Here is a 576,716-nt window from a genome sequence, read left to right on the forward strand (position 1 = left end):
CGCACACATTCCAGGTTACTAACCTAAGTGTCATCTCTGATTTTTCCAGAACCATCAACTGTCTGTTCACTTGTACACTTGTCATCATTGGCCTTAATGGGATTAGTGCAGGAAGTGGGGATGGAATTATTAAGATTCATTACCCAATCCTCCAGTGAGAGTTTTGACCAGGTCCAGCCCAGCTTTTTAAATTTTGTACAGGATTGTGGCAAAGCCCCGGGAGTCCAGACAAAGGATAGTAGAGAGTGGTCTGACCAGGGTACTAAAATGGTCTTGTTCAAAGTAATATTATCCAGATTAGTAAAAAAAGGATCAAGTAAGTGGCCAGCTTTGTGGGTAGGGCCAGTTACGATTTGTCTGAAGTGAAAGGCTTCAAGGCCTGCCACAAGGTCTCGCGAAGGGGAAGAATCTAGTTCATCTAGGTGAGTATTAAAGTCACCAAGAATTGAGAAGTTGGAGGTGTGGCTAGCCAAATTTATAGCAATACCTGGAAGGTAATTACAGAAATTAGTGTGTTCTCCAGGTGGACGATAGAGAAGAATGCCAGAAAAAGTACAGGTGGGAGAGAAGCCAATGGAAAAAGAAAGGCTCTCACAGTCCGCCAATGAGCCCTTAATTGATCTGCAACTATGGATAAATTGAAATATAATAGCAATTCCGCCACCCCGTCCAAACTCCGGATCCTGTCTGACCAAGGTATAGTTAGATGGAAGAGCCTGAACCACATCTGCATCAGAGGCGAGGTTGGTCCAGGTCTCCGTAAGAAAGAGAACATCAGGACATCTGTCCTCCAACAGCAGATGGATTTCAATAGCATGCTTGGGAAGGGATCGACAGTTGAGATGTAGGAGGGAAAAATATTTGGCTTCTCTGGTATCTGAGGGAGGAGACTCGGAAGGTATAAGTGTGAAGGCACAATATGGACAGTGAGGACAGTAATTACCTTCCTCCTCCAGTAACATCACATGCATACAGGCATCCCTCAGAGCATCTCTGTACCCCAATAGTATATCCCTGTTATAGTCGATATTATCCGGGAGGATTTGGCCAGGGGTTCCTGCCCCTCGCCCCGTCCTGGCGTGGACAGGCGCAGACGGGCTTGCCTCTGGCGCGCCTCCGGTGCGCCATCAGGGTGCCCGCTGCGCGCTTGAATTTTCCTGATTAAATACAGTGAGCTGAGAGCCCGTCCCAACCACTAGAGTGCTTCCCCAAAATGGCGGCAACTAATGTGCGAGTACCTGCCTTCCTCAGCCAAGATGGGCTGGCCAGGTGTGGAGAGTGTGTGATCCCGCTCAAACAGCAGGTGCAAGGAAGTATTTTTAAGGTGCGGGTAAGTGGATGTGTTCCGTCTAGCAATCAGATCAGAAATCACAATAGCAGCAAAATTAAATTAAAAAGAGCAAAACCGCTCGTGACACAATTTTAAAACCAGCTGATCGCTGCCGTTCTCTTTGTCAATCCGCAAGATCGCGGTACAATTCTAATGTCCTGGGGCGCGCGCTTGCACTTCCCCGATTAAATACAGTGGGCTGAGAGCCCTGCCCAACCACTAGAGCGCATCCCCAAAATGGCGGCAACTAATGTGCGAGTGCCTGCCTTCCTCAGCCAAGATGGCGCGGCCAGGTGTGGAGAGTGTGTGATCCCGCTCAAACGGCAGGTGCAAGGAAGTATTTTTAAGGTGCGGGTAAGTGGATGTGTTCTGTCTAGCAATCAGATCAGAAATCACAATAGCAGCAAAATTAAATTAAAAAGAGCAAAACCGCTCGTGACACAATTTTAAAAACAGCTGATCGCTGCAGTTCTCCTTGTCAATCCGCGAGATCGCGGTACAGTTCTAATGTCCTGGTGCGCGCGCTTGCACTTCCCCGATTAAATACAGTGGGCTGAGAGCCCTGCCCAACAACTAGAGCGCCTCCCCAAAATGGCAGCAACTAATGTGCGAGTGCCTGCCTTCCTCAGCCAAGATGGCGCGGCCAGGTGTGGAGAGTGTGTGATCCCGCTCAAACGGCAGGTGCAAGGAAGTATTTTTAAGGTGCTGTAAGTGGATGTGTTCCGTCTAGCAATCAGATCAGAAATCACAATAGCAGCAAAATTAAATTAAAAAGAGCAAAACCGCTCGTGACACAATTTTAAAACCAGCTGATCACTGCAGTTCTCCTTGTCAATCCGCAAGATCGCGGTACATTTCTAATGTTGCTCCAATGCTCTAATGTCCAATAACATGGCAGTTGTGTTTTGAATAATGTAACCTTTAGCATTTTTCTGCAGTTGATTAACGAAGTTGCTCATTTGTAATGTAATGTATAGTTTAAACGTGCACCAGATTAACTTTGCACAAGGATGTGCCAACTCAGGTTTAAATGTGAAAGAAATCATATGTTGCTCACAATGATTTGTGCATTTGAAAGGTTCATGTAACATGAAATGCTTAAGCAAAACTGTTCATTTATGTGCATTTCCATAGGGCCTATGTGTTTCATTCTTATGTTAGCCGATTTCTGTAGGCCTGAAATGTATTCTCCCTGATGGCTCTCGTAGTAGGATAGAGAAATAAATGTCATGTTTATGTTGGATTTGTTCTGTTCTCATGTCAGGGAGGAGAAGATACTTTTATGCAAGAATGCTGATAATTGGGAGTCAGTGTTCTTTCTCACTGAAGGAGGCTTGGGAATCAAGGTCATCAAGTTTGGAGCTGTGAGTATTGAAACTAAATGGAAAATTACCTATGAGAAGGGCCCAACAGGATGAGGTGATCAAGATGTAAGCAGTGGGCGTGTTTTGAATTAGGCACAGTGCCCCGGGTTGAGTCAGAAGAGGAGGTGAGGAGATCGATGAAGATGGAAGGAGCATCTTAGAATGAGCTCTTTAGGTTTGGCTACTGGACCCATACAACGTGAGTGCACTTCTTAGGAAGTCTTAACGCGCGGACACCTTTTCCTGATCTTGCCCAGGGAATGCTAAGTAGGGATGTCACAGTAGTGGAATTGTAGGGATAGACTAATGCTTTTCACTTATTCACCCCAGATGAAGAATGATATTGACGTGGGAGCAATCATTGCCTGTGTTCTGGTTCAGGAATTTGTCATTCTTTTTATGATCCAGCATTTCCATCTTGCCCGTAGATTCGGATTTATATTAGTTCCAGTGTACTTTTACAACTTTGTCTTGCAGTATCTGTATTTCCAGTTATTTTTGGCTTTGTAATAAACCCACTTACTTTGAATTCGGAGTCTGTGATTCTTCAGAGTTATGACTCTTTAAAGTTGTTGAGTTCCCCTTAATGAGTGAATTCTCCCCTCTATACTTCTCAGCAGGCAGCAAAGGTTTGTTGACCAAGGGTTCCAGAGTAACTTGTAGAGAGGTACCCTGCCATATCAAGAGTGAACTATGCACGTAACAGGATGTACCAGATATTACACAACACCGGCTGCCCTTTGCAGCAGGGGGAGTTTTGTGGTAATAACTAAAGGAAATAATGCTTGTGTTGGTTAGTCTTGCAAAACTCAAAAGACCAGTTTAAAATATGTCTGAAGTGGGTGTCTTTAATGCCAGTACTTGATATTCCCTTTAGTGGAATTTTATGAAAGTTCTAAATCTAGGTGTTTGGGTCTTAAAACTCATTATGCTTCTGCGGGTTGCAAAAGTAATGCCTTCAACTGAGGACTGAGGTGATTGTGGATTGTCCTTGAAACATGTGTCCAGCAGCTTGAGTTTGAACAAGATGCCTTGTACCTAGATATTTCTCAGAAGGGTCGCTGAAAAGAGCATTATAATAACCAATCTTTTCCATTGTCTTAGTCTTTGCAACATTTTTGTTGATTAAACGGTGCAGGCAAATCACTTATTTGCCCTTTCTGAAGTTATTTACAAGTGCTGTAGTGCCATAAACGTTTGATAAAACATAGTTCTATTTTTTGTTTCTTAGTGGGAATTACAAAGTCCTGTGAACTGGAATTTGCAGAATTAATATTATGCAATGGAATAGTATAAATCTAATAAAAATTATTTGGCAAAATAAGGCTTGGGGACATTTTTCATCTTTTGTCTCACCTCCTGGACCACGTGCAGAGCATTTCACTGCCAGCGGGAGCCCTTTGCCTCTGGTGTCATGCTACATAGCAATGTGCTTTAATCAAAAGGTGAGTGCAGGTGGTCCAGTATATTTTTAATTCCTTTTTACATTGGTGTCATTTATTTTCCATCCCCCCCCCCCCATAACCTATTTCCCATTTTCTGGTTCTCAAGCACCGCGAGGTCATATGAATAGCAATAGCGCTATACAAATATAATCACTCAATTGCAAACAAAAAAACAATAGTAAGAAACTTTGTCATTTACAACACCAGTAGCTCCAACTTTCAAAAAAATGTGAGACCGATTGCATTGCAAATGCTTGTTTACACTTGTACACTGGGTACTGCGAGTTGTCTGCTCAGCACAGAACAATTCTCTGCATTGGCACCCACTCCTGTCTGCCTCTGGAGTTGAATTTATGGTGCCAAGAGGCTGCATCAGTGAGTCGGTGCACTAAGGAAGGCGAGGCTATCGAGTGCATGCTATATCTGAGAGCACAAACAGATGCAATAAACTAGACTTTCAAGGGAATGGGTTGAAACTTCTAATTTTTAGGTCGAGCCTGGGCAGCGCATGTGATGCTCGGCGAGCCATGCTATATTGGAGTATGTACTTGAAGCTCCGCCCACGCTTCGCCCATATTTATCATTGGCTTGTCATTGTTCTTCTTAAATGCTGGCTTCTGATTTGTTATTAGGCTTGTTAGCCCATCCTTAGTACCGCCTTGTCTTCATTTGTAACCTTCCATGAGGACTGGCCCTTTTAATTCGTTGTTTCACTGTACGTCTTCTTTAGTCTGTAAGCACTATTTTCTTTAATGAGTTTCTCTTACTGCAGGTGGGCAGGAGGGTCTATCGCACCCAGTTGTGACCACCGGCTTGTTACTTGCAGCAAAGAGGGAGCTCCTGAGGGGCCATGGGAGACAGAAGGGGGCAACTCAGCGATGCCTTCAAGCATTTGGAAAGCAACAAGTCTCGCATTTGCAAGAGTTTAAGCTATGGGCATTGTAAATGACAATGCCTTTTACTTATTTTTTTAAAACCAAAACATAAATAAAAGGCATTGTCATTTACAATGCCAATAGCTCAAACTCGTGGAAATGCAAGACCTATTTAATTTCAGATGCTTGTTGTTGTTTGGGACCAGTGTTACTATTGCACTCTTCACAAACAATCTCACGCTGCATTGCACCTTCTCCCCCGTTCCCTTAAAAGTGAGTCACTGGTACAACTGTTCTTCATATTGGCGGCAGCATGTATATAGAAATACCAAACTCTGCTCTTTGGTTTCCTTAAATGTTGTACAGTTTCCACACAATGTTGGTCTAGCCAGCGCTATATAAAACTCTTAAAATAAAAAATACAATTTCCTTGAAATTGGCATATTTAAATGACATAAACCCCTCATTGCAGTACCACCGTGACTAGCAGGTGGCGCTGTGCCCCTGCCCCTGTATTTAGCATCTGTGCACTCTGAATGCGTATATTGCACCCAAAGCGTTAGTTTGTTTGTCAACAGGCATATGTTAGGGACATGCTGATCAAGTTCTGCAGAACCTCCAAAGGGGGGTGAATATTGTTGGTAGCTGAAGAAATAGTCATGTCCAGCGCATCTACAAAGCCAACATTCAGACCTCGGAAAATGTTCCTGAGAATGAGATACTGCACATGTCCATGAAAGTCGCTGAAGCGTTCCTGGTTTATCTCCATGTCCCTGGCGTTCTCTTCTTTGATGATGACAGTGGTCCGCGGACTCCTGTAGAACAGGCGCTGGATCGCCTGCCGGACATTGATGGCTGTCCGGATAAAAAGATGGAGGGGGAAGGGCCGGAAGTGCTGGCCCATGGTCAGGATGACGATTGTGTTTTCGCCGCCACCTATCTGGTCGATCTGGCGTGCAGCATAGGTGTCCTCCTTGACAGAGTAGAAGGTCAGGCTCACAAAGGGGACCGTGTGCTTCTTCCACTGCACCATAATGCTCCTCTCCATGTTGATGGCAAGCAGGGTCTTTTGCCAGGATTGCATTTCTGTTTCATTGTGGCTGAAGTACTCTACGACTTATGGGAAAGGAAAAACAAAAAAGGAAAACAAAAATTAATCATTTTGTTACTAAAGTTGATTAAAGTTCTGAAATATATTTGAACATAAAATGACAGAACAATATTTTACAATGCATCTGACGTTACGTTTTAAGGCTCTGAGACTGTTTTTGGCCCAGTCCAAGAGTCTCATCTTAGTAAATCGTTTCCTGAGTCAACACAATTCACTGGATAGTTCTGTCCTCAATAACTACATCACTTAACGGGATGCGCCTACTGTGTCTAAAATAAACATTGCTTTGTTTACTAGATAGCACTATTAACCCGTTTAGCGCGTCGAACATTCCGCCCCAGTGCGGACGTTCGATCGCGCTAACGGGATTCGGACGTCCAACGGTCGTGCGCAGCACCAGCGAGGTAGTGCACGCGACGACCGTTGGACGTTCGCAGCACGGAAAGGGTTAATGGTGCACTCCTTGCTCAAGGTAGAACAAGGAAAGCATTGTTTGAAAACTGCATCATTTATTTGCCACCACAATTATAGTGTTACGTAGACCAAACTGAAGTGTACTGAATACTACACACTTACGAGTACTGTTTTTGTGATTAATAGGTACAGCTCTTTTGATATGTGGCACAGCTCCTGATACATGTTTTGTTGGAGTCGTTAGAGTCACGCATCACTTTACTGTTGGCACTCAAAGGGCAACTGTCCCAAGCCGGAACCTAGTATATGGCGATGGCCGGTAACCCATATTCATAGATGGCCCATCATGATCATACTCAACCTACACAATATCATAAATGACCCTCTGTATTCATAATGGACACCAGAAAACCACATCTCAATATCAGTGATCATACTGAACCCTCTCATGATCATACTCCACTATCCCTGATCATTCCTGAGCAGCACCTGAAATGGGATTAAAAATGAGGGGTGGGGAGATGAGAATGGGGGTGGGATCTCTAAACGAGGTGTGGCCAACGAAAGAATAACCAGGAATCATTTTCAGAGGGTGTGGCTAATATAAATAAAACTGTGGCTTAAAACAAATGGTGTAAGATTATGTGCTTCACCGCTTGCCACCTGACTACTATTTGTGTGCCTCTCTAAATTCTCTGTTATTGTGCCCAGTTATGTCACACAAACAAACATTCACTTAAAACAAGCCAGACTGATTGCCTTTGCCAATGCTTTTTAGCAGCATTAGAGACATGATTACCAACAATTTCGTTGTGGACAATTAGAATTGAAAATGTTTCAAAAATGTAAATATGACAATTAAATAAACATCACAAATGTATGTGGAATGGGTAATGGTCTTTGGAGTGTCTCAGTCACTTCTTTTCTCCCCTTCACACCACTTTCCCCTGCAATATCTTACTCTGTTAATCACTATCACCTCTTCTCTCCCAACATCTTTCCGATAACTCCCATGTTTGCCACTTCGTTGCTGTTTTTTCACTCTATCTGCATATATTTCCTTGCACCAGCTCCAGGTCACCATGACCTCCTTCTGTCTCTCTCAGACACACTCTCTTTTTCTCTCCTCACTTGTAAACACAGCATTTCTTTTCCTTTGGTGCCATCCCTATTGACAGCTCTGTACCTTGTTCATGTAAAATGGTGGTACGATTGTCACATATGTAACTAGTGCTCTATGGGTTCTGCAGAGACAAGGACCGTATAATCATGTAGTGTGAGCATCGTTAATATATTGTAATTCCATTTATATAGCGCTTACTAACCCTGAAGAGGCATTGAAGTGCTTTTCAGCGAGTAGCATGCTTCTCCAGAACCCATAAAGGATCAGTGTTAAATCTGAAAGTAATTTGAGTGGTGGATAGGTTAGTCAGTTATTTGGATTCAGAAGGATAGCGGAGGGGTAGAAGAGGGAAAAAGGCTTGCATTTATATAGAGCTTACCACCCCTGATGGGGTGTTGAGGTGCTTTTTTGGCAAGTTGCACTCTACTCCAGAACCCATAAAGGATTAGTGATGCATTAGTATGGTGAAATATGAAAGTACTTTGAGTGGTGGATATTAGTCAGTTATTTGGATTGAGAAGGACAGCGGACGGATAAAACAGGGAAAAACGTTTTGCATTTACATAGCGCTTGTTGCCCCTGATGGTATGCCACACTGATAAGCACTGTGACAAACTCGCACTGCTATCAGCCTTAAGTTCAGAGCTCACAATCTTGCCCAACCATGTACACCCAGTCACAACCTGAACTCACCCAAACAACTACAGGCACTCATTTCACCAGCATGCACTACACAAGATTCACATGTTGCGTGGAAAATAAAATTACAGAAACACATCATCTAGAAAAAGGAAATACTTTTTTGGACACCCCTGGCACCCCTGAAATCTCATCCTTATTTGCGATTAGCAAATTGCTAATCGCAAATAAGGAATGACTCCCCATTCATTCCTATGGGCCTTTAGGCCCATAGGAATGAATGGGGAGTCATTCCTTATTTGCGATTAGCAATTTGCTAATCGCAAATAAGGAATGTGTAGGAATCTGAATTTATTTAGCGATTCCTACATGAATCCCATTTTGCAAGTCCTTAATAGCGATTCCTTGATAATCGCTATTAAGGACTCGCAAAACGGGACAATGATGAATCTAGCTGTATATCATTTAAAAAACGTATTCAAAGGAAAATGTCTTACTTGTTATGGTTTCCGCAAAGTGTTTAATGAACTGGCGAAGCGTCGAGTCTCCGATGAGAAACACCTTTTTTCCTTGCAAGCAGGTTTTAATTTGTTCTGCAGATTCAAAGGATGTCATTGCACAGGAAACTGGGTTCCAAATGTTCTTAAAAAAGTAGCCACCCGGGAAGGGGGGTATTGTACCAATCTTGCACTTTTCTTTCACCTTTCGATCTGGCCCTGGAAAAGTAAGGAGTTCACTTTAGCATGCGTTGTGTATGTTCTGATAATAGAAGCCATCTTTTTCAACATGACTTTAGCCATCAAGGTTTGAGTCCCCAAAAGAAGATCTACTTTCTGACAGATACTAGCTCATTAGATTTCATTTTACATCTGGATGTCTCTCAGCTACAAGATGTTGGCACTGAGAAATTTGGCGCTGTTTTAGTGCAATGGAGTGGCTAAGATAGTCACAGGTTCACTTCTATCACTGAATTCTCTTTTAGTGACAGCACTTGAGTATGACTGATTCCCACTAAGTTTTCTATCTTTGGTTCCACTCTCAATCCAATTGAACTTTTCAATTCAGGGCAATGGTCACTAAGATTTCTGATTGTGGTTGTACTCAAGGCTTTGGGCTTTAAAACAGACTTGACCTTTCCAAAAACACCCCTGTTATTGAGGTTGGTCCTTTTTAGGTGACTTTGCATATGGTAGCTATATTTCCAAGTGCCATCATGGTGCTTATCAGGAGGACGGGAACAAAAAATAGACCAGGGATCACCAAAATATTGACTCTCCACCACCCCCCCTATGAACCAGAGCAAACGGTGGCCATCAGTTGGAAGTCTCCCACAGTCACTTCTCCAGTATACCCCCCATGTGTATGGGACTCCCTCATAAAACGCAGGATCTTCCTACACAGCCAATTAGCCAATGCTCATGTTTCAAGGGAAATTTGGCAGTGGTCATTCATTTGTGAAGCCTTTAGTGCTCATAAGGCTAGATGCCCGATACAACGGGAGAGACTTAACTTGGGAAAGAGTGTGTGCAGCAGACATTGTAGGTCATGTGAATGAATCAATTTATACAACACGAACAACTACCCGAAGGCATAAAGGTGCTACGAATAGTTCAACTATCTGATAGGAGCAAAGAATCTTCATGGGTCATTTTTACTAGGCAAAAAGCCAGATCTTCAAGGCCTTTCGAAAAGGAAGATGTAGCTCTACACAGGAAATAGATGGAGGAAGAGTATTCCAAGGCTTGGCCGCTGGCCAAACGTGGCAGTGGCTATGTTCTCAAAATAGATCCCCGTAGTTCATGATGTAGCTCCTTCAATGTTATACAGCATTGTGTTCCCAATGCAACCTTCTGTTGCCTGAGCAGGTCTATCTGCTACTGCCCCCACTCACTATATCAAGATGATCACAAAAGCTGCCTACTTACAACTGCAAAACCAAACCACCAGAGCAAAACTGGACCACACACAGCCACAAAAACAACCCACACACTGACCGGTCAGACCAGCCCATTGGTCACTGCTAGAATACCCTTTAGGACAATCCAACGGTGTACAGATGGCACCCAGCACAAAGCATGCCTGTTGCATGGGGGCTGCATTCCGAAGGGAGAGGAGAACACTTTTTGAATCTCCGGGGTCAACACTGCTATAGGTCCTGAAAGGGATCCTAGAAAGGAAGGATGGAGCTGCTGCAGCCTGGACCAGTCCCTGTAATTCCCCCAGTCTGGCAATGGTCTCGGAGCGACACGCCCCCTCCCCGTATTATCCTCCTATCCTGGAGGCAGGGAGCCCTATAGCTGCATACTATGCAGGTGTCATGGATGACACGTTCACAGTTCTGCTTGAGAGGCCAGAATGTGGAGTGCGAACACCAGTAATGAGTGTGGTCTGCATTAGAAGAAGCAATTTGAGGCTGGGAGGGAAGTGGTAAGGCGATTTAAAAATAGTAAGTTCACTAAGCATCAAAGATTTTGTGAATCTGATATATTTTGTAGTTTAGGCTTTCATTTATTTATTTTATCTTATAGGTAGGGATGCTCCACTATTACTTTGCATCCTACATACAAAGACGCCACTGTGCAAGATGCTCCCCATAACCAGGAATTAATAATTGCATTAGTTCAAAATAGACAAAGTTAAGGCTTAGACATTAGGTCTATTAGTGGAGGGGAGATATCCTGCATCATCATCAACAGGACCTAGGGGGGGCGGGTACTGATACAGCAACCTGCTTGATCTGGACAGGTAAAGAAGTATAACCCTCTTCAGGGCCAGGGAGTGAAAGGAGGCTTTTTTGGCCCTTTACGTGGAGAATAATCAATCTTCAAAAGTCAGAAGTCCAGAATCACGTGTGGAAGTGTCCGGCATGGAACGGGTATTCAAGAGCTCTGTCAAGAAGACAACTAGCTGCAAGTTACCTCTTTCTACTGAAATATCAAAAACTGTTTTGTTCCAGTCACTTTCAAACATTTGCTTTGCATTTGTAGAATAATAGCTGTCAAGTGTTTTCATGATAGAAGCGGATTGTTTCAGCTATGTCAAGCCTAAACTCCACCTAAACATTAAATAGGTCTCTTGCGAAATCCAGCAATGAGACATAAATATGAATAATAATTAAGAGATGGTGTGGGAGAGGTTTGTTCACTAGGAGGGAAGAACATGGCGGCCGCAAACTAGATGGCTGCGGGCGCCTGGGTAAAGAAGAGTTTGTAGTACCGGGGAGCGTCCCTTCGGTTCATGTCCCTCTTACTATGTGGTTGCTGTAGTGCATGGGTACTCACAAACATTTCCTCAGAGGCCGAAATGCACTATCTGGGTAATCACTGGGGGCAGCGCAAATGACTGTGGGGGGAGGAGCAATTAGGGGTCCAGGCTAAAAATCTGTGCTTAGCATAGTGTGCCACCCTACTGATATTTTGCTGTTTGTAATTGCATCCAGATATATCAGATACAAGAAGTAACATTATACCTGCAACAAGTCAGGACTATTGGCTTTGCCAATGGTTGTTAGATGCATAAGATAAATAAGCAACAACTATGGCTTTGTTGTATATAAATTATAATATTGAGAATGCTTCAGTTCTGAAAAGATGAGACTGTGAACTAACTAAAACCAGTCTATTTAAAATGACATCAAAACCTTTGAGCAGTGATGCTGCTACTGATTTGAGATTTTTTTCTTCACCTTGATGGCGAAAATTGAGACCCCTGTGGTTGTTAGTTGCATCAGATAAATAAGCAACTATGGCTTTGTTGTATATAATATATAACATTGAAAATGCTTCAATTCTGAAATGATGAAACTGTGAAAGATCTAAAACGAGCATATTTGGAAACACATCAAAAGGCTTTGAGCAGTAGTGCTGATGTTGAGTTGAAATGTATTTATTTTTTTCTCCCTGGGGGCGAAAATGTAGACCCCTTGTGGTTGTTAGTTGCATAAGATAAATAAGCAAAAGCTATGGCTTTGTTGTATATCTTATTGAAAATGCTTCAGGTCTGAAATGATGAGACTGAAAGAATGAAAACGAGTTGATTTGAAATGACAAAGGCTTTTTGAGCAGTGGTGCCGCTGCTGAGTTGATATATTTTTTTCACCCAGAAGGTGAAAATGGAGCCCCCTATAGCGACCTGTCTCAGCACCTGCTTTTAAGCACCTGGCCCATTAAAAGCCCTGCCAGTTAACTCGGGGAGAACAAAAAACTCCTTGCATAAAAACTTAATTTCAGCCAATGAGAAACACACAATTGGTCACTCCCAGAATGCAGCAACAGCGCCATCTACTGTCACGTGCATTTAACTTAACCCCTTTGCTGCTTCTGTCGGCCAACGGCCGTCGCGAGCACTACCTCCATAGTGCTGCGCACGTCCGATGGCCGACACAGCCCTGCCCACTTAATAGAACGTTCCGCACTGGCGCGGAACATTCGAAGCAGCAAACGGGTTAATATGCAAGTAAGTAAGTATTTTATTAGCACAGTTAATTAAAACCATTGCAATGCAAAAACAGAATAAAAGAAATATTTAAAATGACGTATATGTTAAAACCAGCATAGCATAGACATCACTTTTCAGTTCGTCCTAAGCACAGAATTGCTTCATTTTAAATTTAGGATTGAAGTTGCTACAGTAATATATTAAAGTGTGATGTCCTTTCATTTTTCGCGCTAAAAGTGCATTGGCAGTGGATACAGTTTTGTTTTAGAGGCAGGTTAAAAATCAGTTTTAGGCATTTTTTTCCACTGGCTTCATGAATTTCACAAAGCTGCAGCTCAGCGGGGGTCCTGAGATGAAAAACAGGTGAGAACTGCATTCCTTCGTGTGCGTATCCCGCAGCGAATAAAGTGGCGCTTCAGCAGGTATTTCCGCTTGTCCAGCAATTTCCCGCAGGAGCATAGCAAGTGCAGCATATCCTCTAGCATAACGCCGCATAGCCGACATAGCGTGCCTGCTTTCTCTTTTAACCAATATGGAAGGTGCTGAATGCAGGGTAGGAGTCCTAACCTGTACCTTAGAAAACGCATTTTAGTAGTTTTGGCATAGCCCAGGCCAAAGTAGCTCTGAGGAGCTTTTTCCGAATACGAATTCAGGGTCATCCAACCGTGCGTTCTTTTTGAGAAGTCTGCTTTGTCTTGAGCTCACGATAGTTGTTTGATCGACTTCTTGACCAAATTTTTGAGCGTAGTATGACTTGTGGAGGTGTCCCAGAGCTGTTCTAAACCAGTGTTTGCAAGACTATTTGCCAGGTACTTGGCTGCTGGTGAGGCTGGGTGCTGCTCTAGCTCCCTCCATAGATAGTCGTTCAGTGTTCCTTGTGCAGATTTCCAAGTTCAAGTTTAAATACTTTATTCGACAACATTGTCATAAAAGCATTTTTCCCTAAACTAAACACAATAAATACTACGCTAGAATTTTACAGATTTCTTCACTTTATCCCAGGCACAAATATAATCCCCCTGTCTTGCCAGGAGCTGTTGTTGAATACCAAACTCTAGCCTAATCTGTGATGGCGAGGTTTGCTTGGGAAGACTAAAGATAATTCTATATGCAGCTGTGATCGTACTGTCAAGTATTCTTACGTCTCTGCCTCGTTGTACCTCATTTCCATTGGTAATTGTTGGCAGCAATTTGGCATGGATTACTTGTACCAGAGGTGTGAGAGAAGGACCAGAAAGTTTGTTGTTCAATGTTTTTAAAGAGATTGCCAACGGGAGTCCTTTTCCTCTGATACTCGATCTTTGCACACTGAATTGACCACCGTTGTCAATCTTTACGACTAGGTATTTGTATGTCGGTTAATATGCAAAACCTAACCACTCGCAAAAAATCCAAAAGAAATACACACATAATTCTTCTTCCCAAGATTTTGACACCCCTCGAAAACCTCAAAGGATATCTTTTCCTTTTGTGTGGGTGCTTATAGCACAAACACGAAAGTAGAGCAACAGAGATCTACAAAATATGGGGGATCAGCAATGACAAGGGTGCCATTGGCACACACTTATTACCTTCAGAGGTGAGGAGACGCAGCAATTGGTGCCTTGAATCTGAGCTCCATCTCAGCTGGGTACATATTGCTTCCGCTAGTGCTGGGGTGGGTCCGAGGTAGGTGCGGATAAGGGCAGGTAAAGAAAGGCTGCAACTTGTGTGCCTTCTTTTAAAAGCCTCTCCTTCTGCAGCGCAAGCATATGACGCCACGGCGGCAGATGAGGGCGGGTGCCGCAGGTGAGCATACAAGACCCTGATTGTCTACGCATGCCCCTTTGACCAGGGTCGTAACACAGGCCCCAACAGCCCCCACATTGCGGGGGGCCCTGCGCTCCAGGGGCCCCGCCACTTACTTCATCTGGAATTGAATGGGTATGGTGCGCGTTGCGCGTTGCGCAGTGCTCACGGCTGCTTTAATAAATTAAACGGTGCGCAAGGCATGAATGCATGTCTGGGCCCCTGCCGGGCCTCAGAAGGTAATAATGATTAAATGGTGAACAATTTGCGCAACAACTGCTGCACAGTGCACACGCGCACTGAGGGCCCCGGCAGGGGCACCTGAGGCTCTTAATAAATGGTGCCCGGCCCCAGCCGGGGCCCCTGAGGCTTTTAAGAAATGGTGTGCGGCCCCACCCGAGGCCTCTGAGGCTCTTTATAATAAATATGAGAGCGGGCAGCACAGAGTTGCTTCCCGGACGCGTGTGTGCGCTCTTCAGGGTGGGGGCAGAGCTGTTGACCAATGCCGTGATCTGAATTTGTCTGACTCCAGATATGCGTATTGTGCGCACGCAATTAAAACTCCGCGTGAGGCATCCCAAGAAGACCCAGCCACGCAGCCGATCCTACACTGGGCTATCTAAGTCCGTTACCGACGGCCATAATTTAAATTAATTTATTACCCCCTGTCCCTGCCGGGCTAACCTGCAGATCTTGCCCTGCCTCTGCCCTGCTGCCTGGCCGTCCTGCTCGTGCCTAACTGAAGTAAGCCCAGCCCAGCCCCCAGCCCTCAGGTCAGGTGAGTCAGAGTCCTCGCCTAGTAGCAGGAATGTGCGTGGGTGGCGACCAGCCTAGCCGCCTCTGCTTGAATGAGAGGTGCGGGGTGTAGAGACATGTGCGAGATTTGGGAACGATTTGAGACGTGTGACCTGTGACCATGAAGTCCATGCTGGGAAAAGTACAGGATAGAGAGGGTCAGGAAGGGCTCCAGGCAGGGAGATAGTAGAGGTCAGAGAGGTGCAGCCTGAGAAAGGTATGGAGAAGGAGTCATGCAGGCTGTGAAGGGAATGGGCTGACAGAGTGCAGACTAAGAAAGAAACGGCCAGGTAGAAGTGCAGACAGCGATAGCAGAGGTGTGGGCAGAGACAGCTGCTGATGGGTGCAGGCTGAGAAGAACTGGTGACAGGGACAGACAGACTGTGTAGGACGGCAGCTGGCTGAAAGGGATGTGGGCAGGGAGACAACATATTAGCAAGGGACGAGCAGGGAGCGGGACGACCAGAGAGTTACAGGCAAAAGACGTGCAGTGGAATGAGCAAACTTCATATTCAGAAAAGAAATGTAATTAATAAATAACTCAAACACTTTATTGTTGAAATGTATCACATAAGTAGAGGGTGATGCTTTGAGGTATGCAAGCCTCGTTAGCAGGGTTTCCACTTAAGCTGGAATACAAAACTATGTTATTTCTGAGAAAACTTCAAACAAATGGCAGTTTTGGTGCACTTTACATAAGTCGAAATTGCATGCTCCTTTTTTAAATTTTTTATTAAAAAGGATGCATGTTTGACTTTTAATTTTGGTTAAGTAGCAAAATCAAAATGTGGAAATCGCAATGAAATACAGACCAGAAGCCAGTTTCTGATGCATATTTCAGAGAGTGTGTGAGCGTCTTGTTATAAAAGAACACCAACTATTCAGCTTATATTAAATCATCAAAAACATTTATTTCAAGCATTTTTTCCCATCATATTGTGGTATCCTCAATATGCCCTTGCTTAGCAACTACTAGGGTACACCAATTAAGGAAAGAAAAACATGGCAGTGTCTTGCTTATCCAGTATGTAGCACCATTACAAGCTAAAGCCAAAATTTCAAATTGGGTGTTGAACTTTGATGTACTTTATATATCGAAATTCCAAGTGAATCAGTAATTACCGCACCACCTGTAATTCTCCGCTGGTTTATTTCCGCAGCTTAAACCTGGTAAAAACGTGCAGTAACTATTCATGCTTGCATAATTTGACCTTTGTAATGAATCCCCTGTGGTCAAAGATTAATTTCAGAATATTAGGCATTCAAGTACCCAATAAATACCTCATAGCACGTTGTCAGAATTTACTGGATGCTGTAAATGCCTCTAACCTATCCCAAATCCTAGGAATCGGAGGCTATGTTCCATCTGTGTAACCTCACATCCAGCGCAGACGAGGAGACGTTTCCGTCACCTCCAGGCACACATGTGTCATCAGGTCTTTCTGGATTCCGTCTGACGCCTGTGGAATAGTCAAAGGTAAGATATCTGCAGTTCGATTGAGTCTCTACCAGAACAGGCGTTAGCAAAGGTAAGTAACTTGTTTGTTGTTCTGCTTGTTTTCTTGTCCTGTGTTTCTTCTCTATTTGGCTTATGAATTCTATGTAGCATTTTACCTTACTTTTTAAAATTATTATTATTTACCATATTTACTAATGCCCATTGCACCATAGTTCTCCTTCAATATTTGCATATATGAATATATTATATATTGGGAAGATGTATCACCACTTCCCAGTACTTGAAAACTAAACCTATATATTTTTTTTCTTCGTCTTCATTAACGTTTTAATCTCGTTATTTAACATTTTTTGACATCTTTGTATTTTTCCATACTTTCAAGTACTTTTTAGTAGTGGAGATAAACATTATACTTCTAAACTCTCATGCTGGTGGTGGTGTTCGTGAACACCTGAACCAGAATCCGAATGATGGATGGTAGGAAGGCTTTTAAAGCTAGGTGGAGAGTCCACAGTTCCCAACAGGTTTATGTGGAGGCGGTTCTCGGCCAGAGACCATCGACACCTCCTTAGGCCCCCTCAGCACCACACTTTGGCTGGAGAGGCACAGATTAAGTATGGAGGGGGCCCCTCCACGTACCCTGCGGGGGGCCCCCTCAAGTTTGGTTACGCCACTGCCTTTGACCTTTGCTCTGCAAATGCAGCCCGAGGAATCACAATAGCAGTAATGGTGCAGAGTCTGTGACTGCTGCGTTCCATGGGGGCCGCAAGGAAAGTACTTACGGGCAGCAAGTAGCATGCAGGCCATACTTCGAGTACCGCCGCTGTAGTGGAAAGGACTACCTGCTGTGTAGCTTAAGAGACAGCATTTCAGTTACATTTTTGGCAGCGGACCCCGGTTGAAGGTGGAGCTGTGCCTGTGCTGACTTTTCACTTTTGTTGTCCCTCCCCAATGCTGGGGGAGTCTTTCTCGTCCTCTTGAGCAGTGTGCGTCGCAATCCCACAATCGGAGCTTGCCAAGTGGGGGCTCCAACAGGGCAGAAAAGCTCTCTCCTGGGTTCTGAGGAGGAAGAGTCAGCACAAATCTGGAAAGGCAGGCTGGGCAGGAGAGCCAAGGAGCTACGGAGGTCTTGGGGGAGAGTGTGGTGGATATTCTCCACGGCAATATTCCTCAGCTTTCTAGGAGAGCAAGGCAGGGGAAAGGGCTAAGGAGAGGTGAGGCATTTGAGATGATTACAAAGCATAAATGCCAATGCCAAGAGGAACAACAGCAACATCAGCACCAGTCCTATGGATTAGAGTGGGTACAGACCAGGCGGAAAATCAAGGGGTGTGCTTTGTGCTCATATTGTCAATATTTCAGGGTTAGGCCCAGACATAGACCCCTTTTTGGCAGTTCCTAAAATCACTGCTAAACCTTGTTGTAGTATCTCTGGTGGGGGGGTGGGGGTGGGGTGAAATCAAAGCTTGGAAAATCCTATAAACAGCCAAATAAGACACTCAGCGCTTATGGAAGGAAAATTCCTGCCCCCCAGATGAGAGGGACTCCCTTTCTTAACTCTTACTTTAAACTGATGACAATAACAGCACCAAATAAAAGCATACATGGGGCAGTTACAAATTATACAGATGCATCTGCCACGGTAGTAGGGTTGGGTAAAAATGGAGACACTCAGATTTCTGTGCAGATCCCTACTAGTAATAGGTTTAAGGTATCAGACTCTTCAGAGAACTGCCCCTGGGGCTCCAGGTGGATAATGCTGCCCCTCAGGAGTCTTCCGGTAGGATTAGCAGAGAGGATGGCGCTCAGGTAATAGGAACACAGGAGGAGTCGTCGTTAGGCACCATACCACTGAGTCTAAAGACTGAGATTAAGACTAGATTCAAGGTTTTTGAGGCCAATCAATCTGGGGTCCAAGCCTCCTATCTAGCCTTGAACATAAAACTGGATGAAGGGGTCGCACAAAATTAAGTACAGGAGGAAGAAGTGGTACTGGTTATGCAAGATTACAGAAAAATGTTAGCAAAAATTCACTGCGAACTAAACAAAAACAAGGCCTAGGGGAGGAACTAGAAAGGATCGATAACCATTCTCGGAGGAAGAACTTCAGGATCCTGAATGTCCCAGAGATGGAGAAAGGGGCGGATATGAATTCCTTGGTGGTTGCATTACTGCGAGACGCAGTTCTCAATGACAGACCAGACATTAACCTAGAACTTGAGATCTGAAGAGAGCATAGGGGACCATTTAAAAGGAACCCAAATCGCCAGAAACCTAGGAAGATCCTGGTGAACTTCACTACTTATACAGTGAAAGAGACCATCCTGGGCATTGCTTCGAAAGGCGTAACATGCACTGCTAAAGAGTACCCTTTATCCATTAAGTCAGATGTTTGTAAGGTCACTGACCAGTGGCAGTGGGAGCTTGGTAGCAGGCTGGAAGAGCTCCATAAATTCAGGGCTAAAGCGCAGTGAAAGTTTCCGGCAATGCTGCACAGCATGTGGAATAACCAGATGTATAACTAAAGCACTCTTGAATATGTCGATGGTCTGATTGATAGAATCAGGAAACATAAGAACTTCTGAGACCCCAGTGCGGGTGGGCGGTGAGGTGGGACAGGGAGTGGAAGGGGGGTGTGCCTGTTGTGTTTGCGCGTTTGGTTTTCTTGTGTGTGGTATTCCCTTGCCAGGGAAGCTCCCTTGGCTACCGAAATGCCAAATAGTAGAGGGAGGGTTCCTCAAAGGTGAGTTTTGGTAAGGGTACTGGGTGAGTAGTAGTGGGGAAAATAACAACAAAAATAAGCACCTATGATCACTAGACAGCTGTTTTAATCACCCGTATACATATATATATATATAAGCCACACTTTAGAAAGAAGGGACAGAATTTCCTAAAAGATAATGGGGTAAGTAAGGAGATATGTTTTTTAATCTGGAAAGTTAATGGCCTTAGATCAAAGGGGAGACAGAGATTGGTATTCTGGAATCTCAAAGAGAGTAGGGCCAAGGTAATGATCTTGCAGGTGACCCCTTTAACAGCAATAGAGAGGAGAGCACTTTACTCTAAGTGTAGGTGGATCAAGAGTTATGCAGTCAGGGATCAGGTAGAGTTTTGTAGGGGAGTAGCCATCCTTTTGAGGAAAGGTAGAGGGGTGGAAATGTTATTGTCTAAAATGAATATTATGTGTAGATGGCTTTTGGAGAGTATGACATGCTCCAGCTAAGAATTTCTTTGTGCTGCTTTTTATGGCCCAAATGCTGATGACCCCTCCCATCTCTCAACCCTGGAGTGGAGTGTGACGTAAGCTGCATCACCGATAGTCTACTTTAAAACTCGGCTTGATCCTGCCCTAGATAGATCCACTAGGAGAGACTTCATCTCTACACCTAAAACTAGGAAGGCACTAAGGAGTATACTCCAAGATCTGGGATTGGTGTATGTGTCGCGCGACCAAATGGCTCAGACAAGGGGATATACATTCCATAGCAAAATACATGGCCATTTTTCTAGGCTTGACTATATCTTTGTTGATACAGCAATAACAGGCAAGGTCACAATAATTAACCATCTGCCAGGGGCATAAGTCTGATCATTAAGCTGTAAATATGGTTTTCCAATATCCTGCCTGTAGGCAGAAACCCGGGTGGACGGTTATTCATGCCCTTTTCCTTTACGCTGAAGTCATCTTGAACCTGGAAAAATTTAGCAATGATTTATTTGCTAACACTAAGGGTCAGTCTCCGTCACTGTACTGTGGAATACATTTAAAGCTTATATACAAGGGTTTTTGCAAAATCTGGGGTATGCCAAGAATAGGGCAGAGAAAGCGGAGTGTACTGTCCTAAAACAGGAAATCAAAGTGTTAGAGGCCACTCTCAACCCACAAAGTTCCTTCTTCAGTCGGCATCAAGAGCAAAAGAGGATAGAGGACGCCCAGCTAAATTTCAAGCTGAAGCTGTAAAAGAAGCGTAGGGATAGGTAGCAAGCCAAGAGTAAGGATCTCTTTGAATACAGCGAAAGAGCAAGAGCACTACTAGCTTGAAAATCAAGATAAGAGAGGCCAGGGAATAATATTAAGGAGTTAATTATAAACTCGCAGGGTGACAGCTCTAAAAATCATACACCAAGGAGATTACTCCAGACCTGGATGGTGTTGGGGTGGCTGCAGGAAACGGATCTCCAGGGGACTAACGAGACCGGAAGGGAGTCTTTTGAAGGACAAATTAAGGAGGCTGAATTTTGGGAGCGTTTGATTAGGACTAAGAGGGGGGAAGCTGCGGGGACTGAGGTTATTCACCTAAAGCTATATAGGATACCAAAGGAGGTGGTGTTTCCGTTCTGGGGGAAACTGTTTAATTCTATCTATCCTGAGAATGTCCAGATCCCGCAATTACGGAGGGAAGCTACACTATTGCTGATTTTGAAGCCAGCTAAAGATCCTAAGAAGGCAGACTCTGATCGGCAGATTTCTATTTTAAATGCAGATTGCAAGGTTTTTGCCAGTATTTTGGGGGGTAGGGTGGCTAAATTGGCTTCACAACTAATTCAAACAGATCAGAAAGGGTTTGTCCCTAAGCACCAGATCCATGATCTTACCCAGCAATTAACGAGATGCCTTTATTTGGCTATGGCTCACTCGATTCCATTGACTGTTGCCACAACAGATACTGCCAAGGCATTTGACTGGATCTGTTGGGCTTCTTTGTGGGAGTATTAGGGTTTAGCCACTGTTTTATTCTGACTCTTCAGAAAATGTATGCAAGCTCATCAGTGTGAATTTTATTAAATGGAGAGTTTCAGGAATACCGAGTACATATTTCAGGGTGGGTGGCAAAGGAGATTGATCTGCTCCTTATTAGGTGGTGAAACTTGCCACTGTTGATTTATTGGTGGGCGAGTTGGATTAAAATCTTGATTTTACCTAAATTGACCTATCTTTTTTAATTGTATCCCACTCATGTTTCCTAAAAAAGAGATAGAAAAATACAGAGGAAAATAACTGGTTTTATCTGGGCTACTGAGGAGCTATGCTCTCTTGAAAAAATTGAGGAGGAGTTTAAAGAAAGGGGGTCTGGCATTACCGGACTTAAATCTTTATTGTATGGTCTTCCAACTTAAGAATTGTAGGATGCTTTTTGGGACACCAGATCGTTCAACTTGGGGTCGGATTCTATCAGAACTGCCAACAGGGCGGGATCCATGGGCTTTCTATACAAATTTGGGGCACCAAAGTTATTTTTTTAAATTCATCTGAAAGTTTTAAAGGCAGCAATTAACCTTTAGTACAGGGTCATGAGGATCCTGGTCATTAGGTACTATTCTGATTCCTCCCGAGTTTGGGATTCTCTGGGCACCCCACAGTGACTGCTGGATGGGCTGAGTCTTCCTTTAAGAGAGGCCAGGCTAACAAGCTGGGGGGATCTTTTTACAGTGCAAGGGCTTTTACCATGGGACGTACTTAAGGCAAAGACTGGGGGGCCCGATTCACAGAACTAAACTTAAGACAACATCCTAAACTTACTACCATGTACTCATTTTGGTATTCACAGAAGGCACTTACTCATTTTGGTATTCACAGAAGGCACTTACTCATTTTGGTATTCACAGAAGGCACTTACTCATCTAAAACGTGAGCTTCTAGTCAGCGGAACAACCTGGGTCTCAGGAGGTGCCTACCGCCACTACCACTGTATACTTAGAGTAGGGCCCCATGTACAATCCATAATTATCCTCCTTGCCCAATCCTATCAAGCCCTTTCACCTTTCCAACCTCAGTCCTGCCTTCAGATGCCTGACCTTAACATGGCGGACCTACCTGCAATTGACCACCACCAAACTGGCCCCCACCCACCCCCTACTCCCTACACAGGACTGCAGCAAAAAGAGAAGCCCCTCCAACCCCCCCCCCCTTCTCCTTCCACAGGACTGCACCAAAGAGAGAAGCCCTTCAATCACACCTGACTACATGGTCTGGCTCTGCGAGCTCACACCTGCGAGGCTAGGGATGCTCTCCCACCATCCTCCCCCACTCGGATCACCGATCATGACAATGAATATGTGATTCATCTATTTTACCTACATTTTTTTATTAGTAACTAATGTAAGTTTTTTAATTGATGTCAATTTTGTAATGTTTTTGGAACCTCATGTACAGCGCTCTGATACCTTTGGGTATAGCCAGAGCTACATAAATCTCATAATCCTAACACTCACCTACCTATCAACCAACAGCTCCTCAAGACCTGTCATCATTTTTGTTGTGGCTAATTTGTCGTTAATTGAAAAGTGAGAGGGATATACTTTGGGCTGATTTTTCCCTTTGTCTTTCTGTTGTATCTCCCACCTACCCTGTTACTCCACCCCATACCCCTCTACGTTTCCACTTACCTCGTCCTCAAAGATCTCTATATGCTCTCCCTGCAAAAGATGTAACCTATAACTGATGTAATCTTGGAACAACAAGAATATCATGTAAAAAGTTTTGATACCTTCGGGTGTAAGCTATTCTAATCCTGAATGCTGAGACCTGAGTACCATGACTGATGCCCGGTGGAGCTGCTAGACAGCTAATGAGGAGATTGGCCCTGGTTTCCCCCTCGACTGTCACCTACCCACCGGACATTGGCCACAGTTCTTCCTCGTCTTCCTGCTATGGCCCCTTCCTCCCCTCCTCTCCTACGAATCCTCTCAACCATGTTGTTTGTTTATTGTACCTTACTACGCTACGACTCTATGGTAACTGATGTAACTTGTAACGCAAGGATCCTCTGGTAAAGCGCTCTGATACCTCCGGGTCTAGCCAGCGCTATATATAATATTTCTAGATTTACCTTGTAATGCAAGGATTCTCTGGTTAAGCACTTTGATACCTCTGGGTCTAGCCAGCGCTATATAAACTTATCAAATCAAATAAACTCAAAACTGGTTCTCCTGATTGCTGAAACCTGAGCAACATGTCTGATGTCCGGTGGAGTTGCTAGACAGCTATTGAGGAGATAGGCCCTGATTTTCCCCTGACCGTCACCTACCCAGCCGGATATTGGGCACAGTTCCTCCTCATCTGCCCGCTAATGACTCCTTCCTTCCCTTCCTCCTACGAATTCTTGCAACATTATTTTTGTATACTGTACCTTTCAATGCTCTTGTAACTGATGTAACTTTTATTGTAACAATCCTAAATGTAAAGCCCTCTGATACCCTCTTGGGTCAAGTTAGCGCTATATAAAACTTTATAAAACAAAAACAAAAAAAGTCCCTTCTGTGAATACAAAAATGAGTAACTTCCCCATTTTGAGTAATGTACTCATTTTGGTATTCACAGAAGGCACTTCTCATTGATGAGAAATGTGGAGAAGTGTGGCTCAGGGGTTAGAGGCGGCAGACCCGGAAGCTGAGATCGGCCCTGGACCAGGGTTCAATTCCCCGCCTCGGCGGGTCTTGGGCTCAAAAATTCCACGGACTCGATAATTCTCACTCCGGTGCCTTCTCGACTCACGGGTTCACACTCTGCGACTCTGGGCAATAGCTTGCTTAATCTCCACAACGGCCCCTCACGGCGGGATGCCTGGCTTTCACCTTGTGGATACCCTGCCGGGGTTATCTCACAGGGGAATACCAGGACGGGTTCCCTAAGCAAGCGCCGGGAAACCCACTGCAGGTAGCTGTGCGCTATATAAGCTCAAATACATTTACATTTACATTTACATTCTGTGGGTACCAAATGAGTAAATGCCTTCTGTGAATACCAAAATGAGTAAGTGCCTTCTGTGAATACCCAAATGGTAGTAAGTTTAGGATTTTGTTTTAGGTTAGTTCTGTGAATCGGGCCCTGGGGTTTCCCTGTCCAGATTTAAATATGTACAGCTTTCTTGTTGTTGTCTGAATGCTAATTTGGACATTGGTGGTGCCTGGTAGGTTGAAATACTCATGCAAGATACACAGCCCATAAGTAAGGAGGTCTCTTTATGCTATCGGAAGCTCCTGGAAGTTGAGGATGAAACTTTGGAGGTATCGTATGGGATCTGGAATGGAGTGATCCTAGAACCCGAGCTAAAACATTTGTGGTTAAGTCTCTCTGAAACAGTTATATTCTATGGTCAAGCCAGCCAATCTAAAAAAGAATCACTTTTTCACTATTAATAGAATATAATGGACACTGTTAGATTTGGGGGTCTCTAGCTGGCACAGGTAGGTAATTGTGACAAATAGGGACCCTCGCCTCTAGTCAGGATTAGCGGATTACACTCCTAAAATAACCCCTGCTCACCCCCTTGGTAGCTTGGCACGAGCAGACAGGCTTTATCTCAGAGGGGTTGTGTGTTAAGCATTTGTGACCACATACAGTAACCCAGTGACAACACTACAAATGGACACCACACAGGTTTTATATAAAAAATAAGTAGACTTTAAATAGAGTTACCACATGGCCAAAAATGACAAGAATACACAATACTATTACTTTAAGATGGTAGATTTAGCTTAGCTCAGTTCAGTTCTTAAGATGCAATACTTTGCGTCAATGTACCTTAGGTTGCGGTGCGCTTTCACAACAAGCAATGTTGCAGCGATGGGAATGCGGTAAAGTTCAGATACAAAGAAATAAAGACGTGAAGATCTTCCAGAGGCGGCACTCTTCTCGGGGATGCGAGAAGTTCTCGTTTCGATGCGTGGACTGCAGCGGCAACACCCTGATGATGCGTCGGCAGCAACTCCAGTGGCGACACCCTTCTCCGACCTCGTTGCGAGACTTCTCTCAATGCGGTGCAGTACAGCAACTACAGCGGCGACACCCTCCTTCGGAGTTGCTACGGCAGCAGCAGCGACGGCGACATGCTTCCTCTTCATTGCTTAGAAAAAACTAGATATTAACTACACAATTACTTTAAATCCTCTTATTTTGAGGAAAAAACCAAGTGAAACTCCTGGGTTTATCTGGGTATAGTGCTATTACCCTTTTTCCTTTATTATTTGGTGGAGACAGGCATGAGTGGGAGACCCGGGTACATGTGAGACCAGCAGTCGCAGGGCAGAGGGCAGGTGACAGTGTCATGAGGGAGCAGCCAGGCGTGACCCGCAGACTGAGTCGAAAGAACAAGGCTTTGTAGATGAGTGTGACTAGTGTGCACGCGGATGTGCTGGGGAGGCAGCAGACACGGGGGAGGGGGAGGAGGAATGACATGGGCATGAATGAGTGGTTTGATGAATGACCATGGTTGTCAGCTGCCTGGAGGAGGGGGCCGGTGATTAAGAGGTGTATGTAGTCAGTCAAAGAGATGTGTATATACAATTTGGTGTATGTATGTTTCAAAAATGTTTTGTGTTGTAAATATTTGTTTTTATGTGTGAACAAAAAATACGAGGAAGTGTCCTTTTCATACATGAAATAGAAAAAATTGAAAATAATAAAGGAAAAAGGGTAATAGCACTATACCCAGATAAACCCAGGAGTTTCACTTGGTTTTTTCCTCAAAATAAGAGGATTTAAAGTAATTGTGTAGTTGGTATCTAGTTTTTTCTAAGTATATCTTACGGTCCAGCCGACCACACGTCCCAGGACCTGACTCCCCCATTTGTTCCTCTTCATTGCAGCACACTTCTGTCCGATGCGGTGCAGTGCAACAGTTCCAGCGGTGAACCCTTCTTCGGAGTTGCGACGGCAGGCCCAGCGACGGCGACATGCTTCTTCTCGTTGAGTCGCGCTTCCAGATCCTTGCGACACGCAGTTCCTCAGAAGGCCCAAAACAGCAGCAGGCACTTCCACAAGAACCAAGGGGAGTTGGGGGTTGAAGTCTGTTGTCCCTGAGACTTCAGCAGGAGGCAGGCTCTTTTCCAAGCCCTTAGAGATCCTTTGAAAGTTGAAAGCAAAGTACACAAAGTTCCTTTCTCTTTCCTTTGGCAGTAAGGCAACCACTGCAGGCCAATCCCCCAAGCAGCACTTCAGTGTGGGAATAGTCTCTCCACAGTTTCTTCAGGTTCCTCTCCTCAGTAAAGGTTTCTTCTTGTAGTCCAAAAGTGATCTAATTTCTTGAGATCAGGGTCCCAATATTTATACCCCAAAATCCTTTGTTCTCTGCGGGGAGAGGGGCCTTTGCCCAGTCCAAACCAGTTCTGAAGCACTCTGCTTACCAGACTTCTCCTTTCCTTTCACAGTGAAGGCCAGGCACATCAGACACCCCACAGGAGGTGGAGCCAGCATTGTGGAAGGCAAATACAGTCATGGAGCATTTTGTGTACAGGACTCCTTCTCTTCTTTCAGTGTGCATGGCAGAGACATTAGCCACTTCACAGGGAGTGGAGCCAGCATTGTGGGGGGCAGGCACAGTCTTATTGAGGTCCCAGGTGCAACTCCTCACTCCCATCTAGATGCAGATCACTCTATTCACCACTGGGTGGACTCACTCTGTCTCCTGGAAAACCCCAGCCTTGTCATTCAAACTCCAGACAAGGAATGCACAACCTAGCAGAGGCAGGGTTGAATGGTTAGACAAGCAAATACCTACTTTCAAAAAGTGGTATTTGCAAACACAGAATATTAAAATAAATTTCACTAAAAGATGTATTTTATTATTCTGAGTCCAGGCATACTAAACTCGAATTTCTATCATGTTCTCTGAGACAGATAGGATTATAAAATGTAATAACTCTAACAGCCCATTCTGGCCTATGGAGTACAGGTAGTCTTGCAATAGTGAAAAATGAAAATGGCGTTAATTCACTATTAGGACATGCCACACATACCAGGGCTTGTCCTACCTTATACTTACAATGCACCCTGCCCTTGGGCCTACCATAGGCATGACTGATATGAAAGAAAAGGGAAGGTTTAGGGACTGGCAAGTGGGTGCACATGCCCAGTCAGCATGACAGTACCAGACTGCACACAGGCTCTGCAATGGCAGACCTTAGACACATTTTTACAGGTTGCTTCTGTGAGTGGCACAACCAGTGCTGCAAGCCCACTAGCAGCATTTGGTTTACAAGCCCTGGGCACACTCAGCGCACTGTACTAGGGTCTAACAAGTAAACCAAATCAGTCAATCATGGAGTCAATAATCCATACATCAATTTACCATAGGGAGAGCATATGCACTTTAGCACTGATTAGCAGTGGTAAAGTGCCCAGAGTCATAAAACCAACAAAAACAGGTCAGACAAAATACAGGAGGAAGGCAAAAGGTTCAGGGATGACCCGGCATAAAGGGCCAAGTCCAACAGACACTTAAGAGGTTGGTCTGATTGTTTGGCAATTTCGCGTGATTCGCAGACCGCGAAATTGCCAAAAATCTGCAAATTCCGCGAGCGGAACGAATTTTCAGCCCATGCTTAGTGACTGGGCCACTGCTTGTGCATCAGCTGTGAGGACGGTCCATTGTTATCACCTGAGATTGCAGCAGCAGTGGGGATAAGAGGACACAAACATTTTTTTTAAAAAGAAGTTTTGGGTCTCTCTAAGTAACATTGGCTATGTAGGCAAGAGAAGGGAACAGATTGATTAGGACTATCAAAACGGGTGGCACCTCATAGATACCTTCTGTTAGACCTGGCACCATTGGCGTGGGTCTCCCATCCATTTTTGCTGTTGCCTCATGTATTTTTGCTGGTGTTAGATGCTTTGGGCACTGTGCCACTGCTATCCAGTGCCACAGTGCAAGTGCTCCCATTTTGTAAATTTATGTATTAATTAGTGGTTCCATTTTTGGCTATTTGGTTTACTTTTCAGACCCCAGTCTAGTGCACTGAGTGTGCCCCGGGCGTGTAAATCCAAATGCTGCTAGTGCGCTTGCAGCACTGGTTGTGCCACCCACAGAACCAGCCTTGTAAAATGTGTCTAAGGTCTGCCATTGCAGAGCCTGCGTGCAGTCTAGTACTGTCATGCTGACTGGGCAAGTGCACCCACTTGTCAGTCCCTAAACCTTCCCTTTTCTTCATATCAGTCACCCCTATGGTAAGCCCAAGGGCAGGGTGCATTGTAAGTATTGGGTAGGACAAGCCCTGATGTGTGTGGCATGTCGTAATAGTGAATTACAACCATTTTCGTTTTTTACTATTGCAAGGCTACCTGTTCTCCATTGGCCAGAATGGGCTGTTGGATTATTACATGTTTATAATCCTAACTGTCTCAGTTACATTCCAGCCAATGGGAAGAGGAGAAAAAGAAAAACACACACCCCAGTCCAAAAATGACGGGCGTTTCTCTGAGGCATTTCTGTTTGACCTTGGAGAAACATGGTCGTGTTCATGGCGTGGTCGTGTTCAAGTACGTGTATTATAAAGCTGATTAGCTGGTACTGCCCCTACATGTTAATAGGAGCAGTCCCCACAGAGGGCTTGCTTATCTTAGGGCCTGTGCTGTATAGCTAGTTGTATGAGGGCAGGGTTAGCGCTACGATAAAGCTGGTACAAGGGCATGGTATTGTCAGTCCGCAGCCCGTGTGTGTTGCTGCTGCTGCCTCTGCTCCTCCTGCACCTTTAAGAGGCTGCTCCCTGCACCTCCTCTGCTCTTTGTGCTGCGGCTGGGGGAGGACAGCCCCGCCGGCCCCGGAAGGCAGCAGACAGCGCAAGCAGTTTACGGGAGCCCCGTGGCAGCGCGGAGGCCGGGCGCCGGGACAAGAGCTCAGACACTGGCCGCCGAGAGAGGGACCTCCCGCCGCATCCTCCTGCCTCCCTCGCCGCCTCTCGCAGAGTTTTAAAAATGGCTGCTTAAGAGCTGGCGGAGCTTCCAGCACAGGTTTTAACAGCCTCCCCTTGCTCTGGAGAGCGGACCCCGGTCCCCTGCCTGCCGCCGCCGCCACGTCCTCTGCTCCTCCCGGGACCCAGGCGCCAGGAGCGGAGGCTGCATGGAAAGGAGAATTCTATGTGTAACGGGACTTCCAGGCCGTTATCAATAAAGGGACAGCATCACCTCCCCGGGCCGTTATCCATGTTCACCCAGCATATTCTCTACGAGACGTAACCTGCACCAAAGTCCCGCACCACCTGGGAGTAGATTGGACTAAATCCGGGGACACCCAGCTTCACCCAGTGCCTGCATACTGGGATAATGGGTCTGTTTTTCGCTCTGGACATCCAGCGTCTGCCAAGGTACGAATCTATGGGCTTTAAGCATCACTTCCAGAGCCATAATCAGGACTGTCTCTGTGTGTGTTTGCTGGGCTCTGTGTGTGTGTGTGTGTGCAGGGCTTTGTGTGTGCGGGGGCTGTGTGTGTGGGGGGGCTCTGTGTGTGCATGTGGCTCTGTGTGAGTGGCTCTGTGTGTGGGTGGCTCTCTGTGTGTGGGGGCTCTGTATGTGTGTGGGGGGTCTGTGTGTGTGGGGGGATCTGTGTGTGTAGGGGCTCTGTGTGTGTGTGTGTGGCTGTGTCTGTGTGTGGCTCTGTGTGTGTGGCTATGTGTGTGGGTGGCTCTGTCTGTGGGTGGTGCTGTGTGTGGGTGGCTCTGTGTGTGTGTGGCTCTGTGTGCGGGTGACTCTGTGTGTGGGTGGCTGTGTGTGTGGGTGGCTGTGTGTGTGGGTGGCTGTGTGGGTTGCTCTGTGTGTGTGTGTGGGTGCAAATGCAATAGGTCTCGCATTTGCAAGAGATTAAGCTAGTGGCATTGTAAATGACAATGCCATTTATTTATATGTTTTAAAAACAAAAATATAAACAAAAATAATGTCATGAGCAATGCCAATATCTCTAACTTTAACAAAGACGAGACCATTGCATTGTAAATGCTTGTCTACTGGGTTAATACTGCCACTCAGTAGGATATGGGTTTTTGAGCGAAAAACTGAAACCAATCTTGTCCTTACATATAATTTTTAGGAGTGAATGATATCTTGGTTGCCAGTCTGGCGTTTGGACTCTATTCTATATTTAATTTGAGAGCTAGAATTTAAATTGTATTGTACTTTTTAGTGCCTGAAGTTCACTAGAAACGGGGATGCAAATAAAGAGACAACATTTAAAGGTAATGTCACCTAAGTGAGAGCACAGGAAAGGGAATAACTGGGTGAATATAAACTAGGCCCGTATGTCAATCGGAGATGTTTGGCCATGTTAAACGCTATGGGCCACAATAGAACAAGTGGGCAGCAACACTTCCACACTGCTTCCTCCAGTATATTGTCCATGGCTTGCGCTAATTCAACCTTTTATTTAGGTCTTGCGTTTGTGACAGCTATAGTTGTCTCGTCGGGCTATTGGTTTCCCCCCCCCCAAAAAAAAATCATATATATTATAGATAGAGAGGCTTTTGTTCAACAGGATTAAATTATTGGTCTTGCCATTCACGTCAATTACGCTCACCACAGTATTCAACATGGGGCAAAGGGTCCGCCCGTTACCCATTAGTTTATTCCACTATCAGTCACTGAGAAAGATTGTGCCCAACAACCACGTCTGCCTGAAGCTATCTTATTTCTCTTCGGTGGCAAATCGTTTTCTAAATGTGTTTCAATGATTTTTGTTTTTCTTTAAATAAATGCTAAATATTTTGCCTGTACCTCAGCTGCCTGCTTTATTTTCTCCGCTCTTTCTAAAGTTGCTGTTATAAAGTGTGTTAGTGACAATGCAACATTGTAGCTGCCTGCCTTTCGAGTTCTTTGTTACGTTTTTATTTCTTCTTCCACATCACCAACACTAATGATAAACTGTATAGCACAACTGAAAGGCCCGTTATTTAAAAACATTACAAATAAAAAGGCCACATCATTGAAGTTTTTTTTTTATATTCCCAGATTTTACAGAAGGCAGCATGTTCTTTTTGTTGCGTATTCTTCATTAGACCAGCTTGCCCTGGCCAGACCTCATACTGAGGGTGTTTTTGTTCCAGGCTATTCAAAATGTATATGTGTTTTTGACATTCACAGGGTGATGTCCTTTCAGCTACAGTCTAGAAACAAACATTGGGAAAGCCAGTGAGTAAATGTGTAAATGTAAATGTAAATGTAAATGTATAGGCATTTATATAGCGCACTACTTACCCGTAGGGTCCCAAGGCGCTTCGACCGCTGCAAAACCCTTCCTGGCTTCCCTGAGAGATGGTCCCTTAGTGGGTATCTCCAGGGTGAGACCAGGCATCCCCGGCGGTCTGGTGGGGCCGTTAGTGAGGATGAGGCAAGCTAATGCCCAGAGTTGCCGAGTGTGATCGCTGATCAGAGTGGGCACCGAGGCGAGAGAATTATCGAGTCCGCTGACTCTGGTCCAGAAACCTGCCGCGCCGGGAATCGAACCCTGGTCCCTGGCCGTCCTCTGCTCTCAGGTCTGCCGCCTCTAACCAGTGAGCCACACTACCTTTTTGTGCGAGCCTTTTGGCTCTGTCAATGCATGTCTTGCTTTGTCATGTTTTTTTTTTTAATTGTGTAGTTGGGGAAGCTGCTAAGTCCTCATTCATAAAAAAACACTGGCTAAAAGCAAAAATATGTTGGGTCTCAAAAATCACACATTGCCATAGTATCAATGAAGGGGAGTCCTTTGTATGTGGGTGTGCTCATTGTGAAAGGACAGAATGCCTTCAATCAAATTGAATATCACTGCCCCATGCTGTAGTGGGCAGACGAAAACGTGAATTACACAATAACACATCCACTAGTGAAGAGGCCTAGCTGGAATCCCCTATAAGTAAGTATATTAGATCATATATTATTTTGATAAAATCAAAAATGTCTTGGCTAACCCAGAACTAAAAAAGTGGATCTAAAGCAGAAAGTCCACACACTAGTTTACTACAGAAATTACTCAGAAACAAAGCATGGACAGGGAGGGGGCCTCCGTTCTTTTTTATGATTAACTTATTTTTAAACTGTGGAGAATGTCGTTTTGCGAGGTAACAGGAAAGTTCAATAGAACTCTATTTCATAGAGGGGTTAAAAGCAGACAGCACCTGATCGTTAAGTTGACTGCAAAGGAGTTGCCTGGGGCATACTTCAGGGCTTGAAAATAAGCTCGATGCGAGCAAAAAAAAAGGCTCAAATAAAGCATATTAAAGTAAACAAGCACTCACTACGACAGTTGACCACACCGAGGAGCTTGAATGCATTTGGAACTTCGACACCGATGTTAGATCTGTAATGTAATACACAAAAATATGAAATTATAATTGTGAATACAAGAAAAAATAAGAAACAAAAGCATTGTACTCAGTTGTTAACCCTGATGACCTTGTCCTGAAATGGAACCTTTCACCGGGTGCCATTTGAGCATATCTCAGCAATACCCCAAGGGTTCACACCGTCTGAAATTACTTCTGAGGTGATACTACCCGCAGAACCTTCAGTTATTTTTGTTCTTTCAAAATGCCAGAAGTGATTTACTGGTGGGAATAGCTAATACCTTAGAAGTCAAGAACCAAACTTATCAAAGTGAGCTTTGTTAGTGCAGGTTTTGTCAGTCAACAAATTACAGATATAGATCGACAGTGCCACCAGTGCATCTGCGTCACATTTCTCAACAACCAGAGCAACTGGAATTGGTAGGTGTGGTGACACAAAGGAGATGAAACAGTTGAAGGTAAGAGATGTTGAATCTGTACACCTCATTCAACAGCGGTGGTGCAGCAACTGTCAAATCTTGTAATTTTCTCACACCAGTCTTTCAAAGCGTAAAGACATTGACCTCATAACTCTGAGATTCCACACCACACTTCTCCTCCTATACAACAGTGTACATAAAAGAACATTATTAACAAATGAATGAAGAAACAAATGAAAAAACTGTTTGATTAAGAAGATGAAATAACACAGATCTAAATAACATAAGCAAGTAAGTTCAGCATGTAGAACATATCACACCACAAAATCCTTGATATAAGCAGGTTTCCTGATCTCCCTAATGCTTCTCCTGCGAACAGGAAGAGTAATACTGAATGACTTCCACAAGCCTGAATTACAGAATCCACTTACACCAGGTTTTGATATAAAAGTTGAGTTGTCAGAAGAATTTGACATATTCCTTATAACAGAAACTCTACTCTTGTTCCATATGCAACCATAATGTGTCTTAACAGCATTTTAAAAGCATTTGATCACTTGTAACTCCCTAGTGAATTTTGACCAAACTGCACAACCCTTGGGAGCTTTTATTTTGACAAACTCTGACCTCAACATTTCTCACACACTTGCGGGAATCAAAGTCTTCTTTTCTCTTGCGTTGAATAACAATTTCTTTCTCTCTCCACAAACCAGGAATATTGTCAGCACAGCCATTGCCCCAACTCATCCATCCAGGACACACAACAGTAGACGGAGATCTACCTTTGAATAATTCAAAGGAGTCTTACCAGTAGAGCCATGTGGTGAGATGCAATAACCCATGAGTCTATTAGACAATTCTTTCTCCTAATCCAGGCCATTCACTCTCGCCAGTGGTATGCCTTCCTTTAAAGTTTTGATGACTCTCTCAATGGCACCATTTGTCTCTGGATGATAAAGTGCTGATTTTTTGTGAACAACACCACACTTTTGCAAAAACAACTCCATCTCACGAGAACATAATTGCACTCCATTGTCTGTAAGTAAATACCTGAGAAAACTCTCTCTCTTAAACACAACCTCAAGAAACCTGATAACTCTGGAAGAAGAAATGTCCTGCACACATGAAACTTACACCTACCTGGGTCCATGAGAACAATGACATAAGGTGTGGCATGTTTACCTCTAATAGGCCCAAGAATATCCATTGCTACCTCAGAGTTCTGCAAACCATGGGTAGCTGATTGGTTTTAAGTCTCTTATCACAGACTGCACACTCAATGCAATCTCTAATTAAACACTCAACAACATGACCCAGTGAAGGTCACCAAAAATCTCTCAGAATCCTCCCTTTAGCCTTAACAATACCCACGTGACCTTCATGAGCTAAAAGTAGTATTTTGCCTCTCAACTTTTCAGGATGAATTAGTCTTGTGCCTCTCAACAACCCTTTGTCAACAGCAAGTTCATCCATTATCTTCTCCCAACATCCTGCACACTCCTTGAGATGAGATTTACACCTCGTACCCGAACTGGCAATATCTCTGATTTTGCACAAAATCACATCCTTCTGAAGTTCATCCAACCACTCCTCTTCACCAATGGATCCTTCAGTCACTTCACACACACTCACAGCCTCCTCTAGATCCAGTTCATCACTACCATCAAACTGGGCAACATCCATGTCAATAAGTCTAGATAAACAGTCAGCAGAAAAGTTGTTTGCACCTGGAACATTCTGAACAGTGAAGGTGAAGTCTTGCAAGCCTACCACCCATCTCCATATGCCGGATGAAATGGGATCAAGTCCCTTCTTAGTAAATTCTTCCACTAAAGGTTTACGATCATTTTGCACACCAAATGTGATGCCCCAGAGAAATTGCTTAAACCTCATTATGGACCAGAACACAGCCAATGACTCTCGTTCTATTACAGAATAGTTATGTTCTGCATCCCTGAAAGTTCTTGATATGCACGCAATCAGATTTTCTTTTCCATTCCTGGTTTGAATAAGTAGAGCAACTAACCCTTTACAACTTGCATCACATACAATCTTGGTCTCAGATGAAGCCTCAAAAGATTGAAACGAAGGAGCATTACTTAACTCCTTCGTTACATCTGTGAATTCCTTGTTGCATTCTACACACCATACAAAATCATTATTCTTTTTCAACAGTTTCCTCATGTGATAGGTTCTACTTGAAAAATCTTTTATGAAGCGACTATAATACTCAACCATTCCTAAAAAGGAAGAAAGTTCTTCTTTTGTATTGGAGCTTTTATCGTATCCACAAGTTCATTTTTAGGTCTCATTCCTGTAGAAGTAACTTTATAACCCGAATAGCTTACTTCATTGATGCCAAACTTGCATTTTTCTGTTTTGAGTATTAGACCAGCATCCTGAAGCTTCAATAACGCCTCACGAACGCGCTGGTCATGCTCCTTACTATTGGAACCATAAATAATTATGCCTTCCTGATAACACTTTACACCAGGCTGATCTTTCAAAATAACAGACATAAATCTTTGGAAAACTGCAGCAGCAGAAATGAATCCAGATGGCATCCTTTTAAAACGAAAGATGCCAAAAGGAGTTAAGAAGGCTGTAAGATCCTGTGAGCTCTCATGTTATCGACCTGGTGGTAGGCCGATATCAGATCTAATATACTAAATACTTTTGAATCGGAAAAGGTCGTGATGATTTCCTCTATGTTGGGTAACGGAATTCTGTCAACCACAACCTCTTTATTCAATGCCCTCAAGTCCACACAAAGACGAATGTCTCCGTTGCCCTTACGTGCAACGACAATAGAAGCCAACCAGTCCGTAGCTTCAATCCCTTTGATGACTCCACACTCTACCAACCTCTTGCGTTCGTTGTCAACCACTGCTTGCAGATGTATGGTGAATCCTACTCACCTTCGCCACAACAGGAGTGGCACAGTCCTTTAGTCTGATCTTGGGTTTATAACCTACTAACTTACCAAGTTTGTTTTTGAATAAATCACTAAATTCCTTGACAAACCTTTTACAATTGCAATCAACCTGGTCAACTTGTATCTGTGGTTTTTTCCCTGGATGTAAATTAACACCCAACTCCTTCTGATGACACCAACCCAAAAGATCATCACCGTTGCAAGAAACATACATTTTTCCACACATACTTTTCCCACACATACTTATAGTTGTTTCAAAATGACCCATCACATCAATTTTGCTCCCACCTAACCTCCCAGTTGGATATCCATTTTGGTGACTTATCATTCGGGAACAAACTGAAAAGTGTTTTCCTAGAGATGATGGTGATGCGGGAACAATAATCACATTTCATTATGATGTCCTTCCCATCACTACTAACTATTTCTGATGGAAAAGTGCTTCTGGACTCACAAACTTGCAACATAATCTCCTGGCATGGTTACTTTTTCCTGCCCTTATTATATCTTTTGTTTTTGTTCGAACAACACTAACTAAAATGACCTTTGATGCCACAGGAGTTACAAACTTGTGACAAAGCAGGACAGCATTTATCATTGGCTCTATGTCCATCATATCCACACCTAAAACAAATTACATTGTGATTCTGTTCTTTAATCCTAGAACCTCTAACCTCAGAGAACTGTTTCACTTCTGGAACACTTAGAGATTTGACACTGTGTAATTTAACCACGTTAACTTCAGTAGTAATATCTGTATCTGAAGCACTAGAAGTATGTACCTCTTTCCCTGCCTTAAGTTCAACAACACACTTCATCATATGCTCCACTTGCTTTGCAACAATTAAAACCTCCACAAGAGGTGGCTCATCTTTCATCCAAAGTTCCTCATGTAACTTGTCACTGTTGCAGCGCAACACAAACTGATCCCTAATAATTTCTTACGTCGCTTTCCCAAATTTGCACTTAGATGACAATTTCCTGAAAGCAGTCACAAACTCTTCCACAGATTCATCCTTTCCTTGACATCTTAAACTAAAATTATATCTTTCCTAAATTATACTTACATGCGGTAAATAATGCAGATCTAAATTTGTAATCGCAATTTCATATTCATTTAAGTCACGTGCCTCTGCGTGTGGAAGATCAGGTACGTTTTCTAACACATCCAGCCCCTCCTCCCTTAACCCCTTCGCTGCGGCGGTAATTCCGCCGCAGCGCTGGGGGGGGGGGCCGAGCGGCGCTCGCATGCTCGTGACAGAGCCTCTCCGTCACGAGCCGCGGTTGCGCTGTGCTCATGACGGAGCGGTTCTGTCATGGCCCCGCCCGCTCAATAGAACGCGCCGCGCAGGCGCGAAATCAGCGCCGCGCAGGCGCGGCGGCAGGGCCATGACGGAACCGCTCCGTCATGAGCACAGCTCAGCCGATGCTCATGACGGAGCAGCTCCATCATGAGCATGGGAGGGGTTAAACAATGCAACAACAAAGCATGTTTGCGTTCAGCACTTTGATTTGTGCCACATACTCTAACATAGTTTACAAATACTTGTTAAAAATAATATTAGAGTAGATGTAATCTTGTGTGCCAACTAATTAAAAAAAATACATGTATATATTATGTTATTATTATTATTCCTTTTTTTTATCTGCCACTTAGATTTTCAGTTAGTTTTACCCCTTTTTGCATGCCATGAAGTTAACGAAAAGCTGGAGGGCAAATTCGATGTTCGTCTGCGCAACAAATTATTGAGATACAGTACTGCTAATATTTTGAGTTTAGATGCACTTCTCACAATGAGTTAGATGGCGAAGAGTAGATTCTCAGAACCAAGCTCAGAGCACTCTGAGTTTCACCTAAATCGAAGGTAAATCCCTTCCTGTAACTTGCGCGCTCTAGTTGTTGTATAAAAAAAAGATCTCCCTCCTTTAAGCTTACGCATGCACACATCGGGTGCAATCGCCACAGACTGAGGGAGAGGAGCTGTTCCTCCAAACGCCCCAAAGCAATGTAGAAATGAGCTAGAGGGCGAACAGTTGTTCCTCTGAGCTCAGTGGCAACACACAACACGCACCCTTGTGGGCTCCACCTTACATGCGCCTCCAGCAACGCTCGGCGGGAAGAGCGAACGTACCAGTCAACACTGTGGCGCCTGAAGAGAAGAGACGCGCTGACTCGAAACCGAGAGAGTGCCTCAAAGCCAGAGACAAACCAGGAAATCGTTCATCTAGGATCCCTGGACCAACAACAGTGAAGGAACACTTTGGTCACTCAAATGCCTCGAAGTCCGCCACAAAACGACCAACATAGCATCTAACCGCTGTCAGCTGCGACAACGAGCCGCCATTCGCCTTGTTGAGGTGTATATAAATGAAGAATACAGCATCAAAATGGATCCTACACTCGTCGCCAAAATTGTGATGTTGTGACACAAAGGAGACGAAACAGTTGAAGGTAAGAGATGTTTAGTCTCTGACGATAATGGAGTTGTGCACTACCTGGATATCCAAGCAGTAATAATGAAGCTCAATCAGTTCCTTAGTTGCAAAAGTCTTTAATGATATAAATCCAAAGTGTAAAAACAACAGCCAAGCAACAGCCAACGTGTTTCGTTCTTAGAACTTTGTCAGGGCTGAAGATAAAAACATAAACAAAATACATAAGGGTCCAAACTCATATAGTGCAGACCACAATGCATATAAAAAACATTACAGTTGTTTAAAAAGAAGGCCAACGCGATTGTATTGAGGCCTGAGAGATGTTTAGTCTGTTCACCTCATCCAACAGCGATGACGCAGCAACTGTTAACTCTTGGAATTCTCTCACACAAGAGTCTTCCAAAGCGTAATGACCTCACAACTCTGAGATTCCATGACACAATAGGCACCCCCCAAACCTACGGCCGGGATGCTCTTTATGGCATTTTGTCTGGGACAACTTCCGGTCAAGAGGGTAGGAGGGGGCGTAGCCAAGAAACGTGAAAAGTCACCTAGATGCATCACTAAGGTGCGCAGGTGACCCCTTCCAAGAAAGGGGATAAAAGCTAGGGACACGAGGGGGAAGCCTTCTTTGTCCTCTCTCCAAGGGTTCCCAGCTGATCGGAGCCGCAATCAAGTTAGGGGGAGTTACCAGCTGCTGTGCGTTACACCCAGGTGAGAGGGCCTCATAGCGTAGTTGTGAATTGAAGTAAGGGCTTTACGATGGTCTGCTTTTAAAAAATTACGCGGTCTGCTTTTAAATTTCATAGAGCGCTCATAACTCAGCATGGGGTGCTGGGGGGAACGGATGCGTGTAGTTGGTGACATGACGCTCTCGCGTATGAGTGAGAACCTCCGGGGGCAAGGCGGAAGGAGCGGAGGGCAAGTGTGTTGGAATTACAAGCGTGATACGATTACAAATGAGGGAGCTGATCGGAAGCGTGATGGAATTTCAAGCGTGATACGATTTTGCAAGCGTGATACGATTTGAAATGAGGGAGCGGACCGGGTCAACATTACGCCTGTAGGAACGCTAGTTGTCCATTTGGAGGCAAGCGTGCTCTAGAATACAAGAGCGGCATTGTTATAGGTTCAGAAGCAGGACGGGCAGGGAGCACTGGAGCAGTATTGCCAGCGTATGGGAACACGTGGTAACCGCTCAGGGGCAAGCACGTGTCATAAATGCTAGTGTGACAAATTTAGAATGAGGAGAAATGCTTGATTAAGGGCAAAGCGGGTCATGGAATGCACCGCTTGTGCCAAAGATAAAGGGCATGTGGTGATGGGGGGGCCTAACCGGTATCGCATGGGCCAGGGAAGCACAGTTTGCAGGCATGTAAACCAGGGAGCTCAGCTAGTGAGTAGGCTGAGCGCTCCTAGAGGAGGGGGGCATAATGCATGATAATGCACAGCTCTGAATGATAAGGAGAATGATGACCCCGCGGTACTCAGCTAGTGAGTAGGTGGAGTATCCAAAGGAGGAGGGTGGATTTAATGCATGGGCAAATCACAGGGGTTGGGAAGTTTGGAGGACGCATGGGGCACTCGGGTAGTGAGTATTCCTGGTGCCCTGGCCAAATGAGGTACAAGGTGAGCATGAGGGTGTGAAAGGTCGGGCGCAGGTCATTAAGCCCATCAAGAGGGCAAAGGTAAAGAGGCGTTGGCCAATGTTTAACGCTCTTTTGCTTTCTTTTGTGGGCAGGATGCCACCAAAGCATGCACGGGGTGATAAAGAGGCCCCAGCTACACTGGAGGAATTTCAGTCATTGTCGGCATTGTGGGAGGTCGCAAAGAAAGGCGGCATCGATTGGACTCTGCGGACGTTAGCTCAGGGGGCTAGAGCGAATCCACAGCAGGAGGCCCCATTGTCCAAACGCATAAGGTGGACACCCGAACGTTTCAAGGACGCATAACAAGACAAGCTCAAACGAGTCGCGGAATCTCAAGCAGATATCTCAGGTGAGGCGGTGGCAGCAGTCCAGCCCCTGTTGAGACAAGACAATAATCAGCTTTCTGGCACAACTGCGCAGAAGGGTCAGATGAATGTAGAGTCGCTCCCAGTGGAGAGGGTTCCACAGAGCGCGGCTCTTCCCATAAGAGCAACGCCAGTAGCAGCACAGACACCGTAAACTGCGGCGGCACATGGGGGGATAGCGATGGCAACACCACCTATCGCGCAGGCCCCCGCTCCAGTAGTAGTGCATCAAGGCAGCGGGGTGGTTTAAGTGTGAGTCCAGTCGGGTGGGGTGGCATAATCTCCTGCGGTGGTCGACGCAAAGTCACAAGGACCAACCAATAATACGGGATTACCAGAGTCGGGGAGACTCCAAACAGCACCGCCTGTACCCCCGGTGGTGGTGGTATCGGTGCAGAATCCTCTGTCACAGAGCCCGGTGCTTTATGATTCTGCGTCGCTCGCAATAGCCCCACCGGCAGGCATTACATGGCATGTGCCGGCAGAAACTAGAGAAAATATTTTCAGGGGAGAATTTGTAGATGTATTTGATCTTATCAATGCGGTTCCAGGGAAGAACAGGGCAAGCAAAGAGGACGAATTTAAGCAGAAAAAAGTTTGGGGGGAATGGTCAATCATGAATTGGGTTACTGGATTTGCAATTTAGGCAGCAGCCATGGTAGAGCAGTACCCAGCGCTGGCTTCCCAGTTGATGAAGCTACATAACAATGATTCACGTGGCAGCTTCAGAATTCCAGGGCATGGCCTGGCTGCAATACGACTCAAATTTAGGCAAATGAAGGCAGTAAAGCTAGAAGTTGCATGGGATCAGAGAGAGATTAACATATGACATGCTGAATTTTACTCTGAAGCGCCGGTTAGCAAGACCACTCATTCCTTTCGGGGGGACAAAGGGGCAGGTGACAAGAAACAGGCTTGCTGGCAGTTTAACAAGAATGAATGTGGTTGGGGATCTGCATGCAAGTTCAGTCATATATGTTTCTTCTGTGGAATACAAGGGCACCCAGAGAACAAATCTTACAAGCAAGTTGGGAAACCTAAGGAACAGCATACCCCTGCCCACGCACAGATCAGGGGCCGACCAGCCCAGTCATCATAAGAAACCACCCACTCCCATTCGTCTGCATGTCCTGGCCCACTTGCTCAGTAGATCAGGGCCGGACCCCGAACCAAAACCGGCCCTGGCAAAGTGCTCGGCCGACCCCCCCCCCCCTCCCCACTGGGGGGGGGTTGGAGGTGCCGCCGAGCGCTTTGCTAGGGCCGGTTTTCGGCCGATTTTGTTGCAGGGCCGATTTTGCAGCTATGCTGCAAAAACGGACCTGTAACAAAATCGGCCCCCAGGGGCTCAAAACTGGCCCCCACCTGTGCGGCGCACCGGGGGATTGCCCGGTTCCCGCTATGGCCAGTCCGGGCCTGCAGTAGATACAAGAGAAGGCAAGATGCTCATCTATTATATCAAGGTTTTGAGTTTGGTTTCCATATTCCATCTAGTGCGCTGCCTACCACAGTTCCCCAATGCAATCAGCGCTCAGTTTTGCAAAAGGGAGAGCAAATCATGAAAGAAGTAGCGCTAGGGAGGGCGGCTGAACCTTTTCAGAAATCACCAAGGCAAGACTCATTGTGTTCACCACTGGACCTGGTGCCAAAGAAGGAGGCTGGGAAATACCGCCGGATTCATAACCTATCAAGTCCAACAGGGTTATCAGTCAATGACAGGTTGGATCCAGAACTATGTGCAGTGCAGTACACCACATTTGACACTGCTATTCAGAAACTACAGAGACTAGTTGAGGGCGCTCTGATGGCAACCTTCTGATATAGAAGCTGCCTTTTGCCTCCTGCCGTTGCACCCAGAAGACACTTGGTTGTCAAGTTTTACGTTTGAGGGGAGTTTTTTCATGGACCTATGTATGCCAATGGAGTGTTCCATCACATGTGTGGTGTTTGAAACATTGAGTCATTTCTTGGAATGGGCGGTTCAGGACCTTGTGGCATCATGAGATGTGGTGCATGATCTAGATGACTTCCTTTTTCTGGGTCCACCTGGTCGCTAGCTTGCAGGAAGGCCCTGCTGGGCTTCCAGCAGTTATCAGAGGCATTGGGGGTACCCTTGGCAGAAGATAAAACCAAAGGTCCAATGACTTGCTTAACCTTCTTAGGCATCGAAATAGACACTTTAGCCGGCGTATGCAGACTCCCTCAGGAGAAAGTAAGAGCCTTTGAAGCTTCCATAGATGAATGTCTAGCAGCACGCAAGGTCTCCTTCCACAAGTTGCAGGTCCTGATGGGGCAGCTGAATTTTGCGCTCCGGGTGATACCCATGGGCAGGGTTCTTTCTAGGAACATCGCCGGGGCAATATACAGCTTGAGGGCAAAACACCACCACATGAGGCTATCTGCAGAGGTGAAAGACGACTTGACTTGGGCATATGGAAGGAATTTTTGGTGGGGTTCAATGGTTCAGTGATATGGCAGCAACCAACGCAAGCGAACGCAGAGTTAGAACTTTACACAGACGCAGCTGGCAGTGTAGGGTTCGGGCAGTGTTAGGTTCAAGGTGGTGCATGAAGCACTGGCCAGCAGAGTGGGTCAAGACGTGGTTGACACGCAACATCAAATTCTTAGAGCTATTCCTCATCATTGTGGCACTACATCTTTGGGGGACTTTCCTTGAGCATAAGGACATCGTGTTTTGGTCTGATAGTATGTCTGCAGTGATGGCAGGGAACAATCAGAGGGCAAAATGTCCATGGGTGCTCCGCTTACTTAAAGAACTTGTTCAGGGTTGCCTCAAGTGCAATGTGTATTTTATTGCCAAACATGTGCTAGGGGTGGACAATACAGTAGCTGATGCCCTGTCTCATTTTAAGTTAACAGAATTCAGAGCTCGATGGCCACAAGCGGACAATAAAATGAAGAATTTCTCGGAAAAGCTATAGAAGCTTGGTGTCTCATTGCCCCCGACCTGATAGCGGCTTCCATTGTGCCCAAGGCTAAGAGTATGTATGAGAGAGCATGGCAGGTATACTTGGCAGTCTTAAAGGGAGCAGGGAGTACAGAGAAATTTACACCACAAGGGGTAGACATATTCAAAGTACAGCAGAGAGAGAAAGGAAAGTCGCTGACTCTGGTTAGAAGACAGTTGTCAGCAATTGCCTTTTTTGCTGGATTGGAAGGGGTGGCAGACCCTACCAAGGATCCAAGAGTCAGACGGGCGGTGAAGGGTTGGGAATGGTTGGCCCTGGGGGTGAAAGACAACAGGTGACAAATAGACGGCAGTAGGCTATTGAGGTGGATAGGGAAGGAGGAATCAGCATGGCAGATGTGATAATTTCCGAGGACATGTTGCAATTTAGAGTGAGGAGTTCAAAGACAGATCCTTTTGGGAAAAGAGTGTGGATCAAGCTAAGAGCTGGTCACAGGCCTGTGACGCTGATGCGTAACTTCATGCGAATATGGCCCAGGGAGGGAGACGATAGGATGTTATTACATACAGACAGAACCCCTCTTGTAGGAGAGTAGGATCTGCTTACTATGGTTACCCCCACTTTTTGCTGGCGTTTCACTGTTTTTCGACTTAAGTCTGGCTGGGGCCTGCTTACCAGGACCCCAGCTTAGCTGCTTCCTCTCCAAATTGATTGCATGTACTTAAGGTACACTCCATATTGGTTACTGGGTTACCCTTGTGAGTCCCTAGTATATGGTACCTTAGGTACCATGGGCATAGGTATCCCAGAGGCCTACCAGGGACTGAAGCATGTATTATGACACCACTAGGAAGCCTTCCAAAATGGCACCAAAGGTCTGCTACTGCAGCCTGGGTAAGGTGGTTCTTGCACCCCTTACTAAGATATAGGCTACCTATATCTACCTTATAAAACAGACACATATAAACCTATAAGTCACTCCTATAGCAGGCCTTCAAATCCTGAAGGCAGAGTGCTTGGTTTTGTGTGAGAGGGTGTCCAAGCATGAGCTGAGCCGCTCTGCAGCCTTTAGAATCACTTCTCTGTAGCTGTTCTGTGATACAGCCATATCATATACTCTTAAGTGCATTTTAATCTTACGGTAAATGCTAACTTTGGAATGGCTGTATTAAAACATGTTGTGTTTGGTGTCAAACACTTAGGAAAGCTACCCTCCCCCCCCACCAGTACTGTGGGCAGGGGTAGAATCCCACCCTTCTAGAGGGAGAAGACATGTACACCTTTACATAACCGGTAATAGTTTAAAAGAGCCCCAGCATCGCAAAATGGATGCTGCTGCCCCAGACATGAGTCTGACCTCCTGCTGCTGGACAGAACTCCGGCAAGGGAGGTCTGGACAATAGGCTTCCTGTCATAGGGAGGTGTAACCACCTCTCCAGACAGGCTTTAGTATATTGGGGCAGAGTGGGTGCATTCAGTGAATGCTTTTCAGACAGTGCCTGGGGCACACAAGGTGTCCCTGTGCATACCCCAGTTCAAACCGGTTGCTGGGACACTCAGCCCTAGCTCTGGAATGAAACTGGACAAAGGGGAAGGGGTGTAACCACCCCCTCACCAGGTCCTCCCATAGGTAGGACCTTAGAGTTAGTTCAACTCTCTAAAGTTAGTATAAGTATAGGAACCCATTCCTTAGGACTTTTAATTACCCTGGATGAAACTCTGCAACATATATCCTGGAACTTCGACATTCGATTTCAACTAGAAGATGGAAGGATCTCCCTTGGGGTCAAGTAGTGACTCCCCTGTTCAAACAGGCACAAAAGAAGCATCTTGCTGGTCTGCATTTCCAAGGCTCCCGCCGGAACCCAATGGTTTTGCGACACAGGACATGAACTTCCAGACATCTCCAAAGCGGACAGGAGATCACAGCAAAGCTGAGACCTGCAGCCATCACGAGAGATGTGGGACCAGAACTCCTGGGCACAGTGCACATTTGCAAGTGCATCTACTTCCCGAGCTTTTCCGAAGTTGTGCATTGGGAAACTTGTACTTCAAGCCCTGAGCTCCATCTGCACCCAATATTGTGGGCCTACATTTCATGAGTGTTCCATGGGCCCACTTCTAGCATTTCTGCCCAAGGCCCCTTCGCAATCCCTGGTCCGTCGACTGGTGGGTCCCCACGAAGGTAGCTCTTTTGTTTATTGGGCTTCCCTGGTTGCTCAAGATGTGCCCTGACTCCCCTCTAAAGGGTGAATCCCTCAGACCTTGCTGGTCTGCTAGGAAGCCAAACTTGCATTCTGCGTGGGTTGCTGTTGCCAAGGCTTGTTTGGTCCAATCTGGATATCGACACTGCAGCACTCGACATACAACATGGGATAGCTCCAATCCAGCTCCTGGTTGTCGTCGACACCTCCTGGTTCTCATTGCTGAAGAGTCAAGCTTCACCTCCTGCACCTGAAATCAACAGACAACGGTGGGCATCTTCTTACTGCCTTCCTGGTCACTGGCAAGTGACCCAAACTCTGTCCTCTCTGCTTTCAGGTTCTTCAAATCTTTGATCCACTCTTTGATCCTCCTGGACACTTTTCATCTGGTCGCCTGCAGCACTTCTTTGCAGCTCTCCATAGGAAACGACGATGAAACCCGACACAAAAAGACACCTATGCACCCGGCTTCCCTGGGTGAGGTAACCAGAGTACTTCGGTGCTCCCGTGGGTCTTGACTCTCGAAATGTCCGGTTTCCTCCTAGTCCACTCCTGAGTGTCCCTAATCTTTAAATTTCTAATCGCAACTTTCTCCAAATAAGTAAATGGTGATCTGAGCTATGTTTAGACACTGCACGCGTCCCCCTAGGTCTCCTGCGTCTCTACCTTGGATAGTTGCTGGTTGCCCAAGTGGTTCTACAGGCCCTAGGCCTTGTCTCCACGTCCCTCGTGGTTCTTATACCACTTTCTTAGTATATGGTTTGGGACGCCCCTAGGCTAAGCGTATACTGTGCTAATTTACTGTGTGCTAAATAAGTTTACTGTATATACTTTTGACTCTAGCCGCATAATGAGACTAAAGGGATGTGTTTAGATTAAATATATATATATATATATATATATATATATATATATATATATATATATATATATATATATATATATATATATCTGGTGTGGTTCTCCTTTCATTTGGTCATTACATGAGATTATAGACTGGTAAAACAAGCTGCTTTACATTCCAACAAGACTTAGCCTTCAGGCTGCTCTCCACAGCTACCACTAGGATAGCTTTCTATATAGGTTGTCTTGAAACCTACCATCAATAAGTGTCGTTTGGACTGGTGCAAGGTGCCCACTAGAATAGTGGACAGCATATGCCAGGCCAACTTCCCACATTGGTGTACAGTGGGTAGGATTCCAGCTTGCCATTGTTTTACCAGATAATCTCAAGTGTGTGATCATTTGAAACTCACTAAAGGTACCAGAGGTACACGTAATACAAGCTTAAATACAGTAAGTTCTACTGAACTTAGAGTTGTGTGTCAAGGGCTTAAGCACACCCTTTCTACAACTCAAGAGAGCTTTAGTAGGTAAACAAGTAGTGTAGGTAGTACATACACCACACCTCACTAGTCATATCTTCAAGGCCAGGACCTAGTGGGTCTCTGCCAGATGTCAGTCAAGTACAGACATCCAAATATGACACATTCCCTTTTTAAGAGTTACGGGCTCTGTGTGCTTTGAGGAAATTGAAGACAGGACAGAATCCCAATACCAAATGCCTCATAGAGGCATCGGTGCTTGATGACTTTAGACAGGCTACATAGCCTGAAAGGGTAGGCAGCGGGGTGGGTACAGCAGAAGAGGAAGGGCCCAGTGGGTTACCCCACCAGGACTCAGACTCTGATGCTGGCCAGGCAGGTGACAATGACCTAGACCTTGACAATCCAGCTCCTCCTGGAGAAGAGGAAGGCCAAAGTGGCCTCCACTTTGTCCCACCAAGAAGAGTTGGGGGTGTGCCTAGAAGACCCAGATCATCTTCCGTGGAATCTGATCATTCTGGTACATCAATAGGGACCTCTGTCTCTGCTCATAGGAGGGACATCTCCCAGGAAAAGAGAGAGCATCAGGTGAGAATGGAAGAAGCTCAACTGAGGATAAGAAAACAAAGAGTAGCATTAGAAAGGCAGTCCCTGGAGCTTGAAAAAGCTATAAAAAAGATGGGACTATAACCCCATGGTGGCAGCAACTTCCCTAGTGGTAGGGAAAGGTCTTATGACCATAGAAACTTAAACAAGATTGCCCCCCCCCCTACCAGAGTGGGGATGACATCCACTAATGGATAACTGCACTGGAGAGGGCCTGCAAAGTACAGAAGGTACCCCGGCAGCAGTGGGAAGCAATCTTGTGGCTCTTCTTTGCAGACAAAGGTAGAGACAAGCTCCTCACTGTTAGAGAAGAGGATGCTGATGATAACAAAGTCCTGAAGAGTGCTCTAATAGATGAGTTTGGCCTAACCACTGAGCAGTATAGGATATAGTTCAGAGATACCCAAAAGACACAGACTCAGGACTGGGTTGACTTTGTTGATTGTGCTACTAAGGCTCTGGAGGGCTGGTTATTGGGCAGCAAAGTGTGTGACTATACAGGATTGTATAATCTGATCATGAGGGAGCAGATCCTTAATAACTGTCAAAATCAGCTGTTGCATCAGCACCTGGTAGACTCTGATCTGACATCTCCCCAAGAATTGGGAAATAAGGCAGACAAATGGGTCAGAACCAGGGTGAAGAAGAAGGTACAGAACCAAGGTGGTGACCAAAAGAAGCAAGATCAGAAAGGTGGGGAGAAGGGTAAATTCCAGAAGTCTTCACAAGGTCCCAAAAAAGCTTCTAATGGTGGGAATTCCCACTCTTCTAAGAAAGACAAAGGCCAAAACAAACCATGGTGCAAAATCTGTAAGCAGAATAGCTATTGGACAAGTGACTGCACCAAGAAGGATCCAGCTCCAGCCACCATTGCCCCAAAGGCAACTGTTCCCCCTAGTTCCGCTTTGAATGGTGGTACTCAGCAGAAGGGTGTAGTATGGTTTGACCCTGGGATCTGAGATGGGCTCTGGCCTAGTCAGAGTTCCAACTCAGGCTGTGTTAGTCTGTAATGGAGGCACGTATATGTCCTCCTCTGTGAGTCCCACTAACTTGGGCAAGTATGGATAATGGCCTTTGATAAATGAAAAAGAGGCTTTGGCCTACAGGGACACAGGGGCAAGTGTCACAATGGTGACACCAGACTTTGTGGACCCTGGACAGATCATACTTGGTGAGATGTGCCAAGTGACCAATGCTAGCAATGTCAGGACCAACCATGCCCTGGCAGTTGTTAATTTCTCCTGGAAAGGGGTGACTGGCCTCAAGAAGGTTGTGATAAGTGCAGACCTCCCTGTTGAATGCTTGCTTGGAAATGACCTAGAGACTTCAGCCTGGTCTGAAGTGGAGTTTAGGACACATGCTAGGAATCTCAACACATGTCCTTGCAGTGACTAGGTCACAGGTCAAAATGTCTAACCCTGAACAGGTGCTGGATCCTGAAATAATGGACCAGGCGCCTTCTAAGAACAGGAGCAGTAGGATAAAGGTAGTGCCATCCCCCCTGACTCAGAGTGATGATCAGTCTCTTGAGGAGATGATTGTGAGCCTGAAGAAGGAACTGTCACAGAGGAGCTTGAGCCTGATCAGGTTGAGTTCTTGGGGACAGGGGGCCCTTCCAGGGCAGATCTGAGCCAGGAACAGCTGAGCAGCCCTTCTCTTGAACCCCTCAGACAGCAAGCTGCTGCTGCGGCTGCTGGGTATGTTAGTGGCACCCATAAGATTTATTGAGATGATGGACTCCTGTACTCAGAGAGTAGAGACCCCAAGCCTGGTACAGCCAGGAGGTTGGTTATACCTCTAAAGTTCAGGGGCTTCCTATTGACACTAGCCCATGATATTCCTTTAGCAGGACACCTAGGTTGGAACAAGACTTGGGACAGAATTGTCCCTCACTTTCACTGGCCCCACATGTCTGAAGACACAAAGGAGTTTTGTCGCTCCTGTGTTACCTGTCAAGCCAGTAGTAAGGCAGGTGGCACTATAAAGGCACCCTGATACCACTTTCTGTGGTGGGGGTTCTCTTTGAGAGAGTGGGGATTGACATTTTTTGACCAATGTGTAGGAGAATAGGGTCTGCTTCCTCTGGTTACCCCCACTTTTTTCTGTGCTTCACAGGTTTTTCAACTTCAGTGTGGCTGTGGCCCTGCTAATCAGGCCCACAGCCTAGCTGTTCTCTCTCTAAATTGATACCATGTACTTTAGGTACATACCAGATTGGTTACTGAGGCACCCTTGTGAGCCCCTGTATATGGTACCTTAGGTACCCAGGGCATAGGTACTCCCAGAGGCCTACCAGGGGCTGCAGTATGTATTGTGCAACCCCTGGTTAGCCTTCCAAACTGACACCACAGGTCTGCACCTGCAGCCTAGGTAAGGTTGTGTAAGCACCCCTTACTTAGATATAGTATACCTATATCTACCTTATATATAGACACATAGTAACCTATAAGTCAGTCCTATGACAGGCCTTGACAATCCTGGAGGCAGAGTGCTTAGTTTTATGTGAGAGGGTGCCCTAGGATGAGCTGAGCCCCTCTACAGCTTTCGGAATCATCTCCTTATAGCTGTTCTATGATATAGCCATACCATGTATTCTTAAGTGCATTATAATCCTCGCTGTTAATGCTAACTTTGCTTTGGCTTTATCAAAACATGTTGGGTAATGTGTCAAACACTTTGGAATACTACCCCCCACCCCCGCCAGTTCTGGCAGCAGGGGTAGCATTCCACCCTTGTAGAGGGAGAAGACATGTAGTTACTGGTAAACCAGGTTAAAGTTAAACATAGCTCCATCATCACAAAATGGATGCTGCTGCCACAGACACAAGTCTGTCCGCCTGCTGCTTGATGAAACTACTCCAGCGGTGGCCTGGACAATAGGTTTCCTGTCCAGGGAGGTGCTAGCACCTCCCCAGACAGGCTTTAGTATATTGGGCAGGGTGGGTTGCATTCAGTGAATGCTTTTCAGACACTGCCTGAGGCACACAAGATGCTCCATGCATTTCCCAGTTCAAACCGGTTGCTGGGGCGCTCAGTCCCAACTCTGGTGCAAAACTGGACAAAGGGGAAGGGGTGTAACCACCCCCTGCCCAGGTCCACCCATAGGAGGGACCTTCGAGTCAGTCCAACCCCTAAACTTACTATAAGTATAGAACCCCAGTCCCTAGGACTTTAGATTAACCTGGACAAAACTCTTATATCTTGGACCTTCGACATTCCATATCGACTGGAAGACAGAATAAATCTCCCTTGTGTTCAAGGAGTGACCTCCCTGTTCAAACAGGCACCAACTGCATCTTTGCCGGTCTGCACTTTCGAGGCTCCCTTTGGATCCCGAAGAATCTGCGACACAGAACATGGACTTCCAGACATCTCTGACACTGACCTGCGCTCCCAGTAAAGCTGAAACCTGTAGCCCACACGAGAGACGTGGGACCGGAACTCCTGAACATCCTGCATCTTTGCGACTTCACCTACTTCCAGAGGTATCCTGAAGTTGTGCATTGGGGTATTTGAAGCCCCTGCCCGAGCTCATTTTGCACCAAAGTACAGAGGCTAGCATACCACGGGTGACCCGTGAGTCCCCTTTCTTCACTGCAGCTCAAGGCGCCTTCACGGTTCTTAGTCTGTTGGCTAGTGAGCCCCCACAAAGGCAAATCCTTTGTTTCTTGAGTTTTCCTGGTTGCTCCAGACGTGCTCCCAATCCTCACCAAAGGAGGAGTCCCTCAGACCTTACTGGTCTGCACCAAAGTCAATATTGTCATCTTGCGTGGGTTGCTGTTGCCAAGGCTTGTTGACTCCAATCTGGATTCTGACACTGCAGTCAGCTAGATCCTTTATGGGACAACTTGAATCCAGCTCCTGGTCCTCGTCGACGTCTCCTGGTCCTCGTGGGTGAAGAGTCAAGCTTTACCTCTTTCATCTGAAATCACCAGACATCGGCTGGCATCTTCTCCTCGCCATCCTGGCCACTGGCTAGTGACACAGACTCTGTCTCCTCTTCTTTCAGGTTCTTCACATCTTTGATCCACCCTTGGATCCACCCGAACACTTTTCCTCTGGTCACCTGCAGCATTTCTTCGCAGCTTTTCATTGAAATCAACGGCGAAACCCTACACCAAAAGACACCTATGCACCCGGCTTCCCTGGGTGAGGTAACACGAGTACTCCAGTGCTCTTGTGGGTCTTCACTCTCGAAGTTTCCTAGTCTAAAAGATTTTTATTGTAGTTCACCTGGAAGTGCCCTTAATCTTTAAAATTGTAACTTGTTTGGTCTCCATAGAAAGTCAATGGTGATCTGCGGCTGTGTTTAGACACTGCACACATCCCCCGTGGGCCTCCTGCATCCTAATCTTGGGTGGTTAGAGGTAGCCCCAACGGTTCTACAGGCCCTAGGCCTGCTTTCTAACTCTCCCGTGATTCTTATACCACTATTTTAGTATATGGTTTGTGAGGCCCCTAGGCCATAACGTATACTGTGCAACTTATCGTATGCTAATGAGGTTCCTTGTATTGTACTTTTACCTCTGACCTCATAAAGAGTCCAGAGGGGTTGTGTTTATATTAAATACATATATATTTGATATATACCTTGTGTGGTAAGCTTTAATTTGATCATTCAAGAGATTATACTTGGTAAAACAACTAGCTTAACTCGCCTCTAAGTCTTAGCCTGAAGACTGCTCTCCACAGCTACCACTAGGTTAGCTTTCTATAAGGTTGACTTTACAACCTACCATCAATAAGGGTCGTTTGGACTGGTGCATGGTGCCCACTAGAATAGTGGACATCATATACCAGGTCAACTTCTCTCATTGGTGTGCAGCTTGGGGGATTAGAGCTTGCGTTGTTTTACCAAATAATCTTGAGAATATCATTTGAAAAATCACATTATGGTACCAGTAGGTACATATAAATCAAGCTTATAATACATAAGTTCTACTGAACTTAGCAGTTGTGGGTGTTAAGGGCTTAGCACACCCTGACTACAACTCCTAGAGAGGTTCTAGTAGGAAACCAAGTAGTGTAGGTATGTGCACACACCACAGCTCACTAGTCATGGCTTTAAGGGCAGGAGCTAGTGCATCTCTGCCAGATGTAAGCCAAGTGCAGACATCTAAATATGACACATTCTCCTTCCAGGAGTTAAGGGGTTTGTGTGCCATAAGAAAATTAAAGCAAGGACAAAGTCCCACCACCCAAAACCTGATAGATATCTTAATGGCAGATGACTTAGAAAAAGCATCAGACCCAGATAGACTAGGTAATGGGGATGGGGTGCAACCATCAACTGAAGAGGATCCCAGTGGAGTATCCCACCAGGACTCTGAGGAAGATGAGGATGTGGTCAATGGACCCAACCTGGGAGACATAGGGCTACCTGGAGATGAAGTGGGCCAAAATGGACCTCCCTTCATCCCGCCACTTAGGCCTAATGGTGTACCTAGAAGGGCAAGATCGCCTTCAGTGGAATCTAACCAGTCTGGGTCATCAATAGGGTCCTCTGCCTCATCTCATAGGAGAAGAACTTCTCCTGAGAGGAGGGAACATGAAGCTAGAATGAGAGAAGTCAAGCTTAGGATCAGGAGGCAAGAGATTGCCTTAGAAAAAGGAGACCCTAGCTCTTGTAAGAGAGAAAACGAAGATGGGGATAGAATCCCCTGGTGGCAGCAATATCCCTAGTGGTAGGTATAGGTTTTATGACCATAGAAACCTAAAGAAGATTGTCCCTCCCTATCAGACTGGGGATGAGATCCACAAATGGATCACTGCACTGGAAAGGGCCTGCAAAGTACAGAAGGTACCCCATGAGCAGTGGGCGGCAATCTTGTAGCTCTCCATTGCAGACAAAGGTAAAGACAAGCTCCTTACTGTCAGAGAAGAGGATGCTGATGATAACAAAGTCCTGAAGAGTGCTCTAATAGATGGGTTTGGGCTAACCACTGAACAGTATAGGTTCCAGTTCAGAGATACCCAGAAGACACAGACTCAGGACTGGACTGACTTTGTAAATTGTGCTCCTAAGGCTCTGGAGGGCTGGTTGCTGGGCAGTAAAGTCTGTGACTATACAGGATTGTATAATCTAATCATGAGAGAACAGATTCCTAATAACGGTCATAACCAGTTGTTGCATCAGCACTTGGTTGACTCTAATCTGACCTCTCCCCAAGAATTAAGAAAGAAGGAAGGCAAATGGGTCAGAACCAGGGTGAAGCAGAACGTACAGAACCAAGGTGGTGACCAGAAGAAGCAAGACCAAAAGGGTGGGGAGAAAGCTAAAGACCAGAAGTCTTCTCAAGGTCCCCAAAAAGCTTCTAATGGTGGGGGTCCCCAATCCAAAAAGAAAGAAGGCCCTAGAAAACCATGGTGCAAAGTTTGTAAAAATAATACTCACTGGACCAGTGAGTGCACCAAAAAGGAGACAGCTCCAGCCACCATTGCCCCTAAGGCAACTGTTCCCCCTAGTTCAACTCCAAGTGGTGGTTCTCAACGGAAGGGTAGAGTAGGGTTAACCCTGGGAACTGAGATGGATTCTGGCCTAGTCAGAATACCAACTCAAGCTGTTTTGATCTGTGATGGAGGCATGGATATGTCCTCCTCTGTGAGTCCCAGTAACCTGGGCAAGTACAGACAAACTCCTTTAGTCAATGAGTAAAAGGCTCCGGCCTACAGGGATACAGGTGCCAGTGTCACAATGGTGATACCTGGCTTTGTGGACCCTGGACAGAACATACTTGGTGAAACCTACCAAGTGACCAATGCTAGCAATTTCACTACCGCACATGGTATGGCAGTTGTAATTTCTCCTGGGGAGGGGTAACTGGCCTTAAGAAGGTTGTTGTTAGTTCAGACCTCATTGTAGAATGTTTGCTTGGCAATGACCTAGAGACTTCAGCCTGGTCTGAAGTGGAGTTTAGGACACATGCAGAAATGTTAGGAATCTCAGCACAAGTTCTTGTAGTGACTAGGTCACAGGTCAAAAAGTGCAACACTGATCAGGCACCTGGATTCTGGAATAATGGACCAGTTGCCTACCATGAAAAGAAGCAGTAGGGTTAAGGCTGTGCCTTCCCCCCTGCCTCAGAGTAAGGATCAGCCTTCTGAGGAAGCTGATTGTGAGGCTGAAGAAGGAACTGTCCTAGAAGAACTTTAACCTGATCAGGTTGAGTTTCCTGGGACAGGGGGGCCTTCCAGGGCAGATCTGAGGCAGGTGCAGTTGGACTGCCCTTCTCTTGAACCCCTCAGGCAGCAAGCTGATGCTGAGGCTGCAGGCAATGCTAGTGGCACCCATAACGTTTATTGTGATGAAGGGCTCCTGTATTCAGAGGGTAGGGACCCCAAGCCTGGTGCTTCCAGGAGGTTGGTCATACCTTTGGCATTCAGGGGCTTCCTTTTGACAGTAGCCCATGATATTCCTCTTGCAGGACATCTTGGCCAGAACAAGACTTGGGACAGGCTTGTCCCTCACTTTACACTGGCCCCACATGTCAGAAGACACAAAGTAGTTTTGTCGCTCCTGTGTAACCTGCCAAGCCAGTGGCAAAGCAGGTGGCACCACAAAGGCCCCCTTATACCACTACCTGTGGTGGGGGTTCCCTTTGAAAGAGTGGGGATTGATATTGTTGGACCAATGGATCCTCAGACAGCCTCTGGGCACAGGTTTATCCTGGTGGTAGTGGATCATGCCACCAGGTACCCAGAAGCTATACCCCTTAGGACCACTAGAGCACCTGTTGTGGCAAGAGCCCTCTAGGGAGTTTTCTCAAGGGTGGGTTTCCCTATGGAGGTTGTATCAGACATAGGTGCAAACTTTATGTCTAGTTACTTAACTGCAATGTGGAAGGAGTGTGGAGTGAACTACAAGTTCACCACACCCTATCACCCACAGTGCAATGGTCTGGTTGAAAGATTTAACAAGACCTTAAAGGGTATTATTAAGGGTCTCCCAGAAAAGCTCAGTCAGAGATGGGATATCCTGCTACCCTGCCTTATGTTTGCATACAGGGAGGTTCCTCAGAAGGGGTTTGGCTACAGCCCATTTGAACTTCTGTTTCGGTACCCTGTCAGAGGCCCACTTTGTTTAGTGAAGGAGGGGTGGGAGTTACCTCTCAAACCCCCTAAACATGACATTGTGGACTATGTACTTGGTCTCCGCTTTAGGATGGCTGAGTACATGAAAAAGGCAACCAAAAACCTTGAGGTTAGCCAGGAATTACAGAAAGCCTGGCATGACCAAAAGGCTGTGCTGGCTGTTTACCAGCCAGGGCAGACAGTGTGGGTGTTGGGGCCTGTGGCCCCAGCAGCTCTCCAGGACAAGTGGATTGGACCCCACACTATTGTTGAACAGAAGGGAGAGGTTACCTATTTGGTAGATCTTAGAACTCCCAGGAGCTCTCATAGGGTGCTTCATGTCAACAGACTGAAACCATATGTTGACAGGGCAGACATGGGCTTGCTCATGGCTACTGATGAAGGACAGGAGGAAGAGAGTGACCCACTCCCAGACATGCTCTCTCAGAACCCTTATGATGGGTGAGTTGATGGTGTAGCCTTGGCAGGCAACCTCACTGACCAGCAGCAAACTGACTGCAGACAAGTTCTGACACAAAACAGACATATGTTTTCACTGACTCTGTGTCAGACTACCTGGTGCACTCATGAAGTGGTCACTGGGGACAGTCTGCCTGTTAAAAATAAGATTTACAGGCAACCTAATCATGTCAGGGACTGTATCAGGACTGAAGTCCAGAAAATGCTGGAATTGGGAGTGATTGAAACTTCAGATTGCCCTTGGGCTAGTCCAGTAGTGCTATTGCCAAAACCGCACACCAAGGGTGGTAAGAGAGATATGATGTTTTGTGTAGACTACAGAGGTCTCAATGCTGTCACTAAGACAGATGCCCATCCAATACCCAGAGCAGATGAGCTCATAGATAAGTTGGCATCTGCCAAATTTCTGAGCACATTTTATCTGACAGCTGGCTACTGGCAGATCAGAATAGCTGATGATGCAAAGCCAAATACAGCATTTCCAGCCCCTAGTGGGCATTATCAGTTTGTGGTGATGCCCTTTGGTCTGCAAAATGCACCTGCCACATTTCAAAGTTTGGTGAACAAAGTCCTCACAGCCCTGGATGACTACTGTGTAGCTTATCTTGATGATATTGCTGTCGTTAGCGCCACCTGGGACGATCACCTGCTCCACTGGAAAAATGTTTTGGAGGCCCTGCAGAAAGCAGGCATAACTATCAAAGCTACTAAGTGCCAGATAGGGCAGAGTCAGGTTGTGTACCTGGGCCACCTTGTAGGTGGAGGCCAGGTTCAACCAGTGCAGAGTAAAATCCAGACCATAATGGACTGATGTGCTCCAACCACCCAGACTCGGGTCAGAGCTTTCTTGGGGCTGACTGGGTACTATAGGAGATTTGTAAAGGGTATGGTTCCATAGTGACACCCCTGAATGACTTAACTTCTAAAAGAATGCCTAAGAAATTTCAGTGGACAGTCAGCTGCCAAAAGGCATTGGATGACCTGAAGCAGGCCACTGCACCAATTCTGCAAAGTCCTAACTACTCCAGAGAATTGACTGTCCAAACAGATGCATCTGAGTTGGGGGTAGGGGCTGTGCTGTCACAATTGAATGATGAATGTCAGGACCAGCCAGTAGCTTTTATTAGCAGAAGGCTGACCTCTTTAGAGAAACTTTGGTCAGCTATTGAGAGGGAGGCCTTTGCTGTGGTTTGGGCTCTGAAGAAGCTGAGGCCATACTTGTTTGGCACTAACTTCACTGTTCAGGCTGACCAGAAGCCCCTCTTATGGCTAAAACAGATGAAGGGTGAAAACCCCAAACTTTTAAGGGGGTCCATTTCCATACAGGGAATGGACTATACAGTGGAACATAGACCTGGGAGTAACCATGCCAATGCAGATGGACTCTCCAGATATTTCCACTTAGAACATGAAGACTCAGCTGGTCAAGGTTAGTTTAATGTCCCTGCGTTGGGGGGGGGGGGGGTGTAGGCGAGTAGGATCTACGTACTATGGTACCCCCACTTCTTGCTGATGTTTCACTGTTTTTCGACTTTAGTCTGGCTAGGGCCCTGCTACCAGGACCCCAACCTAGCTGCTTCCTCTCTAAATTGATTGCATGTACTTTAGGTACACTCCAGATTGGTTACTGGGTTACCCTTGAAAGTCCCTACTTAGGTACCAAGGGCATAGGTACCCCAGAGGCCTACCAGGGGCTAAACCATGTATTATGCCACCCCTGGGAAGCCTTCCAAAATGGCACCACAGGTCTGCTACTGCAGCTTGGGTTAGGTGGTGCTTGCACCCCTTACTGAGATATAGGCTAACTATATCTACCTTATAAAACAGACACATATAAACCTATAAGTAACTCCTATGGCAGGCCTTAACAATCCTGAAGGAAGAGTGCTTGGTTTTGTGTGAGAGGGTGCCCAAGCAGGAGCTGAGCACATCTGCAGCTTTCGGAACCATCTCCTTATAGCTGTTCTATGATATAGCCATACCATATACTCCTAAGTGCATTATAATCCTCGCGGTTAATGCTAACTTTGTTATGGATGCATCAAAACATGTTGTGTTTGTTGGCAAACACTTGCTGCCACAGACACAAGACGAAACTCCAGCAAGGGAGGCCTGGACAGTAGGCTTCCTGTCACAGGGAGGTGTAACTACCTCCCCAGACAGGCTTAAGTGTATTGGGGCAGGGTGGGTGCATTACGTGAATGCTTTTCAGACAGTGCCTGGGGCACACAAGGTGTCCCTGTGCATACCCCAGTTCAAACCGGTTGGTGCAAAACTGGACAAAGGGGAAGGGGTGTAACCACCCCTCCCCATGTCCTCCCATAGGTGGGACCTTAGAGTTAGTCCAACCCCTAAACTTAGTATAAGTATAGGAACCCAGTCCTTAGGATTTTAGATTACCCTGGACGAAACTCTGCAACATATATCCTGGAACTTCGACATTCTATTTCGACTAGAAGACGGAAGGATCTCCCTTGGGGTCAAGGACTGACTCCCCTGTTTAAACAGGCACCAAAGAAGCATCTTGCCAGTCTGCATTTCCAAGGTTCCTGCCAGAACCTGAAGGTTTTGCAACACAGGGCATGGACTTTCAGACATTTCCGAGGCCGACACGAGATGACAGCAAAGCTGAGACCTGCAGCCATCACGAGAGACGTGGGACCGGAACTCCTGGACACCTTGCATATTTGCAAGTGCATCTACTTCCCAAGCTTTCCCGAAGTTGTGCATTGGGCTACTTGTAGTCCAAGCCCTGAGCACCATCTGCACCGAAGATTGTGGGCCTATACTCTACGAATGTTCCGTGAGCCCACTTCTAGCATTTCTGCTCGAGGCCCCTTCGCGATCCCTGGTCCATCGACTGGTGGGTCCCCACGAAGGTAGATCTTTTGTTTCTTGGGATTCCCTGGTTGTTCCAGATGTACACTGACTCCCCTCAAAAGGGTGAGTCCCTCAGACCTTGCTGGTCTGCTCCGAAGCCAATCTTTGCATTCTGTGTGAGTTGCTGTTGCCAAGGCTTGTTGGGTCCAATCTAGATACCAACACCGCAGCACTCGACATCCAAGGTGGGACAGCTCGAATCCAGCTCCTGGTTGTTGTTGACGCCTCCTGGTCCTTGTGGTTGAAGAGTCAAGCTTCACCCTTGCACCTAAAATCACCTGACATCGGTGGGCATCTTCTTACTGCCTCCCTGGTCACTGGCAAGTGACCCAGACTCTGTCCCCGCTGCTTTCAGGTTCTTCAGATCTTCGATCCACTCTTGGATCCACCAGGACACTTTTCATCTGGTCGCCTGCAGCACCTCTTTGCAGCTCTCCGTAGAAAACTATGAAGAAACCCGACACGAAAAGCACCTATGCATCCAGCTTCCCTGGGTGAGGTAACATGAGTACTTCGGTGCTCCCGTGGGTCTTGACTCTCGAACTGTCCTGTTCTCATGGGGTTTCCTCCTAGTCCACTTCTAAGTGTCCCTAATCTTTAAATTTCTAATTGCAACTTTCTCCTTAGAAGTCAATGGTGATTTGCGGCTGTGTTTAGACACTGCACGCGTCCCCCTTGGGTCTCCTGCGTCCCTACCTTGGGTGGTTCTTGGTTTCCCCAGCCGTTCTACAGACTCTAGGCCTTGTCTCTATGTCCCTCGTGGTTCTTATACCACTTTCAGTACATGGTTTGGGACGCCCCTAGGGATAAACGTATACTGTGCTAATTTACTGTGTGCTAAATAAGTTTACTGTAAGTACTTTTGCCTATAGGCTCATAAAGAGACTAGAGGGATGTGTTTAGATTAAATACATATATTTTATATATATACCAGGTGTGGTTCTCCTTTCATTTGGTCATTACATGAGATTATAGACTGGTAAAACAAGCAGCTTTACATTCCTTCAAGACTTAGCCTGAAGGCTGCTCTCCACAGCTACCACTAGGATAGCTTTCTTTACAGGTCTTTAAACCTACCATCAATAAGGGTTGTTTGGACTGGTGCAAGGTGCCCACTAGAATAGTGGACAGCATATGCCAGGCCAACTTCTCACACCTCTCACAAGATTTTAATTCATGCGTATATGCAAGTGCGCCCTGTCATTACTGGGGGAAGAAACAGCCCATTTAACGTCTCATTCGTTTCGCATTGGGGCTGTCACAACAGCAGCCACGTTAGGCCTCTCATCTGAAACCATCAATTGGGTAGGCAGGTGGAATTTATCCTGTTTTGAGCGTTATGTGAGACCACCGCGAGCTTAAATAGCTGCTGGGTCACAGAGGGGAAAGAAATGGCTCTCGCCTAACAAAGCATTTTCTTTCTATTCCTTTAAACTTTCATACAGTGGTCTCGAGGCAGCGGAAGCAGGTATGCTGGTGTGGCTATTCTTTTATACGCAGAGCAAGGCTATTTTTGGGAAATTCCAAGAAAGAAAGAGCGCAGAGGATGAAGGGAATTGATCAACGCTGAATAGGGATTGGAGGGCTACGGTTGGAGGATCTCACAGCCCACTTACAGAACGCTCTAGATAAGGGTATGCCCATTCCGGATGTGCTACTGATTAATTCAGGGGGCAATGACATGATCCCTGCGCGACAGAGGGATGTGAAGGAGGCACTCTTCTCTACACTCTCAAGAGTGAGGAAGGCCCTGCTAAGCACCACTATTTTCTGGTCAGGTGATTCCACATCAGGTTTGGGCTAACAATGCGCCAGCAGTCGCAGTAAACAAGTCGGTGAAGAAGTTGAATCAGGCTGTGGCAAAGCTTTTAGCAGGGTCATCCATATGTTCCACCAGGCATAACCTGATACAGGCTTTAAAGTCGGAATTGTATTTGGCGTATGGAGTGCTTCTCTCCAACACAGGGTTGGAATTGTTCATCCAAACTATTTTAGGGGCCATGGCATTAGATAAGGAAGGACAAGCGGCATTTGGGGGAGGGCGAGAGCACCAGTAAGCTTCTCATCCTGTGGCGGAGTCCCGGGCAAGAGAAATGGCGGGGACTCCTTTTTTGGTGGGGACTGTCTGATACTGGAACAGGGCGGGCAGTCAATGGGGGCTCCGGGCTGGCAGTAGAGGGCGCTGACCTGCTGGTTGTCCTGGACTCTCCGGCCCTACCGGAGAAGCAGGCGCTTGTAGTAAGCAACTTGGTGAGAGCTGGTGCGCAAGAAAAGCTCTAAGCAGTGCACTGGTGGCCGCGTCTAGGTGATAGACGATGGGTTACCCCAAATGGGAGCAGTAAAAATTGGTTGTGGTCTACTGGCGCAACACGCATCAAGTGTGGCACTGGAGATTCAGAAATGTAAATACAATCTCAACCTGTGGCTTACATTTATACTTTGCAAGCCTATTGTTTTTATCAATGTGTGTTGGTTTTGGTTTTAATAAAAGTTGGTCAGTGGACAGTGCATCAACAAATAAAGATTGCGATATCTGAAAGTTTAATAATGACTATGCAATGAAGACCAATTACCTACCTGATGTGTTGGTGGTGGGAAAAGAGTAAGGGGGGTTGTAACTGGCCTAATATGGCAGGGGCGTATCGCACGTGATATGGCCATTATAGGTGATTCAGCATAGTTTTTGGAATTGTCACATACCGCATAACCTATCGATTTTAACAAAAGAAACGTTTTTAATGCAGCTGGGCCAAAATTTACTAAAGGTGTAGCAATGGCTGTTAGTGCAGTTGTTTATTGTTGTATTTGAGAGTTAGACTGGTATTTATGAGGTCAAACCTTTGTCCACACTGTGTTAGCATATGCAAAAATTGCAAAATTATAAAGTAGGACTGACAAAATGTATGCACTACACCATAAAATTTGCATTTACTTGCCAAATAATTATTTCACCCTGGCATATAATTCCTTCATCCTCTTCCACATAATTCTAATGGCTCTTTCTATAATTTTCATATATCTGACACTAAACCCCTGATAAAGTCTCAAATACACATTTAAACCCATGATAAAGTCTCAAATACACATTTCTGCTACAATGTGGACGGTCAATAATTTGTCAGGCTGGTAAAAGTATTGATACCAGTGTACTACACCTTTAAAATGCTACAATTTCTGACTCCCCCAGTAGCCATATTTGCTTTCACATCACAGCAGGTGTGCATTTCCTCCTAGGAGGTTAAAGATTATTATCTTTATGAGCATCTTACCTGTTTAAGGCGAGTTTCTCAACTTCATTGAGGTAGGAGTGGTTGGTGTTTCGGGAATTCAGGTGTGTCAAAGATTCACAAGGAAGAGAAGGAGGTTTGAGGCAGTAAAAAAATTCCCCGTCTCTTTGGTCGCCGTAGCTGCAAAGTTCGTCCTTCGTGTCGAGTTGAAAGCCACATTTTCTGTCCACCTCCTCGGTGGCGCTGGTAAATTTCCCTGTGAAAAGGACGTTTTCGTAGCCTTCGTTTCTTGCTCGCCACAAAGCAGAAACCACTTCGCTCGGGTGCATGAGCAGCACAGAAACCCTAACAGTGCCCTCCCAAAACAAAGTGAAACTTGCGAGGTATGTTCCGTTCTTAAAGTCAATGATGGACCCCGAAGCACTTGCGTTGAGGTCAGGGGAATATATTCGTGGCCTTAAGTAGTCCCCACCGTAAGCCTTCCTCTTTCCCGTGTAGTCGTACATGTCAAGTCGAACTTGCAGCGGGTCCCCAACGCAGTACTTTTGTTTAGGGTGTACTAACGTGGCCTTGCTTTTCGCACCGGAAGTGGTGGTTTCAATTCTGGTGAAAGCCACCTTCGGTGTAATTGTGTCCATGTCGTTGAGAATTTCGTTGATTTCAACGTCTTTCTCCGAAGAACCGGGATCTGTGTTGATGGCTTCATAACTTGGCTGTATTAAAGACAGGTAGGCATGGGATTCCGGTGGGGAGATTTGAAGCAGAGTCTTAAAGCTAGGAAGCTGAAGTAGAAAGAAACATGTACATTAAGATACTGTATGCTTTAGTTCAACAGCTCTAACTTACTTCACACAGCAGTTTCATCATTCTACACATCACAAATGTGGGGGCTACCGCAAGCTGCAGTTTATGTGCCAAACAGAAGGGACACTGTTCCGACCCAGGGGGCGCAAAGGCGACTGGGTAGCTGTGTGCAAGTGGCCAAAGGCACTAGACCGTGTTTGGATAGACACAGAGAGGATGGGAGGGGATAGGGCAGGGCTCGAGCAGGGGTACCACGCGGGTGGATGTCGTCCCCCCGCTTATTTTACCATGGGGACGCCGTCCCCCCTGCCAAACAGCTGGACTTCACTCTTTGGCCTCTCTGGGACAGGGAGTTCAGCACCTTTCATGACGTAACTTCCTGGTGTGATATCACTTCCGGTGACAGCGTCCCCCCACTTCTTTTTTAATGACTTGTGCCCTGGGATAGGGAGAGAAGTGATTACAAATTCAGAAGGTTTACAACATTGGAGCACACAGGGAGCAGTTCCAGCCAGGAAGACAGGGATATTTGAGGCAACATATTTCTGGTGAGTGTGGGGGTCTCTGAAGAAATTCTCAATAGAGTCATATTAATTGAAGGTGATGGATAGTGGTCAGCTGGTTAGGCAGGAAATGTGCACACTGTGTGAGGCAACAAGGGAGGGGGGGATTTGTTTAAGCCAGGTATTCTTGGCTTAGAATGGAGGGGTATAGCAAGGACAGAAAGAAAAGCTTCGGGTGGTGTGGCGGCTGCAGTCGCAGCTTGCTCGCCTCCAAGGGGTCGCATTAGGTTTTAGAAAGGCCCCAGAGACAAAAGTCTGTGAGTGGCAGTACAGACAGAAAGTTAAAAGAATTAAAACTGTGAAATTAAGGCAACTCATATCTAAAGAAAATCATAAAACCATTTATTTTCAAATCTAGTAGTTGGCGCTGTTTTATTTTTCTTTTGCGTTATTTTCATAAACTTTTTAAAAAACATTTATCAACCTCATCAGTAAGCATACATCCATATATTCCACAAAAAAACAAACAAAATTCAGGTCACTCTTGGTGTTTCCCAGAGATATTTTTTACATTAAAATTCACATCTATGATGTGGATACACTCGCCCTCTATACTGGTTTATAATCCAACCAAAGACATGTAATGAATGGGGACCACAGTTTTTCCTTTAGACCTTCTGAGTTAGTTCCCCATCTCAGGTGATCGCTGCATCTTTCCCATATGTGGATTTTACTTCTCCCAGAAAGGTAATGGTTGATGCATTTCGGCTTTCAAAAAATGTAAGGCCTCATCAGGCCCGATGTAAAGGGATGATCAATCAATTCTCTTGCTCTTGATATTATTCCAATATGCTGTGTCGTAGGACAAAGTCACTGATATCAGTGTCAATCGGGTACATCAAAACTGGTCCTGTAATTGTACTACTCAGACCAGCCACAGCATACAATGTTGCCAGTTGTGTTGTGTTATTGGGAACAATAAAACCTGGGGTAAAGACCCGCCAGGGCGCCTTCCTCAAAGCCAATGCTCTTGTCGTCTGGCTTGGGTCGAAAGTGTGACAACTCACTTGTTAAAGAAGTGGAACCGAGGGTGAGCAGGAGTGTTGGTTTAGAGGGAAAGAGGGCAGGAACAAGCCTTGAAGGAAAAAGTGTAGGCAGAACAGGGGAGGTGCTTGTGATGAAAGGCAGTGGGAAGAGGAAGTGCAAGGCCTCAAGTAAAACTGGGTTTGTACACACGGTGAACTCAGATGAAAAACAGGAGTCATAGGTCATAAAAAGAGAGGTGGAGTTGAGGAGTGCGACAAGGGAACCACTGCGCATGATGGGTGTTGTAGTCCTGCTGGCTCAAAAAGAGCTACAAGAGGAAATGGAAGCAAAATCAGACACAAGGAAACAAAACAGTGGCCAATACAAGAATATTAAAAGGCGATTTAAATGTAAAAAGGTCAAGAGCAGCTAATGGTGAGGTGAAAGAGCATATGGTGGCATTTAAAGCACTTTTTGAAGCCAATAATAAACCTCAGCAAAATATTAGAATGAGTGAAAATCTGCCAATTAGTAAAGTATTTTCAGTTTAAGATGAATATTTTGGGAGCAGGCCATTGGATATGGGTTGAAGAAGATGAGAGTAGGCTTAGTTTAGATAGAAGAGTTGGAGCGGCTTGGGGGACTAATTCTGTAGGAACTATTACAGGTCAAAGTGATGGGAGAGGTGTGGAGAAGTCCAGGTCAGCACCAGAGGCCCGCAAAGGGATGCAGATATGAACAGAGCAGACAGCGGCTCTAAAACTTTGGACTGAAGAAAAGGAAAGGTGTAAGCAGCTTTTCCTTCTACAAGGGACATTACAAAATCTTTGTCAACACAGCAAGGGAAATTGTATAATGCAGGAGTGGGTAATGGAGAGTGTCCTAGATAGAGTGGTGGGATAGAATTTGATGAGGAAGATGTGTTAGAGTTAGACTATGTGGATGACAGTGATGAATTTGGAAGAAGGTGAATTCAGAGATGAAGATGGCGATTGGAATACAGATAATGTGGGGGATGGCGGAAAATAATTAACAACAAAGAGGAGAATTGTTGGTGTATTGCAGGAGTCTGAAGTGGACGAAGCACACATTGAGGGCATACAGAGACAAAGAAAAGAGGCATTTTGGTATTGGGCGAAGATAAAAACACTTCTGAAAAAATTTCAAAAAGGTAGGGATAACTATTGGTCAGTGTGGGGGTTGCAAAATAATATTGCTGCAATTCAGAAAGGGTCCATTGGGATAGGAGATTACATTTTAATTGATGGTTTTACTGAAAGGACAACAATAAAACACGATTATATGAATAGGCTTCCAAGAAGAAATTCTTAGAAACAATGAACAGGTAATGTGTAATAAGGAAATACAGATCGAAGATACAAAAGGTAAAGAGAAAGAGGAAGAGAAAGGGAAAGGAGAGGATACAGGAAGTAACCAACAAAACTAATGGCTGCCTTACATGGGAATTGCCATGCCATCAGGGTCACATATATCAGACAAAACAAAACACAAAATATGGAAATAAATTTGTAGATGTATTTCAGTTCGTTCACAGAGATATTCAGGCAAAAGAAGGGTCATAGAAAGGGGAATAGGAGCAGGCCAGAAAACCAAGAGTGCCTCAGAATATAGAAAATTGGACATTTGCATTTTAAATATATGCTAATATATACTGTGAAAAATACCAGGACAGGCTATTGCAATTTTAAACTATATGGACAATATAAGAAGAGCACAGATGTACTGTGAAGTATATCATTGGTTAGGATATGATGAGGAGTTTAGGGCAAGGGTGAGTTTAAATAATGACAAACCATTGGGGGGTGTAGATTCAGAACTGTTGTTGCAATGGATATCGTCTACACATCCTTCTGCAACAAGGCATACAGCCTGCGGACTACCAGTTACTTATCGGTCTTTTAAATATTATTCATCCAGCAAGGGACAGGGTAGTATGGAAAAGGACAAACAATGGCAACAGTAGCATGTTATAGTTTCAATAAAAGTAATTCTGTTGTTACATGAATTTTCAAAATGTGGAGGGAGGAATCCTCTTACACAATGATTTGCAGCAGGCTCATATAGAGAACAAAGGAGGCCATCGAAAGGGAGAGGACAACAGTTCCAGTCTATGCCAAAAGGCTCCTACACCAGTTAACGTTGAGGTGTTGGGACAGAGGTTATACGCATATCCAGATTCCGAAGCAGCATTGAAGTTATACTAGGGTTTCAAAGAAGGTTTCCATTTAGTTTCTGAAGGCCCCAGATTACAAAAGTGGGCAGATAATTTAAAATCTACAAACTCAATGGAAGACACAGTACAATGATACCTGGAGAAGGAATTACAAGCCAGTAGAATTTCAGGTCCATTTCTGTATTGGCCATTAAAATACTTGATGTTTTTGCCTGTAAGTGCTATTTCCATAAACTTAGAAATTTAATATCGCTTAATTCATCATGGCCTAAAGGGCAATCAGTAAATGATTACATTGCAGGAAAAGATACAAATGTAAAGTATGCATCTATGGATGATGCAATAAAATTGGTAAGGTGTGGGGAAGCTGGGGCTGAGCTAGCAAAAAGTGACATACAGTCTGCTTTCAGATTGTTACCTGTTCACCCAAAGGATTTTGCTTTTTTATGTTGATAAAGTGTTACAAATGGGTTGTGCAATACCTTGTGCACTTTTTGAATCATTTAGTAATTTTTCTACAATGAATTTTCATGAAGCAGAGCGGACATAACATGTTATGTCACTATTTGGATGATTTTTTATTTGTAAATAGAAAACAAACAGGACAGTGTAAAAGGGCATTTAATTTTTTTAACAAGGGCTTTGGAGCTAGGTGTACCATTGGCCCCAGAAAAGGATGAAGGTCTGAGCACTAAGATAAATTGTTTCGGGCACTCAGCTAGAACTGAAAACATTATTGCAGGATTACCAACGAATATGTTGCAAGAAATAAAAACTTGCTTAGAAATGGTAATTGGATTAAGAAAGCTGGAACTAAGGAACGTACAAAAGCTACTAGACCATTTAAATTTTGCATTTAGAAGGTAAGAGCTGGCAGGACGTTTTGTAGAAAGCTAGGTGTAGTAAAGACACACTACACATAAGTGAATTCCAACTCGTTTATTAGGTTCAAAATACACAGGTGCTCCCAGCTTTCTGTCAAGCAACATTCTAACGCTGCCTTCAGGTGACAGCACGGGCTAAACCAAGGGAAGAAGTAAGGAGGGGGGGAATGGCAGGGTGGGAGAAACCATTAGACAAGTTACAACACATCATCCTCCCTAGGGAGACTTTAAAGGAGCGAGAGAAAGGGGAGTTGATCGGAAGAGATAGGGTGTGCAAGAAGGTGAGGAAGAGCGGAACAGTGAGGACGAGAGAGAGAGAGAGAGAGAGAGAGAGAGAGAGAGAGAGAGAGAGAGAGAGAGAGAGAGAGAGAGAGAGAGAGAGAGAGAGAGAGAGAGAGAGAGAGAGAGTGAAAAACAAAGGGGTGGAAAGAACAGGGAGAACAGTACAAAAACCATAACCTTGAGTTCTCTGCGCAGCAGACTCTATCCTAGGTCAGGGCCTAGGTTAACCAGTACATGGTTCACAAACACCCCCCTAAGTGGGTGACAGCAGATGCCTTTACCTCATGCTATATTGCCTGTGCCAGGACGGGGTGGTTCTTTTCCTGTGACTTTCCCTTCTCTGCCCCCTTTCCTGCCATCTGTCTACTGACTCTGAAATCCCCTTACCTAACAGATCTCTCTTAATGGTAACAGGGACAACTCGGTCTTGACTCCACATTTTTCCGTCCTGCATGGCTACCACATTGCTCTTGACCTCCTTTATTTTCTCTGGGGCGTAGAATTTGTCCTCTTTTTTCCCCATTCTGTCCGGCTTTCTGATGTACACCATCTGTCCTTCTTTGAGGTTCTTTTCCTTTGCACCCCACTTACTGTCGTACCAATCTTTGTATTTGCTTTGCTTGTCTTCAATTCTCTTTCTCATGACCTCCTGATCTACTGTTGTTGGGATCTAGCTTAATCCCTAGTTCCTTCTGATGCTTCCACCCCAGGAGATTAGAACCTCTTGCGGTGACATACACTTTTCCCACCGTGTGCCTATCCTTAAAGGTTATCCTCATTTTTGTCATACCCTCTAATGGTATTCGTTCCTTGAAGTACCCTACAGGATTTATGTCAGCCCTCTCTAGCTCCACCCCATGTTTGGCAAACTTTTCATCAAACACCCTTTTGTCAATTAGCGTGTAAGGAGAGCAAGAATCCGCAAAAACTTCAATTCTCTCTCCATCCAAAGTAATTTCACATTTGGGATATTCATTACATTCATTTTCTTCACCATCTCCCACCTGGAATATAAAGGCATCCTCAATTTCAACATTTTCCACCATATGTACTTTAGGATTGAAATTCTTACATACCTTTGAAAAATGCCCCCTTTTGTTGCATTTCCTACATAATACATCTCTTGCAGGACACTTCCAGTTGTTTGCCAGATGATTAGGGCTACCACATTTGTAACATAATAATCCTTGGGGATTGCTGCGCTGACTGACCTTTGCCTTCTCCCCCACTTTACAAACAGTCTCCCCTTCATGTGCCCCTTTGCTCTCATTTTTCTCTCTTGTTGCCCCATCATGTATCTTCATCTCTTTCATGCACAACGCAGTGTGCTCTAACTCTTTAGCTATACTCAGAGCCTCCTCCAGGTCAGGATTCCTTGTGAGGAGTTCCTCCTGTATCCTAGGGTCATTAGTGCACCTAACAATCTGGTCTCTTATCATTGAGTCAGTCAAAGCCCCAAATTCATAAGTGGCAGATAGTCCCCTCAGGACAGCAACGTAATTAGTAACCTTAGCTGACCTTTCAAGTACCACATTCAATTTAATTTTAAAATGTTCCTCCAATTTCATTAAAGTATACTCATAAACATTAATCCCTTCTACCTCTTCTTGTTCATCATCTACCTGCCTGCCAGTTATGTCCTCAAACACGTTCCTTCCATAAATGCCCAAGTTATGCAGTAAAATATGTTGCTTCCTCAAGTTGTTGTAATTTCCTCCCCCAATTGCTATGAGGTAAGACTTGAATACACCTTCCAATCTTTTCCAGGGAATGTCCGGCTCACCCAGCTCATTTAAAAAGGGTGGAGGCTGGCTCATTCCTGCCCCTGCCATGGCCATCAACTAGAAATCCCTCTAGACTGCTGTGGAGGCTATCCCTAAAAGCTTCAAAGTGGCAGGACTAGTGAAATGCTAATTTAACCCTCCTTAACTAATTTTCCCTTCCTGTGAAATGTGACACACAAATACTCGTGCTTTTCCTCCATAGTAAAACAAAATGAACCTTACTTCAATCACCTTTCAATAAACATTAAATTCATGGGAACTAAAACAGAAGAGACTACAAGAGTCCTCTTTCTTTTTCCCTGTTTTTTCCACAGTCACTTGATCTGGGCGGGAACTTCCTGTGGAGAGCGTCGACGCTTCGTCAGACACTCTCAGACCTCGTTGACTTCCTCCTTCAGCCAGATTCCTCACACGCCGTGTTCACAGACCGCCGAAAAGGAGAAAGGAAAAAAAAGAAAACAGTCTCTCCCCACAGTTCACGCTCAACGTACTGGGCGAAGCGGAGTCTCCAGATATCAGACGCAGCGTCGCGCTCATCAAGCACTTTTCCTGAACACTCCTCCGCTCCTCTTCAGCAACCACGCCAGCTCCCCTGCTCCATGAAACTCACTGCGCATTAATAGCGGAACGCGCCTCAAGAGTACCGCCAGGAAGAAACACCAGCACAGCTCACCGCAAGTCGCCCGACATCTCGGGTCTGCTCCCCCTCACAGCTCCGGCTCACCGTTGACCAAACGGCCCACCACGCCGATGCTGCTTCACAGGAGGTCACCACGATGAGCTGCTACCTCAACGCATTTCCGCAGGAATAGCGAAGGGTTGGCCCGCAGGGGTAAGTCAATTAACGATAATCTTTTTCCTCCGTCCAAGCACCAACCACTCCAGGGGGAAAGCACCACGCTGACCCTGGCTCAGCTCCTTGTCCTCGTCGACAAAAAGTATAGTAAAGACGCACTACACATAAGTGAATTCCAACTCTTTTATTGTGTTCAAAATACACAGGTGCTCCCAGCTTGACGGCTTTCTGTCAACCAACATTCTAACGCTGCCTTCAGGTGACAGCATGGGCTAAACCAAGGGAAGGAGTAAGGAGGGGGGGAATTGCAGGGTGGGAGAAACCATTAGACAAGTTACAACACTAGGCCTTGCAATGTCCGGAGGCTTTCTACCTCATCACAGAATCACAATTACAGCAGCTCTGCATGCAGACTTTAGACTTATGTATTTGGATGCATTTTCTGGAGCATTTTTATGGTGTTTCATTATATTCCTTGGAAGAAGTCACTATTTGCAAGGATTAATTATTTTCAGATGCAGCAGGTGCAAGTGGTTTTGGCTTTTGGGAAGCCAGGTGGCACACTTCAGCCCCTCTGCTCAAAGCCCTTCATTGGCTCCCCATAAAGAAAAGAGCAATATTCAAACGCCTCTGCCCAACGCATAAAGCTATGTCAGACAAAGGACCCAAGTATCTACAGGACAAACTGGTCCCCTACATTCCTGAAAGAAACATTAAATTAAGGAGTCAACTTCTTCTTTGTCCCCGGTGTATTTCTACATCATTAAATTAAGGAGTCAACTTCTTCTTTGTCCCCGGTGTATTTCTACATCTAAGTATGGTAGACTGGCCTTTTCGTACCTTGCTCCATAACACTGGGACAAGCTTTCCGTCTTCATTAGGGCATGCACCGCGTTATCAGGCTTCAGAAATCATCTTAAAACTTGGCTATTCTAATGGGTGCTTCTTGACTTATCTGCTCCTTCAGCGCCGGGATGCCCCTCCGGGGACAATTCATTGCGATATACCAAGTATCCAATAACATAACAGGTGGTGTGCGTCGTAGTGTCTTACTAGTTAGGAATGATAGAACCCTTTTAGCTCCTGGTGAACTCCATAGAGCTAATGGAGAGAGTTTATTGCAGTGAATGTTGCTTTGGAATGTTGAGTTTGTAGTTACACATAGAAGAATAAAGACATGTAATACCAAGCTCTGTGTGTGACATTGTCCCACGGCTGGGAAGACGCTACTTGCGGAAAGCTGGCCTTAACATTGGTTGCAGCAAGGACATAGTATAGCTTTTCTTGAATTTTTTGCTTTAGTGGTGGCATTGCATGTGTGGGGACAAGAGCTTAATAACAGGGAAGTCATGTTTAATGAGGATTATATGAAAGTCGTTGAGCTTGTTAATAAACAGAAGGTGTGGGATTTGAGAGCTTGTTGCGACTGCTACGTACATTCATGTTAAAGTATTTACAGCTTAATATTGCTTTTAAGGCAAGGAAGGTGCGTGGAGCACAGAATATTACAAGAGACGATTTGTCTCATTTGAAGTGGCAGAGATTTTGCAGGTTCGCCTTTAGCACAGACAGCAAGAAGGCACAATTACCACAGAACATTTGGGCATAAGGGAATGAGAATGGCGTAATTGATAGATTAGTCAAAAGCATTGTCAACCAGAAGAAGTTATTGGCAAGCTTGGCAAGAATTTCTGAAGCATGGTAATGCTAGGAATACACAACACAATAAAAAAGAAGAAAAGGAAATACAAGTGTTGAATTGTGTGATGATGATAGATAAAAGGTTATCACACGCAGGCAAGTTAGCAGGCATATCATTCTATGGAAAAACTAAACAGAGAAGGGGGTTCCCCGTGGGTATCTTAATGATAAAGGCAGGAAGTAGGGGGGAGAAACCAATTATAGAAAGGGAGCAGGCCCTGCCTCAAGATATATAGGCCCTAGCTATGGGGTCCAAACTGATATATATGGAGGGGTGATTAACCAGGGGGTTGACGGCACATAGCAGAATCACATGGTCGAATCAAGAGAACTCAACAAATTCATTTTATGAAAATATATTTTTTATTTTTATTATTGTTTTATAGTACAAAAATTACTCTTATAGTGGGGCAAAAATAGATATTAGGCATGGTCTATCATAGGTGCAAAATAAAAACAGATAACCTTGAAGGCAAAACTTTCACAACAATTCCTCCTACCCAGTAACAGCCTCAATTCACAAGCACATACTCATTCATTTCAACCCTACTTACACTCCCACTCTAAGTTGCATACACCAATCACTCTCTCATTCATTCTACTTTCCCTTGCATTTATAACACATAGGTGATCATGTCGGGATGTTCATCCGGGTAGTTGGTTTTTAGCTACAGGTCCTGGTGTTATGTGGGCAATAGCTGTTTTCCAGGGGACATACGCCGACGCGCGTTTCGGTGACCGGCCAATGAGGCCGCACCTTCGTCAGGGCAAGGGGCAGTATACTGGGGTGGGCACACAGGTAAAACACTCTAGTTCTTTATTCAGTTCTGCTGTTTAGGGGAGGCGAGCGTCAAAGGGGCCCGTCAGGTACATCAGCGTCTCCGCTGTGGTAGTTTCGTGGGACTGAATATGGCCGAAACTTTGTGGTTGGGTTCCTATTCGTATATTGTGGTCTTCCACCTGATAGCTGATAGGTCACGATCGCAGTTTGATCACAAAAGGGCCTTTCAGATTATTGGCGGAGTAGAAACTCTTGGATATCACAGAAATTCGGAGTGGGCGTAAGGGAACAAGGATCCAATAGGTGCCTATATGCCTCTGTATAAGAGGGAGGACGTCTTGGTGCCGGGCTCGTTCAGGTTCAATTTCCCTGTTGTTTACACGGCCGTTTTCAAAAAGGCGCCGACTGCTAGCGCACCTTGTTTCCAGACATCTGTTTCCTCACGGAGGGGTTCCGCCGACTTAGTCCGTCGGCCAATTTGTCCGTCGGCGGAACCCCTCCGTGAGGAAACAGATGTCTGGAAACAAGGTGCGCTAGCAGTCGGCGCCTTTTTGAAAACGGCCGTGTAAACAACAGGGAAATTGAACCTGAACGAGCCCGGCACCAAGACGTCCTCCCTCTTATACAGAGGCATATAGGCACCTATTGGATCCTTGTTCCCTTACGCCCACTCCGAATTTCTGTGATATCCAAGAGTTTCTACTCCGCCAATAATCTGAAAGGCCCTTTTGTGATCAAACTGCGATCGTGACCTATCAGCTATCAGGTGGAAGACCACAATATACGAATAGGAACCCAACCACAAAGTTTCGGCCATATTCAGTCCCACGAAACTACCACAGCGGAGACGCTGATGTACCTGACGGGCCCCTTTGACGCTCGCCTCCCCTAAACAGCAGAATAAAGAACTAGAGTGTTTTACCTGTGTGCCCACCCCAGTATACTGCCCCTTGCCCTGACGAAGGTGCGGCCTCATTGGCCGGTCACCGAAACGCGCGTCGGCGTATGTCCCCTGGAAAACAGCTATTGCCCACATAACACCAGGACCTGTAGCTAAAAACCAACTACCCGGATGAACATCCCGACATGATCACCTATGTGTTATAAATGCAAGGGAAAGTAGAATGAATGAGAGAGTGATTGGTGTATGCAACTTAGAGTGGGAGTGTAAGTAGGGTTGAAATGAATGAGTATGTGCTTGTGAATTGAGGCTGTTACTGGGTAGGAGGAATTGTTGTGAAAGTTTTGCCTTCAAGGTTATCTGTTTTTATTTTGCACCTATGATAGACCATGCCTAATATCTATTTTTGCCCCACTATAAGAGTAATTTTTGTACTATAAAACAATAATAAAAATAAAAAATATATTTTCATAAAATGAATTTGTTGAGTTCTCTTGATTCGACCATGTGATTCTGCTATGTGCCGTCAACCCCCTGGTTAATCACCCCTCCATATATATCAGTTTGGACCCCATAGCTAGGGCCTATATATCTTGAGGCAGGGCCTGCTCCCTTTCTATAATTGATATCATTCTATGGAAAACTATGGTGGAGTTATAACCCAGTTGAAGCAGAATGGGTGAAAAGAGTTTCAAAAGACTTGCGCAAAGAGCAGGGCAGATCACTACCCCTAAGAGAACAAGTTATGGTAGACTTATTAGAGAAGTTATGAGTAGTGTTAAGAAGTTGTTGTTAAAATGACGTTGAAGTTCGAATTTTCAGGCAGTGCATGTTATGGATCTTTTATGGTGCATTTTGAATATCAGAATTATTGGGTTTAGGAGGAAAGAAAGGTTTGATGAGCAATGACATTTTTTCAAAAGGACAGAGGTTACGGATATGGTTGAATGCTTTAAAGACAGATCAATGCGGCAGGGGAAATTGCGTATGGTAAAATAGGTACAGTAAGGTTGAGTTATGCCCAGTGGATGAATGGGTGCGCTTTCAGAGCTGTTTAAGTTTGTCAAATGAAGAAATATTCAGACATAGAAATGGAACTAGAGTCAGTATCCAATTTGTCAGCAGTATGGCGCATGGCTTTTAAAAAAATGACTTGCAATATAAAAAGTATGAAACACACTCTTTTCAAAATTGGGGCTGTGACAGAGGAGGCTAGAATGGTGTGGTCATGGAAAGAGAATCAGAAAATTGGAAGATGGAAGTCGCAGTGTTGTGAGAAGTATGTGAGAAAATAAATTTGCTTCACTGTTGTTCCTGTTATCCGATATGCTTTTCTGTTCTTCACTTCAGTTTGTGTTAAAGGGCCAAACTTCGACAAAATGAGAACATGGATTGTGGACATTCCTTTGTATGATGGACAGCTAAATATGCAGACCAACATATATATGGCTGCTTTCTTGCACTTCACAACAGCAGGAATAAGATAGTATGGTGGGGAAAAAGTGGCATGCGTTTGGGTGCTTTGCTGTATATGTTAGTGCACCTTTTCTCCAGAAGAGGGAGCATGTATTAGTTAATAAAACACTCAGGTGAAAATGATTTAGTGCAATTGTCAGGTTTAACGTTTGATTACATAAATTAAGGAAGATCTAAAGGTGATTAAAAGTAAATGGTCTGGTAATTGCATGGTCTGGACCGAATTTGTGCCTAGAAGTCATTGGAGTGGAGTGTGCAAGCATACAGCAATGGGCAAAGCAAGAAGAAAATTGAATAGAGCAATGAGAGTTTCTTGTACTTCCAAAGGAAGTTACATTTTATCACATAAGCAGATAAATGATGAAGATGACTATCTGTTTCGTGTTGATGAAGTTTACCTATCTAAATTTGGAAAGGTGTATAACATTATGGAATTGAAGGAACTTCTGGCAAACATATGGAAATAAAAAATATGGTGTAAAAAGAGATATGTATAACAGTTTTGGCAGAGAAAGGAGGAATGTAGGTGGGGCAGGAAACACCCAATAGAGTTTTCCTGAATGGTGGTAGTTTTTGGGGAGTTGGAGACCTTGGTGCCGATGTAGCCTTCCCAGGGAGAGGGGCACTAGGGAAGGAAAAAGTAAGTTTGGGGAATTTGGCACAATGCTAGGGGAGGTCACTGGGAGATGCTTGATGGAGTGTGAATGAGAGAGATTGGGTAATGCAGGGAGAAGGATGTGAAGGGAAGAAAAAAGGAAAGAGTTTGAAGAACACGGGGTGCAATTTGTTGATGCAAACGTTCATAAGTTGGGATTTTCAGGGAGAAGGGGAGTGACAGAAAGTTAATGTATTGTGAGGTTTGGTTTCAGAATGCATTCTGTAATTTCATGAAGTATTTCTACACACCTGTCTTAATAAAGGGGCTTTTTTTGCTAACTAGGAGAGTGTTGAGTGGTATCATTGCCTTAAACCAGTTCCTTCTGCGGACTCTCTTACTCCTTGGCCAGACATGGGTCACAAGGTCCCTGTGCCTTAGAAATAAAGCTGCAACTCATTTGTAGAAAGACCAAGGAGACTCAAACAAGTCTTCTTGGGTTGGTTAGAAGGTGGTCTAGCCGTTTGTGCTGGCTCATCTCTTTTGGACCGAAACCAAGACTGATTCGCATATGAATGGCGCCTGTCTGTAATGACACACACAAACTAAATCGGTGTGGAATGGAATTCGTTCAGCGTAATTACCAGTAGCTGAGATTAAGTCAAGCATTTCATCAAACACACCACCATTTTAAGTGCTATCTAAGACTACCAGGTCATGGAGCACTGCTTGTGGAGGTCTTCCAGCTCCCTGTGGATGGGAGGAGGAAGAATATTAGTGCATCAGCGAAACTAAATGACCAGACTATGGTAAAGACAAAAGTCTCACGAAAGGTAACAGTCTCACAACTAGGTGAGTGGATGGACTCTCATTCTAACCAAGAGTAAATCAGGAATAATAAAGTTGGACTTAATAAGTGGCAAGATGAGGAAGTTAACTGAACACTGCGAACGCAGGTGTAGCGGATGGTGTATGGCCCACAGTTACAGTGGCTGTAGAAAACAAACCAACAGGTGCAACTCTGGGAGATCAACATATGCCCAAGCCTTTTATAGAAAAATATGGCGATGATTTATTTGGGTATTACTTCGTTTTGGGCTGAATAAATACAGAATCAAACACGTTTCTAGAAAAGAGCTTATATGAGACTCAGAAAATGAAAGTGAAAGCAATAAACACATTATTGTTGTGTCCTGTGAGACACGTTCTAGTGCCTCGACAGGCACTGGTTTAGTAACCACTCCCCCTATGGGAGTGGGCACACACACCCCACACCCATCCACCACCGGCGTCATGAGTGACTTGGCCCGGCTAATAAATGGGCCCGGGTACACGTGCTCGTGGCCAGTTCCAGTTACCACAATGCGGTGTCTGTCTCTAATTATGCAGGCTGTGGGCCTAGGGCCCAAGACACAACATTGGCGATGAACGGGCTAATACCGCGTGTGCAGCCGCCTCATTAGGTGGTTGAAGGGGGAATGTGTGCTGCCCCTGTCGAGGGCACCTCTTGCAGCCAGCAGGTGAAGAATTATCAGAGGACCCCCGGTGCGTGTGAAGAGGCCCGGGTGAAAAGGAGGCGGTAGTATCGAAGAACCTGCAAGTGCGCCATCCTGCATGAAGTGTGCCCCATGATTGAGGTAAAATGTGAGCGAGGCCGCCGCTGCAGACTCCCACAAGGTGAAAGACGCCTGAGCAGAGATCGAGCCATACATGGCGACAAGTGCTGGACCGGGTGGTCATGAAGCCCCGCAAAGTAAGCGGAAGCGGCCCGTAGCTGACCACAGAAACACCGGTGCCACAGCAGCGACCAGCAAGACTTGCAGGGAGTGAAGGCCTGTCGCAGGGCAGAAAGAGACAATGGAACAGAGCGGGAGCCCACCCCGCGTTTGATCTGCCTGCAAAGCCCGGCAGGCGTTACGTGAGCCCTACTGCGAGACATCGGGGCAGCGTAGAGACACCTAAGTGGGGAAACCGGAGAGTGAAGAAAACCTGAGGGGGGAGGGGGGGGAGGGGGGGGGCCGAAAGCTGAGCGGAGACCCGCTCCCTCCAGACCCGTGAAGAACACTACCCCAAGGCGAAGTTCGAGAGTTTCCATGCAGCAGGTCCAGCCCCCTTCCCCCGCGCAGCGTGAGAACTGAGAGAGGCTGCGGCAGCGGGTTAGAGGAAAGAGGGGGTAACTGCCGAGGCACTTGAGGCAGCGCGACTGAGTCCATGTGGGCTGATCGATCCTGGCACTGCAAACGACCTGTCACCCCAGGGAGCCGTGCAAAGTACCGGTAAGAAGCGCAGGGCTGGACGCGATGCTCCATCGGCAGGAAGGGAGATCCCCGTGCTAGTGAGGAGGGCCACGCGAGAGACCTGTAGAGAGTGGGCAGACCCTGCAGAGCACTAGGCAGCATGAGTACCCCTGCATACTCCCAATAAAGAAGCGACCAAAAAAAAAAACTACTGAATTGGAGAGAACTGCCTGGAGGTGTCCTGATGAATGATTCCGAGCAGCGGCCAAGTCGGACTTGCCCCGTCAATGAGTCATGAGCTCGGAGAGAGCAACCTGAGATAGGAAAAAACGGTCTGAATCAAAAAGAACACAGACTTACTTGAATGTAGGGCCGCCGACCACAAAGAAAAGAGCAGCAATGCCATCTAATGGTCGTTTGCAGTACCGCGCTTGAATACTGACTGCTTAACGTGGACAGGCCTGCAGCAAATAGAGGACTGAATGTTGTAGCCTGCAATCTGTGTCAAAGGGATGGCAGCTAATGTCCTTTTTTTTTCCTCAAAAGAAAGACAGATGAAGACTCCAGAAGAAAAACAACCAGGGACAGAGAGATATCCCCCCAATTCAGCAAAGGAATACTGCCCAGTGAAGCTTCCAGTTTCAGAAACGCTGCCACATCACAGAAAGTAGCCACAACATTCCTAACGGTGGTGAGCGGTACAGCATCCTACACTCCAAGTAGCCAGCCAGCACCTGATTGACCGCATCCAGGGATCACTCATTCCACAAACACGTGCCCTCTGAATCGCATAGCAGGAATGACAGCAAGCAAGTGCCCAGTGCCACACTGACAGAGCTGCCACCAAGAAGAGGTGGTGCAACCAGACTACTGCTGAGCTACGCAATGTTCACTGCAAGGCACCAGTAGGTATACTCATCATGCCCCTGGCCTGCAGTTACGAAGGTTGAGAGCCATCCACACCCTGCAGCTTAGGCATCAATTCTGTCAGACAGTCACTGAGAAGCAGAAACTCAATCAAACTCTGCAGCGATTCCATTGCATGCACCACATGCCCCCAATAGGCTGCCTCTCCGTCTGTAGGAGAAAGACTATCACCCCACACTCAAGAGCCCCAAGGAGCCCTAAGCTGCACCAGCGCAGACCAGCATCAAATAGACGAGAGCAGAAAATCCTAAGGAGACATGAAGCCAGAAGGGCGCAGGAAGACGCCCCAGTGAATGTAACAGCACAGGCAGGTGCTCATGGATAGAGACATCTTCATAGAGAAACACCACTGAAAGAAGGAAGAACAGGCACACAGTGCCAGAAGAGGGCGCCCAAGAAGAAGTCCGAGATGTGTGCAACAAGCACCCAGAAGCACGTCAGCACGGGCAAAGGCCCAGGAGAGAAGGATACATCTCCAAAGAAAAGAAGCACTGCTGGAGACAGCAAGGAGATTCTCTACATCTCCACAGCAGCAACAGAGCCCTGAACAGTGCCAAACGCAGCACAGTGTCCTCCCTCACACTGCCTCAAGCAGGAGTCAGCAAGGCTGACGTGAGGAGAGTCGTACACCACACGTGGCCAGCCGCCGCCACAGCTCACCACTGCCCGTGGAAGTCATTCCCTGGAGAGGGAACACCCTGAGTAGGAGCCTCAAGATGAGTGGCTGCTTGCCATGCAGCCGAGAAGAGCGACTGAAGATTCGCACATATGGTCCGTGGACCATTGAAGTTAATAGGCCCGTTGGCCTTGTTAGAAAATGGTGCATGTCACTGCACCCGTAGAAGAAGAAGAAGAGTGGAAATTGTGTCACACAGAAGAACTAAAAAATGCAGGTGCGTCAAAGACAACGAGAGGAGGAGCACAAGGACTCGGAGACCCACAAGCCAAGAACACCTCCAAAGACACCAGACAGCCACCACGGCAGACCGACGGCCCTGGCGACAGCACCGAGGGAGAACCACACGTAGGCCGCCGCAAGCGCAAACCGCGGTGCTCCCATCGCTTCACAGTGAGACCGTCCAGCCCAATGGTCGGTAGTTGGAGTCGAGTGGCAACCCTGCTCCTGACCGCAAATGCCTGAGGTGCAAGACAAGATTTAGAAGAGGTAGTTGTTAGACCTGTCAGCCTTTTGGGTGGTCCCTCCTTAATTATTTTCCCTTTTTCCCTTCTATTTTTGTGTCCACTACGTTTTTTGGTGTTGACCCTAGGTCTCTGGGCGCCCTATTGTTACTAATTAATAATGAGGCACAGATGCTCCTTTAAAATGGAGGAAGTGTAGAAGGTCATCTACAAAATGGTGGCCTGCCAACTGTCATGTTTCACCTCATAGCTTGGTGCCATAGGGTGACATGAGGGGTTCCAGAATCTTCTGGTCCACTCTAGACACTCTGGGCACAGGCTATAAAAGGTAGAACGTTGAGCGACCATTTTGGGATTGTGTGAAGAGAGTTCAGTCAGGAGTTGAGGCTACTGAGTGGGGAGGTTGGTGCACTGAAGAGGGGGATTTGATTGCCCTTTGGGACTGCAACCCCTCTCTGTTGACGCTACCCTCTGCGTGTTGACCTTGTCCTGACAGCTTTTTCTCTGAGAGACTTCATCACCCCACTGGTATCTTTTGTGGGTGGAACTTTGGGCTGACTTGGGCATCCTAATTAGCAGAGGAGAGGGGTGAGTGCTGTTATCTTCTGGAGGGGACTAAGTCTCCTGCCATCACCCACCTCCTTGCTAGACTGCCGCCCTTTAGTTCTGGGTGGCCAGGGCTCTTGACTTTCTGTCAGCATTCCCTGGAACCTGCCCTTCTCCCAGTGCGGACTGCTAGACTCCGTCGCTGTCCCTGGCTTCACCGGCACCCCAGGTGCGAATCTTACCTGTTCGCTGCTGGCCTGCCCGGAGCCCTGACATGGGGAGTAGAGGAAGCGGAGAACGTGTGGCTGTGTCGCCGGAACCCTGCTGGGAAGAATCCAGGGTGCCGGCGTGAAGAAGGAAGGTGCCGCTTCTGAGGCGAGGAAGCTGGTGCCTGGCCGAGTGAAGTCCCGCCCCAGCTCTGTCAGGAAAGAGCGCCGGAAAGCGGTAGGCGGGCTGGAAGCGGGCCGAGGGAGGAGACTGACTGCAATGTGGGCGGGTGTGAAGAGGCGCGGAAGCGCCGGAGAGGCTAAAATTGGCATACGACGTGATTCACGCTGAAGAGCCGGCCTCCGTGCAACTGCCTTCCGGCAGTGAATCGGGGAGAGGCTTAGGCCCAGTATTGGTAGCACCAACCGGAACTTTGACGGAGCTTCCCCTCTAAGTAAGCCGGGATTGGAGCTGAAGGGAGGGAAGGCCTGCATCCGGAGACCCTCGCGGGGCCCTGACATTCAGTAGTCTCCTTGGCCCCAAGTAAAAAATTGACTGCTGGGCTCAAGAAGTGATTACTGTGCGAGCCAGGATATACCTGATCAAATGTTATGTTGAACCATCTTCTCAAGAAGTGATTACTGTGCGAGCCAGGACATACTTGATCAAATGGTTATTTTTCTTCTTAGCTCGCTTTTCTCACTCACAGTATTCAACTGTCACAATCTTTTACCAAGTACAAATGCTGCAGGACTGTGACCCAGTTCTGCTTTCTCTCAGTGGGGTATTATAATGAACTCATATTATTAACGTATCCTTACATTTAATCTGCTTCTTAGAGTTGTGATTGAATAAGAATTGCTAAGTAATGGAGTCTTAATCCATGACATGTATCTACCACTATAGAAGATCTAATGGTATTGTCTAGAACTTTGATTCGTAGAAATGTGATGCAACTGAGAACCTAATTGAAAGGAAAGATAAAGCTTTTCTACTTTTCTAAAAGACGGTGTGGTGTCATTTTTGAGTGGCGGGACGCTGAGTTGCTGTGGTGAGAGTGACGTAAGTGCAATACAAAAGCCTTGGAGTTTAGCCTTCCCACATTGTGCCAAGCTACCCTAGACGGACCGGTGACCCCGGGTCTAACAGTAGTCACGTGGCTACGACGTCAATCCAGAAACTTCCTCTCCTAGTTAACCATCGCCACCTGTCGTCCAGGTTCAATGGCAGCTAGATCATCAGCGCCAGGTCCATGACACCGTACTCAGCAAGAAACGTGGATGTGACCGGAGGGTCTACACCAAGAATCGGACAACCAGCTGAGGTCAAAAGAGGAAGTCATGAGTGGCAGGGCCGGACGATGAAGAAAACCCAAGCTACAACAGGAGTGAGTCCAGACACAGCGACAGCAAGGGAAGAGTGGGATAACCTAAGAAGGAACTTGCAACCGCACAGCAGGAGTCCGAGAGTAAGCCGCATAGCCTGCGCGAACCGAGTCTCAAGTCGTGCGTTTCTCAGCGCGTTCATCACTCCTCCGTCATCAAAGTCCCAGCAGCCCAAGAAGTCAAAGTACATGAATGCAAGCACCTCCCCAGAGAACCTGGAGGTACCTGGCCACTCCCTGCCTCAGGTGATCGACTCCAGACTAGACGCCTGCATTCATCAAGGCAAGTCATCACCCGCCGTTGTCCCGATTCACCACACTGCTTGCAATGGTACCATGCCAGCCCTCATCAAGTGCGTCAACCGACACCGTCTCGAAGACACATGGAGTGGAGTCTTTCACTAGTGCCATACCAGCCAACAAGAAAACTCAGAGGTTAACTAACCTGAACTGCGGCAGAGAGAGCATGTCCTGACCAAGACCCATATCCCCTTGAGGTTTGTGCGAGAGACTGGCTCATCAGCGGCTTGCAGCTGCCCCCAGCCGGCACATACCCAGCCCCAATCGCAGCCTACCAGCAGTCCCATGGCAAGCCAGAAGAAGGGCCTCCCCAGGCAGGAGAGCTGGAAGAAACATTGCCCCACCGACAGGTCACCGGACACAGCAAAACAGCCTCATAGAGTCCTCAGGCAATACGAAAATAATCCAGTGAACTGTCACCATGGACTCCCACCATGATCTTGACGCACCCAGTAAATGAACTATTGTTAACACATCACACGCCATCATCCGGGTCGGCGTACGGAAGTCACACGGGACTAAATTACATGATTACACTGGCACGTTCCTAGTGCGCAGATGACACCTTCAAGCAAGAGTTTGTGTCCTGAACTGATCAGGTTAAATGACAAACATCTGTTGGGAGCATCCTGCCACTGTCAAACTCACCAGCCCTTGTCGACCGTCTTCCTGATGCCAGGCTCGAGAAACTGATGGACCCTTTTGTGTACATTTCACAGGTTGAACTATTGAGATTTTATTTTCATTAAAGTTTAGAGGAATGTTGTGTCCTGTGAGACACGTTCTAGTGTCTCGACAGGCACTGGTTTAGTAACCACTCCCCCTATGGAAGTGGGCACACACACCCCACACTCATCCACCACCGGCGTCACGAGTGACGTGGCCCGGCTAATAAATGAGCCAGGGTGCACGTGCTCGTGGCCAGTTCCAGTTACCACAATGCTGTGTCTGTGTCATTAATTATGGAGGATGTGGGCCTAGGGCCCAAGACACAACAATTATAGTGGAAGAAACTTCAGAAAAGATCAAAAAAGAGCTTGCAGTTTCATAAAGAAAGAGTAAAGGTCGGAGATTTGAGGCACCGTCCATATTAGACCCAGTAGATAAACATCAAATTGTATTTTGTACCTGCTTGGGTCTTTTCAACAGCAATCCGAGAAGCAGAAGGGATGCAAAAAACAACAGACACTTGTAAATAAACTTCTTTGAGATCTGCAAAGCCATGCCGGATTCCCTGTGAAGACAGGAAAGGAGTTATAAATAGCTTAAGATGCATTTTCACATTATGAAGCCAGACCAGTGGCAACTGGTGTAAATGACTGTCAACAGCTGTGCCCAATAATGGAGCTGACAGCCCCTTCTAATTTTGCACAAGTACATTCTTTAGTGATTATTACCTCTGTCGTTTTTTTTTAAAACAAGGGCAAAGTTCTGTAGTATTACATTGAACATCAAAAACAGCAATACAGAACATACAGAAACACACTGAGAAAAAAAATCACACGGCAAAAAGATTACCAATTAAAATGCTAGAAATCCACTTTCAAAATATTGTTTTCTACAATGATCTAGACACAACAAACTACAGAGGACTCGTATAAAATGCATTATTGGATAGTAACGGTTTTCAGTTGCTTTGGAAACACAGCACGGATGCGACAAGGAGGAAACCTGGGGAAAACAAAAGTTCCAAAAACCAGAGGCTGTTCCTGAAAAAGTTAGAGAGAGAGTATGGGACTTGCAGAATCCGACAAAGTTGAGGTACAAAGGTTTTTTACTCAATATAATATACTCTGGAAAAGTATCACTAATTGCTTTTTTATTTAATGGTGTAGTCACAAATATGTATTATAAATGTATAATGCTTTTGAAATACACCACTGGATATGAAATGCTGGTGTAACAACATGTATTGCTATATTGCACTGAAGAGGACAGCTTTTGACCCTAACATGTAATTAATTTTATTTTTACTTTATTTGGGAGGTTTGAAGAGCACTACTAGCCACCTCACCGTTGTGTCAGAAGGGAATCTTGCCACATCTAACACATAGTTTTGTATTTTATAGGCCTCTGGTCTTTAAAAGCAGCTGGAATGGAAGCCACGTAAACTCTTGGATTATATATTGAAGCACAAACATGGGTAAGGCCAACGCGTCTGCTAATAAATAAAATTGGCTCTTCAGATAATGATGGGTTCAGGAACCCAATATGTCATCACACACACCCTGTCGATCCACCCATTGACTAATTATTGTGTTCACCCTCTTTCACACCCACAAACTAAACAACATATACAAGATTAACTAAAAGAATAAAAGTAGGGGAAATAAAGTGTGCTGCTGCCTAAACATGGTGGGCATATGCTTAAAATACCAAAATTGACCATAGCAAGGGGTGACTAAATTGCAGGAGTATTGTACATAGTGTATCCTTCTTTTAATGTTCCATCATGGTCGACATGTTTAGAATCAACCTATTGTGATCATGGAATAGTAAAGCAGTGGTATGCTATGGACAATACCACTCCATGATGGTCGTCTGGTTTAGAGGCAGTGGCCGAGTGGGATGTCACTCACTGGAGAAGAAATCAGAGGCTAGGAAAACTCCCCTTTAGAAGGGTTTTGGGAGCTGGAGTATGCTGTAAAAGCAAAAAATAAAAAGGGGAGAAAGCAAGCAATGAAAGAGTTTATATAAAAGAAGAACCTTTTATAGGTTCTCAGGAGGCCAGACCCTGCACACAATTGCCTTATGAAAGGTCTCCAGTTTTGGAATTCCCTCACCCTGAACTTACCCAGAAGAATTCAAGATAAAGCTGGTAAAATACACACTTTTAGCAACAAGATACTTCATTTTGGACGCCATCTTTCTGGCCACTAGAATTAGGCCCCCACCTTCATTAGCCAGGAAGGTAAAGCATTTTGGTGTCCTAATGGATAATAAGCTTGATGTGGCGATCGAGTGAATGCCACCATTTCTGCCTTCTACACACTCAAGATAGTGTAGAAGATACTTCCTTTTATCCCCTCAAACCTACAAATAACAGTGGGGACAGCCATAGTGCTGTCAAAACTGGATGACTGCAATGGGCTTTATCTCAACATGCAAGGATCTAGCAGGTTGGATGAATCACCACTGCTTGAAGCTCAATGGCTCCAAGACGGAGGTACTGGTGATAGGAGGGAATGACTCTAGCTGGACAGGGGACTGGTGGCCAAACTGTCTTGGCCCACTGCCTACTCCCTGTAAAAAAGCTAAGAATCTGGGCATTTGGATTAATCCCAAATTTTCATATGATGGCCATATTCACAGGTTAGTGGGAAAATGCTTCAGGGTATTAAAAACTCTCAATCACACCCTGGACCTACTTCCCTTAGAGGCTAGACGAACCATGACCCAAGCTCTGGTGACCTCCCGTATAGATTATGGCAATGTGCTATTCCTGGGAACCACCGAAAAAAATATGAGACGTCTGCAGGTACTTCAAAATACTGCAGCACGCTTGGTCCTGGACTACCCAAAAGAGCAGCATCTAAACCCACTCTTGCTGCTCTACACTGGCTCCCCATAAAAAAAAGGATCCTATTCAAAGCACTCTTAATGTGCCATAGGATTATATGGCACAAAGCTCCTCAGTATCTTAAGGACCTAGCCCACACCTATGAGCCAAGCAGAGCACTTTGCTCTAAAGGGACAGGACTACTCAAAATTCCCAGTGTTAAAAAAGCTAAGTTGGGAGGCCGCTCTTTTAGAGTGCTAGCCGCCAATCAATGGAACTTACTCCCTGTGAACCTTAGGCTAGCAGAAACTGAAACTAAGTTCAGAAAACTTTTAAAAACCTATCTTTACACCTTATAGACTCTATCTGTCACGGCACTGTCTCTCTCTCCACAGCGCGGGGACACGCCGAGATGGCGTCACCATGCGCTCTACAAATCCCTTTATTATTAACTGCAGTATATGACCAAGCTATAGTCCCTCCAAAATGCGGCGGCAAAGCTGTTGCCGGGCATCCCTAAGTTTCAGTCAGTTAAACCTGCCTCATTGGCTTCCAATTAACCAAACAGTTTGTTTCAAAGTCCTGTGCATTAAGTATAGGGCTGTGCATGATTCTGTCCCAAAATTCCCTAAAGAAAGTTTCAATCAGTATCATCCAGACAGGCTTCTCTGCTCAAGTGCTGCCAAGTACATTGTTGTCCCTAAATTCAAGCGCTCCTCCTGGGGTGGAAGCAGTTTTTGTGGTAGAGGTCTCGAAATTGTGGAACACCCTTGCCCTGCACGTTAAGTCAATGCCTGACCTTCGGTCTTTTAGTAAGGCTCTGAAAACGTGGCTTTCGAATTATTAACTGGGCTAGCATTCTCCAAATCACAGCAGCGCCTAGATTCCTCCTGGTAATTGTTTGAGCTTTAGAAAAGTATTTAAGATAACACAAATGTAGTAGTGGAGCCTGTAATACAGATGCAGTTATTTACCCAACATCTATGATGCAAATTGGTTTGAAAGATTTCCCTGTACTAATAATAATTTACTGATAATCAATAGATACACAAGAAAATCCTCACAAATATTACCACAGCAACCATTATAGATATCATGAGGTTGGAAACCAGCTACATTCTCTTGTGAATACGGTACATGACACATCTACCAATCTGCGTGTTTTTCCAAAACAAGTAGTGCTATTTTCATTTCAATGCATATTGTAATTGGAAAATAATGTTTAATGAGATCAGTAAATGCTGAGATTTGGTAATAATTGACAAATAATAGCTCCCTCAAAAGACAAGGCACCACGAAACAGCATTTGCGAGGTAGCTTTCTATCTGATATGACAAAAGTCCCCATCAGCAACAGATCAACATAAATAGCACCCGTGAAAAATGTTAATATCATGTACTCAATGTTTTCCATTATAACTAAATGCAAAAAAGTACAACGGTGGGGGGAACATCCTGATAAGGATCATAGGGTCAGATGTATCAAGCATTTTTGCGTTGGCAAACGGGCAGATTCGCAGAATCTGCCTGTTTGCAAATGCAAAAATTGCTATTCTGATGCAGTAAATCTAATTTTGCGATTCGGTGACCTGGTACCGAATCACACAATAGGTTTGCGATTCGGTATTAGGAAGGGGTGTGTTTAGGGTTTCCCTTCCTAATACTGAATCGCATTTGTATGTATGAATGCTTTGCGACTGCAATTGCAGTAGCAAAACATTCACATTTTATTTACCAGCAACTTCAAGTAGGTGGTCACCCATTCGCAAAGGGGAAGGGATCCTCACAGGACCCCTTCCCCTGTGTGAATGTTTGTAAAACCATTTTTAAGAGCTGGCAGTGGTCCCACAGACCACTGCCTGCTCTTAAAAAATGAAAAATTTTCATCTTTTGTTTTGTAAAGCATCTCGTTTTCTTTTAAGGAAAATGTTTTTTTCTTTACAAAACAAAAAAATTGGTTTTATTGAAACGCAATCACGGACATGGTGGTCTGCTGATCTCAGCAGGCCACCATCACCGTGATTTTTGCGTTTCTTGGAGGTTTGCAAATTGCGACCTACCTCATTAATATTCATGAGGTAGGTCATTTGCGACCCCTTAGGAATCGCAAAAGGTGTACTATACACCTTCATACATTGCATTTTGCGGTTTCCTAATTGCGAATCCTTGTGATTCACAGTTATGGAATCGCAAAATGCAATTTACATACATCTGACCCATAATCTTTGTAGATCACCCTGCCTTATCTAGGACTATTGCACTGCTATTTTGTGTTGCTATAATGCTATTTCCCAGCTTTCCGGCTGGAGGCTGGCCCAAATAACATAACTTTAAAGTAATCTCAGCTATGAATTGCTCCATGCAGAACCTTAAGTTTACCTAAGAAGTGTCATCTTCTACAGAATGACTGGCATGAGGAATGCAGAGAAGGTGGTAATGTAGCCATTCCAGAAAGGCCTAAAAATGCTCTTTATGGCCAACTACCCTTGCTTTCCCATTTATTTTCTTTAAGAAACATTAGTTCTGAAGCAGAATTTGATAAGTTGCTGCCCTGGTGAATTAAAATAAATGTTAAAAAATTAGGCCTTTTGACTCCTGTCGCTAGTACAAAGGTGGGCTTTCTGAAATTCCTACCCATGTTTTAACAACCTTTGCAGCAAATAGAAAGAGGCTAGAGTTCCAAGGTATGAATACATTCGAGCATAATAAATAACACAGAGTACAAGTTTTGTTTTACAAAGAACAGGTGGTTCTACCTTAAAATAAAACACGTTTTAGATGATAAACAGATACTGCTGTTTTCGGATTTTATGGGTTACCAGTCACTAATCCAGACGAAGGGTTTTCCGTAGGCCTGTGGGATCAGTGGTAGTCTGGTTTGTTTGCCTGCAAAGCATTGGACCACATACTTATACAAGAGAGCCTTACGGGCAAGATAAATTGACTTGTGTTAAAGAGAAGAATAAAATGGAATCATTTTTGCCCCAACACTGCCTAAGGCTGTGGCCTTCACAATCTCGCACACTCAGTGACTGGTGATGACATACACCCAGCGGGCCAGCTGCCAAGAGGAGGCAGAACTGACACATGATTTTCAGCGATCAATGTGGAGAAAGTAAGAGAGTAAGGAAATTGTGTTATATTTTGCTTGTTCTTAGAGTGTCTGCCACTGTGTTTTCCTTTAGAGCTCTTTTTTCGGATTTGTTAAATGTGCAACTGTTGCGTGTGGTTGGAGTATTGAGGGTGGAAGTTAGATGCAGATGCTGAACTGTGAACATCTTTTCCGGGTGAGGCATCCATCCCTCTCCACTGGTGAATAAAGAAACCTCCATAAAACACTGACAATACTGTACATTTGAAGACCACGAAAGAGGAGTTAAAAAGAATATGAGAAGTGATGTAACAATCCTAGCACATCCTTCATGCACATCCCTTTAAGATTATTTATTTAGAGTCACAACAGAGAAATAAATAATATAATATATAATATATGTATGGAAACGTGTATACAATCTAGCTATAATAACTAAACCATACACTCCTATATATCTAGCTGTCGTATACTAACTGCCTGACCCCTGTCTGCGACAGGACAGGCAGGAGAGGAAGGGGCGTGGGGAGGAAAAGGAAGTGAAGGGAAAGGGAAGTCAGTTCAGGGTAAGACACTGAAGAATAAAGAAATGTCGACCATCGCTCCTGGCTCTTGTCCTGATTTGGAGGGGCATGACACTGGCGACGAGGGTGGGATCTACAGCCGAAACCCACATTGCCCAAACCCCTGCCGTGTGTGAACGGCCTGAGGATTGAGAGCCTGCAGCCTGTCAGCGCCGCGCGTTAGAAGCGCGAGAAAACAAAACGCGCTATGTGGTGCACCTGTATGCTGCCAAGCCTGAGGATAGAGAGCCTGCAGCCTGTCAGCGCGGCGCGTCAGAAGCGCGAGAAAACGAAACGCGCTACGCGGTGCACCTGAATGCTGCCAAGCTACAAGCGAGTGAAGCGAAGTTTGCCCATACGAGCGGAGAGCCACACAGAGCGTCCTCACCCCGACATGACGCGGCCGGAAGAAAAGAAACGGCACGAATATAGCATAGAAGGCTGAGGACATCAGGGTACAGACCGCTACACTCGGCAGTGCGGGGGTGAGTCCCAGAGACCCACGGATCTCGATATAAATACCTGGCAAGCGAGCATAACGGCTGCAGAGAACAGAGTGATATATATAAAGCTGCAAGTGCACATCACACGTGGGCGCGCGTCCTCAGCGGCGGCCATCTTGAAGTCAGGCGCTGCTCATTGACTCCCATTAGAATTTTGGCATCGGCCATTTTGGAGTCAGGCACAAGAGAGAAAAACCTTGCACAAACTGCCCAGTGACCTGTAAAAGACTGAAACTAGATTCAAATAACAGCAGCTAGCTGAATACTCTTACAAGCAAAGATGTTAGTCACCAGCTCAACTGGAGCCACTGGAGGGGCACCAGCAGCCCCAGGCAACCCACCCCTGCCAGCACCAATACCCCAAGCACTCATGGGAGTGCCTTACCTGCGGCCCCCGGATGCTCTGAAACTAACGTCCGGCAACAGCATGGGACCTAAGTGGAAGAGCTGGGCCGAGGATTTTGAAGACTACATGACTGGGTCTCAGGTACAAGACCCCAAGCAGAAGTTAATAGCCCTGTGGAACTTGTTGGGGAAAGACATCGCGCAGATCATCAAAGAACTGCCTAACGCAGCCACCGCCTCATATGACCATGTCAAGGGAGCCCTCGACCGAAGATTCCTACACAAACGCAACTTAGACTACGAACGTTACACATTCAATCTAGCCACTCAACAGAGAGACGAGCGCATGTGTGATTTCATCGTGCAGATCAGATGGCTAGCTCGCTACTGCGACTTCGACGACTTCAATACCGAGGATGCGTTGCGGCTCCGCATAATTGAGGGCTGCCACTCTGAATCGCTATGTCGGCGATTGCTGAAGAAGCACTACAACCTCGAGGAAATTGAAGAAATGACACGTATCAACGACCAGGTGGAAGATCACGCAAAAAGAATGGAAACGAATAAAACTGATAGAAAGGAGCAAGCATTCAGATTGCAAGCACACAAAGAAAAGAAACATCAGACTGACCACAGTAAAACAAATAAATCAACACACTTCAAGTCTTCTCGGAGGCCGTCGTCACGACATGAATCGCTACACATCAAATCTAACAAAAATGCACCCGCATGTTACAGATGTGGCCAAGACTATCCTCATTCAGGACAATGCCCGGCCATTGGTCAAAGATGCCACCGCTGTGGCAGAGAAAACCACTTCGAAAGTGTCTGTCAGACGCCACGCTCAGGTCGACGGTCATCAAAACCTCGATCAACCACCCAGCATCACGCCCGTGCGGTGAAGGGGAGAGAAAAACGTTCCTCCAGCTCCTCCCGATCGAGTGTTCGATCTGTGAGCTCACATAGTTCCCGAAGGTCAACATCCAGCGAGTCGTCCCACACGCCTGTTTCACAAGACAGTGACGAATACATATGTATGGTATCAGACCCGGACCGACTCAAGAAATATCCGAAGCTAGACATCCGGATAGGAGAACACCCGGCCAAGTTTGTCTTAGACTCGGGAGCCTCACTAAACTACATTTGCGCACTGGAATATCAGAGCATGAAACCACGACCCAAACTAGAACCTGCGGCTGTCAGGATACTCACGTGGAAGTCCAGGAAACCATTACCATGCCTAGGCCGATTCCACACGACGTTGTCATACAAGGACCGACAGATCTCAGCTTATATCCACGTTGTCGAAGGCCCAGACGTGGCTGACTGTCTACTCAGCTTGTCGACAGCTGAAATGTTGAGGCTGGTGGAACTCCTCTATATGACTGAGGATGCCCCGGACATTGTTGCAAAATTCCCAAATCTCTTTAAGGGGCTAGGAAAATTGAACCAATTCAAGGTGAAACTACATATTGATGAGCGAGTGACCCCGGTGGCGCAGCATCACAGGATGGTGCCGTTCCATTTACAGCAGGCCGTCGATGATGAGCTCCAGGACCTGATACAGACGGACATCATTGAGCGCACCTCGGGACCAACTCCATGGGTGTCACCTGTAGTGGTTGTACCGAAGAAGGGACAGGACAAAAAAGTGCGCCTGTGTGTAGACATGCGGGCACCCAACGTGGCCATTGAGAGAGAACGCCACCCTGGGCCACACATCAGCGATATGATCGCTCGCCTCAACGGAGCCACGGTATTCTCGAAACTCGACCTTAACAAGGGGTTCCACCAGCTAGAGCTACACGACAAGTCACGCTACATCACCACCGTTACAACACATCAAGGACTCTTCCGCTACAAGCGTCTGAACTTTGGCATCTCGTCAGCGGCGGAAATATTTCAAGAGGCTATCAGGCGCGTGATCCAAGGGATTCCCAATGCATTCAATTACAGTGACGATCTGCTGGTGTTTGGAAAAGATCAGACGGAACATTACACAGCTCTAGACAGAGTATGCCACGCACTACTGAAGGCAAACCTGATCTTGAATGCAGCAAAATGCGAGTTCCACAGATCAACCCTGAAATTCTACGGGCACATCTTCTCTAAAGATGGCATGAAGCCGGATCCAGACAAAGTGTCTGCCCTTGAGGACACTCCAACACCGCGCGACATCAGTGACCTCCATTCCTTCCTTGGAATGGCAAGCTACTGTGCACGATATATCCAGGACTTCACCACCATCAGCCACCCTCCCAGAAAGCTCACTCGTCAGGGCCAACCATTTACATGGACAGCTGCCTGTGACCATTCATTCCACAAAATCAAGCATGCCGTTGGTTCTGCCATCAACCTGGCTTACTTTGATGCAAAGAAACGGACTGAAGTCACCGTTGACGCCAGCCCAGTGGGCCTTGGCACCATCCTGGTACAGTATCAAGAGGACTTGGAACAACGCCACATCATCGCCTATGCCAGTCGCAGTTTAACCAGCACTGAGAAACGATACTCCCAGCCGGAGAAAGAGAGTCTGGCGGTAGTGTGGGCCTGCGAACATTTTCATCTCTTCGTCTACGGCAAACATTTTACCATCATCACAGACCACCAAGCTCTCGTCACCATCTTTGGTAATCCAAAAGCCAAGATGCCTCCGCACATTGAACGAAGGGGACTGCGACTCCAAGACTACATATACACTATTGTCCACAAGCCTGGGAAGTCAGAAAATCCAGCAGACTACATGTCTCGACACCCTAGGACAACCACCAATAGGGAACACTCATTGGCCGAGGACTACATCCATTTTGTCATCGACACGGCATGCCCGCCCACGGTTCCCCTAGCAGCAATCCAAGAAGCATCCGCCCAGGACCCCATTCTTCAGGATGTCACGAATCGTATACGCAACAACTCATGGAGGCACGTAAAAGACACGTCTCAGGACTCTGGCCAGAGGTCCCAGGAACTATCAGCGTTCAAACATATTCACGAGGAACTATCCATCAGCGAAGACGGCTTGATCTTGAGAGGGGGGAGGATTGTCATTCCTCAAAGACTAAGGCAAGGCGTAATCAACCTCGCTCATGAGGGCCACAGAGGGACAAGTGCCACAAAAAAGGCTCTACGAGAACGTGTCTGGTTCCCGACACTTGACCAGATGGTAGAAGCTACACTCAAAGACTGTGTGTCATGCCAGCTAGTAAGCCGTGATGAACCACCTGCTCCCCTACAAATGTCAGAGCTACCAGAAGGAGTATGGCAGCAGGTTGCAGTTGACTTATTCGGCCCTTTAAAATCTAGCCAATACATTATCGTCATTATGGACGAATACTCCCGGTTTCCTTTAGCACATCTGATATCATCCACCAAAGCAACCGCAGTAATTCCAGTCCTTGATGAAACATTCGCAGCATGGGGCATCCCATTGCGAGTCAAATCGGACAATGGACCACCATTCAACGGACATGAATTCGCAGAATTCGCAAAACATCTTAATTTCAAACATCAAAAGATCACACCCCTATGGCCCCAAGCCAACGGCATGGTAGAACGCTTCATGGGGACATTGAAGAAAGCAGTGCAACAAGCAGAACTGAACCACTGGGACATTCAACAAGATCTAAATGAAGTGCTAAGAGCATACCGCACTACGCCTCACAACACAACCAACCGATGCCCAGCCCCTTTGATGCTGGGAAGAGTCCCACGCACTTGACTGCCCACCCTGGACAGTACACCTCAACCAAAAGTTACAAATACCGATCATGAGAAACTGGTCAAAATAGACTATGATAAGAAACTACAAATGAAGACGTATGCCGACCAGCGCAGACACGCAAGACACTCCGACATCCAAGAGGGAGACTGGGTGATGGTCCGCTTTGACCGAAGAACAAAAGCAGACAGCCGTTATCTCACACACCCTCTGAAAGTTAGCCGCCGGAAAGGAACTATGATTACAGCAAAAGGCGATCACAAGCGGATCAGTCGAAATGTTTCACACTTCAAGAAATGTAACCCTCATGGACGGCAAGAAAGTCAATACTGGGAATCCACCACTGACTCAGAAAGCCGAAGCAGGAGCAGTGACCAAAGCCACCCCAGTCCGGCAAGACGGGACAACACCGTGCGCCACCAAACTAGGACACCAGAACAAGCTGATCGCCCCAGACGACAGACCAGACAGCCAGTACGCCTCATTGAAGTGATCTAAGAAGCAGTAAGACTTTGTACAAAAGGGGGAGATGTTGTATCGTAACTGCCTGACCCCTGTCTGTGACAGGACAGGCAGGAGAGAAAGGGGCGTGGGGAGGAATAGGAAGTGAAGGGAAAGGGAAGTCAGTTCAGGGTAAGACACTGAAGAATAAAGAAGTGTCGACCATCGCTCCTGGCTCTTTTCCTGATTTGGGGGGGCATGACACTAGCTATTGTATTTGAATGTAAAGCAGTGAATGTTTTAAACAATATGTAAGTCCGCATTCCATTTGTTATCTTTGAATATATAAATACATCAATTGCATGTATTGAATCATAAACAGACATACTATTCAATTAAATATAAACTAAGGAAGCAACAATTTCATAAGAAGCCATACACTTTTAAAGTTTCATTTGTATTTGGAGCTCGAAGTCGATATCAGGAATGACATATGAAGTCAAAGGCGATCATGTCGAATACATTATAATGTGACATTGTGCATGAGATTTGTGACAATGTGCAGGCTTTATCAGCTCTTTGACATAGCCTACCGGATAATTTGTACTTTATAAAACTTCTAAAAAGAATAAATACACATAGAAATGTGAAAAAAAATCTTTCTTTTTCTTAAATCACATATATGTTGAACAAATAAAGGTGCACATCAGATGAGAAACTACTAAAATCGACATTTTTAAACAAACGTACAGCATTAAGGAATTAAAGTTAAAAATAAAAAAATAATGTGCTTAGGAATTAAAGTTAAATATACAACAAGCATTGGCATAACCAATAGGTCTCGCCTTTGGGACCTTATACGTGTTTACCCATGCAACACTTGATGTTGTTGCACCAGGATATTGTGCTGGATAACTAAACACTTATAAGGTTCCAAAGGCATGACCTATTGGCTATGCCAAAGTTTGTTTGAGGAAGTTATCAGGGATATTGTTATCGGGTAACAGTAGTTGTTTTGCAATATTGCCCAATGTATCTTCCCAATGTTGTTATTTACCTTGTTTCCTTTCTGTACCCCATCCTATGTTTAAAACATCTTAATAAAGATTGCAAAAGAAATGGCCTTGATGAGATTTCTAAACATCCTACAAAACTTCTCTTTAGTAATCCCTCATACTTGGCTTGCGAACTGACAGTCAAGATTTGTTCCTTCCTCTGGTCGAGTCAAACTCCCAGTATTGCATTCAACAAATGCACCTAAACTATCTAAAACCGAGGCTTGGATATGGCTGACCTCCACTTACACTTGTGGGTGTGAGATTCAGGTATTAAATAACTTGTTATATGGAGGTCATGAGTACCCAACCATTCCCTGTTAAGATTGCCCTGGTTTGTCATAGCAGCATACGAGTTCTACTGAATAGAAATCCCATTCCCCACTTTCTGCCTGAGTTTATGAAAGTGACGTTTCGATGCTGGAGGATTCAATAGGACAGGAGACCAACACAGGAGGAGCCTCTCTAAGAGGGCAGATGGCGTCCCATAGTGCATGTTTGGAGGTGTTTGAACTATTGGATCTAATTGGGATATTGAAGCTGGGGGGTGTTTGGCAGAGCATGCAAATGAAGTTGTTCCAGACTCTTCAAGCAGAATTTGAACTTCATAAAACCCAATTCTATAAATACTTGCAATTGCATTAACTGTTCAGAAATGTGACTTGCATGAAACTTCACAATCCATCCTGCTAGAAGCCAAAATTATGCGTGTTCCTTAGGAAAGGAGGCATGGAATACATCTATAAATCCTGATCATAAATCCGACAGGTTTGTAGTGTTTAAGGAACAATGGGAAGGCTAGGTGGCTCTCTAGATAAAAACGATTGGAAGGATTCTAATGGACTGTAGTGAGCTGGTCATTTTCTCACGGCTATGCCTCATACAACTGTCCTACTTGCACACCACATACTCTTCTTGTGAGAGGCTATTGTAGGTGTGCACAATTGTTTCAGCCCTGTCCTCCCGATAAAGTACTTACAAATGTGATTTCTTCCATATAGTCTGGACTTTTCCCGTCTTGGTAAAGTACTGGCCTCACAAATTGCTCATCCTTTCTCGAATAATGGGAAGACTGATTGATCGTATTCTCCACATGCACTCCTAGGTATACGAAACAATGTATGTGGAGAGGAATGTGCTCTGGTGAACGATGGGACAATAATAGCCTAACAGAATATTCCTGAATACTGGCCCCCTGATAAATGGTGGCCAGCAATGGACTCGTGCAAAAAGGGAGGAGCCCATCCACAAAGCCAGAGGTTGCCTACTACACTTGAGGGTTGTTTTCAGCAAACGACACACAGGATTACAAACAAAAGGAGCAAACCACAGAAGACAGCCCCATTGTACAAATACAATATAATCCCATCCAAGTGTCCGTGAACCACATCAGAATAAATAGTAGACTTGAATATGGAAACTCAGAATGCTCCTAAAAATGACCAAATGCAACAGCAGTTCTCACAAGTTTGTAGTTTTGGGAAGGAAACGGGGTAAGAGGTAAATGTTAGGATAACAACATTCAATAATGCAAGCTGCAAAGTTGATGAAATCTCCTTTAGTGATGAAGAAAGAAACCAAGGTATGAAGCCCACTGACCAGCATCCATTCAACTCTGTTGTTCAGAGTAAACTGCCTAATGGACCAACCGTCCTCCAGTGCAGGTACGCATAACTGGAAGCACGTTTGGAAGAAGCACTAACATCATAACAACACAGTTTACAGCATGCATACAGAGCACAGAATACACAACACATGACATCATAATATGGATATGTTTTGTGGAGGCAAGTAGGTGCATGCTGTTCCGCTGTAAAAAACTAGTAGTGTCAGGGCCTGCACAATCTGTTTCTCCATTAGAGAGGTTATGATGGTGCTCCAGGCTCAAGGCAAAGGATATGTGAGTTTACAGAGTGTCGTTCAGGTGGGGCGGAACTAAAGTGAGGCAGGAGAGGGAGGGAGGAGAGCAGCACACCTGGGTGCAGGGCCTGTCAAAGGACAGATGAGATGCCAAAAGGAATCTGCCATAGTGGTGAGATATTTTTAATCCGAAGCTCATTTTTCCTTATTTTGTCACATTGTGGTATCCTGGTTTGGATGCCACGTGCCTTAAATGTAGCATACTAAAGTTAATTTGCTATTCCAAGAGGTTATTACATGAATTTTAAAAGTAGCATACTAAAGTTATTTTGCTATTTTGTTTAGAAAGTTCAATGCTATACACTTATGTTTTGTTTAAAGTTAAATGCTGTATGTTAGCATATGTGCTCATGACTATCACAAATTTGTTCATACAAATATTATTTTTCATACTGTTCTATGCACGTTACTGTCATCTATTTGTTTCATACAAATTATTATTTGTACTATGCAAGTGATTTCCACCTTTTCTTACGATGTTTTGCCTGTGGATTCACCTCTTACATTTTTGCATTCCAGCATGTGACTTTCCTATTTTCTGAAATTTTCTGTCAAGGATTTGTCACCTACACTTTTAGTGTGTTATGTTTTATCTTATATTAGTACATTGCATGTGACTCTGTAGTTTAGTCACCTACATATTCCTAAGAAGTGTACGTTGTGCACACGTCACTTTATAGGAATTGTAAGTTATTTAAGTACTTTTTGGTGATTTTCTTTTTCGCATATTTTAATTGTTGACTTCTCCGTTTCTTTCACTTTGCTGGTCTGGCCAACTGGCATGTTGTGTGGGTTACGGTGAATTCTATTCGTTACTTCTGGTGAAATTCAATGCGAAAATATGTTTTATCAATTTATTCCTGTTTTATATTTAAAGGGGGAAGGGGTGGTCGTTATAGATACTTTTATGTATTTTTTCTTAATTTCTATTCTACAATGTAAGATCCAATTTTAGAATGACCATTCTCTTGTTCTACGCTATTCTTTTGTTTGTTCATTTGTAAGGGGGAAGGTGGTGTGGTATCCTGGTTTGGATGCCACATGCCTTTCTTATTATCCTGTCTTGCTGCTCAGCCTATCTGGGTGAATGGTGGAATGTTGAGTGTGTGAGGTAATATGGAATGTGTGGTGTGCCTGGTGGATGGATGACAGTTGGAAGAGAGGGCTGAGTAGCAGGAGAGCTGCTCCTGGTGGGGCTTTAATGATTATATGATTCAACCTAATTATCCTTCAATAAATCTACTTGAATCATCACAACTCGGCTACCGATCCTCTTATTATACACATGCAATCATCACTATAATCAATGTAGATAAGGTGAGTAAATTAAATTGTAAGATCATACATGCTCTGGACAGCGAAGCAGACAAGGCAATAGTCCTGAAAAATAACACACTTTCACTTTAATCATCTCTTTTTTCTTGAAGTGCTGAGGATTGAAGAACTCCATTGTTTAGTTCACAGACGTCACTTAATCAGTTGCCATAGTTCCATGGAGAACAGTAACAAACATTCTGAAGCTAAATTCCAACAAATGACAGACAGCACTTACTACATCAGGATCAACAATGAATGGCTTCTCTCCAACTGTATTCTACTAGTACCTTCAAAAACAGTTTGAACCGTAGGTACTATTATAGCTGATCATCTTTCCATAGAGCCCCAAGAAGTTAATAACGTGATGATCCAATGAGACAGTAAGTGCAGAGTTGTGGCTGGCAAATAGGTTCATTTAAATTGTAGCATTGTAGACAGACAAATCCAACAAGCATTGGCTGCGTGACCCGACTGGGAGTTGTGTTGCGCGCAAAGATTAATAAAAAAAAAAACGCGAGTGGTGTAGACAGTGGTGCGCGTGTGCTCGTGCGCACAACGTGAGAAAGAGCTGTGCACGTCGCGCGCGCCTGTGTGCGTTCTGGCAAGCTGATCGCCGCTTTGGGAGCACTTCTCTAAGCTGCTCCTAAATGTCTCTCCGGGCAGCGCATGCGCGCTGACTCAGCGTGACCTAAAAATGATGTGCAGGGTACATTTTTTTTTTTTTTTTTTTTTTAAACCTTTATTTATGAATGCACAGTACACAGCGTCTGCCTACAACCCCGCAGGGCCGGCCGCTATGACATAAACGGATGGTTGAAAAATAAATTTGGAGACAGTACGTTGTTAAAGCAATCTCTCGAGACTACATTGTCGGATGGAACATAGCACCATATCAAATAGGATAGGAAAGGTTTAATTTTATGATTTTGTCGAAAAGAACAACAACACACTAACACATGGTATCATAATAGCAAGGGTCGCAGAAGGGGGGGAAGGGGGGAAAGAACGCTAATAAATAAGGGAGCACATATGGCGAGGGGGGGGCGAGCTCGAGGGAGAAAGCAAAGGCTCTACTGGAAATTGGAAAAGGAACGTCAATCATGGACAAGAGGGGAGAGGAACCTCATAGTCTAGTGGAGGGGAGCAAATGTCTCCGCGGTACGAATTCCACTGAGCCCAGACCCTGGACCATTTCTTGGGACGCCCCCGCGCCTCATACACAGTTTTTTCTCGGAACATGCACCAGTCCATGTTCTCTTTCCAGGCACTGAGCAATGGTAATCTAGGGGAGCCCCAGAGCTACACTACATCTCTCTTTGCGACCATGTTGCCCAGAGTGACCCAAATCGTCTGGGCAGCATTGCAATCCGACGGTTCCCACACATTGAGCAGGCAACGTCGTGCTTCGGGAAGGAGGGGGATCCCGGTGACACGACCCATAACATCATGCACTCTAGACCAAAAGGCTGCAATCATCGGGCATTCCCACAGAACATGAAGGAAGGTACCATCCATACCACATCCACGCCTGCACCGTCCATCCGAAACCAAACCCATTCGTACCAGACGCATTCCGGTCAGATACACACGGTGGAGGATCTTCAGCTGGACAAAACGAAGCCGAGCCGGGATAGCCACCTCCTTAGGGGAGGATACAGCTGACTGCCAGTCCTCGTCATCGAGTTCGAGTCCATCAGCCGTCCAGGAAACACGAAGTTTCTCAAGTTGGTCAGCCCTGTTGTTGACAAGCTTTTTGTATATTAGGGAAATAGTGCTATCGGGGACATGGCCGTCTAAAACACGATCCTCCAAAGGGGAGGACTGCGGGATATCGGTACCAAAGGGAAAGACGGAGGACAGGGCATGTCGAACCTGCATATATCGGAAGTGCTCCCTATCATCGAGCCGGTATTCCAATTTCAATACCTCAAAGGATTTCACAGCGCCCCGTGCCCACAGATCCTCCACCTTACTGATCCCAATCATGTCCCACTTCTCAAATCCTTTCGTCTTCCACAGATTACCCAACCGATCCGAGTCATACAATGGCGTCATACGCGTCAGCCTACCACCCCAGCCCGTGGCCACAGTAGCCTCTCTCCATGCCCGCACTGCACACTTCGTCGGGCCTGTAAGGAGTCGAAAGGGTGACTTTGAGTACAGAGCCCTATTAAAGTTGCCACCGGGCAATAATAGTTTATCCAAAGCAAAGGCGGGAGCAGGTTCCAAAGCGTACGTCGCATGGTTGATAGCGCTCAGGTGTGAGGCCCATTAATAGCGTCTAATATCCGGCAACGCAATACCACCATCATACCATGAGAGGGTGAGCTTGGACAAGGCAATACGGGCACGACCATCCCAAATCAGTTGTCGCTGTAAACTCTCAACCTCACGGAAGTAGCGAGCTGGGACAGGATCGAAAAAATTCTGCAGGGCGTAAAGGAACCGGGGGAGCGACATCATTTTAAAGAGTGCTGCTTGGCCCTATGGGGATAGGGGCAATTCACGCCACCGTCGCACGTCCTGCTTGAGTCTGCGGAGCGGAGCATACAAGTTCCGCTCATAGCGGATCGAAGAGACCGTGGAGACATAGATCCCCAAATACTTGAAGCCGTCAGTCGCTACCAATATGGGAAACCTGCGAGGCAGAGGCGGCAGCGCCCCGGCTATAACGTAAACACAGGACTTGGTCCAGTTGATGACTAATCCCGAGTTCTTACCAAAGGACGTAAGAACATCGAAGAGGACGTTAAGCGACTTTTGAGGGGAAGTAAGATAAAGAAGGATGTCATCCGCGTACAAGGAGACACGATCCTCAAGATCTGGAGACCATCGGATCCCCTTGATAGAGGGTTCCCACCGAAGCCACGCAGCAAGGGGCTCAAGCGCCAATGCGAATAGAAGCGGGGAGAGCGGATAGCCCTGACGAGTGCCACGGCCTAAGGGGAAGGGGTCAGAGCATCTACCATTTACCACAACCTGAGCCAATGGTCGTTCGTAAAGGAGCCTGACCCATGCAATGAAGTTAGGACCAAAGCCAAACTTAGCAAGAGCCGCCCAGAGATAGGGCCATTCGATAGTGTCGAAAGCCATAGTGGCGTCTAAGGAGGCGACCACTGCCGGCTCGGCGAGAATTTGAGCCCTCGCGAGAACACTGTGGAGCCTACGCAGGTTAAGGGCCGTGTTCCTATGCGGGATGAAACCGGATTGATCCGGATGGATCAAGTCGCAAATCACCTTCAAAAGCCGATTGGCCAGAACCTTGGCCAGGATTTTGGGTTCCGCGTTCAGCAGGGAGATGGGGCGGTAGGAGGTGCAGCGGTCACGAGGCTTGCCATCCTTATAATTGACCACTATGGTAGCTAGGCGCTGCTCGAGGGGGAGGCTTCCAGCCTCAACCGCCTCGAGAAACATATTGCGCAGATGGGCGGCCATCTTGTCCGGACAAAGTTTGTAAAGTTCAATGGGCAACCCATTTGGGCCCATCGCCTTTCCCGAGCGTAAAGATCGGATGGCAAGGGCGATCTCATCAACGGTAAAAGGGGCCTCCAGGACAAGACCATCTTCATCCGAAACAGTAGGCAGGGCTATATCTCGCAGTAGCAGCCTGGAATCAGCCTCATCTCAATCACTAACAGGCGTATAAACCGTCCGGAAGTGGTCCACAAAGCAATCAACAATTTCACCAGGGTCGGAGACACTCTCACCGGATTCGCGAACAATGACAGGCACAACACGACTCGCTCGTTCAGCCTTATCCAGCCATGCCAGGAGCTTGCTAGCTTTGTCACCCACATCATACAGTCGGCCTAGTTGATTCGCTCGCATCAACTTAGCAGCATCAGTGACACAAGCTTTGTAGTCAGCTTGTTTTAGTTCCAAAGTGTGCAACAATGCAGGCGTGTCATCCCCACCCAACTCACTTTCAAGTGCAGTGATCTCGGTTTCAAGAGCCAGAACAGCCTCCCTCTTTACCCTACGTTCAGCAGCAATGAGTGATAGAGCGGAGCCCCTGATAACCGTCTTGAAGGCCTCCCAAAGAACAGTAGGGGAGGTGACCGAGCCCACATTCTCATCAAAGTAACAATCAATTGCCTTCACCAAATCTGAGCGGAGCCGGGGGCTTCGGAAATGCCAGGAAGGGACCGGGGGGATCCTGTTACCAAGTAGACCACCCACAGAAATCTTAATCATCAAGGGGGAATGGTCCGAGATACCCCGGGGAAGATGTCGTACCTCCCGGACAGTGGACAAAGTGGAAGCTAACATAAAGAAATAATCGATACGGGAGAGGCTGCCATGCGCACCCGAGTGAAAAGTATACTGCAGGAGTGTAGGGTGTAGCGAGCGCCAAACATCCACCAGGCCAAAAGTATCAGCCATCTCATTGAGCCACATCTGGGACGGCAGCAGGACTCTAGGGGGAAGCCGATCACATTCACCAGACATAACAGAGTTGAAGTCCCCGCCCAAGATTAACAATCCATCAGGAAGGCCGAGAAGAGTCCTGCCAAGATCAGCATAAGTGGTAGCCTGCAGCCCCGGGGGAATATAAACAACAACCAGCACAATCTGTTTACCCTCCCACCTCCCGGAGACAGCAGCATACCGCCCGCGGTCGTCAAGGGTAACCTCGTCAATAGCAAGAGCTAGGGAGGACTTCACCATGATACCCACACCCCGGGACCCAGAGGTGAAACCAGCGTGTGCGACCAGGCGTTAACCCCGGCGGTCAAGGGCCTTACAAGCATTTCCGATTAAGTGGGTCTCCTGAAGGAACACAACATCAGGGGCATGGCGCCTCAAAAATTGTAACACAATGCCCCGCTTGATCCTGTCACCCAACCCGTTGACGTTCCAAGAAAGAACCCGCATTTCACCTCCCCCCCATTGCGGCAAAGGCAATCCACCCCAACCCCCCTCCACAACCCCAAGTTCGGAATAATTGCAATCAGTGAAATACCATGAAAAATGAAACATAACAAACAAAACGAAACACAACCAAGTCCCCAGGAACTAGCCCCCAAACAGAAACCCGTTACAACACCCCCCTCCCTGCACCCCGGCTGACTAAAAAGCCACCCCCAACTGCAGTGTGCCTGTCGCCCCATCTGATCTACACAAAGAACCCCCCGAGGAGGAAGGGAGAAACACCCATTCTCGCACCGCCACGGGCATAAACATAGAGCACACAGTTAATTTACTCTGTACAATAAGTAGTCTCAATCCGGACCTCCGGTGGCCCATATTACTCCTGGGCCGTTGCACCACCTTCCGCACCACCAGGGCCACCGCTCTCAGAGTCATCTGTCGGCAATGAGTCCAACCAGTCGGCAGCACGCTCCGGCTGATCAAAAAAGTAGGCACGGTCTCTAAACTCAATCCGCAGTCGGGCTGGAAACAACATGGCGTACTTCAGTCCCCGGTCTCTCAGGCGACGCTTCACTCCGAGAAACCCAGATCGTTGTCGTTGCACTTGGGGAGTGAAATCAGGATAGATGGAGATAGAGTTATTGTCATATTTCAACGGGCCGTGTTTACGGGCGGCCTGCAGGATAGCGTCTCTATCTCGATAGTGAAATAGCCTTGCAATGATAGGCCTCGGCGGGCCTCCTGGTTTCACTTGTCCTCCTGGAAAACGATAGGCGCGCTCTACGGCAAAGAACTTACTGAGTCCAGCCGGAGCAAGTTTAGCAGCGATAAGTTCTTCGACCAATAAATCGATCGAAGCAGCACCATCACTTTCCGGCACTCCAACGACGCTTATGTTGTTCCGCCTGGCCCTGTTGTCGTAGTCCTCCATACGTTTAAGCAGCAGATCATGCGAGGAACGCAGATTCCCAATCTCAGATTGCGCCTCCGCCATGTCCGTCACCAGGCTCGACGCCTTCAGGTCTAGTGCCTTCACCCTCTCGTTCGTTTTGGCTAGATCTGCCCGAATAAGAGTAACATCCACAGCCACCGTGTCTATCTTGGACACGATGGCTTCGTATTGCTGACTCATATCGGCCTTAAGTCCAGAAATGGCAGCCAATAGGTCTTGGAGCGATACTTCAGATGAAGACGACATGTCTGTTTGAGGTCCTTCAGCGCCCACGCTGGTGACACCGGGGGAGCCTCTCGGCTGGGTGTAGCGTTCGATCATATTGGACTGGATCGACCCCCCCCGGGTTACAGTCTTCCTGCGTTTTTCGGCCTCAGGTTTTGTCGCCATGTTGCAATCAGTGGCGGCCGAGAACCCAAAAGGGGCAGTGGGACGGAGAAAGATCCAGAAACTACGAAGTGTAGGTCGAAGAGGGAACACCGCAGGCCTCCTTGCCAGCCCAAGGATGGAAAGTGTGTACCGTGAGGGCAGCAGGCGAAGACAGAGTAGGAGGAGACAGAGACAATGAGGCCGGAAACCGAAAGTGAAAGTGGTACACCACCGGTGGGCCAGATGCCAGGCAGCCGTTGTTGTTGCATTACAGCTCGGCCATAGTAGGCAGCCGAGACCCCGGTTGCATCCGTGGGCAGGCCAGAAAGTGAAAGACGACAGAAAAATGGTCCCAGAGGTCCGATTTCGACCAAAAAAGGATCGTCAGCATCAGTGAGAGTAGCACTTCAAAAGCCCGTCGAGATGATCAGGATAATTGTAGGATAGATAAAGAAGGGCGGCGCGGGTCTCGGGAGCTCTCTGCTCACACGACCATCTTGGATGCCCGCGTAGCTCATCCCCCGCAGGGTACATTTTTAAGAGCTAATATGTGTTTATCTCTTCTGGCATTTCGTTTTTAACAAGGTCATAGTAGCAAAGCGTCTGCTTCCACATGATGCCCAAGTTACGGTAAACTTTGTTACTTCAAGTCAAAGTCTTTCTCTCCACAGTCATTACAAAGTGAGTTTCCACGCCTCCTCCAGAACCTTCCAAGTCGCAAAAAATAAAACAAACATAATAGTTATTTCCAACCCTCCCCAAGATGACCGACCTCCTCTTTGTCCTTGATCATAGAAAAAAGATTCCACACCTTCTACATCCGGTTCTTTTTTTTTCTACAGACCTTCAAGCATCTGGCAGGTAAGTGGTAAACACATATTTTTTTTCTTTAGGAGACTTTATATCACCTCGTCAAGCGGAGAGAGCGTCAAAAGGTGAGCAGTTACCTCGAGAATTAAGAGCAAACTGTTGCAACACTGAGGGGATAACAGCAGGGGCGTAGCTAGGGGGGTGCGGGGGGGGCGGTCCGCCCCAGGCGGCATTCTTTTGGAGGCGGCTGGCGGCAGCTGCGTGACACTGTGGTGGAAGCCCAGGATTTATTTGGGTACATAGTCGAGCAGCACTGCACAAGTCACGTGTATGTAAGTGCAAGCTCTCCTGGTCCCAGGGCCTGGGCATCATTTTGGGCCAGCCCCCGCACTGTGCTGTTTAAATGCAGCAGTAATGCGCACGCGCACGCTCGCGCGCCACCACTACGCGCTCTCGAAGACTCAGCAGTGCTGCTGGGCGATTTTCTGCAGACAGTCCAGCTGGATGAAGGTGAGGAGACGCCACATATACAGATTAAAAATGTAATGAAAGTGTAAATCAATGTTGTTTCTAGGATCGCAAAGAAGGTCAACCAACAGTCGGAGGTCATTACTAGTATATAATGTATGAGTGGGAAATACAAACACAACCACGTTTAATGTCGTATTAATAAAAGACGTGCTCTCTGCTGACATTCTGCAGTCCTAGGGTTGGGTTTACATGTTTATACCAGGGAAAGGACGCAGCCAATGTTTCGTCGATAAGTGCCTGGGAAGTTTGATTCCTCACACTGAAAAAATATACAAAAACTTAATATGTCTGCATTTCTGCAGCCTTTCTTTTCTCAAGTGAATGGCTATGGCCGAGCAAGAAGAGTCATGCTACGTGCACTGCAGTTATCCAGGCCATATATATAATCTACCTGCATGTGTTTAAGAGAGCACATATCCAGTGCTGTGCATCTAACACGTATGTGTTCTTTTAAGGCTCGCTAAGTTTGCGCCTTGCAAGGTGTTTGGATATTACATGAATGTAAACTCATCAATGCTTTATTAGTTCATGCACCTGACACTCTTTACAGATGCTGAACAGGGATCATTTAGCAGGAGTGTCTTTGATGGATGGATGAGCGGATGGATGGCAGAATGGATGGATGGTAGAGGGGATTGATGCATGCCAGAGTGGATGAGTGGGTGGTTGAATAGCAAGGTGGATGGATTGATGGATGAATGAATGGCAGAGTGGATGGGTGGTTGGATAGATAGAAGAGTTGATGAATGGATGGGTGGCTGAGTGGATGGATGGCGAATGAGTGGCAGAGTGGATGGCAGAGAAGGCGAATGACAGATTGGATTGATGGAAGGATGGAAGAGAGGATAGGAGAATGGAGGGATGGCAGAGTAGGCTGATGGATGGCCGAGTGGATGAATGGAAGAGTTAATGAATTGATGAAAGGATGGCAGTTGATCGATGAATGGCAGAGGTGATATTAAGATAACAGAGTGGAGGATGTATGGCAAAGAGAATGGATGGCAGAGTGAATGGATCGATGGGTGGAAGAGTGGATGTTTGTTTTTTTAGACTGTATGGATTGCCAGATGAATGGCATAATAGATGGGTGGCAAATTGGATGGATGGAAAGAATGGGGAAATATTGATTGATGGAGGAAAGAATGAATGGAACACAGAATCCAAAGGTGAAATAGTGGATGACAGTAGGGGGATGGAAGGGTAAAAGAATGAATAGATAGATGCATGGATGGAAGAGACAAGAAAGCTGTTGCATTGCGGGTTCAGCTCACTTGCTTTGCTTGGTTGGAGGCATCAGCACTTTAATTCAAAGTAGAGGCTACTTTAATTTTCTGCAGAAGCAATTGTTAGGACCAAATAATGCCAATGCCTGCCACCAATAAGTCAGCACATTTTGTCCCTGGCCACTGCTAACATTCTCTCTACATTTTCATTATCAGTGTTAGTGGTACTATGATTTTTTTAAGAAACACTGCAGTGTGCATGTCAGGCCACCAGTGTCTGCTTTAGATCACCAGCTTCCCCTAAAGCTGACAGGAGGGTGACTGAGTGGGCTGAGGCAGACCCTGAAAGTACTGGAATATTTCATCATCGCCCCTATAGAACCTATGGTTTTTGTTGTTGCATTAAAATGCACTATTTAACCCCCTTTTTAAAACCATTTGAGGGTGAAAAGCCCTAGCAGACATAATAGGTCTGTTGCATACCTGACTAAAATGGTGATGCTGTGAAGATCACTGTACTGTTTCTCAAGCTTACCAATTCCCAGATCCAAGAGCCTCTTTCACATGCTGGATGCCATGCTAGGGGATCTAATTTGAAATAAAGAATGGTGCAGAGTAGCAATTTCCTTTCCAAATTGAAACTACCCACGGATCAGGAAGGCCTGGGAGCCCTGCACTTCAAGCACTGCTATCTAGGGGTGCCATTTCAGCGGCCATCTCATGAGCACTATCTCGCAGTGCAACTTCAGTAGCCTTCTCGAGAATTAATGTGTATAGTGTGGCCTATGTGACATTGGTTTCATGCATAAGGACCTGAGGAGTGTTTCTTAAATGGCATGCATGGAGTGGAGCAAAAAAGAGATAGCTATAGCTTTGCTTATGTTTCTAAATACTTTTGTTGTTTGGCAGAGTGTGGGTGTAGAGTGTGATCTATGTGGGAGTTGTTTTGGTGTTGTGCTTGATGTCTAACGGGTGGTTTTACAGCTGTGGTCTTGTAGTGTCAGTTAAGTATGGAGTGGTGTAAAGAGGAGGAAGGGATACATTTACTTATGCGTTTAGCTACTATTTTAGTGCTGGTGGGCCTTCATCAACTGAGTCTTGACCTTCGAGGTTTTCTCTATGCTTATGCCGCAGTTTCACGCCCTTTCTTATGCAGTGGAGTAGAGAGTGGCATCGTAACTTAAACCCTGCCATTCCACCCATGCTGCTCGCCGTCATTTTTCCCCAGATCCTCCCCTTCCCGCCGCTACCTGCCATGGGCGGCAATCTGGGGGATAGCCCCGGGCGCCAGAAGCTCTAGCTACGCCACTGGATAACAGGCCGTTTAACCAGTTGCCACGATCCCAACCATGGTGGAGTAGAGCACAATGTGAAACTGCTACTCAGTTCACAATGAAAAAGAGGCACAACCCAACCTCAGCTCTGTGAAGCAAAAAGTGCGGGATTCTGTGCACCCTTGACTTGTGCCCTGGTCCTGTGCTCTCCTCCTGGGCTGGTTGATATTAGCTTTGGGCCAAGTTCACAAGGATTTTTTCACGAGTAAGGTGTAACTGTCTCCTTACTCCAGAAAACTCTTAACTTCGGAATTTTCAGTAGTGACTGACAATGTACATAAGGACCCTCTTGATCTACAGGAACTTCAATAAGAGGCAAGCCAACCTCCCTCTCTAGGCTGTTTCATGTGTACTGCTGATAATCGGGGTAATCAGATTGTGCATACTGGTACATCTGTTGTGTGACATGCTGTGTCGCGGCAATGGGTTGGGGCTGTGGTACCGCTACGGTCTGTTGTGGAACATGCATAGGTTGTACATTCTGTGGAACATGTTGTTGGACCTGGTCCTGTCTAGGCGGACGTGGTCTCTCTTTAGTTTTACCTGTGGCAATATTGTGCTTCAGAACTGCACAATCGTTTACATAATGACCTGGCTGTTTACAATAGTTGCATGTCCCTTTAACGGGAGCTGCCGAATTGTTGGACTGTGTCGTACCCTTTTTCTGACCATCAGCTGGAACTGACTGAGCAACTAGCATTTTCATTTTCGTGTCTTTCATTCGTCTTTGTTCGTGATCATGTTCCTCCCCGATTCTGTTCTGGTGGTACTGTAACATTTGTAACATTTGGGATGGCGTATTTGCTTGCCATCTGCTCTCGACTTTCAATACACGGTTCTTAACCTGGGGTAGGGAATTCTCGACCAATTTGGTTACAAATAGGTGTGGGTATGACTCGCTACTTGTTTTCAGGCCGCTATTAATGATAAAACATTTCTCGAATCTAGAATAAAAATCACTAGTGTCTTCATCGTGTTTCTGTTTGCAGGCTGAGATTGCATCCCAATCCTCCTTTTTAGTTGTCAATAATCTTGGCAAAACCTGTACTAATAATCCTGGTAACGCTTTAGTCTTATCCCCAAGACCTAAACCTGGGGTCCGACCCTTGTCTTCGTCTTCCAATTCAGTCCAATTAATCTTTTTGTCTCCCACCTCCCATTCCTTTTCTTTGAGTTTCTCGTAAATACCGGCCGGTAATAACACTTTCAGTATTTTCATAATATCGGAATATGTATAATCTCCCATGAGAAACATGTCTTTTATTTCACGGTGAAACCCAGCTGGATCTTTATCATGACTTGGCACTATTTTCTTCATTTCCAATAATTCCATTTTAGTTATGGGCGTATATACAAATACGCGTTCTAGTGTATCATCTGGTTTCCGGATGGGATGTACTTCTCGTAAAGGGTTCTGTCTGTCTAGCGAAAAGGATTGTTTACTGGAGGTGGAACAGGCACAAAACGTGGGGTCAAAAACGTTCTGTATTTATGGCGTTGTTCGAGAATTACATTAATCAAATCAGTACCTAGGCCTCTCCATCTATTCAGGAGTAAGTCTTGCAAAAGATTATACAACGGACCTGGATCAGATTGTTGATTCTCGTACTGTATGATAAGATGTTGGGTCATGTATATACCAGCTAGTCGCTGTTCTCCTGGAGTAAGACTTAAAAATGTTTGCACTACTAAGTCATCTTTATATATACTGTCATCCCCGGCCCATTGGACTGCGGACCGGGCTAGTTCCTGATCACGCAAGGTAGTGAGTTCATGATAACCTACTCTTTCTTTCAGGATTCTATCAGTAACTTGGAAAACATGTTCAAGGGAACATTGGTCTGGAATCGGGGAAAGGTAACGTTTCTTGTTTTCTAGGCGAATGGGTCTGTCAAAAGGCCTATCAAGAGAATACTGTTTAGGGAGTTTCGCCCTACCTACGTAAGCTATCGTGCCGGGAGCCACTTGAGTCGCTGCTGAATCTTCTGGTTCGTCCTCCTCTGAGGTTTCTTTATCGTCTGACTCGAGAGGCTTGTCAGTCTCTCGTCTGGCATGTATTGCTATTATTTCTTTACGGATCTTTCTAGTCATGGCCGCTATACATTTCTCTTTATCATGCTTACAATCTGCAATATTCTGACTCCACCTCGTCAATCCCTCCATCTCTTCTTGCGAAAAGCCTGGCTGATCTTGTACCCTTATCAAACAATTAATCAGAAATCGCAATATCATACTTTGTGTCTCAACTTTCTCGTGTGCCATGACTTCGCGAACACATTTTGGCCTTCCTCCTGTTCTAACAAAATGATATATGTTATCTAGATGTTCTGGCATGTCTGGTAATAACAGCAGATAATTTGTAACACGGCGTAAACGTATGGAGGCTAACATCATGGGTCCTGTCTTGCCAGGTACTGGATCGTGTCTACAATCTGTAAGGAACTCTTTAAGTTTTTCGGCTGGGCTTGCTTTAGGTGTACGCGACATTGCTAATTCTCTCATTGTCACTCGCTGTAATGGTGGCGAAGTGTGATGGGAACTTCCTGAAGCACCTCCTGAGGCAGAACCGTGAGCATGACTCGTCGTCATTGGGTGTGGGGGAGGTATATTTATCGGGGACGACTGCCTCTGAGTCGTATCTGTACCAAAAGGGTTACTAGGACCTAGAGTAAGGGGACCAGCAGGGGAAGTGACAACAGGTGCGGGAAGTTGATGACGTGGAGGGGTCGGGGCTAGGTCAGCAGGAAGATGCTGTGGCTGATCATGTGACTGATCATTATTAGCGGGTTGTCGAGGTACATTGGCATATGCGGGAGCTACATCATCTAAATAGGAAGAAAGGAAAATATCTGCTGCGGTCTGTTTATGACGTACTTTGGTCGGAACTAATGGAGGGGGCAGATCTTTTGGTATTTCCGGGGTTGCCTTAGGCAGGCCCTCGGCCAGAACTGGATACAATCCTGTTATAAGGGCATTACTCTGTCTTTCATGTTGTTCGATCTTGACTCGCTGTCCTTCTTCTAGTAGTTCTTTTTCTTTAGCTTTTTCGGAATCTTCTCTACTCTTCTCTGCTTTTCTGAGTGCTTTCTCTGTCCGCCTATGCGATTCTTTGCGCCACAATTCAATGGCATCTTTCTGTGATTGTCTGGCTTTCTTTTTCCATAACGCTTCTTCTACTCTCATGATGCACTCGGCATCCCATGTCCCTGTAACGGGCCATCTCTGATTCTCCGCCAGATCTTTTGTATAATCCACCCATAAGTCTAAGTACAGTATGGCATCTAAGCCATGTTTATGGCACATAAAATGTCCTGGAGTGTCCCTAGGTGGGATGGGAACAGCTTCTTCAAGTATCCCTTTTCTAGTTCCTATCTGTCGTAATTTCGAGAACAAATGCATTGCTACCTCTATGTTGAACGCAAACACAATGAACACAGAAAAAAATGCAAACAATCACTCATACCACGATATTAAACACATTGAAACATTTCGAACAGATACTGACTATTAACGAATTCTAAAACGAAAACTAATCTGAACCGCTGAATAACTGAATTACTAGATGCACTGCTAAACAGTACAGATACACTGCTAAAACAGTGCAGACCGGATCTGTGTACCCAAACCCGTCTTGACCGGATACAAATCAATGCACCCGTCTTGATGCGTCCCCAGCAACGGTACTCACCGGGAAGCACGGAACGGAAGGCCTCGGAAACTCGTCTGGACTGAACCGCAACGACGTCACTGCTGCTGCGCACTACGCATGCGCCTTGACGTTTCGGACAGGTGGGCCTCTAGACACCTCGGACACTGTTCTCTCGGCTGGGCTCTGGTCGGGATCCTCCGCACTCGTCACCGCCTCGTCTGGATGTCGATCGCAGTCTCCGTCACCTCCGTAGGCCTGAGGGAGATACAGGAAAACCTGCAGATGCGCATAGAAGTCCGTCACGGCTGTGGCAGGGGGCAAGGCCTGCGACGCATCGCCGGCGCGTGGGGTGGGGGAGGGGTCCCTATTCGGGCGCCAAATTATGTGGTAAATATAATTTACCGTATACTTTTTTTCCGTATAATGACAAGTAATAGAATAGCTCAATCAAATGAGAGGCAGAGTCCGGGGTGTCTGAGTCATACGGGCTTTAATTCAGGATGGCTCGAGCCATGGAAATCAATTCCATCAATACAAGGGTTCGGGGGTATATGCAATGATGGCAAAAAGATGTCAACGATTTATTAACAGTACATGACATATATAGTATAACGGTGCAATAGCAATGAATACAGTAGGCGTGACAAGTGAATGTGCGTAGCAAAAAGGCGTATACAGAGGCGTGCACGGAGGTGTGTGATGGAAACGTCACAGAAAAGTGTCATAAGTGGGTGGATACATAGATGATTCTGCAGAGTCAGCTAAAACCTATAACCTGGGTGCGCGCGCAGCTGGTATGACGTGTGATTTACGTGTATCTGGAGAAAGCTGAGGGTCTGACTTTTAGCACTAGTAGAAGAGACAGACGTCTGGCATGTCAGACCGACCTGTTCCTATAACATGTCTGATATCTGGTATTTGGGGTAGGTGTAATCTAAAGTAAAAGGTCTCTTGGGCAGAGGCTATTCTATACTGAATGCATATGTGTCTAAGTGCAATGCGCGGGGCCATGGGCCTACCATGGTAACGGGAGCTATGAATTACATGAGGGAGACAGGGAGGCTTGGCCCTTTGCTCTGCAGCCGGGGAGCTGTATACCTATTTCACTAGACAGGAATGTGTTTTCGAGGAGGCTGAGCCGGCTACACTGATAACTTGAAGGCAAAATACTGTTTGGCAGGCAGGCCAGGCCGAGCCAGGCACCGCTTCGCTTGGCAGGAAGTAAGGCAGAGGTCAGGGATGCATCTTCACGCTGCAGCTTTCGGAGACAGAGACAGAGAGTGGTTCGATGGCAGAAATCAGGGCCTAGCTCTGCAGAGCCAGGAAAACGTGAAAGTGCACCATGTAAAGACGTTGGCAAGGCATAGTTAGGAACGGAATTATCAATCCATTCATGGTGGATCTGATAGAGGACATGTTAACGTTGGACGCAAATGTATTTGCGTCTTCGACTTCGGTTGCGGAGGGAAGTTACATGCACTTCAAACTCGTACATGGAGACGATGGGGTACACGTTAGGGGACATACTTGACCATAAAAATTTCAATTACCTCAACGCAGGAAGCTATAATTAAGAGAAAAAACACATGCTGCGGTATTTCCCAGGTGCTGTGCTACCTCCCCATTCCAACTTCAGTACCTTGGAATGGGGGGATGGTGGGATGTGCTAATACTTCAGTTTTTTCCAAATCTGAGCTCTAAAATGTACTGCGGGGTAGTTGCGTACAAAAAGTTTGCCTAGTTTTACCTGGTAGAACTTATATAAATAAAACATGCAGTTTACATGGAAAAATGGCATGAGTAACAAAAAGAATCTTAAAATACGGCTCAAAATTATAGACTACCACAAGATCTCTTGGACAAAACATTTTGCAGGACAAATACTAAAGAGAAAGGTTTGCTTCTGTTATGCATCCTTTTTAGGTCTCGCTAACAGACCGCTATTGTCGAAAAAACCCGTGGAGGACAATACCAAAACTTCCAATGGGCTTTAGGCTAGCCCTTTGCTTATCGCTGGATGATTTTGTTAAAACGTTCTTGCTTCTTATTCAATGGATTTCCTTCCTTTTCCTGTGCTCGACACCCCCTCCTACCCCCACCCCAAGGCATGGATTCTTTAAGATCCCTTCGATTGAATGACTTGTATCTCTTACACTGTTCATATTCAGGGAACTACTATTTTCTTTTTTTGGGGATTGACGTGTTTTCTTGCTTCCTTTTCCTCCATACCCCTTACCCCAGCCTCAGTCAATGCTTTTTCCACCCTCCATAGCTGTGTTTTTTGCTTTTTAATTATTTGCAACTCTTTGATTCCAGATACTCTGTTGTTCGCCTGCCCACTCCCCAATGCCCCTCCATCGACTACACCCCCCAGTGCTCCTCTATTTCTCCCTTTGCTCTTCCCATCGTGGTCTTGCAAGAATCAAACAAAGAAAATGTTGTTTAGATTTTTTGGGAGGGCTCGGCTGCTCTCATTTGCCGCCGGGTGGCTCATTTCTTAAAATACACTTCTAGCTACATTCAAATGATGATTTTAATTTTAAATACTGCTCCATGTTTGGCATCCACCATCTTGGAAAGCGAGACGGACAAAATAAAGAATACAATTTCAACTGCGTAATGCAGCAGGTGAATGCGAGCTTCGTAAAACATGCACAAGCAAGAGTGGTGATACATGCATTTGCATATGTCATGATGTATGCATGCATATAAGCCATAACACTTTTTTCTCTCTTTTTTGCTGATATTGTGCAGCATCAGCAAAAAGCCTAGGCAAACCCAACATGTTGAGAAGGCAAGACCTATTAGCTGTGTCAATGCTTATTAAACTTGTAAACTGAACTACCAACCCGGTACCTTGGTTGTCAACTGTTTCTGCTTTCCAAACTGTGTTAGAGAGAGAGAGAGACATACACAGGGAGAGTGTGTGGGAGAGGGATGGGGAGAGGGTGAGAGTGAAAGAGACAGCGGGAACGAGTGTCTGAGAAATATCACTTATTTTTGAGTACATGGGACCAGGATCAGATTGGGATCAAAAATAGACTTGGGAACTATAAAAAAAACTTGGCCCACATTTACAGATTGCACCCTCTTGCTAAGCATTTTTAGGTCTTGCCTACTACACAGTAGATGTCTACAGCGAGACGTATTGTTAGCTTACAGTGAGCTTACAAACCACCCATTGCTTACTTTGGATTCTTTGTCACTCACATTAGCTTGCTTCTTATTAGTTAGTGAGTGTAGGCTTTCCTTCCTTTTCTTGTGTTTGTCTCTCCTTGGAAGCCGGAGATGTATTACTTGTGTCCTTCCACTACTCAGTTTTCAGGCACTACTTTTTTCTTTTTGTGTAAGCACTCCAACAGAGTGCATGTGTTTCCTTCTGTCTCCATCACATACTTCTCCCTTTAGCCACGTTCCTGTGATTATCTCTCTTACTCGAGTGCTTCTCCTGTGCTCCCCCACATTGGTTTCTCGCCCCTATGCTTTTCCTGCCAGCTCTACATTGCTCTCTTTTGCCAGTTTGATCGATAGACTGCCGCTCTTGGAATATTCCAATGGTGTAGCAAGAGTGTCATGGGCCCCAATGTAAGCAAGGTCAGCATCCCCTGGTTTGGAGGTAAAAAAACATCTGTAAAAAGTGATGCAGATGGATCTCAGATCCTTAGGCCCCATTACCACGGCACCAGGTGCACCATTGAAAGCTATGCCCCTGGAACCTTAGTGTATGCTGAAATAGCAAGCAAATTAATCTTATGTAGTGCATAACTGAATTTGCAATCTAGTAAACAATAAAAGGTACTGTACAAACACTTGCATTTTTACATGTTACTTGACGTTTGCATATGTAACACCAACTACTGCACGTTTCCCACATACAAGTATAGCAAGTACATGTAGTTAATCTCCTTACTTCCTTTTTTAGAGCCGTACAATTAGCTGTACAATTAGCAGGCAAGTCTTAGTGATCACGGTCTATGACCCCCAAGAGCCAAGTAGCCAAGTTCAGACTCAAGGGTTCTGGGTGCCAAACCCTGGCGTTCTGCATTGTTAATAGATGTGGAAATAGTATATTCTGGAGTAAAGTATACGGCCTCATAGACAACGTCACAGGGTGCCAGACACAACGAGGCCTAGCAGGGATCGCCACCGCCTTCTTAGGAACACAGCTCCACTCCAAAGAAGAACGCGACCTAGTCGACGTTCTGCTAACATCTGCGGTGAAAACCATCCTGGGAAACTGGAAAAACACCAGCAAAGCCACCTTCAAACGCTGGTTCAACTGGGTAACATTCCTCCGGGGGGCAGACAACATCACCGCCAAACACAAGGCGGCAAACCACACAGCTAAAGAGGACATGTGGGAAGCCCTCGATGCTTATCTAAGGAAATGAACCGCAACCCTCCCAAGCCCCCCCTCTCTCTTCTCTCTTTTCTCTCTTTTCTCTTTTCCTCTTTCTTTTCTCTCTCTCTGGCACCACTAAGCCAGAAGGACATAATGCAAGACCAGCCAAAGAAAGGAAACAACTGCTTGTTTTTTTCTTGTATATGTAAAATTTATTTTCAATAAAAATATTTTGAAATAAAATAGAAGTGGAAATAGAAATACTGAAATCTTCTTGAGATGGGAATACTGTGGTTGACATGCTCACTGTGCAGAATTGGTAATTAACATCATTCTTGAGATTATGTACTTGTGAACGACTGATGGTGTCAGAAATTGGATTGTTTGTATACTGGGGTGTGAGCTCTGGTCAAGCAGCAGCCACAAACCTTGTCAGGGTGAGGCTCAAGTCAACTCTAAATTAACCTGTGCTTAACCCTCTAGTAGCTTGGCCCAGAACAGTCAGTCTTAACTTAAAGGCAATGTGTAAAGTATTTGTGCAACACTTTTTCACAGTCATAAAGTGAAGATCATCACAGAAAAAGGATAGTACACCAAGTTAGAAACATATAACTTTCTTTAATAAAAAAACAAGACCAAAACAACACATATCTAATCAGTAGAACCAGATATTTCTAATTTAAAGATTTTAGGGACAATAGAGCCAAAAAAGCATAAAGCGCCAATTGTGGATATCTGGTTGCCCTGCACCGGGACAAAGTCACAAGTTTAGGTTGACCGAGATGGAGTGCGGGCCAGCTACAGGGGTCCAGTTATGCCAACTGGACAAAGTACTGGTGGTTTCCAGTGTTCAGCAGCACTAAAGACCTGATTCATCATTGGGAGGTTTTGCGAGTCTGAAATAGCGAATCATAAGGAATCGCTATTCCAGACTCGCAAAACGGGATTCATGTAGGAATAGCAATATTTTTTGCGATTCCTACAGATTCCTTATTTGCGATTAGCAAATTGCTAATCGCAAATAAGGAATAACTCCCCATTCATTCCTATGGGCCAAAAGGCCCATAGGAATGAATGGGGAGTATTCCTTATTTGCTACTAGCAATTAGCTAATCGCAAATAAGATAGCGATTTAAAGGGTGCCAGGGGTGTCCAGAGGACACCCTGTAGCACCCCTTAAATGCTAATATAAACAGGTGTTGCGCACACACATGCCCAAAGGACATGTGTGTGTGCAACATGCAACTCAGAAAAAATGCTTTTAAAAGCATTTTTCTGAGTTTTCGCTATTTACCACGAGGTTTGACCTCGCGGTAAATAGCGGCCCGAAATTGCGATTTCGCAATTTGAAAATGGATGGTGAATTGCATTTAAGGAATCTCAAATAGAGATTCCTTAAATGTAATTCCTGTCAAATTTGCGAATTCGCTATTACCGAGTTTTGCATTTGGGATGATGAATCCCAAATGCAAAAATTGCACTCGCAAAGGGCCAGATTCTCAGAATCTGGCCCTTTGCGAGCGCAATTACCTTTAATGAATCAGGCTGTAAATTGTTAATACCTGTCCTTATGACAGTCTGCCACATGGTGGCACTGTTTGTGTAATTTAGTGATGAGCAGAGCAACAGGTGTTCATGCATTCACTATACAGAAAACATGATTAATACCTGCTGCCTAAGCCATTCTTATAGATTTGGGGGCATGGAATAGTCTAAATTGTCACACTTGTGGGAGGGTGATGGTTAGATAGATGTGTAAGTACTGTCAGTGGCAGCACTGGCAGGGGCTATGAGTGGTGTAATGTGCAGTGACCTCCTGACAAGAGCTATGGCACCAAACGCAAAATGGTTACATGTTTCCATTTGAAAATGTAGGCTTATTTAATATGATTAGGTAACACAAATGTTATCCTATGAGAGAGGTAGGCCTTCCAGTAGTAAAAATGAGTTTGAGTTTTTCATTACTAGGACATGTAAAACTGAAAAGTGCATTTCCTACTTTTTAAATACATAGCATCCTGCCATCTGGGCTGTCCAAGGCTGACCTTAGTGACATATGTATTAAAAGGAAGGTTTGGCATCTGACAAAAGTTTTATTTTGCAAAGTCAAAATGGCAGTTTAAAACTGCACAGACACAGGCTGTAATGGGCAGCTCATAGACATGTTTCCAGTGCTACTTAAGTGGGTGGCACAATCTGTGCTCCAGGCCCACTAGCAGTGTTTAATTAACAAGCCCTGGGCACAGTTAATACCACTTTACTAGGGACTCACAAATACATTAAATTATGACTATTGGGTATAAGCCAATCTTACCATGTTTTAAGTAGAGAAAACAAGCAATTTAGCACTGTTAGCAGTGGTAAAATGTGCAGAGTTCTAAGGCCAGCAAAAACAAAGTCAGCAGGTCTGAAGGCAAAGATTTGGGGTGAATACCACACCAAGGTTGCCAGGTCTAACAGAAGGTAACAGTGGCACTGTTGAAACAGCAGACAGAATGGTTTTCTGCTATTTGACTGCGTGTTCCCCTTTGTGGATGTTGGAACATAGACAAAAAGTTAAGAATTTTGCATTTACTTTCCATGCAAACAGATAGTAGGTATTCTCCACTTTGTAGAAAAGTTATATATCACTATTTGGTCCAACTCCCGATCGTAAGATATTTACTTTGTTCGTCTTAATGTATATGTCATGATGTTTACTCCAGGCAAATATTGTGTCACATTCGATACATTGTTGAGAATGACCCAGTTCGAAGTCTCCCGAGCTAGCTTAGATATGGGTATAATTTTATCCCTTCAGGTTTGTTGAGGTGAAACATTTCCACCCTTTCCTAAAACTGGTTGTGGAAGGCTTTCAAGCATGGAAGACTGATTTAAATTAGACATAGTTCATATGACCAGAATAAGTGGTACTCACCAGTAGGGGGATAAAAGGCAGAAAGTCAAGCAAGCAGAAAGGCAATGGTGAAGAAGCTAGTTTCGTGATTGTCAGGTAGCCTATAAAGAGCCCTTGCTGAATTATAAATCATTTCTGTTTGCAGATAAAGTAAACTTCATTGGGTCCCATATACAGCGATACAAACCCTCTTGCGTGAGACACGTATTACTTCTTGCTTCCCTCCTGCCACACTCCCAGGCCTTGTATGACAATCCGGCCAAATTGCTTAGGTCAATGTTAATCAACATCTATAAAAACATAAGTGAAAACAACAATGCCTTTCCCTCTACTCTGCAGGTAATGTTAAGGCTGTAATATCGTCTCTTCCACCGAGAAGCATGCTTGCGATTAACGCAATCCCATTCATGCCTGAATCAGTACCTGTGGACAACCCCTGTTTAGTGTCTTCTCTTATGGACCTTCTTCAAGTGGCTTGCCACTTCATTGGATCTGGGATAACTCTTTACACTTATGGCTAGTCCCTGATGCAACTAAAACAAGCATAGGCAAAGCCATTTCGTCCGGCATTGGCTGGCAACCTTTTGGCTTTGTCACAGTTTGTTTTGTTTTCCATGGTTTTTAGAAGACATTGTTTGTTATGAGAGTTGCTGGACTCTTGCCAACTTTAAAAAAAATTGAAGAAAAAAAACACACACAAAACATTTTTGGGGACTCATAAATCATATATTTCCAAAGCAGTTCCAAGACTGAAGGTAACTACTTTGTGTGTGAATGCACTCCTTGTCACTCACAGTGAAGCTAGCCAATGTCTGAAGAAAAAATTTGAATGACACAACAGAAGACCAATGGACGAAGAGGTCTGGCTCATAGCCCTCTATACGTAAGTGATTTATATAAATAACTTCAGCAAAATCAAAAGTTTTCTGCTAATGCCAGGACAAAAAAATGTGTAAATACACCTCTGCTCAAGAAACCTGAGCTCAGTGCTTAAGAATTGATGAAATGCCGTCCAATGACACAATAGCGGACAGTCTCTAAAGGCGTGGAAAACGTCTAGCAAGGTGTCTGGCTCAGCATCTAGAACAAGCATTTGCAATGCAATAGGTCTCGCATTAGGAAAGTGTGAGCTAGTGGTATTGTAAATGACAATTTTTTAAAATATTTGTTGTCTTTGAAAATAAAGGAATGAATAGCATTGTTATTTACAAAGCCAATAGCTTACACTTTCCTAATGCGAGTCCAATTGGCTATGGCAATGCTTGTTAGTAGCAAGCAAGGACAGTGCTGTTGTGGTGCTGAGCGATGCTGTTGTGGTGCTGAGTGATGATGTGGTTGGGCTGAGTGATGTGGTGGTGTCCCTGAGTGTTGTTGTGGTGTACCTGAGTGGTGTGGTGGTGTCCCAGAGTGATGTGGCGGTGTCCCAGAGTGATGTGGTGGTGTCCCAGAGTGATGTGGTGGTGTCCCCGAGTGATGTAGTGGTGCCCTCGAGTGATGTGGTAGTGCCCCTGAGTGGTGCCCCTGAGTGGTGTGGTGGTGTCCCTGAGTGGTGTGGTGGTGTCCCTGAGTGATGTGGTGGTATGACTGAGTGATGTGGTGGTGTCCCTGAGTGATGTGGTGGTGTCCCTGAGTGATGTGGTGGTGCTGAGTGATGATGTGGTTGGGCTGAGTGATGTGGTGGTGTCCCTGAGTGTTGTTGTGGTGTACCTGAGTGATGTGGTGGTGTCCAAGAGTGATGTGGTGGTGTCCCAGAGTGATGTGGTGGTGTCCCAGAGTGATGTGGTGGTGTCCCAGAGTGATGTGGTGGTGTCCCAGAGTGATGTGGTGGTGTCCCCAAGTGATGTGGTGGTGTCCCCAAGTGATGTGGTGGTGTCCAAGTGATGTGGTGGTGTCCTCAAGTGATGTGGTGGTGCCCCTGAGTGATGTGGTGGTGCCTCTGAGTGATGTGGTGGTGCCTCTGAGTGATGTGGTGGTGTTCCTGAGTGATGTATTGGTGTCCCCGAGGGATGTGGTGGTGTCCCCGAGTGATGTGGTGGTGTCCCTGAGTGATGTGGTGGTGTTCCTGAGTGATGTGGTGGTGTCCCTGAGTGATGTGGTGGGGTCCCCGAGTGATGTGGTGGTGTCCCCGAGTGATGTGGTGGTGCCCCTGAGTGATGTGGTGATGCTCTGAGTGATGTGGTGATGCTCTGAGTGATGTGGTGGTGTCCCTGAGTGATGTGGTGGTGTCCCTGAGTGATGTGGTGGTATCCATGAGTGATGTGGTGGTGTCCATGAGTGATGTGGTGGTGTACCTGAGTGATGTGGTGGTGTCCCTGAGTGATGTGGTGGTGTTCCTGAGTGATGTATTGGTGTCCCTGAGTGATGTGGTGGTGTCCCTGAGTGATGTGGTGGTGTCCCTGAGTGTTGTGGTGGTGTTCCTGAGTGATGTATTGGTGTCCCCGAGGGATGTGGTGGTGTCCCCGAGTGATGTGGTGGTGTCCCCGAGTGATGTGGTGGTGTCCCCGAGTGATGTGGTGGTGTTCCTGAGTGATGTGGTGGTGTTCCCGAGTGATGTATTGGTGTCCCCGAGCGATGTGGTGGTGTCCCTGAGTGATGTGGTGGTGTTCCCGAGTGATGTGGTGGTGTCCCCGAGTGATGTGGTGGTGTCCCCGAGTGATGTGGTGGTGCCCTCGAGTGATGTGGTAGTGCCCCTGAGTGGTGCCCCTGAGTGGTGTGGTGGTGTCCCTGAGTGATGTGGTGGTGTCCCTGAGTGATGTGGTGGTGTCCCTGAGTGATGTGGTGGTGTCCCTGAGTGATGTGGTGGTGTTCCCGAGTGATGTATTGGTGTCCCCGAGCGATGTATTGGTGTCCCCGAGCGATGTGGTGGTGTCCCTGAGTGATGTGGTGGTGTTTCTGAGTGATGTGGTGGTGTACCCGAGTCATGTGGTGCTGTCCCCGAGTGATGTGGTGGTGTCCCTGAGTGGTGCCTCCGAGTGATGTGGTGGTGTCCTGAGTGATGTGGTGGTGTCCCCGAGTGATGTTGTGGTGTCCCCGAGTGATGTGGTGGTGTCCCCGAGTGATGTGATGGTGTCCCCGAGTGATGTTGTGGTGTCCCCGAGTGATGTGGTGGTGTCCCCGAGTGATGTGATGGTGTCCCCGAGTGATGTGGTGGTGTTCCAGAGTGATGTGGAGGTGTTCCAGAGTGTTGTGGTGGTGTTCTCGGGTGATGTGGTGGTGTCCCCGAGTGATGTGGTGGTGTCCCCGAGTGATGTGGTGGTGTCCCCGAGTGATGTGGTGGTGCCCTCGAGTGATGTGGTAGTGCCCCTGAGTGGTGCCCCTGGGTGGTGTGGTGGTGTCCCTGAGTTGTGGTGGTGTCCCTGAGTGATGTGGTGGAATGACTGAGTGATGTGGTGGTGTCCCTGAGTGATGTGGTGGTGTCCCTGAGTGATGCCCCTGAGTGATGTGGTGTGTCCCTGACTGATGTGGTGGTGTTCCTGAGTGATGTGGTGTGTGAGGGTGAGGGTGTGTGGGGGTGTGAGGGGGTGAGGGTGAGAGGGTGAGGGGTGTGAGGTTGTGAGGGTGAGTGAGGGTGTGGGTTACGGGGTGATGGTGTATGAGGGTGAGGGTGTGTAAGGGTGAGTGAGGGTGTGTGGGGGGTGAGGGGGTAAGCGAGGGTGAGAGAGTTGAGGGGGTGAGTGAGTGAGGGTGGGTGAGGGGTGAGGGTGAGAGGGTTGTGAGGGTGAGGGTCTGAGGGGAGGGTCTGAGGATGAGGGAGGAGCGTGAGGGTGGGTGAGTGTGTGAGGGTGTGTGAGGGTATGTAAGGGTGAGAGGGTGTGTGAGGGTGAGGAGGTGTGAGGGTCCAAAGTAAATGGTGGCAGGGCAGACATCATAAGACAGAGAGAAGAGACTGAGGGGAGATGGAGGGGTGAGGGGTGAGGAGAAAGGGGAGTGAAGAGAGAAGGGAATGAGGAGAGAGGGGGAAGAAAGGGAGGGTAAAGAGGGATTGTAGAGTGAGGAGAGGGGAGAGTGAGGAGAGGGGAGAGTGAGGAGAGGGGAGAGTAACAAGAGGGGATATGGAGGAGATGGAGGGGAGGGGAGAGCGAGGAGAGAGGGGAGAGTGAGGATAGAGGGGTTGGAGAGAGGGATGGGGGAATGGGGAGAGAGGGGGAGGGAGAGTGAGGAGAGAAGGGGGAGGGAGAGTGAGGAGAGAGGGGTGAGTAAGGAGAGAGTGAAGAGTGGAGGGGAGAGAGGAGATTGAGCTGAGAGGTAGGAGAGGGGAGAGTGAGGAGAGAGAGGAGAGTGAGCTGTGAGGGGAGGGTGAGGAGAGTGGAGAGTGGGGAGAGGAGAGAGAGGGGAGAGAGGAGAGAAGGGAGAGAGAATAGAGAGGAGGGTGAGAGAGGAGAGAGAGGGGAGAGGAGGTAGGGAGGGGAGAGGGGAGACAAGGGAGGGAGGAAAAGAGAGTGAAGGAAAGAGATTGAGGGAGATGCTGAGTAAGAGGGAGAGTACGAGTGAGATTTGAGAAGAAGATAGGGGCAGAGAGCTGATTAAGAGTTAGACATCTAAAGGTAGGTTCGCAGTGATGTGTAAATTAGATGTTAAGAGAGGAAAGTGCAGTGCTGCACTGAGCTGTATTGAAATAGAGCGCACAGACGGGCTGTGCTCCTTATGAAAGAATAAAAGAGCAGGCAAAACAGACGTAAAATGCTTTTTTCAAACACAGAATCATGCCTGTTAAGTAAATCAGTTTAATTTGCATGTAAATTACTTTAAATTGGGAAGCAACTGCTAAGTGTCTGTGTGTTTGCTAAAAGCCTAAAAAACACTCCCAACATTTTTTACTTGCAGCTATCTAAAAACCTGGACAGGCACAAGTATTTCCTTTTTTTTGGTCCCCTGGGCGGAAGTAGAAAATGCTGCAGCAGCCGGTCGAAATCTGTAGGCCTGGTCACCCTACCATCTTATCGACTTCAGCAGCATGAAATACCATGAAGGCACGTTTGTGATTTGAGTTCAATCCATAATAAAACAAGATTGTTAATTTCACTCTCATCCCCACAGTCCATGACTTGACTGTGGGGGTGGAGGAGCGCGGGGTGTAGTGGTGGGCACGGCTGACTCCTTGGTGGACGGGGCGCATCTCCGCCTTCCCATGTGGTGTAAGAGGGCGAGGGGTCGGGTTCGGACCTGGCTGAACCTGTGAGCCGGAGGTGATTTCACCGTGTGTTACCACGCACCTAGTAACAAGCACGGGAGCCTGGGAGGGATTAGCCAAACTCGAAAGAGTGTGCAGGTTGGGCCATAATGAAACTAAATCTCTGTACAGGTTCTGTTGCAACTTTAAATGTTTCAACTTTTTAATAGATGCCTTAGCTTGGACATTATTCATTTGTCAGTATCTGCAGAATTTCGTAATTAAATGCCACATGAATTCTGATTCTATAGATCTACCTTCCGATTAATTAACATTTTTAAGTTGCTAGTCAATCAATAATTAATTATATAATCCTGGTTCATGTTTTTAAAACATTAAACAATATGTATAAATAAAAATATTAGATTTAGCATACTAGGATGGTGGCGGTATATCCCCGCTAATATGAAAGGCTTATCTTCGATGCTGTCATTTTTTCATGTTGTAGGGGTCACGGTGGTTGGAGCAAGTGTGCCTCTTCTCCTTGCAAAGTATCTTTGCTGCCAGTGTCTTTCTGCTATAGGTTTGGAGACAAGACCATCTCCGAGATCACTGTGCGAACTTGCTACTCCAAGAAGTTTTGTGTTTGTTGATGGTGTGTGTCTGCTAGTTTATTTTGTGTCTGAGTATGATTTTGGGTTCGTGTTTTTGACAGTTACGAGTGTTTCATATCTGTATGTTTGTGTGTGCTTTTAATGAGGGGGTGTCGGTGCTTGTGTGAAAGTGCCAGTGTTCGGCCCGGCTGCTCTTTTGCTGGGGCATTACAGGGGCAGAGTCTGGCCAGGAAGGTAGAAGACACTGTAGGCTTGACCGTCCTTCAGAGAATGGCGTTAAGCAAGGAACGCCAGGCTCGAGGAGTTGGTTTTACCAAAGTGTATTTATGTAAACATGAGGAGTCAACAAACGGTCAGGAGAAGAGCGCGCAGTTTAAACAAAGCGCAAACTGCCGGAAGGTTCAACAAGACAAACAAGCATCTGTAACACACATTCAAAGGAGGAGTCGTGTTTTCCAGGCACCCGTGAAACAGTACGTAACGCAGAAGCACTTAAGAGACAGTTTATACCCCATAAAGTGGGAGAGATTGAAGAGCATTATGGCAAATGCCTTTCACAGATGCAATCGCCTTGATTCAGGCAGATATACACACACGCAGACATTCAAATATTTGCATTACAAAGGGAGCCATGAATATCAAGTGAGTGGAAAGAGCACGTATTTTGGAACAGTGGCATCAACCCCTTGCCTAATAAAGCACAAGCCTGGGCTCTCTGAATGCAAAAGAGGGAGGGGTCACATTTGGATTTGCTGAGACCGACAGGATATCACACATGATGGGTACACTGAGGAGAGACATTTGTCTGGAAAAACGGGCTCATCTGCTTTGTAGTCTGTGAGGCCCTATGTTTGACCACGGATCGATTCACATTAACTACTGATGGAAGCCACATGGGGCCAATAAAGGGAGAGTATGTGGCTTATCAACCAGAGCTGCGAAATTTGGAACTAAGTTTATTTACCAACATGACTGTCACAAAATATATCGGCAAATAATTAAACAATTAAACAAAAAGTATATGTAAGAGCTTTTCGTTTAGCAGAGCGCACGTCAGTAAATGCAGTTGCCAGAATCTCCAAAAAGATGAAGAAAAGAAACAAGAACGAAAGACAGGCCAAAGCAGGGTGAAGGATTGGAGCATGAAAAACAAGGCAGCGCTGGGAGGGTGGCTGGGCACGAAGGAAGGAGAAATGTGAGTCACGGCGGCCGTGAAGAGTGAAGCAGATCCCTTTGAAGCTCTCGGAGGCAGGAGCAAATGGTAAGGGGAGGAGAAATGCTGCTGGGGTGAATGCCTGAGACCAAATCCAGATCGTAAATGCAGTTGCCCGAATCTCCAAAAAGATGAACAAAAGAAACAAGAACGAAAGACAGGCCAAAGCAGGGTGAAGGATTGGAGCATGAAAAACAAGGCAGCGCTGGGAGGGGGGCTGGGCACGAAGGAAGGAGAAATGTGAGTCACGGCGGCCGTGAAGTGTGAAGCAGATCCCTTTGAAGCTCTCGGAGGCAGGAGCAAATGGTAAGGGGAGGAGAAATGCTGCTGGGGTGAATGCCTGAGGCCAAATCCGGATCGTAAAAAGTCAGCTTTTGGATGGGCAGCAATAGGTTCGAGTAAACTCGACCTAAAAATGTAAGCTGCTCATTGAAGGGCTAGTGGAATGACCTCGGCTGCTAGGAGATGAAACAGATGGAAGATATCTGTTGTTGGATCTTAAAGCGGCACTCCACACAACCATTCCATTCTTTCAGATCATTTCCATGCCAATTGTAGGGAGGTTGTGCCCTGTCATGGTTCTCTTCCTCCTTGTTATCAAACTGGTCACATTGTCTTTTCCCTCCCTATCATTCCTTTCCGAAGCTGAAGTGACAATACTGCATCGACATCCATAGGGGACTGATCCTTTGCTATTATTATTTAATCTTTACATTAGGCCTCTACATCTGTTCTTTTACACATAATCATTTCCTAAGTGCTGCAAAAATGTAACCAGGTCACTTCCAACTCCAAGCTCGACTGTTGGACTATTTCCTGGGCATGCAGAAGGGGTTCCTGTAACTCTTTTAAAGGACAAGCTTCGCTTTCTTGTCGAGTGGCGCCCAGAGAGCAGCCAGAATCTTGTGATCCGGCCCATTGCTGGTTCTTGAAGTCCCCTGCTTCACATGTGTGATACTTGGGGCAGAACCGTTCAAGTGCTTGACCCTAAGCTTTGGAATGATCCGCTCTTACGACGTCAGACTGCAGCGATATTAACTCCTTCAAATATTCTCTGAAATCCAATCAGTTTTGTAAAGTGGTTCTGAATCTGCTTCTTTTTTCCCCCTCATGGTTCCTAGCGCCAAGATGTGTTGGTGGAAGTGCGCTCAATAAAGAATACCAATAAAAATAAGAATAAAAAAAATTAGCAACGTGCATTTTCCTTCCACCCTAGGACAGCCCCTCGATTGTCGTTTGCCGAAATGTGCTGTGTGTGAGGAATCCGTTGTTTTTGACACAGTGAGTAATATGAAAGTGTATTCCCTCACCAGATTGTCTTGCTTTCATCACTGTAATGCGTTCTCAACCCTTAGAATGATAACCACCAGATCCTTCTCGAAACCAAAATCTGCGGCTATTTGTTTGTTAATATTTGGTGCATGAATCACATGTTCATTGGAGCCTATGTAATCAAATGATGAATGATAAAATAATTCCCAGGAGATTGATTACATTCCTCACAACTCAGGGCCGGCTTTCGGAAGAGGCGAGCTGGGCCCATGCCCATTTGTGTTTACATTTGAGGCCCATGCCCAGGGCGCCAATCTTCAGAGGGTCGAAAATAACTGCATGAAGGGCCTGCAAGCAACAAGGACTCTTCTTTGGCTCCCGTGATTCTGGGTAAAGCACTTCTAATCGTTTTTATTGTGATATAGTTACTATTATTAGCACCCTATCAGCCGCCTACCTTGCCCTTCCATCTATTTCTGACCTCTGCCGACACACATCAACATCCCCACATCAACCCAGCAAATAACTTGGAAACAGGCTGACATGGCTGTGTTGTGGGTGAAACAGGTGACCTGGGGGAAGTGCGGGCATGTGTGTTCATAGGTAAGTTCCTGCGTTGATGTAGCCAGCCAGACGGGCCTTTTAAGCCGGAGCTGCTGCCTCATTTTTTTAGGTCGAGCTTGGGCAGTGCGCATGTGCTGTCTTGGAGACATACTGTATTTACTCTCTGGGCTTTAAGCTCACCCATCCCTGTTAATTCGATAATGAGAGCGTCGTTCATAAAAGCTTGCTACCATGTGGTTTATTTGTGGTATATGTCTTACTGGTATCTTGCTCCCTCCCTTGGAGTACTGGCCCAGTATTGCACTCTGGCATTTTTGGCTATTTCTATTTGTGGAGGCGCACTTTTTCATTGTTTCCGACCGAGCCCAGCACATGGTTTTGTAAGGTTACCATTCATCAATGATTGTTTTGTACCACACTACCGCAGCCCCTCATTTTCCAGAAAGGCTTTCCCTTTGAGGTTGGATATGTTTTTCTGATTTTGTTGCACAGCGCTATGTGCTGTTTGTCCCAATGTGTGAGCTGTTGATTGGGAGCAAGCAGTGCTCACTGCTGTGTTTACAGGGAGACCTGTGCCTCTGCTGCATACTTTAGTACAGTTTATGGGGAAAGCTGTACCTCTGCATTATACAGAAGCTACTATCTAGTGCAGTATTGTTCTGTTAAAACAGTACAAGTGCACAGACGTCACAATGCTGTGCTATACAATGGTTACTTGTTGAGAGTAAATGGCTGGAGGGAAGCCTTCACCTTTGTAATCAGTGCAAGCAGACTGAACTCAACTCCTCTTCCTACCTTCCTTCTACCACTGGGTGACCATAGAGACAAGCACACTCTCCGGTGCTTCCCTTGCTCGCCTGCACTGAACCATGAGACCCTCACGGGTGAGTAGCGCGCTTATAATTCCCTGATTGATTGATTTATTGATTGAAATGAACACTTCTCTGCCTTGTTCGATTTCTCCGAGGGCTGTCCAGGCTCCCTCTCACATAAGACTAATGCCCTCTGTTCCCTCCAATCAGGGCGGCGCTACCCCTTGGAGACCTGGGAGAGAGCCAGTTCAATTAGCAACAGACCTTTGTACCCGGTGTTGTCGCATTGAGTTTTATTTAAATCAAAACAGTCTACACCTTGTTTCATCATGCAGTTCAGGGGGATAAAGGGTGCAGGAGCTGAACATGCTATTTCATCCTAGCATAGTGCCCACACTGCACCCTCTCTCTAGCAGTGTGTCATATTGCTGCTAGGGGAGTGGGTGCTACGCCCACAGACCCCCACAGGCACCAACAAAGCACCCACTTCTGGGGACCGACTGCCCCATTCAGAGGCATCCGCCTGCTGAAGACGTCCTGCAAGTCTGTGAGTGCACATTCCGTGTCGCCGGGGCTAACTTTAGCCACACATCAGTAATGTCTCACAATATGAAGACAGCATTCTTTTAGCTTACATCTGACACCTATGCTGTGAGCCAGTGTCGGCAGAGGTGTACCAGTCCAGCCCCTGTCTTCACAATAAACAAGGCACAGCTCAGCCTTAATCTAAACAATCCTGTCTAAAGAGTATAGCTGCTGCAGCAGATTTTTTCGAGCATCGCTTTGATATTCTTCCCAAACCCCTTCCACTCCTACACACGGCAAAGTCCTGTCACTGTATTCAACAAAGTATTTGCAGATCACAAAAATGATGTAGTATAAAATATACATTATTTAATATATACAGAGACGCTTTAAAAAAAAATGTTTTTTTAGAACTGCTGTAATTTTGAGATAAGAGCAACCCATCAAGTTTTATATTGCCACAGTGCTTTGCATGTTGAGATTTTTCAGCGCTCCTAAGTTTCCAGGGTAAATACCCAAGTAGTATATCCAGTCCAGGTTATTGCCTTGCATTCTGAGACTTAGTCCTGATTTTATAATGGCATAGAAAGGCTCTCAAGTCCCATAATGCAACGCACACATCTTAAATTGATAAGCTACTCAGACATAGACATGGGAAACTTGAGAGCTCTGATGTTCCGCCTCTATTTAGAAAGTTTAAATCAAATTTACAAGACCCATTGTGCAATCTGTGGTTGGTTAAAACCAGAATTGTCTTAAGGGGTTCTGTGTGACACGGGTCATTTCGCTGTTACAGTGAGCACTAACATTTACTTTACAATCAGCAATGAGGGACACAATGAAAAGGAGAGGATGTGGCGCTAAGGCAGGAGCTGCCGTCAGGTTCGAGTCTCGCGTCGGCTCAACCTGTGCCTTAAACATGATCGTGACCCTGTGTAATGTAAATGGTGCTCATGTAATCAGGGCCAGTTTGCGCAATATAAAACTGCACATCAAGTAAACGCTTTACGCTATATTTGTACGTATATTAGAAACATTCTTTACAATGTAATGTAGTCGGATACTGACTCTTTTTAGTTTTCAAATTTAAAGAATTCACAACTTATGAGGGTTCCAAACAAACCTGCAACACTTTTATCCATCAGAAGGAGGCGCAGCTTAGCAGAGAGCTGTCAGAAACCAGGTGGAGCTTAGATGCACACAGCGAATAATGTATGAAGAGAGAAGGCTCCCAAAGAGGCACGTGGATCATTGTGATACACAGTATATGGGATATCATATTATACTACTCTGTGAAGTGCTTTTTGCTGCCCAGACAAATCAGAGCATGAACACAGGTAAATTATGATGGCTGATCACTGCCCTGTGCTGGTAGTTGGCAGCGTGCAGCCTTGTGGGACACAGATCACAAAGCTCTGTCCAGGCAGGACAGCGAGACCCTGCTGATGGTATTGGGAGCCGAGTTGGATTGCACTGGTCATGAGCAGTAATTGTGGTGCCTATAATAGATTGCCTTGTGCGTTACTTCAATCGTTTTTAATAATGTGCTGTAGTAAACAATAACTGTGTTTTTATTACTGGTAGTTTTGAACACAAGACTTCCTCTTGACACGCCCCCTGCGGTCAGCCTCACCCCTCACTCTGACAGGGGCTTCCCAACTGTGAATGAGTTTTTATTACTTGTACACGCCTTTTTTCATAAACTCGAACACATTTGGGCTACAACCCACTTCAGGCTATTTAATCACCTCCCCTACCCTACATACAATACCAGAGTAAATATGCAGAATACCTGGCGGGCAGATCAGCTGTGTGCAGCAGCAGGGCCAGACTGGGAACCTGAAACCGGCCCTGACAGAGAGCTCGGCCAGGCCCAAGGAAGCTTGCTAGTGGAAAGCTTTGTGCCCCCGGTAACAAAAACGGCCCTCACGGGTCTAAAACCAGCCCCCACCCTGGCGGCCCACCGGGGAAAAGCCCGTTGCCCACTACGGCCAGTCCAGCCCTGGTGTGCAGTCGCTCTAAGCTCGTCATAGCTAAATCCAGAAGTCTTGCAACAATGCTAATTGTTGCTTATACATACATTCTGGCCAACTTCTTCGTGGTCATGACGAAAGAAACGTATCTCTTTTTATACATAGTGCTTGATAACAATCACCACTAAAAAAAACAATTTTTTGGGTTCGGTGCAGCGTGCTGCCCTTCGTAGAGGGCTTCCGCACCTCTTCAAGGACCTGAATTAAATTACACGTAACTTCCGCGTATGTGTGTTTCTTCTACTTTTTATTTACAAAAGAATATTACACAAATCAAAGAACAATGAATCTCCTGACAAAACAATAAAATTGCTGTACAGTGGCTGAAACATAAACTGAATATAGAACGCAGTGGATTCTTATGTCACTATCTTATTAAATTGCAACTTTGTCTGGTGACATGGACAGATTATTCTGTCACAACAAAAACATAGAGCCCTGGTACCATTCCTCTCTGCACTTAAAAAACCCCACATTCACACGTATTTAAAAACCTTCCTCCTATACGTGCAGTCGAAATAACTACATACTGACCATCATGAGTGTTGTTCTATTCCTAAATGCTGTACCTACCAGTATATCAACATCTTAAAATGAGACTTTGTTCATCAGGTCACTACTTCTCCAGTTAAGCAGGACCGCCCAATATATTTTTTGAGAAGGCCCGTCTCAACAACGCTTGATAAATGTCCACTAAATGCAGGAAATGAATGTGGTGTTGTTAGCCCCTTCCAGGGAAACCCTTCAAGATGTTCATAGCTCATTATTCTTGTTTTGCTTTAGAAGCTGCATTTATATGAAAACATTTCAGACAGAAATAGAAATATAAAGATTGATTTTGGATGTGTTTTCCTACTTCAAATAAGACCTTAATGGTGCCAATCCGTAAGTTCAGTAGGACCGCGGCGCCCGGCACAGGTAAACACGCTGAGGCGGGACAGGGGCAGGGCCGGACTGACTACCGGGCGTTTTGGAACTCTGCCGAGCTGGGGGCTGATTTCACTGCGGTGGGGTCCGATTTCGTTCATGGAGACCTGCGTGTACTTCAAAATAATTAAACCAAAACTAATTTTGTCAGTACACGCAGGTCCCCATCAACGAAATCAGCCCCCAGCTCGGCAGCATTCCATAACGCCCGGTAGCCAATCCGGCCCTGGACCGGGGCGGGGCAGGCTGGGATAGGGGTAAGTTGACACATGACGAAATGGGTATGATTAAATTAATAAATAACACTTATTCCATTGTATGTCAGCTTCCACCCGCCGCGCCCCGCCCCGCCTCGCCACGTTGACCTGAGCTGGCCGCCGCTGCAGTAGAAATGTATGGGAAAACCATGGATTTGCTAATTAGACTCAAATTGCAGAACATCAGAAACATCCACACGTCTACCTCAAGGCGCAATGGGCAGAGCCCTGTCACATAATTTCAGGCAGTTTCTGTTAGTCAGGTATCCCCCCGAACAGAAGGAATCTCATCTTGGTGGTCCTGGAAGGCCCTGGCCAATCAGTAACACATTCAACAAGCATTTGCAATGCAATAGGTCTCGTAGTATTTAAGTTAGAGTTTTTGGTTTTGCTTGGCATAGTTTTTTTATACTGTATTTTGTAATGATTTTTCTGCATTTATGTGCTTTTATGATCATTATCTTGGCCGAATAAGGAACATTTGAATTGAATTGGGGGGTGTGTATCAGTGTGTGGCTATGTTTGTGTGTGATGTGTGTCTGGGTGCGAGATGTGTGTACTTTCTGTAACTAGAAACATTGAGCTGTGCCCCCTGAAAACTCTCTCCCCACCCTAACCCCATCAACTGCCACTTGGAGATATCCCTCTAGCCCTACGAAGTGTCTGTGTGTGTATGGCAGTGGTGGTGTCTGTGTGTGTATGGCAGTGGTGGTTTCCCTGTGTGTATGGCAGTGGTGGTGTCCCTGTGTGCATGGCAGTGATGGTGTCCGTGTGTGCATGGCAGTGATGGTGTCCGTGTGTGTATGGCAGTGGTGCTACGTATATAAGTGTGCTTGGCCTGTGGCCATAGATTAGACTAAGGGTGTGATCAGAGTGTGTGAGTGTTTTGTTTGAGGGGGCAAGTGTGCATTTCTGTGAGTAGAAAGTGAAGTACGCAGTGTTGTGAATAGGCATGAACATTCGTTCATTTGAAAACACTTGAGCCCTATAACACCTCTAAATGCCATCTTGCAATTGTTTTGTTCCCTTACTTTAAGTGGGTCCTTCCCTCTGTCGCCTTTCAGACTATACGACATCATTCCAGTAAAATACATTTATTAGCACACATGCCTAAATACTTTGAACGCTTGCGCCTGCAATCGAGATTCCACATAACGAAGGTGCAATAGCAAAACTATGTGTCTATGCCTGTTTATATGTGGGGGACTCACAACTGAACTGGTCAGGAGAAGTAAGAATCCTTCTGGCAGCCCCACTCTTTACCTCGCCAGTGTGCTTGCACAAGTGCGCATTAAGCTTCCACGCCTTATTGAAAGACGCACTGCAGTCCGGATCGTAGCAGATGTAGCGCTTCTTGAACTCGTCCACGCCGGTCTCACCCATACTTCTAACGAAGCAGTCCTGCAGCACACGGCTCTCGATGTTCGGAGACCAGCTTTCCACGGCCACCATGTTGGTAAAGAAGGCTGAGCTTTATTCAATCGGTAACGTTAAGAGTTACGCCCCTTTGCACTGAAGTCTGGGTGACGCGCGATGACCTCACGTATCAGATTCACTGCACAGGCGTAGACTGTTCGTTGAAGAGCACTCTTTCACTTTAGATTCTTGTGTTTTGAGTATGGTGTTTTCCAAACGTTATCATAGACAAGTAAACAAGAGAACAGAAAAGGTTTATAAATCGGGCGAAACGAGCAATTAAAGATATCGAACCGCTAAAGAAGTTGTCTTCGCGCAAACATTCACAGACCACTTAGTAATGTAGCAGAAAAGGCCCCGGAAGTCAGGCACGGTTGCCTATGACGGGGGCGGGGCCACGTCCAGACCGGAAGAGGAGGCAGGCGGAGTCGATGCATCTCGCGGCCCGGGGCTCCTGTGAGCGGTGTGGAGACCCGGGCCGCGCTAGCAGGAGATTGGGCGCCGCGTGCTGAGAGAAGAGTCCCCGACATTGCCCAGGTAAGTTTCAAAAGGCTGGGGGGGCTTGGTGCACTTGTGTGTGTGTGTGCGTGTATGCTCGAGTGTGTATGCGACGGTGACGGCGGGGGAGGGGGGCCTCGGTGCACTTGTGTGTGTGTGTGTGCGCGCGCGCGCGTGTGTGTGTATGTGTCAGGGGGGGTGTCTCTGTATGTATGTATGTATGTGCGTGCATGGGCGCTTGTGTGTGTGTATGCGCATGCGTGTGTGGTGCTTGCGCTTCCCAGGAGACAGCGCCTGGCCACAGCGCGCGTTCACGTTTCAAATCCAGTCCAAGGATGCGCGCGGCCGAAACTGTCTCCTGGGAAGCGCACTCGCTAACAAAAGATCTCTAGCAGAGACACGCGCTGACGCGTTGTGTTCGCTACGAGACCTAAAAAGTGAACGGGCTGCTGTCAGACCCTCTTCAAGGAACACTTGGAGATATTTATTGCTCTGTACTCATGTGTTGCAGCAGGGCCTTCCTTATAGACTGCATTTCAGATTTAGAGATGGATCGTTTCCCTGATTTCAGTTGTTAGACAAATGATGTAGGGTATTCATGTATTTTCTATTTTGACAGTGCCATTGTTTATTCATTAGCAGCCCATATCATGCTAGCTAGGAAAGATAGTGATTGGGGAGTTAAGTTTATCGAGAGCTGTTTTTATCCCTTGTGGAATCTGTGCATTAGACTTAGTAATGTGTAATAAAAAAAACAAAGCAAAACAATGGCCATCAAAGAATATATATTGTGCACCACTCAATTTTGTTTTTCAAAAATAGCAATGCAACCACTGCAACGCATGGCCAATAATGGAAATGCTAAACTAGAATGAATTTATCAGGCTTTCATTCTATGTTTATGATCCTTTTAGACTGGACCCAGTCCACCAAGTTCCAACACTAACGCATCGTGTGTATTTTGTAATGGAACAACATGTTTGCATTCTTTCCATGCTCCTTTTTAAAATCCTTCATCGTCACATCTCAGGAAATCTTCTTCCTCCACATCACTGTCTTTTCCCTCAGTCCTTCTGCAGGTGCCTCATTTTCATATTTTCATATTTTCATATTCTCTCTCTCCCTCTCCCTCTCCCTCTCCCTCTCCCTCTCCCTCCCTCCTCCCTCCATCCCTCCCTTAAATATTTTAAATAAATGCAAGATGAAGTGAAAAGTTACAAAGGCTGCATTGCTGCCCCAAATTACCTGAACGGATTTTAGAGTCAATTCTTACTAGAATATAGTGGACAAAAAAGACCTGTATCTATGTCGGTTTCATTTCAGTCTGCATGACCCAGTGTGTAATAACTGTATAGCTCTTCAATCCCTGGCAGCAGGGCGCCCAGGATATTGTGCTGCATGGCTAAACACTTATATGATCCCAAAAGAAAGATCTACTGGCTATGCCAATGCTTGTTTCTATCCACCAGCAGTAGCGAGGGCGACACATTTTTATTCACCCAGCACACTTTTGGAGCAAGGGCTGGCTCTGCCTAACACTTAGAAATTATGAGATCTCATAGAGGTGAATTTATTCTTGAAATGCTAGAACAGTATCACTATCGTCAGGTTTTATCTCTGTTCCCAGAAAAAAACTTTTGGGGGGGATAGACCGGGGATGAATTTTTCCCCTGATATACTGTAAATCATAGTTGATATAACAATCGAAGTGCCTTCCTCACAACAGTCTGGCATTGTTCAAAAGAACCCCTCATTACTGGCCAATCATCTTGGTATGGATACATAAGAACCACCTGTATTCTTTGATGTGCAACGAACACTGCAGAGGATTCACGTGTACACCATTGATCCTGACTTTATGCCAATAGGTAGATATTTGAATTGATAATGTTCTTCCTCGGGGGCGTGGCTTGGATGGCAAGGAGGCAGCAGACCTGAGTCCGGAGCTCCCGACCCCCCGAGACAAATAACGGCGAGCGAAGAGACAAACTTGCAAAGAAACACACAAGGAACATAGGCAGAGGTGCATGAACAACAGGAGCATCCGATAAGATCCCTCCCGAGCCTGCAGCACACGCTGGAGAGAAGCACGGAGCCGAGAAAGAAGCTGCCGAAGGGACGGAACCGCTGAGCCCAAGATGGCGACGAGCCTCTAAGAGGAACAACTATCACCGACCCCCCCAAGTAAGAGCGCTCCCGCCAGCCGGCAACTGGGGAAACGCGAAAAACCGCTCCCTCAGGCAGGCATCCCCTATGACCCAAACCAGCGAACGGCGCCGGCACAACAGGAGGGGGGAACCAGAAGCGGCGCGGAGAGCGGCCATCTTGGTGAAGTACACTTCACAACAGCGCTGAAAAACAAGGCAGAGGGAGCGCAGGGAAAACACCCGCCAAACGCAGCCCCAGCCCGGTGATATCGGCAAGCACTGAAAAGCACTGGAAGCGTCACCAAACGAACGCCCAGCCCGTCAAGCACCAAGACGACCCGGTGCAGAAAACGAAAGCGAAGGCTCTGGGCGCGAGCGCGAAGGCAGGCGCCATATTGGTGAGGGCACCCAGCCCCTGATCTAACGACAACATCAGCCCGTCAAGCGCTCGTCAAGCGCCAAGGCGACCGGGTGCAGAAAGCGAACGGCAGAGGGAGCGCAGGAAAGACATCCACAGCTCCAGCCCGGCGATATCGGCAAGCACTGAAAAGCGCCGAAAAGTGTCAACGCAACGAACGGGTGCAGAAAGCGAAAGCGGAGGCTCTTGGGCGCGAGCGCGAAGGCAGGCGCCATATTGGTGAGGGCACCCAGCCCCTGATCTAACGACAACATCAGCCCGTCAAGCGCTCGTCAAGCGCCAAGGCGACCGGGTGCAGAAAGCGAACGGCAGAGGGAGCGCAGGAAAGACATCCACAGCTCCAGCCCGGCGATATCGGCAAGCACTGAAAAGCGCTGAAAAGTGTCAACGCAACGAACGGGTGCAGAAAGCGAAAGCGGAGGCTCTTGGGCGCTAGCGCGAAAAGCAGGCGCCATATTGGTGAGGCCACCCAGCCCCTGATCTAACAACAACAACAAGCCCCTACAGTGCCGCCTGGAACGCCTGAGCCACCATCAATGCAGACGCGACTGTAGCGCCCGGCCACTCAGCAGGGGGCTGCTAAGGTTAAAGCGAGAGCGCAACCAAGCAACACTGGCTCGAGGCGAGCACACTCCAAAGCCCTGACAGGGGAAGGCCACAAACGAGAGACAAGGGGCACCGGGAAGAAAGGAGAAACAGGGGAAGCAGAGACAGCCAAACCACATCCGCAGAAGGAGATAGGCAGTGCGAACTAGCCAGGGGGAAGCGCCAACCAGGGGAAACAGTGGCTCAGTGAAGCACCGAGCAAAAGGGGAAATACCCACCTACAAATACCAACCCCAGAAGGGGAAACAGAGACAGCCAAATAATCAACTGCACGAGGAGAGAGGCAGTGCAAACCACCTCTGCAAAAGAGGAAACACACGCACTCCAGCAAACCCAAGAGGCTGACACAAGAGCAATAAAGAGTACTAACACCCCAGTAGGCTGGCGGAAGCCAGGACAAAGACTAGAGTGGTCAAGTGGCCACCCCGCTTCAGAGACTGCAATTTGTCAACTGGCCTGATCCAAAGGAAGAAAGAGGACGAAGGACAAATAAAAACACCGACAAAGCGACAACCAACTGAAGTAAGACCTCAAACGCACCAAGTCAGAAGGGGTTTTGACGCAATGGCTGGGAAGGAAGGTGGCCTGGTCACAAATGCCCAGAAGAAGAACAAAAATGACCCGACGGGATCACCAGCGAAAGGGCGCGAAGAACTGAGCAGCGAAACAACTACTCTGGACACACTACTAAGAAAAATAACTGAAGGTAATGACCTAGCGAAGGAAACGAAAAAGATAGTAGACAGCATACAAATGGAACTAATCGCGATAAGAGCCGAGCAAAGCAGAGCCAATGGCAGGATAGATGAGGCGGAAAAAAGAATCAGCAACCTAGAAGACCGCGCAAACATAACACACAAAGACCTAGGTCTGGTCATAAAAAGAACAACAGCCCTACAAAGATCGATGGCCGAACAAGATGACAGAAGTCGCAAAGGAAACATAAGACTGCTGGGAGTACCGGAGGAAGAAAACGATGTCCCAGGGGGTTGCGCCAAGATGCTGGAGGACATAATCCCCCAGCTAACAGGCCTCACCTTTGATAGACCGCTCGAGCTCGTCAAAGCGTACCGCATCCCAGCAAGGAAACAATCGAACAGTAACACCCCTAGACCAATAATATGCAAACCACTACGAGAGAATCACACAGAGGCAATCTTCGCAGTAGCCAGGAGAGGCAAGCCACTGTCGATCAACGGGAAGAAAGTGACAATCACGCAGGACCTATCGAGGCTGACGGTGGAAGTGAGGAAAGGCTTCCTGGCCCAGCGGGAGGCCCTGCGGAAAAAAAACATCACCTTCTCTTTCGCCGGCCCGTCAAAACTGAAGATCTCTGATAAGCTCGGGAGCAGAACTTTCGAAGACCCCAATGATCTACACAGGTACCTACAAGGACCATCCCCAGAAGAGATGGAGCACCAGAGCCCAGGCGCAAAAAGGAGAGCATCGACGGACGAAGCCGAGGAAGAGGCCATATGACAATGACAAAAGCTAACCGAGGACCGAGGCCAAGGCCAAACACGCACATAGGAAGAGACAATGTCCGCAACCAGCCTTTTAGCTCTGGAAGCACAACATTTGAACCAGACCAAGCCTCAGCAACCAACACCTCGAACCTTAGTCAACGAACTACCTCTATAACGCACAATCCGATCAACGTTTCTACCTCATCGATGCTAATTACAAGAAAGACAATGATGACCAACAGCGACCATATCCTTTGTTTTTATTACTGCACCATGCAAAGACATTTATATACTATCTTGGGGGGGGGGGAGTGTGAGGAACCTTGCTGTCACACACCCAATTTTCTACAGGCGGGGGGAGGGGGGAGGGAGGGGAGGAGGGGGTGCAGACGGGGCGGGGGGGGCAGGCAGGCATGAAGGCGAACGAGGTAACAGACATTTGCACAATGGACAACTACTTTTGGTTTCTTTCCCACACTTTTCTCTACTCCCACTCCCACATCTTTCTCCTACCCCAACCCAGCTCACTACTTCCCCGGGGGGGGAAAACGTTCCAACCGGCTACGGCAGCAGCAGGCATCTCCAAATCCGAAAGAGAAGCCGATAGAATAACCAGCGGCAACAAAAAGCCACCATGACAAACCCAACACCGGCGAATCTGTCCACTAACCTTAAGGCCATCTCCATGAACGTCAAAGGCCTAAACCACCCAGTCAAGCGCAGGAAAATACTAGAGCACCTGGCTAAACTCAAGGGGGACATCTACACGCTACAGGAAACCAAACTCTCTGAGGAGGAGGCCAAACGGCTCAAGGCCAGATGGATAGGCGACATCATATGCTCGCCTGCCAACGGGAAGAAGAGGGGCGTGATAACCATCCTAAGCAAAAAGGCCAACCTCACCATCCAAAAGACAAAAACAGACGAAGACGGCCGCCTGCTAATAGCGAGTGTCCAAAGAGGAACCGACCGAATATACGTGGTAAACATCTATGGGCCCAACTCCGAAGACAAAGACTTCTGGCAAATGATAGACGGCGAACTCTCAGACCTGCCACAAGATGACCTGCTGATCGTAGCGGGCGACCTGAACAAGACAATGGACCAAGCAACGGACAGACACCCAAGCAGGCCAAGCCACAGCTCTCCAGGCAACAACACCCTTAAAGAACTATGCATCAAGCACCACCTATCGGACCCGTGGAGGCTACAACATCCCACAGCGCGGGAATACACCTTCTACTCACACCCGCATAACTCCTACAGCAGGATAGACTACATACTGATGTCCAACAACCACACGCACCTAATTGAGAATACGGAGATAGCCCCAATAACCGTCTCGGATCACGCACACATATTCCTCACCCTCAATGGCAAGCACAACGAGAACCCGACCAGAAGGTGGAGACTGAACGACGACATCCTACAGAACAGAGAGAATGTCAAAGAAGTAGAGGAGGCACTTAAGAACTACCTGGAAGACAATGACAACGGCGAAGTGGGGAAAGACACCATCTGGGAAGCGCTCAAAGCAACACTAAGAGGCAAGCTGATAAACATCAAATCAAGGATGAACAGAAGCAGGAACAAAAAGATCTCGGAGATAGAAGAGGAAATAGCAGCACTGGAAAGAGGCCACCGCACTAACCTGACCGACAAGAACACACTCACAACACTCACGAAAAAAAAGTACGAACTGAACAAAATCCTAAGCGAGCGAGCAGGTTCGTGGCTAACAAAATTTAAGTCAGTAAACCTATGTAGAGCAAACAAAGCGGGGAAACAGCTAGCGTCCTACCTCAAGGGGAAGCAAAGACAACACACAGTAGCAGCAATAACAGATAAAAACAACAAACCGCAAACAACAAATAAGGGCATACTAGAGGCCTTCAGAGACTTCTACCAAGAGCTATATTCTGAGGACAAAAAACTGAGCAAAGACGGTGGCAGCTCATTCCTCAAAGAAGTCAATCTTCCAAAGCTCAAGGAGGAGGAGAAAGCCCCCCTAGAGGCTGACATAACGGAAGAAGAAATAGAAACCGCAATCAACCAGCTAAAAAACAACAAAGCACCAGGGCCGGACGGGTATTCCACCAGGTTCTACAAGACCTACGCCACACAAATCAAGGGAATACTAGCAGACACATACACCGCCTGCATACAAAAAGGCGAGATGACAAACACCATGCGGGAGGCCAACATCACAATAATACCAAAGGATGGGAAGGACCCCCAATTCCCGAAAAACTACAGACCCATATCGCTCATAAACGTGGACTGCAAAATCTATGCAAAAGTGCTCGCTAACAGACTAAACAGAATCCTACCAAGCATCATACACAGCTCACAAGTGGGATACATCAAACACAGACTGTCGCAAGACAACACAAGGCTGCTATGCCACCTAATCAACAACACAACACAGAGCAACGATCAAGCTGTCATGATAGCATTGGATGCGGAGAAGGCCTTTGACAGAGTCTCATGGCCCTTCCTAAGGAACTGCATGACAAAATTCGGACTAGGAGATAAATACATAGCAATGACAATGGCCCTATACAACAAACCAAGAGCTAAAATAGTAGTGAACGGAAGCACATCTGAACCACTCCTACTAGAAAGAGGAACGAGGCAAGGATGCCCACTGTCACCAGGCCTCTTCCTACTGGCACTAGAGCCACTCCTTGCGAAAATAAGAGACAATGAAGAGATAAAAGGTGTCAAGATCGGAGGCAAGACAGTGAAACTCGCAGCATACGCCGATGATATCCTCATCACAACCACCGACCCATCTACATCAATAACAGCGCTAATGGAGACAATAGGGGAATACGCAGAGGTATCCGGATACAAACTCAACAAGGACAAATCGGAGTGCAAGCCAATGAACGTCCACACCACAAAATCGGTACTAGGAGATTCCGGCCTAGCCTGGCAAACGAGCCCTCTCAAGTACCTAGGCCTGCTGTTTGGAAAAGACCTGACGGCCACAATACAACACAACGAAGACTCGCTGCTGAAGAAAATTAAAGACAGACTAGAGCTGTGGTCGCCCAAATACATCAGTTGGTGGGGAAGGATCGAGACGATCAAAATGATGATCACTCCCGCAATAAACTACACCTTAAGCATGCTGCCACTCCCTATGACGGACAACTTCCACAAAAAACTAGACAGCATGATAAATACCTTCCTATGGAAAAACAAAAAACCACGTATAGGACTACCCAAATTGAGGCTAGCAAAGGAACTAGGAGGCCTAAACCTGACAAACTTCAAAACCTACCAGACGGCCTGCCTAGCCAAGCAAGGATTTGCGTGGATTGACGAAACGCAACAATACAAGCCTGTGTGGTTAGAACTGGAGAGAGAACTCCTGGAAGGCCTGCACCCAACAGCTATACTGACTGCAAACAAACACCCCCTATGGTCAAACAGGATACTAAAGCACACCAGAGAAGCACTGATGACAGTGGACAGGCGTATGACACAAAAACTGAGGGGCACAACATGGGAGTCCATCTGGCTCAACGCAAAAATTTCATATCAAGGAGCAACAATTAACGACGACACATGGATCAAAAAAGGAATCAGCTTCCCCAAACAAATGGAAACTAAGGGGAGGCAGCTAACCTTCGCAAACCTACAACAACTATACAACCTCCCCAACAGAGAGCTATACACATTCCTAAAGATAAGAACTGCAATAACCAAAGCAAACCTAACCCGAGAGGAGCCTAGCATCGTCAAGTACGTGCAAATGCTAAACTCGGCAGGCCACCAGACAGCGAAGATCTACAAACTAATAGCCCCAGCCACCATGTCACTAAACAAGAAGACAACAAACGCATGGGCAACGCTCCTAGGCAGACAGCTCAACGAAAAGGAACAGGCGCACATGTGGAGCTTAGCCACAAAAAACAAGATAACCCCGCAACTGGCACAAACAAAGTACTGGCTACTCCACAGAGCGTACTGGACCCCATCCAGACTCCACAAAAGCGGCATAGCAGAATCAAGCAACTGCTGGAACTGCCAAAAAGAAGAGGGGACACTCGAACACCTCATTTTTGGATGCATAAAAGTAAAGAAGTTCTGGAGCCAAATAAATGCATTCATAAACGACATGTTCAAAACAGACTTAACCATCAACTATGCAACCCTTGCAACAGGGCACATAACGACAGATCTAAACAACAGGGAAGAAAGAGACCTACTTGACCTACTTCTGACAGCTGGCCTCAAGATAATCTTAACGAACTGGAAAAGCACGGCAAAAGCAAACTTCAAGACATGGATCAACTGGGTCACCTTCCTAAGAGGAGCAGACAACATCACAGGCAACCTTTCGAAAGAACACACCCCCAAAGAGCTAACGTGGAAACGACTTGACGAACACTTGAACACTTGAGGAAGACGAAGTACCCTTGAACACTTGAGGAAGACGAAGGATCCCCCCCCCCCCCCTCTCTTCTTTTTCTTCCATACCCTCTCTCTCTGAGGGAAAGAGACAACAAATGTACTATGAACAACTGCCTATGTATATGTATATTCAACTTTTATTTTTCAATAAAAATCTTTTAAATCAAAAAAAAGATAATGTTCTTCCTCTACTATAAACTTGAGGTATTTTCAATGTGTTTGGTGCAAGGGGATGTGAAAGTTTTCATTCTTGAGGCCCAACATAACACCATACAATCTTCAGCCTGAGGAGTATGAGTGCACTCTGTAATGTGGTCATCTTAAACCTTTTTGTCTTGAGGTAGCGAGTTAGCCGGTATTCGATACCAAACACGACGGGATTCCGTGGTACAATACTGGAGCTGGCTATCTTGGAGTCGCCCGGTGGCCAGTCTATGTTAACCTATGGACCGCCATTCACTTACAGTAAACTTAAATGGCAAGGCATTATTGGAGAGACATAGATGCTTGATGCCTGCACCATTACTATACGGCACCCTGCCTCCTAGGCTATAGGAGCCCTACTTTAGAGGTGACATGTGTAGTACTGGCAGTTAGGGGACACTGCTACACATGCTGTGTGCAGAGTCGAGCTCTAGCAGCCCAGCTGCTCGGGCAGGCTGCGATGAAAGACCAGCAGGTTCTTACTCGGTCACTCAGGGTGGCAACAATAGTGCTGCAGTCCTGGTGACGCCTTTAATGTTCCTGCCCTGGGTACCACTTGTAGCATTTACTCAGGACATCCAGGGGAGGTGAAAGCCTCTTGCAAATTGGGGGTACCAATGCACATTACTTTTAAGAGAAAGAGCACTGGCACCTGGTTAGCTGGTCCCAGTGCACTTTCAATTCTATTACTTCACCATCCAGAGCAAAACGTGAGTGGGGGAGGAAGGACCATTCAAAAAGGGCATTCATCTACAGGCAGCTGTTGCAGTGGTGGACTTTTTTTAATCTTTGCCCCCTTGCTGAATCACATTAGGCAGCCTAGGAAAATGCTACTTTGCATTGTATTGGTTTTAGTGTTTCCAGCAAAACCATGAATCTTCTTTTTCTTCCTCTCGGTGAAGCCTATATGTCCCTGCAGCTCTCTTGATCACTGCGTGATAGTTTGAGAATTCGTCTAGTGGACATATTCCGGTTGATAGTAACTGACATAATCTTTGTGAGGGAATCTGCCTTAATGCTTTTTCTTATTTTAGCTTTTCTTTCGCTCTCATACCTGATAGTTCATGTTCATCGTCATCACACACACACATATCTATATCTGGCAACTCTTCATCCTCATGTGTTTTATGTGCAGATATTACAGTGTTATCTTCATCTTGAACTGTGTCATGCTCTGTTTCTAGTCTCTGTCTTTTGCATGAATTTCGGAACTGAAGTTTTCTTGTGCTTTTTTTGCGACGACATTTTTAGAATCTCTTTCAACCCTGATGTGATGTGTTGAATTTTTCAATTTCAGTGTGGAGAACTCCTTTATTGCCATTTAAACTCAATTGACGGCCATTGCCCTTTAAATTCGAGACATGGACAGATTATTTTGGCTTACTGCCATCCTTTTTTGACCCGGGAATGATTGGCATGAGCCGTTTCCTTCTTTTCATCGAGCAACGAAGAGTGTGGTGCAGACTAAATTAATAATGGAGTGTTTTTTTCTTACCAAATGAATAGTTTCAACTCCGAAGTTTGGTCAGTCTGAGCTACTGTTTGTTTAAGCATTCTCGCCATAGATAGAATTTCCTTTGATACAGTTTCCAAGAGCTCGTTCTAGGTCAGACACCGAAGATATCAGCCTACGTCTTGGGTTTCTGGTTCAAGAAATTGATCCTCCGTGCCAGCTCCTTGGATTGTAATCCGAAGTCCTTTACATTTGGTGCCGTAGGGAAATCAATCACTGAATCTGTTCCCTGCATGGCTTAGTATGCCCAGTCGTGTTTCTCCCTTGTTCCAAAGCTTTAGAGTTTCAGTCTGAACCAAGAAACCCACCCCTTTGACTTATAATGTTAAGGTAATTGCACATTTCAAACCTTGGGAGCAGTGCTTTAAATGGGCCAGTACTGTCCGGTACGGAGTACCAGCACTTTTTTATTTCGAGAGGGAGAGAACTGGCACTTCTCAAGAGTGACGTAACACTTTTAATTGGAGAGTACCAGCACTTCTCCGAAACAAGCAGGTACTCTGGTACAGAGTACCTGCACTTCTATTTTTCCATTTCAAGCACTGCTTGGGAGCATCACTATTTCTAAACATTCAATGGCAGTTGGGGCAGAACCTAAAAGTTCTCACCATCGTAGAAAATAGGTAAATCAGTTGAAAAAACACAGGAAAAACAACTGCACAGTTGTTCTCCAAGCTGGACCTCTTATGGTGCGAGCATGAGGAAAACCTGTCTTTCGAGGCTCATTGAAACCCGTCCTCTGTAGTGCCTGGATTATCCTCTAATTCTGGGCTGAACTTTCTCATTGATCCTGAAGTCTAAATCCACAGAACAAACTGTTCGGTGCTGATAAAACTTTGAGGATATTCTTTGGAGCTCCCCTGTTTGCTTTCAAACCACTGGTGGAAAAAAATATACAGTCGGTACTCAAACATTTGGGCATTGCAATCCAATCACCACATGATAGAATATTACACAGAGTAGGTTCATGCTGCTGAACTACTTTTCGGTCACAAGAAACAACTTTCATGGCATATATTAGGCAGTAGCCTAAAACTAAATATTGCCCCCCCCCCCTCCCCGGGCTCCTGAGATTCCCATACCTCCCAAATATTCATTGGCCTTAGAATGAATTGGGGTCCCCTGAATGGTGTTCCCCCCCCATGAGCCACAGGGGCTTGTGTTACGCCCCTCATATTGTGCATTTGGGGGAACATCTTATCATACTTGTCTCCAGGGCAGATAGAATGCAGCACCTCAACAATTTCTGCTGTCTTGTTGTTCTACACACAGGCTGTAAACTGCAATTTACACAAAAGTTTGGCTTTGAAGACAGTTTTACAGTATACATAAAGTTTAAATGTCTCCAGGTCACTCCTGAATTACAACAATGTGCATTATAGACAGTCTCTCTGAGATGTTATATAAACCTAAGACATTTACCTTACCAATATAAAACTGTCAGAGTTTTAGTTAATTATAGTTATTGTTAGACCTGTCAGCCCTAGGGTGGTCTTACCCTTTTTTTTGCCCTTTTGCCTTGTTTTTGCCACCATCTTTTTGTTGGACCTAGGACTCTGGGCGCCTTACCACTGCCAAACAGTGCTGAGGTGCAGGTGCTCTCTCCCAAAGAAGTGGCTGCCACAGGCCCCTGCTACTGCGGAGTGGCCTTTGTAGACACGCACTAGTAGTCAGGAGCAGGCTGGGACATCATGATAAAGTTACACTGCTACCTCGCCTTTTTGTTCCAAACCTAGAATGTGAAAGCTCCTGGAACCTTCCAGCCCTGGGAGGGGTTACGCTTTGCTGCCTTTAGAGGAGGGTCACCTGACCTAGGGGTATAAGAGTAAAGGAGGGAAACTGAACTAGTCAGTTGGGGCACCACTGGACCTGGAGGAACCTCTGCAGGAGTTTAGGTGGTTGAGCCTAGGGAAGGAACCTAGACCACTAGGACTGACTGGGCCTAGGCACTGCTGTTCTAAGTTAGGTGAGGGACTCTGCCAGCCTGCTGATCTAGTCCTGCGTGGGGGAACTCAGGGAACCACCTCAAGTGTGCTAGAGGGAACCATCCTGTCTCTGAGCCCACCAACTCACCCCCCTCCTTGCCAGAGAACCTACACTGGGACCGGTCATCCATCCTCCCAGGAAAGGCACTGTGACCTTCGAGCGCTGTCAGGAAGCACCTACATGCTGTGAGGACTGCTTGGGGATCAACCAGGTAACAACGCTGCACCATCTAAGCGCTTCCCTGACAGAACTGTGCTGCTGGCTCTGGAATCCCCCGGAGCTGTGCTCCTAGGCTGCTGCTAAATGCCTCAAGGCTGTACCTGGCTCTGCCCCAAAGCGCCGTGATCTCTAGGTGCTATCCTGCCCAGAACTGCGCCGCTAGAACTGTGCCTATATCCTGTGACTAAGCGCTGTGCCCATAGAAGCGCTGGGTGTATGCCTGGGAAGAATTGCTGCCTGCGTTATTGAGGAGACTGTCCTGCTGCTGGGCGCAGGGCCTCCGAGGAGCAGGGGCCTCAGAGCGCTATTTGCCACACTCACCGCCGCGGCCCCCTGTGTTATTGCTGAACAGGTGCTGCCTTGCCCTGATCACTGCCGCAGCCCGGATTTGTCTGCGCTGTTCTGGGGCACAGCTGGAGAGTCCGCCCAGGGCCCATAAATCATCGCCCCGGCCCAGGCGCCTGACCTTCCGCTCACCGCTGCGGCCCCCGAAGACCGGGGAGGGCCGCCGCGGAATACCTGCAGGCCGCACTGGGCCTCTGAAGCTGCCGCAGGCACCGTCACGTGACAGGGGCGTTGGCCGAGCCATAGGCCACGCCCCCGCCAACGCCACGCAGACATAGTACGAGGCTGCCGTGCCCCCACAAGTCACGCTGATACTGGCGGCTGTGGGCGTGCCCTCACCCAACCGCTTCCTGATTGGCCCGGACAGCCGAAACAACACCAGAAAGCCCGGAACACCGACGAGGGGGCTCACAAGAGAGCGCAAGCCCCCCGACCTGCCCACACCTCGCCCAAACCTGCAGCACACCGCAAGGGCCCCTCAAAGGGCCGAAGGTTAAGGTAATACCCCTGGGGGAGGGCAGAGGACCCAGGAGAAAGCGGGGGCTGCCGTGGAGCCTCAAGTGAACAGAGAGGCAGCCCTGCAACCGCCCCTCCCCACAGGAGACTGCATTTGAACTCTGGTGGCCCTAGTTAATACTGCAAGGGCCTTGTTGGCCCGGAAGGCATGGAATAAGGGGAAAAGTGACTAAGGGCCCCCTGAACTGGGCGCTAGCCTGAATTGTTGCTTGCTTTTGTGCCTTAGGGGAGTGTTCTTTTCAGCATTCCCGGGAGCAGGAAACCTTGTTTATGTTTCTGATGTGCCATTTAAGCAGATGTTTACTCAGTCCAATGATCCCCATGCACAAAAAATGTTTTATTTTGAAACTAGTCCTATGAAATGTTGTCTTTAATGAACCTGCTTATGAGAAATGTTATTGCCTAGCTTGTCCCTACATAATAGCGAGGTATTTACAGACATGTTTGCCTGATGTTTAGGAAATGTCGGATGCCTGACTTGAGGCCTAGGGTATAGAAGGAGTTACTTGCCTGCATTGAAGAAGTCTAGATAAAAGAGTCTTGTTTTAAACAACTATCTGGTGTGGTGTCATTTTATTGCGTGTGCCTCCCCGTCTCAGTGTGAGCGAGTGCTGTACTTCTGCTTTACGCAGAAGTACAGCACAGCCTTCGGTGCCTAGTCCTAGTGCCTAGTTCCTACGTCCTAGTGTTTCTTTCCCTTAAATTGTCTGGGTCCCCACCTGTCAGTATGGAGTTTGAGCTGGCCAACCTATAAGTGTATACGTTGGTGCAGCTGCAAGACTTCTGTCAGGGGATGGGGGTGTCCGTCGGGTGAGGCGCCAAGAGAGAGGAGCTTCGGATAGCCTTGAGGGCATGCGTAATGGCCCACCCGGTGGTGTAACATAAAATGATACCCGACCTAGAAGAACATAAGGAAGGGTCCCTGAGATGCTATCTTAAAGTTGTTCATACACTTTTGGCTGAATGTGGCTCAGAGAGTTAAACTCTAAATCCTTCTACTTTCCCTGTGGGGTCCCTCGGGGACATCGCTTAGCCCCACACTTTTCAACATCTATGTGGTGCCTCTGGCTAAGCTGATCCACTCTTTTGGGTTCACCACAGTAACCTATGCAGATAGCACCCAAATTGTGGTATCAGTCTCAAGCAACATGGAGGAGTTTGTCGACAAATTCAACAGATTCATGAGTGCCATTATTAGCTGGATGACAATTAACTATCTGAAGTTAAATTCAGATAAAACAGAGCTTCTTACTTTGGGAAGCTGGCCAGTTTTTGGGATTATTCATGGTGGCTGCGGGTCATTGGCTCTCTTCCCAAGCCAGTTTCCAAGGTGTGGAATCGTAGGTAGCCTTAGGTGCTGAATTGTCGATCAGGGAACAGATTAACAAATTGACATCTTCCTGTTTTTTTATGCGGAAATCCCGAGGAAGGTGCAACGTTTTATTCCTTTCCAGCTTCAAAAATCGGTGGTTATTGCCTCGGTCCTTTTCAGGATCCATTATTGTAATACCCTTTATTTGGCATTAAACAATTGGCACTCCAAAAGCTCCAGATGCTGCAGAATGCAGCCCTCCGTGTTGAAGGAACTTTGCTTGGCACATAAAGCCTTGTAGCCGCGGGACCGGACTACCTTACGAGGAAATTTAGGTAGTATCAACCAAAAAGAAGACCGAGATCTGCTTCCCCCTAAACTTAGTCTCTGTCCCCAGGATAAAGAGAGTCTCTGGGTGGGGGGCGTGGGGGTAGCTATGTGTATTCCAGCTGCCAGCTATGGAATAAACTGCAATTACATCTCAAACGTCAGTCGAATCTTCTTAGCTTTCGTAAACCGCTGAAATCCAGGCTGTTTTTTCTTTCATCTTAACCCATAAGTCCTTTGGTTAGTCTGTCTTAGGTTCCTTAGCGCCAAGACACCCTTGGGTATTCGCCTGCTCTACTAAAAAATTCAAATCAAAGTGGATCCCGGGAAGGGTGGGAGGCCCCCTGCACCCCGGAATTTCAGGGGTCTATGTTATGCCCCTGGGTATGCCCCCCTAACTTTCCTGATCAATCTGTACAAAAAACTCAGGGATCCAACAAAATGAGAAAACCTTTTTTTTTCATAAATTACTTTGAGATCTGTGAAATGGTGCTCAGTTTACAAGTAAAACAAAGAACGTGTTTTGTACGGACGAACCCAGCTTGCAGTGTGGTCAGGAAAAACACGATGTTCAGCTTCAAGCGTCGTTCAAATGGGTGTCCTCTCCTCCAGTAAAGGCTGCAGAGCGAGAAGGGCGCCAACTGTGTGTACCTGTCTGAACTAAAGGATTCGGTGTGTTTTTTTTGTTTTTTGTTGCTTTCAGGGCAAACGACAGGCTCCGAATTCCAGCCTATTGTAAACGGGACAGTGAGACAAATTGCACAGAGGAACTGCCCCCGCCGGGGGCGCCGTGAAACAGGGTCAACTGGTCCGGCCTGGCCTGGATCTGTCATCTACAAATCCACCTGCTCGAAGTCAACAAAACAGTTGTCTTCAAAAAAGCCTTTGTGACTGGCGTGGAACGCGCAAGATTGCATCTGCCAGAACTGCCACAAAGCACTTGGGAGCCTGGGGCGGAGGCAGACAAACCCCCCACTCAACATCCCATGCAGCAGATTCAAATGTTCAAGCTTCCTCGGCTTACATTCCATATAATTTGGGCATCAGGATTCGTGCTATTCATTTATTGACATTTCCAATCTCTATGTATCCACATTTATTTCTCTTAATTGCATTTACCCTTAATTACTTTGTTGGGGGGTGGAAAAACAGAAGTTGGAGCCGGCGTATTTTCACATTGATTAACCTGCAAAATGTATAGCCACATTTTGATATCCACAGTTGTGACCTACAATATTAAAGTACAGCACATGTGGTCTCACCGTGATGGCAACTTGCGCACCTATTGTCCTGACTTCTCAGGAGTCAGAGAATTTGCAGACAATAAAACGAAGATAACTTTCTGCAGTTTTCTATTTTCGAAGGCAAAGAAGTATAGGGGAAACATTTTTCTGTGTTTATACAGAACGAATCAGTAAAATGTGGAAACATGGAAGCCTTGCATATGAGGTAAATAATACAGCATCGAACTCCTAATGTAGAGCTTGAAAGAGGGAGTTTTTTGCGTGGGATGACAGAAGGGGAGCCTTACTTCTATTTTGTTTCTCGCCTGACCCGCAGCCCTTATTTGCACCACGTATTGCCCTTCCCACCAATACTACATGATCCTTTGGTGACTACATATTTCCCTTTCCAAGTTTTTCATTTACAACATTTGTAAACATTTGGTTAGTGTGCCTCTTACTAACACATTGCCCGAAGGGTTTCTGGTAAGGAAACTATTTTCTATTGTTCTTGGGGGAACAAACAATCCGGACACCGACCCTAGGAGGGGTCACAGCACTAACCTGCGAGATCACCACCGCGCCGCTGGGTCCCTGACGCTGTGGTCGCCCCCGCCGCCGAGCAGCTCCATCGCACGGCCGCTGAGCGGGGCGGACCACAGCTCCCAGCCTGCCCTGCAATAACACCGCCCACTTCCTGTCCACAGCGCCAGAAGGCGCACAAAAGGAAGCAGCTCCCACTGAGGAGCGGGGGAACAAACAATCCGGACACCGACCCTAGGAGGGGTCACAGCACTAACCTGCGAGATCACCACCGCGCCGCTGGGTCCCTGACGCTGTGGTCGCCCCCGCCGCCGAGCAGCTCCATCGCACGGCCGCTGAGCGGGGCGGACCACAGCTCCCAGCCTGCCCTGCAATAACACCGCCCACTTCCTGTCCACAGCGCCAGGAGGCGCACAAAAGGAAGCAGCTCCCACTGAGGAGCTGGGGAACAAACAATCCGGGCACCGACCCTAAGAGGGGTCACAGCACTAACCTGCGAGATCACCACCGTGCCGCTGGGTCCCTGACGCTGTGGTCGCCCCCGCCGCCGAGCAGCTCCATCGCATGGCCGCTGAGCGGGGCGGACCACAGCTCCCAGCCTGCCCTGCAATAACTCTGCCCACTTCCTGTCCACAGCGCCAGGAGGCGCACAAAAGGAAGCAGCTTTCTCCGCGTCGCGGACGCACGCGGGCGGCGCCGGGCGGAGCCCGGGCAGAGGGCGGGCCGTCTGTGGCCGTCAGGAGACGACAGAGGACAGGACAGGCCACGTCCCTAAAATCTACATTGCAGGAATGGGTAAGAGAAAGCTTCAGACTTTTATCACAGGGGGCACCAGTACAGTGAAAATTGCACGAAAATCTAATGCTTCTGAAAATATCATGACATATTTAACATCAGCGGTGGGGAAGTTAAATAAAAAAATCGCCGAGAAAGAACGGGAACTCGGGCTGGATGGTGCATCCGTGGACCCTATAGAGATTCCGATACCCCAGAGACAACCGATACCTCTAGAACCCAATATTATCATTGCTACTGTAAATGACATTGTACTTGAGCACCAAAACACAATATGCCAAGAAGACCCTACAGCTGCTACTGAGGTCCCTGAGCACGCACAAACTACGGAGGGGGAAGTACACAATATGCAAAAAGCCAGAAAAACTGTGAAAATTCATAAAACGCAAGCCCAGCGAAATAGACTTATCACAAAATCACGGCAACCCCCAACTAAGCTTGAAGGTTCGTTAAAGGAAATGATCGAAAGGGTCCTAACAGACACCATTGAAACTACACTGATTAAGATTTCCAATGATATTGTGGAAACACTAAAAGACTGTGTATCTGGTATACTGAGCAGATGTGATAGAATGAACTCACTGTTACTCAAAAAGGTAACGGAGCACTTAGCCTTGGATCCACAGCAGCCTTTGAACCAACAAGGCCAACCTATGGAAGAGACAAATAGTGCCCCAATTATGTCAGATCTGACATCCTTACCACATACTCCTATCTTGGACTCTATAACCAAAACTAAAACGACTGACAAAGTGCCATTTACAATTCCTCAGAATATTCCTAAACCCAAGCATAACAATAGACCTAACCCCAATGAAGAGGGCCTTTCTAAAAGAAGCAGCCAAGGATCGGGTAATGGACAACGCCTAAAACCAATGGTCAATTTACCTCCAGAGGCAACCCCCTTTGTGGCAGTACTGGTTAATGTCCCGATACTTAAACCAGGAGAGTCAGAAACCCAGTCAACCCTTATGGAAAATGTAAAGAGTTGGTGTGATACAAACTGCTCGGGCCCAAGGGCTATCTCAGCATCTATAAGCCTGGCAAGAAGAGTAGCCTGGCTGGGACCCACAAGTAAATGTTTCTCTGATGACTGTGTCATAATAAACTTTAACAAACCCCATGTTTGTACTAGGTTATTTTGGGATGCTACAAATATTACACTGGGACAAATTCGTGCAGTTCCACTGGGTTTTTTCTATCCTCGCCCAGTACAACAACCCCCTTGCTGACTACGAATATAAAATCAAACACCCCGCGACATAATGCCCGTCTAGCTACCTGGGCAACACAGCTACCTAGCTTCCAAACGAACTACAACAACAAGCGCACAGTGGATACTACTCCTAACTTGGAACTAGGAAATAGATTTGCAGCCTTATCAGATCTTGATGATAATAACTGACTGTCTCTTCAAGAGGGGGAGGAGGAACAGCTCTGCGAAATCGCAGAAGTTAGAAACCTGAAAATAATGACTTGGAACATTTCTGGTCTCCGATCCAAAAGGGAAGACATATTATGGCTGGAAATTATGAAACACCATGACGTGGTTGCATTGCAGGAAACTTGGGACACTGAATGTAACTTTTGGGTAGAAGGTTATGTATCCCATTTCTTACCAGCCCAAGAGTCACATATAGGGAGAAACAAGGGAGGCCTAGGGTTCTTAATCTCAGTGAGTCATATGGGGGTGATGAAAATTTTAAATGCAAATTCCCCCAATTGCTTAGCTTTAGAGGTTCTCATGAGCACGGGGGAAAAAATCCTTTATGTTAACTTTTACAATGCTATAGAAGGCACACAAGGCAGTGATAATATTCATATGCTGACCGATTTTTTAAATGAGTACAAAATGAGTCAAACTACTTTTGTTCATTACATACTTTTGGTGATTTTAATACACACTTATGTGAATCGAACTGTCAATATGGAGTTTGCTTGGAAGATGACTATTTGGTCCATTCTCACTTTGAACACTCAGCTAAAGGGGGTGCTCTAGAAGAACTGCTGATAGATATAGATATATCAGAACCTGAATTTGTAAACCCCAAAGATAGAGTTGCGACATATAGCGCTAGGGGTAGTAACACAATAATTGATTTCATTTTTGTGTCACCCAGTATGCTTAAAAATGTCATCTCCTACAATGCAATCCAGTCGACATTTAGTGACCATAACCCGGTAATTATGGAATTAAACAACAGTAATCCAACCATGATAAATAATGGAACTCAACTTATTTACCCTACAAAATTCCGGGCTCATGACGAGACCCATTGACCGTTATAGGGAATGTTATAAATGCCTTTGAATTAATATGTAAAAATGTAGCACAGTCACTCACGTGTAAACCTAATCATAAGCCCCGCAAAGTGCACGGGTGGTTCAATGCTGAGTGCTCAAAGGCTCATAAAATCTTGCTAGATGCTTTGAAAAGTACACCGCGTGACACTGTTGAAGTGACCAGACTGAGGAAGGAGTATAAAATAACGGTTGAGGCATGTAAGAAAGAAATTAAAGCCAAGGCCTGGGAATCATTATATGACAGATTAACCCTGAGGGACAGTGCTAAGTTTTGGTCCATAGTGAATACACCTCTGTTTAATGGAAGAGAAAATGAGGTGATGGAGGTCAACATTACCGAGAAACAATGGCTGGACCATTTTGAGACTATCTATGGCAGTAAGACCGTCACTAATCCTTTCACCCCCATAGAATTTACCACCACAGAAACCCCGCTGAGAATTTCGGTGAAGGAAGTGCAAAAAGCCATAGAAGACACTGCGGGTGGTAAGGCCCCCGGCCCGGACGGGGTTCCCGCAGATATGTACAAGGCACATTCCCACGTATGGTCTATAGTCCTTGCAAATGTTTTTAACCTAGCATGGATGGACAAATCTAATATACCCGCTTCCTGGTCACACTCCATCATAATTCCCATTTTTAAAAAAGGCCAAAGGGGTGACCCAAGGTGTTATAGACCCATATCGTTGATCGATTCATCGTTCAAGATATTAGGTAAAGTCATCCTAGATAAAATTAACAAGTGGGAAAAGGAAAACAAAATTTTGTGTAACGCCCAATATGGATTTAGAACTGGGAGAGGTACAGAGGACCAGTGCCTTAATTTGTACATGACCATCAGTAAATATACGGTTGCCACCAGGGGGTTGATCCATCTGGCTTTTATGGACTTGTCCACAGCCTTCGACCTAGTAAATAGGTCGAGGCTGTGGACAATGCTCCTGGAGCTGGGCATGGACCAGGCTCTTGTACATTTTCTAGCATACTTGCACAGAGACCTGACTGCATCAGTGCGTATGACAATGGACAGGAAATGAACTACTGGGTTTAGATCAGCCAGAGGTGTACGACAGGGGTGCATCCTGGCCCCCATGCTGTTCTCCTTGTATATCAATTCATTGAACACAATTTTATCTACTGCTACACCAGATATACCCAGCATGGGAGGGATTCCATTGCCCGTACTGATGTATGCCGATGATACGGTCCTTATCTCTAGAACCCCAAATGGCCTACAGCGGCTCCTCGATTTTTTGGGGACTTTTATGCAGAAATTAGACCTGGTTGTGAATATGGAAAAGTCACATGTTATGTCACTGGGGAAAGGAAAGAAAATTACGAAAACCCTGCGATGTAATGGTGTTGTGTTGTCAAAAGTTAAAATATTCACCTATTTAGGAGTAATATTCGATGACATGGGCACCTGGACTCCACAGATTGCAAATAAAGCGATGGCTGTGCGCAGGTCGTATGCGGCCATACTGAGTTTCGCGAAAAGGCTGGGAGGGAAACCCACAGAAGCCATATTGACCTTGTATAGAGCCAAAACTTTGGCTCTAGCAAGATATGGTGCTGGGATGTGGGGTTATAAAGATCCTACCCCAATACAGAAAGAAGAGAACAAATTCCTGCGTTCTCTAATGGGCCTACCACATTCTACCCCTTCCTTCGCAGTGCATACGGAACTCGGGATAGGCTATATTGAGGATACACTTAAAATGGCCCCACTACTCCTTTGGGTTAAACTATGGCTGAACCCTAGTTTGACATTAAATAATAAAATCATCAGCGACTGTATGGGGCGAGATAGAGCCAAAGATATAAAATGGTTGACACATATTGAAACCATTGCTATACAATTGGGTCGCCCAGAACTTTATTTTAACCGCGAAAGCCTGTGTAAAGATGATATTACTTGGATAAAAGTACAATTCACGAACAACAGAAAGATCTATTGTGAAGCCCAGGAAATCGAGAAACCAACAGTAAGGGTACATTATTCAGTAATATCAACCATGACTATGCAGCCTTATTTGACTATTGTGAACAGACCATATCACCGATGGCTTCTGACGAAATTTCGTTTTAATCAAGTGCATCTTTTATTGGGTGAATATATGAAATGGTGTACTCCTAATGAAAATGTCCCATGCAAATGTGATAACTTTACTGATCAAGACTTGATACATTTTGTCTTTTTCTGCCCTTTTTTTGCTGAGGGCAGAAAGAAATACATCATACCTCTTTTGAGGGACAAGGGATTCAAGCAGGTGAAACCCGCATTGATGTTTTTACAACTTATGGTGTCCCCTGTTGTGATGTTTGGGGTTGCAAATTTTTGGGTAACATCTATGCGTGCTAAACGGAATAGACTGCTGAGAACCCCAATGACGGAATGTATACAGGACTAGTCTAACTTTATACTGACAAGAGTTGTCCATTTTTTGGGGATTTTTTGGGGGGGATTAGGTAACTCGGTAAATGAAATTACATATAAATCTTCATCAATATGACAGATTTAGGGTACATGAAGTCTCTTAATGTTTTTAATTGTATCCTACTTTTCCCACCTAACTGTTTTTATTTGTTTTTATTAATTGTCTACATTCCCCATTCATTATTTGATTTTTTTTATATTGAATTGCATTGTTGATTTGTGTATATCTGTGTATACTTGTGTATTTGTATGTGTAGTATACTTTTATGATTTTAAAATAATCAAATAAAGTATTTTTGACTCTGACTCTGACTTTATTGTTCTTGCAGAGATATGTTTCCCACCTCTGCATGTGACTAGCGGTGGAACATCTGCAGTACTGTGTCGCAGGAGGTCACAGTTGGTTTTCACCATCCAATTCTCGAGCATGTAGCTTGAGTATGGTGTTCAGTTCTTGAAGCCACATGGAGTGTAGAATATCCCATCATGCCCAACAGGGAGGTCAACATCATCACAAAGATATGATAAAGTACATTTCGATATATGCATAAACATATAACAACATAAAAGAATAATTTAAAATAGCAGAGTTGCCTTCTTGTTAGCATGGGTGCAAGTAAACAGTTAACAAGGGGGTACAGCTGTAATTACCAATATACGTAAAGGTACAAAAGGTGCAAAAAGTAAACCAGTCATTTCATAGACAAATAATTAAAAAGTAATAAAAGAAGGGACAAGGCAATACTAAAAGGATATACCTTCATTAAAACAGCGAACCAAGGACATTACACAATACACTTTAAGCGTCTAATCCATACGGCCATCAGAAAGTTAGTGAAACCAAATACCACCATTCTCCTTGTATCTTTGCTGAGTATTCAGAGTACTTCCAAATAGTATCTACGACCAATACACCTGCATAGCGGGATAATCCACTTAGACCTCAAATTTTTATAATGGGAAAAATGATAAATGGAGGGATTCAGGAAATCCTTTGAATGCTGGACCCATATCATCATAGGGAGCTTGGCTTTGCCATCTACTTCAGAACACCTTGGTGGGGAGTGACTTATACCTAAAATTGAAGAAACAATTTCCGTGCCAATGCTGGGACAATCTTGTCAATAGTATCTTCAAATTGAGGGAAGAATTTAAAGTCTATGAACTGCTGAATAAACAATTCCTTAGCAATGGAAACATTCTCCATCATAATGAATTCCCAGTAAACGTTTTTGACTCTATCTCTTGTGATCTGGGACATATTCGCTGGGTCAGTCCAATAAGTTTTCAACCCCAGTTTCCTCAGCAGTACCCCAAGGGAATGAAACCGAGAGATTTGGCTAACCCTTGGAGATACCATGAGGTCCAAAAGTCCCATTCAATATGGGGCAAGTGCTTCAGTAGACCACAGTTGATGCCAAAACATTAGGAGCCTACACTCCATTTTATTGGAAATCTTTCTTTGGCATAAGTCAAGGGAAATAGGGATCAGAGGGGAGATTGCCGGAAGATTAAGAAGGGATTTAACAAAGCATTGTTCAGTCACAAAAAGGCAATCAATATTCCCACTAACCCACCATTCTGTTCCATAAATCACGGCGCCTAGGGCTTTGGTATTATACATTTCTAGCGCAGGAGCCACTTTTCTTGACACAGTCCGTTTGTGGATCTTGGTTATGTGGGAGATTTGCTGAATAAGTGAAAGATGTTCTTTCTCAAGGTGATGGGCCCAGCACAAGTTTAGGGTTAAGCGTATCCCTAAATAATCAAAGGTTGAAACCAATTCAACATGGCGATCCCCCATGGGCATACACTTCTTGGGTATCTTCAGGGTGCCATTGGAAAAGACCACATACTTAGTTTTTGAGTACTTTAACTCCAATTCTCGCTCGTCACAAAAATGTTTAAAATCATTCAATAGCTGCTGAAGCCCTTGGGGAGACTTTGATAACAAAGGCTGAATCAAGAGTATAGTATACCAGTGTGGATCCCACAACTACAATGATATAATTGAATTCTGGAAGCCACAATATGGTATCAACATGGCTGCCAAGTTCTCAGGGCACTTGTGTGCGACATTTCCAATTTTTCAGTGTACTTATGTGTGACATGCTGCAGTGTGCACAAGTGGCACTTAAGCTCTGGAGACCCCGCTGCCACCCACCGTCTCTGCTGAAGTATTCTGCTGTAGAGAAGCCTGTGTTTGTTTGTTTTTATACAGTGCAAATTCGGCCCATGGGCATTGGAGCACTTTACACAAAAACCTGGTTTCTTTCTTTTTTTTTAGGAACTAGGAGATTAAGTGATATGTCCAGAATCACAGGATGTTGAGCTAATGCTGGGAGTCAAACTTAGACCCAGGTCTAAAGTCGGTACCTCAAGCCGTTTGGGCACATCTCCTCTGTGTCTGCTAAATCCTCCCGTGGCAGAGAGGTCTGTGGTGGAGTGTGTGATATTTTGAATTTTGCTGGAGCGGTCTCTGCAGTGCAATTTCACTCACTGTCTAGTTCACACATTTCTGCACTGCACGATTCTGCAGGATAGCTCTAACGTTAAATGGAGCATCCAGGATGTGACACACTGAAGGCCTCTGAACTCTCAGGTGTTTTCATAGCTCTTCTATAATAATTAAAATGCCCATATTGTTTTTAATCCAGTGAACATGGTCAGGTAGACGCCATTTTACCGGAAAAACCAGTGAGCTGAGACTTCACAGAACTAGACTGAAACCAGCTGTAATGTTCTATGTAATATGTCTTCAATTGGTCGTTACTACGCCAGCCCTTTGAGAATTCCGAGCAGATTTGTGTTTCCTGCAGCAGAATAGTGACAGATCGTGTACCTTTTTAAACCAAATGACGGGTCTTATTCTGAAAAACTATTTCACGATTTCTCAAGCCCAGTGGCGGCTCCTCCGCCATATGGCGGAGGAGCGTTGCCCACACTTCTTTCAAGCAGTGCGAGAAGAGGAAACATAACATGGCAATAACTTTCAGTTATTATCTTGTTATGTTTCCTTTGCAGGCGGGAGGGTGGGCGGGGCTGCTCTGCTCACGGAGCAGGGCAGGGGCGGAGTGGTGTGCCCACTCAAGTGCGCATTGACTGTTTGGTCGGCCCTCTCAGGCCGTCCAAACCCCTTCTCAGGCCTTCCAAACCAGTCTATTTTGTTCTGTTTAACTTTTAGGGCCCTGCAAACAGAAGGTGTGTGGCTGGCAAATACCTGCCCAACAGGACAAACAAAATTGTAAAGATGAATTATCTATAGTTACCTTTCTTTTACTTTGCCAAGTCTTTTTTTCTCCCTTTGCACTCATGTTTTCTTTTGATTTGCTCGTGTGCTGTTCTCAAAAGTTGACATTGTTTCTTTGTTATGTGTAATTTCTAAAATTATGCTTTAACAATTTTTAACAATATTTGGGTATATATATTACCAGAGATGAAGGGGCTTTTCCACTGACAAAACCTATTCCCTCCACTCCATCGGCTCCGTGCCGATGTGCAACATTGGAAATCTTTACCCCTCACACTCTTGGGTAGAGTTGCTCTTTATAAAATGATGGCAATTCCCCGCTTTCTCTATGTTTTGCAAAATACGCCCTCTTTGGTTTCATCTCAGTATTTCTTTATACTGATTCCGAGGTACGCTCCCTAATATGGAATAATGGTACACCCAGAATCGACCTCGCCAGGCTTACTAAAAGCTGGTATGATAGGGGAATAGCCTTGCCTGTCATTAAATATTATTATTGGTCCTCGCAACTGGTGGTACTCAACCAATGGATGCACCGACCTACCACAGAACTGGCGTGTACCATGGACAGGTATAATATGTCTTTGGGTAACTACCTTAGGGCTCTCTACGGCGGGAAAAAATATACACCTAAATATACTCCGACCTCCACTACTGTTTCTTTATGGTACACGGCGTTGGGTTGGAAGGGTCTTTTAAATATTTGGGAAGCTACTGACCTTACCAGGTTCGAACGTCTCTGGGTCACGCTGGATTGTATTATCGCTAAATGCAATATTGCTAGAACCTGGAAGGGTGGGGTTGCACTCAGACTCAATGGTATATGAAAGCAGGGGTTGCCCTGGTAAATGGACCAAGGTATGAGGCCTCTGGAATGAAAGTATAGGTTTTATCTACACCCCATTTAATGATGCATGTTTTGATACTGTTGACAATGAAGCACAATAAGCTGGTTGTCGCAAAGATTGATGATATATTTGCTGACCCAATTAATTATTTTGCTTTACTTACACTTCCTGTTGTCCTCTTGAATTGTACTTTGTTTTGAAACTGCGCCAGTTTTGTTTATATTTGATTTATCTCATTTATCTTTAATCTTAATAAACAGAGTTATGAAAGAAAAACGGAAGGACAATAGCCTCCTGACAGCTGAAGGCTGACAAAATGTTCGGCAGAAAAAACTGACTAGGATGCAGGATCACCTTGTTGAGACAAAACCGTAAAAATGGAGGGACAAGCCAGCAAAGCTCGAATTACACAAACCATGTGACCAGAAGAAACTGCCACCAAAAACAAAACCTTAGCTGAAAGAAACTTAAGGTCAACAGACGTAGGAGGCTCAAACAAAGCACCTGCCCTAGCCTGAGCACCAGCAGAACAACCCAGGGGGAAACTGGAGATTAGGAGACAGGCCTCTGCAGCAAAAAACTCCTCAAGAGTTGTGTCATCAAGGGAGAAAGAGAGCCTGTGAAAGCAAGAATGGCCCCCTCTGTTATATGGGGTCACTTCAGTGCGATGGTACAGGTGTAACAAGACATTCACGGAGCCCAACACATGGATCAGTCTACAGCAGCCACCTCCTGGCTTATGGAGGTCATCAAAAATAATCCTGATCAGGCCATTTCCAACATAAAAATGGTTTGTACATATAGCTCCATGTACATACTGCACAACTCTTCACCCTTTATGTATTGTACGTCATGCAAGCACATATATTCAATTAATAATCTTTATTTCGGCACTATTTGAGCCAGAAAAGATACACAATCAACTGAACATGATAAAATTAACTAATACAATTCATCTTCAATGAATGAGGAAGCAAATACGGTTGAATAGTACAGTATTGGAGAGGAGTGGTCATTAGACAGAAGATCCATAAATATTTAAAAGGCAAGTGTATACACTAGTACATCCTAGCAACATTTAAAAACCAAGGTGAACAAAAAAAAATATTAGGAGTGGACAAAGAAACAGATAAGGTTAAAATACAAATGGATTCCCTACAAAATGGATTCCCTACATTTAATGTTACAATTTAAAACCTTTCTTATTTTGGACCAAATTAATGGAAAGAAGAAATCTGCTGATGCTAAATACGATCGTTCTTCTGGTATCTGATTTAATAATTCTCAGAGCCTCCTTGCATGATCTAATGCCAAGAAGGCTACATAGAGGCTTGATCCATTTTCTCCTGGCTGTCACATACGCAGGGCAGAAAAAGAGGATATGCTGATCGTCCTCCTTGGAATTGTCCTGGCACATAATACAAAGGTCACTTAACATTGAGTCATTTTGCCCTGCTTTACCCTTCCTGGACCACCTGGCCAAAGTTGAATTAGTCATAAGATTGCCATATCTCAGTTTCATAAATAAACTTTTGGCTAGGGGAGGTTCGATCTCATCAAGGAAGACCTCAAAACTGGGACTATCCTTGAAGATCAGAAAATGATTCGTAGTGTTCCACCTCTATGCTCGTTAATCGTGGAGTACTCAATATAGCCCCAGAAGGCAGTCTTCACCAGTTTTTGCGAGTTTTGGGGTAAGTTTTCTGGTTCATCCCAAAACTGGGGCAGACCAATTTTTATAAACCAGAAACGAACATGTTTAAGCCAGGCATTAGAATTTAACACATCTAGTCTCATTAATTCTTTTAAGCCATTCTTATAGTCTGTAAGTTCTGGTGTAGACCAGAGCCTCACCCAAAAAGTTAGGGGGCGTAGAATAGTATAATGATCTGTTCGTCTGACGTTAAGGTCCAGCATTAATGGCACTAGGGGAGTGCCATTTGGCATCTTTACGAGGCTTCTCAAAAATTTATTTTCATTGGTTGTGAAGGCATTCTTAGACATTGGCCCCCAGATTTCAGCTCCAGCAGACTAAGCCTTGGACTTAAATATATCCAATGCCGGCGTAATGGCTTTGCTGGAGCTTGAGTCATGCTTTTTCAAAATGGGTATGGTATTTTGCGCAAAAAACAGTTTACTCTTCTCTATTTGGGTCTTCCATGAGAACTTGGAATCGAGGGAGACCCCCAAATAAGAGAAGTTCTGGACCGATTCTAGTTTTTGACAATTTAGTACCAGATTCCCCTTATGGGATTTGTGGGGATTTAGGGCCATACACTTTGTTTTTTTGCATTTGTCTCTAATCCCTTTTTGTTGCAATACTGATGGAATGAGTGTAATAGTGCCTGAAGGCCTCTGAAAGTTTGGGAGATTAGTACGGTATCATCCGCGAATAATAACGCGGATACCCTCTCACCATTCAGTTTTGGGGAGTCATTATTGCAGGCTGCCAAATGAGTAGGGATATCATTCATAAACAATGAAAATAGCATGGGGGCCAGCACACAGCCCTGGCGGACCCTGCGCTCAATTGGTATGTTCTGTGATAATTCCCCATTCGGTCCCCATCGTACATTTGCAAAGTTCTTCGTGTGTAGCCCTATTATCTGGTGAAGCAGGCAGTCTGGCAGCCCTTGCAAGTGTAGAGATTCCCATAGAAGATCTCGTGATACTAAGTCGAACGCCGCTCTAAGGTCTACAAACGCGACGTAGAGATGCCCCTTTCTTATGTGCACGTACTTCCAATTAGAGGCAGCAGAGTCTAAAAACCTGATCTACGGTGCTTACTTTGTTCCTAAACCCTGCCTGAAACTTAGTAAGGACCGAAACGTCTTCCATCTACATGTTCACTCTAGCTAAAATATGCCTTGAGTAGATTTTTTATAAAACGTCCAATAGGCAAGCACATATACATTTGGCCCCTGTGCACCAACTGCACAGCACTACATCTCTTGTAATGTATTCCTCTCGGGCATACATACACATATACTAACCACAAATGTACTGCACCGTACTTTACCATCCTTCTGGAATGGAATACACCTGGGCTAGAATTAGGGCACAGAGTAAAACAACAATCCTGTCAAAATGCTCCTATGGTAAAGCAAGGGCTCATGCAGTTTATATATTAAATCAAACCCATGCATTCAGTGCCTGAGCTCTGGTTCAGCCGCATCTTGTTTATTTGACCCACCTGGGGCCGTCGCCTAACAGGCAACAATCCATAACATAGTTTGCACAGAGTACCGGTGCCCTTGTGCAGAATGTTTTAAGAGATGATAATGAGCATATGAAGAAATGTAAATGTAAGCAATTATTTTCTGAATATGTTGATGTGCAAGCAAAATGTGGTACAAAGGTCACTGTTTAAAAAGATGTCAACTTTTTTTTTTTTTTTTAAATTTTTAAAACCTTTATTATAAAAGAGCACACAGCTATTCAGCCTAACATCCCGGAGGCAAGGCAGCATAGTATCAGGAGAAAAATAGTGCAAGACGATTTACATCAGAACATTGCAGGTTGTTTTTTATTTTTTATAAAAGATAACCAAACCAAGAAAGAAACGCCAAAGGGCGCATAAGATAGGCAATGGAGTAACGAGGACGTGTATGAGTCGGTCAGAGGCAGAGGAGGACAGGTAGAGAATCGACAAAAGAATGAATAGAAGGATGGGGAGGGGGGGGGAGGAAAGAACAGGAGAAGTACAATCAGCATAAAACAGTTGGTGTCACAGGCTACGGTGATAGGTGTTCGTCCCGGGGAATAGGTTCCGGTGGTAAGCACACATCACCCCTGTATGCATTCCATGCCCCCCACACTTTGTTCCACGTCCGAGGCCTCCCCCTGGCAGCATAAACCGTCTTTTCTCTGAGCATACACCAATCCATATTGGCTTTCCATTGTACCACCAGGGGGGCCGTAGCAGCACCCCACTTTTGGGCAATATCTCGCTTAGCAATCATATTGCCTAGTGTCGCCCAACGAGTCTGCGCCATGTTGTAATCAGTCGGTTCCCAGACGTTGAGGAGGCACCTCCGCGCCTCCGCAGCCAACTCAACACCAGTCACCTCTCCCATAAGTCGGTGTACCCTCGCCCAGTAAGGGGCGATAACGGGGCATTCCCACAGAATGTGCATAAAGGTAGCGAGAGCCCCGCAACCACGACGACAAAGGCCATCGGGCGAGAAGCCCATGTGCACAAGCCGGGGGCCGGTGACATACACCCGGTGAAGGGTCTTGAATTGCACCAGTCGGAGACGCGAGGAGATGGCGACCTCCTTAGGGGAGGACATTGCACTCTGCCAGTCCTCGTCGTCAAGTTCCAGGCCGTCCGCCACCCATTGTTCTCTCAAGCACAGGAGGAGATCAGTTCGAACATTTATCAGTTTTTTATAGGACAATGAAATAGCGCTGTCAGGCATATGGCCGTCCAGGATCCTGTCCTCCAAGGGGGAGCTTTCGGGGATATCACCCTCCGCTGGCCTAGCAGAAATCAACGCGTGCCTCAGCTGGGCGTAGCGGAAAAACTCCGAGCCGCCTAACTGATATTCGGCCTGCAGTTGGGGAAAGGTCTTGACTTCTCCTTTAACAACCATGTCATCCACCCTGGAGATACCTATGAGATCCCATTTATCAAAACCCTTGGTGTGCCACAGTCTGCCCAGGATATCAGAGTCGTACAGTGGGGTGAAGCTAGTCAGCCTGCCCTGCCAACCCTGTACTTTAGTAATCATCCGCCAAGTGTGAACCGCTGCCTTGGTCGGGCCAGTGAGGCGCCGATCAAAGGATCTGGAATACAGGGCGCGATAATAGTTGCCACCGCGCAAAAGCCATCTGTCCATTGCGTAGCCTGGGCTGTCCACGGGGCCATAAAAACCATGGTTGATGGCAGTGAGCTGAGAGGACCAGTAGTACCGCCGTACGTCTGGCAAGGCGATACCTCCGTCATACCACGGCAATGTGAGCTTCTGGATGGCGACACGGGGTCGACCATCCCAGAGCAAGGCGCGTTGCAAGCTCTCAATTTCTCGAAAGTAGCGAGCCGGAACCGAGTCCTGAGTGTTCTGTAGGGCATACAGGAACCTGGGCATGGACATCATTTTAAACAATGCCGCCCGGCCCAGGAGAGAGAGCGGGAGCCTGCGCCAACTATCCACATCTCTCCGCAGCCGCTGGAGAGGGGGAAGGAGATTGTGATCATATTGCGCCTTTGAACTACCGGAAATGTATATTCCCAGGTACTTAAAGCCCTGTCCGGCCAACTGGATATTGCAGCCTCTGGGGAGGCGCGGCGTGTCCCCCTTTAGAATGTAAAGGGAAGACTTAGCCCAGTTAATGACCAGGCCAGAGTGGCGTCCAAACAGCCTGAGCACGTCGCATGCTACAATGAGTGACTTGCAGGGAGAAGTAAGATAGAGCAGGATGTCATCTGCGTATAGGGAAACTCTATCCACAAAGCCCGGTGCCCAAGTGATACCGTGCAAGTCCGGGTGTACACGTAGCATGGCCGCGAGCGGCTCCAAAGCCAGCGCAAACAGGAGAGGCGACAGGGGGCAACCCTGCCTGGTACCCCGGTGGAGGGCAAAGGACGCCGACATGCGGCCATTGACTGTAACGTTAGCCAACGGGCAAGCGTAAAGAAGTTGCACCCAACTCAGGAAGCCCGGTCCAAAGCCAAGCTTCGCTAGCACCGCCCAAAGATAACTCCACTCAAGGGAGTCAAAGGCCATTGTGGCATCAAGGGAAGCAAGTACCGCCGGTTCTTCCAGGGTGTGAGCTCTGGCCATGACACCATGAAGCCGACGCAGGTTAAGGGCAGTGTTACGACGAGGAATAAAACCCGATTGGTCCGGGTGCACCAAATCACCGATGACTCCAATCAACCGATTGGCAAGCAATTTGGCCAGGATCTTAGGCTCCGCATTGAGGAGAGAGATGGGGCGGTAGGATCTGCAAACGTCTCTCGGTTTCCCCTCCTTGTGAATAACCACGATGGTGGCCAACCGCTGATCCAAGGGGAGGAGGCCCTCTTCCCGAGCCCTCAGGAACATAGTCCGCAGATACGGGGATACCACATCCGGTCGAATTTTGTATAACTCGACCGGGATACCATTGGGGCCAGTCGCCTTGCCCGACCGTAATGCACGGATCGCCAAGGCGACCTCGTCAGCGGATATGTCCCGATCTAAGTCGGCGCGGTCCTCTTCAGAAAGACAGGGGAGGTCAATTGTCGAGAGGAACGCAGCCGAGTCAGCCTCGGAGCGGTCTGAGTTGGAAGTATAGACACCCCGGAAATAATCGCAAAAGACTCGGCAATGGCACTTGGGTCCGTGACAGTCACTCCGTCATCGCCCAAGATCTCCGGCACCACACGGCTAGCCATCTCGCGCCTGTCCAACCAAGCCAGCAGCTTTCCGGCCTTGTCCCCAACGTCGTAAATACAACCTTGCTGTTCCCTGGCCAGAATAAGGGCAGCATTCGTGGCGAGATCGTGGTATTCCGATTGTTTAAGGGAGAGGTCATGCAAAAGAGAAGGGTCGGGCTCGGGCCCCAAACGGGACTCGAGGTACAAAACCTCATCTTCAATACGCGCGAGGTCGGCATCTCTGACTCGCCTGGCCTCCGCAATGAGAGCGAGGGCCTCACCCCTCAACACAGTCTTGAATGCCTCCCACAAGGTGATAGCCGAGCCAACCGAGCCCACATTTTCCGAGAAATAGAGGTCGATGGCCTTAGCCAGGAGCGCACGAGTCTTGTGATTACGGAAATACCATGGGTTAACCGCCACCGGACGGTCAGACAGGACAATGTTAAAATCAAACGAGACCCACAACGGGGAATGGTCGGAAATACCCTGTGCCAGAAAACGGGCCTCAGACACGGCAGGCGCATGCGCAGCAAGGGTGAGAACGTAGTCTATACGGGACAGACTTCCATGGGCACTCGAAAGGAAGGAAAATTGGCGGAGCACGGGATGTAGCAATCGCCAACTGTCCACCAGCCCCATAGAATCAAGGAAGGAAGGCAACCACATTTGGGAACTGCGGAGATCTCTCGGCGGTTGGCGGTCCAGGGAGCCAGAGCAGACTGAATTGAAATCACCCCCCATTATCAATAGGCCAGCAGGCAGGGACAAAATGGCGCCGCCAAGGTCTTTGAAGGTTCTGGATTGTAGGCCCGGGGGAACATAAACCGAAAGTAGCGCTAAGGAACGCCCCTCCCATCTTCCCGCCACTGCAGCGTAGCGTCCCCTCTCATCGATCACAGTGACGTCTATCTCAAGGGGAAGGGACGCACGCACCAGGATACCCGCCCCCCGGGAGCCCGAAGAGAACCTAGAGTGGGCCACCATTTTGTAGCCTTTACGATTAAGGGCCTTACAAGAGTTCCCTACCAAATGCGTCTCCTGTAAAAGCACAATATCGGGCATATGTCTTTTAATCAGTTGAATCACCACCCCTCTCTTAGCACGGTCACCCAACCCATTAACATTCCAACTGATCACTTTTAATTTCCTACCCCCCATTGTCCCGCAACCCGTCCCACCCGACCCCAGCCAACTCGATCATCAAGTAAGCAGTAGTAAACACGATCCATTGCCTAAAGAAAGGAGAAGAGAAAAAACGAACACACAAATAAACATGCATAGTTGCACCCCCCACCCTGCACCCCTGCATAAGACTAGGAAGCCCCCCCAACCAGCAGTGTGCCTGTCGCCCCAAATAACTACTCTACAAAAAGAGACCCAGAGGAGTAAGGAATCTCCGCGAACACCCCCCGCCACCCTCCATGTACCAACAGGAAAGTCAACAGGGTCAATTAAAACAATACCCAATAGTCACATGAGGCGGAAAGGCCAAGCGCCGGTTTTCCCACTGTAGAGCCAAGTCTCATAGATCCGGGCCACCAGCCGCACCTCCAACATGGTCGTCTTGGGCGTCTCGACGCGGCGACAAAGTGTCCAACCAGTCACTTACATTCTCGGCAAAGTCAAAGAAAAGGGCTCGGCCCTCATGTTCAATCCGGAGTTTGGCAGGGTACATCATGGAATACTTATATCTCATATCTCGCAATCTCCGCTTCACCCCGGCATAGCTCTGGCGCTGCCGCTGTACCGTCCTGGTAAAATCCGGATAGAAATGAATTTCAGCGTTCTGGTACTTGAGCGGTCCATGTCGTCTGGATGCCTGCAGGACCGCATCCCGGTCGCGAAAGTTGAGAAGTCGTGCCACAATGGGCCTAGGCGCCACGCCCGACTTCGGCGGGCCACCCGGCACCCGGTGGGCTCGCTCCACCGAGAAAAAGTTGCTAAGGCCAGACGGTGCCAGATGGGTCTTTATAAGTTCTTCAACAAAGAGGTCCGTCGCCGCTTCTTCTGAGCCCTCCGGGACACCGACAATGCGGACGTTCTGCCGCCTGGCACGTCCCTCAAAGTCCTCCAGCCTCCTTGAAAATTGATCCGCAGTCATCCGCAGGTTCCGGACCTCAGTTTGCAGGTCCGAGACGTCGGCCGTCAGGCTGGAGGTCTTAATGTCCAGTGTTTTGACTCGATCATTAGTTTTGCCCAGGTCGGCTCTAATAAGAGTCAGGTCAACGGCCATAGTGTCCACCTTGTGTGTCAAGACCTCATGTTGCTGTTGCATGTCAGCCCGGAAACTGGTGATGGCTCCCATAATGTCGCTCAGGGTAGGCTCGGAGCCGTCGGGCGAGCCCGTTGGTGGGAGGCTCTTGGCAGAGGATCCCGTAACAGGCGGCGTCTTCGGCTGGGTATAGCGTTCAATCCTGTTCTGTTGCGACTGTGCTTTCCCGCGGACGCCTTTGTTCGATGTCTTGTCGGGGTCCCCTCTGCCCGCCATGTTGGGTCCGATGAGGACAAAGGGCTGTGCCAGTCAAGCCCGAGTCCGACGAGCAAGATAGAGTTACCGGGCTGAACAGGGAGACCAGGCCGTCTTAAAAACGCACTGCGGGCACTAGTATTCCGCCAGCAGAGACGACAGGCAGTCACTCCGCAGATCGATCGTGCGGAGTGACGGAGTCCGGAGAGACAATGGCACAGCACTGGCACGGAGTTCCACTCGACGTAGCTCAGCGTTGGAATCACCGATTCGAAATCGGAAAACAGTTCTCGTCTCAGTAGACCATCAGCAATAAGAATCCACCCTTGTGGATCAGGATTTCAGACAGGATATCTGTGGAGGATCGGAAGGTCCGCGGAGCTCCGAGCTTACGCGGCCATCTTGGTTGCCCGCGAAGCTCCTCCTCCCAAAGATGTCAACTTTAAACATGAATATGTAAAACAAAAGTGTTTGTGCCCAGGGCCAATGCAAACAGACAACACTCTACCCTTTCCAGGCACACACAACTAACACAGAGTTACTCCCCCTGCACTATGCAGCATTCCACATCTACCTGATGTAGGCCAAGGGTGAGATAAGCACACAACAGTGGAACATTTAGAAAGGTAAGGGAGCTTATAATCCTCACTCCAGTGACACAAGGTAAAAAGGTTCTGTCTACTACTAATGATCACTACACGGTATGCTGCCACCACCACACTTGTGCTGCTTAACTCTTGATAAAGGTTGTAGCCTTCCACCACTAGGAGGGAAATGCTTTGGGTGCCCCTCCTGGTCCAACAAGACCGCAATCCGTGTGACAACCCTCCAACCTCCTCAGCCACCGATGAACCACCACCACCTCCGACCACCAGCTTGCCACATGGGAAAAACTCAGAAAGCCAAACATAACCACTCTGATGAACACCACCCACTTGGGAGCACCCTCTGATCCCTGCCTCCACTGACTCTTCAACCTCAGAAGAGATGAGATCAGCCACCAACTCATCACCATCCTCAATGGCCCGATATCCACAGCCACTTTACCTGACACATGCAAACATGCCAAGATCAAAGCAGCCCTTAAAACTCTCGCCAGACCCCAGTGAGCTCCAGTACTACCATCCCATCCTGCTGCTCATGCTCCGCCAAAGTCCTGGAGAAGGCCATCAACATCCAACTCACCAAACACCTGAAGAGGATCAACTTACTGGATACCTCCCAATCAGGCTTCCGAAACAACCACAGCACTGAGGCAGCTTTAAACTCCGCAACAAATAAGATCTGCACCGCCCAAATCCTGCTTGACCTCTCTGCAGCTTTTGACACCGTCTCCCACCACACACTCATCAATCACCTATGCCAAATCGGCATCCCAGATGATGCACTTAAATGGACGTCATCCTTTCTAGCAGGATGAACCCAGAAAGTCCAAGTGCAAGCCAAGCACAACATATGTGAATCTCCCCGGGGTGTTTCCTCAGCCCAACTCTCTTCAAACTGTACATGACACCACTCACAGACATTGTCAGATTGCACATCACCTCCTACGTTGATGACACCCAACTTGTCCCGTCACTCACAGCCGACCCCACCACTGCGAAGACTAACTTCCACAACTGTATGAAGAACGTCTCAGCCTGAATGATGGACAACTGCCTTCACCTCAACATGGACAAGACAGAAATCCTCATCTTTGGCAAACACACCACCCTCTGGAATGACCCCTAGTGGGCAGTGGAATTCGGACCCACCCCCATGCCGAAAGACCACGCCTGCTACCTCTGCATTATTCTAGACAGCAAACTTTTCATGAAAGGTCAAGTCAACGACATCTCTTCACCCCACTTCTTCGCGTTCCGCATGATCCGCAAGATCTTCAAGTGGTTCCCTAACACCACCAGGAAGATGATAACGTGGGCCCTCATCACCAGCCATCTGGACTACGGCAACACACTCTATGCAGGCACCATCACAGAACTAATAGAAAGCCTCTAATTGATCCAGAACACAGCAGCCAGACTGAGTGATCTTCAACCTGCCCAGGAGAACCCACATGACCCAACACCTGAAAGACCTCCACTGGCTCCCGGTTCACAAGCGATACAACTTCAAACTCCTGATCCAGGCCTACAAGGCCCTTAACGACCAAGGACCCGCCTGCATGAACCACAGCCTGCACTTCCACCAATCACCCAGGAACCTCCATTCTGCACACCTTGCCCTCTGAGAGATCCCTAGCATATGCTGCAGCCACACCAGAGATAATTACTTTTACCACCTTGCCACCAAAGCCCAGAACACCCTCCCCCTCTGCCTCAACACTGCATCCTCGCTGACCGACTTCAGAAAGGGAGTCAAGTCCTGGATCTTCAACTGAGACTGGCAGAAAGCACCTGGAGACCCTCATGGGTGACAAGCAGTGCTATATAAATACAACTTGATTGACGGGTTGATTGATTGACAGTCCTATGTAATGGTACACATGCATGATCTAGTTTCACCTCTGACAAAAAGTAAGCATTCAGGATCCAGACAACATTACAGTTGGGCACTCAGGGCAGGGATTCATATATCTTACCAAGCAGAGGACTTTTCAGTCCCAGCAGATGCCCCTACCAGATTAGAACACCCTGAACCAACTCCTAACCTGGACAAATCGGTAAAACTGGATCGGACGTCTGTCAGCCTTCCTGTGGCTCAATCCAGCTCTAAGCTTCACTTCAAAGTCTAAACCTTGCAAACAAATAGACCATCACAACAACTTGGAATTCCCTCCCTTAACAGCCAACCATTTCAGTGACTTATTATCTGTTTGCACCACAAACTTAGTGCCAAACACATATGGCTGGAATTTACACAAGGCCCACACTACGGCAAAGCACTCCTTCTCAATAGCCGCCTAGCTCTGCTCTTTGAGTAGTAACCTCCTTCTAATACAGGTTATCAGGCACTCTCTATCTTTGTCATCCAGTTGGGCTTACAACACTCCAAATCCTTTGTCCAAGGCATCCATCTGTACAATGAAAGGCTGACTGTAGTCAGGTGCTTTCTGTACTGGTGCAGTGCCTAGTGCCTTCTTCAGTTCCTCAAATGCCTTTTGAGACTTTTGTAGAACTGGGTTCCAAAGGGACCCCCAGCGGTGGAGGGCTTCACCTAAAATTTACGGGTCCACAGGTGTTTCTTTTGCCAAAGAAGTGAGGCAGACTCTAGAGTGAGGAGGGAAACAAGATATTTTATTATACAGAATATAACTCGAGTTATCGGACAGAGTCCCAGAGTCACCTGGGTGAGTCTACAGAGGCTGTGTCTTCTCCAGGGCATGTAGCAGTCTTTATAGGATGTGGAGTTCTCCTTATCAGGTTGGAGGCGTCACTGTGTCTTGGGCTGTGGTGGGCCAAGGCTGCAAGGCAGATGACTCAGGGGCTTCTGACATTGTCCAGATAATGCAATCAACCGGGGTTGGTCTCTCAAGGCTGTAATGCAGATGACTCTGGAGCCTCTGCAATGTCCAGATAACGCAATCAGCTGGAGGTCGTTTCTTATGACGCACATGGAGCCACAGATCGATTGTCCGCACATGTTGTTCTAGTCAACAGAGAGGGAGGGAAGATAAGGTGGGTGTGTGCATCTTGTCCTTCGTGACCTCGTCAACAGAGGGGTGTGAGGGGAGATAAGGTGGGTGTGTGCAGCTTGTCTTCGTGTGCAGGGGCCCACCTCTGGCAAGGGAGGGAGAGAGTTGACGTGGAAAGGTTTCAGGGGTGAAAAATTACAGCACAACACTTTGCAATCCATATTACCTTCCTGGGCTGCTTCCTAGAGGTCAAAGCAGTCAATGGGGCAATTATACTTCTATAGTTGACTACAACGTTTTGGTAATGCCACAATGTTTAGGAGTCCTAAAATGGCCCTCACTTCAGTCTGGATAATAGATACCTTCCACTCCATCACTGACTGAATCTTGACATTCAACAGGTGCCTTGATGGTCAATTTTGCCTCCTGTATCCTTGCCAAACACATGTCCAAAGGGCCTTAGGTGATCCTTCCATGGACTGCTGAACACAGCAATATCATACAAGTAGGCCACACTTAACACCTTCAACCCTACAGGAACATGGTCTGTAGGCATCAAAAGTGGCAGGGGCATTCTTCAACACAAAGGACGTCACTTTAAAGGGATACAGCCTCTCTGGTGTACAAAATGCAGTCTTCTCCTTAGCATTTGCTATCAAAGCATTCTGTCAAATACCACTGGTCCGATCCAAGTCGCTCAAGTACTTTGCAGCACCTAACTGAACCACAAGCTCATTTGCTCTGGGAATTGGATGGATATCAGTTTTTGTTACCTCATTGAGTGCTCGGTATTCCACATTTAAACGCAAGTCAGTAGACCCATACTTCGGTACTAGAACGACAGGACTAGACCAAAGGTTATAAGATCTCTCAATGATTCCCAGGTCTACTATTTTGGCAACTTCCATCTTAATGTATCCCTGAACATGACCAGACATTTTGTACATTCTGGCCATCACTGGCAGACTGTCATCTAGAACTATGTCATGCACACAGACAGGTGTCACCCGAGAAGCGAGAAGAGGTTGGCAAACCAATCCAACACCTTCCTATACTCGCTCTGTTGCTCAGATGTTAGCTCAGGGGCTAACTGCACCCCTTTGAAAGTGCCATCCTTCATGATCTTAAGCAGTAAGTCAGGAAAAGGCTCACGGTCTTCCTCAACTTCCTCTGCCATAGCCATGACATTCACTGTTTAGTCTCTCCAGCGGTAAGGTTTCAGTCTGTTCACATGGAACACCCTCTTGGGTTCCCTTGTGGCACCTATGTTTTCCAAATGCTTACCTCACACACTTTCCGAACTAGCTTGTATTGCCCACACCATTTTCCCTTCAAAACCCTGGGACAAGTAGAATTTAGCACCAACACCTCCTGACCTTCTTGATACCCAGCGTATCATAGCTTTCTGGTCATACCATTCCCTCTTCAGCGGTTGCAAAGCCTGAAGGTTTTCTTTTGCCTGACTCATGTATTGCGCTATCAGCTTCCTAAAGGTCAATCGCATAGTCTACCACATTCTTGTGTGGGAGCTCTGAGGTTCCTTTACATCCTTCTCTTACTAAGCCTAGTGGACCCCACACTGGGTGTCCATACAGAAGTTCAAAGGGACTGAACCCTACTCCTACAGAATCTCTTGGAAGGTAAACAAGAGATAGGGTAAGAGAAGATCCTAGTTACTGAGGTTGTCTGGCAGAATTACCATCTCAGTCTTTAATGGTTTGTTTAACCACTCTACCAAACCATTGGTTTGTGGGTGGTATGCTGTGGAGAGTAGTATGTCACACCATCTTGCTCCCATATCCCTCATATAAAGGAAGAGATTACGTTTGTTCCCTGGTCAGAAAGTACCGTCCTTGGAAATCCAACCCTAGAAAAAATCCCCAGGAGAGCTCTTGCTACAAGGTTAGGTGTTGTGTTGCCCTCCGTAAACTACAACTGCCCGTGGGCAAGGGGGCTTAGGAACCCCAAACTTTGAGAATTATTATCTAGCAGCGAAATTGAGGTGGCCCGCAAGCTGGCTGGCAGGACGACTCACAGAAGAGTTAGGTCTTCCAACTACTGCACAAATAAAACAAAGTTCCAGCCAAACTTCCTCCTGCATGCAAACCTCACACAAGATGCTAATGGGATGTTACAGGTAGATTATGAGAATTTTCATTGCAGTCTACAACTCATGCCACGTATCCCTCAATAGTCACCGGAAATCCCATTAAACTCTATCACACCAGTGACATGCTAGGTAGGGTGGGAATTGAGACCTGGGAGTCAGCAGCTACGGGCATGATGGCTGCTCTGTTCCAGGATGGTACACTCTTGCCATATGATAGATTACAAGAAGAATGTGAGATCATGGTGAGTCACTTCTGATATCGTCACTGGAGAGACTCTGGGGAATCACAGAGCTCAGCCCAGATCAGCATCCCAGATACACACACTGTACATTATAGGTGGTAGCCACAGGCTCATTATGTGGTTTATCCCTGCTCTAGTTTACACCACACACAATCCGTTGGCCAAAGCTCGTAGGAGCTGGGAGGAGGTACTGATAGAGAGCTAGCAAAGAATGAGTGGGGGACAGCACTTATTTACTCCAGGAAGTTGTCACAGAATGCTAAGTTCCAGTACAACCAGTATAAGATCTTACACATGGCCTATCTCACCCCAGCAACTCTTCACCAAATGTTTGGGCCATCCACAAGCTGCCCTAGATGCCTGCAATTGGGAGCTGGCATGGTGCATATGTTTTGGAGGTGCCAGAGGGCTGCAACATTATTGGGAGCAGTCTTTGCTGCATTAACAGGCGCGACCGGCTATGTAGAAGTGTGCAAATTGGAGGGCTCATTGATAGGGCTGTTTAGGCACTCGAAAACTGCAAAAGCTACAAAACCAATTCATTGATTTTGCATAGCTGATGGATCACAAACTTATAGACTTGCACTGGAGGGCTGAGACTTTACCAGGCATAGCTCACTGGTGCACAGCAACACGTGGGGACGAGTAGAGGTTGTGGCACTTTGACAAGAAAAGGCAAGCAGAGTGCGCAAACACCTGATAGCAGCGGACTGGGAGGTTCGGCTACTTGATTTACAAGCTCATAGAGAGGAGCTGGGTAGCTAAAATGTGCGGTAATGATCACAGATAAATACAATCCTTGCAGGCTTGGAGTGTTGCATGGCTCGAAAAATCCACTCCCCCCCCCTGACATTTGCGAGCCAGATCCAATAAGCACGTGCTATTTTTAGACCCTACCTGCCCTTTGTGGCGTGTAGGAAGACAAATTGACACTTGACCTCTGCCTCTGAAAGCAGAGTAAATGTGACAAGATAGCAAGATTTAAAGGCATCTTCATAGCTCACAAAGTGAATGAGCATTAAAAATGCTTGTAAATCTTGTTAACTTGTCACATTTGCACAGCTTTCAGAGTCAGAGGTCAAATGCATTTCAGTTAGGTCTAGTAGATGTTCCACGGTACTAGACCTGCAGGTCTAGTGCAATTTTTATGATTTTTTAGCCCTGTGTTGTAACCTCCCTTCTTCTTCCCCCCCACACTCATCCATTCGCTCCCCTTCCCTCCCCATCGCCTCTTACCCCCAGTACCCCTCCTCTCCTGTGCACGTATCAACGCCCCCTCCCTTGCTGACTTTGGTATCTTTGTATATCTCTGCAGCAGCTTTTGTTGGTATTTTAGATTTCTTACCATGCTAGATGAGGATGGCACATATCCGAGACAGAAGGGGCTTATGTACACAATTCATATGGTAATCAATTAGTTGATACTACTGCATGACCTGTTGTTTTTTGCTGGTCTAATTGTTTGTAAAGACAAGACCAAAGACTTGCGCTGATAACTGTTTGACAAAATGTCAGCACATGTCACAAAATGGGCATGCTGTTAATATGAATGCATCGTAATCCTGATGTGACACATGTGCATGCAAAATATTGATAAATGCAAATAAAAATGGGGTCAAAAAAAGAAAAAGGAGAACTTTTGATACCATATTTGTGATCATGCTCCTCAGAGGTACAGCTTCATGTTACCTGGTGGCATGATCCACCACAATCAAGATGTATTTTGCCCGACTGTGAAGGGGGGAGGGTCAAATGGACCAACAGTGTCTATTCCCATGTGCTCAAACGGAAGAAGCAAATGGTGGAAGCACCAATGGTGCCTTAGTCTTCCCTCCTGTCTTACCACTCATCTGGCAAGTTGGACGGGTTCAACAGAACCTCTCTGTGTCTCTGGGCATCCCTGGCCAGTAGAACAGAGGTCCCAACATATCCTGGGTATTTCTAATCCCTAAGTGTCCTGCTAAAGGTACTTAATGGGCCAGTGACAGCAGGAGGTTCCTGTGCAATAATGCAATCACTAGCCTCTTGCTAGTACATGGCTCAGGATTTACCAGTTCACTATATAGGAGACCATCTTCCCAGCCAAGATCTTGTTTCTGGACCACTCCTTTCTGACATAATCCTGGCCTTCCTTCCAAAGTTCCAGAAGTGTATATCACTCTTGTTTATCATTCGGTCGGAGTCATACGTGACGCACATGGCCATATCCGCGTAAATCAATCCTATCTGAAATTAATAGTTCAGCGAAGTCACAAGTATATCAATTCGCTTCTGTGGACAGTTTTTCCCAAATTTTTAAGGTTAATCATTCATCCTCTAAGCCTCCGAGCGATAATATATAACAGGATATTAAGTCAGAAGCCATTTAAAGGACACACCATAATAGAAGAGGTAGGAGGATTCCTTTGTGTGGACTCTTATGGCACAAGACCATTTTAAAGATTTAAACCATCATTTTTGTGAATGAAGAGATATACAGCGCAGGTAAATAGAGTGTCCAACTTCGAACAATGAGGGTTGGTTGCATGTAAAAATACCATCTAAAGATTGAACAGAGTAACCACTGGTATGAAACCCTGAAGAAGGCTTTGCCGAAATGCGTTGGTATTCAACAAACATTGCCAGTGTTTTTATATACGGCTCAGATCCTTTTCAGCTTAATATTGTTTATGCAGACTAATATGAGTTACATAAATTGTCTTTAATCATCCTGCATAGATTAATTGAAGTCACATTGTTCTCAGGTTATACCATAATGTGTATTAATATGTGGTTCTAATTTGCACAATATCATTTTTCATGTGTATTTGTTCATACATTGTAGTTTACTGTATGTGAATTGGATTTATAAACATATATATATATATATATATATATATATATATATATATATATATATTGCATTCCATCTAGCCCAAGTTGGAGGCTCCCGGGTGCTCTGGGGCGGTGCACGCGAGGCGCAGCAGGACCCGCTGCAATTAAATGAATTCAATTTTTCTCCTTGCAGAGAGGTTTGTTCCTCGTGCACTCCCGTGTGTCATTAAAGTTCCAACCACACTGGTTTTTAGTCGATTGCAAGTTTTTATTCAGCAACCAGCAACACCTTACGCGTTTCGGTTTCTACGGAGACCTTGCTCACAGGTTAACTGAGTCGACATGTTTTTGGCATTTAAATAAAATGAAAAAAAAATTTTTTTTAGAAGTTATATCACTTCCTGTATCTCACACAGGCCTTATGGGACATGTAGTTTCAAATAATAATGTATCCATACCAAACAATTCGGTGCATTTGTTCAAATTTGTTTCATGATTAGCACAAATTATAAACAATATTTAAACGGTAATTAAGCCCTCCAGTGGGCTAATCAAATTTCCAGCGTGTCCATACCAATTATTAGCACACATTTCTATACATTTGTGAAAATTAATTCCATGAATTAAAGCAATTTGACCACAATGTTAAACAAAAAATAAAGCCCTCTAGTGGGCATGAACGCTCAGCACATATTAGGCCCACCAATCTGTAGGTATTAGGTGCAAATTTGGTCGGAAGGCTCTACCACATCATTCAATTATATCAAAGTTATTCTAGCATGTCCTAGATGAGGGGAAAATAAAGAGTGAGGATTTCGTATAAGAACAATTTAGTGCAGGTTAAAAATAGGCAGGGTAGGTATCAGTTGTTTCTGATGAATGTTTAGATGCAGTTTTAACCACATGGCTGCTAGGCGTTTTCCCGTCCTGCGCTGAAAAAACAAAAACATCATAAAACATGACGAGCTGGCCTTGTCATCCGCGCACGGCAGGTAAGCGCCATGACGAGCCCAGCTCGTCATTAGCTTCGAAGGGGTTAAAGGTGAAATGAAATGAAATGAAATGAAATGGCATTTGTAACGCGCAACTATGCCCATTGGGCGTCAAGGCGCCTAACTCAAATAACTAGCTGTCAGCAATCAGAATCAGAGCTTACTGGTATGCTTTAATGAAAAGCCAGGTTTTCAACGCCTTCCTAAAGAGGTCAAGTGAAGGCAATGACTTGATCTCAGTAGGAATTGTGTTCCACATCTGGGGTGCCAGAATGGAAAAGGCCTTACTCCCCCAGCTAGCCTTCTTAGCCCGAGGGATTACCAGTTGGTTAAGCTCCCTCGAGCGTAAGCATCTGTTCGGGACATACCTAGTGAGTAAGGATCCAAGGGCGTCTGCCGGACCTGCTATTAGGGCACTGTTTGTGAGGCAAAGAAGTTTAAACGTAATCCTTGAGGGAATAGGAAGCCAATGGAGATTCTTTCTCGACAGGGTCATAGAGGACAGCCACGGCAGGGCAAGGGCAAAACGCGCCGCCGCATTTTGTACAACCTGCAGGCGCTGCAGAAGGCCCTTGTTGGCCCCGGAATAGAGTGAATTACAATAATCCAACCTTGAGCCAACAAGAGCGATCACAACCTGCTTCCGTGCCTGAGGGGAAAGATAGTGGACAATTCTTTTCAGAGTCCTGATGACGCCCCAACAGGTGGCCACCGTCCTATTGACCTGGAGTTCCATAGAGAGCCGGGTGTCAAAAATGACACCGAGGTTCCTGGCAGATTGTGTAGGTGTGGGGCAGATGCCTAAAGATGGGGGCCACCACTCACCTGACCACATGCCCTGGTCTTTGCCGAAGACCAGGACCCCTGTCTTGTGCCCGTTCAACTTTAGGGAGTTGGTAATCATCCAATCTGCAACAAGTTGCATGCAGGACCTAAAGTTTGACGCGGCGACATTCACAGAGTGTGTCAGGGACACCATGATCTGCGTGTCGTCGGCATACGACACTACCTCCATCCCCTGGGATCTTACTAGTCTTGCAAGGGGGGCCACGTAGATGTTGAACAGGGTCGGACTCAATGCCGACCCCTGTGGCACCCCACATTGCAAAGACTTGGCTGGGGAGAGGTACTCTCCTAGCATGACACGCTGCTCTCGTTGATGTAAGAAGGAACTCAGGAGACTGAGGGCCGGTCCTTCTACCCCTGCCTCCCTTAACCTAGATGTTAAAGTAAGGGGAGACAGGGTGTCGAATGCTGCTGTAAGGTCCAGCAGTACCAGCACGGTGGTTTGACCCAGATCAACTTTCCTGCGGATGTTATCCATGACTTTAGTCAAGGCAGAATCCGTGCTATGCAGCTTTCTAAAGCCGTGTTGGGACCCGTCCAAGAAGCCTGAAGCATCAAGGAAGTTGGAAAGATGCGAGTTCAAATGGGCCTCCAGCATCTTAGCAGGGGCAGGCAGAAGGGATATGGGTCTGAAGTTCTTCAGTATGCCAGGATCCAGGGTAGACTTTTTCAGAAGAGGCTTTACAATAGCTTTCTTCCATGCTGATGGGAAAGTACCTTGTTCCATGGCTCCATTCATTACTTCCAACATCGGAGGAAGAATGGTATCCCTACAGTCCTTTAGTAATTTCAAAGGAACTGGGTCCAAAGGGGAAGATGATTTCGTTTTGTCTAGAAGGAGATTGAGTCCTTCTAGAGAGAGTGCAGGGAAATGATTGAGGGTCAGGGGCGTGTCCGCATTCCGAGATTCCAGCAGTTTAACTCGAGAGAAGTCCTCATCACTCAGAGAGTTCCTCTGTGATTGTAGAGCTAGATAGATATCATCTATTTTTTTATAGAAGAAGTCTGATATGTTATTACATAGCTCTTGTGAGACAACCACAGGATCGGGTACCTGGAGAGAGCAGAGCGAGTCCACGATTTTAAAGAGCTCTTTAGAAGATGTTAGAGAACAGGTCAAGTTGGTAAAGTAATCCTGTTTTTCCTTGATCACTCTACTTTTGTATTCTCGTAACAGGCCCTTGTAGACTTCTCGATCTTTAGGATCCCAGGATTTGCGCCATCCTCATTCCTTCTGTCTGCATTTTTGTCTAAGAAGCCTCAATGCGTCCGTGAACCAAGGGGCAGTAGGCTTCTGTCGCGCTACAAATTTCAGAGAGGAGGGGGCTAGTTCATCTACGGCTCTGGTAATAGCATCGGTGAGTTCTTGTGCCGCCTCGTCCACCACCTGCTGGGATGTGATATTGGTGTTATGGAGAAAGGGGGCCAAAGCCTCATTGGTAAAGTTTCTGAAACTTCTTTTGAAACATTTTTTGCCAGTGCCCAAATCAGCCTCAGAACAGGGGAAGTCTAAGGATAGTGGGACTGCTAGATGGTCGGACCAAATTATCGGTATCGGCATCCCGACAGTTAATCTAGAGTCGTTGGAAAAAATCCCGTCAAGGGTGTGCCCAGCCTTGTGGGTCGGGTGGAGAACCCTTTGGACAAAGTCGCAAGCCTCCAGGGAATTGAGCAAGGAGGAGGTGTCTTTCGAGGCCCTATCCTCTAGGTGAAAATTAATATCACCCAAGATGGTTAAGTGAGATCTACCAAAGTAGGGTTCCAAAATTCTGAAGAGCTCTGGACAGAAATTAGCTCTGGAGCCAGGAGGTCTATATAGGAGAATTCCAGAAAAGGAACTCGATGGGGCATGCACAATACAGAAATATAAAGCCTCAAATGGGTCCGTGGGAACCGATAAAGATTTTATAGTACAAGAGAGTGTGGATTTAAAAAGAATCGCCAATCCACCACGTCTACAACGTACTCTATCTAATCTCTGGAATACATATCCTTCAGGTATAGCCAAGAGAAGGTCATGCCCAGAGGAGTCAGAGGCCCATGTCTCGGTGACAAAGACCCAGTCAAGTTGCCTCATACTAACAAAGTCATGGAATTCTATCCCATGTTTAATTAAGGAACGTGCATTGATCAAAAAGCCCTGTTTGGGTTGCGAGATGGGCTTACCAGAAATGGGGGGAGCAGGACTCCTAGTAGCCTGAATGGAAAAGTTAAAAGAAGATTTACAAGAGGGGCATGTCCGCACCTGATGTAGAGCCTCGGGAAGGAGCCGATGATGACAGAGGTGCACAGGGGGTCTAAGAGACAACAAGGTGCGGAGCAAATCGCCCCTGATAGAAGAGGAGGACAGGATGGGAGTCCCAGAGTCCAGCCCGTCCTGCAGCGCGTCCTCAGCGCGGACGGGCGCAGACGGGCTGAACTCTGGCGTATCTCCGGCATCATTCTGGCATCCCCGCAGCGCGTATCCGCTGCGCGTCAGCATGACTCAGTTAAATACCCGCCTAGCGTACTACTGAGGACTAGCGCGTTAAGCCTGCCTGTTAGCGCTGAGAATCGGCACCATCTACTACCAAGATGGCGCTACTAAGAGGAGCTGCGCCGGGAAGCGGACCCGCCCAACAGCGGTGTGTTTCCCAGAAGTTAAGGTGCAAGTGAGGGCCAAGCGCTATTAAAACAGGGACAAATAACAGAACACTTAAATAAAATAGAAAACAAGGTAAGCTTTAAAACGAGCAGCAGCTCGAATCCTGAAGCGCACAAAGCGCGTGCACCGGTCAACTGGCAATGTAGGTCTTCGTCCTGATTATGCCCATAGGGGCTCAGAGTTCGAAAGTTCATAATATGTTTTGATTCTTTCTGTCTCATCACTTTCTCACGGTCTCCACCTCTTTGATTAGGTCCAACACTTTCAATTCCATAAAAGATTAGAGCTTTCCAATCTCCTTTATGTTCCTTCTCCATATGTTTTGCCATTGCGTTGCTGCGGTCCGAGTTAATAGTAGCTCGAACATGCTCCAAAATGCGAAGTTTTAATTCTTTTTTGGTGCTTCCGATATACTTTAAGGAGCACGGACATTCTAAGGCATATATGACAAATTGTGTTTTACAATTGATTAGTTGATCAATCTTCCAAGTTTTTTTATTTGCCATCTTTAGTTCCTTGGTTGTTTTGGCAATACAACAAACTTTACATCCAGAACATTTATAAAATCCTCTGGGTCTCCGCCATACTTCTGGTTTCTTTTGTTCTTGAAAATGACTATAGATAAGTTTGTCTTTCAAATTTTTTGCCCTTCGGTAAGTCACATTTGGATGATCTCCCACTATTTCAGCCACTTTAGGGTCCATATGTAGTATGTGCCAGTTTTTTCTGAGAATTTTGGTGATTGCTTGGTTGGCCGTTGAGTGTGTGGTGATGAAGCGAATTTTTTCTTCTTCTTCATCATTTGATTTTTGTTTATCTCTGAGCAAATCAGTTCTTTTTATGCTGGAGGAGCGATTTAAAGCTGTCTGGATCCATGCTGGATTATATTTTCTTTTTTCAAATCTTTTTTTGGCTAGATTTTTGTGTTTATGCCAGTCATCTTCATTGGAACAAATCCTCTTTATTCGGAGAAATTCTCCGTATGGAATATTCTGTATTAGACTTGGTTGGTGAAAGCTCTGAGCATGTAAAACCGCATTTGTTGCGGTACTCTTACGATGTAATGTTGTGTGTAATACATTGTCTTTCACAAAGATCTCCGTGTGTAGAAACACAACCCTTGAGTCACTGATTGTGTACGTAAAGTTTAAACCAAAATTTGAATTGTTTAAAATTTTGAAATAGGTTTCGAATTCTTCATTTGTTCCCTCCCAGATTAACAGCAAGTCATCTATGTATCTTAACCACGCTATGGTTTTTTGTACCGCTTCATCGTTTTCAGATCTCCATGCCCATGTTTTCTCCCATTGCCCCATTGTAAGGCATGCATATGATGGACTAAAAGAAAAGCCCATTGCTGTGCCTTTGGATTGACGATAGATTTCATTGGCAAATAGAAAGATGTTTTGCTCCAGGCACATTGAGATCATCTCCATAAGCATGTTGTTGTGATCCATAAATTGTATGCTTCTGTCCATAAGGAAAGATTTGCAGGCTTCCAAGCCAATTTTGTTTTGAATATTGGAATATAGAGATACGACATCCATCGTGATCAGCTTATATGAGGGTTGCCATGGAGTGTCTTGCAGCCTTCTCAACATATCACCTGTATCTTTTATGTACGAGGTTAGGCCTTTGACATATGGAAGTAAAAATACATCAATGTAGTTTGCAATGGGTTCTAATAGTGCTCCTTTGGCTGAGATTATTGGTCTTCCTACCAGTGAAGGAGGTGGCGCTCGCAAATCAGATGTCAGAAATAAATTACGTGCATGGGAAAAATTGTCCAAGAGAGAAATTAATAAATGGTGGGAAGTTGCAGCCCTCAAAAAATATCTAGATGTCAAACGCATACCGCGTGGGCTACGCATCAATCTCATGCCCAGCCACCAGGACACAAGCAACAAATTACTAACCGAATGGGGTGAATTCATTTTGAAATCGTCACTAGGATTAATGGAGATTCTAGTTAAACATGTAGAGATCGCGTTGGAAAAAATCACCAAACAATTAAAAGAAATGGAGAAAGAATTGGCCACAATTGAGTTAAATCCTGAAATGAAAAAATTCAAAGAAGACCTGGAAAAATATATTGAAAAACACGAAGAAAATGTAAGAGTTAGAAAACAAACTAAGTTCCAAAGGGACAAAGAGGATTACGATGACGGTCGCATTTTTACTTATGCCAAAAAATATGAAAGATTCAGAAACAATGAATATGGAAGCATGTCCTCAGTTTCTTCCCTCGCATCAACAGAACCTAGCCTTAGCGGAGGGGAAGAAGAACAAAGAGAAGCCAGAGCAAGGAGTTCTTTTTTAGACGATCTGAAATTAGCATTCAATCAAAGGACTTGGGAAAAAACAATGGGCCCTCCCAGAAATATAAATCAGAGAGGAAGAGGCAGAGGAAGGGGACGGGGAAGCACACCCCAAAACAAACCAGGAGAGGCAAGCGAAAATACGGCACAAGCTTCTGGCGCAGACCGCGTAGGAACCATGACACGCAACATGAGAAAAAAGTGGAATACTTAAATAAACATTAGGAAACTGTAGAGAAAGATCAAGAAATGGCATCATCAAATGAAAAACAAAACGATACGTCTAATGACCAAGAATTACAAGTAATCAACTTATCATCTAAACAATTGAGTGACTTGGAATTACAGGTTCTCAAACGAGGCATGAACTTTTGTCCAACAAGTGGTATGAATTTGGCTGAAACACGAATAGATCTCTACAAATTCGTGAGAAAAATTAAACTTGCAAAACTATTCATTGATAAACTAGATATGGCAAACTATAGAAGAAACATAATCCAACCGACGATGCAAACACCATACAAGATGCTGAACATTTTGTGAACTTGATGGAACTAAGCCAGACCCCACAAGAAGGGGGCGGACAAGTACAGACACACTGTGTACAATTGGGAGCGGGAATTTCCAAAATGAAACCACAGTCTAAATTTTACCCTCAATTACCACCAGGGAACAAAATAGACTTTTTTCAAGAATGTGTCGTAAAGGATCTTTATCAATTAAAAGCTCCGGCCGCCAAAGACAATTTAACCAAACAAGAACGCCAAGCCCTTAATTCACTCCAAAAAGATGATACCATTGAAATTAAAATTGCTGATAAGGGCGGCAATGTTATTGTTCTAGACAAGGAGGCATACATGCGAGAAGCTCATTCACAATTACAAAATAAGGAATATTATGAAAAACTAAAAACCAACCCCTTACCTAAACTGAAAGAAGATTTAGACAATAAACTGGATACGTGGTTTAATCAAAAACTGATTGACAATGATGAGTACAAATATCTCCAAACAAAACATCCAAAAATGGCCAAAATATATTTCTTACCGAAGATTCATAAACATCCCACTAGACCACCAGGAAGACCAATAATCTCAGCCAAAGGAGCACTATTAGAACCCATTGCAAACTACATTGAAGTATTTTTACTTCCATATGTCAAAGGCCTAACCTCGTACATAAAAGATACAGGTGATATGTTGAGAAGGCTGCAAGACACTCCATGGCAACCCTCATATAAGCTGATCACGATGGATGTTGTATCTCTATATTCCAATATTCAAAACAAAATTGGCTTGGAAGCCTGCAAATCTTTCCTTATGGACAGAAGCATACAATTTATGGATCACAACAACATGCTTATGGAGATGATCTCAATGTGCCTGGAGCAAAACATCTTTCTATTTGGCAATGAAATCTATCGTCAATCCAAAGGCACAGCAATGGGCTTTTCCTTTAGTCCATCATATGCATGCCTTACAATGGGGCAATGGGAGAAAACATGGGCATGGAGATCTGAAAACGATGAAGCGGTACAAAAAACCATAGCGTGGTTAAGATACATAGATGACTTGCTGTTAATCTGGGAGGGAACAAATTAAGAATTCGAAACCTATTTCAAAATTTTAAACAATTCAAATTTTGGTTTAAACTTTACGTACACAATCAGTGACTCAAGGGTTGTGTTTCTAGACACGGAGATCTTTGTGAAAGACAATGTATTACACACAACATTACATCGTAAGAGTACCGCAACAAATGCGGTTTTACATGCTCAGAGCTTTCACCAACCAAGTCTAATACAGAATATTCCATACGGAGAATTTCTCAGAATAAAGAGGATTTGTTCCAATGAAGATGACTGGCATAAACACAAAAATCTAGCCAAAAAAAGTTTTGAAAAAAGAAAATATAATCCAGCATGGATCCAGACAGCTTTAAATCGCTCCTCCAGCATAAAAAGAACTGATTTGCTCAGAGATAAACAAAAATCAAATGATGAGGAAGAAGAAAAAATTCGCTTCATCACCACACACTCAACGGCCAACAAAGCAATCACCAAAATTCTCAGAAAAAACTGGCACATACTACATATGGACCCTAAAGTGGCTGAAATAGTGGGAGATCATCCAAATGTGACTTACCGAAGGGCAAAAAATTTGAAAGACAAACTTATCTATAGTCATTTTCAAGAACAAAAGAAACCAGAAGTATGGCGGAGACCCAGAGGATTTTATAAATGTTCTGGATGTAAAGTTTGTTGTATTGCCAAAACAACCAAGGAACTGAAGATGGCAAATAAAAAAACTTGGAAGATTGATCAACTAATCAATTGTAAAACACAATTTGTCATATATGCCTTAGAATGTCCGTGCTCCTTAAAGTATATCGGAAGCACCAAAAAAGAATTAAAACTTCGCATTTTGGAGCATGCTCGAGCTACTATTAACTCGGACCGCAGCAACGCAATGGCAAAACATATGGAGAAGGAACATAAAGGAGATTGGAAAGCTCTAATCTTTTATGGAATTGAAAGTGTTGGACCTAATCAAAGAGGTGGAGACCGTGAGAAAGTGATGAGACAGAAAGAATCAAAACATATTATGAACTTTCGAACTCTGAGCCCCTATGGGCATAATCAGGACGAAGAACTACATTGCCACCTTTAAAACTGCATCTACACATTCATCAGAAACAACTGATACCTACCCTGCCTATTTTTAACCTGCACTAAATTGTTCTTATACGAAATCCTCACTCTGTTAAAAAGGGTTCCAAAGACAACCGGTAACCAAAGACCCTTTTATGTTGCCCGGCGGTATCGCCTCTATGACCCACCAATATTAATCAATGAAGAAGCAGGCGCTGGAGACTGGAAGGCGGGAAACGAGGATTTTATTCTCTCCGGAGGAGAACACATCAATTCAGACAGCAAGTATCGTCACGAGGTGCTCTAACCACATCTCTGAGGCCTGGCCTCTTATACTGGAGTTTACGACCTTTATTACACATAACACATCCTCGCAATACTTTAGTACTAGAAAGAACATCCTCGGAATCTCCCCTTCAGACCCGTTCCCACATACATTTACAGTCGGATTCCCCACCCCGGTCACAACAGGTGATAGTTGTCACACAGCAGGGCATTCCGCCGATTCACGGAATGCATGGGGTTGATCGGATCTCATGGGGTGGGGGCTTTGATCGGTTCGGGGGTCTTTTGATGGGGAGGGGAGGCTTCCTACTGTACGGGGTAATAAACAGTATCCGCAGAGCCAGGTGGCGGTCTGGGAACAGGGAAGACAAACGGGGATACAGGAAAAGGGGGTTTGCATCAAAAGGGTTTGAGGCCATGAAAGGAATGAGGGGAGGTGTCGCGCTGGGAACAGGATGAGATTCAGTGGTGAAACTGCGCTGGAGAGGGGTTTATGACCCAAGACATGAGAGAGCGGGGGTTGTCAGTGTGCGGGGGAATGCTTGTGAGGTTAAGAGAGAGAGAGAGACGCGCTGGCTATCAGCGAGGGGCAGGGAGGCCATGGCATTCAAAATGGCAGCCGCTTACGCGCACGACTGGGCTCGAAAAGGGGGCAAGATGGCGCAGATAATGTTCACCAAGATTGTATCAGTTTTTTACAGTCCTCCCTTTAACATTTCCAAGACATCTTGCTGGCCTATTTCCTATCAATACCTATATGCAGCGATCATAAGTAAGGGAGAGGGGACTTAGGCAAAGGAACTGCGCATATACATCATTTTATAAACATCACTTTGAAAAATCTCATCATCTAGTAAGCGGGTTCATTGTTAAGTTGGTTGCAGGAAAAATCATCATAATGCAATATCAGACTAGAATTACACAGTGAGGGCGTCGGGTACAGATCATAGAATAAGAACTGGTGAGTTATCATATAAGTAAGTCCTTTGTACACGGCGGGTGCATAGTCAGTCCAATGGCGATTGGGAGAGAAAGGAGATACAGTAAAAATGTCAGAGTTCTCGTTGTCCTTTGTCGTCTTCTGTCAGCACTGTTGAGCATCGGGATTACCTATCAACAGAAATGTTCATGTGGATTGAGTCGTTGGAGGTCTGCGGGCAGGGGTACTTTTTGTTTTGTTTCGCCAGACCCCATAGGAGCAATGCGTTACGGTTTTGGAACAGGTGCACTTTCTTTTGTAGCGCAGAGCATTGATTTGCAATAAAAATGCGATTGTTCCAGAATTGTGAGATCTGTTCGTGTCTTGAGTCTCTGTGATGGGCATTTCCTGTTGCTTCCATCATCTTCAGGGTGTTTGGTAGCGGGCAGAACCACAGACTTTGTTTATCTTTTCTTCGGGGGCGACCCTTGGTGGAGTTCTAGGTCACCGTTCTGGGGTTTAACATAGTTCGTGGTCTATTTAGTCGGAGCTCCCTCCCTTCTGACGCAGGGAGTACTCTTCTCTGGGTAGCTCAGTAGGATTTGGAGGAACTTGGGAGTTCGGATGGAAAGGTGCGGGTGTGAACAGTCCTTATGGTAGGTCGGAGGAGGAGGGGATGGAGCAAGGCCAAGTCGGGAACAGATCAGGGGGAGGCGGAGAGTTTTCGACAGGCGAGTCCGTAACCATGTTCAGAGAGCGGGGGCTTTTGGCACACGTTGATCATATAGCAGGGGCTTCAGGTCAGTCCTTTCCTTAGCTTTGTCTGAAACCATGCCCCGTCCGGCGTCTCCTTACTGCTGTGGTCTCGCCTCGGCCTCCGTTGCTGATGTTCCACAATCCGTTGTCAGGCCGCGTGCTCCCACATCCGGTCTCTTTCTCCTCCGACAGGCCCTTAAATGAGTTTTGAAAAGACAGTCTTTAGAGATATTGCAGAAGAAGGTAATTACATAAGTCTATTTCTCTCCCAACACCAAGCAACTGGGGTAAGCACTCGCTACATCGGAGATTCTTGCGGCTAGCGTATAAGCAATTGATGATGGGTTTGCTGGATTCCTTACAACTTCCTTTTGTGGCTAATTCTTTGGCGCTTTGATGGTCATTACGTTCATTTGTAATAGGTACGAGGTCTGGTACTCATGTATTGCATAAGTCTATTATAGTAGATGTCAGTTCTTCTGGTAGAGACCTATTTCCCTAGTACGAGTCTTGCAAGGCTAGGCTGGTCTTCAGGGCCTTGTATTTTACGAAAAAGTGTAACGTGCTATTCACCATAGTCTGATAGGCATCCTTCTGAGGGGTGAACATAGGCTAAACAAGTTTGCATTACATAAAAACATTTTATTATCAACCAGGCTTACTGCAACAAGTTCTTTCGATTTTCAATCTAATTTTCAACTTTGCACACATCCTTCTAACTTTCTATATAAATCCTCGCAACCTGGTTACTACAAAAACTCGGAAGGGGTGGTTTGAAACAATTATTAAACTTATCCTCCGGGAAGGAGGGATCTTATGGAAAACGATTAGGGACACAGCGAATCGGAGCAAGGGGCATTTTTCAAGTTCTCGTTCAGGGTGGCTGATACAAAACTGGGGGCATTTTGGGTAGATGGGGGTGTCTCGATCATTTCTTACAGCTTGGGGTACGGAGACAATTTTCAATGGGAATGGTCGCATTACTACAGACACATTTTATCATAGAAACCACTGACAAATAGGTCCCTGAGAGTGGGTCAAATTTAGAGAACCTTTGTCGTCTTACCTGTCCCTTTCCTATCGGCCAATTTAAATTTCATCCATATTTTAGTAGAAAAGGAGAGGTAGTAACGTGGTACCGATACAATTTTATTTAGGACAAATTTGTGCAAATACTTGTGGTATTTGGGGCCAATTAGGAGGTGCACCAGGTTCGCCAATTAGGTGCCAGTTGCTAGGAAGAGGGAAAGCGTGGAGGGTGGAAGAGTGAGCGAGAGAGAGAGAGAGAGAGAGAGAGAGAGAGAGAGAGAGAGAGAGAGAGAGAGAGACAATAGGCCAAGCAGTACACGTGTGGCATGGGGAATGACCGTGTATTGTTTGGGCTATTTAGTGCGTTACCTAACGTTTTAGACGTTTCGGGTCTGAGTTAGGAGGTAGAAGGCATGCAGTTTTGGGACAGAAGAGAGTTAGGTCAGGTAAAAAGGCCGTGAAAGCGTCCTTGTTGCGCCATTTCGCAGCGCTAGTCCGTCTTCATGCATCGGGCGTGACGTGGTTCCAGGTCCCTTATGATACTCTGATCGGGATTCTAACATAATCTGCAGAGGGAAAAAGGGGGGAAAAGGGAAGGTAGGGGGACAACATTCGAACACATCAAATGTATGGGCACGAAAGTCCTTTACTTACCACATACTCGTACTTATCTCTTCGGGATATAATCCCTTAGGGTTCTGGTTTCCTAAGGTCCTGGGGGCAGGCAATGTGATAGGTTGTTCATGGGAAGGTTCGAGGGTGGCATTAAGGATCGTGTGTAGGGAAACGTTTAAAAAAGAATCAGAGGTGCCTAGCGTGAGGTACCCGGGTTTGTAGATGTATCCGGCCTTCGGGATCCCTAAATCATTCCCAAAGCTGTGATGTTCTAAGGCATATCAGTTCGTCGTTCAACCCTGTACCTTAGTACCTTCGATCACCATATCTTTATAACAATTTATCAATCACCCCGCTTTACTTTACCCATTCTCAGAAGTCGAGGTCCTTCTTCATACGTTAGTTCCTGGGCTTAGTCGCATATTTTGGAGGCAACGTATCACACCTTTGAGTCGATCATTAATCCAGGGCCGAACAACCATTTCTTCAGATAACCTTAAAAAGAGGAGCAGAACGGTTGCGCACAGAAAAACCCTCCCACCGATACCCACATTTACAAAAGTATGCGATGCTTATTCATAGTTGTTAAAACCTTTATTTGCAGAATTATTCAGTACGTGAAATGTGAGAGCGCAATTCATATTTTGGCCTGATATGTCGTCGATGGAAGCACATACAGTAGGGGGTTATTTTGTAGCACAAGAACATGTAAAAACCTTAATTTAATTATTTGCAAGTAACCAAAAATTATTTCATTGCGTGACGAGGGAATCAGGGGCATTTCAGTTCATAAATGGAAACACAGTCGAGCTCATCGTAATCACATTTCCTAGATATATATACCGTGGGTATGTATCATAAGCGACGTTATGTATCAGTTACAACAAATATCAAAAATAGATTGTTCATTGAAATCAACATTTTACGGAACCCTTCTTAAATGTTCGCCAAGTGAACCCTCCTCCCTTTAACATCGAGTGCGCGATGGTTCGTACACATATATATATATATATATCTTAGTACATCAAGTTTCATTAGCTAAGGAACACCACGAGGCATTCGTTAGTTTCCATTGATACCAGCGCCATTTTGGGCGAGGCCGGTTTAGTCCGGAAGTAGCATCAGGGGCAAAATATCCCCGACAATTGGCGGTTGGACCAGAGTCCCTTTCGGCAGTTCAAAAGAAAGCTGTGCTAACAGAGGGGCTGGTGGTGTGGACTGTCAATCAAGAGAGGGAGGGAGTAGAGTCTTTCTTACCGGGTCATGTTGATGTTCAGCCGGAACTTACTCTAGTTCGTTAGCCCATAATGTTCCTGGGTGGTTCAGACGGAAGCTGATGCAGACACGAGAGCACCGCCATCTTGTTGCTGTGCCGTGGTTATTTCATTTGAGATCAATGCAACTGTTTCTCACCGGAAGCCTGAAGGGGTCGAGGGCCCTTGGGACTTTGGTAGAATCTTCAAAGTCGAGGGGATGTTTGTCGATGGTGGGAGCTTGCGCCCAGGTGGGCAAGTGCCCGAGTTGCAACTTTGGACAAAAGTTATTCCAGCGGCCTAGACCCGCCTTTTCGAGGGTCCAGACGCCATTTTGAGATCCTTGTGGCAGCCACCTTTGCCGTATCCATCAGAAGTGGAAGGAACTTCTTGTGATGGCGGAGGACAGAGCATCATGCTGCTGGAGCTGGACATTTTTGGTTCGGGGCGCCAGGGTGCAGCAGTGGAGCCTTCATCTGGGGAGGTGAGGGAGGCTCACTCGTGCCGTCTCCTTCTCCCGGCGCATCCTACACCGTCCCTTGGAATCAGGGGCGCACATGATGACCACCCTACACCCCTGATTCCGACTCTTGGGGGACCACTGTACATCCGGTGCTCCGTAATTATGCCCGTCGGACATCGTATGTCCTGTACTGTGCAAATATACCAGCCGGGTCTTGTATGTCCTGTGCTGAGAAAGTATACTAGGCGGGCATTGTATGTCCTGTGTTATGGAAATATACCAGGCGGGCATTGTAGGTCCTGTGCAGCGCAGGTATATGGCCGTCGTCCGGCTGGAGGACATCGGCGCCGGACCAGGGCAGGGAAGCCTCCTACCTGTGGAGGTGGAAGAGGCTCGTCCGCGTCGCCTCTTCCTCCCTGCCCACCTTGCATCCGTTCGGCGGAGGAATTCGTGATGGCCGGACCAGAAGATACGAGGGAGGGGGTCATTTGCAGCCGCCCCCTCCCTACCTGCGGCCCGGGGGACGCCATCCCTGGAGGGGCAGTATGGGAAGACCATTTCATTGCCTGCTTTGTGGAGTCTCCGGTACCTCCTCGCCGGCAATCTCTTTTTGGCCCCTGGTTGCTGGCAGGCCCCGCCCCACACGTGCTAGGTGTTCCGGATGGGCGGGACCATCGAACTGTTACATTGGAGGACTTCCGGAGTGAGCATAACACGTTTTGTATTTTTCCTATCAGTAAAGTTTGTTTTAGTGAGAGTTCTACTAGTTATTCTATTTACCGTTGGTTGTGTGTTTTCTTTACCGTAATTAAATCCTAAGTTTATATAATAGACGCTTGGCTTCCTTGAGTCTTTTCTTTAACGGGGGGTTGTTTACACTGACCTGCAGTTGTGTTTGTTTTTCAGAGTGGGGGAGCAACAGAGAGCAATCAGTCCCAGAACTCTAACATGTCGTTAAAATTGGCCTGACGAAATCTGTGCCACCGAGCATAATCAAACGGGGTGGTCCTGTCTGTTCTGTCTGCACTAGTCTGATTGGTTTTTATCTCACGTCTTTTTCCTTTCTGTCGGTCCGTCCTTTCTGTCAACCCTCCATTCTTACCTATGCTTTGCAGAGTCGGGCATTGGGCTTTCCAGTGTCCAAGACATTTACAGAAAGCACATTGGTTTTGTTTTAAATCTGTCCGTCCTGTGCGTAATGTCGGGGGATTACCTTCGGGTCGTTGTGTTCCGGGGTTGGCTTGTCGGCACATCCCTTTACACCGTTCGCTTTTCATGTCTACTCCTCGGGGCAGTGCCATCGCTGGCCCTTCCCTTTGCCTACTAGACGTTTGGAGGGTTATCCGTCGTGTCCCCTCACCTTTTCTGAATTCGTCGCCTTCCCTTCGTTGCGTGGCTTCTTTGCGCCACATACCGAGGCTATCGAGCATAATAGGTGTTGTTTCATTCCTACGAAGGGCTATTTCTACTGTTTCTATTTTGTCGAGATCAAAGGATCCTCTCAGTGGCCACTGTTTTTCTCGATCCCTTTTTGTATAATTATGCCACAGTTCACTATAGGCTATAGCAATTAATCCATGCTTCATGAACATGTCCTTATTAGGGGTGCCTTCCAGCGGAGCCGGATGGTTCATCTCTAATAAGCGGTCCGGGTTAAACAGGCTACTAACCAGTGGGGAGAAGACAGGCATGACGGATCACAATGGGATAATAGTCAGCACTACCTATCTTATCACTGCGCGCAAAGACTAGACAGAATATTTCTATTCTACGTTGTTTGCACGTAGTGAATACCTCATGAACCAATTCTGAGCAATCAATCAACGTTAGGTCAAAAATAAAAAATCAATATGGTCAATGGGGAGAATAAGTAGGCTCGCAAAAGTTCGCGTCACCTACCCTTTCACTATCTGCAAAGAGGGGACCTAATCTTCCCTGTTTTCAGACAGAGAATCTCCAGAAAACAATCTATAACAGTTAATCAATGTTAGGTCGAAAATAAAAAATCAATATGGTCACTGGGGAGAATAAGTAGGCTCGCAAAAGTTCGCGTCACCTACCCTTTCACTATCTGCAAAGAGGGGACCTAATCTTCCCTGTTTGTAGACAGAGAATCTCCAGAAAACAATCTATAACAGTTAATCAATGGGGGGGGGGGGCAAATGGGGGGGGGGGGGCAATTGTTCAATGGGGAGGGGGAAAATAGGTCCGACGGGTGCGTACCTATCCTTCGCTGTTTATGAAGGGAGAGCCTGTTGTTTCTCCGTTTGTAGACAGTGAATCTCCAATAAATTAACAAAGAGTAATACTAGTATTTTCACAACAATTATCAATTTCTTTCAATTATCTATCACTTTCGCAATTCGTCGTGTTTACACGACCTTACCCGGACCGCATGGACAGTTTCTCGTCTTCCGAATCCAGCGCCCGATCGTCCTCTTCTCTTCGTACTTCTCGTGGCACTCCTGATGGTTCCCAGTCAGGACCGCAGATCACTCGAGAGAGGTCTGTTCGGAACCAGTGAAGTTCGGATGATCGGCTGTCAGACGAGGGTCTATCGGACAGGGTACCTTCCGATCGTTGCAGTCGTTCACTCTGTCGTCAGGACCTCTCCCACTGGATCCACGAGTCGCTGATGGGCCCCACGTTTGGGACGCCAATTGTTAAAAAGGGTTCCAAAGACAACCGGTAACCAAAGACCCTTTTATGTTGCCCGGCGGTATCGCCTCTATGACCCACCAATATTAATCAATGAAGAAGCAGGCGCTGGAGACTGGAAGGCGGGAAACGAGGATTTTATTCTCTCCGGAGGAGAACACATCAATTCAGACAGCAAGTATCGTCACGAGGTGCTCTAACCACATCTCTGAGGCCTGGCCTCTTATACTGGAGTTTACGACCTTTATTACACATAACACATCCTCGCAATACTTTAGTACTAGAAAGAACATCCTCGGAATCTCCCCTTCAGACCCGTTCCCACATACATTTACAGTCGGATTCCCCACCCCGGTCACAACAGGTGATAGTTGTCACACAGCAGGGCATTCCGCCGATTCACGGAATGCATGGGGTTGATCGGATCTCATGGGGTGGGGGCTTTGATCGGTTCGGGGGTCTTTTGATGGGGAGGGGAGGCTTCCTACTGTACGGGGTAATAAACAGTATCCGCAGAGCCAGGTGGCGGTCTGGGAACAGGGAAGACAAACGGGGATACAGGAAAAGGGGGTTTGCATCAAAAGGGTTTGAGGCCATGAAAGGAATGAGGGGAGGTGTCGCGCTGGGAACAGGATGAGATTCAGTGGTGAAACTGCGCTGGAGAGGGGTTTATGACCCAAGACATGAGAGAGCGGGGGTTGTCAGTGTGCGGGGGAATGCTTGTGAGGTTAAGAGAGAGAGAGAGACGCGCTGGCTATCAGCGAGGGGCAGGGAGGCCATGGCATTCAAAATGGCAGCCGCTTACGCGCACGACTGGGCTCGAAAAGGGGGCAAGATGGCGCAGATAATGTTCACCAAGATTGTATCAGTTTTTTACAACTCTTTATTTTTCCCTCATCTAGGACATGTTAGAATAACTTTGATATAATTGAATGATGTGGTAGAGCCTTCCGACCAAATTAGCACCTAATACCTACAGATTGGTGGGCCTAATATGTGCTGAGCGTTCATGCCCACTAGAGCTCTTTATTTTTTGTTTAACATTGTGGTCAAATTGCTTTAATTCATGGAATTAATTTTCACAAATGTATAGAAATGTGTGCTAATAATTGGTATGGACACGCTGGAAATTTGATTAGCCCACTGGAGGGCTTAATTACCGTTTAAATATTGTTTATAATTTGTGCTAATCATGAAACAAATTTGAACAAATGCACCGAATTGTTTGGTATGGATACATTATTATTTGAAACTACATGTCCCATAAGGCCTGTGTGAGATACAGGAAGTGATGTAACTTCTAAAAAAAAATTTTTTTTCATTTTATTTAAATGCCAAAAACATGTCGACTCAGTTAACCTGTGAGCAAGGTCTCCGTAGAGACCGAAACGCGTAAGGTGTTGCTGGTTGCTGAATAAAAACTTACAATCGACTAAAAACCAGTGTGGTTGGAACTTTAATGACACGCGGGAGTGCACGAGGAACAAACCTCTCTGCAAGGAGAAAAATTTAATTTATATATTTATATATATATATATATATATATATATATATATATATATATATATATATATATATATATATATATATATATATAGATATATAGATATATAGATATATAGATACATATATATATTTTCTATTTGAAAAAAACAAAGAATCGATTAATAAAAACAGAATATTTTTGTAAACTTTTGTAGGTCAGTTGTCATGATGTGCACCACATTTTTGTGTGTCTACAGTTTACATGCTTGTCTATAATTAATCAGCACTGTGCCCGGTAAAATATATTTCTCCAAATAGTTAATTTCCCTGTTAGGGTTTTATCCTTTTTTCAGGGGCCCCGTTTGTTTCCCAGAGTAGGTCACTCTTCCTGTGCCTTGCAGAAATCCTCCCAGTTAGTCCCATCAGTAGCTAACAAATCTACAGCTCTGAAAGTGACCCAGACTCCAACAAATTGACTCCTTCTTGAGCCTCATACTCATTTTGCTCTGCAGCAGAAGCAATGACCTCTGCAGCCTCTGCCTTCCCAGAGTCTGCCCTTTCCTGCAAACTTCCTTGTCCTGGTCAATGCAAATCAGAGACCATCCCGGCCTCACTCCAAGACTGCTGGGCAGCCTGTGCTCTGGTCAATACAGCTGACATTATCCAAGCATCAAGCCAGGGCAATCAAATCATTGCCCAAGAGAAATCCAGCTCCTTGCTTTTCCCTTACCAGCAACATCAATCATGGGTCTTGCCATTGCACTCAATCTCAATCCTGGCATGTGGATATCAGTCATCCAAACAACAATGACCGGGTCCTCATAGGCAACTTTATATAAATTCAAACGTGTAAATTGTATTGTAATTTTACAATTATCTCCCCATACCTATATTGCACTTGGGGTAGAGAATGCAACTTTTATTTGCCAAGTTAAAAAGCCTCCATCCCAACTACCACAGTCTCTATGAAAACACCAAACGATAGTGTGTACTACTGTGAAAAAAGTGTGCAAAGGCGAGATGACCCCTCACGGGCGAACCACCATCGGGATACCTGATAGGTACTCACCAGATAAGCCCTGTTCTCATCATCGGCGTTCATCAAGCCAAAAGTAAATGTGTTCAAACAAAAGGTGAGTACAGTGAAAAGGTGAAAGATGATAATAATCAAAAATTTGTAAAATGCATAGATCTGCACAATTACTAACTCTTTTATTCTTTCATTTGTGCAACCTACAAATTTAACAAGCATTGGAAATGCAATCGGGCTCGGATTTATTTGAGCTCGAGGTAATGGCATTGTAAATGGCAATGTCTTTTCGCCATGTGTTATGGAGTGTGTGCATGTGGTGTGTAGTGGAATTATGTGGGTTAGATTGGAATTGTAGCAATGGTGGCATGCTGTGCTTTAGATGAATATGTTTAAAAGTCAAGTGTACCATACTGAGATTGCTACAATAGTTAATTGTGGATGCGTTAACAATTGATGCGTGCACTGATGGCTGGTGGTGTGTGTGCCTGCCTGTAGAAATTGTGCACTGATGGCTGGTGGTGTGTGTGCTTGGTAAAAGAGTGTACTGCCGGCTGGAGGTGTGTGTGCCTGGTGGAAGGGTGCACTGACGGCTGGTGGGTGTGTGGTTGGTAAAAGCGTGCACAGATGGCTGATGGTGTGTGTGTTTGGTGAAAGCGTGCACTGACGGTTGCTGGTGAGTGCGCCTTTGTAAAAGGATGCACTGACGGCTGGTGTTGTACGCCTGGTGGTGTTTGTGCTTGGTGAAAGCGTGCATTGATGACTGGTGGTGTTTCGCCCTGGTGAAAGCGTGCACTGACGGCTGGTGGTGTGTTGTTGTGTGTGTGGTTGTGTGTGTAGTGGTGAGTGTGTAGTGGTGAGTGTGTGGGGGTGAGTCTATGGGGGTGAGTCTGTGGGGGTGAGTGTGTGGTAGTGAGTGTGTGGTAGTGAGTGTGTTGTGGTGAGTAGTGATGAGTGTGTGGTGGTGAGAGAGTAGTGTGTGTGTGGTGTGTGTGTGTGGTATGTGTGTGTGCTGTGTATATGGTCTGTGTGTGTGTGGTATGTGTGTGTGGTGTATGTGTGTGTATAGTGTGTGTGGTGTTATGTATGTGTGTGGTGGACTTAGTTTGAGTGTTTGTTTCCTGCACACTCACACACTGCCCCTACACATTCACACACTGCTCACCCTGCACACTCACACTGTTCACCCTGCATAGTCACACACTGTTCATCCTGCACACTCATACTGCACACTCACACAATGTGCACCCTGCACACTTACACACTGTTCACCCTGCACACTCACACACTGCAGTCACTGGCACTCTGCACTCACTGGCACGCTGCACTCACTCTGCACTCACTGGCACTCTGCACTCACTGTCACTCTGCACTCAGTCTGCACTCACTCTCACTCTGCACTCACTGACTCTGCACTCACTGTCTCTGCTGTCACTCTGCACTCACTGTCACTCTGCACTCACTGTCACTGTCACTCTGCACTCACTGTCACTCTGCACTCACTCTGCATTCACTGTCACTCTGCACTCACTGTCACTCTGCACTCACTGTCTCTGCACTCACTCTGCACTCACTGTCACTCTGCACTCACTCTGCACTCACTGTCACTCTACTCACTCTGCACTCACTGTCTCTGCACTCACTCTGCACTCACTGTCTCTGCACTCACTCTGCACTCACTGTCACTCTGCACTCACTGTCTCTGCACTCACTCTGCACTCACTGTCTCTGCACACACTCTGCACTCACTGTCACTTTGCACTCACTGTCACAGTGCACTCACTCTGTACTCACTGTCAATCTGCACTCACTCTACACTCACTGTCACTCTGCACTCACTGTCTCTGCACTCACTCTGCACTTACTCTGCACTCACTGTCACTCTGCACACACTCTGCACTCACTGTCACTCTGCACACACTCTGCACTCACTGTCTCTGCACTCACTCTGCACTCACTGTCAGTCTGCACTCACTGTCACTCTGCACTCACTCTGCACTCACTGTCACTCTACTCACTCTGCACTCACTGTCTCTGCACTCACTCTGCACTCACTCTCTCTGCACTCACTCTGCACTCACTGTCACTCTGCACTCACTGTCTCTGCACTCACTCTGCACTCACTATCTCTGCACTCACTCTGCACTCACTGTCACTTTGCACTCACTGTCACAATGCACTCACTCTGTACTCACTGTCAATCTGCACTCACTCTACACTCACTGTCACTCTGCACTCACTGTCTCTGCACTCACTCTGCACTTACTCTGCACTCACTGTCACTCTGCACACACTCTGCACACACTCTGCACTCACTGTCTCTGCACTCACTCTGCACTCACTGTCAGTCTGCACTCACACTGCACTCACTGTCAGTCTGCACTCACACTGCACTCACTGTCACTCTACTCACTCTGCACTCACTGTCTCTGCACTCACTCTGCACTCACGGTCACTCTACCCTCACTGTCTCTGCACTCACTCTGCACTCACTGTCACTCTCGCAGTCACTGTCACTCTGCACTCACTCTGCACTCACTGTCACTCTGCACTCACTGTCACTCTGCACTCACTCTGCACTCACTGTCAATCTGCACTCACTGTCACTCTGCACTCACTGTCTCTGCACTCACTCTGCACTCACTGTCACTCTGCACACACTCTGCACTCACTGTCACTCTGCACACACTCTGCACTCACTGTCACTCTGCACTCACTCTGCACTCACGGTCACTCTGCCCTCACTGTCTCTGCACTCACTCTGCACTCACTGTCACTCTCGCAGTCACTGTCACTCTGCACTCACTCTGCACTCACTGTCTCTCTGCACTCTCTCTGCACTCCCTGTTTCTGCACTCACTGTCTCTGCACTCACTCTGCACTCACTGTCACTCTGCACTCACTCTACACTCACTGTCTCTGCACTCACTGTCTCTGCACTCACTCTGCACTCACTGTCACTCTGCACTCACTCTGCACTCTGTCTCTGCACTCACTCTGCACTCACTGTCACTCTGCACTCACTCTGCACTCACTGTCACTCTGCACTCACTCTGCACTCACGGTCACTCTGCCCTCACTGTCTCTGCACTCACTCTGCACTCACTGTCACTCTCGCAGTCACTGTCACTCTGCACTCACTCTGCACTCACTGTCACTCTGCACTCACTCTGCACTCCCTGTTTCTGCACTCACTGTCTCTGCACTCACTCTGCACTCACTGTCACTCTGCACTCACTCTACACTCACTGTCTCTGCACTCACTGTCTCTGCACTCACTCTGCACTCACTGTCACTCTGCACTCACTCTGCACTCTGTCTCTGCACTCACTCTGCACTCACTGTCACTCTGCACTCACTCTGCACTCACTGTCACTCTGCACTCACTCTGCACTCACTGTCTCTGCACTCACTGTCACTCTGCACTCACTGTCTCTGCACTCACTCTGCACTCACTGTCACTCTGCACTCACTCTGCACTCACTGTCACTCTGCACTCACTCTGCACTCACTGTCACAATGCACTCACTCTGCACTCACTGTCACTCTGCACTCACTCTGCACTCACTGTCTCTGCACTCACTCTGCACTCACTGTCACTCTGCACTCAATCTGCACTCACTGTCACTCTGTACATCAGTGCTCTCTGAGATGGCAAATCGTACCACAAGGAGAGGGGGCATAGACTCCAACAGCAAAATCTCTAATCGTAATATTCGCCTTCAAGTGCCACTTAAATACACCCCTCCACCCCCTCCCTTTCCGAAATCTGGCTGATCTGTGAGCCTCGGTCAAGAGAGAGGGTTGGCACAGTGTGAGCTTTAGCTGCACCAGCATGTAGCCATGGACTGAGGGGTCAGGAGCTGAGATGCGGTTTTCACACTTAAAGGGACATTTGGCAGTGAGCACTGCACAGAGCCACTTGTGTCCCTCATGCTGCTGCACACACCACCAGATTGTAATGAACTTGTATCCCCTCTGATCTGTGTCAGATTACCGTGACACAGAGGTCAAAGGCTGTGGCCTAGAGATCAAAGCCTGTAACCTCGAGGTGGACAGCTGTGACCTCGAGGTTAAATGCTCTGTAAAACCGTCTCAAGCTGCCCAATCCGCTTAGCATATGGGTGCTTCAGATGTAATGCTCTATTTTTGTATAGCGCCTTCTGCTACCGATTGGACACTGTGTGACCCTGTACATTGGGTATCTGTAACACCCGACTCACAGATACGAATTTATATCCTCCAAAAAAAGAAAGATGAGTCGACCCAAGTGGATTTACAAGTGTGATGTGTTGGCTGTACACAAACCGCAACAACAGGTGGCCAACACACTGAGCAATCTTACCACCACCTTCTCCATCAAGCAACAATCCTCTTGAGAAACCACTCTGTTTTTCCAGCTGTACTTGTCTCCTTACGTCTACATGGTAATGTCACTGATGACTAAAATGTGCTTTATATTCGCACTGTTTGCATGCCGGGTATAAAAGTTGATCTGTTTTTCCCTTGCCTACAACAAGCCAAGTTGTCGGGATTGTAGCATAATCCATTTATAATGAGGTCGCCTAACATATGGCTGACTCTTCCCAGCCCTACCAGCATTTCAAGAAGCACAGTAATGTCAGGAGTGATTCATATTAGGACAGTATGTCTCTGATTACCAATAAAAGGTATGTTGCTGGGATACTGCATGGGAGATTCAGCCTAGTGGAGTGGAAAAGGTTTACAGGTGTATATTGTTGTGCATCAATAATGACAATTACGATGCATTTCTGAACATGATTGTACATATGTAGACTGAATTTACATAAATCGCAAATGAAACACATATCTTATGATGTATAGAAACGGCATGGCTTTTCTAAGGTGGATGAACAGTTTTACATGAGTGTTATGCTTTTGAGATATTTGGTGAGAAAGCAATTGGTGCCCAGAATAACTTATCCTCTATAAAGAACGCCATACAGCTGCGAGTGAAAATAAGCAAACTTGGGTCTGTACATTGATCAATCCTCAATATATTCTTACTTGTTGCCCATGTTATGCTTTTGCCTGCAGCGGTTTCCATTGTTTTCTTTAATCGGGCGCTTCTGATGTTCCCAAACGGTGGTTCTTGGAGACGGGTGCCAACTCAGATTTCTGTTTGTCCCAGAAGCCTCTGGGCTCAAGTGATCTGCAAAGGCTGCAGTGGCAGATCTCTAGAAGCATGGCTTGCGCCTTCTTCAAGAAACGCAGTGTACATGTGCCACTGGCACAGTGCCAGGCTGTGGTGGTATTTGGTTGATGGATGCCAAGGTTGTCTTTGGTCGGCCAGCCTCATACAGTGTTGTTGTTTCCCGCTCTGTGCGCATTACGACTTTATAATGTCAGCAGCAGCAGCACGGCAGACGCGCACACGCGGCACTGCCGATCTGTGCTGATCTAATCTGCAGGGCTGCTCTGTCCCATCATCCTTCTTGGGTGATATAAGTGCAGCAAACAATGCAAGTAAAATGTTACTGTTCAGATTTTTTTTTTAATATACATGCTGAAACTATTAGACACCAATAACAAACAGATTTCATAATAAAACTAGAATCAACAGAATATTGCACTCTAGTAGACATTCAAAACCTCTAAAACCAACAAGGGTCCATTAAAACCATTTGTAACTGTCCTACTGAAAATTCTATGGAAACCCTTCTGCCGCATCACCTTCCAAAAGAGGCTGTATGTAGTCCGGTATCCTTCAAAACAGAACACTTTATGTAGCCATGGGTGAAAAAAGTGGCCCCGTAACAAATGTGTTCCAGAGTTAGGGCACTCCTCCTTAACTTATGAGACGCCGTTTTAATCAGTTCGACTCTTCACACATTGTAAAAAAATTACAATATTTATCGATATACAATTATTCCTGTGGAAAATGGTAAAGGAATGCCTCCAAACTGCATTCATTTTAGAATATCTAAAGAAGGAGGCGGCAATTAATAAATAAATTAAAATGTCGGCTAAATCTAGTAGGATTGCAAACGACAAAGCTAAGAAGAAATGTGGTTTAATTGCAATTGTTCTGCTTTTGAGGGTTGTCCATTCCGTAAGAAAGTACCGGTAAACTACCTAACAATTTTAACACACACATTCATGTTTTCAAGCATTTCGGGTAAGTGGCATCATAGGATGAAAGCAAAGACTGACTCCACTACTGCTGCTCAGGAGGATACTGTTGTAAATAATATAGACACATGTATTTGGTCATGCAATTCTATATTGTGCGAACATGGCAAGGGCGTGACAGACCGCTTTTCAAACAGGTACAGTTACACAATGAATGAAATGTCACTGAAGTGGCCACATATTGAAAACATTTTTTTTTTAAATGACAGTGGGTAAAACTGACCTTTAAGCGCAACATGTTAGGAGATACAGCCTGCGGAAGCTGCCTCGGGGCAGAGCACGTGCACGCCGTGCATACTAAGGGACGTAGAGCACCCTGCCGCGCGCCCAACGTACGGGTCACGGCACACAGTACAGTCTGCTGCCTGGTGCCTGGCCGCTGCTGCAGGTGGATGAATGCAAAGCTCCAGAGGTTAGCCCTCAGGAGGTGTCTCAAGAGCAGGTGTCCAGGCTCCGACCTTAGTTATGGTGGAGTGAGTCCCAGGTGATCCAGAGCTAGTGGACCCCAGGACCGGCCCTGGCCTGCTGCCTCCTGGTCTCGAGAAGGTTCCGTCTGGCTGCAGCACTATTAGTTTTAAGCTGAGGGAATCGCACCGTTTTCTTAAAATGAAATACATTTCAAGTACATTCATCACTTAGCAAGTCGGAGTGACTCAGAAGTTTAAACCTCCCCTTAAACCAAGGGCAGTCTAACAGTAAGCGTATTATTTGGCATGCAGTTTGAGTTTGAGTTTGAGTTTAAAATTACTTGTTAAAGCGCGCATACACCAGCGGTTTCTTGGCGCTACAACTAACAAGATCCGGGGCTAGAAGACAGGGGAAACTGTTGGAGATTTAGTCAAAAGACTTAGTGAACAGGTGGGCCTTAAGGTGTTTACGAAATTGTGAGTACAGGGTGATGGTGCGGAGTTCAAGGGGGAGGGAGTTCCACAGGATCGGGGCAAGGGTGGCAAATTTCGAGCCTCCCCACTTCTTTCTCCAGTAGCGAGGGATAGTGAGGAGGGACTGGGAGGATGAGCGTAGTTCCCTGGTGGGAACGTAGGGGGTGATCTCGGAAGAAATGAATGCGGGTGCCAAGCCCAGTCGAGCCAAGAAGGTGATGGAGGCGAGCTTGAATTGAACCCGAGCTCGCACAGGGATCCAGTGTAAAGATTTCAAGAGGGGGGAAGAGTGGTGAAATTTTGGAAGATTGAAGACCAGGCGGGCCGCCTGGTTTTGTATCTGCTGCAAACGCCGTAAACTATATGCAGGAATACCTGCATATAGGGCGTTGCCGTAATCCAGGCGGGACACCACCATGGCCAAGATGATAAGTTTGAGGGCAGAAAAAGTAAAGAAACGGGACACTCTACGAATAGTGCGCAGTGAAAGGAAGGAAGAAGATACCACAGAGCTAACCTGGGAGTGAAGGGTGAGTTGAGAGTTGAGTTTTATGCCGAGGATTTTGACAGAGGTAGTGGGTACAGGAGAGGGGCCAAGTGAAGGGGGCCAGAAAAGAGAAGACCAGGGGCTGGATGAACCACCCGTCAACACCAGCTCGGTCTTATCGGGGTTGAGCTTCAGGTGATTGTGGTTCATCCAGTCCCGGATGTGGAGCATGACAGATTGGAAGTTGAGAACAGAAGAGGGGGAAGAGGACAGGTTGAAGACAAGCTGGAGGTCATCCGCATAATTAAATACGGCGACCTCCATTTGTTGAAGAGAAAAGATAAGAGGGGCGACATAAAGATTAAACAGGAGGGGGGAGAGGGAGGAACCCTGGGGGACCCCGCACTGAACTTTCCGGATGTCCGCTGTAAAGTCACCGAGGCGGACGGCCTGGGTGCGGTCACTCAGGAAGGAGGATAGCCAGACCAGAGCAGTCCCCCCGATCCCCGCCGCCTTGACACGGGACAGTAAGATGGTATGATCCACCGTGTCAAAGGCGGCTGAGAGATCGAGGAGCACAAGGGCCTGGCGCTGGTTGGTATCCATACCCTCCCTGAGGTTGTCCAGGACCGAGATGACAAAGGACTCCGTGGAGTGTGCGGGGCAGAAGCCGGCCTGGCGGGGAGCTAGAGCTCCATGCATCTCCACAAAGGAGCTCAGAGCGCAGGTGACATGGCGCTCGAGCACCTTTGCCAGAAATGGCAAAAGGGAGATGGGGCGGAAATTGGCAGGGACAGAAGGGTCTGCCCCAGGTTTTTTGAGAATTGGCACAATAACCGCTGACTTCAAGGGGTTGGGTACTACACCTTGAGCCAGGGAGCTGTTGAGGAGATGAAGGGCGGGGTCTGGGCAGGTAACAAAGATATGGCGGAGAATGTGAGCAGGACAGGGATCAAGTGGAGAGCCAGATTTGACCAGTGACAGTAAAGTGTGTTAAGGCAATGTGTACCTGTGACTCGCATTGAGCAAACCCACCTACAATGCAACGGAGTGATGTCCACGGGGGATTTACAGCCGATAATAGTGAACAATGTAAAATTAATTCCCTTTCTGTGAGTAACATTTCTACTTCTGGAAATTGAAATAAGCAATCTCCTCCAAAAACAACCAGTACGTAAAACACAGATTTTTTTTTTAAATAGAAGTTCTCTAGACAGCATCCTACTGCCAGCATAGAGCAGCGTACTGCACGGGGAACTTACTGCAATTCGTAAAAAATTAAAAACGCAAAGCAGAATTACCTTACAACTTTATAAATTGATAACACTGGCCAAGATTTTTAAAGAAGTTGAAAAAATTTGAATAACTTTCCGGCTCTAATATAGATGCCACACAACATGCAAGTACTGCCAGGCAGAGTTTCCCCTTTCCTTCCTTTTAAAAATAATTTTCTTCTCTGTAAATTGGCAACAAGTGAAACTAAATATAAGGAAATGTCATACAACTCTAAGAAGCAAAAGAGAAGCAAATGAAATTGTCGTGTCTGTACACATCAATGAACAGATCACTTGTCATCAAAATTGTTCGAGTTACTTTATTATACCCCCCCTTAAGTGGTTCACGTCACAACTGGATTTTGTATTGCTGCATAATTCCAGCCAGCGAACCCACGAAAACAGTCCTTTAACAGCCAATGCCGACTGACCCAAGCCTGTGCTATGCAACCCGTTCACTGCCATGAAAGCTGCTGCTCTTCAACAAGCCATGTACTTTTTCAGGTTGGGCTGTAAATAACCATACCAGCCACTCAAAATGGGCCTCTGTCCTACCTGCTTAGTATATGAGATCAAGTGATGTATTAGCTGAGCTTAGGTCTGTAAATAACCAAAGCATGTAGCACCTTTGGGGCAGCCTGGGAACAGCCATATAATGCCTGCATGCAGGCTGTGTATTGTCTCGGGAAAGGTCTATAAATGACAAAAGTATTCATCCCAAGAGCTGTAACGTTTGACACACAAAAGTGCCCAGCAAGGTCGTATATTAACTCAGGGAAGGTCTATAAATAACCCAAAATATAGCCTTATTTTAATTTACGGTTCTGTTATACTGCTTATATGGCCCGGCTGTGGTTCGAGTGCACTTCAAGGATGTTAAGGTTCATGTGTCAAATCGAGGGGTCTTACGGAAACGGTGGTCCTCTAGCAGCCTGCAGTAGGCAGAAAGTCCCAGGCGGCCTTCAGTTCGAAGGTGCACAAGTCTGAGCTGCAGGGGCTGCACCTGGAAGCATTTTATGTAGCCGATTCCGGGTGAATAACGAGGTAACCCGGTGCGCTCCCCGGAGCAGAGGCTCTTGTAGTGAGGGGATACCCCAACCGTGATCAAGTGCAGAACAGTTGGGACCGCTGCAAGGTGGTCTGGCCACCCATGACTAAGGATGATCAGGGCATTGCTAGCACCCTTTGCTTTTACCGAATGCAAGCCACGCATAGGTGACGATGCAGATCTATAAGTGCACTGCTACTGCAACGAGGACAAGGGCAATATGGGGATTGGGGGAGGGGCAATGACGTTAAGTAAGAGGATACCCCGCATGCAGCACACTCCAGATCTGATGCATGTGATTCTCTACATTGCTGGCGCGCACACAGAGCTGAAGGGAAAAAAAACACAACAGTGCACACTCTCCCAGCAGCATCTGCCTTCAATTACCGGCACCTCGGACAGCTGGTAATTGAGGATTTATGTATTCTTCTGCGCGTGTCCGAACACAATATGCAGGAAGTGGACATTGAGAAATTCCTAAGGCCTATGGCGTGCTGCCTTACTTAAACACAGCCTTGCCTGGACCAATTACCATGCAGATGGTAAAACAAACTACTCAAAAAACTTGCGCACAGAGGAATTTTTCCAGCACGAGTCGGAACCCCGTAAGAATAGGAGCTTGCAGCCCCGCCCCACTTCTAACGAAGTGGTGACGTCGCAGAGCCCTAAAAAGCAGGTTTGGCTGCTAAACATGCATACCAGTACTACAAGCCGACATGTTTCATTGCTTTCTCAACTTTTTAGGCAATTTCTTCAGGGCTACAAGTTTCAGCCACTACAACAATGTTGAACACACCAATCATAGAGACCTTACTGAGCCAAGGTGTCTCCTACTGGCCGTAAGGATTAGGGCAAAATTGTAGGCAAAGCCCTTCCTGTGAGTCGCCCTCTGCTCTTAGTCGGTATCTGTATCGACCAAGTCCCTATGAAGCGGGTTATCTCCGCCCGTTCGGGCGGAGATTACCCGCTTCATTCTTGGCGACCAAGTCCCAATGACGCGGGTTATCTCCGCCCGTTCGGGCGGAGATAACCCGCTTCTTTCGGACTTGGTCGATACAAATACCGACTAGACTGACTATATGAGTGGAGGGCGACTCGGGTTCTGTCTTTCCCTCTTTGCTCCTTATTGGATATATATATGTGGATATCAGTGCCTTCTCCATTGGCTACCAAACCTGCATTCTTGGCTCAAGGATTTACACTTCAGGTTTAAGGAACTTTCTCTCAACCATAGTGCAGAAAGCTCCAATATTCCTCAGGGCAGGCACTTTCCTCCTACTGATACTTACTTCCTCAACAAATCCCATTGTATTTGGATGGCTGTGCTTCAGAGCATCTAGGTCCTTCTTACAAATGTTCAAAGCTACTAGGTTGAGCGCAAACCGTCCCTTATGGTACCTTCACCCACGTGTAACATGCTTGCTATCATGGGTGTCGCTGTGTCAAGTTCCTTCTCTTGTCAGTCTCTCTTGTAATGTCCTACCTGTCAAAACCTTGGACTTAAAAGGGCTTCCTAGCCTTCTCTTTTCATGATGCTCCTTCCCAGACACACCATTACCATTCCAATGATTCCTGGCTCCTCCACGAGTCTCATGATAATTGCCCTGGCACTTACCCTCTGATTTGAAACCAGACTGTGGGGATTTCTTCTATCCCGTTGGCTTAGAACCATTCCAACCACTTAAAAGCTAACAATGCATGTTTTGTTGGATCCCTCTCAGTGAGATCAGAGAAGTATTGACTAAGTGAGGTACAGCACTTCTTCTTGAGTCGCTCTGTCACCATCAACTGGTTAAAGGACTGAAAATCCTTGGCCTCCATCCCTCCTACTCACTCATTCCAATCACGCAATACACCATGAATCTAAAGTCTCAAACAGAACACCATCCACTATCTTGCACTCACATGATCTCAGCAGGTATTGATCTGACTTAAACCCAAACCTCCTAATGAGACCTTCCTTCATTTGATCAAAAGACCATCTGGCCTGCTACAGGAATCATTCCAATGACAACTGTCCCTTCCAAGGGCACGCGCCCCATTAAGGCAGCTTAATAGGACACCTCATTCAAGGCTTCAAAGCCGTCTGCGCCCCCGTCAGCGCTAAGTCAGCGCGCAGGGCGAGTCATTATGCTTTTGTGCTCCAGGAAGCAGTAGGGTCATCTGAATGTCTAGCGAGGCGAGAGTTGGCAGTCTTTTAGACCCTCGTTATGCCTGTCTCATATTGGAAAGTCAGCTGATCCTACTAGGGATTTTGTCTGTTTGGACTGTGGGTTCAGATTTATACCGGATTTACCTCCGATTGCGAGGAGGGTAAGCATGGGCGGAAAATCCGTTTCGCTCGCGGATTTTGCGGATTTTCGGTAAATTCGCAATCCGCGAGATTCGCGAATCTCCCGCAAAATCCGCAAATCCGCGAGCAGCGGATTTTGCTCGCACTGTTCGCGTAAGTTTGCGGCTTCCCAGTACAACTTCGCGCCCCGCAAATAAGCGCTAAATTGCAGAAATACGATCTTAGCAAAACTGAAACTACTTACCAGGTTCAAAAGTTCAGGCTCATCATTAGTAGCTATTTCCTGTAGTGCTTCCTGAGGGGCCCCTCCAGAGTTCAGTTGCCTACTTGCAACTATTATGTGACCCTGCTCTGAACCTCAGAATAGTTACACATATGCCACAAAGGTCCTGAATTACAGCTAAGGGAGACAAGCAGGAGCCAGGCTGGAAGTTCAAATCCATTAATCAGCCCCTAATTCATTATTGTCAGTTGGGGCAGGGCAGGTGTTGTAACTAATTTTGCAACAATGAAAGCACTTAGCAAGTGCAAAAGATCACTAATCAGGAAGCACTAAGGAAGCAGGTGCCAGCTAAAAAAATATTCTGTGACACATTAATCAGCCCCAAATTAATTCAGGTCACTTGAGGCAGGGAAGGTGTGCTTTGCTATGCCACAATAATGTACACTGACTGGACAACCAGAGGGTGCTGTGATGAAACAGAGGGTGGCATGGGTGGGCCAGAGGGTGGCATGAGTAGTCAGAGAGTGGCAGTGGTGAAAGAGAGTGGCAGTGATGAAGAAGAGTGTCCCAAACAGGCTGGACACGTAGAAACAACAAGTTCGCAAAACTTGCGACCCGACAGGTAAGTTCACGTTTGCGAAAATTGTACAAAACCCTCGCGAACTGGCAGAAACCCGCGCGAACACAAAAAAAAATCCGCAAATTCGCGAGAATTCGCGGATTTTGTGAATTGCGAGTTCGCAAATCCGCAAAATACGCGAACGCGAGATTCGCAAAATTCGCCCATGCTTAGAGGAGGGTAGACACCTCCAGGCCTGGGTGTATCAGGGCTTGCCTTATTAATGTACACACTAAAGGGGGTGTATAGAGTATGCAGCAAAGACGAACACAGAACAGGCAAATCGCTCTGTTTTGAGAAAACTGCCCTCACTCACACACCGAAGTGTGTGACATGCTTCATCATCGGGCCTGCTTACAATACGCCCTGATGTAGCCACACTCAGGGCGGAGCATAAGGGAAGGGGAAAAATAATAAATTCCACACTACAAGACGTACAACCAAATAAGTTCAACACACACAACACATAACATAAAATGTGGTAAAAGCCATGCAGACACCAAGTGACTGGAACTGATAGTGCGACAAAAAGTGCAGATCAAGGGAAGTGATTAAAACTGATTAGGGGTGCCAACCAAAAGAATAACTTTATTAAACGTCCCTTGGTACCCCTATCAGGATTAAAATAAGAAAAGGATGGGAAATGTCTTATAGAGAAAGTGAGGTTTCTCAAGACTTCCCTCCTACCACTGCTAAAGTCAACATGTTTCGAACGCTGAATTTGTGCCTCTCAGGGTCACCCCGGTCTTCATCAGGACTATCGCAATCAGCGCCACTATTGGTCCTCCCGTCGTTCGGTCAAAGGACCCCAAGAACTGAGTAGGTCTTCTAGATCCGTACTCTTCCTAAGTCATGTGTGGAGGCTGATCCCACTCAAGCGGGAAAACATTCACTGCAAGGGAACAAGCAGACGTGGTAGAAACACCCGGTTATCACGGTCACTCTCTTTTTGACCCTTAACTCTTACAAGCCTCCCGGAGATCATACTCATGTGTTGAACAAATATTGGTATAGCAGTAACAATGTAACTGCTCATGCTTTACACCCCGGTTCTTGATGCTGTCCCCTCGGTGTATAAAGCATCAACCAATCGTACACCTTTTGTGACGACGTTTCATAAAAACATAACGCTGCGTGCATCCACACCCACTCCATATGACCCACTGTGCATACCCACCCAAACACTCATACCACTCATCTCATTAGTATCTCACCCGTAGAGTTAGGCTCGTGTATATATGTTTTATATTTACTCCCTTCAGCATACTCACCGAGTTTATGCAATTCATAAACCCAAACTTGTGTCCGGCAGGAGGGTCTCCAAAGAACACAATCTGCAACACAACAATGCGGGAGGGAGTGTTACCATCTGATCCCCGCACCCCGTATAGCAATATTGGTCCAAAACTGCCACAAAAGCACTAAAAGCGAAGGGTGTTAGGGTCCCACCATCGGGCCCTTGCTGTCACGTACAACCCGTGTAGCCGCCCCTTCAAACCCTCCTTACTGTTCCGAAGGCTCGTCCTGTCCTGAATTCCTGCAGACTGTAACATCGCGAAGATGGTATACGCGGCATCTGACAGCAGTTTAAAAGTCGGCTCCAAGACATGGCGTCCCACATGATCCCGACGTAACGTCATCACGTGGGGAGCTTGGGGTGTAAGACGAACCGCAGTACAAGGGAAATGTAGTTTAGTTAGTCCGCCTGCACTATTCCCCTGGTTCTGGCCCCCTTAGATCGTTTCTAAATATACTATACTCCTTTCCGATTGTTTGGGGATAAATTATGTTGTCCAATCGAGTGTCTAATGCACTATTGTATGTTATAGTGAATGCGATCAATCAGGCTTCTTCCCAGCCAGAAAGAACGATATGAACTAGTTCTAATTGGTGTTAACTCGAATTCATTTCATTACATTAACCTCATATGTTCCTTCAAATATAGTGCACTAGGCGCTCCCTGCAGTAGCACCCGCAGTATATTCATTACACCTGAATATTTAGTAAACCAACCCTTATATGTGGTAATAAACCTGGATTCAATAGGTTTAGTACAAATATATATAGGACAAGCACTGGACTCTATCTCTTTAAGTATAGTTCAGACGGACCTCTATAAGATCATTAGTGACTCGGTAATAACTGTTTACGGTCTGCCTAGTGCCTGCCATGGAATATCATCATTGAGTCCCACCAGATGGCTCCTCAGGCGGTACACCCATCTCTGTTCTCGTCGGAGTAACAACCTCTGGTCCTCTGTTTGGTATCTGCCCAATTGGACCCTTTCTATCGCGGTCCATCTCAGGTCCTCAAAACTATGTCCTGCCTCTTGAAAGTGTGATGTAAGTTTAGTGTTGGTCTTACCGCACCTTATTGTGCTACGATGTTCTGTTATCCTAACGCGCACTTTTCTGCTTGTCATCCCCACATACATTTTCTGACATGGGCACGTTATCAGGTAGATCACTCCCTGGGAATTGCAGTTAGTGTGGGTTCTCTGTTCCCAGGGGGTGCGGAGTCCGAGATCTATAGATTTTGTATTGATCGTGAGGTGGCAAACACTACATGTGCCACACCGTGTGTGGCCTGTCAGTCTGGGTAGGCCTGCCATTGTGGTTGTTTACCTTCCTGAACCCAGGTCCCTGGGTCTAGTATGGATAAGAAGATCTTTCAGATTTTGGCTACGTCTGAATGAAAAAAGAGGTGTCTCTATGCTCATAACCCCTGTGTTAAGTATCTTCCAGTTCTTTAAAACTAAACGTTTTATTTGCTGGGATGCAGTGTTAAAGGTCGACACAAACACCGTTTTTTTGTCTGGGGTCTCATGGTTTTAGAGAGCAAAGAGTCACGATTCGCATTCAGTGCTCTTTTCTTAGCTCTTCTGATGACCTTCGACGGGTATCCCCGTTGTTGTAATTTGTGCGTCAGGGCCTCTGATTCTACGACAAAGTTGTCGCTCTCTGAGCAATTCCGACGGATACGGAAAAATTGGCCCACTGGCAGATTTTCCCGTAGAGAGCGAGGGTGGAAGCTCTTGAATGCCAATAGGGCATTTTTATCAGTCGGTTTGTGGAACACCTTAGTTTTCAGGATCCCATTCCCTGGCTCTATAACTAGGTCCAGGAACGGTAGATGGGTCTTGGTGATGGTCGAAGTGAAATGGAGGAATGGATTCTGGGCGTTCAGCCATTCTAGAAATAGATCAACAGATGTTCTCTCCCCCCTCCAAATCACTAGGACGTCGTCGATATAACGTCGCCACAATCTCAAATTGCTAGCCCACGGTCCATTGGTATCCAAAATCGTCACTTGCTCGAACGCCCCTACATATAGTCCAGCTAGACTAGGGGCCTTATTAATGCCAGATCTCTAAAGTAACACTATGTAGATGTTGCCGATTTAGTTTCCGACAACGGTAACTAAATAGACTTATTGTTTGTCATAGAGACCTGGCTTGATGTCTTTTCTAATCCTATCGTGGCCTTGGCTACACCAGTGCGTTTTAAAATCCACAGGGTGGATCGCCCAGTGGGTAGAGGAGGCAGCGTGGCTATTTTGTACAGGGACTGTTGGACCCTCCAAAGCGAACTTCCCACTCTCTGGGGAGAGTGCGAGGCTTTGGACTTTAGACTGAAGCTTTCTCCCCATTACACTTTGGGGGGGGGGGTTCCCTGATTTATCGGCCACCGGGCTGAGCTGGCATCTTTTTGGAGACTTGTGGGGAGGTTCTGGCAGAGCGCGTACTACCTTTCTCTAACTATGTGCTTCTTGGGGACGTTAATCTCCGTCTAGATCTTACTGACATAGCCGATTCTGTCGCTTTTCGGGAGTCCCTGCACTTGGCCAACCTTTCCCAACGGGTTATACACCTTACCCATCAGGGAGGCCACACCTTGGACATCATTTGCTCTAACTTTCTTCTATTGGTGATGAGGCCTAGACCGGTCACTTGGTTAGATCATTTTCCCCTATTTTTTTCATGGGACATTGTTCACCCCCCACAGCCGGTCAAATGTCATTGCCACCCCTTTAGTAGGAAATTGGACCCCGTGGAGCTCAGTAACTCTCTGGTTGCCTCACAGCCCCCCTGTTTGGGGGACCTGGAGGACAATCTGGCTCAGTTTACCAACTGGATATCTGGCTCGGTCACCACTCTGGTGGCCCCCTGTCCATCTAGGCTGAGGAGAGAATCCCCCTCTAAGCCCTGGTTCAACTCTGAGCTGAGGACTCTGAAACATGCGTGTAAATCTTTGGAGAGAGAATGGAATGCTAGGGCAAACTTGCCCTGCGATCCAAACAGAAACTTTATTATACGGCCATAGGTGTGGCCAAGGGACTTTACTACTCTGCTCGTATTGAATGGGCAAAAAACTATTTTAAAGAAATTGTTGCCATTGTCCAGAACTTTTTAGCCACTAGTGCCCAGGTGGCGGGGGCGCCTATGTCAGAGACCTGGTGTAATACTTTGGCACAATTCTTCAAGGATAAAATATCCAGCATCTAAGCAATGTTTTCTATCTCATCTGAAATACCCACTGATGTGTTGCCGGCGGTGCCTATGGGTGTATCTGCCCCCATGTTCTCTATGTTTAGAGCGGTAGATTTGCCTAGTTCACTCAGAATCCTTAGGACACTTAAGTCGGGCTCACCCACTGATCCGTGTGCTGCCAGGCTTTTATCAGATCTGGCAGAGACCATTAATCCAGAAGTGAATCTAATGGTTAACCAGTTGCTCCGAGAGGCATTTGTCCCTTTGGCATGGAAGCAGGTTTTGATCCTGCCTCTCCTTAAAAAGCTGTCTCTTGATCCCCTCTTACCTGAGAACTACCGCCCTATATCACTCTTAGCAAGTTTGGCTATGGTTTGCGAAAAGGTGGTAACCTCTCAGCTTACCAACTATCTTGAGGTATCAGGTCTGCTCCACCCGGCTCAATCTGGCTTCCTTGCTTCGTATAGCACGGAGGCTGCTCTGTTAGAGGTATCAGAGGCGATCCGGGGGTGTTTGGATGCCAGCGGGAGAGCTGCTCTGGTCATGCTGGATCTCTCTGCGGCATTCAACACTGTGCCCCATTCTCTGCTTCTTGACCGTCTGGCAGAGATAGGCATTTCGGGCTCAGCCCTGCTGTGGATCAGGTCCTTCTTGGAGGGGCGGTCTCAGCAGGTGTGGCTCCCCCGGGGGTGCCTCTGTACCTATGCCGGTGTCTATGTGTGTACGCAGTACAAAAGGGGGTGGTGATGGACGGAGCATCTGAATTAATCAAACACTCACACCCAGTCAAAAGATCTGGGTTTAATCCATTACCGTTCTTTAGCCCACTCTGCCACCCCAGTTCAGACATGGCTATATGCAAATCAGTCTGACCCTGTGCCTCATGGGAACAGTCCAGCCCGAACTGCCAAGCCATGTCTTCTCTGGACCAGAAACAAGCTTCCGAGGACCGGTTTCTGGCATTCCAGCCGTCTTCAGCCCGGCTTACTTGAATCCAGTGGCAAAGTGAGCAAGGGACTCACGTCTGAGCATACCCTGTCACACTTATGGTGGCCAAAAGCGGTACAAAAGGGGGTGGTGATGGACGGAGCATCTGAATTAATCAAAAACTCACACCCAGTCAAAAGATCTGGGTTTAATCCATCACCGTTCTTTAGCCCACTCTGCCACCCCAGTTCAGACATGGCTATATGCAAATCAGTCTGTCCCTGTGCCTCATGGGAACAGTCTAGCCCGAACTGCCAAGCCATGTCTTCCCGGGACCGGAAACAAGCTTACGAGGACCGGTTTCTGGCATTCAAGCCGTCTTCAGCCCGGCTTGCTTGAATCCAGTGGCAAAGTGAGCAAGGGACTCACGTCTGAGCATACCCTGCCACACTTTTGGTGGCCAAAAGCGGTACAAAAGGGGGTGGTGTCTATGGGTGTGCCGCAGGGGTCATCACTTAGCCCCTTGCTCTTTAACATCTATGTGACTCCACATGTTTATCTCGCGGAGTGATTAGGGGCTAAGGTGATGGCTTACGCGGACGACACCCAGCTTCTGTTTTCTTGGAGTAAGGATGATGACTCAGTAGTGGAGGCCCAACATTGTTTGTCCTTGGTCTTTCATTGGCTGGCGCATGCTCAGCTGAAATGTAATGAGGGTAAATCCGAGGTGCTTCTTTATGGCTCCTTTTCAACTGACTTTAAGGATAGGCTTTGGCCCCCCGGGTTTTCGCGACCTATTGTAGACAAAGGCGCCACCAAAAACCTTGGCGTCTGGTTTGATGAAAACCTGAATTACTCCACTCAAGTAAAGAGACTGGCCAGTACCTGTTTCGGCATCCTGAAAACCTTGAGGAAGTTTCTCCCCCTTCTGCCTGGTAGTGCCAAAGAAACTTTGGTTCGTGCCCTTATCTTGTCCCGATTGGACTACGCAAATGCCCTTTTGGTCAGCAGCCCGGTTTCCCTTACCAAGAAACTACAAGTTGTCCAAAATTCAAATGTCAGATTGCTTCTGGGCCTAACATCCAGGCACAGTGTGCGCCCCTATTTGCGCTCTTTACACTGCCTACCAGTAGAATCCCAACTGAAACTTAAAATGCTAACTATTGCACATAGAGCCCTTTATGGGCTGGGTCCCATCTACTTGCAGAAGAGGTTTACTTTTTATACACCAAGAAGACAGCTGCGCTCGTCTGGCCAGCTGCTGAGGCAGACCCCTCGGTTTTTCTGCCATAGACTTGGCGGGTGCTCCTTCGTGCGCAAAGCCAGCAAAGCTTGGAATATGCTGCCTTTGGCTCTTCGAGCCATTCAGGACCCACTACTGTTTAAGAAAAAGCTGAAAACTTGTTGTTTTAGCCTCTGTTTTTGAGTACATTGTGCTCTTTCTGAGGTTAGCGCTGGGACACTTTCGAGTAGCTGCGCGCTCTAGAAATTAAATGTAACATAACATAACACTTTACAAGCGACCTCAAATCTCATAAACCATTCCACAACATCATGACCTACCACATACACATGCACAGGCAATTTTGAAACCCTGACCACATCCTAATCAAACTGAAAGCAGAGTCACTTAACCCAAATAGAATTGTTATTGCGCCCATCCTAAGTTTCTCTCCCTTAAGGGGTATTCTCTCCCTTTCAATCTCTCTTTCATTTTCCTTCCAGTTCTCCTCCCACTCTCTCTCTTTCTCAGGTTTTGCCCTAATTAGGGCTCATCAGCAAGAAATAGCTTGCTTCCAGTGGCGTGGCACAATGTGCACTGGACCCAAATCGGGGCATACTCGTCCCACTTAGAGCAACAACCTGTAGTATACAAAATGTGATGGATGGAAGGCTTAAATTAATCTCAACCATTGGTAAACACTTGGGCCCCATCCCAATCCAATATGATTTCTCACACCATGCCATCTCTGTTTGGCCCCAGCCAAACATACAGTAGGACTAACAGTTGGTAGATAGTGGGTGTGAATGGGGAGACTGCAGTCTCTGTTGTTCAATACCAAAGGGACCCCTTGGCTGAGGTTAGCCTTTTGTCGTTCCCCTATTACTTTCTCTAGTGCAGCTGATGACAGCCAGGCGAATAAAGCTCACACCTCTTTATGAGTCTATAGTGGGTACTCCATGCTGGCGATTAAGCTCTAATGAGAAGCATCATGGTCCACAAAAGTTGCATCTGGAGAACATTCTGAAAGGAGAACCAATTCTGAAAGTGCAGAAAGTGGATCCATATCTCCTTTATTCTTTGATTACATAAAAGGGGAAACCAGATTCATGTGGTATCCTAGTTCGAAATTCTCTACGACCAAGGAACAGAGTGTTCTAGAGTACTCAGAGGACTGCTGTGCAACCAGTTTCCCAGATATGAAGGGGCATCACCTGAGCCTTGCCTTACTTAAAGAAGCTGTTCGCCTGACCTGAAGCGACTATCAGTCAGCATGCCTGCTGAGAGAGGTAAGAAGCTTGAAAACCCTGCAAAATGAGTGACTGGCCAGGGGCGAGACTACTGGTACTAGTAGAGTCTGCCAGAGGAAGGAGAAGAGTGATCTGAATTAATATTATTATTATTGTGGATTTATAAAGCACATTGCTGCCCTGAGGCTTCCCAGCGCTAACAGACAGCTAGTTGGGTGGTACTGGGAGGTCCTAGAGATGTTGTTTAAACAACCATGTTTTAATTGCTTTATGGAACTGTGGTTCTTTGTCCATCATCCGAAGCTTGGGTGGCAGGGAGTTCCAGAGTTTGGGGACTTGGTGGAAGAAAGATCTTCCTGTCCACCTCTCCCTTAAGGCCCTGGTTGGTTTTAGGAATCCTTCTGAACCTGATCTCAAGTGTCTATTAGGCGTGTAAAGGGATAAAAGACTCTTTATTATACTTGGGCCTTTGTTGTGTAGGGCTTTGTGCGCCATGACTAATACCTTAAATTTGACTCTGGCTTCCACTGGGAGCCAGTGAAGGCCTTTTAAGTCTGTTTTCACTGACTCACTGAGTGCCCCAGGTGCTCACAAGCAACAAACTTTGAAGTTCCAGGCAAGTACCCTGTGATTCATAACTGTCCGGTGTGTCTGCGATGAGGATTGTGGGCACGGCCAATAATGCGCTGCTGTGATCTAAGGAAAGCAGCAGGCATAGCTGATCCTGTGCCACTACATCTCATTTGAAGACTGTACTTTGCGTTTGTACTGCTGGGCTCAAAGAGACCAAGGCCTGGCCTGAGTTTCTTTAACCTTGATGTGATGCATGAACGAAGACTCTCACTCGGAAGCTGGCCAGAGTGCGGCTGTGACGAGATCTGCCCATGTGCAGCCATCGCGACTCCATGTTACATTTTGCTAACTCGCAGGGATCTCTGTAATCTACTCCTAATGCTTTTCCTCAGCCATGGCTTCACTGCAGCTTGAGGCGCCTTCATCGGAACTGTGGCGTGCACACTCTCCCAGTACCAAGAGAAGGGCTGTGTGCTTCTGCAGCTGGGTGCAGCTCAACAGAAAAGGGTTTAGGGACTTCTTATGGGGAGTGGAAGGCTGCATGAACAGTGAAAACTGAGTGCACCTGGGGAGTAAGTAAACTGCATCTGATCCTCAGTGCCTGAATTCATGCCATCACCACTATTCCTGCAAAGATGGGAGTCACCTAGACCAGAACAGAGGGAGTCCAGGGGTAAGGAATGGGATAGTTCACTGAGGCACAGCTAGCCCCAGCGGCCATTTCATTGAATTCTAACTGGCCATTACTGTATATGTAGTATTTCGCTGTGTGTACCAAAGCACTTTTCTTTTTAAAAGCCATGCACTGGGTTAGACAATCCTAAAATGGAGAGGTGTAGACTCTGAGCGAATGCTCAGTGGGATATTGTTCCACAGAATAGCGGCTTGAATAAACCCTGAAGGCTCTACTACTCTATCTATGCAGCATTATTTTCTGGATTGCAAACAGTTAACATTTAGATATAGGTGTATGCTTTGTTATTACTTTTAATAAAAACAGATAAGCATTAATAAATATAGTTCATACATGCCTTGCACATGTGTTTAAACAAAAACTACTTATGAACTGGCAGCAAGTCGAGTTAATCCAGATGAGCAGATACACTCATATTTATTTATCTATATATAAATAAAAATGTAAATTTTCGTTTGTTCAAAATCGCAAATCTCCGACAGTTCTTCACCGATTGCTTTGAAATTTTGACACAACGTTGGATTCAAATACGCGCGTGTTTTTATATACATAACGATGGATTCCAATACGCGTGTTTCTAATACGCGCGGGTTTTTAATCGAAAGCCAGAACAGACACATAAAAATTTCAATGTTCGTTTGTTCAAAATCTTAAAACTCCGAAAGTTCTTCACCAATTGCTTTGAAATTTGGACACAACGTTGGATTCGATTAAGCGCATGTTTATATATGCACAACATTGGATTCGAATACGCGCGTGTCCAATACAAGCGTGTTTTTAATAAATAAAAGGGACAGACCCTAGCGAGTTGGTTGCTGCGTAACAACTACAAGGGACGCATAGAGACAATAGTCTACATATATTAGAATGAACAGTTGGTGTCCGGATGGCAGACCGGGAAGTGGATGGAGGGAGGGGGGAGGAGTTGGTTCACTTTGCAACATTAAGCAAGGACGCATAGAGACAATAGTCTACATATAGTAGGATGACAGTTGGTGTCAGGATGGTAGACCGGGAAGTGGGTGGAGGGAGGGGGAGGAGTTGGTTCACTTTGCAACTTAAGCGCATGTTTATATATGCAGAACGTTAGATTTGAATACGCGCGTGTACAATACGCGCGTGTTTTTAATCGAAAGGCCGAACAGACCCTATCGATTTGCTTGCTGCGCAACAACTACAAGGGACGCATAGAGACAATAGTCACAAAAATATATTGTATACCCACAAGCATTGTGAAATTAAACATAGTAGAAATGTGCGCTTACTCTTTTCTTTCTCTTCCATTTAACCAGACTGAGCCACAGCAACGTGTGGCCGGGTACAGCTAGTGTAGAATAAAAATAAGTCACACAGTGGCATTTTGTACTTGTAGTTAACTCATAATTGTCTTAAGAAGGCCCAGAAAGACTGAATTTCAGAAGCCTAATGGTGATTGAACAAAGGCATTGGCCACAACAATCCAAGGAGAAAAGGCGAAGAAAATGTATTTCAGATTGCAAGTTAAAAAAGCAAGTTCTACTGATTGATGCAATATTTTGATTAAACACCCCTCATCAGCCAGGCTATCTTGAATCCAGCAGCAACGTGAGCAAGGGACCCACGTCTGGGCATACCCTGCCAACTGGGGGAAAACAAAGCAAACACAAGGAAATGATGGACGGAGCGCTGAAACTTTTCAAACACTCACCCCCAGTCATAGATCTGGGTTGAATTAATTATCATTCTTTAGCTCACTTTGCCACCCCAGCCTGCAGGAAGACCAGTTGAGTGCCACTTCAGAATATCAGGAATCTTAACATGACTTCACCAAGGAAAATTTTCCTGACTGTGCTGACTATGTGGGAGGAAGTAAAAATTGGCCTCAGCCCTTGCAATATGACTTCATAGTCTAGAAATCAAAGCAAATGTACACCATATTATGGGCTCACAGAAAGAAATAATCTCGTCGTAGACGCTACATCGATGGAAAGAACATGGTAACTGGAACCCACACTTACATTGAAGGGCCAATATTCACTGAAATTGAACCAGGAAAAGTAAGGTATTTGCTTTGAGATTCAACCTCCCTTTATTCATCCCATGGTGACTGCTTTATTCCACGATGCCACCAATAATTTCAATATATTTAAATAAATTGGCAAAGGAATCATCAATAATAACCTACTAACCTAGGAAGGAGATGTGGCCTTGCCTCTAGAGGAGTTTCTCATGGAGCTTAAGACCCATTATTGAATCCCTGCTGCTCTGATCAACATCCTGTGATTACTACCCTCCAGTCAGCTTGTGCTACATAAAAATCCACAACAAAATGATTTTTATAGGCAAACTGAGGACTATGCTGCGTGACTGACCTAAACAAGCGCTGGTAAATGCATTAGGTTTCGCCTATGTGATTAATAAAGTTTTTTTTGTTGTAAGTTGTAGCTCGGTAAATAGATGTACAACATAAATTACTGAAAGTCTGTTCAAGTGTTACGACTTATTTTTAAAGAAAGGCAATATATTGCGCAGCCATAGGTGTTATTATAAAGTGGGGCATTAGGTAAATGGGTTAGTACTATATTAAAAAAATATCTGCCTAATAAGTAGGCTCGAAGTTAGTGCAGCTATGGGATACACAGATAAAGGGTGTTCATTACTTTCCTACCTACATAAAATTCATGTTTCTCAACGAATTACATGCATTTCATGCACAAACAAAAATGCGCAATTTTGCTCAGGCACAGTGATAAGTCACACTCCCTGCCATATGCTGCAACACACAAGGAACCGCACAGCAGGGAGCTGGGTCAGTCTAATCTAGTTAAGTAAATATGGTAGACACTGGGACACGGTGCTGACAATTCAAAACGAAAAACAAATATGTTTATCTGATCCATGCAAGGTTGGTATGTGTACTTCACTCTTTTAAAGAAACTCAAATTTAGTATTTGCTGAAATTCAAATATTGACCTATATAAATTGCTACTGTTTCGAGCAGATGACACCTTGCCCCAGAAAATGCAGACCTGCCATAATCTGGTTTTATTGATTGGGATGAATGTGTAAACTGGTGCTCCCCTTGACCCCTAGGCTGACTAAACACTTCGGCACATGCATGCCATGGATCACGGCCCATCATAGTTTGGGATTTGAGGTGACCTTAGGCATAGCTTAACCCAAGGACCATGAAAAGGTTTATGGTATTGCCTCTGAGGAAGGATGTCTCCAAGTCCCCAGTCTTATGGTTGTAAGGCAACGACTGTAGAGGTATCTTCATAAATATACTGCAGTGGCTGCCTGCATTGGGATATGTCTCCTTCTTCTGGAAAGACATCCTAGTGGAGCACATCAGGGAGGAAGATTCTCATTCATGTAATGTAATGTAATGTAATGGTACTTGTATAGCGCACAAATCACCAAGAAGCATCTCGGCGCCTGTACGAATACCGCTGAGGAACTCTTCCTGGCCTTTCCCTGTGAAGTGCCCACTCTTGGGCACCCCCAAGGTGAAGCCAGGCATCCTAGTGTTGTTGGGGCCGTTGTGAAGATTAAGCAAGCTATTGCCCAGAGTTTCAGAGTGGGACCCATGATTAGAATAGGCACTGAGGCGAGAATTATCAAGTCCGAGGAAATTGAGCCGCTGAGGCGGGAATTGAACCCTGGTCCCGGGCCAGACCTCTGCATCAGGGTCTGCCGCTCTAACCATTGAGCCACACTTCTCCACCATAAAGAGCATAAAGAGCATGCACTGTGAAACCTTGAATATTGAAATCTGCAGTCTAGTAAGGCTAGTAGGTTAGTGTCTGTGACAGGATGAAACAAGGTGCACTGAGCATCAGGGTATAGGTGTTTCAGTGTTGATGACTTGCAGATGGCCCACTTATTATTATGTATTTGTCCAGGCATAACAAACGGACATGTAGAAGAAACACGAGTCAAATTACATAATTGACAACAGTGTGTAGGTAGAATACATTCTGTCATTATATCATCCCAGCACTACATCTGTAGCCTTAAAATATAAACTTTAATGTGACCTAAATATTTTATCCCAAGACTTTGGCAGTCTTTTTAATGAATTCTCAGATGAACACAGTACAACCAATAGATTAGTCCATGAGAGCCTCCTTAAAGAATATTTGCTACTGAAAAAGAAGGAGGTGCAGAATAGAGTAAGCAAAGTTCCAAATGCTTCATTTTTTTCAATAATTTAAGAAAGTTTTCTCAATCATTTGCTATCAAATTATAGACAAATGTGGGTTAAAACCCACTGTTGAGCTAAAAGTAGTTTACAGTAAAAAAAAGAAAAAGAATTTGCAAGAAACTACAACAGAGTTCCCATGCAAAAATGAGCATTAATCTGTTTACTAAAATATACTGAAAGACTATGGCACCCCACGCACTCTCTTATAGAACACCAATATGTCTGTTATGTTCACAAAGTACTAAACATGAAACTCAGTATTCCGATGCTACAATATAGAAGATGAAATAGAATATTAAGAGTTGGAGCTTCAGTTTTACTAACACAGTCATATGAATGTCATTTGTACTAGAAAACTACACAGATGTTACTATAACGATTGTTTACTTAATGTTGGCGGACCTGCATTAGAACCAGCAATGTGTCGCAGAACGAGAACGCAAATACTGTAAAAGAAAGTTATTTTTCTTCCTCTTTATTGCTCTTCTTGATTATCTGAATATTTCTTTCTTAATGTTGGCAACGTCGCTCAATAATAGCAGCACGACACAGAGCATTTGGAATATGTGCAGTCTCAGTGAGTGCAAAAAGAACAGATGATGGACGGACTGCTGAATCAATCGAACATTCACCAACAATCACAGATCTGGGTTAAATACATTGGTTTTTTTGCACGCCACGCCATTCCAGCGGAGACCCAACCTATGTAAATCAGCCTTGACCTTGTTCCCCAGGGGGAACAGTCCAGCCCGAACTGTCAGGCTAGGTCCACCCTGGACCGGAAACAAGCATCCTAGGACCGGTTTCAGGGTTTCGTACCTCATCAGCCAGGATAGCTTGAATCTGGCAGCTTAGCAAGTAAGGGACCCACGTCTGGGCATACCCTTCCTACTTAGGGCGACAAATGCAAAAAGAACAGATGATGGACGGACTGCTGAATCAATCGAACATTCACCAACAGTCACAGACTTGGGTTAAATACATCGTTTTTTTGCACGCCACACCATTCCAGCGTAGACCCAGCCTATGTAAATCAGCCTTGACCCTGTTCCCCAGGGGGAACAGTCCAGCCCGAACTGTCAGGCCAGGTCCACCCTGGACCAGAAACAAGCATCCTGGGACCGGTTTCAGGGTTTCATACCTCATCAGCCAGGATAACTTGAATCTGGCAGCTTAGCAAGCAAGGGACCCACGTCTGGGCATACCCTTCCTACTTAGGGCGACAAATGCAAAAAGAGCAGATGATGGACGGAATGCTGAATCAATCGAACATTCATCCTCAGTCACAGATCTGGGTTGAAATTCATCGCTTTTTTTTGCATGCCACGCATGTCATTGCATCATGAGTCATCCAAAAATACTGTCAGCATACAAAATTATATGTTCACACATGAAGAATAGCAGCCACACCGGCATTCAATACTTAACTGGCAGAGAGGGCTTACTGGTGTCATACACACCCAGTAACAGCAAAGCAAAATGAAAAACAAAATAATAGACAAGGGTACTGAAGGCCCCTGTAAACATGGGAGCTTCTTCTGCCCATGCTATTTGATGTCGAACCGAACCCTTACCCCTAAGACTATCACCCAGAGTTGTTAAACAGTTGTAAATTCTCATAGCAGTTCCGAGGATAATTACATCAAAGTCTCAGGGAAGACTCATTCTTCTTGGTGCAGTAAGACGGGAGTGTACTGGATAACAGAGGTGCCAGTGAATGTCTGGAGGTGGGCCGCTTTACACAGTGCGCACAGGGAGTTGTCATTTTTACGGAAACCAAAACTATTGGTGCTGTAGGCGTAGCTCGGCTATGAAGAAGATAATTAATAATGCAAATATATTGTTATATATTTTTTAAGAAGGAAAAGCAAATCTGGCAGTTGTAAAATAATAAACAAAACTTCTTTTGTCACAATACAGAAACCTGTGTCTTCACATTTTAAGGGTCGGAAAAGCAAGCACGGCGAGGCAGAAAATAAACTAGCGTAAGGGTTAGAGTGGCCGACATGGAAGCTGGAGAACAGGTATTGAGTCTCACGAGGTACAGCATCCAGTGTTTCTGTGCAAATCACTAACCCCCAGATGCATCAAGAACCCATTTTGCGATTCCTTAATAGCGAAAAATAACGATGCGCTATTAAGGAATAGCAAAATGCAATGCATGAAGAAATCACAAAAAAAATAGCGATTTCTTAAAATTCCTTAATTGCGACTCGCATTTAAGGATTACCTCCCTATTCATTCCTATGGGCCAGAGGCCCATAGGAATGAATGGGAAAACATTCTCAATTTGCGAATCGCAATTAACGAATCGCAAATTGAGAATGCGATTTCAAGGGTGCAGGGGTGTCCAAAGGACACACTGTTGCACCCCTGAAATTGATCAGTGCACATATGTTGCGCACACACATGCCCTTAGGGCATGTGTGTGCGCAACATGAAACTTTGAAAAATGCACTTTAGTACATTTTCAAAGTTTTTGCAAATTACCATGAAGTTCAACTTCATGGTAATTTGCGACCCCTATTAGCGAAATCGCTTTTTTTAAAACTTTAATGCATTGCATTTAAGGACTCTCAATTTGAGATTCCTTAAATGCAAGTAGTCGCAATTTTGCGATTTCTTATTTTGCGATTTTTGCATTTGGGATGATGCATCCCAAATGCAAAAATACTGGTCGCAAAGGGGCAGATTCTGAGAATCTGCCCCTTTGCGAGCGGATTTTACCTTGTTGAATCTATGCCTTAATCTCTGTGCCTGTGAAGCACTCCGATACCTTCGTTGGGGTTAACGCTATGAGTAAAATAGCAAATCAATTAAGAAAAGAAGTTCCAGCAAAGCGCACGAAAAGAGTACTTGGGCCACAGGAGACTAAGGAGAGAAACACGCATGGAACAACAGGAAATAGAATGTCTACAGCTAATAGAAACGAGGAAAAGTAAAATGACAAGCACATGGACCGATAAAACGTGATGGCCTGATGTAAGCCCATTTTAAAATATATTAAATACAATAGATTACGCAAGCGTTGTGCAAGCAAAACCTGGAAACATCAGAGAAATGGTGCATAACCCTGCTGTAAAAGATTTAATTAGGATCTCTCTAAATGTACTTTGAGACATCTATGTATGCTGTGCAATTAAGAAGTGAGCCATACATCGATTGGCAAATGAAACAGTCTGCTAAACTGGTATTTTTCCATCACAAACAACTTTGGAATTATAGCTGAAAGTCATATCCACCGCACAAGCTAACGAATAAGGTGTCCATTTTCTAGGAGGGTGATGGCAGTGTGTGTGTGTGTGGGGGGGGGGGGGGGGGTTCTCATATTAAACTTTGTCACATCTCTGCACGTGCATTGGCAGTTTAAGAGATTATCTGTTACTTGGAGGCACGAGGAGAGGGCAGGCCCAAAGTCTTCAGGTCATAAACATGAGGATTTCTTTATATCATAGTTGTGACCAGACATCTTGTCACAGGTTTACACACTCCTGCTTAATCTGTGTAACCTCCACCCATTTCCCGAGGTGACACAGGAGGGTGGGAGCACTAATGCGTGTGAGCCCACTCTGCCCTGTGACGATTTAGGAATGGGTGGGGTTCAGGTGTGAGGCAGCATTGATAGGCTTGCAGCCCCAGGCAGTACAGGGCTGATCCTCAAAGCCCGCCGGTCTGCTTGGAAAAAGTGACGCAGCTCTGCGTCATATGGAAGAGGATCCTGCAGCCACCTCAAAATGGAATGACAGGGCTGTTAAAAGGTAAGCTGATATATCAAACTACGTTGTGTGGCACATGAGCTCTAGCGCATATTCTTTTAAAAAGTTCCTGGCCTACTGACCTTCGTGTTAGTGAGAGTCTAATAGTGACAACCAGATTCTGGCACTGTATTATGAAGCAAGGTGCATTCCATATTTTAATAAATAAACATGGAAGGTAATTGATATTAGCATCCTCCTCGTTATCAACCATGGAATCGATCCGGAAGTGTGTCCAAGAAGTATTCTTATTGGAATTCCATCACATATATGTATTGCATGGAAGAGAATCTAAGACAATATATTTTCTTGTAATTTTTTCGTACGCAGATAACTGTATGTAACATAGGAATAGAGAGGGAGAAAAAAAAGGTAAGGCGAAAGAGAAGAATAGTAGCCATAACCTTGGTACCAAACTCGGAGGACATACAACATCTGCCACTTCATCAATTGGCACTCTTGTTATGTGGTATATGTTATCATCTGTGTTTAAAAGACAAGCTATGTGGGTAGTACCGCACGTCAATTAACAATTAAGAATTGAGTCCTACACTCTTCAATATTTATTTACAACCTCTGGCGACAGAGGCAAAAATAGAGGGCTGCCATTGGTGTTCTACACAGATGACACCCAATTGGTTATTTCTCTTTCCAAAAACTGCAAACATAATCTCAATAAATTTAAAGAAGATATGATGGCAATAGCAGACTAGATGACAGCCAATTGTCTACAGCTGAATGCCAGCAGATCTGAGATCCTGCTGCTAGGGAAAGATAGCCACCTGTGGACAGAACAAGGGTGGTCAGGTGAGCTGGGGCCTGCACCCTCGCCCGAGGACGTTGTGAAAAATCTGGGTGTCTGGGTGGACAGCTGTCTGTCCTTTAAAACCAAAGCAAAAGTGGTTGCAGGGGCCGGTTTTGGGCTTCTGTGCGAAATCAAGCCCCTGTTAAGGTTCTTCGATTCACAAACCCGCCAGATTATTATCCAAGGGATGATCTTCTCTAGACTGGATTATTGCAACTCTCTTTATTTAGACGCAGGTAAATCCAGAATACGGCGGCTACAGAGGGTACAAAACGTGGCAGCATGATCCCTTCTTCTTCTTTCCAAATGTGCTCGGTATCAAAACACCTACCCAAATTACATTGGCTGCCAATTGATAAGAGAATACATTTTAAGACCCTATGCTTTTCTCATACAATTGTCACTATGCAAGCCCCTGCTATTCTTTCCAACCTGCTTGTGCCTTATTCACCACGATAAGATGATTCAGAAAAGGGGGTGGTGATGAACAGAGTGTCTGAATTAAGCAGACCACTCTTACCCAGTCCAAAGATCAGGGCTTGATCCATCACCGTTTTTTAGCTCACTGCACCATCCCAGCTCAGAACCTGGCTACATGCAAATTAGTCTGTTCCTGTCCCAGTGCATGATGGTAACAGGGCAAACCAAACTACCAAGCCAATTCTTATACTGGGAAGGAAACAAGCTTCTGGGGACCGGTTTCTAGCATTTCAGCCGTCGTCGGCCCGGCTTGCTTGAATCCTGATGGTGCAATGAGCAAGGGACTCACATCTGAGTATACCCTTCAACGCTTATGGTGGACAAAATGATTCAGAAAAGGGGGTGGTGATGAACAGAGTGTCTGAATTAAGCAGACCACTCTTACCCAGTCCAAAGATCAGGGCTTGATCCATCACCGTTTTTTAGCTCACTGCACCATCCCAGCTCAGAACCTGGCTACATGCAAATTAGTCTGTTCCTGTCCCAGTGCATGATGGGAACAGGGTAAACCAAACTACCAAGCCAATTCTTATACTGGGAAGGAAACAAGCTTCCAGGGACCGGTTTCTGGCATTTCTGCCGTCGTCGGCCCGGCTTGCTTGAATCCTGATGGTGCAATGAGCAAGGGACTCACATCTGAGTATATCCTCCCACGCTTATGGTGGACAAAATGATTCAGAAAAGGGGGTGGTGATGAACAGAGTGTCTGAATTAAGCAGACCACTCTTACCCAGTCCAAAGATCAGGGCTTGATCCATCACCGTTTTTTAGCTCACTGCAGCATCCTAGGTAAGAATCTGTCTACATGCAAATTAGTCTGTTCCTGTCCCAGTGCATGATGGGAACAGGGCAAACCAAACTACCAAGCCAATTCTTATACTAGGAAGGAAACAAGCTTCCGGGGACCGGTTTCTGGCATTTCAGCCGTCGTCGGCCCGGCTTGCTTGAATCCTGATGGTGCAATGAGCAAGGGACTCACATCTGAGTATACCCTTCCACGCTTATGGTGGACAAAATGATTCAGACCCTTTTCTGAATCGTTTTTGGCCACTATAGGTGTGGCAGGGTATACTCAGACATGAGTCCCTTGCTCACTGCAACATCAGGATTCAAGCAAGCCGGGCCGACGACGGCTGAAATGCCAGAAACCGGTCCCCGGAAGCTTGTCTCCTTTCTGGTGAAGAATTGGCTTGGTAGTTTAGTCTGCCCTGTTCCCATGATGCACTGGGCCAGGGACAGACTGATTTGCATATAGCCAGGTTCTGAGCTGGGATGGTGCAGTGAGCTAAATAACGGTGATGGATCAAGCCCTGATCTTTGGACTGGGTAAGAGTGGTCTGCTTAATTCAGACACTCTGTTCATCACCACCCCCTTTTCTGAATCGTTATTCACCACGATAACATGTTTTGCTCAGGGGATCTGCGCTTAGCATGCACCCCCGAGTCAATAGAGCACGAGCCCGGGTCGCTCTTTCAAAGCTCTGGCACCTACACTATGGAACTCCTTATCTGTGTCCATGAGAAATATTGACAACCATCTGGCCTACAGAAAGGCCATAAAAACCTGCCTCTTTCTGGCCTAGTTTTAAATGCTCGTCATCCAGCAACGCTGTTAGCGCTGGGACGCCCAGTCGCTGCGGCAGCCATGCTCTGTATAAATCTTCTAACATGACATAACATACAAGAAAACCAGAGGACGTGTATTAATCAGGATACTACTTACTCCCTGGTACACATGAATGTACTAGTGTGGCAAATATGACACATTTTGAGTCCAAGGAATTGATTTAGCCCTACCTGATAAAAGAGATGGGGACAGAAAGCTGCATTTAAGACAACTGGAGGCCAGGTGGATCTGTACTTTGACTTCCATCTTGACTGACCTCAATATTGATCATGAACTTCACCATTTTCTATGATCCCTCTCTACTTTCCTGTTTATTGTATCAATCTAAAATGTTTCTGCATATCTCTACATGTACAGAGCCCATATCGGGCCCAACTATACATGGTACTGGGCTGAATACATTGCACAAGTGGTGTAAATACAAACTGACACTACCCATACCTTCGAGGACACTTGTGAGAGGTCATTGAACCTCTCCTAAATGGTCTGACTTAGCACTCCAACAATATGCGATCATACTGTCCATGTGGTTTGGGATTCTGACTATTTCTCCTTGTAAATAACATTTTAAAACTGACACTACTAATTGCAGTTGTTTCTACGATTTTGTACTCTGCATGGGCAGTAATGACTAGTGAGACACTTTAGGGTCACTGTTATGGCTAAATATGTAGCGTGTGGCTACTCAAGGTAGACACGTAAAGCTTCGGGTATAGAATTGTTCAACTGCATTCATTAATATTAGACGCCAATGCATACGCATTTCGGAATGCAGCTGACGGTCTAGCACCATGGGAAGGGAGGGAGTGGCTCTATATAGAGGGCTTACAGGAGCAGTTCCGGTTTACCACATGGGAACTCATACACAAGCGGCTGCTTCTAATACCATACATGCCGAACACAGGTAAGTAGACCTTAAATGGTGAATATAACTCTCTGTTCATTGGTTTTGACCTCATTTATAATCTGGATAAATGGCATTCGGTTGATTCAAGGTTAACAACGACGCGATTTTAAATGTAAGCGACTAGCACTATAATACAGTTGCTTACACGCTGTTCTCATAGATAAAACCTTGGGGCTTACTAGAATCAAATTTAGCAACAACGAGATTTCAGATGCAAGCAACTAACCCATAATGTATTAGTAAATAGTTGCTCACATTCTGCATTTATAGATAATGACTGGGGCTTCTACAGTACTCGCTGTGTCGACACGTGCAATCTGTGATTAATGTAACTGGTTCCAGCGTTTGAAAAAGGGTCAGGCCTGGGCATAGCTCACAGAGTTTCCCTATGCGGAAACTCCGCAAAGTGACCAAAAAACTCTGTGAAATTCTGTGAGTGGCAGAGTGCAGTGTGTACTGCCGTTCGCGCTGATCTTTCTGCCGCTCAAGAAGATATCCTACCCTCGCCAACTTACCATTATCGAGCGGGGGAAAAACTCTGTGCACAACGCAGAGCAGAGTTTTCTGCACTCTGTGAATGGAGCGGAGTTCACCTCCCAGGCCTAAAAAGGATGCCACATATCATAGAACCGTATCTCATATTCAACACAAATTTAGAAGGGTTTTATATGGGAACGTCCCTATATTAGTCGGTACTGACCAATGTTGCCTCCTGGATACTGAGGGGGATGTTGGATACAATTGAGTAATTACTATTGCAACTGATAAAATTGTATTACTCTACACCACAGGTACCTATAGTACGGCCCGGCAAGCCTTCCTTGGCGGCCCGGGACCTTTCAGACATCCTACCTGTGTTTTAAAAAAATAAAAAATTGTGTTAGCAAACACTGCGGGTTGCAGCAGCCCATCTCTGAGTGACTCTGCTCTGTAGGGGCCGGGGGATTCCAGTGATCGTCAGCTTGGAGATGCAGGGGCGCTAAGAGGTGAAATACAAGCAACAAAGCTTTATTAACATGTAAAAGGTCTTTTAAGACCTGTGAAGTACTGGGGTGCAGCTGTGTGTGAGCGCTGACACACACACAGGGTGAGATGACAGAGGGTGACAGAGGGAGGGAGTGGGAGGGAGGGAGACAGAGGTTGACACAGGGAGGGAGACAGAGGGTGACAGAGAGAGGGAGACAGAGAGGGAGACAGAGAGAGGCAGTCATGGGAAGACAGAGGGAGGGAGACAGAGGGATAGGGCGGCAGACAGAGGGTGACAGAGGGAGGGAGACAGAGGGTGACAGACGGAGGGAGGCAGACAGGGGGTGACAGAGGGAGGGAGACAGAGAGAGGCAGAGAGAGGCAGAGAGAGCGAGACAGGGAGGGAGATGGAGGGAGAGAGATGGAGGGAGATAGGGAGACAGGGAGGGTGACAGAAGGAGAGAGAGACAGAGGGAGAGAAAGAGAAAGAGAGAAACAGGGAGTGAGACAGAGGGAGATCGAGAGAGAGGGAGTGAGACAGACGGAGGGAGACAGACAGAGGGAGACAGACGGAGGGAGACAGAGGGAGGGAGAAAGAGCGGGAGACAGAGAGGGAGGGAGACAGAGAGGGTGGGAGACATAGAAGGTGGGAGACAGACAGAGAGGGAGGGAGACAGACAGAGAGGGAGGGAGGGAGACAGAGACGGAGGGAGGGAAGGAGGGTGAGAGAGGGAGGGAGGGAGGGAGGGAGGGAGAGAGAGGGAGGGAGGGAGAGAGAGGGAGAGAGGGAGACAGAGGGAGAGAGAGCGGGAGGGAGAGAGAAAGAGAGGGAAACCGATAGGGGGAAACAGAGGGGGAGGGCAACAGAGAGGGAGGGCGACAGAGAGGGAGGGCGACAGAGAGGGAGGGTGACAGAGAGGGAGGGCGACAGAGAGGGAGGGCGACAGAGAGGGAGGGCGACAGAGAGGGAGGGCGACAGAGAGGGAGACAGACAGAGGGAGGAGGGTGACAGAGGAGGGAAACAGAGAGGGGGAAACAGAGGGGGAGGGCGACAGAGAGGGAGGGCGACAGAGATGGAGGGTGACAGAGAGGGAGGGTGACAGAGAGGGAGGGTGACAGAGAGGGAGGGAGACAGAAGGAGGGAGACAGAAGGAGGGAGACAGAAGGAGGGAGACAGAGGGAGGGAGATGGAGGGAGGGAGACAGAGGGAGGGCGACAGACAGAGGGAGACTGACGGAGGGAGACAGACGGAGGGAGACAGACGGAGGGAGGGAGAGAGAGAGAGAGAGAGAGAGAGGGAGAGAGAGGGGAGAGAGAGGCCAGAGAAAGATGGGGAGAGAGGGGGAGAGAGAGATGTGTGTGTATGCTGGGTCTGGTGGCTCGGTGGACGAAGGCGTCTGCTGCAGGGACTTGTGTTCAACCTCATGGTCACCTTTTTTTTTTGCTTTAGCCCCGTCCCCTCCCCCTCTGACCCCCGCCCCCACTGGTGCGGCCCTCGGCCACAAACCACACTATAAATGTTGCCCCCAAGAGAAAGTTTGTGAGTACCCATGCTCTACACTGTAGTTGCACACATGCCACAATAATAAATGAACCCAGTTGGGGTACTAGTTATTCACTAGTTATCTCACAAACCTATATCTGGGCAGACAGTTACAGGTCTCAGCAAGGAACACTTAAACGCAGCGCTTGTGTTTCTGAAAGATTACAGAGACGTCCAGTCATGAGCGTAATGGCTTACTCACCTTTATACCACATTGTTCCTGGTTAGGCATACTAAATGGTTTTCTGACCTAAAACGGTAATGTCAGGCAACCGGTAGAACACATGCAATGTGTTCTACAATGTTGTTAAGTGACTTCATGGACTACGACCAACGTCCCCAACATGCATTTATGTGGATTTCGTGAGTGTAGGTAAAATGCAGCAATATTTAAAAGACTTGAAGGCATGGGGGACTAGAAGATGGATGATTAAGCTAAAATTGGGACAGGTGCCACAATCTATAGTTTGGATTAAATCTAAAAATGCCCCTTGATATTCAACAGAGTTTGTCATTAACTGCCCATTCTGTACAGTTGGAACATGGTCACTGAGCCACTTACTGTTTTTTTGCCTCGCTTTTTTACAAGAAAGAAGGGATATAATACTATACAGTTTTTTAATCCGAGGGGATTAGGACTACAACCTTATTGTTTACCACGGTAATGAAATGTGAAAAGATAAAGCTGTGTAGCAAATTAGGCACATTTTTAGATAAAAGAATACCCATGATTAAGGCTATGGAATTAGAGGGTGGTGGTATGTATTGATGTTAAAATGGTAACTACAAAAAAATTAGATGTTGCCGAGGTACCGTCCACGCTCCTAGTGTTTGGATCAGCTGTGTTATGTCTACAGATTATTAATGCACTTTACAGGTAGGAGCTCATGTTTGCTTCATAAGTGCACACCTGTCTAGTATCTGGAATACTGGGCGTTTGGAGCTGTGATGGCATGCTGCTGGACTACTAATGCACTTTATAGCATATATGCACATTTTATAAAATGTAATTATTTGGAATATTATGGGCATCATTTAGGTTTTGCTTTTTGTTTTATGAAGGACGGGATAGATAGCAATAAATAAAGTCACTGTGTTAATTATGTTTTAAATTCTTTGAAACTTTTTTGCTAATTTGTGTATCATTGTGATTTAGGAATAATCGTACAAAAATGCAATCAGAAAAAACGTTTTAATGTAGCCATAAATTTGGGATATTGGATGTGGATTGTTCGTAGTTTAAGTGCTGTGAGGTTTGGGGACATTAGGAACTGAAGTACTGTTATTTCTTTTAAAATACTAGAATGTATGTAAATGGTATAAGATGATTATATGTATTTTCATTTTCATTTAAATTCTTTATTTCGGCTAAAATGCCATAAAAGACAGTTTATACAATACATTGCATTTCATTAAAAGTTATTAAAACATGTTATCACTAAGTTACAAAAACACAGTACATAAAAAGTACAATACAGTACAGTACAATACAAGTTGGAGGATAAAATATGCGGAAACATACGTTCTTAGAACATGGGATAGACCATCATGTCATTCGCAAGCAATCAGTTCAGTTACAATTGTAGCCCTATTTTTTTTCTTTGGTAAAAGATAGAAAGTAAAAATCTACTAACACTAAATATTATGTTCTGAGATGTATTTGTGGTTAGGATTCTCAGAGCCTGCGAGCATGACCTCAAACCTAAAAGTAGGCATATTGGTTTAATCCACTTCTTCCTGGCCTGCAGATAGAAGGGACAAAGAAATAAAATATGCTGTTCATTTTCGGTCTGGTTGAGGTCACACTTGGACAAGTTTCATTCACTACTGCAGCTTCTGATTCACGATTCCTAGCCCATCTTGCCAACGTCGTTTTAATTAATAAATTCCCATACCGAAATTTTAAAAACAAGGTTTTGGCAAGTGGCGGCTCTATCTCGTCCATAAATGTCTCGTAGAGCGGTTCATCCTTAAAGTTTAGGAATCTTGCAACCAAGGTACCATTGGTCATATTGTTTACAGTCTTACTTAACATAAAACTCCAGAAGGCCCTTTTTAGGATTATTTTGGGGTTTGCTGGTAATTGCTCTGGGTTCTCCCAAAAATGCTGTAATCCTATATTGTTTAGCCATGTCTTGATATGTCTTAGCCATGGGGTATTACTCTGGCTATCCAGAATCATGATCTCCTTCAACCCGTCTCGATAATCCTGGAGTTCGGGTACATGCCATAGTCTTACCCACAGCATTAAGGGACGGATCAACACATGGTAATCTGTCCTTTTGAAATTTAAGTCAAGCTCCTGGGGAACTAGTGGGGTGCCTCGGGGAACCCTTACAAGGCTACGCATAAAATTATTATCCAAAACTCCAAAAGTCTCCCTGGACCCGGTACCCCATATTTCGGCACCGTAAAGGACAGATGCTTGGACCTTAAATTTAAATAATTCCGTCACTGGGGACACCGCTTTACTTGTGCTCATACTATGCTCCCTAAGAATTGGTTTTACATTCTGGGCATAGATTAATTTGCTTTTATCAATTTGGGCTTTCCAAGTAAATTTAGAATCGATAGTCACCCCTAGGTAGGAGAAATATGGCACTGATTTCAGCTTGATTCCATTTAATGTTAAACAGCCCTTATCCGGTTTAATTGGATTTAGGGCCATACATTTGGTCTTCTTGCCATTGATCTCCAACCCTTTTTGGCTACAGTATTCATTGAAGGTATTCAATAAAGTCTGTAGGCCATTTTTCGTTTGGGATATCAGAATCGTATCGTCAGCAAATAGCAAAGATGTCACCTTTTCGCCATTCAGTTTGGGAGAATCATTTTTACATTTACCTAAAAAGGAAGGGATGTCATTTACAAAAAGTGAAAATAACGTCGGGGCCAGGACACAACCCTGACGTACTCCACGTTCGATGGGTATTTTATGGGTTAATTCACCGTTGGGGCCCCATCTTACTCTTGCAAAGTTCCCTTCGTGTAACTCTTTGATCTGAACGACAAGATTATTTGGGATACCTGCTGCACTCAAGGTTTCCCATAAGAGATTTCGAGGCACCAAATCAAAAGCGGCCCTTAGATCTACAAAGGCAACATAAAGGTGGCACCTCTTAATCACTACGTACTTCCAATAGAGGCAGCAAAATCTAAAAATTTGGTCTATTGTGCTGACCTTCGGTCTGAAACCGGCTTGGAATTTAGATAAAAAATCATTTTCATCTAGCCAGTTACTCACGCGTAATAGGATATGTCGTGAGTAAATTTTCTGTAAAATGTCCATTAGACTTATTGGCCGATAATTACATGGGTCCATCCGATCTCCTTTTTTAAAAATTAAAACAATTTCCGCTCCCTTCCAACTTTCAGGAAATTCTAATGTACGTGAAAATGTATTGCACAGATAATTAATATAGGGTGCCCATACTCCTAAATCGTGCTTGTATAAGTCCCCTGGGATTTTGTCCAAACCTGGAGCTTTCCCAGATTTAATTTGTGATAATGCTAACTCTGTTTCCCCTAAAGTGAAGTCCAAATGGTTTACGCAAGATTCTAGTTTTTCAGGGCTTGTATTCATGTGAGGGTCCTCGTATTTCTTATATAGGTTTGTAAAATGTGTGACCCAAGTTTGTTCATCCAAAAAAACATCTTTGGTTACCCTACCTGTATGGTTCCCATTTGCGACCAGCCTCCAAAAGGCCACATTGTCACGTGACCTGGCAGCTAGCAACAAATCAGCCCATTTGTCTTCCTCCCATGCTATCTTTGCAACTCTCTGGACAGATTTGTACTTACTCCTAGCTCTTTTTACATCTGATGGTATTTTACTCTTTATTGCCATTAGCAATTCCCTCTTTGACTCTTTACAGGATCTGTCATACCAAGGCTTGCTATGGGACAGATTCTGGGTATTCTGCTGTTTTTTTTTGTCATCTTAGTAACTAGCAAACTCAGGTCTGCAAAAAATTTTTGGTGAGTTTGGAGAAATGAAGTTTTACTTTCATCTTCGCCTATTGCAGCTCAGTAGGGGCCAAAAGTACCTGCCAAAAGTGAATATATTTCACTTAGAATTTCACTGTGATCCAAAATAAATGGCCATTTTAATGATCTTCTATTATTACTGATATGGATCTCAGAATTAACAGCATCACTTTCCTCAAATATAGGGTGCTGGGCCATATCATTGAACAAATGAGCGTCCAACGTCAAGTTTAAGGGATAGTGATCGCTTTCGAACCGTTCCCTTACTTCAAGGTCCAAAAGATGCGGCCAGAGAGGGACGGAAGCAATCACAAAATCTAAATTATTTTTATAGTTGTTCCTGGTGAATGTTGGTTTTCTGGAGCTGTCGGAGGGTAACCGTCCGTTGCAGGCCCTAAGTGAGTGAACCGTACATAGATTAATCAATTGCAAGCCCAATGTTGTACACTTAACCGGTTTTACATTCTCCAGGATAGGGATTTTGTTTGCTTGGTCTTCCTCATCAAAAATTTCACTAAGACCCAAAACTGGCTCGAAATTGCAATTTAGGTCGCCAGCCAAAATAACAAAATCCTCCCTTGGATCTAGTCTACTCAGAAGACAATCTAAGTTAGCAATGGTCAGTGATTCTCTTGAGGAGGGTAGAGGCCTATTATAAACATTTATAAGAAATAAGTTCTTCCCATTGTGAGCTGTGATTTTTAAAGCTAGTATATCTGCAGAATTAGTGGGTATCTCCTCTATGTCTATCCTTAAATTAATTTTCACCCATATTAGAAGTCATCCTGACGGCCTACCACATCTGGAGGGTATCGCACCATTCCCATAGGTCTTGTAACCCACCCTATGTGGCGTCTCCACTGCCCAAGTTTCCTGAAAAAGGCAGAGATCAAAGGAATCTATGTAGTTTGCCCACTCAGGGTCCCTTAGGTGTTTTTCTACGCCAGCTATATTCCAACAGATCATTTTAGTCGGGGTTTCGGTAGTAACTGGTCTCTCAATAGTAACCCTAAGCATTTCCTCTTGCACGGATTGGGTCGCCAAGGGTATTACCTCTAAATGTAAATTGGTATGCGGGACGGTTGACTGCAACACCTGCTCCTCTAGATTTTTTACGCCATGGGGTACACTAGCATTATCAAATACAAATCTTACCACACCAGAGGGCACAATATTGGTCAGCACATCATTAACATCGTTATCAACAAATGGTACAGCATTGGCCATCGTGTTCGAACTGATAATGCTCATATCCCCAAGGCTTGATGTTTCTAGCCCCACGCACCCCCACACCTCATGGCATCAATCACAATCTTCCATACCACTGAAGATGTCGTACCTATTAAAGGTTTCTAGCGGAGTGAAGGGTTTAAGGTTGTCCATCCTACCTTTCATGGTGTTGTGTGTCTTGGCCGATACATAATTCCATCCCAACGGGTCTGGAGCTCTCACAGAGCATGGGATGTAATGCATATTATTTACATTTTGTAAGAGGGGGGGGGGGAGGATATGAGGGATAATAGTTGCTCCCAACGTTCTGTACCGTAGGATAATTACTAGGTTGAAATGCAGGTATGTGCTGTAAGGGTTGGTACTGCGGGGGATGATGCTGTGATGGAAACACCACTGACCTCGGGTAAAAATAAGTCAGCGGTTTGGGAATAATTATATTTTTTGCATTACATGTCTGCCAATTCAAAATGAATTGGACAGCATTTGGGTCCCTAAAGTTCACCACCACCACGTCACCATCAATATCTTTGGGTCTGCCCCCCAACCAATGAAGGCGACGTACGTGGACAATTTCGCCATTAACATGGTTTGCAATTGGCCTATATAAACTGAGCCAATGCATGATCTTGTTTTTTAGTTGGGCAAAACCCTCCCTTTTATTTGGTCCAAGGACAGGCACCCCTGTTAAAACTACCACAAACGGTACTGCCTCAGGTGGGAGCTCAGGCAGAGGAGTCCGTCTTGCTTTCCCCCATGCGTGTCTATTTTCCCCCACCTCACTTGTCGGTTTAGCCAGAGGTCTATTGGGTGTGTTACCAGTGTTTGTATTTAAAACATTAGAGGATAATTGAGCAGGATTTTTTTGGTTGGGAAGTTTGAGGGGTGGGTGGGTTTGTGCAGTCGCCATCGACGTATTCCCCATAGATTTGGAGGTAGATGCAATTGACGGGGGAATGACGATGTGACTGGGAATAGTTTTAGGTGGTTGAGCGGGAACTGGTATATTTAGGGCATTAACAGGAGTTACATTAGTTACATTATTCAAACCGATGTTAGCTTTGACATCCTTGTTCCCTAGTACACGTTCAATTTTACACAACCTACATTCCACCTCCATCAACCTTTCCAATATACTTGCAGAATACGATTTAATCAAGCTCTCTATATCTGATAGTGACACAGAATCCTTGCTCACAGTAGGTGCTTTTAAGACCTCACTCGTGTCCATAGTGTCCTCATTTCCCTCATTGGCTGCCGGAATAATTGGCAAGATGGAGGGAGATAATGGTGTAATGCCCCCCTCACTTCCTATATCCAGGGTGCATGGATCTTTTGCTACATTGGATATTTTCTTGCCAAAGTCTCGACAGCTCAGTTTTGGTTGTAGAGGATCTCCCCTTTTCCGCTGTTTTTTACTCGGTGGAGGACCATACGTTTTTTGAAGGGGAGTCAGTTTTTTTCCCTTAGTATGGAGTGTTTTCACTGTAGGCAAGACTTCCCCTTTTGATGTACCTTGGTTATTAGCGTGCAGAGAAGGCCCACTCACATCTGACATAGGTAGTGAGTTTTGTGTAAGGACAACTACATTAGCTTCCAAGGGCTGGCTTTCCAACAAAATAGAAGACTCATTTACAGTTAGGTCAATATCAGTGACAATAGAGCCAGTGGCAGCACACAGGGACAGAGGAGTTAACCCATTTTTTATGCTTTCCACGGAGCGACGACGATCCGCCCGTCGCTCCGCCAGGGCCAACTCCCTTGCGATATCAGGGGATGATTTAGAAAAATAATTATCCAAAGTACCATTCAGCATCACTCCCTGTTTATCAGGTACAGGCTGGTCCAAATCGAGCGAAGACATTTGAAAAGCCCAAGTTAACAAAACAAGGCAAGCGTAGATAATTCAGGGGAAGGGCAGAGCAAACAGTACCTGTAGGGACAAGAGTTAGGGCCAGTCCAGTCTCCTCAGTTCTCGGAGGGTCTCCGAGGGTCCGCCCTTAGTCCGGGCTTTGTCCCGGGTGCTGTCCCGCACACGCGTCCCGCTAACGCGCGGGTCTTCTGTTGATAATCAGCTGCGATTTGAGGGGGCGGAGTCACGGGAAGAGGCGGCAGGTGTGCTGGCTGGAGCGCGCACAGCCTGCTGGCCCTCGCAGTCCCGTCCTCGTTGATGGCGACTCCCCACGATGATTCCAACGCCCAGCGGGGCTCCTTTGCACACAAATGCTTTGCCCTACGGGGCTCCTGACACCAGCACGGAAACAAGCAGCAAGGACTCCTTCACGAGCGGCACCCGCGGAGCGGGGGCCGCGAGGAGTTTTAACAGTCCAGCAGGGGGCGGAGACACGGGAAGAGGCGGCAGGTGTGCTGGCTGGAGCGCGCACAGCCTGCTGGCCCTCGCAGTCCCGTCCTCGTTGATGGCGACTCCCCACGATGATTCCAACGCCCAGCGGGGCTCCTTTGCACACAAATGCTTTGCCCTACGGGGCTCCTGACACCAGCACGGAAACAAGCAGCAAGGACTCCTTCACGAGCGGCACCCGCGGAGCGGGGGCCGCGAGGAGTTTTAACAGTCCAGCAGGGGGCGGAGACACGGGAAGAGGCGGCAGGTGTGCTGGCTGGAGCGCGCACAGCCTGCTGGCACTCGCAGTCCCGTCCTCGTTGATGGCGACTCCCCACGATGATTCCAACGCCCAGCGGGGCTCCTTTGCACACAAATGCTTTGCCCTACGGGGCTCCTGACACCAGCACGGAAACAAGCAGCAAGGACTCCTTCACGAGCGGCACTTGTTTGTTTTGCCATGGTGGCTTATAATCAAACTTAATAAAATTAACTTGATACAGTACAATACGAATTTTGGTGGAGTAAACGCCAAATCCCCAAGTTATTTCCCGGAAATTCGTAATAGGTGCTACATCTGACACCAGATAAATAACGTATTCCATTGCAATAAAAAGCACATGGATTCTAACAAACTCAAAATCTGGCCTTTGAAACGTGCTTCCATAGCAGCCCTGAAAATCTAGTTATATTTCTCCAAAGCCAGACTAAAATAGATTTTATCTTTCTGAACGTACTTTATGTGCTAGGTAACATTCTTTTTAGGTCGAGCCTGGGCAGTGCAAGCGCTGCTCTGCGAGGTATGGACTTGAAGTCCCGCCCACTCGCTGCCCATATTTTTCATTGGCTTGCTTCATTTTCCTTTGTAAATGCTGGCTTCTGATCCGTTAATTGGCTTGTTGTCCCTCCTTAGTACCAACCGACTTGTCTTCATTTGTAAACTCCCATGAGGACTGGCCCTTTTACTTCTGTTGTTACACGGTATGTCTTGTTTAGTCTGTAAGGACTATTTTCATTAATGAGTTTCTCCTACTGCAGGCAAGACATGCTTTCCAGCAACATTTAGCACGCCATGCACGCTTTCACTTTCCAAGCATCCCGGGACAATGGCGTCTGCTTCTTTGAAATGAAATAAGTCTGGCATTTACAAGAATTTGAGCTTTTAGCATTGTAAATGACAATGCCTTTTATTTATGGTAACACCTTGACCGCAGTGCGAATTCCGCCGTGGTGCTGGTGATTTATTGAGTGGGCGGGGTGCGGACTGCCGTCCTCCACACACGCCCACTGTGACGCTGTCCGACACATGGAAGGGGTTAAGAATCAAAACAGATAAATAAAAGGCATTGTCATTTACAATGCCAATTGCTTAACTCTCGCAAATGCCAGACCTACTGCATTGCAATTGCTTGTTTAACTGTCTTTTTCTCTTCTTTCAGCTCAGAAGTAGGGACAATTATTGTGTTAGGAATTAAAAGTGATCTTTCTTAAAGAGGCGAATTCATTCAGGAAAGCGTAGACCATCTAACCGAAGCTATTAATTCTGTTTTTCTGACTCCTACATTCTTTTAGTTTACCAGCAGGATGTATGGCTTCCTGGAATATTTTTGTAAAGGACTGTGCTGTTACCTCCCTCAGCTTCCACCGCTTAATTATTTGCTCTTTATTTTGCTAGCTGACTTTAGTAAATAATAGGGAAGTGGGCGTGATAAATATCAAACTATATAAAATATAAATAAATTCAAGTCTTGATATAACACATACTTATGTAGCAATTGGGTTTACAATACTTGACGCGCTCGAACTGTCAGTCACGTGACGCCCAGGAATGAAGAAATTCGGCATACTCAGAGACCTGACATTTACTGGTTCAAAAGTGACACACCCAATACGCAATGACGTGTAGGAGTGCAATAAGTTGATATGCTCGAACTATATGGTGACACTTTCAATGCCCAGTCAAATACATTTAGCAACTACTGGTTCAATAATTCGACATGAACAATATCTGAACGATTTTAAACCCGGACATTATATTTAGAAGTACACGGTCTCAGCATAATCGAATAATAATAAATACAACACACCACAGCTCGACATGTTTCCCCTTTCTGTGCGCTGGCCAGTTCATTAAATCCCTTTACCTTCTCCTGTAATACGGTAGGGGTATCCTCTACCAGCCCACCCCCCTGTTACTACATGCCCGCCACGGGTTTATAGGTCAATAAATAAGAGATGTGTACCTTTGAGCCCCGCTCTGCTCCGCCGCCTGCACTGCCGGATGCTGTCGCCTGTCTAGGAAACCGGCGGTAACACCCATTGTTCCGCCTGCAAGTGTCAACAACAGGTAATTCAGGTATATTTCGGGGAATGGGATCAGCGCAAGGTGTACTGCCCTAAATCAAAAGATGGGTTGGCTGGGAAGGGCTGGCGGTTCCAACTCGTCACCTGTGTGAGTGGCTGATGTGGTAAATTAAAAGTGTGTGTACAGTGTAGCCGAATGCCAGTCGTTGCATTTCGTTCAGCGACACAGTGCATTCTGGGGTTTGTAGTCTTCTTAGTTCATTCCAACTGAAATGACGCCACATATAACATCGCATCCAGTGGTGTACTATAAAAAAAAATGCCCCTGAAAGTTCCGTCCGTACTCTCTTCCTCAGCAGTAGAGCGTGGAACAGGCCGGCATATAAATAAATAAAACGTGCAGTGCTCGAGGGGTGGGCGTGGCTTCAATTAGTACAAAAGGTGAAGTGGCATAAGTGGCATCGATGACACGGTGCAACAGTTTTGACAGCCCACTGAACCACATTTCTCATCTTCAAATATAGTGGCTACGGGTCCCATGTTGTCTTCGTGCTACCATATCACAATGGCGACGTCACTGCCACGCCCCTCACTACGCCCTTGTAAAACTGAGACTACCAGGTTACGGAAGTAAAATTAATGCAGCGATACCCTCCCACGCCCACTGCGCTTTTTCATCTGTACTGCCCGGGAGCGAACGGAACCAGTAGTGATAAACAGCCGTTGGCTGAACTGTTTTACGTCGAAACTCGTCACCATTTTTGTTACAGAGCCCTGCAGCGATGCGTTCACCTGATAAGCTAGTGCTAAAGTTCAGTCGATACTGCCAATCCAGATATTTCCTGGATAATTTGAATTTGCTGTCGAAATACGATAAGGATGGCTGAGCTGTTGCATATAGTTCTAAACGTCACTCCGCCTCCAAGTGACCTACTGTGTAAATGTCGCCTCTGCATAGTCTCAAACTGCATAGCTACCACGGGCTCAGATTGTTTATGTGTGTAATTTTCATAATGTCAGTGTAAATATGAGTGACATTCAAGGACTATGAGTGACACTTTCTCGCGATCAAAAAGCAAGCAATGACGACGACGGACATGTATAAATAGCCGAAATTACACCAATTTGAGCAATGAAAAACTCTAAGAAGATCTTAAAACTGCTGATAAGCTCCAGAAATGTATGGGCTCTAAACAAGTGCCCTTGTTGTAACCTTATGGTACTATTAAACACATCGTGAGACTGAAGCCTCGGTTGGGTGAAACACTGTAACCAGCCTTGAGCTGGGCCAGCCCACAAGCGTGCCACAAGAACCACGAGCTGCCAGCTAAGCTTTGCGCGGTCTGGAGGTGCTCAAAATGTCACCCTAGCTGTTTGAGTGCCTTTCTTTTAACATGCACTTGGGTCACCTCCAAAGTGCGCCTAGGAGAGACTTAGAAGCCACCCACTGTGCTGTACTAAAACACAAACAGATAAGCGTTGTCTCAGCGCGCAGCTATAATAAATACTAGGGACAAGCAGACCCACTAGGACTAGGTCGAGCCGGAGGAACAATATATGGGCTTGTTTTTACTTATCAACCTGGAGAAGATGAAAGGCTATGCTGGCTCCATCGGTATTGAATCATATGACGCGCAGGTGCACTAGGATTCCAGCTGCAAGTGCATTAACCCCAAAGTATCTCAGCATAAACGACATAACTGGATGAACTGCTCGCACCTTACACGGGCAGCTTCAGATATCTGCAGCAATGGCTATTGAATAGGGAAAGACGGTAATTTTACACCATATGCTAATGAATATTTACAAAATAAAAACAAAAAATAAAAAAGTTCTAACCCAAAATAATAGAAACAATACTAATATGTGTATTTAAAGAGCCAAGGAGTGAGTGACGGGGCATCCGTCACGCCTTTGTCACACTAGAGGGTGAAAGCGTTTAATGGGGCGCTGCATGTTTTGGGACGGCTTAAGCGCAGCCGAGCTGGGCCAATCCCCGGCTGCACAGAGTTGTTTGATTACACGTCATGCAGCAGCCTCTGCACAACCTGGCTCCAAAGTCACGGTTTCTGCCGGCGTGTGGCACCCATAGTCATACTGTCTGCACAACTCACGACTCCCTTTTCTGGTCCCCCTGCCTCTCCACATGTTTTCCAATTTTCCAAGAACGCCCTTGTATACTATGACATTTGAAAGGTAGGCGAGCTGGAAGGAAGGGCAGACTTTAAACTGAAAAAACGCACCCAGCTCCAGTACTTTGTCCACAGGGCGCGCGGTTGGCTAATTTCCAGATCAGCTGCGCCATCGGTTTGTAAACTAAGAAATGCATGCGTTTGTACCGCAAACTCTATGACCTACAGTGCCCTTTCACCATGTATGATAAATGTAGAGAAACAAGGACCCCCTGATTAGTAAATATATTTAAATTCTTAGGACAGGGAAAAACGGTTTGAAAAAATCAATCCTAGGCAATTTCAACCAATTTGTAATATGTAACACAATAATACAGGGAAAAGCAAACAACGTGGATTCAAATAGACAGTGTATAAAATTTCCTTTTAATTATAGTAACAATTACATAAGATTAAAAATGGTGCTGAACACACAATGCAAATTCATAACCATTAGAATCAAATTTATAAAAAAAATAAAAAGAAAGAAATTCATGCGTTTGTACCGCAAACTCTATGAACTACAGTGCCCTTTCACCATGTATGTACAGTCTATGAGTGTGCAGCAGAGAAGTGCATCACACCGGTTAAAGCGTTCGCTGCTTTGGTTCTCACAGGGCTTGTGTGTGACAGAGTGCACTGCACTCATTAGCATTTCGACATAGTACATTGCATTGCTTTGGGCCTAATATTTAAAGGCCAGCAGTGTATGCCTCCAGTGACTTCCTCTGTGTAACTGTCGCCACGGCATAGTCTAAACTGAATTGACTCCCTCACATTGCCTTGTTCGTATTTTAAACTGTCACTGTTTTGGACAAGGAGCTCTTCTACCCAGTTACGGAGATAGGGCCAGATGTACAACTGATTTTTTACATGCGCAAATTGGTTTTAGACCCGTTTGCGCATTCAAAAAACCTACGGCCCATGTACTAACCCTATTTTGTGAGTCGCTATTTAATGAGCGACTCGCAAAATAGGGTTAGCAACTCGCTATTAGGAAGGGATGATCCAAGGGCGTCCCTTCCTAATAGTGAGTCTGTACCCTACGTAAGAATATTTTGCAACTGCAATTGCGGTCGCAAAACACTCTCAGCTAGATTCATGAAGCCAAATTGCGATCGCAATAGCTGCAAAAAAGCAATTGCGTTCGCAATTTGAAGAAATGGAATACAAGAAAGTAGAAATCCAAAAATAGCGAAATCGCAAATATTTTTTTGCGAAATCGCAAATAAATTCGCAGAATCCCTGAAGAAGTCCATTAGCAAATCTGTAATAGCGAGAAACCATGGATTTTGCGAATAAAACTGCGAAATCGCAAATAAATCGCTATCGCAATTCATGAAAAATCGCAAATAGCGAAAAAGCCAAAAATCGCATTTTGCGACACGCAAATTAAGGAGAACCCAAACCAGGTGGTAACCAGTAAAAAAAAAATTCTCATCAGAAAAAAACTCTTGCAAACTACCAACAGGTGCTGGCTTGACCAAACACACTTAAGGACATGCAGCTGGAGCCTGAGGACTCACACAATGCCAGGACTCTACATGGTGGTCAGGCGGCGAAGGCTACAGCGAGCAGCATGGAACAGACGACGTATCCAGGAGCGGATATTCTGTCAGCGGGTCACCCTACTGGGCCAAACCAGGGAGCAAATCTACAACAAGTACCGCCTAAATGGGGCAATGATTATTAAGCTGATCCGGGACCTAGACCCCCTCCTGCAGCACCCAACAAGGAGGACCAATGCCGTTTCTACCCATGTGCAGTTACTGTGCAGCCTGCACCTACTGGCCTCCGGAAGCTTCCAGGGTATAGTCGCTGTTGCAGGGGGAATATCCCAGCCCACCATGTCCCGCTGCCTAAGGAGTTTCCTGGAGGCCATGCTGACCCGCCTACACCACTACCATATCATCCCCGACCAACCAACAGGACTTGAATGACACCAAGCTGCAATTTTACAATGTAGCACAATTCCCCCACATCATAGGATGCATTGACTCTACCCACATCCACATCTGCCCACCAGCACAAACGGAATACATGTATCGTAACCGCAAGTCCTACCACTCCCTCAATATCCAGATGGTATGCAATGCAAAGACAATCATCATGGACATAGTGGCACAGTACCCGGGGAGCACACATGACTCCTTCATATTCCGGAACAGTGGCATTCACACACGACTGGCCAGGGGAGACTTTGGTGAAGGACACCTACTGGGTAAGTACACATGCCACAAAACAGTACAATGTGATAATGATGCTGCGCGGCACAGGCACTCATCCTCTGCTCCTATCATGCAGGTGACAGCGGCTACGCTCTCCGTGAGTACCTCCTCACCCCATACCTCAACCCAGCAACACCACAGCAACGGCGTTACAATGCAGCACACATACGCACAAGAAATTGCATTGAGAGGACATTTGGCCATTTGAAGAGCAGATTCCGCATACTGCACAAGACTGGTGGGGCCATCAAATAAGAGCCTGAGGTCTGCTGCCGCATCGTGGCCGTGTGTGCTATCCTACACAACATTGCTACCAAGTGCAGGATACCTGTAGACATCTCTGGCAGTGAGTCAGAAGGGGACAATGGACCACCTGCACATGTGCGTCACGCACACGGCGAGAATCCTGCAGAAGGACACAGGCGCCGCAACAAAATCTGCATGAACTATTTCTAGTGCACCCACTCCCCACACCCGTTACTCAACTCATGCATGACAACATAAATAATGACATGAGTCAGATACAGTGATTCAGAATTTTAGTGATTGTTACTGCGCAATAAACTGGGCATTCTGAAAACTGGGAAATGAATGACATATTGCGTCATATGTCTCTATTGGTCTGTAGGGCATGCTTGTTGTGTCAGCATGTACCCTCATGGTAATGTACTACAGTACAGTGGCGCCTCTGGGTGGTTGCCTCTGACCTTCTCTCTACGTCCTCCTCCAGAGTCTGCCGTGAGGCAGCAGAGGGCCTGCTGCTGCGGCGGGGTGCTACGACCGGTGTTAGGGACTAGCTGCTATGGCTTGATGTTGCCTCACTGGTGTCGTCTGCCTCCACCGCTTGGCCATGGCCATGGCCTGCATGCCCTGCATGGCTGTTGATATGTTCTCCAGGGCTCTTGCAACGTCCTGGCAGCACTGGACCATTTGGACCTGCATGGCCAGGGAGCGTCGCAAGAGCTGGGAGGTGGCGTTCCCAATAATATGGTTAGACCGCGTGTAAGCCGACAGGCGGGTCAACAGTTGGCGGTGTCTGCGGCGATTGAGATCCCGCTGGGTGGACATTGCCTGTATGTTGGCCTCCAGAGCTGCTGTCATTCTGTCCATACGGTCAGACATATGTGCCACATTACGTGCGGTCTTGTCCAGTTGGAGGTGGATAGCGGCTAGATGTCGGGTCTGGGTCTGGTGCACACGTAGCATCCTGCGCTCAACGAAGAGCCCACCTGCACGCACCATTCTGCCCCTGCCAGCGCGGAATGTGTTGGTGCACGGCTCCCTGACCAGTCCGCTTGTCTGGCTCCTCACAGCCGCAGGGCGGCGGGTTGGTTGGCGACCTGCTGCTGGTGTTGCAGGCCCCACTGGTGGCTGTGTGCTGCGTGGTGGTACGGCAGCGCCTGTTGTCACAGGGGTGGCACGGGCCACAGGGGCGGGTGGTGGGATGACCGCTGTTGTGGCTTCTTGCCCTGATAGTCTGGGCTGTGGGGTATGATGTGTGTCCCCCTCCGTGTCCTCCGTGTTCTCCTCAATCACCAGGGCCTCGCTGTCTGTGCTGGGGACATCTGCGCCACCTGTGATGTAAAGTGGACGTTGATTAGTGTCATGTTCCGTACACAGTTAGGCTTGCTACATGCATGCAGACTACCATTCCCTGACTCGCTGCAGGATTGACTCTCACTGGACATGTCAGGCTTAATGGTACAGGATGGTAATTGTGGGCAGACTACATGTCCCACAATGCAATAGCGCTATAGTGGTCTGCTTTGGCTGCATGATTGGGGTTTGATATGGGATGCACTGGAGTCATGGACATTGTTAGGGGACAGGGGGTCGCAGTCGCATGGCACTTACCTGGTGTGTCTTGGGTAGGTCGGGAGGAGTCAAGCTGGGTCACACCCACGCAGGCCTGTGGATTGATGGTCTCCTCCACTCGGTCCTCCAGTGGTGTGTTCGGTGGGACAGTGGGCTCCCCTCCACCTGTCGCCACTTGCTACCCCAGCCTCTCAGCAATCTTTTCCTTTGCCCGCCCTCTTAAGTCATTCTAGCGCTTTTTCAGCTCGTCCACCGAGCGCTGGGTCACCCCCACGGAGTTAACTTTGGCGCGGATGCGCAGCCATATGCGCCTTTTGTCGGCCTCCGGAACCCTTCGGGGGTCTTTGCCAAATAGGCGGTTGTGGTCCTTTGAGACTCCTTCTATGAGGTGTTCGAGCTCCTGCTCAGAAAACTTGATTGTGCGCTTTCTCCCACTGGTGGAACCTCCTGCTGCATCCTGTGACATGCTTGCCACTGTGGTGTCTACTGCTGTACTCCTGTAGGAACACTGGAGGGGAGCTCTGCAACTGCTGCCTGTACTTCAGCCTCTCACTGCTGAATGAGGGTGGAACCTGCCTACTTCCTGGTTGTGATGTCATCACTGTGCTCAGGATGCGACTTCCCGTTTTTGCGATCTCGCAGTTAACGAGATCGCTATTTGCGATTTCGGTAATTGCGAAATCGCAATTTCAACATGGCTATCTGCGGATTCTGCGAGTTTTTTTTTTTTACCAAATTCTGGGGACTCGCAATCGGCGATTGCGGCCGGTTGCGAATCACATTTTTTTATCACAAATGTTCATGAATGCCGTTCTGCGATTTCTAAATTGCGATTCGCATTTTCTCGTAATTTAGAAATCGTAGAATTTGACATTGATGAATCTGGCTGTCTCAGTTTACCACCCTCTTCAAGAGGGTGTTAAGACACTCGCAAATGGAGGACCCTTCTCCTTTGGGAATGCATGCAACGTTTTTGTAGGGGTAGGCAGTGGTTCCAGGGACCAGTGCCTGCCATTAAAAAATTAAACTTCAAAGCTTTTTTTTTTTTTAAATGCATTCCGTTTTCCTTTAAGGAAAACGGGCTGCATTTGGAAAAAAACTGCTTTATTTAAAAGCAGTCCCAGACATGGTGGTCAGTGGAGCCCAGCAGGGCACCATCCCTGGGGGGGGCCAGCCCTCCATAATGGGGTCGCAAATTGCGACTGCTTCATTAAAATGCAGGAGGCATGCAATTTGCGACCCCTATGGGAATCGCAAACAGTGTCTGAGACACTTTTGTACGTTGTGATTTGCAACTCGCAATTTGTCGCAATTTGCGAGTCGCAAATCACAATAGTCGTACATCTGGTCGCTTGTGTGGCATTGTACTTAGTGCAACTAAGGAATGGGTACCCTGGCCGCTGTTTGAACTGTGAAAGACAGCAATATTCAGGGTCATATTCAGAGACCTCTGGGCCCCAGTGTAGCTGCACGAGTGATCGAAGTGCATTAGAAACAAGCATTGGTAAATGCATTAGGTTAAGCCTATGAGATTAATTGTAAGCTGTTTTTTGTTGTAAATTGTAGCTTGCTGAATAGTTGTAAACTATAAGTTAAAGAAAGTCTGTTCAAGTGTTATGTCTTATTTGTGTACAAAAAGGCAATATTTTTTGCTGTTACTAGTGGTATAGTACGGGTAACTAATCGCAACGGTTTGAAAATTGAAAGAGGGAAATAATAAAATTAATTGAGGCAATAGCAATATTACATGTTTAGAAACGTTCTGACAACTTTTGGGCCCAGTGCCACTGCCCCTGCTGCACCATTTAAATCATTACCCTAGTGCCTGAATTTGTGACTGTCTGTTTAGTAGTAAAATATAGCAATATTTGGTGTTTAGAGGACTTATGACAACATTTGGCTTTAAATTTAATTATACTTGTGCTAGGGTAGATCCATGGAATTTTCAAGGCAGTAATGTAGGGCTAAATGTAAATAATTGAAGAATTCACTGGAACACTCAAGCGACAGCAACAGAACCCACGGACCCTTCAGCTGCCACGCCTGCAAGTTCACCTGCATCCGGACCTGCCCCGCACCAGCACCCGCCAAGCCGAACACCAGCAGCAACCCCCTGAAGTGCATCCTCCTCAACACCCGCTCCGTCCACAGACACGCCATCGAACTCTGGAACCTCCTCGACACCACAGCTCCTGACGTCGCCTTCTCCACGGAAACCTGGATGAACGACTCCTCAGCGCCCGACATCGCCATCGCCATCCCAGAGGGCTACAAGATCACCCGAAGAGACCGCGACAACCAGACTGGAGGAGGCATCGCCATCATCTACAGGGACACCATCCGCATCAAGACCAACACCGACGACACCCTGACAACCGCCGAACACCTGCACTTCCAGATCCACACGGACCCCAAAACCACCCTCAGAGGCACCCTGATCTACCGACCCCCGGGACCACGCACACAATTCAGCGAGGACATCGCCGACTTCATCAGCCTGCATGCCCTCCCCTCCGCTGACTACATCCTCCTGGGGGACATCAACTTCCACCTGGAGAACAACAACGACCGCAACACCACCACCCTGCTCGACAACCTCGCCAACCTCGGTCTCAAGCAGCTGGTGTCCACCCCCACCCACCTCGCCGGACACACACTCGACGCCGTCTTCTCATCCAGCAAAGACATCGCCTTCAGCCACGCCACCGGACTCCACTGGACGGACCACAGCTGCGTCCACTTCACCTTCAAAAGAACGACGATCCACCACCACCAGCAACAGGTTGCTCGAAGAAGCTGGAACAAGATCACAGCCGACCAGCTCGCCGCTTCCCTGAGCCAGCACCCTCCCGCCAGCTCAGCGAACCCCAGCCAGGCCGCCGACAACCTCACGAAGTGGATCAGCAACTGCGCGGACGAACTCGCCCCACTGAGGACTCCGCCCAGCAGACCCGGCAGCAAGAAGGCCCCATGGTTCACCGACTAACTCAAGAGCTCCAAGAAGAACTGCTGAGCCCTCGAGAAAGCCTGGAGAAGGGAACCAACACCGGACAACATGACCACCCTCAAGCTTGCCACCCGGAAGCACCACCAAGAAAACTGCATTCAAGGACCGGCTGGACAACAACGCACACAACTGCAAGGAACTCTTCAACATCGTGAAAGAGCTCTCCAACCCCAACGCCGGAAACAACGACATCACCCCGTCGCAAGACCTCTGCAACTCCCTCGCCTCCTACTTCCACAACAAGATCGCGGACATACACAACAGCTTCAGCACTCAACCGACGCACGCCACGACCGAACCACCGCCCCCCACCACCACCCTCCGCGCCTGGACTCTGATCAGCACCGAAGACACCGTCCGCATGATGAACTCCATCCACTCCGGATCTCCAACCGACCCCTGCCCTCACCACGTCTTCAACAAGGCCGACGCTGTCATCGCACCCCACCTGCGGGACATCATCAACACCTCCTTCGACACCGCCACCTTCCCGGAGAGCTGGAAGCACGCCGAACTCAGCGCCCTACTCAAGAAACCTACAGCGGACCCCACCAAACTCAAGAATTACCACCCCATCTCGCTCCTCCCGTTTCCAGCCAAAGTCATCGAGAAGACCGTCAACAAACAGCTGGCCGCCTTCCTCGAGATGAATGGATCCCTCGACCGCTCACAGTCTGGCTTCCGAGCCAACCACAGCACCGAGACCGCCCTCATCGCTGCCACCGATGACATCCGAGCCCTGATGGACAACGGAGAAAAGGTAGATCGGTCGCTCCTTTGGAGGAAACTACAAAATATGGGATTGCCTGCTCCCCTGTTGGCCTTAATCATTGCTTTACATACTCAAACCTGGTGTCGGGTTTTAATGGGAGGAAACCAAGGATTAACATCTGTAATTCCAACAGAAAACGGCTTGAAACAAGGTTGTTTATTAGCTCCCCTATTATTTTCATTATATTTAGCAGATCTACCCAACTTTCTCTCTCAGCGAGAGGGCGATGCTCCAAAGATAGGTAGCTGGCCTTTTGCATGTCTCCTTTATGCAGACGATATAGTTGTGATGGATCTTACTCCTATAGGGCTAAACAAAAAGTTGTCATCATTGCAGAATTATACAGTGGCTCATTTTTTAAAGATCAATATTTCCAAAAGTAAAATTTTAATCTTGAAAAATGACAAAAGCAGAGCATTTTGTAAATTCAATTGGCACAGTGGTCTTGAAAAGTTAGAGGTGGTTGATTCATATGTATATTTGGGGAAAATAATTGCGAGCAATACGAAGAATAAATCCCATATCCCTTGGAAGATGTGGTAACGCCATACGGGATAAAAATCGTGAGCTACGCTGACGACACACAATTGGTCGTCTCCCTCTCCCAACTCGACGACCATCCAGACAAATTACCAAACTGTCTCACCGAAATTCACGGGTGGATGTGTGAATCGTCATTAAAACTCAACGGTTCCAAAACCGAGGTGATGCTCATGGGCAAACAATGGGCGACCATCCCCCCGGCAATCTGGCCAGACGTGTTCGGGGAAATCCCCACCCCGAAACACGAAATCAAAACCCTCGGAGTCTGGCTAGAACCCGCCCTCTCAATGAAGACCCAAGCGGCTAAAACCGCCGGAACCTGCCTTGGGCTTCTGCGAACTGTTCGCAAAATTCTCCCCCTCCTACCGCCCGTGTCCAGGAAACTAATAGTACAGGGCCTCATATTGTCACGGTTGGACTACAGCAACTTGGTCTACCTAGGTGCGCCGGAAGCCACCTTAGCGAGACTGCAAAGAACCCAGAACGCGGCAGCCCGCCTAATCATGAGCATACCTCCCAGAGTATCCGCCAAACCCGCCATCAAGGCGCTGCACTGGCTGCCAGTCCGCCAAAGGGTGGAGTTTAAGGCCATGTGCACGGCCCATAAACTAATCAACGGATCAGGACCTGCGATCCTCAGGGGTCTGGTCACCCCCTACATTGCACCAAGGGCCCTGCGGTCGGAGAACGAGCACCTGGCCAACATCCCTAAATTCAAAAGAACACGCACTGGAGGCCGACGCTTCTCTGTCAAAGCGTCCACCGGTTGGAATTCTCTCCCACGCTCCCTCAGACTGGAACCCAACCACCTGACATTCAGGAAAAAACTTAAAACTCTTCTGTTCCCTAAATAATCCCCCCACCTCTCTTTCCCCTCAGCAGGACTCAATTTTAACAGCGCGGGGATGCCCTCGGGTCACCAGGCGCTATACAAATTGCTAAATAAATAAAATAAATAAATATCGATCACAGCACCAGTACAGTTATGTCTCACGCTAATGGTCTGCGCATGTTTTATAGCACAATGAGAAGAAGGCATTTTTGACATCTACTGATGGTGCTGAAAGCAGAAATTCCATCAACTTTATTATATGCTATTGCATCAATCCCTGTAAAGGAGTGGAGTTTTTTAGAGAAGATAGAAGGCTAGATATTACGTAAACTGTGTAATTTTAATACGCTAGTTCCTTCAGCTGCTATTAGATTGGAATTTGGACTAATAAGCACTTATATTCAAGGTATTTCCAGAGTTTTACGCTGGGGATACCAGTTAAAAAACAGTGAATTTTATTCCCTAAGAGGTTTCATGTGTAAGGAAATTTTTGGTGGTATAGGGGGGAAATACTCTTTAGGTCGAGATTTCTCTTTGGCTTTAAACATTTTTTGTGTTGAGGACGTATCTATGATTTCCCTCCCGCTAACAGAATTTAAATCCTTCTTAAAAAAATCAAGTGGGAGGATCAGCTTTAATGGAGATATTGTGCTATGTAATACTAAGGAGAGATTAAAAATAATAGCAAGGTCTACTTCCCCGAAACTGCCCCAGGAATATTTAACCTGGAACCTAGACCATGGAATACGATGCTTGTTTGCCCTATTTAGATTTAATCTCCTACCTCTAAATGATTTAACAGCATATTGGTCCCAGAATACAAAAAATGGAAAAAATTGCAATTTCTGTGAGCTGAGTATCCAGAACCTCGATCATGTTTTGTTTGTTTGTCCGGCACAGGCCTTTCACCGTCGTCTTTGGCTTAGGCTGATGTTTTTACAAAGTGGTGTTAAGAACATAGCCTCAGCTTGCAACTTTCTTTTTAATCCCAAAAATGAAGCTGTATGTGCAAAATTGTTTAACTTCTTTAAGGAATTTATGTACATATTTTAACTGAATATTTTCCAAGTGAGATTGAATTTTTGAACAGCTGATCTTTTTAGTCATATTATCCTCTCTTGATTACGAATGTATCTTGCACTATTTGGTCCTTATTTTATAGGCTGTGCTTATTGAATTTTTTTATCCCAAATTGTAAACTTGCACATGATTAGGCTGCTTTTACATGTTATTTGCGCAGTTCAGGAAATGCTCTGTTCTCTCATTGTTTGCTGCTAATTCTAAACTTTGCTCTTCGAAAGTGCTTTACGGTGTCTCGGTTGCTTTCTAATTGCTATTTGCACAATTCTGGAAATGCCCTATTTCCTCATCGCTGGCTGCTAAATCCCAAACTTTTTATCCCTTGAAACTGTTGTATCTTGAAATGTATTTTGCACTATTTGGTCCTCATTTTATAGGCTGTGCTTATTTAATTTTTTTTCCCAAATTCTAAACATGCACATGAATATGCTGCTTTTACTTGTTATTTGCACAGTTCAGGAAATGCTCTGTTCTCTCATTGTTTGCTGCTAATTCTAAACTTTGCTCCTCGAAAGTGCTTTACGTTGTCTCGGTTGCTTTCTATTTGCTATTTGCACAATTCTGGATATGCCCGGTTTTCTCATTGATGGCTGCTAAATCCGAAACTTTTGTCCCTTAAAACTGTTGTACCTTGAACATTTTTACTATCTTGTTTCCGCTGCATTACCACATGGTTTTATTGCACTTTATGTATTAATTGGTGAGTAATTTTAAGTGTACCTCATTGGAGTTCCAAAACTTAAATACATTGAATTGAATTGATAACATTTGGCCCTGGTGCCACTGCTACTGCTGCACCATTCAAATCATGACCATATTGCCTTTAAAAGAACTGCACTTGTGACTACAGGTTTAGTAGTAAAATTTAGAAATAATCCGTTTTTGGTGGGGGCCTTCAGGTTTTTGGCCCCAGTGCCACTGCACTTGCTGCACCATTCAAATCAAATCCCTTTTAACTGTAAGGTAACTGCAATTGTGACTGCCTTTTTAGTAGTCAAATATAGCAATATTATGATTTTAGAGGAGTTCTGATAACTTTTGGGCCTGGTGCTACTGCATCCGCTGCACCATTCAAATCATGACCCTTTTGTCTATAAAGTCACTGCACTTGTGACTGCTTGTTTAGTAGTAAAAAATACAGCAATATTTGGGGGCCTATTTCGATGTTAGTCTGTAAGCCTCCAACCTGTGGTTGGAGGCTTTGTGAGCAACATCTAAGGTTTCACTTTTGACTGCCTAATTACATGGTAAGTGATTGAAACTGAAACCGGCCAGCCATCCGGCTGAATTCCGACAGGCTAAAGGAGACCGTCGGCCAGTCGGAACCGGCATGTAATCCCTATAGGACAGCTTTTCCGCCATCGGGATTACAATGCCACTTCCCCTGGGCTTTCCACCATGGAAAGCATGTCGGAAAGCGACTTTGGGGGCCCCTAGCAAGGCACCCTTCTCCCAGCAGGCCTCCAGTTGGGGGCCGATGGGGCACCTATAGTACCCCCCTGCTAATCCCTGCACCCCATGGCAGGCATCTTGAGGTGCATGCCACGTGGTGCAGGGATTAATGGTCCCTCCCAATTGTTTATGGGAGCTTGCACTATGGACGGTTTACGACCGTAGCACAAGCTCCCACAAAGAAATGAGAGTATGCGACTACACCATGTGCAGTCGCAGTGTCATTGCGGTTTCTGGACGGCTGGTCGGTCCCGAGATCGTGACGTTGTCATTCAGAGGCAACTCCGACCGACATCGTAATGAGGTCCTTGGTGTTTAGTGGAGCTCTGACAACTTTTGGCCCAGCTGCCACTGAACCTGCTGCACCATTTAAAGCAATGCCCTAACATCTCCAAGATAACTGCCTGTTTAGTTGTAAAATGTAGCAATAATCAGTGTTTAGTGGGGTGCCTGGAGCTTTTAGTCCCGGTGCCACTGCACCTTCTGCACTATTGAAAACATGACCATGTTGCCTGCGAGATAACTGCACTTGTGACTGCCTGTTTAGTAGAAAATTAGAGCAATATTTGGTGTTTAGTGGAGTTATAACAAGTTTTGGCCCTGGTGCAACTGAAGTGTTGCACCATTTAAAAGCCCCTTTCAACTGCAAGGCAACTGCAAGTGTGACTGCCTGTAAAGAAGTAAAATGTAGCAATGTTATGTGTTTAGAGGAGTTCTGACAACTTGTAGGCCCAGTGCCCCCGCACCTGCTGCACCATTCAAATCATGACATGTCTGCAAAGTAACCGCACTCTTGACTGTCTGTTTAGTAGTAAAATAAAGCAATTTTAGGTGTTTAGTCGGGTGCCTGGAGCTTTTGCTCCTGGTTTTCCTGCATCTGCTGTACCATTGCCATCATGACCCTGTTGTCTCCACGGTAACTGCACTTGTGACTGCTTGCTAAATTTAAAATTTTAGCAATAATCTGGGTATAGTGGGGTCCCTAGAGATTTTGGTCCTGGTGCCATGGCACCTGCTGCACCATTCAAATTAAGTTCATTGTATCTGCAAGCTAACTACAATTGTGACTGCCTGTTTAATAGTCAAATATAGCAATCTTATGTGTTTAGAGGAGTTCTGACAACTTTTGGGGCTGGTGCAGCTGCACCTGCTGCACCATTCAAATCATGAACCTGTTCTCTGCAAGGTAACTGCACTTGTGGCTGCCTGTTTAGAAGTAAAACATAGCATCACTCTTGTATAATAACTTTATGTTTAACAACCAAATTTAGAATTTGATCATAATGACCTAATAGATTAAGTTGAAAAACTCAATACAATAATGCCTACAAACTGCAAAGAAGGTACTGAGGCATGAATAGGAAATGCCACAAACGTTCTAAGGCTAAAGCATCTGCTTTACTCTACTATGTAATAAAAAGCAAGTATTCCCGCATACTATTAGAAGCTGTCTGCCTTTTCCATGGGAAGAGATGTTATCTTGACAGTGATTGGGGCGTAAACAGTGTGAACCCCTTTCATAGAAGTATTGTAAATATGTGCAGCAAGGGGAAGCTAACAAAAAAAAGTTCCAAACAAAAAGGGAAGAACACAGTAATTTGGCTATGAGAACTGATAAGAGCCCCCTTTTAAGATATATTTAATACAAGAGATTTCACAAGCATAGCGCAAGCACTGTGCATGCGAAACCTAAAAAGTATGGGAACTGTGATGCTGAATGCAAGGGGATGGGAAGTGTGAGGGCATGGTCAAAGGTGTGGCGAAGAAACAAAATATTGTGTAACTTTTTTTCGGTTTTTCACCTTCCGGTAACTACATATAAAATAATTCACTGCTTAAATGAAAATTAAATACAAGTGATGGTATTTAGTGAGAAAGCACTATCATACGCTATGAAAGCTCTCTTGGTTAGTGCACTGCACCAGAGAGTCACAGAACTGGATACTGGTCGATGCAGTGGAGAATAGTGACTTGTGTATGTTTAGTGATACAAGGTCCCAGTCTGGGAGAGAACGCACTGTGAATATGTAAGTCATTTTAAACTTGCATTACACACAGTATTATCAGCTTCTACAAAAGAAACAAAAAGGTATAAAAAAAGTGTTTCTAAAATAAAGATTTTTTTCAGACTGTACATAGTGCAGTCTGTTTTACAACTGTCTTTTAAAAGCACACACTTCACAGTTTAGCTGGATGCTCTTTTACAATACCACTTTAAAAGAATAAATGTGTGTCATCAGGAAGCACATTTTACTTATAACTGTCTTTTAAAAGCACAAACCTCACAGCTTAGCGGGTAGCTCCCTTACAATAATGTCACATCCTGCATTTATTTCCATTTATTTTTCCCTGTCACTTTAAGTGTACTGCATTTTTCATTGAGGTTTGAGTTCCGTATAGAACTCAAGTGGCTGATAGGCACCAGGTCAGTTGCACTGTTCCTGCCTGCCAAGTAGCTGCTGTTTGTTGCTGTGCCGCTAATATTAAATGAACTTTTCAAGAATCTGCTTGTTCCTGTCTAATATATAACAAAAATTGGCGACGAGGGAAAAACAACATTTGTAAACACCCTACCAACGTTGAAGCGGCACAGGGGTGGAGTGTTCATGAAGATACTATTCTTATAGGAGGAAGACAGGATTGAACCTAGTCATCTCTTTCATCAAGGTACGATATTTTGTTTGGAAAAAGTCCGGTGTGAAGGACTTGTACCAATTTGAAATGGCAGATTTTTAAAGTTTTTCTGAAATCAGCAGAAGGATTTACTTTTAAATAGTAACGCGCGCAGACATCACCGGTATCAGGAACGAGACGTGGAGCGAGCCCGGAACGAAGCGAGGAGCGAGCACTGGAACGTTCAGGAGTGAGACCTCAGTATGCAGAAGGAGCATACCTTGAAATGCGGATCTGAAGGAATGCGAGCTGCAAGACCCGGATAACGCGTAAGTAGCTCCATCATCACGCACTACGCACGACTTTGCGGCCATTTTGTTACTGTAGTGGTTACCACAGCAACACTTTCACCGATCGAAGGAAACTAATCAGAAAGGATGTTTACAGAGCTTTGTTAATAAGCATATTAGTTCGTTTTTGGATACAAGATATTTGTATTGGTTGTGCTGGAAGTAAGTGACACTTTCATTTTGTAAGAGACAACATTCTTGTATTTTGTTAATTGCCCTGCGATACCATACATTATATATACTTCAAGCTTGCACATTTTTTTTGTTTTTTTTTCATCTTTATTACTTATTTTGTTTTTCAAGGAACCACAATAACTTTTTAAGCATCCTACATAACTTAATTTGTTTTGTTGTGCAAACAGTCTTCTGTTCTCCCTTTTCTGTAAACTCTATTTAGTTGGAGGAAAGCTTATAATATTTCAGTATGCAGTTCGATCCACCTGAAAAATTCTTGCAAAATAAAGAGGACCCACCCATCCCATGGACACGATGGGAGGAAGAATTCATCAACTACATAAAGGCAATTGACGGTGAAGGCATGGGTGCAGAGAGGAATAAAAGCATTCTGTTACACTGCCTAGGGTCAGAGGGACAGATGGTATTTAGGTTTTTACCACAAATTCCACCTTCCGGGGGTGAAGGTGAAGGAAGTAATGTTTATAGAGAAGCGTTACTTAGGTTAGAAAAGAGATTTAAACCTGTGACTAACATTGCCCTTAACCTGTATAAGTTTTATACACGGGCACAACATGACACATAATCATTCGATGAATTTATTACTGCTTTAAGATCTTTATCAATACATTGTTATTTCGGGAATATGTGTGCCGAAATGTTGAGGGACCAAATTATTGTGCTTGTTAAAAATAAGAAAACGCAAGAACGTCTTTGGGAGCTTGGAGATCCCAAATTGTCTGAAGCCATTGCCATTGCTAAATCTTTAGAGCAATCAGAGAAATGGATGCTTACGGTTAGGAAACACAATGAGCATAAACCTGAATCTAGAGATGAAGTCTGTGTTGTTAAACGTACAGATATACAATTCAATGATAATTTACAAGCTGGTCCCAGTTCTTCTAGGTTCAACAATTTTGGGCATGTTAGGAAATGTTATAAATCCTTCATGTGTTTTAAATGTGGTAGTAGGTCACATTTGGCTTCATATGCTGGATGTCCTGCAATTAATAAAAAATGCAGGAAGTGTGGGAGGTTGGGGCATTTTTCCACAGTATGTAGGGATGTCAGAAAATGTGTTCAAAATTCTCGAGAGAAAATAGCTTCTGTAACAGAGGAGATTTCCAAAGTATGCAAGTGTGCTTGTGGGGGTGGGGGTGTGTGCAATGAGGATAAAAAAGGGTTTGTCGTCTCCCTTACCGAAGGGATTTCCAATGTTAATTATTCTTCTGAATGCCATTGCACACAAAAATCCCTATGTGAGGTGGATGTTCTTGGTGTTAAACTTGAACTCATGGCTGACTCAGGATCTCCTTGGATGATCATATCTAAAGATTATTTTGATATGTGCTTAGGTTCCTTATTGGATTTTTCTAATATTTTACCATCTGACATATGTGCAGTGAGTTTTGATGGGTCCAAAATTGAAATTCTTTTAAAGTGGACCTTACTATTACAACTAGGTGTGTGGCAGTCAAATTGTATGTAGCAGTTAAGGGTGTGAACGTCCTGGGTTGGAGGGATCAGTGGAAGTTTGGAATTATCCTTAACCCTCGTGCCCCAGAACCTGTGATGTTAGATGAAACTGTATATTTTGACAATATTGCTCTAGTCATATCTGAAGAGAAAGGAATTCTTATCAAATCTAATTTCAAGGATGTTTTTTTGGATAAGTTGGGCATGATTAAGAACTACCCACATAAGATAAGACTAAAAACTGGTGTTATTCCTGTCAAACAAAAGTTAAGGGGAGTTCCGATTAATGTTAGAGAGGAATTTAAGAAAACGTTAGATGAGTTAGTTTCTGAAGGGATTATTGAGCTTATAGATTCTGCAGAATTTGTTTCTCCCATTGTTTTGGCGAGAAAACCGGATACAAATTTAAAAATGTGCATTGACCTCAGGGCCATCAATTCTGCTATTATTGTTGACTGTCATCCCCTTCCCAATATTAATGAAGTCGTTTCTATGTTGAAAGGAGCCAAGGTGTTTTCCACGCTCGACCTTAGATCGGCCTATCATCAGATTCCCCTTACAGATGACTCTAAATGCCTCACAGCTTTTATCAACCCCCAAGGCTTGTACCAGTACACCAGAATGCCGTTTGGCTTAGCCTCGGCGGCAGCTGTGTTTCAAAGAGTTATGTTTAATATTTTCAGAGATGTTGACAACTTCGTGAAGTGTTTTCAAGACGATTTTTTGATTTGTTCAAGTACCAATGAAGACCATGTTTTACATTTACGGTGTGTCTGTGAGAAGTTAAGGGAGAATGGTTTAATTTTGAAGTCATGCAAATGTAAATTGTTTCAGAACTCAGTAGAATATTTGAGTCACACGTTAACAGGTGATGGTGTGGTGCCAAAGAAGTCTAATGTTGCGGGCATTACCATTGCTCCTTCTCCTAACAATAAAAAAACAGTTGCTTTCCTTCGCAGGCATGGGCGAGTACTATAGTAAGTTTGTGAACAACTTTGCATCTAAAATGGAGCATCTTAGGAAACTTCTTAGACATAATACTCCCTTTGTATGGCAACAGGAACAAAAGTCTGCGTTTGAGCTAAATACATCAGATATACTGCATTCCCCCACACTCAGGCCTTTCTGATTGAATAAGACTTGTATAATTACGGTAGATGCCAGCTTGTACGGTATTGGTTCAGTTTTGTCACAAACATGTGGAAAAGAAGAATGGAATGTTTGTTTTGCATCTCGCACCCTCAATGAAACTGAACGCAGATATGCAGTAATTGAAAAATAACTTTTAGCTTGCGTTTGGGCAATTGAACATTTTAGGAATTACATTTGGGGCAGTAAATCTGTTTTGAGAACGGTTCATAAACCTTTAGTTAACATCCTTTCCCCAGGTAGTGGTTGGAATTTAACTGCTCGCATTGCCAGGTTGACTTCTAGATTGCAGGAGTATTGTTTCACACCTGAGTTTGTTCAATGTAAGAAGAATGTTATTGCAGATTTCATGTTTCACCTTCCTTGTCAAGCCTCCTGCAATGACAATTCGGATGATACTGATGTGGTCACTTGTTTACAAGATGTTTTTTTAGGTTCTTTTGAACGTATTTCTGAGGAGTCCTAGAAACTTGCAGATAACCAAGATCTTTCTTTGCAGACCATTAAAAAGTATATTTTGGAAGGTTGGCCTGATAAGAAAGATTTAACAGAAAATGTTATGCCAATGTTTAATGTATATAATGAGTTAGAATTAGAAAGTGATTTGATTTTCAAAGCTGGTAAATGTGGTCCTCCTTTTGGTATACAAAATGTAATTTTGGAACTGGCACATAAGACGCATCCTGGCATGTCTGCTATGAAACGCTTAATAAGGAATTATTTTTGGTGGGCAGGTCTCCATCGGATGGTTGATTGCAAAGTAAGAGAATGTGAAGTTTTTATGGGAAGTGAGAAAATGTTGAAAGTCAATGTTCCCCCATTGAAGTATGCAACGTGGCCCACCGAACCTTGGAAAAAATAGCTTTTGATATTTATTGTCCTTTCATGTGCCTTCCAAATGATTCTCGCTATGCATTTGTACTTGTTGATTACCACTCTAAATGGCCCGAGGTCAAATTTGTTTCTTCTGCCTCAACAAACAAGGTTATGGAATTTTTCAAAGAAGTGTTTTCTAGAGAGGGTTGTCCTTCGACACTTGTCACTGACAACGGGGTACAACGTACCTCATTAGAAATGGAGGATTTCGTTAAACGCCAAAACATTAAACACCATACTGTTTCTGTTTATGAACCCCATGAAAATGGTTTAGTAGAACGGTTCAACAGGGTTTTGAAGGGGTTTGTCTCTGACGTGGTCAAGTCTGGCTGTAATTGGAAAAATCTATTAAGAGAAAAACGTTGGCTCTATCGCATTACACCGCACTCAACAACTGAAGTCAGTCTTTTCCGCCTCCTCAAAGGGCGTGATCCTGCTTCCACAATTTGTCCGTGGTGGTTCAAGGACAAATGCTTAAATAAATCCTTTTCAAGGGAGTTGGTAAGGGATGTTTCTCAAAAAGTTGAGTGTAAACAAGCAAAAACAAAAGTGTGGTATGATAACAGATGTAATGTTAAAACACCCAATTTCTCAGTTGGTGATTGGGTAAGAATTAAAAGACCAGGTTTTGAGGTGCCGGGTTTTTAGAGACCCGGTGGTGCCAGAGGACCGCACCCGAAGACCTCTGAGTTCTCCCTGTTCTGGACTTACAGAAACACAGAGTCTTCTAGTTGAAGTCAGTGATCGAGTTTTATTGGCTGCAATCAAGTAAAATGCGTCCTAGAAGTACGACAACACGGGCCGTAAGTTCTCAGGAGACTGTTCGTTTTTACAGAACCAGCCTTCTCCTTATATACATAAATAACAGCTGCAGGCAAGAATTCTTGAGTTTACGATATGGCTATACAAATATTTCTGCAATAATACAAAGAGCGAAGTCATGCTGGTCAGCACATATTTTAGATGTCCAGTTGGTGATGGATTACCCCGCCAGATCCAGAACTCCCATCAGATATCGATGAAACACCGATAAGGTCGGGCACCCTCCCATCATAAAACGGGTCATAAACAAGAATCATGGACAGGTGTATGTGTATGGAAAAACGGGGTCTGTATGTAGTGGATGGTTTATGACATGTTGTGCCTTGATGATATCTTGTTCGGCCACTGGGCGAGGAGCTGCCCAAACAGGCTTGGCTGGAGGCGGTGGAGGCAGCTTCGGCCAAGTCATGGGGAAGTCAGCTACAAAGGACGTGTCCTTTTAGATCAAGCTCGGCTTTAATCAATTGACTTATATGAGGGCAAGCCATAAGATGGATCCCGTTTACAAAATGGAGTCCGAGGGTTCGGGACGGAAACTACGACTTAAGGGTGTTAGCATCGCTCAATCGTGACGCAAATGCATGGGGATAATGCCCTAATCATTACCGGTTCGTGGATACCAAATTCGTCATGGTACGACGATATTTTATGACACGAGTGTTGGACCTCGATATCTATAAAACGGCGGGCTCCGGATCTGCAGTACCACAGACCTTCCTTTTGCCCTCATATTAGGCAATAACTCACGCTAATCTGAGTCCAAATCTGTATTGATGAATTCATGGAGATGCTGCTGTAGCATCATTCTGTTGCTCAATTCGTCCCTTGACGCAGGCTTCCTTACACATGAAGTGGCGCAGAGGCCACATATTGCAGGAGCGCACTGCACAAACAGGCAGAACATAAACAGAACGGCTAAGATCATCCCGATGAAAATCAGAGTTTTCCATCCCCAGGCAGAGATCAGTTCCCAGAACCACCCTAGCAGAGACCAGTCTCCTTTCTCCATGTGAAGGGAATCAGATATTTTGTGTAATTTGGAGATGGCCTGGTATACCGTCGGAGCATTATCTGGGATGAAAATGCAGCAACTAGATTGGATCACTCTACATACACCACCACGGTCTGCAAGTATGACATCCAGGGCAACCCGATTCTGAAGGGTCATAAGTCGATCCGACTGAAGCTCAGCTGTCAAGTTGCCAAGGGCACCGGCCGTTTCAGTCACGGCGGATTCAACTATTTTCGTCAATTGTCGAATGTTCCTGCTTTTCACCATGGGCCCCCAAAATGGCAGAAAACCCTTTGCGAAGTCTCCAAACTCCTGACCCGCAGTGTCGTCTTGACTCACGACACCCCTAACTAACCTTGTCCGATGGTAATCTGCCCCGGCCGTGTAGGTGGGTGGCAGCAGAAACGAGATGAAACATGTGCCAGAGAACTCAGGGGGCAACCATGTGTAAGCTTTGTCATGGCAGACGAAATAGGTGCCTTTAGCCGAAAAGAATGGAGGGGAAGTTCGGGAGGCAAACACATACGTCTACGTACATATGCTCTTCCCCAACTGCGCTTTGGGATCCCTGCCAATACCTTGCAGTGACCTCGGTGGGGTACTATCCAGACTGGGGAGGATTTCTTTGATTTCTGGCTCTCACTTAAGAAAATCCCATACTTGGTGATGTTCCACCTGCTGTATGGGGTAAACTCATCTTTGGGAGTTGCTCTAACCGTGCCAATATCTCTACTCATATTTCGGATCCCTGCCACTAGTGCCTTATTGTTTGAGTTCTCCCCTTGAACGTAGGGTTCAAGGGAATACAGGAACATAGTCTGGAAAGCCCATAGGGAACCAAAATAACTGAATGGTAGGACGAAGTAAGGGATGCCCTTATCTGCAGTGTGTGGCATGAGTCCACATATCCAACAATTCGATGTGTTCATAATAGACTGGTGCTGGTGTAGGAGCTGGACAAAGGAGTTATTTACGAATTCTAGTCTTCTGGCAGACTCGTGTTCAGGTAGAGGGTGAAAGGAGTGTGTGGGAACAGTAGGAGGAGGTGCGAGCTGTGTGTTGTGTATGAATGGAACTCGAAAAATGGACAGAGCATAACCAGTTAAAAACATTATTATACTACACAACATTAAGATGCTTAACACTAGAGGTTGTCTTCTTGCCATTACAGTACATATTTTCTTTTCAAAGGTCATGTGTCTAGCAGGTCTCTCAACCCCTGGAAACTCCATCCTCTGTTTGCTGCCCGCGGTGGGAGGTTGCTTCTGCCAAGATGTGCGCTCTGTCCAGTCCAGGGTAATTCCCTCAGACTGACCAGAACCGTTGACCTAGGCGTCCCCGGCTGCACTCCTCAGACTTCAACCGCGGCCCTAGCAGCAGAACCGCATGGCGGTTCGAAAATCAAAAATGAGCTAGTTCCCTGGGCGAGAGAGCTGTGAAATCAAAAATAGTTCATGGGAAGAAGGGGGAAAATCGCACAAATTCGATTATGTCAGTTCCTTGGTCTTGACCTCAGATCATATCGTTCCTTTCCAGGCACGGTGTGATCTTCAAACAATGTTTCAGGTTCTGTAGTGTCCAACTGCATCGACGGTGGCTCAGATCCTTGCAAGATACAATCGCTCTCTTTGTCAGTACCAGTTCCTTTTAATCGTGCATCGCCGAAGGGGACAAAACGAGGTGTAAACTTAGTTTCGGAGTCAGCGACTCCTTGCCGGACCCATCGGTCATATGGAAGGGGAAGCGGGACCCTTTTGCAGTGGGCGCCGTGCACCCAGTGTTTCTTCCCGAGGACACGTACTGCAGAGCGGGTGGACAGTAAAACCTGGAAAGGTCCGGTCCAGCGAGGCTCCTCGTTCTTGGTACGTCTGAAATTCCGAATCAGGATCCAGGAGCCGGGCTCGATGGCGTGGCCTGGATCGTCAGACGTCAGTGGAGAGGAGCTGTGGACCTGTTGAAGTAAAGCATGCAGTTTAGTTGTCAGTTCGTGCTAATAGTCAAACAGTGCAGGGTATTCTATGTCACTGAGCTTCCTGGGTCTTGGGACTCCCCATATATTTGCGGGGGGCCCAAACACGATCTCGTGCGGGCTAAGACCTAATCTGGAATGGACAATCATCCTGGTAGACAGGAGTGCTAGAGGCAGGGCATCTGGCCACTTGAGACCAGCGCTAGCTTGGATCTTGGCCAGTTTCAATTTTAACGTGCCATTATAGCACTCTACTAATCCTGCCGATTGGGGATGATTTGTGGCATGGAACTTTTGGTGGATGCCTAGACACTCACACACTCTCTTTATCTCTCGTCCCACAAACTCACTTCCGTTATCACTCCAGACAATTCTAGGCATGCCGAATCTAGGGAAGAATTCCTTGACAAGGGCTTTGGAAGTTGACAATGCAGTGTTGTTCTTAAGGGGGTATGCTTCTACCCACCTGGAGAAGGCGCAAACGACAACAAGGACATATTTCAGGTTATTGCACCTCTCCATGCGAATAAAATCGAGTTGCAAGACCTCGAACGGGTATGTTGGAGGGGAAAAATGACCAGCTGGGGTTGGGGTTCCCCTACCGGGATTGTGCTTCAAACACACCATACAATTCTTGACCAGATTCTCTGCACATTTTGGGATACCACTATTCTGCCATACTGGGGCCAACAGCTTACATATCCCTTTCACACTGATGTGTGCCATTCCATGGGCCATCGTTACCACTGCGAGCACATAGGCGTTAGGTAATAACCATCGCTGATGTTCTGACAGTTCGACCCAACAACCATTCGCGTCTAACCTACCTTTGCTTTCTCTCCATTCATTCACCTCTTTCTCGGTAGCATCAGCTTGTATAGACTTTACACTTTCGATGGTGTCCTCACATATTCCCACATCAGGGGTCCATCTAGCAGGACCTACAACATACATCCGACTCATTGCGTTCCTTGGAGTCTCTTTCGCGACCTCATCGGCAAATGCATTCCCTCGACCAACATCCTCTCGGATTTTCCTATGCGCGCTACACTTCACAATCGCAACCTGTAGGGGCAAGGTCAGTGACTCGAGAAGGTTGTGTACTAGCTGGCCATGTTGTATTCTTGCACCATGTGACGTCAGGAACCCACGTTCACGCCACAATCTTCCAAAACTGTGGGCGACGCCAAAGGCGTACTGACTATCAGTGTACACATTCACTAGTTTTCCTTTCGCCAACACGCACGCTCTTGTGAGTGCGACTAGCTCTGCTGCTTGTGCAGAATTCTGGGGGATGCGAGCTGTCTCTACAATCGTGTGTAATGTTGTCACGGCATATGCTGCAGTCGTATCACCATTTGGCAACTTGAAACATGAACCATCAACCCATAAATTATCATTACATTCAGGAAAGGGAGTGTCCTGCAAGTCTACTCTCCCTTTTGTCTCTTCCTCTGTCCTAAAGCAGCAATCATGTTTGTCGACCTTATCTGTCTCTGCTGGTGGAATGGGTAGTAACGTAGCAGGGTTGAGTGTATCACACCTCTTTATGTGAATGTGGCCTGCCAACAGGGTCAATTCATAGCTGGACAGTCGAGCACTCGTTAGGTGCTGTGCTTTCGTCCTATTTAGTAGGATATCTACTGCATGTGGGACCATAACGGTCAGAGTATTATTCATGACTAACCCAGCCGACTGTCGAATACAGACAGCCGCTGCGGCCCTCAAGCAACTTGGTAATGCCTTAGCTACAGGATCTAGAGTCGCAGAGAAATATGCACATGGGCGTTGTTTGTCCCCAAAGTGCTGTGTTAAAACTGATAATGCGCAACCTTCCTTCTCATGGATGTATAATGTAAACGGCTTGCTGTAGTCAGGATTGCCTAACACAGGAGCCGAACATAATGCTTCACGCAACTCATGGAAACTCGCCTGACAATCTTCAGACCAAGGCAAAGGATTGGGTGTGTCTTTACGCATTAATGCCAGCAAGGGCTTGGCCAACAGTGAGAAATTCGGTATCCATTGTCTACAGTATGATGTAATGCCCAAGAAGGCACGCACTTCTCTTTGTGTCCTTGGGACACTCACTTCTGCAATTGCCTGTATTCTTTCTGGGGTCAGTCTCCTTCCCTCCTTCGATAAGATGTGACCTAAGTAGGTTACTTCTTGTCGGCAAAATTGTAATTTGGAAAGCGAGACCGTGTGCTTCATGTCACATAAATGGCGCAACAAGGACAACGTGGCTTGCTTGCAAATCTCTTCAGTATCTGCAGCGATCAGTAAATCGTCTACATACTGAATCAGAGTCGCACCACCAGGTAGAACGATCATATCTAGTTGTGTTTTCAGAGCCTGACTGAATATTGATGGACTCTCGCAGTAGCCCTGAGGGGCGCGTCTGAAGCGGAAACTTCGTCCTCCTAAATTGAAGCCAAAGATGTCTCTGCTCTCTTCGGCAATCGGGATGCTGAAGAAGGCATTCTTCAGGTCGATCACTGAAAACCAATTGGCTGACGCTGGAACCATTGTCAATAAGGCGGTAATGTCGGGTACGACTGGAAACTGCGGTACAACGATCTTATTCACTTCCCTTAAGTCGATCACAAATCGGTACACGGGGAGCTGGGAAGGATCAGTACGCTTTAAGACAGGCAAAACAGGACTGTTACAAATGTTGCCTGTAGTTTCTTCGATGACATCTTTCGCAATCAGATCGTGGACTATTTCTAGCAAAGCCGTTTCACATTCTTGGGACATTCTATATTGGTGAATACGTGGCAACCTGACATTAGCTTTCAATGTTATGACATACGGTGCTATCTCTAAACGACCTACATCATTTGAACCATTCGCCCAAAGTATATCTGGAAGAGATGACAACTCAGTCGGAATGCTTTCTTTTGCCAAATACATCGGGGAAATCACTTTCTTACCAAGGGTGAGTTGTACTCCCGAAGGAGAACAGTATAAAGTCGCATATAATCTCTTCAATAAATCCAAACCTAACAAATTTTCGCCACAACCTGTTGTAAGAATGAGGGGTGCTTCTAATTCGCATGGGCCAACAGAAAGGGGCATGGGACTGGAGATCGGGTTTCTAACGGGGGGGCGCCAGAGAAACCTACTGAAACATTCATTTCGCCGGACAAAGGTGCGCCAGGAAGTTTTGAGTGCATAATAGAACTTTTTGTAGCACCAGTATCCAGCAGAAATGGCTCCGACAATCCGGATGTAATTACCTCGACATAGGGTCCATTCTGATCTACTGGAACTGAAACAACTCCCTCTCTTTGTCCATGGCTGTCCTAGCAATTATTACCCTCATTCTCAGTCTCTGCGTAATAGTCATCTGTATAGTACTGAGCTGACCTAGAAGATGTATTATTCTGTTGGTCAAAGCTATTCATAGAAGTCTGAGGCAGAAAAGAATTGGTGTTCTGGGGGAAATTTCCACGGCCCCTACCTCTAGGGGCCTGTTAAACACCTCTACCTCTTGCGCCGGAGACACCGTTTAAACGTCGTGCAAGAGCTTGGCAATTACTTTTGAAATGACCCTCTTCTTTGCAATATGCACACTGATTCGGGCCATATGGAGAACGCTGGTGGCAAAACTCGTTTCCTTGCGCGTTTCTCGAATACTGCTGTGGTTGCTGATAATTGGGCTGACTAGGAGCGCGAGGTGGATAGGCTTGTTGGAGAAGAACTTTAGTTTTTAATTCTTTAGTCTTCTTGTCTGACTTATCTAGCTCGTCTTTGCGTCTATTTTCATAGTACTGGGCTGTGGCTAGAATCTGTGCTGACGTGGAAACAGCCCAAGCACTCTCTGAATCTTACAATTTATTGCATAATTCAGGAAGCAGATTATGTACAAATTTGTCTACAAACAATCTTTGGCCACCCTCGGTAGCCATGTCCTGACCACTATGATCAGTGAAAGTCTCCTCAAACCTCGTGAAAAAGTCAGACACATTCTCATCTTTCTTTTGCTTGCACGCAGATAGCTTGTCCCAATTTACGCGTAATTCAGGCATTAACGTTTTCATGTACGCGATAATCCTACTGGGAAGTTCTGCTATTAAAGGCTCGGGTTTAGAACCACCAACTTGTCTAGCATCAGTAGCAGTAATATTAGCCCATGAGTCACCTAGTTCTTGATCATGATCTACATGACGAATTTTACTCCATAAAGGATGCGGAACAACATTCCCAAACAACATGTCTATATCTGCTAAATTCATTATACATGAGCTGGCGGTCTGCGATAATTCCTTGTAATATCCTGCTGGGTTTTTACGGGGATCGGGCAGTGTCTGTTTGAGTGCTAAAACTTCGGATCTTTTCCAGGGGACATGTACCCATACACGCTGGAAATGCGGTGGGACAGGCGGTTGCGCATTCGCATCACCTTCCCTCCATACCGGAGGAACCTCTCTCATGGGGTACTGTCGCGCCTTTTTCCTGCCAGACCCATCATCCTCGTCAAACGATCTAGAGCTGTTTCCCGCGCTCCTATAGGATAATAACAAATCCATTGCTTTCTCAACATCTGCGCCTATAATCATGCCTTCGTTAAATTTGAATCGCATGCGGGCTAGTTCCTGCATTCTGCGTTTTGGGTCATTGTCTCGTAAATCTTCCCAAAGGTACACACACATTTCCTCAAACACATATCTTTGAGTGGATGGATCCCACTGACGGAAAACTTCCATAACAGACTGAAGATCATATCTTACAGTATCAGTAACCCATTTGCGTGCTAATTCATTCAGTACTTCTCTTTCCTCGTAGTCGGGTAGTTGACTACGCAACTGTCTACGTTCTGGTTTAGGGGTCGTTTTAGGCGACCCGAAGAAGGGCGAGAATAGACCAGTGACAGTACTTGCCACTCTCTGTCTGATAGAAGGAGAAGCTTGCGGCGAAGCAGATGCGCCAGAAAAGACAGGCTGATGTAAAGAGGAAGTCGAAGCAACAGCAGAGGAAGTTGAGGCAGTAGCAGACGTAGTATCATAGTGAATAGTTGGAGCAGTAGGCAAAGTTGTAGAAGTAGAAGGAGTATGTAGCAAAGGCGGCGGCCCTTGAGAAGGCTGCGCCGGAGAAGTAGGAACCAGCTGAAGAGGAGCTGGTGCTTGTGCAAGAGTTGCTTTTCGTGCGCTAGGGCGCGGTATAACAATACGTCTCGGGGGTCCAACAATGCTCGACGTATATGGGGGTGGTGAGTTCAATAAATGGGACATTAATGGATCTTTCTCGGGTGTTCCCTTTGAGTCTTGTCCCTCATGTGGTAACATCGGGTAGCATTTATCTATTGCTAGTTTCTTGCTTCTGAGCATTTGTTCGCTTTCCTGCTCTTCCTCATTATCCCTGTATGCGATGGCAGCTTGTATCATCGACATGCCACTTTTATTTTTCTTCGCTAATTTTATTTCTTTCTGTTTGGCTTCTTTGCGCCATAAGCGGAAAGAGTCAAACATCGCCGGCCGGGCTTTCTTCTTGAACAATTTGACCTCGAGGTTGTCTAATATTTCTGAGTCAAAACTACCATATTGGGGCCATTTTAAAACACCATCCTTGTGGGTGTATTTCATCCATACCTCATTATACGTGATAGGACCTACTCCGTGCTTTATATATAACTCATATGTTGGAGTTCCAATCGGAGGAACCGGACACGAATCCTCTAATCGGGAGTCCTTACTACAACCAAGACAAAACAAGTTTCCAAGTCTGCTGAGACCAGGCATCTTCGCTCACTAGTCTAGCTTCAAACTTCAAGGGATTATCTAATTATGATATTGTCGTGAATACACGAACCCCTCGGTTTTGGTGCTTGCAAGAACCAATACAAACCGTATCTCTGGGATACCAAAGCTAAGAACTAAACTAAGAACCAAACTAAGAACTAAACTAAGAACTGGGAGACGCTCCACTTATACTTAACTGAATATTGAAGATCGGTGACGTCACTAGAAGACTCTTCTATCGTTTCGCTCTACCAAGGATCACTGGGTCCAAAACAGGGCGATAGTCAGGGCAGCAGTCCTTCGTAGCCGTCGGGACGCGGGGAACCTCGCAGCAAAGACCTTCGGAACCACGTCGACATGCAGGGGTCGCAGAAGTGGCTGGCCGTCCTCCGGAATTTTCACACGAAGCTCCTCACGAACATCTGGCTTGGACCGTCACCGCTTGATATCGCCTCGAGTTGGGCGCCAACTGAGGTGCCGGGTTTTTAGAGACCCGGTGGTGCCAGGGGACCACACCCGAAGACCTCTGAGTTCTCCCTGTTCTGGACTTACAGAAACACAGAGTCTTCTAGTTGAAGTCAGTGATCGAGTTTTATTGGCTGCAACCAAGTAACATGCGTCCTAGAAGTACGACAACACGGGCCGTAAGTTCTCAGGAGGCTGTTCGTTTTTACAGAACCAGCCTTCTCCTTATATACATAAATAACAGCTGCAGGCAAGAATTCTTGAGTTTACGATATGGCTATACAAATATTTCTGCAATAATACAAAGAGCGAAGTCATGCTGGTCAGCACATATTTTAGATGTCCAGTTGGTGATGGATTACCCCACCAGATCCAGAACTCCCATCAGATATCGATGAAACACCGATAAGGTTGGGCACCCTCCCATCATAAAACGGGTCATAAACAAGAATCATGGACAGGTGTATGTGTATGGAAAAACGGGGTCTGTATGTAGTGGATGGTTTATGACATGTTGTGCCTTGATGATATCTTGTTCGTCCACTGGGCGAGGAGCTGCCCAAACAGGCTTGGCTGGAGGCGGTGGAGGCAGCTTCGGCCAGGTCATGGGGAATTCAGCTACAAAGGACGTGTCCTTTTAGATCAAGCTCGGCTTTAATCAATTGACTTATATGAGGGCAAGCCATAAGATGGATGCCGTTTACAAAATGGAGTCCGAGGGTTCGGGACGGAAACTACGACTTAAGGGTGTTAGCATCGCTCAATCGTGACGCAAATGCATGGGGATAATGCCCTAATCATTACCGGTTCGTGGATACCAAATTCGTCATGGTACGACGATATTTTATGACACGAGTGTTGGACCTCGATATCTATAAAACGGCGGGCTCCGGATCTGCAGTACCACAGTTTTCTCACTAAATGTTCTAACATGTTTGGTAAACCAATGAAAGTGGTTAGGGTTTTTAGTAACCGTGTTATCACTCAGGATGGCAAATTATGGAACATCAAACGGGTTGCTAAGTGTCCTTCTGTTCACAATACCACTGTACCGGATGTACACCTTGTACAAAAAGAGGCTGTTACATCTAGAGTTAAGACTTCTGTTCGACCAAGATGTCCCCCCAGAAGATTTACTGACTATGTTTCTTAACTACATCATTTCTGTTATACTGTTAACTTTGTTTTATAACAAAGGGAGGTGTGTTACATCCTCCGTTTATTTCCATTTATTTTTCCCTGTCACTTTAATTGTACGGCATTTTTCATTATGGTTTGAGTTCCATAAAGAACTCATGTGGCTTCTAGGCACCAGGTCAGTTGCAATGTTCCTGCCTGCCAAGTAGCTGCTGTTTGTTGATGTGCTGCTAACATTAAATGAACCTTTCAAGAATCTGTTTGTTCCTGTCTAATATATAACAAATACCTCTCAAAAAGAATAAATGTGTATCATCAGGAAGCTTCAAGTGATTTATTCTTAACCCGCGGTGCGGGCGAAATAATGAGTGGCCGGGGTTCGGACGCCCCCCGGCTGTCCTCCGCACACGCACACTGTGACGTCGGACGGCCGGCCCTCTGTCTGACGCAGGGAAAGGGTTAAAGCCAATACAGGCTTCAAAGCACCCTTTAAGCTTACAGATTGATCAGCTGCGCACTTTTACATTTCTATCAGGCAGCAGGCAATCTGGCAAGAAGGCTTATTCAGTTGTCTGCCCCTCCTCCCTGCCTTACAGCTGAAGCTTTTCTGTTGTCGGAAATAACCGTTCCAGAACGATTACCTGTTCATAAAAAGTAGGGGAATTGTTTTTCCTAAAATTAAAAAAGCATGGGCACAGCATTACCCTTTGATTCTCCCCCCCCCTTCAACCACTGCTCTGCACCAACATATCAGGCAATCCAAGAGCCAAGGCCCCAAACACAAGCTTTATAAATTACAGTTACCATTATTATTAATAAGTCATTCTCAGTTTTCTAGGTATGCAATGTAGCCATGACCCCAAGAGATGTGGTACATTTAGGGATTTCCACCTTTCATATGCACTCACTCCTTGAACTAAGGTAGGCGTTAATATGTAAACATGTGCCAAACTACAGCTGCAGATGAGCCTTAGACTTCAGTGGTCTGTAACAACTGTTATTGGGGAGAGAGGGAGTAAGAAAGGTGAATCAAAATAAGTGGATTAACTGACGCGTGTTGCTATTAAAGTCAGAGTCAAGGTAAAGCAATGAAGTTGAAGTTTTATTCAATCAGCCCCACACCTTAAGGCGGTGCGTAGGTCAGTTAGTCAGAATCATCATGGCAGTTGGGGGCAAGGGAACGGGACCAGGACAGTGTGGAATGTTGGGGAACCAATGAGGAGGGTAGGGGACGATGGATGCTCTCGCGCAGGAGAGCTGGTAGGCACCACTTGCCTAAGGTTCCGGGGGGGAACCAGAACTAGGTTACAACACATCTTCCTCTCTTGAGAGTGTTAACAGATGAGCCCAACGTGTGGCAAAGAGAACTTTGGTGATAAGTAAACTAGTAAACATTAGTCACAAACAAGGTCTTAATAACATTTGGGATTGTGGGTGGTTCTCCCTGATGTTCCCTTGGAAACAAGGGCATGAGGAACACTCTGCAAAAGGAAACTTTGGTGATAAGTAAACTAGTCAACATTAGTAACAACAAGGCCTTAATAACATTTGGGATTGTGGACGGTTCTCCCTGATGTTCCCTTGGCAACAAGGGCATGAGGAACACTCTCTGTGTCAGAATGAGATTCCTTGTAGGTTCTGCCAAACCTACCGCTGAAGCAGTGACCGCCAGACTAGGCTTCAGAGACAGAGTGGGAGTCACCGTACAGCTCCGTTTGGTAATCGGAGTGCGTGGAATGACCCCCAGGGACTGGTCTAAATGATTGACAGTCAGCTGAGTCAGTGGCAGGTGGAAGATAGTGTGAACTCGTGTTTCTGAATGTGGGACAGTGTCCTACTTGGTTCTATCATCATCAACCCACATATCTTTGCATAGAACCTTCAGGGTGAGAACATTGTAGGTGTTTGAGTGTGTCCATTTCCTAATCGTCTGACTCTACATCGTTTAACTTGACAATGTTTCGTGTAGGCCCACACACAGTTCAGTTCAATCCAACGTGGATGATGAACTTCCGTGAGGGCTCGCTGAGTCTTTTGGTCCACAGAACTTGTGTTGGCCCGCAAATCCAGTATGCATCTAGTCAATTCCAAAGTTTACCACAAGGTGTGGGCATAGTACTGGTTTGAGTGCCTTCCTGTTCCCTTTCTCTGATTCCTCATCGTTCACTCCGCCTTGGCAATTCATTTTGGTATTGTGCTCCTGTCTGCTATTACTTGTACTGACTTCTCCATCCAGGTGAGTGACCACGGCTTTAGGATCCTTTTTCTTTGGATATTTCCAGGACCATAATGCACTGCGTCTACGCCTACGCTTACTCATACAACGGGTATCCCTCACGTTGTCACCCTCGGTGATAGGTCTGACGTCAATTCTCTTGTTGTACTCTGTACCAGTGTCACTTGTACTTTCCTTTCCAACAACTCTCACACCTTCGATGCATGCTTCCACAAAGACCTGTCCTCCTCCCAATTTCATCAAGTGAGTTCCACTAGAGAATGTGGTTGGGTCTCCTGTGTCTCTTAACTCACATTCTCTCCAGCCTTCCACAAGCCTCTTGTTTTTCCTTAACTGAACTTTGGGGTGAGGACATCGTACGTGTTTGTGTGCCTCTTTACTTTCATTCCCAGGCTCTTCATTATATAACCATTCATAGTACTCTCCTTGCATGTTACTCCTAGACTCCACTAGACACTGACCATCATCTTCTTCCTGGTCACTGTCATCAGCATAATTCTTTCTTGTGATGGGTTTTGACTCAAACTGTGCAGTAGAGTGCCACACTTCCCCATCTTTGAGGCAGGTAGAATTGCGAAAGTCCTCCATTAGCACTGTGGACTGAGATACCATACATGTTCCATTATATAGGCCGGTTCACTTTTATCTACCAGAACTTCTTCACTGATCTTTTTCTTGAATTCTTTGCTAATATTGTCCACAACATCATAACTCATGAATGCATTTTGTTTTTCTTCGAATTTGTCAATGGCTGCTTCATTTTTCCATTCTTTACTCCATGCAGCCTTTATCCATCCACTTTTGGTCGTAGACGATGGCTTTCCCTCACTCAACATCTTGAAGCTTGTAATGAGTCTGTTGTTGTTTTGTGCCAGCCTATTCAAAGGTTCAGTACGGTTGGGATCTTTCATTATTTTACATTTCTTCTGTTCTTCCCACCCCAGTACCGAGGGTCCTTCTTCTGAAATATAAACCATACTCCATGTGCTTCTCTTCATATAGCTCAATTTTGCTTCTCTACAACCCATTAAGTTAATGTTTTCTCCTGTGTATGTCTTCGGGGACGTGTCAGCTTCTTCTAATTCATTCCCTAGTGTCACAGCCAATTTACTCTTCCATATACCTTTGCTTATCACTGTACAATTTGAACCGGAATCAGCGATAACGTCAATTCCTACTCCACTTATGTCAATGGTACTCTCAGGTTTGGTTTCACTTATGTTCAATTCATTTTTGCAATCACCATTTTCCCAGTGAATTTTTTTTCTTTGTGCGTTGACGAACAGTTTTTGTTTGTAATGTTCACTTAAGTCATCCATCACCTCCTCAAATACATTTCTGTTCGCTCCCTTCTTGGCTTCTTTTTCTGGTGGGGGTAAGATGCACATTATGTTTTTATCCATGTTACTGCTGCAAACAAATTCAACTTATATAATTTCCCTTTATGTGTTAACCGTACCGTTGTTTCTTCCTATATTGCTGTGGATGATGCGCTTAGTTCAGTTGATCTTCCTCACACCTTGAAGTTCAGTTCGGATTCTTCTCACTTTTTCTTGAAGTGTTGCTCGTAAATTCCACCAAGGGGGTACTATTCTTATTCACTCATTTGCTGTACCACTCGATTTCATTATTTCTGGAAATTATCGTGTGCAGATGCAGTTGCGGCCTTCGACGGCAAGGTGGCGCTGCTGCGTGAAGTGCGTCGTTCTCCCCTTCGCGCCAAAGTGCTGAGGAAATCTCTACGATCGCCGAGCGCCGCCGGGGTCTGCCAGCCGCATCCACTTTCAAGTTCCCGAATATGCTGCTTCAAGGTAAGCTAATCATTCCATTGAATCATACAGAAAAGGGCTAGAAGGACAGCTGACACTCGCCGATGCTGATTCACCTCTATGGTGTAGACGAGCCTCTTCGCCTCGCGCTGAGGAGAGTCATCCTTTTTTCATTCAGACTGTTACACAATCAAGGGTTTACGCCGCTCTAAATGCACCTCACTTTCACTTAAGACACGGCTAATTTGTCATGCGCTGCACTAATCTTCGACACTGTGGAGAACTTTACACGCTAATGTCCTTTCAATGCTTATATACTTTCAGCTGGTAATTCTTTGTTTTCCTCAGAGCGTTATCTCGTTTGGCCTTGGGTTTGCGCTGTATATGAGGAGAGTCTCACTTCACACGCTAACGCGCAGCTTAAAACATCATTAAACGCGGTTACAGAGATTATTTTAGTGTAGTTCCCTGCTCCGCTCACTTCTCCACCACCCGGCTACCAAGGCTCACCTCATGGACTTACTCAGATTCCAGTGTTCACCTACTTCGGGTCTTGCGTTTTTTTCTTTCCTTTAATATCTCATCTTCACAAAAACGCCCAAAGTTTCATTAGTATTCACCGGTTACAATTAATCTTTTGATAGTCCAAGGCTCACTTATTACTTTTACTCTTCAATTAAACTTGCCGAGATTCACGGAGGCTGCTCAGTTTCCTCACTATACTTCACGGCTCACCACATGAACTTGCGCAGAGTCCAGTTATCCTTTATCTCGAGTCTTACTTTGTCAGTTTCACAAGAACGCCCGAGTTTCAATTGGTATTCATCTGCTATGCGTCCATGGCTCATTTCACATTCGACTCACTCAAAAGTCGATGGCTCATTTCACATTCGACTCACTCAAAAGTTGACTTGCCGGAATCACAGAGCTGTTCTTTACCCTTGACTTATTAATATCAAGCCAGATCTTCCCCGAACCAGCTGCAGCACCGTGCCTTCAGAAAAGGTTGCTTCCGCATTCAAACTGGAAGGCAGTGGGTTCGCGGTGAGGGGCTGAGGTCCTCGTCACCACTGTTGCAATTAAAGTCAGAGTCAAGGTAAAGCAATGAAGTTGAAGTTTTATTCAATCAGCCCCACACCTTAAGGCGGTGCGTAGGTCAGTTAGTCAGAATCATTATGGCAGTTGGGGGAAAGGGAACGGGACCAGGACAGTTTGGAATGTTGGGGAACCAATGAGGAGGGTAGGGGACGATGGATGCTCTCGCGCAGGAGAGCTGGTAGGCACCACTTGCCTAAGGTTCCGGGGGGGAACCAGAACTAGGTTACAACAACGCGGGCGGGAGAAAGGAGGGTTTGGAAGGTGTGGTTGAGCCTTTGGGTCAGTCTCTAGAAGGTGGCCAGGGGAATGAATGGCAATAGTCTCTAGAAGGTGGGCAGGGGGATGGCGACAGCCTCAGCTGTTATTACAAGATGAGTACCCTATTATACTTAAGATGTATCCTAATAAGTCTTCTTCAAGGATATATACCTTTAAGACCATGTCAGACTTGGTTCTGGGGTTCTAGGGCATTCAGGGGTTTCTTTCCTTCTATTGTTACCACGGAGGCCTGTACCACTTGTGCTCTGTGATTGCTGTATCGCTGTATACAAAGTGGCCACCAAGTACACCCCTTAACACTGTGGTTCCCAAACTGTGCGTCGCGGCTCCCCAGTGCACCGTAATGAGGTGCCAGGGGCGCCGCACTGCTAGGGTGACCAACCGTCTGTAAATTCCACGAACGTCCTTACGCCTTTTATCTGTAATTGTGGCCATCACAGGGAGCAGCGCTGCTCCCTGTGAGTGGCCTCACCCCCGCTGCTGGAGCCGCCTCGCACTCCTCCAGGAGCACAGGAGCAGCCCCTCCCGCCCATTGAAAATCTGTACGGGCTGATTGCCACTTACTGAATGACAATGGGGCAGTCAGGGGTGTTCAAGCATGTGGTGGCCTCCTCCTTACCTCAGTGTACAGAAGGGCATTCTGTTAGATAAAAAAAGTAAAACGCCCAAGCTGCAATGTTAGAGAACACTTCATTTAAAGAAGACTGTGAAATAAGTTTAAAAGAACAGGTTAACGTTCTTTCACTGTCTCATCATTTATTAACTGAAATATTTTCAATATTATATTCAACAATGCCATGGTTGCTGCTTTTTTATTTTAAGGAACTAGAAACCATTGACAAAGCCAATAGCCCTGGCTTGTTGAGGTGCAATGATACTTGCTGTATTATATATCTGGATGCAATTAAATAAACAACATAATACCAGTCGGGCGCAACACTATGCTAAGCGCAGATTTTTAGCCTATGTGTTTTAAACTGCGCTCTTAATTACATCCAACACCCCCTTTGAAGAGACCCCCCATTTTTTTACACCGCTTAAAGCCCTGGAAACAACACCATGTTACAGTCACCTCACATCCTGGCACTGTGCGTCATGCATGACTCATGACTTCTACATTTTCCGTCTGCCTATGTGCAGAGGCAGAGTGAAGTCACCCCCACCGCACCCCACCCCTTGCTGTAGTTCGTTCTTGATAGGCCTCTTCTGCCTGCAACTCTGCAGACAAAGGCTCAGCTCATAATGTGGAAAGGTGGGTGAAAAAATAAGTGAAGGAATGTCTGAATGGCTGGATGGATTACTGAAAGGATGAATGCATGAATGAAAGGGGGAATGGATAGATAATGAAAGAAAGGATGGATGGATGAGTGAATGAGTGGAAGTATGGATGAGAGAAAAGGTAAATAGATGGATGTATGGCTGGAAAGGTAGATGGATGGGTAAAAGTGTGGATGGGTGTGTGAAAGGATGGATGGTTGAGTGAAAGGGCAGCTGTTGGGTGAGTGAATTGGTGGATGGGTGTGTGAAAGGATAGATGACGGGCAAGTGAATGGGTGGATGGATGCATCGCTAAGTGAAATGGTGAATGGATGGATGAGTGAAAGGGTGAATGTAAGGATTGATGAGTTAGTGAAAGGGGGTAGATGGACAAAAGGATGGATAGATGAGTGAAGTGAAAGGGTGGATGGATAAGAGAACGGATGGCTGGATGAGTGAACGGATGGTTGGATGAGTGAAAGAATGCGTCCCAATTACTTTAAGGAAGGTAACAGGAGGTACATACCACCCACCCACCGGTAAAAAAATGGTGGGGAGCCACGGCCAACTGCCGAGCAGGTCAAGGGAGGCACAGGTCAAAAAAGTTTGGGAACCACTGCCTTAACACTTACCCATCAATGGAACAAGCAGAGCTGTCCAAAGCTTGCTCAGGGAGCTGATAAAGATAAGACACCCAGAACTGACAAAGGCATTATGATTACACACTAAAACTAAAACCTTGTGCTGCTAGGCAATTTTTTCCTCTACTATCTATACTGTACATTTACATTGCACCTACGCACAACGTAGGTTGATTGTTAATGCAAATCAAAATGTTTCCAGGGTAAAATGTTGTCTAACTATTGTGAGACCATCCCAAAGCATGCCCGACCTCCATGTCCTGTTCCTCAGTTACACTTTACATTTCCTCTTCATCACTGAAAGATACTTCACACACTCCTCCCATTTCATCTTTCAGCACCCTTTCCTCTCATAACTACTCCCTCTTTCACTCCAACAAGCCATTAGAGTTAGGAGGTGACTAGCCATCATTCATCGGACTTTCTACACGTACACAAGCTGTCCCTTCAAGCCAGCAATTTAAAGTCCCTATTCCCCCCCCCCCCCCCCCCACCTTCCTTCACTTCTACTGAATGATAAACTTGTAAAGAACACTGGTACCCTAAAAACGAAGTCCTGGCAGTGAAGTTAATTGTTATAGAACAGCTGGTTCCGTTTTTTCCAGAAACTAAGATAGTCTGAAATGGTGCGAATGTTTGTGGGGATAAAATGCCAGTGTTTCGATTGACTGAGCAGAAGGATCTGGTGGGGACATAATGAGATACAAGGGCCTGAAGAAGGGAGCAACCAGCTGTACAAATGGCTTTATGAGAGAGACAAAGTGCTGTAAAAACCCAGACCATTTGGAAACTGGTAACCAGTGTAACCAGAGTAGATGATTTGGGATAGATTATCAAGGAGAACACCCCAGTATCAGTAAAGGGCATCATTCTGTAACATCGGGAGATGTTGGATGATTTAGTTTGACAAATTCAGCTAGAGGAAATTGCAATAGTCAATCCTTGTCATGATGATTGAATAACAAATTTACTATGATCAGATGCCAGAAAATAAATACTTTTACAAAGAATATATAGATGAAAAAAATAAGAGGCAGTCACCTTAGTAACCCAGCTAAGGCATGTTAGGGAGATTTTTGCAGTTACCCCTAGGTTTTGAGCTGAAGTAACAAGTGAAGTCAGTGATTCCAACTCAGAATGCTTCCCGGCCATGGATCAGCTTCAGAGGGCCTCCAAAGATCATAACCTGAGTTTTGTCACTGTTCAATTTTAAAGTATTTTGATTTATCCACTTAGAATCTTTGGAAATGTAGATTGGAAATTTAGCAGAGACATCTGCTAGATGATCCTCATTCAGAGACACAATGACCTGAGTGTCATCTACATAAGACATGATGGAAAAGCCAAAAAAATGTTTAAACAATAGGGGTTTAGTGTAGACATGTAAAGAATAACTATCGTGGGAAGGGGATAGGCGCCATCTGGCACCCAACTCTTGAAGGAATTATTAGTAGACCGATACAGGGAAAGATGTAATGCCTGTGGAAGGTCGATTAACAATAACTAATTCAAAGAATTGCAGTGACTCCATTACAAAAATATACCAGGATTGCATCTATCTAGGTTTCATGCAAAATAGGAGGAAATGCTGCAGTTTAAAAACATGATGGGTTGGCTCCATGTCCTTAGTTTAGGACAAATTGAAGATCTCCAGAGATTGCTGATAGCATACATGCAACATTTTATAACGGGAAAGCGAGAGAGTTTGGAAAAAAATAAATCAGGGGAATATATTTTCTCCATTGACTTATATTAAAGCAGAGGCAATATTAGGCGAGAGACAGCTAAAATAAAGCCATTTTTGAGCTTTGAAGTCAGGAGTCTCCCAACTACATGGGGTCTTTTAGCATGTATTTGATCGGGTGGGTTCAGTTCTATAGCTACAGTGAAAACCAGATTGCTAAAATGTAAGGAAAGACCTGCGTTCAATAAAGTGCAAAAGCTGAGGTTTAAATTCTTTCTCCAAGATTTTGGAGATACAATGAAGAAGCAAGGTAAGTCTGTAATTATTTAGGACTTCGTGTTCTATGGTTGGTTTTTGTAGCCAAGTAACAACTAAGGCTCAATTCCATAGGTGGGAAACTATTGCTATAGAAAGAGGGGTGTTATGGAGGTGTATCTCCACTCACCCACTATGTCCATTGCCACATGGAGGATAGAGGTAGAATAAGGATCTGATGCTGATCCTGATGTACTAGATTTTGTTGTTCCAATAACACTTTCAACAGAAAGACAGGAGAAACCAGACATTAAAATTGAGGTGGGCACTTGAATAACTTGTGACACTGCCTTGTTCCTAGGTGAGAGTGGCAGACAGACATTAGTGTTTTTCTTCAGACCAAAATACAGATGAAGAATTGCATAACTCCTGAGATGGTGCGGCCATTGGAAAGTAAATTGAAGGTTGTGCAAGTATCTTGCCAATCCTAAATAGTGCTATGGGGGAGTTTTATCTGCTTCGATTCTACGGCTTTCTTAATCTCTGTTTTATAGTATTTTAAAAGAGCAACTTTGTGTGAAACATTGTTTTCTTTGTAGTCCTTATTCCGAATTGTAGTCAGTGTTGGTAGAACAGGTTTCAGTGGGGTGGTGCTGCAATTAGTGTTCTATCGCTAAAGTCATAGGGATTGTAAAAAATCCAAGCATCACAAAAAACAAGTGCAGCAAATGTACTACACCCATTCAATAGGAGAGAGGTAAGGGTGTGGTATATAGTTGGTGATTCATTTTGAGCACTAGTGTGGACTGTCATTTTACAGATAGCACATTTTCCATTGAAATGGTCACTAAATTTACATAGACATGCAGTTTTATTGATAAAACTATATAGCTCACAACTGTGTGTAAATCGGGTTCCAGAAAACATATATATAATGTGTACATCACCAAGTAAAGTGTCTTGAATTGTTTTGATCCTTTTAAAATCTTTGTATCTATCACACTTCAGAATTACAAAAAAATCCTTCATTTGTGCTTTTCTAATTACTGATATATTCCGAAATATGAGTATAGTTGATTTACAGGTATTTACATTTTGTTGAGTATTAGAAAAAAGTTACAACCTTTCTTTCACACTCCCTGTACCCCAGCAGGATAATAGGTCATGATCACAAAATCCTCTCACTTTGCAGTCAGAGAAAGAAATGTGAACATCAGTTTGTAGTTAAAAAAATAAGCAGCAATTTGTTAGAAGCTCTAGCCTGACGCTTGACCGTTGTCAAATTTGACAAGATGAGGACAACATTTAAAGGCATTACCATTACCATTGCTCATTCACCTTCTGAACTACAGCATGGGTGTTTTGAGGGTACTGCAGCACCTCCAGCACCACTACTCCCAATGCCAATGATTGTAGTGATTTCTTCAGATTCTTTCTACTGTTTACAATGGTATGCTAATAAAATGTTAACATGTCACCCACACGGTGAAGCTCACAGCATTTGGGAAGATTTCTTATCACTCCTCACAGACCACTTCTTCACATCTGGTAACCTCCTGTAGACATAATATAGAAGATCATTCCATTCCTTCCTCTAAAGAAGTTTCTCCACATGCCATGGCCTTAGTCTAGAAATCAATTCAACAGCACTACTAGATATCATGGGATACTGCCTTTATAAGATGGCTAACCATGTCCTACAACTCTCTAACCTCAGCATTACCACATCAAATTATCTGGTCAGCACACGTTCTTGATCTCTGTTGACCTCCTTCCCTCCCCACAGCCAATCACAAATGCACTCCCCACCTCCGCTCCAAGACGAAACATCAGTCTGAATTATTTGAATCCACCATCAAGAAACATCTCTCTTCAGTCAACACCTGGTTCACTCACTGTTGTCCCTAATTAAAAAAGATTCAAAAGAACAAAACACAACCCTTGATTTTCAGACGTTCTGCATATATTCAACAAGGATTGCCATAAGTTAAAATTCAGACGACGTAGAGCCCTATCTCAGGCTTCCTCTAATGACCTCTGACACGTGAGAACCATTTATCACATCCCCATCTCATCTTGAAAGTTAAGCAAGAGTTCTATGCACGACAAACCCAAAATGTGTGCATCCAACCCCAAAGAACTCTATAAGATGGTCAAGAAGTTCACCAACTCCACAATGGGGCTGTCTTTAATCTCACTGATAGAAAACAAAAGGTCTCAAAGAAACAGCACATGAGCAATATAAGCAAGACCTAATAAAAAAAGGGATACGTTAACATGCCTGTCCAACCCTTGTTTCCATTGGGGATCCTTGTGTACATTCACTTGAATTTCCATACCTCGCTCTAGCTGCAGTGCGGAAATGAGCTTGAACAACCCTTATTAGTGGGTTGGTTAATCCCTTATAAATCAGAACTGACCAAAGTTGTTCATGGTTTATTAAGTCAGAGGCTATGCTATTCTCATCAGATCTGAATATAGCACAATTGTGTAATTCCCCATGTTGTAAGGGGTTATACCCATGTATTCAGATAAAATCATGCTGAGTAGACCTTTTGACAATTATCAGAGATGTTAACTTCTGTCATTGTAAAATTCAACCTAGCCAGTCATTAAGCAGTGTTCTCTCGTGTTATTTACAATGTACTTTGGTAGTAGCAATGGAATTTGACATTGCCACTTTAGAAGTAAATGTGCGAATGGCAATTGAGGATTTTTAGGGAGATCATTGTCCAGCAGAAAAGTTGGTCTCCTACACCAAATATTCCTCTGCATGGTATTGTATCTTAACATTTATATATAGCTTAATACTCTCCTATAAGGGGTGCTTGCCATGCTAAACCATGTAGGGTGTGTGATTGGAAGGGTGTTGCCTTTGTTTTGATCCTACACGGAAGGGAGTCCATGTCATGCATAGTGATAACCGAGTTGTGGTTATTGTGTTATGGGGTGCAGTGCTTGGCAGTGTGATGGGCGAAGAAGTGTCAGTGATAGGTGTGTGGTTTGTCGTTTTCAGTAAACTGGCAGCTTTACCAAGCCCTAAGGGTCCCTTTATGGTATTTCTAATCATAGATCAAACAAGGCTGAGCAGGCATAGGTTGGAGGGAGAGATGGTAGAGATATCTGCTTGGGATGGATTTTGTTACAAGCATCCCTTACAGGATTGCCATTGTGAGATGTCAAAAAACAGTCATAGTATGTAGCTAGTTTGGAGCCTGCAGTGATGGACTTGGGGTCCTATTACAAGTCTAGTGGTCCAAGGACCACCAGACTCATGGTGGCACAGCAGTGGCAGATCCAGTCATCGCCGCACCAACATTCTGATTGCCCGATTACGATCTGGGCAGTCGGCCTGCCCTGGGACAGTCCGCTCTCCAGGGAACCGCCGTTCCCTGGTGTTGGAGCGGCATTGGATTTTGGGGGCTTCCCCAACTTTGCCTGGCCACTGCAGGAGCTTGTATAACTGGAGGCATACTGTGGGCTGGCTCCAAACACTCCATATGTCTTTTCTTATTGGGCCCAGACAGCCAGGTTTAATAGATTGATCCATGGTGAGAGGGCGGAGCTAGGGGCACTCTGGCAGGTAAACAGGAGAGAAACTAGATAGGAGGACTCTGACAAATCTCCTATCAGATACTACAAACAATCTACAGTGAAACTCTGGTGGAAAGGAAGAATTTCACAATTCAGTCTTCCAGGTTAGAAAGACGTTGTCTTCCTCGCCCAGGATGTGCTCCTTTTGTTCGTGCTGTTCACACAAAGAGAATTTAAAATCACTTCCCCATTGCATTCAGCCAAACATATGCACTGGTTTGGCTCTCACCTTGCACCATACACAGCCTAAACCTATTTATTTGACACCGATGCAGGTGAAAGCCATAGTTAAATTGGATTTGCAGAGCCTTTTAAACAGGAAAGACCAGTAGTCACCTCCACCTCAACAAGACAGGCAAAAAGCCTTTCCCTTGAATTATAAATTATGATACCACTGCCACCGGTTTCACAAAGCTAGGCAGAGAGGACAGTAGTCACTCTCTCAAACAAAGCACGCTTAGGTGGCAACCTTGAACACAGAGCAATGTCTGAGTTCTCAGTCCATGTAAATGAGGAGGTCCTTAAACACCATTTTCATATTCATTGAGGTACAAATCAAAAACCTATTTGTTCCACACATGAAAATAATGTAGTGCAGGGTATGTGTACTCTGGAGCCATGTAAGGGACATTTCTATCCCAAGAGACTGACAACTGGACCCCCTAAGATGACTCAAAATTGGTATTTATGTACATACGTCAGGATCTAAAGCTTAAATATATCAAAGGTAGATTTCTCCTAGTTTCTACATAAAGGCTACATCTGACTTATGTTATGTTATGTTAATTTTTATTTATATAGCGCCAAATCACCGACAGGTCTCTTAGCGCTTGCTTTGGGAACCCGTCCTGGCTTTCCCTGCGAGATAACCCCTACTGGGCATCCCCAAGGTGAAGACCAGGCATCCCATCGCGGTAGGGCGTAGTGGAGATTAAGCAAGCTATTGCCCAGAGTTGCAGAGTGTGAACCCATGATTCGAGTAGGCACCAAGGCGAGAATTATCGAGTCCGTGGACATTTTGAGCTCAAGACCCTGCCGCGTCGAGAATTGAACCCTGGTCCCGGGACTGACCTCTGCATCAGGGTCTGCCTCCTCTAACAAGTGAGCCACACTTCTCCATGATCACTATGACCATGGAGGGGAAAGAGAATGCCACTCTAGTGCCTTTATGTTCTTTCTCTTTGTAGAAGTACTTCTCATTCTCCTCGCCTTTTGATGGACAGTTGGATCCCATTGCGGCTCCAGGTGCATTTTGTTCTTCTGCTCTGTCTTTCTGTGTCATCTGAACATATATTTCCTCATCTCTCTAATGTTATTCTTGCCTTTCAGCCTTTTTTTGTGCTGCAGTTCATTTATCTTGCATACATGAGCGAACTACCGAGCTGTGTTCAGAGCAGGCTTCAGTATTCGAACATCAGCTCTGCAGGTGCTGTTGCGTGATGTATATACCATATTCTGGATAAATGTGCCTCATACTTAATCATGGTGTTCGCCCTATTAGATAACTTTGATACAAACAACCATGGAATCAACCATGGCAGGCTATCTGACACTCAAGGACCTATTGGGATTCTAACACAAGGTTCTACAATGGTTCAAATCGTTCTGACAAATAGATATCAAACATTGAAAATCAGAGCTCACATTTGCACCACAGCCACATTGGTATGCAACATCGCTCAGAGGTCTATTCAACATCCCCAACCTAAGAAACTGTCCATTGCTCACCTCAAAGCAGTATTACACTTGGTTGCTAGACAAGTTTATTTGTTAGGAAATACCATTGCATGACCGCCAATGCTCCACAACCTCCTCTGGTTTCCCATCATGACAAGGGACTCCGTGTAAAAAATGCTTCCTTGAATATAAACCTTTCTATGCTCCCCACCCCGTCTAGCAGAACTGCCGTCTAGGGAGGCTAGGGGGAAATCTTCACCTTATTCCTTGAAATTTAAAAACCACAGCCTGGAAGCCTTTGCCCCAATCTAAGAATCTTGACCCTGCTCATCATCTTTCAGAGAATCTCAAAGTCCACCTCTTCAGACAATACCTAAATTAATTTCTGCAAATTGTCTCTTGAATTTACAGAAATGGTGCAGCTGTTTTTGATTGCCTCTCTAATGTTTTTAATTGCTTAAAATCCCTTCCGACCAGGGTCAGACTGGAAATCAAAATCAGCCCTAGCAGCAATGTTGGAACCAACCCGCACTGTATAAGGCCATGGATAGAATAAGGCCTTTGGGACATGATGGATTATGGCAGCCCATCTTGCTCCCAAAGCAGGCTCCCAGTCAGCAGCTTAGCGAAAAAATGCCAGAGCAGCAGAGTGACAGGGCCGTATGTGTACCCCATCATATTGTAATCCCTGTAATACTCCTATTTTTCAATGTGAAGGGCCCTAATACCTTTTGGTCCATGTGCAGTATATACATGTTTAAATAAATACATGGGTTCCTCTGCCAAAGTGATTCTCTTGCAAATTTTGGGATGTGTTGAGGGTTTTTCCCAGTTTAATCTCCTGATGACCTGCAAATATGGTAACTCCAATGGAGCGCAACTAGTGGCTTACGTCTGCTCCCAACCACTATATTCACAGATTTCCAAAGCTCCATTGGTTCCCTCAATCCAAAAAACTATACAATCTTGATATCCGATAAGGCGAAACTATTTTGTTATATATAACTGCTCCTAGAAAGAGCCCAACGAGGGACACCTACTGGTGCTAATTGTTTCCTCTCCTCCAGGTGTTGACGCTGCATTATTCACTTGCGCTGTCCCAGGCCACATATCCCATGGTGTCTCAAAGTGGATGACTCTTCGTCTGCTTAGTCACTTTGTAGTACTGACTCCAGGCCTTTGACCCTACCTTTAACTGATTTCACATCCATCCCCCTTTGACATGTCGCTATCATCTGACTCAATCAGGCTCAGCTGGTCACATCAGTTTGTGGAGTCTAGGATCAGGTCTCACTCCTTTGTCCATGGGGCTTCACTGATGCATCCACAGAGAGAGGTCGGTGTGTCCTGAATGAAGGATACATCCTTACTCTAGTGGTAACTTGTGATCATGCCAGAAGACTGATAAGAATGGAGACACATGGGCAGCTGTTTCTCTCTGCTCTAATTGAAATGAGAGCTAGCAGCTTGAGATGTTTTTCATGGCCTTTCTGCTGCTTGAGCTGTTGAAGGTACACCTACTGCCTGCCTGGCCATCTTAGTTTGCCTGCCTGCCGTCACTCTAGGTGATAGTGAGTGCTATGACTCTATCCTTTCTATAGAACATTGTGTGTGAACTTGGACCGATCCTTTTGTCACAGAACATTTTAAAATGCTTGAAGCCAAGGACCAGATGTATGACCATTCACTTTCGTGAGTTGCAAATTGATTCAAATTGCGATTCGCAATTTGAGACTTGCAAAAGTGTATGTACAACAGTGTCTCAGACACTGTTTGGGATTCTCAATGGGGTCGCAAATTGCATGCCTCATCGATATTCATGAGGCAAATTACTTTTCAGTTTGATTTTTTAAGAGTAGGCAGTGGCCCCTGGGACCACTGCCTGCTTTAAAAAAATATTTTCGCACACACTCACAAAGTGGTAGGGGTCCCCTAGGGACCCCTTCCCGTTTGCGAGTGGTTTACCACCTACTTGAAGTAGGTGGTAAACTGAAAGTGTTTTGCGGTCGCAAATGCGTTTGCAAAACAATAGTACATGGCATTGAGTCTCGCTATTAGGAAGGGATGCCCCTTCCTAATAGCTAGTGTTGCAAACTCTATTTTGCAAGTCAGTAACTTGAAAAATAGCGTTTGTGCATGCCAGGACCCTTTTTTGCGGTCGAAAACGGGCTGATCTCCCGGTTGCGACTGCAAAAATTGGTCATACATCTGGCCATAAGACCGTTAATTCATGTGACATCTAGACAGCCAGGGAAAAGAAAAGGGAATACAGAGAAAAGTGGGTGCTTCAATTACGACACTAGAATTTTGAGTGATATATCGACCAGGCATAGGAAACACCCCGATACCAAAGGGGATGATGAACAGAGCGTTTGAGCAAATCAAACACTCACCTCAGTCAACTGATCTGGGTTTAATCCATCATCATTCTTTAGCTCACCACCACCCCAGTTCAGGCATGGCCATATGAAAATCAGTCTGACCCTGTGCTTCACGGGAACAGTCCAGCCCGAACTGCCAAGCCATTTCATCCCTGGACCGGAAACAAGCATCCTGGGACCGGTTTCGGGTTCATAACCCTCATCAGCCAGGCTATCTTGAATCCAGTCGCAGAGTGAGCAAGGGACCCACATCTGGACATACCCTGCCAACTTAGGGCGAACAAAGCGATACCAAAGGGGATGATGGACGGAGCGTTTGAGCAAATCCAACACTCACCCCAGTCAACTGATCTGGGTTTAATCCATCAACATTCTTTAGCTCACTCCACCACCCCAGTTCAGACATGGCCATATGCAAATCAGTCTGACCTATGCCTCATGGGAACAGTGGAGCCCGAACTGCCAAAGGAAACACGGCAGGCAACCCCAAGGAAAAATTGACTGAAGCAGAGGCAGAACAAACTCAGAGACTGAAGAACGAATTAATGAAAACTTATAATGCTCTGATCAGTCACCCAAGATACTAAGGGACTGATAGAGGAGCCAGAAGTCTTAACAGAAAATATACGTTTTCAGTGCCATCTGGCACTGGGAATGATTCTGAACATGACAAAGATGAAGTGGGAGATATTTAATGAAGCAAGGGGCTGCAATGGAAAACGTACAAAAGCACTTACCTGATTCTAATTCGTTTGAAGCCCAGAACAGTAAGCAACAATTAAGAGCTAGATCTGAGGTGGCACAGAGTAGGGTGCCTGTAAAGCAATTTCTGAAGAAACATTGTATTCCTATTATGAGCAGCTTTGTGGCAAATATTTGAATTGTATTTGATTAACAACTGGTTAAGGGATCGACGGGCTACAAAGACCCAATAGTTTTTTTATAAATTACGTATCAGCCTAACTGTCATATCTTAAACCCCTTGGAGACTACGTAATGGTTCAAGTCAAGTCAAGTCAAATAATACTTTATTCGGTTCAAATTTTCAAAACCATAAAAGTACAGACATACATAAAAAAGGTCCAGACATTAGAGTTCATCATTAAAGAAAATAGTTACAATTTAAAAAAGCAGCAAGGTAAAACATTACAGAATAAAAACCAAATGGTTGGAACATGAACTACACCCAATTGATCTTTTTGCCCATTCTCATTGCAATGGTTAAAAACTTGGCCACATTGTAGATTTCCCAGATGTTAGTTAGCATCTGGAGATATAACACCGCTGGTTTGACCTGCCTAAATCCCTTCCCCTTCAACAGTGGAATGATAAATTTTTCCCTAATGATTTTAAAATGGGTACAAAAAAACAGAAAATGGGCGGTGTCCATAATTGAGTAACCGTCACAATTGCATACACTCAGTGCCGAGTCCCTGGTCCAACCAGGGCGACCACAAATTAGCAGGTGAACCTTGTTTAATCGGAACTTGGTGAGGAGGTACCTGTGGGTTGGGTTATTTACAACTTTCAGGTAAAGCTCCGGTTCACAATCTGAGGAAACAATCAATTGGTGTGACCTAACAGAAGATTTTTTCAGCTCCTTGCTTTCTCTGTCCATTCCACTGTGTAGCAAAAAGGTGTTTTTAACCCACTTCAAGTCAGCCTTGACGAGGGCAGAGGGATTGCGGAACAATTCAGGCCTGCCCAGTTTGACACAGGACTGTTCGACGTATTTTAGCCAGGGAATCTTGTTCCAATGATCTAGTTTTAAACAATCCTTCAAAATTTCATGGTTGACATCAATCTCTGAGTTGAGCCACACAGATATCCATTTCAGGAGGGGGGCCATAGCAATTCGATCCTCCAAGAAATCCACCCCACATTCCTGATGGACAATAAAATTAGCTGTGGATGTTGGTAAAGAGAGAATGGACTTCAAGAAGTTATCTTCAATCACTTGGAGGGATTTAGTGGGCATAATGCCCCACAGGTCCGCGCCATACATAGCAATAGCTATGCATTTAGCGGCGTACACTTTTAGGACAGCCTCTATTGGCTTCACCCCGATTTTGCGTGAGAAACCAAGGACTGCGGATGTAGCGCGCATCAAGACCTTTTTTTTCTCCAGCAATTGGGGAAGCCAGGTGGAGCGATCGTCGAACACCACGCCCAGATAGGGGAATCTTGAGACTCTAGATAGTTTGTGTCCATTGCAATGTATAGACAAGGCGCGTTTTTTGGCCTTAACATGAGTTCCGACCACCATTACATGGGATTTGCCAAAGTTAATACTGAGGTCCAGATTTGTCATGAACTTATAGAAGGAATTCAGCAGACTTTGCAAACCCACCGCAGTTCTAGCTATAAGAGCCGCATCATCTGCGTATAATAATGCGGGCAGTGTATATTTCCCCGCTCTGGGTATATCTTTACAGGCTAGATCCAGTGTTCCACCCAAGTTGTTAATGTATAAGGTGAACAGCAGGGGAGCGAGAATGCAACCCTGCCTAACACCATTAGTAATATGGATTTTCCCTGTACAATTCCCTTTTCTGTCATAACGAACAGTGGCGGTGAGGTCCTTGTGAAGGTCTGCCAGAAAGTACACAATGTTTGGATCGATGCCTATACTGAGGAGCTGGGCCCACAACTTGGACCTGTTCACTCGGTCGAAAGCCGAGGACAGATCCATAAAAGCAATGAATAGGGAGCCTGGTTTAGCTTGAGTATATTTTCCGATCAGCAATTGTAAATTTAAACTCTGATCGATAGTGCTCCTTCCTTTTCTAAAGCCATACTGAGTTGGGGACAAGGTATTAGTCTCCTCTAACCAGTCATTGAGTTTACTAAGGACCACTCTCCCTATGACCTTAACCGCAGAGTCTATCAGGGATATGGGGCGGTAATTTCCCGGTTCCCCCCTGTCACCTTTTTTAAAAATAGGCACTATAACAGATTGGGACCAGGAATCAGGGATACCCGTTTTAAAAATGCTATTAAAAACTCTAGCTAAAATTTTGGACCAGAATAAAATATCCACTTTAAAAAGGTCAGCTGGGACCCCGTCCGGCCCAGGAGCCTTGTTGCTGGTCATTTTTTCAATGGCTAAACCCACCTCTTCCTCATCCACCGTTAAGCTATACGGGAGCTGATGAAAACTAAACGTGTCCTCAGCCCCGTTAGCTTCCTGCTCATACACAGATTTAAAGTGCGAGTGCCATTTATCTTCTTGGATGCCACAATCTAAATCGCTATTGCATGTGTCTAGAAAATATGGTTGATTTACCACGGCCCAGAATTTGGTGCTGCTTTTTAAGACATCAATTGAGGTCAGGTCGGCCCAGGCATCCTCTCTGATCTCACGCCGCCTTTTCTCAATGACAGTCTTATATGCTTTCCTAAGGGTAGCCACAAGTTTTCTATCTACAAGGCTAGATTTTAAAGCTAGTTTTAATTTGTGGTTGGCAGCAGAGCATTTACTGTCGAACCAGCCTACCCTATCCTGATTTTTCCTTTTGCAATGTTGTGTCAGGTTAGACACGATGTTAATGCATACCCTCTTATATGCGTCTAAGACCTCAGTGTCCCCCGCCTGGTCATTTAAACAGAGTTCAAGGTCCTCCTGACTATTTAAACACAAATTGCCAAAGAAATCCTCAGGAATTATTTTGCACCATTTAATTCGCCGTGCCTGATCAGTTGATCGTAAGTCACATTTATCAACCAAACCCAAGCTAGTGTCATTAAGTTCTAATACATTTCTAACTTTAAGTACAACAAGATTGTGATCACTAAAATGGGATCTAACAACGGTATAACAGATAATATGACTACTGCAAACACTGCTCACAAAAATATAATCAATAGTAGACCCGCTACCATGACCCGTGAAGGTTGGAATGTCCTCTCCCCCCCCAGAAGGCAACATTAAACCATTTTCGGCTAACAAAGATTCTAAGAAAACGCCCTGTTCTGAGTGTTCAAAATGGGTATTTTCATCATCAGGGGAACCAAAAAGAAGGTTAGGGGGACAGTCTTCCTGGCAGCCGTGTACATTAAAATCTCCTAATAAAATAACAATACAATTGGCCTTCATGGACTCTTGAAACTTAATTAAAAAAGAGTTTAGCCTCTGCAGGTTGTCAACTGAGTTTACTCTATCAAAAGAGTTATAGAAGTTCACTAATAATACAGCATTTGAACTCCTATTTGTAATTAAGACTGCAAGGCAGTAAGGACTACCAGTGGGGATTTCTTTATAGGAGCCTGAAATTTTTGCTGATATCAGGGTGATCAGACCACCTCTAGCCCGCCCTCTCAGTGAATTTACGGCAGGGAGGGAAAAGGTGGTGTATCCATCCAATGTAAGCAAGTTTTCGGTCACCCACGATTCTTGCATGGCAATAATGTCCATGGAGCCTATGAGATCTCTCCAGTGAGGGTCATCGATTTTGTTCCTGAGGCCCGCTATGTTCCATGAGGCCATAGTGATCCCCTGCCTGCCTCCTTTATTTCCATCAGTTACAAACAAATCTGTCCCCCCCTCCAAGAACTGTTCTGCAATGGACGTTTGCTCAGTACTTAGGTCAGGATTTAAATCTTCTGGGGGGTGACTACTCTGTGAGGTGGAATGTGGGGAAGTTAGAGATTGTGTTGCATGGTGACCCAGTGTTTGTCAATCTACCCAGTCCATAAAGGACGGGTGATCGTAATGATTGAACGTGGGGACGTTGAAGTAATTTTCCTGCCCGTTTACGTAGTGATGGTCATAGTGTGGATATTTGTTTTGGGGGCCCGCAAAAAAACCACCCTGAAAAGGACCAGCTCTTCTTCTCCTGACCATGGTCCACCCGTCTTCCCCCCCCTCCTCCCAGCCACGTGATTGAACCTCCCAGGGGGGATTAAACCTCTGTCTATGATTGAGCTCATGAGGGCCCTTTAACCAACTCCATCTTTTGTCCGGTTGGTTCCCTTGGACATAAAAATAGGAGAGAGGCCTAGCCGTAACCGTACTCGCCTGATGGCGCGGGGTACTGGCACAAATGTAGTTTACTGTTTGTGGGTGCTCAAAGGTGACCACCACGCAGTCACCTTGTAGATTTTTCCTATTGCCCCCTACCCAAGGTGCTCTCTCCACCATTAAGATGTTACTAGGCATGCCGGGCGGTAAAGGAAAATTTTTAGTCAGCCAGTGGCACACCTTATTTTTTAGGGTTTGGTAAGACTCCGTTTCAGTTTGCCCAAGTTCAGTGACCCCTGTCAGGATGACTACATAGGAGCATGCATCCGGGGGAAGATGGATGTTTCTCCGTGATTCTCTCCTTTCCTTTGGTGTCTGATCCAATTTAGGAGTCGGGGGTACAGGATCTTTAAACTTAACCTGCGGGGCAACCTTAGGATTAACAGGGTTAGGGACTAGTTTAGTGTCAGGAGTTATTAAGGAAGTGCCCCCAGTGGTAATAGAATTAACAGGATTGGTGGGCGCACTTTTTTTTAGGGACGGGGTATTCTTGTTAACCAGCGGAGGCTTGTTCATGGGCTTTTTTACGGGGGGTATCTTATTATCCAGGCTGAAGCTAGGAGCGCTTATATCTTTATGAATGTTTTTTAAGATGGTTTCTAGACAACGCAGCCTTACTTCAATAGGTTCAAGCAGGGTTTTTAACATTTGGAAAATGTTGTTATTTACCAAGTTGATGCTATTCCTATCCTCGTCGCTTCTAACGTGGTTGTCTACATCGCCACCTAGATCCAAAATTTCCTCTAAGCTACTATCTATAACTGTGTCGTCTGGTAAGCTTAAAGACATGGCCACATTGGTATGTTTGGGACCATCAGTGTCAGCAGTGTTAGTCGCCAGGACACTGTTGGGGTTTAGGGTCACCAGGTCTGGGGTAGTCTGGTCTAGGTTCTCTGTGTTCAAGGCTTTCTTTCGCTTGCGTGTGACAGGTTTGGACTTTTTTTTGGGTATTGCTCCCTCTTTCAGGCCCCTTTCAAGAGCGTTTTCCAAAGAAACATTTCCAGGCTCATTTAGTGAGCCACTCTCAGCTAACAAGGCGAGATTAGGTGTTGCCTCCAAACCTTCTTGTGAGCTAATGTCGTCATGAGCCCCCTCATTATGTACAATTGCTAAGGTGTTAGGATTTGTTACTGCGTGTGGAGTACGGGCTTGTGCTATGAGGCCTAGAGAGGATCTCCTGGCTAATGCCAGATCTTGAGATACCCTTCTATCCATTAAAATAATCCCCTGATCTATTAAAGCATGGGTCCGAACAATAAAATCATCAAGGGTACCCGTCAGTTTTTTGGCTCCAGCTGCTGCCATGCTTCTGGTCTCTCGACAGTTCATTACAGTCCGAAAAGGAAAAAATACAATTACAGTGCAAGGCAGCCGAGGTTACGTGTAAATAATGGGATATGAGGCTCTAGTGTTAGTCCCGATAAAAGACACAAATATACCAGTATGCAGACTTACAATTAAGTGGTAGTTGGTCCGTTAGTCCGGAATATAGGGCGGCCAAATGACAAGAGGTGTGGCCCAGACCAGGCTCCTCAGGCCTCTGAGGGCCACAGAGGGCCCGCCCTTTGCCCGGGCTTAGCCCCGGGCGTCCCGCACGCGTCCCGCGTAGCGGATATCAGCTATTGCTAATGAGGAAATGAGGTGGTTGGGGGCGGGGCTACCCGGGAGAGCGTCCAGGTGCAGGGGATGACTACACAGGGACTCCTGGGAAATGGAGTCCCTGTCCCTCACCTGGTGCTCGCAGCCCGGGCCGAGTGTTTCCTTCTTCGCCCCTGTAGAGCAGCCAAAGTTCTCCCCTTTCCAAAGTCAGCCCAGCAGCGGGCGAAGCGGGACCCGCGGAGCGGGTTCCGCGAGGTGCGGGGATGGAAGGCAAAGGGTCAATCCGGTAACAGGAACGATGCAGGGGTCATCCACAGAACTCCCTGGTCGGCGGTAGTCAGTTTCAGCGTGTCCCAAGTTGCTGCGGTGGACGGCAGCTTTTACTCCGGCGGTCGGGGGCGGGGCTACCCGGGAGAGCGTCCAGGTGCAGGGGATGACTACACAGGGACTCCTGGGAAATGGAGTCCCTGTCCCTCACCTGGTGCTCGCAGCCCGGGCCGAGTGTTTCCTTCTTCGCCCCTGTAGAGCAGCCAAAGTTCTCCCCTTTCCAAAGTCAGCCCAGCAGCGGGCGAAGCGGGACCCGCGGAGCGGGTTCCGCGAGGTGCGGGGATGGAAGGCAAAGGGTCAATCCGGTAACAGGAACGATGCAGGGGTCATCCACAGAACTCCCTGGTCGGCGGTAGTCAGTTTCAGCGTGTCCCAAGTTGCTGCGGTGGACGGCAGCTTTTACTCCGGCGGTCGGGGGCGGGGCTACCCGGGAGAGCGTCCAGGTGCAGGGGATGACTACACAGGGACTCCTGGGAAATGGAGTCCCTGTCCCTCACCTGGTGCTCGCAGCCCGGGCCGAGTGTTTCCTTCTTCGCCCCTGTAGAGCAGCCAAAGTTCTCCCCTTTCCAAAGTCAGCCCAGCAGCGGGCGAAGCGGGACCCGCGGAGCGGGTTCCGCGAGGTGCGGGGATGGAAGGCAAAGGGTCAATCCGGTAACAGGAACGATGCAGGGGTCATCCACAGAACTCCCTGGTCGGCGGTAGTCAGTTTCAGCGTGTCCCCGTAATGGTTATGTAGCAGCCATTAGCATATTCAAGTTTGAAATTAATATAAACATTGACCAGGATGGATTAGAGACGAAAAGTACGATTTTATTAATAATCCTCAAATGTTGAACACACGCAGAAATCCACCCATTAAATTATTAAAGTCCCCAGTGGATATGATAAAAAAAAAAATAGAGAAATTATTCAACCCTTGCATTAAAATCTTTTTTTAAGGGAATAATTCAACCCTTTGGATTAAAAACCTTTAAAGAGAAATATTTCGACATTTGGATTGAAAACTTGTTTTAAGGGGAATAATTCAACCTTTTGAATTATCCCCCTAAAAAGATTTCCATCCTACCCACGAGGACCCTTAATAACATGTTCTGACCTACCAGAATGTAGTTTTAGCAGTTCCTCTCTCTACATTAGCCACACATCATAACCACTCCAGATCATTGAGGTCCCCACATCCACTGGAATTGACTTTTCTACCCTGAAGAGCACCTCTGCGTAGTCAGAGAAGAAGTCGACATTGTTGGTCTCTTTCACCAATGTGAGGATGGGCTCTGTGATTTAGCATGCTGCATCTGGATGGGTGAGGGCTTCCACCCTTAAACAATTGACGTCCTTTCAATTGTTTCACAAGGGGCTAATTTTCTTTGTATCATCCGGGCACTTTGCCATACAAGTTACTGAGGAGGATTTGCCCCCCATTTCTCCCAAGTTAATTATATCATCATAAAACTGCAATCATACACCTCGCTATCATCTTTGAGCTGTGTCCCTGAGTCTCTTCAACCTAGAACTGGGTGAGCCTCTAAAGACTCGAGTCTGGCTTGTCGTGCCCAATGCTTTTCTCTGACTCAGCCCAAAGTCCTGTAGGTCTTCCAGGACAAAAACAAGCCAAACTTTTATTAGGTTTCTGCCTCCCCTCCATCTCGCCAGCTCTCACAATATTTTCCAAGCCCTCTAGTGCGCCTTAGAGGAGGGGCTGGCAACAAGCTTTGGCAATAGATCTCCCCTTTTGGCTTTCTCTGCCCCAGAGAAGACTGCTGCATGCCTCCTGGAGGCTTCCTTCTGCTGGTGAGATCAAGCTGCCATAGGAGGGACGAATGCCACCCAGTATTGGTGCTATGAACTGACTACTGCACCCTTAGACCCACCTCAAACTATGAACCTAAAAAGGGGGATCCCAGTGTAAGGAGGGACCCACTCGAGACAGGCGGAGGCCTAGACAGTAGAGACCCCAAGACTCACACCCTTGATCCTCCTAGACATGTATTATTGACTGTGTAGTGGAATTCTATGTTTTCTTTGCAATAAAGTACTAGTCTTTTCTACAAAGTGAAGCACCAGGTTGGACAGTGATCTTATGTGTTGCTAGCGCAGTGGTATTTATTATTGAGCATCAGTAACCCCAAGCACTAATCTTCCTGAAAAGTTTGCAACTGCTTTTCTTCGCTACTACTGAGAGTTAAGTGCGAATAGTTTTTTTTGGGCCCAGTCTGTAGAGCAATAGTAGAGAGGCAATTCGACAGCAGTGGTAAAAGTCTTTAACCTCACGGTTGTGGCCCAGTAGCCCCTTGCTGGCCAGTGGCCTCCTGAACAGGGTCTGGCAAATGGCATCTTGGGTTTTCATTTTACTTTCAAAGCACCTAGCGTCTGTGCTTCTGGTGTTTGCTGTTTCTCCAAAATGGCAATATGAGCCACAATTCAGTTATCAGTTAAATAATATACAGACACACACACACACACACACACACACACGTTTGTATCTCATGCACATGATGACTGACTCTATAGACTAAGGCTTGCACAAGCATACAAATGCAGAACTGCAAGATCACAAGAATAAAGGCAAGCATCTGCAGAAATGTACATCTGTTGCTAGTGTCATCACAAAACACACTACTCATTTCCCCCCTGGGGCCAACCTGCTCATTTTTCCAACGGAGGCAATGGAAATGTAATGGATACTGAGGTTAATCCAGCATCTCACATTTTGGGAAATTGAGACGCTATTTAGAGAGCCTAGCTGGAAAGTGGATAGTTGAACAGATGAAATGGAGTGAAATAATAGGAGCTGTCGGAGTACGAATGCCGACACCTGCGTCAGATGGAATTTTGAGGTGAAGGAAGGAGGAGAGTAGGGGGAGGCCGCTCGGTAGAGCAGGCGGAATTTCTTTGTCAACACTGGCAGCCCATACCATTGATGAAGTGAGATTTTGAAAATTATAATACACAACATATTTTTTGGTAAAGTACACGAAAAGGTTGACATTTTTCATTACACAGGACACATTGGGATACATGAAACAGAGACAAATGTAGTAGACGCACTGTAAAAGTGTGCTTTTAGAAAGTGAGATGAAGAAAACATATGTGGAATAATATCAATTTATGTAAACGAAGTTGTAATAATAAAACTTATGCTTTTAAATGGAAGTCTGGGTTAATATGGAGTGAATTAGTAACGTGGTGCCCATTGCTAATATGCGTCATTTAGACAATCGATGCAAAAATGTGTTAGAAATTAAATATAAAGGTGACATTTTTAGAGGCTGATATTAGAGATTGTTACAAAGTAGTCTCTTCTCCAAATGAGATGCACAGTAGATGCAGAAGGGTTCGATGAGAGGTTTAATAAGTACACGTCATAGGAGAGACATCCCAGCCATCCGCCAAGGGCAAGCTGCGGTTTAATTTTCATAAAAATACATTGCATTAGAACATACCCTAGTAGAAATTCTAATAGAACACCCTACCATCACATTCTACGTAGTTACAGATAAGCTCAGCATGGGCGCACAAGACAATTACCAGTTACCACACACTTCGCTCTCGCATAATTATGCAAAAAAGACAAGCCTACCAAAGAACTAAAAGAGTAGTCGAAATGTAAACAAAACAAAAATTACAAAACTAATGGAGAAATAAAATATATACCTAGGATGATAATGAGAGAGGCAATGAATATAACAACAAAAAATTACAATCCTAATGGAGAAAAACGATGAACCAGATGTATTATTATGAACATAATTTTCCAAATATTTCGGACGCATTACCTCTCTAAAACTTCATCTCAAACCCGCACCTTCCCTCTCTTACTCCTTCCGCCCACTTTCATCTTCCTCTATCCTTTCATCCACCTTTCCTTCCATCCCATGGTTCACCGCAGATTCAATGCCTTCGTATCTATTGTCTTAATTGCATTCTTAAACAGTTTTAAGACCTGTATCAGCCCATAAAATCTTCTACAACTTCCAGGCATTCTGGTTTTCACCCAATCTTCGACCTTCACTTTGGTAGCTTTAACTCTTTTTCTGTCATCAAACCATCTCTTTCTCGCCTCCATTTTCTTCTCTTCCCTCTCTTGCACCACCAGCTTGCCCATGTTACCCTCATCAATCAGAAGCTTCTAGGAACCCTCGCATTTCCTGAGAAGTCAGTTGCATGCAATTATCTGTAATAATGATGGTATTCCCTCATCACTCCAAATCTCCCTCTATGCACCGACAGTCGCTTTGGTGCAATCTCCTTCATACATTTTACAATTAGCCACTTGATATGCACGTCCACGACTACCATGGCAAATCTGCCCCCAAATCCACTTGCTCCCACTTTCAAACGCATCTCACTCTCCTTGCAAACACCACACTTTTCCACCCATGTATCTACTTCAACATCCATCCCAGGCCAACACCGGCCCACACACAACCTCTGTTTTGTTCTAGTTTGCCCTAAGTGCCCCTCATGCACTATTTCAATAAGTTTGTTCCTCAAGCCCTGAGGAGGAATACATTGCTTACCTCTCATCACCAAGACATCACCACACACAGACAACTCATCTAAAAGTTTTAGATAAGACCTGACACAGACAGACACAGTACTCTCTCTCCTACTTCCTTGCAACACTAATGGCCTTTCTTCCCGCAGGGTAACATTGGGACTCCATCTCTTTGATCCATTCCTGCTATGTAATGGCATGCGCTCCTACCACACTCAAAACACCTTGGACAGAACCTACAGCCCCTTCAATTTATTTCACCAAAACAGATGGCCCATCCACTTTCTGCCATTCTACAGACCGTCTGGTTAAACAATCCGCCCAAATGTTTCTCCATCTCTGGATGTGCTCCACTTTATAACAGTACTCCTGTGAAAGAGCAGCCAATCTGGCAAGTCTCACCAAGCATTTCTCATTTCTCCCGGCAACAGTACCTCAATTAATTAATAGTGGGTTTGTAATGCGCTAGAATCGACTCCCGAAGGAGTATCTCTGCGCAGTAGACCGCTGGGGAACCCGTCCTGGCTATCCCTGTGAGATCGTCCCTACTGGGTATCTCCAAGGTGAAACCAGGCATCCCCGGCATATGTGGGGGGCCGTTGTGGAGATGAGGCAAGCTAATGCCCAGAGTTGCCGAGTGTGATCCCTGGTTAGAGTAGGAACTGAGATGAGAATTATTGAGTTCGCTGAACCTGGTCCACGATCCTGCCACGTCGGGAATTGAACCCTGGTCCTGGGCCGTCCTCTGCTCTCAGGTCTGCCGCCTCTAACCAGTGAGCCACACCACTCCACGCAGGGGTTTATGATTAGATCTTAAAATAAACTTGGAACCCCATCAGTAAGTTCTAAAATACTCACAACGCCAGGCTGCCCCTAAGGTTTCCTGTTCAATAGCAGAATAATTCTTCTCAGAATCAGTCAATATCTTGGATACAAATGCCTCGGGTTTTGTCATGCCCATCATAACCTTGTGCCAACACCCCCCCAAGACCTGTGGTACTGGCATCCACAGTAAGAATGGATCCTAATTTAGTATCAAAAGGTGTAAGAATACCAGCCCCACAAATTTCCTTTTTGATCAAGTCAAATCAATATTGTTGCTGCTCCTCCCACTCAAGTGGCGCCCTTCATTAGGAGCAACCTTAGAGTCTCAGTCTTCTTAGAAAATCTTTGTACACATTTTGAATAAGATTCAATGAAACCTAAGAAGGTCCTCAAATTATCTTTGTCATCAGGTGTGGAAGCTAACCTAATAGCATCCAAAAGATGTTCCTTTGGCCTAACACCTTCAGGATATATATAGTTTGCCAAATACTCCACCCTGTCAATAAAAATGTACATTTCTCAAGTCTAAGTGAAAACCCCTTCTCTTTTATCTTGTGTAGAACTTGTCTCAGAATCTGATTATGTTGTTCAAACGTTCCCCCAATTACAACAATACCATCTTGAAAGTAAGCAATGTTGGTCATGTCCTTAAATAACTCACTAATCATGCGTTGAAAAACGCTTGTAGTCGAACACAGGCCAAGTGACTCCTGGTCCATTGGAAAATATCCTCCATAGTCATAAATGCTGAAAATGGTTTGGACTGTTCATGCAGCGTGATTTGATGATACGCATTCTTCAAGTCCAACTTGGAGAAATATCTGCAGCCAAGATTAGCTCATTAATGTTGGGCAACGGATATATGTCCACTACTACATTCTGATTGAGCGATCTCAAATCAATACAAAATCTGAGTTTACCATCACGTTTTTTGGCAGTAACAACAGGGGAAACCCACAGAGAGCTTTCAACAGGTTCAATCACAACAGATGACACCATATCCTTAAGCATTTCTTTTACAGCCGCTCAAGCCACTAAAGGAATCCTATGTAGGTTGTGCTGTACAGGTACTGCATCATGCTTCAATACTAATTTATGAACATACCCCTCCAAGCATCAAGCTCTTCTATAAGACTTGTCTAGCTTCTTCTAAAATGCCTTTCAAACTGAAATGTTCAACAACCATTACTTGAATTTTAGCCCTGGGATTCACAACAATACCAAGGTCGTATTGATGCATCCAGCTTAAAATAGGTGGCCCATCCAAAGCCACATAAACCTTGCCTTGTATTGTTCTTCCACTGAATTCTATAGTTGCCTTCGTGTATCCCAACAAGTCAATGGCCTCCCCTTGATACCTACATGGATTGATATCCTTGGGAAACATATTTACTCCAGACCACAGTTTTTCAGACACTACTCTTGGAATGGTTATACACATACAACCAGAGTCTACCTGAAGTTGTATCATTTTCCCATTGACAGTGAACTCTGCCTTAGGTTTATTTCTCCTGCCCAGTTCTTCCTCAGTCTCATCCACACTTAAAATCATATCTTCAAGTGCCCCAACACTATTATCTACATCCCTGGTAGCTACCCTGGGTTTGCACATTTGCCTGCATACTACAGCAAAGTGACCCTTGCAGCCACATTTCCTAGAATTTATATCTATAGCTACACATCTGCGATAGTCTGCAGTGTGGAAAGTACTGCCACACCTATAGCAAGACTTAGTTGACGGCCTACATTTTGGTACATGGTGGCCAGATTTTAATACAGCGGCTACATCAGTGACTTTTCTGACAACGGTAGAGACAACATCCCCATTATTGCCTCCTTTTTTGACCATTTCACACATGCAATGCTGCGATTGTTCAACTACTTTAGCAATGTCTATGACATCTCTGAGTGATGGATTCTTGGGTGCCCAAAGACATTCCTGAATCTTCTTGCACCTGCGATGGACAATCAATTGATGACAGACTACTTTATCAGTCATGGCCCCAAATTTACATTTCAGTGAGAGCTCTCTTGGCTTATAGACAACATCATCTATTGATTGACCTTCTTCTTGCTGGTGAGTGCAGAATTATAACGATCCATGACCAAAATAATCTCTTGAGCAAATCTGATTTACAACCTCTTTTTAGCTTCCATCAGGAACCCACTGGGCTGGGAAGCAGGTGGTGAATATTTCAAAATGTGTTGTCCTTGCTTGCCTAGGTTGTTTAGAAATAAACCTTTTTTTAAGGAAGCACTGAAACGAACACCATCTAAAGCCTCCAGGTAAGTCTCGAACACTGTTAACCAGTCTTCCCATTCGATAAAAAGATGACCTGGTGAACCCAGAAATACTGGGGGAGAAACACTTGCACCATGAGATTGCATGGCTGAAAATAAAGAATAGAGATGGAATACTTTCTAGGTATATGAACACAAAAATACTGGTGCAGCAAGAGTAAAAATGTTTTTTTAAATGGCAGCGTAACTAATGAAAAGATAAACGATGAGAAATAAATAGTGAACGAGTCAGTGAAGATAAAGAAATTACTCCCAAAGTAAGTGTGCGAGTCACTGTGCTGTTAACCAAATCACAACCAGCAATAGCAGGGTACTGTAATATTCTGCTAAACTTGACAATATAGAAATAATGGTGTCACCGAAAAACGACTCACCAAACAAGTGCGTAAGTCATTGCAAACAATTAAGAGTAAATACCAAACTGTGAGAAGGTAGTGGTTTGCGAGACACCGAAGGTTAGACTTGCTAAGCAATTGAGCGAGTCATTGTACTGTTTGTAGGTTCCTAACAAACAATGGCAGAAAGTTGTATTAATGCTGCTCTCGACATCAGGGAAACAATAAAATGGACTTCATGCAGAAGAATATGAATTTGGAGGGCTGTAGAGCTTGTTTAAGGAGCATGGGGTGGACATCTGATGCGCATGGTGTTGCGCGAAGCTTCTAACATTTGCGCGTGCTCACTGTGCTCTTGTATCTCACTCTTGTGATGGCACTTGAAGCTTCTAAGGTTCGCTCACGCCCGCTGTGCTCTTGTTTCTAACTCTTCTCTGTTCATTTTAGTGCCGGCGACTCGTGCCAAAATTAGCTCTCACCCAAATGTCAATAAGGACGTAATCCTTTCCTCTCAATACCAGATACATGGTGAAATCTTCCTCAAAGCCTGTGGTGTGAATCTTCCTCACTGTAGCTACTAACTCAGCGCAGGTATTGACTGGCTCAGCTCATTGCCAAATTCTTGTGGTGGAAGTAAGATTAACTGCATACCAGGTGAGGTGGAATGAAAGTTTTATTTATAAAGGCTCCCTGTGACATACGAGTAGCTGTCCCTCTGCCAGCCAATCTCTAACTGACTTCCTTGGAACATAACTACCCTAGCTGGAATCTGTAACATGAGAGTAGATCGCATTCCACATTCCTCACAAGGTAAGAAAAGATAAGGTACAAGTATAACACCCTTCTTTTCCTTAATAATTCAAACAATGACTTCCCAATCACAGCATGAGGGGCCAAACGATACACACACACTTTCCTACACACCCCATCTCTCCAGTCCACAGCATTGTCCTTCACCATTCTAATCATCACCCATTTAAAGAGCTCCACAACTCCATTGGCTTCAGGGTAACATAATGCAAATCTTTTATGTATGATCCCTTTCTCAGTCAAAAATTCCTCTGTTTCTCTCTAAACCAACTCCACACCATTGTTAGTCAAAAAGTTCCGGGGACTTCCTCTCTATCACTAAGTTGCTGAACAAATGCAACTACATGTTTGGTTTCAATGCCCCTGGTGACTGTTAGCTCTGCCCATCGTGAATACAGATCGATTAAAACCAAAACATAAAATGTACCACCTTGACCATGAATGGGACCCAACTTCCTACTAAGGACCTTTAGGTAACTGTCTCATAACCATGGGCTGAGTCCTAGGCTTTAAAATCTTATCAATCAACCTACATTGGACAAACTCACGAACCAATTTCTCTACATCAGTGTCCATCCCTGGCCACCTGTAAACAATCTTAACCTCTCCTTTGTCTTAGAAATGCCCAAGTGACCTCCATGCACCAGTTTGAGCAACATTTTTCTCAACAGCAACCGATGTCACCAACCTAGTTCCACAAAACAAACACGCCATTTTACTCAGACAACTTCCCTCTCACGGTCCAAAAATTCTGACTCTCCTTACCAACACACTTCTTCTTACTCCAACCCTTAACTGTTCAAACACTTCTTGAATATCACCACCTTCACACAAAGCCTTTCTTCATTCCTCCTAGGAAATAGCTGCCGCGTCAATGTACATACTCACTGTTACTCTTCCACATTATCTTACTCAGACTCAACTTCTTCATGCTCTGGCACCAATCTTGATAGAGCATCAGAAACAACATTTCTAACACCCAGGATATATTCCACTACAACATTCTATTCTTGCAATGCCACCACCCAGTGAGGAATTCTTACTGACACTGCATCAATCCCCTTGCTCTGAAATATCTCTCTCAAAGGTTTGTGGTCAGTCTTAACAATAAACTAACATTTCCATAAAAATGGTTTACTTTCCTGACCACTCAATATATAGCCAAGGCCTTTCTCGATAATCGAGTACCTCATCTCTGGACCCCGCAAACTTCTAGACACAAACATATTAGTCCTAGTGTTAGGACCTGTCTTGCCTTCCTCACCTTCAAGGTACTACCACCCCCACATGATGGCCCAAGCACGACGAGGCAGAAGACCTAAAGCACAACACCACCTATAAAAGGGGTTACACGTTATACTATGAAACATATCAAAGACTCTCTCTTTAGAATGCAGCTTGGGGTTTTATTTATGCAATGCTCTCTAACAGAAAGGTTGTCTCAGATGCCAAATTAACAACATTCAAATGTATATAGATATTTATATGCAAGCAATAACAACAAACTTGGTAAATGCAACAGTTAAATGCATGAATAATAATACTGAATAAACAAGCAGCAAATAATACTAGACGTTCTGCAAGAAATCAGAAAGATATATACACTAATTACATCAAATGATTACTTTGGATGTGCACTCTGACTCACTCACACATCACAAAGAAAACACCTCAGATGACCACAGCCACTGGAACCACGCATCACAATGCCACTAGTCAAAAACAAATCACCTCGCCTGATTGTTCACTCGACATCCTTGCCAACTCAAGCTGGAGGAGCCTGTTAACAGCCAGGCAATGGACTCGCGATCAGGACTCAAATCTAGATTCTTGTGACAGTATGTTTACTCCACAAGTGAACTCCCAAGCTGGCAGTACACATTCTCCGGCTTTAAAGTCTCAAAACACACCAGAAGGTTCAAGAGTCTTTCCCTCTGCGCAGAGGAAACTTACTGGAACTGGCCAGTTTACATGCAAGCATTCCAGGACAAAAGGAGTTCCCTCTACATTCTCACATGTTCCAGCCTTTATCTTAACGAAGCTTACGAAAGCCTTCCAGGGTACATTAAACAATCTCTCAGACAACAAACCTTGAGCGTGATTAACCCAAACAACTTGAAACACTCTGGGGGCCTGTCTGTGCTCGCAGAAAAGCTCAAGCAAGGCAGAGTCAGAATTCAGGATGACATGAGGTCATGTCAAAGTCAATAGAAAGAACTTCATAGTACTTCCCAATGTACAACACTATGCACATTTGTGCACCACTGCCTATAGCATCACATACGTCATCTCTCAATGTGCAACACAATGCGCATTTGTGCACCACTGCTTAAAACACTGCACTTCAAGACCAAAAAGTACATTCCACACCTGTCTCTCTCTCTCATGCTTTCAAATACACATCCCACATGTTCTGTTCTTGGCAAGGCTGTCCTATTCTGTGACAGCTCCCACTGTAAGACTGCAAGATTACAAGAAAGAAGCCAACAATAGAAACAACGCATATGCAGGATGTACATTCAGGGTAGGATAAAATAACACACCAAAGTCAATTAAAATGATGGTAGTCAAAGGTTATCACATTGTGTCAGACCACAAGAATGCCTCTAGTGCTACAGGACCATCCCCTTGCAAAAGAACTGCTCCTAACCCCTTGACACTTGCATCAGTCATGAATGCTGGCTTTCATTTTGGGGTCAAAACTTCTCAAATGTGGTGCTCCAATGAGCTCTCTTTTTATAACTTTGAATTCCTCTTCACAATCCTTGTTCCAAAGAAACTTCACCTCTTTTGTAACAGAAGTGTCACCTTAGTACTTTTAGATGCAAAATTAGGTATAAACGTACAATATTACTCTGCCATCTTTTCAAAATTGATAAGCTCCTCTTTATTCGTTGGGGAGGACAAACCATTTATGGCATTTATTAAGCGAAATGTTGGTTGCACTCAATCCTTTGAAACTTCATGTCCTAAGTATTCTATGAATGTCTGCCTACATTTACATTTTTCTTTTTTTATTGTCACATTAACCTCTTAAGAACCGACATCATGCACACCAACATCCAGACCTTAATTAAGAATGTGATCCTGATATATATTTTTTTTGTCAAAGTTTACAGCGCTCTTCTAATTCTCACGGGGTTTTCCACATCAGATTCATTATTCCTCAATATTAACATGTTGAACCTGTGGAACTCCCATTTATTTTCACTAACTCTCCTTACCCTTCCTGCCCTCCCATCTCCCGTTAACCCCAATGTGAAAGAAACAGGACAACAGAATCTAACAATGTACTCTGGTATGTTATTCGTAAGGTAGTGAGCATCTGGATAGTTCTGTCAGTGAGAGTGATTTTTCAGATCTGAAATAGGTGCAGTGCTTGCGTTGTAGTAGGACATGCGATGATTGGGATGCCCTTTGAAAGGTAGTTTATTAATGGATTCTTAAAATTGTCTCGAAAGATGGCACTTATTCTTTCCATTGTGATTGCCTGCCAGAGGTTGGCAAGCCATTGCGTCAAAGTGGGAGTCTCCCTTTTCTTACATGATGCTGCAATTGCCAGTTTAGCTGCTCCCAGGCAAAGCCACACCACAGCCTGGTCAGTTCCTGTTTGATAACATGGGGATGAGTCTCATAGGCCTAGCAAGACATAAGCAGGGGTGTTTGGGAGCTGGTATCCTAACATGTTCTTGAGTTGGGCTAACATTTCTACCCAAAAGGGTCTCATCGTAGGGCAGTCCCACCATATATGACGAAAGTCGCCTAGTAGTAAGCACCCCTGCCAGCACACCTGAGGTGTGTTAACAAAGAGTTCATGTAATTTGGCAGGGTGGAGATACCAATTGTAAAGCAATTTGTAGTGTGCTTCCCTAAGGCCCATAGAAGAATTGTGTCGAACTATATTCTTCCATAGAGCCCTCCAGTGGCTCTCATGTATGTCGTGTCCCAATGTATGTTCCCAATGGGTCATATAACGTGGTCACGGGGAAGGAAGCATGTTGAGCAATAGAGAGTATAGAAAAGAGATTGTGCCCTTGCTTGCCTTAGCCCTTTAGATGAAGTGATCAATTTGTGCAAGCTCCGTGTGCCGCCTCCCTAACCTTTGGCTGTAAGGCCCAGTCTCTTCATTGTAAATCGTGATAATGTTCAGAGTCCGTTAGTTGGAACTGTCTTTTGTACTTTTCAAAGGTGAATATATCCCAATTATGTAAAAGGTGTGACAAGACAAGGTACCCTCCCTCCCTCTATGTATCAGGAGGCCCTTGTTGTTGTGCCAGCAGGAATGCTGGGTTGTAATGTATAGAGGTAATGGGGAGGAGAACGATTTCCAATTGGCTGCCTTGACTATCTCATCCCACACCTGCTTGGTTGTTCCAGTGGGAGTGCTAATGTATGTGTTATGTGGACGGTCTGCCTTTGTCTTCTACAGTAAGTCCCAGATGACTCTCCCCACTATTGCTTGGTCCATGTGGAGCCAGTGTTTATCTGATGCTGACTTCAACCATTCAGATATCACATGTAATTGGGCTCCTTTATAGTAAACGTGAAAATCTGGCAGAGCTAGTCCCCTTCCGTCCCTTGGGCATCGCAGTAGTTTGTGAGATAGGTGGGCTCTCTTATTTTGTCAGAAAAATCTTGTAAGGAGAGTGAGTGAGAGTACAAGTATTCCCTATAGGAAATTAGGTACATCTTGATATATTTTGATGCAATCCAAGCCCTTCAGACTATCTCTATAGCTCTATGAAACACAGAGGCTGCCGATATCAATCCGAACGGTATTCTTTTAGACCTATATGTGCCAAAAGGCATTATAAAAGCAGTAACATCCCTTGAATTCTCCTCCAGTTCTGTTTAAAGATATGCTGACTTTAAATTGATTGAGGAAAACACTTCAGCCCCCTACAATGATGCCAACATCTCGCAATATTAGGGATGGGATACTTATCTATCACCACTGCCGTGTTCAGTTCACGCAGGTCCATACAGAGTCGCATCTCTCCACTGTTCTTTTTGGCAACAACCACTGGACCCAACCAATCTGTTCCATCCACCTCTTCAATGACTCTGCCTTTCAACAATTTTTATAACTCCAACTGCATCTCATTCCTCACAGCAACTGGTACTCCACACACCTTACCACATTTAGGTTGTGTGCCTTCTCTCAACTTAATTTTGCGACAATGTACCTTAAGAAACCCCAATTCAGATGTAAACACAGATAGAAATTCTCCTACCAAACTCTTTACAAACTCCTCTGACGGTAACCCTTTCCCAACTTGTATGACCAACTGTACCCCATCTTTCACAATTATGGGGGGATCAAGCATGACCCCAAGATCTCGCTGGTGAAATCAGTTCAGAATGCTGTTGCCTTCTATCGAAACATAAGCATTTGCAGCAACCCATCTTCTCTTATACTCAATCATTCCCATGTAATACCCTTTCAAGTTAATAGATTCCCCACCATAGGCCAAAGGTCTGATGTCAGGTTTCATCAATTTCGCACTCCCCTCCAGATTATGATTAAAGAAATCATTGGAAACCAATTATATTTTAGCCCCAGAGTCAAACAAGATTTTAGTTTGTTTACCATCCACTAAAATGTCATCAATAGGATTGTTTTGCACACCGCTATCCGCTTGCAAGACTATCTGTTGAACATCCGAATCATCATTATAATCAACCTCCACTTCCTTTACTTTAACATTGTCTTTGACATTTTTATTCTTACACTCACTTTGATAATGGCCTCTCTTACCCTACCTACACAGTGCTTTAAGAGCTGGACACGCTCTAAAAAAGGCCAAGTAATTAGTGCCTCCACACCTGTAACACTGCCTCACATCTTTACTCTTCCCTTAGCTATCATTGTTTTTTTCAATCTTCTAATCCACCAACTATCCCTGTTTACTTCTTACCACATCCACCATATTTTTTACCGCATATACGTCAACTTTTGTGTACTTTTTTATGACTTCTACGCACTTAAAAGTGCTCTATTTTTTTAGCTATTAACATCCTCCAAAGGTGGATCATCTTTCAGCCAAAGTTCTTCCATGACTTTTTCAATGTTACACCCCAGCATGAATTGGTCTCTTGTCCTCTCGGACGATGTACCCAAAATTGTACATCACGCAGATAGCTTCCATAAATCGGTGACATAGTTCTCTGCGGACTCCCCTTCTTTTTGTACTCATCTACCAAAATGGTATCGCTCAAGTATAGTACTAACTTTGGGAAAATAGTGACTGTCTAGTATACTGATGCATATCTCATAGCCATTTAGCTCTACTGCATCACCATCAGTGACAGAATGTAGATGATCAAAGACTTTCTGTCTTTCAGGACTCCAGCAGTTTTAGAACAACACAGACTTGCGGTCAAATTTTAAAGAGGCACCACATACCCTAGCATTACGCTTGAAAACGTTCTTCCACTTGCTCCCTTTAATCGTAGGCTCCCCGGGTAAAGACAAAAAGAAAGGTGCAGCAAAACATTCTGCATTGTTATCAAACCAAATATTACATCAGTAAATCGTAAATTAAGGGTGTCAAGTTTAGCGTGCTTATCACCGAATATGCACAAGCCAAATTATAAAACTTGTATGAAAAAAGATGAATTAAAATAAAGTGTGCCCATATGAGCAAACTCACAGCTTCCAGCAGAACATAGACATCAGGCGTGCCTATAGCGGGAAATAAAGAACGGCAGGCAGATTTGAACAACAGGCGTGCCTGGTGCAGAATAAAAATAAACATGATCCAAAGGAATCAAAGGATGCCCGTCACTGAATTCCAATGTTGAAAATTACAGCTTCAAGAAAATGAACGGAAACTCTGCTGTGTAAATGTTGAAATGAACGGCGTGACTTAGATGCTGAATAATAAAGGGTTCCCCAACCGTTAAAGATGGGTATGCCAAGCATCAAATAGTGTCAATTTTCCTGCAGAATTAGGCTTGTTTTCACTCTTTCTTACGTGTCCTGGAAGCGGAAGCTGCTTTGCGGCTACCGTGCATGCACGCAGTTCCTCTGTTACACAGATCACAGCGTTCAAGCTTGTCATCAGCAAAATCTCATGACGGCTTTCTGCAGCAATACGCGTGCAAGTGCGAACTCTGGCCAGCTGTCGAAAGTAAGCAACAGAAGAACGAGCCTGTACTTATATTTGCTTTCTTTCTTTAAACCACACAAAGTCCATTTGCGCTGGCCGAAACCCAGACTTTGCTGTACCTCTCAATACATAGAACGGGAAACTCAACTGAATATAATCACACAAATAAATTCTTTGTTCAAAACAAATACCACAGCTTTCGAGTCAGCTCAACACACGTAACTCACAATAGGCCCAATATTGAGATGTCTTTTCCCTCGCACTATCCTAAAGTACTGGTCGCCAGTGTTACTAAAGTAATCTCTTCTCCAAATGAGATGTACAATAAACACAGAAGGTTTACATGAGAAGTTTAATAATTACAAGTCATAGGAGAGACCTTCCAGTCATCTGCCAAGGTCAAGCTGCGGTCCCCTTTTCATAACAATACATTCCATTAGAGCATACCAAAGTAGAGGTTCTAATGGAACACCCCACCATCACATTCTGAATAGTTACAGGTAAACTCACCATGTGCGCACAAGATAATTACCAGTTACCACAGAGATCTGTGGAATTTAAGATAAGGATCTGTTGCTGTAGGAAGTCTCTTACCAGTCAAATACATGAGCAGAGTGTATGCATGGCGAGCAGTGGGATGTCTGCCGGGTTGCAACAAGAAGACTACAGGCCTGGTGACCGGGCCTAGTTAGGAGCAAGGTTGATCTGGGCATTTCTTTTTTGGAGGGAGCTGGCCCCCAAGTCTATCCCGTGCCAGAACTGCCAGTGGTTATGTCAGTCACCACCCATGTACCTAGCTCTCGTGAGATGACAGCTGGCCTTGGAGAGGAAGGCAGAGCCAGCACAAGCCATCCGATTTGCCCAGAATCCAGGAAATCTATTGACATTTGTGCATTATCGCCAACAGTACTCCAGGGCACATCAATGGAAAACCTGATGGCTATACTGGTAGCGGAGGAGCTGTGGCTAAGACAGCAGGCAGCCGAATCCTATGTAGGAACACATGTGTGTAATTTAACCCATTGCGTGCCCATTTTAGTGCTGCGCACATCCGTTGGCCAACGCGGTCCCGCCCACTTAATAGAACTCCCGCACAGCGGCTGGATTTGTACTGCGGTTAAGGAGTTAATGCCTGCAATCTGCCCCAAACCTGTTGTTGCTGTTTCTGTCCCCACTTGTCTGTCAGCTTTCTTATGGAGGGAGCGAGGCCATATATGGTGCGTGAGACTTCGCTCAAGGATTTATTTCACCTTATACAGAAGAATAAGCCAGAATTACAGAGTCAATTTGCTGTGATCAAAATTTAGAATGCTAAAATGCACTCATTGGTCAATCAAATGTTATGTGATATTAGTCAAATTGGCAATCAAATCAAACAATTAGAGCAGACTGCCATGAATGAGGATTAATTAGCTCAGTTAGTGGGTCGAGTTGATGCACCTGCTATGGAGTGGCAAACTGTTAGGAAAAAGGTTCAGGATCTCGAAAACAGACAGCACTGCAATAATCTGTGGATCCTGGGGGTTCAGATTAATCTGGAAGATAGTGATTAAGGTTTGTGGTGGAGCTCTTCCAGAAAGCTTTCTCAGAATTTCTAGACTGGGACTGGGGCTCCCAGATCCAGTGGGTGCATTGTCTGCCAACCTATTTTGATAACCTTGCACATCAAGTAGCTAAGTATCCTACCCAGATTTTGATTTACATTGGTAATTTAATTCTCCAGCAAGCGGTATATTTTAGAGCAGGCCCACTACAAGATGTTATACAGCCAGCACCAACTTTAAATATTTTAGTCTCTAGAGATTGCCAGGGACCACTCAGTGAATATATATTCTCTGTTATTATCCCTAACCCCTTCCGCTTTAGTCTCACCATGACCCCTTGGTACTATTCATGCCCTCTCCCTGGTGGCAAATTGTGACCTCTTACTCCTTATCTCCTTCCACAATTACAAATGTGGACTTTTCCTTCTAGGAGTCCCTACCCACATTTCAGCTGCTTGTGCTGTGCTTCTGGTTCAGACCCCTATGAACCGGACTCTTTTAGCCAACCCTCCTCTCCCTTTCGGAACATATCACCGTGCATATCTTTGTTTGTAAATCACACACACTGAGTAACTTAATGGCTTCAAGGTGCTGTAAAGTGCATGCAAGTGCTCTTTACATCGTCTGCTTGTTGATTTTATATTTAGATTCAGCACTATCTAGGTACAGTGTTTGCCCCCTTTTCATGCCGCAGAACTATAGGGTCACCATGAGTCTACCTCCTCAGGGATACTGCACTGACATTGTTGGAGCACATCATCAAGTTATCTCTTCAACCACATTACTTCGCCACTGTTGGGTGGGCCTCACATTTCCAGGGTTTTGCATCTGTTATCAGCCTGAGGGGTCATCACTCACATTACAACAACAGAGTTGTAGGATGACTGTATTCATTGGCCTTTACCCACTGCCATCAAATAAGAGGGAAGTGTTAAGTTGTGGCCAAAAGCTCTTCAGGTTGTGGCCTCTCTTCGTCAGGGTGCCACGCTAGTACATGCAGTCTGTCTCGGAGCTTCTGGAGGTCAATGTGGCATTCAGGATCTGTTTGTAAGAGCTGGAGACAGGAACCTGCATGGAGGCCCGCACAGCAGATGAAGGGACAACCCTACTATGTTCGGGTGGGTATCCAGTGCTCCCTGAAAGTCCTGCTGAGGGGAGTGACAGCTCTGCTTTAGCAGGTTTAAACCATCCCCACTGTTCCCTGATCTTGGTGTCATAATGCTCTCGCAAATCCACACTGTTGCCCCCATACAAAACCCCATGTGTTCAGTGTTAGTGCCGCTGAGTTGCAGGCAAGTTGGCAAGTCACTAAAGATTGTGATGGATGACCATCCAAAAGCAATGGCCACTCAGGAGGATGCTGGAGTGATGAAAGAGAAAATGCATGGCTTTATCCTGGCTGTTGTGCAATGAGAGAGATGAAAAGCACCAGTAGCTGAACTGTCACTGATTTTCATTTTCAGTCAGCCTCGGCATCTTTTCACAGCATGTAATAATCTCCTGGAGTTTGCTTTGATAGTTTTGATTTATTTGCATGTTTCATACTAGTTTTTGTTTTTGGCTTTACTTTTTCCGCCATTGTATTGCTCAATACTCTGAGTTGCTTTCATTCTCTTGAGTACATGCAGCGTGAAATGTCAGTGCAAGAGAGATCATAGGAAATAACCCAGAAATCCTCACACATCCCATGGGAGAGATGCTTACAATGTGTTAACCCCTGCAGCAAGATCTTTACTCATTCCTTTGACATTTATTCATTCATTTGTAAAACTGATTTCTTTTCAGCCCATAAATATTTGTAAAATATACATTGTTGCCTTTCGTACTGAAAGTTATGGAGATCCCTGCTCTAGAACATTTTTGAGGATCCAATAGCAATTGCAGGAATTACAGGGATGGTGGCCTGCTGAGATCAGTAGACCACCATGTCTGTGATTGGATTTTAATTAAACAAACACAATGAGATAATGGATGAAGAGGCAAGATGGCCGCCGCTTGACCAGAGCGAGGGTCACTCTCTGTCCGTTGCTGCATGAAAGGATAGATTTTGAAGCGAGAACGAGAGAACAAGAGAATTACCCCCTGGGTCTAAAGGAGAGGAAGTTCCGGGGAAAAAACCTATGTTGGTCGACTACGGTACACGGCATCTCCGGCTGCGGTCTGTGCGGCTGGTAACCACCGCCCTTCGGAGACACGCACGCCTGGGAGCCTGTTGGATGTGGCTCGCAGAGAAAGTGCGGAGAACAAACATCGAGACGACCGCGCCCGGAGTGATGCCTCCTCGCAAGAAGGGGAATGCTCCTGCAGCGGTCAGCAGAATGTTGGGAGAATTACCCGCGGCTGGCGTTGGCGTAAGGAAAAATCTGACCGCCTCGAAAACGGACAAAGCAGAGAAAACGGTGAGACCCGATAAGCCGGAGAAGCCGGTTGTGAAAATAACGGCGGTGAGTGGCAAAAAGGCTGGGCTGGTTAAAGGGAGTCAAGTAGAAAAACCGTCGGATAAAGCCGTGGAGAAGTTTCCTTCTAGCAATGCTCCCAAAATTAAGGACCCAAGATATTAGTGACTGTGGCTGGGGCGGTCAACAGCATTGGAAGGGGGAAAGAACTAACAGTTCCGGAAATGTTTGCTGGGAAAGCCATCTCGGGTAAAAATGGGACACAGGCTCCTTTAATAGTATTAACTTCTCCAGCTGATACATCCACTATTAGCAAAGACATTTGCAGTGATAACAGGGAAATAGCTCTAAAGGGTGTTAAAAATGGAGATGGGGGTGAAAAAAACGCTGGAGGACAGGAAGAAGCCATCCCATTATCTCAACCTGCAACCACTGTATATCGGGAATCAAGAGATGACGAGGGGCTGGAGGGTCCTAGTAATGTAGCGGTAGCAAGTTCCCTCAGAGACAGTCACTGGAGCAGGGGGCCTCTTGTATTTTTCAAACTCCCGCCGGGGAGAAGACGGAAGTGAATGATGGTTGCTTGCTGGAGGCTCTAGATGGGGATAGCTTTTTCTCAGTGGCTGAAGGGCGGATGTTGAGTCCACAGGGGACTCCATCAGTGGAGATTTGACTTCGGGCGAGGAGAGTGGTAGCCCCCACAATGCAGCTGTCGCGTTCTAATCTAGGACCCCGATCAATACTGTGACCTTATGCCCCTATACAGCTATAATCCATTTATTCCCCTATAATGGCATAAACGATCAAGAGCAATATTCAGAAACTCGTCTCTAGCCTCACACGATCAGAGCCACATTTCAGAATCACTTCCTCTGCAGCTTCCTCTGCAGCTCATTAGAGCAAGTGACACAGCAGAAGCTACTATCTAAGATTCCTAGATTACACTCCGAGTTCTTCAACAAGATGAAAACTCAGCAACCTGGGAAAGCCCCGCTTGCTATGTTTTGATTAGTAATAGAACTCTAATGAGCACTGAGAGACGATCACTTCCTAGTGATATCTTTATTGACGTCTTATGTCCAAAAACTTACGTCAAACAAGGCACCTTTCAGGTATAAATATTACCAACGTTGCCTTAAGCAAACGCTGATGCTGATGCTATCGCTGCCTCAACGACATCGATGATAGCGATGGTGTGGTGCATATAGGAGCAGAACAGCTGTCCCCTGCAGAGCCCAGCAGATGCAAGCTGCCCACGGACGCTGCCCCTCCTCCTCTTCCTCGACGTGCTGAGAAAGACGCTGTCTTTTCTCTTGCCGAGAAATCCAGCTCCGGCGTTTCCAGCCCACTCTTGCGAGTGACTGGGATATCGAGTCCTGGAAGGAGATACAAGACCTCCAACATTCTATTCCAGAGGTATGGTGTTGACTAAACCCTTAGAGAGAATTCTTGAAGCAAACCTTGGCAAAACCAACTTAACTAAAACTGCTACTTACTTACTCCCCTCCCAAGTATTAGGCTTAGGTCAGGTACACTGGGGTAGGCGTAGTTAGAAGCACCAGTTGAGTACGTTAGCCTAATGTATATATGAATGTATATAGGTTTTATTCATTTTAAACCATTGTATGGCTAAGAAACCATATCAATGCTTTTACAGTATTATTTCGCAATCCTCATTTTACTGTACGCACTTTTTATAATAACTAGTCTTGCAATTGTGGCAATTCATTTCTCTTGCACGAGAAAAAAGACTGTTCAATAAATAATACCTTTTATTGAAAACGCCCGTCTCTCTATTCTCTGCATATTGGTGAAAGTAATCTGCACAAAACTGACTTAGTAAAATAACTGTCTATTGTTTCACACGACTCTAGAGATTGACTCTTATTCTAAGGAGCAAAGTTGTCATGTTTATGCTGTTGTTGGAAAACTGAATCCCTTCTTGTCTGTACCAGGGAAGCTGATCACTTCCTATTCAGAGAAGAAAGTTTCCATTGACCTCTGAGCTAGTTCGTAACAAACCCAATTAAGTTTAGCATAGTCAGTGGAGACCTGGAAGATCCGCACTTCTACGTCTATACTACTGTTTATGTTATTCCAATGCGTAGGGCCTATTGGGAAAATAGGAACTACACTACATGGCGCCTAACGTTTGGTAAGGCGATAAAACTAAGGCAAGACGTTAGAGTAACTCAGTCGTGCATTTTTCACACAGACCCCTTTCTCCCGTAAATACTCCAATAGACGTCTGGAGTGGGTGAAAGGTTAAAATCCACCCGACCTTAGTAGGAAGAGATTCCTATGTAAAGCTCTGGTTTATTCAACGTTGAAGGATACAGTGTTCCAAAATATTGTGCACCTAATCTTTGTCTCCTTGGAGACCTACTCTGCAAACCTTGTATTTATACAATGCCAGGAGAAAACGGAACCGCTGCACACGCAGTAGATGCGACTCAGCAGGGTCCTGATGAAACGACTGAACCGGGTGCAATAATTATCCCGGCACATTTAAGAAAATCTATAACGTCAAAACTTATAGAAAATGGACTGACCACACAAGGTGGCACAGTCGTCTTCGTGATAGAGGCACACGAATATCGGCAGACAGAGGTATTCTATTCATGGATAAAATTTCCAGCAGCAAACGCTGCAATACACGAGTTCCACTATTACAAAATAGGGGATCCACCGGAAGAGTACGCTCCTTTCGAGGAGACTGAAATCCCATTAAAATTCCAAGAGCATTTGCTCTGGTTTAAAGGCGCCCTAAAACACAACGATCGTATTACCAGGCTCGGTCCACTAGGTAGACCAGGAGCAACGTGGCCGGTTCTATCCAGCTACACACCACATCCGGACATTGATAAAATGTCAAGTGAAGAACTCTTAGTTAAAATAAGAGAATTAACAAAGGCATATAGAGAGTTAGTAAAATTATTTATTAAAAATAATTCAAACACTCCTAAAAAGAGCTGGGATGGAAATAAACAATCCACTCCCAAAGAAAAAGTTTCCCAGTCCAGAGGAAGGTCTCCTCGACGGAGAGAAAGAACTCCGACTCGAGAACACCAGTCTCCCCAGAGGGAGTCCTCTGAGAAAAGATATAGCCTTAGAAATAGGGATAATTTGAAGAAGCCTGATAGATATCAAAGTATTGATACACGTCCCTCTCGATCTTTTTCGCAGAAAACGGAAAGAAGAGGACGGTCAGACCCAGGAGAGCACACCAAGTCCAAAGACAAGGAACCTGCTCAAAGTAAAAAATCTCAATTTCCCAAAAAGAAGGTAGCCAGTATTAGAGTAATCGAACATGCAGAGAATACTGAGGACACAGTTGAAAAACGGGGAGTGGGCACAGACAATGCTAGACAGTGCAGCAGAAATGAGTATAGCCCGCAAGATCCTGATGAGTCATCTGGAGACAGTGGACACAAATGAATACATTCAGGTTGAAACTGCCGACACCAGACTTAGCGAGCCCCATAATATATACGAAATAACACTGCGTATAGAGGGTGATAAGACTAGGAAAATAAGGGGTCTATTTTTGGATAAATTCTCAAAAGGCTATGATATTCTGTTAGCTGAAAAGGATTGGCCCCCAGAGTTTGTCAGGGAGTGCCCTCGTGGCGAAGAAATGATTATGCCTGCCTTCTCGAATCACATTCCGATTCACAAAAAATATACTTATGCAAGGAAATGGGCAGTAGCCCAGGCACCAGCATTATATAAAAATCATGTAGGATGGGATGAGGACTCTCCTCCTCACAAAATCCAGTTAAAAAGTCAACCGACTGCACAAAGGCAGTATCCAATTAAGCAAGAAGCTAAAAAACAAGTCAGAGAGATTTTAGATCAACTTGAATACCAGGGGGTGATTGAAACATGCACCTCTCAAATGAACAATCCTTTGTTTCCTGTCTCCAAGCCAGACAATTCATATCGTCTAGTTTTGGACTACAGACAACTTAACGCATGTTGCAAAACATTTGCAGTGCAAAATTTGCATAGTGCTGCACTAATGAATAACATAGTTAGGAAAAAATATAAAACGACATTAGACATATCTAATGGTTTCTTTTGTCAAAACATTGCACCAGAAAGCAGATACTTGACCGCTTTCTCAGTAGTGGGGTCAGAAAAATTTCTGTAGGCTCCCACAGGGATTCAAGAACAGCCCAGGACTATTCTCAGCCAGAGTAACAGAGTTACTACTAATGTATGATGATGAGGCATTATCTTACGTAGATGATATCTATCTCACAGACGACGACTTGGAGACTCACTTGAAAAGAGTGAACACCATTATACTTGGGTTCGCAGCAGAGGGTTACAAATTCAACTTTAAAAAGTCTTGAATTGCCCATCTGACAGTATTATTTTTAGGATACGAATTATCAAGAGAAGGAAAAAGCCTAGCGGACAACTTCTTAGAGAAGTGCGCTGTACTCCAAGCTCCAAAAACGCTGAAGAATTTACAATCGATTCTAGGTTTTCTGAATTTCGGAAGAACTTACATTCTAAATTATGCGGAGAGGGTTAAACCTCTCTATGAACTAATTAAACCTGATTTTAAACCAATCACGTGGACTCAAAAACACACAGAAATTTTGAGATCACTGCAAACAGACATGTTAGCAAAAACTAGATACACGTGACAACACACGCAATCTTGTAATCCGACTCTCTGCTTTCAGAAACGGACGCTGTGTGGACCCCGGGCTGCCCCTGAACCTACCTGCAGCAGCTGACTCTGGTGCCTTCGTCCTCCCGCCTCCCGCCGCCGACCCCTGCTCCATCTCTGGGTCTTGCAGCCGTGTGGAGTGCGGTAGAGGAGCAGCAAAACTACAATACCCAGCTGCCCTAGCGGCGCTATTCGCGCCAAACGCGCGCCAGGAGGCGCTCAAATACAGAGTCACCCCGGTCGAGGGGGCGACTCTCTGCTTTCAGAAACGGACGCTGTGTGGACCCCGGGCTGCCCCTGAACCTACCTGCAGCAGCTGACTCTGGTGCCTTCGTCCTCCCGCCTCCCGCCGCCGACCCCTGCTCCATCTCTGGGTCTTGCAGCCGTGTGGAGTGCGGTAGAGGAGCAGCAAAACTACAATACCCAGCTGCCCTAGCGGCGCTAATCGCGCCAAACGCGCGCCAGGAGGCGCTCAAATACAGAGTCACCCCGGTCGAGGGGGCGACTCTCTGCTTTCAGAAACGGACGCTGTGTGGACCCCGGGCTGCCCCTGAACCTACCTGCAGCAGCTGACTCTGGTGCCTTCGTCCTCCCGCCTCCCGCCGCCGACCCCTGCTCCATCTCTGGGTCTTGCAGCCGTGTGGAGTGCGGTAGAGGAGCAGCAAAACTACAATACCCAGCTGCCCTAGCGGCGCTAATCGCGCCAAACGCGCGCCAGGAGGCGCTCAAATACAGAGTCACCCCCGTCTCGCGGGACGCCGGGCTAAGCCCGGGCAAAGGGCGGGCCCTCTGTGGCCCTCAGTGACCGAGGTAGGCCGGGCTGGGCCCGCTCTCTTATTTTTCATATTTCCACACTGCTATCATCTATTCGCTACTGTGTCCATCTGAGTGGGAGGATAACTTGATACGAGAACTGTGATAGCTACACTCCACCCTGGTCTTACCAGATCTGCCTGGGTCTGTCCTAATTCCAGACTTTTTATTCGTTTATCATTGTTTTATTTCTATTTTTGTATTATTGCGGAAAATGTCTAAAACTCTACGATCAGGAAAGGTAGTGGGAGAAAAACCTGCCCGGAAATTAACTATCATTCGGACAAGAAACAAGTCAGTAAACAACCCACCTTTGAAAGGCCAATGCCAGTTATCTGAACTCTGGGACTTGTCTGGTATAAAAAAACCTCAAGGTGCAACTTTACATAATCCAGATACTAAAACCCTGGAAGTACGCTTACCAACTACCTCTGAGGTTCGATCTCCCCTGGTCCAGCAGGAGGCCCCCCAAACAATGGTAGGAGGGTCTCCCACCCGGGACCCTACAGATGGGAAGCCGAGGATTATAAGTGAGCCAGTGCACATTCCATCGATCCCTCAGGTACCCCTGAATGTCAGGCCGGAGGATGACATGTCTGCATTATCCATTGATCTGGAACTTTGGGGTCGCTACGTAAGCCCTGATAAAGTGGAATCCCTGGAGCAATGTAAAGCTCAGGGGGGCGCCACCCCATCAGGGTTAATGCTGTACAGTAGCACCCCGTCGCTAAACAGACATGAATTATCTGTTCTACTAAACTCCTCCAAGAGCCCTGACCTCAATCTCCTAGATAATATCCGGACTGCGGAAGCACGAGAAAAGCCGATCTCTGAGTCCATGATCGTGCTGGAACAACTTCTTGCTTCAATTTTGCAGCTTTTGGGGAAATTTGTTGGCAGTTCTGACTGTATCCTTGAATCAGTTACTCAAATCCTAAAGCTACTACTGCAGCAAATGCCGGATCTGAGTAAGCCCTCCCCCCTCGAGCCTGGACTTTTTGTATCCGAGGGGAACGGTATCGCTAAAAGAAGCGAACTAGTTAAGAACAATGAAGAGCCTGATATGGCCTCTCTTAAGGAGAAGCCTCATACTGCAGCATCAAACTGTATCAAGAATATAGTCCTGGAGATAGAGGAGGAGGATAAGATCTTGCCTGGCCCCAAAACGGCTCAGGAGTTATTTTCTATCTTTGTCCCGGATGGCGGAAAAGATCTCCCGGCCAATAAACTTGAGGACAATGAAGAAAAAAGAAAACATGGTAAACAAAAAAGTACCAAAGCCACTAAGAGGAAACCAATCCGAAAATATAGAAAGAAGAAGCAACGGAGGATCATCTTCCAAAAATGCACAGAGGCAAGGGAGAATGAAATAAGGAATGGGGAATCCCTATCCACTTCCTTAAAAGTTGACATGGATGTGAACTTAACCACTTCAACCTCAGTGGAGGAGGAAAATGAACAAGACAGCCTGCCTTCTCAGGAAGAGTTTCCACAAATTGGGGGCTCTCTCTCAGGCTCACCTTCTCGGAGTACTCTGGGAGGCCCAATTTCCTATCCATCCGGGAATTTAAACCCTTTTGCCCCCCCCGAAAATTCTTGTCCTCTGGCTCGCCCTGTAAGTAGGCCAAAGGCCCCCGTGGATGTGCGTGTACTTGATTTTGTTCCATTATTTGACACTGACCTTTTGTTAAATAGAGCCTGGCTTCTTAAACGTTTCAGTGAAGTTGAATGTCTCTACCACATTCAGTCTAGAGACATAGAATTGGTGACTCTGCTGGGTGGAAGTCGGGTTTTGAGTATTCGGGTGAAATTTTATTCCCCCATTATAACAAATCTGATACTAGAGCAGGCTGAAAATTTTCAACGCTTGGGTATTGATATTCTCCCTATTTCTACCCTTGGCAAGCCAAACGCTTCTGATAAACAGGGGTTGAGGGGCGGTGAGCAAAACGGGGTTACCTCTCCTCTGAGAGACCTGAAAATCTGGGTATCCAGAGGAAAACGCTCTGTATCGCACGTGAAGCCTCTTCCACTTGTTGAGAATTCCACACTCAATGATGATAATAACCGGTGGAATTGGCTTCATAGTGCATTATCAACAAAAAATAAGGATAACCCCAAATTGTTCCAACATCTTTAACCCAGCCTTAAACATAATTTCCTGGAACGCGGCCGGTTTCCATAGCAGCCCGGAGAAAATGTCCCTTCTATCCACTCTGGAGGCTGATATATTGTGTATCCAGGAAACATGGTGCATAGACAGGTTAATGCCATTAAAAGATTACTATGTTTTGGAAATACCGGCTGCGCCCTCTAAGAAAGGGCATGCTAGGGGGGGCCTCGCCTGTTTACTGTCAAACAAGTTTCAATGGAGATTTTCCCATTACATTGATCCCAGTAGACTTTTCCACACAATTACTTTAGAAAATATATTTCTTGATAATGCAAAATACCCCATGGTAATTTTTAATGTGTATATTCCGCCTGAGGAATGTTTTAATGATAACTTGCAGCGGGTTCTCCAGTATATGGATAAGATAAAAAACTCACCTCCTTTTCCCGTAATTTTACTTATTGGTGATCTGAATTGTAAAGTATCAAATGCAAGTCTAAAACTCTTCAGGGATAAAGCGAAGGAGGAAGCACACTGCATCCCCCAGACACTTTTCCCTGCAGATCTAAAGACAAATAAAAGGGGGAAGATCTTGTTAAAAGAACTAGCAATCGGGGATGGTATTATCTTAAATGGAAGATTTCCATCTGACGTCCCCGCAAATTATACCCACAAATCCCCCTTTGGGTCATCAATTTTGGACTATGCCATCGCCAGCTATAGTCTGTTTCCCCAGATTCTTGACTTACAGATCACCCCCACGACTCTGAGCGACCATAGTATATTATCAATATCAATCTCTCTAAATTCTTTGAATACGGCATCCTGGTCGCTAAATGGCAAGGAGGCTACCTTCCATTCAATAACTGGAAGATGCTTCTGGAATTATGCTGCCATTAATGGAGTGCAGGAGCTACTGACTGATACCCTTAAGGAAATAGAAGAGTGGAACGGAAATGAAATAGTTTGTTTTGAGGAATTCATGTTAAAGATTCTTTTGAATGCTAAAAAAATTGTCCCCCCTAGGAAAAAAGGTGAGGTAGTCCCTCCGACTCTTCGTAACTTAAATAGGGAATTAAACAAACTGATCCGTGCACAGTACGTTGAAAGGGCACCAGAACGGGGGAAAATTATTGCTAGGTTAAGAAGAAAGAGAAGCAGACTTAAGCTAAAAATCAAAAGGGACAGGGAGGATGAAGTATGGATCAAACTAAGGGAATCAGCTGCATGTGGCAATATTAAAGACTTCTGGGCAATAATCGGGAAAGGATGTGGTATACGCCACGCCCCCACTCCCATAGCTATACCTGAGGATATATGGTCCTCTCATATTCGGGAATTATATGCAGGGAATGGGACCACAAGTGTGGATAACATCATGTTTGCTACCCCTGATGACTCGGTCTTCTTTCCCTCTGAGAAGGAAATCGAGTTGGCTATAAAAAATATGCGTTCCTCTGGGGCCATGGGACCGGATGAGCTTCCGATGACGGTCCTAAAACAGGACCCATTAACTTGGAGTAAAATCTTGTATCCCCTGTTTAGGGCTTGCCATCTCTCCAAACGTGTCCCGGCATCGTGGAGAGGAAGCATTTTGGTCCCTATCTTCAAGAAGGGGGCACGGGATAGACCCAGCAACTATCGCATGATTGCGCTCCTCGACTCCATCGGAAAGGTCTTTGCGAAATGCCTCCTGAGTTCTCTTTCGGATTGGGTGGAGGAGCGTAATATCTTGCCGTTGGAACAGACTGGCTTCCGAAGGGAACATGGCACTTTGGACAACCTGACTGCCCTTCAGGTCATTACAGACAAATATGTCCAGGTGAGAGGGGGTGTCGTATACGCCGCCTTTATTGATTTCTCCACAGCGTTCGATAAAGTAGATCGGGGAACGCTGTGGAGAAAACTGGTGTCACTGGGTGTCCCTACTCCCCTGTTGGAATTGGTGCGGGCTCTGCACACTGACACCTGGTGCAGGGTCTTAATGGGGGGTGAGAGGGGACTTTCGGCTAAAATACCATCCCAGAATGGCCTTAAACAGGGCTGCTTATTGGCGCCCCTGTTGTTTTCCCTTTATACTACTGACCTCCCTGCTGTTGTGTCCCACAGTGAGGGGATCGCACCGTTGATAGGAGGGGTGCCAATTGCCTGCCTGATGTACGCCGACGATGTGTTATTGCTTGACTTAACTCCCGTGGGTCTGGCAAATCGGCTTCAGGCTCTTCAGGACTTCGCTGGGGAGCATCATATGAAGATTAATATCAATAAAAGTAAGGTGATGTGTATAGCGGGCAGGAAGAAATGCCGCTCGTCAAATTTTGGTTGGGCTATTGGTGCACATAGACTGGAGGTCGTAACTTGTTACACATTTTTGGGGAAAATATTCTCGGCCAATATGAGCGAGAATCTCCATATAGAGCATTGCTCTCGCAAAGCTCTTGCCCATGGCAATGGGTTAAAGTCCCTATACCTGGCAACGGGGAAAAGACATTTCTCTAGCCTTCTCGAAGTATTTAGAGCTAAAATCCCCGCAACCATCTTGTATGGTATAGAAATAATAGAGATAAAACTTTGGGACTTTTGCCACAAGATCGAGGGAAAACTCCTAAGATCCCTCTCGACTTTAAACAATGCCTGTCCTCTGGCCGCCTGCAGGTTGGACTTTGGACTCAGGAGTGCCTGGGTTCAGGGTCTGTGTGCCTTAATAAGGTGGGTAGCCAGTTTGGCCAGAGCAAGAGAGGGAACCCTGCGAGTTTTACTCAAAAATGAACTTTTGGGCAATTTTAAGGAATTCTCCAAACTTGTTAGTAATTTTAGAAGGGCTGTGAAAATCCTTAGACTGGATGAAAGTGCGCTCTTCTCCTACTCTCCCATGCTGTTAAAGCAGGTCCTTAAGGAGGCTTCGTGGGAGTATTGTTTTTTATCCGATAAAAAAACAATCGGAGATAAAAGGAATGTGGAGCCGCTCATCTTTTCCTATAGATTGAAACAGCCTCAACCGTATGCCCTGTGGAATCTACCACACGGGATTCGTAGGTTTTGGTTTTTATTACGCTACGACTTAATCCCCCTTAATGTGCTGCTGTCCAAATAGCATGGTACTTCACCGTTGTGCAATTTATGTAAGTTGAATAACCAGGACTGTATGCATGTACTTTTGATTTGTCCTATGTTACGTAGCTTGCGCAATCGATGGCTTAAAGTAATTTGTCTACGCCTCAGCATTGTCACTTTACAAGATTTTCTGTATGCACTTTATTGCCCACCGAATGAAATGTTTTGTGCTTATGTTTTTAACTTTTTTAAAGGATTTTTAGCTATTTATTAATGCTTCTGGAAGATTGTGCCGACCCGGCCTCGTGGGACTGAGGGTCTGTAGTGTTGCTATTACGGTTCGAATACTATGTTTTTATTACTCTTGCACTGGTGATGATTTATGTTGCTTTGTTTGTACATGTTTATGTGGCCCTCTTTGAGAGCCAAGACATAATAAATAAATTTGAATTTGAATTTGTAATCCGAGTCATCCCAGGAAGGTGCGGATTCACATACCTGACCACTAATGAGGGAGAAAAGGTACCAATAGCTTACAAATCACATTTGTACACAAAGGCTGAAATAAAATTCAGTTCAACGGAGAAAATTCTAACTGTGGTTCAGACGGCTGTAGCAAAAGAAAGGGCCCTAGCACAAGGTAAACGAATTATAATTGTTACACCTATACCGGCTTTAGAAGCGGTAACTAAAGCAAACATTCCTAATGCTAAAGCTTTGCATCCGAGATGGATCCAGTGGGTTAATTCTCTTGCTGCAACAGACGTAGTTTGCGAATTTGATCCTAACTTAAAGACACAGGAATTTTTACAATATGAATATGAATGTCCTCTGCCAATTGAAATCCTGCCTCTAGAAGAGTACGGAAGTATTATATATACTGACGGATCAGCACAACCCGCAGTTGGGGGCAAACAAGCTTACAGTGCTGCGTGCGCGATTGTTAAAGGTCGTTGGCACAAAGGAAAATTTAGACCATTGGTCACTAAAACACAATCTCTAGGAGATTGCTCAGCTCAATGAGCTGAATTGGTAGCATTTAAGATGGCGCTAGAAAATACCAATCGCGAATTCCCCACACTAATAGTGTGCGATTCTTATTATTGCGTACAATCTTATAATGAATACTTGCAGAATTGGGTGGAAAATGGTTTCAAAGATGCAAAAGGTGGCACAATTAAGCATAAAATGCTTTGGGAACAGGTAGTTCTTTTACAGAAGGAACTACATAAGACTCACGTGATACACACTCTGAGTCATCAACGTGATGGCGTTCACGTTGCAGGGAATTCATTGGCTGATGAAGCCGCGAAGGCAGCTGTGCAAACGGCTTCCGTAGCTGCGATTAGTCGGTCACAAACAAAAATAGACAGCGACATTCTACAAGCTGTCAGTGTGTCAGTAAAAGATGGTAAGAAAACACTCCCAAAAGGCTTTCCAGAAAAGTACTTATATTCAACAGATACGAATAATGTTCCTTTTGCTCGAATCCCTGGAGTGGGGGATAGAGTAATTCCAAACATGGAACACAGGTTAGGACTAATAAAAGCGGCACACGAAGGGCTTGCTTCTGCACACGCTGGGGTTTCCGCAACAATATCACTATTAAAACAGAGATATTGGTGGCCTCGCATGAGAATACAAACTAAGAAGTATGTATTAGAATGCGAAATATGCCAAAGAATGAAAGTATCAACAGTAAAACGACCAGCGCAGACACCCCTTCTCATCTCAGATAAACCATTTGCATGTGTTTACCTGGACCACTGTGGTCACCTACAAAGGGACGGCAACTATAGATATATCATGGTCGCAGTGGATTCCTGTACGAGATTCATATGGATGTGGCCCCAGCGCTCGGCTGACGCCAGAACGGTTATAAAAGATCTGCGAGTCTTTATCGGCACATACGCAATTTCCATGTTCCATTCTGACCAGGGTCCTGCTTTCAGCTCTCGACTTATGAGGAGGCCATGGCCAGCAGGGGCGTTGGCTTGCGGTATTCTTGTCCGTCACACCCCGAAGGGAACAGTGTGGTAGAAAGAAAAAAATGGGACATAAAGCAATCTATAACAGCGAAGGTATTAGGCTCAGGTGCTGGGTGGGTCAAACATTTAATAAGTGTCCAGTTAAGCCTAAACAACTTGCAAAGAAATTCTCTAAAAGGTTTCAGCCCATACGAACTATTGTTCGGAACTAGAATGCGAATTCAGGACTTAGATAGTCAGGTATCAGTGGTAGAAGATAAGAAAACAGACTTTGGCATCAAAGATCGTTTGGCTGTTTTACAGGACTTGAATGAAACAAAAAAATCCTTAAGCAACATAAAGTTAAAGCAACAGCCAGCTACCACTGACGAGGCACCACCAGCCCCAGCAAGGCCTGTCTGGATTCCAAAGATTGGGGATCTAGTCAGAGAAAAAATAGCGGTGAAGAAGGAATTTGGGCCTTCTTACAGAAAAGCAGTACCTGTCTTAGCAATCAACGGAACAAGATCAGTAGTACTACCGCCCCTTGCTGGTAAAAGGAGAACAGAGTTGTATCAATCGACCTGGTAAAACCACAAGCATATGGCCTATAATCAACAGTAGGCCCAGTGGATTCCCGAGAAACAACAGAATACCCAAACTTGCAACAATCCAAGAGGTTCAAACTGAAAGACTAATCACATTCGATAAGCCTGCAGTGCACAGAGAGGGACTATGCAATAATGCCATGGAACTCGTGCCTCTTGAAACACAGATTGAAACAGTTCGTCAAGAAACACCAGTCTACAATGACGTGGCATCTGAATGTGCTACCGAAAGACAAATTGAAAGAACAATTCCAACAATTGACAGAACTGCCTCTGGCTACTTCATCAACTTCGATAACTTTTCTGAGGATCAAAGCAACCCCGAAGTGATGCCAGAAACAAAAAAGATTTTTAAAGAAAAAGCAACAGAACTCTTTCATCAACTCAAGGAAATTTACCTTATTTCTCCATGGTTAGAGTTCTGGTTTGGTCTAGGTGTATTTTTCCTCCTGCTTTGGCTCATCATGGTACTTTGTTTGGGAAAATTCATTGAGGGAAAATACAGTTCAATGGACACAGCAAGTCAGAACATCAACTTAGTCCTCAAACCACACAGATCATCCCACGTGAAAAAAAGAGAACGGTCAACAGTAAATGTCACAGCCATTCCAATACCCTGAGGGGTAGTATGGGACAAAACTGACTATGAAATATATGGTCCGGTCGAAATCCTGAAGTATCCTCATCAATTCAAGGTTTCATTAAGTGACTTTGTAAAACCTAGTACATTCTCTGATGATTGGGATTTTGAAAGTATTAATAATATGATGTCTGATTTAGTAATGTCAGCTAGATTTACAGATCATGATTATTTACAAGGTTCGTCTAGTTATGAACAGATGTTCTGCTACACACACTATGGTGACCATTACTTGCATAAATCTGCACAACCTAGAAATGTTTTTAAATATAACCAATGGGAACATTGTGCTACTCCACCTAAAAGCAGTTCTAAAACATTCTATGAGAAATTCAAGTACTTCTCAGGGTTTAACACCAGTGATGCAGAAACGTTTTATTACAAACTGTTAGATAAAACAGGATTGAAAACAATGCTGACAAATACTAAATTGATATATTCAGAAGCATTTTATGAAAAAATGATGATATTTGGTTTTGATTATTGGAAAAATAACATTAAAACAAAAACAATCTGGGGTACAAAAGATTGGCAGGTATAAGGCATAGAAGCCCTATTTCGAGCCTGCATGATCCCAGAGCAAATAATGTTTTTAAATGAAACAATTCAACAAACATCTTGTCTTGGCCTAGCTAAGATCAAAGACCTTAACAAACCGTCTATTCCAAAGCCAATACCTGACAATGCAACCACAGATATTGAAATAGACGTATCTAAAATTTTACATCTAAACAGAACACATCCTGATTGGAAAAAGTGGTTAATCTGGCCTATTGACACGAACAACTGTCAAGATAGATTCCTGAATAAAACACAGGGGTTAACAATGACCAGACAAGACCCTAGACACTCCCAGAGACAACATCCAGGGATAATAACAACATACAGTGTAGGGAAGCTGTGCCTTGAATGGCTAGAATCATCCACACTGGCTGAAATTAAGCAACACTTATCTTTAATTAAAGATGGTGCTGATTTGCGCGATTTCATTGCGGGACCCTGCAAACAGCGTCAAAAGTGTTTCATAGCGACCAGCATCTATGCGGCATACAACGAGGCTTGGAAAGTCACACAAATTGAAACAGCTGAAAAAATACGAGAAATTGATCGTATTAATTTGGAAAAATCACTTTCTGTAGTGGACAATGGGTTAATGACTCTGTCCTCCAGAATATATTCACTGGACAGTATTGTATCATCTGCCATAGATATAATAAACAAAGACTTGCTAATGTTACAGCATAGCCAGTCACAATTGCGTTCTATTGTACAGTTAGGCTGGACGCTGCAAAATCATCATTCAGGCTATGTGCCTTGGCGCTTAATCAACACAACGTCATTGTTTTCCATCTTTAACCTTACTGATAAACAAATCAGCTTGGCACAGAAAGGAGCAGACTATACAATCCTGAGCATCGAAAAACTTGAGAGATTACCTTTGACAATGTCAGAAAGTCCTGTCATTGAATGGATAATGCACGGAATTATCACTATTCCGATAACAACTTTAAAAATTGCCTTGAATACATACCTACTGGCCAGTATGAACAATTAGGTAAAGGATACATTAAGTCAACATGGAAATTACCATACACACACACATGCTATAGTGACAGCAACAAAAATGTATTTCTTAGTGGTGAAAACTGTAAACATTCACTAAGCGGTATACTTTTGTGCCAGGGTATTAATTTACACGGAGCCTGTGAAGGTAATTCAAACAACCTTTCATGCCACAAATATGTCACACCTGCAACGCAGATAGAGCCTTTCTTTATGCAACTCGCGAATGGGAGTTACATTCTAAGAACGGATCACAGCTGTCGTGGCCTTTTGCCAGGGAAAGAATATCTCGTAAGCGTAACTTCCATGGTCAAATGCTGTATGCAAGCATTGTTTCCAAACGGCCCTGGAGACACAGAGACTCCCATTTGGCCTGGTCTGAATTTCTCTTCTATACGAATTGATACTTTAAGCAAAATGAAGTCTGTGCTTTTGCAGACAACAGTGCCCATCACGTCATCAAAAGAGACGTATGATCTCCAAGTTGCAAGGACAACATCAGAGATTCATGTCCTTTTATCAACAAATTGCCCCGTGCATTTCACAGAAATGCTTAGCCAAATTCTTAACATGTTTAGTGCCATAGGCATCCCAGGCATATTTAAGACGATTTTTACGGGACTGCTAACACCATTTCAAGCAATTCTGGGAATCATTCCTAATTTTGTCCATTCAGTCTTTGGCGGCATACCCCTTATTTTGGGACTTGTAGCAGGGATTTTATTTTTTGACCCTCCTGCTCCGATATGGCAAGCCAAAACTCAGACATGACTCCTACAAGGATGGAAGAAACAATCCTAGCAATACGCTACCGGGACAGAGTCCTTGGATTGGCCAGGCTGAGAGATCTGAACATGACCTGGTTTCTTTCATTTTCTTTTTTTTTTTTAATTGAACACTTTTTGAAAATATTTACCTTTTTCTGGCACAAGAAATTCTTTGCTTAAAATAGACCTATTCATAAAGAACAGAAGCTTCTATTTTTAGGTAAATCTAGAGACATAATAACTTTACACCAGCCTCTAGCACATTTTACAGCAATGCATTTATATGTGATGAAATTATCTCGGACTTCTTTTCTGTATTAAGAGATATTTCATGTGTAATGTTTTCGCAAAATCGTTCATTGATTACATATGCTATGATTTTTCAATGATTTCTATGCTTAAAGACGTACAGTACATCCATGTATTTCGAATACGCCATTTCAAATGCAAATATGTATTTTGGGGTGGGTAATGTTACACATGCATCTTTTGCTATAGTTTTTAGTAATTTGATGGACATAAATTCGTGGAGTGGGTGTCGCGTTCTAATCTAGGACCCCGATCAATACTGTGACCTTATGCTCCTATACGGCTATAATCCATTTATTCCCCTATAATGGCATAAACGATCAAGAGCAATATTCAGAAACTCGTCTCTGGCCTCACACGATCAGAGCCACATTTCAGAATCACTTCCTCTGCAGCTTCCTCTGCAGCTCATTAGAGCAAGTGACACAGCAGAAGCTACTATCTAAGATTCCTAGATTACACTCCGAGTTCTTCAACAAGATAAAAACTCAGCAACCTGGGAAAGCCCCACTTGCTATGTTTTGATTAGTAATAGAACTCTAATGAGCACTGAGAGACGATCACTTCCTAGTGACATCTTTATTGACGTCTTATGTCCAAAAACTTACGTCAAACAAGGCACCTTTCAGGTATAAATATTACCAACGTTGCCTTAAGCAAACGCTGATGCTGATGCTATCGCTGTTTCAATGACATCGATGATAGCGATGGTGTGGTGCACATAGGAGCAGAACAGCTGTCCCCTGAAGAGCCCAGCAGATGCAAGCTGCCCACGGAGGCTGCCCCTCCTCCTCTTCCTCGACGCGCTGAGAAAGACGCTGTCTTTTCTCTTGCCGAGAAATCCAGCTACGGCGTTTCCAGCCTACTCTTGCGAATGACTGGGATATCGAGTCCTGGAAGGAGATACAAGACCTCCAACATTCTATTCCAGAGGTATGGTGTTGACTAAACCCTTAGAGAGAATTCTTGAAGCAAACCTTGGCAAAACCAACTTAACTAAAACTGCTACTTACTTACTCCCCTCCCAAGTATTAGGCTTAGGTCAGGTACACTGGGGTAGGCGTAGTTAGAAGCACCAGTTGAGTACGTTAGCCTAATGTATATATGAATGTATATAGGTTTTATTCATTTTAAACCATTGTATGGCTAAGAAACCATATCAATGCTTTTACAGTATTATTTCGCAATCCTCATTTTACTGTACGCACTTTTTATAATAACTATTCTTGCAATTGTGGCAATTCATTTCTCTTGCACGAGAAGAAAGACTGTTCAATAAATAATACCTTTTATTGAAAACGCCCGTCTCTCTATTCTCTGCATATTGGTGAAAGTAATCTGCACAAAACTGACTGAGTAAAATAACTGTCTATTGTTTCACACGACTCTAGAGATTGACTCTTATTCTAAGGAGCAAAGTTGTCATGTTTATGCTGTTGTTGGAAAACTGAATCCCTTCTTGTCTGTACCAGGGAAGCTGATCACTTCCTATTCAGAGAAGAAAGTTTCCAGTGACATCTGAGCTAGTTGGTAACAAACCCAATTAAGTTTAGCATAGTCAGTGGAGACCTGGAAGATCCGCACTTCTACGTCTATACTACTGTTTATGTTATTCCAATGCGCAGGGCCTATTGGGAAAATAGGAACTGCACTACACAGCGGATACATTAAAAAAGGCTACACTCCACTATAATAAATCAAAGCTGGTGCCTACTCAGGGCCCAACGGACGGGGACAGTGAAGGCTCCGAAGCTAGCAACAATTTTCAGTGGGACTATGCTCAGGCTGCTACTAGTCTTATAGGATCAGGGGGGTTTAGGGCCCATGGAAAAGAAAAAGAGCATAAAGAACCTAACTCACCCCGTCTAACACTCTGATTTATGCCATGTTAAAATCAATTCAAAGCGAGGCTCGGCAGGAGCACAAGAGGGCTCAGCTTGCTACAATGAAGATCCAGGGGGCTATTCAGAAAAACACCAAAGCATGTTCTGAGGTCATTGCCAGGACGGCTGCACTTGAGGAAAGAATCGTTGAGCTTGAGACAGGGCTACAGAAGACCGAGACCAAAAAACAACGGCTAACGATGATAGACTGGCTGACATAATGTGGAAGCTGGAATATTCTGAAAATAGGCTTTGAAGGAATAACCTCCGACTATTAGGAATTAAAGAGAAAGCGGAGGGTCAGGATATCAGAGGTTTTGTCCTAAAGTTGTTTCAAGCATCGTTTACGGAGCTCTCTCATTGGTCATGGGACACAGAGATACAGAGAGCCCACCATTTTCCCCTCATGCAAAAAAAGAACCCCGGTTCGAAAGCAAAGCCCAGGGCCATTCCTAGTGGACACAAACCGACCAACCTCCTGATTATTAACGAGGTTTGTTACAGATAACCCTCAAAGAGATGATGGACTGCTGAGTTCAGTAGACCACCACACCTGTGATTGCTTTTAACTAAAACATTTTTTTAAATGCAGCCCATTTTCCTTAAAGGAAAGCAGGATGCCTTGAAAAAAAGGAAACACTTAACTTTCATTTTTTAAGAATAGGCAGTGGTGCATGTAGACCTTAGTTGTATATTTTGGTTCCCTGTAATGCTGCAGATTAAATTCTATCATTCTTATCATGCCATAAATAAATGCCCTTAATGTATAGGTTTAAATTACCTGTGATTAAAAACCTGTCACATCAGCAGAATTCTAATGTCCGCATCATAAGCTGGGAGTGGCGTGTCCTCCTCTGTTCCTTTATCTGGAGCTAACTGGACATGAACTTCTTACAGGAGGAGCCATAGCTTCCTTTGTTCAAAAGGCTATTTCTTTTTCCACATCATCAGCTATATTTAAATAAAGAAAAAAAGAAAAAATACACATGTTGCCATATATGGCAATGAATCAAATCAATTTTCGGGATCATAAAAGACAACAGAACACAAAACATGAACCAGGGAAAAGGGTTAAAAAAAATAGGTAAATAAAACATCATGGCTCCCCGTGCTTCTGTTGCTGTTGGATGTCACAACCTGCTTTGATTGTGCATTCAATTTCATTGAATCAATTTGTATTGACCCTCTTTTGAGAAATCACTTATTAGCGCTGTGACTGCCCAAATGGCAGTACAAAGCCGATCCAGCTCGTCTGGACCACGAAGCCTGCAGACAATAATGCATATAAACTCTTTGGAGCAAATACAAGCTGGTGTTGGTAGGACCGGCTTAAGGTAGCATGTACACAAACTCCCAAAAAGTACAGGTGGATTCGGTCCAATTGGACCTCTAGTGGACACTCATGGATCAAGGCAATACTTAGTTCAAGATGAGCAAACACACTCTCCAAAAACACAAGGCAGAGTTGGCGGCCTAAACCTAATGTGGACACCCCTGGCTCCTGGCAATATGTAAGTGTAACGCGCTCTGCAGAAAATAGAAGGTGGATTCGGGTACGCTGGACATAGATTGCATACCGCTATTTTACATAAATTGCAACTCCTAAGTATGCAGAAACAAAGGGCAGAAATGAAGGCAGGGGGTGAAGTGGTGTAACACTGTGTAATGAATGTGTATTTCGCTAAAAGAACACACCTTAGCCCAACACCCCCAAAAGGCAAGGTAAGAAAACACACTCAAATGTAGGTAAAATAACATATACATGTTTATTAATGCAACAGTTTTAAAAGACAGGCCGTATATATCAATCATGGCAAACTCTCCCATATCAAGTAAGCAATTAAATAAACGATTGAAATAGAATGCAATATGTACACAGGGAGCAAAGAGTAGAAAAAATATATATGCAAGAGAGAGAGTGATTAGGAACACCTCACGGATTGAATCATCCTTGCCCGCTCTTTAGCTGTAGGAAGCCCGTCAAACAGCCCAGGTAGGAGTTTCAATCAGGACCCAAGTTCCGTCAATTCCACAGCAATACATCTATTCTGTGGTGAACTTCCCACCTGGCCCCTGTCGGCTCGCAGCTTAAATATAATTATTCAAAGTGAGGCAAGCTTCTAATAAACCTGCCCCTTTCTCATTGGAAAAAACAAGCAGGCTGTACCAGTCTGCATCAAGGTCAAGACAGTGGCTGGCCAAGCCTCTGTATTTACTCTGAGACAGAGTTGTACATTCAACAGATAATATCCAGTTCACTCTGGTCAGTGAGGTGCGAAAAACAAGTGAGGAGCAGAAAGACCTTGAATACGAATCACAAGCACTGCTGTGGAGGCAGGAGCAAGGTAAAGTTAGACATGAGGCCATGGCAAAGCCAATAATAAAAACTCATAATTCTGTGCATGCAGAAGCAAGACAAAGTCAAAAAGCAAGATGACATGAGGTCATGTGAAAGCCAATAGTCGAAGTCAGAAAAAGATGACATGAGGCTATGTCAAAGCCAATAGTAAGAACTTATAATAAAATGTACTGTTCTACTCTGTGACGGCTCCCACTGATACAGGACCATCCTACATTAAGCCTAGGATAAAATAACACACTAAAGTCAGTTTAAGATGGTGGTAGTCGACGGTCATTATGGGGTGCTCAACCACAAAAATGGCTCTTTTACTACACGCTGTTAGCCTTTAAATATCAGGCCCAAGGCAATGTATTCTGTTCAAATGCTAATATGAGTGCAGTGCACACTGTGTCACACACAAGCTCTGTGAGAACCAAAACAGCGAACGCTTTAAGCGGGTGATGCACTTCTGTGCTGCACACTCATAGGCTGTACACATGCAGTGAAAGGGCACTATAGGTCATAGAGCACGTGGTACTTCTTAGATTACAAAACGGTGGCGCAGCTGAACTGGAAATTATCCAACGCGCGCCCTGTGGACACAGTAGTGGAGTTGCGTGCAATCAGTTTAAAGTCTTCCCTTCCTTCCCACTTGCCTACCTTTCAAATGTCTTAGGATACAAGGGCATTCTTGGAAGATTGAAAAACGTGTAGAGGCCGTGGGACCAGAAAAGGGAGTCGCGAGATGTGCAGACAGTATGACTATGGGTGCCTCAAGCAGGCAGAAACCGTGACTAAACATAGTTTGCTTTGGAGCCAGGTTGTGCAGAGGCTGCTGCATGACGTGTATGCAAACAGCTCTGTGCAGCCAGAGAATTGGCCCAGCTGGGTTGTGCTTAAGCCGTCCCAAAACATGCATCGCCCCATTTAATGCTTCCACCCTCTTGTGTGGCAGCGGCGTGAAGGATGCCCCATCACTCACTCCTTGGCTCTTTAAACACACATATTTGTATTGCATCTATTATTTTGGGATAGAACTTTTTTATTTTTTTTTTATTTTTTAAATATTCATTAGCATATGGTGTAAAATTACTGTCTTTCCCCATTCAATAGCCATTGCTGCAGATATCTAAAGCTGCCCGTATAAGGTGGGAGCAGTTCATCCAGTTATGTAGTTTATGCTGAGATACTTTGGGGTTAATGCACCTGCAGCTGGAATCCTAGTGCACCTGCGCGTCATATGATTCAATACCGATGGAGCCAGCATAGCCTTTCATCTTCTCGAGGTCGATAAGTTAAAGCAAGCCCATATATTGTTCCTCCTCGACCTAGTGGGTCTGCTTGTCCCTAGTATTATTATTGCTACGCACGGAGACAACGCTTATTTGTTTGTGTTTTAGTACAGCACAGTGGGTGGCTTCTAAGTCTCTCATAGGCGCACTTTGGAGGTGACCCCAGTGCATGTTAAAAGAAAGGCACTCAAACAGCTAGGGTGACATTTTGAGCACCTCCAGACCGCGGAAAGCTTAGCTGGAAGCTCGTGGTTCTTGTGGCACGCTTGTGGGCTGGCCCAGCTCAAGGCTGGTTACAGTGTTTCACCCAACCGAGGCTTCAGTCTCACGATGTGTTTAATAGTACCATAAGGTTACAACAAGGATGTTTGCTTAGAGACCTTCCATTTCTGGAGTTTATCAGCAGTTTTAAGTTCTTCTTAGAGTTTTTTCATTGCTCAAATGGGTGTAATTTCTGATATTTATATGTTTCACTCGTTGTCATTGCTTAATTTTTAATGCCGAGAAAGTGCCCCTCCTAGTCGTTAAAAGTGACTCATAATTACACTAAAATAATGAAATGTCACACTTAAGCAATCTGAACCCTTGGCAGCCATGTACCAGGTGATGTCAGTGGTTTCGGGTGTGTCCAATTTCCTGCATGACAACGTTGGTGCCCTCTTCACCCCCCTCCGGTTTCAACAGTGACAGTTTGAGCCAGCAGTGACTAAGAAGGCTGAGCTAAATGCACAGTGACTCCGGTGAGGCAGATACTAATCTAGCATAATTCCTCGAAGTAATCTGCCCAAGCGAACACCTATGTCAGCCTCCTACACATCAAGCACATGACTTGTTACTTCTGCCAATTGTCTTTCTAATCCTCAAATCCTTCTACAAAGCATAGGGTTGGGTTGGTCTGTGAGAGTCAAAGAAACAATTGCATTGTCAGAGTCTGGCGTCTGGCAAAGCAAGCCCTGTGTGGGTTGCGCACGTTCAAATTTTTGCAATTCAAAGGAGGTCGGACAATGATGGCAGTTGTCAGAGACTTTCTAGTAAAAACAATCAGAACATGAAGCCTTACATTGACAACACAGGCATGAATAATGCTTCGAAGAATGTCTACTGCTAGGAGAGAAGCACCGTGTGGTTGCGATTCACTGAGGTGCTTTTAAAATACAGAGAGTGGAAAATGGAAACACTAGGATGGAAACTGGGCGAAGGCTCTCTGGTCCCATCTGTGGAAGCAGCCGCTGCGGGGGCTGCTGCCTGGAATCTGACTGTCAATTGGGCTCCGGAGTTGCTGGCAGTCTCCGTTCATTCACAGACCCTCTTCAAGGTGGAAGGTGAGTAAAGCAGGGTCAGAGGTCACGGGGTCACTGAAGACATGTGACAATGAAGCTCCAACACCACTCAGGGCTTACCTGTGTCAGTTCCCAAAGTTTTTGCATAGTGCTAGAAATGGAGTTTCTGGTTGGCAGTGGTGTGCACACTGTCCAAGCGGTGACCCTCACTCTAGTCCAGGTACGTAAATTACACCCTCAGAATAACCCATGCTCACCTCCTTGGTAGCTTGGCAAGAGCAGTTAAGCTTATCTTCAGTGGAAATAGCCAATATTTATCTGAATAAAACAAGACGAAAAACAACAAAAATCCAACATTCACAAATCGAAATACAAATTCACAAAGATAAAAAGGCAGCTATAACACTTTGAAACACAATACCTCCAACTGGGCTATAACAATGTGCTTGATGGAGTCGATTCTCACAATTCAGGTCCCAACAATCTCTTGGGATGGAGCCCTCCTCTATCCACCGCCGGTCTTTAAATCTAAATCCAACTTTGCCACAGCCGTGACAGAACTCATTGCTATGCAAGCCATGAACTCTAAGAATTTTGTCTTGCTAGGAGACTTTAATTATCACGGTGAAACCGAAAACAACCCAGAGGTGAAGGGGCTCCTCTCAAATATGGGTGACCTGGGTCTTAATCAGATGGTGTCAGGTCCCACACATACTGCTGGCCACACTTTATACCTTATTTTCACGAACTCAGAACAGCTGAAGGTACTGCAGCCACTTTCACTAGTCTGGACAGATCACTATCTCATCCAATTTTCTCTCCATCTCCAATCACGACCAAATTATAGGGTAAATCCCACATATAATAATGGCAAATATAAAAGATCATGGAAAAAATTGACAATGGACAGCTTTGCCAAACCTTATATTGAACAAGCTATAAAAATCAAAATGACGGATCCGGATCCCTCCGCTATGCTGGCGAGTTTTAATGGAGCACTAACGAAAACACTGGACGCAGTGATCCCCCCAAAAAAGCGACCTTAGTACAAAGAGGCCCATCAATCCCCTGGTACTCGAGTGAATTAAAAGCCTCGAAAAACACCTGTAAAGTACTGGAGAGGAAATGGAGGAAGAGAAAGCTCACGGAAGATAGGGAAACATATAAAACAGTGCTATCCCACTACCATCACCAAATTAAGAACGCTCGGTGCTTGTATATTCAAACACAAATAGAAAAATCAAACAATTCTACTAAAGCCCTGTTTGATATTGTTAGAGACTTCGCTTCCCCCCAGTATGCAAGCAATTTCCATCAGAATCCCAGGAATTATGTGACTCTATTGCATACTTTTTGAATGAAAAAATTGCCAAAATCTACGCAAACTTCCCAGCTGTGGATATAAAAATTTCCAATCAAACAATGAGTCGGAAACCTCCCCTATAACGAATAGTGCTATGCTCAGTCAATTCAATCATGTCTCACTGGCAGAGACTAGCAAATTGTTACTAGCTGCCAACCCTGGGTCCCCTCAGGATCTATGTCCACGTAGTACAATGGCCCTCGTCTCCCCATTGTGTGCCCCAATGATCCAACGTATTTTTAATGCCTCAATTGAGACTGGTCTCATCCCGAGGGCTTGGGAAGAAGCCCTTGTGCGGCCGATCCTGAAGAAGCCATCCGCAGACCCACTAGAATTAAGTAACTATAGGCTGATATCCCTGCTACCCTTACTAGGGAAACTACTGGAAGCAAACATAAATACTCAACTTAGCAAATACCTGGAAGCAAATAACATACTTGACCCGTCCCAATCAGGGTTTCGACGGGGTTTCAGCACTGAAACAGCTACGTTGGCAGTCACCTACTCACTAAGACGTACCCTCGATGCCGGGGGCTCTTCCATCTTGATTCTTTTAGATCTCTCCGCGGCCTTTGATATGATATCTCATCAGAGGCTAGCAGAGAGACTAAGTGAGTGTGGTATCAGTGGCACTGCCCTACAGTGGCTGAGAAACTTCCTAAAGGATAGATGGCAAACCATCATGCTTGGCCCTTTTGTTTCCAAAAAGAAGTTCCTACAGGATAAGGGGGTACCACAGGGCTCATGTCTCAGCCCCACCTTATTTAATATTTATCTAGCTCCCTAGCCAAGTTGATTCAATCCTTCGGCTTTGAGATTATCTCTTACGCCGACGATACGCAGCTACTATTCCCAATCAGTAAAAACATCACTGAAGATAAACAACGTTTTATAGATGGTATGCTGGCGATCGCAAATTGGATGAGGGAGCAATGCCTACAACTCAATCCGGGGAAAACAGAGTTAATGATGTTAGGGAAGTCCGCAGTCCTTTGAACTCCAGACTGATGGCACCTCCAATTGGGCTCAGCACCAACACCTTCGACCTCAGTAAAAAGCCTGGGAATCCAACTGGATGCCAAACTAGACATGTAGGAAAATGTGAAAAACATTGCAGGATCATGCTATTACAATCTACGCCTATAACGCAGAATTATTCCCTATCTACCCCTGGAGCATCATAGAACTGTAGTACAGGCAATGATAGGAAGCAGGCTGGATTGTGGTAACGCCCTTCTGGCAGAGGTAGGGATCACCACCCTATCAAAGCTGCAAGTAATACAGAACATGCTCAATTTACCTAACCTTTAGGAAAAAATTAAAAACTTGGCTGTTCTGAACCTTCCTAACCACAGGATACCCCCTTTCTGGTGAGCGCTGAGATGCCCCTGGGTGAGTCATGCGCGATAAAAAAGTCATTAACATAACATAACATTAACATACCGTGCTGACTGCGCTGGTTATGTAGTAGTATAGACCCAGGTTACAATACCTTGGAAATTATGGTTCCGCTGGTGGTGCAGGATTGATGAAGTGTCGAGAGTCAAGCCACGCGGCGTGGATTTCGTACTGTCAATGTTACACTATGGGGCCACCGTTGTGGCGGTGGACTCTGGCGCCACGCTCTTTGGTGAGGCAGTGTACAGGACTCCCTCTATGTCAGTTCTTTAGAGGCGCTGCGGCAGGTCCTGCTTTGCAGTTCGCAGTCATTGTGTTGAGCAGGGACCATTGCTCCAGTGCAGGCAGCGGCACAGTGACGGAGAGCGGCGCTGGCTCTGAAGTCACACTCGAAGTCGATATACTGGTTCTTGTTGAACACAGCAAACTCACTTTCAAGGGCTCAGTGACCGGATTTAGCACCACTTGGCCGAATAGGGCTCTCAGTAGAAAAGCCCAAAGCGGCAGGTGAAGTCTGTGATGGCCCTGAGACTTCCAACAGGACACAAGTTAAACTCAAGCTCTTGGAGAACCTTAGAAAGCAGGATGTAGAGAGCAAAGTCTGGTCCTCTCACTCCTAAGACCGAAGCAGCAGACTAACACAACAAAGCAAGCAGCAAAGTGGCAGCCCCTCCTGGCAGCACAACAGCTCTTTTTCTTGGCAGAATATCCTCAGTCCAGAAGTGTTCTGAGTATATGGTGCCAGAGGTCCAGTACATATATACATTTCAGCCATTGAAGTCGGCAAACTTCAATAAAAAGGTCTTTGTAGTGCACAAGACCCTGTTCTTCCTGGCCCTGGCTTCAGACACACTATAGGGGGGTAGAGACTGCTTTGTGAGGGGACAGGCACAGCCCTGTTCACGTGAAAGTGTCAACTCCTGCTATCACTCTAGCTCAGAAAGACCCATCAGCCTGGTGATGGGCCATCAGGATAGGCAGGTCACACATCCAGCTCTTTGCGTGTGACTGTCTATAGTGAATTCATACGCCCAACTGTCATCCAACCCAGACGTGTATTCTAATGACAGGCAGAGACACTGAATAGATGAGTAAGAAAATGGCAACTTTCTGAAAGTGGCACATTTAGACTTGCAATTTAAAAATCAACTTTACTAAAAGATCTGTTTTTAGATTGTGAGTCGAGAGACACCAAACTTCAATTTTCTACCAGGTCCAAATTGGAAGATACACTTGTAAAATGTTACACAGCAGCTCCAATGCTAATCTATGGGAGAGAAAGGCCTTGCTGTAATAAAAAACTATTCAAGCAGTTTTTCCCTATCAGGGTATGTAAAACGTAAACCCACTTTTTTAATGCACTGCACCTTGACCATGGGGTTAGCTAGGGCCTACCGTATGGGTGCCTTACATGTAAGAAAAGGAATGTTTTGGGCCAGGCAAGTATGTCTACTCGCTGGGTCGACATGGCAATTAAAAACTGTGCGCACAGACATTGCAGTGGCAGGCCTAAGACATGCTTGATGGGCTTCTCCTGTGGGTTGCATAATCCGTGCTGTAGGCCCACTAGTAGCATTTAACTTACATTCTCTAGTCACACATGGTGCACTGTACTAGGTCCTTACTAGTAAATCAAATAATCCAAACATGGAGAAACCAAATACCATTGTATTATAGACATGGAGCACTTGCACTTTCACACTGGTCTGCAGACATAAAGCCAGCAAGAACAAAATACAGCACACTGCCAAAAAAGGAGGCCACAGGCAAAATGACAGGGGAAACCATGCCAAAATATGCCAGGTCTAATACATAGAAATTTTGACTTATTGGTGCAATCCTGCCTACCCCAGCACACAATTACCTAACACCACCGTCGCAAATGCATGTCTTTTTTTCCTCCTTTAAATGTTTGAATGGTGAAGAAGCACGTTCTCAAGGAACTGTGGTAGCGTACGTTTTATAGCAATTACAAGGCAATGGCATGTTCTCAAAAACATTATGGGCCAGATGTACGAACGCTGGAAATAGTGATTCCCCAATTGGTATTTTCTCCAAATTATTCTTCCTAATATATTACACTTTGGATTTTAAGGGTCAGGTGTACAAAAAACTAGAATTGTGATTTCCTAATTACTATGCTTACTGAACTGCAATTAAGAAATCGCAATTCCTGATGTAAGAAAGATTACATCTTTGAAAAAGAGATTCCTAGTGGATCTGTCATTGACCTACCTCTAGAACAGGGGTATCCACACTACGGCCCACATGCCACATCTGGCATGCTACAAGATTTTATCTGGCCAACAGCAACTTGAAATATTTTAGTCGTTAGGCCCTAGATTCTGAAATATTTCACATGCGTTAACAAAGAGAACTATATTTACAGAGCGTGGCATAAACCGGTACCAGATGCAGAGGGCTCCTCATACACAAGTAAATCGACCCATATGCATTGCCTCATCATTTCTTCTTCAGCCTTGTGCAGCACTGCCCAGAGTTTGACAGGAATTAGGTCACCCATGGCACCGCCCCTCTTCTACCCTTGCAGGTCCTGCCGTCCATCTGTCTGCCACATAAATATGGAGGAGTAGCAGGTAGCCAAGTCCTGGCCTGTGTCCACCCTCACTTCAAATCCAAGGCACCTGTCAAAGACAACAAGTGACCTCATAGCGCTGGACAGGACTCCTCTGTTAGACCTGGGAGGTGTCATGGGAGGGTTGAGCACTGCCTTACACACTGTGTCATCTTCATGCTTCATGATGCGAGAGTTGGTACCTGATGCCCCTCAGACCTTGCGGTCACAAGCCCGCTGCAGGGCATATGTGCCGGATTAGCGATACCTTATATATACTTTTTACAATATTGTAAGAATCGTCATCCTGAAATAATATGTGATAAATTATCCATTATACAAGTTATAATTAAATTGTCAAAAATCACAAGTTAAATCTATTGACTAGCAGCTTTAGTTTCTAAAGGTACTGATAGAACATGAAGCGTTAGCCCCAAGATTTGACGCCGCTGGAAAACTGGCACCTCCATTACTTTCTCGCAAAATCTTTGGTGCAGCATGCTGACTTCCACATCTGAAGCACTTTCTACTGGAAAACAACATTATTATGTATTATTTGAGTCCCTTTTTGTTCCTGTTTTAGAACACATTGAAGGGATTCCAAGAGAGGGTGGTACAAGTACCAGGACCCGTGAAAAATACCGTATTAGAAAATATGTTTTCATTGAAAGGGCACAGAATACATAGAATGATCTCCCAGAAGGAGGCGATGAAACAGTAAATTAATTCGAAAATGGGATTGCAAGGAACTTCTCAGTTCATATATATTCTCTGAAATTATCGATAACTTTCCTACCCCCTTTAGTCTCACCATTAACCCCCCTGTACTGCTCTCTCTCTCTCTCTCTCGTTGCAAATTGTGACATCTTACGCCGGTTCACCTTCCATAATTACACATTGTGCCCACTCCTTCTAGGAGTCCCTGCCTTCAGTTCAGCCTCTGTGCTGTGCTTCTGGTTTGGTTCCATATGAACAGGACTCTTTTGTCCGCCCCTCCTCTGACTTTCGCAATGTATAGTGGTGGATATCTTTGTTTGTAAAGCACACACTGTTTAGTTTAATGTCTTCTCGGTGTTGTAAAGTGCATGCAAGTGCTGTTTGCAATGGCTGCTCGTATGATTTTATATGTAGATTCAGCACTACCTAGATATAGTGTTTGCCCCTTCCCTTTTTATGCTGCACACCATGAGTTCACCTCCTCAGGCATACTGCATCAACATCAAGCTATCTCCTCAAACACATTACATCAACACTGTTCCATGGGTTTACATCTGTTATCAGCCAGACTGGTCATCACTCACATTACAACAACAGCGTGTAGGATGAACAAATAGTCATTGACCATAACCCACTGCCACAAGATAGTGTCTGGAGAGGGAAGTGTTAAGTTTTGACCAAAAGCTCTTTAGGTTGTGGCCTCTCTTCGTCAGAGGGCGGCCCTAGTACATGCAGTCAGCCTCCAGCTCCTGGAGGTCAATGTAGCATCAAGGATCCTTTTTACTCTGGACGCACACCATGGATGCTATCCATTAATGGAGCGCACAAACTCTGATACTACCAGCAAATCCCGAAACCAATCCCAACTATCAGACACTCGGATGTAACTTGGAACATTCTGATGAAACTGTTCTGCACAAGGGTTAGCGTGTTGTATTGAAACATTAGAGGATCTTATTAGCCAGCTTTCTGAAAGGAAAATGGACACAACCTGTATGATAACTGTAAAGACATAATACTCTCAATCAAGAAGTAGCTCTAATAGATCCCTGAAGAAGTCAGTGAGGACGAAACGCATTGGCTACTGTTTGAAGACGCTTGTTAAAAAAGAAAATTAATAAAGAATTCTCCTCTAAACACATTTAAAGGATGTTTTGTACTATGTATTGTAATGAACAATTACCATACATACACCACCACCATCAACTCCTGGACCCCCATCAGCAGCGAAGACACCATCCACATCATGAACACGATCCACTCCGGCTCCCCCACAGACCCGTGTCCCCATCACATATTCAACAAGGCCGACACCATCATCGCACCTCATCTACAGAACGTCATCAACAGCTCCTTCATGTGGACCACCTTCCCGGAAGGCTGGAAGCACGCTGAGATCAACGCACTCCTGAAAAAACCCACTGCAGACCCCAGGGACCTCAAGAACTTCCGGTCCATCTCGCTCCTCCCCTTCCCGGCCAAAGTCATCGAGAAGACCGTCAACAAACAGCTGACCGCCTTCCTTGAGGACAACAACTTGCTCGACCCCTGCCAGTCTGGATTTTGAGCAAATCACAGCACCAAGACCACCCTCATTGCAGCCACTGACGACATCAGAACCTTGATGGACAATGGAGAAACAGCCGCCCTCATCCTCCTGGACCTCTCCGCAGCCTTCGACACCGTATGCCACCGCACCCTAGCACACCGCCTCAACAGCACGGGCATCCAGGGGAAGGCTCTGGAATGGATCACCTCGTTCCTCACTGGCAGAACCCAGAGAGTCCGCCTCCCCCCCTTTCGATCCTCGGCAACTGAAATCATCTACGGCGTACCCCAAGGATCCTCTCTCAGCCCAACACTCTTCAACATCTACATGAGCCCCCTCGCCACCATCGCACGAAAACACAACATCAACATCATCTCCTACGCCGCCGACACCCAGCTGATACTCTCCCTCACCAAGGACCCAGCCACCTCCAAATCAGATTTCCAGGAAGGAATGAAAGAGGTGGCTGACTGGATGAAGCACAGCCGCCTCAAACTCAACTCGGATAAGACGGAGGTCCTCATCCTCGGACAAACCCCCTCAGCATGGGACGACTCCTGGTGGCCTTCGGCACTGGGCACCGCACCGACCCCCACAGACCACGCACGCAACCTGGGCTTCATCCTGGACTCCTCGCTCACAAGGACCAAACAAGTCAACGCCGTCTCTTCCTCATGCTTCAACACCCTGCGCATGCTCCGGAAGATCTTCCGATGGATCCCCACCGAAACCAGAAGAACAGTCACCCAGGCTCTCGTCACCAGCCGACTGGACTACGGGAACGCCCTCTACGCTGGGACAACCACCAAACTCCAGAACCGTCTCCAGCGCATATAAAACGCCTCTGCACGACTCCTCCTCAACATCCCCCAACACAGCCACATCTCAACCCATCTGAGAAATCTCCACTGGCTCCCCTTCAGCAAAAGAATCACGTTCAGACTGCTCACCCACACACACAAAGCACTCCACAACCTGGGCCTGGAATACCTCAACAGCCGACTCACGTTCTACACCCGCCAGCTCCGCTCAGCCAAGCTCGCCCTCGCCACCATCCCATGGATCCGCAGAGCCACCACTGGAGGAAGATCGTTCTCCTACCTGGCAGCAAAGACCTGGAACTACCTCCCCACACACCTACGAATGACCCAGGACCACCTCAGCTTCAGGAAGCACCTCAAGACCTGGCTCTTCGAGCAGTAGCAGCTCCCCGCACCCCCAGCGCCTTGAGACCATAACGGGTGAGTAGCGCGCTCTACAAATATCTGATTGATTGATTGATTGATTGAATAAGTATGGTATCTGAGGAATATCATTAGAAATTGTTGAACTCCTACTCAAATAGAGCTATATACTTTTGTGGTGCTGAACAACTAAGGATTGATGTATTATTTGGAGATTTTTCTCCATCAGAAGTTGAGAGGGGTTGAACTTCTGGTTCTGTGCACCATATGGAGTACTCAGATTTTCCCTACTGTGTAGGTACAGTAGTCTATTGCCTCAACCCTCTTATTTGTAATTGCATCAAGGATCTGTTTGTAAGAGTTGAAGACAGGAACATGCATGGAGGGCCGCACAGCAGGAGACGGGACGATCCCAATGAGTTCTGGTGAGAATTCAGGGATCCCTAAAGATCCTGCTGAGGAAATAGACAGCTATGCTTTGGCAGGATTAACCCGTCCCCATTGTTCCCTGATCAGAATGCACTAGTAAATCTGCAGTGTTGACCCCATACAAAACCCCATGTGTTCAGTGTTGGTGCCGCTGAGTTGCAGCCAAAGCTGGTAAGTCACTAAAGAGGGTGATTAATGATCAAAAGCAATGGCCGCTCAGGAGGATGCTGGAGTGATGAAAGGGAAAGTGCATGACTTAATCCTGCCTGCTGTGCAATGAGGGAGCCGAAAGACAATGGTAGCTGAACTCTCAATGATTTTCATTTTTCAGCCGGCCTCGGCATCTTTTTTACAGCATGTAATTAATCTTCTGGCACTTGCTTTGATAGTTTTGATTTATTTCCATGTTTCGTGCTGGTTTCTTGTTTTTGGCTTTAGCTTTTTCCGCCAAAATTCTTGCTCAGTACTTTGAGGTGCTTTCATTCTCTTTAGTGCATGCAGTGTGTAATGCCAGTTCAAGAGAGATCTCTTGAAATTAGCCAGGCAACACAAATCCCATGGGAGAATTGCTTACAATGTATTAAACTGTGAGGCTAGATCTTTAATAATTCATGTAACTTTTGTTTATTCATTTGTAAAACTGATTTTTTCGGCCCACGAATATTTGTCAAATTTACATTGTGACACTCGTACTGAAAAGTTGGAGAACCCTGCTCTAGAAAATAATGAGCGAGGCCACAATTTGCAATCCATAAGGAATCACAGCCATTACAGGGATGGTGGCCTGCTGAGATAAGCAGGCCACCATGTATGTTAATGTTTTTAATAAAGCAATCTTTTTGTAATCTTTTTTAATGCATTGCATTTTCCTTAAAAGAAATCAGGATACATTTATAAAAAAAAGTAAACTTTAAAGTTTCATGGGACCACTGCATGCTCTTAAAAAATATTTTTTCAACATTCTCAAAGGGGAAAGTATTCCTGTTTTGCAACCAGAGTTCGGTCAAACACCCAAAACACGCCCCTTCCAAATACCGAATCATAAATGCAAGCTACCGAATAGTCTTTTGTACTTTTGAAAAGCATTTTTCCAGTCACAAACGCTCCGATTCTGCAAATCAGGCCGTTTGCGCCCAGAAAAATGCTTTATACATCTGGCCCTAAATTACTGATTCCTAGTAGACACAAACCGACCAACCTCCTAAATATTAATTAAGTTGGTTGCAGATAACCATCACATAGATGGTGGACTTCAGGGGTCAGCTGACCACCACACCTGTGATTGCTTTTAACAATTTTTTTTAATTGCAGCCCATTTTTCTTAAAGGAAAATGGGATGCGTTGAAAAAATGAAACATTTTAGCTTAAAATTTTTTAGGTGTAGACAGTGTTCCATGACACCCTTAGTTGTATCTTTCGGTTCCCTGTAACATTGCAGTTTAAATACTTTCATTATTATAATGCAATAATTAAGTGCCCTTAATGTATAGGTATAAATTACCTGGAATTGGGGGCGCTAGAGGGCGCACAAGCTGAATGGCCGCACTCTAGTGAGGCTCCGGCAGCCTGGCACTATTATCCTTCTTTATCGTGCTTACCCTGCTCTCACCCGTCCGAAACTCCCCACGATGAGACAGTGAGTGTTGCCTGACACTCGGTGAAAGTTTGGCAGCTCTACCTTCAACGGGGACGAAGTTAGTGCCGTTTGAGAATCCGGCCCCAGAAGCACCCTGCCGCTGTGGAGCCCTGAGGCGGCTCGGGGAATTACGGGACACCGAGGCTCACCACGAGGCGAGCGGGCCTGAGGAGCGGAGGCGGGCGGCTTTCCTCGTCTCGCCGGCGGTGGCGGGTGGAGTCTCCTCTCATTGCCCCCCCCGACCCGCTTGACAACGGAACTGTGAACTGGTGAGAGTCCCTGGGCAAAACTGACTTTTGTGGATGTGGGCGATAACTAGCGCTGATAGCAGCGCTTCTTAACTTTGGAGGGCTTTGGATTCGTCCCTGCAGCTGGTGCTTTGTTGGGGCGACATAGCAGTACAATTTTTACCTCCACGCAATGTGTGTCTCACCCTAGACTCTATAATACCATCGGATGAGCGCGAGCTCCCCTGCTTGCATGACAATAAGGCGGTATTGGGAACGGGAGGGCTCTCCCGCTCCTCGAGCTCCTACAGTGGGCCTGGAAGCACTGCCGGCTGCCCTGAGCTATATCGCTATACAAGGCGAAATCGATACCAGCATTCAAAGTCTGTTAAATACGCCAGCCCAGGCGCCGAGATTTCCTTCCCTACGAGACTCCAATATAGACGCCACCAAGACTTTCTTCGCCGGCTATTGGTGCAGAGGGGGCAGCGCAACTGCTGAGCAGCGCCACACTGACGAAGGGGTGCCCTTTTCACTTTGAGCTGCGCCAAGTGGGATCAACATTTATCTTAGGCAGAGCGCTTTTATTTCCTTGGCGCAATGGGGAAACTAGACAACAGGCAGCCCAAGCTGCAGTTTGAGCCTGCAATGCAAAAGAAAGTGACGAGGAATACGGTGGACAGCGGGCAACCTCGGAGCCCATCTACAGAGGTATCTACCTCAGCCCCTACGGTGCCGGACATTGCCACGTTGCTACATGAAATGCACCAGGGCTTTGCCACTGTCGTCGACAAGGTTGATAGACTCTCAGCCAGAATGGACGGCATAGTCCAGAAAATGGATATCCACGAGCAGCATATTACAGAAGTGGAGCGACGAATATCCGAGAATGACGACACCACGGCGGCGCACACCTCGAGACTCTCGAGAATGGACAATGTGCTGCGTGTAATTGCCGCCAAAAATGAGGAGTTGGAGCGAGGAGTCGAAGAAATAATATTCGCGTCACGGGCATACCAGAGACGACCAACACAGGGAAGATGGAGCTCTATATTGAGAAGATACTTATAGCGGCAGTGGGGGCGGAAGCCTTCTCGAACCAATTCATAGTGGAGCGTGCTCATCGCTCCCTCGGACCTAGGCCCAAGCCAGGAACTACGCCAAGGCCCATCATTGCGCGCCTGCTCAACTATAGAGATCATGATGCGGCACCACGAGCGGCATGGGCAAACCAGACCCTCACGCACGATGGAGTGACATTTTCTATTTATCCTGACTTTACCCCAGTGGTGCAAGAACAAAGGCGGAAATTCCTTGCTGTTAAGAGGAAACTTAGGGACCTACACATTGACTATACCCTTTTGTACCCAGCCAAATTGCGAGTGACCCATTAGGGCACAAAACATTTTTTTTGTTAACCCGCAGCAAGTCGAGGATTATATTAAAATTTTGCCTAAACAAGGAAGACAACCTGCAGAAGCTGAGGACCAAAATGACTCGAGTTCTGATTAGGAAAACGACTGCCCTTTGTTGCTGGGATTAAGCACGCTGCTGGGACATGCTACTTGTCTCACTACATGGTTCGGTGTTACTACTAAATATGGAGACTGCGACAGATTCGAAGGGTACCAAAGACGGGTATTGGACTGCAGGCGGTAACGTATGCCAGGCACCCACCCCCTACTCCCTTTCCCCTCCGGATAGAGACATCAGGGGCGAACTTGCACGGAGCGGGAGGAATGGGGTGGACGGGCGTGCACCTCAAATGACACCTAATGGGAATACCCCAAGGAACTTGGTTCCATTTCTGTTTATGTTCGGGTGTTTTGGTTACCATCTGGGTGGGGGGAGGGTTTGGGATGCTCGCAAGTTGGGGATGCTTCAGTGGGTGGGGGGAGGCGGGCGAGATGCTTTGCATGGGAGGTATGCAGACAGCAGGGCATGGATCTTTCTGGAGCAGCCGTATAGATTTCACGAGAGGGGATGGGAGTTGATTGCTGCTGCTATTTCTGCGCACATCATGTGCTTGCTGGGAGTTCTTGGGGATGGGCGGGATGGGTACACAGTTGAGAGAACTGTTTGGTTTATGTTCATTACATGTGCAACAGGTATCGAAGAGCTGTATATGTTTAGATATGGGAATTTTTGATTGCGTCGGAGATGTGAGTGGGCCTATTGTGAGATATGTGGGCTCTGCATTTCAGCGAAACACTACTGGGGGCGGAGACACTGCCCGTGTGCTAGGTCCTCCACTCTCCCTGGGGAGTGCTGGGCACGCACGACTTGGGCAGGGCCTGCTACTTGCTGGTGATGGATGCGCCATACAGGCTGCCTCTACTTCTGGTTCATATATCCACTTGCACGCATGGAGGACACAAACTTGAATATAATCACATGGAACGTGAGAGGGCTGGGTGACCCTAGGAAGAGAAGGCAAATACTGGGCTATCTTGATCAACATAAAATTCATATTGCTTTCCTACAGGAAACACATTTCAAGCCGCACGGAATACACTCATTTGGGAAAAGATGGGCCTCGTATACAGTATTCTCCTCATATTCATCATATGCACGGGGTACGGCTATTTTGATAAAAAGAAACACACCTTTCCATTTAGCGGGCTCTAAGACAGACCCACAGGGGAGATTTTGTTTGATGTAGGGCCGATTGGGTCGTATGGCTGTGACACTGGCCTGCTGCTACGGGCCTAACGTGGATGACCCACAGTACTTTACTGACCTGTGGGCGGCAATTGTGGGAACTGGACCACAGCACCTCATCTGGGGGGGTGATTTCAACACGACCCTAAATCCTGTCTTGGACAGGTCACACCCTGCTCCCCATCACTATACCAATGGGAGGGAGGTTCTCCGTGCAACGATTGATGGTAATAATCTCTTAGACGCATGGAGATCTATGCATGGGACGAAGGGGGAAGGTACACACTTCACTGCTCAGGCGAGGTCATGGGCCAGACTGGATTATATACTCTTCACCCCACAACTTTACACATCACTGGTGCACTCAGCACATCTCCCCAGAACATATTCAGATCACTCACCTGTAATCATCACGTTGCGGGGAACTGAATTGGGCCCCCCTGTTACGGCATGGCGTATGCAACCCACGATGCTACTGGACACTGAATTCCAAGAAGAGCTTCGAGATGAATGCCTAGAATTTTTTAAACATACTAAAGACTCAGTCAATGATGTTGAAACTATATGGGATGCTTTTAAAGTCACGCTCAGAGGACTTTGCATTTCGAAGGGCTCGGGGGTACTCAAGAGTATATTGAATAGATTGAGGACTTTGGAATCAGACCTTAGAAACGCGGAGGATGCACTCCGAGTTAGCCCGGGAAGTGATACACTAGCCGTAATACGAGATAAGCTGTCGGAATGTACTGATGAAGCTGCACGGGAGGTGAAGTTCAGGAACAAACACTGGGTGGCCAGAAGGTATGGGGAGGGAGAGAGACCCGGGAAAGCCTTAGCCGCAACGATTAAACTTATGCGTTCGCCTACTGTCATACTCGAATTGGAGACTGCAGAAGGGATACTACTCGGGGACACCACTCACATATTAAATGAATTTGTAGGACGCTATAGTACATTGTATTCCTCAGCCAGAACAGGGGAACTGACGCTAGATGAATACCTGGCAGATGTATCATTGGGGTGGCTGAGCGATTCACAGAGAGCCTTTCTGAGTGACCCATTCGAACTAGATGAGGTGAGGGAGGCTATCATGCACATGAAGTCTGGTAATGCCACTGGGTTAGACGGCATTCCTATTGAATTTTACAAGACATTTATAGAGTTCATGGCACTGGTACTGCGCGAAGTGTATGAAGATGCTCTGGAGGTTGGCCACCTCCCTGCCTCCATGAGAATCGCCTCATCACGTCCCTTCTCAAGCCAGGGAAGCCTGCTAATCATTGCGATTCGCATAGGCCCCTGTCATTGCTGAACTGCGACGTGAAGATTCTCGCCAAGTTAATAGCTGCGCGCATTAGCCTTCTATTGTCTGACTTGATACTCCCAGATCAGGCTGGATTTGTCCCAGGCAGGGAGACGTCGCATAACCTCCGCACCTTTTTTTCAGTCTATAATTCAGTTCATGAGGACTTGCCAATGGCGGCCATTTTTTTAGACGCCACCAAGGCGTTTAATTCATTGGAGTGGGATTATGTCTTCCGGGTACTCGAGCGCATGGGCTTTCCACTTATCTTCATTTCATGGTTTAGATTATTGTATACGAGCCCAGTGGCCAAGGTCCTCATTAACGGCAAATTGTCCTCGGAATTCCCAGTATCCAGAGGGACTAGGCAGGGTTGCCCCCTTTCCCCACTCCTGTTTGCCATAGCCACAGAACCCCTTGCAGCTAAACTGCGTCAACATCATCGAGATAGTGCGTTGCGGTGTTTTCAAAGGCAGATACTGATCTCAATGTATGCCGACGATATTACGCTCTATGTTCGTCACCCTTGTGAGAACCTGAACCCCATCCTTAGGGAATTCATACGGTTTGGAGTCCTCTCCGGTGTCCAGATAAACTGGACCAAGTCATGTATTTTCCCACTTACTGCCTCGACACATAAGTTTGCATTGGAGTACCCACTTGCCTGGTGTGAGGGAGATTTTAAATACCTAGGAATACACATAGAAAAAGACAGGGAGGCGTTAATTCGGGCTAATTATGGCACGGTAATGGATAAAATCAGTGATAATATCTCCAGATGGATAACCCTTCCCTTGTCCATGGCTGGAAGAGCTTCCCTAATTAAGATGGTGATACTCCCTCAACTCCTATATCTTTTTCTGAACATACCGTTCCATCCCAGAGCCTTTTTTTTTCGGCTGCTGCGCACGGAACTGCTTAAACTAGTTTGGGGCGGGAAATCACCGAGACTCAAATGGGAGGTCCTTACCAGACCTTATTCGCAGGGCGGCTTTGGAATTCCAGATTTTGAACTTTATTACCTTGCAGCCCAGGCCCACTTTGCTTACTTCTGGATACGACAACCTAGATACATGCCTCAATTGGCAGCTGAACACTGGCTAGCACACCCAACTCCGATTGAAGGTGCATTGTACTCCCCGGTAGAAGGTAGAGATAAAACCCCCAACACAGTATTGAGCACCGTAACTGCGTGGCGACATATAGGCTCGAGACTCGACCTGCAACTGCTGTACGCCCCATTGTTACCTTTGGCTTATCACCCGCAGTTGCTGCTTTTACAAGAAGCAGGCTTTCAGAAACTATTGCAGAAAATACATGTTCGAACATGGGGGGGTCTGTACCATGATGGCACGTTTCGTTCCAGAGAGCAGCTCTACGAAGGGAAACAGCCGACACCGCTAGATGTGTTTTACTATATCAGGCTCCGGCACGGTTTGCAGGCGGTTACACCTGACTTCCCACACGAGCCTCCTGTACTTGTCCCACTACAGAACCTTCTCTTGCATGATAATCCCAACAAACTGGTATCTACGCTATACAAATCGATCCGTGCCAGTATGGACTATAAAGATTTACCTGCCAGGGAGAAGTGGGATCAGGAGTTGGCCATGACACTCACTGATAGACAGTGGGATTTCTGTCTGCAGCAGACAGAACGCATATCATCCAGCAGTAGATATAGGATTATTCACTACAAATTCATACACAGATTGTATCACACACCGGCACGACTGCACAGATTCCAGTTAAGAGCCACTGACAATTGTGACAGATGTGGGGTCCCGGGGGCGGATTTCTTGCACCTTGCATGGGGATGTGATCAGGTACACCGCTATTGGGGTCAAGTCTTTCAGGCCATATCCAAAATGATACACACGTTGGTGGACCCATCCCCGATCTTAGCATACTGGGTTATGTGGAACCGCTTCAGGCAGCCCACCGCAAGTATGTGGCACTGGCTATGCTATTGGCCAAGCGAAGAGTAGCATGCAGATGGGTGAGGGGTAGGGCCCCCAAATTCAAGGATTGGGTGCAGGACATGGTGTACTGTCAGGAACAATTGCATACCTACTCTGAACTGTTACCTGTCACCTCCAGACCTACTGACATATGGGCTCCACTACAATGCTATTTGCTGGAGGTGTCTGCGGAAGAGGCCTGTGATTGATGGTTTGGGAGTTGTGCTGATGGTATACTGTTGAGAACTCGCATGGTCACTGGCAAAGGGGGGGACTTGGTATACGGATGTGCTCTCAGTTGCTGACATTACTATTCCCCCTTCCTCGCTCTGGGGACCGCTCATGCCACCAATGTAGTGCCTTAATCCTCGAGTGGCGCTGTATGGTTGACTGTCATATGCTTTATTTATGGTGGACCAGGTCGTTACCTTGCAGGAAGCGATGGACTGTTCCAGCTCTATTAAGCTTTTTTGAGATGTACTGTGTGTAATGTACCATACCTTGATGTAGGCTCACCGCTATACTGACGCACGAAATCCTCCCGCGCATAGATCAGATACCGCACATGTTGAGGTTTAACAAAAAATGTAAAAAGTGAGACGAATTGATTGTTCATATTGAATATGCATGCTGTGATTATGTTCAGATTACACCTACGAAACAGTATACGTAAAGTTTTTCCTATGCATCGTACCATCCTGATAATCTATACAAATAGCGGCCGGCCTCAGGGTTGTAGGCGTGACGCTGTGTACACTTGACAGTACTTAATAAACGTCTTGCACCAAAATAAATAAATAAATAAATAAATAAATTACCTGGAATTAAAAACCTGTCACGTCAGTAAAATTCTAACATCTGCATCATAGGATGGAAGTGGTGTTTTCTGTCTGTCCCTTTATCAGGAGATAATTGGAGATAAACTGCTTACAGCAGGATCTAAAGCTCCCTCTGTTCAAAAAGCTATTTCTTCTTCCAAATCACCAGTTGTGTTTAAATAAAGAAAAAAAAGAAAAAATATACATCTTGGAATATATGATAATGAATCACATTTACTTTCAGGATCATAAAATACAACACAACACAAAACATGAACCAGGGGAAAAGGTTTTAAAAAATAGGTAAATAAAACATCATTATGCCTCCCAGTGCTATCCTATAGTTGCCAACTATCCTGTTTTTGAATGGACAGTTCCAGCAAGTTGGAGACTGTCCCGGCTAATATTGTTGCAGAAATTGTTCCTTTTTATTACACACAGGTACGCAAACAACAACTTTCTATCTGCAGCAGTCCCGTGCTGCAAAATGGGCCGGGATTTGTTTTTCAAATATTGGCAACTATGCTATTCCCTTGCTGCCTGTTGGTGCCTGCCTCATGTTGGATGTCACAACCTGCATTGATTGTGAATTCAATTTCATTCAATCAATTTGTATTGACCCTCTTTTGAGAAATGACTGATTAGCTCAGTGACTGCCCAAGTGGCAGTACATAGCTGAATCAGCTCATCTGGACCACATAGTCTTCAGACAATAATGCATATAAACTCTTCAGAGCAAATACAAGCTGGTGTCGGTTGGACCAGCTTAAGGTAGCGTGTACACAAACCCCCAACAAGTACAGGTGGATTCGGCCCAATTGGACCTAAACTGGACACTCATGGATCAAGGCAATACTTAAAGGTGTGCAAACAAACTCTATACAAACACAAGGCATAGTTGGCAGCCTAAACCTAATGAGGACACCCTTGGCTTGCAGCAATCTGTAAGTGTAATTCGCTCTGAAGCAAATAGAAGGTGGTTTCCGTTATGCTGGACATACATTGGACACCCCTATTTTACATAACTAGCAACCCCTAAGTATGCAGAAAAAATAGGACAGAAATGGAGACGGGTGGTGGAGGGGTCGAACAGGGGACGGTCGGTGAACTGGAAATGTCTTGTTTCGGGTGTGTCCAATTCTTAGCATGACAACATTGGTTCCCCCTCCTCCACTGGTTACAACAGTGACAGCTTGAGCCAAAAGGAACGACGCAGAGATGAACTCAGGGCCGGATTGGCAACTTAAAGCAGCCCTGGCAAATTTTTTCAGACCAGCTCTTATACGGTGCATATAGCAAGAAAGCGCACCAAACGTGCCCAACTAGTGATAGGAGTTTTGAGGGGGGGTTCTACCCCCAAGGAAATGTTGGAAAAAGAAAGACCAAAACTGTGGATTTTTCACAACACATTTTTCATTACATACTTAATTGTAATAACTTTCAAAGCACAGTAAATTGTAAATGATGACCTTAAAGAGCACCAGGTTACCCCGTCATATGTAACCATAGACATTTTTACAGAGAACACCAAAAATAGACACGAGTAGTGAATCAGAGAACACAAAGTATAAGTCAGACCAGCCTCCTAATGGTGTGTAGTGAGCAAGAAAAATTTGGAGACAGAAAGGCAAAAAGAATGCATTTTTCAACTAATTTTTCATACATATATACATATATAGTTCGCATACATAAATAAACAGCTAAGTCAGAAAGCATGGAAATGTCACACACAAGCCAGAAAGCATGGGAAAGTTCCACATTAGCACCCAGGCCACTGAGACCAGAAACTGTGGAAATGTCATACATAAACACCCAGGCCAGAAACCATTGAACTATCACACAAAAGCCCCAAGGCCAGTAAGCATGGAAATGTGACACATATTCACCCAGGTCAGAAAGCATGATAATGCTGCACATAAGCACCCAGGCCAGAAAGTAAGGAAGTGTCACACATGGCACCCAGACCAGAAAGCATGAAAATGTCACACTAAGGCACCCAGGCCATTAGAGCTGGCACACTTTTCGGCGTGTTGGTGCTGCCATCAATGTTACATCACATCACTTAGAGAAGAGCAGGTAGCGCGGAGCACGCTGCCGACCTTTATGCGTGTGCGCTTTTTAAAAAAACAATTAGCTTCATTTCATTTTCTGGTTCTATTCTGCAAAATCACTGGAAGTCGCTTGTATTTTATAAACAGTTGGTTTTAAATCTTTAAGGGCACCTCTTAATTGACGTACCTGTTTGTTGGGGGCACTAAACATTTGCCGAAACCTGTTCACTTCTCCCCGGTCCACTGCAATCAATTGTTTTCCGACTTCCGGCTGCACAGTTTACGCCGCCTTTTTGGGTCGCGGTCTAGTCCACCGCGGCTGCTTTAAAAACAGCTGATGGGGCCGACACTCAGCGGACGCGCGCCAAAGGCAAGCCCGTCTGTGCATGTCCACGCCAGGCCGGGACCAGGGGCCAGAACCCCTGGCCCTCCACTGACTTATGCGGCAGAAACACTATGGACCCTCAACTCTGTAGCTATTTGCTAGAGGAGAGTGTGCAGGCAAGGTTGCGCGCCGAAAACTTACTGAAGCCTAACAATATAGAGGCTGAGGGATCTCTGAGGACTCAGAGCCAGACCCAATTACCCCCCGCATGTGGGCTGAAGGTAGCGGTGCTTAATACTCGTTCTTTGCAGAAACATCATCTTCAAGTTTTTTCTTTACGGCAAGAGGGAGATATAGACATCCTGGCACTCTCTGAAACGTGGCTGGGGATACATCTACCCCTGATATTGTGGCAGCCCTGCCAATGAAATTCGATGCGGTGTGGAACAATACATCAGGGCACTCCAGAGGAGGGGGTGTGGCGTTCCTTTTTAATATGAGCCTCATGGTTACAAAAATAGTGGCAGAAAGTTGTGATAATGCGGATATTTTGGGGATAAAAATCTCCTTGAAATCCTCCTGCTTTGAACTTATGGTAGTGTATGGGCCTGCTAGATCTACCCCGGGTTTCACATTTTTTTTTCTAGAGATTACCACTGATCTATGTTTCAGATATAAACGTCTCCTAGTAATGGGGGACTTCAATTATCATTGGGACAAGATGCAAAGAGAGCCTGTAGCGGGTATATTTGAGACTAATATGCTCTCAATGGACTTGCAGCAACTGGTTAACAGCCCCACCCACGTGAAAGATCATACTTTAGACCTCATCTGGTCTTCACAACCGCGGGCACAGATAACTGATATCAGTCCCTGTGCCTGGTCGGATCATTCACTGCTAAGGTGCTGGGTCCCAAGTGGTAGTCCATGTTTGCAGCCCCCACCTTTGTGGAGAAAGTTTAGAATGTGGAAAAATGTTGAGGCAGACCTTTTAATAACTATGTTACACTCAATTCCTTCCCCTGAGGTGGGTGAGGACAATTTGGATCATAAGAGTGAAGCCTTACTTACTCGTTTACAGCAGGCCATTGATATAGTGGCACCAGAATGGAAATAAAGGGTTAGAGATAAAGGAAAGGGGGCCCCATGGTATGATAATACATTAAGGGAAAAAAAAAACTCCTCAGCCAAGCCGAGAGGCGGTGGAGATATAACTATGAGCCTGCATAGTTAAAAACGTATAAAGCCCCTTTTGCTACGTATAAATCAGCTATCCTATTAAGGAAAGCAGCATTTTACGAAGAACGGATTGCTTTGGCAGGAAATAAACAAACAGAGACCTTTGCCATTCTGAAGGAGCTGAGTCAAAAAGCGGAAAAAAGTCCATAATTGTTTCTCCGCACTGCGATACCTTCCAGGAGTTCTTTCTTCAGAAAGTTATGGACATTATCTTGGAAATTACCACAACTCTCATTGACTCTAGTTCCCTGGTCCAGACCAGCCCTCCCTGTCCTAGCAGTCAGCTGTCTAAATTCCCAAGTCTTAATTCTGCCACTCTGGTAGCAATAGCAAAGCATATTAAATCAGGTTCTCGAATGGACCCTTGTCCTCCGAGACTCTTCCAAATGGCTTTGCCTGGGTTTGAAAAGCAGGCCTTGAGATTACTTAATGAGTCTCTAGACCTGGGCTATCTACCAACTAATCTGAAGAAATCAAGGGTTACCCCCCCTGCTGAAAAAACCTGGGGCGGATACTTCAGCCTTAAAAAACTATAGGCCTATCTCGCAGCTCCCCTTTCTAGCAAAAATTCTGGAGCAGCATGTTTTGAAAACTCTTGTGAGATACCTAGATGATTATCAACTGCTCCTCACTAGACAGGCGGGATTCAGAGCCCATCATAGCACAGAGCTAGTGATGATGTCCGTTTTGGACGAGCTCAGAATTAGGGCCGATAGTAAACAGCTGAGTGCCCTGATTTTTTTAGACATGTCAGCAGCATTCGACACGGTCAGCCATAACGTACGGCTGAAACGTATTTCGAATCTGGGCATAAAGGCGCAAGCACATCAATGGCTAAGATCTTTTTTGTCTGATCGTACTCAGAGAGTTCAACTGGATGAGCAGCTGTCGGACCTGGGCTCCCTGGCCTACGGAGTACCTCAGGGCTCTGCATTATCCCTGCTCCTTTTTAATATCTATTTGCAGCCCTTGGTGGAGGCCTTGACACATAAGGACTGCCAGGTTTTTAATTATGCCGACGACACTCAACTACTTGTCCGGCTTAATAACTCTTGTCAGGCTCAGGAGTCAGTAAAAAATATGCTTAGGTTCACTGTACATTAGTTGGCTGCCAGCTCTTTGAAAATAAACCCGGATAAAACCGAGGTGCTTATTATTTCAACACTTAATAGCCCTGAGTGTGACCTTTTTTGGCCCCCAGAACTAGGAGTGGTCACTGTGCCAGTACCAGTGGTAAAAAGCCTGGGGCTGAAAATTGATTCCGAATTGTCTATATCTTGCCAGGTTTCCTCTGTTGTGGGAATCTGCACGGGTGTACTTAGGCAGTTGCGGAGACTTGTTCCTCTCCTTTTCATATCTGCACTGCAATCAATTGTTTCCGCCACTGTCATCTCTCGGCTGGATTATGAGAATGCCCTTTATTTGGGCCTTCCCCAGAAGCTCCTTAGGAGACTACAAGTTGTACAAAATGATGCGGCTAGGCTCATTTTCAGACTCCCTAGGAGGACGCGAGCCACCCCTCTGCTACATAATTTGCACTGGTTGCCTATAGATCAGCGAGTGCAGTTTAAGAGTCTTTGCATAGCCCATAAGGCAATCTACGGGGAGGCACCTAAATACATAAAAGATTGTGTGATTAAGTGCGTCCACGGCCGAGTCTTACGATCATCCGAGGCCTGTCGGCTAGCCTCGTCCAGGTATAGTCTTAAAACCAAAGGGGGGAGAGCGTTTTCGGTCCTCCTCCCACAGGTCTGAAATGATCTACCGGAGTACCTGCAAAAGGAACCGGTTTTGCTTACCTTTAGGAAGCTCTTAAAGACCTACCTTTTTAGAGAGGCACTAACATCTGCATAATCTCTGCATCCGCTGCCGCTAGTTATCCATATTCTAGCGACTTGTTCACTTTCTCTAGAAGCGCTTAGAGACCGGTTGGTGATTTGCGCTATATAAAAATAATATAAAGAAAAAAAAGAAAGTCATGGGTTTGGGAAAAATTCAAGAATCACACAAAGAACAAGGGTAGCAAATGAGCCTCGCCTCTTCCAGCGGAGGTGGTGAGGGTGTGGTTCAGAGTAGAAAAGGTTGAAATTTCATCTCAGCACATGAAATCCCTTCGGAACAGATCAGATACTGTGACAAATTGAGAAGCCTACATTCACCATCTGTGTGGGTATCATGGAAACTGAAGGATCTGAGCATTCCCACAAACCCATTCAATACCACTTAAAAGTGAGCTCACAGGATTTATCAAATGACTTAGGAAGCTCAGCTGGATCATTCCCATACTTCAAGACCTCCATTGGTACCCGCGGACCACCCACATCACCTTTAATATCTGTTGCATCTATAGATCGGCTGTACATTTACATTGCGGTACAAAAGGGGGTGGTGATGGACGGAGCATCTGAATCAATCAAACACTCACACCCAATCAAAAGATCTGAGTTTAATCCATCACCGTTCTTTAGCCCACTCTGCCACCCCAGTTCAGAAATGGCCATATGCAAATCAGTCTGACCCTGTGCCTCATGGGAACAGTCCAGCCCGAACTGCCAAGCCATGTCTTCCCTGGACCAGAAACAAGCTTCAGAGGACCGGTTTCTGGCATTCCAGCCATCTTCAGCCCGGCTTGCTTGAATCCAGTGGCAAAGTGAGCAAGGGACTCACGTCTGAGCATACCCTGCCACACTTATGGCGCTTTTCCCTATGAATGTATGAACATTTTTCACATGATTTTGAAATACTTTTGAAAACAGTAAGTTACACTTATTTAATACTACAGAGGCCTATGCAGACTTATAATGCTGCTTGTTTATCCTATGTCTGCCGCTGCCCGTGTCCCACGCAGGGGGACATCAGCAGGACAGCCCCCTTAGTGGCCACTAGTCGTAGCCCCCCCCCTTCTTCAGAGTTAGAAGGGGAGGCTCTCGGAGCATCACCAGTCCCTCCCCCGGGGGACACCAAGGATGCACTTCCGGGGGAGGGCGCTCTTGTGGGGGGGGGGAGCGGGTATTTATGCCCCAGCCGCCTCCAGATCGGCCTCTTTTTAGAAATTTTGCCCCATGGAGGATCTCTGCCCGCCTGCCGCGCTGCATGACCTAGTGAGTCCAGTGAAGCCCTCCTTGTGCCCGTTCCCCCCCTTCTGGGGGTTGCCGCTGGGCCGGGGGCCCCACTTAGCGCGGGCCGCTGAGGCTGGTGGCAGGCAGGTTGCATACTACACCGAGTCTATCTTCCCACCCCTTCCCCATCGCTGCCGCCTGTTGCACTGTAGCGCCATCCTGCTGTCGTTGTTCCGGTAAGTGCCACGCTCTCGCCCCCCACCCCTGCCCCGTCCCTGGTTTAAGCCCAGGTTGCACAGGGGCCTGTGGTCCGAGTACCACGGGGGGGGGGGGTAAGAGATGGCCAGATGGCATGGTTTAGCGTGCGGGCAGGCTTGGCTTTGCAAGGGGGCAGGAGTGCGGTCGGGGTGGTTGGATGGGGGAAGGAGGGCAGCACAGGGAATCGATTGGACAATAACCCCTTTGCTAAATGTTCAGATCTTCGGTGCGGCAACCTTTAACTTCCACACCCCTGCCCCGGTTCTTCTAAGGCAGCATGCCGAGGCGGGGACGCTAGTCCTCCACTACGGAAGGCATCGGGTGCTTGGAGGGGGGGTGGGCTCCCGTCCTCCTTTATGATGGCATCGGGGCTTCCTCTCTTCTGGGGCCCCTCATCGCTCGGGTCACGCGGAGGCAGCTGGGCTCCCGTCCTCCATAACTTTAACCGGGGGGGGGGGGGCTGTGTCTCGAGCCTGTTCAGTGCACTGCGGGTGAGTAGCCCCCCCCCTTAGAGTGGTCGACCTCGTTGCTGCTTAGCTGGGTTTTAGGCTCGGCAGGGACGCTCTGCATTCTGGGATCTCTTAACCTCCCTGTGTCTAACAAAAAATGGATCCATCCTTGACGCAACTGGCACTCTGATACCTAAGACTTTCGGCCTGGCAGGGAGTTCTGTTTTAGGCTTATGAAGGGGTGCGCGAGGTTGGGCCTCGCCTCGGGCTCGCTCCCCCACTTTCTCCGGCGGGTTCGTCCGAGATTGTGGTCCCAATCTGGTTGGCGGCGGCTGTGCCTGGGGCTGGTACGTGGCAGGGCTGCGGCGCGCTGCCCTGTTGCGAGTGAGGTGCCTCGTGTCTGTGGTCTCTGGGTTTCTGGAGAGCAGGGTTCGATCCTTGGCCTGGGCTGTATTCATTATCTGAATTCGCGCTTTATGTAAATGTAAATGTATAGGCATTTATATAGCGCACTACTTACCCGGAGGGTCCCAAGGCGCTTCGACCGCTGCGAAACCCTTCCTGGCTTCCCTGAGAGATGGTCCCTTAATGGGTATCTCCAGGGTGAGACCAGGCATCCCCGGCGGTCTGGTGGGGCCGTTAGTGAAGATGAGGCAAGCTAATGCCCAGAGTTGCCGAGTGTGATCGCTGATCAGAGGGGGCACCGAGGCGAGAGAATTATCGAGTCCGCTGACCCTGGTCCAGAAACCTGCCGCGCCGGGAATCGAACCCTGGTCCCCGGCCGTCCTCTGCTCTCGGGTCTGCCGCCTCTAACCAGTGAGCCACACTACTTCACTCTACTTTATAACAACCCCCCCTCACCACCGGGTGGTGGGTGTTAGTAGCATGGCGGAGGGCGGATTAGTGGTTAGGGTTGCCTCGCCGCTTGCCCATCACAGGGGCTGACCGCCCGTGCCCACTAGTCGCCGCATTTAACCTTTCGACTTAGTAGCGGCCCCGCCCGACCGACCCCCCCAGCCCCACAATACGTCCTAGGGCGGGCGGGTGCGACATGGACCGGTAGGACAGCTCAGGGAGCATTTTCCGAGGCGCACATGTAGGCGATCATTAGTAGGTATGATAGTACTTACTGTATCATATAGCTGGATGATGTGACAGAAACCGCAAAATATAAGTTGGGCGGCACACTATGCTAAGCACAGAATTTTTAGCTTTTGTGTTTTTTAAGCCCTGACTAGGGCCTTCCCACCGTAAACTGACACCAGGGCCCAAAGATGTTGTACATGAGGCACTTGAGCGCACTAACCACACTGCATACAGTTCATCATGTTTCCTGCTGGGAGCTTTGAATGAACGTTTAGACAGCACAACCCTCTTCCTATGTGATTTGGTTTATGATAGAAGTCACAGGAGAGATGCAAATCTTCTGGCCACAGGCGTTGACTTGTGTCTCGTTCGCAGCTTCGGGGAGGATGGATTATTGATTCATACCGCAGATGTGTTCGCTGGCGGTTGAAAGCCTATATTTGAATGCTGGAAGGCAATTAAAGGTCAAGTAAATCTCTATCCTGAAGCAAACTGTAAGTTGCCTGCTCAATAATCCTCCCCATCTTCATCTGATAGTTTGTACGAACAGAGTCGTACCTGATGCAAATGCAGACGTTTCAGGCATGGCCTGTTATTGCCGCAGTAAAACCTATTGGAACCAAAGAAAAGCGTCAGGGCCAGGTGCCGGGAGCCGAGAAGCTTCCACCGATGTCCGTGGTAGAATTCCAAATGTCGTGTTAAGGGACCTGTGCTCGACTGCTTCTGCTTCTCTTACAGAGTTTAATAACCTAGCTGTTCGGCTAAAGGTGAGTCCTGGGTACCTGCTCAGACATGCTCTCGGTCACGTGCGTGTCTTGCAAAGGTGTTTGTTAACCTCACTGGAGCTTAGATGGTGGATCCGCGACGGGATAAACTTGCTTGGCCCTTGTCGAGTGAGACATCACATAGTAATGAGGCAACATATAAATCTGTTATAATAGCCACAGCCTCCTTTATCACACACACATCCAATCCTAAAGCTCTCTGCGCATGCGCTACTGTGAACTTTCATTTAATTGTAGATGTTATATCCCAAGGAAACACGAAAACACAACACAAATAGCAATGTAATGCTGTGGACAAAGTACTAACAGCCCCTGCCATAAAGCAAAGACTGTATTGTAGGGTTTGCTTGCACCATGAGAAAGATAAACAATTACAATAGATATGCAATCGTGTCCAGAGCTCCTCTTCAACAGAAATCATCAGGCATTCCACTGACAGCGGACCTGCTATCGTTATGCCAAGCTAGCAGGGGCAGGGTGGGTTTTTCCTCTCCACACAGCCCCCACAAGCCACTGACTTTACCGAACTCACCTGCATTATGATACTCATAGGCATGACAGTTAATTAGGGTCATGTTGCCTATAACATGTAAGGTGCGAGTTGGCCAAGTTCTTGACAACAGTGTGAACGGACAGGTTATTTACCAATCAACATGCCCATACATGATGAATGGAGAGCGTTACATTTGTCTTACTGAAGCATTTCTTGGGCAGATTGTGACACACATGCGTATCTTTGAATGCAAATCCTCATCTACTAAAATAGACACAGTGAGATGACGGACGGAGCACTGAAACTTTTCAGAGACTCACCCCCAGTCACAGATCTGGGTTGTATCCACCATCGTTCTTTAGCTCACTTCACCACCTCAGTTCAGACACAGCGATATGCAAATCAGTCTTTACCCTGTTGCTCAGGGGAATAGTCCAGCCCAAACTGCCAAGCCTGGCCTTCCCTGGACCGGAAACAAGCATCCTGGGACCGGTCTTGGGCTAACTGCCCTCATCAGCCAGGCCACCTTGTAGGTGTATTGTTACTTGATGTATTAGATATCTGGATGCAATGACAGAAAGAGCAAAATGCCAGTTGGAAGGCACACTACGCTAAGCACAGGTTTTGGCTTGCCTGTTTTAAGCCACACCCTTAATTATATATGCCACGTCCCTTTGAGACACAGCTATTTTTCATCCCATGTGTTGCATTTGTGAAATGATGAGTAAAACGAATCCACAGACTCTTATTAGAAGTAGGTTGTATGCTTTACACATGATTTGAATCACCAGGCTCTTATGACAAAAGATGTATGTTCCACTAAGCCCTTGCGAGGCCTGGTGAGGATTCAAGTGGAAAGGCCTTACACACTGTTGAGCTAGTAATTAAGAAAGCAGACTGGCATCAGAGATCTTTCCTCCAATCAGGGTCTTACTGCACATGCTGCACTCTCTAAGTACATGTGAAAATTCCCATTCTTAAGTCAGAATCAAGCACCAATCCTTCCATCTTGGCTATTTGGTAGATCCATTTCTATTGCATACTCAGATCTCTGCGCTCATTCAAATTGATCAGATTAAATAATTCAATGGGCCTTTTTAGGTCGAGTTAGACAGCGCAGCTGTCTCTTTGAGACCTGCTGTGATCAGTCTGTGTGTTTAAAGTCCACCCCCCTTTCATGCTATTGCTTTTCAGTTGTCTATGTCAATGTCCTAAAACTCCCTGCTTGCTACTGTTCAGTGTTGCCTCTTTGTCCCGCCTTACAATTGAGTACCAACCTTAGGGTGAAGGATAGCACTGCAACGATGGGCAAGCTCTCAAACCACGGGTACACACTGGAAGGACACTCCCAGAGTCTAGGCGAGTATACTGTCTAGTTGTAAGGTCTTTTCAGATAATAAAGAGGACTCGTGTTAAAATTGGGGATTGGAAGGTAATGGAGACAAACAAGTCATCAAACTCCAAACAGGCTTGGCCGGGGCAGCACGTGCGGCATTATGGGCCCCTAATTTGCAGAAAAAACAGGATTGGTAGATGTGGGGGGGGGGTCAGGGCTTCTAATGAATGTTTTCTGTCTCTAATGCAGGATCCGCGCTGGAGAACCGCCCTACTCACATGGTGGGGTGGGGGGGGGGGGGGCACCTGAGCTGTCAACAGGTATAAGGGTCATAGCACAATGGTGGCAATGTGCTAGGGTCAGGGAGACCCAGGTTCTCCCCAGTTGTCATTACTGCCCCTGGCATGGGGCGCGCAGGTTACACTCATTAATTTAATACATTCGTTTACTGATGAGTCCGGACATATTAGGTAGCCCTGTGGCAATATTGTGATGTTCTCTCTTCAAAGATCATCTGTTGTGCCTGGACAACGGGTGGTTTTACTGGGCAATAATTGGGGTGTTTATTCCGGAAGCAGTGGCAGACCAAGGGTTATTCTTGCATTCCTCCATAGTAAATCGACATGCATATTCCTTAAATCAACCGGCTGATCTGGACATATTATGCATCCCAAATTGCATTATAAAATATGTTGGTGGTATAGCAGCTGGTGCGCAAATAAGGGGCTCTGATCCTGGCGATCGAGTGAGCGTAGGCGTACCTGTCATCACAGGTTGGGGGAGGTTTCTTTGGATTTGTGCTTTCTTCCAGAAACGCGCTGGTTCGCCCTAGAAGGGGCAGATCACGCCAAGCCGGCTGGCGTGCCAGGGCCGGGAGCTAGTACACGGGGAGGACACACTGGGGCCAGTGTGTTGGGGCTGAGTCAGAACATCCGGGATTGGATTTTAACCCTTTTCTAAATTACAGGACAAGCGGATCAAATACGCAGGCACCAATCTGAGAAGGTCAGGTGGTAACGTAAGCAAGAATAGCCAGGGCGTTCTCCGAGCTGGGGGCCCGAATGTTGTTCCTGGTTAGGGACTCTAGGGGGCGAGGTCACAACCAAGTTCTGACTGCTGATAGGGGAGTAAAGGCAGTGTTAAGCGTAGCGGTTGCACAAATGACCATGACATTTGCCCCAAGTGTGCCCAAGTACGATATTTGTTTATAAATAAGGGAACCCGGTCACATTTGAACTCTGCCACTTTTTTATTCTGAGCAGATTTTATACCCTAACAAATCACATTACATCTTCTACAAACCTATTCTAACTAGTACCCTAGTAATTAGTTTAACACCAGACCTGCATTGGTTTATTTTTATCAACTAAAGGACTGGTCTTGCAAGGGCTTTTTTTTGGTAAATATTATTCTCTTGGCTGTGTACACCAATGGGTGTGTACTGTTCTCTCCTGTCTGTTCTCTTCTTAGCACAGGAGAGAACAGACAGGATACCAGAAATCATGTGTATGCATTTAGAGATAACATTGACGCAATGAGGTGACCCCTTTAAAACGAAAGACCGGCGGTCAACCTCCGCGAGGAAACTCCAAATACCGCCGTCACTTTAACAACTGTGCCTCAGAAGAGAAAAGCACTAAGCGGCAACAGTCACGATTAAAGGACACTTGTCCACAAAAATATAGGCGTCAGTCAAGAGCTCCAATCAAGTAGGAAATACTTGTACACAAACTCCAATAAGTTACCCTGTAAAGTGTTGCGTGCTTATCTAGGATCCTGATCGATACTGTGACCTTACGCCCCTATTCGGCTATAAATCCATTTATTCCCTATATTGGCATAACCGTTCAAGTACAATATTCAGAAAGTCATCTCTGGCCTCACACGAACAGAGCCACATTCCAGAATAGTTTGATCTGCCACTTCCTTTGCAACCAATTAGTGCAATGACAGAGCAGAAGTCACTATCTGAGATTCCTAGATTAACACTCCGAGTTCTTCAACAAGATAAAAACTCAGCAAACCTGGAAATCCCCGCTTGCTGTGTTTTGATTAGTAATAGAACTCTAATGAGCACTGATAGACGATCACTTCCTAGTGACATCTTATTGACGTCTTATGTCCAGCAAACTTACGTCAAACAAGGCACCTTTCAGGTATAAATATTACCAACATGGCCTTAAGCAAACGCTGCTGCTGCTGTCTCGTTGCTGTTGGTGAAGCAACCCCCCTGTTGCCCGTCGCCTGAAGCTGCTGTTATGCTGAAGATATCATAGCTGCTATCGCTACTGCTATCGCTGCTAACTAGCGAACGATGGTGTGGTGAACTTAGGAGCTGAACAGCCGTCCCCCTGCAAGAGCCCAGCAGATGCAAGCTGCCCGCGGACGCTGTCCCCCCTCCTCCTCCTCGACGCGCTGAAGAGAGACGCTGCCTTTCTCCTGCCGAGGAATCCAGCTCCAGCGTTTCTGGTCTACCCTTGCGGGTGACTGGGATACCGAGTTTCCCTGAAGGAGATACCAGACCTCCATCATTCTATTCAGAGGTATGGTGTTGACTAAACCCTTAGTGAGAATTCTTGAAGCAAACCTTGGCAAAACCAACTTAACTTAAAGCTACTTACTTACTCCCCTCCCAAGTATTAGGCTTAGGTCAGGTACACTGGGGTAGGCGTAGTTAGAAGCACCAGTTGAGTATTTTAGCCTAATGTATATATGAATGTATATATGTTTTATTACTTTTAAACCATTGTATGGCTAAGAAACCATATCAATGCTTTTACAGCATTATTTCGCAATACTTATCTTACTGTACGTACTTTTTATCATAACAAGTCTTGCAATTGTGGCAATACATTTCTCTTGTACGAGATGAAAGACTGTTCAATAAATGTTAACCCTTTATTGACAAACGCCCGTCTCTCTATTCTCTACATATTGTGAAAGTAAACTGCACCAACCTGACTGAGTTAAATAACTGTCTATTGTTTCACACGACCCTAGAGATTGACTCTTGATCTGAGAAGCAAAGTTGTCATGTTGCACGGTTGTTGGAAAACTGAATCCCTTCTTGTCTGTGCCAGGGAAGCTGATCACTTCCTATTTCAGTCAAAAAAGTTTCCAGTGACCTCTGAGCTAGTTGGTAACAAACCCAATTAAGTTTAGCATAGTCAGTGGAGGCCTGGAAGGTCCGCACTTCTACGTCGATACTACTGTTTATGTTATTCCAATGCGCAGGGCCTATTGGGAAAATAGGAACTACACTACATGGCGCCCAACGTTTGTTAAGGCGATAAACTAACGCAAGACGTTAGAGTAACTCAGTCGTGCATATTTCACACAGACCCCTTTCTCCCGTAAATACTCCAATAGACGTCTGGAGTGGGTGAAAGGTTAAAATCCGCCCGAACTCAATAGGAAGAGATTCCTATGTAAAGCTCTGGTTTATTCAACGTTGAAGGATACAGTGTTCCAAAATATTGTGCACCTAATCTTTGTCTCCTTGGAGACCAACTCTGCAAAGCCTGCATTTATAAAATGACAGACAGTGAAGAAGAAAGGGAAGCAGTTAGACTGGCAACCCTACTAATAGAGGAAGACATGAGTCTCCTAGACACTGACCCGGATGCAATTATCATCCCGGTCCACTTAAGAAAATCTATAACGTTAAAACTTATAGAGAACCGACTGACACCACAAGATGGTACAGTAATTTTCGTGATAGAGGCTCACGAGTATTGGCAGACAGAGGTATTCTATTCATGGATAAACTTTCCAGCGGCAAACGCTAGAACAAAAGAGTTTCACTATTACAAAATAGAGAAACCTCCGGAAGAGTACGCTCCATTCGAGGAGACTGAAATCCCACTAAAATTCCAAGACCACCTGCTCTGGTTTAATGGCGCCCTAAAACATAATGATCACATAACTAGGCTCGGTCCACTAGGTAGACCAGGAGCAACGTGGCCGGTTCTAGCCGGCTACACACCACATCCTGACATTGCAAAAATGTCTAAAGAAGAGCTGTTAGTACAGCTAAAAACATTAATTAAAATACATAGGCAATTAGTCTAATATGTAATGCGGACTGCAACAGTCCAACCAGCTGTTAATGTACCACAGCTGACCCCTCATCAGGGGAACACTAATAAAATTACACCACAGAACATACAGTCATGTCTTGGTAAAACACCCGTAAAATGGGAACAAATTCCTTTCTGGTTAGCACAGAAAATCACTCAAATAGAGGCAGTATTTCCTGATTCTACCCCTATTGAGAAACACAGAATCTTGACCATCTGCCTTCCTATGGGAATCGCACCACACGTGGAGGACTGCGACACTTGGGGTACAGTCTTTGCTTCCATTTACACAAAAACACACGGTGTTCCGTCTATGGCGGTAATACCAGAAGTGCTAAAACAGATTCAGAATGAATATGGTCCAGAGCCCGCTTTAAATCTTGGTATGAAATTACTGAAAGACTTCCAGCAGGTCTCGGCTATATTATTAGCCAACATAAAGGGAGAAGCAGCATCTGTGGCGATCCACCAGAAGTTGAAGGAAACAGATATAACAGAGCAGCCAGTTGAGCTTGCCAGAATCATAGAGAAATGCTATGAAGAATTAGGTAGAGACAGCTTGGGTGGAAAACCAGTAAAGCCCCAAATGCTCGAAAATCCTGAAAAATTATTTATTAAAAATAATTCAAACACTCCTAAAAAGAGCTGGGATGGAAATAAACAATCCACTCCCAAGGAAAAAGTTTTCCAGTCCAGAGGAAGGTCTCCTCGACGGAGGGAAAGAACTCCGACTCGAGAACACCAGTCTCCCCAGAGAGAGCCCTCTGAGAAAAGATATAACCTTAGAAATAGGGATAATCTGAAAAAACCTGATAGATATCAAAGTATTGATACACGTCCCTCTCGATCTTTTTCGCAGAAATCGGAAAGAAGAGGACGGTCAGACCCAGGAGAGCACACCAAGTCCAAAGACAAGGAACCTGCTCAGAGTAAAAAATCTCAATTTCCAAAAAAAGAAGGTAGCCAGTATTAGAGTAATCAACCATGCCGAGAATACTGAGGACACAGTTGAAAAACGGGGAGTGGGCATTGACAATGTTGCACAGTGCAGCAGAAATCAGTATAGCGCGCAAGATCTTGATGAGTCATCTGGAGACAGTGGACACAAATGAATACATTCAGGTTGAAACTGCAGACACCAGACTTAGCGAGCCCCATAAAATATACGAAATAACATTGCGTATAGAGGGTGATAAGACTAGGAAAATAAAGGGTCTATTTTGGGATAAACTCTCAAAAGGCTATGATATTCTGTTAGCTGAAAAAGATTGGCCCCCGGAGTTTGTCAGGGAGTGCCCTCGTGGCGAAGAAATGATTATGCCTGCCTTCTTGAATCACATTCCGATTCACAAAAAATATACATATGCAAGGAAATGGGCAGTAGCCCAAGCACCAGCATTATATAAAAATCATGTAGGATGGAATGAGGACTCACCTCCTCACAAAATCCAATTAAAAAGTGAACCAACTGCCCAACGTCAGTATCCCATTAAGCAAGAAGCTAAAAACAGGTTAGGGAGATCTTAGATCAACTTGAATACCAGGGGGTGATTGAAACATGCACCTCTCAAATGAACAATCCTTTGTTTCCTGTCTTCAAGCCAGACAATTCATATCGTCTAGTTTTGGACTACAGACACCTTAATGCATGTTGTAAAACATTTGCAGTACAAAACTCGCATAGTGCAGCCCTAATGAATAACATAGTTAGGAAAAAATATAAAACGACATTAGACATATCTAATGGTTTCTTTTGTCAAAATATTGCACCAGAAAGAAGATATTTGACCGCTTTCTCAGCATTTGGGTCGCAGAAAAAATTCTGTCGACTCCCACAGGGGTTCAAGAACAGCCCAGGACTATTCTCAGCTAGGGTAACAGAGTTACTACAAATATATGATGATGAGGCATTATCTTACGTAGATGATATCTATCTCACAGACAACGACTTGGATACTCACTTGAAAAGAGTGAACACCATTATACTTGGGTTCGCAGCAGAGGGTTACAAATTCAACTTTAAAAAGTCCAGAATTGCCCATCTGACAGTACTATTCTTAGGGTACGAATTATAAAGTGAAGGGAAAAGCCTAGCGGACAACTTCTTAGAGAAGTGCGCTGTACTCCAAGCTCCAAAAACGCTGAAGAATTTACAATCCATACTAGGTTTTCTGAATTTCGGAAGAACTTACATCCTAAATTACGCAGAGAGGGTTAAACCTCTCTACGAACTAATAAAACCTGATTTTAAACAAATCAATTGGACTCAAAAACACACAGAAATTTTGAGATCACTGCAAACAGACATGTTAGCTAAAACAAAATTAGATGCACGTGACAATACACGCGATCTTGTAATCCGAGTCATCCCAGGAAGATGCGGATTCACGTACCTGACCTCTAATGAGGGAGAAAAGGTACCAATTTCAATTAAATCTCACTTGTACACACAAGTAGAAAAAACATTCAGTCTCACAGAAAGAACTGTGAAAGCAGTGCAAATCGCATTAGCAAATGAAAGAGAACTAGCACATAGCAAAAGGATTAATATCCTCACAGCGGAATCCGCCTTCGAGGCGCTATTCAGCCCAGTAAACCTGCCTACAGTATCACTAGATCCGAAATGGATACAGTGTGTAGATTCTCTAGGAGCGGAAGATGTGAGATACTATTTTGCTCCGCAATTTGAAGAACTGAATGATTTAGAATATGAAGAAGAATATCCTCTGCCAATCAAACTTCTGCCTCTCCCACAATACGCCTGTATAATCTATACAGATAGATTTGTACAGCATTTCAACGTAGAGAGCAAATCCTACGATGCATCCTGTGCGATTGTTAAAGGTCGTTGGCTGTGCGGTAAATTCAGACCGAAAGTAACAAAAACTGAATCATTGAGAAACTGTTCGGCTCGAAGAGCTGAAATCAGATGTTTAAAGATGGCGCTCGAAAATGCAGAACGTGAATTCCCGACACCTATCGTGTGCGATTCTCATTTTTGCGTCAACTCTTACAATAATAAACTGCAGAGGTGGATTGAAAACGATTACAAAGATGACACAGGTGCCACAATAAAGCATAAATTGCTCTGGAAACAGGTAGCTATTTTACACAAAGAACTACAAAAGACTCACGTGATACACGCACAGAGTCTTCAACGTGATGGCGTTCACGTTGCAGGGAATTCATTGGCTAATACAGCCACAGCGGAAGCAACTAAACCGGCTTCCGTAGCCACAAAAAAGCGTACAGAAAAATACATAGACGCGTAAACCATGCTGGCAGTAAAAACGACTGTAAAAGGCGACTGTGCAGCACTACCCGTGAACTATCTACTCAATTATGCATACATAATCGATGCAAACTCCGTTCCTTTTGCTCGAATCCCTGGAGTGGGGGATAGGGTAATTCCAAACAGGAGCAGGAGGGGCTTCCTCTTACTGGAAGCACACATGGGGTTGGGTCTGAGACATCAAACAATTAAGGATTCTCTGAAAGAATTACAATCAGAGTACTGGTGGCCAGGAATGAGCATAGATATCCAATCTTTTGCTCAAAATTGTGAAAACTGCAACAGAGATCGCAGTAATGAACAGACCAGTGTAGTTTCAGGAACCCTGATAGACAGCATAAGGCGGTCTATCTGAGCAATCAAAGAAGAGAAGCGCGTCCCATTGTACATAGTTAAGGCTAAACACACTTAAAAAATGTGGCCTCCAGCGCTCGGCTGATGCCAGAACGGTTATAAGAGAGATCTGCGAGTCTTTATCGGCACATACACAATTACCACGTTCCATTCTGACCAGGGTCCTGCTTTTAGCTCTCGAGCTTATAAGGAAGCCATGGCCAGCATGGGAATTGGGTTGCAGTATTCTTGTCCGTCGCACCCCGAAGGGAATAGTGTGGTAGATAGAAAAAACCGAGACATAAAGCGATCTATAACAGCGAAGGTATTAGGTTCAGGCGCTGGGTGGGTCAAACATCTAATAAGTGTCCAGTCCAGTCTTAACAATTTGCCAAGAAAATCTCTAAAAGGTTTCAGCCCATACGAACTATTGTTCAAAATTAGAATGAACATTCAGGACCTCGATAGTCAGATGTCAGTGGTACAAGAAAAAACAACAGACTTTGACATCAAAGATCGTTTGGCTGTTTTACAGGAACTGAATGAAACAAGAAAATCCTTAAGCAACATAAAGTTAAAGCAACAGCCATCTACCACTGACGAGGCACCACAAGCAACAGCCCCAGCAAGGCCTGTCTGGATTCCAAAGATTGGGATCTAGTCAGAGAAAAAATCGCGGTGAAGAAGGAATTTGGGCCTTCTTACAGAAAAGCAGTACCTGTCTTGGCAGTCACCGGAACAAGATCAGTAGTACTACCGCCCGTTGCTGGTAAAAAGGAGAACAGAGTCGTGTCCATCGACCTGGTAAAACCACAACCATGTGTTCTATAATCAACAGTAGGCCCAGTGGACTCCCAAGAAACAACAGAATACCCAAACTTGCAACAATCCAAGAGGTTCAAACTGAAAGACTCATCACATTCGATCAGCCTGCAGTGCACAGTGAAGGACTATGCAATAATGCCATGGATCTCGTGCCTCTTGAGACACAGATTGAAACAGTTCGTCAAGAAACACCAGTCTCCAATAATGTGGTATCAGAAAATGGTACCGAGAGACAGATTGAAAGAACAATCCCAACAATTGACAGAACTGCCTCTGGTTATTTCATCAACTACGACAACTTCTCTGAAGATCAAAACGACCCCAAAGTGATGCCAGAAACAAAAAAGACTTTTAAAGAAAAAGCAACGGAACTCTTTCATCAACTGAAGGAAATCTACCTTATTTCCCCTTGGTTGGAGTTCTGGTTCGGTCTAGGTGTATTTTTCCTCCTGCTTTGGTTCATCATGGTACTTTGTTTGGGAAAATTCATTGAGGGAAAATATAGTACAATGGACACAGCAAGTCAGAAAATCAACCTAGTCCTGAAACCACACAGATCATCCCACGTGAAGAAAAGAGAACTGTCAACAGTAAATGTCACAGCCGTTCCAATACCTGGTGGGGTAGTATGGGAGAAAACTGACTATGAGATCTATGGTCCGGTCGAGATCCTGAAGTATCCTCATCAACTGAAGGTTTCGTTAAGTGACTTTGTAAAACCTAGTACATTCTCTGATGATTGGGACTTTAACAGTATTAATGACATGATGTCTGATTTAGTAATGTCAGCTAGATTCACAGATCATGATTATTTACAAGGTTCATCTAGTTATGAGCAATTATTCTGCTACACACATTATGGCGATCATTACTTGCATAAATCTGCACAGCCTAGAAATGTTTTTAAGTATAATCAATGGGAACATTGTGCTGCACCACCTAAAAGCAGTTCGAAAGCATTTTTTGAGAAATTCAAGTACTTCTCAGGGTTTAACACCAGTGATGCAGAAACGTTTTATTACAAACTGTTAGATAAAACAGGAATGAAAACAATGCTGACAAATTCTAAATTGATATATTCAGAAGCATTTTATGAAAAAATGATGACATTTGGTTTTGATTATTGGAAAAATAACATTGAAACAAAAACCATTTGGGGTACAAAAGATTGGCAGGTAAAAGGCCTTGAAGCACTATTCAGAACCTGCATGATACCAGAACAAATGATGTTTTTAAATGACACAATTCACCAAACATCCTGTCTTGGCCTAGCTAAGATCAAAGACCTTAAAACACCGTCTATTCCAAAGCCAATACCTGAAAATACAACTACAGATATTGAGTTAAACGTTTCACATATTTTACATTTTAACAGACCACATCCTGATTGGAAAAAGTGGTTAATCTGGCCTACTGACACAAACAGCTGTCAAGATAGATTCCTGAATAAAACACAGGGGTTAAAAATGACCAGACAAGACCCTAGATACTCCCAGAAACAACATCCAGGGATAGTAACAACAGTGTAGGGAAACTCTGCCTCGAATGGCTAGGATCACCCACACTGGCTGAAATTAAGCAACACTTGTCTTTACTAAAAGATGGTGCTGATTTGCGCGATTTCATTCTTGGACCGCGCAAACAGCGTCAAAAGCGTTTCATAGCGACCAGTATCTATGCTGCGTACAACGAGGCTTGGAAAGTCACACAAATTGAAACAGCAGAAAAAATACGAGAAATTGCAGACAATACAATCCTGAGCATCGAAAAACTTGAAAGATTACCATTGACAATGTCAGAAAGTCCTGTCATTAAATGGATAATACACGGAATTATCACTATTCCGATAACAACTTTCCGATTTAAAAAGTGCCTTGAGTACATACCTACTGGCCAGTATGAACGATTGGGTAAAGGATATGTAAAATCAGAATGGAAATTACCATACACACATTCTTGCTATAGTGACAGCGACAAAAATATATTTCTTAGTGGTGAAAATTGTAAACATTCACTAAGCAGTATACTTTTGTGCCAGGGTATTAATTTACACGGAGCTTGTGAAGGAAACTCTAACAACCTTACATGCCACCAGCTAGTCACACCTGCAACTCAGATAGAGCCCTTCTTTATGCAACTTGCAAACGGGAGTTACATTCTTAGAACGGATCACAGATGTTGTGGCCTTGTTCCAGGGAAAAGTTATCTAGTAAGCGTAACATCCATGGTCAAATGTTGTATGCAGGCATTGTTTCCGAGCGGGCCTGTAGACACAGAGACTCCCATCTGGCCTCGTCTGAATCTCTATTCTATACGAATTGATACTTTAAGCAAAATGAAGTCTGTGCTTTTGCAGACAACAGTGCCCATAACGTCATCAAAAGAGACGTATGATCTTCTAGTTGCAAGGACAGCTACGGAGGTTCATGACCTTTTATCAACAAATTGCCCCGTGCATTTCGTAGAAATGCTTAGCCAACTCCTTAACATGTCTAGTGCCACAGGCATCCCAGGCATATTTAAGACGATTTTTACGGGACTGCTAACACCATTTCAAGCAATTCTGGGAATCGTTCCAAATTTTGTCCACTCTGTTTTTGGCGGCATACCCCTATTTTTGGGACTTGTAGCAGGCATTTTATTTTTGACCGTCCTGCTTCGTTATGGCAAGCCAAAGCTCAGACATAGCTCCTATGGGAATGGAAGAGACAATCCTAGCAATGCGCTACCGGGACAGAATAACTAGAGTCTTTGGATTGGCCAGGCTGAGAGATCTAAACATGACCTGGTTCCTTTCATTCAGACCTATATGGCAGAACTGTATCTTACCGGTACTTCGATGTATGCTATGCGGAGATGAGTGCGTGTTGGACATCTGTCTTTCACTTCCATCAGCAGTACCAATGGACGTCGATACTTTGCTCAGTCCGATAACGGCTCACGCATTGTGTTGTCCCCAGCGGCTACCAATCCTGATGACGGCATTCGTTGAGACTCCTGTGCTACGACTAGGTGGTAACAGTGGAGCAAGTGACAAAAGCAACATCACCCAGGTACGACCTTCTGTGAGCATTGCTGATCCCGACTATGATGACAGCAATCATTCTCACACCTGCCAAGTTACAGCACTATCGAATTTGGTTGAACTGTCACCTGATTTTGTAGACCAATTCTTTGAGAGCCTGTCTGATATGATGTTCTCACCCGAACAGAAACAATAACTTTGGAGAAACTTTCCGACACACAGCGTTCCCATGAACTCTGAATTCGGCCTTCAGTTTTGATCAACAAAAACTGCTAAAAGCGTTGGAACTCTATTTCCTTGTTCAAGCATTAATTCTTTTGAATTGAACACTTTTTAATATTGACCCTTTTTTGGCACGAACAATTCTTTGCTTAAGGTAAAACTATTCTTAGAGAACAGAAGCTTCAACTTCTATTTTCTACACATATCTAGAGACATAATAACTTTACATCAGCCTCTAGCACATGTTATTGCAATGCATTTATATGTGATGATTTATCTCGCCCTTCTTCTGTTTCAGAGATATTTCATGTGTAAATCTTTTTGCATAATCGTTCATTGATTTCATATGCTATAATTTTTGAATGATTTCTATGCTTCAAAAACGTACAGTACCTATAATTTTCACGTATTACAAATATGCCTATTTCAAATGCATATATGTATTTTGGGGTGGGCAATGTTACACATGCATCTTATTGCTCTAGTTTTAGTAATTTGATGGACATGAATGTGTGGAGTGGGTGTTGCGTGCTTATCTAGGATCCTGATCGATACTGTGACCTTATGCCCCTATTCGGCTATAAATCCATTTATTCCCTATATTGGCATAACCGTTCAAGTACAATATTCAGAAAGTCATCTCTGGCCTCACACGAACAGAGCCACATTCCAGAATAGTTTTCTCTGCCACTTCCTTTGCAACCAATTAGTGCAATGACAGAGCAGACGTCACTATCTGAGATTCCTAGATTAACACTCCGAGTTCTTCAACAAGATAAAAACTCAGCAAACCTGGAAATCCCCGCTTGCTGTGTTTTGATTAGTAATAGAACTCTAATGAGCACTGATAGACGATCACTTCCTAGTGACATCTTATTGACGTCTTATGTCCAGCAAACTTACGTCAAACAAGGCACCTTTCAGGTATAAATATTACCAACATGGCCTTAAGCAAACGCTGCTGCTGCTGTCTCGTTGCTGTTGGTGAAGCAACCCTCCTGTTGCCCGTCGCCTGAAACTGCTGTTATGCTGAAGATATCATAGCTGCGATCGCTACTGCTATCGCTGCTAACTAGCGAACGATGGTGTGGTGAACTTAGGAGCTGAACAGCCGTCCCCCTGCAAGAGCCCAGCAGATGCAAGCTGCCCGCGGACGCTGTCCCCCCTCCTCCTCCTCGACGCGCTGAAGAGAGACGCTGCCTTTCTCCTGCCGAGGAATCCAGCTCCAGCGTTTCTGGTCTACCCTTGCGGGTGACTGGGATACCGAGTTTCCCTGAAGGAGATACCAGACCTCCATCATTCTATTCAGAGGTATGGTGTTAACTAAACCCTTAGTGAGAATTCTTGAAGCAAACCTTGGCAAAACCAACTTAACTTAAAGCTACTTACTTACTCCCCTCCCAAGTATTAGGCTTAGGTCAGGTACACTGGGGTAGGCGTAGTTAGAAGCACCAGTTGAGTATTTTAGCCTAATGTATATATGAATGTATATATGTTTTATTACTTTTAAACCATTGTATGGCTAAGAAACCATATCAATGCTTTTACAGTATTATTTCGCAATACTTATCTTACTGTACATACTTTTTATCATAACAAGTCTTGCAATTGTGGCAATACATTTCTCTTGTACGAGAAGAAAGACTGTTCAATAAATGTTAACCCTTTATTGACAAACGCCCGTCTCTCTATTCTCTACATATTGTGAAAGTAAACTGCACCAACCTGACTGAGTAAAATAACTGTCTATTGTTTCACACGACCCTAGAGATTGACTCTTGATCTGAGGAGCAAAGTTGTCATGTTGCACGGTTGTTGGAAAACTGAATCCCTTCTTGTCTGTGCCAGGGAAGCTGATCACTTCCTATTTCAGTCAAAAAAGTTTCTAGTGAGCTAGTTGGTAACAAACCCAATTAAGTTTAGCATAGTCAATGGAGGCCTGGAAGATCCGCACTTCTACGTCGATACTACTGTTTATGTTATTCCAATGCGCAGGGCCTATTGGGAAAATAGGAACTACACTACAAAAGAGCCCTGAAGAAAATCCCGAAGATCAAGGAAACGAGCTTGAAAACGCGTCGGCTTGTTTTACGAACTTCACACTCGCAACGGGCAAAAAATAGAACAGTACACACCCATTGGTGTACACAGCCAAGAGAATAATATTTCCCAAAAATCCCTTGCGAGACCAGTCTTTTAGTTGATAAAAATAAACCAATGCAGGTCTGGTGTTAAACTAATTACTAGGGTACTAGTTAGAATAGGTTTGTAGAAGATGTAATGTGATTTGTTAAATGTGCAATTGTTTTGTGTGTAAAAAGTGTATATACTTGCATGTAGTGGATCACTGTTTTTGTATTGCAACATGTAAACCTTGCACAAATGTAAAAGTGTATAAAGTGATGTAAATTAAATACGACATACAAATCGTTTAAAATACCCAAGGCTCAATTCTTTAGGGTATAAAATCTGCTCAGAAGAAAAAAGTGGCAGAATTCAAACGTGACCGGGTTCCCTAGTTTATAAATATTGTTACGTTGTCCTACCCAGCCCCGGTGAGGAAATAGAAATTTTTAGGTAGCCAATGTGTCCCCCACTCGCACCCCATCCATGCACCCATGTTCCCTGTATGTTGTATAATTCCCTTCCCGTGCCTGCCATGAAGACGCATATGCATTTGCGTCCAACCTTAACATGTCAGTTATTCAGTTCTCCAAGAAAACCACATTAATTTGGCTTTTAGGCCTATGGTGCCAACGTCTTTACATGGTACACTTTCAAAATATCGCAAAGCACACGTTCTTCACGTTTTCCTGGCTCAGTCGAGCCAGGCCCTTAATTGAGGCTCCGAGTCTCTTCTGCCTCTGAAAGCTACAGTTTAGGTATGCATCCCTGACCTTTACCTTACTTCCTGCCCAAACGAGCGGTGCCCGGCTCGGCCTGGCCTGCCTGCCAAGACGGTATTTTGCCTACAAGTTATCTGTTCAGAATCCGCAAAAACACATTCCAGTTCAGTGAAATAGGTAAACATATTCCAGCCTGCAGAGCAAAGGGCCTAGCTTTCCTGTCTCCTTGCACGTAATTTACTGCATCCGTTACCATGGTAGACCCATGGCCCCCGCGCTTTACATGAAGAACTATAGACACGCACTAGCATTTAGTATTGAACGGCCTTTACCCGAGAGACCTTTTACTTCAGACAACACATCCTCCAAACATAAGATATCAGATATGTTATAAGTGCAGGTCGTTCTGACACCCCAGACACCAGACTCCTTTACTAGTGCTAAAGTCAAGCCCCCCAGCTCTCCCCAGTTACACGTCATGCTTAGTTGCGCACGCATCCAGGACAAAGGTTTCTGCTGACCCTGCAGAATCTCTCTATGCATCCACCCACCTATGACACTTCTGTGACGTTTCCGGCACACACCTCCGTGTACGCCCCTGTACACGCCTTCTTTTACGCACATGTGTTCTTATCTTCTCTCTTTTCACTTGTTACGCCTACTGTATTCATTTCCATTATACAGTTTTACTATATATAATGTGTGATGTTAATAAAATGTTGAATATCCCTTCCTGAACCTTAGCGGTGATGGAACTCGATGTCCAGTATCCCAGGATACTTAATTAAAGCCCGTATGACTCAGATACCACGGACTCTGCCTCTCATTTTTGAGCTATCATTATTGTCATGTAATGTATAGAAAAATAGTCCGGTAAAATTATTTACCACATAATCTGGAGCCCGAATAGGGACCCCTCCCCCTCCCCACGCGCCGGCGATGTAACGCAGGCCCCTGACCCCTTCTACAGCCGTGACGGACTCCAGTGCACACCTGCGGGTTTTCCTGCTATCTCCCTCAGGCCCACGGAGGAGACGGAGACTGCGGTCCAGCATCCAGACGAGGCGGTGAGGAATGCGGAGGATCCCGACCAGAGCCTAAGCCGAGAGAGCAAGGTCCGAGGTATCTGGAAGCCCACCTGTTCCGAAGCGCATGCGTAGTAGTAGCCAGACTCCGTCCAGTCCAGTCCAGTCCAGTGTCGAGTTTCCGAGGCCTTCAGTTCTGTTTTCCCGGTGAGTACCGTTGCTGGGGAGCATCTAGACGGGTTCATTAATTTGTGCCCGGTCAAGACGGGTCTGGGTACACAGATCCGGTCAAGACGTGTTCACTTAGGTGAATACAGTATGACGTGTCTCTTTATGGGACCGGTATGTCTGTACTGCTTTAGCAGTGCATCTAGTGATTCAGTATTCTAGTAATCCAGTATTCTAGTATTTTTCTTGAGATTTTCAGAATTTATGTTTTTCAATGTACCAGGTAGTATTCAGTCTGAACATGTTTTAATGTGTTTAATGTCGTGGTATGAATGATTGTTTGCTATTCATTACTGTGTTTATTGTGTTCAGTTTCAAGTAAAATACAACTATGCCGCTGTTTTCGAAATTACGTCAGATAGGAACCAGGAAAGGGATACTCGAAGAAGCAGTTCCCGTCCCGCCTAGGGACACTCCCGGACATTTTATGTACCACAAGCATGGCTTAGATGCCATACTGTATTTAGACTTGTGGGTTGATTACACTAAGGATCTGGAAGAGAAGTATAGATGGCCTGTCTAAGGGACATGGGATGCTGAATGCATCATGAGAGTAGAAGAAGCATTATGGAAAAAGAAAGCCAGACAATCCCAGAAAGATGCCATAGAATTATGGCGTAAAGAATCGCATAGAAGAACAGAGAAAGAACTTAGAAAAGCAGAGAAAAGTAGAGAGGAATCTGAAAAAGCCCAAGAAAAAGAATTACTAGAAGAAGGTGAACGCATTAGAGCAGAACAATTAGACCGACAAAGAAATGCCCTTATTACAGGTCTGTATCCTGTTCTCGCCGAGGGCCTACCCAAGGCGACCCCGGAAGTGCCCAGTAATTTACCGCCACCATTGGTCCCGACTAAACTCCGTCATAGACAGACCGCAGCGGACATTTTCCTTTCTTCCTATTTAGATGACGTCGCTCCAGAATATGCTAATGCACGTGTACCACCTCCTATTAATAATCCTCCCAACCCTGCTCATGACACGATTCCCCCTACTGTTCCCGCTGCCACTGGTCCTGGCAATCCCTTTACGACAGCAACCCAGGGCCAACCTACATTACCTACACCTACTACTACTACACCTACTGTACCAGCTCCATTACTACCACCGACAGCACAACCAGTATTAGTTGACGATCACACCCCAGGAGGAGCTGCTGGAGGTCTCCCTATCACTCGCCTCAAGTAAAACGAACCACACTCAGAGAAGCAGCATTACAACGCACACCAAAAGTAACTACGTACGCAGCCCTTAAACAGTACCTTACGGATTGTAGATATGATGCAGTACCTGGCGAAGACCAGATGATCCTATATTCAATACGATTACGAGGGGTTAAAAACTACTTGACTATTTTTCCAGATATGCAAGAACATCTAGATAACATATACCATTTTATTAGAACAGGGGAGAGACCAGACAGTATTCAGGAAGCCATGGCGCACAGAAAGGTGGAGACTCAAAATATGATCCTACAGTTTTTGATAAATTGTTTAATAAGGGAACGAGACCAGCCCGGTTATAATAAAGAAGAGATGAGAGTTCTGACTAAATAGAGTGACAACATAGCCGATGGCAAGCATAGTAGACAGGCTTGTATAGAAGCCATGAACAGAAAGATTCGTAAGGTAATTATAGACATACACGAAAGGGAAAGAGTAGAGAGAGAGGCCGATGGAGAAGTTGATGATGTAATTTCAGAAGATGATGATATACAAATTGAAAACCCCGATAACCCGGATAAAATAGCGTACGTAGGTAGGGCGAGACCTTTTGACAGACCCATACGCCTAGAAAGCAAGAAACGTTTTCTCTCTCCCATACCAGAACAATGTTCTCTTGAGCATCTATTCCAAGCCACTGATAAAGTCCTGAAACAACGAATAGGTTATAGTGAACTTAGCACCATGCATGAACAAGAACTAGCCCGGTCAGCAGTACAATGGGCTGGCAATACTAACGTATATAACGATGATTCAGTAGCGCAAACATTTTTGACGAACAGCGATTAGCTGGTATGTACATGATTCAACACCTGATTACATTGTATGAAAGTCAACATTCTGATCCAGGTTCCCTATATAATATATTGGACGAGTTACTCCTAGGTAGATGGAGAGGCCTAGGTACCGATTTAATTAATATCATTCTAGAACAATGACACAAGTACAGAACTTTCCTGACTCCACATTTTGCTCCCGTTCCACCCCCAGTACGAAAAACTTTTTACATAGACCGACAGAATCCTTTACGAGAAGTTCATCCAGTCCGCAGGGCAGATGATACGCTTGAACGAGTATTCGTATACACACCTCTAACGAAAATGGAATTATTGGAAATGAAAAAATTAGTACCCTGTCATGATAAAGATCCAACAGGGTTTCACCGTGAATTAAAAGACATGCTCCACATGGGGGAGTATACGTATCCCGATATCCTTAAAATGTTGAAAGTTCTGTTACCTGCTGGCATTTACGAAAAACTCAAAGAAAAAGAATGGGAGGTGGAAGATAAAAAGATTGTTTGGACAGAATTAGAAGACGAAGAAAATACGCGAGTCCCTGGTACTGGTCTTGGGGACAAAGCCAAAGCATTACCAGGATTATTAGTACAGGTTTTGCCGAGGTTACTGACAACTAAAAAGGAAGACTGGGATGCAATCTCAGCCTGCAAACAGAAACAAGATGAAGACACTAGCGATTTTTATTCTAGATTCGAGAAATGTTTTATTATTAATAGCGGTCTGAAGACAAGTAGTGAATCATATCCACATCTTTTTGTGACCAAATTAGTAGAGAATTCCTTACCACAAGTTAAAAATAGAGTACTAAAGGTAGAGAGTTCCTGGCAAGCTAATACCCCTTCCCAAATGTTACAAATGTTACAGTACCATCAAAACCGAATTAGAGAAGAACACGAACATGAACAGAGACGCATGAAAGACACGAAAATGAAAGTACTAGTTGCTCAGACTGTCCCAGCTGATGGTCAGAAGAGGGGTACGACATCGTCCAGTCATCCTGCAGCTCCTGTTAAAGGGAACTACAACTACTGTAAACAGCCAGGTCATTATATAAATGAATGTGCTGTTCTGAGACATAATATAGCTACAGGCAAAACGAAAGAAAGACCGCGTCCACCCAGAAAAGAACATGTTCCACAAAATATTCCACAGAACACGCAACCTCCACAGAATCCACAACAGACAGTAGCTGTACCCCAACCTCAACCTATTGCTGCCACACAACATGTCACGCAACAAATGTACCAGTATGCTCAGTCAGAATATCCAGATTATCAGCAGTACTCATGAAACAGCCTAGAGAGGGAGGTTGGCTTGCCCCTTATCGAGGTTCCTGTAGATCAAGAGGGTCCCTATGTACACAGTCGGGTATTAGGGAAAGACAGAAAATTTTTGATTGACACAGGGGCGAGCAGAACTACCATCAGTCATGACGAGGTTCCAGGGGCACCCCTCTCAGGCTCACAGAATGTTTCCCTGGGATTTTCAGGAAAGCCTATTGTTAATGAAGTGTCAAAACCAGTTGGTCCATTGTCCCGTACTACAGACTTGTTGCTTACGAAATCATGCCCTGAAAATCTGCTTGGTATTAAAACATTGAAAGCACTAGGTGCAGTGATTTGTTGTTCTCCGGAAGGAGTGAGATTGTTTTTACGTGATTTTAAAGGTCATTATGTGTTGAGAGATTTTGATCCAAGACTTCAGAATGTTCCACAGCATTTATGGGCGCAAGGCCCAACTGATGTTGGTTGTATGCACATTACACCGTACCGTGTCACACTCAAGCAAGGAGTTGTACTACCCCGAATCCGACAATATAAGTTACCACCTGATGCTGTAGTGGCTTTACTGAAAATTGTTGACGAGCTCATTGCACAAGGAGTGGTTGTAGAAACTGACTCCAATGTATGTAATTCCCCTATCATTCCGATTCTTAAACGAACTGACCCAAATGCGCCACCAGTCTACAGATTGGTGATTGATCTTCGAGAATTAAATAAATGCATTATACCACAGTACCCTGTGGTTCCCGATATTTCGTCACTATTGACTGCTATTGACTCAGAAGCTGCGTTCTTTACTGTAATCGATCTCTAGAACGCCTTCTTTAGTGTCCCCATTCACCCGGAAAGCCAATATCTTTTCGGTTTCTGTTTAAATGGCAGAAGCTTCAAATTTGCACGTGCTCCTCAAGGATTTACAGAAAGCCCTAGTATCTACAGCCAAGCTTTGAAACGACAGCTAGACAGTATTCACATGCCTACTGACACTGCCCTACTCCAATATGTTGATGATCTGTTAATTACAGCACAGACCTAACGTGATTGCGAACGTGCATCACTGACTGTCTTGTACTTCCTGGCCGAAAAGGGGCACAAGGTGTCCCCTTCCAAGCTGCAATTCTGTGCCCAGCAAGTGGTATACCTTGGACACTTGCTGTCCAAGAGGGGTAGACAGTTGACACCTGACCGTATCCAGTTAATCGCACATCTTCCACAGACCAAGACACAAAAGGAAGTACGGGCCTTCATTGGCCTCACTTCTTACTGCAGACAATGGATTCCCCAGTATGCATATCTAGCAAAGCCACTCATACAGTTAACAACACAGGAGGCAGCGACTTCGACTGTCCTCCCTTGGACTCAGGAACATACACAAGCTTTTGACGAACTAAAGAAAGCCTTATGTCAAGCACCTGTTTTAGCGACACCATGTTACAGCAAACCTTTTACACTTTTTGTTACTGAACGCGATGGCACAGCGTTATCTGTACTAACACAAGATCAAGCAGGAAAACACAAGCCTTGTGCTTATTTTTCTAGTACATTGGATCCAGTAGCCCAGGCTCTGCCTGCGTGCCTGAAATCAGTTGCAGCAACAGCTCTAGCAATCAGACAAAGCGATTCAATAGTGTTAGGACATCCCTTGACAGTACAAGTTCCACATTCCGTGGAAGTTCTCCTAAACAGGACACAGACTCAGCACTTGGCCACAGCACGACTGACAGGATATGAATTGACACTGTTTCAGCCACACATAGAGATCAGACGTTGCAATACATTAAACCCTGCTACGTTGTTACCCTCAAGCACAACAGACCCTACACCACATGACTGTGTGGAAGTCATTGACACAATTACGAAACCAAGACAAGACTTGACAGACATTGCCTTACCCGACCCGGACCTGACACTTTATGTGGATGGTTCATGTATGAGAACAAGCACAGGAGAGTTAGTGGCCGCATATGCAGTGACCACTGAAACTGAAGTCATAGAAACACATCGTATTGACACACTGTCTGCTCAAGCAGCAGAGCTCATCGCTCTGACCCAAGCCTGTATACGAGCCAAGAACCTGAAAGTAAACATATACACAGATTCACAGTATGCATTCGGAGTCGTACACGACTTCGGCGTTCTCTGGCAAGAGAGAGGTTTTTTGACCTCCCACGGAGCCAAGATCCAGCATGGTCCCCTCATTCAAGCTCTGTTAGAAGCAATACATTTGCCTACAGCCATAGCCATCATGAAGTGCAAAGCACATACTAATGTCACAGACACTATTTCCCAGGGTAACGACCTGGCAGATCGAACAGCTAAACTCACAGCTCAGACTCAAACAGATACATCGACTGACATGACAAAGACTGAAGTAACTCCATTGACACATTGCATGACAGTCAGGGATCCCACACAAGATGTACTCGATATACAGACACATGCCACTCCGGACAAAATCAAGAAATGGACTGAACAAGGAGGGATCCAGACAGATCAGGGATGGATGACGAAGGGAAAAGCCACATGGTTTCCCCCCGACTCTATGGTTCAAGTTATCATTAATACAGCACATAGTCCAGCACACTTAGGAGAAAAAGCCATGTTAGACAGTATTCAAAATATTTGGTTCAACAAACATTTACGAGCAGCAGCAAAACAGAAAGTGCGTACCTGCATGATCTGTTGTCAGTTCAATCCAGGCAAAGGCATTCCCGTGGAACAAGGTGGATTTCATCCTCCTGACCATCCTTTTGAAGTCCTCCAGATGGATTATATCCAGATGGACAGATGCCGAGGATTCAAGTATGTCCTCGTAGTTGTATGTGCCCTTTCCCGATGGACAGAAGCTTACCCAGTCCCAGATTACACTGCTGTAACCACTGCCAAGCAGCTGGTTCGTGAATTTTTCCCGCGATACGGCTTGCCCCGTGTCGTGTACTCAGATAATGGACAGCCATTCTCGTCCGAGCTCATGAAACAGGTATCACTCCTGTTAGGTTACCAGTGGAATTTTCACTGTGTACGACACCACGAAGCAGCAGGGCTCGTTGAGAGACATAATCAGACCCTGAAAACACGTTTAGCGAAAGTCTGTGCAGAAAAAGGTGTAGATTGGATGGTAGCCTTGCCGGTTGCCCTCTTTTACATGCGAATGGTAGCTCATTCCAGAACAGGGCTATCCCCGTACGAAGTGGTCTTTGGCAGACCACCGAATATGTGGGGGACGCCTATGCTGCGTAAAATTACTGATGTTAACTGTAATATGCTGACAGATTACCTGGCTTCCTTGATGTCTGCACTACTATCATGTCGTTCACAGGTTGCGGCTGCCTTCCCGGACAACACCCAAGTGAAACCGCATGAAATCGTTCCTGGAGAATATGTGCATATCCGCAACTTTGACCGTTCATGCCCTCTGGAGCCCAGGTGGAGGGAACCAAAACTGGTGTTGATGACCACGAGGACCGCAGTGAAGATAGAAGGGCGGAAAGGCTGGATTCATTCCAGTCACATAAAACGCTTTCATGGACTGAAACCAGAAACTGTTCCCAAGGACTGCCCCATTTCTGACACGGACTCTAAACTCCCCCTGTTAGAGAAAACTCCGCAGCAGGAGTATAAATTAAAGTTGAGGTCTAGTAAGTCAGACAGTGTTTAATTGTTTAAGTCCCCCTCGGGTGAAGCGGTTAGACAGGTTTCTGACATGTATGAGATAGACCCCAATAGTCAGAGAGATAGACAGAAAGTCAAGAAAATGAAATACTGCAAAGATCTGCAAAGCAGATGTATCATAACATTACTTTTTATGTTTTTTCTGAGTATTACGATCATATGTATAAGCTGGACATTACATGTTTTCTTTCCTCTTGGCTCACATGTACATTCTTCTTCCAATGACACCGTCGAGCATACTTTCAGTGACCTGCCCCCTCATGAACTGTCCTATCGTTTAGCACTGCGCAACAACACTTTTATCCGTCTGTTACACCATTCACATCAAACCAGCAATGCCACGAATTGCTGGGTATGTGGCCGACTCCCTCCCTATCAGAAATACAAGGGAGCTCTGCCCCTCTATCCTTACCCGTTTACACATAATGGTTCGTGTGGTGCATGGTTTACTTTAATGTCCTCTTTAGACAGTGAGTCCAAAGTTTCCCAAGGCAATTGGATATGGGGAAATCTGAATACGGATATGAATAAAGCATGTTTCCCAGACAAGGACGGTCTCCCCCAAAGGACAGGGACCGATCTAGAAAGTGAAGTTTATGGATTAGGAAATTTTACCCTCAATCTCATGATTCTGAACGTTCAGTCCGAGACTAATTCGGATTAGCCGTTTATAACAGTTTTACCAGTAACAGGCGAATTATGCGTTAGAAAGAATGGTTCAGTACACCTAGGACACAGTGATTGTAATACTGTGGTCGAATTCAGTGATAAAGGAAAGTCTACTTTCAAAGCTTCCCGCCATTCCTATTTTATTTTTGGTCAGACAGCTTATGTACGTTTGCCTTTGGATTGGGATGGAACGTGTTACATTGCGTTCCTATTGCCACCTGTTTTTCTAGCCCCATCCGATTATCATCGAAATTCACACCTTGTACATATAAGACATAGAAGGGAGTTCGAGTCCCCAATTGTCGATCAGACTGAAACAACATTGGAACAATATACCGATTTCAATAATGGATTCTTTTTTTATAGGCCCCATCCAAAATAGTAAATTAATACGTAGATTGACCAGAACTTTGGAAGCAGTAGTGAATGAGACTACTTCTGCTCTAGGTAACTTAACGGAAGAGCAGTCTGCTATGAGACTTGTTGTTCTTCAAAACCGCCTTGTCCTTGACGTCATCTTGGCCGATAGGGGCGGGGCTTGTAGAGTGATCGGATCTAGTTGTTGTGTGTTTATTCCTAATAACGCACCATCAGTATATAAAGCAATAACAAGGCTTCATGAAATAGCTCATCAGATGCACCAGAATCCAGGCACCTGGACATGGTCCGGCTGGCTCTGGAGTGTGATATCAGCCTGGGGATGGAAAGTACTGCCATTCCTAGGAATAATACTGCTCATAGTATTCAGTTGTTGTCTCTGTCTGCAATGTGGGCCAGCGATTTGCGGCTTGTGCGCCACGTCATGTATTCCCCGTCCAAGTCCACGTTCCTGAATGAAGAAAGATGAGCAAATGATGTTATATGAACAGATAGATGGTCTCATGAAAATAGATATATCTTGAAGGGCGCCGTAGGGGCCAAGGAGGGAATGAAGAAATAGATATTTTTAGGTAGCCAATGTGTCCCCCACTCGCACCCCATCCATGCACCCATGTTCCCTGTATGTTGTATAATTCCCTTCCCGTGCCTGCCATGAAGACGCATATGCATTTGCGTCCAACCTTAACATGTCAGCTATTCAGTTCTCCAAGAAAACCACGTTAATTTGGCTTTTAGGCCTATGGTGCCAACGTCTTTACATGGTACACTTTCAAAATATCGCAAAGCATACGTTCTTCACGTTTTCCTGGCTCAGTCGAGCCAGGCCCTTAATTGAGGCTCTGAGTCTCTTCTGCCTCTGAAAGCTACAGTTTAGGTATGCATCCCTGACCTTTACCTTACTTCCTGCCCAAGCGAGCGGTGCCCGGCTCGGCCTGGCCTGCCTGCCAAGATGGTATTTTGCCTACAAGTTATCTGTTCAGCCTCCGCAAAAACACATTCCAGTTCAGTGAAATAGGTAAACATATTCCAACCTGCAGAGCAAAGGGCCTAGCTTTCCTGTCTCCTTGCACGTAATTTACTGCATCCGTTACCATGGTAGACCCATGGCCCCCGCGCTTTACATGAAGAACTATAGACACGCACTAGCATTTAGTATTGAACGGCCTTTACCCGAGAGACCTTTTACTTCAGACAACACATCCTCCAAACATAAGATATCAGATATGTTATGAGTGCAGGTCGTTCTGACACCCCAAACACCAGACTCCTTTACTAGTGCTAAAGTCAAGCCCCCCAGCTCTCCCCAGTTGCGCACGCATCCAGGACAAAGGTTTCTGCTGACCCTGCAGAATCTCTCTATGCATCCACCCACCTATGACACTTCTGTGACGTTTCCTGCACACACCTCCGTGTAGGCCCCTGTACACGCCTTCTTTTACGCACATGTGTTCTTATCTTCTCTCTTTTCACTTGTTACGCCTACTGTATTCATTTCCATTATACAGTTTTACTATATATAATGTGTGATGTTAATAAAATGTTGAATATCCCTTCCTGAACCTTAGCGGTGATGGAACTCGATGTCCAGTATCCCGGGATACTTAATTAAAGCCCGTATGACTCAGATACCACAGACTCTGCCTCTCATTTTTGAGCTATCCTTATTGTCATGTAATGTATAGAAAAATAGTCCGGTAAAATTATTTACCACACCGGAAAGGACACAACCCCACATTCTCCATAATCAAGTACGATAGGCAGCTGCTGGCATCTGCGCATAGGTGACAGGAGGAGTAACTACGAGGGTAGATTGTCTCCCAAAATATGGTATATATGTCTGTCTCACACATGCACACTCCAAGATCGGGTATCTCACAAAGGCTGCCCCAAACCATGGTCTTCTGAGAGTTCCTTGCTGGTCTAATGGGAGTAATTACTGTAATGGGCTCCCCCCATCCGCATTGTTTAGTACCAGCAATAAATCTCATTCTTAGTCTTAGTCACCCTTAGTACATCGAAAGGATGGAAATAAAACACAGGGCAGTGGAGACCTGGGCAGACATGGATGGGGGCGGTAAGCTCTCAGTTGGCTAGGCGAGGAAGCTAAATGGTTGCTTAGTAGTTTATGCAACTAGGAAGCATGGACTAACCCAACAACTGGCCTGGTTTCAGATGGACTGCTCCTTTTGAAGATGTGGTCAGGTAATAACAACAGTCCTAATTCGATCTGCAGTGTTCACACATAGGGGAAGGCCCTGGGCTGGTGCACTAGTAAGCATGTGGCCTGAGTCAGATTTATTTAATTGTTATTCAGGTTCTGAGGTGGGGAGATCTTAGGCAGTATTTCCATGCCCGAAGGTGCACAGTGAGAAAGTAATAGTGTCCCAAGTTGCCCAACTTGATTTCCATCTGGATAGAGTGCTTGTTGAGCCGCCGGGGGTCCAGCGAATGCCCAACAGGGATGACTGGTCATGAGACAGTGGTAGTAGTTACCCTGCAGAGGGCACTGAAAGGGGATTGTCTAAGTAGGTCTCGGAATTGCGCCGAACGCATGAAGGAGACAATCAGTGACAGGCCTATAGAGGTAAGCCTTGGTTGCTCAGGACGCCTAGTTATATAGCTTGGTCGGCATACACAGTCAGGTGATTTCAGCAGGGGCTTAGCTAAGCTTGCGGCAGTCAGGGGCTGGCAACCAAGGTGATGCATGAAGGTTGCAAGCATGCACCAAGAGATGGAGGCTCAAGCCCATCCAAGACAGACAATAACACCTGCTCTAGAGCCAGGAGCTACACAGTGGTGGTAGCTGCCAGTTAATTGAGGGTTGAGATGCAATAACCTGTAGAGAACGTGGGGTCAACATAATTTGGCTACAAGGATTGCAGAAGGTTATTCTGGTGTCCGACGGCCCAAAAAGGGTTGAGTGTTCTGCGTTCAAGTGTCCCCCCCCTTTTAAAATGACAAGGACTCAAGGACACCGTTTCTAAGTCTCTTATCCCATGGCAGGATAGTCCCCAAGGTGGGATATAGCCATTGTTGTGCCCCGCCTGGGCAGGGACAGCCGCCCACACCAGCTGGAGCCGGTACGGGAGATAAAGGTTGGACACATAGACTGGGGGTGCGGGGCCCATAACCCCCTCACAAGGCCAGGGTAAGGAGCCTTAAAAGCGACGGGCTAGGGCACCATAGGGCTGAAGGGGGTGAAACAGCTTTGGCAGGGACACAGATGGGTCCCCAGCGAATCTTCCAAAAGGACTATAGCTAAACATGTGACCCACTAGCGTGGAGTTCAACACCTTACTGGTATAAGTATCAAGGGCCACAGGTGGATAACAGGGCCCGGCCATCTGTGTTGGCACTTCGCGATATGTGCAGTGTCTAAGGATGGACACCTCACAATTATTCCCTCATACCTGTTGTGACACCATTCCTATGGGCACCAAGGATAATTTGAACATAATTACGAAGTTGTCTGGTCAAGGTGGCAAAGTCGGGATGGATAAAGTTCCTCCTTGAGGTGCGCAAGGCACTGGAAGCTGCTGGATGGAAGTAGGAAACTCTGAGGCGGGGGGCTCTGTCATCGACGGCAGCCTCCTCCAGAGCTGTGGAGGAGTTACAGGGCGATCTGGAGGCAGACGGGTACAGTAAGGGTACCTCCGCGGCAGACTGGTACAGTAAGGGTACCTCTGCCTGTCACAGTAAGGGTACCTGAGCCAAAGACCTGGAGCCAGAGGAGGTTCCGGGAAAACCGCGACGGCGCCCCGTTAGTCCTTCGGGCGGTTGGGGGGCCTGAGCAACAGGGGGTGTGCTATACCGCTCTGCCGTGAAAGGGGCGGGAGTATAAGACAAGATCACGTGATCCGGAAGAGGGATCTACAAAGGTGCTGCGCTGTCCGGGCGTCGACCCACCGCCCTGGCTGGCTCATTAGGCGGGCAGGGCAGCGAGGGACTGCCTACCTTGGATTGCACGTAAGATAACCCACGAACGTCATACTTTGTTGTATGAAAATAAACCTGCAGCAGTTCTTTACCCATAACAATGTGTCCTGCGTAATCATTATATGGACAAAATGTGTAATATGTGTGGTGGGAGCGAGTGACGGTGTGGGCACTAAGTCTCTGACAGACAAGAGGGCGTGCTGCACAGTATGTCGTGGGGAGGGGATGCAGATCATTGGTCTAACTTGCGCCTTAAACTCTCACTGTTATTGGCGCTCCCGTACAGTTTCTTGCATTGCGAGCACAGCCTCCATAAGGCAGGTGGCGGTGCCAAAAGTGCAATACATACACGCGCACACACACTACTAAATCCAACAGTGACCTCGTGACTGCCAGTGGTGCTTTTTCACATAGGGTGCAGAGACTGCCACATGGCCTTCTGATTTTGTTACTGGGGCCGATTTTGCTAAAAACATTGACCCCCCAGTAACAAAACCGGCCCCCTGTGACAAAACCACCCCACCCATCCGGCCTACCGGGGGATGGCTTGGTGCCAGGCATCACCAGTCTGGCCTTGGCTGAACTAGATCCACAGTCACTCTGACGAGACAGATATATCTAACGGAATTACTTGAGTAATCTGCCAAAGCAAACACCCGTGTCCGCCTCTACACTCTCCACATCAAACACATGCCACCCATGTTACTTCTTCCGATTGTTTTTCTAATCCTCAAATCCATTCACAAGGCATGGGGTTGGTCTGTGAGAGTCTGTAAGGGGAGCAGAGACAAACAAGTAAAATTTGCATTGTCAGAGTCTGGCAAAGCAAGCCCTGTGTGGGTTGGGCACTTCTAATATTTGCAATTCAAAGGAGGTCGGACAGTGATGGCAGTTGTCAGAGACTTTCTAGTGAAAACAATCAGGAACATAAATGCTAACATTGGCAGCACAGGCATGACTAGTCCTTCGAAGAATGTCTATTGCTAGAAAAGAAGCACCTGTGTGTTTGCAATGGTGTCCGATTCACTGAGGTGCTTTTAAATACAGGGCGAGGAAAATGGAAATTCTTAGCTGAAAACAGGGGGAGGGCTCTCTGGTCCCATTTGTGGAAGCAGCCACCGTGGGGGATGCTGCCTGGAATCTGACTGCCACTCAGGCTCCGGGGTCGCTGGCAGTCTCTGTTCATTTATAGGACTTTTCAAGGTGCAATGTGAGTCTAGCAGGGTCAGGGGTCACAGGTTCGCTGAAGACTTGTGGCAATGAAGCTCCAACACCAATCATGGGCATGAGACAGAGGCTAGGGGCCTGATGACGATGGGTTTCTGTGTCACAAACATGACAGATATCCTGCCTGCCAAATTACAAGTTCCATTGGATATAGTTTATGATGGACTAACCCATCTGCGAAGATCATAATCGGGCCCTAGGTACCCAGTGCTAGGGGAGGTTATCACAGTGGTGTACTCTGCTTTGGTTATACCTGCAGTTGCACGATCTGCTTTGAGCACAAATGGTCATGGTCCCAGTGGCCCAGTCCAGTCAGGCACACTTCAGGGCAGTGCCATGGTGCTGCCACTGAAGAGTCACAGTTGCACAATCCACTTTAGACACACTTCAGGATAGTGTCACGTAGCAAACCGCATTCAGGGTCACAGTGGCGAAGTGTGCTCGGGCACACTTCAGCAGTGGCATAGTGAAACTGCTGTAGGCAAGAGAGTCAACGCTCCGATCTGGGCAGATGCTGGTCACTCTCTCTCTCAAGTCACTCTGGGAGGACAAACCTTCAGCTCCGTGGTCACCTGGTTCTGCTCACCTTGGTATTCAGCACTTCCTTCCCTCTTCTCTCAGGCACTTCAGGCCAAAGAGACAGCTCTTCTTTCAATATCAGGCTCCAGGTATATCACTCAACTCCGGGAAGCTGGCTGTCTAGCAAACTCTTGATCTGGGAGCACACCAGTCCTGGGAGCATTCTGCAGAGCACCCCTTCCTTGGGCAAAGAGAACTTGGAACTTGAACAACAAGTGGATCAACATTTGTAATCAGATAGGGAATGTGAAGTCCCTGCCTGCCCTCTCAGAACTGGTTTGGGTTGCTTCTTCTTTCTGGTGTTCCTTGCTGGCTGCTCAGACACAGCCTTTGTGTAGAGTGATGCTCCTCACAGCAAGGTCATCGCCAGTTGGACCACCCACAACAGAGGCACGAAGAAGTACGAACTTTCCTCATCTGGGCAGAAACAAAAGACCTGACTCACCTAAAGGACCCATACCTTGCTGAACAGTCCCACTCCTCATCCCCGCCATCTACCAAATTGCAGTGCTCAGAAAGACTAATGATCAGCAAAACGACCTAATTGAATTTCTAAAGGGAACCCTGTCTCCCCTTTCCCTGCTTTACTCTCTAGATGTCCTTCCTCCAGCTTCAGGAATGTTAGCAAAGCACTACCAGTGTCTTGGAATACAACTTCATGTCTGTCTTGTGCACATGCATCCAAAATGAAAACCACAGGCCTCCATTTCTCTAGTTCATTTATACACACAAATGTATGCACCACGCAAAACACACACAAACACACACACACATACATGAAGACATGCAGTGGGGTGTTAATGATAGGACTTGGGTTAGAGCACAGCAGCATGCATTTACATGAGTGTGCCAGTAGGCCTCTACCCCTGTGACTCAGAAAAAAAGTGGTGATCACAGCTACTGATTCAAAAAACATGGTATGCTGCCACCACAGCCTTACATTTAAATCCATGACAGGACGGTAGTCCACTGTCAAAAAAAGATGGCATGCTTTATGCATCTCTCCAGAACAGGTCCCAGATCTCACTCATGTCGCGGGACAGGTTGGGGCCTTTATGCACACTCTAGATTGGAGGCTGGGACAATAAATCAAAAGCCTGAATACCATACTTGAAGTTGTGCACTCATGGCTGGGGCAACACAACTATACATCATGCAAGGACATATCCATGACAATGGACTAGGAGTCCAGGTACAGCCTGTGAGGGGGATTCCAAAAGATGGCAGGATGAGAAAGAAGTGAATGAAGGAAATATTTTTGGAAGGTATATACGTGACCGAGCCTCTAAATGGTACGCATCTTCCACTTCACATACGAGCACTCACATATAACTCGCTCCCCAAACTTTTAGAGTGAACTGATGATACTAATATTGGTGTCTTCTAGCATTCCTTTCTGTAGTACCCCTTATCTTGTGCATTGCAGGCAACAACTGGAGCAGCAAGAGCTCCTCTTGTGGCAGGATTACAGCAGTTCTTGAAGTATTGTCATTAGTCAACATTGCCATAAAGGTATCTTGGCTGCATATGGTGAGACAATGTGCTCATCACAGTTAAATTGCAAATGAATAAGGTTCAGTATTCTCAATCATATCGTCACTTTCTCATTTGCAGGACCTGTGTTGTGAGCCCTTTCACCTCTACCCAACACCACCTCTGCTGCTGCACTGCCTGAATGCCATCTGCTTTGTACCCCAGACTGATATGTTAGCATCTATGTTAATTGATAATAGTCTATGCATCTCTCCCTTTGTGTGAAGATAGGGAAATGGGATTCTGTAACACAGTAAGCACAACTGTACAGTATGTCTCACCAACAGGTGCAGTGAGTGAATGTATAGGTCTATTCTCTGTGGTCTTATGTCACATAATATATGCTTGATTTCCCCTACTTAATTGGCAGCTGTATATTTCTTCTGTCAGCCACCTAATCCAGACGTTTCAATTACAGCCAGTCATAGAGTGACATCCTATTTCTTACATAATTGAACATTCACCAACATCAGATCAATGGCTGGTTCTAATTTTTTGTATACATTTTTTTATTGGGTTTTATATTACTTACCACAGGTTGACATCATACATTATTAGCTTGTATTGACACATTACTGTACTTGGAAGCCGGGTATTTGAAAATAATGGCATACATACTTTTTCAACCCCATGGCCATTATAAACTCTATACATTGAAAAATGCTGCCTCTGATATTAACGCTTGTATAAGTGTGGTTGTCTAGTCACTGTCCAACACTAACATGTTTCCATAAAATCACAGTATTTATGTAGCAACATTTCAGTACTCTATATCTGTCTCTCGCTAAAGATGCAGTGACGCAACATCCCCCTGTGTCTGCACTACACCCCACCCGAAGCACCACCCCAGGGAATATATTGCAAGCAGCAATTCAGCTTTTTGCAATTTTGCAATCCTTCAGTTTGGTAAGTCTGGAACCCTATCACATTTACTACCATATATCTCAGTTGACTCTATTTCTCATTTATGGCAAACGTCTCTGCATTTTCATTGGGTGCAAGTGGAAGGAATATGCCAGATCTACCTGTTACAATTAACTGCATCCTCCCTATTTGCCATAACCATCACATTTGTTATCAATGTGCAACTCCTACATGAAGGAGTGCATGTCTAAAACCACCTTCAGGCAGGGTTGGCCAGCAGCTGACATTGCACATAGAAAACATTCCTGGCAGTGAGAGGTAAGACTCTATCTGGTCTTCTATCCCTGGGCATAAACCAAGCAACTGATACCCATATATGCCAATGCTATTTTCTATCTGTTTCTCTTGAAGTCTCAACTGTTATTAAAGTTACTGTACAACGTGTCTTGTTAAATACACATCCTATCCAATGTCAAAATAACTACTTTCATTTCCCTTTCCCTGCAGTGCTTGGGTATTGTCTGCCTGATAATAATGTCATTCCATTCATGAGCAGAGGACAGCGTGCAATCCTGGGAAAAATCTGGTCCTCTTGAAAGCTTCCACCCCTTCATCCTCCAACGGTGCAGAGGAAAAGGGGATTGTGGGCCCCAGGAAAGAGGACACCTCAATTTCACTTCACTGCTAGCTAGCAGCCTTCTGGACTGCATGTCCCTAGGCACCAACCACAAAGACACGGATGCATGGATGCATGTCCCACCAACGAAGGACCCATCCCTCGGCCTGCATGAACCTTGGTTGCCTACCCTGTTCCATTCTTTCCCCCAGGTGCAACCCCTGCCTTTTCTCCGTCTTCTCACAAAGAAGAAATCCCAGATGAGGCTATCTTACCATCCATTGAGCAACCTCCAGCCCAAAATATCCCAGGTGTCTTCGCACAACGTGCATGATAACCAGCTTTATGAGTGAGATGGCCATGCGTGCAAGATGGTGGGGGGGGGGGGGGGGGCATGGGAAAAGGCTGTCCTCTGATAGGAACAGTTTTTTCAACAATGGTTCTCTGTGTGAGTGAGATTCATGAACTGGGAGATTCCGTGTGCGTCAACTCCACCGACTTTGAAAGTTGGAGAGACAGACTGTGTCTTGGAGAACACAGACACATGTTCTTCCGACATAGTGAAGTTGCACTGGGAGCATGCTGTCTTGATGGAGGAAGATGCATGGCACCATGTCATGGTCATGCACGTCATTCAGGCCCTCTTTCCAGGCGGCCTGCCTTAAGCGACAAGTGCCAAGACCATCGTGACCGGCAACTGGGAGTCAACAATCACATGCAGGGCCTAATCCCACCCACCTGCTTCCAGTGTACAACCTCATCCTCAACCCTGTGTGGGCCCAATATTTTGTAGCCAGGGAAGCGGGTTACCCATGTGGCCATGGGAAGCAACCACAATGAACACCCCCATGAACACTCCATCCATTAGTCAACACTACATCCTGACACAGCAACCTTTTACTTCAGTGTACACCAATTCCAGTAGAGAGTATTATAAGGAATATATTTTGTTATCAATACATTAAAAACCAAAGAAGCAATACAAGAAGCAGGTCTCTGAGTGAAATCTGCAGCACTTTGAGGAGGCTGACTTGGACTATCACATAAGCAAGAATGTAAGAGCTCCCATATTTATTCACTCATCCACCTATATATCACTCTCAGTGATTTAAGTTCCTGCTCAAAAGATCTGTCTATTACACACATCACTCATGTCTTAACTGCACATTTTTAGGCTCAGTATAATCCTTTCTGCTGCATAAAAGACCAAACATATTGCATTGTCAATGCTAGTTTTAATGCATGATGTGAATGAAAGAGCGAATCCTTGTAAAATGTGTAAACATTTTATTTTTTTAGTTATACATCTGTAAAAAAAACATTTTCATTGGACCAGATAACTTAAAAAAAAACAGTAAACACAGCAAACAAGTGACTCCATGTCAACTATGACACTTTCAGTCAATGTTGGCATTTTAGCCAACAACACTTTGCATGCTAGATTTTTGACCCCAGAATGACATTAAAAATGCAACTACGAGCAACATAATGCAACATGCTGATGGCTGGAAAGCAAGGAATGGCTGTTGGTATCATATGATGGATGAAGTCAGTGGCAGACTACTGAAATCCAAAATACAATTTAGTTCTGACTCTGCCTGTTTCTTGTTCTTGTATGCAACCAAGAAGTAAGCAGTTCAATGGGTGGGAGGACAGAGCCTACCATACAAATTTAAATATGAGCATCTGACTGCTAATGGGCTAGCATTAACACACCTTGGAAAACTAAACCACATAAAAATAAGTTATTTAGCAGTACAATGCAAGCAACAGTGGCTGAGTGTGCCAGAAGAGACATTGACAAAGGAGAACAATATGCTGAGACACTTCTTCCTGAGCCCATCCTTAGCCTAGGGATTGGTCTGGTTTAGATGGAATGCCTACATCCCCACTGTGATTCACCCAGTATTCAACAGTTGCAGCAGAGGCATCAGGTGCTGTCCCGAGAGGGCCACCAGTGATCTCATGTGTGCCGCCTCCGTTGTAGAGCGTTCATTAAGCCTCCATTTTAGCTTTCCGTTTTAACGTAGCATCTTTTTCTTATAATGGTTTACACGTTTTCCTAATAGGAGAATGGGTCACACATGCATTTATTCATGGGAGGCATTGTCACTCTGTTGTCTGTATATTTAGTTCCAGGGTCACGCATTAGAATGTTATGCCTTGTTTTATTTTTGCTCGTAGGAGATGACTCCCTCGCCACAGGCTAATTAAAGATGTTGTTCTGCACCTCTGGCACTGTAGATAAGCTTGCTGTTTCATTATTTAAACAACAGCGTCCATGTTGAAGTCACTGTGGAAACTTCTGTGAGCTGGGAATGAGATGCAGCCCTGCTTACCCGACCTTCATCCTGAGAAGAAAGATAGCCAGGCAGGAGAAGTGTGCATGCCTGCATTTGTTGATACACTGAGGCCAGCTTTGTGTTACATAATACCAAGGCATGGGGTTAGATCATTCCAACAGGTCTGGCAGAAGGGTACTTCCGCTATGCTCTCTCTATTGTAGAAGTACTAGTGACAGATAGGAGTAACATTAGAAACAATTAACTTGGTTGAATTGTTAGTGTTTTAACAACAATATGTTTCATCTGCTTAATAATCATGGTTCATATTTTATTTACAAGGGTCAGAGCATTTAAATAAACATTTAAAAATGTGTTATCGTTTCTTTTCCTTGAAACACCTTGGATATGCAAAAGAGACAAACGAAAGGGTTAGATCTGTTTGCATGAATTCCTTGTGAATTAGAGTGGTCATGTTTGAGGTTACCAGTAACATCTATAACTCTGAAAGGTTAGGGGTGTAGATATGGTGCTGTGAGCTAGCCAAAACCAACTTTTACTGATGGTATTAGTTTACTCAGTCTCTATGTTGTTATGTTTTGTTGACTTAATACATAGTCCTACTAAATTTGTAGAAACTGTATAACAATTCTGCCTGAAGAGGGGTACATGTGAGTAATGTAATGTAATATAATGTGTTGTAGAGTCTTGATCATGTGCCATTCTTGTGCCGTTCACCTTAAAGTAAAAAAAACTCATCTGTCTATAGGCAGTCAGTCTGCACAACTACAGATTTAACAGAACCACAACAAATTCAAGTAAGGTAAAAAATAAATATAGATGTAGTTGATAAGAAACAAGAAAATGAGGCCTTGGGGATGGTGTGAAGATGTAAATTGTCTTGGAGGTAGAGTCAACTTGTAGGAGGTTGTAAAAAACACAGTGAAAATGTTAGAGGAAATGTCGATATACATCGTCCAGGGGGCAAAATGAAGGAAAGCAAGAAAATTGACCAAAACTATTGTCTTAACCAATGTCGAAAAAGGGCTCAAGTAATGTACAGAATCCCACTAAAGTCCAAAGGATGCAACATAAATCAAGTCTGTCCCCTAAACCAGACACGGTCTCATCACAGCTACCCTGGTTTCAGGCCTGGTTATCCTCTACATAGAAAACCTAGACTACATGGAGCTCCTCCTCTGATGCGGGCATTGTGAGCTTTGGCACAGGACCAGACACCTCTTGAGTACTAGACACATTTGGGTAGTTTGTGGGCCACAGGGCAGATACACTGAATGTCACAGACAGCAGGTGGGAAGGTACATGTTTCAGAAGTAGAGGAATGGCTCATGTTCAGATGGCCTAGAGGCAGAAGATCTCCATATGCTGGTCAGTCTGCACCACTTGGTGAGCCTTTGCCACCACCTGACCTCTGCAATGTCCCCCAAGATTGACTACGTGACAGGAACTAACTACCTCATGACCTCTAGGAAGCCATTCAGGGTGACACAATGAGGGGATGGATGCATTGTAACACAGGAGGGATAATATGGATGAAGCTCAACCTTGGCTGCTGACCTTTCGGGAAAGCACTCTTTGGCGGAGGAGATGTGACAAGGGGTGAGTTGCTGTCCACTGCCGTGTGTGGCCCTGGTCACTCAAGGAGGGAGCAGCTTCAGGCTCTGATAATTAAAAGGCCCTGTTCCAGGGAGTCCACTGATTTTTGTTGCTCCTGACCAGGATGAACCCCACTGGCTCATTGCTCCCCAACAGAACCCAAAGAGTCAAGGTTAATCAATCCCTGTCCAAGCCCACTGCTGTCACCCTAGGGTCCTCACAGGGATCCTCTCTCTCACCACTCTCTTTAATTTATCCATGAAGCCTTTAGTAGACTCCTTGACATCCTCTAACATTCATTATCACATGTACGCAGATGACACCCAATTGTACCTGAAAATCTCCCCATAAAACATCATGTCCCTCAACACTGCTATATAAAATACCCAGAATTAGCTTGCTCGCAACGATCTCAAACTTAACACTGTCAAAATGGAATTCCTCCTCATTAATCCACCTATCCACAATCTCAAGATCTTCATATGGATGAATCATCTAACTGCCCTCAACTGCTCAACTCACATTATAGACTGCAAAATCTCTGGGAATTACACAGGACAAATACGTGAACATGAATGATCACATCAATATCGCCACCAAAGTAGAAAATTATCAGATGAGCATTTTAAGGACATTAAAACCTTTCCTCCCCTAGGATGACCTTAAATATGCGGTCCAAGCTCTAGTCAGTCCCAGTCTGGACTATGGAAGTGCTACACTCTGCGGCCTGCCTAAATACAAGTTGGCCCCTCTAAGGGCTCTCTTAACTGCTGCTACCATATGTGTCGCCGGAATAAAAATCCCGATTTTAAATCCCTGTACTGACTCCCTTACGTGACAAGAATGCAACAAAAATCCCAGAATATGCACCATTAGAGGTACAACTGCTGCAGGAACAGATCCCGGGGAAAACAGTCTCCCTCACATATAAAACCCTGACAAATAACATGCTGAGCGATCTGGCTAAACTGAGACGGACCTGGGAGGCAGAGGTGGGAGACATGGATGATTTGGACTGGGACATAGTATTAATGCATCCCAGAGACGTGGCGATTAAGTCCAAGCTCCGCCTTATCCAATTTAATGTGCTTCATAGAACTTACTATGACAGGGTGCGCCTCTGTAAGATGGGGAAAACGGATGATAAGAGATGCCTTAGGTGTAAAGTAGAAGACGGAGACTTTTACCACCTTATGTGGACGTGCGTTTCGCTTCAACGTTACTGGACCCACATCTTTATGGAACTGAGTGAGGGTGTGGGGATCCCTCTCCAGCCGGAACCCAGACTGGCACTACTGGGCATGACTAATTACGTGGACCTGGCGAGACCCCAGCTGACCTTCCTGGTATTGGCTCTTGTAGTGGCGAAACGCGACATCGCGAAACACTGGGGTGCGCCGGAACCACCGGACATAGAAGAATGGAGGAGAGGGCTGGACCTGTACATGGCCGCCGAGAGAGTGACTTACAAGGCCAGGGGGTGCCCGAAGAAGTTCCGTAGGGTCTGGAATAGGTGGAGACACTACCATGGATTGGATGGGGGGGTTGTGAGAGAAATGGTTTCAGTATCAGAACACACAATCTTATGAGAACACCCGGGATGACTTTATATAGGAGGCTGCGGCATACTTGTACACTGTAACAAATTTTATCAGATATGTACAGGGTCTGGGAGGGGTGGGTGGACGATCTGGGTGTGTGCGCAGTTATTTACATGATTGGGATGTTGTGTTATAATAAAATGCAAGTAAAAATATATATATTTTTTTTAAAAGAATGCAACAAAAAAATGTGTGTATGACTCATAAAAGCTTACATTTCAATACCTCTTGGTATTTGGCAAAAAAGCTGGAATTGTCGGGCAGATGCAAATGGAGATCATAGTGAAGTGCCAGCTCCCTGCTGCCGAAACCACACATTTTAAACAAAAAGAAAACCTGTAATAGAGCCATCTCGGGTATCACCCAGGTCATTTTTAACTCTCTCCTACGAAAATCTGTCGGATTCCGTCAAATGTGTACTCCAAGATCACACCATTTGTCTCTTGATCTTACCCTTGACTATTATTCATTTGTTGATCATGACCACTATCCTGCTAATTTCCTATGGATGTCATGTTCCGCTACTTGTTATTCTTTGATTGTACGTCTCTCATATATGCGACTGTTCTCTTGTTTCCTACTTGTCTCTACCTTCGCTCACATATAAAGTGCTCTATTACCCTCACGGGTCATGCTCGTGCTATAAAAAACGTTATAATAAATAAATAAATAAATAAACCCTAACTCAACCAACCCCTTTAATATGGCCTCAGTCTCCACATAGAGCCTGTTAGCCTGTGACTGCAGCAGTCTCTGGGTAGGTACCATCCCCTATCTGTGTTTTCTCCCTCCGCCTCAGTGACGGTAGCTGTTTTGGTGCATGCTGAGTGACTAAGGACATGGACCTTCTTTGTCCCTAGTCCTGCTGTTCTGTACTTCATACCTGGCTGCCTAGTGGAGTAGAAAGGTAGGCAAACAAGAGACTCATGAGTTCATATGTAAACTACTTCATACACATAACAATACACGTCATTATTGCAATAGTGACTGTCACAAAACTGATGTTGTCATGTACTCACTCCCCGTCACATGGAAAATTGAAATTTCCACACATGACACTTTTAACAGTTGATGATTATGGGCAACTGTGGCACGTTCCTCCCCACTCAAACAGTAGCCTGAGATCTAAATCAGAGGTCTCCAAACTTTTCAGTATGAGGGCCGCATTGTATGTTTTACTGCTGTAAAAAAAATCCGTGTTTATAAAGCAATGAATACAGTTTAAATGCATGATTAAAAATCTAGCCGCAGGCGTTAAAAAAATTGTAAGCACCTTTCCCATGGGACGTGTGCGGCTGCTGGGTTTTTTCCTGTGATCTCTCTTGCACTGACATTTCACACTGCATGCGCTCAAGGGAATGAAAGCAGCACGGAGTACTGAGCAAAAACAATAATGGAGAAAGCTAGAGCCGTAAACAAAAGCCAGTACAACACATGGAAATAAATCAAAATTATCAGAGCAAGTGGCAGAAGATTATTACATGCTGTGAAAACGTTGCCAAGGCTGACTGAAAAATGAAAATCATTGAGAGTTCAGCTACCATTGCCTTTAGGCTCCCTCATTGCACAGCAGGCAGGATTAAGGCATGCATCATCCCTTTCATCACTCCAGCATCCACCTGAGCGGCCATTGCTTTTGGTCATCAATCGCCATCTTTAGTGACTTACCAGCTTTGGCTGCAACTCAGCGGCACCAACACTGAACACGTGGCGTTTTGTATGTGGTCAACACTGCAGGTTTGTGAGATCATTAAGGCACTAAGATCAAGACAAATTGGTGGGGGGGGGAGGGAGTGGTTTCATCCTGCCAAAGCAGAGCTATCAATCCCCCCAGCAGGACCGTCAGGGAGCACTGGATTGCCACCAGAACTCATTAGGGTCGCCCCTTCACCTGCTGTGCGGGTCTCCATGCAGGTTTCTGCCTCCAGCTCTTACAAACAGATCGTTGACCTCCAGGAGCTGCGAGACAGACTACTAGGGCTACACCCTGACAAAGAGAGCCACAACCTGAAGAGGTTTTGGCCGTAACTTAACACTTGCCTCTTCTGACACTATCTTGTGGCAGTGAGTAAAGGCAAATGAATGTGGTCATCCGACCACACTGTTGTCCTAATGTGAGTGATGACCAGTCTGGCTGATAACAGGTGCAAAACCCTGGAATTGTGTGGCCCACCCAACAGTGTCGATGTAATGTGTTTGAGGAGATAACTTGATGGTGTGCTCCAACAATGTCAGTGAAGTATGCCTGAGGAGGTGGACTCATGGCGACCCTATAGTGGTGCGGCGTGAAAAGGGGGCAAACACTGGACCTAGGTAGTGCTGAATCTAAATATAAAATAATATGATGTAAAGAGCACTCACGTGCAATATACAGCACCAAGAAGCCATTAAGCCATGCAGTGAATGCTTTATAAACAAAAATATGCACAGCGATACCTTTGTGGACGGCAGAGGAGTGGAGGTCAAAAGAGTCCTGTTCATAGGGACCCGAACCAAAAGCACAGCACAGAGGCTGAACTGAAGGCAGGGACTCCTAGGGGTCACAATTTAAAGGAGATCATGCGCAGTCCCGGTGGGTCATGGAGAGAGTAAAGCGGTGGGGTGCAGGGGTACAGATAATTGCAGAGAATATGTATTCACTGAGAGGTCCATGGCAAACCCAGTTCCGAATTCATTTACTGTTTCATCGGTTGTGTGATGGAACCACACATGCGTTTACCACGCATGGCGATTCCACGGCAGTCTCAACAACGCTAGTCTTAAGCACAAATATGCCTTTACGACGAATCAGGCGTTGTTAAGGCATGTATGGTAAACGCATATCCGTGGTTAAGACTTGACAGGTAAGTCTTAACCCCTTCCCCTGCCTTGAGTCTTAAACCTACCCCCTCCCACCTGAAAACAAACCCCATCCTCACCCCGAGCCCTAAAAACTACCCTGACCTCCCCCTGAGCCCTAAAAACGACCCCACCCTCACCAAATCCCTCAAAACTACCCAACCTTCATTCCTAAAATATACCCTGCCCCCAAAGCCCTAAAAAGTATTGTGATCCATGCCCCCTGCTCTGAGACCTAAAACGGGCCCCTAAACCCCTGCCCTGACACCGAAAACTACCCCCTCTCTCCTAAAACACAACACCCTCTACCAGCCCTGAAAAATACCCTCAGCCCTGAAAAATACCCTGAACGCCCCCAGCCCTGAAAACTACTTGAACACCCCAGCCCTGAAAACTAAGCCAACCGCCCAAGCCCTGAAAATAAACCCTAAAAACCTCCAGCCCTGGAAACTACCCCTGCCCCCCTCCTCCCCCCATACCGTACAAACTAGCCCCCCCCCCCCCCCCCCCCCCCCCCTCAAAGAGGCAGCGGTGTTCCAACTGTTTCTTGTTTCATCACCTCCGTAACTTCTGGGAGTTTGTTCTATGAATTCTGTGCCCTTTCAGTGAAAACATATTTTCTAATACGGTATTTCTCGTGGCACCACCCTCTCTTGGAATCAATTCACGGTGTACTAAAAACAGGAACAAAAAGAGATTCAAATAATACATAATAATGGTTTGTCCAGTAGAAAGTGCTACAAACTTCAGCATGTTGCACCAAGGATTTTGTTTCATGTAAGTAATCAACAGAGGTGCCAGTTTTCCAGCGGTGTCAAATCTTGGGGCTAACGCTTCATGTTCTATCAGTACCTGACTCATTGTCAGTGAAATTGCTCTCCCACCCTCGCAGCTCCACCATTAAGTGAGGTGCCCCTGCCCCTGCACTCTTGAGTGTTGGTGATCGAGGCCCTCCTCCACCCGCAGGTTTCCCTGCGCCTCATCCCTGGTGGTCCAGTGGACCTCTGTCTCCTTTCTTTCTTTCTGCTACTTAACTCGTTTTTCTCCCCTTTCTATCTTTCACCTTTCTGCACCTCTGCTCTTTTGCACCTTATTTCTGCCCATTTTCCCTTTCTCTCCCTCTGCTCCTTCATTCGTTTTCACTCGTTTTTCTCCCCTTTCTATCTTTCACCTTTCTGCACCTCTGCTCTTTTGTGCCTTATTTCTGCCCATTTTCCCTTTCTCTCCCTCTGCTACTTCACTCGTTTTCACTCGTTTTTCTACCCTTTCTATCTTTCACCTTTCTGCTCTTTTCTGCATCTCTGCTCTTTTGTGCCTTATTTCTGCTTATTTTCCCTTTTTTCTTTATCCCTTCTTTCCTCCCTTTACCTTTCCCCGCCGCTGCTGCCCCCGCTGCCCCCCCCCCAGCGCGACCGGCCCAATCCAGCTCCCCTCCCCGCTCCCGTCTCCCAGCTGTCCAGCCCTCCCCGACCCCTACTTAATGGCGGCCGCGGGCTGCGCCCGCCTGCGACCCGTCCGCGACCAGCACCAGGAACCCTGGACCTCCGCCCCGCCAACGCTACGACCCAGCAGCACTCCACACACTCAACCCAGGATGCAACAACAACTGCAAGCTAGCATCACCAGCCGACACCCATGGACCCTTCAGCTGTCACCGCTGCCGGCACACCTGCAGCACCGCCAAGAACACGGATCCAGCACAACCCGTCCACAAGAACACAACCAAACCGAAGACCCTGCAATGCATCCTCCTCAACGTCCGATCCCTCCACAAACACGCCACAGAAATCTGGGACCTCCTCGACAGCACTACACCAGATGTAGCATTCTTCACCGAAACCTGGACCAACACCACCTCGGGACCGGACATCGCCTTCGCCATCCCCCAAGGATACAAGATCTCCAGGATGGACCGCCCCACCCACCCACGAGGAGGAATTGCCATTGTCCACAAATCCAGCCTCCGCCTTAGCACACTCCCTGACGAGTCCACAAAACTGATGGAACACCTTCACTTCAAGATACTGGCCAGCCCCACCGCCGCCCTCCGAGGAACCCTCATCTATCACCCCCTGGACCCCGCGGACCCTTCGCCAACTCCATCATGGACATTATCTCCCCGCAGGCCATCGCATCCACCAACTACACCCTGCTGGGAGACCTCAACTTCCACATCAACAATCAACTGGACCCCAACACCACATGCCTCCAGGAAACTACATCACCTTCAGCCACACTACCGAACTCCCATGGACCGACCATCGTTGCGTCCACTTCACCTTCAGAACACCCACCATCCACAGACACCAGCACCTGCTTCCACAAAGGAACTGGACCAAAATCACTGATGACCAGCTCACCTCCTCACTCAAAAACTCCACCCCAACCATTGCGGAAAACGACGACCCCAACACCGCAGCCCGAACCCTGCATAGATGGATCTCGGACAGCACCAACACCATAGCCCCCCTCAAGAAAAACAACAATACCCGTGCCAAGAAAGCCAGATGGTTTACCACCGAACTTCGAGAGTCCAGGCGCACATGCCGCCGCCTCGAAAAGACCTGGAGAAACACCAAATCCACAGAAGCCCACAACAACTTCAGAGCCACCACCAACTCCCACCATCAACTCATCAGAGAAACGAGGAAAAAAGCGATTGAAGACAGAATCTCCACCCACGCACACAACAGCAAGAAACTCTTCAGCATCATCAAGGAGTTCGCCCAACCCACCAGCGAGTCTATCGACATCCCTCCCTCACAAGACCTCTGCGACAAACTCAGCATCTTTTTCCACCACAAAATCAAGAGCATCTACAACAACTTCGACGAAGACAACCAACACACTGAACCCTCACCAACCACCCCCGACACCCGGAAACCAGCGATTGATGACTGGACAGCCCTCACCACCGAAGACACACTGAAGACAATGAAGTCAATCCACTCAGGGGCCCCCACGGACCCCTGCCCCCACCACATCTTCAACAGAGCCGCCAACACCATCGCACCCATGCTCTGCCACACCATCAACCGCTTCCTGGTGACCGCCTCGTTCCCCGACGACTGGAAACACGCCGAGGTCAACCCCCTCCTGAAGAAACCCTCAGCGGACCCCACCGACCTCAAAAACTACAGACCCATCTCCCTGCTCCCATTCCCAGCGAAAGTCATCGAGAACGTCATCAACAGCCAACTCGCCACATTCATTGAAGAACACAACATCCTCGACTCCTCCCAATCCGGCTTCAGAAAAAACCACAGTACGGAAACCACCCTCCTCGCCGCAACAGACGACATCCGCACCTTACTGGACAAAGGAGAAACAGTAGCCCTCATCCTCCTCGACCTATCAGCGGCGTTCGACACAGTCTCCCACCGCACCCTAATACGCAGACTCTACGATGCAGGAATCCAGGACAAGGCCCTCGACTGGATCTGCTCCTTCCTCTCCGGCAGGACGCAGCGGGTCAGACTCCCCCCTTTCCTCTCGGACCCCACACCTACCACCTGCGGAGTCCCCCAGGGCTCCTCCCTCAGCCCGACGCTCTTCAACGTCTACATGGCTCCACTTGCCCCCATTGTCAGAACCTACGGACTCAACATCGTGTCATACGCAGACGACACCCAGCTCATCCTCTCCCTATCCAACGAGCCCAACACCGCCAGACGCAACTTTCGAGAAGGCATAGAAGCCGTCGCCAAATGGATGAAAAACAGCTGCCTACAACTAAACACCAACAAAACAGAAGTACTCATCATGGGCCCAAACCCCGACGCCTGGAGCGACACCTGGTGGCCCACCGCCCTCGGAAACCCGCCAACTCCCACAGACCACGCACGCAACCTGGGAATCATCCTGGACTCCGACCCTAAAATGGACTGCCAGATCAACTCTGTCTCATCTTCCTGCTTCCACACCCTCCACCTTCTTCGTAAGACCTTCAAATGGATCTCCCTCGAACACCGAAAGACAGTCACTCACGCCCTGGTCACCAGCAGACTCGACTACGGCAATGCACTCTACGCCGGAATAAACAAAAACCTCTTCCCCAAGCTACAGAACATCCAGAACGCTGCCGCAAGACTGGTCCTCAACCAGCCAAAACACTGCCACATCTCCCAGCACCTGCGCACACTCCACTGGCTCCCTGTTGAGGCAAGAATCACCTTTAAGATGCTCACCCACGCACACAAGGCCCTCCACGGCACCGGACCAGCATACCTGAACAGCCAACTCAAATTCCACACACCCCAAAGGACCCTACGATCAGCCCAGCTTTCCTACGCCGTGGTCCCTCGCACCAGAAAGACCAGATCGGGAGGCCGCTCCTTCTCCTTCCTCGCGGCCAAAGCATGGAACGCCCTTCCGCTCCACCTCAGACAGACAACATTGCTCCCCATCTTCGCAAGAAAAATCAAAACCTGGCTCTTCTACAGACCCCCTCCTTGATGGAATGGAACCTGCACCCTCCTCCTCCCCCCACCCCTAGCGCCTTGAGACCCTCACGGGTGAGTAGTCACGCTTTAACAAACTCCTGATTGATTGATTGATACCTTTAGAAACTAAGGCTGGTTGTCAATAGATTCAACTTATTGTGATTTCTGACAATTTAATTATAACTTGTACTATGGATGATTTTCCACATATTATTTCAGGATGCCTATTCTCACAATATTGTAAAAAGTATATATAAGATATAGCTAAACCGGTACATATGCCCTGCAGCGGGCAAGTGACAGCAGGGTCTGAGGGGCATCAGGTACTACCTGCCTTCTTCGTAAGGTATGAAGATGACACAGTGTGTAAGGCAGGGCTCAGACCTCCCATGACACCTCGGGGGCGGTTCGTCTATTAGGGCGCTTGGGTATTGCCCCACTAATTAATTTGAGGCACGAGTGGAGTAAAAAGTGTGCAGTGCGTGCTGTTGCCGTCAGTCTTACCCCAATTTTCAAATTACAGTCCTGGGCCCCCGGAGGCAGGCGTGGCAGCAGGAGTTCAGTAAAAAAGTCTGATGACTGGTGATGAGTCATCATCATGACATCAGGTGCCGGTTGGCAGAGCACACAGCAAAAGTGTGCAGGTTCTGGTTAGGGCTTCAAAATGTTGCTACCAGCCCGAACATGCGCACTAGGTGCTGCTCATTAGAAGAGCGAGGGTTGTTTCATGCCGCTCTTCTAAGGAGCAGCCTAGTGCGCATGTTCGGGCTTGTCGCAAAAATTGTTACACCCTAAACAGAACATGCGCACTACTACTCATGCCAATCCTCACGCTGCTGCTGGAGTAGCGTCTGGATTGGCTGAGACGTAGGCGCCGGCGGTGGGGTAAATTCGAACCTGCGCTCTAAACAGTGTATTCACTGTAGGACTCTGGACTGTGTCCCCCTGTCTGTGCTCAGCGAAACCGGTTACGTCTTAAGTGTACCCCAGCCCACGGGCCAGTGTGAGAATGACATCTATTTGTAATGCGGTCAGGTAAGAAGTTGTGTTATCATTTTAACACCCTCTCCTTTCCCCCCGCAAGTATTGCGACTCCGCAAGTAGAAGTAGACATCATAGCATCTCAGCCGGCAGGGCGAGGCTAGGTAAATACAGAGCGCAGGGAATAGGATAGCTGGGCTGGGACTGGGAGGTTTACTGTATGAGCACACCAAAGTCATCAGTCTTCAGGCCTGGTTTCTCCCCCGGTGCTCAAAGTTCAGGCACCTGTTGCACTGGAAATGCGAGCCCGCGTGGGGGAGGGCAGGAGCTGCGACCCTGCTTTGCCTGTTTCTTTAGTCTTCTGGGTTAACCAAATTTGAATTTCGGATTCATGCATCCCTTCTGAGTGTCGTGGTCTTTTGTGTGGCGTGCACCTGTGATTGTGAATGACGGCAACAGATGTTAATCTCCAGGGTGACACTGCAATAAATATGCGTCTTTGTAATGAAACGCGTTTTATAAAAATGCAGCAACTGAAGCTACATGCAAGTTATTTTAGGAGAGGAATAAAAAAATAATGGTACAAATAAGCGATCCTGAAACTGCCTGCAAAACACGACAATAAAGTAGAGGAGCCTGCTGTTAACTCACTGAGCTGGCTTACAGTATCCCCAAGCAAGCGCGTCATTTGGTGTGGATTGAGTTTTGTGCTAATTTATTAAACACCTTGGGACGCTGTTGCCTTGTAACAATGAGCAGCACGCCCAGGACAGGACTTCTTCTTAGCGCCTAGAAAGCGCTGCACGAAGGAGACTGGGCGCGTGTTTTATGCAGATCAAAGTGACAAAGTCGCTCATCACATCAGAATTCTGTGAGTCTGCCTCTTTAAATGATTTCCCTTGTTCACTAGGTCTGTCCCCAAGAGACTGCGGGGGCGGTTCACAAGAGAGCACAAGAGAGATGTTTCCACACAATCTGATCCCGATCACAAAGGAAGGATCAGTGTTTTTGTGTGTGTGAGGAGGGGGTGTTTAAGAGTGTGCACATTTTGTCATGGAAATAGATCAGTCGGCAGCCACAAGTGACACCACTGATTCAGATATTCAATGACTTCACGTTCTCCACACAGTACACCCTACCCCACCCATCCACACCCCAGGTTTTATTCTCCAAGCACAAAAACGAACGAGACCCGAAAACAAGACTCCAACAAGGCTGTTGTGAAGGTGCCGAGCAGCTGAGAAGGGGTGGGGGCAGCTTTGGGGCTCTTTTCTGAACAAGAGTCTTACCGCTCCTCATGGGACGAGATGAAAACCAGAGCAGACTATTCTTATTACATGGATTACGTCCAAAGGAAGGGACACGTTGGTTCCCCAAAGAGATGTTCTCACAAGACTCACCCACCACTACCTTCCTTTCCCTCCTATTTTTCGCCCGTCCTTCCTTCCACTCCCTCTCTACATTTCGTCCCAAAACCTCTACCCTTCATTCCTGTCTCTCAACCACTACTCCCCCTTTCCTTTTTCGCCGCTCTGCCTCTCAACTAACACATCTGCCTTTCCTCGTTCTTTCACTCACCACAACCCTTTTCCTTTCTCTCCCCCCTCACACCCACTACTCATTCTGTCTCTCTCCTCACTGCCTCACTCACCACTCCGCCTTTCCTTTCCGTCCTCTCTCTGACACTCACTCCACTTCTCTCCATTGCTCTTTCCCGCCATGTTTCCTCCTTTCAACCTCTTTCCCTTCTATGCTTGTCACCAACTCCTTCCCCTGCCTTCAGTTATTCTACCACTTCCCTCCTTATTTCTCTCCCTCTTACTCCTCTTCTCGACCACCTTCCCCTTCCCCTCTTCTCTCACTCACCACGCCCTCTACCTTTCGATCTCTAGTCTCTGCCCCAGGTTCCCCTTTCCTTTCCATACCCTCTGCTCTCTCTTCTCACCCAACACTCCCTCTACCTTTCTCTCTGTCCATCCAGCTCCCCATTCCTTTCTCTGCACACTCTCTCCTTTCACCCACATCCCTCTACCTTTCTAGGTCTCTGTCCACCCAGCTCCCCTTTCCTGGATCTACATTCTCTCTCCTCTCACCCACCACTCTCTACTAGACTGATGCCATCTCTATTCTATGAGTGAGAAAGAAGCACCCATTCCTTGCACACAAGGGAACGCGCGGGCATCTTGAAAGTAAAACAGGCTTGTTTAAGTGGAAAAACATGATGTGCATATGGCTGGAATTAAAGGTGCATGCTTTTTAAGCTAGCTACACCATTATCATATGAAACGTCTTTATTTATTTCATAACGACACTTTCACAATTGCTTTATCAACCCTCTTGCTTCCTTAAATTTGCTTAAATGCACCATTTGCCTGCTCTTTATTCTCCCTGAATTTCCCATAGCCCCACCATATGGTGGCTGGACTCGCTCGTTACACTCACTCGCCTTCGGGCACTCAGTCAAAAGTTTTACGCCCTACCACTTTCAAATGTCACCAGCCACCCAGTATTGTAGTAGATGGACCGCTGGGTCCTTGGTGATAACCAGTGGAGGCTGTGTCCATGATTACCCAGCTGGCTTTAAACATTGCAGAGTAACAGTGGGTTTGGTAGGGTGGGAGGAATTCCATTTTATGGAGTTCCTCCCACTCCACCCAACCTTAAGAAAGACCTTAACTTCTAAACTAACAATATTCTATCTTTTTAGAATTCCATTAACATGCTTTCTAAAAGCATACATGCCAACATTTTTAAACTGAAAAGAGGGAGCTTCTGAAAAACAAATCGGGGGACCGTATTATTTCCCCCATTGAGTTACATGGAAGCAGAAACAGCTAAAGTTAAGCTGTTTTGGATTTAAAAATCGTGAGTCTCCCGAATGAATAGGGTGTGTTGGCATGAATGAAAATGCATTGTGCTGGTAGTTTAGTTCTTTTTTTTAATGACATTTGGGGACAAAAATTTTAACTACAGAAACCTTAAAACCGAATTAACTCAATTAACATTTTCTGTACAATTCTCGTCATAAGACATCTGTGATATCTAATTGCATGATTTCCATTCAGTGTGCTAAGTCCATCACTATGTTTGTCAGCTTTTCTTAGATATTTCAGTCTGGTCAACCAATCAATCACTAAACCATTTACCATTGTCTTTCCACCATTCCTATCCCAACTACAGTAACATTGCTTTGTTCTGTATTTTGGATTTAATTTAGAGTGGAGATACCACCAGGGCCAGCTTTACTACTGGTTGTGCCCGGTGCGACAATCACTTTTGGCACCCCCCACGCCCCATGACCGCCTCCTCAGATTCTCTCACTACCACCAGGCAAAAGTGTCCCTCATCATAAGTTATTGCTAAAAAATTGTGCCAATTCCCTTGAGGACAGCGCCCCCTTCAACGGTCATCGCCCAGTGTGGCCGCACCGGTCACACTGCTCTAAAGCCGGCCCTGGACACCACTAACAGACACATTTTGAGATCATTTGCTATTTTAATAGGGTCGGACTGAGACTGAAAATAGGCTCAGACACTAAAATAAAGGTGGCCCCAATCAGTGCATTTGAAAATTAAAAATGTGGCCCATGTTTGCAAATTAGGGCAGTTTTGAACTCGTAAAGACGAGCTGTATAAGTGTTGAGCAAATTGTGGGAGAGTGCAGGATTCGTGCTTGCTGCAGCCATGTTTGTGGTATTCTCAGGGAAATCAATTGAAAGCCCACCAGACAATAAACGGACAGCAGACCACAAAACAGGACAACACACAGCTCAAAACACAGATCAAACTCTGACCTGTCAGACCAGTCTATCAGGCTTTGCCTGCTTGCCTTAGAGGCTTGTCCCACCCTGTATCTTTATACCTATTGCGTCTTTAATTTTGGCCAGTACTTGATCCCAAAAACACTGACTGCAACATGTCAATTTCAATCGCTAAAAAGTGGCTCTTAAGAATCACTTTCAGTGTCACATACTAATAGCATAACGTGGAATTGAACCAGATTAAACCTAATACACCGAATTTCACTTGAAATGTTCCAACCAATTTACACGCTTTTTAGGTCTCGCGACCTATCAATGCGCGCAAGCGCATTGAGCGGAGCGAGAATTCAAGTGCTCAAAATGCTCGTGAAACCAAGGGTTTCGTTCGTGCGGTTTTCTTTAAGTTCACGTGAATCACGTGACCAAACAAGCAAGCACATCAGCCTCCCTCCCTCCCTCCTAATTGCATTTTTTCACGGCCGCACAGCACATCAAAGGGCTTCTCCCAGCGTGTGCTGTGCGGCTTCTCCTCCCCTAATTATTCATGGCTGGCCGGTGGCCGGCCGTACTTTCTTATTTAATCCGCATTCCTCTGTCTGTGATTGTTTAGGTTCGTCTGCTTGCAGTTTCCTTTGTTTTCTTTTTTTCCCTTGGTCATGTGCACCGCATATGACTAAACATAATGCAATTTGATTTGTGCTGCAGCAGTTCTCAAAAGGACAAATCTGTGAAAATACAGCATGCTAGCTCAGCTTTTCCCCAGTCGAGGAGGCCGAGCCATCTGCAGAGAGACAAACATGCATAAGGTCATCATTTGTCCAACATCTTACACAATGTGAAGGTTTTTTACTTGAAATGCCAACCTATGTGGCAGATGATGTATGTGTTTCTTCAGTCCCGTGATTAGCAGCAGCGCGCGGCTGTGCAGTGCTGCTCACCTCATCAGTTCCACAAGCTGCACTCCCCGCCGCGTGAGGCATTCGCAGCAAGATGGCTTCTGACGGGCAGCCGGGCGGAAGCATTCTGTGGCGAATATCTGGCTCTAGCTCTGCTCCGAGCAGGGTCGCCATTCCTGACCTGACGGGATTGGTGCGCGGGGAGATTTCATACCACCAAAGAGCAATTGGATCCCGAGAAATGAATGCATTTGTGAGAGGGGTGGAAAGGGCACTGGTGCTGCCTCTTGTTTGACCCCAACCGCTCCTGCACCCGGTCCCCGCCTCGCAGAAATGGATCACAATTGCTTGCATCAGGCTTGCGAAGATCCCCGAAACGATGTATCTTTTTTTATTCCTACAAAAATCACGCCACCAGTCTGTGGCAACGCTAGTCAAGCTGCTTTTAGTAAGCCAGGTAATGAAAAGTGTGAAAATAAATGTACGCAATAAAAACTGAGACCCCAACGTGGCAGTTAAGGAGTAAGTCAGTATATATGGAATTAAACAATCAGCAATCAATCCATACGTATTCTTTTAACAATTATTACATCATATTAAGAAAGACAAGCTAATATTTGGCTAAAACGCAAAATTAAAAGAACACATAATTTATATAAAACAAATCGACAAATTAAAAATAACTCTTTATATGGATAGGCATTTTTCGGATAATACAAGGGTTTTAAAAATACATGTATGGTTGTCCTGTCAGTGTTTTCACTCGCGAAACAAATAGGCATCTAATCAGAATAAAAAAGTGTCATGAACACACACGACCCATTAAAAATTGACCATCGAAACCGGGCAATGGTAGCCAGCAATGGATAGCATAGGTTGCCCTTTGTATAGGTAAGACAGGATAATGATAGCACTTTTCCTTTATAACAATTCATTAATCAGAAAAATGATCCTTGCTTCTGTTGAGATGTTTTACTTAATTTGGTACCTCTGGCCCACTGCCCCACTAGTGCCAAAATTATTATTTTGCACCCGGCAGGTGATAAATAACTTCAGTCATGATTAATACCATGAATTTCTCAACCTGACTAATGAAACAAGCACTGGCGTTGCCAATAGGTCTCGCAGTAGGAAAGTTGGAGCTATTGGTTTTGTAAATGACAAAGCCCTTTATGTTTTTAAAATGAAAACAAAAATAAAAGGCATTGTTATTTGCCATTGTAAGAGCTCCAACTTTCCTACTGCAAGACCTATTGGCAACGCCAGTGCTTGTTCCTATTCCTCCTATTCCACCTCTGGTAGTTCTCTGGTAGTTCCATGCCTCCTGTCTGACTGTTCTCGTTCTATATGGTTTCTTGGGTACATCCGTCTATATTGCTGCTTTCAAAATGGATACTAGCTTTAATGCTAGTCATATTGAATATCCTGGCCAATAATTTGAAGTGATGGTTGAAGTGATGGTTCATCTGGCAATGTCTTCTTCTTACCCTTGGTTGCCATACTTTGATTACAGTAGGTAAGGTGTGGGTGCGATACAATATGCTTCCCTAAATTGTGAAATCTGTCCGCCTTTAAACAAGTCTCCCATGGTAGTAAGGTTGCCTTCATCCTACCCTGAGACATACACTAAATTCCATGCATCGCTAAAGTGAGACAGCCCCAAAGTACTTACCTGGCATAGAGACATCTGCCCCCTATTTTCCTCACACATTGTTGCCATTGTTGTCAGCCCAGGGTTGCTGCACAGTCTCTTGTAGAGTTCCAAAACTGAATAATGGTTTCACCCCTAACATATCCCTTGCAGCAACCACCTGTCAACAATTGGGCTCTGTACACACCATCGTACCTCAGACTGCAGCAGAGCACCAAGAGATATGCTTCCACATCCAGCAATTGTAGCCTCACTTCTTCCTTATCATCAATTTGTCAAGGTACACCTGTTTCTCCACCCCAAAGAAGTCAGCTTACCAACATCATTTTTGATGCACCACAGCACAGAAACCAAATTAACTGATTTGCTCTGGTGAGTTGCACAAGGGGGCAGAGCCCATAAGAATGATCTGCTGATGCTGTCATCCCCTCCTCACAATTTACGTTCCTGTGGCTCACTGGTTAGAGGAGGCAGACCTGGAAGCAGAGGTCAGCCCGGGACCAGGGTTCAATTCCCGGCTCGGCGGAGTCTTGAGTCCTAAAATGTCCATGGACTCGACAATTCTCGCTCCGGTGCCTACTCGATTCACGGGTTCACACTCTGCGACTCTGGGCAATAGCTTTCTTAATCTCCACAACGCCCCCTCGCGGCGAGATGCCTGGCTTTCACCTTGCGGATACCCTGCCGGGGTTATCTCACAGGGGAATACCAGGACGGGTTCCCTAAGCAAGCGCTTAGAAACCGCTCGGTGATTTGTGCTATATAAATTCCTGTACATTTACATTTACATTTACATACAGCCTCGCACCAAGGTGAAGAGGTGAGTATGTGATGTCTAGCATAGGATGTTTTTGGAAGCATACCCTCCCAATACAAATTCCTATGTGTTAGACTTGGCATCTTTTGGCGTGTTTACCCTGAGTTTTTGCTTTCTGCCCTCCCGGTTTTGACTCTGTTTTTGCTGACGTAGTGTTTCCGCGCACTTTTCGCACTGCTGATCAGTGGTAAAGTGCAAGTGCTCCTGTGGTAAGTATGTTATGGATTGGTGTTTCCCTCAATGGCTCTTTGGTTTTCTTATCAGCCCCTAGTAAAGTGCACTGAGTGTGCCAGGGCCTCGGAATCAAATACTACACGTGGGCCTGCAGCACGGATTGTGCCACCCACGCGAGTATCCCGGTAAAGGTACCTCAGACCTGCCATTGCAGAGCCTGCGCGTAGTTTGTAACTGTCATGTCGACTTCGCCCGTGCACATACTGGCCAGTCCCTAACCTTCCCTTTTCTTACATTTCAGGCACCCCTAAGGTAGGCCCAAAGTACCCCAGTGGGCAGGGTGCAGTGTATGTGAAAGTAGGACATGCCCTGGTGTGTGTGCATGTCCTGACAGTGAATTACAGCCCATTTCGTTTTTCACTATTGCAAGGCTACCTGTTCCCCATAGGACAGAATGGGAAGTTTGTTTATAAAATCTTATTAACATAACTGACCCTGGAAACTAGGTGGGAAACTACAATTTTGAATGCCTGAACTCAGAATCTAACGATGCATCTTTTAGTAAAGGTGATTTTTACATTCTGTGTTTGAAAGTACCTTAGGAAGTAGGTATTTTCTTGCTCAGTAATCCCATGTGCCTCTGCTTGAGTGTGGATTGCATGTCTGGGTTTTGGACGACAGATGGCTAGGAAGCAAATTGGCTCCCGATCGTTTAGGTAGGTCAGGAAAGGACAGAATAGAACTGGGCTGCGATGGGGGAAGAGGGAGGAGATTTTCTTGCACCTCAAAGGGCCTGGTCTGCCTCTGACAATGCCGTCCCCTCCCCCTGCTGGGAAATCACACCAGAGAAGGCAGAACTGGTTCTGGCTGGGCACAGACACCCTCTGCCTAGACGATCAAAGGATTTTTGGATACAAATACTGGGGCCCAGACCCCTGAACTTTAGAACTCATCTGGATCAAGAAAACTGTCAAGAGGAAGAGCAGGAAAAGCTGTAAGGAGGAACGACCGCTATGCTGAGCTGACCTGCAGTGGCTGCCTCTCTCTGGGCAGTGAAAGGCCTGTACTGGACTTTTGGCAACCTAATTTGTGAGTCTCTCCAAGGGCTTGAGGTAGAGCTTGCCCCCTGTACACAAAGTCTCAGGAACCGCAAAGACTTCAAGCTCTTCTGCCCACACCACTGGGGACTGTGTGTTTTGTGCTGCAACAGAGGAAGAGTAACTCAATGATGTTTACGACGCCGCTGCCAACTCCGTGCCCTGATGACACCACAGAGGGCACTGCCGCAACGCCGCTCTGCGCCCCTGGTCCCACCGACAACGCCTGTTGACGCCGCCACCGAGCCGCTGCTCGCACAGCGACCTGTGGGCACCGCACTCCACACCGCCTCGCTTCACGCCGAGGCCTGGGCACCACAGAGAGCACCGGCGCAATGCAACCCTGGTCTCACTGATGACACCTGCTCACGCCGCCACCCAGTCATTGCTCACACCGCGACCTGTGGGCACCGCACACTGCTCTGCTTCATGCCAACGCCTTGGCCTCCCCGATGACAACGCTGCACACCAAAATCAAAGCCGCTGCTTGCACCGTGGTTCTAGGGCACCGCTCGTAAAGTTACAGGAAGCACAGCCCTCCTCCCGCACAGCAGCCTTGGCCTACCGACGCAAGCACTATCGAATCCCATTCGTCTGCCGACGACAGTGCTTCAGCAAGACGCCACTGCTGCTTTCACTGTGACCTGCCAACACCGTGACGAGCACTGCCTTCACCTTGCACCATAACCCTGGTCTCACCGACTCCGCCATCTGACGCCACGACCGAGCCGCTACTCGTACCTCGACCTGATGGCACTGCACACCGCATCACTGCACTTCGCACCAAAGCACCCGACGCCAGCCGACGCCAGCACTCCTGATCCCAACAGAAAGGAGCTTGACCTGCAACGGGAGTGACTTCAAGGGCCTCAGCGCTCTGCATCTCTAACAGGTACTGTTTGCGAGTCTTCCCAACACCGTAGCTGGTCCGGGATGCCGCAACCAGCCTGAACTGTTCGGATTTGTTTGCTCACAACGCGGTGATAGCCCTAGACTGAGCAATCGACATCAAGAAACTGTTTTTAAAGTGTATTTTGATAACTGTATATTTTTAAATACTGTATTGTGGATTCTTATCGTTTTTGGTCTTGTATATAAAAATATTGGCTATATTTCTAAACTTGTGTGGTGTCCTTTTGTAGTGCTTGCACTGTATTACTGTTGGTTATTTGCAAATGCTTTACACCCTGCCTTTGGGATAAGCCTGACTGTTCGTGTCAAGCTACCAAGGGGGTGAGCACGGGCTATTTTAGGAGTGTAACTCCCTTATCCTGACTAGGAAGAAGGGTCCCTACTTGGACAAAGGTGCAAGCCCTTGCCAACTAGAGACCTCCATTTCTAACACTATGCTTGTAAATTTTCAGATGGCTCCAATGCATTGGGTATTTGCTGTGCACTTAACCACACATACATTCAGTTCAAGGTCCTCACCCTCACCTATCGAGCCGTCAACGACTGTGGACCTACTTATCTGAAAAAACGGGTCTCGATTTCCCGCTCCACCAGATCCCTGAGATCTAATGACCTCCGCCTCCTGATCTCGCCCCGTTTTAGATTATCTAGAACTGGTGGCAGAGTGTTCAGTGTCATTGCTGCCAAATTGTGGAACTCCCTTCCAATTGAGCTGAGATTCTGCCCCTCTGAATCCATCTTCCGAGCCAAACTTAAAACCTGGCTCTTTTCCGGACTTTAGTCTCTCTACTGCTCCCCCTGTTTCACTCCCCCTTTCCCTTGGTAACTCTGGATTTTAGCGCCGGGACACCCCTTCGGGGGTAGCTGCGCGCTCTACAAACTACATAAAATAAATAAAATAAATACAATGTGCATTTTTTTTTTTAATTAAAACATTTCCTTCGGTAAAGCCCTCTGAAAGGGGGCAATATTTTTTTGCACAAAGCCTCCTTTGACTGTCTTAATAGATCTGGTTTCTGTGTCAAACTGTTAGACCTGGAATCCTTGACGTGGTTTCCCCTAACTGTTGCCTTCTGCCCTGCTGTTTTGCTGAATTCAGTTTGGGTGGCTTTAGGATTTTGGGCCCTTTACCACTGCTGCCAGTGCTAAAGTGCATGTGCTTTTTCACTAAAACATGGTAACATTGGCTTATCCACAATTGGCTTTTTTAATTTACTTGGAAGTGCCTAGTAAAGTGCACTACATGTGCCCTGGGCCTGTGAATTAAATGCTACTAGTTGGCCTGCAGCACGGATTTTGCCACCCACTGAAATAGCCTTTTAAACATGTCCCAGGCCTGCCATTGCAGAGCCTGTGTGTGCAGTTTTAAACTGCCCTGTCGAACTGGCAAGTTCATCCTTTTGCCAGACCAAATCCTTCCTGCTTAGTACTTACAAGTCACCCCTAAGGTAGGCGCTGGAAAATTCCAAGCACATTTTTTGTTTTACATGTCCAGGTAGTGAAAAACTCTTACATTCGTTTTCACTATTGCAAAGCATATCTCTTCCGTATGTTAACATTGGGATTATCTTATTACATTTTACAAGTGTAATATGCAACTGGGTACAGATAGATATTTTGAGTTTGGTGTCTCTGGGCTCTCAATTTAAAACACAACTTATGGTAAAGTTAGATTTTAAGTTGCAAATCTGAAAATTACACTTTTTAAAAAGTTGGTATTTTCTTACTTTAACTATTCTGTACCTTTGCCTGCCTCGGAATAAATGTCAGGGGTGGGTGTCAGCTGGGCTTTGGGCATTTCTTCTACACAGCCACATACATAGGAAGCTGAGTTGGGCTTGATGGACCATCCATATAGTGATGGGCCATTAACATCCTGATGGGTCATCCAGGGCAGGATGGGAGGGAGAAGCTGGCAGTTGCACATGAATGAGCTGTGCCTGTTCCCACACAAAGAACTGCATAACCCCTTGCAGTGAGTCTGGAGCCAGGGCAGGAAGGGCAGGGACATTGTGCACTTCAAAGGCCTCTCTTTGAAGTCTCTCCCACTTCAAAGGCACGGTGGGGTATACGTACTGGACCTCACACACAGGCACTTCAGTACACTTCCTTACTTGAGGGCATTCTGCGACGGAGAAAAACTGTTGTGCTGCTGAAAGGACTGTCACTCTGCTGGACTTAGGCTGGACTCCTGCTTTGCTGTGCCTACCCTGTTGCATGCTGCCCTCCTTTTCTGGGAGAGAGAAGGACTGGATTTGCATCTCTACATCCCCAGAACTAGAGTAACTCCAAAGGCTTGTTGGCTTGCATTCTGTTGTGAAGTCTCAGTGACATCAAAGACTTCCAACAATCCTTCTGCAGTCTCTAGACTCTCCAAATTTTGAGTCCTGCCCTTCCAAATGGTGCCAATCCAGTCCTGGGCCCTTGGAAGTGGGTTTTCTGCAAAATCTATGCATTACCGTTGCTATGCTGGTCTTCTCCTTCGACGTCAATACATTACCGCTGCTGCCGAGGATGAGGAAATTGTATCACTGACTGTGTGACTCGATGATGACGCATCACCTCCATCATAAAGGGTTCACCAATGACACAACTCTGACTGTGCGGCTCAGAACTAACACATCACCTACATCCGAAGGGATCAGTACTGACGCCTCACCTCCTCTGCTTCCCGCATTGGGTCTTCAATGTAGACACATCCTCCATCCAAGGTGCTGTTTCAGCGGGCCAAGTGTAGTGAAGTACTCCAATACGAGGTGTAATTGTAGAATATATTTATTTGTAGAAAGTTAGATAAATAACAGGTGAGAGCCAGGGAAGCGATGTCTTCCTCTCAACAGCTCAGCATACAAAGAATGTTACACATAGAATACCCACATAATACTATTCCACATTCTGACTCTCGTGAAACTTAAAGAAACATACAACATAACACATCCCCCCCTATACAATGAAAGGAAACAAAAACAGAAAGAAAGAAACGCAGCAAGAAAGGAATAAAAATAAGGCAACAGAAACAAGTCAAATAATTCACATAGCAAAGTCTTTAAGCCAACCAGGCAAAGCTCTTGTTCTTTTATCAGGTAAAACATCAACGACCTTACTCTGAGTATCACGTGCATCCAAACGAGTAGTTGTTGTCTGAACATCAGAACTGCAACCCTCGCCCACTCCCCCCTCATTACACAAAGGTGGGCTGGATTGCTTGGGTTCAAAAGAAACAGATGCAAGATCATTAGCAAGTTGAGATTGGACATGACTATTCTCAAAATGATCTTCTACCCAATCAAAACTATTGACATTAGGATTGGAGAACACCTCTACACAATCTTGATCAGGGTTCATGGCAATGTTTTTAAGATTCCACACCCTTCCATCATCTAATCTTACTGAATTCCTTAAAACTTCAGCAACCTTACATGGTGGTTCAAAGCGACTCACGCCCTTAGGTACCTTAAAGGGTTTCTTAACTCTCGCCCAATCTCCAACCTTGACAGAAACCTCTTTAGTGTTATGATGACAATCATAAAATTCCTTGCTTTTGTCATGATTAGACAGCAATTTATCTTTAACATCAACCGGAGACCAACATGCTATTTTCCCATCAAAAAGCCATCCAGGGTTAAACTTACACCTCGCTGTTCTGCCTCTCATCATGGTGAACGGGGACATGCCAGTGCTGTTTTGCACAGTAATCCTATATGACCAAACCGCCTTCTGTACTTGCACCTTCCAATCAAGTTTACTATGCACAGAGGCCTGAATGACGCCTTTGATCACTCTGTTGAACCTTTCAACAGTGCCGTTCCCACTAGGGTTGTACAATGCAGTGGTCTTATGTTTAATACCACATCTGTCAAAATACTCCTTAGCCTGCTTGGACGTAAATTGGACACCATTGTCAGATAGAACACAAACAGGCAAACCTTCCACGATGAACATTTTATCTAAGAATTTAAGCACCGTCTGAGTGTCAATTTTCTCAACAAATTTGACAACTGGCCACTTGGAGAAAAGGTCAATAGCAACCAACCCATATTCTTTAGAGTCCCCAATGGGTCCAATAATATCAATAGCAATGGTATCCCAAGGAAAATCAGGTATTAAACCATCACTCATTTTAGGCTTAAAAGTCCTAAGTGTCTTGTCAGCGGACATGCAAACCACACATTTCCTTACAAACTCCTCTATTTCGCTGTCAACACCTGGCCACCAAAATATCCCTTTAACAATCGATTTGGTTCTCATAATTCCAAAATGCCCCTCATGACAAAGTTGTAAAAATTTCCTTCTCAATGACATAGGTGGAACGATTCTATCACCCCTAAAGAGTATATCATTTTCAGAGGACAACTCCATGCGGATTTGCCAAAAGGCATCCAATCCAGGAATACCTTTCTTCTTGGGCCAACCCTTGCAAATGTACTCTAATACATTTTTCAAAACAATATCCTTTTCCTGTTCGGCCAACCATTCAGTCTTATTTATGGCAGGCTCACCACAATCATGCACCAATGCCACGCAGTATTCACTCCAAGGATCATCCTCACATTCTTCAAGAGGAGGTGGAAGTCTTGATAAGCAATCAGCAACACGATTATCTCTCCCAGGTAGGTAGACCATTTTATAAATGTACTCCTTCATCCGCATAGATAGTCTCGCTAATCTTGCTGACGCACCAGATATACCCTCACATGACAAGATATGGATCAATGGTTTATGATCAGTACGAATGGTCACAGGCTTGCCCCAAACAAAAGCTCGAAAATGTTCTAATGCCCACGCACACGCAAGGGCTTCCCTCTCGATGATAGGGTACCTACTCTCAGCAGGGGAAAGAGCCCTAGATGCGAACAAAATTATCTTTTCTTTACCATCCCCATCATATTGTGACAACACGGCACCCAGGCCTTTGTCACTTGCATCAGTGGTTAACATGCAATCAATATTGGGGTCAAAACTGGCAAGTGCATTCACATTTTGCAACTCATTCTTGACCAATTTAAACTCCTCTTCACACATTTTACTCCATACGAACTTAGTGTTCTTCTTCAAAAGTGCACGCATATTGAAAACTTTTGCAGCAACATTTTTTATAAACTTGGCACAATACTCGGCCATGCCAAGAAACGCTCTTACCTCATCTTTTGAAACAGGTGCAGGGAATTTTACTATATTCTCTACTAATGCGGGTTTGGGTTCAACACCTTCTTCGCTTATAATGTGTCCCAAATATGAAACACTTCTTTGGCTGAATTTGCACTTGGATAACTCCACAGTCAGGCCTGCTGACTGTAGGGTTTCCAAAACTTGTTTTAATTTAGAGTCATGGCCCTCTTTGTCTTTCGCCGCAACCAGGATATCATCCTGAAAAAATGAGATATTTTCCATGTCTCCAAAGAGTTTATGCATCAGCCGCTGAAAAACAGCAGCGGCTGAGGCCAACCCAAAAGGCATACGCCTGAACTGGTAACAACCAAATGGCGTTATAAACGCCGTAAGGTTCTTTGAGTTGGGATCTAACATAACCTGGTGGTAAGCGGCAGAGAGATCAACCGTGGAGAACCATGTAGCACCCTTAAGGGAAGATACCATTTCGTTGATTCTGGGAAGGGGAAATTTCTCAACCACGATATTATTGTTCAAGTGGCGCAAATCAATGCATAAACGGATTTTTCCATTGGGTTTCCGGGAAATCACAATCGGAGAAATCCATTCAGACGTCTCAATTTTCTCTATAATGCCTTTGGCAAGCAGTCCCTGAATCTCCTTCTTAACTTCCCCCATATCAGTATAGGTATGGGTCTCACCTTGTGAACCTTAGGTTGTGCATCAGCTTTTAAAATAATCCTATGTTCGAACCCCTTTAGAACACCCAGCTCTTTGCTAAACACTTTAGGAAGGCTCTCAGACAGTGTTTCTCCCATTTTGCTGCAATCATCCAAAATCAGTACTTTATCTTTAGAATTTGGATCTAAAATGATGTGCAATTTTTTCTGGTCGAACCACCCTAACACTGATGGTCCTACCTTTGCCACATACAACTTCCCTCTAGTGGACCTGCCTTTAAACAAAAAGGTAAGCCACCTAAAACCAATCATGCCAATTCTATTTCCTGTATAACTTAATTGGCAAACATCTGGTGGATTCAACTGCTCACCAATCTTGTTTACAATTTTTTTTCTCCAAACCTCCTCATTTACAACCGTGTATGGGGAACCGGAGTCCGCATACACACTTACAATCACCCCACCAAGAGATATTTCACAAATTGGTTTACCTTTTAAGGAATCCTCAGAAATGTTAATTCCATAGTTTCCTCGAACATTCTTTACGCAACATTCGTCCTCAGTTTCTATCTCATCCATACTCTCTACATCTTCTTCATACATATACTTCACATTACTGCGTCTGTGACACATTTTACTAAAGTGACCTAAGAGTCCATATATACCACATTTTTTCTTTGACGCTGGACAGAGTCTACTAAAGGCTAAATGTTCTTTGCTATCACATCTGTAGCAGCTTCTCTCCTCTATGTTCTTATTCTCAACCCTTGTAGGTTGGTTAGTCCATTTTCCTTGCTGTTGCTGTTGGCGAAAATTCCTATTAGGAGCTTGAATTTTACAAATAGTTCCAGAAGTCTTGGACAAATCTTTCTCAGTTTCCTTCATGACCGTAGCGCACCTCCCAGACATTTCAGATTTCCTCATGATGGCTACCACATCATCAAGAGGTGCATCTCCATTAACCCAAAGACGATCTTGTAGGGCAGAGTTGTTGTTGTGCATCACTAGCTGATCACGTATTAGGTCATCATGTAAATTGTCAAATTTACAGTCAATGGCAAGTTTTTTAAGATCATCCATCCACTCATCCACAGTTTCTTCTTTAGTTTGCTTCCTTTGAAAGAATTTATGTCTTATGACCCCAATACACACTTTGGGTGCAAAATACTTATCCATATTTTTGATGGCATTCTCAAACTCATCTAGATTGGAATCATCAGACTTACTCATCCTAGAAAAGGTCTTTAACCCTATGGGTCCTAAGGAATGTAGTAAAATTCTCTTTTTCTGTTCAGGTTTCATTTTCTTTGTTTCATCAACAGCTTCTAAATAATTAACAAAATATTCTTTCCATTCTACCCATTTAATACTGGGTTGAGCACCTTTAACCCAAAATGGTTCAGGAGGACTAATTGAAAAATGTTGTTGTGCCATATCTCTGTCCTTATCAACAGTACTCACAATGCAGTCCCCTTCTTCCATGCACTGTGAAGTACATAAGAATATACAAAATCAATAAAAAAACAACCTTCTCCCGACCTCCTCACCTGTTGTAATATTAATAACCAAAATAACTGTTTTATATTTACTTCACCTTAATGTCTTGACCGGAATATATACTTTGTAAAATGCAGTTGTTCCTCTCTTATTCGCTGTGAAATTTCATACACTGTCGAAGCCTTTAGTCATAATGTCGACATCCTTCGTAATTAAAAAAAAATGTAAACAGAGATTTTCAAAATGACCGCCACGTCAGGGTCACGCTGCGTGACCTGCGTCCGACGTCAGTTCTTGAGGACGCGCTATCAATCACAGTCGCGTAAACAAGTGATGCGCGTAGTCCTTCTCGAGCATGTCGGCGCATGCAGATCGAATGGCGAACACGGGTCAAAAGATGCAGGTACCCGGTGAATTTAACGGTTTACGCTTTCAGTGGCGCTAGGCACAGATGTAATAAAAAACAAAGCGCAGTCGGGCAACAGCGGTGGCAACAGCAATATAATTGTAGAAATGTAACTCACAGCGTCAGTTCTTTACCGGTCCGTTTCTTATTAAAAAAAAATTTCTTCGTATTTTCTTCAATATTAAGTATCCATCCTGAGGTTCCGTGACGATTCGAACCCGTGTTTTCGACATCGTCGTAAACCTATAATTTTGGTACCAGTGAACCGTAAATGATCCATATAGTATATCCTGGTGTTTTCGCTATGCTATGAGCAAGAGCACTCTTGTTACGAGCACATTTCCGGTACACCGATGGCATCCATTTTAGAATATGGCATCCATCTTGTATTCTTGCCCTCACATAGTCAATGAACAAACAGTGACCTCTGATCAATTCATTTTGCTAAAGGACACGTAGGCTTTAGCCGGTGATTCACCTTGTTAATGACACGTACACCTTAGTTCAGAAACGCTGTGGCCGCATGACTCGGCAGAAGCTGCCCCCTCTGCCTGAGGCCAGTCCTGCTATACTGGTTCTCGTACTCGTTGGCCTGATCATGATTAGGCGGCCGAAGTCGGTAGCCTTGCCCATTTACGACCCACAAACATCTCTTATCCTGTTTTTCTATCTTCTACACCTGACTCTGCTCCTTTCCTTCTGGGCCTTTATTAGGGGGAGGTAACGAAAGTTACGATGAGGCGAGCCGGCTCTTGAATGAGAAGATGACATGGGATTATGATTGAACAGTGGGAACCCCTCATTCGTAATGTTTGACATCAGAAATTCGTTGACTGTTCCTGTTTGACGCCAAATATTTATTGTTTAGGACACAAAGTTTAAGAAATGTACGAGTATGTGAAGAATGTTGCCTACAGCTAAAAAACGTGTATTTAAGGAGCAACTCACTTAGTGCAAATCGAACAGGCTCCTAGAATCTGCCCGTGTGTAGTTTCTGTGACTTCTGTATCCCTGCAGTAATAAACCTTTGGTCTTTGACGCCACCATCGAGAAGCCCGTGTTTCTGTTTTATTTGTGCACCGAGACAGGTAGAACTCAGGGGTCTTCGGGTGTTATCCCTGACACCTCTGGACCTTAATTAGTCCAGAACTCCAATTGGCGCCCAACGTGGGGCGACGTCATTCGGTACCGGTCCAAAAGCCTGAAGATTTCGAGAAGCTTCGTGTGAAGATTCCAGAGGGAGGCGCCCCACTTCATCGATCCCGGTATATCGCAAAAGTGGCCCGACGTTCTCTTCCACGAGGGTTCCCGTTCAGACGGCTGCAGAGGTCCGCTGCCTTGACTGTCGCCCTGTCTTGGACCCGAGGTGCAGACCTTAGTACGGCGAGACGTAGACGGGTTTTCTCCTTGGTGACGTCTTCAGTGCCTCAGTTAAGTATTAAGTGGTTGCTAGTTGTTTTTTGGTTACTTTGTAAGGATTTATCAATTGGTTGCTCCTGTTCGGATAATCCTTTCAGTTCTCTGATTTGACTTGGTTTTGTAGATTATCACTGGTTGTTCTCGTTACGATAATCTTTGGTTTGGTTTGGGTATCGATACATTTGTTCATTTGGTAGGCCTAAGTTCTAAGTTCGATTGCGCATCTTTGTTTGTGTTTGTTCTGTGTTCCGGTTTGTAAAATGGTAAGTCGGAAAAACTGTATGTTTTCATGTTTTGGTTGCAACAGGGATTCCCGGTTGGAGGACTCATGTCCGGTTCCTCCGATTGGAACTCCTATTTATGAACTCTACTGCAAACATGGTGTGGGTCCTATATCTTATAATGAGGTGTGGGTTCGTTACACGAAAAAGGATGGTGTCCTTAGTTGGCCACTACATGGTAGTTTTGAACCTGAAATCCTTGATAATTTGGAAAAAAAACTGTTTAAGAAGAAAGCCCGGCCGGCAATGTTTGATTCTTTCCGTTGTTGGCGAAAAGAATCCAAACAAGGAGAGATTAAAAAATTGAAGAAAGAGCAAAAAGAGCAAGAGTTGACCTTGATGCAGTATGCTAAACAGCTGCAACTCAATGAAACTGAGAAAGCGATAGAGATATCTGATAGAGAGCGTAATTTGGCGATTGACAAGTGCTACCCTGCCTTGCCATCGTGTGCTGCTAAGCCAGTAGAGGACCCTGAAAAGGATCCCCTGTTGTCTTACTTGTTGAGGTCACCTCCACTGTATGCACAGGGTGCTACGGCTCCACCTTTGCCACATGTTTTGTTACCGGCTGCTGGACAGCCTGGGATACCTGCTCCTGTTCCCTTGAATCCAGCCCCTGCACTCCCTGTGGTTAACAATATTCCTCCGGCACCCCCTCTTCCAGGGTTGCCTGCTCCTCTGCCTATGCCTGCTCCACTTATACCTGTTGTTTCGCAAGTTACTTTGCCTGCTACCACTACTCTTGCTGTTTCATCTGTTCCAACTACTACTCTACTCAAAACTTCTGCTATATGACTCCGCTTTCTGTTCGTCGGAGAATCACTGAATCTGTCACTAATATTCTATCTCCTTTTTACAAAACTCTAATTAAGACTCCTGCCTCTGAATCTACTCAGAGACGTAGTCAGCTTCCTAGTGTTGAAGAACGAGGAATATTAGATTCTACAGCCCTTAGGTGGATTTCAAAAGTTGGAAGGTATGGTGTACGAGATGTACTGGAAACATTTATGCAATGGAATGAACCGACACAGCGCTATGTGTTCGATGTAATGTGTTCCCTTTTGCGTGAGGTTTGGGAGGAGGACGACTCTGATTCAGTTCCGGATGAATTAATTCATGTTCAGCAAAAATTTGCAGCAGGTATGATAGTAGGTCAGGACGTAAAAGAAGCGATGGAACTGATCTTAGACTATAGGTTTGATCCTTCTCTCCGCTCACCGAGGGACCTAGAGAAACGTAGCACAAAACAAGGCCGTCAATATCCGATGAGGGAGGTTCCGCCAATATGGCGCGAAGCCATTCAAGCTGATGTGGCCAATGGTGTTGCAGCCGCTCCAGCACAGTTCCAGAGAGTGTGGATACACATTCCATGGAAACGAGCTGAAGTGTTAGCAGTAAAACAGGCTTTACCAGATCCGCTTAAAAATCCAGCTGGGTATTATAAAGAGCTGACTCAGACGGTTCAAGCTTGTGTCATGAACTTAGCAGACATCGACATGCTATTTGGCAATGTAGTGCCGCAACCTATTTGGGCTAAAATTCGTACCGAAAATCATCCAGTTGCCCTTGGTGGTGATTGGCCAGCTATAGTAGCGGCAGATGGTCAACAGATTGGTGGTTCTAAGCCCGAACCTCTAATTGCTAATTTACCTGGTAGGATTATTGATTTAATGAAAACTTTAATGCCAGCATTGCGCGTTAATTGGGACAAATTGTCAGCATGCAAGCAGAAGAAAGACGAAAGCGTCTCCGACTTCTTCACTAGATTTGAAGAAACTTTCGTAGATCACAGTGGTCAGGATATGAGCACGGAGGGAGGCCAAAGATTGTTTGTCGATAAATTTGTGCATAATTTGTTACCAGAGCTTAGTAATAAATTAAAAGATTCTGAAAGTGCGTGGGCTGTCTCTACGACTGCGCAAATACTTGCAACTGCTCAGTACTATGAAAATAGGGATAAAGAAGAGAAAGAAAAGTCAGAAAAGAAAACAAAAGATTTAAAAACTAAAGTCCTTTTGCAGCAGGCATATCCGCCTCGCACAAATCAGACAAACTCGCAGCAAGGGCCATATCAGAGGACCGATTACGGTTACCAAAGACAGCAGGTACAATGGAATCAGTGTTATTACTGCAAAAAAGAAGGTCATTATAAGAATGAGTGTCCAGTTCTAAATCAAAGAGGTCGTGGTGGTTCAACGCAAACCCCTAGAGGCCGAGGACGAGGTACTATGCCTCCGCAGACTAATGATCGCCCTTCTAATTATTTCGATCAGCGAAACGGACAATCTGTACAGCCTGTTAGATCTCAACAGTACCATGTTGAAGATTACTGTGAGGTTAGCGAGGAAATTCAACAAAATGAGTACTAGGACAGCCATGGACAAAGAGAGGGAGTAGTATCAGTTCCAGTAGATCAGAGTGGGCCTTATGTCGCAGTAGCTACATCAGGTGTAGTCGAACCGTTTCTGTTGGATACTGGTGCAGCAAAAAGTTCTATCATGCATGCGAAACTCCCTGGCGCACCTTTGTCTGGCTTAACAAACGTTTCAGTAGGTTTTTCAGGCGCCCCTGTTCACAATCCCGTTTCTGGTCCTTTGTCTATTTCTGTTGGGCCTCGTCAATTAAAGGCACCCCTGATTTTGACGACCGGTTGTAATGAAAATCTGCTTGGTTTAGACCTGTTAAAACGCCTGTATGCGACATTGTACTGTTCTCCGTCAGGAGTACAGCTTACGTTGGGTAAGAGAGTCATCTCCCCAATGTACTTGTCAAAGGATGCGCTCCCACTGGAGCTGCGTTCTCTCCCTGATACTCTTTGGGCAACTGGTCCTAATGATGTAGGTCTTTTGGAAATTCCTCCTTATGTAGTAAGTTTGAAAGCAAATGTCAAATTCCCGCGAATCCCACAATATAGGATCTCTAGCGAAGGCGAACGTGCGCTTTTATTGATAGTGCAAGATTTGATCCAGAAAGACGTAATAGAAGAAACTAGAGGAAATGTCTGTAACAGTCCTGTCCTGCCGATTCTGAAACGCACTGATCCTTCAAAACCTCCAGTCTACAGATTTGTAACAGACCTTAGAGAGGTTAACAAAATTGTGATTCCACAGTTTCCTGTGGTTCCAGACATTACTGCATTGTTGACGCTGATTCCTGCTACGGCCACATGGTTTTCAGTGATTGACTTGAAAAATGCCTTTTTCAGCATTCTGATAGCCGAGGAAAGCAGAGATATTTTCGGCTTCTCTCTAGGAGGTCGAAGTTTCAGGTTTAAGCGCGCTCCACAAGGCTATTGTGAAAGCCCATCCATTTACAGTCAGGCATTAAAAAGTCAGTTAGATTCCTTTGTGCTTCCTCCTGGTTCTGCTTTGGTGCAATATGTAGATGATCTTCTAGTGGCTGCTGATGACGAGGAAACTTGCAAAACAGCTACAATTTCCCTACTGCATCATTTATCGGATTTACATCACAAGGTGTCACCTTCCAAACTACAATATTGTTGCCAAGAAGTGACCTACCTAGGTCATCTCTTGTCAAAGGAGGGAAGAAGGTTGACCCCGGAGAGAGTCCGGTGCCATGGTCTGACGAATGTCAGCAGAGTTTCTCTGAGTTACGAAATGCACTGTGTTCAGCTCCTGTGTTGGGTACACCTGACTACAGTAAGCCATTTACACTCTATGTTCACGAGAGAGAAGGTTGTGCGTTGAGTGTTTTGACGCAACGATTTGGTGATAAACAACGTCCTTGTGCGTATTTTTCATCAACATTAGACCCGGTAGCCAGAGCGTTGCCAAGTTGCTTAAGAGCTACAGCAGCAGCTGCACTGTCCATTCGACAATCTGCTGGTCTGGTCATGAACAATATGCTAGTAGTCATGGTTCCACATGCCGTGGATACACTCATGAACCGAACGAAAACTCAGCACCTCACCAGTGCTAGATTATCAGGCTATGAGCTGACACTTCTAGCAAGTCACATTCAGATTAAAAGATGTAATGTACTGAATCCAGCAACACTGTTGCCGACTAGCCAGGAGTCAAGTGATTCTGAACCTCATGACTGTTGTTTTGGAACCGAGGAGGAGACAAAAGGACGGATTGATCTTAAGGACACTCCGTTACCAGATCCAGATGGCACGTTATATGTTGACTGGTCTTGTTTTAAATTGGAGAATGGTGATATGACAGCTGCCTACGCAGTAACTACTTTGAGTACGATTGTGGAGACTGCAAGAGTGAGTCAGAATTCTGCCCAAGCTGCAGAGTTAATTGCATTGACTAAAGCGTGTGTTTTAGCAAAGGGAAAGAGAGTGAATGTGTTCACAGATAGTCAGTATGCGTTCGGTGTAGCGCATAATTTTGGTCGACTGTGGAAGGAAAGAGGTTTTATTACGTCCCATGGGACTAAGATCCAGCATGGTCAGCTAGTCAATGACTTGTTGGAATCTCTAACCTTGCCGACTGAAGTTGCGATTGTGAAGTGCAGTGCTCATCGAGCGGTTACGGATGATGTCGGTCGTGGGAATGCTTTTGCTGATGAGATAGCTAAACAGACAGCTAGGAATACGATGAGTGGGATGTATGTTGCAATGTCTGCGAGATGGATTGCTGAATCGGGAATGTGTGAGGACACAGTGGAAAGTGTGAAAGCAATTCAGGAAGAAGCGACTGAAGAGGAAAAGATTGCATGGAAAGAAAAAACGGGTAAATTGGACTCGAGTGGATGTTGGATTGATTTGTCGGAGCATCAGCGTTGGATGTTGCCTGATGCGTATGTGCTTGCGGTGGTAACGATGGCGCACGGAGCAGCGCACATCAGTTCTAAAGGGATTTGTAAGATGTTGGCCCCAGTCTGGAAGAATGATGGAATCAGTAAGTGTGCAGAAAGAGTGGTTAGGAACTGCATGGTATGCCTGATGCATAATCCTGGTAAGGGAACCCCCACACCCGCTGGACACTTCGCTCCTCCTTCTTGTCCCTTCGAAGTGATTCAGTTGGATTTCATCCACATGGACCGATGTAATAACCTTAAACATGTCCTAGTGGTAGTCTGTGCCTTTTCGAGGTGGATTGAAGCATATCCGTTAAAAGATAACACTGCCTTTTCCACTGCTAAAATCCTCCTAAAAGAATACTTCCCCAGATATGGTATGCCACGGATTGTATGGTCAGACAATGGGAGTGAGTTCGTAGGGAAAGTTATGCAGAGTGTGTGTGCAGGCTTAGGGATCAAGCAGAAGTTTCATAGTGCGAACCACCCCCAGTCAGCAGGTTTAGTTGAAGGGTACAATGGTACACTTAAACTGAAACTTGCTAAAATCCAAGCTTCCACGGGTTTGTCCTGGCCAGACGCACTACCGCTGGCTTTGTTATCCACTAGAGCGACTGTGCACTCTCGAGTAGGGCTTAGCCCATATGAGATTGTGTTCGGTCGCCCTGCGAATGTCTGGGGAGTACCGAGACCACGAGAATTTAAGCAGCTAGAGTACCCAATGTTAATTGATTACCTTTTTGACTTGACTGCTAAATTGAGTCTCATTCACCAACAGGTTTTCGATGCATTGCCAAAGCCTCCGGAAAGTCCAGGTCACCAGCTGAAACCCGGCGATTTCATCGTCATCCGAAACTTCGGATGGACCAGGAATCTCCAACCGATGTTTGTGGGCCCCTTTCAAGTGCTCTTGGCGACAAGGACTGCTGTACGTGTGGCTGGCCGGAAAAATTGGGTCCACGCTACTCACACTAAGCGTGTACCCCTTTCACTCCCTTATGACAATTGGGTTAGACAAGGAATTGGTGCCTCTGACACAGAACCTGTACCTAGATATGTTCCTTTCAGTGATGCAGAACTGACAACTGATTCACCGAACCCTGACTCTCCCCCTGAAGCTGCTCCTTTAATTACTGACCAGAACACTGCATCGAACGAACATTTGTCACCTGTGAATTCGAACATTGTTGCCCCTGCTGGAAATAGACTATTCCCGGATCAAACAACGCCAGGAAAACTGAGATACAACCTTCGTTCTCATTCTAAGGACAAATAAAGCAGGAAACTGCATTTTTCATATTTGATCTATTACATTGCCTCCAGCCAGGAAGTTTACTGAATATTTTGTATTTCCCTGTTTATTTCTGTTGTTTCTATTACCTTGCCGTCTGGGTCGCTGTAGGGTCGTGGCTTTGTGCCTAGTTGAATCTGCGGGGGCCAGACACAAGGTCGGTCTTTCTGTTAGTTTTGGGAACTTCCAGGGCTGATAGAGGCATCTTCAACTACGTACATATCATCAGTGGTCACGAGCGGTTGTAGAAGATGGAGCTTCCTGGGCTGCACCGAGAGAATGTAATTTATGTGCGCAAGAATAGATTATACAAAATTTTACATAACAAATGTTTTCTGATGCAATGTGCAATTACGTTTTTGATTATTTTAATAACGTTGGGGGGTGGAATTGTCTTTGGTATTCATTTAATCTTTGCACCGATCACGACTACAGTACCTCCCCATGTTCTTGTTACTCCTACTATTGCTTCTCTCCATTCCTTTCATCCGTTTCCTGAACACAAGCAAGCTCGACGCTCAGAATTCATAAATAACACTTTTGTACAGCTCTTGCACCAACACAAACTGGTAGTTAACACAACGGACTGCTGGGTGTGCGGTTTGATACCACACACCATGGATAAAGGCATTCCCTACCTGGTCTTGCCTTTTAGCTATAATGGATCATGTCGAGCCTTTCAGACTGTATTTGTCTATGCCCTCGAGACCTATCCCCGCGTCCTCCACGTTCCACCAAGTATAACTCCGCTAATAAAGCTTTGCTAAAGGGAATAACTGACATGATTAAAGACGTCAATAACACCCCATTTATCCCTAAAGATGAGCTACGAGTTTATTTGAGTTGGAATGCTATGGAGTATAGCATTAGTTTGGGTGAAAACAAGCCTAAGAGCTCCACTCCAGTTTGGGTCGTACCTCACCGAGGTCAATTCTGCTTGCAAGGTAATGGGAGAAATCCAAGAGCTCGGCTAGGGAAGAGTGACTGTGTTGAAACTTACGTGTATCCATCAAACTCTTCCCCTGCCTTTCTAACTGCTAAGGGTACCTACTTCATCTGTCGAGACAGGGCATATACATGGTTACCTGCTGACTTTTCAGGTTCATGTTATATTGCTCGACTGTTGCCTCCGACATATACAGCTGCCCCAAATTATCACAAAACCAGAGTGGTAAGAGGTGTCTTTAGCAAAGAAGATACCGCTGGTCAGGAAGCCGGAGACTTCTTCAAAGGTTTTCTTCCATTCTGGGGGCCTATGGCCAATAGTAGAAATCTACGTCAGCTAACACGGGTAGTTGAGTCTACTATTACAGAAACTGCTGGTGCCCTTAGTAACTTAACAGCTGAGCTCCAGGCGGATCGTCTCATGACATTGCAGAACCGTATGGTTCTTGATGTAATACTTGCAGATCGAGGTGGGGTATGCAGAATGATCCAATCGAGCTGCTGTGTTTATATCCCCAATAATGCTCCGACAGTGTACGAAGCGATCTCTAAGCTACACAAGATTTCCGACTCTATTCATGTAGACAAGGGAAATTGGTCGTTAATGGAATGGCTTTGGACTCTGTTATCAGCGTGGGGATGGAAGGTTCTGATGGTCATTGGTATTGTCTTAGTGTTCCTATTCTCGTGCTGTCTTGTTATCCAGTGTGGTCCTGCCTTGTGTAGCCTCTGTGCTGCAACTTGTTTAAGGAAACCGCCTGTGTTGGGAGACAAGGTACGAGAAAGAATAATGCTACAGCAACATATCACTGACCTGATGAACATCGAGATAGACCCTGACATAGAGTGAGTAATTGCCTATGTAAGGGCAAAAGGAGGGACTGAGGTTCCGTGACGATTCGAACCCGTGTTTTCGACATCGTCGTAAACCTATAATTTCGGTACCAGTGAACCGTAAATGATCCATATAGTATATCCTGGTGTTTTCGCTATGCTATGAGCAAGAGCACTCTTGTTACGAGCACATTTCCGGTACACTGATGGCATCCATTTTAGAATATGGCATCCATCTTGTATTCTTGCCCTCACATAGTCAATGAACAAACAGTGACCTCTGATCAATTCATTTCGCTAAAGGACACGTAGGCTTTAGCCGGTGATTCACCTTGTTAATGACACGTACACCTTAGTTCAGGAACGCTGTGGCCGCATGACTCGGCAGAAGCTGCCGCCTCTGCCTGAGGCCAGTCCTGCTATACTGGTTCTCGTACTCGTTGGCCTGATCATGATTAGGCGGCCGAAGTCGGTAGCCTTGCCCATTTACGACCCACAAACATCTCTTATCCTGTTTTTCTATCTTCTACACCTGACTCTGCTCCTTTCCTTCTGGGCCTTTATTAGGGGGAGGTAACGAAATTTACGATGAGGCGGTCCGGCTCTTGAATGAGAAGATGACATGGGATTATGATTGAACAGTGGGAACCCCTCATTCGTAATGTTTGACATCAGAAATTCGTTGACTGTTCCTGTTTGACGCCGAATATTTATTGTTTAGGATACAAAGTTTAAGAAATGTACGAGTATGTGAAGAATGTTGCCTACAGCTAAAAAACGTGTATTTAAGAAGCAACTCACTTAGTGCAAATCGAACAGGCTCCTAGAATCTGCCCGTGTGTAGTTTCTGTGACTTCTGTATCCCTGCAGTAATAAACCTTTGGTCTTTGACGCCACCATCGAGAAGCCCGTGTTTCTGTTTTATTTGTGCACTGAGACAGGTAGAACTCAGGGGTCTTCGGGTGTTATCCCTGACACCTCTGGACCTTAATTAGTCCAGAACTCCAATCCGTGGAGATACGTGTAGAACTCCAGTTTCCCTCGTCGCCAATCTGTAGTGAAGTACTCCAATACGAGGTGTAGTTGTAGAATATATTTATTTGTAGAAAGTTAGATAAATAACAGGTGAGAGCCAGGGAAGCGATGTCTTCCTCTCAACAGCTCAGCATACAAAGAATGTTACACATAGAATACCCACATAATACTATTCCACATTCTGACTCTCGTGAAACTTAAAGAAACATACAACATAACACCAAGGCTGATCTCTGTATCCGAATTGTGCTCCATTGCGGTCAGCCTGAACTTTTGGATTCACCTGAGGCAGCGCAACCAGATAGCCCCGATTGGCTGTTTATGTTTCTAAGCCTTATATTTCAAGATATTCTTTAAAAATTCATAACCCCAGTTCTACTAATTGGATTTTTGTTGTTTTGGTCTTGATTTGTTCATTAAATTAGGCTCTATTGTTCAAACATGTTTTCTATCATTTGTGTAGTGCTTCACTGTTATCCTGTATAAAGTGCTGCTCAAACACTTTACAAATTTCCTCCTAAATTAAGCCTGCCTTCTCTGTGCTACGAGAGGGTGAGTGCAGGTAGATTTTGGGTGTGTATCTGACTTATCCTGACTAGGATTGTGGTCCCTATTTGGACAGGGTGCATACCTTTGCCAACTAAAGACCCAATTTCTAACACAAACCTATGGGTGTTTGCGCTGATCACCCCAACTAAAGCCTCAATAACATCTCCTAGATGTAAAGCGACACAAAGCAATTATTGCACTGAGAAAAGGGCATCTTTCCAGCACAAAATACCTTTTTCACAGGATTGCAAATACCAATACATCCTTTTACATTGGTTTGTGTTACTTTTGAATAGTTTAATTAAAGCCTGAGTAAATCTGATCCCAAATGCCATCAACACTCCCTACAGTGCATAGACATGCAACTCAGAAAAACTTATAAAGTAAGGAGAGAACAGTTCTGGCATTTCTTGCCAACTTTCCCAAGATCATTTACAGGCACCCAACACTAAGCATATTTATCCTGCAACGGCTAAAGCAAAGTCTTTTGAAAGGCTCAAAAATATTTACTGACCATATCTGTACGTTAAGAACAATGGTATATAGATTGTGCACTCCAGTTTAAGAGATGTTGTGCAATTCAATCCTTGATAAAACGATCAGTGTGCTACCCCTCTACAACTGCTGCCAAGCACGTACTATGCATATGAGAATAATGTTAAGTCCCAACTTGGACAAGGCATGCACCACTGTAAAGGAATATACCTTACATTTTTCACAATTTATCACATTCTTATAATGTATTCAACCAAACAAAATGTATTCCATATTGATGATTGGTCAACATATTATACTAATACAACATAATTTCTGTTAAGCAATAGACAACATTGCAAGCATTAAAATGCAAAAAAATTATCTTTCAACATCTACAATTGATCCGTATTAATGACGTGTGCCCAATGCATTTTGGGACAACTTGTCCCTTCGTCAGGAGCCAATTATCATCGGTCAATGTGACAGCTAAATGTTTTCTGGCAAGGTCATCAATACCAATCTCGAAATACTATTGCATGCATAAAAGCCCTGATCTCCACATACATTAAAAATGCTCCTGTATCAACACGGTTCCACTTGGTGCTCGAACAACTCGGTTAAGCTATCGCACTACAATCTGACCTCACCGTACGGTGTCCTGTCTCTGTCAATCAGTCAGCTTTAAAACTGCTCATACATTTGAGGACCCATCCCGTTAGAAGCCTATTATCAGTGTATGTAAGCAGTCTCATCCTGGCTTCATTCCAGTGTTCTGAAGTTTAATATTGACAAAACTGAGGTTTTGTGGGTGGCTCCATTTAGATTGACTAGACCTTTCCTTCCACATTCTGGCCACCTACTAGATCCTCCTTCCTGCACAAAAACAATTGTGTGAGGTGTTTTCCTCGTTCTATGTGTGCTGCAGAATGCAGCACGCATAGAAAGAGGAAAAAAATAGGAGAAATATAAGTATTTCTTCGTGTTGCGCCTCCGATTCTGAATCATTCCCAGGTTTATGAAATGTTGTAAATCTGGGAATATGGAAGAATCCATGGGTGTTGGGTGCGAACACCTGCAGCAACACCCATGGCAGGCCCTTTTCCTACAAAGTGCTGCATGAAAAGGGGCCATATTTACAAGGACATGAAAAGCCATGCAGGGTTACTTTACGGGGCCTTGCAAATATGGACCACCACACTGCACCACTGGTAGGTCCAAAAAAGTGATGCACCAGCGGCGCAAGGGGCTTATAAATATTCCCCTGGGTTTCAACTTGGACAAGAATTTGATGCTGATAAAGCAGACTAATCACTTGACCTCTTCTTTTTTAGAACTCACCTGAGCCAATGCGCTTGCTCATTGCTCCGGCGAGATTATAGTAAGGGGAAAAGAACAGTCTTTCCAAACCAAAAAGAAGAGCGTAGAGGTACTGATAGGATCACCCTCCAAACAGGACTTATATAACCAAAGAGATTCTATCAAAAAAAGTGAATAAGGTGGTGCTTTTTTATTTTAATTTTTAACTGTTTAGAAGTGGTACTAGGCTCTCTCTTAGAAGTGGAAAGATGAGAGCACAATGTGCTTGTTAAAATACCCCTCACACACTAAAAAACCGTTAGTGTCATGCTTCATCATAGGGGTCTTCCCGCCCCTATAACGGGACGGGGCGTGCTACGACCAGACGGACTACGCGGGAGCACTTAAGTTGTGACAGAGGCTATGTGTGGGTGCATGGGTATCAGTGAAAGTGTAGGGACCTAACACAAGTGGGTGTGAAAAAAAGTAAAAAAGTTTAAAAATTCCCTGGCTTAGTAGAAAAAAATTATTTTATTAGCTTCTCTAGCTGGGAACATTGAGAAGGGGTTGTGAGGTAGAGCATTAGCAGACTACCTAGTCGACATGTTTCGTAAGCAGTCCCCTACTGCTTACTCATCAGGACCAAATAGCTATCCCTACTTGTAAATACTCAGTTCTATGAAGATATGCCTACTGTCCTACAAACAATTCAGCAAAAATCAGCTGACTGTTTGTACTTCGGGCATGAGTTGGCCCAGGTGAAGCAAAAAGCGATACAATGAGTATCAAAAATTGACCTGATGTGGTCTCTGTAAGGGAAAAGAGAAAGAAAGAAACCAACATATATGCGTGAATTAGCATCATAATCTGAATGAAAATGCAAACAGATAATTGTATACCATATTGGTGGAGAAACCGCCTTGTATATCTGAAAGCGATTGTGTTCCTGTATGAAATTCAACAGGTAAGTGAGTTACATCTATCGAGATCAGCTGTCTGTCACCAAGGTATCTCGCTAGAGACATATAGTGACCTCAAACTAAGGGTTCCACTATCATCTCATCATACACACCAACAATCATGACTCCATGCATTTCCAACGAACCAGCAATTAAAAGGGGAAAGGGAGAGCCCTCTTTCGCAATATTTACAGGGTAGAGAAATGGTGGAAAACGATAAGCGTTTCAATCGACTCAAAACCTTGTCAATGAAAGCAATACATACTTATCTCAAAAATTGTCAGAGCCCCATGAGTGTGCAGGCGAGGGGTATTCTGCGCGGTTTACTGTAAAGAACAAAACCGCACCTCCTGTTATTGACTTAAACAATTACGAGATTTTTAGTTGTTTGTTATTCCCCCGTGACCCGTTTTTTAAGACTCGAGGTCAGAGTCTGTTACTCACATGTCCGGCAGAGAACGAAATCATTGTTCCTACCCCCGTGCTACTCCGAGGATTGCCGGGCTCAAGTGTCCGCTGTTATTAAAAGCCCTGCATTTCCGCGTTGTCATCTGTGTGGGTGCCGCCTACCGCGGAGCAACTGGAGCGTTAACTTTCCAAAATGGCCGCCCCTTCTTGGCACGGTCAGAGTGCAAAAACGGAAGTCTTTCCGCGCTGTCTATTACCATCGTTCAAGGGTTGCTAAAAAGGTGTAATCGTTCTAATTTCATGCAGAAGATACTCAATCAGTTGCTAATCGGTGTAATCGTTCTAATTCCTTGAAAAAAACAATATTCAATCAATTGCGGGGTCATATTTCAACATATACGCTGGGGCAAAAAAATTTTTTTTATATGTATATTTCTAAATCCTTCCTCAATGATGGATGGTATTTTCAGATGGCCAAAAGGAATCCCCTAATAGCGACCCACACCATTGGATGCCGTACACAGGGGGGGGTTTGTTGGTGGGTGATGTAGGTCACAGTCTAGTTAGGCAGGAGTGACATTACAGCTGGCCCCAGGGTATGTCATCCTTCAGCCCGTTTTTGTGCGACTGAATGCGAAACACCCATCTCTGTTCCTTTTCCAACAAGAATCTTTCATTACTGACCAGTTCTATTACAGTCCATGTAATTTCCTCTGGTTTGTGATTTTTTTTCAAGAAAATGATTCGTGAGCTTTGTACTTGATTTCCTGCATTTTATAGTGCTCTTGTGTTCACCTATCCTGATTTTCACTGCCCTGCTTGTCATTCCCACGTATTCAAGTTTGCAGGGACAGGTGATCAGGTATATGACATTAGCGCTATTGCAGTTACTAAAACTTCTCTGTTCCCAGATGGTACCATTGTTAAAGGTTATTTTTTTGCTTTTCTTAGTTAGACCATAGACCCTGCACCCTCCACATGGATAGTGTCCTTGAACAAAGTTTGGGTCTCTTTGTGCGCTGTTGTTATTAGGTTTAGGTCTTGTATGAACCAAGACATCTCTCAAACTCTGTGCTCTTTTGTGCGCAAACATGGGCTTTGGTATTTGCAGTCCACCGCTGTTCAGGATTTTCCAATTTTTGTTGATAATTTTGGTCACTAAGTTGGAGCTGGTGTTGTATGTAGTCACACAAATTGGTCGTTTCTCTTCCTCCTTTGGAGTTTTTTCTTCCAAAAGGCTTTTGCGGCAGTTATTTCTAGCCCGTGTGTAAGCCTGGTTGATAATACGGTCAGGGTACATTCGTGCTTTTAATTTCCTTTTGAGATCGTCTGATTGTGCTTTGAAGTTATCAATCTCTGTACAATTCCTGCGTAAACACAGGAACTGACCGTATGGGAGGTTATCCCGTAAATGTTTTGGATGGAAACTATTGTACATTAGGAGACAGTTCTTTGAGGTGCTTTTAAAATGGGTCGTGGTCATCAATCTCCCATCTTTTTGGAATATATTCAGATCAAGGAAAACCAAGTTACTTCTGGAGGTTGTGCTGGTAAACCTTAGGAAATCATCTTGTAGATTGAGCCATGTCAAAAATTGTTCGGAGCCTCTTTCATCTCCATCCCAGATGATAAGGATATCATCGATGTATCGTTTCCACAACTTGATGTTGGATCTGAAAGGGTTGTTGGAATTCAGTATTTTGGTCACCTCTAGATGATGTACATACAGTCCAGCTATACTAGGAGCAAATGTACTTCCCATGCTGGTCCCGTTTTTCTGTAAATATAGGGTGCCATTGTATTCAAAGAAGTTTTCCTTCAATGCAAGGGAGCAGCAGTTCATCACCACGTTACGTGGTGTTTGGTATTCCCAGAAGTCTTCAAAAAGGACATCCTCGATGATCTCTAGGGTAGCTTGATGCGGCAAACTGGTGTAAAGGCTCTCCACATCACAGCTAATTAATAGCTGGGTGTTGGGATCAAAACTGACCTCTTCCAACAAGTTTAGAACTTCTTTGGTGTCTTTCAGATACGTAGACGTCCTTTGGACCATAGGTCTGAGAAAGGCGTCTGCAAATCTAGAGACCGGCTCTAGGATGGACCCAATGCCCGAGACTATGGGTCGTCCCGGGGGGTTCTGAAGGCTTTTGTGGATCTTGGGTAGAGTGTATAGATAAGGGATTTTCGGATCTTTTTGACACAGGAAGTCTCCTTCTTTTTTGGTGATCCAATCATGTGCTAGCGCTTCCTCTACCATTGTACCAATCTTTATTTGTATCATTGTTTTTGTTTGAGGGGCCTGCGGCGTTCAGACCCTCAAATGTTCCCAAGGATGCCATCAAGTTAGAGATCTCATCTTCGGTAAAAGCTAGGCCTAAGTCGGCCATTGTTGAAAGCGAAATCAAGAGGGGTCCCTTTGTCTATCAAGAGCTTGTCATGTAGTGCAGAATCACTTTTGTGGTGGTAGAGAGGGAGAGTTTGTAAATTCTTCGGTAAGCTTCCGCAGCTGTACGCTGCCAGTAATTCCAAACCAAAACAATGGCCGACTTAGGCCTAGCTTTTACCGAAGGCGTCTCTAACAAAAACAATGATTGGGATGAACTTGAAGAGCTAAGGAGAACCCAAATAAAAACGGACATCCATGGCTTATTGATGTCCGAATACCTCAAGGTGAACACTGCACCATCCGGCCTTGTTGTTCGCAATGAACCTTTCATTTTTTTACAAGAAAAGACTTTCAAGATCGACTGGTCTAAAATCTCATGGCGATGTACTAGAGATTGGATTGTTCTCATTATAAAGACTGCGAGTAGATTGGCCAGTGAACTCAAGGTGGAGATACAAACTATAGAAATACGCATAAAGAGCTATGAATCTCCAGCCGATATTAAAAAATACTTAGATGAAATGAACAAATCTCTAAATGAGTTCGAGACCACCCTAAAAGAGAGCAAATATGAAAAATTGAAAAAAGATAACAGCCGATGGACAAAGGAAAAGTTTACCCCTACATTAAGGATGATTATAGATCAACCAATGACAATGTTACAGATGATGAGACATCCGACTCAGGCTCCAATAGCTCTAACTCCAGTAGAAATAGAAGTCCAAGATTTCGGGGAAATAGGAGGAACTTCCGTAGACCAAATTTTCGAGGCTCGAGAGGATGGAGCAATTTCAACCCTCCCATGATGTACCCACCACAACAACAATATGGACCACCCCCTTTTCAACATCCACAGGGACCTTACCCTACCTGGGGATACCAACAACAAGATTATGGATACTTTGACCCCTCCACTCCTTTTTTAGGGGCGCGCCAAGGACGGACGAAGGGGAGAAACCGGAGAGGGACCACGGTCCATTGGAACACCGAAGAAGAAGAAACCCCTCGGGTATCAACAAGAAGCATGACAGGCGCCATGAGGACCCAGAAGTGAGTCTGGTTGTGAATCTTTCTGACATCGAACTAACAGCTCCACAGAAAAGAGTCTTGGAAAAAGGTTTGGGATATGTGCCTACAGCCAGCATGGACAAATTCCATCTCTGCCAAGAGGTACAAGAATTCATGCGACGCCTAAAGCTACAGGTTTTCTTTAAAGATAAAGAGGACGAAACAGACCATGGAGATACCAACTTAAGACCCAAATCGAAGTTCACTCCCATGGACAACACTCTTCCAGTCGAATTACTAACATTTGAAAAGGCAGTAATGATGGAGTTGGAAAACATCAACCCTCTAGAAAAACGTGTTTTTCATAACACCACAAATGAAGAAAGGCAAGCATTACGAGACCTTAGCAACAACAAAAGAGTGATAATCAAGCCTGCCGACAAAGGCGGTGCCACCGTCATACAGAATATAGAGAACTATGACAATGAGTGCATGAGGTTGCTACAAGATAAAAGAAACTATGAAGTTCTTCACACTGACCCTACAGCAACTATACAAATAAAGATTGGTACAATGGTAGAGGAAGCGCTAGCACATGATTGGATCACCAAAAAAGAAGGAGACTTCCTGTGTCAAAAAGATCCGAAAATCCCTTATCTATACACTCTACCCAAGATCCACAAAAGCCTTCAGAACCCCCCGGGACGACCCATAGTCTCGGGCATTGGGTCCATCCTAGAGCCGGTCTCTAGATTTGCAGACGCCTTTCTCAGACCTATGGTCCAAAGGACGTCTACGTATCTGAAAGACACCAAAGAAGTTCTAAACTTGTTGGAAGAGGTCAGTTTTGATCCCAACACCCAGCTATTAATTAGCTGTGATGTGGAGAGCCTTTACACCAGTTTGCCGCATCAAGCTACCCTAGAGATCATCGAGGATGTCCTTTTTGAAGACTTCTGGGAATACCAAACACCACGTAACGTGGTGATGAACTGCTGCTCCCTTGCATTGAAGGAAAACATCTTTGAATACAATGGCACCCTATATTTACAGAAACACGGGACCAGCATGGGAAATACATTTGCTCCTAGTATAGCTGGACTGTATGTACACCATCTAGAGGTGACCAAAATACTGAATTCCAACAACCCTTTCAGATCCAACATCAATTTGTGGAAACGATACATCGATGATATCCTTATCATCTGGGATGGAGATGAAAGAGGCTCCGAACAATTTTTGACATGGCTCAATCTACAAGCTGATTTCCTAAGGTTTACCAGCACAACCTCCACAAGTAACTTGGTTTTCCCTGATCTGAATATATTCCCAAAAGATGGGAGATTGATGACCACGACCCATTTTAAAAGCACCTCAAAGAACTGTCTCCTAATGTACAATAGTTTCCATCCAAAACATTTACGGGATAATCTCCCATACGGTCAGTTCCTGCATTTACGCAGGAATTTTACAGAGATTGATAACTTCAAAGCACAATCAGACGATCTCAAAAGGAAATTAAAAGCACGAATGTACCCTGACCGTATTATCAACCAGGCTTACACACGGGCTAAAAATAACTGCCGCGAAAGCCTTTTGGAAGAAAAAACTCCAAAGGAGGAAGAGAAACGACCAATTTGTGTGACTACATACAACACTAGCTCCAACTTAGTGACCAAAATTATCAACAAAAATTGGAAAATCCTGAACAGCGGTGGACTTCAAATACCAAAGCCCATGTTTGCGCACAAAAGAGCACAGAGTTTGAGAGATGTCTTGGTTCATACAAGACCTAAACCTAATAACAACAGCGCACAAAGAGACCCAAACTTTGTTCAAGGACACTATCCATGTGGAGGGTGCAGGGTCTGTGGTCTAACTAAGAAAAGCAAAAAAATAACCTTTAACAATGGTACCATCTGGGAACAGAGAAGTTTTAGTAACTGCAATAGCGCTAATGTCATATACCTGATCACCTGTCCCTGCAAACTTGAATACGTGGGTGTTATGTGCTTATCTAGGTTCCTGATCGATACTGTGACCTTATGCCCCTATTCGGCTATAAATCCATTTATTCCCTATATTGGCATAACCGTTCAAGTGCGATTTTCTGTAAAGTCATCTCTGGCCTCACACGAACAGAGCCACATTCCAGCATGACTCTCTGCTACTTCCTTTGCGACCAATTAGTGCAATGACAGAGCAGCAGTCACTATCTGATATTCCTAGATAACACTCCGAGTTCTTCAACAAGATAAAAACTTAGCAAACCTGGAAATCCCCGCTTGCTATGTTTTGATTAGTAATGGAACTCTAATGAGCAACTGATAACTGTCACTTCCTAGTGACATCTTTAATTGACGTCTTATGTCCAGCAAACTTGCGTCAAACCCGGCACCTGTCAGGTATAAATATTACCAACGTTGCCTTAAGCAATGAGCGAACCTGTTGCTGATGCCAGCTGCCTGCATGACCCCGTGTTGGTAACAACTAGCACTCTGTCGCTGCAGCCTGCTATCCTGTGGTGGTGAAGCTACTGATTACCATTATCGCCGCTACAGCGCGAACTGTGGTTCAGTACGCTTGAGGAGCCGTGCAGCCGTCCTCTGCGAAGACATCCAGCCCAGCTGCCCGCGGACGCTGTCACCCCTCCTTCCTCGACGCGCTGAGAGAAGCCGCTGCATTTCTCGTGCAGAGAAATCCAGTCCCGGCGCTTCCGGTTTACCCTCGCAGGTGACTGGGATATCGAGAGAGACCCCTGAAGGAGATACCAATCCTCCATCATTCTATTCAGAGGTATGGTGTTGACTAAACCCTTAGAAGAGAATTCTTGAAACAAACCTTGGCAAAACCAACTTAACTTAAGCTACTTACTTACTCCCCTTCTCACGTGTTAGGCTTAGGTCAGGCACACCGGGGTAGGCTTAGTTAGAAGCACCAGTTGAGTATGTTAGCCTAATGTATATATGACTGTATATATGTTTTATTACTTTTAAACCATTGTATGGCTAAGAAACCATATCAATGCTTTTACAGTTCTATTTCGCTATTCTTATCTTACTGTACGTACTTTTTATAATAACAGTTATTGCAATTGTGGCAATACATTTCTCTTGTATGAGAAGAAAGACTGTTCAATAAATGTTAACCCTTTATTGATAAACGCCCGTCTCTCTATTCTCTACATATTGTGAAAGTAAACTGCACTAGACTGACTGAGTGAAATCTATGTCTATTGTTTCACACGACCCTAGAGATCGACTCTTGATCTGAGGAGCAAAGTTGTCATGTTGCACGGTTGTTGGAAAACTGAATCCCTTCTTGTCTGTGCCAGGGAAGCTGATCACTTCCTATGCAGAGAAGAAAGTTTCCAGTGACCTCTGAGCTAGTTGGTAACACAACCCAATTAAGTTTAGCATAGTCAGTGGAGGCCTGGAATATAGCCAGTTCCACGTCGATACTACTGTTTATGTTATTCCAATGCGCAGGGCCTAGTGGGAAACTAGGAACTACACTACATGGCGCCCAACGTTTGGTAAGGCGATAAACTAACGCAAGACTTGTAGAGTAACTCAGTCGTGCATATTTCACACCCCTTTCTCCCGTAAATACTCCAATAGACGTCTGGAGTGGGTGAAAGGTTAAAATCCGCCCGACCTTAGTAGGAAGAGATTCCTATGTAAAGCTCTGGTTTATTCAACGTTGAAGGATACAGTGTTCCAAAATATTGTGCACCTAATCTTTGTCTCCTTGGAGACCTACTCTGCAAAAACTGCATTTTTAGAATGTCAGAAAATGAAGAAGCAGTTAGACTGGCTTCCATACTAATAGAGGAAGACACGAGTCTCCTACAGGCAGACCCGGATGCTATTATCATCCCGGTCCAGTTAAGAAGATCTATAACTTTAAAACTTATAGATAACGGACTGCCACCTCAAGGTGGTACAGTAATTTTCGTGATAGAGGCTCACGAGTATCGGCAGACAGAGGTATTCTATTCATGGATAAACTTTCCAGCGGTAAACGCTATAACACAAGAGTTTCACTATTACAAAATAGAGGAACCTCCGGATGAGTACGCCCCTTTCGAGGAGGTTGAAATTCCACTTAAATTTCAAGAGCACCTGCTCTGGTTTAATGGCGCCCTAAAACACAATGATCACATTACCAGGCTCGGTCCACTAGGTAGACCAGGAGCCACGTGGCCGGTTCTAGCCAGCTACACACCACATCCTGACATTGCAAAAATGTCTAGAGAAGAGCTGTTAGCACAGCTAAACACATTAATAAAAATACATAGGCAATTAGTCCAATATGTAATACGGACTGCAACAGTCCAGCCAGCTGTTAATTCACACCAGCTGACCCCTCATCAGGGGAACACAAATAAAATTACACCACAGAACATACAGTCATGTCTTGGTAAAACACCCGTAAAACGGGAACAAATTCCTTTCTGGTTAGCCCAGAAAATCACTCAAATAGAGGCAGTATTTCCTGATACTACCCCTATTGAGAAACATAGAATCTTGACCATCTGCCTTCCTATGGGAATCGCACCACACATAGAGGACTGCGACACTTGGGGTACAGTCTTTGCTTCCATTTACACAAAAACACACGGTGTTCCGTCTATGGCGGTAATACCAGACGTGCTAAAACAGATTCAAAATGAATTCGGTCCAGAGCCCGCTTTAAATCTAGGTATGAAATTACTGAAAGACTTCAAGCAGGTCACGGCTATATTATTAGCCAACGTAAAGGGAGAAGCAGCATCTGTGGCGATTCGCCAGAAGTTGAAGGAAACAGATATAAAAGATCCTGTTGAGCTTGCAAAAATCATAGAAAAATGCTATGAAGAATTAGGTAGAGACAGCTTGGGTGGAAAACCAGTTAAGCCCCAACTGCTCGAAAATCCTGAAAAATTATTTATTAAAAATAATTTAAACACTCCTAAAAAGAGCTGGGATGGAAATAAACAATCCACTCCCAAGGAAAAAGTTTTCCAGACCAGAGGAAGGTCTCCTCGACGGAGGGAAAGAACTCCGACTCGAGAACGCCAGTCTCCCCAACGGGAGCCCTCTGAGAAAAGATATAACCTTAGAAATAGGGATAATATAAAAAATCCTGATAGATATCAAAGTATTGATACACGTCCCTCTCGATCTTCTCCACAGAATTCGGAAAGAAGAGGACGGTCAGACCCAGGAGAGCACACCAAGTCCAAAGACAAGGAACCTGCTCAAAATAAGAAATCTCAATTTCAGAAAAAGAAGGTAGCCAGTATTAGAGTAATCAACCATGCCGAGAATACTGAGGACACAGTTGAAAAACGGGGAGTGGGCATTGACAATGTTGGACAGTGCAGCAGAGATCAGTATAGCGCGCAAGATCTTGATGAGTCATCTGGAGACAGTGGACACGAATGAATACATTCAGGTTGAAACTGCCGACGCCAGACTTAGCGAGCCCCATAAAATATACGAAATAACATTGCGTATGGAGGGTGATAAGACTAGGAAAATTAAGGGTCTATTTTGGGATAAGCTCTCAAAAGGCTATGATATTCTGTTAGCTGAAAAAGATTGGCCCCCAGAGTTTGTCAGGGAGTGCCCTCGTGGCGAAGAAGTGATTATGCCTGCCTTCTCGAATCACATACCGATTCACAAAAAATATACATATGCCAGGAAATGGGCAGTAGCCCAGGCACCTGCATTATATAAAAATCATGTAGGATGGGATGAGGATTCACCGCCTCACAAAATCCAGCTAAAAAGTGAACCAACTGCCCAACGGCAGTATCCCATAAAGCAAGAAACTAAAAAACAGGTCAGGGAGATCTTAGATCAACTTGAATACCAGGGGGTGATTGAAACATGCACCTCTCAAATGAACAATCCTTTGTTTCCTGTCTCCAAGCCAGACAATTCATATCGTCTAGTTTTGGACTACAGACATCTTAATACATGTTGCAAAACTTTTGCAGTACAAAACTCGCATAGTGCAGCCCTAATGAATAACATAGTTAGGAAAAAATATAAAACGACATTAGACATTTCTAATGGTTTCTTTTGTCAAAACATTGCACCAGAAAGCAGATACTTGACCGCTTTCTCCGCATTTGGGTCGCAGAAAAAATTCTGTCGACTCCCACAGGGGTTCAAGAACAGCCCAGGACTATTCTCAGCTAGGGTAACAGAGTTACTACAAATCTATGATGATGAAGCATTGTCTTACGTAGATGATATTTATCTCACAGACGACGACTTGGATACTCACTTGAAGAGGGTGAACACCATTATACTTGGGTTCGCAGCAGAGGGTTACAAATTCAACTTTAAAAAGTCCCGAATTGCCCATCTGACAGTACTATTTTTAGGGTACGAATTATCAAGTGAAGGGAAAAGCCTAGCGGACAACTTCTTAGAGAAGTGCGCTGTACTCCAAGCTCCAAAAACGCTGAAGAATTTACAATCAATACTAGGTTTTCTGAATTTCGGAAGAACTTACATCCTAAATTACGCAGAGAGGGTTAAACCTCTCTACGAACTAATTAAACCTGATTTAAAACAAATCAATTGGACTCAAAAACACACTGAAATTTTGAGATCACTGCAAACAGACATGTTAGCAAAAACAAAATTAGACACACGTGACAACACACGTGATCTTGTAATCCGAGTCATCCCAGGAAGATGCGGATTCACGTACCTAACCTCTAATGAGGGAGAAAAGGTACCAATAGCTTACAAATCACATTTGTACACAAGGGCTGAAATAAAATTCAGTTCAACGGAAAAAATTCTAACTGCGGTTCAGACTGCTGTAGCGAAAGAAAGGCCCCTAGCACAAGGTAAACGAATAATAATCGTAACACCCATACCGGCTTTGGAAGCGGTAACTAAAGCAAGCATTCCTAATGCTAAAGCTTTGCATCCGAGATGGATTCAGTGGGTTAATTCTCTTGCTGCAACAGACGTAGTTTACGAATTTGATCCTAACTTAAAAACACAGGAATTTTTACAATATGAATACGTATGTCCTCTGCCAATTGAAATCCTGCCTCTCGAAGAATACGGAAGTATTATATATACTGACGGATCAGCACAACCCGCAGTTGGGGGTAAGCAAGCTTACAGTGCTGCGTGCGCGATTGTTAAAGGTCGCTGGCACAAAGGAAAATTTAGACCATTGGTCACTAAAACACAATCTCTAGGAGATTGCTCGGCTCAACGAGCTGAATTAGTAGCATTTAAGATGGCGCTAGAAAATACAGAACGCGAATTCCCCACACTTATAGTGTGCGATTCTCATTTTTGCGTCAATTCTTTCAATAACAAACTGCAGAGTTGGATCGAAAACGACTACAAAGATGACACAGGTGCCACAATAAAGCATAAAAAGCTCTGGAACGAGGTAGCTCTTTTACACAAAGAACTACAAAAGACTCACGTGATTCACGCACAGAGTCTTCAGCGTGATGGCGTTCACGTTGCAGGGAATTCATTGGCTAATACAGCCACCGCGGAAGCAACTAACCCGGCTTCCGTAGCCACAAAAAAGCGTACAGATAAGTATATAGACGGGGAAACCATGCTGGCAGTAAGAACGACCGTAAAAGGCGACTGTGCAGCACTACCCGTAAACTATCCACTCAATTATGCATACATAATCGATGCAAACTCCGTTCCTTTTGCTCGAATCCCTGGAGTGGGGGATAGAGTGATTCCAAACATGAACAGGAGAATATTTTTAATAGCAGACGCACACATGGGTTTGGGTCTTAGGCACAGAAAGATCAAGGAATCACTGACTGAATTACAATCAGTATTCTGGTGGCCGGGAATGAATGTGGAACACCAAATATATGCAAACAACTGTGAAAACTGCAATAGGGATCGCAGTGGCGAACCTTGCTACCGGCTACCAATCAGAAAGAGCGTAATGCTGCCTGCACCCCAACCTGCGTCCTATTAATTAGTTAAGACGAAAAGCACTTAAAAAATGAGGTCACCAGCGCTCGGCTGACGCTAGAACGGTTATAAAAGATTTGCGAGTCCATATCGGCACATACGCAATTACCACGTTCCATTCTGACCAGGGTCCTGCTTTCAGCTCTCGAGCCTATAAGGAGGCCATGGATAGCATGGGAATTGGGTTGTGGTATTCTTGTCAGTCATACCCCGGAAGGGAATAGTGTGATAGAAAGAAAAAAACGGGACATAAAGCAATCTATAACAGCGAAGGTATTAGGTTCAGGCGCTGGGTGGGTCAAACATTTAATAAGTGTCCAGACTAGTCTTAACAACATGCCAAGAAATTCTCTAAAAAGGTTTCAGCCCATACGAACTATTGTTCGGAATAAGAATGAACGTTCAGGACCTCGATAGTCAGATGTCAGTGGTACAAGAAGAAAAAAAGCAGTTTGAAGTAAAAGACCGTTTGGCTGTTTTACAGGAACTGAATGAAACAAGAAAATCATTAAGCAACATAAAGTTAAAGCAACAGCCAAGTACCACTGACGAGGCACCACCCGCAACAGCCCCAGCAAGGCCTGTCTGGATTCCAAAGATTGGGGATCTAGTCAGAGAAAAGATCGCGGTGAAGAAGGAATTTGGGCCTTCTTACAGAAAAGCAGTACCTGTCTTAGCAGTCACCGGAACAAGATCAGTTGTGCTACCGCCCCTTGCTGGTAAAAAGGAGAACAGAATCGTGTCCATCGATCTGGTAAAACCACAAGCATGTGGCCTATAATCAACAGTAGGCCCAGTGGACTCCCAAGAAACAACAGAATACCCAAACTTGCAACAATCCAAGAGGTTCAAACTGAAAGACTCATCACATTCGATCAGCCTGCAGTGCACAATGAAGGACTATGCAATAATGCCATGGAACTCGTGCCTCTTGAAACACAGATTGAAACAGTTCGTCAAGAAACAACACCAGTCTACAATGATGTGGCATCAGAAAGTGCTACCGAAAGACAGATTGAAAGAACAATCCCATCAATTGACAGAACTGCCTCTGGTTATTTCATCAACTTCGACAACTTCTCTGAAGATTTTAACGACCCCGAAGTGATGCCAGAAACAAAAAAGTATTTTAAAGAAAAAGCAACAGAACTCTTTCATCAGCTGAAAAAAATCTACCTTGTTTCCCCTTGGTTAGAGTTCTGGTTCGGTCTAGGTGTATTTTTCCTCCTGCTTTGGCTCATCATGGTACTGTGTTTGGGAAAATTCATTGAAGGAAAATATATTACAATGGACACAGCAAGTCAGAACATCAACCTAGTCCTGAAACCACACAGATCATCCCACGTGAAGAAAAGAGAACTGTCAACAGTAAATGTCACAGCAATTCCAATACCTGGTGGGGTAGTATGGGAGAAAACAGACTATGAGATCTATGGTCCGGTCGAAATCCTGAAGTATCCTCATCAACTAAAGGTTTCCTTAAGTGACTTTGTGACTCCTAGTACATTCTCTGATGATTGGGACTTCAACAGTATTAATGACATGATGTCTGATTTAGTTATGTCAGCTAGATTCACAGATCATGATTATTTACAAGGTTCATCTAGTTATGAGCAGTTATTCTGTTACACCCATTATGGGGATCATTACTTGCATAAATCTGCACAGCCTAGAAATGTTTTTATGTATAATCAATGGGAACATTGTTCTACACCACCTAAAAGCAGTTCTAAAGCATTTTTTGAGAAATTCAAATATTTTTCAGGGTTTAACACCAGTAATGCAGAAACGTTTTATTATAAACTGTTAGATAAAACAGGAATGAAAACAATGCTGATAAATTCTAAATTGATATATTCAGAAGCATTTTATGATAAAATGATGACATTTGGTTTTGATTATTGGAAAAATAATATTGAAACGAAAACAATTTGGGGTACAAAAGATTGGCAGGTGCAAGGCTCAGAAGCACTGTTTAGAACCTGCATGATACCAGAACAAATGTTATTTTTAAATGACACAATACACCAAACATCTTGTCTTGGCCTAGCTAAGAACAAAGACCTTAAAACACCGTCTATACCAAAGCCAATAGCTGAGAATGCAACTGCAGATAATGAGTTAGACGTGTCACACATTTTACATTTCAACAGAACACATCCTGATTGGAAAAAATGGTTAATCTGGCCTACAGACACAAATAGCTGTCAAGATAGGTTCCTGAATAAAACACAGGGGTTAAAATTGACCAGATTAGACCCTAGATACTCCCAGAGACAACATCCAGGGATTATAACCACATACAGTGTAGGGAAACTCTGCCTAGAATGGCTAACTACATCCACACTGGCTGAAATTAAGCAACACTTGTCTTTACTAAAAGATGGTGCTGATTTGCGCGATTTCATTCTTGGACCACGCAAACAGCGTCAAAAGCGTTTCATAGCGACCAGTATCTATGCTGCTTACAACGAGGCTTGGAAAGTAAAGCAAATTGAAACTGCTGAAAAGATACGAGAAATTGATCGTATTAATTTGGAGAAATCACTTTCTGTGGTAGACAATGGGTTAATGACTCTGTCTTCCAGAATATATTCGTTGGACAATATTGTATCCTCTGCCTTTGATGTGATAGACAGAGATTTGCTAATGTTACAACATGGCCAGTCTCAATTACGCTCTATTATAGAATTAGGCTGGACGCTGCAAAATCTTCGTTCAGGCTATGTGCCTTGGCGTTTGATAAACACAACGTCATTATTTTCCAGTTTTAACCTTACTGATAAACAGATCAGTTTGGCACAGAAAGGAGCAGACTATACAATCCTGAGCATCGAAAGACTCGAGAGATTACCATTGACAATGTCAGAGAGCCCTGTCATTGAATGGATAATACACGGAATTATCACAATTCCGATAACAACTTTCCGATTTCATAAATGCCTTGAGTACATACCTGCTGGCCAATATGAACAATTGGGTAAGGGATATGTTAAATCCGAATGGAAATTACCATACACTCATTCTTGCTATAGTGACAGCGACAAAAATGTATTTCTTAGTGGTGAGAATTGTAAACATTCACTAAGCGGTATACTTTTGTGTCAGGGTATTAATTTACACGGAGCATGTGATGGAAATTCAAACAACCTTTCATGCCACCAGCTAGTCACACCTGCAACTCAGATAGAGCCCTTCTTTATGCAACTTTCGAACGGGAGTTACATTCTTAGAACGGATCACAGGTGCTGTGGCCTCGCGCCCGGACTAAGTTATCTAGTACAAGTAACGTCCATGGTCAAATGCTGTATGCAAGCATTGTTCCCGAGCGGGCCTCCAGACATAGTGACTCCCCTCTGGCCTCGTCTGAATCTCTATTCTATACGAATTGATACATTAAGCAAAGTGAAATCTGTGCTTTTACAGACAACAGTGCCTATAACGTCATCTAAAGAGACGTATGATCTTCTAGTCGCAAGGACGGCTACTGAGGTCCATGACCTTTTATCAACAAATTGCCCCGTGCATTTCGTAGAATTGTTTAGCCAACTCCTTAACATGTCTAGTGCAACAAGCATCCCAGGCATATTTAAGACAGTCTTTACGGGACTGCTAACACCCTTCCAGGCAATTTTGGGAATCTTTCCTAATTTTGTGCACTCCATCTTTGGTGGTATTCCACTATTTTTGGGACTCATCGCAGGGATTCTATTTTTGACCATCCTGCTACGTTATGGCAAGCCTCGGCTCAGACATAGCTCCCATGGGAATGGAAGAGACAATCCTAGCAATGCGCTACAGGGACAGGATAACTAACGTCCTCGGATTGGCCAGGCTGAGAGATCTAAACATGACCTGGTTCCTTTCATTCAGACCGATATGGCAAAATTGCATTTTACCTGTGCTACGGTGTATGCTTTGCGGCGATGAATGCGTGTTGGACATCTGTCTTTCACTTCCATCAGCAGTACCAATGGACGTCGATACTTTGCTAAGTCCAATAACGGCTCACGCATTGTGTTGTCCCCAGCGGCTACCAATCCTGATGACGGCATTTGTGGAGACTCCTGTACTACAGCCAAGTGGTAACAGTGGAGCGAGTGACAAAAGCAACATCACCCAGGTACAACGTGCTGTGAGCATTGCTGGTCCTGCCTTCGATGACAGCGATCATTCTCACACCTGCCAAGTTACAGCGCTATCTAATTTGGTTGAACTATCACCTGATTTTGTAGACCAATTCTTTGCGAGCCTGTCTGATACGATGTTCTCACCCATAGAGAAACAATAACTTTTGAAAAGCTTTTCCGACACACAGCGTTCCCATGAACTCTGAATTCGGCCTTCAGTTTTGATCAACAAAAAACTGCCAGGAGCATTGGTAAACTGATTTTTCTTTGAATTGGACAATTTTTTAAATATTGACCCTTTTCCTTTTTGGCACGAACAATTCTTTGCTTAACGTAAAAACTATTCTTAGAGAACAGAAGCTTCACACTTCTATTTCTAAACACATCTAGAGACATAACAACATTACACCAGCCTCTAGCACACATGTTATTACAATGCATTTTTATGTGATGATTTATCTCGCATTTCTTCTGTCAGAGATACTTCATGTGTAATTCTTTTTGCATAATCGTTCATTGATTTTATATGCAATAACCTTTTGAATGATTACTATGCTTTAAAAAACGTACAGTACCTAAATTCCATGTATTGCAAGTACGCCTATTTTGAATGCATTTATGTATTTTGGGGTGGGCAATGTTACACATACATCTAATTGCTTAGTTTTAGTAATTTTGATGGACATGAATACGTGGAGTGGGTGTTATGTGCTTATCTAGGTTCCTGATCGATACTGTGACCTTATGCCCCTATTCGGCTATAAATCCATTTATTCCCTATATTGGCATAACCGTTCAAGTGCGATTTTCTGTAAAGTCATCTCTGGCCTCACACGAACAGAGCCACATTCCAGCATGACTCTCTGCTACTTCCTTTGCGACCAATTAGTGCAATGACAGAGCAGCAGTCACTATCTGATATTCCTAGATAACACTCCGAGTTCTTCAACAAGATAAAAACTTAGCAAACCTGGAAATCCCCGCTTGCTATGTTTTGATTAGTAATGGAACTCTAATGAGCAACTGATAACTGTCACTTCCTAGTGACATCTTTAATTGACGTCTTATGTCCAGCAAACTTGCGTCAAACCCGGCACCTGTCAGGTATAAATATTACCAACGTTGCCTTAAGCAATGAGCGAACCTGTTGCTGATGCCAGCTGCCTGCATGACCCCGTGTTGGTAACAACTAGCACTCTGTCGCTGCAGCCTGCTATCCTGTGGTGGTGAAGCTACTGATTACCATTATCGCCGCTACAGCGCGAACTGTGGTTCAGTACGCTTGAGGAGCCGTGCAGCCGTCCTCTGCGAAGACATCCAGCCCAGCTGCCCGCGGACGCTGTCACCCCTCCTTCCTCGACGCGCTGAGAGAAGCCGCTGCATTTCTCGTGCAGAGAAATCCAGTCCCGGCGCTTCCGGTTTACCCTCGCAGGTGACTGGGATATCGAGAGAGACCCCTGAAGGAGATACCAATCCTCCATCATTCTATTCAGAGGTATGGTGTTGACTAAACCCTTAGAAGAGAATTCTTGAAACAAACCTTGGCAAAACCAACTTAACTTAAGCTACTTACTTACTCCCCTTCTCACGTGTTAGGCTTAGGTCAGGCACACCGGGGTAGGCTTAGTTAGAAGCACCAGTTGAGTATGTTAGCCTAATGTATATATGACTGTATATATGTTTTATTACTTTTAAACCATTGTATGGCTAAGAAACCATATCAATGCTTTTACAGTTCTATTTCGCTATTCTTATCTTACTGTACGTACTTTTTATAATAACAGTTACTGCAATTGTGGCAATACATTTCTCTTGTATGAGAAGAAAGACTGTTCAATAAATGTTAACCCTTTATTGATAAACGCCCGTCTCTCTATTCTCTACATATCGTGAAAGTAAACTGCACTAGACTGACTGAGTGAAATCTATGTCTATTGTTTCACACGACCCTAGAGATCGACTCTTGATCTGAGGAGCAAAGTTGTCATGTTGCACGGTTGTTGGAAAACTGAATCCCTTCTTGTCTGTGCCAGGGAAGCTGATCACTTCCTATGCAGAGAAGAAAGTTTCCAGTGACCTCTGAGCTAGTTGGTAACACAACCCAATTAAGTTTAGCATAGTCAGTGGAGGCCTGGAATATAGCCAGTTCCACGTCGATACTACTGTTTATGTTATTCCAATGCGCAGGGCCTAGTGGGAAACTAGGAACTACACTACATGGGAATGACAAGCAGGGCAGTGAAAATCAGGATAGGTGAACACAAGAGCACTATAAAATGCAGGAAATCAAGTACAAAGCTCACAAATCATTTTCTTGAAAAAAATCACAAACCAGAGGAAATTACATGGACTGTAATAGAACTGGTCAGTAATGAAAGATTCTTGTTGGAAAAGGAACAGAGATGGGTGTTTCACATTCAGTCGCACAAAAACGGGCTGAATGATGACATACCCTGGGGCCAGCTGTAATGTCACTCCTGCCTAACTAGACTCTGACCTACATCACCCACCAACAAACCCCCCCCTGTGTACGGCATCCGATGGTGTGGGTCACTATTAGGGGATTCCTTTTGGCCATCTGAAAATACCATCCATCATTGAGGAAGGATTTAGAAATATACATATAAAAAAAAAAAATTGCCCCAGCGTATATGTTGAAATATGACCCGCAATTGATTGAATATTGTTTTTTTCAAGGAATTAGAACAATTACACCGATTAGCAACTGATTGAGTATCTTCTGCATGAAATTAGAACGATTACACCTTTTTAGCAACCCTTGAACGATGGTAATAGACAGCGCGGAAAGGCTTCCGTTTTTGCACTCTGACCGTGCCAAGAAGGGGCGGCCATTTTGGAAAGTTAACGCTCCAGTTGCTCCGCGGTAGGCGGCACCCACACAGATGACAACGCGGAAATGCAGGGCTTTTAATAACAACGGACACTTGAGCCCGGCAATCCTCGGAGTAGCACGGGGGTAGGAACAATGATTTCGTTCTCTGCCGGACATGTGAGTAACAGACTCTGACCTCGAGTCTTAAAAAACGGGTCACGGGGGCATAACAAACAACTAAAAATCTCGTAATTGTTTAAGTCAATAACACGAGGTGCGGTTTTGTTCTTTACAGTAAACCGCGCAGAATACCCCTCGCCTGCAAACTCATGGGGCTCTGACAATTATTGAGATAAGTATGTATTGCTTTCATTGACAAGGTTTTGAGTCGATTGAAACGCTTATCATTTTCCACCATTTCTCTACCCTGTAAATATTGCGAAAGAGGGCTCTCCCTTTCCCCTTTTAATTGCTGGTTCGTTGGAAATGCATGGAGTCATGATTGTTGGTGTGTATGATGAGATGATAGTGGAACCCTTAGTTTGAGGTCACTATATGTCTCTAGCGAGATACCTTGGCGACAGACAGCTGATCTCGATAGATGTAACTCACTTACCTGTTGAATTTCATACAGGAACACAATCGCTTTCAGATATACAAGGCGGTTTCTCCACCAATATGGTATACAATTATCTGTTTGCATTTTCATTCAGATTATGATGCTAATTCATGCATATATGTTGGTTTCTTTCTTTCTCTTTTCCCTTACAGAGACCACATCAGGTCAATTTTTGATACTCATTGTATCGCTTTTTGCTTCACCTGGGCCAACTCATGCCCGAAGTACAAACAGTCAGCTGATTTTTGCTGAATTGTTTGTAGGACAGTAGGCATATCTTCATAGAACTGAGTATTTACAAGTAGGGATAGCTATTTGGTCCTGATGAGTAAGCAGTAGGGGACTGCTTACGAAACATGTCGACTAGGTAGTCAGCTAATGCTCTACCTCACAACCCCTTCTTAATGTTCCCAGCTAGAGAAGCTAATAAAATAATTTTTATCTACTAAGCCAGGGAATTTTTAAACTTTTTTACTTTTTTTCACACCCACTTGTGTTAGGTCCCTACACTTTCACTGATACCCATGCACCCACACATAGCCTCTGTCACAACTTAAGTGCTCCCGCGTAGTCCGTCTGGTCATAGCATGCCCCGTCCCGTTATAGGGGCGGGAAGACCCCTATGATGAAGCATGACACTAACGGTTTTTTAGTGTGTGAGGGGTATTTTAACAAGCACATTGTGCTCTCATCTTTCCACTTCTAAGAGAGAGCCTAATACCACTTCTAAACAGTTAAAAATTAAAATAAAAAAGCACCACCTTATTCACTTTTTTTGATAGAATCTCTTTGGTTATATATGAAAAGAACAGTCTACCAAAACGGCGGATTAGACACAGTTCATGTGATCTATGCGCATGCACAACGCCAGCCACGTCACACACCACCATTTGTCTGTGCCTCGCATCAGACTTCAAAGGCTGCCGCTCCCCCCCAATCAGACTTTAAAGGCTGCCGCTCCCCCGCATCAGACCTCAAAGGAATGCGCTCCCACTCCCTCTCCCCCGCCACAGCGATGCCGAGAGCTTGTTTTGCTTGTGTGCTTGCATCTTCCTTCCTTGGCCCTGGGTGTTTTCCGTGTTCTCCCATTCAGTGCCTTCTCAACCCTGTACTTATTTGCTGTCCAAGCCCCAGCCCTCGTTGCCTCTATCATTATACACTCTCCCTGTGTTTTCCTGTTTCCCCTTCCTTTTTCCCGGCTCCATCATTCTGTGCTTTGATAAACTGAACGCGCTTTGTAGCACTCAACCCTGCGTGTTCTTAGCTTCAGTCTCTATGCTTTTGCACCACATCACTCAGGGACACCACCACATCACTCAGGGGCACCACCACATCACTCAGGGACACCACCACATCACTCAGGGGCACCACCACATCACTCAGGGGCACCACTCACGGGCACCAACAAATGACTCAGGGACACCATCACATCACTCAGGGACACCACCACATCACTCAGGAATACCACCACATCACTCAGGGGCACCACCACATCACTCAGGGACACCACCACATTACTCACAGACACCACCACATCACTCAGGGGCACCACCACATCAGTCAGGGACACCACCACATCACTCACAGACATCACCACATCAGTCAGGGACACCACCACATCACTCAGGGATACCATCACATCACTCAGGGGCACCACTCACGGGCACCACCACATCACTCAGGGACACCACTACATCACTCAGGAACAACACCACATCACTCATGAACACCACAACATCACTCTGGGACACCACCACATCACTCTGGGACACCACCACATCACTCGGGGAAACCACCACATCACTCAGGGACACCGCCACATCACTTGGGGACACCACCACATCACTCGGGGACACCACCACATAACTCGGGGACACCGCCACATCACTATGGGACACCACCACATCACTCTGGGACACCACCACATCACTCTTATACACCACCAGATCACTCAGCCCAACCACATCATCACTCAGCACAACAACAGCACTGTCCTTGCTTGCTACCAATAAGCATTGCCATAGCAAATAGGACTCGCATTAGGAAAGTGTAAGCTATTGGCTTTGTGAATAACAATGCTATTAATTTATATATTTTTAAAGCCAACACACATTTAAAAAAATTCTCATTTACAATACCAATAGCTCACACTTTCCTAATGCGAGACCTCTTGCATTGCAAATGCTTGTTCCCCTCTCGAGGGTTCTCAGGTAAATAATGCCACTGCTACTGTCAGTGGCTCAACAGCTAGTGGTTCAGGCTACTATTCTTAGTTGGCTTTATTACTGTAATTCCAATTCCTTGGGTGCACCTCTGGCTGTGTTGAATAAATTTCAGCATATGAAAAATACAGTGGCAAGTTAGCTCTGGGCATGAATTGGCATGCCTCATCCTCTTCTGCACTGTATACACTGGCTTCCAGTGACTAGACAGATTGTAAATGTCTTTGAAAAAACACCACGCTATTCATAATTCTGGTCCATTCTACTTGACAAAAGGTTTAAGATATACACTCCAAATAGATCCCATCATTCTATGGATCCCTTTCCCCTCACAGCCCACAAATTTGTGCATGCATGTTTAGGAGTGAGGGTTTTTTGGTGGAGGCCGTGAAGTTATGGCACACTCTGCTCATTATCCTGTGGAAACCCACTATTCGTTTTCATTTTAGAAAGCCTTTTAAATCTTAGTAGTACAGTATATAATCCATATACCATAATGGAATGCTAAGACTGAACTAATGTATGCTTCTGTTGTTCTGTGATTTAGGTTGATGTTGTAGCTAGTTTTTTTCTCTCAGCACCAGGACACCTTTTCGGGATTTTCAATATTAAGTCCTTTTAGTGTGTTTATCTCTAAGGAAAGTACTAGATATGTTTTCCCTGGGGCTAGTATCCACAACACTCATATTGGAAGGACACAATGCCTTCTTTGGCGATAAGGAGGCCAGAATATTCAAGTTAAGATTTACTAGTTTGGACGCCTCGATAATGGAGTTAGGGGCATCACCAAACACTCCCCATACATCCACCGTTGTTCCCCACATCCCCTGTGAATGTTACCAGCGCTTTTATCAGGGGCTTCCCCACACTACTTACTCTTTGCATTCCCCATGCACTTTTCGGGGCTCCTGAGTATTCCCAAACACCCATAAACCGTCTAACCATGCACACATGCTGAGGATTTCCACACAGTCACTAAGGCTCCATATGCTCCCCGCCCGTTCTTTATTATGTTATGTGACCTTTATTTGTAATGGACATAAGAATTGATTGGTGCTCAGAAAATCCAACTCCTACATTATGTATGTTATGTATGCATAACAGTCACCAAATAAAAAACATCTATAGAACCATATGCATAGTGGCGTAGCTAGATCTTTGCCCACCCATGGCGGTCCCTGCGTTTGCCTCTGCGCATGCGGCAGCAGCATGTAAGAGGCAGGAGGTGGGGTGCGGGTGATTCCTGTGTTTGCCGCCCCGCGACAGCCACAGGTGAAAGGGGTGGGGGGTCGCCGCCCTCAAAACTCCTGCCACCCGGGGCGGTCCAGTCCCCCGCTTGCTACACCACTGCATGTGCAGAAAGCAAGCAAATGTTATCCCCCAGTACAAAGAATGTTAAATATGAAAACCGTTAAGACAAAACTAAGCACAAAAACAATACAATACAATAGTTAGATCCCAACACTTATCTCCTCTCAGATACAAAGGCAGACCCCCAAATTTTCTATGGCCTTGTGGATGCGCTCACGTAGCCCAAAATTGCCGAAATAACACATTGATCAACTTTCGGACAATAAACTTTTTTTTATCACCAACACCGATTTGTTACATGTGATAATGTATGCAAAGAAGACCAGACTGGGCAGAAAAGCGCAACCCTCCTAGGTTTTGATGCACAGCCAGCTCTACTAAAATAGCCATGCCTGTCCTTTGACAAGCAAAACCAGATGCAAGCAAGGGGCAAAGTTGAAAATCATGTAAAATACACACATGCAAAACTGCACAGTATATGGCTGGCTCCAGTGCATCTGACCTCGTGTCGGGGTTTATACTGGACTAGTGTGCCTTGAGCAGGGTTGCAACTAGAGCCAAATTTCGGGGGGGAGGGGTTGGTAATACTTCCATCAATGCAGAGCCAGATCTGGGGGGGGGGGGGGCTAATAATTCCAGCAATGTATCCTTGTATAATGTAACTGGTGTACATGCAAAGTGCCTTCATAACTTTGGCTAGAGTTCCAGCTATGCAAAACTGAGAAAAAACAAAGCCTACGGTTACTTTCCAGGAAATGCATTCTCACACTGTGGCAGCAAAAGTAATTTGCAACTTTAAGGAACAGGCAGAGTGGAGATCTAGGAAAGGGTGATAAAACAACAAATCTTCATTATCAAGTAAATGGTCTTTTAAAGACCTGTGAAATACTCTGCTGTGGCTGTGATAAGACGCCAGACCAGCCAGCTCAAAGCAACCCAAGAACTGTCTGTGTGCAGGGGAAGCTGTCTCATCTAAGGGTGGGTGTAGTTCGCGAAGTAGCGCTAAGCGAAGCTACGCGAAGTGCACTTTTGCACTTCGCGACTTTCACGTAGCACTACGCGAGCTGCGTAGTAGCATGTTCGCACTGTGCAAGAAGCGTTTTTAATGATTGCACAGTGCGAACAAGCATCCGGCACTGTGCAATCATTGAAAACGGCATCTTGCACAGTGCGAGCTGTAGTTTTCTGCTGTTCAAGCAGATTTTTACTCGAGCGGCAGCTTTCTCAACGTGAACTGGTAGTTTCTCATCGCGAGCGGTCACGAGCATGCGCAACCACTCGCAACGAGAAACCTGACCTCCCCGCGTTGAGAATCTCGCCGGGATGTCATTTTGCTTGCTCGCGGTCGCGAACTTGACGTTGAGGACAGCGAACAAGCAAAAAATGACCACTGCACTACGCTACACTGCACTACGCGGCGTGTTCGCACTGTGCTACGTGCAGCTCGCGTAGTGCGAAGTTGCGCAAACTTCACAAGCTACGCGAGCATAGTGTAGTGCTTCGCCCAGGGTTAGTCTCATCCCGGGCTGACACAGACGACGGAGGTGGGGGCTGAAGTCCTTTGAGCCCTGAAGGCGCTGCCCACCTGGCCTCAGGTACAAGTGCTACACTAGATATCTCTGGCATGCCTACCATAGAACAACACTAAGCAACAGTTTCAACTGCCTCTCTTTTATTGTAATCTCCACCAATGCTGCAGAAAGTAGGTATCTCACAGGGAAAAGCCAGGACGGGTTCCCAAGGCAAGCGCCTTGATGCCTTCGGGTGATACGTGCGCTATATAAGTCGCAATACATTTACATTTACATTTATGAGCTTATGAGCAGGGGCGTAGCTTAATCAGTAAGATTGGGGGGGAGCATCAGATTTTTCAACCATCATGCTGGTATATAATGTTATAATACATTATATGACAAGCAGCTTAAGAGGCAGTAGAAAAGGAGAGCAGTACAGATGAATAGGAGTTCTAAACGAGAGAAACATAATGTTTTGTAAAATCAAAATTTTCAGGACTTTCAAAACAGAGATGAGAGAGAGTGTGTGTGTGTTTTTGTCAGTGTGTTTATACAAAAATCCCAGGTGAAATCTGACAAATACCTCGCCATACCCGACTTAGAGCACCTGTACCCAACTATTCATCTGAAAATGCATTTATTAGAAGGGGTATAACACCGCAAGCCCCCCCCCACCTCCCCTCCCTGAAGTTACACCGCTGGGCAAGGCCCGTTTTAGCCTCGTGCAATAATGCTCTTTGCCCCACTCCCCATTTGTGGTGAAGGCATGGATTCCCTCACCACCACCTTTTAACAGTGCCACTCAAGGGTTCATAACCACTCTCTTTCAGATGCTTTTAAGTGGTATATGTGTTACAGCAAACAAATGATGGATGGAATACTGACAATGCAAACATTCTCCCCTGTCAAAAGATCTGGGTTGTCTGGGATGTCTCCCTTCATCAGCCAGGCTAGCTTGAATCCAGTGGGATCTTTTGACTGGGGGAGAATGTTTGTATTGTCAGCATTCCGTCCATCATTTGTTTGCGTAGCACTTTTCCCCTAAGTGTGAAGGGTATGCCCAGACGCGGGTCCCTTGCTCACTGTGCCACTGGATTCAAGCTTGCCTGGCTGATGAAGGGTAATACCCAGAAACTGGTTCTAGGATGCTTGTTTCCGGTCCAGGGAGGACCTGGCTTGGCAGTTCGGTCTGGACTGTTCCCATGAGGCACAGGGTCAAGACTGATTTGCATATGGCTGGGTCTAAACTGGGGTGGCATGGTGAGCAAAAGAACGATGGATTTAACCTTGACCTCTTGACTGGGGCTTAATGTATGATGTATTCAGCATTCTGTCCATCATTTGTTTGCATAGCACTTTGATTAGTATATAGCATCACTCATACAACTGTAGGGTGACAGAGCACTTTGCATCACCCACACATTACACAGAGACAATCAGTAATATGTGTGTAAATCAGTGTATAGGAAATGTTACATAAGCCACAGGACTACAAGGTGTAGGAGTGACATGTCATCCATACTGGTAGGCAGTGTAGTTTTGGAGTGCTTGGTCTGGAAAAGCACAAACTCTGAACTGAAAATGGAACACCATAGTTAGGGGTTCTCTTTAATTATTATTTTTTTGTATTTGCAGATTTATATAGAGTGAGCTCGACCCGAAGGTATTGGAGCACTTTACATGAGCACGGTTACATTACACAAGGACACATTGGTATTTATTTTATTTTTTTGGGTAGGCACAGGGAGATTACGTGATTTGCCAGAAACACAGGATGTGGACGCGACCCTAAGCTCGAACTTTGGTTTCCCAGCTCCAAAGTTGGCAGTCTAGCATCAGACCACATCCAAGAATCGCATCCTACCCAATGAATCCTTTTTGCAACATTGATCTACGCTCTAATGTATACTTTGCAGTGCGCCATGTAGTTCTTTGATGACAGTTAATAATTCATTGTTCTATATTAGGATTTTCATTTATAAACTGCAAGCAACATAAGGATGTATCTTAGAAAAGCAGAAACCCACTGACCAATTTACATTATATGCACTTTGTGATCTGCATGGTGCACATTCATTGCAGCAGGCATATCAACCCTCTGTGTTATTTTATGATCAGGCAAAACCTCAACTAGACAAAACGCTGATCTCTCTCTAGGATGAACAGTAATCACCGGAGTTATCTTGACATTTTTATTGTGTCTGGTAATTGCTGGAGGCAAGGAACACGGCAGCAGGTGCTTTGAAAACCAAAACAAACTTACAAATTCGTCGCCCCCTGAAGTCAGGGCCCCGGTGCGGTGGCACCCCTCGCACCGCACTAGAGCCCCTGGGAATAGGCGACGGAAAAGGCGAAATCAACAAATTTCGCAGTATGAGATTTTCACTATTTTTCGCATGGACTACACACGCCGAATCGTACACTTTCAGCAGGACTCTCATGAGCTCCACACACCCTCTTCACACTCTCACGGGACTCTCAGATACTCACTCTCTCTTTCGTGTTCACACACTCGTCACTTTCAAGGCGGAAGGTAGAGGCGCCTCGCCACTGTGGGATTCCAGCAACCCCCTGTCTCTCACTCCACGCGCACGAGGTCACTCGCGTTCTCTCTCTCTTTTCTTCTATTCCTTTCTGTGTGTCTGTGTCGCTCTTTCTCCGTTTATTTCCCTTTCGTTATTTCTCTCACTCTCTTTTTTCACACTCACCGGTCTTTCCACGCTAGAAGCAGGGAACGGGGCATCCAATCCGCTGACGGCGCCCTCCACTCTCAGTGGGCAAGACCGTGACGACCAGCTAGATACCAGTGCTCAAGGGGGCTGCAGAGCCCCGCAGCTTACATTCCTGCTGCTGGAGTACCTGGGATTTTTCACAGTTTCTTGGCCACATCAGCACTTCTGTGGAACAGATGTGGGGGGCCCTGCTCCCTCCCCGGATAACTCTCCGCCTGCACGAGCCTGTGAGGAGGCCCTGGGTACTGTTACACTACCCGCATGTTGCCCGGCATCTCCAGTCTTTCGGTCTTTACTGAGTCACAAAGCTCAATAGAGCACGGCTGGACTGTGAGATGGTATAGGCCCAGGCACCAAAGTAAAAGTGCCCCCATTTGCGAACCAAATAGCCAACAAAAAAGTGGCCCTCATTTGCAATGTCCGGGGAGTTTTAAACTTGTATAGACACGCTGTATAGCTGTTTTGCAAGTTATGGGAGACAGCTTGCATTTTTGCTTGCTGAAGGCAAGTTTTGTGAAACTATCAGGGAAATGAACAGTAATAACAAGAATTGGCAAAGGCAATAGTTGTACGTATAGGAGATCCATTGGCTTTGCCAATGTAGTTGAGCCATGTTGTACAGCAGCATGGCTAAAAGTTAGTCACATGGTGTAGAGTAGAGTGGCGTAGAGGAGAGGGACATAGGGTTGAGTGACGCATGGTAGAGTGTTGTGAAATGAAGTGGCATAGGTTAGAGCAGCATGGAGTGGTGTACAGTTAAGTAGAGTAAAGTGGCATACAGTGGAGTGGATTAGAGTGGCGTAGGATAGAGTAGCATAGAGTCCCGATGAGTAGAGTGGAGTAAAGTAAAGTGGCTTAGATTAGAGGTGTAGAGTGGAGTGGCATAGACTGGAATTGTGTGGAGTAGAGTGAAATAAAGTAGAGTGGCGTGGAGTGGTGTAAAGTGGCACACTATGGCTTAGAATGGAGGAGAGTGGAGTGGCGTAGAGTAGAGTGGAGTTGAATGAAGTAGCGTAGAGTAGAATGATTTGACTTGCTAAGTCAATGACTCATAAAGGTTTGTTGCAATCAATCAAGTCACAAGCCGAGCGAGAGAGCGAGTACAGCAGACCCCGAGATGGAGATGTACACCACCACAAATTGCTGCCCCCCCATCACCACAAGCTACAAGCAGCAAGATGCCACCACAGCAAGCAGCCACAATAGCTTAGAGCCGCAACAAGTCACTGCTGCTACAAGCTACAAGCCACAAGCCAGCAAGCGGGTGGACAGACTGGGTGGGAAATGCAAAAAGCAAAAGAGAAGGTGTGGAGAAGTTGCAGCACCGAAAGAGCTGGAGGGTGAGATGCAGGCTGCATTTTGAGTACAGTGTGCATGCACTGTGACTATAAAATATGCGAAAGGCCATTCAGATCTCTGCTTGACTTCTTGATTCCCATCTGCCTGCACACCTGTCTCGAGCTCTGTGCCTACCCTTGAACCTCCTGTGCCTCCGTCTGCCTCATCTTTGGCCTACAGGAGACGTGGAGTGCTGCTTAGCGCAGGAGTAGTGACTGCGTTAGCTATATGTCTGCCTTGAAGGCGAACAACACAAGGATAGTGCAGTATTGTGCAGTGCATGTGTGGTTAGTACATGTGATGGGTGTATGTGTGAGCGGGAGGAAAACATTACAGGAGAGATGTAGTGCTGTGCAGTACATGCACAGGGACCACATGTGCTGGGTGTATGTGAATGTTGTAAGCAGGTTATGACTATCAATAAGGAGATCAGCAAAGCTTGGCAATCAGGAACAGTTGAAGTTTAATTAAACATTATGGCCGGGAATAGCAGCCTGTGAGATAGTGCCTCTTTTGCATGGTCAGTCCCCCACTTTTTGCCTAGTTTTAATGTGGTTTCAATTGTACTGCACAGGGTCCCTGCCAACCAGGTCCACTGTGCCAGTGCTTCATCTTTAAAAACAAATCCCCACTTGATACTTCTACCCCCGTAACTCCCTAGTCAATGGTATGCTAAGTACCCAGGGCCTGGGAGCTGAAGAGGGTACCCTTGGCCTCCCTCACTGTGACCATGCCACTGTCCTTGCAGTTAAGGTAAGTAACTATGGGGTGACTCAGTATCCCTAAGAACCTGGGCAGTAAGGCAAATTATAAACAATTGGTTCATTCGGGTGCACTGTATTTCTTCACTTATTTGACATTTTACACAATATATTCATTCATTGCAAGATGAGTAAATCAAAGTGAACACAATTTACAGATAAAAAGGAGGAATCCAAACCATCGTAGTATTGCAAGATACTTTATAAATTGTAATCATTTATAAGTAAACTCATTTTAGAGGTATAAAAGACTGACAACTTTATACAGTGGTGCGCAAAGTGAACATTTGTGACAATTGGTGCTCAGTGGAATTTTGTGCAATGTGTAACATACAATATATACAATGCCAATTTCCGGTGACAGGGAGGGGAATGGGAAAAAGGAAGCGTGGCCAATATTACAAAGTCACTAAGAGTGTTCTGTACACAACAATAGACAGTCTCAAATACAGAATCCTTAGAAAGATGGTCCACAGTTATGTTATGTCGACGTTTTTAACCCTAGTGTAGCGCTCTTGAAGCGTCTGCGTGGGTATTCATCAGGACTTGTTGGAATACAAAATTATATAATCGTGATTGTCCCACTATGTACTATATAACCTATCTATATATATATATATATATAGACGTATTCATGGTTACAAATATAATAATATTGTAGGATAGCCTAATGATAGGTTATAAAGGTTCGTTTCATTTTACTAATGTAGTCAGGACTTCTTTGTTCCGTCTACTCTTCTTTTCCCTATAAAGTCTTAGATATTACATGGTATAAAGTGGAATACGAAAACAGGTTAAATCGCTTAGTCTGCCTTCCTCTTGTTAGAACATGGCTCAGGGAAACCCAAGGTCATATTTGCTCTTCTCATAGGATTCATACATTCTAGCAGAATCAGTTTCTGTACTCCACATGTCTAAGATAGACCAAAAATGGCACCTCACTGACCTACCCTTGGAATAGCTTTTAGCTTAGCTATTGACTAATGTGTAAGAACCTTAAATGGGTGTTCCGGTAGACTAACGGACAACTTGTGTGTTTCCTTTTTCGGTGTTAACCAGAATATGTAAAACGTATATATACTTTGTATTATGTATATTTCGTTAGTCTCCTCTGCGCACCTTCATGGGTCGTGTAGACCGAGGCTCCCCTGCCAGGGCTTGTATTTTGATTCAATAAACGATTCGACCTTCTCCATAGCCGACTGCCTTGTTATTCTTTATTATAGAATATATTCTTGGGCTATTGGTAAGTATAGTCCGGCCTAAAGAAATTTAGATCCTTCAGTTGGCGACTCCGCTGGGACTCCGCGTTAGGGTCGTCCCCTCCTGTAATCAGGAGCAGAAGGGACAGGGAGGAGTTCTGGCCGAGTGGGTGGACAAGAAGTATTTATTTTAAAACCCCGTTAGTGGAGAGTCCGCCCTCAAACCCAGTATCCCTCCCGGCTGCTGAAGACCCTACGCCGGAGTTCTACGGGCTTAACCCGAGAGAAACACAGACTGTGTCAGTCTGTCTAGAAATCGGCAGTGGAGAAGTCGGGATCGACCTGAGTGCACCAGGTGAGTGAATCTTCTGATTGGAATCGGACACTTGAAGGAAGTGTCCATTTTTGAAATTGTAAACTGTCAGGGCCGTTTCTACCATTAGGCAAGCCTAGGCGGCTGCCTAGGGCGGCAAAAAGCCTCATTTGCAAGAGGGCAAGGCATGACGCAGGCAGAAGCACCCCTACCTTCCTGACAGGCACAGACATGAAGGGTTAATGCAGCAGCCCCACACACCACGCACACGCACAAAGGAAGGAGACTGTCAAAACAAAGGAAGGAGACTGTCAAAAGAGAAACTTCCTCATTTTCAGGGTTGTTTAGACAATTGTCAATACTTTTAATCATAAGCTCCGAGATATAAAACTTTCATTTTGAAAAAGGACAAATATCAAAACATGTGCACCCAGGAACGCAGAAACGGCGCCTCTTTCACTACTTTAAAAGGCGGACACTGCTGGGGGCACCAGCCCCGGACACCCCTACATCAATAGCCCACCCAGGGCCGTTGATTACTGTGCATTCTGGGACTTGTGGTCTACGGGCACTGGACTGCCTGTTGCAAAATAAACAGAAAACACAGAACCGATGAGTTGTTGAGGCATCTGTTGTTTGTCCCACGGAGCGTTCCATCTCTTCATGGTAGCTCGCCCAGGCATTCTTTTACGTTGCATCCTGGGATTTGTAGTTCCGATGTTATGATGACATTCACCGGACTAAACATTGTAGAATGCAAAGAAAAATACCTGCACGGGTTGAGCTACTTGCGGACGGAGCTGAGCAACGTCAGAGCTCTGTATAAACAGGGTATTTTGGAGCGGAGGGGGCATGAGGTAGCATAGATGGCTATGTTCAGCTGGAGTAATGGGTCGGTAACTCACGTCTACCAAGTGGTGACCCCGTGAACTGAAGCAACCACTGGGATTTAAAAAAAAACAATCTTTGCCTGTTACATAAAGCAGCATTCTGGGAATTGTAGTTTAAAATGGGTTGGACCTTTTGAAGAACAAGATGAAGTTGTCAATTTAAGGACTACACCAAAACTTCAGATGAAACAGCCAAGGAGGCTGTGATCACAGAGGCAGCACTGTGGGCTGACAGCCTAGCAGATAGGCACTTCTCCCTACAAACGCATATGCAAAGCACATAGGTACAGCTCTTTACTTTACGAACCGTTGCAATTTAAGTTGTGTCCAATTGGAAATGTGTATCATGCATTGGACCAGTCTAGACACTTCGGAAGTAAATTGAGTAAAACCCGGCAGACTAGCAGATGGAATTAGTAGGTATAAATCACCACAGCTCACAAGTGTTCAGAATTTTTCACGGCCTGTTAGCAAAGCAAAGGGCAGGGCTTCAGGGGCACGCAGCGCGTGAAACACGGGTACCCAGTGCATGCTTTGGGACTGAACTCTGACACGCACGCCATTAAATAATCTCACCAGGTGTTCAAATCACGCATTTTGTATTCCCACGTGTGCCAAGCTCCCACAAGTCTGTTAAACTCAAACAATTTATAACTGAAGAAAACTGAGCAGTGAGAAAGGAGACCACCAAAACCCCAGTAAATATATCCAAGCCTTTTTTGCTGTTTCTGTTTTAAGGAGGGCATTACAGTGTTTTACACAAGCACTAGAGATAGATTACAGTGCACAAGGTCAAATTCATTTTTCGAAGGCAGTGGAGAGCTCTGACCGTTAGGAGACATCTCCTCCAATGGCTGCGCAAGTCAAATGAAGGAAGGGGAGAGGGCTGCAGCTCCATCGGGGGCTGCAGAGATGTCTGCCTTAACAGCGCTGTGGGCTGGGCTGGAGACAGGAGAGGGCTGTGGGCTAACTTGTGTTTGACAACAAGCACAATGCAATGTATGTCTCAACAGATGGGATGGTGCAGACAGTGTGCATCAAAGTAACAATTTGACAGCAGTACCCTGCTGTGTAAAGGCCCGTCTCCTCGGCTGTTGTCAACCCACTCTCTCCCCTTTGATGTACGACATTGTTTGTCAGTCACAGATCTTCAGCCAGGCCTTCAGGACAGGTAGCAGGCAGCAGGGGTCTGACGACGTCACTGAACTGCATATTGTTATAATTTCTACCAATGATGACCCCGGGACAACCGGTACGGACACAGCTAGGTCAGATAGAGGAACATAATTCCCTGGGAAGGTGTTTCATATATTGATCTCACAAGACTATTTGGGAGTGTTTAAGAATGCGGCATAGAATACTGTCTTTGTAAAGCGAGGGAAGTTTTGTAAGGGTATGCAGAGCGTGGGCTTAGACCATCTAATAAGGTAGAAGTATGACCAGCTGAGCGCTGGACCGTGTTCGAGCCTGGCACGAAGTGAACCAGGAGAGTTGGGAGAATGAGTGAAAGGTGTAGTATGTGGGACGAAATCTTTAATATGGATTTGACAGTTCAGACTAGATAGAGAGGCACTAAAGCAGGCCTCTATTCCCCAACACCTGGATGACAGGGGGAGACAGAGATGGTTGTTAAAGGGAGGGGGCGGCATTTTTCAATTCTCGCCTAGGGCGGCGAAACACCAAGAAACGGCCTTGTAAACTGTTTGTTTGTCGGTGGCCGGGGAAGCCGGACCATGAGGGAATCGAGAAAAAGGGTCTAGCGTTGCGGTGCAGGGGCTGCACGGGCAGACACCTTCTGGGATTTGTATTTACTTTGTGAAATTGCACTTGGTACCTTGCGAAACACGGGGTGTTCGCTCGGCCAAACTCACTCAGGAAGAACCCTGGGAGAACTGGGTAAGCTAGGGTTCCGGAGCCTTGAGTTCCGAAACACCGGCCCATCCAGAATAAGACCAGGGGACATCTAGGGCGTGAGTTTGTGGTTTTCCTACCAAGGGGTTTTACTGTGATTGTTGGAATTCTTTGGAATTTTGATTCCCGAACAGGAGTCGACGGGCTCCGTTCGTATTGAAAGACATGTCATTTGTATTTGATTTTGTATAAGAGCTCATTTCTGAAACTCTGACGTAGTTTTTGCGGCATCTTGTATAAGAACAAATGAGAAAGAGCAAAAGAGAGTGAATGGTGAGGAGGGCGCGCCCGTATGAAAGAAGCGATTGACAAATTCGTAACGTTTTTAATAGTATCATTAAAATGCCTTCTTTTAGAAAATTATGCTTTGGGTGCTGCTGTGAGAGAGGTACTAGGCTGGAAGAAAGACAGCCTGCCCCTCCCGAAGGGAGCCCCAGTTTTGATATGTATGTTAAACATGGTCTTACCCCAATTTTATTTAATACATTATGGAATAAGTATACAAAAGAAAATATCGAATTACAATGGCCCCTTACAGGGTCGTTTGATGAAAACAAAATAACGTATTTGCAAAATAAAATGTTCATAAAGAAAAGTGGCCAGTCTATGTTTGACTCCTTGAACCTATGGTTAAAGGAGGCTAAACGACGGCGAATAAGGGAAGAGAAATTGGGAAGGATTAAAGCTGGACAGACCCTAACTCAAAAAGCTGTAGCTTATGATAGGGGGAAATTAGAGGAAAATATTGCTCAAATGGATAGACAGTTTCGTCTAGAAACAGTTAAAAGTTATGTAACTCGACCCGATACGGGAGATGAATTCGAGGGGTTGTTAGAAGCCCGTCCGCCTCCTCCTTATGCCCCACAGGGTCTATATCCAGCAGTACCATTGGCTCACCAAGCGCCTGCACCTCCGCCGGCGCCCCCACTACCACCAGCACCTCCCATACGAAATCTTGTAGGAGCAATGGCTACGGCCCCATCAGATGGGTCTGTACGGGACACGCTGCTTCCTCCTCCTTCGCTTCGACCCTCTACTTCACCCCTGGTTACGTTACAACCAGATTCGGTTGTGCCGTCTATGTCAAGCCCAATATTTATCTCCCCTCCGGCTCAAAGCGTTATAGATCCTCGAGCTTTGGCTACCATAGACACGACCCCTAAATGTTTAAGATCAGATCTGAGTGACCCACGGGTTTATACCAGATCCGCGTTGGGACTGATGAACGACAAACTATAGTAAATCAGGCATCCCAATGGATGCGGAATACTATTTATACACTAGAGGATATTTGGAGTACCATGAAGGATTACCAGCCTATTGCCCATCAATTAGCTTTAGAAAATATGGCGGTTCGTTTGATTTCGTTGTGGGAACAGTGTTTTGAGGAAGGGTATGCCCCACAGATTATAAAGGATATAAGAGACAGAGCCCACAAATTTCACCTACAGGCTGATGAAGTATATCAGAACGTGGCAACTCTCTTGCAGTATCGTGAGCGAATGCATCGGAGATGTACTGATTGGGGAACACAAAATCCTATGAGAGAGGTACATCCTCTCTTTGTTCCAGAATTACCTGAACTTAAGGATGCCGGGGGCAATGTAACTAGAGCTAGGGAGGACGCAAGGCTTCAGGAACAATGGGTTTATATCCCATGGAAACGAAGCGAGGTCCTTACATTAAAAGCTCAGCTCCCTGACCCTCGTAAGAATCCCACTGCTTATTACAAAGAATTGAGCGAAGCTGCTAACTCTGCAATCATGACTATAGCAGATATTGAACTGTTCTTTGGCCTTTTGATCCCGGTCGATATCTGGAGACAGATACATGATACGGATCATATACTCGAGTTAGGAGCAGCGTGGGATCAATTAAAAGATTGGGATAAAGAACGGAAGCCTGGGGAAAAACCCCGAGATGAAATATTGGCTGTACCAGACAAAATATTTACATACATGCAGACACTCCTGCCTCCTAAGAAGATAGATTGGGATAAGTTAGCCGCTTGTAAACAGAAGAAAGACGAGAGTGTCTCAGATTTCTTCACTAGATTTGAGAAAACATTCATAGACTTTAGTGGGCAGGATTTATCCACAGATGGGGGAACACATCTGATTGTAAATAGATTTGTGACAAATTTGTTACCAGAGATTATGGCGCGCCTTCAGGCGGCCGAAAGTACATGGACTACGTCCACCCCATCTGTGATCCTCAGTATGGCTCAGTATTATGAGCATCGAGAGAATGAAAACAAGGAAAGGACGGAGATGAAAACAAAAGATTTGAAGACTAGAGTCTTAATGCAACAAGTCAGTAGAGGACAGAGTTCAGGACGAAGTGGGCGCGGTTCCTTCCAAAGAAGGGCCGGCAGAGGACTAGGGGTCCCCCGAATGTTGGTTTGAATCAATGCTCGTATTGTAAAGAAGAGGGGCATTGGAGAGTGGATTGCCCATTGTTAATGGCCAGAAATTTTCCCAGTAGGGGACGTGGCCGGGGTAGGGGAAATGTTGACCGAAATAGCATGAGAAGAGAAGATGGTGATTCTCTGAAAAATTATTTCGATAATCCACAGAACAGGCAATATTATAATGAGAATTTCGTAGACGACAACTACGATGAACAGGATTATGCATGAGACAGCCAAGGACAGAGAGGGGGCCACATTACAGTACCAATTGACCAAGAGGGATCTTATGTACAGGGCAAACTGTTGGGCACATCAGGAAAATTCCTAGTGGATGCTAGAGCAATGAATAGTTCAGTTGCTCATACCATGGTCCCAGAGGCGGCTCTGTCTGGCCACAAAAATGTATCAGTAGGGTTCTCTGGAATATCAGTGGTGAGCCCCATTTCTAAGCCTCTGCCCTTCACTATAGGACCTATTTCGATAAAGTCGCCCTTTTTGTTAACATCTAATTGTGGTGAGAACCTGTTGGGTTTAGATATCTTAAAGAAATTGCATGCTCACATTTACTGTTCACCGGATGCTATCTACTTGACAATGCAAAAACCTTCTGTGAAAGATTCACAATACTTTGCAAGGAACGAGTACTTACCCCCTGAATTTTCTACCATTCCTTGGACCTTGTGGGCGACAGGGGACACTGATGTAGGTCTGTTAAAGATAGCCCCCGTGTCCATTACTCTGAAACCTAATGCGCAGCTGCCTCGCATTCCACAATATAAGATTTCACCAGAAGGTGAACGGGCTATGTTAAAAATATTTCGGGACCTTATTCAAAAGGAGGTGGTAGAAGAAAATTCAGCTAATATCTGTAATAGCCCAATTTTGCCAATTTTGAAGAAGACACCAGTTGATGGTGCTCCAGATTATAAGAACACTTATCGTTTTGTGATTGACCTACGTGCCATTAATAAAATAGTGGTTCCACAGTATCTCGAGGTACCGGATATAACAGCTATTTTAACAATGATTCCTCCCACGGCCAAATATTTCTCGGTAATTGATCGGAAGAATGACTTCTTTAGCATCTCAATTCATCCCGATAGCAGGCATATCTTCGAATTCTCATTGGCTGGCCGAAGTTTCAGATTTACACGCGCTCCTCAGGGCTATACTGAAAGTCCCAGTATTTATAGTCAGGCTTTAAAAGCAGTTCTGGATGAATTAATTTGCCTGCCGGAAATTCTATTATTCAGTATGTGGATGATATACTAGTGGCTTCCGATACTAAGGAGGGATGCAAGGAGGCCACAGTAAAATTGTTACAACATTTGGCCAAAAACAGAAATAAAGTGTCCCTTTCCAAATTTCAATATTGTCGACAGGAAGTGACCTACTTAGGTCATTTTCTGTCGAAAGCGGGGAGACGTTTGACTCCAGAGCGAATATCTGTAATAACTAACATGTCTGTTCCTCGTACACAACGTGATGTTCGTGCTTTTCTTGGCATAACTTCTTACTGTCGCCAGTGGATTCCTAACTATTCCCTTCTCTCTAAACCCTTGTTGCAATTGACAACCAAAGATGTGCATGAACCCCTGCCCTGGACGGATGAATGTCAAGAAGCCTTTATATCTTTAAAGTCTGCTCTTTGTTCTGCACCACTGTTGGGAACCCCAGATTACTGAAGCCTTTTTCACTTTATGTGCACGAGGTGGACGGTTGTTCATTATCAGTGTTAACACAGACTTTTGGGGGGAAGCAGAGACCTTGTGCATATTTCTCTTCGATTTGGATACTGTAGCACAAGCCCTCCCGAGCTGCCTGAGGGCCACTGCTGCAGTAGGACTGGCCATCCAACAGACGGAAGGAATAGTCCTTAACACTGATCTCACAGTCATGGTACCGCATGCTGTGGATATTCTTTTAAACAAAACCAAAACGCAACACCTCACGAGTGCTAGATTGACAGGCTATGAATTGACATTGTTTGCTCCCCATATTATGATTAAGAAGTGCACCACTTTGAATCCTGCTACGTTATTGCCGCTCCCTGACAAAGATGAAAGAGTTGATTGTGTGTTTAGAACAGAAGAAGAAACAAAAGGACGTGTAGATTTAACTGACACCCCTTTACTTGAACCAGATGGAGAATTATACGTTGATGGCTCTTGTTTCAAGTTGCCAGATGGCACTACGACAGCTGTATATGCCATCACCACCCTGAAGAACATAGTGGAAACCGCAAGGATTCCACATCATTTAGATCAGGCAGCTGAATTAATAGCCTTGTTAAGAGCCTGTGAAATGTGTGAAGGTCTAGAAGTAAATATTTTCAGACAGTCAGTACGCCTTTGGCGTCGCCCATAGTTTTGGGAGGCTCTGGAGGGAGTGGGGGTTTCTTTACTACTCATGGCCAGAAAATACAGCATGGTTCCTTGATTGATCGATTGTTATTTGCCTTAACATTACCAAAGAAGTTAGCCATCATTAAGTGTAGTGCACATAAAAAGGTTGTAGACTCGAATGGAAAAGGGAATGCTTTTGTGGATTCAGTAGTGAAAGAAACTGCCCAGAGTAAAGGAAGTCCTATGTTTTCTAGTGCATCTACCCGATGGCCCACGGAAACATCCCTATTTGACAATACCCTTGAAAGTGTAAAACAATAACAGAAAGAAGCAACTCCAGAAGAAATACAGAAGTGGTAGCAGGACATTGGGAAAGTAGATGAGAATGGGTGCCGGATAGATCGATCTGAAAAACAGCGATGGTTGCTTCCAAATGCAATGGTATATGCAGTAGTAATGATGGCACATGGCCCGGCCCATCTAGTGCGAAAGGAAGCCCGTCCGCCTCCTCCTTATGCCCCACAGGGTCTATATCCAGCAGTACCATTGGCTCACCAAGCGCCTGCACCTCCGCCGGCGCCCCCACTACCACCAGCACCTCCCATACGAAATCTTGTAGGAGCAATGGCTACGGCCCCATCAGATGGGTCTGTACGGGACACGCTGCTTCCTCCTCCTTCGCTTCGACCCTCTACTTCACCCCTGGTTACGTTACAACCAGATTCGGTTGTGCCGTCTATGTCAAGCCCAATATTTATCTCCCCTCCGGCTCAAAGCGTTATAGATCCTCGAGCTTTGGCTACCATAGACACGACCCCTAAATGTTTAAGATCAGATCTGAGTGACCCACGGGTTTATACCAGATCCGCGTTGGGACTGATGAACGACAAACTATAGTAAATCAGGCATCCCAATGGATGCGGAATACTATTTATACACTAGAGGATATTTGGAGTACCATGAAGGATTACCAGCCTATTGCCCATCAATTAGCTTTAGAAAATATGGCGGTTCGTTTGATTTCGTTGTGGGAACAGTGTTTTGAGGAAGGGTATGCCCCACAGATTATAAAGGATATAAGAGACAGAGCCCACAAATTTCACCTACAGGCTGATGAAGTATATCAGAACGTGGCAACTCTCTTGCAGTATCGTGAGCGAATGCATCGGAGATGTACTGATTGGGGAACACAAAATCCTATGAGAGAGGTACATCCTCTCTTTGTTCCAGAATTACCTGAACTTAAGGATGCCGGGGGCAATGTAACTAGAGCTAGGGAGGACGCAAGGCTTCAGGAACAATGGGTTTATATCCCATGGAAACGAAGCGAGGTCCTTACATTAAAAGCTCAGCTCCCTGACCCTCGTAAGAATCCCACTGCTTATTACAAAGAATTGAGCGAAGCTGCTAACTCTGCAATCATGACTATAGCAGATATTGAACTGTTCTTTGGCCTTTTGATCCCGGTCGATATCTGGAGACAGATACATGATACGGATCATATACTCGAGTTAGGAGCAGCGTGGGATCAATTAAAAGATTGGGATAAAGAACGGAAGCCTGGGGAAAAACCCCGAGATGAAATATTGGCTGTACCAGACAAAATATTTACATACATGCAGACACTCCTGCCTCCTAAGAAGATAGATTGGGATAAGTTAGCCGCTTGTAAACAGAAGAAAGACGAGAGTGTCTCAGATTTCTTCACTAGATTTGAGAAAACATTCATAGACTTTAGTGGGCAGGATTTATCCACAGATGGGGGAACACATCTGATTGTAAATAGATTTGTGACAAATTTGTTACCAGAGATTATGGCGCGCCTTCAGGCGGCCGAAAGTACATGGACTACGTCCACCCCATCTGTGATCCTCAGTATGGCTCAGTATTATGAGCATCGAGAGAATGAAAACAAGGAAAGGACGGAGAAGAAAACAAAAGATTTGAAGACTAGAGTCTTAATGCAACAAGTCAGTAGAGGACAGAGTTCAGGACGAAGTGGGCGCGGTTCCTTCCAAAGAAGGGCCGGCAGAGGACTAGGGGTCCCCCGAATGTTGGTTTGAATCAATGCTCGTATTGTAAAGAAGAGGGGCATTGGAGAGTGGATTGCCCATTGTTAATGGCCAGAAATTTTCCCAGTAGGGGACGTGGCCGGGGTAGGGGAAATGTTGACCGAAATAGCATGAGAAGAGAAGATGGTGATTCTCTGAAAAATTATTTCGATAATCCACAGAACAGGCAATATTATAATGAGAATTTCGTAGACGACAACTACGATGAACAGGATTATGCATGAGACAGCCAAGGACAGAGAGGGGGCCACATTACAGTACCAATTGACCAAGAGGGACCTTATGTACAGGGCAAACTGTTGGGCACATCAGGAAAATTCCTAGTGGATGCTAGAGCAATGAATAGTTCAGTTGCTCATACCATGGTCCCAGAGGCGGCTCTGTCTGGCCACAAAAATGTATCAGTAGGGTTCTCTGGAATATCAGTGGTGAGCCCCATTTCTAAGCCTCTGCCCTTCACTATAGGACCTATTTCGATAAAGTCGCCCTTTTTGTTAACATCTAATTGTGGTGAGAACCTGTTGGGTTTAGATATCTTAAAGAAATTGCATGCTCACATTTACTGTTCACCGGATGCTATCTACTTGACAATGCAAAAACCTTCTGTGAAAGATTCACAATACTTTGCAAGGAACGAGTACTTACCCCCTGAATTTTCTACCATTCCTTGGACCTTGTGGGCGACAGGGGACACTGATGTAGGTCTGTTAAAGATAGCCCCCGTGTCCATTACTCTGAAACCTAATGCGCAGCTGCCTCGCATTCCACAATATAAGATTTCACCAGAAGGTGAACGGGCTATGTTAAAAATATTTCGGGACCTTATTCAAAAGGAGGTGGTAGAAGAAAATTCAGCTAATATCTGTAATAGCCCAATTTTGCCAATTTTGAAGAAGACACCAGTTGATGGTGCTCCAGATTATAAGAACACTTATCGTTTTGTGATTGACCTACGTGCCATTAATAAAATAGTGGTTCCACAGTATCTCGTGGTACCGGATATAACAGCTATTTTAACAATGATTCCTCCCACGGCCAAATATTTCTCGGTAATTGATCGGAAGAATGACTTCTTTAGCATCTCAATTCATCCCGATAGCAGGCATATCTTCGAATTCTCATTGGCTGGCCGAAGTTTCAGATTTACACGCGCTCCTCAGGGCTATACTGAAAGTCCCAGTATTTATAGTCAGGCTTTAAAAGCAGTTCTGGATGAATTAATTTGCCTGCCGGAAATTCTATTATTCAGTATGTGGATGATATACTAGTGGCTTCCGATACTAAGGAGGGATGCAAGGAGGCCACAGTAAAATTGTTACAACATTTGGCCAAAAACAGAAATAAAGTGTCCCTTTCCAAATTTCAATATTGTCGACAGGAAGTGACCTACTTAGGTCATTTTCTGTCGAAAGCGGGGAGACGTTTGACTCCAGAGCGAATATCTGTAATAACTAACATGTCTGTTCCTCGTACACAACGTGATGTTCGTGCTTTTCTTGGCATAACTTCTTACTGTCGCCAGTGGATTCCTAACTATTCCCTTCTCTCTAAACCCTTGTTGCAATTGACAACCAAAGATGTGCATGAACCCCTGCCCTGGACGGATGAATGTCAAGAAGCCTTTATATCTTTAAAGTCTGCTCTTTGTTCTGCACCACTGTTGGGAACCCCAGATTACTGAAGCCTTTTTCACTTTATGTGCACGAGGTGGACGGTTGTTCATTATCAGTGTTAACACAGACTTTTGGGGGGAAGCAGAGACCTTGTGCATATTTCTCTTCGATTTGGATACTGTAGCACAAGCCCTCCCGAGCTGCCTGAGGGCCACTGCTGCAGTAGGACTGGCCATCCAACAGACGGAAGGAATAGTCCTTAACACTGATCTCACAGTCATGGTACCGCATGCTGTGGATATTCTTTTAAACAAAACCAAAACGCAACACCTCACGAGTGCTAGATTGACAGGCTATGAATTGACATTGTTTGCTCCCCATATTATGATTAAGAAGTGCACCACTTTGAATCCTGCTACGTTATTGCCGCTCCCTGACAAAGATGAAAGAGTTGATTGTGTGTTTAGAACAGAAGAAGAAACAAAAGGACGTGTAGATTTAACTGACACCCCTTTACTTGAACCAGATGGAGAATTATACGTTGATGGCTCTTGTTTCAAGTTGCCAGATGGCACTACGACAGCTGTATATGCCATCACCACCCTGAAGAACATAGTGGAAACCGCAAGGATTCCACATCATTTAGATCAGGCAGCTGAATTAATAGCCTTGTTAAGAGCCTGTGAAATGTGTGAAGGTCTAGAAGTAAATATTTTCAGACAGTCAGTACGCCTTTGGCGTCGCCCATAGTTTTGGGAGGCTCTGGAGGGAGTGGGGGTTTCTTTACTACTCATGGCCAGAAAATACAGCATGGTTCCTTGATTGATCGATTGTTATTTGCCTTAACATTACCAAAGAAGTTAGCCATCATTAAGTGTAGTGCACATAAAAAGGTTGTAGACTCGAATGGAAAAGGGAATGCTTTTGTGGATTCAGTAGTGAAAGAAACTGCCCAGAGTAAAGGAAGTCCTATGTTTTCTAGTGCATCTACCCGATGGCCCACGGAAACATCCCTATTTGACAATACCCTTGAAAGTGTAAAACAATAACAGAAAGAAGCAACTCCAGAAGAAATACAGAAGTGGTAGCAGGACATTGGGAAAGTAGATGAGAATGGGTGCCGGATAGATCGATCTGAAAAACAGCGATGGTTGCTTCCAAATGCAATGGTATATGCAGTAGTAATGATGGCACATGGCCCGGCCCATCTAGTGCGAAAGGAATTAGCACAGTACTGGATCCGGTGTGGTATAACACTAATATTGCAACAACAGCAGCTCATATTGTGAAATATTGTCCGGTGTGTTTACGACATAATCCTGGAGGGAGAGAATCTGTTTTGAGTGGCAACTTTGCTCTGCCACCCTTACCATTTGAAGTTTTACAGATAGATTTCATACAAATGGAACGTGTGAATACCTTAAAATATGTCTTGGTGGTGGTGTGTGCTTTCAGTAAATGGGTTGAAGCCTACCCCACCAAGGATGCAACTGCCATTACCACCGCAAAAGTACTGATTAAAGAATTCTTTCCTCTGTACTGTTTGCCTCGAATTATCTGGTCAGACAACGGACCACACTTCAATGCTACCTTTGTACAATGCGTTTGTGATGGTCTGCAGATTAGACAAAAGTTTCATGCCGCTAGACACCCCCAATCTGCGGGACTGGTTGAAAAATATAACGGCATACTGAAACTTAAAATGGCCAAAGTCTGTGCAGACACTAGACTAAAATGGCCTGATGCCCTCCCAACAGCTTTGCTATCCCTTAGAACAACTCCTCATTCAAGGACGGGCCTGTCTCCCTACGAAATTACATTTGGCCGTCCGGCAAACGTATGGGGAGTCCCTAGACCAAGATCCTTTAGAGATATTGATTATCCATTAATGACAAATTATCTTTGAGTTGACTAAAGATCTGCGTTCTATTCATCAACAGGTATCGGACACATTGCAGCCACTACCGGAGGGTCCTGGACATCGATTGGAGCCTGGCCAGTTGATACTGATGAAGCATTATCAGCGAACATCGAGTTTGGAGCCTAAGTGGTCTGGCCCCTACCAAATATTGCTGGTAACGAGGACGGCCGTGAAGGTGCATGGCCGCAAGCACTGGATACATGCGAGCCACGTCAAGCGCCTCCCGTTACCATTGCCCTCTGATCAACAGAACAAAGACGGAGTGCCGAGTCAGGAAGGAGAACTGATTCGGAGTTTTGTACCTTTTTCGGATGCTCAAGAGAAAGAACGACCAAGTGCTGTGTTGCCTGAAGGGGAAGGTGCAATAGCTGAGTCAAAAGCAACTACTAATCCCGAGGCAGCACGAGAAGTGATCAGGCCTGTTACCCATGCTACTGAATTGTTTTCTGACCAGGAGCAACCTGGCCATTGTCGCTACAATCTGCGGCTCCGGAAACAGCACGGTACCCCACTCGCTGAGGAAGGAGAATAAAATGAGACATTGTTACCTAAAATATCGAGCAGAGTGATTTGGGGACTGAGCGAGACACTGGACTGAACTCGTAGAGAGCTAGGAACTTTGTGTAAAGAGCTCTGTTGAGAAAGAAGAACTGAGAAAAGGGCCGCAATTGTACTTTTGGAATTTGAAAGTTTGCTTTGGATAAATGGATGAGAGCCTGCCTGTGAGGCTCTAAGGGAAGAAAAACGGACACAGGGAGAAGATTCCTCACAGGGAAGAAGAAACCCTCTGGTGGTTGGCGTGCTTTGTGGATACATAGATTAGTTTTGGACTTTTAGCAAGGGACCGAGATAGATTTGGACTTTTAGAGCGTATGTGTCCCTTTGGTCGAATTATGATGGAGGATGAAAGACCATTGGCCCCGCGGCGCCAGATTCGTGATATACAATTGTTTTCCGGATGGCCCACCAGAGTGAAGGTGGCATTTGTTGTTTTAATTGCCTTGATTACCGTAATTATGATTTTGTAATTTGTAATTTGTAGGGGTATTTATAGAGCGCAACGGTCGCTCCGGAAGGAGCATCTTGGCGCTGATTTCTTGGTAGGAGAACAAATTACTTCCTAGAGGCTAAGAATTAGATGGCTGCCATGGTGTGTGTGTTCGTATATCTGGAATTTCAATATCCAGTTCATAAGTTGTTGAAGACTACTCCTGCTCCCGAGGAACATCAATTTTATTCTCTACCCCCGCATAAGGCAAGGCATAGGGAGACCTATTCGAAAAATGTGTTTATAGAGATGTTGCACCAGACTCACAGTACCACAAACAAAACGAATTGCTGGGTTTGTGGGTTGTTGCCATCAGTCATGCATCAACATGAATTATTCATATCTCTCCCTCTATCGTATTTAGCTAGTTGTGAGGCATGGTGGCAACTATTATCATTGATGTATTCCCATTATGTTCTGAATCCTAAAATATATTCTGAAAGAGACTATGAAGCTATTTTAAAATATATAGAGAGACGCCAAGGATTTAATGCAGAAGGAGATAAGGGTCAGGGTTCTCTAGATCCAAATGCTTGTATGAATGTATATACAGATTCTAAAAATGATACCTTGTTACAAGAAGAAATGCAAGATTTTGAACTTTTTAATTCCGCATTGTATTTACAACATTTTAAGGAACGCAATGTTACAAATGATAGAGCCCTGCCAGTCCCCATTATAAATTCCACCTCTTTGTTTTGTATTATGGGGCGAGGTCACATTAAGGTAGGGAGTAGTACCTGTAATTACACCTTCACTTTGCAAACTGATAGTACTCCTCCGATGATCACCCCCCCAAATGTGTATTTTGTTTGTGGGGAAAATGCTTATACTTGGCTTCCCCGGGGATGGGCTGGACGATGTTATCTGTCCTTTCTTTATCCTCCTGTTTATGTAGCCCCTTCTAATTACCATAAAACTCATCAGCTGATGAAAAGAGATTTAGAAGATAACAGGACAATAAGAAGCTATAATACTGATAAGACTGACCAGACAGATACCTCGCTACAACACTTTAAAGATATTTCAAAGGGACTAGTTCCATTTTGGGGACCAATTTTCAACAGTCGTAATATAAGGCGTCTGTCTAGAATCATGGAAAATGTGGTCCAAACAACGACTGAAATATTAGCTAATATCACTGTAGAGCTTCAAGCTACGAGACTCGTTTCTCTTCAAAATAGGATGGTGTTAGATGTCATCCTGGCAGATGGGGGCGGAGCTTGTCGTGTTATCAGCAGCTCATGTTGTGTCTGCATACCTGATTCGGCCCCTACTATACACCTTGCTATTAAAACTTGCATCTATTAGCTAATGAATTACATGAAGAAAATGGTACCTGTCCCTCAGTGGGTGGTTCTGGAGTCTTTTAGCTACATGGGGATGGAAGGTATTTATGATTTCAGTAGGAATATTTGGAATAATTTTCACTTGCTGTTTATGCCTTCATTGTGGCCCAGCATGTTGTACTCTTTGTGCAACTAAAATAACGTCTTCTTTGACCCAGGCCCGGCAAAAGAAGGTAGAGAAGCAGATGATTCAGAAGGAAGTAGCAGACCTCATGCAAATAGATGAAGGGGTATTTGTAGAGTAGAGTAGTGTGGTTATATTGGCCATAGTGGGCCAAAAGGGTCGTCTGTTGGAATACAAAATTACATAATCGTGATTGTCCCACTATGTACTATATAACCTATCTATATATATATATATATATATATAGATGTATTCATGGTTACAAATATAATAATATTGTAGGATAGCCTAATGATAGGTTATAAAGGTTCGTTTCATTTTACTAATGTAGTCAGGACTTCTTTGTTCCATCTACTCTTCTTTTCCCTATAAAGTCTTAGATATTACATGGTATAAAGTGGAATACGAAAACAGGTTAAATCGCTTAGTCTGCCTTCCTCTCGTTAGAACATGGCTCAGGGCAACCCAAGGTCATATTTGCTCTTCTCAAAGGATTCATACATTCTAGCAGAATCCATTTCTGTACTCCACATGTCTAAGATAGACCAAAAGGGCACCTCACTGACCTACCCTTGGAATAGCTTTTAGCTTAGCTATTGACAATGTGTAAGAACCTTAAATGGGTGTTCCGGTAGACTAACGGACAACTTGTGTGTTTCCTTTTTCGGTGTTAACCAGAATATGTAAAACGTATATATACTTTGTATTATGTATATTTCGTTAGTCTCCTCTGCGCACCTTCATGGGTCGTGTAGACCAAGGCTCCCCTGCCAGGGCTTGTATTTTGATTCAATAAACGATTGGACCTTCTCCATTGCCGACTGCCTTGTTATTCTTTGATTATAGAATATATCCTTGGGCTATTAGTAAGTATAGTCCGGCCTAAAGAAATTTAGATCCTTCAGACTGAGTGAGATTGAGGGAGGTAGGGGTATATGTGGCAGCTTAATGACTGAAAGGGGTAACTGTCAGGTTTGGATTCACAAATATTTAGTTATTTAAACAACTGCGATTGGTGCATAATGGTAACAACTCACCTCAAAGTAGGCCCAGCCGGGCTTTCCTTTGGAGTTGAATGTGTGCTGCTAGGCGATCAATAGATACACAACTCTCTTACTGTTGAGTTCTGTTAAGGAGAATATTGGCCTAATTAGATACTCCCAATTGTTCGTGCAGCAGTTAGCACAGCGTTAACTAGCCACCACGTTCCTAACGCTTACCTCGAAAATTTCTGAACCTGCCCAATCTGTCTTCGGGATCCCTGATCGCTGATAATGCTGTCAACTGTGGCTAGGGAGGAAGGGGCAGTGATTTAGCCTTATGCACAACAAACTAAAAAATAAAAAAAATTAGGTAACTAGCAAACTAAATAAGGGAGGCTAAATTGCTGGTATTTCGCATCCGCTTACCTTAGTTATTACACTGAATCCTTTGTTTATTTTAGATTATTCAGTGCGGTCCAACAGGATCCAAAAAGCTGCTCGACCCGGCGGCGAGAAGTGCTCTGTCCGGGTACGGGTTCTTGGCGTCACTGACGGCGTCTGAATTACTAAACTAGTTAAAGCCGGTATGCAAAGCGCGCGGACGCTACCGGCGCTGACACGCAGCTGGCTGCTCAGCAACCCTTGGACATCAAAAACACTAGATAACGTCCTCGTGAATGCGAGCGAAGCACCGCAACTAGGCATTCATAATATTATGAAACAAACAGTTTATAAAACCTTTATGTACGACGTGTGCAGTTAGGTAGTAACACTACCGCCGCCAAAGGACTGTAGCATGAGAAGACTTATGTGTAAGCGCAGGAATGTGGATGAGTCAGCGTGACATTCGGTTGATTGTGCAAGCTGGTATGTCTTCATCATTGTATTTAATTATATAACATCAACCTTGTAGGTGAATTACATATTAAGGCATATTAAGTACACGATGTTACTGAAAACATATACAATTTAACATTGTTGTGGGATATAAAAATTCAGCATACAATAATTCTTTAAATCATTAAGTGAAGGCATAAAATTTCAACAGGCACATGCAGACATGTACAGTCATTAGAATATATACACCATCATAGTCCCTAACATGCATTAGTGCACCTACAGGTGCTTACATCTGAGGACGCTGGGTGGTTTCACGCATTATGGGTGTGGAAAAAGGTGGACCTAATCTGCATGTTATTATATAGGCCTGGTCTCAAAGCAACCCATATACTAACCGTCGTAGTTATAACTGCCCCATTTATCTGGTAATTTCCTCAGTCTCATTCAGCCCATTTTGCGATGAGTTGAGTGAATGTATCCATGAACATTCTTTATAGTTCATAGAACGTGTGATTGAACCACCCCTAGGATTGGCATGGATCTTTTCCAAAACCCACCATTTCATATTGCAGGTGTGTAGTTATGTGAAATGTAATGCTCAACCAAGGGTGCCCCTAGCGTTTTACACCTTACACGGCTCATGTGTTGCAAGATCCTTGTTTTTACTTTTTGTGTTGTCTGGCCCACATAGATTTTGGCACAAGGGCAAAGGTTAGCATTTATCAGATTTGTACTATTACAGTTGGTGAAGTCTGGTAATTTGTAAGTCCAGTAATTTTGTGTGAAATCGTTTCCCTCCTGGTATAGGTCACAGGCTCTACAGGTCCCGCACTTGTGATGTCCAGTTATAGGTGGAAGACCAACGTAGTCCCTCAGGTCCATTTGCTTCGGTGGTTCCAAGAAGGCTTTCACCACGGATGTATGATGTTACGACACAGTCTTTACACCGCACTACCATTACAACACTGGTTTTACAACGCAAGTCGTTACCACGACTTGCGCTGTAGGGTGCTGGACTTAGGAATAGTATAATTTACTATTCCAACTCCAGCCTACTTGCAGTAGGGAAGGTGTTGGAATAGTAAATCTAGTATTCCTTAGCCTAGAGCGCCCTCCAGCGCAAGTCGTGGTAACCTGAAACGATTGGTCTACCCGGTGGGTTTTTTAGTCTCTTGTGCACTTAGGGCAAGGTGTAAGTGGTTGGAATGCACGGCTCCTTCTGGTTCAGGAACTCAAACTCCTTCTGGCTCAAAAAACCTTCATCCAGCCCCACCTGGGTCACCTCCTTTATTAGTGTTCTGAGCTCTGTAGTGGGGTCTCTTGGAATGGGTTGGTAACTCTCAAGAACTCCCAGCTGTTGCCCAATCTCCTTGCCATAGTCTTCTCTATTTTGTAGGACCAAAGCCCCACCATCGTCTGCCGCCTTTATGACTATTGAGTCATTTCATCCTAGCGAGGTGAGTGCTAGTCGATCCTCCTTGCTGATATTATAGGGGATACATTTCTTTGTATCTAGCAGACACATCGTGTCCTCCATCGCGATTTTTTCAAAGGCAAGAAGTCTCTCACTCATCATGAACAACGCCGGCGTAAAGGTTGAAGCCGGTCTGAATGTTGTCGCTGTTTGTGTTGGAGTGTAGGTGTTTCTTGAGAAGTAATACTTGAGTCTAATCTTACGAAAAAAGCGCTGGAGTTCTAGTTTCATCTTGAAGGAATCCGGTACAACTGTGGGTACAAATGAGAGACCTTTGGCCCGGATGTCATGCTCGGCCTGACTCATGACATGGTTTGATAGATAGATTATTGGGTCTGATGCTTCAGGAAACCTACATTCAATTGCCAAGTTGCTGTTTGCTGCATCCCTGTCGCTTAGCATAACTGACTGTCCCTGTTGTGTTGAGGCTATGTCTTGTCTCATGTGCATTTGTAGGGGGGCACATAGTTCTGTATCCCTTGCTTGTGAAACCTCTAGTGTGTCATCCTCCTGTGTGTTAAGATGCGCTACCGTATGCTGTTCTTTCGAAGTTGTGGGTGTAGTCTGGTTCTGCATGTACATAGGCCCTAGGGTGTCTGGAGTGCCACTAGTCAGTCCTTTTGCGACACATTTTACTGATTGTGGTAGGCACGTTTGTTTCATGTTTTTATCTACCATCTGTATGTCTGTCTTCTCGTGGAGATTTTGCTGTGTGTCTCTGGTTGGTAAAATCTGACATGGGAGGTACCCTGCTGCATATTCCGTCCCCTGCCACATCTCCTGGGTCATTCCAAAAATCTGTTGGGGCCCTCCCCCTCTGTTCCCTCGAGGGTAGCTGCCCCTAAAAAATGGGGGCCTTGGTTAGCCTGGTTGCTAGTGGAGGGTCTGTCAGTTTCAGAGTCTGAGCCGCTTCCTACAGATGAATCTGAGAATGTATAGAACCTTTGTGGGCCCTGTCTACCACTACTTGTGAAAAACCCTTGGCTATCCAGTTGGTAGTAGTCATCGGAGAGGTAGGGGTAAGTTATCTTTTTATCGTAGTTACGCATGTCCTTACTTAGTTTTCCAAGTTTCCTATTGAGTGTTTGTGTTAAAATCTGCAAGTGCCTTTTCAGCGCGTTCTAACGCTTCTTTTGCGATTGTAAATGCAGCGTCACCAAGTACCTCTCTTTTTAAATCAGCAATTTCTTGTGTGAGTTTTCTCACATACTCTATAGCGGTTTCTACTCCAAGCACCATCCAGTGCCTGGAACAGTTGTTCGCTATGTAGCTGAACCCTTCCTTAAATTTAGGGACGTCTATGAAGGTTGCAGGTTCGTTATGGACCTGCAATCCTTTGGGGATGATGTTAGATTCCAAATATTTTGTTAGAACGGTATCCCTAAGAGCCTGGGCAGTAAGGCAAATTATAAACAATTGGTTCATTTGGGTGCACTGTATTTCTTCACTTATTTTACATTTTACACAATATATTCATTCATCGCAGGAATTAATATATTGTGTAAAATGTATAATTTGCCTTACTGCCCAGGTACTTAGGGATACTGGGTCACCCCATAGATACTTAACTTGATTGAGTTCAGGTGCATGCCTGCGAGGGTTTACTCTCATTGATTGTTGTTTGTCTAATTTTTGTACAGATATTCTGATTATGTCTGATAAGGAAACGGTTGCCTACAGCGAGGAATACATAGCTAGACTGATTCAAGAGCAAGGTGCCTCTAATTTCCTTCTGGGTGCTGACAAGTTACCAGCAGATGCTGGTCTTAGTGAAAAGTTAACTAAAATTGTGAGATTATCGAAGAAACTGATAAGATCACGCTTGCACGGACACGCTCTAACAAAATATTTGGAATCTAACATCATCCCCAAAGGATTGCAGGTCCGTAACGAACCTGCAATCTTCAGAGACGTCCCTAAATTTAGGGAAGGGTTCAGCTACGTAGCAAACAACTGCTCCAGGCACTGGATGGTGCTTGGAATAGAAACCGCTATAGAGTATGTGAGAAAACTCACACAAGAAATTGCTGATTTAAAAAGAGAGGTACTTGGTGACGCTGAAGCGTTTGAACGTGCTGAAAAGGCACTTGCAGATTTTAACACCATCACACTCAATAGGAAACTTGAAAAACGAAGTAAGGACGTGCGTAACTACAATAAAAAGATAACTTACCCCTACCTCTCCGACGACTACTAACAACAGGATAGCCAAGGATTTTTCACAAATAGGGGTAGAATGGGACCACAAAGGTTCTATACATTCTCAGATTCATCAGTAGGAAGTGACTCAGACTCTGAAACTAACAGACCCTCCACTAGCAACCAGGCTAACCAAGGCCCCCATTTATTGGGGGACAGCTACACTCGAGGGAACAGAGGGGGAGGGCACCAACAGAATTGGGAAAGACCCAGGATATGGGGCAGGGGACGGAATATGCAGCGGGGTACCTCCCGTGTCAGATTTTACCAACCAGAGACACACAGCGAAATCTGCATGAGAAAATAGACATACAGATGGTAGATAAATACATAAAACAAACCTGCCTACCACAATCAGTAAAATCTGTCACAAAAGGACTAACTAGTGGCACTCCAGACACCCTAGGGCCTATGTACATGCAGAACCAGACTACACCCACAACTTCGAAAGAACAGCATACTGTTGCGCATCTTAACATACAGGAGGATGACACACTAGAGGTTTCACAAGCAAGGGATACAGAACTATGTGCCCCCCTACAAATGCACATGAGACGAGACAAGACATAGCCTTAACACAACAGGGACAGTTAGTTATGCTAAGCTACAGGGATGCAGCAAACAGCAACTTGGCAATTGAATGTAGGTTTCCTGAAGCATCAGACCCAATATTCTATCTATCAAACCATGTCATGAGTCAGGCCGAGCGTGACATCCGGGCCAAGGGTCTCTCATTTGTACCCACAGTGGTACCGGATTCCTTCAAGATGAAACTAGAACTCCAGCACTTTTTTTTGCAAGATTAGACTCAAGTATTACTTCTCCAGAAACACCTACACTCCAACACAAACAGCGACAACATTCAGACCAGCTTCAACCTTTACGCCGGCGTCATTAATGATGAGTGAGAGAATTCTTGTCTTTGTAAAAATCGCGACGGAGGACACAATGCGTCTGCTAGATACAAAGAAATGTATACCCAATAATATCAGCAAGGAGGATTGACTAGCACTTACCTTGCTAGGACAAAATGACTCAATAGTCATAAAGGTGGCAGACAAGGGTGGGGTTTTGGTCCTACAAAATAGAGAAGACTATGCCGAGGAGATTGGGCAACAGTTGGGAGTTCTTGAGAGTTACTGACCCATTCCAAGAGAACCCACTACAGAGCTCAGAACACTAATAAAGGAGGTCACCCAGGTGGGCCTGGATGAAGGTTTTCGAGCCAGAAGGAGTTTGAGTTCTTGAACCAGAAGGAGCCGCGCATTCCAACCACTTACACCTTGACGAAAGTGCACAAGAGACCTGAAAACCCACCGGGTAGACCAATTGTTTCAGGTTGTGGGTCGGCTTTGGAACCATTAAATCATTTTTTGCAGCCTTGGGTTCCCAAAACCAAATCCTATGTACGTGACACGATGCACATAATACAGCTGCTTGAAGACCACCCCTTTGATCAACATAAACAAATATTAGTCACCATGGATGTATCATCACTCTATACATCTATTCCACAGGACAGAGCTACTGAAGTAATTAGAACTTTGCTGGGAAGGCATGGCTTTGCAGTTCGGGGTGGACTGTTCCCATGAGGCACAGGGTCAGACTGATTTACATATAGCCATGTCTGAACTGGGGTGGCAGAGTGGGCTAAAGAACGGTGATGGATTAAACCCAGATCTTTTGACTGGGTGTGAGTGTCTGATTGGTTCAGATGCTCCATCCATTACCACCCCCATTTGTACCGCTTTTGGCCGCCATAAGTGTGGCAGGGTATGCTCAGACGTGAGTCCCTTGCTCACTTTGCCACTGGATTCAAGCAAGCCGGGCTAAAGACGGCTGGAATGCCAGAAACCGGTCCTCCGAAGCTTGTTTCCGGTCCAGGGAAGGCATGGCTTGGCAGTTCGGGCTGGACTGTTCCCATGAGGCACAGGGGCAGACTGATTTGCATATAGCCATGTCTGGACTGGGGTGGCAGAGTGGGCTAAAGAACGGTGATGGATTAAACCCAGATCTTTTGACTGGGTGTGAGTGTCTGATTGGTTCAGATGCTCGTCCATTACCACCCCCTTTTGTACCGCTTTTGGCCGCCATAAGTGTGGCAGGGTATGCTCAGACGTGAGTCCCTTGCTCACTTTGCCACTGGATTCTAGCAAGCCGGGCTTAAGACGGCTGGAATGCCAGAAACCGGTCCTCGGAAGGTTGTTTCCGGTCCAGGGAAGGCATGGCTTGGCAGTTCGGGCTGGACTGTTCCCATGAGGCACAGGGTCAGACTGATTTGCATATAGCCATGTCTGAACAGGGGTGGCAGAGTGGGCTAAAGAACGGTGATGGATTAAACCCAGATCTTTTGACTGGGTGTGAGTGTCTGATTGGTTCAGATACTCCGTCCATTACCACCCCCTTTTGTACCGGATTTGAGACCATGGCCACATTGGATACCTACCTCTTTTCTCATCACGCTCCTGGAAACAGCAATGAAAAGGAACTACTTTGTGTTTGAAAAACAATTTTACTATAAGTGCAAGGGAGTGGCTATGGAGGCTACATATGCCCCTAGGCTAGCAAACATCTTTATGGACAGTTACGAGGAAGAGCATCTGTACAGCGACACAAACTCATACCTAAACAAGATTGAGGTCTGGAAGAGATACATCGATGAGGTGATCATGATTTGGGATAGCAAACAAAATGAGTTAGAAGAGTTCCATGCTTGGTTTAACCAGAGGAACCATGACATTCCGTTTACTATGTCTAGTAGCAAGGATTCAATAGACTTCCTGGACCTAACTTTCAAAACAGAAGAAGGTAGACTGTATTGTGACCTCTACCGCAAACCAATGGAGAGGAATACATTATTGATGTATGGGTCACACCATCCACGCAACTTGAGGGACTACCTGCCTTATGGGCAATACCTTCGGATAAGGAGAAATTGTTCATATAGAAGGGATTTCTTTAGGGAATCAGAAGTACTGACCAATCGCCTGAAGGAGAGGGGATACCCAAAGAACTTGCTCAAGCGTGCAAAAAAACAGGCATGGTATTTCCCATGTGAACAACTATTGGAAGTAAGAGATAAATCTAGTGAAACGGATAACATTGTTTGTGTAACTACGTTCAACACGAAGAGCAATGATGTTAAAAAGATCGTAATGAAGTATTGGAATCTGATTGCGGGTGAACTTCAAACCACTGAAAAACTCATTTTTGCATGCAAAAGGGAAAAGAATGTCAAGGACATGGTGGTGAAAGCCTTCTTGGAACCACCGAAGCGAACGGACCTGAGGGACTACGTTGGTCTTCCACCTATAACTGGACATCACACGTGCGGGACCTGTAGAGCCTGTGACCTATGCTAGGAGGGAAACGATTTCACACACAATAACCGTACTTACAAATTACCAGACTTCACCAACTGCAATAGTACAAATCTGATATATGCTATCATTTGCCCTTGTGCCAAAATCTATGTGGGCCAGACAACGCAAAAAGTAAAAACTAGGATCTTGCAACACATGAGCCGTGTAAGGTGTAAAACGCTAGGGCCCCACTTGGTTGAACACTACATTACAATTGACCACACAACCGACAATATGAAATGGTGGGTTTTGGAAAAGATCCATTCCAATCCTAGGGGTGGTTCAATCACTCGTTCTATGAACTATAAAGAATGTTGATGGATACATTCACTCAACTCATTGCAAAATGGGCTGAATGAGAATGAGAAAATTACCAGACAAATTGGGCAGTTATAACTACGATGGTTAGTATATGGGTTGCTTTGACCAGGCCTACATAATAACATGCAGATTAGGTCCACCATTTTCCACACCCATAATGCGTGATACCACCCAACGTCCTCAGATATACGCACCTGTAGCCACACTAACGTATGTTAGGGACTATGATGGTGTATGTATTCTAATAATTGTACATGTCTGCATGTGCCTGTTGAACTTTTATGCCTTCACTTAATGATTTAAGAATTATTGTATGCTGAATTTTTATATCCCACAACAATCTCAAATTGGATATGCCTTCAGCAACATTGTGTACTTAATATGCCTTAATATGTAATTCACCTACGAGGTTGATGTTATATAATTAAATACAATGATGAAGACACACCAGCTTGCACAATCAACCGAATGTCGCGCTGACTCATCCACATTCCTGGGCTTACACATAAGTCTTCTCATGCCACAGTCCTTTGGCGGCGGTAGTGTTACTACCTAACTGCACACATCGCACATAAAGGTTTTATAAACTCTTTGCTATAATATTATGAATGCCTAGTTGCGATGCTTCGCTCGCATTCACAAGGAAGTCATCTAGTGTTTTTAACGTCTCAAGGGTTGCTTAGCAACCAGCTGCGTGTCAGCGCCAGTAGCGTCCTCACGCTTGGGATTCCAGCTTTAACTAGTTTAGTAATTCTGACGCTGTCAGTGACGCTGCGAACCCGTCCACGGACAGAGCACTTCTCGCCGCCTGGTCGAGCAGCTTTTTGGATCCTGTTGGACCGCACTGAATAATCTAAAATAAACGAAGGATTCAGTGTAATAACTAAGGTAAGCAGATGCCAAATACCCACGATTTAGCCTTGCTTATTTAGTTTGCTAGTTTCTTATTTTTTTTATTTTTTAGTTTGTTGCGCATAAGGCTAAATCACTGCCACTTCCTTCCTAGCCACAGTTGACAGCATTATCAGCGATCAGGGATTCCGAAGACAGATTGGGCTTGTTCAGAAATTTTCATGGTAAGCGTTAAGAACGTGGTGGCTAGTTAACGCTGTGCTAACTGCTGCACGAACAATTAGGAGTATCTAATTAGGCCAATATTCTCCTTAACAGAACCCGACAGTTAGAGGGTCGTGTATCTATTGATCGCCTAGCAGCAAACATTCAACTCCAAAGGAAAGCCCGGCTGGGCCTACTTTGAGGTGAGTTGTTACCACTATGCACCAATCGCAGTTGTTTAAATAACTAAATATTTGTGAATCCAAACCTGACAGTTACCCCTTTCAATCATTAGGCTGCCACATATACCCCTACCTCCCTTAACCTCACTCAGTCCTGATGAAGACCCGAGCAGACGCTTCAAGAGTGCTACACTAGGGTTGAAACGTCGACATAACATAACTGTGGACCATCTTTTTAAGGATTCTGTATTTGAGACTGACTATTGTTGTGTACAGAACACTCTTAGTGACTTTGTAATATTGGTCACACTTCCTTTTTCCCATTCCCCTCCCTGTCACCGGAAATTGGCATTGTATATATTGTATATTACACTTTGCACAAAATTCCACTGAGCACCAATTGTCACACATTTTCACTTTGCGCACCACTGTATAAAGTTGACAGCCTTTTATACCTCTAAAATGAGAGTACTTATAAATGATTACAATTTATAAAGTATCTTGCAATACTGCATGTGGTTTGGATTCCTCCTTTTTATCTGTAAATTGTGTTCGCTTTGATTTACTCATCTTGCAATGAATGAATATATTGTGTAAAATGTAAAATAAGTGAAGAAATGGAGTGCACCCGAATGAACCAATTGTTTATAATTTACTGTCCTTGCAGTTGGCATGCCCCTGTGAGGGAGAGAATGACAACGTTGATACTGATGCCAGTGGTGGATTTATTGTACAATGTACCTCAGAGGTGCCCTCTGAAAACCTATCACCTCTGGTATGGTCTCTGACCAGCTGTAGGCAGCAGCCACCACCGGACATGTTTCTGGACCCATGGATAGAGAGCCCCTGCTCTCTGGGCTTAGAAACAATGCACATCCTGGGCAGAGATGTCACACCTCCCCCCAAAGGATGGGCCAGTGCTCGAAAAGAGAAGTTTAAAAGGCCTGCAGCCTTTATAATGCTAACCCCAGCCTTTTCTACATCAGCAGATGCCCTTTGAGAGGGCCAATGAGCAAGCAGGAGTTACTGGGTCCAACCAAGGTGGTTGAGGTATTTTACTCCTGAGGTCCCGGGGCCCGGCCTACTAAAGGCTCTGAGAAATTCAGCCAAAGACCCCTCTGTACTTGACTGTCAGTAGTAGCACTAGTTGAGCAGTCCAATGCTGCTTGGGGTGGAGGTAGATGGAGTCTCCCCTGAGGAGGTATAAGATTTCGACTCATTCCCAAGTTATCAGATTCTTGTAAATCTGGGAATGTGTCACATGCTATGGGTGCTACGTAAGAACACCCTCCATAACACTAATGACACTCCTCCCCATTACAGTGTGAGGCAGCGCAGCGACTTGTGCCATGTTGTCTCAATCCATATCTACAAAGCCATGAAAAGCCACGCAGGGTGACTTTACGTGACCTTATAGATATGGCTAAGCCCTTTGTGCCATCAGAACGTCACAAAAAGTGACTTTTCAGCAGTGCACAGGGCTTGTAAATAAGCCCCAAGTGTCTCAGAGCCCTCTGCACTATAGTCAGATCAGCTGCCACCACCCACTAGATCTGCTACACAAGGTTCAGTCTTACCTCCTTCCACTGGATACAAGACAAAAGGGCTGGGAGCATTCATCGATCCGGGATAGAGATCAAAGGTGGCAGGTGCCAGCGAGGAGCAGCAGTCTCTTTGCGGCTGGCACTTCTGGTTTGCTAGGTGGACCTCCTTGCTTCTCATCCGATGTTAAGCTAAGAACCTTTCGATCCCGCTGGCAGACTCGGGGTGTTCCTGACATTCTAATGATTTGCCCTTGGTTGGTTGGTCAGGGCCCGCTCTTTCTTTCACGGACCCCTTCATAGTATATGGGGTCACTTCCCACGCTCTGACTTTCATGTCACCATGGACCCCGGAGGGTGTTTGCTGAGGCGGAAGAGGATATTATCCCAATTCCTTTTGTGTGGTTTCCTTTTGCACAATATGTCATTGCTTCCACTAGATTCGAAGTGCAGCTCCAAGCTTACATTCGTTGCTCAGTTGTGCATGACTAATGAATAACCTCTTCCACCTCAGTAAATACCCTCTGGGGTCCAAGGTGACATTAAAGTCACATTGATGTTAATCAGTTGGTGGGACATAATCCTAACGTAGCGGTTTGGTTGTTCTTTTGAAATTCATCTCTTGAAGGCTGTCCCCTGTTTTCTTTAACCCTCTAAGTCCTGAGGAAGACCCGCTGTGAGTTACAATTAGTAACACTTAATCATAGGGTCAAAACGTGGACAGCATGGTTTAATGTCCTGCATTAGCTATCCTAAAACGGAAAGCAAAAATAAAGGTGAGTGTGGACCTTGAATTTTGGACATCAGACATTTTAAGTTATAATTATTTTCATGTTGTGTATGTGTCTACACTGGAATTATTTTGTGTTCACTATGTACATGTCTATTTGATTTAATGAATGTTCTGTGTATGTTACTTTACGTCTTCAACAAAGCCAGCACCACCATTGCACCCCATCTCCAGAAAGCCATCAACGTCTCCTTCGAGACAGCAACCTTCCCAGAGAGCTGGAAGCACGCCATAATCCACTCCTTACTTAAAAAACTCAAGGCTGACCCCAAGGATCTCAAGAACTTCCGGCCCATCTCCCTGCTCCCATTCCCGGTGAAGGTCATCGAGAAGACCGTCAAAAGACAACAGACCCGCTACCTCGAGGAGAACAGCATCCTGGACCCGTCCCAGTCCGGGTTCCGAAGCAACCACAGTACCGAAACTGCCCTCATCGCCGCCACGGATGACATCAGGGCCCTGCTAGAAAACAGAGAAACTGCGGCCCTCATCCTCCTGGACCTTTCAGCCACCTTCGACACGGTCTGCCACCGCACCCTACATGCACACCTCCACAACGCTGAGATCCAAGAGAAGGCCCTGGACTGGACCACCACCTTCTTCTCCGGCAGAACCCACAGCATCCACCTCCCCCTTTTCTCTCCGCAGCCACCGAGATCATTTGCGGCGTAACCCAGGCTCATTCCTCAGCCCAACACTGTTCAACATCTACAAGGCACCGCTCACCCACGTCACCCGACTGCATGACCTCAAAATCATCTCCTACGCCGACGACACCCAGCTGATCCTCTCCCTCACCAAGGACCCCTCACACCACCAAAACCAACCTTCACAAAGGAATAAAAGCCGTCGCCGAGTGGATGAAGAACAGCCGACAGAAGCTAAATTCGGACAAGACGGAAGTCCTCATCCTCGGATCCATCCCCTCAGCCTGGGAAGACTCCTGGTGGCTGACAACACTGGGAACAGCACCGACACCCAACGACCACGCACGCGACCTAGGGGTCATCCTCGACACCACCCTTTCCATGACTAAGCAGGTCAACGTGGTCTCCTCATCCTGCTTCAACACCCTCCAAATGCTCCGCAGGATCTTCAAGTGGATCCCCACCGAAACGAGAAAAACAGTCACCCAGGCCCTCGTCACCAGCAGGCTGGACTACAGAAACGCCCTCCACGCAGGAATGTCGGCCAAGCTCCTGAGATGACTGCAACGCATCTAGAATGCCTCGACACACCTGATCCTTGACATCCCCCACCGCAACCACATCACACCCCACCTGAGAGACTTGCGCCGGCTCCCCGTCAACAAGAGGTTAACCTTCAAGCTCCTCCTCCACGACCACAAAGATCTCCACAACACCGGCCCAGCATACCTCAACAGATGACTCAGCTTCTACACCCCCACCCGCCAGCTCCTCTACGCTGGCCTCGCCCTCGCCACAGTCCCTCGCATCTGAAGAACGAACGGTGGCGGCAGATCCTTCTCCCACCTCGCGGCGAATACCTGGAACACCCTCCCCACCAACCTACCACAGACCCAAGACCTACTGGCCTTCAGGAGACTCCTCAAGACCTGGCTCTTTGAACAGTAGCAGCACCCCATCCTCCCCAGCGCCTTGAGACCCTAATGGGTATGTAGTGCGCTTTATAAGTGTCTTGATTGATTGATTGATTGAATGATGGTAGTCGTTTCTTCTTTGCTTACCATGCCTCCTTTGTTTGCCAGCCACTTGGCCATTTTTTGTGTGGCCAGTGATTGTGTGTTTGTGTGTTTGTGAATTTATTTCCACAATTTTGTCATTGTTGCAGCAGGGTGGCTATTTTGGGTAGTCTGTATGCTTCTTGCCCCAGAACTGCATTTGTTCTCCCTGTTGTTCATGCCTTCTTGCTTGTTGTTTGAACATGTGGCTGGCGCCCATTATGTGTAGTCAATGGGAAACACCCTTTACAACGCAGTCATTACATCGCACTACACTTACAACACAGTCATTACATCGCAACATCCTTTACAATGCATGTCACTACAACGTAGGCATTACAACGCATACCATTGCAACGCATTCCATTACAACGCATAGTACCCCTACACTATCCAACACTTACCTTCCTGTTGCAGGCCCTGGAATTAGAATAGTAATTTTTAACCCATACACTATCCAACACTTACCCTACTGTTGCCCCCCCTTGGAGTTAGAATAGTCATGTTTACCCTTACACTATCCAACACTTAGCCTACTGTTGCACCCCCGGGAGTTAGAATAGTAGTTTTTACCCCTATACTGTAGAGATGACTAATGTGGAATGTTAATGGTTGCCTAGCAGCTTATAATGTTATCTTTTGAGAGATGAAACTGAGCTGTGAAGCAGGCTGTGGATGAGCTGGAGGTTCCTGTACCTACTCTTCAATAAAGACTACAATTTTAATATTTTCTTGGACTCATCTTTACATTGGCGACGAGGGTGAAAAACCCAGTACTAAAGTTTTTGATAAGAATAGGGAATTTCGCCAAAACAGTGGCTCTATTAATATGCGACCTATCAAATGTTACCGTTGTGGTGCACCCGGTCATATTGCTTCCAGTGTGACGTGTATGGCTAGGAGCGCAATATGTAGGACATGTGGTATGAGAGGCCATCTTGCTAAGGTTTGTAGAACTAAAATTCATTCTGTTCATCAAATTGATGATTCTTGTGAAGATGTTTGTGAATTTATCCCCTCTATTGATAATGTCAAGGGTTTTCAACTTAATGTTGGTGCTGAGGTTGAAATTAACAATATTGATTTGTCAAATATTCCTAGGGAGAGCACTGACAAGCTGGATAAGCCTCATTATGTTATCAAGTTTGATACTGTGGGGGTAAACATGTTAATTGATTCTGGAAGTTTATATACCTTGATGTCAAAGGAAATGTACATTAAGTCATGGGGAGTATCTGCTAATATAAATAACTGGGATCCATCAGATATCAGAGCTGTAGGCTATGGGGGAAAGAACATTGACATTTTGGGTTTAAAATGGATGGTAATTGAATTTGATAACAAGAAACTCTATGGTAGGGTGTACCTAACTGAACACGGTTCAAATTTATTGGGATGCCGTCACCAGAGAGACTTAGGTATAGTTTTAAATCCTAATGCCACTGTTCCAGTTCAGTCTATATGCTTAGTAAATAGTGAGAGTTATGATTCCTTAATTATGGGAAAGTACTCTGATGTCTTTTGTGATGAATTGGGAAAGTTGAGAAATTTTTCTCATAAAATTATTCTCAAAAGTAATGCTACTCCCGTAGTTCACAAAGTTAGATCTGTTCCCCATCTCATGAAAGGTCCTTTACAAGTTGAACTTGATAGGTTACTGAAATTGGGGATAATTGAGCCTATTGAGGCTTCTGAGTGGCTTGTGCCCATTGTCGTCGTGCCCAAGGATGGGGGAAAGAAGATTTGTTTATGTATTGATCTTCGCGATCTAAACAAGAACATTTGGGTTGATCGCCTACCTCTACCAAACATTTCAGAGATGTTGACGGCAATGGGCGGGGGGTGTATTTTTAGCGTCATTGATATGTCGTCAGCATATCACCAGATTGATCTCGATGAAGAATCTAGACATTTGACATCATTTGTGACACCGCTGGGTGCTTTTCGTTACCGTAGGATGCCATTTGGATTAGCTTCGGCCTCAGCGGTGTTCCAAAGGGTCATGGGAAAAGTTCTTCATGGTATAAATGATGTACTTTGCTTCCAAGATGATGTGTTAATTGTCGGCAAAGATTTTGATCATCATGATCAAGTGATGGAAAGTGTCTTGTGTAGAATGAGAGAACATGGGTTGACTATTCAGAAGGAGAAATGTCAGTTAAGGAAGGATGTAGTTAATTACCTTGGTCACGAAATTTCCAAGGAAGGAATCAGACCAAAGAAAAGTATCGTCTCTGCCATTAGAGATGCTCCTGTTCCTTCTACTAAAGATCAATTGAGGAGTTTTCTCGGTGTAGCGGAGTATTGCTCCAAGTTTGTGAGAAATTTTACTAATATTGTGGAACCATTGCGAATATTAATGAAAAGTGGTGTTGAGTTTGTATGGAGTGATGCTTGTGGAAAAGCATTCCAAAATGTTAAAGATGGAATATTGTCTGCACCCAGCCTTGGACACTTTGATGTTAGAGCAAAAACTTTTATTACCACTGATGCGAGCGCTATAGGTATTGGTGCAGTTTTAACGCAAGTATGTAATGGAGAAGAAATAATTATTGGGTTTGCATCTAGAAGACTACAGGGTGCTGAGAGGTCATATTCAGTGATAGAAAAAGAGGCCTTGGGGTGTTGTTGGGGCATTAAACATTTCAAATACTTTGTATGGGGTTTACCATTTAGACTTCGTACTGATCACAAACCTTTAGTTCATTTGTTTAAGGGGGGCAAAGGTTTGAAAGGGAGTGTTACTCCGAGGATATCAAGGTGGATTTTATCAGTTTTGGAGTACAATTTTGAAGTGGAATACATGAAGGGATTGAAGAATATAGTAGCGGATTGTTTGTCGAGAACACCTGTTGTTGTGAGTGATATTGAGTCTGAAGTTGATGTTGAGGAAGTGAGATATACTGAAGAACAAGCTTTTGGGTTGGAGCAATGGGATGCTGCAATGTTGGAAGATGAAGTATTGAAAAGAGTTATGTTTTCTATTTCTAATGGATGGGATGCGCAATTGTGCAATGATTTACGGTTTAAAGGTTTCATTAATGTTGCTGAAGAGTTAAGTGTAAGAGAAGGGAAACTGTGGAGGAGAGACAAATTAGTACCACCGAAGAATCTCAGATCTAAAATTCTCATCATGGCACACGAAGGTCATTTGGGGAGAAATATGACTAAGCGACATGTACGTCGGTCATTCTGGTGGCCTAGTTTAGATAATGAGGTTGAAGCAGTTGTCAAAGATTGTTATGCTTGTGCTGCTAGTGACAAGACCAAAGTTGTACGTCAACCTCCTATTTCTTCTGTGAAGTTTCCTGAGCGTCCTTGGGAAAGGTTGGCTTTAGATTTCGTTGGTCCTATTTCCAAGTTGCGAACAAATTGCAAATTCTTAATGGTTTTGGTGGATTATTACTCCAAGTGGTTTGTGGTTGAAACATCTGAAAGTATTACAACTGAAAAAGTAATCAAGTTTCTTGAGAAGGTTTTCTTGAATGAGGGAATTCCAAAGGTCTTGGTGTCAGACAATGGTCCGCAATTAATTTCTAGGAAAATGGTGGAGTTCCTGTGTGGGAAAGGGATTAAACATGAGAAAGTTGCTTTATTTAGGCCACAAGCCAATGGCTTAGTTGAGAGGATTAATTGCCTGATCTTGGACAATATACAACTTTCTTTGTGCAATGGTTTGTCTTGGTCTGAAGAATTGAAGAAGCTGATGTGGTCTTATAGGGTAACACCACATTCCATGACTGGAGTATCACCGTTCATTTCTCTTAAAGGAAGGGAACCGGGTTTGAAAGAAGTACCAGGGTGGTTGAAAGACAGGGAATGTGTATGGGTGAATCGTGATGAGGTTGGAGATCAAGTGCTTAACAAACAAATTATTGCTGCCAAACATTATGATCACTTAAAAGGTGTCAAATTTCCTAACACAAAATCTGGTGATTGGGTTGTAGTGAGACGTGGAGGTTTTATTGTCAAGGGAGATAGCAAGTTCTCCAAACCTGTCCAGGTGAAGGAAGTGAAGAAGAACGTCGTGATTCTGCGTGATGGGACTACTTGGAGTTTGGGAAATGTATCTAAGTGTTTTTCTCCTTGTAGTTAAATTGATTTTCACTCATCTTTCTCTTCTGTACAATAGTTTCCTTCAATGTTTTTGTTGTTGGATATATAAGGGGGAAGGTGTGTAGAGATGACTAATGTGGAATGTTAATGGTTGCCTAGCAGCTTAGAATGTTATCTTTTGAGAGATGAAACTGAGCTGTGAAGCAGGCTGTGGATGAGCTGGAGGTTCCTGTACCTACTCTTCAATAAAGACTACAATTTTAATATTTTCTTGGACTCATCTTTACATATACTATCCAATACTTACCATAAATGCAATGTAATGGTATGCGTTGTAATGGTATGCATTGTAAAGGTATAATGCAATGTAATGGAATGCTCTGTAAAGGTTGTTTCTAAAAATGCAATGTAGTGTCATGGGATATAATGGAATGCGTTGTAAAGGATGTTGCGCTGTAAAAAACTGTGTTGTAAAGGCATACGTTGTATATGTATGTGTTGTAACGTCATACAGTTGTAGTCAATACACTTTGCGTTTGTCATAGGCCTGCATGTGTTCTCTTTCTTGTCCATTCCATCTTGCTTGTTGTTTGAACATGATGCCGGCAGACATTTTGTGAAATCAGTGTGGTTTTTCCATAGGCCTGTATGTGTTCTTGGTTGTCCATGCCTTTGCCCTTGATGGCCCTTGGCCATGTAATAGCACGTCCATTTTGTGTAGCCAGTGTGCTTTGATTTTGCCATAGAACTGCATGTGTTCTTTGTTTTCCATGCCTTCGCCCTTGATAGTCATGTGCCAGCGTGGCCATTTTGTTTAGATAGTATGCTTAGTTTTTGGCATACGCCTACATGTGTTCTTTTTTGTCCATGCCTTCGCCCTTGGTTGCCATGTGCTTGTACAGCCTTTTTGTGCAGCTAGTGTGTTAAATCCTTTTCTTCCACTTTTCAAGGCTATTTTCTAGGGACATTGATAGAAGAGATATATGCCTTTTGTTTTTTGTTCATTTTTAAATGTTTTCCCTGATATGAGTTTAATGTGCTTGAGGATGAGTTTTTTTAAAAACGCATGTTATTTCTCTTTTCCACTACACCTCCTTGCCTCCCATGGGATTTGTCATACTCCCTAGGGAGACACCAGTAATAATTTTTTTCAGTTATTTGATTTTTCCCTGCAAGGATTATTCGCACACCAACAATAATTGTTTTAAAGAATAATTAAATTTTTTCCTATACCCACTGCCTTCCATAAGCCCTTAGGCGCGCACCAGCAATCATTCTTTTAAGGAATATTCCCTACTCCCCTGCACCCCATGTCTGCCATCAGCGCACATCATCAATAATAATTTTTTAAAGGATTATTGCATTTCTCCCCTGCACTCACTGTCTCCCATAGGCACCAGCAATATTTTTTTAGATTTATTAAATGTTTCCTTGTACTCCCTACGCACATGCATTAATAATGTTTTTAAGGATTAATCCACTTTTCCCTGCACCCCCTGCCTGCCATAGTGGCACACCGGCAAACATGTTTTTAAGGATGATTCCATTTTTTCCCTGCACCCCCTTCCTGCCACAGTTGTCTCATAGATGTACACCAGCAGTAATGTTTTTAAGGAGCATTCAATTTTCCCTTGCACCCCCTGTCTGCCACTGGTGTATCATAGGCCTTAGAGGCATACAATAAAACTGTTCAAACAGTATGTTATTAAAATATTATATTCTGGTTTGGAATGGATACAATATTGTTAATTAATTGTAATGACTTCAATACATTTTATCATCTGTAGATTCCAACTGCAAATGCCACATTGCACTGATTTTATTCTTGTTTGTTTACTTTCTGGTGTAAAAGGGTCTTCACACATAGTACTGCCAGGCATAAGGCCTGATACCACCTGAGACCCGAAGCTAAGTGGCGAATACCAGAGCTAAGAAAGAACTTGAAGAGGCCCCAAAGAATGGTGGTCCTGCTAAAAAGGTAGTCAAAGAGGTGGTAAAGAAAAAGAAGAATATTGCCACCATTGGTGTGCCATCCTCCACTTTTTTTGCATTATGGTGTACCTAATGCACCCTCCACAGGCCAGCAAAAGGCTGGGAGAAGCACTCCTGCATCAACAGAACCATGTCACTCCAACCTAAGGCTAAGTCCAAGCTCATGTCTCTCAGCGAAGCAGGCACTGCAGTCAGGGTGAGTTTTGGTGACTACCAGTAAGTCTGAACTGGATTTGTCTCAGCTGCAAAGTACCCAATCATCACAGGGAAGTGGACAACAGGAGTTTCAGCCAGCAACAATCTTCCTGAAGTACGAGCAGAATAGGAGGTTGAGATTTATGCTGAGCAAGTTGTAGTTCTTGAACCACTGACTTCACGATCTCGAGCAAGGAAATTAAAGGGCACCAACGCCACCATCTTCTCCAAGCCCTTCCAAGCCTCCTACAAGCCTCCTTCAGATGATATGGACATGGATTAGACCCCAGCCAAGCCAAGCCAAGATCTGCCCGAGAGACTAGGGAAAGGGAAAGTCCCTGAAAGACTTAGAAATGTGGAAAGTGACAATGATGAATCTGAGCCAGTGATTGTCAATATGGAGAGGGGTTCAGAGGACACAGAAGTTGCTGCTCATATTCAACCTGCAAAGATGGATGTCATTATACTATCAGTTTTCATATTTGTAAGACCCCAGCTGAGACCTGCATCCACCACTATCACAGTCAAAGTGCGCACTACAGACAGGGGAATGGCATAGCCACTTAAATCCAGTTCTTCAAGCATTGGCAGTAGTTGGGACTTCTTTATGATTAGGAAGCTTGTGGATAACATTGTAATAACCACCATTTGCCAGGCAAGTGTTTATCGAGGTAAGCCAGGTTTGCACTATGGTACTGGAGACCAAACATCCCATCTGAAAAAACATCACACAATCCGAAGGGACGAGCACCTTCAAAAGATAGCTGGAGGTGGTGATGATGAGAGAGGGGAAGCATCTCAGTTCACAGGTATAGAAGAAGATGGTTGTCATAAGGAAGAAGAAGATGACAGCATTAAACAAAGCAGCCCTGTCCCCTGTACATTGCCAGCATCACCGGCCTCAGCAACCTCCAAATGGCACAAGACTCAGACGCATACACCGCCACATACAGTGATTCCCTCCGGACGCAGATTGAGTCTACCGCCTCCTGGTTTTCTCCAAAAGTCACCTGTGTCAGTTACACCCCAAAAGAAAAAAATCCTAGCTACTATTACTGGCATGTTTAGTCAGGATAGGACCTACAAATGCAATCACCCAATGGCTCATTTGTACACAGGAAGTTGGTTAAAATGTTAGTGAAATACCTTAGCCCTTTTTCTTTTGTGGAAGGAGTGGGATGTTTAGAATATGTGATGGCCATCTGCCCAAAATAGAAGGTTACCAGCCAGACCTATTTTGCCAATTTGCTGTTCCAGTGGTCCATTATGATGTACTGTATTTGGTTGTCCAAGCTATGCAGCAAGGTACTTGTTAGATATGGGGGTCTCAAGTTGGCAGTTTGTTACCCTGTCCAATTAGGGACCCTTCTTCCTAGTCAGTATAAGGGGTATATACCACTGAAATAACCCCTAATCACCCCCTTGGTAAGTTGGCACAAGCTGTCAGGCTTATCTCAGAAGCAGTGTGTGAAGCATTTGCGCATGACATACAGTAATACAGTGAAATAATTATGGAAAGAATCCACACCAGTTTTAGAAAAATAACCAATAGTTATCTATGTAAACAAAACCAAAACGATAAAAATCCAACTTACAATAATCAACATCTGTACTCTGCAAGAACAACCTTAAAAATGCAGTTCCTTGAAGTCGGTAGTTCCGTCCGGTGCTATTGCGGTGCTGAAAACAACCGAATCCATCCGGGTCGGTCGACCACGTCTTTTTCGGACCGGTGTCGGTGTCAGAAGACTTGTAAATAGTACCTTTTTGTTCTTCCGGCAGACTGCAGCGGTGTATTCCAGCGGCAGCGGTCGTCAAGGCTGCAGTGTGAGCTGAGCACTGAGGAGTGTGGTGCCCTCAGGTCACCGTGCAGGCAGCGGCTTAGTTGTGGTCGTCCAGTGCATCATTGAGACCAGGGCTGCGGGGCGGTGCTCGTTGCTGGGCTGACTGGGATGGTGCTGGTTGCGGGGCTGATGGTCACAGTGCAAGCTTCAGCAGTAGTCGAGGATCGGGAGTCGATGTGGCTGGCGTCGGTTGGCTCCAGCTGCCGTGTGGGACAGGACAGTGCTGGGTGTAGGTTATGAGAGGTGCCCCCAGATCACTGTGCAGACCACAGTGGCAATATCAGCTGCCCACAGCATTGTCAGTGAGACCAGGTTGTGCAGAGTGCGGTGCCCACAGTTCGTGGTACAAGCAGCGACTCTGTAGCAGCAGCAGTGGGCGGTGAGACCAGGGTTGCGGCGCGAAGTATGTTGGTGCCCTCTGCCGTGCCTTCTGGTCATGGAAACACTGGCGGTCTTGGTTATGGCGTTGGGTTGCGGTTTCCCTTAGTGGTAACTGAGACACACCATCCCAGAGGCGGTACCCAGAGGTAAGTGAAGTCTTTGCTGTCCCTGAGACTTCGTGAATAGGAAGCAAGCTCTTTCTCAAGCCCTTGGAGATACTCCGCAACAAGTGAAGAAAAGTTTAGTTCAGTCCTTTCATTGGCCAAGGTGGAAGCAGCAACTGCAGGCCAACCCAGCAAAGCAACAAAGCAGCAAAGGGGCAGTACTCATCCTGGCAGCTCTTCCAGCTCTACTCCTTGGCAGGCTCCTTGATCTCAGCGAGTTCTCTGAAATCTTTTATCTGCCTCAGACATCCAACAGGAGGCAAGCTCTACTTCAAGACCTTGGAGAAAACTCTAACAGCAGGATGATGAAAGTACAATCCAGTCATTTCCCTGCCCAAGACAGAAGCAGCAAGCAGCAGGCCAACACAGCAGAGCACGCAGCAAAGTAGCAGTCTCTCCTGACAGATTTTCCAGCTCTTCTTCCTGGCAGGTTCCATAGTTCAGCAGCAATCTAAAGTTCTGGGGTCTGGGCACCAATTTTTATACCACATTTCCTTTGTTCTGTTGTTACAAAAGTTTCTCATCTCAGTCCAAACCAGTTCTGTCCTCTCTGGCCCAGCTTCCTGGCAGGAGGTGGAGGCAACATTGTGCAAGGGAGACAGGGCCTATTAAGGTGCAAGGGGAATCTCCTCCCACCACTCTAAATGCGGACAAAGCCTATTCAGGTGCTTGTGAAACCCTCCCACTACTCTGACTGCAGCCAAGGTCTATTTAGCCCAGCCATAACTCTTCCAGGAAAGGCAACACATCTCAACTCCTCCAGTGGCTGTCTAGAGTGAATGCACTTTCCCAGCCCCTGTCACTCCGAAGTCAGACAGTCAGTCCAGACCCCAGCAGAGGCACATAGGATGGCTAAGCAGGAAAATACCCACTTTTAAAAGTGGAATTTTCAAACACACAACATAAAAATCATGTTTACTAAAAGATTCATTTTTACATTCTGAGTTCAGGCATACTAAACTCCATTTCTCTATCTCTTCCCAGCCGGAAGTTATACTTGTAAGATATTACAAAATATCTCTCATTCAATCCTAGGGGACAGATAGCCTTCCCTTAGTGAAAAACAAAATACACTGTATTTCACTATCGGGACATGTCACACACACAAGTACATTTCTAACTTTCACATACACTGCAAGCTGGCCACAGGGGTACCTTGGGCCTACCTGAGGGGTGTCTAACATGTATGAAGGGAAGGTTAGGGCCTGGCAAGTGGTTGCACTGGCCAAGTCAACATGGCAGTCACAACTGTGCGCAGACACTGCAGTGGCAGGTCTGAGAACCCTTTGAATGACTGCTTGTGTGGGTGGCACAACCAGTGCTGCATGTCTACTAGTAGCATTGGATTTACAGGCATGGGGCCCACACAGTGCACTGTACTAAGGACCTAAAGGTAAATCAAAGAAGCCGATCATGGAAACAGTAATCCATTAGGATAATTTACACGGAGAGCATAAGCACTTTAGCACTGAATAGCAGTGCTAAAGCTCCCAGAGTTCTAAAACTAACAAAAACGACGTCAAAAACAGGAGGCCAAAAAGCTAAAACTCTGGGGATAAACCAGCTGAAAAAGCCAAGTCTCACAGTACTGTTCAAACTATCTACTTGATGACAGACGATGATTAGTAGTCAAGCAATCAATTACATGTGTATCACTACACAGTGGATCTCTTTTGTGGGAGATGGGCATTCGGCGGTATGCAACAGTGCCGAATTTTGCCATTAAGAAATCTCATACAGCTGTAAGCATCTGGAAAAGTTGAACAGCAAGACATTGGAATGGCTTTGACCCAGAAGTCTCAGAATTGGATTTGTTGCCACGAACAGTGGCAGTAATATAGTCAAGGCCATGGAAAAGGGTGGCTATTTCATGGTCCTGTATTTGGCGCATTGCATCAACCTGATTGTTCAGGACTTTCTAAAAAAAAGCACACAGTCAGCAATATACTGACCACCTGCAGGAGAATTTGCACTCATTTCAGTAATTATTTTAAAGCTTGTAAGCAGTTGAGGATCATTCAGTGTGCTATTAGGTGGAGGCAACACGTTGGAACTCAACCTCCTACATGCTGCAATATCTGCTTGAGCAGTTCAGACTGATCACTGACTATGTCATTCAAAGAGGAGGGGATGCAACTGGGAAAAGCATGACAATGGTGATTGACAAATGGGCATGTCATGTTCCTGATATGAATGTGCTGTAGTGTTACTGGGCCCTTTTTTGATCACTAACTTTTCCCCTCATCATTCGCCTGTGGTACTGAAAATTCTGGATCCTGCTATAACGTGGTACCGAAGCTTTACACTCGTGTCAAAAAATATCATCGTATCATGACGAATTTGGTATCGGCAGACCGGTAATGATTAAGGCATTATGCCTATGCATTTGCGTCATGATCGAGTGATGCTATCACATTAAAATCGTAGTTTCTGTCTTGAACCCTCGGGTTCCATTTTGTGGGCGGCATCCATCTTGTGGTTGCCCTTACATAGTCAATTGACCAAGGCCGAATTCGATCTGAAAGGACACGTTCACCTTAGCTGACTCCCCTGTCTCAAGCCAAACCTGTTCGGGCAGTTCCTCGCCCAGTGGCCGAATTAGATTAGCATCAAAGCACAACATGTCATAAACCATTCATCGCATACAAGCCATGTTTTATCACACACACACCTGTCCCTGTTTCTTCTTTATGATCTGTTTTACAAGGAGGAGGTGCCCGATTTTATTGGGGTTTCATCGATATCTGATGGAAGTTCTGGGCCTTGCTGGGTAATCTATCACAAACTGGACAAACGAAAATATGGGCTTGCCATCATGACTCTGCTTTTTCTTTGTTGTGAAAATATGTATATGGTTGTACCGTAAAACAAAGAATTCTTGCCTGAAGCTTATATTTTTGTATAAACAGAGAAGGCTGGTTCTGTAAAAACGAACAGTCTCCTGAGAATATACACACTGTGCTGTTGTACTTCTAGGATGCTTGTTACTTGGTTGCAGCCAATGAAACTCGATCCTTGACATCACCTAGAAGACTCTGTGTTTCTGTGGTCCAGAACAGGAAGAACTCAAGAGGTCTTTGGGTGTTCTCCCTGGCACCGCCGGGTCCCTAAAAACCCGGTACCTCAGTTGGCGCCCAACTCGGGGCGGTATCAAGCGGTGTCGGTCCAAGCCAGATGTTCATGAGGAGCTTCGTGTGAAAATTCCAGAGGACGGCCAGCCACTTCAGCGACCCCTGTATGTCGACGTGGTTCCGAAGGTCTTTGCTGCGAGGTTCCCTGCGTCCCGACGGCTACGAAGGACTGCTGCCCTGACTATCGCCCTGTTTTGGACCCATTGATGCTTGGTAGAGCGAAACGATAGACGAGTCTTCTAGTGACGTCATCGATCTTCAATACTTCAGTTAAGTATAAGTGGAGCTTCTCCCAGTCCTTAGTTTGATTCTTAGTTTTGGTATCCTTGAGATACGCTTTGTTTGGAACTTGCAAGCGCCAAAACCAAGGGACTCGTGTATTCACGAGACTATCGTATTCGATAATCCTTTGAAGTTTGAAGCTAGACTAGTGAGCGAAGATGCCTGGTCTTAGCAGACTTGGAAACTTGTTTTGTCTTGGTTGTAGTAGGGACTCCCGATTAGAGGATTCGTGTCCGGTTCCTCCGATTGGAACTCCAACATATGAGCTCTGTGTGAAGCATGGCGTAGGCCCTATCACATATAATGAAGTGCGTATCCGATACACCAGTTGGCCACAATGGTGCAAGCCGCCGTTGCATTCAGGGATAATGAAGAAGAGCAAGAGAATGAACAAACGCCTAGAAGTAGGAAGTTAGCAGTAGATACATGCTACCCAGTGTTACCACGTGAAGGACAAGGTTCATAAGAGACAATTGAGAAAGATCCTTTAATGTCCCACTTACTGAGTTCACCACCCCCCTATGCACAAAATGCTACTGCACCCCCGCAACGCTTTGTTATACCGCGCCCCGCCGCACAAGCACCAGTTCTTCCACAAGCACCAGCTCCTCTTCAGCTGGTTTCTACTCCTCCGGCGCAGCCCTCTCAAGGGCCGCCGCCTTTGCTACATACTCCATCTGCTTTTTCTACGACTTCGCCTACTGCTCCGACTGCTTATCCTAATACTACTTCTGCTACTGCTCCAACTTCTGCTTTACATCAGCCTGTCTTTTCACGCGTATCTGCCTTTCCACCAGTTTCTCCTTCTGTTCGACAGAGAGTGGCAAATACTGTCACTGGTCTTTTCTCACCTTTCTTTGAGTAGCCTAAGACGACCCCTAACACAGAACGTAGACAGTTGCGGAGTCGACTGCCTGATTATCAAGAGAGAGAAGTACTGAATGAGTTAGCACGTAAATGGGTTACTGATACTGTGAAGTATGACGTTCAGTCCGTTATGGAAGTCTTCCGTCAGTGGGAAGCATCTACACAGAGATATGTTTTCGAACAAATGTGTATATTCCTCTCTGAAGATTTGGAGGGAAATGATCGAGAGTACAACATGAATTAATTATTCCGTGTACGGTTCAAGTTCGCAGAAGGCATGATTGTGGGTGCCGATGTTGAACGAGCAATTGAGATGTTATTGTCGTATAGGAGTAAAGGAAGCAATTCCCGATCACTATCTGAGCATGATATGCCAGGTAGGAAAAAGGCGCGACAGTATCCCATGAGAGAGGTTCCTCCAGTTTGGAGGGAAGGTGATGCAAATGCTAATCCAGCCATTCCACCGCATTTTCAGCGTGTATGGGTACATGTCCCTTGGAAAAGATCTGAAGTTTTAGCGCTCAAGCAGACATTGCCTGATCCCCGTAAAAATCCTGCAGGGTACTATAAGGAATTATCACAAACTGCCAACTCATGTATCATGAATTTAGCCGATGTAGACATGTTGTTTGGAAATGTTGTTCCACAGCCTTTATGGGGAAAGATTTGTCAGGCAGATCATGATCAAGAGTTAGGTGATACATGGGTTAATATTGCTGCTGCTGATGCTAGACAAGTTGGTGGCTCTAAGCCCAAGCCTTTGGTAGCAGAACTTCCTGGTAGAATTATCACATATATGAAGACTTTAATGCCCGAATTGCGTGTGAATTGGGACAAGTTGTCTGCGTGCAAGCAGAAGAAAGATGAAAATGTGTCTGACTTTTTCACGAGGTTTGAAGAAACTTTCGTCGATCATAGTGGTCAGGATATGGCTACTGAGGGTGGCCAAAGATTGTTTGTAGACAAATTTGTACATAATTTGCTTCCTGAATTATGTAATAAACTGAAGGATTCAGAGAGTGCTTGGGCTGTTTCCACATCAGCGCAGATTCTAGCCACAGCCCAGTACTACGAGAATAGACGCAAAGATGAGTTAGAGAGGGCAAACAAAAAGACTAAAGAATTGAAAACTAAAGTCCTTCTACAGCAAGCGTATCCACCCTGTACTGCTAGTCAGCCCGATTATCAGCAACACCAGCAGTATTTGAGAAACTCGCAAAGAAATGAGTCTTCTCAACAGCGTTTACCGTATGGTCCGAATCAGTGTGCGTATTGCAAGGAAGAGGGTCATTTCAAGAATAGTTGTCCGGCTTTGTAACGGCGTATGAATGGTGTTTCTGGTGCAAGAGGTAGAGGTGTTCAGCAAGCCCCTAGAGGTAGGGGTCGTGGAAATTTCCCCTAGAATGCTCCTTCTTTTCCGCCTCAGAAATCCATGAACAGTTTTGACCGGCAGAATAATTCGTCTTCTAGGACAGCTCAGTACTATGCTGATGACTACTATGCAGAAAACGAGAATGAGGGTAATGATTGCTAGGACAGCCATGGACAAAGAGAGGGAGTTGTTTCAGTTCCAGTAGATCAGAATGGACCTTATGTTGAGGTGATTACATCAGGTGTGTCAGAGCCTTTTCTGTTGGATACTGGTGCTACAAAGAGTTCTATTATGCACTCAAAGCTCCCTGGCGCACCTTTGTCTGGCGAAACGAATGTTTAAGTAGGTCTTTCTGGCGCCCCTGTTAGGAACCCGATCTCTAGTCCTATGTCCCTTTCTGTTGGGCCATGTGAATTAGAAGCACCCCTCATTCTTACAACAGGTTGTGGTGAAAACTTGTTGGGATTAGATCTGTTAAAGAGATTATATGCAACTTTGTACTGTTCTCCCTCGGGAGTACAACTTACACTTGGCAAGAAAGTGGTTTCTCCAATGTATTTGTCAAGGGAAAAACTTCCAACAGAATTATCTTCTCTTCCGGATATACTTTGGGCTACTGGCTCTAATGATGTGGGTCTTTTGGAAATAGCGCCATACGTTATAACATTGAAAGCCAATGTTACGTTGCCACGTATTCCCCAATACAAAATCTCTAGTGAATGTGAAAAGGCGTTGTTAGCAATCATTTATGATCTGATTGAGAAAGATGTCATTGAAGAGACAACAGGCAACATTTGTAACAGTCCTGTTCTGCCGGTTTTGAAGCGTACTGATCCTTCCCAGCCACCTGTGTATAGGTTTGTGATTGATCTTAGAGAAGTGAATAAGATTGTTGTGCCACAGTTTCCAGTTGTTCCTGATATAACTGCCTTATTGACTATGGTTCCAGCTTCAGCCACTTGGTTCTCAGTGATTGACTTGAAGAATGCTTTCTTCAGCATCCCGATTGCCGAGGAGAGTAGAGATATTTTTGGTTTCAATTTAGGAGGCCGAAGCTTCCGCTTCAAACGCGCTCCTCAGGGCTACTGTGAAAGCCCATCGATATTCAGTCAGGCTCTGAAATCACAACTTGACACAATTGTTCTACCTAATGGGGCGACTCTTATTCAGTACGTAGATGATTTGCTGGTCGCTGCAGATACTGAGGAGATTTGCAAAGCAGCCACTTTGTCATTGTTGTGACATTTGTGTGATCTGCACCACAAAGTCTCTCTTTCAAATCTGCAATTTTGTCGACAAGAAGTGACCTACTTAGGTCACATCTTATCGAAGGAGGGAAGGAAGCTGACCCCAGAGAGAATACAGGCAATTGCAAGATTGAGTGTCCCAAGGACACAGAGAGAAGTGCGTGCTTTCTTGGGCATTACATCATATTGCAGACAATGGATACCGAATTTCTCCTTGGTGGCCAAACCTTTGGTGGCATTAACTTGCAAGGATACACCGAAACCCATTCCGTGGTCTGAAGATTGTCAGAAAAGCTTTTACGAATTGCGCAATGCATTGTGTTCGGCTCCTGTGTTGGGTAACCCCGACTACAAGTAAGCCTTTTACGTTGTATGTCCATGAGAAAGAAGGTTGCGCATTATCAGTCCTGACACAGTCTTTTGAGGGCAAACAGCATCCATAGGCGTACTTTTCGGCAACTTTGGATCCGGTAGCTAGGGCATTGCCAAGTTGCTTGAGGGCCACTGCGGCAGCAGCTGTCTGTATTCGACAGTCTGCTGGGTTAGTAAGGAATAATACACTAATAGTTATGGTCCCACATGGTAGACCAGATGGGAGGAGGCATCGCCATCATCCACAGGAGCACCATCCGTCTCACGACCAGCACCGACAACTCCCTGACCACCGCCGAACACCTGCATTTCCAGATCCACACCAACCCGAACACCACCCTCAGAGGCACCCTGATCTACCGACCCCCTGGACCACGCACACAATTCAGCGAGGACATCGCCGACTTCGTCAGCCCACATGCCCTCCCCTCCGCTGACTACATCCTCCTGGGAGACCTCAACTTCCATCTGGAGAACAACAACGACCGCAACACCAGCACCCTGCTCGACAACCTCACCAACCTGGGACTCAAGCAACTGGTGTCCACCCCCACCCACCTCGCCGGACACACACTCGACGCTGTCTTCTCATCCAGCAAGGACATCAACTTCAGCCACACCACAGAGCTTCAATGGACGGACCACAGCTGCGTCCACTTCACCTTCAAGAAAACAACGACCCACCACCACCAGCAACAGACCGCCCGCAGAAGCTGGAACAAGATCACAGCAGACCAGCTCGCCACCTCCCTGAGCCAGCACCCTCCTGCCAGCTCAGCGAACCCCAGCCAGGCCGCCGACAACCTCACGAAGTGGATCAGCAACTGCGCGGACGAACTCGCCCCACTGAGGACCCCGCCCAGCAGACCCGGCAGCAAGAAAGCCCCATGGTTCACCGACGAACTCAAGAGCTCCAAGAAGAACTGCCGAGCCCTCGAAAAAGTCTGGAGAAGGGAACCGACACCGGACAACAGGACCTCCTTCAAACTTGCCACCCGGAAACACCACCAGCTGATCCGCGCCGCCAAGAAAACAGCATTCAAGGACCGGTTGGACAACAACGCACACAACTGCAAGGAACTCTTCAACATCGTCAAAGAGCTTTCCAACCCCAGCGCAGGAAACAACGACATCACCCCATCGCAAGACCTCTGCAACTCCCTGGCTTCATACTTCCACAACAAGATCGCGGACATACACAACAGCTTCAACAACCAACCAACGCACACCATGACCGAACAACCACCCCCCACCACCACCCTCCACGCCTGGACCCCGATCAGCACCGAAGACACCATCCGCACGATGAACTCCATCCACTCCGGATCACCGACCGACCCCTGCCCTCACCACGTCTTCAACAAAGCCGACGCTGTCATCGCACCCCACCTGCGAGACATCATCAACACATCCCTCGACACCACCATCTTCCCCGAGAGCTGGAAACACGCCGAACTCAGCGCCCTACTCAAGAAACCAACAGCGGACCCCACCGACCTCAAGAATTACCGCCCCATCTCGCTCCTCCCGTTTCCAGCCAAAGTCATCGAGAAGACCGTCAACAAGCAGATGGCCGCTTTCCTCGAGACGAACGGATCCCTCGACCCCTCACAGTCCGGCTTCCGAGCCAACCACAGCACCGAGACCGCCCTCATCGCCGCCACCGACGACATCCGAGCCCTGATGGACAATGGAGAAACAGCGGCCCTCATCCTCCTAGACCTCTCCGCGGCATTCGACACGGTCTGCCACCGCACCCTAGTACGGCGCCTCAGCAACGTCGGAATCCAGGACAAGGCGCTGGAATGGATCACCTCCTTCCTCGACGGGAGAACACAGAGAGTCCGCCTACCACCGTACAAGTCAGAGGCCACCGAAGTCATCTGCGGCGTCCCCCAAGGATCATCTCTGAGCCCTACCCTCTTCAACGTCTACATGAGCCCCCTCGCGGCCATCGTACGCAAACACAACCTCAGCATAATCTCCTACGCCGACGACACCCAGCTGATCCTCTCCCTGACCAACGACCCCGCCGCCGCCAGAGCCAACCTGCACGAAGGGATGAAAGAGGTAGCCGAGTGGATGACGACCAGCCGCCTGAAACTGAACTCGGACAAGACGGAGGTCCTCATCCTGGGCTCCTCTCCCTCCGCCTGGGACGACTCCTGGTGGCCTCCCGCCCTGGGCACCGCACCCAAACCGACAGACCATGCACGCAACCTGGGCTTCATCCTGGACTCCTCCCTTTCCATGACCAGGCAAGTCAACAACGTCTCCTCGGCATGCTTCAACATCCTACGCATGCTACGGAAGATCTTCTGGTGGATCCCCACCGAGACCAGGAAGACCGTCACCCAGGCCCTCGTCACCAGCCGACTGGACTACGGCAACGCCCTCTACGCCGGGACCACCGCCAAGCTCCAGAAGAGACTCCAGCGGATCCAGAACGCCTCAGCCAGACTCATCCTCGACATCCCACGAACCAGCCACATCTCCGGACATCTGCGAGACCTTCACTGGCTCCCCGTCAACAAAAGAATCACCTTCCGCCTCCTCACCCACGCACACAAAGCCCTACACGACCAAGGCCCGAGCTACCTCAACAGCCGAGTCAACTTCTACGCTCCCAAATGCCACCTCCGATCAGCCAACCACGCCCTCGCCGCCGTCCCCCGCATCCGAAGAGCGACTACAGGAGGAAGGTCCTTCTCCCACCTGGCCGCCAAGACCTGGAACTCCCTCCCGACCGACCTGCGCCTGACCCAAGACCACCTCTCCTTCAGGAAGAAGCTGAAGACCTGGCTGTTCGAGCAGTAGCGGCTCCCCCCCCCCCAGCGCCTTGAGACCCCACGGGTATGTAGCGCGCTTTATAAGTGTCACTGATTGATTGATTGATTGATTGTTAAACAGAACAAGGACACAGCACTTAACTAGTGCTCGACTGTCAAGTTATGAGCTGACACTACTAGCGAGTCACATACACATAAAGAGGTGTGATACATTGAACCCAGCTACGTTATTGCCCATTCCAGTAGAGACAGATGAAGTCAAAAAACATGACTGCTGCTTTAGGACAGAAGAAGAGACAAAAGGGAGAGTAGACTTACAGGATACTCCTCTCCCTGAATGTAACGATGCCTTATGGGTTGATGGTTCATGTTTCAAGTTGCCAAATGGTGACACACTGCAGCATATGCTGTGACAACGTTGCATACGATTGTTGAAACTGCATGTATCCCACACAATTCTGCGCAAGCAGCAGAGTTGATTGCACTTACAAGAGCATGTGTGTTGGCAAAAGGAAAACGAGTGAATGTGTACACAGACAGCCAATACGCCTTTGGCGTGGCTCATAGTTTTGGACGATTATGGCGTGAACGTGGGTTCCTGACGTCGCATGGTACCAAAATTCAACATGGTCAACTAGTAAATGAGCTTCTCGAGCCACTGACCTTGCCACTACAAGTTGCGATTGTGAAATGCAGTGCACACAAAAAGGTGACGGATGATGTTGGTCGTGGGAATGCGTTTGCAGATGAAGTTGCGAAAGAGACTGCAAGGAATGTGATGAGCCAAATGTATGTTGCAGGCCCTGCGAGATGGATTGGTGATGTTGGCATGTGTGAAGACACGATTGAGAGTGTGAAGTCCATCTAAGCCGAAGCCACAGAGAAAGAGGTGAATGAATGGAGAGAAAGCTAGGGTAAATTGGATGCGAATGGTTGTTGGGTCGAATTGTCAGAGCATCAGAGATGGCTGTTACCCGATGCGTACGTGCTTGCAGTGGTGACAATGTATCATGGGATGGCTCACATCAGTGTGAAAGGGATCTGTAAGTTGTTGGCCCCAGTATGGCAGAATAGTGGAATCCCTAAATGTGCAGAGAATGTGGTCAAGAACTGTATGGTGTGTCTGAAGTACAATCCTGGTAGGGGAACCCCAACTCCAGCTGGTCATTTTGCGCCTCCAACGTACCCGTTCGAGGTTTTGCAGCTAGATTTCATCCACATGGAGAGGTGCAACAATCTGAAATACGTACTCGTTGTTGTTTGTGCCTTTTCCAGGTGGGTGGAGGCGTATCCCCTTAAGGACAATACTGCCTTGTCCACAGCCAAAGCCCTTGTCAAAGAATTCTTCCCTAGGTTTGGAATGCCTAGAATGGTCTGGAGTGATAATGGGAGTGAATTCGTGGGACGAGTGATGAAGAGAGTGTGTGAAGGGCTAGGCATACATCAGAAGTTCCACGCTGCAAATCACCCCCAATCAACTGGATTAGTAGAGTGCTATAACGGCACTCTAAAGTTGAAACTTGCCAAGATTCAAGCCAGCACAGGTCTTAAATGGCCTGACGCCCTGCCTTTGGCACTCCTATCGACAAGAATGACTGTTCACTCTAGAATGGGACTTAGTCCACATTAAATTGTGTTCGGCCGACCAGCCAACATATGGGGAGGGCCAAGGCCCACAAGGTTCAGTGAAATTGACCATCCTGTACTGCTTGACTATTTGAGCGAATTGACGACTAAATTGCGTGTTTTACACCAACAGATCCACAGTTCCTCCCCGCCAGCGTCTGATAATCCAGGTCACCCAATTGAACCTGGCACCTGGGTCCTGGTGTGAAACTTCCAGCGAACCAAGAACGAGCAGCCTTGCTGGTCCGGACCCTTCCAAGTATTGCTGGCTACCTGCTCTGCGGTATGTGTCCACGGCAAGAAGAACTGGGTGCACGGCGTCCATTGTAAGAGGGTCCCGTTACCCCTCCCTTATGACCGGTGGGTCCAGGAGGGAATTGCTGACTCTGAGGCTGAGACTGTGCCTCGCTTCTTACCCTTCAGTGATGCACGTTTGAAAGGAACTACTACGGAAAAGGAGAGCGATAACACTCTGCAAGGATCTGTGCCACCGTCAATGCAGTTGGACACTACTGAGCCTGAACTCCTGTTTCTAGACCACACAGCACCTGGTCGAAACCGTTATAACTTGAGGCCAAGACCTATGACTATGGACAAATAAACAAGCTTTTTCTTTTTGACTGTGCAGCTCTCTCATCCACGAAACTTGCTGATTTTTGATTTTCGAACCGCCATCCGGTTCTGCTGCTAGGGTCGCGGTTGCCACAGTCTTTGGAGTGCAGCTGGAGACGGTTAGGTCAACAGTTCTGGTTGGTCTAAGGGAGTTACCCTAAACTGACAGAAGCACTCCCACCGCGGGCAGCAACTTAGTGGATGGAGTTTCCCAAGATGGAGAGACCTGCCAGATCTACGAACTTTAAAACGAGAATATGCACTGTGATGGTGAAAAAACCATTTTTAATAATATGCATTCTCATGTTGTGTAGTATAATGATGTTTTTGATTGGCTATGCTTTATTCACCTTTCGAGTTTCATTTGCACACGACACTCAGCCCACACCTCCTCCTACTGTTTCCCTGCACTCTTTTCACCCTCTACCTGAACACGAGTCTGCCAGAAGATTAGAATTTGTAAATAATTCATTCGTCCAGCTCCTACACCAGCACCGGGTTGTAATGAACACAACAAATTGTTGGGTATGTGGACTTATGCCACACACGACAGACAAGGGTATCCCGTATTTTGTCCTCCCATTTAGCTACTATGGTTCTCTGTGGGGTTTTCAAACATGTTCCTGTTTGCCATAGAACCATATCCCCCGCGTCCCACAGGAAGAAATTCAAGCAACAAGGCACTAGTGGCAGGAATCAGAAATATGAGCAGAGATATTGATACATATCAAACAATCCCCAAAGATGAATTTAAGGCGTACAGTAGATGGAACATAACTAAATATGGAATTTCCTTGAGTGAGAGCCAGCGAGCAAAGAAATCCTCCCCAATCATGATAGTACCCCATCAAGGTCACCTATGTCTGCGGGGAAATGGCAAAAACCCTAGAGCTCAGTTAGGGAAGAGTGTCTGTACTGAAACTTACGTTTTCCCGTCTCAGACCTCCCCTTCATTCCTAGCAGCTAAGGGTACCTACTTCGTCTGCCATGATAGAGCATATACATGGTTGCCCCCTGACTTTTCGGCCACATGTTTTATCTCGTTCCTGTTGCCACCTACCTACACGGCCGAGGCAGATTACCATCAGACAAGTACAGTTAGGGGTGTTGTGAGTAAAGACGACACTGCGGAACAGGAGTTTGGAGATTTCGCAAAGGGTTTTCTGCTGTTTTGGGGGTCTATGGTGAACAGCAGGAACTTTCGTCAATTGACGAGGGTAGTTGAATCCGCCGTGATTGAAACGGCTGGTGCCCTTAGTAACTTGACTGCGGAGCTCCAGTTGGACCGCCTTATGACTCTTCAGAACAGGGCTGCCCTAGATGTCATACTTGCAGACCGTGGTGGGGTATGTAAAGTGATCCAATCCAGTTGCTGCATTTTTATCCCTGACAACGCTCCGGCAGTATACCAGGCCATCTCCAAATTGCATAAGATCTCTGAATCCATTCACGTGGATAAAGGGGACTGGTCCTTGCTGGGGTGGTTCTGGGAACTGATATCTGCCTGGGGATGGAAAATTCTGATATTCATTGGAATGATCTTAGCCATTCTGTTCCTGTTCTGCCTGTGTGTACAGTGCGCTCCTGCAATATGTGGCCTCTGTGCTACATCATGTGTAAGGAAGACTGTATCTAGGGACGAACTAAGTAATAGAATGATGCTACAGCAGCATCTCAATGATTTTATGAATACAGATTTGGACTCAGATTAGCATGAGTTATTGCCTATATAAGGGCAAAAGGAGGGGCTGTGGTACTGAAAATTGTGGACCCTGCTATAACGTGGTACCAAAGCTTTACACTCGTGTCAGAAAATATCATCGTATCATGACAAATTTGGTATCGGCAGACCGGTAATGATTAAGACATTATGCCTAAGCATTTGCATCATGATCGAGTGATGCTATCACATTAAAATCTTAGTTTCTGTCTTGAACCCTCGGGTTCCATTTTGTGAGCGGCATCCATCTTGTGGTTGCCCTTACATAGTCAATTGACCAAGGCTGAATTCGATCTGAAAGGACACGTTCACCTTAGCTGACTCCCCCATGACCTGGCCGAGCTGACTCCACTGCCTCAAGCCAAACCTGTTCGGGCAGTTCCTCGCCCAGTGGCCGAATTAGATTAGCATCAAAGCACAACATGTCATAAACCATTCATCGCATACAAGCCATGTTTTATCACACACACACCTGTCCCTGTTTCTTCTTTATGATCTGTTTTACAAGGAGGAGGTGCCCGATTTTATTGGGGTTTCATCGATATCTGATGGAAGTTCTGGGGCTTGCTGGGTAATCTATCACACACTGGACAAACGAAAATATGGGCTTGCCATCATGAATCTGCTTTTTCTTTGTTGTGAAAATATGTATATGGTTGTATCGTAAAACAAAGAATTCTTGCCTGAAGCTTATATTTTTGTATAAAAAGAGAAGGCTGGTTCTGTAAAATCGAACAGTCTCCTGAGAATATACACACTGTGCTGTTGTACTTCTAGGACGCTTGTTACTTGGTTGCAGCCAATAAAACTCGATCCTTGACATCACCTAGAAGACTCTGTGTTTCTGTGGTCCAGAACAGGAAGAACTCGAGAGGTCTTTGGGTGTTCCCCCTGGCACCGCCGGATCCCTAAAAACCCGGTACCTCACGCCCTAATTTCATGTACTTGGTCTTCCAATGGATTTTGCTTTGTGCTGACATGGGGCGGCCATAGGGAATCCAACTCCAGTTATCCAAAGAGGCCCAGTAATTAGGTAACTGGCATAGAAACTCGTAATTAAATTTTGGTATATAACTCTCAGAACTAAGCTATACAAATAAAGTATTATCACTGCTAGACCAACTCTCCTAAAAAATTTCAGTTGGACCAAGGTCATAAAAACCAATATTTCCATTAAAGCTATGCAGAATAATAACTTTAATATCTGCAGCCCAGAGATCTCTCTATTGGAATTCCCTCCTGCCATTGACAACCCAATGGGAATGCAAAATCAATCATTGGAGACAAATCATGGAGAGATAGAAACAAGATTTAGTTAAAGTTAGATTGTATCATAATTATTAAAAGGAGCAATTACATTAAAATCAGGCATTTAAGACTTAAGAGTACAAGATAATCAAATAAAAATTTGATTTTGCCATTAATCATCAAAGCTCTGGGAAAGTTCAGAATGGACATATACCATGACAGCTCAAAAGTACTCTCCCATGCGAGGGAAAGAAGTCTGAGAATAGAGCACACTGTGTATGCGTCAACCAAGGAAAGCCACTCGAATCACCAGGAAGCTCCAAAAGGCAAGGATAAGTGATGTGCCTCTCAAAGAGTGAGCGTGTGTCCTGGAGTGTCCTTTCGGCACATCATTGTATAATATAATCCTCAGGTTCCGAGGTCACACCTCCTAGGTCACCTCCTCTGCTCAGGCCATTCAGTCCGTTGGTCAGTTTGTATAGGGTGATTGTCATGCAGCACAAAGAAGACACATATTATAGTAAAAAGCTGGTGATGATATGTAAGCTGTCTAACTAGCCAGTGTATTTAACGTTCAAACAATAGTCCTTTTGCAAAAGCACATGCGTGAGTTCAAGAGGGGGGCAGTTTCACATGGCAGATGATCTTAAAGTAGCAAAATTGTTGCAATCAGTCCTCGTATGAACATAGGAATTCTCCCAATGGGACAAATATTCTTTTTACATTGCAAGTTTACAAATCCTTTCCCTGAGAAGAGAATCTAGCACAGTAAGGAAAAAGCAGGACTACAGTGAATTTGTTATTTGCACTCACAAAGCATTTTAATTTCGCTGTAAATAGCACGTGTAACTATGGCACATTACTGCCTTTTCAAAGTACCAATGTGTAAAATTATTTCAAAACATAACTTATTAATATCATTTCTAGTTATTCACATTAGTACATGTATGAAGATTAGTCCCTAAAAGTTTAAGAACTTTTGGGTTTAGTATAGATGTGCAGCACTCTTTTCTCCTTTCTTACTAAGTGCACAATTTCACATATGCAAAATTGGAGTTTGGAATTAAACTCCTCAATAATGCACATAATATCCTCTAGATTACAATAATTTCAATGAGTTCATTACTCATATTTAATTTCATAAGTGAAATGAAGGAAAATATCCTAGGCGTGTGAATTTATCGCCTACCATCTTCTATTATAATTTAAAAAGATACACCAATACTATAAAGTACAATCTATGTTATTCAGGTCACTAATTTTCATCTAATTTTTTCTCACCTGCATCCTTTTACGATGCAGTAACTAAGTCTTCTCATGATTTTTCTTGTTTATTCAATGTATAGTTTACATAATTAGTGCACTTTGGCATTTTTCTCTCAAATGTGTCATAGTCGTTTTTAATTGTCAGTTAAAGGGCTCAGTAGTTTCTCTGCTTCAGTAATCACCCATTTGAAGTGCGAATTAGGCAATCACAACCTTATCTTATCTGATGTCACATATTTCAATTCTGTAGTCTTCTAGATTTTCCTAAAGCCTTTCTTTCATCATAGTACCCCCTTTGTCTATCCTCCAATTAAGTTCTCGTTCTGTTCCTTTTTATTCCTCTAGTTTCTTTATTAATTTTTAAAACATCTATAAACCTTAAAAATGATAATTAAGGTCAATATACAGAAAATAATTGTCAAGAGTGGCTTCAATATTTTTCTCAACAATCCACTTCCTAGGTTTGATATCAGCAGTGTAATTCCGCAATGTAATGGGTATAAGGAGAACTGCCTACAATAATCATCAGGATTGTGAAGGTCTAAGAGAGAAAAGGGAACCCAGAACAGTCCTCTATAAATATTCTGAGCTTGCACTTGTCCAAGATAGTGTGTGAGAAACCAGCTTTTCTCTCTTGGTGTGGTGGAGGACGCTTTCCCGATTTTTCTTTTATTAAAACATCTGCCTTAAGGTACTTATTGTCCTTTCCTTTCTATGGAGCTTCCGATGGGTTATCCGCTTGAAGATAAGAACCCTGGAAAAGAAGAAGAGAGTGAAGAGTTATTCCACAGAAGATACAAAACCTGGAAAAGAAGAAAAGTGAAGAATCATACACAGAAGAAAAAGCAGAGAACGACTTTTAAATATAAATTGTGAATAAAGAAGCAAAAATTGAGAAACACATAAAGCCTCCTAGCTTCTATTCCCACCCAGCCCTCCCACAGTTATTATAATTTTATTTTTTGTATTCAGCTTGCAGCTGAAGCAGTGAGATGACGCTCCTCCACCTTAGCGTAAGAGCCGCCACTGCCGGAATCAGACCTTTTGACTTTTTGATAAATTTAGATTAGATGTTAATAGCGTTAGCAGCACAAGTATGAATAGGAAGCTCATTTTTGCAAGGCTTCAGCTATTTTCTTTATAGTCTGAAAACACAGCTTTTGAGTGAAGGCACAGTTCTTTGGTATTGTGAAATTTCTTCAACACAAATTGACTCAATTTTTTTATTTGGAAATCTATTTCAAGAGTTTCAATTTAAACACAGAGTTGTCTCAAGGTGGCTCATGGAAACTTGGATTGCTGTAGCAAAAGGCATGATATACACTTTCCCATTCATTCAGTGCTAAATAAGTACACTCAGGTGCAGCAAATTTTTGACTTTGTATCATGGCACTTTTGGATCTTCTCACTGATGGTCCTTCATAATCACTGTTTCTTTGAACAGACTGACTAGAAACTTCTGCAATCGTTCATGGTACTCTTCCTTCTGACAAAATGCATCTCAATTGCTCTTGTCTTCTGGTCCAACGGTCTCCAGGTGCTACTTGGATTTCATGTGTACTGTTCCCTTTGATTAGGTCAAAATCACACATAGTCAGCCCTTCCTCTTGTGACTCTTTGGTACCTACAAGAGCCAACTCCCTCAGACCTTCCTCAGGTCCAGTAACTGTAACCCCCTCTACAGCTTGACTGACCTAAGTCAGTTGTGTCTCTGTAACCACCAGCACATCTGAAACAGGCACTGTATCTTCAAAGAACATGGGACTCTGTGAGTATGGGCATTATGCACCCAATTTGGAAGACCACCACACTTAACAGCAGTTGTGGTTACCAGGATCACCCGGAACGGCTCACGCCAACGAGGTTCCAAGCATACCTTGCATACATTTTTCTTCACCAGGACCCAGTCACCTGGACTGAGGTCAAGGCAGTGCTCCTGTTGAGGTGAAGTAGCAGCTTCCCCAACCTGCTGAGACACGTACCATGTCTGCTAGTCCTTTACAGTTATCGAGCACCAAATTATCTGTAACATTCAGCAATGCACTTGAAGGCACTGCAGGCTGTCTCACAGTCCTCCCCATAATGACTTTGTGAGTAGATAGTCCTGCTCTTCTGTCTGGGGTACTTATGAAACTCATCAACACGAGAGGCAATGCATCAGGCCCTTTTAGAGAAGTTGAAGCACACACTTTTGCCAACCTAGATTTCAGTGTTCCATTTAGCTGCTTCACAATTCCAGAGGCTTCTGGAGGATAGACACAATGGAGCTCTTGGTCAGTTTGGTATGCTGTACATAACATCTTTAGGACCTCATTATTAAAATGTGTCTCTCGGTCTGACTCCAAAGAAGTCAGAAATCCAAAACACTGTATCAACTCCCTCAACAGAAACTTGGCTACAGTTAGACTCTAATTTCGTATTGTTGGGTAAGCTTTTATCCAATGCAAAAATATACAATCAATTACAAGAATGCATTTTAAACCATTGCACATGGGCATATCGACAAAATGAAGCTGAATTCAGGTAAAAAAAACACATGACCTCCCTCCATGACTCACCATGACTGGTGTTCTCTTCCCCACATTTTGTTGATGACACATCAAGCAGCGGTGACACAGAGCTTCTGCCACCGATCTGAACCTTGGATTAAACCATGTCTCGCGAAAGAGACGCATCCTAGCTTCGATCCCAACGTGTGCAGGAACATGATAGTATCGCACAATGGGAGACAGCAAACTATTCGCTAATACAGGTCTTCCATCAGTTTACACCCACACCTCATCTTCTTCGTTCATTCATTCATTCAAACCACTTTATTCGGTTACTGAAAACCATAAAAGTACCATACATTAGATCACAATATATTACATAAAACACATACGGTACACAGTAAAAACACATACATTACACAATAAAATTTCATAATTGATTCTTCAGTAATAGGGAGATTTAAGAAAATTGGGGCGGGAATAAAAGAATAAAACATAATTCATGAATTACATAAAGTCTTCAGTATTGTTAAAACAATAAGGGCGATACACCATTACAATAAAGATAATTTAGTGATAAAAAGGTGTTGGACTTGTCCCTGCTTGCAGGGTCATCCCGAAACTTTTTGCCTTTCCCCCTATTTTTTTTTTGCTGACTTGGAATTTGTGGTTAGAAAAGAAACACAATAAATATGTACGTTTGACGGGTAAGATGGAAAATAATAGATGCTGCGCAATGGTGTGCGCAAGTTATGTTGGCCGTTGTGTAAAATGTCACTTTTAAAATGGACGCCATTTCTGTCTGCACATGTGCTGCCTGTCTGAGGTGGGATGGCGGTCTAGTGTTTCAAGTGTTTGAAGTGACAGAGTGCCCTACACCTCCCCCACAGTGACAGTTGGGACTGGAACTGCCAGGAGCCTCCTAGAAGGTTCTAGCCCTTTCTAGTAGGTGGGGTGAGGGGTGTATAAATAGGGGAGCTGGAATGCCATGTGCTCAGACTGAGGGTGGACCTGAATGAGAGGGGACACTCTGCCAGGAGGTACCGCCGCATGGGCTTTTGTGCTGGCCCCTGTACCTAACTGTACCCCTCTGCTGTCCACAGGGCTAGTGAGAGCCCCGCTGCTGGAGTAAAGACTGCTGTACCAGGAGGAGTGCCATGTTAAGGAGGATGACGGTTCCCAGAACTGCGGCCCTGTTCTGATGAGGGCCCACTGATTGCTGATCTTGCCCAGTAGTGCCTGCTGTTCTCCTGCCTAGTGCCTCGTGAGCGCTACAACAGTGCCCTGCCTGCTGCCTAGCGCCTGGAAAAGAAGAGCGCTTTATCTGACTGCCCAGGAGCACCTTGTGAGTGTTACCCTCCTATTCTGCCTGCTTTACAGCGCCCTGTGAGTGCTTGAACTGCCTAGGAGTGAGGAACTTACGCCAGCAGCGCTGGGCTGCGAAGGCGCTACTTTATTCTGTGGAATTTAGCGCTTTGTGGGCGCTACAACTTTATTCCAGCAGTGACTGTGCCCAGAAGGAAGTGAGGAGCGCTACCTGTTGTCCCTGAGGCTACTGGTGAGACCTAGCGCCTTGTGAGCGCTAGATTCAAATTACTAGGGAAGAAGGAGCATGAATCCTGCAGCCCTGTGCTGCAAGTAAATCCCGATGTGTGGGATCCTCCCCACCGTGCTCCTAAGATTATAGGGAGCCTACCCCACGCTTTTGCCGCATTTGTGCTTATTTTTATCACGGGTGCCCACCACGTGTTTTTGCGGCACCTTCCCGGCTTATTTTTGCTGGCGGGAGGTCTTTATGCGAATTGTACAGAGCGGGTGCCCACCCCGCGATATGGCCGCACTTTTGCTAAAGTGAAATTAGCGGGAGCTTATCCCGCATGTATGCCGCGTCGGGACGCTTTGAACTCAAGCGGGAGCCTACCCTGCACTTTCTCTGAAGGAAGCAGGTGCCCACCCCGCATTGGTGTATATTACTACAGCGGGAGCCCACCCGCCGGTCTGTGCCCCTGCTTGAGGCCGCCACCAAAGAAGAACACTGAGTGCCACCACACTGCCTGCGGCAACCCAGAAGCTTAAGCCTGGTTGTGGGTGGGGCTAGTGGGGCCGCCCAAAGCCGCACGGGCTCCCTATCGAAGTCCCGGGTCCCAGGAGGGGGCCTGGGTGAAGCCAGAGGAAGTGCTGCTGAGGCAGGGTCTCCAGGTGCTGAGGGGAGCCTGCGGGCTGAGCCGGCAGCAGGAGAACAGAGGAGTGGGTCCACCGAGGCACACTGTCGGTGCCTGGGACCTGCACCGGATGAGAAGTCGCTGGTGCCTTCCCCCGTCCAGAGGAATCGGCTGCGGCACAGGAGAGGCCTCGGACTGCTGGTGAGTGGGGAGCCGGTAGGAGAGCGGTGTGGGGACCAAGGCGGCACCCGAAGTGCCCGTGTGCAGGTGAAGTCGCAGCTGCCCCGCCTGATAGTGGGCAGCTGTAACAGGGGCCTGTATTGAAGTTTAGAGACTAGGAGGGGGCTCCAACTGGACAGTGTTCTGGTGGCCACACAGCGGCACTGCAGTTGCGGGCTGCTGCATCGTTTGGGGCACTGTTGAGTTGGTAGCCCCAAAGTGGGGCCCGACCTGCGCAACTTGCCTGTGCTGGGTTCTGGACACAGCTGCACCACAGCAGCGGGCAGCTGCCACATTGGACACACTTGCTTTGAGTGCAAGGTGTATTCACATAAGGGACAAATGTATTGAGAAGGGCAGCTCTGTATACCCAATGTATTTCGGCCTGATGTTCTTCCCTGACGCTGCACTGCTGGGTTTATGCCTAATGTATCAGATCTAATGCTTTTACGCCTAATGAGATGCTGCATGCTACTGCTTTTTCCCGTATGAAGGATGGGGTGTAGGCTCATGGGTTAGGTCCCACCTGGGTATGGTGCTGCCTAATGTCATTTCTAAAGTTATACCTAATGTTATACCTAGTGTGGTGCCCATGCTTCTAGGCTAATGAGGAACCCGTAGGATCCCATGATTGCGCCCTACGCTAACCGGATTAGACTTAATGGTCTGCCCTAATGCTTGCGTTGCTGCTTGAAGGCATAAGGAGCTTCTACCTGATCTAAGGTGGTGACGCCTAATGAGACGCATTTTATTTTTATACCATGATGTCTCCATGATGCATCTATGCCTAATGCCTAGGGTTTCTTTTCCCCTAAGGCTACAGTGTTGGTGTTCTGTATACTGTGCCTAACCTGATGTTTCCATTCCAGGCCTACGGCACTGGTGATTTATGCCTGAAGTTAAGCTTAATGGGTTTTTATGCCTAATGCCTTTATGCTAATGTTGCCTAATGCTCGTTCCTTGTGCTCACAGGTTTAGGCCGAAGGGACTGTCGGCCAACATGATTTCTACCATGCTAATGTTATGAGGCTACATGTTTATGCCTACTGGGTTTCTGCAAATAGGAGCTTGCTCAGTGCATGGTATTGCCAGTAGCTACTGGCTGTGACGCAATTAGTGATGGACTTCACATTTACTGATTATACCTTATGATGGTTCTGGCAGCGGCCCGATTGTCCCTGCCTTGTAAATAGTCCCATGTGAATGGTTACCCTGTGCCGGCTGGCACGGAAGATATGCACCTGTGTTCTGTATTCTAAAGTGTTTGATAAACACACAAGTTATTTTTCATGCAACCTGGTGTGGAGTCTCATTTTGTAGTGTGCCTTGTGTGTCGCCTGTGTGTGCTGCGCAGGTGCTTTACACATTTCCTCTGGAGTTTGGCCCGCCCGCTCTGCACCACGCTACCCATTTCTAACAAAAGGCAAGTATTAAAAAAGTAGTAACATGGACTTTACAGTATTCTTATACTAGCATGGGGTGCCGGGTTTTTTGAAGTCTCACTGCTGCGACAAGAAAGGTCACAATATTAAAAATCTCCCATGGATCCTTAGGCTTTTGTAAGTACAATAGAGCGGGTTTAACCTGAATAAAGCCTCTCCCTTTTAAGATTGGGACTAAAAACATACTGCGGATAGACCAATAATGATCACAAAACATAATAAAGTGCATTGTGTTCTGTATCGAAAAATTATCACAGGTAAAGGGACCTAGATCACACATCCTGCTTCTGCCATGCGAATTTCCCGGATAAAAATAAATTAAGTTAAAACGGAATCTCGTCAGAAGCAGGAGGTGAAATGGTTTAGTGACAATCCTCAGATAAGGTTCAATCTCAGGGATAGTTTTTAACAGGAAATGGATTTTAACCGAATGTTTCATTAGTTCAATCTCCTCCCTCTCTAACTTCATCCGATCCAATAAGTGTATTTTTGCCCATACCAAATCATCTTTAGTTACTTTATCTGGAGAAGTGGATAAGGCTGGACGTCCAAGCTTAGTTAACAAATTCTTGACATAATTCAGCTATGGGATTTTGTTGGCTTGGTCCAGGGTGACACAATCCCTGATTATCGTATCAGTGTTAATTGGGGGTTAAGTCAGGTTTTAAGCCAGCAGAGGACCGGAGCCTGCCTCAACCTGTCTGTCACATAGCCAACCCCTAATTTCTGGTGACTTGAAAAAGTAGAAGTGGACTGGAGTACAGACAGGAGGGAGTGTAGGAATTCATTTTCAACAGTTTGTATCTACTCCATTGGTTTATTTCCCCATATTGCTGAGCCATACAAGACAATCGCTATACATTTAGATTCATAGATATTAAGCATTGCATCCATCGGTTTAGCCCCCAGTCGCTGAGCAAAACTATTCACAGCGGCCGTTGACCTAGCCATCGCATTTGCTTTAACTTTTTGTTGAGGTACCCAGGAACCCTTCTCATCAAGATAAGTGAAAGAGGTCAACTTAGTCAATTCTACAGTTTTACAATGAAAAGGTTTTGTATTTTGGGTTTCCAGCCCATAGTCATTACATGAGATTTGGCTATATTTATCGCTAAGTCCAGAGATTTCATGTAGGCCCCAAAAGAATCTAAAAGCCTTTAGAGACCTATAGCTATACGGGCCAATAGGACGCATCATCCGCGTAGAGGAGCACCGGAATGAGCCTGTCCCCTACCTGAGGTATGTCCAGACTAGCCATTTCTAAAAACTTGCCCAGATTATTAATATACAAAGTTAAAAGTAGTGGTGCTAAAATACATCCTTGGCGGACACCAATGCCTGATGTAAAGTGTCTTGTGGATTTTTCTTCTTGGTTGAGATCCCTGTGTAGGTCGGCCAAGAAGTAGACTAAACTAGGATCAATGCCCATATCTAACAGGATGTGCCAGAGCTTGGACCTATTTAGCAGGTCGAAAGCTGACGACAGATCCATAAAAGCCAGCTGAAGCATCCCTGCTTTAATGTTCATTAATACTTTAAGTGATTTCGATTTAGCTAGAGATCCAAAATATGTGGGTAGAAAGCCAAAAGTGTTCAAAGCGCTTCAGTCCTTCCTCCAGGAGCATGGTTTGGTTGACCTATGGTATTTGCATAATAGAATGGAAGATGGGTTTACATACCATTCTATTCCCCATAACAAAAATGTTAGGTTAGACTATGTTTTCCTCACAGAGCAGATGGCTATTGTTTCTACTATTTCCTGTTTTCCACGACTCATATCGGACAATAACCCATTAATAGCAGAGTATGGATGGCCTCGAACTAGGAAACCCCCTAGGGAGTGGACGTTCGAAAGAAAGCTGCTTTGTGATGACAAGTATCGGGCTCATATTAAAAAGTGGATAGCACAGTTCCTAGATATTAATATTGGGTCGGCATCTGATCAAATAGTATGGGACACACTGAAAGCTGGACTATGGGGGGAGACTAAAAGCTTCACTTCATATAGATGGAAGTCTGAGCAAGAGCAGATGCGTAGGCGCGTCGAGGAGTTAAGAGAGGCAGAGATTCAACTAACTCTGAATATCAAGAATGGTTACGAAACTCAGCTGAGTCAACAAAAAGTAGCAATTTTGAAAGCCCAATTATTGGAGTCATTTGGAAAAGATCTAGCATTGAAGTACTTACAATATCGTACAGAGATGTTTGAGTTTGGGGAGAATTCTGGTAAGGTTTTAGCCACGAGACTCCGCCAGCGTAGTATACAGAATCAGGTAGTAAAAATCCAGGATCAACATGGAATAATATATGATACCCAAGAGGCAGTTAATAGAGTCTTCCTGGATTTTTACTCCTCTCTGTATACGGAAGACAGGGAGGATATTCCTGGGCTGGATACTAAGAGGGTTATGGAGGAGTTTTTTAATGGTGTTGAGACAGTTAAAATCTCTCAAGAACAGGCTGAAGTTTTGGGTTCTCCCATCCAAATGGAAGAATTGGAGTTAGCAGTTAAATCTTTAGCCAATGGTAAGGCCTGTGGCCCAGATGCTGTTCCATTGGAATTCTATAAAATATATTTTGACGATATTAAACTGTTTTTTCTCGAGGTCCTTAGAGCTGCGCAGAAGGGTATAGTGCCGGAATCATGGCGAAATGCAATTATAGTCCTGTTCAAGAAAAAAGGGAAACCAGAGCTGCTCCCGTCATCATTTAGGCCGATATCACTAATCAATGGAGATTCGAAAGTCTATTCTAAAATCTTGGCTTGTCGACTTGCGCAAGTGATTACTCCGTTGGTCTCCATACATCAGCATGGATTTATTCCAGGCAGGGACACAGCGGACCATGTTAGGCGCTCCATTGCATTGTTAGACTGGGCCCATGTCACAAAATCTCCCCTCGGGTTGATCCTGTTGGACGCCGAGAAGGTGTTCGACAGGGTCTCCTGGGGGTTCTTATGGGCAGTACTTAGATGGAAGGGGTTTCCAGATGGATTTATACATGCAGTTTCTGCTATGCATCTCTCCCCAAGGGCCCAACTTTGCATCTCAGGGCAGCAGACTAGCTTTTTTTCTATTACTAGGGGCACACGGCAGGGGTATCCCTGTTCACCCCTGTTGTTCGCCCTATATATAGATCCGTTTCTCTCTAAGATCCTGGCTAATCAGGCTATAGTTCCAATTAGGGCTGGCGACACCTCTTATAACCTGTTAGCTTATGCAGATGACATAGTTGTGATAACATCTGACGTCCAATCTGCATTTCTGGCACTGAAGGAATTAGCCAAACAGTTTGGAGCAGTGTCGGGCTATAAGCTCAATGTTTCAAAAACGCAGGTGGTTCAGACTCCCGATATGTCTATATCCGATGCCCCAGTTGTTCCTGAAGCTACGTATTTAGGGGTGCGGATAAGTTCCACAGTTGATAGGATTCCGGACCTAAATATCCTCCCAATGAAAGAAGCTGTCAACACCAAACTGGAGAGACTTGACAACCTACATCTATCTTTATATGGCCGCTGTAGCGTCCTGAAAATGATAGTCCTCCTGAAATTTTTATATTTGTTTAGAACCGTTCCTTTGTTATTTTCTCAAAACAGCTTGATTAAGGCAGAGAGGGTTTGTAGTTGGTTTTTGTGGGGATATAGCCGACCACGACGAGCAGCTAAGTGGATGTATCTTCCTCGAGATCGTGGGGGCTGGGCGGTTCCCAGCCTAGTTATGTATTACTGGGCAGCAATGTTACAAACTATGGGAGTGCTGATATGTGGTGATAGGGCGAATGTACCTATATCCAACCAACCTACATCCAACCAACCTACTATATATGAGATAGGGCTAGGTGAAGCTGCTAAGGGTATACTGCTGGAAATTTTGGAGCCTAGCTACTACAAAAGGATACGCTTCAAAGTATTGATTGCTGCGTGCTCTATCTGGCGGAAAATTAGGAAAAAATTTGACATTCCAAATTTGAATTTCTATACACCATTTAAAAGTAGTAGAGTGTTTCCTCGTATCTTTCAAGACTATGTAATGCTTGGCTGGCAAAGGAAGGGTGTCTATACGCTGGGCGACCTAGTAGAAGATGGGCAAATTTTAGTATACAGTGATATTAGGAATAAATATAAACTACCCCCGCGCGATTTTTTTAAATATTTGCAAATACAAAGCTTTGTGTACAAACAACTGAAGACCTCATCAGCTATACTTGATAAGTTACCAATTATTGAGATGATTGTGAAAAGAAGTAGAATAGGGGCACTTTATCAATATATAGTATCAACCTTTCCGGACGACTTGTTAGTACAAAGTGCCAAGTGGGAAACCAAATTAGGTCGGACAGGTATTGACTTAGCCCCGGTAATGGAATTTGCCAGTAAGGTTATTGCATCAGGTTCATTGAAGACACAACGCTATATGGCCATGTTTGACCTTTATTATACACCAATGAAAATCGCAAAATGGGGTGCTAGTAAGGGCATTACATGTGCTCGCTGTAATTCATCGACCGCAGACATAATACATATGTTCTATGCCTGCCCAGTATTAGTAGGGTTTTTCAACGATATTGAGCATTTTATTAATTCTACACTCAAGATAAGTTGCTTATTGACTCCTGCATTAGTAATATTTGGGGTTGACGTGGGCAATAGCTTAGCTGGTACTCATTCATTCTATAAATCAGCTCTTTTATACATTGCTATGTCCCAGGCACATCTGTGTATTACTTCTCAGTGGTTATCTGTGGAAGCCCCGACGTTTGCACAATGGTGAGCAAGACTGCTAGCCCTCCATCGGTTAGAATTTTCTGTGTTTTCTTGTAAAGGGGGGAGGAGCCGGTTATTAGCAACTAGAATTTGGGCACCGGTGGCTGAATGGGTTGGCTAAAGATTCATTGTGTTACTGGGTATTGACTGATGTGTGTTTTTTCCTTTACGATTATTATTTATTATCCCCTTGTTGATATTGATCTCTATGTTGTAAACCGCCACTTAAGTGTTTATCATCAGATTATCTACATGGATGTGCAAAGCTATCTTTCAGCAATGTTTTTTTCTTTTTGGGCTTAAAACCAACTCTGCAATGTGTATTGTAATGTGTTTTTTCGTTTATTGCAAATAAAAAAATAAAATAAATAAAAAAAGAAGCATCCCTGCTTTAGCTATAGTGTATTTACCTGCTAGTAAATATAGATTAAGACACTGTTCCATAGTACCCCTACCGCTTCTAAAACCATATTGTATATTAGATAAAACCTCATTTTTATCTAGCCGATCCGTACATTTTTTTAAGATCACTCTCCCTAAAACTTTCAATGCAGAGTCTATTAGTGAGATTGGCCTATAATAGCGAGGGTCCCCTCTCTGTCACTTTTAAAAAATCGGGATAATAGTAGAGGATGCCCATGATGGCGCAAAACCTTGACATTAAAAATATTTGTCAGGATTTTAGCCCAAAAGTGAGGATTTTGTTTTTATAAATCTGCCAGGGCGCCATCTGGGCCAGGAACCTTATTGCTACTCATTTGTATAATTGCCAATTTCACTTCACCTTCATTAAAGACTATTTTGTGGGAGCCCCTTCTGGAATCACAACTAATTGGCAATTCCTGGCAATTAGTGGCCTCATATATAGTTTCAAAGTGGGAAAGCCATTAGTCTTCTGTGATATTACATTCAACGGGGTGTTCTCTGTCCCGCTAAAAAAAGGTTTGTTGGCAATGGCCCAAAAGCTAGAGCTATCTTTTATCACCTCTACTGATAGCAGAGCACACCATGCATCTTCTTTAATTTCCTTTTTACGTGTTGATAGTGCAAGCTTGTACTAACGTATCCCAGCTGTATTAGCACGATCTTGCGGAACCCTCTTTAATTCTGTTAACAATTTGCGAGCAATTCCCATAAATCCATTTTTCTCCTATGGTGAGCCTAGATTTTATTGGTACGGTCAGGTCTGATGCTACCTGCACACAAATGCCTTCAAGGCCAAAATAATCTCCTGCCCCTCTTTGGCATTATCGTGACAGGTAGCAAACTTATCTCCAACACTCTCAGAGAGATCTAGGAAAAAGAGGTTTGGGAGTACTTTCGCCCACTTCAACCTCCATCCATAGTCTGTTACTTTCCAACAGGATTCACCCCAAGGCTTTACCGGTTTCCCATTTAGGCCACATCCCCATACCTCATCTTCTTGCCTTCTAATGCAACCTGCTCGATCCATCCTTGTTTTGCAGCATCTGGTACCTCATCCTGTAATGCTTTCACTTACCCCTACACATCTACAGTGGATAACAACAGTTTGCAATCTGTGACATCAGTGTTCTCTTTCAGGGGATCTCCATTGCAGGTGTTAGAATTTAGAGCGCAATGACGCGCAGTGTAATCCGCATAGTGGTTGACCAATTGTGACATAATCATTGCCCTGCCGATGAGCAGCACACTTCACCACACCCATTTGAGCAGGCAATCGTAGTGACAGCAAGAGGTTTCTCACAATCTCTCCATTTTGGATGAGTGACCCTGACGAGGTCATGAACCCCTGCTGTTACCATAATTGCCCAAAGTCATGTACAACACCAAATCCGTACAGACTGTTGGTGAAAATGGCAACTCGCAATCGGTCAGGGATGTTACAGGCTTGCGACAAGGCCACTAAATCGGCCACTTGAGCAGAAAACATACCTTGCAACCATGAAGCTTCAATCGCACCCTCACCTGTGCATACAGTATAAGCAGCATTTAGATTCCCTTCTGCATCTCTCAAACAAGAACCGTCAACAAACAGCACATGATCTGATTTAGGCAAAGGGGTGTCAAGGATATCTGGCCTTGATTTAATACACAACTCAGTCACGTCCAGGCAATCATGATCAGCTTCATCAATCACAACCTCATTTCCAGGAAGGGGCATCAAAGTTGCAGGATTCAAACTCATGCATAAGATCAAAGTCACGTTCTCAGCTCCCAAGATTATCTGCTCACACCTTGTAAAGCAGCTGTTGGTGAGGTGTTGCGTTCAAGTATGAGTACGCAAGACCTCGACTAAGTGTGGCACATACACTCTAAGTGGATGTTCCCATAATGCTCTCACTTTGTCCAAACTTACACATGTTACAGCAACAGATTTCAAACATCCAGGCAATGCAGCATCAACAGGGTCAAGAGTTGCAGAAAAATATGCTACAGGTCTGTATGAAGTATCATGCATCCGAGCTAGTACTGATAATGGGCAACCCTCACGCTCACTGCAAAACAGAATAAAGCCCTTGTTATAATCGGGCATTCCAAAAGCTGGAGCTCGACAAAGACTCTCTTGCAGTTCCATAAAAGAGTGCATGCAATCATCATCCCAAAGTACTGGATATGCTAAGTCTTTATGTATCAGCCTCAGACTGTCAGAGAAAAATTGGAAATCCATTGTCGACAATAGCCAACCATTCCCAGAAACATGCAATCTTCCTTTAGAGTGCTTGGTGAACTCTCTTCAGAATCACAGTGATCCTGTCCTGGGACACTTTCCATGCTCCTTCCTCAATTTGACATCCAACATAAAAAATATCTCATCTACAAAATTGCAATTTGGATGATGACACCTTATGTCCATTCACAGCCAAATGATTCAGTAAAGCAATGGTATTGCGAGTGCAAGCCTAACTGACCTCTTTCAGATGCAGACCATCTTTAAACCAGAAAATGACATTGCCACGAATTATTGCTTACTCTGTGACCATGTAACCAAGAAACTTAATTACATAGGTCTGCTGAAAGTAATCAGGAAAAGAGGTAACCCCTCCGCACCCTGGTACACAGAAACATTGAAAGATCTGAAAAATGTCTGTAAAAGGGCAGAAAGACAATGGAGAAGAGGCTATGAAGAACAGAATAGACTACTTTGGAGACTGACAATAACCCGATATAAGAAAGAGATTGCCACAGCCAAAGCAGAATACTTTGCTGCCTTTATCCTAAAAAGCTCTAACAAATCACGCAATATCTTTAAAATTGTGAAAGACCTGTCCCACCCTGCTTGCACCAACCGCAATATCAAGCCTTCACAGGAATTATGTGATGGCTTGGCTTCCTTCTTTCAGGAAAAAATTTCCAAACTCATAGAAAGCATGGAGGATGCCCCCCCCCCTCGATAGTGCAGCACCAAAGCAGCATGGAGAATGGAAAGAAGAATGAAGAAATGGATGAACACCTAGTACCAGGGGCTATCCTGGATAAATTTGTTACCCCCGCAGAACAAGAGTTCGCGCAATTAGCCCTCAATGTAACATCTGGATCCCCATTGGATCCTCTACCCCATAAAATAGTTAAAGAATTTGGGGCTGAATTCTTTCCTGTACTCCGCCAGTTATGTGTCCAATCCCTCGGCACAGGCATTGTGCCGAGGGAGTGGAAACAGGCAGTTGTCACACCCCTGCTAAAGAAATCTAATCTGGACCCCAATTGCCATAAGAACTACCGACCTATCTCACTCCTGCCGTACCCAGTTAAGATCATGGAACGGCTGGTCAGTAGGTCTTTGTCCCTCTTCCTGGAAACAAATAACATCCTTGAAGAGGAGCAATTCGGTTTCAGACCAGCCCATGGAACCGAGTCAGCATTACTGATGGTACTGGATGACCTAAGAATGAGGGCGGACAGGGGAGAAACAGCAATTCTGATTCTGCTTGACCTGTCCGCCGCATTCGATACGGTGAGCCACGACATCCTGCTGACTAGGTTGAAAACCTTTGGAGTACAGGGTATGGCACTTGACTGGCTCCGCTCTTACCTGTCAGATAGATGGCAGGCAGTGGCATTGCCCCCGTATCAGTCTGAGTTCGCTATGGTCCCACATGGGGTCCCTCAGGGGTCTGCGATTATCCCGATCCTTTTTAATGTTTATATGCAGCCCCTGATGGCCATCATCAAGGCTCAGGGCATTAGCGTGATCAACTATGCGGATGACACGCAGCTGATGATTTCCCTGGATGGTGCCCATGCAGAATCTCTTGAGACCTTCCACACCTGCATAATGAAAATGGCAACCTGGCTAAAAAGAAATTCACTACAGTTTAACAGCAGTAAAACTGAGATAATGCAATGCAAAGTGGGAAGAATAGCCAGAAACCTGCCTGTTGGCTTTTGGCCTCTAGACTCATGTGAGCCATTGGCACCAGTAAAAACGGTGCGGAATCTGGGGGTCAGTCTCAATGACAACCTGAGTCTGGAGACCAACGTCAACAGACAGGTGAGCAGCTGCTTCGCCCTAATGTGGGGCCTTCGAAAGCTGCTGCCTTTACTTCCAGCACACACCAGAGCAACCGTGGTCAGAAGTACCATCCTCAGCCGCCTGGATTACTGCAACGCTCTGTTACTGGAATCTCCTGCCTATCTGATTTCCAGACTCCAGAGCATCCAGGCGGCAGCTGCAAAGATGGTGCTTTCTCGAGGACGTCGGTCCTCCACCTCCCTTGCTCTAGCTGAGTTGCACGGGCTGCCCGTTCATCAGAGGATCCGGTTCAAATCCCTGTGCACCGTCTTCAAGGCAGCGCATGGTTTGGGTCCTAAACCCCTTCAGGCCAAATTCAAGTGGTATGAACCCACACGGACCCTCCGTTCCTCATCCACTAACCTCCTTAGTGTACCTAGGATTAGGAAAGCTACTCATGGTGGCAGAGCTTTTAGCATAGCTGCAGCTCATCTCTGGAATAGTCTTCCCTTGGCAATTAGGAAAACCAACAAACTGTTGCTTTTTCGCAAAAGGATAAAGACTTGGCTTTTCCCCAAAATTACACTTCCCTAGAGCTGTTCCACTCACTTGTCCCTTTGCTGTTCAGTTTCTTTAGTTGCACTTTTTTCAGTGCCAGGATGCCCGTAGGGTTGCAGCGTGCTTTAGAAATGACATAAATAAAAAAATAAATAAACTGAGTAGTTGACACTACCAACAAGTCGTGAATGTACTGAACGAGAACAGAATAATTACGCATCTGCAGAGACTCCAAATATATCTTTAAAATCTGATTAAATGAATGAATGACTACTCATTTGTATAGTGCATGGTTACCCGGAGGCATCCCAGTGCTTCAGTGGTCGAATTCATCCCCGATGATTTTAGGGAAATAAGAGGGTTTTCAGCATATTCCTGAATCTAAGATGGTTCTCCCCCATCCGAATAGAGTCGGGCAGGCTGTTCCAAAGTTTTGCTGACTGAATAGAAAAACGCCTGCCACCCATACGGCTTCTCCTTATTCTGGGAACTACCAGAAGGTTCTTGTTGCTGGATCTAAGGGTCCTATTGGTTTGATAGGGACGAAGCAAAGGTTGAATAAGATCAGGTCCTGTCTTGGTTAGGGCTTTGTGGACAATGGTCATAGCCTTAAATTCAATCCTTTGTTGTACCGGCAGCCAGTGTAGTTGTCGGAGCGCTGGTTTGGCTGAGGTTCTACGAGAGATCTGTAGAAGCATCCGGGCTGCACAGTTCTGTACAGTCTGAAGGACCCTAAGTGTCCCCTGTCGGGCCCCTAGGTAGACTGCGTTGTAGTAGTCGAGGCGCGTTAAAATCAGGGCCTGGACTAATATCCGCCTTGCTTGAAACGGGAGCAGCCCAATGATTTTCCTGAGTGATCTCATCAGAGCGTAGCAAATAGCTGCTACTTTCTGGGCTTACACCAAAAAATTAAGCGCTGGGCCCAGCCACACGCCCAGACTCTTAATTTTTTCTTTTGGGGGGGTAGCTTGCCCAGAGTATTAGACCCCCAGCCTTCCACCGAGGAGGGTGCATCATGCCCTAGCATCATGATCTCCGTCTTTGCTCCGTTAAGTTTTAGGAAAGAGTCATCCATCCACTCACGGACTCTGCTAAGGCAGGAGGAAAGTTTGTCATAGGTCGACATCTGCCCAAGGAGAGTGATGATAAGCTGAGTATCATCAGCGTAAGTCACTAGTTGCACCCCCCAAGGTAGCACAACCTCAGCCAATGGTCTCATATATATATTAAATAAGGTTCGGGTGAGGGATGAACCCTGGGGAACGCCACAGTGTAGATGCATAGGAGGGGAGGAGATGTCGTCCTCAAATACCGAGAAAGTCCGCTCAGAGAGGAAGGATTGCAGCCACCTCAGTGCGGCCCCAGTGACACCCACATCATTCATCCTTTGGATCAGAATAGAATGGTTAACGGTGTCGAAGGCCACACTGAGATCTAATAACAACATGGCTGCACAACTACCTCCATCAACAATCTTCCTTGCTTCCCCAACTACTGCAATAAGGGCAGTTTCAGTGCCTTGTTTGCACCTGAATCCGGTCTGGGTTGGATGTAATAAGTTATTGCTTTCTATATGGCTGGATATCAGGGAGTTTACATATTTTTCTGTAAGCTTGCTGATCGTGGGCAGCAAGGAGATAGGGCGATAATTGGCCCAATCATCAGGATTGAGATTGGGCTTCTTCAGTAACGCCTTTACTCTTGCCTGTTTCCAGTGGAGAGGGACTACGCCAGCTGACAGGGAGGTATTAATCACCTCCTGAATCACCGGAGCCACAGTGTCTGAGACCATGTTGAGAACAGTGGGGGGTGCTACATCAACCGGTGAACCTGATTTCAAGTTGCCCAAAAGCGACTGAACCTTCAGACAGTCAAGAGGGGGGAAAGTCTCAAGGAGGGTCACATCTTGACCTGGGGCCTGTTAAATATAGAGGGGCTTTCTGTACACCCTTGTGGAACTTGGCGCAATGCCAAAACATGACTGCCGAACCGGAAAGCAAAAAGATATTGACTGTCCTCTTACAACGGGATGGAAAAGAAGGTTTTACACAAATCAATGACAGAAAACCACTCAGCTTCACATGGAATCTGGAATAAAATCACTGCTAGATTCGGCATAGTGGGACAACATGGGACTACAATCTGATACATTTTTTGCAAATCCTGAACAAAGCGGTATTTACCGCTGGGCTTCTGCAAACCCATAATAGGAGAGTTACATGGACTTCCCATTATTTCTTTCAGGATTCCTTGCTCAATCATCAAAGCAATCAGGGCAAAAATCCCTGAGATAGTTTCTGGACTCAATTGTAGTGCGGGATTCAGGGGAATGCAGCATTAGATTTCACTGTAATTTTTACTGGAGCCACACCTTTGATTAGACCGATATTTTTTTCTGTATAGTCCAAAACATCTGGAAATACATTGTCTCTCAATTCTAAAGGCAGATCATCTCTGGTTAGCATGGGGAACAATCTCTGAATTCTGTTTAGCCTATTTAAAGACAACATCCTCATCATTTGTATGAAACTCAATTCCCCTTGGAGTACAGTAAATTGAGCAATTGAATTTTTTTTATCCGAGTAAGTTTACTGGACTTCAATAACACCCAACAAATTTGTGCAAATCCTCAAAAGAACCTATCTTCAGATGTTTTGTTACCAGGTTTGACATTTGTCGATTTGCAACTCCTGCAACTTGGATTCTTTCTCCCACGAAGGGTAAGTTTGGACCTTCCGCTGTTCTTACAGTAGACTGGGTAGCACCAATATCGGCAAGAAATGAGATAAGAGTCCCATTCAGCTTGCCGTTCACATAGGGATAACTCTGGTTTACCTCTAATGATGCACCAAGAAAGCATTCCTCCTCTCCCCTCAGGCACTATCATTATGAAAGATCGGAGTCTGCATCATCTATTTAGATCAATGAGTATTGCTGAGAAACATTCTGATTTGCATGGGATACTGCATCTGTATGAAATTCATTATTTTAATTTCTGGACCTGACCATTCATTTGAGGCATCGGAGCTCGGGGCACATTTTGACACTGATTGCTTTGTCTGTGAACCTGTTGATTCTTTACCATGCCATCTCCCTGTGACAGTGCATTTCCAATATTCTGAATCTGTTCCCCATTTCCTTGATTAATCGGATTAAATAGGCATTTGCGTTTCAAATGCCTTATCTTGCCACAAACGTGAGACAGGTTTGTCCTCTTCAACACATCAATTGAAACAGCTTGACCTCTACCCTGTGGCTACATACCCTGCTGTTGTCCTCGACCTAACCCTCACATCATTTGGGCCTGCTGATAAATTTCCTGCACAACAAACATGGAATCAACACCTGTTCTACCTTGACCCTTCTCAATTGCTTTAATGTGGACAATCATTAATTTCTCCTTGAGCTTCTTATGCTTAGATTCAATTTTGCCCCCACAATATTTTGCATAACGGATGATTTCATCTACTGGCTTACTCTGCCTGCAAATCAAGTACTGCTGGATCATGCTGCTAATCTCATGTCTCAGTCCATACACAAACCGATAGACAAAATGTCCAATATCCTTTCAGGCACATTCTCCATTCCATTGCATTGCTTGAATACCTGCATTAGCCTCTCATAGTAAGCATGAACTGTTTCCTGAAATTCTTGAGTCGTTCGGTCAAGTTTTACCCAAACAATTTCTTTACGAGAAATTTCCCTTTTAAATAGATAATGGCTTGGTTATATATCCTCATCACCTCAGAAGATGGTGCATATGTGTAAGCATTCCTAGCTGATTCTGTTTCAGGCCAATCGACAGCAATTTTACACTCTGCCCACAAATCACTTAAATCTTTCAACAAAACCGTTGAAACTTCGACAAACTGTTCATCTTGTTTGTACCATTCAACAGGGTTTTCTCTCAAATTTGGAAAGTCATTTGTAAAGGACAATATGTCTAGTCTAGTCCTAGGGACATGTACATATCCTCCTCCAGGTACCTCACCCTTACAGAGCATCCTCACTCCCTCACCACCATCATCTTCGATGACCGGTAACTTTTTTCATTTCTTAGCCCATTGACCTTCTCATTTTTCCAGCTCTCTCCATTTCCTCAGGATAGCCAGAGATTCTTTAATCCGTAGCCTAATTTCTGAAGGTCTCATCTTCTCGATATCCCTTTCACTGAAATCTCTTCTATATGATTTTTGTAATGTTTTCAAGTTCTGTACATCCACTCTATATTTCTGCGGCAATTGAGATAATTTTTCATATGTATTTCGAGCACGTCTGGTAATGCCTTGAAGACAAACAATATATCTTAATCCTGATAAGCAACTATCCTAGCAGGGCTTATGGTTCTTATAATAATTTCTTCCAAATCCACCTTGAGTCTTGCGACTCAAAGGGACCTGTCTTTTTTCGTTCCCATGGCATTTGTTCAGTTAATTCCAACACCTGTATCATTTGCATTTGTAACTATACGTTTAATCCAATCATCAACTTCTTTAGAAGTAGAGCCTGTTTGTCCTTCTGTTGTATACCCTAGTAAATCCTCATACAGACCTTCCATTCTTGCCACAGGTGTAGAATGTAAAAGGGACACATCAGAGTCTGGCATTGGAAGAATGTTTCCTGTAGTATTCTGAGTTGCCTGCGGTGGAGTTGCCATGCCATTCTCAGGTACATAGAAAGTTTGGGCCTGTCCTTACTGTTCTCCAGAAGATTTTAATCGAGTGGAGTGTACACTCGAAGCAGCGCCAGCTCCACAAGGAATATCAGCTGGGGTTGAAATTAAAAGCATCTGGTAGGCTGTCTCAATCTTAAGCTCAAACCTGCAGGAATGGAAGTTGAACCTTCTTTCCCAGTAGGGACAGACAATGTATGTACTTCTTTCTCTCTATTCCCAGACTGATATAAAGGAACTACAAGACCTATTATTACTAGGACGGTCAAAGCTTCTGGTGGATGATTCAAAACAGACTGATTATTCACAAAAAGCATCCATATATTTTCACCCACTGGCGTGAAAGGAGTGTGTGGAACTGGATCTATGGGCTCGACAGGTGTGTCAGCAATTTTCCGCCAATAAGAATTTGTTAAACTCTGGGGTTGGTCTTCATTATAAGGTGGGGGACGGTTCAGTAATAGTTTATTTAAGAATTCACCATAACATTCATGATCACTATCTCCAGCCGGAGTGTTGTTGGCTCTTCAAGATGCCTTTTCGTCTCCTTATTCTTACCTTCACCCTCCTTCTCTGCAACTATTAAAGGACACATTCTGGTTCCCTCTTTTATACCTGTTCTCTAAGCCTCCTGTTGAGCATCCCATCTAGCCTTGACACATCAGTTTATAGTATTCTTGTACCTTCCCTGATGTTTGTGTTTCTCTTTTTGTTGGGCTATATGTTCCCATTCACTAAGCAACTAGAATTGCACAGGTCTGGGAGGCGGTTGAATCTCATAGAGTAGTCTCCTCAAGTTTTCAAGACTTCTGAAACTAAATGTTCCATATTGTGGGCAAGCTAATGGTCCATCATTTTCAGTGTATCTCATTCAATTTTCAAGCCATGTACACATGTGATATCCTCTCTCTTGGAACAAATACAATGCTGGTGTACCTTCGGGCAGTATTAGTATCCCTCATCTAGTGGGTACAGATACATATCCCTGCATTAAGTTCTTCAAATGTTTCATTTTCTTACAAATTTAAAATTTTGTTGTTCACACATAATTCTCCTCAATCGATTTCCCCTACACTTCCTTGTTCAGTTCCTTCCCAACAAATACTAGTGTGGTGCATGTGGACGTAGTCACTCTATCACAGTGCAGTATTACACCAACCAACCAATACCAGCGCGGCACACTGTGAAGTCAATATAACTCCACGCAGAGGCTACCCCTCCTTTACAATCATTTGTGAGCATTTCCTCTAAGCAGATATATTTACACAATGCAAGCTTTTTTTTAAAAACTGTCCGCTCTACTAAAGAAATGATAGATCCTTTAAACGCAAGAAGGCTAACCAAATATAATGAAGTGTACTTTACATACACTTCAAGTGAGACCCCGACCAGCGCAATCTCACTCAGGTCATCGTGATTTCTCCCCATACACTGAGAGCAACTGTAACAACCATATCCCTCCCTCACACAAAGAAAGTTTCCCTACTCTTGGTGGTACTGCCAATGATGTCTCACAAACAGCACCTTCAAAACATAGCAGACAACTTACTCAGCGTATGCACACTGTGAGCTCCCGTTGTAGTATATAACCGGATCTTAGGTCACAACGGATCCAATAGGAACATCAACTGTTCAGCATAAAGCTCATCACTTAAACGTGGACTCTAACCCCTTCACATAACCTCATACAGCCATTTCACATTCCCGCGATCTAAGCTTAAGCATTTGCAATACGTAACCCTATTGATACTCAGACCAGTGCTTTAAAACTTCTTTGTTGTAATCCTCCATCAGTACCGGCACTTGATTTCCTGTGACCGAACATGAGCTTTGAGCTTGAGTTGGGGTCGGCAGTTTTTGGACAGAGAATTTCAATAGGGATCTCAACAAGGTCCCCGCTATATCCTAACTTCATCAGACAGATAAGCCATTCAACACGCTACCAGAATTACTGCTGTAGTGTTACTGGGCCTTATTTTGATCACTAACTTTACCCCTTACCACTCGCCTTAATTTCATGTGCTTGGTCCTCTGATGGATCTTGTTTCGCACAGACATGGGTCAGCCATAGGGGATCCAACTCCAGTGATCCAATGAGGACCAGGAATTGGGTAACTGACATACAAACTCATAATTAGATTTATGTTTACCACTCTCAGAACTAAGCTATACAAGTAAAGCCCTATCACTGCTAGATAAAATCTCTTGAGAAATTCAGTCGGGACAAGATCCCACAAACCAATACCATTAGTATCTGCTGTCCGGAGATCTACCTAGTGGAATTCCATCCTACCATTGACAACTCAATTAGAATGCACAATCAACCATTGGAGACAAATCACAGAGAGACAGAAACAAGATTTAGTTAATGTTAGATTTAATCATAATTATTAAAAGGAGCAACTACATTAATATCAGGCATTTAAGATCGAACAGTACAAGATAATCCAATCAAAATATAATTTTGCCATTAATTACTAAAGGTCTGGGTAAGTTCAGGAAGAGACATGAACCATGACAGCTCAAAAGTACTTTCCTATGAGAGGGAAAGAAATCTGAGAATAGCGCACACAGAGTATGGTTCAGCATAGGAAATACAGCTGAGTCTGCAAGGATGTTCCAAAAAAGCAAGGATAAGCGATGTGTCTCTCCAAGAGTGAGGGTGTGTGCGAGAGTGTCCTTTCATCACATTATCGTCTAATATAATCCTCAGGTTCTGGGGTCACACCTCCAAGGTCACCTCATCTGCCCAGACCATTCAGTCCATTGGTCAGTTTGTTTAGAGTGATTGCCATGCAGCATAAAGAAGACACCTATTATAGTAAAAAGCTGGTGATCATTTCAAAGCAGTTGAATCATTCAGTGCATGTAACTTTCAAACAGTAGTCCTTTGGCAAAAGCACATGAGGGATCTCAAGTGGGCAGTGTCTCATGGCAGATGTTTCCAAAGTAGCAAAATTGTTTCAATCAGTCCTTGTATGCAAATGGGAATTCTTCCAATGAGACATAGATTCTTTTCACATTGCAAGTTTACAAAGAATTTCCCTGAGAACAGAATCAAGACCAGTAAGTTAAAATCAGGCCTAAATTGATTTTGGTTTATGAAATATAGAACATAAAATAATGAAAATTTGCATTTTTTATAACCTTCGAGACATTATATACTTATTTGCACTCATAAAGCATTTTGAGTTCACCTGCCGTATTCGGATAAGCAGATCTAGATACAGCTCTGTCCTAGTGGGTGATAGACCGAACCCTAGACGTAGATATTTATGATACTTCAGAGCGTGGGGGAAAACTGATTTCCACGGTGATAGCCTACCATGGGAGAGAGGTTTGTAGCCCTCATTGCCTCATGGATGATAATATTCTGAGTACAATTAATCATACAAAGTATACTTAGTAAGACCCCTGGTAGTTAGTTTTAATGTTGAGTTTATTAAAATAGGAAGAGACACAGGCCATATACTCTGGTGTTTCATTACTTATTTGCTGGATCATTTAGGCAATTATTTCTCCTCTTTTCTCCTTTCTTACTTGGTGCACAATTTCACATATGAAAAATTGGAGTTTGGAATGAGACACCTCAATAATGTACATACTATCCTCTAGATTACTTTAATTTCAATTATTTCATCACGCACATTTAATTTCATAGGTGAAATGAAGGAAAATATCCTAACAATGTGAATTATCACCTAACATCTTCTATTATCTTTTGAAAAGATACACCAATACTAGTTAACAGAGTACAATCTATGTTATTCAGGTGACTAATTGTCATCTAATTTTCTCTTGTCTGCATGCTTGTACGATGCATGATTTTTCATATAGTTTGTACACGTTCGTTATTTTTCCCTCAAATGTGTCATAATCGGTTTTAAGTGTCAGTTAAAGGGCTCAGATGTTTCTCTACTTCCCATTGTTGCATCCGCTACAAGAACAGTTTAAAAAGATGTTGCAAAGGTTTGCCTGTGTGAAAAAAGAAGAATAGGAGTTGGTTCAGAGCGTAATCCTTTTCTTGGCTCTTAATAAAGGCTACAAAGAGAGCTTATGTTCTCTAAAGTGCACATATGTGCCACAATACTTGATCCACGTGACGAAAAAAATACTGGCCACTTTCATTCCTTTTTCAGACGGGGCTTATTGGCTTTACAGGACTTGGATTGTCGAACAAGCAATAGACCTGGAAGACAAATGGCTGGAAGTTAGATGCCCTGATAGACTTCCTGGCATACTGCCATTAGCCTCTAGGGAGGACAATATTGTTGTCACAAAACCAATACCATCATCCTCACCAGCAACAACAGCTACAGATGAATCCGACCCAACCTCTGCAATGGCTTGGTTTTAAGTGGTGGCAGGGCTTGAGTTAAGTGCAGAGGTGAAGGCAACAGAGGTCGAGAAAGTATCCCACCAATGACCATTCAGAGTATTGTTCAAGACTATATGGATGGCCCAAATGAGGTCTACCTGGATCAAATCCCATTGGTCTATTTGTACAGGAAGGTGCAACATTGGCTAGAGCTCAGCAGGTTAGCAGTAAAGTATCTGGCTTTTCGGGTAGCCAGTGTTTCTTCTGAGCATGTGTTCAGTGCAGCTGGCCTAGTTGTCAGAGTCAGAAGGACCCGTCTCTTGTCTCAAAACATGGAGAGATTGAACATGATTAAAATGAACCAGCACTTCATATCACACGTTTACACTGTTCCTGGAACAGCACAGGAGGAAGATGAGGGCAATAATTCTGTCTCAAGTGGGGTAGCTGATGAACTTTGGGGTGAACCTCACTGAGTTTGAGTACAAACTCTAATTCCCGGACTAAGAACTAGTTCACAATAGAACTTGCATATATTATTGTCAAACTGCTTTAAAAAAAGGTATATATAAGTACATTTACATATTTGGTGTCTAACTGACTAGCGCAGCGCCATTTATTCACTCACATTTATGGAGTGGACCAGTGTGCATGCAAGATGCCTCCCCAATACCCATTCATTTAAAGGACATAAGACAATTCCTCCTATCCTCTTCCTTCTGTTTTTCATTCCCTAGCTGGCCTGCCAGTAAAGATAATGAATGACTGTGATTGAGTGTTGCTTCCATGGGATAAGAGAAACAATAAACAAATTTGCAAAACACTTAGCACACATAACTATTGTACCAATGAGTGATATATTGAGTGATTGATCATTCATGTTGTGGCTGGGAAGGTGTTGAAACTAATTTGTAAACATGATTTGTAATTTTTGGAGCTGGGCGGTGGTTCTGCCTGAATGACTGCCTTGCTGCTTTCAAATTTCTAATTAGTTACATGACCTTCTCCTTTCAGGTACATTTTCATTTTTTTCCACGTTCTTCTGAAATCAGTCAGTTTAGTTTCAAAACTCCACAAATTGCAAAAATTCTTTTGCTTTTCTTGTTCAACACTACAGGCCTATCTCATTTGGGTGGAGAGTCGGTACAAGATTACATCAACAGCCAGAAGATTGAAGTAAAGAACAAAACCTATCTACTTCAATGGGAATTAATGAACATGACTCAAAAAGGCCTACTTCTGTGGACTGGAGATAGGTCCATTGATTAGGAAAAAACGAAGTAGTGGGCTGGCTCCAAAGTCAATCTGTAATTAAGTGGTTGTTGTCTGGGGGGTCTGTCACTGGACACACCTCATATGATGGCTGCGCACAGCTAAATGTTATAGACATTTGTGAGATTCATCAGCCAGCTACATGCAGCTACCTGGGATTGATGGTAAAGGATTGTTTTCAATACTCAGCTAACCGGTCACAACTGCACCAGCCTAGGCTTTGCCCTCTTGATCCTCATCCACCATGAAGCTTACCCCACAATAATGACTTTTACTTTTTGCATTCCACATGCCTTCTTTTTTTCTGCATGAAAGCTCCATAACACTCCTGCTTACCGGACCAGTTCATCCCAAGAAGGACATTCCGAGAAGAAGAATGCAAATATACTGCCCATTTTGGCATTTATACTCTGTCAGTTTTCTTTTCGCGGCAAAACACAATTTTTAGAACTGTGTGGGTTCTAATTCTTTTGTAGTTTTTCAACCCCAGCTAAGATAACAATTAGATGACTTAGGACTCTGGGTGTGAAGGGCTGTTTGCCTTTCCTGTCATTCCTTCCACATCAGATGTGCTGCTGATCAACTTTATGAATGTTGTATTTGTCTTTGTCTCACCTTTCCCCATTTCGCCCTTCCTATCCATTCCTGAAACCCTTAACCCTCTTCTACCAGGGTGTGTAATCTACTGAGGTGTGACTTAATAATTTACACCATATGTGGAACACACATGATGACGCCAACTGTTACAGGATCTTATTAAGTAAACAGTAGCCCATGCCAGGCCTACTACCCACCCACACATCAAAGAGACATCATCATAGTGCTGGGGCACTGAAAATTAATTTTAATGTTATTAGTCATAGGTTCAAGTTTTCCTGCATATGCATCACATAAACATAATGAAATAGTAATGACGGCAAGGAATGAATCCAAAAAAACAACATAATCTAAACATTACTTTTAGTTTAATGGATATCATAATGAAGCTGAATAGACAATTTATGTGAGTTAATAAATGAATTAGCTTCAATTAATGAGTAAGGTGTATATATATTGCATATATTACTTAACTATATGTGCAACATTATTGAGCCACACATGTGATGGATAAAGGATATCCCGCCCACTATATAACAGTAGATAGTGCATAGAATATAAACGATGCACTGTAGTACAGTGAACAGGAAATATTTTTTTATTCATCACATTTCTCAATGAGTAGCCCATCCACCAAACTGTAAATCAGGCACTTAGTCCCAAATTATGCCCTGGCCTCCACCACAAATTATTTTTAACAAATACCTTCACTTGGCTGTGGGGAAATTTTTTTTCAGGAAGGAACGTTATAGGGATTGGGCTAGGTAGAGGTTTAGCTATGGAATGTTTGGGTGTCACTGCTCATGTATTATGCTTTTGCTTAGTTCAGTTCAGTTCAAAAGACTTTATTTCAATCACTATCGATCAACAAGCATTTGCAATGCAATCGGTCTTACCTTTAGGACATTATATGGATTTAGCTGTTCAGCACGTTAGCCTGGGTGCTGAAACATCCACTGTTCTTTAACATGGAGAGAAAGTAAGCACCAAACTGCGTGATATTCCAAGTATGCGTACACTTGGAGAGAAATATTGCCTTTCAGCTGGAAATGGTATAGTCCAAAGCTCTGTTTTAATATAAAATCAGGGCCTTCAGCTGTCATATCACTGAAAATACAAGATTTCCAAAAATATTATTGTCTTCGGGTGCTCGTGGAAGACAATTTCTATGGACTGGAATCTAGATGCTAAAGTGGTTCTGGTATTTTACTGACCTCTGCTGGTCATTTTCTATCAAGAAAGTTAAATAAAGGCAGTTGGCAGAAATAAAATAAAAGAAACACCCTAAGCAGAAAGGCATTCTGGGATTTTACTGACCTTTACTGGTTGCTTTCTATCAAGACAGTTAAATATAGGCAGTTGAACAGAAAAAAAGTCCCTACGCTGGAGCAGACAAGTCCTAGGGCTGATCTCCAGAGCCCACAAAGTACATACACATATAAGTATATACTAAAGTATATACAAGAGGGCTTGAATGCTCGACCTAAAAAAGTACAACATGAAAACAAACATTTACAGACACAATAAAAAACATAGGCAATTACAATACGCATCCATTGTCCATTAAAATAACAGCATAATAAAAACAATAAAAGTAAAACAAAATTGGGGGCGTGGCTTGGCTGTCTGCAAGATGGCTGCACTCTGAGTGGGCTCTGCCGGCCAAGCTTTACTATCCGACATCATCCTTCCGACATCTTCGACTCACCTGCACTTTGATGTATTTTCTTGACTCTGTGTGACGAGAGGCGCAGATCGATCCCATTGCTGCTCCCTGGTTGTGCTTTGTGGCGGAGAAATATCGTCTGAGGTCGGCCCGGGCCTACGCTTGGCCCCTGCCTGGGTCGGTACCTCTTCCTCCTGGGCTGCGACAGGCCCCTGGTGCTGCCAACTGCCGGCTGGTGGTCTGTGGATGACGCTTAGCGGGATCCAGTGAGTGGCACCGCCTCTTTGGTGGTTTCTGGCAGGGGTGGGGGCCCTCGGGCTGCACCTCCCAGCCCAGTGTCGCGGCTTGGGCACCATTGCTTTCACCCCCTTGGCTGTATCGCATGGCGGCCGCGGGCACCCGAGCCTGGTGATTGGAGCAGCGGCCACTTGCGCCTCACCGCTAGTGCTGCCCTAGCTTGGCGCGCACCCCCTGCGCTGACTTCTGTCCTGCTCTGCTGAGTGTGCGACATCTGCTCCTGCGCAATCCTATTTCACGCTGCGGCCTGTTGGACCAGGACCCTGTCACCTTTGGCCCCAGATGTTCCCCGCACGTTGTGAAGCAGGAGTTGGACCCTGTGCCCATACCGGAACTGCACTCAACACTGCTCAGCTGGACCCTGTTGCTGAGGATCGCCGCTGCAGCCTAGCGGGCTGATACTTGCTCAGGCGCTATTTACAGCCCCCCGGTCTTTATGGCCTGCACACATAGCTCCCCGCACAGGAAGCTTCACTGCCCCTGCTGTTGTTTCCTGGGGCTACACGAGGCCCCGGGGCGACGCCGGCCCAGAGACACCTGTTTCCCTCCTTCCACTTGGGCTAGCTCTATCTGCTCGGCCTGGCTACTTGTATTCAGAGGCACTCCCACAAGCCTCTCTGATCCCGCCGTGCGGTGGCCTGGGCTGGCTGCCCGGCGCTCGGAGAGTAGATGCCATCTGTTCAACTTTACGGTGCCTGCTCCACCCTGCCCGCATTGGTCTGACAGCAGCAGTGTGTATGCCCCTGTAAAGGAACTCCATTTTTCTGCCTCTTGCTCTGCCTCGCCGCACATGGCCCTGCGCGGTGGACCATACGCTTAAGGATTGCCTGCCTGGCACTGGTTGGAACGACTGCCGACCTCCCTCATTTGTCCGCCGTCTGGGTGGACTGATGCGCTAGTGGGGCACTGTCTATTCAACTACTTTGCTGCCTTTGTTGACCCCTGCACTCCATATCATCCCGGTGCACACTTCTCCTGCAGGATTACTGCAGTTACTCTCCTTGTGGGTGCTTTGCCTGTCCCTCTCGTTACTAAACATCTACTACAATCAGGAGGCATGTCCTCTTTATTTTCTGCTGCCATCTTTCTCGGACACCTCTTGCCCCCCTTGCCACTCGGAGATGCCTGCCATCCAAGGTTACTCGTCATGGGGAAGACTGACCCAAGGCAGCCCAAGCTCGCCTTAGAGCTGTGCAAGTCTTCTCGCCAGGATGGCGTCGGTTCTGAGAGTGGCGACTCTGCTACCACCATAGACGTACCCCCCACCCAAGATGACGACCTTGAAGCAATCATGCTGAATGTAAAGTCAATGGTGACTGGAAACGTGACACAGCTGGACCAACTCTCTGCCCGCCTCGACTCAGTAAAGACTTGTGTCGACTACCGCGACAATCGTCTACTTTATGTTGAGTCCAGGGTATCTGACGCCGAGGACATTGCTACTCAGGACCATCAGAAGCTACTCCAGATGGACAAAATCCTAGCTGTCATTTGGGAGAAGAATGATGACTTGGAGGCGCGCTCCCGACGGAGCAACCTCCGGATCACGGTTCTCCTGGAATCCACCAACATTTCCCGCATGGAGGACTTCGTGGAGCAGCTGATTAGGGAACTCTTTGGCGACTTCCTCTCCCCAGTGTTCATTGTGGAACAGGCACATCGCTCTCTTGGCCCACGTCCCGGTCCCAGTCTGCCTCCATGCCCCATTAATGCAAAATTTTTAAATTACAGGGGCAGAGATGCCATATTACGTGCGGCACAAGACAAGGGTTACTGCAGTTGCTCTCCTTGTGGGTGCTTTGCCTGTCCCTCTCGTTACTAAACATCTACTACAATCAGGAGGCGAGTCCTCTTTATTTTCTGCTGCCATCTTTCTCGAACTCCTCTTGCCCCCCTTGCCACACGGAGACGCCTGCCATCCAAGGTTACTGGTCATGGGGAAGACTGACCCAAGGCAGCCCAAGATCGCCTTCGAGCTTTGCAGGTCTTCTCGCCAGGACGGCGCCGGTTCTGAGAGTGGCGACTCTGCTACCACTATAGACGCGCCCCCCACCCGAGATGACGACCTTGAAGCAATCATGCCGGATGTAAAGTCAATGGTGACTGGAATCGCGATACAACTGGACCAACTCTCTGCCCACCTGGACTCAGCAAAGGCTTGTGTCGACTCCCACGACAATCGTCTACTTCATGTTGAGTCCAGGGTATCTGACGCAGAGGACGTCGCTACTCAGGACCATCAGAAGCTACTCCAGATGGACAAAATCCTAGCTGTCATTCGGGAGAAGAATGAGGACTTGGAGGCGTGCTCCTGACGGAGCAACCTCCGGATCACGGGTCTCCTGGAATCCACCAACATTTCCTGCATGGAGGACTTCGTGGAGCAGCTGATTAGGGAACTCTTTGGCGACGTCCTCTCCCCAGAGTTTATTGTGGAACAGGCACATCGCTCTCTTGGCCCACGTCCTGGTCCCAGTCTGCCTCCACGCCCCATTATTGCAAAACTTTTAAATTACAGGGGCCGAGATGCCATATTATGTGCGGCACGAGACAAGGGTACCATCAAGCATCAGGGTAACTCGCTCTCTTTCTATCCGGACTACACCCTTACTGTTCAAGTGGCCCGGTTCAAGCAGCCCGGCGTGAATTTCTACCCGCCAAGCGAATTCTTCAGAAACATGGGGTCTCCTACTCTCTGGCCTACCCGGCAAAGGTACGAGTCCGTCAGGGTGAAAAAACGCTTGTCTTCCCTGATCCAAGAGAATCCCTGGCGTTCGCCAAGAAACTCAACAAATCGGCACGTTCTTCACCATCCAAACCTCAGTTAGATGCTGCTGATCGCCCAAGTGATAATGACTGAAGTGCTGTAATTCTGTTTCATATTTCTTCCTGAATGATGTCTATTGCTACTATAGCTTGGCCACCCTGCTTTACTGCAGGGGAGAACGCCTAGCCCTGCCATGCCCACACGGGATAGTTCCCTATTCTACTGTTGCTCTCTACTTTCCCAGTTGTGGGTTCCCAGGGTAGGATGTTTTGGATACTCAGCCTGATTGGGGGGTTGGAATGGGTGTGGGGTTGGGGTTCCTCTGATGTTCTTCTTGGGATGCTGGGGTTGGGGGGTAGGCCCGGTATTGGGGCTTGGGGATTGTTTCGTTCGCATTTGGTCAGTCATTGCTCTGTCAGATTCAACTGTATCTATTGCAATCTTCACGGCGAGGGGGGTCGGGCTGGGGTGGGGGGCTTCTTGGGTTTTCTGCACTCCTTATTGTGCTGGTGTTCTGTCATGCTACTTTTTGGTCAAACGTCATTGTCTTCTCATGTTCAGGTCACGACATTACACGATGTTCATGGCTTTCCTCTGCAATAAGCCTGCTGGTGACACCCTCCTTTGTACAAATTGATCTGCTAGCATTGCTGTTTTTGAGGGTAGAAGGGTTGGGCAGGGGTGGAGGGTATTTGGGGTTTGTTTCTCCCCTCCAGGTGAAGGGGTTCTGTTTGTCCACTTATTGGACAATTCTCATTGTTATGTTGTGTTTAGACTGCGACACTGCACTGTGCTCCCTGCCTTCCTCCGCCAAAAGTCAGGTAATACTATTCTCCTAATGTAAGCACTGTTCCTCTGGTCCCTTCCTCCTCCAGTTGGATGCAATCACCTAGTTTCTGCGTTCTGGGTGTTAATCCAGCTCACTGGTCTGGTCCACTTCCCTGTTCCAGTTTAATCTTATTTTTGACTGTGGGCGTCCCCCCGTTGTCCCGCCAGCTGGCGTCCCGACCTTGCACCACGCCGTCTGCACTCACCCGGGGCGCTCCCAACTTGCACTGCGCACTATAATAATTGTTGACACTACGACATGACTGACACTGTTTGCTGGACCTGGAACGTTCGTGGTCTGAATGACCACCGTAAGGCCAGGCTTATTCGTTCACACTTACAGCGTCATAAGGTGGACATTTGTCTTTTACAGGAGACACACCTAAAAGATGGGTCCATGTCCAGACTCCAGGCGCGTTACTGGGGGTAATCACACTCATCCTTTAACTCTTCATATGCACGGGGGGTCTCCATCCTGATACGGAGGGGCCTCCCTGGCACACTGCTCAGGCACTAACTGATCCCGATGGCAGGTATGTGATCCATCACGGCTCCCTAATGGCCCAGCCCGTGACGATCGCCGTGGTATATGGTCCCAACTCAGACGAGCCCTATTTTTTTAATCACATATGGCACCTCATCTCCGCTTACGGCCCGGCAGCTGTCATCTGGGGGGACTTTAACGTCACTTTATATGCAGCACTTGACTGGTCAGGTCCCCACTCTTCCAACCCGCGCGCCACTGAAGCTCTTACGTCCATGCTAACCGACAACTCACTTTTTGATGCCTGGCGTCACGTGCAACCTGACGTGCGAGAGGGAACCTGTGTTACTGGCGCCAGGGGATGCTGGTCGCGCATAGATTTCTGGTTAACCTCACCAGATGCCCTAACTTGGCTCACCGATGCGACCCACATGGCGCGCACTTTTTCGGACCATGCACTGGTTCCGATTAGTCTTCGTCTCCCTCACTCCCCGCAGCGTGCATTCACTTGGCGAGTCCCTCCGAACGCACTCTGAGATACTGTCTTCTGTGCAGACATTCAAACCGCCATTACCACTTATTTCGAACTAAACGTGGGATCCGTTGACTCTGCTTTGGTACTCTGGGAGGACTTTAAGGCTGTCATTTGGGAAGAGTGCATCTCCAAGCAGGTGGGCGTCCTTCGTTCCATCTGCACCACTCTGGCAAAGCTGGAGGCTGAAATAAAGGCTCTGGATGCAGCCCAGGCCGCACACCCCAGGCATGAGACCCTAGCGCTTATACGACAAAAACACACAGAATTTTCTGTAGAAGCTGACAGAAAGCTTTCCTTTTTGGGTAGAGAGGGCCGGGCCCGTCACTTTGGCGAAGGGGACCCCCCTGGACGAACTTTAGCAAACCTCTTACGCCCTCCTTGTGCTGCTTCCTATATCACGGCTCTCAGTGACGGGGGTTCGACTAGAACCACCTTCCCGGAGGAGATTAAATCTCTCTTTCTGGACTTTTATTCACAACTGTATCCTGCTGGCCCCCCCATCTCGCGAGACTTTTGAACAATATTTCGAGGCTATTTCGTTGGTCTGGCTTGAGGATTACCACAGGAAATTTTTAGATGAGCCGTTTACTAGGGAAGAAATACTTGCCGCTTTCAGTGGCCTGCCCGGGGACAAGGCCCCCGGCCTTGATGGACTTCCGGCCTCTTTTTATAAAACTTATGCTGATATCTTAGAGCCACACTTGGCGGCTTATATAATGAATCCTTCGATAATGGCCTCTTCCCTAAGTCTCTTCGCTAAGCTCTCATAACACTACTCCTTAAACCTGATAAGCCAGCTGAGCGCCGTGATTCTTACCGCCCCCTCTCCTTAATTAATACTGACAAAATAACATTTTTGCCAAATTGATCTCTTCCCACCTTCTCTACTCATGCCCCCCTTCCGGATCAATCTGGTTTTATTACCGGCAGAGCTACTTCGCACAACCTCCGTACAATTTTTTCAGTTCTATATCAAATCAATGCCTGCCTTCCCGCAGTGGCTGCCCTGCTGGACGCTACAAAGGCTTTCGACACACTTGAGTGGCCCTTTATCTTCTATCTTCTACCGTGTATGGCCTTCAGCACTATATTTATACATAAGATAATGCTCTTCTACACCAGCCCTTTGGCTAACCTCCGCATCAACCGCCAGATCTCTGACCCCATTAATATTGAACGTGGCAGGGGTGCCCACTATCACCCATCCTTTTCGCTATTGCGATGGACCCACATGCTGACAGACTTTGGCAGCACCACACCCAAAGGGGTATTGGCTTTTCAGCCTGCTCCCTCCTCGTCTCCATGTATGCGGACGATGTAACCTTGTATGTTCGACATCTCCAGGAAAATCTTGACCCCTCATCCAGGAAATCATACACTTTGGTGGACTGTCTGGCATACAGGTAAATTGGGGCAAGTCTGTGTTGTTCCCTCTGACTGATGCCCCCAGGACATTCACATCGGATTTTCCTTTTGTGTGGGCCTCTGGTCCCACCCTCTATCTGGGCATCTGGCTAAGTAGGGACCTGGACGAACTCTGGAGATCCAACTTCGGGCGTGCAGTTGATTGGCTGGAGTTCAAAATTCGGACTTGGCATCATCTTCCGTTATCTCTTTCCGGCCGGATCACCATTGCCAAAATGGTAGTTCTGCCAAAATTCCTCTGTCTGTTCTTGAACATCCCTATCCTTCTCACAGCTCATTTTTTTCACAAACTTCGCTCTTTAATCATTTCACTCATCTGGGTGGGTAAACAACCAAGAATTGCATATGATATCCTCACCCTCCCTATGTCCTTTGACAGTATGGGCGCTCCTGATTTCATGATTTATGCCTTATGTGCCCAGGCCAGCTTCCTGCACTTTTGGATCCAACCCTCTCCCTATCAGCCACACGTAGCCGCTGAGACGAATATTGCATTCTGCTGGAAACTTGCCATGACATTATTTGCCCAGGCGGTACGCCGGCGGGTGGAGGTGAACATGGTCGAGACACTGCGCTGGGCCTGGTCTGGCCTGCGCCGGCTCTCCAATCTTCCCTTACTCTGTGCCAACACCATGACAATAGTGCTTCACCCTGATTTTCCCCCGCTCCAGCCCTCCGGCATGTCTAGGCATGCATTGCGCCGGGGTTTGCGGACAGTGGCAGATTTATATCCGGGGAACACGTTTTACTCTCTTCTTGATCCTTCTGGCCCATTAGACACGCTTTTATTTTACCAGTTGTGCGCCATCTGTCGGGAGCTGCACTCCACTTCCCCTCAGCCCCCATCCACAATGGGTATACTGCTGCAATCAGACAAAAAAACTGTCACCAAATTATCAGCTTCGTCTGATACACTTTAAGTATTTGCACAGACTGTACCGCACTCGTGCCCAGCTCCACAAACTCGGTCTTATACCAAGCGACACTTGCATGCGCTGCGCCGCCCTGGCCGCGGACTTTGCATATTTGGCGTGGTTATGCCCTAAGGTGTCTGAGTTCTGGCAGGTGGTATGCTCCGCCATCTCTGAAATTACTTGCACGACGGTGCAACCCGAACCCCCCCCCCCCCCGGGCCTACTGGGCTTTGTCACGTTTTGTCCAGATGCCTCTTGTCGCCTGATTGCGATGCTGCTGTTTCTCGCCAGGCGTAGGGTAGCCATGTGCTGAGGCCGTAGACCCACGCCTAGGGTCGGGAGCTGGCTGGAGGACGCCTCTATGTGTCAGACCCTGCTATCAGAATTCAAGGACTTATTACCCGCAAGGTCCCATCCTGCTGACATATGGCGACCCTTGGTAACTTACCTGCATTCACGTGCCCCTTCCCGTGGCGCTGCCTCTCCCGCCCGCTCCGCTGGCACCCCGCCTGCGGCGGCCGCCAGTGCTGGTCAGTAATTGCCTTCCTTCCCTTCTTTGTCCCCCCAGCCCGTATCACTCACTACTGATGCTCATGCTGCAGCGCTCTTGCGACGCCCCTCTGGGGGAGGGACACACCATGTACCATCATTGTATTTACAATACCATGGCGAACTGGTGTCTTGCAGGAAGGTGTTGCTTTACATTTATGATGCTTGACTTGGAACTTACTGTGTACACTGTTCTGATATCTCGCACAATGTAATGTGTCTGGTTTGACTTCCCTCAATAAAGGTTTAAAAAAAAAAAAAGAATAGCTCTGCATCAGAATGCATGAGGGAGCTCCACTGGCTGCCTGTGTGCCAAAGGACTAGATTTAGGGTGCTGGGCCATGCACACAAAGTTCTACACCATCTTGGCCCCAGAATTCTACAAGACAAAAGTTAATTCAACACCCCCAAACGGAATCTGAGGTCGCGCAAGCAGGCATGGGCAAAGAGCAAACTCATCAAGAAAGCTAGGGCAGGGGGTCGCTCTTTCTCCCATCTGACAGCAACTCATTGGAACAAATGGCAAGTAGAACTTCGCTTACTGATGATTACCTTGCATTTTAAAAAGAAGCTGAAAACCCATTTGCTCCCCAGGGTTTGACCGGTGACATAGAGACCTCCTACATCACCTCACTCCCCCTTGGGTCTTCGCTCTACTAGTGCCTTGATTTCCAATGTTGCGCTCATAAATAAATAAATATATATTTTTTTAGGTACCTTAGCTCTTGGAACTTCGAGAGCATAGATTTCTGCACACATTAGCTGAATCCTAATGGTTAGATATGCCCCTATGACATCACATGTCATCGTACAAGCCGGGGATGACGTAAAGCCCCTAAGGTCCGACTTAAATTGAGACAGGCACTGACTCCAAACCTAGATAATGCAGGTCGCCATCTTCTCAATTTTATCTTAGACAATAAAAGTGGCAATCTTTCCTAATTTATGAAGAATTATAGTCATGTCTGCAATTTGACAAGGGTAAATAGGAATAAATACAGACATATGGCAAAAATCGTGTGGTCTGAATTGAAGTCCTTTTACCTTATATGTTCACAAGGGATCGACTGAAACACGCTCCTTGATGCACATAATCGATGTTAGACATTCCTAAACTTATGTCAGAAATTCCAACTTCTGATAAGAATTTGTATAGAAGGACTACCACTTGTCAGGAGAGGTCCTTAATTCACAATATGTCATGATCTCGATGTCAACCATAGAGAGATTGCTAGAGCAAGTGGTGGGGACACAAAGCATTGGGCATTTATATCCATTCTGTAACAACTCAAATCTGAAAGTGAAAACATGCATGTTGCTATGCAATATTAATAGCAACATCTGTGCATAGCAAACCTCCATAATAGGTTGCAGTAAGGGAAAGGACACTTGTTGCTCCTATAACAACAAACTAGCTGTACCAAAGAACCATCCATAATGGAGCATGGAATCTTGGTGCTCTCAATAGGATGTTTATTGCATTATGACCGTGTATGTTTAAATTGTCAGTAACCTCGAATTAAAGTGCATTGTACTTCATGATTTGGCGCTTCCTTTTGTACCTAACCCTGTCCTTATGTAGTTTCAGCACTTTACGCGGCGAAAGACATCGGCCGTCGCAAACTAATAAAACCGGCCACACCCTCTTTCCAAACGCAGATTATTCCTGGTATTGGAGTGCTGGAGGTCCCAACCCTTCGTTGGAGTTCCAGATCTTTGTTCCAATTGGTATGCCAGCATTTTGCCTCATTCCTACAAAGGAGGTAGGAGATTTCAGTTCCTGATCCTAGCAGCATCCAGTAAAGATCAGCAGATGTGTTGACATTTTCAAAGCTGAAGCCCTGATTTTGAACTTGGGTGTAGATCAAATGACTAATTCCTTCTCCAGCATAATTATACATAACTTGGTTTCAAATCAGAACATTTGCTATTGATTACAGAAGTTACAGTTGAAAACTGGTTTGAGTTAGAATAATTCCTGTGGAACTTTCGGACATTTGGGAACTAAAAGAAGACTTGACATGATATATATGAGAATATCTACTGTTCATAGTTGTGAAATCACATTCCTTTTATTTACAGGTATTTTTTGGTCAAATCAGTAAACTTAAAGTTGATATAATTTTACTCTAAGTTGACTATGTGTTAGAAGCCTGAACACTGTGAATTCTGTATTCCATGTCTCCTTCCCCGCAGTGTCCTCCCTAATTTCCCTTTCCCTCATATGGCTATTCTGATACTCTGTGTTTATATAATCAGAGTCGGAGCTGCCAGAAGATGGGCCTCTTAGGAGTACCACTCCTGACGAACAATGTGGATTGTGACATATTATCGAATGCCATTCTGCCAGAGATTGTCTCATTTACCATCAGTGCTCCTTGAATATCCTACATCTCACCTGAAGACGATAAAGTCAAGTCCCAGAGGTAGACTGTTACCATTTCATGTGTGTGTCCTTTGAAGGGAACACTGTCTTCACACATCTGCTGATAAAGACAGACTTTGCCGTCAACAACGTGTGCAGCGTACCTCTTCTCCCTAAGAAACTCTAGACTGCAAGTTGCTCTGATTTCCATGCTCTCTTGGTGTAGCGCATAGAAGTAGATTTTAGGGTATTAGGTTCTAGATGACATTTTAACCATGTTAGACATGTTAATTTTATTCTCGTTATTTATAATGTGCCTTCGAGCTGTTTTCATAATGTCCTGTGTAATTGTTTTTGACACACGGAGAAACAGATTTTTGCTGTGGTAATAAATACTTTTACTCAAAAGTGTTCAGTCTTTTTAGTGCAGTGTGTGTTATATTGTGAACAACAAAACAGGTTTATTTGCTGTTACCACTGTGTCCCTGATCCCTTTATTGGGATTGTTAGTACCCACAAGCCTTAACTCTATTTCAGTAATACATCGATTAGTATTTTGTAGGGCCACAATTACCTGTTTTTCACATTCATTGTTGGAGCCTTGAACGAAGTCCACCCGTGTCACCCGTGGGAGGGAAAATAACCTTGTAGAACTACGCCATAGTTGTAGTTTTCAGAATATTTTAATCCTGTTGGTCAGGACCTTATCTACCACATCATCAGATTCCCAATAGGCTTGTTTAAGAAGAAACTGTGCTTTGCACAGTCAGTGATGGTTGCATGGATCACAGTTGATTTCAAACTGGAGGCTAAAAGATTCCTTACGAACAAGTTCTTACCTTAAATGGGTTTAGATCATCTGCTCCAAGTCATTGGATTTGCAACCATATGAACTGCACTGGGTGCTACTCGTCCTTAACCTATTGTTTGCTCCTCCTAAACTCGCTATGTACCAATTATTGTATTAT

General features: G+C 45.3%; 1 protein-coding gene across 2 annotated transcripts; it reads right to left on the minus strand.

Annotated features, from left to right (window-relative positions):
* Nucleotides 1-4,148: 4,148 nt before the first annotated feature.
* On the minus strand, nt 4,149-478,105 carry LOC147732728 (NXPE family member 4-like). 2 transcript variants are annotated; one of them, XM_086957280.1, is made up of 6 exons: nt 478,058-478,105; nt 83,926-84,031; nt 62,372-63,111; nt 32,759-32,820; nt 8,799-9,017; nt 4,149-6,130 (listed from the first exon to the last, which is right to left on the minus strand). In XM_086957280.1, the coding sequence occupies exons 1-6, from the start codon at nt 478,090-478,092 to the stop codon at nt 5,586-5,588; spliced, it is 1,707 nt and encodes a 568-aa protein (XP_086813406.1). In that variant the 5' UTR covers nt 478,093-478,105; the 3' UTR covers nt 4,149-5,585. The 2 variants fall into 2 exon arrangements, with proteins under 2 accessions (XP_086813406.1, XP_086813405.1); XM_086957279.1 differs by lacking the exon at nt 478,058-478,105 and adding an exon at nt 246,072-246,821.
* Between the last annotated feature and the right edge of the window lie 98,611 nt (nt 478,106-576,716).

The sequence above is a fragment of the Lissotriton vulgaris genome, chromosome 2_1 (assembly GCF_964263255.1).
Source record: "Lissotriton vulgaris chromosome 2_1, aLisVul1.2, whole genome shotgun sequence".
Lineage (NCBI taxonomy): Eukaryota > Metazoa > Chordata > Amphibia > Caudata > Salamandridae > Lissotriton > Lissotriton vulgaris.

What these genes read in the sequence shown, in the direction of transcription:
- LOC147732728 (XM_086957279.1), bottom strand. Translation starts at nt 246,148, where the DNA reads ATGGGTGTTACCGCCGGTTTCCTAGACAGGCGACAGCATCCGGCAGTG. An exon ending in TGTTGAAAAGACCCAAGCAG is followed by an intron (nt 63,112 to 83,925) that starts GTACAAAATACA and finishes TTTCTACTTCAG; the next exon opens with CTTCCTAGCTTTAAGACTCT. An exon ending in GAGAAACTCGCCTTAAACAG is followed by an intron (nt 32,821 to 62,371) that starts GTAAGATGCTCA and finishes ATTACATTACAG; the next exon opens with ATCTAACATCGGTGTCGAAG.